At 35.5% G+C, this 483,879-nt stretch overlaps 9 protein-coding genes, 1 long non-coding RNA gene and 1 pseudogene across 19 annotated transcripts; 8 read left to right on the top strand and 3 right to left on the bottom strand.

Annotated features, from left to right (window-relative positions):
• Positions 1 to 11,236: 11,236 nt before the first annotated feature.
• On the top strand, positions 11,237 to 20,850 carry LOC124630127 (integrin alpha-PS3-like). The gene is made up of 22 exons (XM_047163863.1): positions 11,237 to 11,389; positions 11,789 to 11,952; positions 12,399 to 12,538; positions 13,529 to 13,626; positions 13,745 to 13,859; positions 14,247 to 14,402; positions 14,910 to 15,020; positions 15,174 to 15,262; positions 15,485 to 15,709; positions 15,965 to 16,079; positions 16,243 to 16,416; positions 16,692 to 16,868; positions 17,393 to 17,517; positions 17,605 to 17,671; positions 17,756 to 17,903; positions 18,004 to 18,369; positions 18,451 to 18,535; positions 18,661 to 18,723; positions 18,831 to 18,975; positions 19,246 to 19,318; positions 19,744 to 19,864; positions 20,151 to 20,850. The coding sequence occupies exons 2-22, from the start codon at positions 11,801 to 11,803 to the stop codon at positions 20,292 to 20,294; spliced, it is 2,889 nt and encodes a 962-aa protein (XP_047019819.1). The 5' UTR covers positions 11,237 to 11,389; positions 11,789 to 11,800; the 3' UTR covers positions 20,295 to 20,850.
• Positions 20,851 to 27,079: 6,229 nt separating this feature from the next.
• LOC124629835 (excitatory amino acid transporter) lies at positions 27,080 to 46,569 on the top strand. Of its 3 annotated transcripts, none has more exons than XM_047163419.1 (10): positions 27,080 to 27,297; positions 39,905 to 40,060; positions 40,722 to 41,055; positions 41,479 to 41,616; positions 42,244 to 42,452; positions 42,881 to 43,052; positions 44,657 to 44,851; positions 45,429 to 45,563; positions 45,951 to 46,056; positions 46,353 to 46,569. In XM_047163419.1, exons 2-10 carry the CDS (start codon positions 39,922 to 39,924, stop codon positions 46,488 to 46,490), a joined length of 1,566 nt encoding a protein of 521 aa, XP_047019375.1. In that variant the 5' UTR covers positions 27,080 to 27,297; positions 39,905 to 39,921; the 3' UTR covers positions 46,491 to 46,569. The 3 variants fall into 3 exon arrangements, with proteins under 3 accessions (XP_047019375.1, XP_047019374.1, XP_047019373.1); XM_047163418.1 differs by lacking the exon at positions 27,080 to 27,297 and adding an exon at positions 29,020 to 29,345; XM_047163417.1 differs by lacking the exon at positions 27,080 to 27,297 and having other exon boundaries at positions 39,607 to 40,060.
• Positions 46,570 to 48,961: 2,392 nt separating this feature from the next.
• On the bottom strand, positions 48,962 to 357,292 carry LOC124630154 (protein dachsous). The gene is made up of 16 exons (XM_047163891.1): positions 357,144 to 357,292; positions 347,062 to 348,808; positions 79,508 to 79,685; positions 76,677 to 77,147; positions 63,669 to 63,844; positions 63,224 to 63,453; positions 62,762 to 62,948; positions 61,369 to 61,792; positions 57,252 to 57,599; positions 56,991 to 57,145; positions 55,804 to 56,878; positions 54,975 to 55,695; positions 53,761 to 54,887; positions 53,060 to 53,350; positions 52,606 to 52,897; positions 48,962 to 52,489 (listed from the first exon to the last, which is right to left on the bottom strand). Exons 2-16 carry the CDS (start codon positions 348,763 to 348,765, stop codon positions 49,861 to 49,863), a joined length of 10,008 nt encoding a protein of 3,335 aa, XP_047019847.1. The 5' UTR covers positions 348,766 to 348,808; positions 357,144 to 357,292; the 3' UTR covers positions 48,962 to 49,860.
• Positions 357,293 to 365,304: 8,012 nt separating this feature from the next.
• LOC124629629 (gem-associated protein 8-like) lies at positions 365,305 to 365,853 on the bottom strand. Its single transcript, XM_047163123.1, has one exon. It carries the CDS (start codon positions 365,851 to 365,853, stop codon positions 365,305 to 365,307), a length of 549 nt encoding a protein of 182 aa, XP_047019079.1.
• Positions 365,854 to 366,612: 759 nt separating this feature from the next.
• LOC124629576 (zinc finger protein 699-like) lies at positions 366,613 to 368,419 on the top strand. The gene is made up of 2 exons (XM_047163048.1): positions 366,613 to 366,897; positions 367,325 to 368,419. Exons 1-2 carry the CDS (start codon positions 366,766 to 366,768, stop codon positions 368,300 to 368,302), a joined length of 1,110 nt encoding a protein of 369 aa, XP_047019004.1. The 5' UTR covers positions 366,613 to 366,765; the 3' UTR covers positions 368,303 to 368,419.
• A 299-nt stretch (positions 368,420 to 368,718) lies between these two features.
• Positions 368,719 to 383,167, bottom strand: LOC124629575 (TBC1 domain family member 15). 7 transcript variants are annotated; one of them, XM_047163041.1, is made up of 11 exons: positions 382,968 to 383,167; positions 380,037 to 380,253; positions 377,949 to 378,368; positions 377,119 to 377,272; positions 375,541 to 375,637; positions 375,293 to 375,456; positions 374,642 to 374,894; positions 374,068 to 374,255; positions 373,319 to 373,445; positions 372,877 to 373,113; positions 368,719 to 371,154 (listed from the first exon to the last, which is right to left on the bottom strand). In XM_047163041.1, exons 1-11 carry the CDS (start codon positions 383,010 to 383,012, stop codon positions 371,086 to 371,088), a joined length of 1,971 nt encoding a protein of 656 aa, XP_047018997.1. In that variant the 5' UTR covers positions 383,013 to 383,167; the 3' UTR covers positions 368,719 to 371,085. The 7 variants fall into 7 exon arrangements, with proteins under 7 accessions (XP_047018997.1, XP_047018996.1, XP_047019000.1 ...); XM_047163040.1 differs by having other exon boundaries at positions 377,119 to 377,290; XM_047163044.1 differs by having other exon boundaries at positions 372,841 to 373,113; positions 377,119 to 377,290.
• Positions 383,168 to 389,804: 6,637 nt separating this feature from the next.
• LOC124629630 lies at positions 389,805 to 396,220 on the top strand (annotated as a pseudogene).
• Positions 396,221 to 401,181: 4,961 nt separating this feature from the next.
• On the top strand, positions 401,182 to 407,703 carry LOC124630071 (putative fatty acyl-CoA reductase CG5065). Its single transcript, XM_047163791.1, has 11 exons — positions 401,182 to 401,255; positions 402,316 to 402,443; positions 402,754 to 402,870; positions 403,923 to 404,045; positions 404,752 to 404,877; positions 405,055 to 405,202; positions 405,288 to 405,389; positions 405,709 to 405,892; positions 406,154 to 406,260; positions 406,489 to 406,609; positions 406,880 to 407,703. The coding sequence occupies exons 1-11, from the start codon at positions 401,249 to 401,251 to the stop codon at positions 407,100 to 407,102; spliced, it is 1,386 nt and encodes a 461-aa protein (XP_047019747.1). The 5' UTR covers positions 401,182 to 401,248; the 3' UTR covers positions 407,103 to 407,703.
• A 146-nt stretch (positions 407,704 to 407,849) lies between these two features.
• Positions 407,850 to 411,155, top strand: LOC124630070 (ecdysone oxidase-like). Its single transcript, XM_047163789.1, has 4 exons — positions 407,850 to 408,048; positions 408,365 to 408,501; positions 408,915 to 409,048; positions 409,482 to 411,155. The coding sequence occupies exons 2-4, from the start codon at positions 408,369 to 408,371 to the stop codon at positions 411,024 to 411,026; spliced, it is 1,812 nt and encodes a 603-aa protein (XP_047019745.1). The 5' UTR covers positions 407,850 to 408,048; positions 408,365 to 408,368; the 3' UTR covers positions 411,027 to 411,155.
• Positions 411,156 to 413,179: 2,024 nt separating this feature from the next.
• Positions 413,180 to 438,268, top strand: LOC124629830 (histone acetyltransferase KAT7). Of its 2 annotated transcripts, none has more exons than XM_047163410.1 (12): positions 413,180 to 413,522; positions 413,951 to 414,781; positions 415,070 to 415,248; positions 415,610 to 415,761; positions 415,877 to 416,070; positions 416,328 to 416,533; positions 416,974 to 417,151; positions 418,347 to 418,541; positions 432,672 to 432,765; positions 435,772 to 436,025; positions 436,251 to 436,488; positions 436,952 to 438,268. In XM_047163410.1, exons 1-11 carry the CDS (start codon positions 413,508 to 413,510, stop codon positions 436,350 to 436,352), a joined length of 2,400 nt encoding a protein of 799 aa, XP_047019366.1. In that variant the 5' UTR covers positions 413,180 to 413,507; the 3' UTR covers positions 436,353 to 436,488; positions 436,952 to 438,268. The 2 variants fall into 2 exon arrangements, with proteins under 2 accessions (XP_047019366.1, XP_047019365.1); XM_047163409.1 differs by having other exon boundaries at positions 436,251 to 436,423.
• Positions 438,269 to 461,280: 23,012 nt separating this feature from the next.
• Positions 461,281 to 468,503, top strand: LOC124630079. Its single transcript, XR_006984373.1, has 2 exons — positions 461,281 to 465,076; positions 467,986 to 468,503. It is a non-coding gene; the product is annotated as an uncharacterized LOC124630079 (long non-coding RNA).
• Positions 468,504 to 483,879: the final 15,376 nt, after the last annotated feature.

The raw sequence follows: 483,879 nt of genomic DNA on the forward strand, positions 1-483,879 counted from the left end.
ATGAAAACGATTATCCATGTGTCATTTGCTAACCATAAGAATAACCGTACACTTTAGAGTAGTTTTTTTTTTTGTGTTGAATGTTTCCCATCAAAGTTTTCAGTCGTTCTGATATACCTAATTCCGGTATACTTAATCTTTGAATGTGCGTACTACCATTCATCATTATACTGATTTATGAACCCAAACAAACTAACGGATGCCTAAAAGTTTGCAGTGTGGGTACGCTTAGGGAACTGTGGACGTGCCATCTTAGGCGAAATCTCAAAAATTTTAATCCAAAAAGTAAAAGCCCTAATGAACTTTATTTAAAAGGGGTTTGCACATCGCATAATTTGTTCATCGTTACTGATTCGCCGATTCCGCTAGAGGTGAGACTGTGAATACTAATAAAGGATATGTCCGTACTCATGGCGTAAGGAAAGATGAACGGAGATACTATAATGCAGGTAGGTCAGGCGCCTTCTTCTAGGTCAAATACGCAGGCGGGTATGACCAAAACGATCAGCTACGAGTGAACTACTAAGACCGTTCGGTTTCTTTGAGTTAACTGTCAACGATTTTTGGTATTACAAAAAATGATCAAGTCCAAAGAAGGCGTATAAGGGCGAAGACAGTAGGTAACGTTCCTCGTCCCCCGCACACCCGCATTTTGGAGCGCTACGACTTCTTTCTCTTCTTCTTCTTTTTCTTAGGATATTTTTATGGCACCTCCGCTAGTCATTTTGTTCTCCATGTACTTACCGCAATAGTGCGGTGCTCAAACTTTGGGACGCCCCGGGATAATATTTGCTGAACGTGATTAGTGGTGTGCGGACATTACTCGTTCCCGGGATCCCGGTATTGATTCGCGATGATAGTGTAGATCTTGCTCGTTTTTTGATTTTAGATTTATTTGTGTTGGTTACTGTGATTATTACTAAGACTAGTCTTACCAAGGAGTTTTACATTGTTGAGTTATAGCTGGTTGTAGATATTATACAGTCACCCCATGACCCCATTAAGTTCCACTGGTTCATAGTTGTATAAGGTTAACCTGAAAGCCGGCCCCGTCATGGCTTCTGGGGACCTAATATAAACTCTTTTGCAAAAAAAAACGGGCACCAATGCAAAATTTTGGTTTTAAGGACTTCACGTGTATTTCAAAGGGTTTTAATGACTGTAGTATGTTACTAGCATCAAAAGGGTTAGCCAAGCATGCGTGAGAGTGTATTCTAAATTTGAATTTTGTAGATTTGCTAAGAAACTGGTGAAACTTTGTTTTGGACTAATTCCTGGTAGAAAGTTCGTGGGCGTTTTGAAAAGTTTTTGAAGTGATTTTCAGAAAACTGATAATGCTTAATTGATGATTAATGTACTCTTTTGTTAAATCAAATCATTTTTGAAAAACTATGCGTATTGGATAAAATTTTCACCTGCTCTAAATGGTCTATGCTGATGATTGGTGGCAATGTTAAGAGTTTCGGTATTTCTGTGTAAAGCGTTCTATTGTTTAGATATTGTACTCAGATTTTTCAAAATGTCAAAGTGTGATAGGAAACGAATTGTGAACGGCACTGCTAACTTTAAATTGGTTTCGTCGCAGCCCAAAGGGATATTTTAAACCGCCTGGGTACAATATCTAAACAATAGAACGCTTTACACAAAAATACCGAAACTCTTAACATTGCCATCAATCATCAGCATAGACCATTTAGAGCAGGTGAAAATTTTATCCAATACGCATAGTTTTTCAAAAATGATTTGATTTAACAGAAGAGTACATTAATCATCAATTAAAACTGCATTATCAGTTTTCTGAAAATCACTTCAAAAACTTTTCAAAACGCCCACGAACTTTCTACCAGGAATTAGTCCAAAACAAGGTTCAACCAGTTTCTTAGCAAATCTACGAAATTCAAATTTAGAATACACTCTCACGCATGCTTGGCTAACTCTTTTGATGCTAGTAACATACTACAGTCATAAAAAACCCTTTCAAATTTATTTTTATTTAAATTCAATTTTTTTTATTTTTTTTTTATTTATTTATTTATTTATCTTTTGTACACAATATCTTAATTAGGTCTTACATTTTAATGATTCTAGGTAAATAACATTTCGGTGCCTGTATAGAAATTAATCTGTACCACAGGCGTCACGGCCACTTTCAGTTACTTTATGCTATGATTCTACCTTAACAATATTTATTTTATATACTTCTATATATCTAACACACAATTTATACATAATTATACGTTTTATTTATACTTAACTTAAGAATACATTAAAACTTAACATTATTACTACGTACTACCCAATTATACCTAAGTATGTCTTATTTGATCACAGTCAGCAACTCCTCGGTTTCGTCATAATTCAGTGTTTGTAAATACTGCGACGTCCGCAGTTTTGCTCTGGCATATTTCAGGTCGTATATAGGTACTACTTTGTTTATTTTATTATACAAATATGGACCTAAAAATGCGAAGAATCGGTTTGTAAACACAAACTTTGATGTAGAGTGAGAAGTACAGACAATATCTTTGAAATACACGTGAAGTCCTTAAAACCAAGATTTCGCATAGGTGCCCGCTTTTTTTGCAAAAGAGTGTATGTGATAGTTATTGATTTATTTATATTCACTAATAGGTATAATAAAGAGAAAATATTTTTTGTTTGTTAGAGGCTCCGAAACTACTGAAGCAATTTGAAAAATTCTTTCACTTGCACTGTTGAGAAGCCACACTCTTACCGAGTAACATAGGCTATATTTAATTCCGGTGAGGACAGTAGTTCCTACAGGTCGCGAGTAAACCACGAAAACCAGCCAGTTACTTATATTGATCATGTGACTTTTTTCAACAATATTATTACATGAGCCTACTGCCTATCTAACCTCTTCAACCCAGCCAACTATTATATTAATTGAATGAACGATTTTTTACTAGTCCGAGCCTTTAATCTACAAACACAAGCCACTTATTATTTAGTGAAAACCGCACTAAACGGAGGTCCAATTAAAACCACTGGTGAAGTGATCACAAAGCGGCTCTTTAGCACGCGTGCGCTCAATGACGATGAATTTAATTCATGTAGCTGAAGGCTTATTCCGGAGATAATTATGTAAGTTGGAAATAAAATATTCAATGAAAAGCTAGTATCAATTTATAGGTAGTATTTTATTTTATAAAAAAATAAGATTAACCCGCTGTATGTCGGGGCGCAGATATACAGGAATGAATTTTATCCAGTGCGCAAACTTTGTCAACTTATAGTTAAATAAGTTTTATAGATACGTATATTTTTATTTTGTAGTGTTTTAGTACAAAAAAAGAAAAGTTATTGATATCGAAAGATGTTTATTTTGTAACCGATAGTACGGTCACAGTCGTCATAGTATGCACGGCGGCAACGCGAAACCGGTTTACTGACGGAGCTCCGCTCGGCGCGCGTAAGAATAGTTGGTATCCATATTTTGCTGATTTTAGGGCGGACAAAAGAATGAAAAAAAATTTTTTACTGATGATGCAGATATGTTCTGTTAACGATTCTGGACCACCAGTTTTTTTTTGCGCACTGCTTAAAATTCATTCCTGTAGGTACGCGGGACACAATTTATTGATTTTCTAATGTTTTGTATTCAATCAGGTCATTATTACCTAATTCTTTATATTTTGTGCTCGTATACCTATGTAACCGTGTAACTGTATGTGCAAGAACTGCTGTCCGGACCGACTGTAGCTTTCCAACAGTGAAAGAATGTTTCAAATCGATTCAGTGGTATCGGAGCCCTTAATAAGCCCTTAAAAATAAAATAAAGTAAAAAAAAAAATCTTTATTATATTAGTATAAATACAGAATAAGTCCAAATTTTCAGTTGGATGCACTGGACACAGCTTCACTGGCACAATGTTCCTGACGTTCCAATTGCTATGAAAATCTGTTAGGACACAGCGAATGTTAAGCGGGGAACACACTGAACTAAATTACGATCTAATTCTAAACTGTAGCTTAACTTAGTAAGTTAGTACATGCGCTCAAAGTTTGTATCTATTGATGACTTATTCAGTGACTAAATTCACCTCAAATTAGTTGGTTTAAGCTCGGTGTTTAGATCATTTTTGATGGTTTATATAAAGAACAGCTATTGTTTTGAGACCCTAGGGTACCTCCAGACTTCATAGCTGAAAAGTTTTGGATTTTTGATTTGAAAGAGTTCAAATATCAAGATTAGATGCAAGACAACAGTTAGAAGGAAAAAAGAGTAGTTAAATCAGTCACTTAAATATCTAATAGGTGCATAGTAATTTCAGACAATTATATGCCTATTATATTATATCATATTAGGTACTTGATATAAAGGTAACTATTGTATTCTCACCTTTATGTCCACTTGTTGGTCTTCATAATGAGTTGAAATAATCACGCTCCAATTCAAATCAAATTAGACGTTTAGTGGTGGTTTTGGCTTTTATTACTCTTTAACGCAAAAATTTAATAGACTAGCTGTATTCTTGTATCCCGGGAGAACTTCTTCTCGTACGCGTATAAAATATACTCGTATGTTACCCAGGAATAGTGTAGCTACCAACAATGTAAGAATTTTTCAATTTTGTTCTGTAGTTTCAGAGCCTTTAGGGGTAAAAACAAACAAAGGTACTGAAAATACACCGTGATTACAACCTGTATTAAGCTGTATAAAAATTGATCCGAAGAATGTCGTCAAAAAAATCCTTCTTCCTTCACCTTTTTCTTTGAATACTTATTGCCACAATCACAAAAATACCTAATAAAACCAATTTCCTTTCACATACATATTATACTAAAACGTTACTAACGACTTCCAAATAATTGTCCCGTTTGAAGTCGAAAAAATAAAAGTACCGCGAATGCCTTTATAAAGGCATTAGGAGATTCAACTCAATAGGTCCGACATACCTAATGGTCCAAAGTGGTATTGGAATAAAACCCCTTTTATGTAGTAGACTTTCTTGGGTAAGTATTTCTTTTATTGAAATATTTATCAAGTCTACCTTAGAATATCGGAACACTGCAGATTAAACTGGTCGCTAATTGACCCATTGGATTGAATTTTATTAAAATAATATTATTTATAAAGGTCGCTGGAAGAAGGTCGCCTCCAACCGGTATCTGTGGAGATCTAAGGGGGGAGCCTATGTTCAGCAGTGGACGTCCTATGGCTGAGATGATGATGAATATTATTTAATAATATCTCGATAACAATCAAAGTTTTCAATCGGCCTGATACCTGATCTCTATTGATGTCGCGGTTATCAAAGCAACTTAGATCCTCAGTGCGGCATGCTATATGTTTTTAGTAGGCGCTTAACAACATCTTTTTATTCAATGCACGGACATTCATTAAAACTACATAGTAAACTTCTTAATTAACAAACGATACAGCAGATGAACCTAACATAAACTTGTAATAGTCTATCGAGTTCCTATTGGGGTCGTCGTTACCCAATAGGTAGACATCCATTATTGCTCTTCAATAGACAGAGTTCCCAAATGTGTGGGAGATTACAATTAACTATCTGAATTGGATCGGGAGTGTATGCTCGTATAAAAGAAAGTTGCTATATAATACTAAGTTGTGATGCTGCATATACAGCATCTATTTATGCTGTTACCTATTATTTAGCACTAACTGTTCCACGTGATTTCAGCGACCGACGTCCTACTCATGGGCGTAGCCAGCTTTGGGCTCAGGGTGGGGCAGCAGTCAACCTATCCCCCGGTGGAGGGCGGGGGCCCTCCGATTTTTGTATCTTGAGCTGTTAATCTCAAACTTGTTAATCTCTTAATTTGAGAGGTTTCTTATTTTCGGGTACAGAAAATAAACAATCACACACAAGACAAAAGCCAAAAGTCAGGGTATATAGTTTCTGAATACGCGAGCGAAGCGAGCGCGAAATTTTTATCGGACTTAAACCAAATATTACGTAAAATTTAGCCCAAACGTACTTAACTTTTTGTTTGTTGACAAAAGCAAAAGTTAGGGCATATAGTTTCGTGGAGTGATGACTTGCGCAAGATGGCTGGCAAGGGCTGGATGCGAGCAGCCGAAAATCCATCTCAGTGGCGTGCACTTGGAGAGGCCTATGTCCGGCAGTGGACTGCGACAGGCTGATGATGATACGCGAGCGAAGCGAGCGCGAAATTTTAATTATTTTTTAAGACTCAAAACCAAAAACTACGTAAAGTAAAATGGGGGGACTAGGTACGACACACCCGATTTACGTCCATACGAAAACCCCCTCGCTCGCATAGATAAGTCGATAAAAATAAAGTTAGATAACGTATAGCAACGTCGCGCAGCTAAGCTTCGCGGACCACTTGGAATGCCTACAGGGACCACCGGGTTAGGGGGAAACTCGCCTCTGGGCCGCGGCCCAGATTACACGGTATAATAACAGTCGGGAAAACTGGTCCGAATGTGCGGGCCAGATTACTATGTGAAAAAAGTGACGGAGGTAAGTCGACCCATTGGGACTTAATTTCATAAAATCCGATAGTTGTGAAATTTTTCACAGCTCAAAATCGTCAGGAGGCAAAAAGACTTAGATCTTTTTCATAATTTTCATCATAAATATAATACTTTGTCTAGATACTGGACTCCTAGTAGCTAATATAGACTTCGTTAAATAATGAAGTTCCTATAGATATTTGATACATAGTTTTTATTTTTACTTTTTTTTTAATATCTAAATTAATGGAGATAGTGGGATATTTACATATGTAGAATATGTGTGTATAAGTAGGATATAATATTTATTTTTATTTACTTACAGCATGTTAAAAAACCCCATTAAAGTTTTTGTTGCATATTTAGTTCCTATACCTATATATTTAATAATCGCAAAATCGTCAGGAGCTAAAAAAATAAAGATCTTTTTCATAATTTTATCGAAAACTAGCTTTTGCCCGCGGCTTCGCTCCCGTCAACTGATTTCTCTACTTTACCCTATTTTGTTTCATAAGAACCTTCTCCTGACAATAACAAACACAACAAAAAAAGAATTAGCCAAATTGGTCCAGGCGTTGTTGAGTTATGCGCTTACCCCAACACATTTTGCGATTCATTTTTATATTATTTTATATTGATGTCAATATATCCAATGTCAACATAAATAAGTATTACAAAAATACTCTTGTTGCCAAAAGGGGATTTGTTTTTTCTTGTAACACTCGAACAAAATTTTGATAAAAAGAAACAATGTTTCTATATTTACGTTTTACTTATAAATTGAGATTATTAATTAAGTATCTATAGGAACTTCATTATTTAACGAAGTCTATATTAGCTACTAGGAGTCCAGTATCTAGACAAAGTATTATATTTATGATGAAAATTATGAAAAAGATCTAAGTCTTTTTGCCTCCTGACGATTTTGAGCTGTGAAAAATTTCACAACTATCGGATTTTATGAAATTAAGTCCCAATGGGTCGACTTACCTCCGTCACTTTTTTCACATAGTAATCTGGCCCGCACATTCGGACCAGTTTTCCCGACTGTTATTATACCGTGTAATCTGGGTCGCGGCCCAGAGGCGAGTTTCCCAGTTAGAGTTAGTAAAAAAAAAAATTGTTTAATCAGACACCTGGTCAGAGCCAGGGCCCAGGGTGGGGCAATTCCCCCAGCTTGCCCCAGTGTGGCTACGCCCATGGTCCTACTATATACCCTACTATAACTACTGCCCGTACGGGGATAAAATTTTGCCTATGTTATTTGAGAAGAGTGTAACTTTCCAATAGTGAAAGAATTTTTCAAATTCGTTCAGTGGTTTCGGAGCCTTTGGGGTATTTGATTGAATACAATAAAAAACAATTCATTAAAAAATCCTCGAGAACTAAAAATCTGAAAAGTCCAAAATAATTAAGCGGAATAATAAATAAAAGTCAACATTAAATCCCGGGCAGCGATATTATCAGATTTGTCTGACGTTAAGAGATCTCGAATCTCTAAGAAATCGTTGAGAAATGTCAGCGTGAAGTCCATTTAGATTCGATTGAGAACAGTGAAAAATATTGGTTCTCAATCGAGATATAAATTTTCTTGAATACATTTTGTTTAAAAAGCTACAAAAAGATATAGTTTTTTACCATTTTCAATCAGGGCTACAAAAAAATAATCCTCTTGGTTTATTACTAGTTTCTGCCAGCAATTTCACCCGCATCTCTAGGGAACCTCTGCACAAACCCGGATAAAGAATAGCCTATAGCGTTTGTCGACAAATGGTCTTTGTTGATATCTAATAATGAAATATTTTTTCAAATCGGACTAGCAGTTCCTGAGATTAGCGCGTTCAAGCAAACAAACTTCAGCTTAGTGATTTGTATTAGTATAGATATCATAGTAGAGATTTAAATACATATTTCTTAAAAAGTGATGTTTTAAAAAACTTTTGCATACAAACACAAAACGCTCGTATTAAAAAGAAAATCTTCTCTATTCTGTATTAAAGGATTTGTTTAGACAACCAATCTGCATTAAGGTTATTATGCAAAGTTATGATATGCTTATTTGTTGAACCTTAACTCTGAGGGTTAAGGTTGGAAATTGAATGATCGTTGGTGAGAAATGTTGCCGCGATCTCATTTCAGGCATTAGCTTTCGACCTGCTTTTTAGATTGAAGGAAGTGTTCTTTTTGAGACTGAATCTGTTTTTCTCAAGTAAAGGTGTGAAGCATAATTATGTCTGCTATAAAAAAAATAACATTAGGAAAAAATATTTTATTTAACTAAGTCCCAAGAGAACTATATGTCCAGCAATTGGACAAAAAAAAAATAGGCTATCTCCGTCTCCAATCGACAGTCATCTCCAAATCTTCGAAAGTACGGTTACTTTCGGAGATCAGCTTAATTTCCCAGTAGTCTTCTGTTCATACCCATTGTAGGTGCACACACGAAGTTTCAGCCTTTATAAAATAGTGAAGGTCTGGCAGGCGCTTTTTCTTGATCTATTAGGTAATAGGTAAGGATTTTATGAATCTTTTTATTACCTTCAATACATCATCTAATCGGCACTAAAATCTTTACCAAATTGCTAGCAAATATCTATATTATAACAATTTAATAATAAAATGGGTACTAATGACTCATTTGAACACAAAATTACAAGCAAACGAGCAATATCTGCTCGTATCTAATTCAATTAATCATCAATATAATGAAATTGAATTGGAACATTAATTGGTTTACTATTAATTTATTGCCTTTGCTATGGGTTATTAGATTTTGTAAGAAGATCGTAAAATTTTGTGATTAGCACTCGAGCCTAGGTAACTTGCCCAATGTTATTATCGGCAGCCCTGATACCTGAAGAGTCAAAATTAAAATAAAAAAATCGTTTATTCAAAATAGGCTGAAAAACTACAATTCTCAAACGTCTGAACTACATGAGACAGCCCCAAAAACGCTCACCCTTCACCACTTCCTATGTGTTATTACTAGGAAGAAGTAGCGCAACAAACTCCCCAGCAACACACGTCTGGCTTTCTTTAAAAAAATATCTTCAATGATTACAATACAAAATTATGTCCGTTCCAGCCACTTCACGACGAAAAAAACAGGCATTTTACAAAGTAAAGAATAGAAACAGAAAAAAATGGTTAGATGTGTGCATCGCCTAGGGTGACTCATTCACTCCCGATAAGTCAAAAACAGATAATAGTATGCAATTAACTACCACTATACTACAGCTTACTGCATATTGTATTTTAAATGATAAGGAGACCTACGGCACTGATTGTAATTATTGTTGGTTCATAATAGTCATTTAAACTATTCAAAAGAAGTCAATTAAGGTTATTAAGGAATTAGGATGTTTTTGGATCTTTAGATTTTATTATGTGAAAGAATTAAAAAGAGTACATAATTATGTGAAAGAAGTTTATTTAATGAAGCAATATGTTAGTTATTATTTTGGTTAAAAATGCATATTAAAAATTCATGTCGTTTAATGAATACAGAGCTCTTAGAAACCTAAAGGTGCAGGTGCCTATGTATTTTGTGTTCGACGTCATCAAATAATTTGCTCATTAATTAAACAAAGAAGATATAAAAGATTATGAAGGCACAACTATTCAAGTCGGGCCATAGTTTTTCAGCAGTGATGTAGATAGATAGACCTATCAATGTTTATATATTTTTTTAACAATGAAAGTTCAATGCCACAAGGAATCGTAAATAATGATACATAACATTATGGTAAAAGATTCCATCTGACTCCGGTTTTTATCTGCAGGAAACGAGTATCATGAACTAACTGTGGTCAATATTTATACCATTACAAATGTTTCAATTTAACTGTAATTTTATATTATGACTACTGTTTTAATATTTTCTTAGAATTATTTGTAGATTAGTCATAATCATCCGTGGGAACTGCTGGCCTTACTAGGATAAAATACCTATAGCCTATGTTACTTGGGAAGAGTGTAGTTTTCCAACAGTGAAGAAGAATTTTTCAAATCGATTCAGTAGTTCTGGAGTCTTTCGGCTACAAACTTTCGAACAAAAAATATTTCCTGTTAATATATTAGTTTGTAACGGATTATCTACATACATAAATATGTGGCCGAATTGGGTACGTATTTCCTTCTTTCTGGGAAGCCGGTAAAAGACACAAAGGGACAGTAACAGTTAGTACCTACTACCCGATAAGCAGAACGCTACCTGAACACTTAGTTATCGGCACGGATATTGAGCCCTGACCTTCACCTGCGCAGAAGCGATTTATTGGTTTATTGCCTTATGTGTACAGTGCGCAAAGCGATCCCCACTCTTCCGCCGAGAGCTCAATATCCGTGCCGGTAACTATACGTAAGTATATAGAAATGTTGTTAAAATTGCAGTTAATATAATCAGTTAAGTAGTAGGTTAAGTAACAGATAATTAGTGAACCCGTCCTTTTAATTTGGGTTCATTGTTTGATAACTGATAATTAAGTAAGCACAACAAATTGTAATTGCAACTTAGTAGGTCTACTTCTGTTAAGGGAATATAGACCTTATATCAATAAAGGCAAAGTCTAAAATTGTATGTAACTGCTGATAGACAGATCGAAACTGAATGATAGGTCAGTGAAAAGTTAACTCTGTGTTTGTAATTCATTTAGTGATATGCGTTTAAAGTAATAACACTATATTACAAGTTATGCTCAATTTTTTAATACATCATATAGTTTTAGAACAGTGTTTTTACAAATCTTTATTATTTTAATTTATGTAGAAGGTATTAGTATTTATTTAAAATTTTAGTACCATAGTGAAGTTTGTGAAAACTAGTGCACAAGTTTAACTACATATATTAAAAGTATTGTTTAAATAAAGTGATACAAATATGTGACGAGTTTTTGCGCCAAGTATTTTCATAGTTTGGTAAGTTTTTTATAGCTTTTTAAGTTTGTCTTTTTGTTAGGAAAAGGTTTGATTCCAGTTTTCGACAATAAGGAGATATATTTGTTAGTGCAAGAGAAATGTTTGTTTGTGAATTATTGTGGATTACACGTTTAATATTAGTTCATTTCCACATTTAACTTCGAGTGCTACATGATTTGTAATTTTATGAACATTTCTGAGGCTATAAATACAAGTCCAAGTACATAGTCAGCATACATTTCAGTTTTCTTATGAAATGTTTATTATGTATTTTCAAAGTGAACAGTTGTTTAAGAAAAAAAACGAACGTTTAAGCTGTTGGTGAACTACAATCAAAGAATTTAATTCTATGAATAAATGTATAATAGCTTAACATAATGAAACTAATTATTCTTTCAGATACCACCAAAAATGGCGAAACAAGCAGTATTTTGTACAGCGTTATTTCTCTTAACTCATTCTTCAAGATCTAGTCATATATTTCATGAGAACACACATATTACATTTTATCCGGAGTTTGATGCTGAGTATTTTGGATATTCTACTCTTTTGAGTCCCGATGGGTAAGTAATTAATTAGTAATCTAAGCACAACTGCCGACCGGTCCCGGGTTTGATTCCTGGATCAGGTTGAAATAGTTTTGTCGGTTTTTGGAACTTTCACAAATTATTATCGCTCCACTTCTAACCCACTATTTCAGCATGTGGGACATAAGAGTTACAATATAATTTATTAAAAACAATGAAACTTAACATTATATTATAAATAAATACAAATAATAAAAAAAACGAAGTCCTCGGCCTTGACTGTTCGTGATATGCTCGAAAACTACCGAACAGATGTTCTTGCAGTTATCGAAGGTAAAATGATTCATGAGGTCCAAAGTTATATTGCACAGTACACAATATTAGTCATCAGAAAGATGAGTCATATTATTTCCGAATTCTTCAATATTAATATACCCGTTGATTCTTCGTTCAATTAACAATTACTTACCTACTGTTTTCAGTCTGTTAGTGGGGGCACCAAAAGCTTTCGTGCCCAATGACCACGGTGGCATGAAAACGGGAACAGTATTCAATTGTCCTCTTCAGAACTTGGATGCTAAGAATATTTCCTGCACTGTTTTGAGAAGAAATGGAAGATTAGGTAAAATTCATAAATCAATTTTATAATACTATTACAGCCTACGTAAGTTGCTGTTACAGCCTTTTTATCGTCCTACTGCTGGGCATAGCCTCCTCTCGCACGGAGAAGGATTGAGCGTGAATCACCACACTTGATCAATGCGGGTTGGTGATTTCAGACTTTATAGTCCAGTTCAAGATGTTTGCCTTTTATCAGTCATTGGTGTGTAAGGTACACTTAAAAAGTACCTAGATTTAGAGATATTATATATATACCTATTATTAGCCTACCTAGCTTAAATAAAGGAATATATATTGTTATTGAGTATTCACAGATTACTTAAACAATAATTGAATGAACCAGTAAATCCCTTGATCCCATAATATGTTTAACTTTTATTTATATTTAAATCTGCCTCTAAACAGAAGAGTAAACTCCCGAAGCGCGACTCATCCAATTATATGCGTAAAAAATAAAATATTCATTTATATTCCTATTAAAATTGCAATAATTGCTGTGGGATATGAATATGACCAGTTTATCTAAATAAATATAGGGACAATATAGTTTCTTTTGTTTCTATTTATAACAATGATAAGCAATGAATAATTATGTACATACTTAATTAGTGTGTAAAACAATAGGCGTAATGATCTACATATTATATTTTATTTACTGCTTTGCATTATTGTAGGTTTTCAACCAACTTCCCAAGAAGGAGGAGGTTCTTAATGCGTTTTTAGCATTGTACCTACACTAATGTTTGATCATGCTTACCTTAATAACTACTCTGGACACATTTGAAAGAAAATCAAGAAAATCGTTTCAATCAAAGTATTCAGCCGGTCTGATACCGACCGATTGTATTAATTTTCATGCTAATTTATGGGACCAAACAAACTATCGACCGATTAAAAGTTTGTAGGGTACTCTAAACTATGATTATGACTCTAAACATTACCAACTATCAAATCGCTTTATTAAATAATAATTATGTTTTATCAATTACAGATAACGATGACATGTTCAGCCGAGTGAACCCTGGTTTCCTCAGGGATGACATGTGGTTCGGAGCTACAATGGCGTCTCTGCCTAATGGACGATTAATGGTAAGTATGAATATTCTATTGTTCAACAGATTTCTATACATATGCTAACCTCTTCAGCTTCAATATAATATAACTAAGTGTTCCCCGCAATTTTAACAATGATTTCTTTGTATTGCAGATAAACGCTCCAAGGTGGACAGCACCGTATGGGAAGAAGCATCTGCTAATGAATGGTTGTACTTACCTTCAGTCCAGTAGAAGCAACAGAGTGATTTACCCTCTGAAACTGACTAGTGAGTGAAGTTTTAAAAAAATTATATGTAACTGAACTGAAAATATTAGCTACACACATATTAGCTATAAAACAGAAAAAATCTATTCAGAGTATTCATAGAGTAGGCGCGATGCACAAACAAACTTTTGATTCTCATATAAATTATTGAAAGGTTAGTAAATCTGAACAAATTAATGTCTGATATTGTCCAAAAAATAACTTACATAAATTAATGACGGACAGACGTTGGAAAATAACAATAAAGTTAATTGGCATACCCGTACATAAAAAGAAAACTGTTTGTGAAAATGTCTAGAGAACCTTGCCCATTTTTAGAACTCGGTTAAAAAAGGGAGGAAGAATACTTGAATATAAGCTCTATAGCTTATTTTCTCTTCAATCCCAGATCGCCAAGCCTACGTCACGGATGGAAGTAGAAGAGAGTATGGTGAATATGGCACTCATTTGAACTTCTACGCATACGGGCAAGCTGGGTCGTCTTTAGCAGTCACGAAGCTGAACACTGTCATTCTTGGTGCGCCTGGACTGTTGCAATGGACAGGTATGGCCTTACTACAAAAACTTTAACCACTGTTTTACACTTGTCTAAAAAAAATGTGGCTCCAAAATGAACCATATGTCAACGTCATAATTTGACATTTTTTTAGACAAGTCTTAAACTGACGTTAAAAAGTTTTTGTGGTAAGACGGCATTAGTTTACTTGGTAATTAAAACAAGGATAAGTAGAGATTTCGTTTCGTTGCAAGTCTTATTTTAAAGAAATACTACACAACTCGCATCTTGAATAAGGAGATAGGATTAATCAATAAGAATAAATTTCAGATATATGTATATACCTATATGATCATTTACTGATTGTTTAATCCACCACCTTCCATGAGCAGACAGTAGCATATAGAATGCAGCTTTAAAATATATCAGCTTCTTTTATTCACTGGGTACATACATCTCTTCTCTTCCACGAAGAGTGTAATTAAAAATTACTCTACACTTTAAGGAGCATACTTATTTGTATTTATGTAATTTAAGCTATGTTTATGTTTTCAGGTGGAGTTATAAGTATGTCATTTTTACCAAACGATACAAGTTCTTACACGACCAAGCTTCTAGCTGCAAATCCTTACTTTTCAAGAGATATAGGACCAGACGAATATTTTGGTACGTAATATATGATTTTTTAATATGCTTTAACACAGAAGTATCTTGTAAGATTGATGGAAGAAATCACAACATAAATTCATGAAAATAACTTTTAAAAAGTTTTGTTATCAAATTCTTCTTCACTATATTATTTTATATCACATATTTCAGGATACAGCGTTGAATCTGGTGTTTTCCAAAAAGATGGCAACATTTTGTATGTAGCAGGAGCTCCTAGGGCTAATATTGCAGGTGGAAAGGTACCAGTAAACAGTTCTATAAACATAAAATAACTACTACTGTAAGACCCAGTTGCACCATTTAACTATAACGATAACCAAACCGTAAACAGCTGTATACTTTAAAATCTGCAATTCGGTTACTGAAAATGTTTAAGTTAACCTTATAGTTAAATGGTGCAACTCATAGAAAGTAATATCAAAAATTCTAATACAAATATTTTTTCTCGTTTCACTTTGCAGGTACTGATATTCGAGCCACCGATGTTAGAATTCAAATCTTTAAACATTAAAACTACAATTAAGGGACCTCAGAGTGGCTCCTACTTCGGAGCTAGTCTTTGCGTTACAGATATCAATGGGGATGGTCTAGACGACCTTTTAGTAGGAGCACCGACCTACGTGAAGAATGATGGCGGTCTACCTTATGATCAAGGAGCTGTTTTTGTATATATGAATAAAGAAAAGGTAAGAATAGAGAAAGAAATTGAAAGATTTGCAGACTTTCGTGAGTGAATATCGTGTTTATGCCAGTGCCGTCACCCTTAATCTAGTACATAGAAAGTTCCTCGATAGATAAACTATCAAATTTAGATCGTTCTTTCAGATCAGCCCACTAGTTCCAGATATTGACGCATTAAAACAAAAATTTCCTCAACTTTAGAGGCTTAGATTGAATATTATTATTGTTAAAAGGTAAAATTAAATGTCTTTTATTTTCAGGATAATGATTTTGTTTTAGAAGAACAGGGTCATGTGTCAGGGTCTGTCACTAATGGAGCATGGTTTGGCATTTCCATTGCTGATCTTGGTGATGTTGATGGAGATGGATTTAAAGGTAATTCATATTCCAAAGTATTAGAAAGCATTATTTTCTAGTCTATCATCGATCTTAGATGTAAAATTGTTTGTTGTAGGAAATAACAAATCAAAATACTATTTGATACGAAAAAAAAGTGTTTTAACTAGCTTCAATATTCTTTATTATATATTCGTTTCAGATATTGCCATAGGAGCACCATGGGAAAATGATGGACAAGGGGCAGTATACATTTATAAAGGTTATGCCAGAGGATTAAATCCAAATAATGTACAGCGAATACAGCCAATGGATGCAAGAGGATTCGGCTGGTCAATAGCTAAAGGAGCTGATGTTGATAATAATAAATGTTATGGTGAGTAAGTTTTTATTTTAGTCTAATATGACCGGGACCATCTACGTAGGTTTATAGGTAAGTAACAGCTTTTTTTTATTTTCTAGTTTTCAGTGCACATAAGATAAAACCGTTTAACTTAAAAGTTTTTTTACCGATTTTTTTGCAAGACTTATCAAGACTTATATATAAGATTACCTAAATTGTTTTTGATCTCTGGAAATGGATTCAATGTCTGTTGATTTTTTAAGATACATACATTCAAAATTTTCTTTCAAAGGCTCATATTGTTTCAGACTTGGCGATTGGAGCCCACAACAGCCAAACTTCATACCTGTACCGTTGTATCCCAACCATGAAGGTTCACGCTGTTATTCGAGTGCCGAATGCTATAAACTTGCCACAAAACACTACGGGGTTTGCTGCTGTCTTTTGTGTATCAGCGACATCACCTTGGAACAATGTGGAAATAAGTAAGAGTACTGATATCCTTGTAGTTCTTTTCATCGAATTCTTCTTCTCATAATTACTTTGAGGAAGTAGAAACCATGAAGCAAAAAACATGTTTTTCAAATTCAACTACAAGTAGTAGTAGTTGTGGTCGTGTCAGCGAAAGACTTCCGCTGCTGGAAAAAAGCCTCCTCCAATGTTCACCAGTTTGCTCATCATCATCATCATGATCTCAGCCGTAGGACGTCCACTGCTGAACATAGGCCTCCCCCTTAGATCTCCACAGATACCTGTTGGAGGCGACCTGCATCCAGCGTCTTCCGGCGACCTTTATAAGGTCGTCTGTCCACCTTGTTGGTGGACGTCCTATGCTGCGCTTGCTAGTCCGTGGTCTCCATTCCAGCACTTTTCGGCCCCATCGGCCATCTGCTCTGCGAGCAATATGACCTGCCCATTGCCACTTCAACTTCTACCAGTTTGCTTGGTACCTATAACCCAGTAGTAAATAGTCATGGACTGAAATTAAATCATGTTCTTTAATTTTTAGATGTTATTGGAAAGATTGAAGCAGATCCAGAATACAACAGAGCAATGATATCCGGCGATGCTACTCGTAAGTTTCGAGTAAAACCAGGTCAAGAAACATGTGATGAACAAACTATCGAAGTGCATGTAAGTAATAATAATATGAGAGTACCTGCTACGGTATTTTGAGCACAGAAAAATAATCAAGCAACAATTTTTTTTTTTTCATTTCAGCCATCTGCAGACTTATCAAAGCCAATATCGTTGAGATTTCACCTAGAACCGGATGAACTAATGAAAGGTAAAGTTTGGCAAATTAAGATAACTGAAGATAAGAAAAAATATATATCTGATCAATATTATATTATTGATGTTACTGTTCCAGAGGATTCTACTACGTTCTTAATGAATGCTGCAAGATTATCCGAAGAATCGACTCTGAAAACCTCTTTTCTAATTCAACTGGTCAGAGATTGTGGAGAAGATCTGATCTGCATACCTTGGCTAGTCATGACTTTGGAGGCTTTAGACAAGTAAGACTATTTTCCGCCTCTTTTATCAAACAAAGACGCAAACAAGCGTCATGACTCAAAAAATATCATCATTATACATTCGAGTATCAAATTTTTTTAGCCCTTACATTCCAGGATCTGACACAAAATTAGGAGCAAGGATCACAATTCTAAATGAAGAGGAACCAGCGTATGCTGCGAAAGTTAACATTTCTTTGCCGATGGCTCCAAAAAGGATACCAAGTGAATGCTCCCTTCAAGAATTGGTCATGATGTGTGATGTTCCATCTCCATTGCTTAGAAACGAAGAAATTACATGGGAAATAGAACTAGATTATGATATGAACCACAATGTAAATGATACTAGAGATCTAGATTTGAATATAAAGGCTAAATTGAATGATGCGCTATATAGAAATGTTACTGATAATGCATTTGAAGATATAGTTATTAATGTTGTACATGAAGCAAACTTTAGTGTTAATGGGTAAGTTTGAACAACGAAATATACTATAAAAGGCAAATAATAAGTTGATTATGTTCTTACCTGGGAGTGCAAATGTTTCAGAAAAGCCATGCCAAATGCAACTTTGTTAGTTACAAGAGACAATTTAGCAGCTGGTGCAAATGTTACGTTTAAACATTATTTTGAGGTAAGTATACCACTTGAAGTGAAGTATCTAAAGATGAATGTACAAATGGATTGCTGTTTCTACTTATATGTTCATTAACATACTTGTGCAATTCATTAATGTTTTTGTTATTATTTTCATTTCAGGTCACAAATCTTGGTCCATCTGACTCTTCAGCTTTAGTTGTTCAGATCCTAATACCAGAAAAGGTATGAACGCTAAGAACTTTTAATGGATTAAAATCTCTTTACATATAAAGAACCATTTTCCACCAGTTATGATAATCATCTTTTATATTTTTATCTTTATTTTTCAGACTAACATATCAGCTAATATAAAAGGATGTGAGCATGAACAAAGTAACTTTACAAATCAGAATGCACTTAAATGCATTTGGTCAGTCCCAGCTAAGGTTTCATACCCTGTTTATGTTCCATTACAATTGGATCTTAGTAAAGAAGGTAGAGTATTATTACCTAATCGTTAAAAAACTAGAAAAACACGTTTTTATAAATGCATACAATATTATTAAATTGTCATCAGAACGACATACAGCTATCAATTTATGATGAGGCTACGTTCCTTGGAAGATTTATCTTAATTGCATTTCCATGTCATTTCCAATGTCAGTTACCTACATACAGGTCGACCAATTAAAAGCGTAAAAACATGAGTCATAATTAAGTAGGTACAGTTAAAATAAAATAATGTTATTGATCTTATCTTTGCAGGGGACTATCTGAGAGAAAACATAACATTCAACGCTACTACTCACATGATTGTGCATGGCAAACATAATATTACGTAAGTATTTAATACATCATAATCAGTACTATATGCAATGCGACATTACTTGGATAGACTAAAGTACAAGAATAACGGAGAAGATTATTATACTAGGCATGGTGCATGAAAAAAAGTAATTAGTCCGTAAACTTTAAAATGCATCTTCATCTCCTGAGTTTTTTCCCAACTATGTTGGAATCGGCTTCCAGACAACTCTAAATTCAAGGTCAATTCAAGTTTATATTGCGTCACTTTTAAGTATTATTTATTTAAGTCAACATTTTAAATAAACCTGACTTTATGAGCTCAATCTTTGTTGCGTTGTTTTGTTATAAAATATACAGTAAAAAAGACTAATTAGAATCACTATTTAGTCTTGTCATCACGCCTATTGGATATATTTTTGCATTACCGCAGGATAAACATTTTAAATTAATTTCCAGAACATTTGAAGTAAAAACAACGCTGATTCTTGAGCCAGAGAGTTTTACATGGAAGCTGATACTCATCTGTGTTCTACTCGGGTTACTTTTATTGGCTTTGATAGTTACCATATTGTATAAGGTGAGTTTGCACATATTCTACAAGAAGTTTCAAAATGGTAACGAGTCTTCTTCATCGTCGTTGAGTAAGAACGAGGACATGAACGGATAGATAAATGATGATGATGATGTCCTCATAGTCGAATACCGGCCACGGCGGCTGTTCTCATTTAAGGACATAAGCCAAATGCGCAGGACATATGAAAGTGCACAAGCGTTAGGATAGATAAAAAGAATGGGGACGGCAATAGAAACCATGGACAAATACTTTGTCATGTTTACTTTACTATAATTTTTTTTAATTTCAGCGAGGATTCTTCCAAAGAACGACCCACAAGATGCTGCAGCTTCACAAAAGTAACCAGCAACGCTTGATTCAAGAAAGTGACACGTCTTCAATGCCAATTGAAGAGGAAGATGATGATTTACCACCATTTGACGATTCTGACTAACTTTAAGAAGTATTGAATAAAGTAGAAATTGTATTACATTTGGCTGTACATACACGGACAGCTTAATATGGGGTGTATTGAAAGCTTCTAGTTGCGACAGTCCTAATTAAGGATTTGCTGTCTCAGGGAAAAATATCTGATTCGAAAAATTATTCTCCTGTTGTATGCTGTACTATATGCCAGACACGATTGATTTTCTATTGTTTTATAATTAGCGGCATACAAAAAGTTAAACATAGAATCAGTAAAACCCTCGATTTTCTAATATTAGGATTTGTATAGTGACACATTCAAATATGGAATGGCTTTAGCAATTCGCAGTTTTTTTTTAAGTTGCAACTTGATGTGATTGATCCGAATTGTCTCAGTCGTCTAGTGTGTATCTAAATAACTAAGCCTAGCCTAGGCCTAAATATGACAAATAATACCAAAGATTTTAATGCTCAAGAACCCAAAGAGGCTGTCCTCATAGTATTAATATTATAATGTATATTTTTGTACTAAGATAATAAATTATTTTTGTATTCATTTAATATAGCCATAAATTATAATATTACCAAAACGACTTTTATTTTGTGTAAGGACCTCAAAAGAGACCGTGATCCTTGAGATTGTTTTGGTGTTCCTTCTAAAGGTGGTCAGATAGGAATTGCCAACCATCTAGTTTAAAAAAAAATAAGTGTTTTACTAAACCTATCATCCTCCGAGCCTTTTTTCCCAACTATTTTGGGGTCGGCTTCCAGTCTAACCGGATTCAGCTGAGTGCCAGTGCTTTACAAGGAGCGACTGCTTATCTGACCTCCTTAACTCAGTTACCCAGGCAACCCAATACCCCTTGGTTAGACTGGTGTCAGACTTACTGGCTTCTGACTACTCGTAACGACTGCTAAGGATGTTCAATGACAGCCGGGACCTACAGTTTAACATGCCATCCGAAACACAGTCAATGGTGTCTAAGATATACTTAGAAAGTACATACAAACTTAGAAAAGTTGCATTGCTAGTTGCCTGACCTGGGATCGAACCCGCGCCCTTAGGCCTCTGCCTCGAATTTTGCGGGCAGCGGGGCGGCGGCGGCGGCGGCGCGGGAGCGGCAGGATCTTACGCGTATAATCAAATGGAACGGCCCTCGAATACAGCGGCGCGGGAGCGGCGCGGCGGCGGGCAACGAGCGGTGCGCTCCAGTCAAGCGGTGACCGCCCGCGTTGGGCGTCTGCATTGTAGGCATAATGTTATACATTTTTTTTGTGACGTATCAAAATGTCTTCGGACGTGCAAGAGCTAATTATTTCGGCCATCTTTGAGAGGACACCCATATGGAACAGCAAACACAACAGAACACAACACTACACTGCTATAGCGCCGCGCGATCTGCCCGCTAGTTTCGAGAACAGGTATGCGTTGCCCGCCCCGCTCCCGCGCCGCCGCCGCTGCCGCCCCGCTGCCCGCAAAATTCGAGGCAGAGGCCTTATACTTGAGAGGTCGGTCCTTTACCCACTAGGCCACCACAACATCCCTACTTAACCTATGGTTTTACTAAACCTATGAACAGAAAATACATATCATTTATCATTTAATCCTACAAACTACTCGTATTTGCTATCCAATTTGTCAGCCGTATACCAGTTGTATTAACACGGTTAAAACTTCAGCGTTTTGAATTTAGAACACACTCGTGATCAATTTAACTTTAGCGACGATTTCAAACACGTTCAACACTACATTTCGTACATTTTCTTGTATTTTTACCCGACTGTCAAAAAAGGTATTTGGTCTTATATCGGGTGTGTCGTTCACAATCACATTAAATTCTATCGCATATACTTTATGATATTCTATGACGAATTGTTAAAAAAATAACCTAATCCATTCAGTGGTTTAGCCACAGGAGTCATTTTTCGTTTTTATAATTTACATCATGTGTAAAGCAGAGATAAAGTTAGGAGTATCGAATGTTTTGATCAGTTGACAGCTGTCAGTTTTCAAGGAAGAATTACAGTTGTTTGTAATGACTGACTTTTATATGGTGTTCTAATTTTCGCACATTTTCATTCTATTTACTTTGTTTGAAAAATTCATTTTTTTATTTTTACGTATTTTTCTTTTTTCTTTGTGTTAATGGACATATACCAGTATATTAACGCATTTCATTTTATGTGATTATGAACGACACCCGATATACGGATGGTAATTCCCCGACACGCGACTGGAACCGCAAGGATTGGCTAGTATATACTAATATTATAAAGAGAACTATTTTTGTTTGTTATAGTTTAACTCAAAAAATGCTGGATCGATTTTAAGCGGCTCTCTTCCTGAGTAACAGCCATATTTTATCCCGGTACGGACAATAGTTCCCACGGGACGCAGGTGGAACCTCTAGAATTGGGTAGTGCAAAATAATTCTTATTAAAATCTACAGAAGATAAAAGGTGCCTATATAAGCGTAGAAAATTAATACAGATTACATAAAAATGAAAGCAATTGCCCATACAAAGTGCTTGTACCCTCATTATCACTAACCTTCGTTGTGGGCAAAAAAATAAAATAAAAATATAGCGTCCATCACTTCTTTGAGCCCCTAATGAGCGGTATAAATCTTTTGTTTAAAATAGTTCTAGAACTGAGATGGATTCTTTTCATTTTATATTTTTTTAGAACTGAGAAATCCATACTTTTTAAATTAACTATGTTAAGGAAAATCAGTAACGCATAATCTAATTAAAATTACTGATTGATTTAAAAATCTTCTAGATTTCGAACGAAAATATGTGCATTCTTTTTCATTATCCAGTGACCTGCAGGTCAATCAATTAATCAGCCAACAAGTTCTAGTGTCTGAATTTTTTCATATTTATAGCAGACATGGAACGTGGAATTACGACAATGACGACTATAGAGTTGTGTATAAAATCGGCAAAAAGCCGTTGAATTTTTACATCTTGATTGAATTACAAACATCATACAGTAAGTTCTTTAAAAATCTGACAGCCTGTCATAGGCACGCTCATACACACTTAAGTTCTATTCTGCTAAAAAAATAAAATTTTCAAGCTATTTCACGTTGTTTACTCTAACAGCTAGGTACCTTAATACCATCATGTTACAAGGTACCTTTCTAATCAGTAATATCGTGAATAGCCCTGTTAAAGATAAGAGGAGCCTTACCGGAGCGTGAAATTTGAGATAACGCGTTGGTTATCCGCTATGAGATTAATCTTGGGAACCTCTCATGTTAACCTAATTGTTAATTAAGGCATTATTTTTGAGGAGGAAGCTTGGATTAAGGAAGTGTGGGTTTACAAGTTTAAGGTGTACTTGCTTCGTTTAATAAAAGCGAGATAAACTCCATGAACTACTTAGTTACGAAATGAGTAATAATAATAAAGTAATAGCCTTGGTATTAAGAATTAATTAAGTGTATAATGCCCGTTTTCACCAACAATCTCTTAATCTAAGTGCCACTTAGAATAAGGGCTCTCCCAATTTTGACATAAATAACTATGTATAAGGGACACCTAAACTTTGGTGAAAACGAAATTCTTATTAAGTGTTCCATAAATGCTCTTAGGGAATCCCTAAATTTAGGGATTTGTTGGTGAAAATGGGCATTAGTGTTTAAGTGTGTATTAAGAATTTATTATTTTAATCAAAAGAGCCACTCAAATAGACACTTTCGATTTATAAGACCAACGAAGATAAACGTAAAAAGTTTCAGTTCTAAAGTAGAAAGAAAGTTATTATTTTTCTAAAATAAATAACCGTGTTGTATAACTACGATTTGAGTTACATAAGATAATGTCTTTACAGAGGTCACAGATATTTTATCAAGCTTATCATCGCATCATCTCTTTTGTGAATATTCTCATAAATAATACTGCAATTTTTCACACTAGTTAATATGAAAAAAATGAGAAATGAGTGTGTACTAATATAATGTCTATTAGCAGGAAAACTGACTCTCTCTTCTGCCAAACACAACTACAGACATTAAATAATTTTATTTACACAGGTACACTGATCAATCTAAAGGATTTAATCGGGGCTAAAAAAATCAACAAATGATCATACCGTGAACTGAAGCGGCGCACTCTTACTGACGTAAACCCATTCACGTTCCTTATAGAGCCCTCTACGTCTCAGGATCATGACAACGTTCCTGATGTGCAATGACTGATCCTAATGAACTAGTACTAATGTATGGTGGTGCGATTTCATGAAGTTCGGACTCTGTGAGCCTACATCCTCCATGTAGCAAAGCCTCATATGGAACAATGAAACGAGTGGCCTCCATTGTAGCGGCTCCATTGTATTTTTAGAACAAGTTCTCTTTTGTGACCGAGTAATACACTACTCCGCGGTTTGTTATTTTTTTCCAGAGTTATTTCATTTATTTGAATAGGCAGTATAGGCACTTTGTTTTTCGAACGTTTTAAAAACTCTTTTGCAACGGTATTGCGCCTCTTTTGTTTTTTGTAAGCTTTTCAAAATGTTGTTGTGTACACTTTTTCTTCTGTGTGTGAGTATCAATCCTGGTTTTGCGTTCAAACTTTTTTGTTCGAGCGCAATTGCTATACAGCAAAGTTGAGTTTCAAAATGTGGAGAATTTTAAATCAGTTAACACCGAGTTCTCAATTTAAGAGGTCATTGACATGGGATATTATGACCCGTAACACTTGACTTTTGAAAATGTAGTTCCACGTGTGCATTCTCCTTCTAAAAGAGGAACAAGTTGGAGAAGATTTTACAGTAATATTATGTAAATAAAAAAAAAATTGAATATCCAAAGCCACATATCAAAGATCAGGTAGTATCATTTTCCACCATCAAGTCAGTTCAAATTCGAAACTCAGAACATCTTTCAGCAGAGAATCCAAATTTCGTGCCAACCGCTTATCTGAGCAATGACGTCACCACTCAGATTTGTGCCAAAACGGAATCTGTGACGACAAATAGTCGCCGGATTCGTGCATTCGATATGCAAACGTCATTTGACGTTCGCTAGCGTGGTAGGTGAAATTCCGTACCGTAAGGTTGGTACTATTCTGAGAGTCAATTGACAAAGTTTAACGATACTGAGTATTAGTGGTGCATTCCTATGTGCGGTGGACGGCAATTAGCTCCTATGATAGCCAGTATTTTGTAAACCATAAAAATATACATTATCATCCGCCTAGCCTTTTCTCAAATGGGTAGGGGTCGGCATCTGGTGTAGAAGTTTGGTCGGTATAGGTATGTCCTTGTCCATGATGTTGTAACTTAACAAGTAGAGACATATAGAAGGTTCTCATCAGTAGTTGTCAGCATCCCGTAGAAACTCCTTCAATCACTCAGATAAAAGTAGATGGGCAATCGAAAATATTTTGCAAATCGGACCTGTATATCCTGAGATTAGCACATTCAAATAAACAAGCAAAAAAAAACAGTAAACATTAGTATAGATTTATAACTTTGATGAATCGTCTCCTTTAAAAAAAATGTCAGCAATGCTTAGTTGCCACTCATTATATCTTCGTCGCTAGTTTTTATTTATCTTCTCGTAATTACGAGAAAACCGCTGTCTGGTACAAATATCCGCAGCTTATCCGCCCTCAACGGAACCTGTCCGCGGTTATTGCGGATTTACTAGGTATTAATTTGTTTTGTACTTATATTTCTGTTATTTTTATTGTAAAGATCTTTTAAGTGGCTGCATTTATCACTGACATATTTATAGTGAATGTGACGGCTGCTGGGCTTAATAAGATGAGCTTTAAGACCGCCACAGAGAATAACTACCAACATGATGTTAGCCTTCTTTGATCCATATTCTTTGTCCTAACTGCATCGTATTACACTTCATCATCCTCCGAGCCTTTTTCCCAATCATGTTGGGGTCGGCTTCCAGTCTAACCATCGTATTACACCTGCGTCGTGCTTATTATCCAGACGGTGAGTTAAGTTACACAGGTACAGGTTACAATTTTAAGGTGTCACCCAAACAGGCAATACTATTCTATTTTTAAAACCAGTTCATCTAAACACACAGTCTATTAATTGACTTGTCAAACAAGTATGTATATTTTTTTCTTACATAGGTACATACTTTGAGCACATAGGAACTATGTCGCTATTTCTGCAGTGTTGTTGAGACATTAATATAAGGAAAAAAGGATGCACTATCAATATACCTACTGTGATGCAACTATTGGAATTACAATGTTAGGGGACCATGATTTGTGACGGTTTATTCTGTAGCCCGCATTTGTTATTTTAGATTTTTTTCTCGTAGCCTTTTTGAATGATTGAGTCATTACATTTATATCACATTGAGTAGGTAAGTATAATAGCACAAATAGGACGAATAGGGCAATTACTAGCTGTTCCCCGCGCTTACATCCATGTCCCGAGGGACCAAATTTTTACGCCTGGATAAAAACTAGTCTATTTTCTATATCAAACTTTACACATCTGTGCACCGAATTTCATTTAAATCGGTTTAGTTAGTTTTACAGAAATAGTTTATTTAACTAATGACAAATGTGCCATTATCTCGCTCTTTGACATTTTAACTTTTTTTCATTAACATATTTGTAATAATAAAACTGAAAATGCAATATTGTATTATTGCAGAATATACCTAAACAGGGTCCCCCACAATATCATTGGTGTGATCTAATTATCTCACACGACCTGCTACTCTACATACGATTTGTTGTTTAGCAGTTTGTTTGTACACAAGGAAAAAACATTTAGAAAAATATATACGAGCGCATTTTATCACTTAAAACTTAAGGAATATAATACTGATCTGGTTCTCTCTACATGCAACTTTGTGACTCTAGTGAATAATTTTTGCTTTGGCGGTTTTTTTTTTGTGGGTGCTACTGTGATATTACTTGATTATTTGAAACTCGCTAGAGTGGTATAAAATAACAATTATTCGAAAAGCCCTCAAGTGATTTGCGATGAGTGCAAAACTGTTTTCGTGTTAGATATGTGTTTTGTTTTGGAATCTTAACTGGTATGTACCTACTCATTCAACTGACCTATTACCTATTATGTAAACATTAAATTAATTTATTATCTACGGTTACAAGTAGTTGAAGGATACAGGGAAAATTATTTCTAACATTAACAATAAACAGTAAGTACATACATCATATATTAAATTGCTCATGACCTTTACCGAAATAGATAAAAACTTCCACAGCAAGCATTATCAAACAAAATGAAAAGAAGCTTAGTAAATCAGTCTAATCACGCGCCCCAAAAGGTATGCCAGTAATAAAATATTATTCGATCAAACCGAATAATTCGTTAGACATCAAAAGCTTCACAGTATTTGAAAATTTGCTGTGTGAGCAAAAATCTCTTGTAACGGCGAACTACCTGAAAATCGCTGAAATCCGAAAACGACTAGTGAGGTGACACACTGATCTGTGGAATGGAATACTTTGTTAATATTTTTCGTATGAAATGTGTTATTTTTTTCGGATTTCTGTAAATTCGCTAAACCACATAGGTATATAATTATAATTACAAAATATGTCGATATAATTATTCAAGTATTTTTTTAAATACTAATAATATTTTTAAAAAGAATACTTGGTCTTCTAACTCTTAACTACCTTCACGTTATTCGATTTAGTTAAGAAATAGACCAGAAAAAAGTAAATTATACTCAATAAATTATAGCACACCATTATAAAAATTAGGTGACGAAATTGTTGAAATTATAAATTACAACACTAACCGTGTGTTTATTATCTCAAAATAAAAATTCTCTCCAATTTAGTTTTCATTTTATAAAGACCGTGTTTCATTCACTCTCGTTGTTAGCCCGATAAATGCATTTTGTCGGCGTTTGGTTGGTATCCCACAATTTTAGGGATTTTCGCGAGAAACGGGAAAAGGGATTCACGGGATTTAAATGTTCAAACCATAAAGTTATCTGTGGCCATTGTTTTAATGGCGGACTCCTGTTAACGTGTGTTCCATTTTTAAAAGTGGATATTCTAAAAGGAGGTTTTAACATAGTGTGTAAAAAGTTTATTATTCGAGGTTTGAGTAGGTACATAGTTTGGTATTTTTGTAGTAGCCATAATTTATTATCGGAACGAATTTTTAAACTATAAACAAAAAATGTAAGTTTGTTCCTTTCAAAGAATAAATAGGTCGTCTAGTTAGTAGATACTGAAAAATGATAGATAAACATATACTATAATACATATACTTCAAATTAAAATAGAAGTTATATATATTTCATAATTCGCTCTTAGGCGACATCTATACTTGGCTTTAAGAATCACAATGTCAAAACGTACAGTCGACCTGTTGTAATACCGCGAGAGAGAAAACAGGTTCAGTTCATACGACTATGAACAGATGGCACAGTTCCCACTAAATAAAATTAAAAGCATTATTGTAAGTAAATAAAATAATTATTATTTGTATATTTATTTATGTTAGAAAATTAAAGAAGAAAAAAAAATATTTAGAATTAATTTCTTTTTTTTTCGAAATAAAAAGATAAATATAAACGAAGCATATACCTAAATACACAACAATATGAAAAAGAATTGTTATTGCAACGATATTTAATTGAAACATGTATCATTACGCAACTGTCCAGTGGTTCTTCAGTACAAGCAGACCAATAAATTGTCCCTACAAATAAAAGTTCAATAAGTCATGGCAGACGATTAAAATAACCTTGATGCAGATGCAACGATGTAGTTGCCAACAAAAGTCGGAAGACTCCACAGCTTTGTATTAGATTTTACACCCATACATACGGCTATAATACTTAAAAGAACAACATAAAAATCAGGGCCGCCATGAAAATTCCACCATTTAATTCTCGTTGCGTGCCAATATAGGCTGTATGTGTGACGCCTTCGATTTTTTAAATTCTTCGGCGCGTTGTATTAACATTCCAAATTCAAAAGTGGCGTTCATTGTAGCTTGTCTATTGTTTGACGTAATTTTTTCTTGGTGGCGGGAAAAATAAGTGACAATTATTTTGTGACTACAGAAGTTGGAAATCAGTCAAAATTAAGCAATTAAAAGGTGAGTTTTTTGTAATTTTATTTAAAAGCATTGGTTTAGTGCTTATTTATTAGGTGTTTAAAAAGCAAACAAGCCTTACTTTATTCTATAGGAGCGCGAGCGTAAACAATTATGTACAAGTAACTTTTAATCATTTAATCAAAAAGTTTATTGTGCTTGATACCTGACCAGTCATATAACCTGTGACAATATTTTGGCGCGATAAAGATAGGGGAAAATAATTCTAAATGCAAAATATAATGTTAGTTGAGCAATTTGTTAAAAAGTTTTAACACACAGATGCTAACTAAAAACATTTCTACCTATCATAATCAGGACATAAAATATTATTAAAGGGGTATTTGTTAATCTTTGGCGATAGAACTACGGGATGGATTTTGATAAAACTTGGGAATTTATCAGAATAACAAATACCTAGGCTACTTTTTATGCATGTGCGAAACTATCTTAGGACGCAGGTGAAACTGCAGGCAGGAGGTAGATAAATAGAGACACAGACACATTTTGGAGTAGGTTTCTCAAGCTCTTCTACTCCATTATATTTGAACAAAAAGTTAGGCATCACCCGTAAGTTGTAAATTATTGGTTATTTCTTGGTTCTCAGTCTTTGCAAAGAAATCGTATAACAATACGAGTCAGTAATAAATGGAAGAAGAATATAGATAATCTTAAGCACATACAAAACAGATCGATTTTATGAAACTTTTACTATTTGTATTTAGGGTTTTATCTCGGATAGTATAGTTTGAAATACTCAAACGTTACTTAACTTTAAGTTCTATTCTATTAAAAAGTATATATTTCGCTCTCAAAAAATACATAGGTAAATGTGACAGGATAGATGTTTCAGAAGTCCCTAAAATTCAGTTTTGAGTAGCTCTGTAAGGCGTAAGATGACTTATGCCTAAAAATACTCAACAGCTAATTATCATGAATTAATCACTCTTTAAATAAACGACTAGACGTTAACACTGAATGTGAAATGCAACTACAATGATTTCTGACAAGATAGGTATTAATATCTGCACGTGATTTGGTATTTAATTATAGATAACTCTTGGAATGGAGACAATTATTGGAATGGCTACAAATATTTTATGATCTACTGTGATTATTGTTTGGCAGCGAATTTTATCCATGTTTGAGTTCTTAGATATGTACTTACCTAGTTGAGATAATACCTCAAATACGTCCATAGATAAGAAGTTTCTTCACATGACATAAAGAATCGGGCAGTTTTATGCGAATTTGATTAATCAATTTATTTACTTCTTTAACAATTTATGCTTAACTAAACTGTACCTTTATTAGTAAATAGCCGTTTTCCCGCGGTCCCATGGGAGCTACTGCCCGCACTGGGATAAAATATAGCCTATGTTACTCGCAGATAATATAGCTTTCTAATAGTGAAAGAATATTTAAAATCGGTCCAGTTATCCATTACAACCAAACAAACAAAGTTTTCCTCTTTATAATATTAGTATAGATACTTACATTTTGTTAGAGGTAATAAACGGATTTGAACAGCAGGTTACCTATTTTGAAAATTGGTAAATGATTAATTGATTTGCATTAAAAGTTGAAGTTTTGGTGAACAGGCTAATCCAACCATGGCTTGGGATTTACGAAAAACCGCAGGTAACTTTAATCGTCGCACCATATACGGTGGATTTTTATTACTAATCCATATAAATATATAAAGGGATAGGTTATAGGAATCCGCAGACAGGCGTTTCATTTTGCACTGTAATGTTCTAATTAACACAAATCCTTGTCAAGAACAATTAAACAAAACATCAGGTAATTAAATCTTCATAATCCGCGCTACTTATAAGTACTACAACTAATAATAAAACTTGTATTGTTTCTACTCTATTATGGCATTCAAATATTAACATAGCATATCAGTTGGTGTTTGTCAGTGTTGCATAGATACACAGAGGCTGCCAAGCAGAGACGATCTTATATGTATTTGAAATGTGATACAACGTTAAAGGAAATTATTGAAAAAGGATTGGATTAGACAGATTTGCCAGTAAGTTTCATGTTGTTGAGGGTGGAATTCGTTCATGTGTAGTCCGTTACATATTCTAAGATCATCTAACTTAGTATTTGTTCAAAGACAGCACATGTGATAGTATTTTTGAGATGCTTTTTCACTGAAGACATTGTTTATTGTACTCGGCAAGACACTACTGTTTTATCTTCTTTAATATTCAAATTATGTTAATTTTTAAATCTACAGAGATTCTCATCGTCTTCTCCATTTCCTTATGTCAAAATCACCAAACTGTCATCTGTCAAAATGCAAACTGTCATTCGAATTCGCTAGTGAAATTCGAATTGAAATAATAAGATCATTGATCTTGTAATGAGTGTTTCAACCCGTGGTGTAGTGTGGTATATCTATTATTGGCATTTGAATGTTGGCACGTGCTCATATTAATAGCTGTGTGTAAAGCTGCGTCCAATATTTCATTTAAAGGTGGACACTGACCGAGAGTGTCTTGTGTAACTGATAGAAATAAGATTAGTAGGATTGGACCTAATGGTCTGTCAGTTTGCTAATTTCAGCTTTTTGCTGCTGTATTCAATTTTGTCCGTCTATCAAAAAAAATATTTTATAAAGATGAAACTTCTTAGAAACATGATTATAATCTGTATTAAAGTAAATATATAGTTTAGGTTTTGCAAAAATTTGTTAGTTCACCCACATAAATAAAAATAAAATAATAGACCTGAATATTTATGTAATTGTTAGGTACTACTGAAAGGTATGATAAAATGATCAATCATAGAGTTCCCTTTATACGTGTCATATTTTAAGGTAGTGTAGTTGTCTCATGAATGCTGTTTCAGATCAATATTTACCATATTATTTAATAATTCTAAGAATCCTGTTGAAGTTAGATAGCTAAGATTCTAAGCGGAAAAGTGATCATCTTTATTATGTCAATTATAAAAAATAACAAAAACTTCCACTTGACGGTTCTCTATAAATTAGTTCCAATTGTAGAAAAACACGCAAAGCACGCACATAATGCATCAGTATCAATTGGACAAATCAAGCAAAAACAAACGTTTTCCTATGAAATCGTTTCATGACAATCAAGTTCTTAACTTTTTGTTTAAATTAATGTAGTAGGTATATATAATTTATTTTTAGGGCCGATTTTTCAATAGTCAGATAAAGCGTCAAGTAGCTAACAGATCAATATCTTTATCTGATTCTTTAACTAACCAATAAAGAGTTTCAATTTTTCAAAGTATAGTTACCATTCAGTTTACTACCTGACCATTTTTTGTGACTAGCTTCACACTACATCTGTGTGAGCGAGACGCGCTTATGAACATTTACAGATCTAAGAAAGAGACAGACAACTTGACAACTTTCAACTTTCAACTTAATGACAGCGGTTGTCACATTTTAGAGGGAATCTTAACCTTAAACTTTGACGACTCGTCTTCGTGTTAATATTTTTTTTCCGTTCGAATTTCTTGTTTGCTGTTTATGTGTTGGTTGTAATCATGGAAAATATCGTAAAACGTGAACGTTCCACGAATTTTAACGAAAGCGAAATAAGATTATTGACTGAATTGGTGGCAAAACACCGTTCTATAATTGAAAATAAGCATTGCAGTACTTTTTTCGAGGCGAAATCTCCTATGAAATTTCTTATCATCCCATAGAGACATATTATCAGGTCTCTCTCTAATAACTCTTTCTCTTCTGTCTGACTCTAAATAATTTAGCACCATATTCCTCGATTGTTTCGTCGTCGATAGAATCAAACATATCCATTATTTTATAATTTAGGAAGCAAAAACACAAATATAACCTACAAAAACAAACGCGCGTGATTGCAGAAATGTCAAAATATCTGAGTTAACTGACCGTTAGCGTGCTACCGGGTCCGTAAAGGACCAGATAAATTTATCGACTGGATAGAGAGGTTACCTGACCGTTAGGGCCTATCTGTCAATTGAAAAATTGAGATTAACGCTATCTGTGGAATAAACCTTATCTTTCCCTTTATCTGACTATTGAAAAATCGGCCCTTAGTAGAACACATAATTTTTGTTTTAATTTTAGGATCATAGGGTATTAGGTCGACCTTTTAAAAGCGATTTATATACCATACAGATTTTTAGCATAGCACGATTACATACCACAACAAAATAACAAACCCCTAGACTACATGAATTACAGAAAAGTACAGGTAATTAGGTATATAGGAATAAACTATCAGGGAAGGCAAAAGATTTTACAATTTTTCTAAAAAACACATCCACATCAGCTCATCCCTTCAAGAGCTTAGTACCACAGACAGACATATAGCGGTCAAACTTAAAATACTCATATGAGTTTTAAAAGTTCTTCCTCAAGAGATATAAAACGTCATACGTCATAAAATTACGATATAGGAAGCAACAGTTGTCTTCATTGACTCGCGTGCATTTCTATCTAACCAGTTGATATCGAGCATGACACACGAATTAGCCTGGATGCATCGGCCAAGATGCGTTCCATTAGCAATCATAATGATTATTATATGCTGACTGAAATGCATGTGGAGACGATAAAGCATGATAATGGATGGAGAGGGAAATGGAGAAAGTGCTAGGATTGTTTTTGAAGATATTAGGTATTTTTTTGATGTTTTAGGAGCGGGTTTGTGTATTTTAAAGATGCATGTATGTATCATCACCAACCCGCATTGAGCGCACGTGGTGATTAACGCTCCATACTTCTGTGTGAGACGAATCCTATTGAGTGTGATGATGATAGAGGAAGAGGTGGCCATCGTTATCGGGCAAAGGGTCCAAGGTACCGGAGTCAAAGGACTGATTCTTTGACCCAGCAGCGTTACGAGAGCCTTATGAGATCTTGGTCGACACTTATTATTATTAATTTTGTAATACTCAAAATAAAATAAATTTTAATATAGAAAACACTACTACATTAGATTTGGCTGCATCTTTAGTAATGAGTACAAAGTCGGCCAGATTTTTTTCTGTTGCCAATTTCCTAAGCATTGGTGCATGAAAGTCTGTCGTAGTTTCGAGGAAAGATCTGGTATTCCGTTCATCTATAATGAGTTCCACTCCACAACTCAGAATAGATTGTAAAATCGATCATTATTTTAGATTACTAGACTTATGGTAGGGTGGGACTCTCTCAATGTGTTAAACGATATGAATTTTAGGCTTAACTTAAAAATAAAAACTAGAATCAGGAAACGATATTTTAAAAGTAGCAAAAAAACTTTATGAATCTAAGAAAAATAATATTTTAATAACTTAAAAACAAATTGACATAGACTTTGCAAAAGACCATGCCCATCAATGAAAAATTCTTGGCAACAAACGAATCATTAGTTAAGCACTTAACACAAGGAATTCCATACTATAAATAAACAAATCAATACAAATCCTTCCTCAACAGATTTATTACGAGCACATATCACAAGTTATAAAAGTATCAAAGTAAAATGATTTAGTACGGCATTCGGCTGCAATGGCCCGACTACATGACACCACTTATGTAGAATTGTGATTTATTGAAGCAATATCAAGGGGCAAAGTGGATCCTTTGGTTGTGGTCAGCTGATCAAATAGGATGCTGTTGGGTCAAACTTCTATGGGTTTATATCAAGGAAATATGGGAAAATGACAATAGTTGTATACTATACAATACTATATTATACTCTACTATACTCTAATGTATTGTCATAAAAATATACTATACTATACTCTATATATATATACTATACTATACTCTAATGTATTGTCATAAAAATATGTTTAGAGGCCTCATCAGCCTTGGCAAATTGAGGTCAGCTTTAAGACTGAGTTCCAGTGTTTTACTTGAAGCTAACTGCCTATATGTCCCGATTGACCTGCTCAACTCAGTAACTTAAACAACCCGATACTCCTTGGTGAGACTGGTTATCAGACTTTCTGGCTTCTGCCGACTCGCAATGATTGCCAAAGATATTCAAATAACAGCAAAGTCCCACTAATTTAACTTACCTTCAAATCACATGTTAAGTTTCATGTTCACTAATAATTGGTTTTATACAAATGAACAATCTAATTTCCTTGATAATATAAGGTAACAGGAACTAGCGCTTCTTGGAAATGCTTTTGACCGATTATATCAGTAGAATATACTGCCATTAGAATTTAGTTCTGCGAAGCCATATTTCTTAAAGGATTTAAAAGTAAAGCCGCGTTAAAGACAGTTACCATCCTACGTAGTTTTAAATGTTTTTTATCGGAGTAATATTCCAGTAAATGGTAGCATAAAATAAAATATATATCTTAACTATGTAGCGTAGGAAATGTATATACAGGAGTGGAACCAGTGAAACATGAAATTTTTCCAAGGAATATTATTTTATACAAGGCAGTACCAAAAGAAATACGGTAGTAAAATATTAAGAAGTCATTTTTATTTGATAGAGGATTAAAAGTCCAATACATGACAGTAAACAAATGCTAATAAAATAAAACTAAGTATCTGCTTTAATACCAAAATTCTTTTCGTTCGTACCTGATACTCAATAACTTAACAAAATATAGGTACTTAATATAAAAATGGTACGTGTCCTGATGTCATATGTTATGGAAATAAAACACTTTGTGATCTAAAAACTTGCATTCACGTCCATTTTGTTTTATAAACTATGACTAAATATTGTATTTCCTAGTTCGGCCGTCACCTACGCCCTATACAATTGATCATTTCATTTAATTTTTCACTAACGGTGTGTCTGTTCATGTGAACAATCGGTTTTCCATGTGACTGGGAACGAACTTGAAATAATCTCTCCATAAGTAGCGAGGTATGTTTTATTATACGTAATACTTTGTCTGTCTGTTGACGGTAGCTGACTAGCTGCGGATATTTATTATAACAATTATGTGAAACTAATGTAAAAATTCAATTCCCAATCGCAAAAATACGGATGGATCGGGCATTGTAATCCTCAGTAAACTTGAGTTTTAGCATATACTTAAGAACAGATGGTGTAATAATTTGTAAATCTGGATCCCAAAGCGGAGGTTGTGCGCTCGATGTCGTGTTTCGAGTACCTTGTTCAAAATCGTTGAAAATAAAAATTAAATAACATGCAAAGATTACCTAACTGAAGAGGGTAAAACTAATCATTGCATGCCGTTAGCAATGTATAGGAAGAAAATAACTTAGTTTTTCAATGTCACTTCAAGTTCAAGTTCCAAATAGCTTTAAAGCACGGTGGTTGCTTAGTAGAGACAAAGTCGCGGGTTCGAGTAGTCGTAACCTAATTACGAAAATGTAATACAAAAAAAAGATGTGAAAGTCCTTTTTAATTTTCTTTGAGTATACTGGTTTATGAAGTCTTGTTACCTACATACATATATCTTTGAGTAAAATGATAAAAAATAGCTACTGAAAGTATTTGTTGCTGACTAAATGGCTCATAAAAGCAAGTCTTTCAAAGGTAAAATCATGTGAATGTACCATCATAATCATTTTCACTAAAAGATTTGAAATCAACAGCATACTTTTTATATTCATTAGATTTTTTCATATATTCCATACATCCATCATAGTATTATTATTTTTCATCTAAGTTTTCACAAAGTATGAATGTGGATAGCTCAGGAAGTCATATTCATTCATACTGTGACTCAATTTCCCTGTCAGCGGAAATCAAGTCTCCTTCAAGACTAATGTTCCATAGCACGTACTATGTTGTACCTTACTAAAATATCAGGAAATAGTTGGCCATATATTTTCCTACAGTCTGGGCATATAGATAAGTTACATTTCACGATGGTGATGACACTGGTGATGACTTGCGCAAGACGGCTGGCAGGAGCTGGATGCGAGAAGCTGAAAATCGATCTTAGTGGCGTGCACTTGGAGAGGCCTATGTCCAGCAGTGGACTGCGATAGGCTGATGATGACATTTCACGAAATATAAACCAACCACATTTAACTCGTCATAGTACTATAAAAAACCTTTTTTTAATTATCACCGCTTCGAAACACATGTTTCACAAGAAAACATGCACCTGGTAGATCTAGCATAACGACATCAATCGTTTATTTTCTTCAATAGCAATAGTACAAGGCCTTAACAATGGCTACATAGGATGTTTTGAACCTTTGTCTGATAGCATTGCGGTGGGATTCAAATTGTTAATACTAGACTCATCAATTGATTTTGTCTGTGCTTAATAGTTGCATCATTTCATTTCAAATTACCCACCTCTGTCTGCGCCGAAATTTATATAAAACTAGCCGTTTTAGCACGATTACTTTGCCTCCCGTGGTAACTACTGCTATAATGGGATAACATAGAAGAATAGCCTATGTAACTCGGGAAGAATGTATGTATCTTTAAAACAGTGAAATATTTCTCAAATCGTTTCAGTAGTTTTAGAGCCTTTAAGGTTACAAATAAACAATAAAAAATTTCCTCTCTGCATTAGTAAAGATGGTTTAGCCGTTTTTGCGTTACAAACATACTTACATTCGAAATTATTATCGTAGGTAACGATTTATGAATTCAATGTCGTCATTTGGTAATCTATCATTACGAATTGAAAGCGATCGAAGGTAGGTTTAATTTCTGTAAACGCCTAAGTACTACATTATTCTAGAAAAATGCCGTCAATTTTGACATTTAAAATTCATGACGCACCCAGTTGTCTGTAATTTCGTCCATTAGAAAGACTCTATTTGTGTCCTCTGAATAAAATATTTATTTGGAAGTTCTGACGATGATTTGACGTCATGTCTTAATTTTTGTGTTTGTTTGAAAATGGCTTAGAATTTCCATAATACACTTATAATCACCTTATCTGCCTAGCCTTTTCCCAACTATGTTGGGGTCGGCTTCCAGTCTATCCAGATACAGCTGAGTACCTACCACTGCCTATCTGACCTCCTCAACCCAGTTAGTTACCCGGGCAACCCAATACCCCCAGGTAAGACTGGTTGTCAGACTTACTGGCTTCTTCTTTGGCGACTAATGACAGCCGGGACCTACAGTTTAACGTGTCCCCCAAAACCCCGTTGCGGTAGAATATAGCTTATTTATAGGGTATCTTATATCTCCGTGCCAAAATACTTAAACTTATCTCAATCGGTTCAGCTGTTTGAGCATAATTGCAGTACATAACACTCATATCAGCATATAAAGATTTTGAACACTACCGTTTTAATAGATTAATTAGAGATGCAGCATCAATTAAAGCGATAAAAAAGTACATTTCCGATAATGACCAATTCTTACTGTAAAGATTAGTTAGTGTACATGAAACCAGATTTTTTCTTTGTATATGTAGTCAGTTTCCATAATATTGTATTTTCGTTAGTTCCTACATTTTTTATAGAAATGAACACTGGATTACTCAATTTTAAGGTTTTGTATCTTCTTCAGTGAGCTGTTTTTTTAAGGAATAGAGTATTTTTACCGCAATAGTACATATATGTATGTATGTACGTATTTGCAATATCTTTGACTTTCACACACGAAATCGAAAATACATTGAGCATCGCTCTTATCATGCAGATATCTATTTATCAGTTTCTCTTGCCAAATATTTTGAGTGACGCTATATTTTTATTTACAACTGCATATACTAGTTGAGAAACTCAAAAACAGTGCAATCTTATATAAGGCTATATCTACATTCAATGAAAATATATTTTGACTTTATTTCAATGAAATCTTTCAAAATGAAATTCCAGCTGTAAATAGTTTTATACAGAAAGAACAATGTGCATTCTCTAAATGCAGTTTTATGAAACAAAAGAATCTCAGACAGCCAAAATAAGGTCGCTTCTATTGACTGAAAAGTGTCCAGTGCGCATGTCACAACCGCTCCTTTTTTGCAGTTCATTAAAGAAAAAATTGCATAACAAACGCCCACAACACCTTAGGTAAACTATAATGCCCACAATTTAATAATCTATTTATAGAAATTTAATATAACTAAGTGAATGGAAGTGCAATCGATGGTTGCGCGCGCATCCGTAAACATGGCTTCTTGCGTCAATTCCGGCCACACGGGAATTTTGTACCGGTAGCATACATTGACGCATTAAGGGGTGTTGGCAGTGAAAAGCAAAAAGAAAAACAAGCAATAGACGCGAAATAGTTAGATGAGGACATAAATAATGCTTAAGTAGATGTTAGGTAGTAACAGCCAAGTGAAATACTGTGGGTTAGTGTACCACCCGACTCAGGGCATCGCGGTTCAAAAGCCATTCACAAGCGGAGAAAACACCCCGCACAAAATAATGTGTTAAACGTCCTGAAAAACAAAAACAAATCTCCACTTGTTTAAAATTAAAATCCTTTTTAATACATGTAGAACCAACACTAGATAACAATGCAATAAACACACCACACACGACATTTGATAGGTTGATATAACAAAATAATTCTTTAAAAAGAGTGGGAAAAGTGACAACGGTGTTATTAGACAAACCAGGTCCGAAGGATCTGGGCTGAAAAGTCCAATTTCACCTGTAATGGAGAAAGGTGAACGGTTTTCAGAATATTTGTTCGCGAAGATGGGCCCTGGTGATAGGGGGCCGAAGACTACCGAAGACAGGTCTGCTCCTGTCGAACGGACTGGCTTCAGGAAGTTTCTGGTCGACAATGTGATGTTGGTCGTGACCCTGGCTGGAGTCATCACTGGGATCGGTCTAGGTAAGTCAGAATTTTTATTAACGAAATATTTTGTCAACAAGTTGATATAAACGTTTAGGAAATTGTGACATTTTTAGAGATAAACGGTTTTTTAAATAGAATTTACTGTATAAGTAATCCAGTAAACAATTTCTTTGAGCTAATTCTTGAGGGCTAATTTAATTTGTTACTTGTACTTATTTAAATAGTTTTTATGTCACCAGCAGTCATGCTGCAATGAAAATAACTTTTTCAGTATACTTTTACTTTGGTTTTAACGGCAATCCGTGGAGCTGGACCACATGGTTACCTTTTCTTTGTTTTCATACTTCACAAGCGATTTCTGAATTTTCATATCTGTTACCAAACAATACTGTAATAACTGTATGGCAACAAGATTAATTTTCTAAGTAATGAAAAAGGTTCAGGTCTATAACATACAAGATGTAATCTTATTAAGTGCCGTAATTGATGATGTCAATCATGCAGCTATCGGTGTAGTTAAACCTTAAATCACAGATTAGTATTTATTTATTTTAACCAATGTACAAGAAATCCTTGTTGTGGATTTAGAGTTCAGATAAAACTGAAAAGTTACTTAAAAGTTAATTCGGTTCTCAAAACTTACATTTTGGCTGAGTGTGGTAAGAATGATGTATCTAAATCATATTTTCGGTTCCAGGTCTCGGACTCCGGCCTTACCACTTAGGCCCTGACGCGCTAATGATAATCTCATACCCTGGTGAATTGTTCATGAGGCTCCTCAAACTTATGATCTTGCCTCTGATCATCGCCAGTCTGATCGCTGGCTCAGCAAGTTTGAACGCAAAAATGAGTGGGAAGATAGCTGTGAGAACTTTGCTGTATTTTATACTGACTTCAATGTTCAACGCTTTTCTGGGACTCGTGTTGGCAATGCTGATCCATCCAGGAGTGCCTGAGATTAAACAGTTTGGTTCTTACGTTGAGGAGAGGAGGGAACACAGTATTCTGGACAGCATTTTGGATATCGGCAGGTATAAGATTGAACTTATTTATTTACTCATAGCAGATGAATACTTGTTTATCTACTATTTCATTAGTTTCATCTATTCCACTGTCAATATTATTGTATAGACTACCTACAAGCTTAATAAGTAATACGATAGTATGTTCAATCTCACGCTGAGCACTCTATCGCTCTATTGTATTAGGAGATACTCTAGTTCCAATTATAGTAGGTACTCGTACGTAATATAATAGTAATATCCCATTTACGAGTATGTACTTTAGTGGGCGGAACCGCTCAAAATGTTCATCAAAAAACTCCGTAATGTATCCCAACACACCTATTACCGGCGAAAACTTTTATCCTAATGACATTTTAGTTTGGAAAACTTTACCAATTACTATGATTGGTGTATTAATATACGTGGGTGAAATAATTTGATTGATCACAGGAACATTTTTCCGGACAACATCGTGCAGGCTGCTTTCCAACAAGCACACACTGTGTATACTCAACCGCCTGCAATGTTTGGGAGGAACGGGAGTGATAATGACACCGTGCCTGCTATGGTTCGGGTTGTAGCTTACAGGTGGGATCATTTATATGAATATTAAGTCATACTGTATTGCTTTTTGTGCCGAGCAAATTATGGATATTTGTGTGAAGGGAAAGTAAAATGATTGATTGTATTTTCATCAACGGAGCTCATTTAAATAAGCCCAAAGTACAACATAGACCTTTCTTAAAGATTTCCAACCGATAGTTCAACGTATTCACTGTCTCTTTAAAACTGACAATAATCCTATTGGAAAATAAGTATATCGATCGCTTTTCAAGGGCAAGTTAGGGTTACGATGAGCTCGTGCAGTCATGTCTAACAGAGCAACTAATTTTTAATACCTAGCCGTCGAACTAAAACTGACAAGGCCAAAGTCTATTATATAGAACTAAAGTTACAACTGATTTAAAGTTCTTATAAAGCATGATTGTGATTTAAATAAAACTACCTTTACGGATTTCATCGCGGTTATATTAATATTATTTATATTGATGATAATGACGATGATGACAGTATCCATGGTCACGGGCAAATATTGTGATTTTTCTTTTGGACGATTACAGCCAACAAAATCTATATCGATGACTTTGTTAGAATTACGGAATGTTCTAAAAATTTCTTCAAATATAATTTCAATCCTTTCACTTTCTTTTTCAGGTCAGGAACCAACACCCTAGGCTTAGTATTCTTCTGCCTCGTCTTTGGCAGTCTTCTGGGCACATTAGGGGCGAAAGGCCAAGTGGTCATCGACTTCTTCCAAGCTATCTTTGAGGTCATCATGAAGATGGTGACAGGAGTCATGTGGTTCACCCCAATTGGGGTCAGCAGTGTTATAGCTGGGAAGATTCTTGGTGTCAATGATGTTGGTGAGTTAAATATGGTTAATCGAAGTATGGTTTGAATCTGCCGCATACTTACTGCAGAATAAGCTATAAATATTTAAGATAAGATAATTTGTAAAACATGTGTGTAAACAAAGGATTTTGTAACATAAAGTGGTTGGCTGATTATGAATCCAATCACACGGTCTGATATCGGCTGATAGATATTTTTGTAATGTATGTACGCACTATTATTCACCTCCATACAGATTTATCAGACTGATCAAGCTATGGGCCGACTTAAAGTTTGCATTGTAGGATGGCTCTTACACTATTGGAAAGCTACACTCCTCCCGAGTATTATAGGCTATAATATTTTATCCTGGTAAGGGCAGTAGTTCCCACGGGAAGCGGGTGAAACCGCGGGAAAACAGCCAGTTTATTTGTAAACCTGTTCCCATTTTCTTTTCCAGCGTCAGTAATGTCCCAACTAGCCTGGTTCATAGCGACAGTGGCAGTAGGAGTGTACTTGTACCAGCTCATAGTGATGCAGGTCATATACTTCATATTCTTGCGCCGCAACCCTTACAAGTTCTACTGGGGCTTGTCCCATGCCATGCTCACGGCTTCTGCTACTGCTTCTACGTAAGTATTTGTTGTTTTAACTTACAGATGGTTGTTATTCATGATAGGTATCGGAAAATTCTTGGTAAATCATTATTGGTTAGTCCTTTTATAAGTAAGGCAGTGGTTCATCTTCGCTTTTCTTCCTTTTCATGTTTGCTTATGATAAGTTTGTCCCTTTTAATAGCTAATATGGCTACCACTGAAGTACTTGTGTTTTCATACAATAACTAATATTACTATTTGTTATTTGGCTTGATAAAAATGCAAAATGACCAAACTCTAATACCATTTCTGATAAATTAAAGGAAATAATTACATATAAACATCAATTCATCCAATATCAACATCCAACGATACATTTCTAATAAAGTTAAAATATTTAATAAGTAATTTAAAACAACCGAGGGTATTATTTTGCACTCATATTAGTGGCCATAAAGTTCACAAAAAAGGTCATAACTTTTATATTCTCAAATGAATGAACTCATTCGGATGGGCTCCTTAATTGATCGTAATATACTCTCAATCAAAGATTGTACCGATTCATTAATTGTTATGTAACTGTTTCATAACATGATTGACTTGTGATGTATTGGATTCATTTGGTGGTCCTGTATTGATTTACTATGTGAATTTAACTAGGAAATCATTTTCGTAAGTCAATCTTTTACAGATTAACTGCTTGAGTGCCGCTAATTAGAGAACAATAGAAAATCAATTATGTCTCGCGTGGATCCGCGCATCGGCGTTCAAGGGTTTAAGAAAGACCCCTCAACCAATTATCTTTATTATTATTCGATATCTTTATTATTCGTAGCAGTTGAACGAAGTTTTACAACTTAAAATAATTCACAAAGACTCATACCGATTTTACATTCACTGTAATTATTCTTATTCAACCCAGATTTTCAGAAATAAATAGCACTGATAAAATTAGACCAAAACCTGACTACTTTTATTTATACGCTCCAACTTGTTATTCATGGCTATCGAATATTGTGTATAAAATCGATAAAATAAAATTCACCTTACCCATTGCGTAACCAGGTAGGAGCTATTGATTTCTAACTTGGCTGCGTGCATAATAACTTAGAACCAAGTATAGATCAGTCTAAAAATAGAAAACCCTGAATTAAATTACATGAGAAGCAGGCATTTCCGCAGGCTTTACTGCGAATAAATCTGAAGCACGCAACCTCTTTTGTAGATTATCAAATCTATTTCAAGAATGATAGGCTTTTATATGGCTTTTATCTACATTATATCTCTATGGCTGTACAAACATAAAAATTTAATGATCTTTTCTACTTTTTAACTGAAAAATACAACAAAAAACTCTCTTTATCACAGTAGATTTATTTTTCATAAAAATATTATTTTCAGAGTTTATTTTCATAGTTTGCCTCAAAAAATGCTCGATAATTTTAGCAACTTGATCTGTCAGATCATGAAATTGTGATCGTTTCACGATTTTCTCATCCATATTTGGACAGATAACCAATGAAGTGGTTCATGAAACTTTTGAGCATATCATGGGGAGAGCGAATCTACAACATGTTGTCGATATAAGATTCCATTGAAGATTTTATACACATTCTTATAAATGCTTCAACAATTTCCAGTGCTGCAGCACTCCCGGTAACATTCCGCGCGATGGAGGGGCCGCTGCAGATCGACCCGCGCATCACTCGCTTCGTGCTGCCCATCGGCTGTAACATCAACATGGACGGCACCGCGCTGTTCCTCTCAGTAGCCAGTGTCTTCGTCTGCCAGATGAACGACATACATCTTGGATTTGCTCAGCTTGCTACTATTTTGTAAGTTTATTTCTTCATTATTGTGTTTATCTTCATCGGCTGTAACATCAACATGGACGGCACCGCACTGTTCCTCTCAGTAGCCAGTGTGTTCGTCTGTCAGATGAACGACAAACATCTTGGATTTGCTCAGCTTGCTACTATTTTGTACGTTTGTTTCTTCATTATTGTCTAACTCATCGGATGCAACATCAACATGGACGGCACCGCACTGTTCTTCTCAGAGGCCAGTGTGTTCGTGTGTCACATGAATGACATACATCTTGGATTTGTTCAGCTTGCTACTATTTTGTAAGTTTAATCGTTTGTATTGTAATCTTACTGTGCCAAAAGGATCATGCAGTATCGACAGGTCCTGTTTATTTCATTGCATTCTTATGATAAGCTATTATTGGACAAGAAAAATATAATTATTTATAGTTTATATTTATAAATGCGAATCCTCTTATGACAGCATTCTTCTGATTAAATTTTTGAGTCTATACTTTAATGGACAATATTAGGTATATTATTGTTATGTCCCTTTTTTATATTGTATATCTTCAAATTCATTAAGATTCTAATTATCTTGTTCCAGCTTGACATCAACAGCGGCTTCAGTATCATCAGCGTCAGTGCCGTCAGCAGCGATGGTGTTACTGCTGGTAGTACTAGCTGCAGTAGACGCTCCTACACACGATGTCTCGCTGCTGTTCGCTGTTGATTGGCTTGTGTGAGTACTTTTACTATTACTTTACCAGGCCGGGTTAGTATTGGCAGGCATCTTCTTCAAAGAAATCAAGATTACCCTATTGTGCCTGAAACGTTTCATAAGAACCAGTGATATGTATTCTTTAAATAAAAACTTTGGTAAGTATTTTAAAAAGTTCGAACTAAAATGTTTGGTTCAAAGCAAAGTGTAGGTACGTAAAAAAACTTCAACTTCTTCAGATTTTCTTTCATCATCGTCATTTTATAATTATATAAATATTTAATTTATCTTAGGGCAAATAAAATTATTTTTGAACTTATATTAAAAATAGATGTTCATTTTCTATTTTATATTTTGAATTCTCCACATTTTTGGTCGTTATTTAAGAAATGCTTTAAATGTTTCCAGTGACCGCATCCGTACACAGAACAACATGCTGGGAGACTGCTACGCGGCGGCGGTTGTTGAACATCTCTCCAAGAACGAACTCATGGCTTGCGACGCTTTAAATGCGGTGAGAATTTGTTTTTACATAATAGATTACAAAAGGAGGATATATAAGGATACATAGGGGAAAACATACAGAAATACCTAAGAGTAAACATACAAACATATAAATAAGTGTGACGTTACAAGTAAATGATTTTGGTTGATCCACCCTGTGCCTATAGGAACTCGACTAGCCTTCTTGAAGCAAAATTGCTATTGAAACCTTTTAGGCGCTTCCAAAAAAGAACACTAAAAAAAGAACAGACAGATATCTCAAATATCTCTAAATTATATAATCTGAAGTATTTTCTCCAATTCCAGGACCCCATCAACGGTTTGACTCCCAACACAGACGTGGACATAGGCATCGTGACCCCCAGTAAAAAGTCCATCGGCTCCGACGAGGTCATCATAGACATGCATTTAAATAACCACACCGATACTATCAAACGGATATAGTTTTTACCCTCATTTGTATTCATCCCTTAGATAAGCTTTATTCATGGAGGATAAAATAAAGAGCAGAGATGTCATAATGCAAAATGTCTTAAGAAAGGGTGATCGGGGGACGATGAACGTTATTAGCTTCACTCTTATACGCCTTCTTAGGAACCCGCCCATTTTTTGTAAAACCAAAAATAACACCTCGTTAGATCACTCATAACTGAGCGTTTTGGTTACGCTCACCGAAAGTTATTTAATTTTGACCTAAATAAAGGCGGCTAACCTACCTGCGTTATGGTATCTCCGCTCACCTTTCCTTACTCCATGGCTTCACTCAACTTGTAGGGGTTACGTCCACGGGTGGACACAACCCGTGTGAGCTTTGGTTGAGTTCAAAATGTCAGAAATGTGAAATGCAAGGTGTACTTCTTATGGTTCTATCGAGTTACTTAATAAAAAATATTAATTGAAAGTAATTAAAAGTGGCTACAGTTTGCACCATTTTTTTTATGAGTTTAAGAAAGTAGCTTAACAAACTTTAGAATGATTTTCATAAGAGGAACGTCCTCTGTATGATCAATAACACTTTCTTAATCAAAATTGTCTTTGCGTAACCCATCATTTTACAATGTTAATATCAATGTGTTATTCTGATATGCAGGTACACCTTGTATAAACTCGTTGCCATCACAACCTCTTTTAAAATCAGTGAAGAATTAAATAAATGGTTGAGTATCATTGCACTAGAACATAAGGCCATTTATAAAATGTAGGCTTAAGAACGTTTAGATAGACAGGGTTGACCAGAGACGGCCTTACCTTTTTTTGAAAGGCATTTTGATTGTAACCACATCGGAATTGGTTCAGGCGTTTTGGAGAAAATCTGTTACAATTAAAAATAGCGGAAAATGATAATAAAATTTCATGTGTGTTACTTAGAAGTTCGTAGTAATCGCAGTGTATTTTAAATACTTAGAATTTCGATAAAAATATTATAAATTCAAGCTTTAGAATGTATTCAAAATCAGTACTAGGATATTAAGCTGACGCCTGTTTTTTGGTAAGTATTTATATATTATAAGTGCCCACAATATTCTAAAATATAATATCGTAACTATTGCTTTAATCACATGAAATGGTTATGGGTGAGTGAGAATATCAATTATATTCCTTTTTATAACACCAATACACACTATTATAACAACCAAAACAGGGCTACAGTGTTCGTAGGCATTTTATATTAATATTTATAATAGTATTATAATATACCTATCATACCATATTATAAATACGCTTTCCCCCATATGGGTTGAGTAGGCATGCTCAATAAAATTAATTTATTCTACGCTTATTTTCCTGCTAAATATAGTATGACTGAACACCTCTAAAAATATATGTATTATTACATTTTATATAATCAAAATACCAATGGAATCCGTGTGTTCAAAATTTCAAATCCAAATTAAATCCGTCACAGTTTTGAAACTTTTTTTAACTTAAATGTTTCTTGTTGGATACGTCTAACAATCCATATTGGTTTATAAAATGTACCTATTGATGATGAATAATTTGGATCAATTTTATCTATATCACACCTTACACAATTTTGGAAACTTTAATTTGAGAACTGGATACATTTTAATATGTGAGAATATTTTAGGTAATGTTTGCTTTACCTTATAAGTATTATCAAAACATCTTTTTAATTAGAAGATATATGAAATACTATGAACTATATACATACATATGAGTGTCACTATCACGGTAAAGTCACGTCTACTTGAAATTCCGACTTGTCTGATGACTATCACGCAGACTTCTAATTGGCATGATGACTATCATGATATAGTTGCGTATAACTCCTATTATCATGAAATACTTACTTTATATATTTTTATCCTTTATTATTTTCTTCAAGAACAACAATCTGCTATACTATTTTCCTTACCTAGATTACCAGTTGGGTAATCATTATAATATCATTGGTAGTTGTAGCTCCAACTGTGATAATAATATTTAATTTATCATTTTGTCATATTTAGCTGTAATGTTACTATTATTTAGATAAGTAATTTTGCAAGACATTTTTCAAAGTAGAGTTAGATTTTCAGATTAACTTTATCATTTTCTACGGCGTCGTATCATTGGCACTCTTTTCTCAAATAACTTCGTAATTGAGGATTTTGATTTGATAAGTTTAATATTTTGCAAAATTATTTATCTCCAATTATTTAGTAGGATATGTATTATTTCACGGTGAAGTAATTAATCAATTTTAATAAACAAAACTTATCTTTTTTGTGTGTTTTACTATTTCCAAATAGCCTCATTATATCAATTCATGTAATGTTTGGCGTGTTTTCTGCCTTTTTTGATGGGTGCCATCCTACTTTAAATGACTTTTTGAAACAAGGGTGCTTCCCTAGGCCATATGTATTTTGAAAGGAAAAAAGGTATGAGAAGGGATTTTTAAAAATGAAAAGAGATAGTTTTTTAAATTCCATTTTATTTCCACCTAAACAATATTCATACAGTCGGTGGAGTCTACGTCTAATTTATTAACATGTAAACTAAGATAAGTATTTACATTCAGTATTCTAGTTATCAGTCCAGATTTTTTAATACATTTTTAATGTAGTAATTATGTAAAAACACTATAGTGTAATTTTTTAAGTTATAAATGAAAAGTCATTGACGATTATAGGTGAGCTGTTTCATTGTGTAGACCATTTGTTACGTATAAGTTTTTAAACTTTGCTCTCAAAAACGTTAGTAAATTTATGATAGATCATATGATAGATAAGTTTATAAAATACAATTATGTAACAAAAAACCTGAACTGAATCTTTAGGCATCATCAAAATCACAGAGAAACGAAACATCAACGTTCAATTCACTGAAAACTAATATTACATTATATTTGCAACAGAATTTTACAATATGAATAAGTACATACATCGCTGTGTAATAAAGCTTACAGTATCATTGATTCAACAAATCGATTACAATCACGCGATCAATTAATCAATTTGACACATCACTACGAATTGCGTTTCCTAAAAATAATACTTATAGCTTAGAGTAAAGCTGTATTTTTTGTTAAAAATAAAAAATGGCAGTCTTTATATATTTTTTACAATGAGTATAAGTAAGTATGTACACTTAAAAAATACACCCGATTTTTTATTTATATACATTTACCGCAAAAATCGGTAATAAGCGCTTAGAAATCACTTTGAGCATATCTGTGAAGTTCGATTTAAATATCAATATGCGCAAAATGAAGTAAGCCGATCAGATCGGCCGAATAAATAATACTAACTACACTATAGGCAAAACAGTCGTCCATATATACAGTATTGAATATACTAAGATACAATTATTTTCATATTCTCATGGTGGAATGTGGAGGTTTTCTGTTGGCAGGTGCTGGAGGCAGCCCTGGGCCTACTAGTGGTGACATTGAAGGCGATCGAGTCGCCAGTGGTGACAAGGAAGGTGAGAATGAAGGTGACATGGCGGCTGCTGCCGAGAACCCACCAGGAACATCATGACTTATTGGAGACCTTGGTAATAACAACTGTGGCTGTCTACACGATAACGATGGAGCTGGACAGCTTCTAGGAGCCACTGTAGTCAACAACGGTGGTGGAACACTCTTCCCGCCCGATATGGAAGTGCCTTTACTCTTCGCACTTGAAGCTCCACTGTTGCCGCTTTGCAGTGATACCGCATCGTCTTTAAGTCTAGCTATTTCAGAAAATACATGCGCTAATGGCTGGTATTGAGGTCCCCAATCAAGTAAGTAATCCCAATTGTAGCTACCAGTTAATTCTTCTTCAGAGTGAACTATGGAACTAAGACTACCGGTCATAGAAGGTCCTGCGGTAGGCACAGCGTTGCTGTCTCCTGGAGCACTCGAGAACGCCCCAAGAGCCATAGCTCTGTCAACTGCTGCGCTCGCTTCATCCGCACTGCTCGCTCTTTCACTACCAGTAACCTCATTAAGCTTAGCGTATATTAAATTGGTAATATCATTCTCATGAGCACCATCTTCATCAAACATGTGCATAGAATCTATAGGCGCATGGTGTAACATGGTATCCTTATTTCCTACATTTTCTGAACATCTTCTCGATGACGTGGATGCACCACCGCCAGTTCCAGTATCAACGATTCCTAATCTTGCTAAGTATTCTTGAGTGTTATGTACAGATACATCAGAAAGATTGTCATCGTCAACTCCATTAGCTTGTCTATGTATTCCGGATTCTCTTTGCATAGGACCCTCGTTAATCATTCTTATTTCCTCGTCCTCGCCATCCTCACCGTCTTCTGCCGAGCCTCGGCCGCTAGATCCTGATTGGTCAGATCCTGATAATTCTGAAGTTGTCGCTGCTCCAGAGTTAGAGCTAGCTGTGTGAGGGCCGTATGGTGGTATTTCATCATATTTAGGAGGTGCGAACTGGTTTGCTGGATTAACTGCACCAGTATTTCTTATGGGTATTGTATCAAAGGCACTTGGATCTACATAGCTGTTGGTAGCTCCAACACCCTCGGAACTTAATCCTGGCTTATTGACTTTCTTATGTCGTTTGTTTTTCATATGTAAGAATAGGAATGCGGCGGCGAATATAATAATGATGAATATGAAAACTATTAGTAATCCTAACGCCCAGTCAGATAAGCCTCCACTAGCAACTGCAGCAGCATCATTCCCTTGATTGGCATCCGATGCTAATGCTAGATCATTCATTCCAATTTCCACAGCAGTTTTATTTGTCAAAGAGCCTTGTCTTCCAGAACTAGCAGTTACCACCAAGCTTATTGACTTGTCTAATCCAAACAGATTTTGGACAGAGTCGACTTTCTTTTTCAAAATAATTACACCCGTCGTTCTGTTTATTTTGAAATACGAATGTGACGTTGACAGTTGGTAAACTATTCTTCCATCGATACCTTTATCTCTATCAGTTGCTGTAGCCTGACCAATCACATAGCCAGCAGGAAGAGACCCCGACTTTGGAACACGGAACTTGTAAGTTTTCTGCGTGAACTGTGGGTAGAACTCATCTCTGCTTTCAATATCAATCCGGATTTTCACAGTTGTGCTTTTTCCTCCCAAATCAGAGGCCTTGATAGCAAATTCATATTTATTTTTGACTTCATAATCAAACACAGCATTAGAGTTCACTAAACCAGATGAAGAATCAATTAGGAACATCTTCCAGGAATCATCATTTCTGTTGTAGCTGTTAGGCGAAGCTACGATCGAATAGTTCAATTTGCCATATCTCCCTTTATCTAAATCAGTAGCTCTTGCCGTGAAAATAGAGGTACCTACTCTTTCATTCTCTCCAATAGTTTCGAAATACTCATTGACAGGGAAAGTTGGTGCATTGTCGTTTTCATCAAGTATGGTAACACTAATAAAGACTGCGTTGCATAATGATGGTACTCCTTGATCACAGGCGACTATGACAAGTTTGTATTCAGTATTCCCAACATCGTAGTCAAGAGTCTTATTGACAGTTAGAAGACCAATTGTAGGATGTACGTAGAAGAGCTTTTCATCATCTCCAGAAGTAATATTGTAGATAATTGCAGCGTTTGGAGTTCCATACAAATCAGCGTCAGTTGCAGCTAATTTAGTTAGGGTGTATCCGATTTTAACATCCTCGCTTACTGTTAATTCGAAATCATTTACAGCAAACATTGGCGGGTTGTCGTTTGCATCTGCTACTGTGACGAATACCGTGATTGAAGTTTTATTCTGATTGTGAGTAAGCATTTTGCCTTGTTCAACCGCAGCTAAACCGAGAACATAGGAATCTTGAGTTTCTCTATCCAGTCTGTTGAGAAGAATAAGAGCTCCTTCAAGAGTGACATCAAAGGTGTTGCCTTCGTTCCCAGACGTGATGTGGATGTCCAAGTTGTATTTCTTCAAAACGTCATTGATACCGCCAATCTGGAGAAGTGTAGATCCTTTTTCGGTGTCTTCATTCACAGTGATCCTGGAATTGAAAATAACATTATGTTGTTACCAAGCTCATTCATCAAATAACATATAACTTAACTGTTGTTGCTATATGTATTGTAGTTTTTATATTGAATAATAAATTAAATTTACCTGTAAGTATCTTGTCCAATGAAAGGTTTGATCTCTGATGATGCTCCTGTACTTATTCTGACTGATGCAACAGCACTTTTGTTAGGTTTCCCATGATCCGTAGCAACAACAGCCAGTTGTGTGTCTCTTTGGTTGGTTGGTAAAGCGCTGTAGTTCACGAAGATTCCCCCAGAAACTGCGTCTATGTAGTATCCTTTAGCTGGTCGGAGAAGAGAATAAGTAATCTTGCCGTTGTCTCCATCATCACGATCCTTGGCACTGACTGATCCAATTTCAAGGGTGTCGGTGCCTTCTGAAATTGATAAGAATTGGAATAAATATTTTTCTTTTCACATATTTTTATGCAAAAATATCAAATCTTATAATATCAGATTAATACTCGCATATAGGTTACATGATAGCACTAGTTTGAAATGGAGAAATAAAGTTCACCTATTTTTCAAAATCCACTTACCAGGTAATATTCTGTTGTACGAAATATCGTCGAAAACAGGAGAGTTATCGTTTACGTCGGTAACTTTTACAGTCAACGTAGTCTTGGCAATATGCTCGCTATCCGATGCGGTGATGTTCACTTCATACATCTTCCTCGATTCGAAGTCCAGAGGTCGGTTCAACACAATCTTTCCACTATATCTGTCTATAGAAAAACTGTTGTCCCCTTGTATTATCGAGTATTTCAGTGCCGGATATGTATCAACGTCATTCGCAGTAACAGATGTGAGCACTGTTCCAACTTCCGTTCCTAAAAACAAAAACAAAATATACTGACGGGTCTCGTATGACTGCCGTTTTAACGATCCGCCAAAATAAAAATTCTCTAAAACAAAACCTCTGTCGACTTACAATGATATAAAAAACGAATAAAAAGATACGCGAACGCTGCGGACCGTTGGTGAACCGCTAAAACATGCACTTGGAAAAAATGTAATACCATCCAATAAATATTGATCCTAAAGGAGTCCCTTTTATTTAATCTCGGCGTTGGAATCGAAAAGTCGCAATGTTACCAAGTCAAGAATACAAATTATGTAAAATGCCTCCCTCTCTGTGGTACGCTTTTTGTTCTACCAATTTATTTCGAAAAGTCGATAGGCCGACCAACGGCAATTTAAAACCCGAATGCGAATACGGAGTAAACGAGTAAAAACGTACCTTCCGATACTGAGATGACGTTCGGTGGTGGGAATGTTGGCTGATTGTCGTTCACGTCAACAACATTGATCCTCAACGTGGCTGTCCCAGTCATTTGTGGGTCGCCTTCATCGGTGGCTATTACTGTCAGTTTGTATGTCTCCCGTATCTCTCGATCAAGGACTATATTTGTTTTCACTGAACCGGAGAATGCTGGTTCTATAATGAATGCATTATCATGATTTCCGTCGACAATGTGGTATAGTATCCTTGCATTGACACCGCGATCCCCGTCCTTAGCCGCGAGCTGCACAACAAATTCGCCCTTAGTATTCCCTTCAAGGACATTCGCGATGTACTGTTGTTGCGTAAACCTGGGAGCGTGGTCGTTCTGATCGATCAGATTTATTATAACGTCGCAGTAGCCGTATAGGACGGGCGAGCCTTCTGTGCGCGCGACTACAACAAGCTGCCTCCGCGGGCCTGGATACGATTCATAATCCAAATTCGCCGAGTTATTCACCCTTATTACACCAGAGTTAGAGTCTATTTCAAAGGCGTACTGATCATTGCCGTTGCCGATTTCATAAATTATTCGCTGACGCCGCCCGTCGCTCCTAACTGCGGTTACTTGGAGCACGTCCTTTCCATACGCCATGTTTTCTTCAATAGTTACATTGTACGTTGCATTTTGGAAATTTAATGTAGGTGTTTGATCTGAGAAATCGCCGACACGTATTTCTATAAGTCCTATGGAGCTCTGAGGTGGATTGCCTTTATCTTTAGCGATCACTTTCAAGTGAATCAATTTTCCGTTCTCGCTCGCTAAGCTTTGTGTAGCAGTTAGTACTCCAGTAGTAGGATTTATACGGAATTTGTGATTCGATGTGTCTAGAAGTTCATATAGTATTTCCGCATTTATTCCTATGTCATTGTCCATTGCTGCGACTCGAAGTAAACTTTGCCCTGGCGGTGTAAGCGTGGCAACTTGTTCTTTGAAAGGATACTTCGTGAAAATAGGCTTGTTATCATTGACGTCATTGATCGTGACTTCGACTGAAACTCTCTGAGACCGAGTAATGTAGCGCCCCTCATCAGTCGCAACAGCTTCAAAGTGATAGACGCTAGTTTTCTCTCTATCAAATGTTCTGCAAAAGACAAAGAACAAGAGTTATAGATTGATTAAATAATGATAGAAGTGAAATGTGTGTTTTTTTATACGAGTAGAAACTTACCCAGTGGTAAAAATAATTCCAGTTTTATTGTCAATCCTGAACAGGCCTTGGCTTTCATTAGCCAACGAGTACACAATCCGTTTATTGAAACCCAAATCTGCATCAGTGGCTCTGACTTTGATCACAGACGTATCAATCATTGCATCTTCAGGTATTGCAGCAGAATAATGCCCAGTGTCAAAAACTGGGTCGTTATCATTTTGATCTTCAACAATTACTGTGATATTACAGGAACCTTGTAACGCAACTGGTGAACCGTGATCAAAAGCAGTTATGGTCAAGTGGTACTTAGATTGGGTTTCACGATCAAGAGTCCTTGCTGTCAGTCTTCCAGTAGTAGAATCTATGGAGAACTTATTTCCATTGTTGCCTGATGTGATACTGTAAGTTATAACTCCATTGGCTCCAACATCCTTATCAGTTGCAGCTACAGTATGAATAACTTCAGGATCGTTGTTTTCAGGAACCACCAAAGGATAGCAAGACCCAGTTTTGAAGCTGGGTGGATTATCATTAACATCCATAACGCTAATAGTGACTGTTGCTACATCAAAGTTGGTTGTAGATTGAAAAGTACTTGAGTCTGTTACATAAACAGGAAATATAAATTGGTCTCTCTCTTCCCTATCAATTCTGGTTTTGACAGTTATCGTGCCGAGCCTTTCGTCAATTGCGAATTTGTCGTCTGCTACTCCAGATGGGATCATGTAAGTTAAATTACCTGAAACAAAGTGACATTTGTATTAGTACATTATATACAAATATAGTGTTTGCTAGACTTGATGTGTTACATTGATTACTATATATTTTTACACGGTAAGATACTTACTTGCACTACCTCTGGAGGATTTGGCAGACAATCTGGTTACAAAACTGCCCGGACGAATGTCTTCACTGATATTAGCTCTGTAGAATGAGTCAGTAAATCTTGGCGGTATGTTTGTTGACTCTTGCAACGTTAGCTGTAAGGTCATATGACTTTGCCTAGGGAACGGAATACCATGATCTGAAGCTGTAAGATTTAACTTGTACTGGCCTGGCCTAACCCTGGATATATCTTGGGAATATTTGTTCGACAGTGTCAGTTTTCCAACATCATACTCCATTGCAAAGTAGCCATTTTCATTCCCACCTGATATGTAGTAAGAAACTTTACCATTTTCACCAGAGTCAGCGTCTATTGCTAGCGCTTGGTATAAAGTACCTGATAGTGTACTGAGTGAAACTGTAGCTTTATTGGCAGATACAAACGTAGGAGTGTTATCGTTAGCATCGGTAACAGAAATGTGAACGGTAGCTGAAGTTGCCATTCTCTCCGTTACATTTGTAGCTAAGTCAGTCGCTTCAATGATCAGCCAGTATTCCTTCAACTTTTCATAATCCAATACAGAAGTAAGAGTAAGAGATCCAGTAAGAGGATCTAAATTGAATACAGATTTAGTAACAGGCAGTGATGAGACAACTCGAAAATTAAGATCTCCATTTGGACCTGAATCAGCATCTTTAGCAGTGAAGTTGTATACTATCATGCCGATTGGAGTAAGTTCTGAGATCTCAATATTTATAGGATCTTGAGGCCATTGTGGTGAATTGTCATTGACGTCTACGATTTCTATTTTCACAGTTACAGCGCTGCTTTGAGGATTGTTTGTTGCTGATGTGTCTAAAGCTCTCACTTCCAGCCGGTACTCATCTTGAATTTCTCTATCAAGCTGTCTTGCTACCACCAAGGAACCAGTTCTTCTGTCAATTTCAAAAGTTCCAGGGGAATGATCAGCTGTTAAAGGCATGAGCAGGTACGAGATTTGTTTCTCATCATCACTGTTGACTAAGTTCTCATTGATTTCACTATCACAGCATGCAACAGTTCCAACAACGTGACCAATTTTGGCATCTTCTTTTACCTGAAAAATATAATTTAGGTTACAATCTATGAAGTATATGTACTTAATTGTAATGTATGACTATATTTGCAGTAATTTGACATATATCATAATGTATTTCAAATGCCCTTACTTTGAAAGATAAGCTTGAACTGGTGAAAGTTGGTCTATTGTCGTTCAAGTCCAAGACTTCAACTTTGAGCTGCCTTACAGTCTGCTTTGGTGGAGACCCTCCATCGGTTGCTGCCACAGTTAGTCGGTAAATAGACCTCTCTTCATGATCAAGTACTGAAAAATATGAATAAAATTAATACTACTATCCATTTAATCGAGCTTACGGCTTATACATTTGCTATTGGATCTGGGCTGTATAGTAAACAAATGTATAATTTACCTGTGCTTGTTTTAATCACTCCGGTATTAGCATCAATAACAAATACACCAACTCCATCCATATCTCTTTCACTCAAGATAGAATACTTGATAGTAGAATTGACTCCATTATCTCTATCTATAGCCTTAACTCTAGCTACTTCTGCACCGGGCTGCTGTTCTTCTCTCACGCTGACAACATCTTCTCTAGGGTCAATTATCTCTGGGGGATTGTCATTGACATCGGTAATCTTGATTGAAATAGGAACCCTGCTTGATCTTGGTAGTGTGCCCTGGTCTTTTGCTTCAGCGAATAAAGAGTATGAAGACTTGAATTCTCTGTCCAGAATTTCTTTGGTAGTAATTATTCCTGGAACAAATAAAATGAAATGAATAACATGATATAAAACGTAAATATAACTACACGAACTTGTAAAATAAATATAGACAGCTGAACATTATACGCTAAAAAGTATTCATCCTTTTAACAGGATTATCCTTGAAATCTTGACAGGAGAAAACGCCATTCAATTTTAATACTCGCACAACATATACTTTTAAATTTTCATTTCATAATAAGGCCTACACACTTTTACCAAATTCACATGGCTAAAGAATTTTGTCAATTTCAAATCGATTACTTTTAAGTCTGTAACCTAAAATTAGGCGTACATAAAAGAGATCGCCTCGGGACAGAATAACTATGATTATCCAAAACTCCATATTGAGAGCCTAAAAATGTGATGACTGAAACAGGGTAGTAAAATGAATGCCGTGGCATCACCCCGATCCAAACAATAATGGACCTAAAGAAGACACAATTAAAGTTGTCATTCATATAAAACCTGATTTTATAGGAGGATAATAAGATGTGCCAGAAACCGCTGTAATGAGCGATGGGAAGCGAGTTGTAAAAAAAGTATCCATCGTTATTTCCACCGCAAATATTGGATAGTCTTAACTCCTGAGTTTGTGGTAAACGATAATATTTTCTTTACGATTGCTGATTTCTGTTTTTGTAAGACGGATATTATTGTTGCGGTGTAGAGTATCACTTGGAGTTCTTCACAGACCAAGAGGCCAGAGATCATTATGGCAGAGTGATAAATACTGGTAACTTTAAATCGCTGAGTTTAATTTATAAAATCAGGCTTTGATTTGTACTCTCAGGTGTAATGCACGACGTTAGACGTTTTTATTGGACAGTCGTACTTCAATTGCGCTGGGATATAAAATATTGCTGTATGCACCAGTTTGATAACATTATGTATAGAATATATTCTGAACTAGGTATTGGATTTTTTTTCGTTTCAGCGTTCGTCAGCAGCAATGTAATGTATTTTAGATTTAATTTGTTATCATGTTCTTTTTCCAAATATCTTGTGGGACTTTGTTAAGACAAAGGGCCAAATTATTTACAATCGCGTCATCTTCGATCACAATTACCTTTTTTGTTCCAACCCTGTTTGTTATTGCTGCAATTTATAGCACTCTGTCCACAGTGAGATTCCAGCAACATTTTACACCTATAATTCATTTGAGAACATATGAAAATAAAAGATATCCGTCAACAAAACGAGTTGTAGGGCCCTGTGCGTCCTACACGTACATTTGTAACATATGAGCTTTAAATAGCCGACGACAGTATCTAGTACTGGTAAGGCTTGTAATAAAACATGGGAGAGAATAGCCAGGCTCCTACATAGCAATATTTTAATAATAGTTAATGGCGGGTCATGGCGCATGCGCGAGCGACGACGTTTATAACTCGCCATTGACGCGCATAAATTCATTGTGTGCTGCCTCCCGTTGCGGGATCTTCGACGACGAAAGCGTGACCTTTTAAATAAAACTTGACGCCAGTGTCTTGATTGATCATCGGATTAAGTGGCAGCTAAAATCCAATTATGCTTTCCTGTTATTCAAGCTAGCTTATGACTCTAATACTGCTAACAAATCAAACCAGACTTGGTTTTATAAGATTATAGATTGGCTAACAAAACCAACAGAGGATCATTTTTATCACGCTTAATTGATACCTAGTGAAGTATAAAACTTGCCAAAAATAACCCCAATAAAACTGTGTTCAAGTCTTTTTTATTTCAAAGAACCAAAATCGCTGATCCAATCAATCCGTGTCCACCCACAATTAATAATGTTTAAACGTTTTTGTATCCCTATAAGTCTTTAGTCACAAAACCTCTGTCGTACAAAAATTATTAGCATTACATCGTGAGTCAGTAAGTACGTCGAGCAAAAGCTTTACTAATGGTGACCGGCTTTCACATGTGACATATGAAATGGCAACAATATCTGTTCAGGCAAATGTATAGGTGCCTTTACACGGCGCAATAAAATTATACTTTGTCTTAGTATTGAGGGCTTATGAACTGGCTCTCATATAATGTTATGATTTTTGCTCGATTTTATTAAAGTACTTTTATGCTGCATGTATGACGTGCTATGGAATTAAGTCTGGTATAGACTCTAATCGCTGACTAATCTAGCCTAACGACCGACAATGTCAAAGACAGAAGATCACAGGCAGACCGACGGCTATCAATGCTCATAAAAGGCAGAGTTTTTGCCACTGGAAACATTGTGGGTGCACCTGTTGAAGACCGCAATCTTCCAATAGGGCCACATACAGCCGTCGCAAATGATTTACGAATTTAGCCCTCACGCGCTCCCTGCTAACTAGCTCGGGAGTGTTCGGGTGCGATCGCCGATAAGCCGAATTGAGACGAAAAGCTCCACCATTCATCAGTCAGTTATTGAGAATAACGAACTGCCAGCCACCCTTTTTATACCGTGCTTAATACTCGCACGATTCCACCGATAAACATCTTTTGGGATAAGATCGCTTCAGGATTCTTATTTGCATATCTTATTAAATTTTGTCGGTGTAAACAAGGCTAAACATGGAATAGTTTTTGCTACTTTTCACCCTCGTTTGTCTTTTATGGGTAGATAAAGTTCTAAGTAGTAGTACGTCTCGACTATTGGAAGTCGCAAAACTGTCCAGTGCAAAGATCACGATCGTGCCTACGTAGTAAACGACTGCTGGCTCATTAAACCTGAGATAATCCTCATTTCTAAGTTGACTCTCAACGTGAGGAGGATACTAACTAACAGCTAGATACAATATGAACGAAGAAAGATTCGAGAATCCTTTACAATAAATATTATCCCACCAAACCCATCAGGCAGACACTCGAAATAATTCCATAATTACATAGAAGCATAGAAAGCGATCCATGGGAAGGTCAAAAACAAATAAAGCCATCGGATCTGCTCCCCATACGCTCAAATTGTGCAGGTATTAAAATGGCTGTATTTATCCAATGTGTTTGCTCTATCAATGAGTTTCAAGGGACTTACATACTTTGGGTTTTAGCTTTCAAAAGTGCCGGCAAGCTAAACAAAGCGCAAGTGGCCGGCTGGGAGTTGCTTGCTTGATCAAACATGAACGAGTATTTGGTATTACGGTAAAATATCATTGTTCTTAGTTCGTTCTGTACACGATGTAATGATCCATGTAGCGCCAGTGTTTGTGCTCGTAATATAGTTTAGATCAGTTGCTGGTACCTTCCCGAATTTCTAGGCTAAACGTCTACTTTCTCCATTTCATCACAATCATTAAATACTATAGAAAAGTCTACACCACTATGTACTTCAACAGGTGCATTCAAGTCTTATAAGCCTGCTGATCTCTTGAAAAATAAGCGTAGGCTACACATGAGAAATATGTTGACCTTGGTTGTGTCACTTTTTATTGTTGTTGGGTCAACATTCGACGGTAGCTTTTGGAGGATTAAAATGATAAATAGCGGCTAGACGTCATACACCATGAGCATTGGCTGGTAGACGAAGTAATGTTTGTAATTAATCAAAACTGAGTTTTTGATTTTTATTTTGATACGTATACGGCTTGAATTATTGTTTCGACAGATGTAATGCGAAAACAAGGTGGAATGAATGGGTTTAGTTTAAAGTGCAAGTGGAGATTTTAGGGAATTATTTTTTCATTCTTTAACATTTATATTTCTGGCACATCCTATTACCCAACTATCTTTTCTAAAATACTCAAATGACGCTCTGTAACTAGGAAACTAGAAAAATAGCAAAATAAAACTCACCAGTAACAGGATTGACAATGAAACTGGTATTCGAAGGAAACAGACTATATCTGACAACAGCATTATCCCCCAAATCCGCGTCACTGGCCGCAATCTTCCCAACAAACGCACCAGCCTTCTGATTCTCTTCAACTTTGAACTCATAAGCCGTTTTACCGAACACTGGATCATTATCATTTGCGTCTATTACATTGACGACTAAGTTGGCGGTTGCAGAAAGTGGCGGTATACCGTTGTCGACTGCTATAATGACCATTTTGTGTTTTGCTGTTGTTTCTCTGTCGAGCTGTTTTGCGAGATACACCCAACCTGTGCTTGGTTGTACTTTGAAGTACTCTTCAGTTGTATTAGCGTCGGCGGCTATTTTGTACGTTATTCTTGCGTTGTTGCCTGTGTCCTTGTCTATTGCTTGTATTTCTACGATCTGTTGAAAGAAAGAAAGAAGAAAGAATTATTTTAGTTAATATTTGTCTTTTTGATGTTGGTGTGTAAGGTCAAGTTACTAATTAACTAAATTATAATTGGCCTTAAATTATACCGTTACAAAAGTAAACTTTGTTGCAGAATTCAGGATATTGCTCCAACTGTACTCTAAATCTGTATCATTGATTACAACGTATTACTCGTTGCAGATAAAACGTCAAATTAATTACGGAACCCATTAATGTTATCTCCCCTCACAACTTATGAAACAGCATTACAAATTAATTAGATAAGCAAGTAAAAGTCACAATTACACAACACAAGACCTGAATTTGTACCCTCGAAGATATTTCAAACTATTGTATTAGCCTTAATAATTACAAAACTTGATTAATTACTAATTATGATTTTATAGCATTATCAAACAGTTTATTGATTTTGAGTTCAAGTCTTATAAGTCTATCTTTAAATTCAGCTTCATCAGTTTATTTTTAGTGTGGTCTCGTGAACCCGATACTTTTTGATTACTATCGTCCAGTTAAATGATACTCGATAAATTCTACATACAGATTAACCCGTATTTATATATGTATTGTAACATAATATTTTTAAACTGACGATCTTCTTACATTTTGGTCTAACTTCCAATAACATAATTTCATAAAAATGTATCAATAATGGCTTTATCAATAGTAAAGTTATGAATTATATTTGATTCTTTTACATTGGAATTTAAGTTACTTAATTCCGTATAGTTTCTTGTTACTCCATAACTTCTTTCATTCGTACACCTTGGAATGCTGTTTTCTGTTTCACAACCAAGATATAATACAAAGTGACAATTACACTATAACCCACCCACGATTTTAACGAATATTTTAACTACAATATCATCACAGTTATTAATAATCTTCTTTACCATTACCACTTTGTAAAATTTTGTATACTTGTACATTCTAATATATCTTACCTTAGCATTGATAGCTTCAGACTCCAACACATTAGCACTGTAAGATTCATGTTCAAACACTGGAGGGTTATCATTGACATCCTGGACATCCACCACTAGGGTCACGTTTGAACTGAGGGAAGGAACGCCATTGTCCCTGGCTGAAATGATGAGGGTATGACGGACGAGGTTCTCGTAATCCAAGGACCTGTAGAAAAAGGAATAAGTAGGTTGTATTTAGAGTTCACTATACTTTACAACCATTAAGTAGGGCTGCTGTTCATGATGGCACAGTAATTTCCTTATACAATAGGCAATCTTCATCATCTAGGATATAAAGTGCTTACGTTCTCTTTCAATCTGTTTCTAAACTAAGTATAATCCAATCTTTAAAGAATGATTGAGAGACGACTAGCATACTAACAATATAAATATATTCTCCTTTTTATTTTATCTTAATTATATGAATTTAGTAATACAAACCTCAAAAGCGTAACCAATCCATGCTGAGAATTCACTGCGAAAGTATTGGCAGGTCCTGTAGCCGACACCAGATGGTAGGTAATCTGTCCATTCTTGCCATCGTCTTCATCAGTAGCCTTCGCTGCATACACCACGGATCCTATGGCTGCAGATTCAGCTACTGATACTCTTACTGATGATGTGCCAAACTCTGGCGTGTTGTCATTTACGTCTTCAAGGGTTATTTGGACCTGTTGGTTAAAGTTCAGTTTAAATATTTGAGGAGGGGAAGAATATCTTTATACAAATAGTAGTAAGATATGCAGCCGTATAGCCATACTTAGAATGTATATAACTGAAAATAGGAGAGACCTTTTCTACAATCCCGTTACAAAAATTATGAAATTAATGACGTTTAACCTCAAAACTGGCTTAATCAAAATTACCTAATGAAATGGCCCCTTACCTGTGTCTGATCGAAACTCGAAGGGTTCCCAGTGGCAGCTCTCACATTCAGCAGATACGAAGGACTGGCTTCCCTGTCTAGCTGGCCAGCGGTCCTGATGGATCCAGTTAGTGGTTCTATGGTGAAGCGATGCTCAGGGTCCCCGGAGACGATGCTGTAGCGGAGTGGCTGTTGTCCTGGTGAACATAAATGGAATGATAAGTTTATGTTGCTTTAAATATAAAAAATGAAACAAACAAGTAAGAAATACAAAGAGATTTTTAAGAATATTTAAATGACCTTTACCGTACTTTTGACCAAGATACAGGTTTTTACTCTAGTGTAATAATGAATAGACTATAGACTGATTGTAAATTAACTTATCTTCTTATCTTATATTACAGACATACTCGTACATGCATTCGACATCTATACTGTTTATGAATGTTGATATACATAGAACCTTCGAAAGTTCATAGAAAGCGCTAAGATTGGAAGCCTACAATATTCTAAAATAGAATATTCCATAGATGCAACATATATGAAGCTAGAGTACCTCAAATTCGACCTCAATCGTCTCAATTTTCCCAGATTGTGGGCATCCCAGCGAAATTGAGCGCACCAGTGTTTATAGACCTCGTAAATATTTATGCATCGGTATCATTTTACTTTCCGACTCGTATTGTCTTTTATACTGGGAAACTATTTATGTTCTGTGTTAGATACAATATTAGAATTTATTTTGTGAGAAATTCTGCCTCTATCGTTAAAAATTCTGTCAGTTTTGGTAGTTTTAATTCAAGTTATTCATCTAGACATTGGTTGTTATCATCATAAATGTTTTTAGCAAGAGCACTGGTTTGCTGTTTTTTGTTGATACATTATTTAACAAACAACTTATTACAACAAATTGCATGTTCGACCTCTAGTGCATAATTAAAACAAACTTAATTCCCAACAAAATTCACTTCCATCAAATTAATCTTTCTCTTAATAACATTATAACAAAATGTTTTTATTTCACTTGTAATTATAGACTGGTGTTTTTTGTCGACTGTTAAAAAAGGCTTCTTAATTTCGTGACTAGACTAAGAATCTGAAGCTTAAGCAATTTATATGCAAATGCAAATATTAATTATTTTAAAACACTATCTGGTTCACATCTATTTATTGCGCCTTTTTGCACGTATGCATTATTCATTATCCTCGTATGTATAGTTGTTATTATTGACACCAGCCGTAATTTTTATCATATAAAAACGTTCTAATTTTGAATCTCTAACATCATCTGCTCTGAAAATAGAACCTTTTTTAAAAATCTGTATGATTTACAAAAAAATCACTAATAAACTTTTGCGCAAAACTATTTATTTCTTCAGTTACATCAACTAAAAAAAGTAGCACAGGATCCAATTTACACTCATGCAAAATAATGTCTCTAAATTAATAACCTCATCGTACAAATTCCCATTCTCTTTTACAACATGACTTACAATTTCCCCCCATTCGATGGGAATATGTACCTACATACGTGGGCGGTAGAATATAGCTGGTCAATATTATAGAATAGTATAGCTTAGATAGCGGTTATCGTTTCGCGGCTCGTAACTGGATAAGCAGATGTCGTGATGCTCATAGCAGCGTTGGATGACCGTCATAACTATTTATGGGTATTTCATATGGCATTATTGGTTGGAGGAATAGGTGTATTCCTGTATGGTTTTTCAAAAATTTCAAAATACTGTCTTTTAAAACTGAAACTATAGGAATTTTATAGAGAATAAATCTGAAGAAGAAAAATCCCTTAACGTTACCTAGTTACGTTATCTAGAGGTCTCCTAAGGTATAAGGACACATTCTACATATATGTATCTAAATCAGGAGTACCTAGTACTACAAAATTGTAATAAACCTATATGTACCTTCATCTTGTAGAGATTTTGTTATATACAGGAAAACTTTCCATAAAATTATTTGCTATTGTTTATCTTCAAAAGCTGTCCCAAAAACATTTTCAGTCCGCAACAAACTATCAGCTACACGAACCAGTTCCAATATCTAGAGCAGATCTATTTTCATCACGTCTATACTAATTATACGAACTAAATTAATACAAGGATATCTGTTCCTTGCAGACTATTGTATTGTCCTTCACCAGACTTTTTAGTTTCTTTGCCAAACGTTTTTATTGCTAATTGTCCGTTGTTATGTTTGATACGATATTTACATACAAAAGTATGCTTTAGTTGTTTTGGTGTAGCCGCGGGTAATTCGTAATGGTATAGAATAAATTTAATGTTGATGCTGTTTCACAATGTTTGTCGATTTATTTTTGTGAGAGGAAAACTAAACCTTTATAATGTTTGTGTGACTTGCAATTTATTGAAGTAAAATATGTTGTCCCTAAACTTGTTTAAGCCAATGATATGGCTCTTAATACGAATCAAAAACCACTTCGATAATTTAAAAACATATATTGCGCTATGATAGTTCATTAATTTATCCTTAAACTGAATGCAATAGTGCAACTTCTCCAGGGTATCAATACCAAAAACGCTTCTAGTTACACCAAAAATTTTCCCAAATAAACGAACCACCGAAAACGGTTTTGTATCTATCAATTTTTAATTGGCAGTTCTCACAACAATTTAAAGGGGTTCATTGTCGAAAAATTTTTTTTCCGGCGTTTCGTATTTTTTGCGCGGGCGGTGTGCGTTTTTTTTCGCCAGTCGTTTTGGGCAGGTCTGCTGACATGAGATTGATATACAGTCTTATTCGTGGACATGCTCCGGAGTCTTTGTTTAACTGGTCCCTGCCCTCCCCCCGCTGTCCTGCCTGTCCCCGCGTCGCCCCTTTGTCTCTCCTCTTTATACAGTCGGCGATGCGCAAACGCAGACTTATTTTCGGCTGGATTCACAGGATTTGGCGTAACTGTTGTTTTTGTTGAGAATTGTCGTTATTTTTCTGAGATTTTTTTGTTGACAGCGTCGATTTGTTCTTCTATTCGGTGTCCGGTTTTAATTTTAGGGTGACTCAGTAATGTCCTCATACACGATAAGCACAATAAAAATCTGTATTATTTAACTATACAAATTACCTACGTGAAGTCAAACTAACATCAGCATAATAAACTTTCCATTTTGATGACCCAGTCTCGACACGCAAAATTGCTTCAAAATTCAAAAACATATTCTTATTTCACGCCAGAGATTATCAGACTTTATTTGATTTAGTCTGCCCGTGTCTAAAAGCTTAAATTCATGGCTGATTTAAATTATCATAATCGTACCTTTAGACGGATTTAAATGTAGCAGAATACGGTGGGTGTCTGCGATTTTGCCCAAACGGAGTCATATAATATTTTGCTTATTTACAAAAACGACTTCATCAAACGATTTGATTTGGCAAAGCAGATTTCACAAGAGACAATAATAAAGTAATTATTTGAGACGTTTTATGATTGTAACGTAAAATCAAGACTGACAGACTAACACTGAATTATTACTAAAGACTTGGAGATCATCCTCCGAGCCTTTTCCCAACTATGTTGGGGTCGGCTTCCAGTCTAACCGGATTCAGCTGAGTACCAGTGCTTTACAAGAAGCGACTGCCTATCTGACCTCCTCAACCCAGTTACCCAGGCAACCCGATACCCCTTGGTTAGACTGGTGTCAGACTTACTGGCTTCTGACTACCCGTAACGACTGTCAAGGATGTTCAATGACAACCGGGACCTACAGTTAACGTGCCATACGAAACACAGTCATTGGTGTCTAAGATATACTTAGAAGTACATACAAACTTAGAAAAGTTGCATTGGTACTTGCCTGACCTGGGATCGAACCCGTGCCCTCATACTTGAGAGGTTGGTCTTTTACCCACTAGGCCACCACGACTTTTTCTACTAAAGACTTGGAGATGCACGACAAAATACAGGTAACTCAATAAAGTTATGTCATGAACATTTTTGGGTGCGAGGGTTTAGTGCAATTCATTAGGACTAAAAAGATCTTGGTTAGGGCTGTTCGTGACTTCAACACCTCTTTTTTTTAAAGGACCCTAAAGTGTTGAAACTGTTTGCAGAATTCGATACAATGGAATTAATTTCATACAAAATAACGTGCTAGGAGCGGTTATAGCCTCACAGCTAAAGCGTTGATTGACGATTGAGGTCGCGGGTTCAAATGTTAACATTTTGAACTGTAGTTAGGCCCACACCTAACACAACTATATTAAGCTGGAATTAGGAAATAACATATTGCATTTGTGAAATAGTTTTAGATTTCAAATGCAAATTAGACAACTGCTTTTTTGGTTTGATATCTTTATTTAAGAATCATAATTAATTGATTGTCTCTTTTGAGGAACTGGTTTTAGCTTTATTTATCTATTTCTATTTTAGTTCATTCTCATCTTCAGTATCTTTTTTGATATTTTAATTTCTGATTTATTATTCTTTTACCTTTGATTTTTACCTTTGCTGTACAAACTAATTTATTCCTTTCTATAGTTCCCACAATTTAATGCTTACGTTTTTCTTCCAAAAAATCTATTTTTTTTCTTCGTTGCTGTCACAACCCTGTTAGTGTCGTGGTATACCGTCTCACTCCGCATTACAAAATAAATTTGCATCTTGGCCCTTCTAAATTGAAATCATTAACGCTAAACTGATTATCTACCTCACGCGCCTCGAAGCCTGTTCAATTAAGCTTTGTAACTCTCCACCTATGCGAATTGTTAGATTTTAATTCGACTGAATTAATTTATCTAATGTGATTATCTTTTGTTTTGAATAATGCGTCCACGATTTTGATGTGATGTGCATCGGGAGAGTTGGTAGAATTGGTAGCTCATTTGATGGGTATAAATGATGATTTTGGTGTTAAAAAAGATCCAGAGTGATAAGAATAAAATTCTGTACTCTCACTAGTACTAGTAGTTAATTTTAAAGTAGTTAACAGTAAAATGTATCATGAATTAAGCTCATACACAAGCAGCTATAGTTTTATCAAAATATTGCATCGAGAACGACGGCATGTAATGTAGCAAATGAATGAAAGTAGGTTATGAATTACCAACTGTAGTGAATGCCACGCACGCTCAATAGAACATAACATTAACTGATTTCGACTATTTACTCCGCACGGTTTAACTTAATCAGTGTTTCTATTCAAAACTAAAGAAAGTCTGCTATTACTTAAAATGAGAATTAAAAGCTATATGCAAGAGAAACTGTATTTTTGGCAAAACAACTCCTTCAAAGCAGCAACAAAAAGAATGAAACCGGATTTCAGGTGTCTTAAAAACTCAGGAATTTAAATTAAAAACAAATCTTTTTTCTCATCTAAGTACAAACATCTGTTACACACACGTCATTTGACGTACAACATTGTCGGGAACAAAATTACACCTATTAAACACCTACATGGTAAAATAAGGTGAATCAAATACGAAGTCCGAATAACGCCGGTGTAAAAAGTCGAAAATAATTGAGGTACCTACAGGACTTTTAAAAAAGGAACTCTAAAAGTTTGCGCGGCAAAAACTGTCGCCGCGGTGAGGGTTCGCCGACCTCGCTGGATTTATTTGGCTGTACTGCCTGTAGGGCTACCAACAAATCCTTTTTTGAAAGGTTCGAATAGTTCTCTGATCAAAGGTGAAAGGTACACCAAGATCTGCCCTTGTTAAATCGGAATTTGCCTCAACTTTGATTTTAATTGGGCCTTAATTAATGAAGTTCGATTTAAATCATGCCTGGGATTGTCATGATAACCCGAGGTCACACAAAGGTATGTGAGTTAATTCAGTTACATCTGAAACGACATTAATATCAATTACGACTGTTTAAATAAGTCAAGGAATAAACTTTATATCCAAGTAAGTACAAAATAAGAATAATCTAAATCGCTACTTTTCTTTAGCCTCCGAAGGGTAAGGTAGGAGTTTATTTTCATACAACCTTTCACCTTTAAGATTAAATCAGGCATGACAAAAAAGACAGACTCGCGTAGTCCCGTAATACTGGCCACCCTACCGACGCCGGCGCACTCAGATCCGAACGTATCCTTGGATTTCTCCAGATTCGAATTTCAAATTTTCAGTCACTGTTCGATTGCGCGGGAGCGTGAAATTTTTTAACTTGTTTTTTAAACCTATCATAAAATGGCATGGGTATACTTTAATCCTTCTAATGTTCATAAAGTGTAGGTTTAAATCTTGCCCGAGGATTATTGTGTAAAATCCCAAAAAATATATTAAACAACTTAAAGCTACCTTGACTAAAATTATCGTCGAATATTTTATGATTTTTGCCAGTATTTTTTGTTCTTAAATATTTCTTTGGGCCGGTAAGTCTAAATCATTAAGGTTTTAACATTCTTCATTATTGAAATAAAGTCCTATCGCCTATACAGATTTTGCTTTAACTAATGTTGAGCGTGCAACAAATTCTTTTGCTATATCATTCGGAGTTACTGGTTCATCTACTTCTACTTTTATAATATCTTCAGTTTTAATGTTTCTCTTTACGCTGAAGGCATTTTAAATCAGCATAGCTTATGTCTAAGAACTGAGGCAGTCTCCGTCTGGGTGTCTACACAAAAGGCCTTACGTCCGGCTATCGACTCTAATTTGCGTAATGCTATTCGTATTATTGCGCGACCATGTCCCTTCGTTGTTTTTCCTCTCTTTTTCTTGGAATTCTGTTTTTTATTTATTATGATATTGTGTCTCTATTGCAGTTTTCGATTTTGGAGTTTTTTTTGTGTAGAATCAATATTTTGAAAGTTTTTGTCGCCATGAAGTAAGCAAATGTAGGTTCTAAATTGTACCTAATCCAATTCGCTTTTTACTCTTTTCTCTAAAAAGATATCACCTAGTTAGGTTATTTGAGCCTTTGAGATATGCTCAAAACATCTTCAGCGTCCGTCTTGCGATCAAATAATTGTAAGCAGAAACACAGGGTAACGGAGATCGGAATTATTCACAAGATTAACTGTCATACGTGATAAATTAATATAATATGTACGCATGTGTGGTCTAACGGTGGTGCGAGTCAAATCGATATTTGATTAGTCGATAATCGAACGCTAATTATAGTATCGATAATCGAAATTTTGATTTTAATTAGGTTTGTAGATGATGTTTTGGCATTAGTGTTGATAAGGTTAGGTATCGATTATGATATTAAATCAACTACATGAACTAAAGTCAGCAGTCATAATGAGAGTGTTGAAAGTGAATTAAGTGTTGATATAATCTTAAACTCTGATCTGATTACAGCATTATGTAGCAATGTTAGTCCAATAAAGCGACTTAATAAAGGATCATTCTGGAATTATTCTACCTCTACATTAACTAAATAAAACAATGTAATAACTTCCCTGTCCATGAGTCATATGTGATACACACCGATTGTGTTTGCATCGTGGACGTGGAAGTGGTTAAAAACCTCCTATTTTAGGTACATCAAGAACCCGAATTGCTGATCCACCATCAAGATAAAAAACCCATCAAAAATCAATATTGTTTACCTTACATAAAAGAGCATAATTTCCTTTATTTTTTATATTTGTTTGAAGCTATCAGCAAATCGCAATATTTGGCGAAGATCTTCAAAAAAACTTACTCTGTTCTTTCGTCCATTGGTAAAGTTCAATATATAATATTTTTTTAATTAATGGACGTTTATCTCGGGGCCGCTGCAATAAATCTGAGGGGGCGTGCGTCTATATTGAACGCAGGCGTTATGGACCTCTTTCTAATTAAACCCAAAGCGGGTTCGGGTGGGGCCTAAGTGACGAGTGGTAGCGTGGTGACGAATTTTTGAACTATTTAAAGGAAGTGGTTTTTAGTTTTCTGATCAAATAGTGCCGGCAAATATTTACGTTTGTAGTTGGCTGATTGCTACGGAGGAGAGTATTTTCACTTAGACATAGAACGAGTTCTGATTAAATGAATATAATCCATACCTTAAGATTAATTATAATTGAAATCAAATTAATATTAAGACTTAAACTATGATGATATTTTTCATAGTTGACGTTTAATCATAAATGTTAATGCATACTGATAGGACATGACGAAGATTGAAACTTTGAAGTTAACGATCCTTAATCAATAAACCTAAGACATAGAACCAAACTAGTAATTCTAACCAATCGCTCATTACTTGGAACAAATCTAAAAATACAATGTGATTTTTAAGATAAAATCAACTCAATCTAAAGATTTGATTTGCAATACGTAGTTGATACCAGTATTGTGATTTAGCTAATTAGTTTAAAATTTATTAATATTACTACTGAACAAGTAACCTCCCATATAAAACGAAATTATAGTTCACACGAAATAAAATGAATTCTTGTTTGTAATAAGTCACATTTTTAATAAATGGAATCTTGTGGAATGTCAAATACTACATTTATTGAATTTATTACCTAGTTGATTTATGTTTGAGTTTAAAACCAGTACTGAGCCATCTGTGATAACAGTACCTACATTTTTTGTAGACTTTTGTAGCACCGACTTTTACTCCGATTTATGTATCGTAATAGCGAACAAGCAGTTTGGCGGTACCGACGCAATATTATTTAGATTTCATTGCTCTTTAGGCGGGCATAATTGGTTGGCAGTACTAATTTAAACATTAAAGTACTTCTTATGAGAAATTTTAACTTCAGATATGCTTATTCAGTAATACTTATAACTAGACAAAGGACAGCCGCATAACAGGTATCTTATTTTTAATTTTCTTAACTGAACCGAAGAAATAGGTTCAGAGTCACCAATGAGTTGTCAAAGTAGCTTTAATTTATAAGGCCCTACTATTTCCGGATCTAAAGACCAGCTCATAACATCATCTAAATAGAAACTTATAAGCAAATAAAACGGTCAACACAATAATTCAATATCCAAGCATATACTGCGTTGAAACTCCATGAATCTTAAGAGGCCGCTATCTATGTCTTAACAATGGTGAAGTCATGGCGTAGAATTCCCATAGACAAGTGCACAAAGTTCTATAACGGTAGAGTTAGCAATTCAGTGATTTACAGAGCTAGGAGTTACAACAGTATACGTGGGCTAGAGTATGGATCGCGTTTACACCGTCGTGTAAGCTTTGAAAAGGGTTGATGACTCTTGCGGAACAGCGCAATGAATAAAAGAAATTAAATAACGTCTCATATTGAGATCGGTTATTGTACGGTATATTAATTTAATTGCAGTTATTTTTTCTATATTTTTTTACCGACCAATTGGCGGAATTCATTATGCAGGAATTACCTATTATTTCAAAACAAAAAAGCTACAGAAATGTAGGTCTAGTTTGAAGCGTTGGAGTATTTTTTTCGCACACCAAAGCATATTCTTCTTTTTTTCATTATACCTAATAAAAAACTTATTCTATTATTATTATGATATCTGCAACATTCACCAAACATGTTACAGTATTAACATCAACGGTGTAACAACCTCCGTAGACCTACCTGTGTAAATATTATCCAAACGCACCGTCGCGAGTGAGATACCGAACATGCTTTATTGTCTATACTATAATATAACAGTATATAACGCAATATAACAATGATATTACACAAATAAATTTAACTGTTGTTCTCAAACTAAACGCGTGTATTACTATGATTTGTTGGATTTCCGTAGATCAGTTACAAGGTACCAGAATATAATAAGTAAAACATCAGTCAAAAATCTTGACTGTTTTTCAAAATGTTTGGCTTCTAAGCATCCTCATATTAGGTTACCTTAATTGTCTTTGGAGTCACGTAAGTCTTAGAGAATTAAGTGTACTTAAATGTCAATAAAACTATTCCCGTCTAAGTATACCTAAATATAAAAATTATCTTAATTTATTTATAGTTTGACCTCAAATATGCTCATAACCTATTAAAAGCCCATCTATGAGTATTTAAAACACTGAAACAGCACATTAACATGGCCATAAAATCTTTGATGTCGACTCTAACCCCGATTTGCACTTACTTAAAAATATTTTACGACTTTTTAATGTACTATTAGAAGTTGTAAAAAGCACCTTCATAATTAAAGTCTCGATTTCTGTGACCGCCAAAGTCACAAATTAATTATATTTCTTTTTAATTTTATCAAGATTTTGACAGATGACAATCTAAACATAATAGTACCCACAAACTGCAGACTTAACAGTCGGCCGACAGGTTGCACCGACGGTGAGCAAAATGTTTTTTTTAATAGAAAATCTTGATTCAAATCAAAGTTTTCAGGCGATCTGGTAATGGCTAAGCACCCGATCTATGTGCGCACTACCATTCATCTTCATACTGACTGACCTATGAGCCCAAACAAACTATCGGCCGACTAAAAGTTTGCAGTGTGTGGGATACTCCTCATTATATAACTTTTTAATTTAATCAAGACTTTGACAGATGACAATCTTATAAATATGACGTTAGTCGTGTCTCAATGAGATTTAATGCATTTTTTTCTCAAGATATCACGTTTCCGCGGTGGAATTAGTATCAAAGATGGTGGATGTCTCATGGGGCACTTCGTGAGAATTGTCGAAAGGAAATCAATTATTGCGGTGCTATCTGTGTAGTAAAACAATCAATCATGCTCGATCTAATACAGTTGTGTAACATATTAACATCCTGCTTACGGTAGCAAAGTATAACTATCCTAATTATTTGTATTTATATTTACAGTACTTTAAGTAGGTTGTAAAGTAAACATTTACCGTCTTACCACAAAAACTTTTAAACGTCAGTTTATGCCTTGTCTAAAAAAATGTCAAATTATGACGTTGACATATGGTTCATTTTGCAGCCAAAATTTTATTAGACAAGTGTAAAACAGGGTTTAAAGTTTTTGTAGTAAGGCCCATACAGTCTTACTTATAAAAATCAACTAATCATCTTCTAAGCATTGTTTTAACTAATTACTACTTAAAGCCTTAAGTAGTGATTAATTGATTGATTTTTTTATACCTATAAACGTTGCTTAAGCATGTCTTAACTAATGAACGGAAAATGACATAAAAACATACTAATTTCTCAGCACTACCTGAATGTTGGTAGCATAAAAAAATATTTGTCATCAAAATGTTGTGTAATGGCAACAATGGTATCCGTAAAATATAAAATTAAAAAGTTGAGCTGTCAATAAACCGGAAATGAAAAATCAGCTGATAAAGATCCAGCCATTTTGCTAATTAGCGGGTTAAACAATGGTGTGAGGGTACTTAATTTGACAGCTCATATAAGACATTGCTAAGCAAGTGATTTAGTTAAGCTACGTTTATAAGTAAGATTTTTTCTTAAACACCCCTTAAGTATAACTTATTATTTAATTCACGTTTATAAGTAAGACTGTTAAGGTTTTAGTGTGTGAAAATATATGGTAAGCTTATTTCCAAACTAGGTCAAACGAAACAGTTTAACTATAAACTTAGATGCCAGATAGTCGCGATTCAAGCAACGCAAAATGTATGCGCATTGATACAAAATTATTGCATTTCCCTCCAAGAAGATATGAGAAAATTACCCAATGCACCTTTAAATAATTACTGCTTTAACGGCATAAATTGAAATAGGAATGTTCGCAGCTATTCGAATGGTTTTCCGCAGCTTTAAATAAATATCGTCGTACATGTCACGTTACGTTACGGTGTGATAGACGGCCTTAGCGAATACGACGTTTTGATCGGATTAATAAGGAGTTTTACTACTTACTGTTAATGTTTCCTTCAATCGAATCGGGTATGAAAGTTACTATTTATGTACTTTATATCGAATCAACGGTAATTAGTACTTTAGGTCACCATCGTCACTGGTATTATACGACTAAATAAAAATACAGTTTCAAACAGAAATGTATATTAACGATTTTTAAATAACGCTGCAGCCCTACTTACCTACTATCCAGTACTGAATGAAGTACCTATATTTAGCGACAAACCACATAAAATTATAAGTTAAGCTAAACGAAATGCATTGAACAACCTATCATTAAAAATATATGTATTCAGTCGCGTTCCTCGTGTAAATTATTTGTCCTTTCAAAATGGGTAAAGGAACGCATCAGCAATTCAAAGGGGTTCATAAAAGTTGCCAAGTGGATGCACCAGTGCTTGCATCAGCTCGTGAGGCTAAGACAATGGGCGATTACAGTTGTATGGGCATCTTAGCGTCTTGTACCATGGTGTAAGGGATAGGATTTGCGCTGGGAGCGATCCTTGGACCGACGTTGTAAATTATGCTTTTGTTGAAATTATCTTTAATGGGTGTATGGATTTTTTTGATGTATGAGAGTTTGTAATTGTGAATTAATTTTTGTTTTGCTTGATATATTTTTTTGTGGATTGTCTGATTTTTTTTAGAAAGTCCCGTTGTGTAGTCATCGTCATAATTGAAATCGAAATCCGTGTTCTTACTACAACGTTTAGCACTTGCACAGGTTTAGAAGTCTTAAAATTTAATAGGAGCAATAAATAAAGCTGTTTCCAAGTCTCCCGTAACCCCATACTTTCACCACGATTACCATAAAACAGTTGTACAACGAAGTACAATTCTTTGTACAAAACACTGTAATTATGTAAAGTGTACTTCACTTTTATATTGAAGACCTATTCACCTAGCCCAGTTACCTTTTCAAAGGGTTTACGAAGACGCTAAAAGCTTTTCATTTGAATAGAAACCACTTGGGCACGATTTCAATAAATTTGTTGCAGCAAAATGAAGCTATAAGGTGATGCGGTCAACGGTAGTTGTATCATTGAGCCGTTTGTACTTTATGCGGCGATTTCCCGGATACGTTCATTCCGGATTGTTTCTGTCTGCTTAAGTATTGCACATTAGAGAAAAGGTTACTTTTGTTTTACAATGATACCTGTTTCACTGGTATAAAGAGACTATTGAGAAGATTCTAGGTTCAAAATCAACGCGTTCATCTACGTAAATTACTTGATAATTTTGTCGTCATTAGAGTTTCATATACTGAAACATTAACTTGAAAAAAAAGATGATCACTTACCTCTATCACCAACAGTAGCCTTCAGATTTCCAACAACAGTCCCAATCCTGACATCTTCTTTGACACGAAAATTGTACCGAGGCTTATCAAACAGCGCTGATCCAATCCCAGCAGGCATCACAGACACATGTACCACAGCATTTTGAGGAGCTGTCAAGCCACCACCATCAGTAGCCGACACTTCTAAATCAAACTTCAAATTGGCTTGCACCAACGCAGGCTTCGTGACCAAAATCTCTCCAGTACTCCTATCTATTCTGAAGACATCGTTCTCATTGCCGTTGACAATTCTGTAAGTTATTGTACCAAATCTGCCTGAATCGGAGTCTGTCGCGGACACGGCTATAATCGGCTCGCTGGAGATCCGTCCTTCTTTCAGAGAAACGTTGTAATCCTTAACTGTGAATGCTGGTACATTGTCGTTTATATCGAGGAGTTGAATCTTCACCATTGCGGTCGTCGACAGTCCTCCTGCGAATAAATAATTGGTATTGATTGTTCGTATTGTTTGTAATTCTATGTCTAATTGGCAGGTGGTTGATTTATGCGTTTGTCAACGCGTTTAGCGGGCTTGTGATTATATGCGGTTTTTCTCCGTGTATCTTTTGAGTGTATGTACATTATTTATGGCTTGTTCTAATGTAATGGTCGCTGTTGTATCTTTTTCGTCTTTAGTGCATTTAAACTTTATGTAATGACCATGAATTATTTAACTTAATTAAATTATATGTAATTTTACGTAAACTTTGTAACACCTGTTCAAAGTTGACGAGCGACTGCGACGCAATTTCGTGGTAACAGTAAAACTAATAATAAGTCCTTAATGTACAGTTAACTATTACGACGATCTATTGCCTCGTAATTATTTTACAATGTTTTCATATAAAATTATTACATAAACGCTGGAATCTAACGACACATCCGTTATAGTGTTGCACTTAATCTTCCTGTTTACTTTGAAAATATTTATCCAATGTAACAAATTAAAATTGTCTCAAATGGAACCCAAACACAGTCGTCACAGCATTAAAAACTGGAAAAAGTTCTCGAAAATTCCGTTTCAAAAGACAAAGTAGCCGCTCGAGCTAACGAAATAAAAACACCAAGTGATAGTTGCACAGTTCTCTCTCCATAAATCAGTGAGCTCGACTTTCGGGCCTTGGACAGACATCGGCGGAATTTATTTCGGGCGACCAATGTGATGGTCCTTCGAAATCGCTGCAAATCGTGGATATTTTAAAGATTCTCGTATTATTCTGAATTCGGTTTACCTTGATTGTGCGATGTAAGTATCGTGACAATATAATTATTGGAAATAAATCAACGTTTACAGGCTGGTTGTTGAGTTTTTGTTAAGCAATCAAAAGTATCTTTAAAAAATCTTACAACATCAAAAGAAACTTTACACATTCACACAATTTCACATAATTTTTCAATACTCAAGATGCTCCATTTCCCCTACTCAAGTATCTTAGTAAAGCTAGAAATGACATGGTAGTGAATGCCAAAGTATTGGATATAAGCCAAGCAATATTAAGAGTCCAGCGTGACAGATGCGATCTATTGAATTTAATGCTGGCGCAAGAAATTGTTATTTTGAAAACATTTAGAACTGAAATAGAAATTATAAATTAAACACTAAATGTAGGTGCTGTTATTGATTTAGTTGCTGTTACTTGCAATAAAGTTTTCGATGAATCACTGGGACTAACTTAATAATAGTTAGTGATAAAAATAATGAAAGTACTCTTAATATTTAATTCTTTAAAGAATTCTACTGTGGTTGAACTATTATTGTGCATTTCTAAAGTAATTAGGAAAAAAATGCATTAGTAAAAAGCTATGTGCTACCTATCAATAAATGATAGTTGGGAACAAGTGCATAATTTTGAAAGAAAACTATTTAAAAAATCCAATATTGTTCAAGTGAAGGGACAATCTTAGTCTTACTAACAAATACCACGAAATACTAACGTACTATAATTTAAGGTTTAAGACAATTTACCTGTGCCTTAGAGAATATTGCATCGCGCTAATTATTGGAAAATTAATAAAGGTCTGCCTAGGGAATGTTGTTAACCCACTTTGGTTAAATGAACATGGTACATTATTGCACAAATAGGTTCGGAAGCTATCTTAGAACTCTTATGTAGTAACTCTCACGCTTACTAAAGCTCTGAGTTTTACTTAGGTATTAGAAATCATGATGGTAAAATAAAAAAGGATAAAAGTCTAGCTGCTCCTAAGATAATTGGCATAAATATTGATATAAATAAAGACATCTTACTTGATAAGGTTTCTGTTTTCAATCATAATCATTAAGAAATGAATAATGAATCACTGAACAAAGAACATATTATTAAATATGAACAAGGCCTCATAATTACTGACCATTAATTTTAACCTCAGATTATTTTGCCAAAAGGGTTTGGTCCTCTTGCAACAAACCTATTCCAAATTATTAGTTCACTTAATCAAACTATTAATATTTTACATTACATTAAGGAATGTACAAGTTAATTAATGGGCGAGGCTTGACCTCAAGCTTTTAATCGAACATAATATTTTAATTTATATTTTGAACAAAGCCTATTTCGCTATTAAACGTGTGAATTGCGTAAAATGTACATTCAAAAGTTGGAGACCAGAAAACAATTTAGATGAAGACATCAAAGATCATCGTAAATAAATAAATCACAGTAAACGTCAACATAAGACCTGATATGCAAGAAAAAATTCAATACTAATGTTTGGTTTCACGCCAGATATAAACCTGGTCAAGGAAGTAAATAACAAAAAAAACACAGATTATAAAGAAATGAAGAACCAACCTCTATCAGTAGCAATAACGGGGAACTCAAAGTCACTATGAGCTTCATAGTCCAAAGGGGCTGATACACAGAGGTCACCAGAATCAGGCTTGACGGAAAACTGGGGCTTGCCGAAACTCTCGCCTAGAGTGTAGTTGACGATAGCGTTGACTCCGCAGTCTGGGTCGATTGCTGACATCTGTGGAAGAAGAAAAAATGTTACCTACTGTTGTAATGTTAATATTACTAATGTACCTACAATTGTAATATAAAAATATTTTAATCAATAACCTGTAAATGGGGCTAGGGCAGGTAGAAGAACCTGTATCTAAGTATGCTACTGTAAAGACTTTCAGAAATGTTGTATACAGTTAAGAAATGGGTGCTGATGCAGCACTGACCGTTGATCGATGAATCGAAGATGGAAAGTCTAAGAAATCACAAGTAAAGACATACTTGTAATATTACACTTGTAACTATTAATCTTCAACGTACTAATGGCATTCATAATCTTACTGAGGGAGTTACCGAAGCAATTGTTACCAAAAATGACATAACTGGAAATTTTCAAAGTACTACAGCTTCTACTAAACCAGTACTTACTGCAAAAATAGTTTACGGTAACTTTGGTGATAATTCATAAGTGGTGGCAGGTAACCAGTGCGTCGCCTACAAGCTACATGGTTTAGAGAAATGTTCACGTGGGCGATATTTTACAATTAAAAGTTGCGTGATATGATTTACAGCACTGGTATAATCGGTTGGTTTTCATTCCTTTACTTTAAAAGTAGCTGGTTCTGATTATCATGTGTGAAGATGAGTAGTTTTATAATTTTGTTTTTTGTTTTCTTTATATTATTGGGTTGATTCAGTAAGTGCTATTTCATGTGAATATTGTGAAGAGATTTTTGCATTTAAAGTGCCAAAATACTGGTTCTTTAATCAAGTCCTCCAAATCGGTGTTTCTCAATGTTTATTTGTGCCCTTTATTTTTACTCCATCTAAACTTAATTATTTCTTAGAAAATGTTAACGTCTATTTTATTACCAATATTTTAAACCCATGTTAAGTTGCCTAAGCTACACAAAACATTGCAACCTAAATTCAGAGGAAACCAGAAACTGCAGTACACGGTAAAGCCTTGTAAATTAAACAGCAGTCCTACGTATTGGACAAAATCCAAAAACTGATCGTTATCACACCTGAAAACCAGAATGCTACATCAAGTGCGCCATTCATTGCTTGTAACCTTAGAAGATAGCTAAAACAGGAAACTTACAGCCGTCATGTTACTCGTAACAAAGGATCGCTACTACGACTAATTGCCATCCACAGTCCAACTGTGAGATAGCAATCGTAATTAATTAAAGGTATTTAATTCGATGAATTGATCAAGGTTCTGTGAGGTCTCAGCTATACCAAGCCTAAGGACATTGTATCACAATATATACCGGTATATTCTAATGTTCAGTTACTTATGGAATGGAAATTCTAAGTTATTATTCCCAGGAAGCAAATGTTTGACATTTTTGCTGCCGTACATTCTCCAACAAATAAAACATTTACTCCGCTGAAGGAAGTGTCCCATAAATTAAATTAAAAGGCTTTATTGAGAAGTAGGCATCGATAAATAATGAATATATTTGCTTATTTATACTCCAAGCTTTCACACCTTCTTTTTGTTACATGTCCCGAATAATGAGATCAGGTTGCGAACACGACAACTGATCTTAAACGTATTTAAGAAGAAATAAACACACTCTTGGCTTAAGAAAAAAATAACTATAAACGCAAAATTGACCTTTTCGAAAGCTCATTATAAAAATAAACAGTCTAAATACAACCGAACGATGATAAATGAGTACTGGACGTATGAGAAATAAATCAACGGCTACACAGACGGTAGTCGCACAATGCAGGACCCCGAAAATTCAATAGCGTAACGTAACAAGCGACAAATTGCCTCTGTAGGTGTTAAGTGGCAAAATAAAAATATAACAACATCAAAGATAATTAGCCTGAAATCATCTTTTTCTCTTTTACCTCGGCTATATTACGTACGTGACATTGGCTCTTGATTAATTGCATCCACGTCGAACGCTAAGATAAATTGTTCGCACACATGCTATAGAAGTTTCAACTCTGACAAGTTAATGGTAAGGTCCAAATTGGTACGTGATTTATGAGATCGCGAAACGGTGTTAGTTTTAGCGATTCCGCTAATGGCTTCATTCTTGTATCTTGTCTTATTAACATTGTTGGTCAATCATTGATATAAATTGCTTTGGTATTGAGACGTTTAGATAATCATTTTAATGTTATATAACAGGTATATCTGCCAAATGTAAACGAAACTGTTCAACTTTGCTCTTATGTGATATTTAAAGAATTTCTTTCGACAACACGCAACATGTGGTCAGTAAATCACAAATCTTACTGTTAAAAAGGTTCTACAAGATGAATCGCATGTATAATATATTTCGAGCCTTTATTACCATGTTTACACGGTTTTTACAACTATTAATAAGAGAACATTGACAATTGATTTACTGTTGCACTCATATTCCTTTTCTCGAAGACTTGCAGCAAATCATTATTTTAAAAGCAGTGAAATAAAAAGCGGACTGTATTATCATACGGCATCATCCTTAAGGCATGATCCTTGCTTTCACCGATACAACCTAATTAAACCTTAGAAAGCTTTTGTTCAATACATTTACCTTTATACAGATCATTAAGGGGACACGCAACGTTCCCAGAAACATTTGTTCAGATTCCCAAAACAGATGGGCTTACTTTATTATTATTGAGAATACGATTCAGTCGCTGATTGATGCTCCGTAGCTTGCATGCAAACCTCACTAGTGAGCCATCCAGGGACCTGTCGAGATTCAAGGATATTTTTCTGGGATTTATTTTATTTGTCCTTAACTGATCTGGTGAAGTTAATGTTGTCAATAATAAATTGGTTTTGGTAAAGCGAAACTATGTTGGTGACCAAATAAGTAAATACATGGCTAGATATATATTAAAGTTAAGTGTTTAAGTTATTTAATTTTTAGTACATAAAGTTTTGGGTTTAAGCCCGTACTGCAATAATAGAGCTGCTATTGATAATTTTAGTTTTATGTTTGACGTAATGATGTTTTCAGATTCTTCTCAGTGTTTCTAAGTTTCAATACTTCGAATATCTAAAAAGCTTCATGTACTTTTCGAAACTCTTAAGTGAGTCGTAATCAATGGGAATATACAAACAGTCGTAATGGTCTCACATTTTAGTTTATAATGAAGAGATCTCGGATAACTCGTTACCGTACTTTAGCACCACACACGATGATCCCTTTCTCAAGTAAAGTGATTTGGTTATCTTTATTATCTTCATTTATATCAGTTTCGACTCTGATAACTTGTTTTATGTGATATCAAAATGACATTTTTGAAATTAAATTAACGTCATCTCTTTGGTATTTTGTAAGAGTTATTGGTACTTTGAAATCAGTCTTGCTTTTGGAGGAAGTTCGTAATATAATAACTGATTTATTATTGGGTCGGAAACCACATGCATACCTTTAAAAATATTTATGTAATTTTTAAAAGAAACAATAAATATAAAACCGATCATCCTCAGCTTACTTCTCACTACTTTACGAAGCACGACCGCTCCACTAACTTCAAAATATGACCGTCGCCGATAAAAGTCGATTCTGCAACACTACGTTTTATATTTAAATTTTTCTTCACCGACAACGCCCATATCGGCTACCTCAGTAAGGTAGATAAGAGTGCCAACAAAGAGATTTATTGCACACTCCAGCCACTACTTAACACTTTAAAACGCTGAGTTCAAATTGTTGGGGATATCTCAATTAGTGACTTTTATGTGCCGCTAATGTCCAGATTATTGATCGAAGGGATCTCTGTCAGGAGACCACGTTTGCAAAGTATTGAGAGAGATTGTGGAAATACAAGACATTTTAAAACCGCAAATGTCGAGACCAGAAGACGGCATTACATTATTTGTTAAAGGAGCGCTTATTTGGGACCACTACGATATTCTAATGAAGTCAGTTGACATTCCAGAACGAAATGTCGGATATCCTACAAATGACATGATTTACATTCACATGCAAGAGATTGACCGTCCCACAAATCTAAATACAAGAAGCCTCTTCCTAGAATCCTTTTAGTAAACTTGTCAAAACTAAAGACACATAAATTCCAGCAAAAAAGGAGAAAAAATAACGTAAGCACCACAATTTTCCATGTCCCCAAGCATCCGTAAATTCAAACACGAGTTATTTAAATTCAACTTACGCATTCGACTGGCTCATCTAAATAAAGCGAACATCTGCCTTGTTTACTTTAAAACTAAAAAAGGCATAAAATAAAATGATTTGTAACAAAAATAATAAAGAAATTCTTACTCAGTTCGGCCGTTGGTAAAGGACATTGTAATTCAACCTGATTGGCACACAATAATGGTATCAAACATAAACCATTTAAAAATTGTCTGAGATAAAAGTAAAAAGGCGATCGGACGACAGTGGTGTAAGGAGCAAATAAACTTTTCAGAGGACAATACCTGGCCTGGACTGCCGAGGATTTGTAGTGCCATTAGTTCAACAGCGACAGCCTTATACCAATGAAATCCAAGCCCTAAACCAAAGAAATAAAGTCCACAATACGGGAAAGAAAAACTGAAGATAATTAAAAAATGAATCAGAAATTGTGACCTGCATACTTGGGCGACTATCACTTTCTTTTGTAATTGGTTTTAATTGATGATATTTGGAGCGAACCTTAAAATCTGTATTTTCAACAGTCCTTACTTTCTTTGGTTTGAATAAATGGCCAGTTTAATTTAGCGCTAAAGATATTCAATAACTATTTTGTAGGGCAATTCTTTCAGCTGAACTACACTTTTAAATTCCATTGAATAAGGTATGTCGATGTGTTTACTTTTTATAAACAGATGCTATTTTATGGAGCACATTAAGCGAAGGGAGATTTACACCTTCAACACCTATGTTTAACGGTATGTCGTAGAATTTATTCAAATGGACACAAATAAAAACTAAATGGTATAATATTTAAATGGAAATATTTATACAGAAGCTTTTCAACAATTTAAACTACTATAATGTCGCTATCTCATTGTTGTTTTTTGAACGAAAATACAATATCGATACCAGAAACGCTAAAATAAGCGGTTTTCGACATCGACTCATCGGTTATTTCTTTAATTGAAGGTGCGGTCTCGAGTTGACCTTTACCTCCTGTTTCATTAAACATTTCATTGTCCAGCCAATTTATATCGAAGCTTTATTTTAAAGAATTAAAAGGAATTATATTATTGTTTTTAGCAAGTCTCTCCTCTGTATCTGTGTGGAAATCTGATTCCTTCGTTTTTGGATTCTTATTGTCTTTTTTTTTTCGAATAGATTGGATTCTTAGTTTTCTTTCATTTAGTTGCGAAGTATTTTTGTTCCTGAAATGGAAGTTTATTTAAGTCGTCTGCTCTTAGGATCGAAGAATAAGAGTTTTAAATGCTCTGAGGCGACAAATCAGCAATATATGGCCGTGAATAGTGCTGTGTGAAGAATTTAAAGGATCTTTATTGAGATAGATTAAGTTAATTAAAATACTGCTAAAGCTTACTTCAAATAAGGCTTTACCTTAAAAAATAGTTAATTTTAGTTTCAATACAATTTATTTCCGTAGGTACGATATATTTCACGAAAATACACGAATTCGCAAGACCACCTTAGTCAATATGAGACTTGTAAATGTCCACAAAAGTATCATAATACTCCTGATTTTAAATGTTCGTGTGGGAGTGAGGTGGAGGGATAAACATGCGAATTTTATGGTGTGGGTACGCCATGTGAGATGTCAATAGGATTCACGGGAGTTTGTGAGCTCTAACGTGAGAAAAATAAACATGTTTATAAAGTTATTATCCAATAAATAGCTTCTTGCCATTGATGATTTTATTGGATCATCTTTAAATACTCGTATTAAGTGTAATAATTCAATTAAGTTTAATGAAAATTTAATGAAATTGTACACAGATAGTTAAGAGCTTGACAAAAGACTTCGGCTACTTTTTATCTGGGTGCTGGATGCAGTTACCTACATATAACAGACTTTAAATACTTATTGTCTAGCTGATGAGAGTTCCCTAGATGTAATACGTATTAGTTACATATCATGGTACCTGAAGCTATTTGCATTTAGAACTGTTTTAAATTGACTGTGACAGAACCAGCGAGATCAGACGCCAAAAAATCTTCCCAACAAAGCAACCATGTCAAACAAACTAAACAATTTAACACGTTCTTAATTCAAAAGTTTAGATTCATCGCATGAAAGCGTCAAGCCGTGTCAACAGTCAGTGTGTGAATGTATTTGCGGAAGATGTAACGTGATCGGTGGTATCAAGTCGTCTTGACATGCGTACGCGCTGCGGTTACGTCGCGATCATCGATGAGCATCGGCCATTGTTGGTGGTGCATTTTTTTTGGAGCTAGGTTTTCTTGTGTGGGAATTGTTTGTGTGTGATTGAGTTAATTAGTTGAATGCAATTTTATTAAAAATCATTTTAGTGACAAGTATTATAGATGCGAAAATTTGTAAGGATGTGTGTGTTTTGTTTGTTGCTGTAACATGCTACAACTACAGGATTGATTTTGAAGAAACTTGGCAGTAATATAGCTTGTGTATCGGATATCGAAATATTTTTAATATCTACACTTGCGTGAAGAAGTTTCCCAATAACCGACGTGAAACCGCAAACGGAAGCTAGTTAAATAAAATTATTTATTTACTATCTTCGCTGTTAGAATTAGATACAAAATAAACAGTGTTAGTCTGCAAATAAATATGTCAAGGAGGAATCTACAAATTCACTCGCATATTTATGAACACAGTCAGTTGGTTTAATACTATGAGTCAATTTAAATGCAAGTATAATGTACATACAATACTAGAGTGACCATATACCACTACGGAATTAAAGGTAGCCAGCTGATTCATTTCAGTTGCTGCAAAAAAGGGCACAAAAGAGAAACACACAATTAATTAAAAGTAAAATAAAAATAAGCAGTATTCATTACAAAGCGCTTTTATCCGCGTCTGTACACTCTTCAGGTATAAGACTTGTGAGCGCGACTGTAATTTGTTTATTTTTTGTCCCAGAATTATTTATTTACATTTCCGAAGTCGCGAAGACGTGTAAATATCTTTGAGTAAGCAAAGGCTTACTTTTTGGAAGAATATCGAGTTTCATTCGCTTTTAGGCGTCAACGGGTGACAAAGATGGTCGCTTGGGTGTAAAAATAACAATATATTATGACATTTAGTTGTTGAGTTAAGGCTTGGTTGTAATGCTTTGTATTTTTAAGTACCTAGATAATTTTAGTGATGAGTAATTTTTTAATTGTTTGATTTATGATGTCTGCATCAGATTATAATTTTATATTAAATTCTTGACCGTTATTTGAAGCTTACTAGTTTGAGATAGGCACCTACGTGTTTTCCGCTTTTATCTCCGTCCTTTTCTACCCCATATCTTGCATCTCTCTCGCACATCGACCAGTTTCACTCCCCACCAGGCAGGAGGCGACGAGTGTTCTCGGCGGCCACAGTTCGTCATTGGCGTCTTGTTTTCCGCCCGAGAAGGTTGGTCTAACCAACCGCTGTAGTATTTCGTTGAAAAATAAACTCAGTGCTCTCGCAGAACACAGGTGAGTTTATAATATTTTATACAATTTGTTAACGGTTTTACCGTTCGATATTCGATTTTGCGAAATCAAGTGTTAATATTTTGTACATCTACCCCCTTTTTGTCACGAGTTTCTTCCGTGTACTTTTTTTTTTTTTCAGTAATTTGTTTTCAGAATAAGTGACTTATAAAGCAAATACAGATGCGGTAAATAATAAAGCTACCACAGCCCGTGCACGTGACTATGGAAAAGAAAGCAAGCCCGAAGTTCCTAAGGCACCTGTGGCCCTAGTTCAATCCTGCAAGGCGTTCAACGGTTTGACAAAAAAGAATGGTGTGAGGTGCGGTCCAACCAGCATCTCCTTAGTTCGGACTGATCACTACCGCACTTGAAGAGGGCTGATGGTGTCAAGAAAGCTTTTCGGCCTTGAAAGACTTGGTACGCTCCCCTCGGACTACCAGTAAGTCTGTTAGCCACCCCCCATGGGGGTCGGCTCATTATCACGGCGTGTGATGGTTTTCGGCCTTGAAAGACTTGGTACGCTCCCTTCGGACTGCCAGTAAGTCTGTTAGCCACCCCCCGTAGGGGTCGGCTCATTATCTCGGCGTGTGATGCTTTTCGGCCTTGAAAGACTTGGTACGCTCCCCTCGGACTGCCAGTAAGTCTGTTAGCCACCCCCCGTAGGGGTCGGCTCATTATCTCGGCGTGTGATGCTTTTCGGCCTTGAAGGACTTGGTACGCTCCGCCTAGGACTGCCAGTAAGTATGTTAGCCACCCCCCGCAGGGGTTGGCTCATTTTCACGGACCCGCGCAGGTTACCAATCTTGCATGTTGCGAGACGCAGCATCATTACAAAGTGGGGACCAGTAAGTATACTAGCCACCCCCCACAGGGGTCGTTTCATTATCACGGACCCGCGCAGGGTACCAATCTTGCATTTTGCGAGTCGCAGCATCATTACAAAGCAGGGACCAGTAAGTATACTAGCCACCCCCCGCAGGGGTCGGCTCATTATCACGGACCCTCGCAGGATACCAATCATGCATGTTGCGGGTCGTACCATCATTGCAATCTACCCTCGCAGGGTGGCTATTTGGATCGACTTTCGAAGAGTCGCCATTATAACCTTCCCTCGAAGGGAAATGGTAATCACACTCACGCTGAATGGCGTGTGACGCAAAACTCTAAAGGCTCCCTTGGGACATCACGAGTAAATTACAATAAGAACCCGGTCCAACAGACGAAACAAAGCGTCCAGGACCGCAGGCGGACTTTGATGCGTTCAACAAGGCACGTAAGTTATGACTTTCGAGGCGGGTTGCCTAACATTATATCAAGACCAATGGAAAGAAATGGGAGCTCCGCCTTTCTTGTCAAAAATAATAACTGGGTATCGGATACCATTGGCCAAAAGCCACCTTTGATAGATAATGCCAGATTTGACCAGAGAGTCCAAAGAGATGGATGTCGTCATATCCCAAATGATAAAACAAAAAATTCTATTGATAGCTGCAAATTCTGCCAGCTTTCTTTCCAATATGTTTCTTGTGCCCGAAAGGCGACGGAAAGAACCGTCCAATACTCAATCTCAAGGTTCTCAACAAGTTCATAATTACGGAACCCTTCAGTTTAATAAATGTTTTTCGCGTGCTAAAGTTTCTTCAGAAAGACGAATGACTGTGCAAGTGGATCTCGCCCAGGCTTACTTCTACCTTCCGTTAGCCGAAGGTCACAGACATGTTCTTCGACTAGTATACAGAAGAAGACTGCTTCAGATTACGTGCCTACCATTTGGCTTAAGCACGGCACCCAAGACCTTCGCCACAGTGACCAATTGGGTGGCTCAAACTTTGAAAACTCAAGGGTTACTTATAATTGTGTACCTCGATTTTCTGGTGGCTCACCAAGATATATTCGCCTACTTTGGGATCATTTGCACCACGTTTTGGATGGCAAGTGAATAAATCGCAAGCATTATCAACAAGATAATGACAAAACGCACTACGTGACAAACAGCACGACAAACTTAGAAGACCTGCATAGCTTGATAGGACTTTTAAACTTCGCAAGTTTTTGTTGTCCCATACGGCAGACTGCATTACCGGGCTCTCCTCATTTTCCTCAATGCAGTGTTGAACAGCAATCTATACCTACCCTATTCATGGAACCGTGAGCCAAACGGTGAACAAACCATAAAAAGGGTTCTTATAAGTCACGATTGAAGTAATGATCATATTTTATAAAAATAACTACGAAAGTAATATACTGACAACATTAGAAATTATATTTTAGAACGATGTCTAATCTTGCAATGCAATCTTTTCAAACTTATTTGAAATCAAATATAATAAATGCCGTAAATTGTTTTCTTAATCTTAATTAAATATGTAGTAAATCGTTTACATGTAAAAGGAACCTAGAAGTCTTGACTGTCATACATAGAACCCTACTTAATTGAAGACCACAGATACTAAGAACATTTTACATAAAAATGTGACGTTTTTGTCATCGGTCGGGTTATACCCACCATTTTGAAAAGTGTCATTCTTTGGTTACATTGTGGGCTCACGGCTCGGTGAATGGAGTATAGCAATGTTGAACCTACCAGCAGATGCCTTAGCAGATCTAAAGTGGTGGCTGGTCAGCTGCCACCAAACCTTGGATATTCATACGCCACTTCCCTGTCACCTTATAACCACGGACGCCTCCGATGTAGGATGAGGGCACAACTGAACGGAACGCCCGTAATGGGTTCATGGAACAAGAGAGAAAAAGGCTTTCACTGCGATCTGAAAGAGATGCTTGCAGTATTAACTGGATAATCACGGCGAGTTGCTAAGGAGATCAACAGCCATTTTTCAATGCAAAAATGGGACTGTAGTGTCATATCTAAGAAATCAAGGTGGCACCCGATCAAGGAGCCTACCGAACTTGACGTACAAAGTATTCAGTTATCTCGAGCTGTATCAAATCTATCACGTCGTGAATCATATACCAGCCCTATTCAACAGTCATGCAGACCATCTCTCCCGACACAAACCTCCACCGGAGGGGCATCTTGTATCAGCAGTGGACCTATTTGCCTCGAAGCGAGCCCAGGGATACATAGTTGTGTACTACGTGCCCCTAGATCTGAAGGACCCGAAAGCGGGGTTCCACGATGCCCTTTTTCTCAAGTTTGGACTTACCCGCTAGCATGGGTATTACCGCCACCTTACCTTATACCGTAGGTCCTCAGTCATCTCAATTCAGGAACGGGAGTTAATCTCATAGTAGTTCCTTCGGTGGCACCAGGTATTTTGGCGAGCAGATTTGAAGTCCCGATCATTAGCAGTACCCTACACACTGATGAACCTCGAGCAGAAACCGATAGACACAGCAACGGGGATACCCCCTGCCAAGGTCAAGGAAATGGGGAGGGGGGGAGGGACAAGGAGTCTCTCCGACTGAAGTCTTCTTCAATCCACACGCAAGACTTATCAATCAGCTTGGAGTCGATGGTTAAATTGGGGCGAAAAGTATGAAATTGGATCCTATGAATCCTTGAATCCCTATTTGGACCTATACTTACCCAATTTTTTTTGCGGACTTACACATAGTAAATAAGCTAGCATACAATACTATTTTATTACACAAGTCAGTTATAGCTACACTATGCAATGCAGAAACCACTGGAGAGCTAGGTTCACACGTTCTAGTCGGACACATTTTAAAATCAATAGCGCTGAGCAAACCTGTTCCCCGGGAAGCCGTCCATCTGGAATATTGACCAATTGGTAACCTACTTAAGTGCAGTAAACGTAGACAAGAATAATCCTTTTGCAACTTCCAGGCACACTGCTGCTCTTTCTTTTGCTAGCTTGTTTCGGAAAGGCGAGTCCATGATCTTTCCTTGCTTGCAATAGACCCAGAACATTTCCAAAACAACAAAGATAATTTAATCTTATGGCCAGTCTTTGGTTCTAAGACCGACAGTTCTAGTCATGGGCAGTCGGGTTGTTGTTTGATGGATAATCAGGAAAATATAAATCTAAGTCCAGTGTATTGGGTCAGAAAGACTAAAGCCTTGTTAGAAGATAGACGGACATCGGCTAATTCCTTAAATTTATTTATATCCGTTAGAGGCCAACCAAAGGCAGGCACCCGAACGATGATTGCGGGTGGATTAAGACATTGTTAAAAGAGGCAGGAATAACTACAACCCCAGGAAGCTTCCACTCGGCGGTAGCGTCAAAATCTGTGTTGACAATATACCTTGGACGATATATTAGCCAAGGGTAATTGGCGATCAGGCAATACATTTGCCCATTTTTACAGAAGAGAAAGATACCCACTAAATAGAAGTAGCAAGTTATCTCGATTATTTAATTAATCCAGCTGATTAATGTCTATATTTTTGTTACTATTGTTATTAAGAAGTATCGCAATATTTTTGTTAATTACTATAAGAAAATGAAATCAATTTTGCTTTTGTTCTTGCATCTCTCTTTTAATTTTTATTACTCATCCTCCGAGCCCCTTTCCCAACTATGTTGGGGTCGGCTTCCAGTCTAACAGGATGTAGCTGAGTACCAGTACCAGTTAACTTTTATTACATTAGTATTCCAGGACGCAATACACATACTTACTGATGTGATTACTCGTGTACCTAAGTACCTATTTACATACACAATTTCATTGTGCTTTTGCTCACATTGGCGTCCACTTCCACCAGGCGATAACAAACACGTCTCAAACTAGTAAGCTTCAAATAACGGTCAAGAATTTAATAGCAGCGTTTTACCTGAAATAAAACGCATATTAAATACTTACCTTATTTGAAGCTTACACTTGAATTTCTGCCTGGTGTTTTCGACTCAATGACGAACTGTGGCCGCCGAGAACACTCGTCGCCTCCTGCCTGGTGGGGAGTGAAACTGGTCGATGTGCGAGAGAGATGCAAGATATGGGGTAGAAAAGGACGGAGATAAAAGCGGAAAACACGTAGGTGCCTATCTCAAACTAGTAAGCTTCAAATAAGGTAAGTATTTAATATGCGTTTTATTTCAGGTAAAACGCTGCTATTTTTTATGAATCAGAACATGATTTTAAAATTTAGTATGTATTTATTTGATACTTGATTCATTTTGAACATTTATACCTAAATGAACTTTGCATTTTGCGAGCAATGTGAATAACATAAACTTAATTGTGACTGCAAATATTAAGAATTATTTTTAAGAACTGTGCATGGCTTCATTGCAAAAGACAAGACGACAACAATATTACATCTAAAAAGTACTAAGATAAACACAAATAGCAAATCAGAATTAATTTAAATATTATCAAAACTTGATATTGACAATATTTAATTATGTAATCATTAGACATCCCGCCGTGACATAAGTCATTTTACGCGAAAATATCCAATATGGCGCCCGTATTTTGCATATTTTTTACAATTATTTGGACTTTTACAAGCAATATATTAACGTAAACGATTCAATGCTACTTTTAAAAAATACCTTTTACGACTTTTGTATGCTTCAAGAGGGCCATTGGAGTAAAAAATACTATTTTTTGCAAAAAAATGTCAAAGCAATATTTCTCTGCCATTATTATAGCAGATTTAATATCGATAAATATATAGATGTTTTTGTTATGATCGATAAATTATGTGTGGAATAATTTCTCTGTCAGCTATAAAATATTTTTATTTCGTAGCTGAGCGCGTGGCTTCGCGCGTGTAAAGCCAGTTAACAAACAAAAAACTCTTAACAGTGATCTCGAACTTAACAATACAATACTTCAATTGTCATATCTGTGTAAAATCCTTTATTATCTAAGTATTTTGAAAAGGCTTTATCTTGATTGTAATTTTTAACCTTATTCTAAAAAATAATGATGTTCTCAGTTCAGATGTTGGTATTGTTTTAGGCAAGCTAAGTACCTAAGTCATACACAAAAAATAGGTATGGTCTGGCCGGTGTTTGGTGCAGTTAGTACAAAATATGATATTTTTCCTTTGAAAATGTCAGCGTCAACTACACAAAACATTTGGTATAGTCATAATTTATTTTTCAATTTCACAAACCTCTTCCGGCTTCTAAAACCGCGTCAAATTGCATACCATTACTGCGGTACAACCTCTAATTTCGTGGCCCCACACGCATAACGCAACGAGGCCATAAAGGCAGCGAGTGAACCGCACTCGTATTAACACTTACAACGGTGCCGTGTATTATCCTAATGCGGTTCAAAACATGGTGATGAGACATAGAACACTAATTGACGGACGGGTCCGTTTCTCAAATTACTAGATTTTCTGTGTAAGTTATAAGCGGACAGCGAATAATTCTGTGTAGCTTACTAAATATTTATTTAGAAAATTTGAATACTTATAAAAAATTCATTATAGTCCGGTTTTTGTCGTTTATTTGGAAAGTATTCTAATTATGGCTAACAAAACCAAATATCAATTATATTGCAATTAATAATTATATTGCAATTAAAATTGTCGTAACGCGTTTCCTCATGTATCGAAAGACACATTAAATTAGTGGATTCTAACTGTCATTGTAATATCTTCGACAATATTCAGCAGTAGCTAGAAAGTCTATCAACCAGAGTCTTATCTAGGGGGAAAAGTTAGACAGATGATCTTGTTAATGACCTCTGATACCTATATTTCAAGTACTTAGTAATGCTCACTTTTTAATTATTAGGCTTTAAAATTAAATAAAAATAGTACTTTGTACTTTGACCCTTAAATATTATAAACTCGCTACAACTCGTAACTTGTTTCACATTTTTACTATAATAGCCGGAGTTACAACTGTACATGCGTATGGACTTTAGACATTCTTCTATTCGGTACATCGTGATGTTTTGAAGTTTACAACTTGTAAACAAGCACAACAGTTATAGAACTTTGATGTAATGTTAGAAAAATCAAAAGAAAGGTTTTGATTGACTGTGACACTAGTTTAAATGTGACATGACTGTACCTAATAACGGGAAAGGTGAACTTATTTATGTCAAACTAGGTTAAACCAGCGGTTTTTCCTGTGTCCCATCAAGTCCCATGAGAACAACTCCGCGCACCCGGATAACAAAAGCATTCAACTTGCCTCGAAACTTTCCAATGAAATAAGGTTAGGTTTAACACCCAAAACAAAAATGTGAAAGACTGCCAAGTTCGATAATATGGGAATGCTTCGCATATAAAAGAAGTGAGATCTGAATAAGTATCAAGTTCCATACACATACCTTAGTTAAAAATAGTTACTTTTTAATGATGTTACTTGGAAAGTTTTCATACACCTTGTTATAAACCTACTAAACGCAATGAATCAAGTATTTAATTTTCTATTAAAACTTGCCAAGTAACATCATTAAAAAGTAACTATTTTTAACTGAGGTATGTGTATGGAACTTGGTACTTATTCAGATCTCACTACTTTTATAGGCGAAGCATTCCCATATTTTCGAACTTGGCAGTCTTTCACATTTTTGTTTTGGGTGGGATTTCATTTATTTTTGTAAGGTTGTTTATTTTATTTTTTTCTTATGATGAAGTTGGTTAAAGGAATTTCTCATTTATACTATCTTTTAGATTTTTTAATATGCACTATGTTTCTTACAAAGAAATGAACTAGATTAACTAAATGGACTAGATTTACCAACTGACTGACATGACATGTTATCATATATTATGTTCGTGGATCAAAGTTACACATTCGTTATTTTCGAAAGTGATTCACACTTGGCCGTTTTCAGATTTTTATTTTACTTCTAACTACACTATTTTACTTCTAACTAAACTAAATACAAACCATTCGAAGATATATTATACATATAAATATAGATAAATTTAGTTCGTTTTAGTTCCTTAGGGGTATAAATTTACACCGGGTATAAAACACCTTCATTATTTTGAAACCGACTCACACTTGGCCATTTTCAGATTTTTCCCTTTACCTTGACATAAAGACCTACCTCCATGCCAAATTTCAAGTCAATACGACCATCGGAAGTGGTCTAGGTTTTTGATGAGTGAGTCAGTGAATCAGTCAGTCAGTGAGTGTATAGTAAAAATAGCGATTTTCTGACGTCAATATCTCAAGACCTACAATAGGTATATTTATGAAATTTTGTATTTTAGATAAGTGAGGGGGTCTCAATAGATACTAGAAAGGACCATGGGCAAAAATGTATGAAGCCTGGGCTCACCCACCAACAGAGATGAGACCAATTTGAATATACTTGTAAAGCACTAAATATAAAGATTTAAACTCATTTTTGCGAAGAATCCATTGGGTTATTTTGCTATAAATATTTTTCTCCGACCATAAATAAACTAATATTCTGCAAAAAGTAGTGCTGTTATGGCATTGTAGGTTTTGTTATTGAACACCTTTATCTAGTTTTAATTCCAGGTTTAATGTATACATAAAAAATAAAACAACTGCTAACAGTTAAAATTATTTTTGTTAACATTTCAATCAATACCAATAATAATGTCGTCTAAATATCCTGCCGGTGGATTAAATTGTGTGTGCCTGCCTAACCCTAGATACCATATTATTGAAATGATATGAGCACAACTTCCTACTGTGCGTCTACCTGTTAGACACGAGCAGTAAGGGTCATGGCACAGTATAGCGGCACCGCAACAGCACGGCGTGGACAGTCCGTGGACGATTTCTTCTTTGTGCTAGAGATGGAGTCTCCTGATGTCTCCTATGGATGTTCCTGAGTTTATACGCCACCGACTTCTATGCCGATGCACCTAGGAATAGTTTTTTTTTTGCTTTTCAGTGTTTTTGGGAGTCGGTTTTATTTTTTTGTAAAAAGTTTTTTATTTTTGGCTTTTCAGTGACAAGCATAGTTGTCACTATTCGCATTTGTGGAAAGTTCTCATCAATACGAATAATATAAGCCCAAACACGAGGTAGTTTACATATTCAGTTGTCGAGTTCCCTCGACCTTCTCCGGTCTCCATCATCAGGTCAGCTCCAAACCTTCACTGTTGCATAGTGTTATCAAACGTACACCTCATTGTCAAGTTTTTAACCTATGCACGCCTACAATTTTCGAAAGTTGCCCTCGATTTCTCAGGGTTTTCATCATCAGATCCTGACCTGGTGATGAAGGTGGTCCCATAATCCTATCATAATCAAATCCTGCGAATTAGGTTTTATGTCATGAACAACCAAGCGCACTACGACTCCTAACAATTCTTTTTCTACAAAACCTGTTTAGGTGCATATCTTTTTTTTTGCCATGGAATTGAAGGTAGTGCCCATAGTAATAATTTTAGTACAAACAAAAACCTTCACAACGGCATATGCTATAACTCTGTTGGACAATGAGCCCAATTTGACTCATGGTCCTTTGATATGCGTAAATAAAATAGATTTTGAGTTACAGGGGGGTCGAATTTGGCCCGAAATGGTTCGTGTAATATAACCCACGGCCGGTGTGTCGCTTTTTTTGCTCGAACTTGGCGGACACACTGCCGTGTGTCTAGATAATAGTTAAGTTTTACTTTAAGGTACTTATAATTTTAATTGTTATATTATTTAAAGTTGAATATGCCTTTTATACAACAATTAATACAAAACTTTAATGTCATAGAATTGCCATATTCAGACAAAAAAATACACTTTCCCCCATCTTCCATAGACACAAAAATTCCCCACACCTTCCGGGCAAAATGTAATACAGTAAAAAAAAGACTACATATTTCGAAAGCAACAAACATGGTGACAAGAAAAACTACCGGCGCGACCTGTTATGAAAATGAAGTTTAGCTGTGTGGGTGCGTCTGCGCAGGCAGTCGTGCGAGGAGTAGGGGGTAGTAGGGATAAGGATGGGATGAGATTTTGTGATCGCATTTTGTTTTGGGGATAAGGCTAATAAAGTTTAGATTAGTTAGGGTATTTAGGAGTGGTTTTAGGTGTAGAAATTACTTTTATTAGTGACGAATTAAATTAGAAATAAGTAGGAGTCATGGTTATATATCAAAGGGCTGTTTAGTCATTAACTTCAATTGTTTTTAGCACTTTTAAGTCCCAAAAGAAAAGAACCTGATAATGAATTTGATTTAGCAATATATGTTGAGGTAGATGGATCGAATTGAAAGATTTAATATTGTATTTTTAGTTTATTAATATCAAAAGAGCACATTTGGAGCACACCATTTTTCACACGGGGCAAGGACAAGAGAACCACAGACAATCAAAAACAGTATTAAGTCTTATAAACCACAGATAATAAATTTACTTATATAATACAACACGCCTCCTTAAATTTATTATCTTATATCATTTAACAAAACTAGAATCTTAACAAAACTAAATCTTAACATACAACAACTAAATTAATCTCAACTCCAATCTATTTCTTAAGAAAGCTGTCTTATTCAAACTTTTAGTTAACATATCTGCCAAATTAAATTTAGAATCAATTTTTACAATATCAATTATTTTGTTTTCATAATTCTCATTTATGTAATGATACTGCACTTCAATGTGCTTTGAGTTTTTTGTAAAGTTACCATATTTAGCAATTGCAATTGCACCTGAATTATCTACATACAATTTTGTTGGACCTAGCTTTACATCAAATGATTCACTTAGCATATTTCTAATAAAAAGCACTTCTGACACTGCCTCTGACATAGCAGTATACTCTGCAAAAGTAGAACATTTAGTTACTGTATTTTGTTTACGAGTTTTCCAAAAAATTAAGTTTCCATATAATCTAATAACAAAACCAGTTGTAGATTTTCTATCCACATTATCTCCTGCATAATCAGAATCTACCATACAATCTAAGATGTCAGTGTTTACATTATCAGAGTATGTTAACTTTAGACTTTTAGTTTTATACAAATACTTTAATATTCTCATCGCATATTTATAATGTGTTTGGTTATAACAACTTTGATATCGGCTTAGATAATTTACACTGTATGCAACATCTGGCCTTGTGCCTGTACTAATATACAATAATTCACCTATTATATTTCTGTACTTAATACTTTCATCTACTTCTTTAGCTTGTTCTAGTTTTAAATTTGTTTCCATTGGAGTATCATATAACTTAGTATTATTCAGACCATACTTTGCAGCCAAAGATTCAATATATTTTGTTTGGTTTAGAGTCATAGTACTTTTATCATTGCTATAATCAATATCAATCCCAATATAGGTTTTAATTTTCCCTAAGTCTTTCATTGCAAATCTTTTCATCAGATTGGTTTTTACTTCTTTTATTTTATCTCTGTCTTTACCACAAATTAAAAAATCATCGACAAATATTAAAATGTATATTGGATCTTTGCTTGCTCTGTTAACATAAAGACAGTAATCATAGTTACTTCTAACAAAATTTAGTGTACTAATAAATTTATCAAAACAATCATACCATACTCTAGGACTCTCTTTGAGACCGTAGAGTGCCTTTTGAAGTTTGTAAACTCTACTGTCACCAGTTTCATAACCTTCAGGTTGATTAACATACACTTCTGACTTTACATTTGCATTTAAAAAGGCTGTCTCTACATCCATCTGTTCAACAAATAAATTATTTTTACAACTGTATGACAATAGAATTTTCAAAGTTTGCATTTTTCCTACTGGTGAATAGGCATTATCAATGCATTCATTTTGTTGGAATCCCTTCACAACTAATCTAGCTTTATAAACATTATTGCTTTTCCTTCTAAAAACCCACTTAATATCTATAACCTTTCTATCTTTTGGTCTTTCAACAAGTTGCCAAGTATTATTTTTATTTAAACTATTAATTTCAGAGTTCATTGCCATTTGCCATTGTTTGGACTCATTTGAGGTCATCGCCTCCTCAAAAGTGTCTGGAACACTTACATCAATGTAGTTAACATATATAAAATGTGAAACTGGATTACCATATCTTAAAACTGGATTTCTAATTCTTTTATGTGATTCTACTTTATCCTTTTCCTTATTATCATTTGAACTATCGTCATTAGAATAAGTCTCGTCTACATCTACAAAATTTTCATCGCTATCCTCATCAGTTTTAGCTGTATCGTCTGAAGTTTTCTGAGTTTCTAAACATTTATCTTTCTCATCATCTAATTTTTCTAAGCAAATCAGTTCTGTATTTTCTTCAACTACCTGAACATGTCTAGCATTAATTATTCTATTATTTAATAGAACTCGATAACTATTTTCATTATAACCCACTAAAACTCCTACTTGTGCTTTATCATCCCATTTAGTTTTTCTTAAAGCTTCATGAACCCTGACAAAAACTCTACTTCCATAAATTTTTAGGTGCTCAACATTTGGTTTTATTCTAAAAAAGATCTCATATGGAGTTTTATTTTCTACTGTATTTGCAATAGTTCGATTTTTTAAATATGCTGCTGTCTTTATTGCTTCAGGCCAATATCTTCTGTGAATTTTAGCTTCTCTCATTAAACACCTAGCTATATCCATAGCAGATCTATTATATCTTTCCGCTACCCCATTTAATTCATGGACATAGGGTGGACATGGTAACAACTCTATACCCTTCTGCCTAATAAAGTTATAAATTTCCTTATTTAAATATTCTTTACCATTATCGCATTGAATTTTCTTAACTTTTTTGTCAAATTTATTTTCTACTAAATTTACAAATTCTATCAAACAACTAGCAACTTCAGACTTACTTTTAATACAAAATATCCTTGTGCATTTACTATAGTCATCAATAAATGTGAGGAAATACTTTTCTCCACCATATCCAGATGTGTTATGTGGACCGTTCAAATCAGTATGAATTAATTCTAAGGTTTCAGTAGTTTTTGTTCTATTATTTTCAAAAGGGACATTACTCATTTTACTTTGAATACAATTGGAACATTTCATGTCTATCCCTTCAATCCTATCAGGCAAACCGTGTACTAATTTATTATTTATCAATTTATTTAAATACTGAAAGTTTACATGACCGAGTGCTCTATGCCATTTCTCTTTTTGAGTCAATTTAACTGAATGTGTATATATCTCATTTTTACAGACAAAACTTTTTAAGCAATACAAGTTGTTTATTTTATTAGCCACTGCAATTAATTCTCTTACACCATTATAAATCTTTGCATAATCATTTTTAGCTACTATTGTGCAACTTTTAGTTATCTTTGAAAGACTTAACAAATTTTGTTTAATACCTTCAACATAATAAACATTTTTCAAATCTACATTCTTTTGGTTGTAATAGTTCTTAAAATAAATTTTAACAGTACCGACTTTGGTAGCTTTTAACATTTTACCATCTGGCAGTTTTACATTGACAGGACTTTTCAAATCGACTGAATTATAAAAATATGTATCATTATTTATTATATGGTCAGTACACCCACTATCTAAAAGCCAATTAATTTCACTGTTATTGTTATTACATTCATCTGTTTCAATACACCCCCATACCTGACTTTCCGGATCACATATTGTAGCCATCCACGACTCCGATGAGCAGTTGTTTGTTGATTCACCACTGGACTGACCTTGACCACCAAGATGATTTTGACCTGCACCACGGCTATGACCTCTAAAATTGTATTGACCTCTTCCTCGGCTATGACCCCTGTATGCTCCTCCTCTGTTGTAACTTCTTTGATGACCTCGAAATGTCGGATGTCCTTTATTATATTTCTGGCCATGCCAGCAGTCTTTCTTGAAATGACCAGTTTTTCCACAGATAAAGCACTGAGTTACAGATTTGGTAGCGAATGTACTCACATTGTTTTTCTTCTCCGAGTCACTAGCAGCCATATTTTTCTCTTTTATTTTAGAACATACATAATCAACTGTTCTTTGTTGTTCTGGAATCACGTCAAGAAAATCTCCAATGTAACTGTAGCTTGGTGGAAGCGCTCTTAGTAGGTATCTTAACTTTTCAGATTCATCTAATTTTCCTCCGGCATTTTTGAACTCGTTTATTGTTTTCTCAAAATCAACAAAAAATTCTTCAACTGTGTTGTAATTGTTTAATTTTATCTCTTCAATTTTTCCTCTACATATTATTTGCATTGCTGTTGACTGCGTTAAATACATTTTGTCAAACTTTTGTACCATTTCATATGCCGTTTTGCATTCAGTAATATACTCTAATTGTTTATCTGAGATTGTGCTCATTATTATAGTTCTTGCTTTGAGATCCTTCTTTTTCCCTGCGGCGTCGGGATTTTCCGTCTTAACAATGGCGGCCTCGTGGCATTCTTTGTATTCCAACAATGTTAACAATCTTAATTTCCAACTTGAATAGTTTGCACCATCAAAAATAGGTATCATAATATCTTCCACCTTTGCTTGTTTAGCCATTTTGCCGACAATGACGATGTATTTTTGTAGATTTACGTATTTTCACAACAATTTCTTCTTCACCTTTTTCAATGCTTTCTGTCACCATAACCTCAAAGTCTTAGTCGTATTTTTTATCGTCATTGAACTTTATTCTTCTCTCACACTTTAGTTTTCTTTTTAACCACGCTCTGCTACCATGTTGAGGTAGATGGATCGAATTGAAAGATTTAATATTGTATTTTTAGTTTATTAATATCAAAAGAGCACATTTGGAGCACACCATTTTTCACACGGGGCAAGGACAAGAGAACCACAGACAATCAAAAACAGTATTAAGTCTTATAAACCACAGATAATAAATTTACTTATATAATACAACAATATACAAAAAAAATCTTCTAACCATATCAAAGTAAGTATTTTACTTAAACATGAAGTCAATTTATTTGATACATAGATATTTACAACACAAAAAAAAACTATCCTAGTGAGTAATAATTATTCAAGTAAGTAATTTACACAAACGTACAAAAATATTTTTCGTTACTGTATTTGTCTTTCTTTTACTCAAAAATCATAAAAATAATTCCGAAACGCCACAACTAAGTGAATAGTAAAAGAATCCGGCCGGTAACAGAAACCCGTCGCTTGCGCAACTCCAAATATAACATAATCTTTCTTGATAAACGCGACACTAATGCGATACACATTATCAGTTAATCGCCGATTTAACTGTACTTTAGATTAACTAGTTTTTGTGAGAATTTATTTTTGGAGTTTTGTTTTGCAATAACTGGTAGAATAACTGTTAACTGTATTATTATAATATTGGATTAAATAATCATTTTGTAAAACTATTGAATAAAACCAAAGAAAGGATGTGTATATGTGGAGGGTATCAATGTTTTGAAATTATTGAATTGTTCAATTTATGTGAGTGCTTAATTTGACTTTAACAATAGCAGACATTTTCATAATAATTATAATTTAGGAACCAGTAGCAAGAATGTCATTTTGTTTAAGAAAAATATAATTTTATCACAATAACTTAATTAGAAGAAACTTAAATATTGAACAGGTATATATATATAACTTATTCCGTATTTATGTAACCTATTCCATATTTAAGTTTCTATTAATTTACTTTTAGGTTTCTTTTTATTATATCGCTAAGCTTTACGTAGTCTTTTAGCCTTTTAATCAACCCTAAACTTAAAAAAAAAACCTTTACATTGGCAGAATAGTTTATTGAAAATTTTCCCCGATACTGCGATTTACAAATACAGAAAATACAACCACAAATTCGCAAAACCCGATGAAATTATAATTTACAACTCATATAACAGCATCGATAATAAAATATTTAAATTTCTATAGCTCAAGAATTTCATAGGGCAGACGGCTACATGGGGCACCATTAGTGTTATCTCATTATACAGTACTAGGTATAAATCTGCCTAATGCCTGTATATCTTATAAATCTTGGGTAGCTGCTTAATTAGAAGCGGCCATCGCTGACCAACGAAGGTCTAAGCCATTTTCTATGAGTAAGAAACGAGGCGTTTTGCTTACGAATGGTTGATTTTTATTATTAGTATTTTTGACACCCAATTTATGTGCATTACCTAAGGAATATTTTACATGATCTGTTAAATATTTCAGATTTTCTGCTGAATTAGAAGCTTTACTCAAAAATACATTAGAAATATAAATTGCAGTACCTAGTCGTAATTTTGAAGGCGTTGCAGAAAAAATCGGTCCAGATTTAATCTTATATAAACACTACTAAACCAAGGTCCTTTGTGTTATCTACATAGAGTGAATCCATTTTGAATTTTATAATTAACACTACTGGACCATGGCATCCTTAGTTGTTCCTCTGCCACATCCAAATACCTTAGTTTCTTCGTAAACCCAAGTCTCACAATGAAACATTATACGTTCGTATGAGGGATAGCACGCATGCGCGGTTGCAACCAGCTTCACATAGCACTATTATATCTCTGCTCATTTACATGGCCATTCCGATACAATTGCTATGCTTAGCTAAAATTTTATGGATAACTGTTTAGGACCTACATATGTGTTTTATGTTATTTTTTATGTAAGCTGTAACTGTAGTTTTCAATAATCTGGCTATGTTGCCTACTAGAGATAGAATTTTGTCAAAAACCAATTATGTCACACAGTTAGAGCTTATGTAATACTAAGCTAGTTTTCTAATCTTCAGCTTTTCACTCTTTCACTGTAAGGTTGTTGTGCATAATCTCTCTGTTTTCAATGTGTCAAAATATATTTATGTGTGCAATAAAGAATGATAATAATAACAAGCTTTTAGCCCGTAAAAAGCTCTAAATACCGACCCCGCAACTTGTATCGTCCCTCAATAACATCAATTGAACTCCCCGAGTCGCAAATCGGTAGTGCTCTATAAACTTTAAACAAACACAACCAATTATTACCTACGTACTTACTTTCATTGGCAATGACGACTCTGTTTCGTTTTCAATCACTAATGTCAACACTGCCACAGTAAGAACAATTCACATCATTATCTTCTACCACCCACGTACAGTAACAACAAAAAGTGTTACGTAATCAAAATCAACATATTAATATGAATTCGCGACGTAATCATTGCAATACTCGATATTCTTAGATTATACAGTCAACTGGAACTGCCATGAACACAAATCTCTAAGCAAATAATTTAAGCGTGGGGCAATGTAACGAAACAAACAGTGATAGTTTACTAGTACATTTTCGATCTCACCGTTAGGCATGGACAAAATTGACAAATTAAGAAAAAAGAAGAGTACCTTATGGACTTTGCCGCTTAAGTCGTTTAGAATTACAAATTGTTTAAGTTTACTAAGACTTGATGAATATTTATATAATGGCGTAAATGCCAACTTTTGCCGCGGACTGAGACAAACACAAGCATAAACTTTACGCACACATATATTAATAGACGAGTATAAGCACTGTTCTCTTGACTTTGGCAGAGGAGAGATGACATTGGCGTATCCAGTTGGTTATATAGTCAAAGTCAATAGTGTTTGAACAGATGTAAGATAATGTATAACAAAGACCATTCATTGTAAATGAAGTGAGCTAAGAGGCGTATCGATAGAGAAAAAATCGTATGTGATAAATATATTTAATTATTGATTGATTCGCCTTTCACAATTAATGGCGTCCACGGCCGATTTCGGCCAAGGCGGCTGTTCTCATTTAAGGAGATCAACCAGCTGCGCAGGACATATTATAGTGCACGAGCATTTGCGCAGACACAGGTGCACTCACTATTCCTTCACTCTCATAGCCCGATGGGACGGCAATCCGACACGACCGGAAAGAGATCAGGCGCAGGACCGACATTTACGTGCTCTCCGATGCACGGGTGAATCAATCACCAATTTCCAGACTACGGGCTGCTTTGTGAAAGTTTAAGAAAACTCGCAAAGCGATTTCGGCCCGACCCGGGAATCGAACCCGAGACCTCGTGCTCAGCAGCCGCGCTTGCGACCACTAGACCAACGAGGCAGTCTTTCACAATTATGTAGAAGGGAGAAAAGGTACCTATATAAATTAGTTTTAATCCCTTAGAAAAAGTTTATTTCATGTTCACAGTACCTCTAACACTGTTCTTTAAAAGTTCAGCAATGTCCAAACTTATGTACAAACGGTTTCAGACCGTTCTAAATTAGGCCATTGCACACTGTTAAAAACAAGGTCTCTACTGATTTAACCCTTTTTGTTGTACTCAATGATAAATGTAAGAAAAAGCTTTCCTCAAGTTTTAGTACATATTACTAAACAGCTATTCCCAGCCCATCATAGTTACATAACACAATTTAAACCTGTGTCCACTCGCGGAAAACAAGCCAACAAAGTCGGAAGCTAAACATTACAAATAGGTACAACCCGTCAATTAAGGTGAGAACACACTGTTGCAGTCAGTATAGTGCAAGGCAGTGATATGACCTTACGATAGCTTAGCGCCTAAACCGTTGGGCTATTGTTGTGGCCGCTTATTTTATTTATTGTGTTTAGTTAGTAAAATATTTTCAGTTATGCCGCTTAACTGTAAAGGGTGGCTGTGTGAAAATTTTCAGCTTCCGTGCAGTACAATTTTAAGAGCGCGCTTACAACAAACGGCCGATAGATGATTTGGGCTCATAGATCAGTATGAAGATGAATGAAAATACACAGGTGACAACGATTAGGTATTTGTTCGCTAACAGATCGACTAAAATATTTTGGCTAAACGGTTTTAAGTATAGTTTTTTGTTCTTACAAATTGTCAAGAAGCTTGTCACTGAACAGTTGTTATGGGTAATCAGAAGCCAGTAAGTCTGGCAACTAGTCTTATCTAGGGTTATCTGAATAACTGGGTTATTAATAACTGGGGTATTGGGTTGCCCGGGTAACTGGGTTGAGGAGGTCAGATAGGCAGTCGCTCCTTGTAAAACACACTCAGTTTCATATTTGTCTAGATTTCAAAACTCAGTTTCATCTACTTAGTCTGGATGCTGACCTCAACAGAGTCTGGAATAGGCTCGGACGATTATGATGGAACGTTGTAATGTGCCAATTATTTCTTCTTCTTAAGATTTTGTTTATCAAAATCATTTTTGCTAGCGGTACTAACACTACATGACTTGATGATCTAATACACGATTAATTAACATGATACGTGCTCAAACATTTAAATAACACAAACACTCAACCGATAGCCATCAATACATCCCATTCAAACAAAATAATTACAAACGTAATTTCGTTCTATTAATTATACAATGATTAAATTCCTTCCTTTTAATAATTATTATAACCAGAATACTTATCGCCAAGGAAGATATATTATGCGGAAAACCAAGTATCATCACTAGAAATCTCCAATGATTGATCACGCATTTCAGAAGGTAGCGGTACAAAACGATTTCAAATGAATGATCTAATAATGTGGCTAACTGCCTTTCCTAGTAGCGATATCTGGCTAATGTAGCTGTTTATCTAGAAAATTCTTAGCGGCTCATTTTGTGGTTAAATTGCGGATTTTTTAATGTAGGTTTACCGTTATGTAAATAGGTAGTAAATTGAGTACTATTCACATTTTTTTCAGATAAAAGCTTTATGAAAATGTTCAAAATATTTTGTTTCATTTACATCCAACACGAATACTAATATAAATGTTACCAAAACGAAGCCTGAAAACAATATGCCAGTAAATAGGTACAATAAAAAAATGTTACTGGTATTTTTTTGCAACTTTTCATAATTTATCAATAAACTTTCACACTAACTATCCGGAGGCTATCAAAGGACCCGCCTCGGAAAAGCAATTACGCCAATATTTAATTAGTGTTACACAATAACTAGAAATACAAGGAAATGTAGATGCGACTATCGGTCCAGTAATAAATTAGAGAGCAGATTAAAAGCTAAGCTTTATTCATGCTGTCGACGACCAATGTTCCGCAATGGTAAGCACACTGCAAACTTATAGTATGCCGATAGTTTGCTCGGGTTTTTTTATTGGATATCATCAAATTACCTCTCCCACTGTGGATTAGCAGCTTGAGAGGTGTCAGACTCTTACTGACTAAATCCCATTATGTTCCTTATGGAGCCCTCTATGTACCAGGGCCGCGGTAACTCTATCGAACGCACCTGCAGCACCGGCAAGCCTTAGCCCTGGTGGGCCAAACTGGGGTTTGCTGACTCTTCTTGAAGAGCGCGTGGAACAACTAAATAGCCCGTGTCAACGTTGTTCCAGTTTGTTTGGTCTCATAAATCAGTATGAAGATGAATGGTAGTGCGCACATTACAACTGAAAACTTTGATTGGAATCAAGATTTTCTTAAAAAAGTAAATTTTGCCAACCATCGGGCAACTGACAGCCGACTGTTTAGTCTGCAGTGTGCAGGTACTCTAAAGCTTGGCTTTATTCATGCTGTCGACGACTGTACGGTTCCGTAATAGTTTCTGTAATTTAGTGAGTTATTAGAGTTCTCACTGACCAGTTAATACGAATTGAATATAGTTAAAAGACGGTATATTTACTTAAAGATATTTAGGTACGTGAAGATTTTTTTTACAATTAATATAAAATATTCATATACCACCGATTAGGTTATTTATTGAATTTTAAAATATATTTCAGTTACAGAATTAGCTACCTTATTTGAGTTTAAATTGAAACTAAATATTATATTAATTCAATCGAGCTTTCACGAAAGTCCTAACTCAAACAAGTGAAAACTTACGGAATCTACTCAGAAAATCTAGAATCTAGGCTATTCAAGCCCTGCGTGACGGTATGCATTTATTTATTTACAGTGTCTTCTACAGTTAAATCACAGCACTATCGCGGGATCTGACTGTCATTTATCACCCCTGGCCTTAATATTAACCCCGCGGCAATCCCGCGAAACGTACCTACGTACCTCACTAGGCCGCACGCACTCTTATCTACAAATTATGAGTACAACTGAGAAAGTCCGGGATTTATCTCTAGCCCCGATAGTGCGTAATCCCGTCGTTAGAATTTCCGTTGAAGGCAGAATTTTTCATACGGTCCGTTATGAAGATTTTATCTAGAGGTTTTTCTTGAGAATGTATGAGATGGACGGCTAGTTAATTAGATTTATTTTTATACTTGTAGTTGGTATTAATTAAGCAGAAATTATGATGTGGTTCATTAATAGTTTTGGTGACAGTCATTAAATATTTTGGCTGTTGACAGTCATCAAAATGAGTCCACATGTTTTATTTAAATATTCAATTTAAATGTAGTCTCACATAATGGAGTCTGTATGACAATAAGTTCTGTAAGAAATCTTGTCTCCCATACAATTATATATTTTAAAAATCCTAGCTAAAATGTATATAATTATTATTTCGAAAACTACTAAATTATAAACTGTCGAAATTCAACCGATATACACTTGCTACTTGCCATTACTTCCCATGGATTTAATTCAATAGTCAGTCCAATTCCGTTATAATATTAATACTCGTTCAGTGCGATTCGTCCCACTGAATGGTGCGTCCCACAGACCTTAGCACTACCCAGCGGCGACGCGCTAACCGGGTCGGGAGTGAGGGTAGTGATGGTATATATTGCGGGATTTTCCCGTGCCAATTTAGGCTACATTTAACGAATATGTGATGTATTTAGTTTACTTACATAAAGTGGTTAATTGGCTTGAATGAAATATTGTATTTGTTTTTACAAAACAAGTTAATTTATTAGGTAGGTATATTTTAGGTAATTAATTTAGTTCTAAAATACCAGGTACTTCAATAAAGCATGTAGCGTGTATCTACTAATTTACTTTTTTATAAAATAATTGAATAATAAATTGCACACTATTTATTGAAAACTTAATGTTTTCAGTTATTTTTAAAACGTCTAGAAAACTTAAGTAAAACCTGTCAAAAACACCAGTCATAATTGCAACACAAATGCGTTTCCCACACAATTACCCAACGCACTTCAGTAAAGTGGTATCAAGTATCGATACTGCTTGAAATGAGCTTAGAACGCTGTACCGACGTGGCGGGTTAGAGATCACAACTGTTATGTCTTATGTGCCAATTGTGCTTGTTAAGTTGGCTGGCTGTTGGCTGTGATGTCAATATCATTTTATGTTTTTAGAGTTTTATTGATGAAGATATAATAATGTTTGTAGGTGTTTAACTTACCATGGGGCTAACCGACCGTGTGTGAAAAAGGTGTCCCAACAATATTTATTTATTTATTTATTTATTAAAAACTTAAGACATTACAGAATTGTTTAATTACCTACTAGGAAGCTCATTCAGTAAAAGAAGTGTTAGCTAATTAAGTAACTGCAAAAAGAAATCTGTTTTCCATTGCATTTATTGCCATAATTGAGAGAGTTCTTGGAATTTATTTCATCTATCCTAATATTATAAAGCTGAAGAGTTTGTTTGTTTGTTTGAACGCGCTAATCTCAGGAACTACTGGTCCGATTTGAACAATTCTTTTGGTGTTAGATAGCAGTTAGATAGCAGTTGAATGAAATAGTGGGTGAAACCGCTGGCAGAAGCTATTTTATATATAAACAAATAACAGCTAATAACTGTACCAGCTAAAACGGCAAAATTATTCCCGGGACTTAATGTCGTTATAAACCCGCGATTGCCCAACACTAGTCGGAAGAATGGACGATGTACAGAAAATTAATAACGCCGAAGGTTAGTTCGCGAAACTAGGACAGTGGTGTTAGATGTAGAGACAGCCATATAAGGCTGGCTACACATTCAATACAAAAATAGACCGTGTAATATGATGTCGAACATGGAATCTACATGTAGAAAGTAGATTGTAAATAAAGGTTATTCATCATCATCCTCCGAGCCTTTTCCCAATCATGTTGGGGTCGGCTTCCAGTCTAACCGGATTCAGCTGAGTACCAGAGCTTTACAAGAAGCGACTGCCTATCTGACCTCCTCAACCCAGTTACCCGGGCAACCCGATACCCCTTGGTTAGACTGATGTCAGACTTACTGGCTTCTGACTACCCGTAACGACTGCCAAGGATGTTCATGACCGGGACCTACAGTTTAACGTGCCATCCGAAACACAGTCCATGGTGTCTAAGATATACTTTGAAAGTACATACAAACTTAGAAAAGTTGCATTGGTACTTGCCTGACCTGGGATCGAACCCGCGCCCTCATACTTGAGAGGTTGGTCCTTTACCCACTAGGCCACCACGACTTTTTGGTTGATTGTAAATAAAGGTTATTATGGTCTAGTAATAAAATGGTGTAGAAAGCTTTTGTGCCAATTTAGACCTCTTACAGGGAGTACTGGTGGCCTATCTTGCCCATATTGTTGGTGTATGTTAGGTACTTTTCAGTACTGACCGTTTGCAGAAAGATTTAAATCAAAACTAAATGAGTAATTTAAAAGTGGTTTTATTTATTCTTGATGGAAAAAAATACGAAAAGTACCTAGAGGCATTATAAGTGATTTCTGTAATGCAGTTTTACCTAAAAATTAAGTACCTAAAGTAGCTAAAAACTTATTTGTCATAAAAAGTTATTGAATGAAAATACCGTAGCATGCAATATGTTAATGAATATTGAAAATAAACCAAACTTAATAGTCACAAGTTTCGATTATGTTGTTCACAATCCAAGGTTAACTGCAGTTACAAGACCCATAACAGTTAACCATGCAGTTATTTAAGAACATAAAGTAAATTTTCATTTACGAAAGTGTTAATTGATTCAAATCCGGTTCAAATGTTGAGCCGTTATGTTTTATTAAATTGGTTTACTATGAATATGACAACAGAGTTATGTGTAATGGAAGTGCCGAGCGCGATTGTGGGCTTGTGGAAAGCGCAGTTGAAATAATACTATAGCATGCAGGGTTTTAAAGGTAATAAAGTGGTAAAATGATGTTGATGAAGAGAATATGCTGGGGAGTTTGTTTATCACCGTTTCTTCTTCCCAGCCATAGTGAACACTATGGAGCAGTGAAAGTTTTTGGGGTTGATGTCCAATATATATGTATTTGACATGTAAAGTACAAATTTTATTAGCCTTATTTCAATAAGAGTATTTGTCTTCTTTTTAATGTAGATAGGCTCGCGTTTCACCACTATCTCACTGATGACTTTGACTTTGAATATAAGCAATTGAAATTGTAATTAAAAATATAAACTCATCTACTACGATTGTACCTCATAACTGTTATTTGTATCAACAACATAAATCGCGACAATGCAATATATTTCCACAGAACAATAACCAAACACCTGCAAGGTCATTAATATGCAGGAAGAGAACATACAAACGTACCTAAACAAGCAATTACTACATAAATAAGACACATCCAGCCACATAAATCTTTGCTTCTAGCCGTAGGTGGCTCAGTACCGTACCTTAGCCATTCTATTAGCCACAATGATTAATGCTACCAAACTATTGGGATGCTTAATTGAAATCCAATTTTGATTTATAATACGCCATTTTAATTGAGAACCTACAGTCTAACCAGTTGGGTTGACCGGGTAACTGGGTTGAGGAAGTCAGATAGGCAGTCGGTCCTTGTAAAACACTGGTACTCAGCTGCATCTGGTTAGACTAGCAGCCGACCCCAACATAGTTGGGAAGAGGCTCGGAGGATGATGATGATATTATAGTGTTGCTGGGAAGTTTGTTTGTGCAACATTGCTTCTTCCCAGCGAAAGCACGTAGGATGTGGTGAAGGTGGAGGCCTTAAGGAGCTGTCTTTTGTAAATTTGACCTTCGAAAAGTGCTGAGTTTAAGCCTATTTTGAATAAATGACTTTTCATCTTACATCTTTTTATCTTTTGTGTTATAAATAGATTACCACGGGGTTAACCGACTGTGCGAGAAGGTAAAACGATATTTATTAGCCACAATGATTAATGCCACCAAACTATTGGGATGCTTAATTGAAATCCAATTTTGATTTATAATACGCCATTTTAATTGAAGTTATTTGCTCGAAACAGTTTAATTGGTGTACACTGTAGTGCATGTAAAATGACCCAGTTTGGTTGTATTTATGTATGGGCGTTGTAGGCGTGGCTTGGACATAATCCTTGTAGTATTTTGCTATACTTTTGCTAGTAAAGTAGCAATTAATATGGGAAGTCGGCTTGCTTTATATACGTTATAATGACAGGAAATTATTATTCTTCATTGGTTACCAGTAACTAGTGGTAGGTAGGTACTTAGAAAATTCTATACATGGATGTTCGTGTTAGTTGTCAATAAAGATTAAAAGGGTTAGCGAAAACTATAGAACCTTTTCAAAATAAAGCTAATGACGACATAAGACCAACCAACTGAGCATCAAAATTTTCCCGTACACATAGTTGCAAAATCAAGGACCCAGCGCACGTCCACATTATTTAGTTAGACACGGCAAAAAAGGGCTCAACCCGCATCATTAGTGACCGAAACCCGTACTGGATAGACAGATACGTCTTATTCAAGATAGGCTGCATAAATAAGATGCGCAACAGTAAAATATTAGATGCAAACGCACAGAAGCAAAAATGTCGTCGCATTTACATACAGATATGGACCGGCGGTGCGGCCTGTGAAGCTAGTTCCATGTGAAATATATCGAACCAGCTTTTGCTCGTCGTTGCTTTTTTGGATGTAATTTTTGATGGGAAAACAAGGTATTACTTGTTGAAACGATTTTGTAAGCGGCCGATGTATGAACTGTAATTTTTATGTGTAACTTTTTCTTAGATAATAAGTAGGTTTTTTCCAAGGGCAACTTAGTATTGAACAGGTGTTTTTTTCTTAGTGTAATAATCTTAAAAGCTTATCATGATTAAAGTTAATTTATGATCATACTTAATGCTTCAACTAATAATCGTAAATGTGACATTAAAATGCTAAACGTAATCAAATCGCTATTTAATGAGCTTAAACAACATTAAGCGCTTATTAACTAATGTGTTCATGAACAAACAACATTGCAACTTTGTTATTATGACATAATTTATGTACATTAAAGATTATTATCGTAAATATTGAGTGGAATGGAAAAATTTTACTTATAATTCAAAATTTTATGATGATCTAAATAACCTAACTGTATGCCCAATAACTTTGTATTAAAATTGCAATTTCTTAAACCTGGTTTTAAAGTAAAAATGTGCGTGAGATTTTTTTATTAGCTGGCTACTTTATCATGGCCTCAAGTGTAAACTAAGTTCGAAGCTCCATAAAAATTGCGTAGAAATACGTTCCCAAGTTTGTGTAGATTCTGAAACAGCTGTTTTACATATAAAAGGAGATTGTGGACCGATTTATGAATAGGAGCTCCTTCAGACGCTACTCAATGTCTTTGGCAATGGAATTTTATGGTAGGACATCGGAGCTTTTTACAATTTACATGTTTCGCAAAGGATTAATGTTGCAAGGACAGCGGTTTGGATGTGCTGTTTTACAACCATGTATAACGTTGCCTTATGTGGTTGGTTTATTTAAATGTTTTTGCATAGGTATGTATGTACTGAAATATTTAAAAGTGTGTTTTTTTTCTAACGTTTGTCGTGTTTCTCATCATTTTTTACTCTTGCCCTTATATTTTTTACTTCCATAAACTGCAATTCACCCTAAACGTTCAGTCTTACACTAATAATACATACACATATTAGTTTCTGCACACGGCTTCACCGATAAGATATAAAACGACAAGTTTGTTTTCCTATTTGTCTGAAGATTTTTTCCTTTTTTTTATTTTCATTTTAACTTCATACTCATGTCATTCGCTGCTAACGGTACAACTTACGTATACTTGTACAATACTGTACATGCCTTTATCTTAGAATCCAAAGCATTATGGAAACTATGAGGAGAAAGTCTAACATATGGGAGCTATTAAACATTGACAATTATGTCTTAGCAGTACACAGCGTTAATGGGTACTTTTGATATGGTGACCATGGACAACATGGGGTACAGTTACGTGTTAAATGACTTTATACTCGAAACAGAGATTTAGTACTGAAAGTCAAAGAAATGTTTCTAAGTAAGGTAGTGGATAAAGATAATGTACACAATACTGAAGAAACTATCAATCTTGATAATAAAACTTTAAAAATGGCAAAACATGAACAAAATTATGAACTCAAAGCGGATAATAAACGCAAAGCTCACCTTGATAATGATCCAATTAAAGTTAATCTAATATCAAAACTCTCAATCAGAATCAGACACAAACTAAAGACATTAAAATTTTCTCCCCAACCATTACAAGTTCACGTCGCCTTTAATTAAAACTACGAAAACGAAAGGTAATGCGCTTCATGATTTACTGTTCTTAAGCTGTAATAAGTCGGAAATTAATCTCTGAGAGCACCTACTGACACAATTGTTATAATTGTACCGCATGACTAGAAAATAAGCGTGTACTCATGCTTTGTAGTCTTTGAATTAAGAGATTCAATTTTGATGACTGGTTGCCCTGTTTTTGTTTTATCGTTCACTGGTTCTTTCACTCTATCATCAGTTGTTATAGTTTAATAAGTATAGTCATCTATAGCTTATGTCTTGTCTTTTAACTTAAATACCATATTTATATCTAAATCTAAATCTTTAGTACGACGCTTCAACTACTTCCACGTTTCATTTATAATATTGTTCACAAAATAGTCTTCATCATTTACGGCTTCTACTGCACTTTCTCACAGAGTTTAACTAATGTCTATAATAAGAGAGCTGCGGCATACAAGTCACAAATGTCCCTAAAGTGTTGCGACCCTATAGCTAATGCGAGGGCGACCAACTTCCTACCGTCTCACCGCTTTCTACACCACGAAATAATGACCAACAATTAATATTGGGTCTCTTTCAGAATTGACATAAAGATAGAACCAACCACCGCTCCTTCTCTTTCAATATTCGACTTTATATCTCATCTCATAAAGTCCAAACTCCATTTACAATACAATACGCGATGAAATCACATGTTGTCTTAAACTGCAATCCATTTTAAACTTTATCTGTGCCAGATAATGTTTAATATTCAATGGGTGTTCTAGATACGGTTTGCATCCGTCCTTAGGTGTAAAATATATTTTGCTATATAAAATGGTATGAGGAAACCAGTTTATGCTGGGCTCCTGATTGACGCGATTGGGAATTAGCCTGGTTCAAAATATACTAGTAAATGATCCAGTCTTAATAGTGTATTTTTAATGATTCATGATAGAAAATGGTTGTAAATGATAGTGTAGATAGCAGGTTGAAGTGCGAATGTTGTAAGTTCTAACAGTTTAAATGCGCCTATTTCTATTATACTTAAGGGCACAATTATTGCTAATATAGCTTAGATTTATATTGCAAGAGTTGATATTCATTTCTTTGCATGTTCCAGCTACTTTAGTCCTTAACAAATTATGAGCTTATCCCAGGACTGTCTTTGAGTTTAAAAAAATGACACTTAAAGAATCATTTTTATTTAAACCAGCAACACCATAACTGACATTCGTATTTCCATTAAAACTACTGAATTCACATTCAAGCCGGAGCTTTGCTATTTATTTGTAATTCTTGTTAATGACATCTATTTGAATACTAATTTCAATGGGCGGCTGCGCTGAGATCACAATCCTGAATAATTTAAAGCTTGTGATTAGCCCTAAATGTAGGTTACTTGTGCCACTTGTCTCTTACTCTAAGATTCATAGCTTCCCGTTTCCTGATATTTATTGTCATTTCGTCTGTTTTCTCTCATAACTTATCTTATAGTTCGGCCATTCAGAGAATGCGTTCCTGACACGTCGCGATTGAACTGACGACGTAACTTTGCAATGGCGTTGCAGTTACGATAAAAATATTTTTGCTGGTTGTTTACCGTTTTAACAATTGAGGAGCATTAAAACAACATTATTATATCAATAATCAATGAATGTTATTACGTCGTCAGTTCAATCGCGACGTGTCAGGAACGCATTCTCTGAATGGCCGAACTATAGGAGTAAATACCTAAGTTTATCTCGTTATGCTTGTTAGTGATACTTTAAGTAACTGTTTTGCTAGGTATAACTGCTCATTGCTTATAGGTCTTCAGTAAAGTCTTGCAAAATATGAAAGTAACCATGTGTTGACTTCGATAAAATTGGGAGTTAGTACTGAACTTTGGTGAAAGATAACATGAATCTGGGGAGAAACTACCCCTGTGTGAGGGTTTTCTTGTATAAGATTTTATAACTACGAGGTAGAGAGAGATATAGTCTATAACTCGATATCAACTCAACACTCAATTTAAATATGCATTCATAGAAATAAATTAATGATTGCAAGGCGTCTACATTCACAGTTACGTTCCCGCCTTATTTTTTGTCAGGCTTATCAAAATATGCGTTTTATTTATTTTCGTGCTAATTAAAACTAGTAGTTAAAACGTAGGCGTATGTGATTATTTGTTTGTCAGCTTATTTGGTACGGTGAGTGCAATAAGTGGGTGTAAAAGTATTTTATCTTAGACAAATTATTCATCAGCTTTTAGACGAATATGTTGATTGGTTGAGGTATTAGAAAAAACTGTGTTAATCTGATGTGGGAAAAGATCTATATTATTATTTCTTTTACTTTTTAAAGTCAAATGTTTTTTTCTACATTAATAAAATATAATCACAAAGCAAATCTTGTTTATAAAATCTCTTCTTAAAGGTTCAAGTTTCCGTTTGTTTTGTCAGTTATCTTTGAAATCAAGACTATGATAACTGGCTAACAGTACGAACATACTGGTCACAGTACATCAACAGCACTGCTGAAGGTCACCGATGATATTCGCCTTGCGATGGAAAACAAATCTCTCACCTTACTAGTTCTTCTTGACTTTAGCAGTGCATTCAACTCTGTTGATTTTGATATTCTTCTCGGCATTCTAAAATCTTTAAACTTTTCCCCTTCCACCCTAAGTTGGTTTGATTCGTATTTAAAAGGCCGTTCACAACGTGTCCGCCTTGGTAACCTTACCTCTGGCTGGTGCAATCTCTCTGCTGGTGTACCTCAAGGTGGCGTTCTCTCTCCTCTCCTGTTTTCTATTTTCATTGACTCTGTCACAAAGGTCATTTCTTCCCACTTCCATCTCTATGCAGACGACTTGCAGCTTTACAGACATTTTCCCTGTGCTGATGCAGAAGCTGCCGTTGCTGCCATGAATCGTGACCTGGATGCGATTTGTGATTGGGCGCAGTCCTTTGGACTGCAAATTAATCCCAGGAAGTCTCAGGCCATGATTATTGGCAGCAGATACATGCGTAGCAGGCTAGATGTTGCGTCACTACCACCACTGTGTTTGAATGGGGTTCAGATTGACTACGCTAATTCAGCGAAAAACTTGGGTGTTACTCTTGATACCTACTTATCGTGGTCAGCTCAGGTCAATGAAGTTAGTCGCAAAGTTCACTATACTTTTCATACGCTGAAATGTCTTCAACAGTTTTTGCCCTTGAAAACCAAGATTTCACTTGCTCAGACTCTCATCCAACCCATTATAGATTACGCTGATGCCTGTTATTTGGATGCCACCGAGGAGCTTTTAAATAAACTTGAGCGCTTGCAAAATCTTTGTATTCGTTTTGTCTTTAATCTTAAAAAGTATGATCATGTTTCACAATTTCGCAAGGATCTCAAGTGGCTCCCTATTCGTCTTCGCAGGAACACTCGCATTCTGTGTCTTTTATTTAATATCCTTTTCAATCCTAAATCTCCTTCGTACCTGCGGGAACGTTTCTCCTTTCTCCGCTCACCTGATGCGTCCTGCAGGACTCATCTCAAATCCTTACTTAAAATCCCTTCCCACTCCACTGATTTCTACTCCTACTCCTTCACCGTGCACGCTGTACGGTTATGGAACAATTTGCCGCCTGAGCTGAGGAGCTGCCAAACTGTTGCTTTATTTAAACGGAAGTTGAAGGAACATTATTTGTCCTTATCATCATAGACGCATATAGTATTTAGTGTATTTTTATATATATATATATATATATTTTATATATATTTTACATATGTATTTAGGTTAATGTTAGTATTTATTTTTAGTTATAGCTTCTTTCTTTTTTTACACACTATCTGCATCTCTTCTTATTCTAACTCTCCCATAACGGGCCAGCTGGAAGAAATTTCTCTTGAAATAAGCTGTGCCTATGTACTATATGTTCTATCTTTCTTCTTTTCTGTATTCTGTGTGTGTATCTGTGTACATGAACTATTAAATAAATAAATAAATAAACATACAAGAAAACAAGTTTTTAATAGAGATGTTTTTACTGTAGCAATGAAAAACCTACCTCGTTTTAACTAAGGTTTCTTTAGAAAGTCTTAAACTGATGCAGCAAATTACTTCCACCAGGTTAATATCGTTTTAATAGTCTATGAGTGAAGAGGGGGATACAAAGTATGAAAATGCCTACTTAGGCATAGTTATTGCTATAAGTTAATACACTCTTAAAATACAAAATTTATCTTTGAATAAGTACTGAAAATGCATGTGTAGCTATGTGATTTCAAAATATGTTTATCTATATATTGATGACATTATGGTTGATAAAGAAGCGAACTTTTTAACTTCTTTTATTGAAGACAAATATAATTGTGCGTACGACTGTAGTTAACTCCCAGTCATAAAGCTTATTTTCTAAACTCCCAACTAAATCATATAATTGGTAACAATTTTGACGAAATCAAAGCATCGTCGCAACAATATTATCGGGCTACAGATCATAAGAATGCATTTCCCACGCTACCCTAACATGGTAATTAAGTAGCCATAGATGTAATCAGCTCTAAAACACATTAAAACGAGCAATTATTTAAACAATTACTACAGGATATGTTTGTACAAGAACACGGTATAATGACAGCCGATGAGTGGTTCAAAACAGACCGGGTTTAATTTAAGCCAATCTGATGTAAAGACTTTTTTTCCTAAAAAGAACCATTCAATTGTTTTACGAGACCGTGGTTACCTTTGAAATGTAAATTATTTTGAGTAATTACTTGAAAATAAATGGTTAAGTACAATTAGTTAAAGATCCAACAAAAGGTAACATTTTTGCTATCAAGATCTTGCGTACTCTTAACAAAAAATATATCTAGCTTCCAGTAAATAAATACTAGTATCATAAAGAATTACTACCGCAAAAATATACACCAATAAATCTAATCCAAGACAAAAAAAAAACCACTAAACAAATCATAGATCAAAAAACATATCTTCGAAACGGTATTTTTCGAATCTCTCTGCTACTTTACGACTTTGATTATCAATTTGCATAACAACCGCCATTTAAGATAGTCTAAATGATTGAGTACTGTAATTTGCCATCATTACGGTCTAATTAGGGTATTTTAAAACATTTCCTCGTGCGATCGTGAACTACAACTGTTTTGTATGAGGTCAGAATTCAATTGCTTAGAAATATTTCAATGTGTATAATTCTATGTTATTTTGTATTGACGGGTGGGAAAGTTTTTGGTAATTGAAAAGTATGGTATCATAAAATATTTTATCACGAACGTAATAGTCGCTTGGATGGATAAATGAGGAAGAACACCAGAAACAACCGTCTGCCATCATTAAAAGGCTTATTAAACAAGTGTATATCGGGGTAGTTTTTTATATTAAGAGCGGCAGAAATCGGTAATATTAGAAGAAATTACTCAGACCGAACTATAAAAATCCCATACTAGACGTTTGCAAATAACTCAAAAGTCAACAAAATATAAAAAACTAGAACTTTACCTTTTACAACTATACCTAGGTACTCGCATGACGCCGTAAACCATAGGCGTGAAAATAAAAAACGAATTACACAATCCCCTGTGGGAGGACGTTCCAGTTATATGTACTGGTAGACAGAGATCAATAGCGAGCGCATCCGAGTGAACGCACTAGTTATTCAGTTTAGATTATTGGCAGATAGAGACTTCGTCACGCCCGCGCATTCTCTGTTAGAACGGGTAGCTTAGTGGTGGGACACGCTGAGAAACGGTATCGATAAAATTGTCGATAGGATTTTATATGTTGATTTTTTTACGATGCAATTTTTTTATTATTTTAATAAAAATAAATTATTTATATATACTATTTGTGAATTCCGACAAATATCAGTTATGTGGGTTAGACAAAACTTTAAATATCGAGTTGCCAAGAATTTGTGTTATTATTTGAATTTATTAACGAATCAGATCGTGTACTATCGAATGCTTATTATAAATTCGGTTCAACCCGAGTATAAAATTTAATAGAAGTTTACTTAGATTTTGCGAATGTAAATCTATTTTCAATTAAAATGAAAAGACCCATTAACACTTGTCCCAGATTAAATCGACACTTACAAATCTACATAAATATCGCTATCTTTGCTACAATCTCTGCCCACCCTTCTACAGTTAATTCTTTGTATTCACAAGCGAATTCGCACTTTAAATACAATGAAAAAAGCTCTATTTTAAATTGCATTTATAAAATTAAAAAAAAAATGCTACTCCTGAGAAGGCTACTATAACTTTATTGTGTGCATCAAATATAATTAGTTTTTACACTGATTTGATCTAAGGTTAAAACAAAATTGAAGCGGTTGAATGCTTTGCAAAATGAAAATTTAATCATGTTCAGCACTTATCGTTGCCCTTCCTCTAGAAGCTACTATCTGATTCTACGCTAGCTGCATTATTTCTATTATACTTGCACCTTCTCAATAATAGACAAATGCGTAAGGATGCCTTCTTTGAAAAGATATAACTGATACCTTCAACAATATTATTATTATTTAATATATCTGTCTAAAATGTTACCACATTTATTATTTCTCTTTGATCTTAAGGGTGATAAAAATGTAACACAAGCATATCGTGCTAAAAAGAAAATATTCTCATAAACAGGAACTATCGTTGTTCACAAAAAAAAACAAATGCACATCACTATCATCAACGTACCAAACCAAAACATTCCCTAATCAAATAATGTGCAATTAAAACGCACGGTGTATTACATTGCCCTTCACTACTGGTTCTAAGGATTATGCGACGCGCAACCGATGACAGGTAGACCGGGCCAACAGAATTATGGCCAGAAAGCCGTTTCAATTATACTGGAGTACTTACCAAGTAAATTATAGTGTGTTCCTGGTATTAATGTAAGTTGTTTAGAACTTCCTTTTGTTGGTTTGTATGCTGTTTTTGGTTTATATAGATTAGAATTGATTGGTCTTTCAGGCTTCTGAATGTTGGTAAAAGAGTTAAGAAATAAAAGATGTATTTACTAAAGAAATGCATATTGAGTAAATTTATTGGTTTTCTAATAACCATAGTTCTTGCTCTGCTCAGTTTGGGACTAGATGACGTCTGAACGTGTGAGGAATACAATATTAAACATCAGTTTTAGAATGACAATCAGAGACATTTTGACAATACAGAGGATCGCATAGAGGAAAGCCAATAATCTTTTAATAGTAAATTATATAAACAGTAGGAGAAGGAGAAGGATTGGATCCTTCTCCGTGTGAGAGGAGGCCTGTGCCTAGCAGTGGGACGATAAAAAGGCTGTAACAGTATATAAACAGTACAAGACTTCCTGGAGTCGATTTCATAACGGAAAAACATCTTAAAGTTACAAGCAAACTTAATAACATTCCCTTTAAAACCATGAATCATAATTCAATAACAGTGTACGATTGCACATTTTCCTGGCTCATTTTTTAACGCGACGTTTAACTATGGTTTACGTCAGTAACATTGGTTTTGATAAATTCTAATAACCAGTTACGGAGGCACATCGATTTGCAAGATTTGTCACAGTCAGCCCTGTGTTGTAGTGTCGTTGATTAAAAGCTTATTTAAGTGGATAAAGGGATAATTTTTATTAAGTGGCTTTAATACTTTCAGTTTGGTCACGGCTAGGAATTGTTGCACCTGGAATAGCTACGCCTATACCTGTCAATATAAGTAGTTTGGATTCTTGTATAAGATTAAATCCAATCAAATCGTCTTCAAGTAAATCTTAGTCTTGTCGTTTAAAGTTTATATACATGTTTTCTGCTTTACAACTTGCATCCATATCACTTAAAACTGTTCTTTATAATTGCCTTTCATCAAATACGTATCCAGCTGCACAATTACCAACATCCACAAGATCATGACTTAACAAAACTACCTCTCTTGCTCCGATGATTTCATATCTACAATAAAATTTGAGTCTATGTCGGCTCGGTAATTAAGAATCGCATAAATTACCATAGATTTGATGCTATCGAGTAATACCAGCGGAACTCTTGTCAACGAGTCAGCGCTACTCCCTAATAATACGTTGTTGCTGCAAATTGTATGTAATTTTGACACAAACTCAGCATTGTCGGCTAATTTTGTTGGCATTTGGAAGTCTACATTCCTTGTACGGTCATTGATAGTAGTAATAAGGTCTAAGTATTAAAACCTTCGAAGCTGTTAACTATTATTATAGTAATGAGATTTTGCTTTATGATATTTGCAATGTTGGTTGGAATATGTGCTAATAAAATTGTTGGGTTTAAAATTAGAGGTATTATCTTCTCACGTTGGGTACCAATGACTTTTGAGTACGTGCCTGCTTTGATTTTGCATTCTTTTTTTGTTGCCAAAGATAATGACATTAGCTGCTTATTTTGTTTTTTATTATATTGGTTGGAAATTTGTACTGCGGTTAAGATTGAAGATATTTTGTTTATGTTGACTTTGACGATGCCTTTGGTCACCTTTATAGTCAGATGAGCATAAAAAGGTATAAATGTTCAGCCAAATAACCTCACACAAACCTCTCCTGCCGTTAACGACATCGCGACGAAATCCCAATTTTCGCATTATCAATGATTCAAGTATAATCTCTTGGCCATATAAGGCGTTAAACACAAAACCCATTGCATTCAAAGTTGGCCGAAAGCATTCCACGTTTCGGCGATTGAGTAATTACGCGTAATGGTCGACGAGTGTTCGGGTAACATCGCCGACGTTCGGGCATGCTCGGACCTTGATCCTCGCCAGTTTTTGCGGACTCGTCGCGGGCGCAAGTGATTTTTAATTAAAATTTAGCGCTTTATTATGAAAACTATGTGGAGTGTAATGGTATGGGAACGGGTGCGTTTTCGTTGGGTTCTTTTGGGTATTTCAGTTATTGTCGTTATGATGTGCAATTTAAATGTTTTAATGCATTTATCATTGAAGAAGTTTTTGTAACGATAACTAATACTTCTAGAGTATATTTTTACTTTCAATTAACTTAACTAGGAACAGCGACCCATAAGCTATAGACCCTTCTTCGTAAACACTGGCTAACTGCCAAAGCATTCTATCAGACGTCCTGTCGTATACCAAGCTTATTCATTCACCTCACACGCAGTAAAAACCCACCCAACAATAAACTTATTTTAATAAAACTGTTTTTCTTAATCAAACATAACACACCTCATTGTTGAATTTTTAAATTTCCTCAAACGAACGTTGATCGATCTGGGTCCGAGGAGAGATAAGGCGACAAGGTCCGAGCGACACCTCTGAGGTCTGATGTTTTTTTTTATTATTTTTGTTTACTTGCTGTTGTCACCGCCCCACGCGGCTCTTATCGAGATTTTTGAAGTTTCTTTTTTGTTTTAGGGTTCAGCAGTCACGTTCATTGAAGTGTGCTGGTGTAAAATGGCGTCCGGAGATAAGCTGTCTTCGTGAACATTTTACAAACTGAGATGTTGGTATATTAAAATTGAATGGTGCTAATTGAGTATTCTCCGAAGGTACGTACCTATACGCACATCTGCTTTGTTTAGTGTGTGGTTTGTCATTTATTTATTTGATTACAACCACCATTTTACTGAGGCTACATAAAATTATTATTTGGTTTTTAGTCCTTATTTAATAATGCAACTAGCCCTATTTGGCAGGATCATTTTAACATTTGACGAAAATCTTTTCTTGTCAATCAAGAAAAGATGACACTAAAGCCTTATCGATTTTTGACACTTTTTCCTAAAACATCTTCCAAGACCAAAATTACTCCATTATTTGCATCGTCCCCTCGCACATTACCATCAATACCAAATCTACGGAACCTCATACCCCTAAAGCTTCTCATCGCATTTCGTTTTCGATACAACGCGAGCTCGACGTTTATGCCGAGTAATTGCTGCCAAGTATTTAAACTGGATTATCGAGGAATTTTGCGCGTGTCACCTCTCTTTGTGTAAGGAGGACATCCACTTACGAATTGTGGTGTATGTAGACTTTATTTTTAAGTTTGTGGGTATTTGCAGGAGCATTTGCAGTACTGGTATTTTTCTACTACTAGTACTGATCTATCATATATAGTTTATTTTTTATTGATATATAGCTCGATATTTTACTGCAATCTCATCTGACGATACATAAGTGTCAATGCAAAAGAGGATGGATCATATCTATAGTTCGGCCATTCAGAGAATGCGTTCCTGACACGTCGCGATTGAACTGACGACGTAACTTTGCAATGGCGTTGCAGTTACGATAAAAATATTTTTGCTGGTTGTTTACCGTTTTAACAATTGAGGAGCATTAAAACAACATTATTATATCAATAATCAATGAATGTTATTACGTCGTCAGTTCAATCGCGACGTGTCAGGAACGCATTCTCTGAATGGCCGAACTATAACTAGTAACATCTTCTTTAGATGTAGGTAATTTTTGCTTGGTGTTTGATTAAAGACAAAGTCATGTTTTTATTATTTGAATATAGTTTTAACTTAATCCTGATCGTTGACAACAATTGCTATAGCTTCAACTGTTTAAACTCCTTCCAATTTAGCTACTGCAACATTTTCTTTAGCGTTTAAAACTCAGCCTAACTTACCTTCATAAAATTATGTCTAAATCAAGACTTAAGTTACGTTTCTAGGCTGTGGACTGCCCGAACCGTTAGTCTAGATAAGCAATCATAAATAGCTAATGTTATGCTGAGAAACTGCTATGTCTGAGACTGTTCCTATTGTTAGGACTGAATGGAGATAACATAGACCTGAGATTTGTTGGCTCGTGTAGGGAGGCTTTTACTTTGTTACAATATAATATTGTTGAGGCGTGGAGCTAGGAATCTGGTGCTAGGAAATTGAAGTTCAGATTTTCATCGGATTGTGTGTAATGGTGCGGTTGAAGGAATATGATTTTGTTATTTAAGTTGTTGAAGTGTAAAAGCTTATCTAAGCAAGGGAACTAGCTTTTTAAATGTTATCAGTGAGAATAGTACCTAAACCTGTTTAATCGATTTATATCGATGACTTTATTGTTATACCCAGGAAATGAGCTGAAACTTATATTTTTATTTAGAAATCGAGTGCACATGATATAAAATAAACTCATTCACAATCAATGTTATGCTACATTTTTACTCAAACCATTATCGTTTCTAGATAATGTTACAGGCAACTTTTAACTTGTATTCTGCGGTATATTTAAAATGTAATATTTCAGTGTTGCTCCGATGAGAATAGCGAGTATTGCGAAGGCATCCTCTTTTCTGTATTTACGTTGTAAATGCATGTTTTTATGACCGCAGTTACTCTGCTGCTGTTTTGTAGTGGTCTAGGTAAAAGACAGAAGCGATTTGAATATTTCGATTTCTAACATGCATATTAAAATAAATATTTTGATAACTTATTAAAAAGGTATCATTATTAAATTATAAAAAAGTCAACGTGGCTTCTTGTGGTTAAAGATGGATAGGAAAAAAGGTTGTACTAAGAAAAAAATAATTATCATGTTTGTAATGATTGCAGAATAATAAAGGTTAAACGACGTAAATGGTGCTATGAGTAGAAATATATTAATTGTGAAAGTCATACAGATAGAGAACTATGAAGGAGGAAGAAGATAAATGCTGCGCCGACCACAAACAGAACTGGAGACAGTTCAGGAGGATTATCGTAGATATGTTTAAAAATATTCTTTACCTATTTCGTCCTACTTTCAAAGATGTAGGTAATACCAAAATATAATGGATAATTTCACGCTACAGCTTATGAATAACACATCAAGCTAAAGCTGCATTGACATTGTAAAACGGACTCTTAAAATACTATTCCGGACTTCAAACTAAACTTTGCTTAAAAATATGCGGAATACAGACGACATGACTTTTATTTCGATATACTTTCGATTCAACCTTTTATTGTAAATTATTTTACCAATACCGATTTAAAAAACGACATTGTAACTTAAAGAATTTATTATCTTTTTTAAAATGGTTTTATCAGCCTATCCTTTTCCTGACTATGTTGGGGTCGGCTTCCAATCTAACTGGATGCAGCTGAGTCTAACTGGAGCCAATGTTTTACAAGGAGTGACTGCTTATCTGACCTCCTCAACCCAGTTACCTGGGCAACCCAATATCTCTAAGTAAGACTGGTTTTCAGACTTACTGGCTTCTTTCTGACATTTTATACAAACAAATAATAATTACAAGCTTCCTAAGAAATAACAGGTATTCGGGTTGGACCATTCAAAGGGTCTAATAAGTGGAATGCAAAAATGTATTTGCCGTACTTACTGGTAAGCGGAGTTTTAAATAGCAGTCTATTAGCATTCCTGTGTTAGGATTTGTATGTTGCGGGGACGATACGGTTACGATTTTTTATAGTTATCGAAATAGTGATTTTTATTGCAAAAAAAATATATATTCTAACGTCATTGGGCGATACACGATGAATGGATTTTAATTTTATACTAATAAGTCTAAAAAGTGTAAGCGACATTAGATGTAACTATTCCGCTTATAAATTAATATGAACTATTCAAATTAACCTGATTAGATGAATTTGCTACTAACTTTACGATAGTGAAAACACTAAACTGCTTATGCGCGAGGTATTAATAACTTTAGAGCGATCAAATTATTTTAAAGGAACTTAATTTTGGTTCCTAATGAATTCCTTGACTAACTCAAGATGAGAATTTGACATTAACTCTTTGGGACTGATGACAAAATTCCATCTCTAGTAACTAAAACTAAAGATAGATCGCTTATAGAAACTCCCATCAAATCGTCTACAATAAACATCCTGTACGCTACCAGTCGAGTCCTGTCCTCTGAAGTTTGCTCTCAAGCTCAAGTAGTGTGGGACGTGAATGCAGTAACTTAATGGTGCTTATCTTGGCATCTGCTATAGGAAACAATATTGCTAATGATGGTACTATAAAAATACTTACTACCAATGGTATTTTAAGTTGTCGATGAGTTTTAAATGCGAAAATTAATGTTAAATTGTTGCTTATTTAATTACTAGACGTTTTGCCGTGATTTCGTCCGTGCCTCGTGGGAACTACTGCCCATACTGGGATAAATAGCAGCCTATTATAATATAAATAAATAACAGGGAAATATTTTTCTAATCGGCTCAGTACGTTCGGAGCCTGTTAGGGTACTACAAACAACTATTTTTTATGTTATATTGTGTAAGTATGAAAATGTTAATCTGAAGATGTTAATATTTAATTTTCTTACTGAACTTTTCCACACGTTATTCTTCAATTCCTTGTTTTTGTAAGCTATGGAATTTCAAGGAATTGTATGTCTTGCTGGTAAGTCAAACAAAATTGTTTTGCACGGGAACAGAACTAGCACGGCAGTACATTATAGGTAAACAATTGCTCAGTTGCTCGTCTGAACGAGCCTTAGAATTTTTTGTTAAGACCTAGCTCTGTTTAGTCGGAGCATCCCAAGTTGTAAGCCTTTAAATATTAATGACTAGCTGTTCCCCGCGGTTCCATCCACGTTCCACCTTCCGACTAAATAGCCTTAGAAATTTCCAAACCGGTTCGGCAGTTCTTGAGATTAGCACAATCAAGCAAATAAACGAATACGAAAGAAAGAAAATGACGGACAAGAGATGGACAGACCATACCTATAAATGTGTCGTATGTTGGTTTTGATGGTGTTATGCGGAATTCATAATATTCATTAATAGTTGGGAACAATAAAGGTCACTCTCAAAAGTATTCGATACTCTTTTTGTATTAAAGCAGAGTACTTGAAATTACACTTCAAGCCAAGTTCAACGGCACAGTATTGACATTTCAAATTAATAACTTCCTTTTATCGAGCACTTTAAAAGTTTCACAAACGTAACATCCGCGATCTTGTATCTAATTAATCTTATTTTAGCTAATTAAGACATTATATTTATAAATCATTGAGTTTTTTTCTTTGGACATGTTTCTTGTAGATAAGCTGCTTTGGCGCTTACGTGTCGTGGAGTGTCGCATTTATCTCGCTTGTCAAATATGAAATAGACAGATTAGGTAGTTTGTGGTATTTGTCTGTACCCAGCGGAGAATAAGAACCGATGTTGAAAGAAAAATTTCGAGATTTTTAACTGGTTTGACAGTTCCAAGGTCGATAGTTACTTCTCAGATTTTCCTTAAAATACATTATTTTCAAAAAAATGATGTATTTTACTCACAATAAAAAAATACCTTCTTCATTTTACAGTATATTTCAAAGTTGTTAAAACACTTGAAAAGTCTACTATGTAAGCTATATTTTTATCTCCGCGTCACAGTCCTCATTGATCATGAACCACCATCGATACTGTCAATATATGAATGAACCAATATAAATTATCCTGCCATACCTCAAGATGTTAACCAACAAGATAGGAAGGGATTAAAACAGTCGTAACATACTTAATCCTATTATTTACATCTTAACAGTCCAATTTAAATATTTAAGAGCTTTTAACAGTTTGTAAAATAATAAAAAAATATAATAAAGAGGATTTTTTTTTGTTTCTTTTTGGAGGCTTCAAAACTATTGAACCGATTTCAAAAATTCTTTCACTGTTGGAAAGCTACACTCATCCCGAGTAACATAAGCTATATTTATCCCGGTACGAGCAGAAGTCCCCACGGGACACGAGAAAAACCGCGGAAAACAAATAGTAATAAATAAATGTATATTATTTTTATCAATAGATAAATTACTGTTGACTATTATTATCTTATTTTTTGTTACTTACGACACCTTTTAAAATGGATTATAATTTTTTTCTCGCATTTGCATACCTGAAACAAGAATTAGGCATTCATTAGTCATTTTGATAAGTTTTTAAAGTGAGACATTACATATCACAGCGTTAAGTAAAAAATAATGTCATTAATTGTCAACTCGAATTCGATTGCGCAAGTAAAAAATAAACTTGCGGTCAAAAAAATGGACACATCACAATTTTATTAAATAATAAATTAAATTAAATTGCACAACTAGATGTAAAGCGGGATAGCTCAAAAAACTTTTTTTAGAAAAGACAAAACACTCATTCCTCCAATCCTGTATGTTGTAGAAGTGTTTTGAATACCTATAAGAAATATTTTTGTTCACAGCTAGAACATTATAATATATCAATCGGTATTGTTGGTCGATGGGTACTAGTGTATGCATAACTCCAAAAACTACTTTTTTGAGTAAACCGTTTAGATATAGGTGTGCAAAATGGTATTTACTAAAATAACTAGAAAATACGTGCAACCTAACACCTAATTCACTAATCTCTAACAAATAAATACAACTGTAATTTCCGAATAGTCAATTAAATCGTGATAGGTCAGTTAGCCTCCTCCGGCCCTTTACAAACCTTACAAACCTCTGCTTGTATTGTGCATCAGTTTCATCATAACTTGAGGCTGAATCAATGGCGTTTAGGACTTTTTAATGCGGAACTGCCCACGTTCTGTAGGTACTAAGTTAGTATAAAATAATTATGCTTACTACTTTTATTGTCACGTAAGTGTAAAGATTGATGTAAGTGTGAAGATTGGTTGGTAAGTTAAGTTTGTAATGAAAAGTATCTCATATGATATGTACCCACAATTTTATCTTAACATAATGTTGATTCGTCTTTATAATTAACAAATATTATTACAAACCTGAAGAGAGAGAGACAGAGGTTGTTAGAAGGCTTTATTATGATGCAATAAGCAGTTCCTAACGGTCTTGGGCAAAACTGCGATTCGAAGATGGTCTTCTTCGTATACAATTTTATTATTCTGTAGACATTTTCCAAGAAAAAAACATTTTTTTTATCTTTAAAATCATGTTTTACGAAGGAAACGAACACAAAAGAAAAACCCTACATATCTCAAAATATCTTTACGACTATGATGGTTTTGATAACAAAATATTCTCATCATAAGTGCATGTGCACACCGAATATAAAGTCGTGAACTTATATGACGTCACGCCATAGGATTGTGTAGTTTGAATGTCAAAATGTTGGGAGTTGAAGGTTTTCATATTTATTTGAAATTTTACTATAAATGTCACAATAGTTGTTGAAAATTCGTACCTAACTAAAGAACTTAAATACCTACGAATTTAAGTTATTTTACCATTCAACTAAAGGAGCAGCAGAAAAGACACATCTTATATATTTACGATTATAACAACAAACTAAATGCATTCTATAACGTAAAAATCCTATGATAAAGGCGCCAACAAATGCTACTAGACAATTTTTTTAGTTACAGAGAAATTAAAAACCTTTGAAGTAGTAGCAAATAAAGATACATTTTTGTTGTAAATATAAAAATAACGTGGAAGCCAAAATTAAGTATGCATCCGACGTAAAGTCCCTTAAACGTTTGATGTGGCCGCATCATGCCATTCTTATCTCATACAAAACGTGCTTCAAATAAATTGGCCAAAAGTGTACTTAAAGGCATTTGTAATATTATATAGTAAGTACCTACACATATTATTTTACATTGAAACACAAACAATATCTCTGTCATATAAATAAAATACTAAAAATGTACCGAAGTTTTAGCCATTCTTCAGAATTTTATTGTGTGACTGATTTTTATCTTTATTTTACTCTTTCACATCATATTTTTTAATCGGTCATTATCCACAATACCAAGTCAAAACTCTTCAGGGCTCTGCACCTTCTATCTACCTTTTTTTTTTTTTTTTTTTTTTTTTTTGTTGTCGCTGGGCTAAAAATGCTATTACGCATCCCCTTCCCGTCGGGGGACGGGAGAGGGGTATGTGCGACTCCCCGGTAAAAACGTTCCCGGTATACCCACTAAAAAGGCCCAGCGGCACTCCGACCTCGCCTGACTGGAGGGGGTCTGGGAATCTATGGCATCCAGTCCCCCACCGGCGATTGCCCGCCTTACGGCAGGCCCCTCATTCCTCCCCCTAGTGGGGATGGATCCTTATAATGGCCGGAGCGCAGGGGTTGATCCTTGTGATGCAGGCGGTGGCGCCCCCGCGCCTGTCGCCCGCTGATCACCCCCCAGGGCGGATGGGGACGGAGGTTGTATTCGCCGTCTTCTGCCCCTTCTTCGTCTACGGAGCGGCACCGCGAGAGGATCGTTCTCCCGCATGCGCTCCGCAGCTTCCTTCTGGGACATGGTGTCTTCACAGAAGGAGGCTACCGCTTCCCATGTCTCTTCACCTCCCAGCATGGCAGCAATCACGCTGGGAAGCGAGAGATCGTTCCCGACCACTGCCATCAGGGCGCGGCGGGGTTCAGCCCACGATGGGCACACCTGGAGTGTGTGCTCTGCCGTATCCTCCGTGGCTTCGCAGTGGTGACACTGTGGGGTTGCCTCCCTCCCAATCCGATGCAGGTACGATCCGAAGCAGCCATGTCCGGACAGCACCTGCACCAGACGCATCGAAAGGCACCCATGCCGCCGATCGAGCCATCCGTTCAGGACAGGCCCGATGGCATCCAGCGTCCAGCGACCATACGTTGCCGAGGCAAGATCTTCGGCCCAGTGCAGAGTTATTGCCTCCCTTGCCTCCTCACGCACCTCTTCCTTTTCTGTCGGGTCTGGGCGCCGGCTTAGCGCCTTCTGCTCCGCCGTCCAGTCGTACACTCTGGCGAGTACCCAAGCCTCGAGCTCCCAGGGAGGAGTTCCCGCCAGAACGCACGCCACCGCGAAGCTCACCGTGCGGTACGCCCTCGACACCCGCTGTGCAATGGCCCTTTGTGGCCTGCGGATGGCAGCGGCGTTCACCCTACTGCACAGTGAGTCTGCCCAGATTGGGGCCCCGTACAGTGCCATACTTTTGAGTATGCCGGCACCTTCTATCTACCTAGGTATATCTCGTTATTTCAGGCTTCACTGTTAATAGGAACTGTTAAACCGCAAAGGAATTTTATGTGTGCTATTACACAAGTATGTGAGTTCATGTTTTCTAGCATTGTTACGTAGAAATTGCATATAAACTGTGCCATTTATAAACAATATAAAACTAATAATTCTAGCCGTCTATTTAAATCAAATTTCAAAATATCCAATAAAATAAATTCCGTACAACTTGGTATATTATTGAATAGGCTTCGGTACAGTTTTCACACGCTCTCCGTATTTAAGTTAGGACAAAGGTTTGTTGGGTAAAGGCGTTCTCACACTGTGAAACTTAACCACTTGACTATCCAGATATTAAATCTATGTGTATCACATATGACTCATGGGACAGGGAAGTTATTAAGTGTTGCAGTTTAGCAACAAACAAATGTTACATGATAAGAAATAGGGAACGTCTAAAAATATGTAAAAAAATTACCTACTAAGTAGACATTTTGTACTAGAAAAACATGAACACGTACTGAGTTTTGATTCTTTTAATGTGTAGAAATTCGATATTCATATTAATATATCTAAATAAGACTATTTACATCGTTTTACTGCAATATCTATATTTGACACTCGATAGGCGTAAAAGTAAAAAGCTGTACCGACAAGAGCTAGGCTCTTAAACTAAAAAATAAGAATCTTTTTTTTTTAAGAGCATTTTTTCACTCGCAATTCTCATGACTCTTATTCTTGCTGCGTTCTGAAAACAGCCTTACAAGAAGTCGAGACCTCCAATGAGCAGTCAGATTTCACGCCAATACGCCGTCCACGTAAACAATAACGATTTATAACTTCAACGAACAAAACTACAGTTTTATATCAATTTCTATTACATTTTGACCTAACTCCTTACTATTCATTTACTTTATGTCACGTAGAAAACAATAGCTGGTTGTATTCTTTGGCTATTTACTTTTATTACTGTAAATAAGTATAACATGTTTTGTAAGCTTATTAGGAAGCGTAATGCGAATTTAACAGTGCAAGCGATATTGCACCTTATGGTGATAGAGTTAAGGGTGTTTTGTGTGATGAAGGCCATAATTTGGAATACAATTAAAGTTGAATGCATGGTGTAGCTTTAAGGTAATAACATCTTGGGGTGGTTAAATTGGAGTGTGAGATTTCAGGTATGCCTAGCGTACCTATGTAGGTAAAGACTTGTATAAAAGCCAGCTGTTTCTGCTGGTTACGAGGCAACTACTTCCCTCATCCGTGTAAAAAGTACCCTATGTTATTTTTCAGGCTCGCTCTATCACTTCACTATCTGTGCACTTAATTTTATTGAAGTTCTTAAACTTTGGCGTGAACAGACAGAGTAAACAGTTCTAAAGCTGACGTGCTCAAAATCTTGATATTATGCGACCAAACATCGTATAAAAATATCGATTATTATCTTTGCCTGCTGAAAGCAAAATAGCAAAGAATCGATACTTTTATACAAAACTTTTCGTCGAAAGCCATGCCTAGTTTGACAGCAGAGAAAAAGATAGTAGGTATAACTTCAGTATAACTATATTTAGTTTTCCATTAAACATAGCGTTTCTTAAGGCAGTTGTTTAAGTGAATGCTTTTTAATATTTATGACTTCGAGTAGATTAAATTATTTCCTCAGACCTACTAGTGCTGACATTTATACAACTGTTTTAAAATAAATCTAGACGCGCTAGAACATTACAATCGAATAAATTTAGTCGATTATGTTGAATCGAATAATAATCGGTTGGCTGCGAAGTGTCATGTTTAAAGTTTTATTAATTGTGTGGCTTATTTAGGTATTTGAGAAATAGTGGACATTATGGGATGACCTCTAGTTTTGAATGCTAATTAAGCTGTTATGTTTAGTATTCAATTTTAGGCTATGAACGCTGTATCTTATTTAACTATGCATTTTAATGTGTCATGATTATCATATAATTTGAAGTAAATTAATGACAACGTAATGAGGACTTTATAATAATTCAACACAATTATTAAGTCACAAGCAATTATGTAGCAAAATCTATCGATATATCGACTAATACGCAAGCATTGCCCATCCCTAATACAGAATTCCAATGTCGGGGCCAAGTAAATGAGCGTAGTATTTCTAACGCGCCTTTAGTGTCGTGCAGGTCGCGACGTAGCCCATCAATATCGATAGATCGAATTACTTGATTTTATTATCGATATAATTTTTGCATGTACATCTAGTGAAATGTTTAGAATAAATTTATTCCTTAAGATTTTGTGGGTCATTTTATATCCTATACACTATGAATCTTTGTAATCATCTTTCTGTATTGCATCTAAAAGCTTATCAATTACATACATTCTGTACAAGAAAGGCGATTTAAATACTGTATAATAATGTTAGTATTGAGGTCTCATTTACATATTTTGAAAACTATCGTACAATATCAATTCTTCCATCGATATAAGCCAACTTTTTACCCGTCCAAAATCAAATTAAAAAAAAATCAAACCCCCCTTTTCCCCGAACTCCCCAACAGCTAGACCTAAAACGATGATATTTATGTAAATGAACACGCAACACCCACTTATACCCTATTGCGGAACATTTATCGTATGGTTTACAAGCGACAATATATTACTAAATTGTTATTTTAGCTCATATTTGCCCTATGTATGCGGTAAAGGGCAGCCCTCTTTCGTTTGTTAGAGGAAAACAACGGTTTGTAGGGCTTAAGTTCAAGCGGAGTGTTGATATTGCAAGAGCTGTTGATTTAGTGGTTAGAAGGTAATTTTGGGCTGTTTAGTGTGGGTTTGGATATAAGTAGTTACTTTTGTCATTGTATAATTTAATAACTTCTGTAAAATTGGTTGTCTTTTTACTTTGTAAAAATAAGAATCTACATAAAGGTAAATTCCAGAGGAGTCGCAAATACTAGGTTTGTATTTAAACAGCCTTTTCTATTTTTTTTTTTTTACTTTAAAGTACAAATTATACTGCATATTACTTATTTAGTAAACTTATTGAACCTTCTTATTAATAAAGAATTAATTTAAAAATATAGAATTAATTAAAAAGTTTGTATCTGGAGTGAATTCACGTCAACAGTACAACGGATAGCGTTCAAACACACAACCTCTTGCAAAGTCGACACTTTATCCATTGGTCTATTGCTCTTTTATCTTTCAAAATATAAGATTCCGCCATCACTAGAACCATAGACTCAAAGCCAAAATACCGTCATCGTGCTTTCAGCAAATGCCGACGAACACGGCCCAGTGTCTATGTGTTAATATTACTTACAACGGCGCTTGCGTCACTGGAAATGTACTTACATCATTGTTCGGCTGGTAACTGTACCGTGTGGAGGTATAGAGTAGATATTGGTGTTTGTTGGATATAGGCTAGTAATGAGTCGTATTTTGGATAAAGAACTTTTAATAGTAATGAAGTGGAGGAGAAAAATACATAAGTAATATAGAGCTTTGACACCTATTACTACAATATTATACCCGTATATTAAAGATAGATAGATGTTATACAACCCAGTTAAAAATCTAATAAAAACTTCACTTTTGTCTACAGAACTACTACTTTATTTAACAGAAAAATTGTTGCTATGGGTTCAAAAATATATCATCCTCAGTATGATAAGAAAGCCGACCCCAACATATTTGGGAAAAAGGCTCGGAGGATGAGGATTATGATATAAGAAAGTATATCCCAATCGAATGACCTACATCATATTCTTTATGAACTCTAAGAATACACTCATAAAGTTCCTCTTCAATACTCTCAACAAAGCACCTATATAATAGTCGATCACAAGTACAGTATTCCCCCAATACCAACGACTCAATACACCAGTCATACTGTTTTACTACGTGAAGTACTTGTAAATTGTGCCAGCAAGGCCTATTGTTCTCTTGAACACACATTGTCTTATAAATCGATGGCTTAATATTATTATTATTATGCACAGTTCGAAATATAGGATGTGTCGAGGCATAACTTGGTATAATATCTCGTCAAATAAGTTTAGCACTCTGAAGTTAGCTAAGAGTACCCGCACAGTGCAGATTTTTAGTTTGGTTTTGATTGAATTCACGATTTTCTAAAAAAAAAAACAAACGTCGAGGGGACAACTGTCAGTTGATTGCTTAATATGCAGTGTGCTTATACATCAACAGCCTTACTTATAAATGTGAATTAAATATAAGTAATACTTAGGGTTGTTTAAGAAAATTCTTACTTATAAACGTTGCTTAAGCATGTCTTAACTAACATTTAATCACTACTTAAGACTTTAAGTAGTGATTAGTTAAAATGTTGCTTAGAAGGTGATTAGAGATTTTATAAGTAAGGGGGTTAGGCATCTAATAGTTTACTTCAGAGCAGAAATGACATATCATGGGAATTTATAATATTATTACACAAGTTATCAAACATTAAAGATTTTCCGAACATAATCTAGGACTATCCAATCAAAGCGTAATGTTTTTGACAGAAATGCTGTCTTAAATCATCAAATCAACGACATCAATGAATTAAATTTAACACGTGTTAAAATGCGGAAATGGACGGGTACATTAACTTTATATACGATGACATACCATATCCCATTTCAAGAAGAAGTCCTGTTAATCAGAAGTAATTAAAGCCTTCGAAAAGCGGGCTTCAGTTAGATCAATAAGTACCACTAGACGGTAAAGAGCCATCTTGAGATTCACGCAGCTCCTTACAATACCTCACAAAACAACCAATAACATTAAACGACAAAAACATTTAACAGTCATAGCACCAAAAGGAAATATTGACGTACCGTAACCGTAAGTCTGGCAACACTCAATAAATCCCCTCACAAACTATCCGTTTACACAGTGTTGCCAATTAAAATCAGCAATAAATTCTGCGGCCCGCTATGTCCGGAGATCAAACAAGGAAAGGGCTGCACCATTCGATACATCGATAATTATCTAGTATCGATTCGCAGGTGCATCACTAGCGCGTAAATTTTACGGTATACTACGATACGCCCATCACTTGGGTGGTATTCTTTTAAATAATAAATTGTTTGACATCAGTTGACGGAACCGATTTTCTTGAGTTTAGGGCCACGATCCTGAGAGATTGCCTATCCTAGGGAAGTCAGAAATTGCTAAGAAGAGGGTTATAAAGTCTAACAACACCAGCAAGCTGTTCAAATAGGTTTTATCCACCTACTAGCTTGTCGTATCACCTGTTAGCGGTGTCAATCGCATCCCGTGGGAACTACTCCGAGCACCCAAATGAAAGGCTTCTTCGTTTATCGAAAAAGCCTCTAGCTGTCGGATAACACTGAAAGAATATTTCCAATCAGTCCAATAGTTCCTGAGATAGACAGTATCAAATTAAGAGGGCCTTAACCTAAGACGAAGCAAGGCGATTAGATGGAAAGAACTAAAAGAAAAGTAATGGAACTCTTAAAAAATATAGCTCACTTAAAACTTAATACTCCAATAAATATTCCTATTGCTAAACATAATTCTATCAAACGCAACAATTTCAACAGGCCATAAATAAAGAGTCAGTTTCGCTAGTTAATTATGATGATCAAAACATTCGGTTAAATTCACTGAACCAATGTTATCCGCTTAACTGACAGTAACACGGTATGTCACTATAAATAAGTTAAATCATTGGGCTTGTAGTTATCCAGTTAACTCGAATCGGAGTCTGTTCTAACTACGGTTCTAAGTTAATCCTAAGTAATATTATAAATGACTGTGTTACTAAGTAATACTAAAATTGTGTTTATTTGTCCGCTTTTACGGTTCAAAGGACAATTAAGAACAATTATGCCAAAAGTAGGTCTTTAAGAATTTTTGTAATGAAAAAAAAAATAATATTCTTTTTTTTTATTAAGTTTCTACGTAAAAAAGTTTTGAAGTGGAACTGTAAAAATTGTTTCCGAAAACGCGAGCAAAACCGCATTAAACAGCTAGTATCATAATAATTAAGAACCAAACTAGTAATCTTGTTTAGAACTCCGTTTAACCTAAGATTAATTTATAATTGATTAATATAATTAAAGTGCGTAGGTTTTATAAATGAAGTCTGCGTATATTGGAGCGTAAGCGGGGTTTGAATGAATATTGATCGGATTGCAATATCTTTGAGACGGTAGGTTCATAATACCTAGTTATTGCCTGGTTTAAGAGAAAATATGGAATAGTTTATATATCATAATTTTGGACGTAATTACTACCCATAGATTTTCTAGTTTTAAGTGATATTTCAATTGAAGTAAAAAAAATATAAAACATAAACATATCCTACCCAGTTCCCGACATTCTGACAAAAAATAACATAACTGGTATTATAATAGTTTTCTAATTCTAACTTTCTCAACTACTCAGCCAAATTAAAACCTAAATCAACTTCAGTCACATTAAAATAATACCTAGGATTGACCTATGTGAACTGAAAAAAATAACTATTGCAACATATAATTTCAAGTAAATTCAGGTGCAATTTTAAAAGTCTTAACCAACTTACGTAAGTAGTACATAGTGTTAAATATCACGCAATGATATTTCAGAGGTCGAGAGTTCAGGACACTTTAGTCTCATTTCAACGGGCTACAGTTTATGAGAAGGTAAAGGATAAATGTATCTAAATATACATGTCATAAGTAGTAGTGTAGTTTAGTTTTGAATGAAGCATGTATTTTGTGCTTTTGGTTACAGGTACGATATACCTACCTATCGTCTAATGACCTGCAATCTCCTGCCGCTGCGGGATTATTCAAAAGAGTTACCTCGACCCTGGTATAACAGATGCTTAAGAAATACCATGGTGGGTTTTACTTAGTAAGAGTCTCACTACCTGCCGTTGCACCCAAAGGGAGGGATCATTTGACAGTCCTGTAATCATGGTTAAAATAAAGTTGAATGAAAATAGCAAGAGTTTCATACATCAAACAGTATTTTCAAAAATATTCATCGAATGATGAATTTTTCATGATCACCCAACAATTCAAAGCTATAACCTCGTCAACGGCAGCTTAACCTATACCTCGCACTGAATTCAACCACAAAAGTGTTCATCTGTGTTTGTATTAATACAGTAACATTCTCACTAACACATCAACAACAGAACCACCCCAAACAAAGCACCCACACATACACACAGCATCTAAATCACAACAATTAGACTCTCACTCACACAGACGCAGTTCATAACAAGATGTGACATTAGCAAATACCGGGGACATTACTCATCCGACATTGTCTAAGGCCGGCAACAGTTGTACGATTAAAGATTAAGAGAATATCCTTAACGGTACTGCGACGGCCCACACGGAACCCGTAGGCCAAGTTCTAAGGCTGGTTGTATATGCGCGATTTTATGTGAGCTTTGAATTTAATTTTGGTTTGGAAAATGGTACTGTTTATGACGTGATTGAGTTTGATGTAACTGGGGTAAATAAGTAGAGCATCAAATTAAATACTAATTGTTGCATTAAATGGGTAAATTAAAAAAAAATAACAGTTACACAGGTACAGGTAAAATTTGATAATACACCATGTCAATTATAGCAACTTATTGAGAACATTCATCCTTCACTTGATCAATTTCAATCCCAAAATCCAATTAAAGTAGATTAAAACTAACAATAAAATCAGCTTATATTGAAACCTTACATTTGCGGAAAATTACAGCAAAACTTGGAGGAACCTTTACCTGGACGTCTTCCGGCTGAACCGACGACAACAGAAAAATATCCCAACAACTACAATAAATCAACAACAAACAACCAACTTTAGTACATAATCGCAAAATCGCACATGTCAAGCAATCCTTAACAAAATGTGCGGGCGAGCAGCGTTGTCGCGGCGTGTCGCAGCCTGTCGCACGTAATCGCACAACCACTCATTTGTGCTTCATTATCGCGAGCAAGGGCTCCCATCTACTGCCCAATTATTTCATAGAAAACTGGACAATTTTGGAAATATTTTTTGGAGTTTTTGGGCTCAGATCTGGTGTTGTCTTTGATAAGTTTTCTGCCTCTAATTGAAGCTTTCTACGTCCCGTTTTTTTTATCAATTCTATCCTAATTTTAGGGGTTACTTTGGGCACGGTAGCAGTTAAACATAATACGCTACAGTTGTCAGAGTTGTTAAAATGACCGTTACATAGACTAATAAAAATGTTTTTTTCTGAATCGTAGTCGACCAAAATGATTCTTCTAATAAACTACTAGTACTCCAGACTTCGTGAAGAGCTCAACTTTAAGTGCGAACAGAAATTGAGCTTATTAGTGACGCAATCTAGCTAATCCACTTAGAACGCTTCCTTCATGGTGAGAACCTGACATGACCTGTACTAGCATAGACTTGCTAAGTACCATTTAGTAGCTACGATACACGAACCAGTTAATTTTTCATTAAGAAAAGTCCGTTTTCATTCACCAATTAAGTGGATCGATTATTACCGGTAATGTTGGCCATCGCTCCGACAACGAAATTACAATATAACCTATCAAACTTAATTAGCGCGCTCGAGAGGAAGTATAAAATTAAATACCAGAGAAACGAGGCGGTATCTCTGAAAGGTAATGATATTAACCGTTTCAATATCCTTGTGAGATTTTATTACTAAAGGTTTAGTTATTGGTGTGTCGTTAAAAAACGAACGAAATCAAAGTATCAAGAATAGGTACAGTTGATACGTCAATCTGACACCTAGAAACGTTCCGACCAATAGAATAGCAGCTCAGATATGAACTATTCCTAATTTGAACTTTATGACATAAGAATTACAGGTTATGTTTTTATAATAGTGATGTGCAACGGCAGTCGTAAAATTGTTGATGTAAGATTGACGGTTGGTACCGTTAGCAGAGGTCGGGGCACTGCAATGGCGGCCGAAAGCGAGTGTTATCGATAATGCGCACATCACTAACACGAGGTATAGACTAATGGAATGCTGTTTTGAAAGAAAACGTGTTCGGAACATTTGAAAAACTCAAATTGATTCTTTTGTTTCGGATGTGAATTTGTTTGATGGCTTATAATCGCTTTATTGAGCAAATGATGATGTTATTTTAAAAGTTATGTTAAGCCTACAATAATTTATGTAAATTAGGCTAGGAAGTGTGCAATAAAGTCAAACTGATGAATAGGAGGGACACAAGCAAGACACTAAATGGCTGATGTTGGCGAGTTGTCTGACAAATTCATATTCATCTGAATTGGGTAGTGGCCAATCTAACAAGTTTTAATAGTCATTCGAAGTAAGGCAAGCAAAGCAAGAGATGAATGCTGTGAGAGTTACTTTGAGAGTTCACTTCCCTAAATGTTGTAGAATAGAGTACAAAAACTCATTATCTGCCTAGCCTTTCACATACTGGGATCATTACAAGAAGCGATGCCTATCAGACCTACTCATCCCAGATACCTTGGTAAATCGATGCCCCTTGCTAAGACTGTTTGTCAAATTTTCTGGCTACCGCAACGTCTGCCAAAAATGACAAGGATGGTAAAGAATCTTCCTAAATTATAAATGTTATAGTTGTACCATAGTCGCATGTTCCAAAGCTCAGTTGGACTTGTTTTTAGATTTGTTTTACTTTTATATTGTTTTAACGGTAACTTAGCGGTATTTTATCAGATTGGAAGTGAAGGGTTATGGTTTGCCGTGTGTGGGTGGTAGCTTACTGTTTACTAGAAAACATTTTTAACAATAAAATGTCTACGAGAGATTACAGTGAGCTATATGTATGAAAATAATTCCTAGCTTTTCTACGATAAGAAATGGATGGTTTTAGAATGTATTTATAGAAGTTCGTTCGCAGTAAAAAAAAAAAAACAAAATTAAAAATGCTATCAAGAGGCGTTACATCTCTATCAAAATAGTGACGAACTAAATGGATACCGATACCGGTCCGCCAAAAATTTCGAATTGATAAATCGATACACTATTTTTTGCTTCTAAACAACTCCTTCCAAGTCATTAGGTTTTCTCACCATTTTTTTTACGTTCGCACATACAGAATTTCACTACGCTCATATACAAAACTATTTCTTTTGACAATGTTGCTTTTGCATTTTAATACTACCTTAGTGTGATAAAAATAGGGTGTAATTTTGCTTGTTGTGGTGTTTTGTTTGGTATTTACCGATACCAATCTGTGGTGAACGAAGAGGTTATTGAATAGCCGTGAATCGTACCCGACTCATACACAATTGGCTGGCTTATATTGACACGGCGGGGTGGCCGGCATAGTGATGTGAAATATCGATAAATGTCGACAGGATAGTTCGGGATATTGTTTTGTTGTAATGTGTCTGTAAGCGATGTTACTTATGTGCAATTTTCGAGCTTGTTAGATTTTATTGTGAACGTATATCCTGTCTTGTTGTATTTTTCTGCTTTTTAAGAACATTAACTTTGTACGTTAAAGAAACATTCATATTTATGACTTATAGCGGCCTTTTAACAAATCCTTTGTCCATAAAAATTTTAACAGAAATGAAAGAATAAATATACCATCTTATACACTCTTTACTAAAAAATATATACCTACTTCCTCGATGATATAGATAATGTGTCCCATCCCTAGCCCCAATAAGGTACGTAGTAATGACCTCAATAGGGCTGTGCTCATCATTTCGCTAGAAGATCGATATCGATACACTAACCTTTACATGTCTTTTGTATCCTAGCCTTCCTTGGTTATTGTCGGCGGTTTTCATAAAGGTCATATTATTATTGTATATGCTTTCTAGTTTTCTCAAGTCTATGCGAATGTCTTTGGAGGTATGTACGTTTACATGTTGTCCATTAATATTATGTTTCGAAACTATAATATCGGTCCTAAGATTAGGTCTATGGGTACAGCATTTGAAAAGGTTTACTTGCTTCTACTTAGGACTTTAGGCAAACCAACTTAGGTTACTTTGAGCCAGCTGCGGGAATTGGTTTCACTTAGGATGCAAGGAACTGCGGGAAACATCTCGCAAATAATTAATGTTGGCTAAAACCCGCCTTATACTTTGTGAAACTAAAGAATATGGTATCTTAATTGATCTTAAATTCGTCAATTGACGAAATATTTGACCCGTTCCCAAAATAACTTTAGCTTTTACTTATCTAGTTTTTAAACCTTTCTGCTACTAAATCATGATTTGTGATCACTGCACTTTTTCTCCAAACCACAGATCTACATACAAACGGCTTTTTGAATGTAGAATATGATAATTCTAAATTTAAAATAGAATACGATTTGAATATTTTTTTAAAGTTCATGGACTATAAAGTTTGTAATACCCTTGTCTATGGTGCATTTTTTGTCGTTGACTTGTTAGTGTTTTAAATAATTTTGTTAATGTGATGTAGGAGTATCATTAGTATAATTAATTAGATATATTTTTGTTTTTATATTGTTGATGTTATTAAGGCTACTTTGCTACGCACTCAATGATTTACCCGTAGGTATAGAGGATTGAATCCTCTTAAAAAATAAGACACCACATATAGGTAAGCAAACAAAATAATAATTTTCTTAAATCAATACACTCCAATATAAAAAAAAATCGTAATTATTATCACAAAGTAAATGCTCAAGAAAATATAACAGATAAAGTTACATAAGTTATTGCAAATACATTTCCTATCTACACCGGTACAACTGGTAACCTTTTCTACGATTCGATGTTTATGACTTTCGCGCCTTGATAAGCTCACAGCATAGACTTTTCCTTTTACTTTTAGCGGTAAGCATAGATAATACAAAGCTTACAAAGTCTTATGATCATTACTTAGGTAGGCATCAAAATAAATTGCGTGGTTTCTGGTTAATTTTCAATTTTAAATGTAAAGAAAAAACATAATCTGAAATAATACCTATTGCAATTTATTAATCTTGATTCCTATCCAAGTTTTCAGTCGGTATGATACCGGCTAAATACCTGATCTTTGTAATGTGCTTGTTACCATTCATCTCCATACTAATTTATTTACCAAACAAACTATCGGCCATCTAAAAGTTTCCAGTGTTCACTAAAATTATTCGTTAATGTCACACAAACTCGACACTCCAAATTCAAAAATACCAGAGACCCTCACGTCACACAGATAGAAGAAAAAAATTCGATCATAAACAAAATAATAGCTACAACGGTCCACTTTAACACAAAGGAGGTAGATAATTGAAAATTCCCGGTGCCCCAGATGGAATGCATTGTTACCAGACTTTCACCAAACTACGAACAATTAAATTCGTCATCATGATTATGGTTTATGAAGTTCTCCCTATAGACCTTTTTTTTGGGTCTGGTAGCTGTTCTTTAAAGAATAAGTATAGATCGTAACTTGAGCTGCCGCTTTTGGCTATGTGCCAATCATACCCTCAAATCATATCGAAGTCGTTTCAAGGTGTGTGAAAAATGTTTTTTACTATATAATAGTTCGATATAATATAAAACTTGAACTTTCAAAAGCAAAAGCAAATAGCCTCAAACTTGAATGCAAAAAAGTCAAACGAGCATCTCTTTATTCGAAACAACCACAAGACTAATATACCAAGCCAAAAAAAACCGCAGCCTTATCTAAATACGTTTCCACAATTCCACTTATTAAAATCAAAAGACACCGCCTTAAGCTGCATAATTACCGCGAGTGAAGCAAGCTATCTATGACGTCACCGTTCTCACCATTCACATGCCCACTTAATAATAAAAGTTCAACGACCTCAGAATAATCAAAGAAACCGAGTGTACGACCAAATTCACATTCGCTATTTTTTGGTCTCATCAACACACCATAATGTGAAACCGCATCAATTTTTTTCTTCCTCAGCATCATTTTGAAAACAATTTTCTATCCCATATGATTACGGGTCATTTTGTGTAAGTATAAAACTATTATTAATGTATTACAAAGCGTAACTTGTGGAGTCATTATTTTTGTTGTTTTTTTTTTTTATGGTTTTTGGGGATTTTTCGGCTCGGATTTCGGTTGGTGTGTAATTATTTTGACATTTTCGATATTAATCCGGGTTTGGATTGTAAAGGCGCGGATGATTGTTCCCGTTTTATATTCTGAGATTACGTCTGAATGAGAATAAAATTAACATATTCGCTGATGCAGTTTTATTTTGAAAACGCTTTTTTTATGAAAACTTAGCGCTAAGTTAGAATTAGTACTGTAGGTGATTTGCAAAATTACATAAAATCCGACAAGATTTACAGCGCAAAATCCAATCAGCTATTACATAAAGCATGACGTAAATATCCTAAACTTTTAATCCATTGCATCTACAAACATTTGTAACTCAGTATAAAAGTCTGACAACCTTTTCCTAGATACCGTTAACTAAATATATATGCCAAACATGTTTTACGTAATAAATATGCAAGTGTATCTCCTATCAGTCCGTTAGAGATCAAACTGAGCGATTAAACATGTACTCAGAAATACATGAACAACTAAAAATAAAAATATATTTAAATACAGGACAAAATATGGTAGCATCTGCCACCTCAATCCCGAATCAAAATTGAATGAACACAAAAATTGCAATCAAGACAAGATGAATTGGAATTTCAAGAACAATGCATAATCCAATCTTGAATTTAAGCAGACGACGGTATCGTTCGCAAATTGATTAAATTAGCTGCCTCAAAAAGGTCGGGTTCAAATCTGGTAACACAGAGATAATTGTTTTGATCTCACCTGAGATTGGGCCGGCCGTCGACACCATTTTTTATTTTATCGATAACACATACCATAAAATGTATGATGGTCCCATCACTATTTTATTGTTTCACAAATTAGCAATGGCGCATGAAGTTTTGATTAACGTTTTATGTATGTATCGATATTTTATTTTTTCAGTCATTTAACTTAATGAACTACTGGAACGAATTTTTAGTAGTTCTTTCACCCGTAAAGACTTTTTGTATTATTTAGCAATCATACAGAACTGTTATCAATACCTACACGAAGAGTTATTTAAACCATTTATTTTAATTAAAACTGAGACAACCGTATAAAATTCATAAAATAAAATCAATATGTAACGGTGCGTTGTATAACTATCGATAAAAAATGATCGATATATTAGTGTTGGGCTGTGTTACTTGATAAATGGATATCCGAAAATTGCATGTCAAAAGGTAACTGGCTGTCTTGTTGGCTTTTACGTTTTAATACGTCCCGTCAAGTTCCGAAAGGGAAGGATGCCTGTTAGTCCATCACCTTGAGGCATTTTTTTCAAAAAAGAACACCGAGATATTTCGGTATTCAATTATTTTTTTGAATAGAACTTAACGAGATGTGACAATTTCCGCGTTTCCGAACAAATAATTTTATTTAATCATTTTTTTTGTGTTTATTGCAGAAACCAATTTTTAATAAATGCAATTCGGTGTCATTAAAGCAACATGACAATTTAAAATGCAATTAATGTTAAACGTAATAGTTACACGACTGTAATAAAAACTGAAATAAATATAGACAAGGATAATTATAAAACAATTTTAGACAACAAACCGCCGGTTACAGAAAAACAATGAAAAAAAAGACACAGATGTATAAAATTAACTTTTACAAATAAAGCTTGCATCTTTTTGAATCCCGTTTTTAATTAAACATCGGCGGTCCGCTGCGCGCGCGCAGTCATAAAGTATTAACTTCTAGAGGAAGGGGGAGGGGGAGCGGGGAAGGGGAGGTAAATTGCGGTTCCTCTTTCCAACGTGATCTTTCTTGGAATTTCCAGTAAAGTAATTCCTATGTTGTATATTTTTATATTAAGTTTAAATTGGGATCGTGGTTAGGGGAGCGGTTTTGAGGTTAGATTTAAATTTAGAAACGGAAGGAAAGGAGCTTTGTATTAAAAAAAAACTGTTTTAATGTTTCCTTTGTGTCTTTTGATAATAGTTGGGCACAAAGTTTTCTTTAGATACGAGTAAAAATGCGGGACACACTACTGGTCTACCAATAAGTTCATACCAAAAGGAGCTACATAATGTCAACAAAAATATTGAGTCACTTATTATATTCGCTTGTTTATCATCAAAACGTGCAAAATAAACGCCCTTTTTCCAAAGCCCTCATAGTTCCCCAGCCAGATAAAATCTTGCATACATTTGGAAGAATCTTAGAACTTTCTTTGTATTTTTTTTCCCTCAACTCCTAGGCACGTTCGTATCTGACGTCACGACCTGTGACTTTGTATGGTAATAGTTTTGATAAAGCCTCGCATAAGTATGACCCGCGGCTTCGCTCGTGTGAAAGTCTTGACGCGCTCATATGTAGGTAGTTTTGAAACTGGGTTATAGACTTCTTGTGGGTACTTACAGCAAAAGTAGGCCTAGTTTCCATTTATTATCTTGATAGAGCACGACATTTGAGATAATCTGTGTAATTATTAAAATATTCTGCGGTTTAATTAAAATAATTAGTCGGAAACACTTGTAACTTTGTAAAGTAGGAAACTTTGTATGGTTTGGCCTATCTATAAGATATCAAAAGTAGAGGAAGGTGATAGATAAACCGTGATAAATCCAAGCATTTTGAATTCAAGATTGGAACTGTACTATGTATTTGTTTATTTTGATCTATTAAGCCGTTTTTAAAGTTATGTGTAAAAAAATATTTATATAAATAGTTTTCATTATTTTCTTGGTCTCTTTCCCTTAGCTTATTCCCAATTATGCATGTATAAGCTCAAGTATCGACTAGTCGGATACAGCCGATTACTATAGTTTTCACCTTCCTGTCAATCGAAATAGTAATGTGCCAATGTCGATAAAGGTTTTGCGAGTACTTTATTTATTTGGCTTAGTTCGGAACTAATTACATTTTTTCTATTAGAAGTTCTCTTTTCAAGATCAAATATACTCTTTTTTCAGTCCTCAATAATATTTGAATTCCAAAAGTTTGAAGTTAGAAAACGTCGCAGTAGAATTTAAAATCTATTTTTACGCTAAGCCAGATTCACCTGAGCAGCTTACAAGCCAATATTATCAGTTTCTTATTACACCTATCTAAGTAAATACCTGAATCCGATTCAGTCTAATGTTCCGTAATCTCGAACACGACTAATAAAACCCGAATCGAAATGTATCGATACCGATATCGATACATCAATTACTCGATAACGATTTATCGACACATCCACAACACCTGTTTCTATTTTATTGAACCACAGATGTTAGTTAGCTTAATTGCAGATTGCTGGTTATTATATTTTCATATGTAATTGTTTAATTATTTGTAATTGTAGATAGCGGAAAAGTTTCATTGATTTACTTACGTCATTTGGAAGTTATTAAATTAAGCTTCATACTTTTTGTGTTTGGTTTTTTTTTTTAAGTCAATATTTACGTAAACCTTATTAACAAAGTCCATTTAGTTTGCCAATTTTTGAATGACTCAGACTACCAGTATGAAACAAATTGCAGGCAAATTGTTCTTTCAGAGAAAAAAAACACCTACTAGTTGATTAAAATATGGTGTTTATTATATGTATACTGATTGATTATTTTACAAATAATATTTGTGAGGTTGTAGCAAATGTATTAAAAATATTTTGGGAATAATTTAACGAATAAAAAGCCATGTCACTCGTGAGTTTCACATGCTATATTTTATTTGATTATTCGAAGTAGTTCTCCCAGGGCGCAGATGAAACCGTAAAATAGAGCTAGTATTACACAAGCCTAATGAAAATTCAACAATCTAAGCCGACAAATACCAAATCCTAACATCGACACAGCACACCAATTAGTGACAGCTACAAGCCCATTCATTTAATACAACACTCATTATATTTCAATCATTCGTTCCATTCATTCGGCCTTGAATTCCTTAAACGGTCGATTAATTGCAAGCTGCCAAATCATTCACTCGTTCAATATCGTACAAGTTCTCATACATTCGATCACATAACTTACGCGAGACGTTAAATGGTTGATCTAGTTTCTGAACTAATAAATCGAATTAACACTTTAGCTTAGTAATGTGGTTTTAGAACACGGTCTAAAGGAGACTTTGTTTTTAAAGGGTTGTTTAGACTCGTTCTATGACGGTTTGCAAATAGCGGAATCGCCATTTTGACTGTCTAATAGTGCAGTGAAGAACAGATTAAGAAGAACAAAGTCTGTAAAAGTTCCATTATGTAAAGTTTAGTGCAGTACACGTTTCTTCAAACATGCACACACAACGCCAACTAAGCCAAGCTTTTACTATAAACATTAGACAACTGATTTTTTATGTATGTACAGAAAACCATCTAGCTAGAGTATATAAAGAAAATATCATCATTTTACGAAATTATGTAATTGTTATATAAACCAAGAGACGATTCTCGCTCGGCCTACACAAACTCAAAAGATCCACAGTAATATGATTTATTGAAGCCTGAATCGACGCTTACAATACTCCAATATTTCATTCAGTCCCATACATCAAACTTAGTGCGGAACCCACTGGAAAATTAGTAGCCGCTTAAATCCCCTACTTATTAGGAAGCTTGATAATGCTAATAGTTTTGTGTTAACTTATCTATGTACTAAGCTTTTAAAGTAAATACCAGGCAAGTCTATCAACGATATAATCAATATTCAACTACCAAATAAGGTGTAGACGAATAAAATCAGTCATTCAGAGCGTTTCAATAGAAATCGTGATAAAATATATAAATATTTATAGTAGTCCGTTTCAATTAAAGTTTCGATTGGGTAATGTTAGGATTTATAAATTAAATTGTCTAAATGTCAGGTTGTTGTGAATGTTCGCGCGAAAAAATATATAAGTCACGGCATCTTGATTTGTGGGCTGTGACAATTTAGCGCTAAATGATTAGAAGCAATAGAGATATACACCTAACCATTTTCGTGAAAAAAAATCTAGAACACTATATGTACCTACCCAGTATGTTAATTTTTCATACACAAAAAAAATACAAAAGTCCGAATTGAGAACCACCTCGTTTTTGGAAAATCGGTTAAAAATGTGATAAGATTACTAATTTTCTTTACAGTATTCTAAACCTAAACACATTATGTAAACATGCTCGTAGTTTCAAGGTGTCATTTAAAAGAAAATAGTATGTCAAAATTAACACCAAAACATTGAACTTTAAATCACAATCAAAAACGATAACTTCAAGCAAAACGCTAAAAATACGTATTAAATCAATCCTCGAAGTAGGCTAAACATAGTATTAGTACACATAAAATTAAGCATTTCCCTGCAAGAGTAGTAAAACGAGAGATCGGGCGGCGCGCGCGCAGACATAAATCTGCTAGGAATGTAGGCCGCGTCAGGTGGTATAGATTGTGAAGTCGTTAGGTAATGTAGGTAGGTCTAAGATGAGCGATGTTTTGTGTACTTAAAGGACTAAATTTCAACTTTTATCTTTATATTTCAATCCTCATTGATAATATCTAGTATTAACAATGGGGATTGTTAGATAAATTCGTTATATTTTTTGTTCGTGGAGGTATCAAGGTAAAACGGCTGAACAGATTTTGTTGTAGAAATAGATATGGTTTTATATAGGTGTGATGGTTTTTTTGAAGCTAGACAAAATTGATATGTGATAAATAACAAATATTAGTTCGCCTTGAAAAATAACGAACTAAGTTTTCTTGCCACATTTAAGACTGAAATAAACAATAGAACTTGAAAACGGTCGTAAACCTTATTTAATTTCCTAAAGAGGTTCCTTCAAAAAGGGGGTTAATCCTGGATATGAAAAAATATTTTAGGATCTATTCAAAGTATTCAAAACTTAGTCCTCATTATGAGTACTTAATACTTATCTGAAATCGTGCGCGAATGTCTCACACCAACGTTTACCCACGAAAATAATTTATTACTTCATTAACAGTTATTATTTTGATTTATTATTTCATTCATAATACTAAAATGATTTATATAAAGTTTGTTTTAAATGCGTAGTCCTACTGCACTTAGTTACAAACTATAATTTAGTGCATAACTAAAAGATATTATAAAGCTTACATTGACGGTGTAAATCAGGTACCTAATTAAAAATATGAAGAGTTAAAGCTCTTTAATAAACTTTTACGAGGCTGGCAACCAGTATTACCTGGAGTTTAGGGGATTGGGTTGCCTGGGTAACCAGGTTGAGTAGGTCAGATAGGCAGTCGCTCCTTGAAAAACACTGGTATTCAGCTGCATTTGCTTACACTGGAAGCTCACCCCAACATAGTTGTGAAAAAAGGCTAGGCACATGATGAATAAGGTTTTACGAGTACTTAACACACATAAAAGATGAAGCTTATTAATTTCATGATAAAAAGTCACCTTTTAGTATCCCATAAAAAACGAGAAAAATTCTCAACAATGTCTGCGGTTATTATCAAGCTTAACCAATATGACCATATAAACATTTTCTTTAAAAAACTGGACTGATAAAAACAGGTCTATATAACAAGTACCTAGTCTTCATAGAAACCGTATTTAGTTAACCAGACCATTTACTATCTAGTTAGTATTAATAAATAGGTGCAAGCTAGTCATTGGTGGTAGTTGACAGCCGATCATAGTCAATAGTTAATCGATGCATCCTACATTGAGATTTATAATAGGTATTTATTATTTATACATAATTTATAACAATTTGTGTGAAAATGTGTAATTCTGCGTGTAAAATGTAGGGCATCATTTTAACCGACTTTGTAAGCAAGAAAGTTCATGCATAATTGAGGGAACTCGCTACAAACTTTTACTCGGCCGATAGTTTGTTTGGACTCATAAATCAGTACTTATGAAGATGAATGATATTACGCACATTACAAAAATCTGGTATTTAGCCGGTATCAGACCGACTGAAAGCTTTGATTAGAATAAAGATTCTCGTGAAGAAAGTGTCTGTAGTGTGCGATTACTCTTACATTGAGTTTTGTATTCATTATTGTTTTACTATTCTGATCGGTTTCAATCGAATAAGCTACAAGTGTTTATTTTATCTTTCGTAACAACATCGCCAATCCATTTCAAAAGGTTACACTACAGTGTAAGGTTGAACACGGTAGTTAAATTAAACCAACGAATAGCTTTTCTCTATGTACTTACACTCTTACAAAACCCTTTATTTACTTTGAAAATTATAAAGTAAAAGCATCGACCATGTATCGGAACGAAGTAATTGACATATTAACTACACGAATGAAAATTCAATCTACATAAAGCTATGAAAATGTAAACAAGCTATCCTAAGCCCATAAAAGTTAAATACACTGACATACTAAGCCAACCGCTTTCCTTCCGCAGACCACAGTCTAACTAATAGTAGTCTACCTATCACATCATCACGTTGACAGCCAATCATCTTTTACTTACTTATATACTGTGGATTTATCCATGGAAAACCAAATCATTAGCGGAGGTGCCATGACGGCAAATCTTAGCGCACGAAAATGCAGGTGTGCGGGGGACGAGGTCGACTGTCTTCGCCTTTACAACCCTTTTTTAGATCCGATATTTTTTGTAATACCATAAATCAGTGACAGATATCTCAAAGAACCCAAACGCCTCGTTAGTTCACTCGTAACTAATCGTTTTCGTCATGTCCATCGAACGTTTTTAACCTAGAAGAAGGCGCTTGACCATTCCCATTGGCATCTCCGCTCATCTTTCCTTACTCCGAGAATTTACCGCGTTCCTATTGGTCCACTTCTGTCGTACGAAACCGATAATAGGTGCAATGATTTCACAATTTATCAGAGTCGACTGACTGATTTATTTATGCTATGTAGATAAGCTAGTTTTAAACCGTGTTAATGTTAAGCTGCGGCAGACGTAACGCCTAAATTGATTACTTTTGTCGCTCGGTATCGATTTTGTAAGCGTGATTATATAGGTGCCCTGTCGGAATAGTAATTAGGATAGATGAATTTGGAGACCTTTTGGTTGAGACTAATGGAACGTTTAAATAAATGTTGCCAATAGGTCGGTGGTGATTTTGAAGCTGATTTTAGATGTGATAACGAAGTTTGATTCAGTTTCGTATTTATTTATGAACTTATATTGTGGAACTACTATCTACTAAATCAGTTCTCATACAATTGCATATGCGACAATAATTTGCCGCCCACTTGAAAATGGAAGTTAATTTTTGCCATCAAGACAATTTTAAATTATTATTATAAGTCATAATGTTGGATTGTGATCGCATTTGGAAAAAAAATACTAGACCAGTAGTATCAGAAAATAAATATTAAGAGAAATGCAGCGAGCGTGCAGCCCGCCCGTCTGTTCAAGGCCTAAGAAAGTGGTCAACTTCACAAGATGGATGTGGATAAGATAATAATTAGTCGTAACAAGCCCACTAAGTGATGCTGATTGAAAACCCGAAGGATGTTGAAAGTGTTCTTTAAGTTATAGAATATTGTAATTATAGGGTACTGACTTACCTACTTATTTTATCAGACTGTAGTCAACTCAGGCATTAAATAATCGTTGGAATTGTACTTTGGTAACATCCTGCTATATTATAAATGCAAAGGTTTGTGTAGATATAGGTTTGTGTGTATGGTTGTTGTTCTTTTACGCTAAACTACTGTATAGATTTTGATAAGCTTACTTCCTTCTTTGGACGTGGGTGAAACCACGGGGGATCTTATTTTTATCCGAAAAAATGATATGCTAATGCTATTTACGTTTATCTATTGAAACGTAAAAATATTTCTTTCTTGATGTTGTGACTAAAAAAACACTTGTTGATTTGAGCATTACTTATTTTATCTTAAAAAATCTGTGATACTTTTAACAGCTTTATTCACCAGCATTTTGTACCAAAGGACAATGCTATTCTTTGTATGGAAGTTGGGCTCAAGAGTTGCCCACAGTAACTGCATAGTGTATTATGTTCCATAGGCTTATAATAGGTCCCAGACCGAAATATTTCGAAATCTATCCCAGGAGTCCTGAGAAAAACTGGTTTGACTCTTATTCAATATTACGAAAAATATGCTTACGAACTCTTAACTATTCCACTTTTATTACCTTAATTGAAATGCATTATAATATTAATCGATAAATACGAGGTATTGAACGAGATTTTTTTTTACCGACTTCAAAAAATGGAGGATTTTCTCAGTTCGTTTGTATTCTTTTTACGTAAGTACGTGCATAACTCCGTCATTTACCAACCGATTTAAACAATCATTTTATTGTTTGAAAGAATTTACTTTCCAAATGGTTCCTTTGTTATTCGGTCCAGGGTCTGGTGATAGAAACCTTAAAACAATAGGGAAATCTCGGAAATTGTAAGCACATATCGAATAAAAACTTGTCATTTGGGTATATGTCTCCGACACCACAAAACAGTGGAGGTTAAGACCTGACCTGACGGTGGAGACGACAGTGAGACGAGGGAACTCCTCAACGGTATCTATTTACTACCTCGTGTTCGAGCTTATTTTATTTGTCTTGATAAGATTTTTCCATTGCCATTACGGATATTAATTGCATGACGCTACACGAACTTAGGACTGATTGTGGTAGATAGAGACTGAAAAGCAAGAGAAACAATAGTTACTTTTCAATTTATTATTTTTTTTTTTCCTGTTAACAGTGAAACCACTAACTATCTGAATATTATTTCAAGAAAAGAGGTTGTTAGGTTTGTGGCTGCTTAAAATGGCTTGCTAACAATGGCTGGCTAACATTAGAACCGGTTTTTCTCGGGACCTCTGGGACCGATTTAAAAAATATTTGGATTCCGTCTTAAGAGTGAAGTAAAGAACCTATCTTAACCATTCCCACTACTGGGCAAATGGCTTGGGCTTTATAAAGTGACTGTTCAAGTTTAACATTAGAACCGGTTTTTTTCGGGACCTCTGGGACCGATTTCCAAAATATTTGGATTTCGTGTTAACAGTGCAGTAAAGAACCTATTTCGACCACTTTCACTGCTGGGCAAATGGCTCAGGCTTTGTTAAGTGACTATCTATGGAGAACATTTGAACCGGTTTTTTTCGGGACCTCTGGGACCAATTTCCAAAATATTTGGATTTCGTGTTAACAGGGAAGTAAAGAACCTATTCTAACCATTCCCACTACTGGGCAAATGGCTTGGGCTTTATAAAGTGACTGTTCAAGTTTAACATTAGAACCGGTTTTTCTCGGGACCTCTGGGACCGATTTCCAAAATATTTAGATTTCGTGTTAACAGTGAAGTAAAGAACCTATTCTAACCATTCCCACTACTGGGCAAATGGCTTGGGCTTTATAAAGTGACTGTTCAAGTTTAACATTAGAACCGGTTTTTCTCGGGACCTCTGGGACCGATTTCCAAAATATTTGGATTTCGTATTAACAGTGCAGTAAAGAACCTATTTCGACCACTTTCACTGCTGGGCAAATGGCTCAGGCTTTGTTAAGTGACTATCTATGGAGAACATTTGAACCGGTTTTTTTCGGGACCTCTGGGACCGATTTCAAAAATATTTGGATTTCGTGTTCAGAGTGCACTATGGAACCAGCTGGAACTACTCCCACTGCTGGGCAAACTTTGAGCCCAGACCCTGGCATTGTCCTTTCTCAACAATCGTACTCCACATTAATTTAATTTGGCTATTAAAGGCCAACACTTAGATATCTGATCATTGAAATCCGAACAACATCGCAAATATAGTATCAATATAATTATGATACTGTGAACCGTTCAAAGATCATAATCAACTCCTTCAGTAATAAGTTAATAGTGAACTGCCATATATTTATGGGCATAATTATAGCAAAGTCTAAGATCACTTAACTAACTGGATAAACCATTATCAACTGTCATTGAACATCTTTGTCAGATGTTACGGGTAGTCAAAAACCAGTTAGACTGACACTAGCTTAGCACGTAAGGATATTGGGCTGAAGAAGTCAGATAGGCAGTCGCTCCTAGAAAAACACTGGTACTGAGCTGCATCTGGTAAGACTGCCGACCCCAACATAGTTAGGAAACGGTGAGGCAGATCAAAAAGATACACCAAATTTCAAGAAAAGTGACTCTATGTAAGGGGCCATTTAACCCCCATTCTGCCTTACTGGTATCATTTTAATCGCACTAGCTCTAGCACGTAAGTGGGTTGACTTTTTCGTTCAGAGATTTGTGTTCATGACGTATCCAGTTGGTCGAATGTTCTAAGACTAAATCGTCATAGTTAAAATACATTGAAAATATAACTTCGTTAAAACACAATTTATTGACAATTACAACTTCCAAGTCAAGTTTTTAGTTGAGCCAAGTTATGTATTAATTAACGAGTCGCCAATATTGGAACAAATATTTGGTGCTTTTTTTTTTGTTGAATTTTTGCGTGTTTTAATACCATTTACATTTAAGTTGAGTAAAGACAAACTCATTCAGTTTTGACTCGAGTTATTTTAACTAGTTTTTCCCATGGTTTCGTTCTCTATTTTAATAAATTATTGTATCTCTATTCACATACACTACATAGCTACCTTTCTTTGAGCCCAAATGCTTGGCCAACATTAATACCAATAAGTAGAGAGTCAACGCAGTAACTTTTACCCGCCTTAAGCAGAAGGAGGGTAATGGCTTGCAAAGAGTTATGTTCAAGCCTTTACATTCACACCTCTTTATTAAGATAAACTAGCCTCATTCTGCGACGACGTCCGTATCTCTAAGAGCTTTCAGAGTAATTTATACTTTTATGTTGCAGCTGTTTTCCCGCGGTTTCATCTAAGTCCCGGGGGATCTTCTTCATGTCCCCGAATAAAATATAGCTTATACATTAAGTACAGCTTATAGTCTGTCTGCCACTAAACTGTATGTCTTCTTTTATCAGCCAAAAATAACGACAACACAAGTACCTACTCTTGCTGTTAGTAAGAATACTCTTATAAGATCAATCATCCCATAACAGTAATTCTTAAAACAATACCACACAGTAAGCTTATCATCACCACCTTTCAACATATCAAAATAATTACTCATCCCATTAAACAAATACCTATCATTATTTCCAAGTTCACACTTCATTCAACAATCAATAAGTTCCCAGTATTCTATGAAATCACTTAGCCTAACCGTACACTGCAAACTTTTAGTCGACCGACTGTTTGTTCGGGCTCATAAATCAGTATGAAGATGAATGATAGTACGCACAAATAACAACGATCAGGTATTTGGCCGGTATCAGACCGCCTAAAAGTTGGATTGAGTTCATATTTTTCTTGTTGCCGTCGGGGCCAACTGTCAGCCGACTGTTTAGTCTTCAGACTGCTACTCTTTTTCTTCTAAGAAAATAATTATAAGCCCCTCTTAATAATAGTGTTCTGCTTAGACCTGATTGCGTGTGACCGCGTTATGTGAACGTCTGGATATAAATCTAAATTGCCTAGGAATTTCTGTAAGTAAAGGTAGTGGGGTTGTGTGAGCGATGTCAGGCGATGTGTCGCTTGCAATAGGGTAGTGTCCAGGGTCGAAATAATGAAATAATATTTAGTCCGCTTTTTAGATAATCAAAAAATATTGGATACGTATTTTTTCTTTTTTTAATTAAACATAAAATGACAAAGATAATACACTTCAAAAATTAGGAGTGGGGGCCTTTTACGTCACAGTGTCCTGAAAATTGTAGCAACTTGTGACGTCACACTCAACTTTAACACGCTATATCTTAACAAGTTCTGATCCAATTTAAAAAAGAAAAAATACGTATCGCTTAATTTTGGACAATCTACAAGACGGACTAATTATTATTTTTTAGGAAACTAGCCTATTGTGAAGTTCACCCATCCACATGTGTGTGAAGTACAATGTACGCAGGATTTAAAAAGGACAATAGAGGTGTGATGTATACTGTTTATGGGATAATTCTGTAGGTATCTGCTCTTTTTGGATCTTGTTAAAATATACTTGCCATTTCTTGAACGTTTGATTTAAATATAATAGTGACCTACTTATAAAAGTTATTTTATTTAAAATGTTATCTACTACAACTGCTTATTTTTTACAATTACGGCTTATGTATTGTTTTCGATATTACATATCTCTTTTCTCGCATAGCCTTGTAAAGAGGTGAACTTTACATTATAATTGAGTGGAAGGCTCTTTCATTATTTTTCTTCTATAGTCTTATTCAAGAATAAAATGCTTAGCGGAGATTGAATTTTATCTGATAAATTACCTCAGTGCCTTCTATTTTTTACTGTTGGATATTTTTTATCTTGCAAATTGGTGCAAAAATTGTTATTCTTTTATATCAAAGGAAAAATATTTTTCTCAGATTTTTAAGATTAACTTTCTCATTCAGTAATTTAATTACTCTATACCCTTACAGCTTTACATCTGCTAGCACATTTTTCGATACCTATGAAAAATGATTCAGCAGTTACGACAAACAGACAAACAAACAACTCTTAACATTATCTAACATAGATTTATACATAAACAAGACAGCCATTCACAGCTACATATTGAGCGTTAAATAAAAACGGTTCATAGTTATTTTAACGAGTAGTAATCCTAAAAACTACTGAATCAAGACATAATCGATCAAGTATGCTGTGAATGAGTTTCCTTCGACGCGTTTGCGAGAAAAACTAACGGTATAATCTTGTAAGTTGGCGTCTGTACATACATAGTGACGTTCATATTATGTAGGTACTGGTTGTTGCTGATTAGGTTTTGTTTATTAGTTTGAGGTGGTAATAATTGGAGTCAGAATTAGTTAGGAGAGAAAATTCATTGTTAAAACACAAGCCTATAATATAATACACAAGCATATATACCTAATAATATACTCAATTATTTTTATATTTATATGACAGATTACTTCAGTATTTATGTTTAATTTTTAGGCAATGTATTGACAGAAACTTTAATTTGGACGAAGACACTTTGGACCAAGTAGTCGCTTATCGATATTGTTTTTGATTTTCAATAGGTAATTAATAATTTATTTTATACTTATAAATATTGTATTGGGTTGCCCGGGTAACTGGGTTGAGGAAGTCAGATAGGCAGTCGCTTCTTGTAAAGCACTGGTACTCAGCTGAATCCGGTTAGACTGGAAGCCGACTCCAACATAGTTGGGAAAAGGCTGGGAGGATGAGGATGATGCAATATTGTTTTGAATAAGAAAATATATCATACAAAGTTATAGTAAGTGGAATATGCACTTATTGCTAAACTCTCATTGAGTTCCGGCTACATCAAATAAATTCTATAGTACTAGAAATTTCTAGCATACGTAACGCATTACCATTCAGATAGCATGATTACGCTAATCCAGGTTCACACAACCAAAGGTTAGACCGTATCATAGCACAAAATCACTTTCTAGCGATGATTTACAGATGTTAGCGTAAATGAGCCGAGCCTATGCGTTGCTAGGCAACGGGTCCTGTTGTCTGACCTCCACTTTCACTGTTTGTGGGAACTAATTCACTTTCATATGGTATAGGGTAATTTAAACTGTGATAAGATAGTAGAGGATCAATAAGTTGAAGTGAATTGGATTGCTTCCAACAGGTATCTGTGGAGATCAAAGAGAGAGGCCTATGTTCAGCAGTGGACGTCCTATGGCTGAGATGATGATGATGATGATGATGAATTGGATTTAAAGTGAAATAAATGATGTGAGATTTTACAGTTCACGTGCAGAAATAACACAAATACTGTTATTTATGAGATGACTTTATATAGAGAAGTGTAGGGGAGGACACAATGCGCCGACTTTTGCACACTTGTATAAGATATTAATTTTGAAAGCCACTACTGTAACATTCATACTAATCTAGAAAAATAAAGATTAGGAGAGAAGCTAAATCATTCCTAAATAACACACAGCCTATATTTTGTTCAAATACCAAAAACAGTATCGCTGGAAAATGGGTAAAACCGCGGGGAAGAGCTAGTAAGTATATAGGTTAGGTGTAAGAAATAGTTTCCTTAAGACGCAGGTGAATCATAGCATAAACACAATTAACTGCTTTTACTTTCAAACTAACGTTAATCCGTAAATTAATCGCTACACAGTTTCGCACAAAACCCCATAAATACCGACTTACATAACACAGATATTAAATGTTAGCAATGTATCCGCATTACGCCAGTAACACAATGACATGACAGATGGTGCAACTACTTAGATAAATGAACTAGTTGGACACGCCTTAGTAATGCATCCTCTTCTGCCGAAGGTACAACAGTTATACGAGCATAGTATGCGGCTTGACTTAGTTGTTTTGGTTAGACCTATGTATATTCTTAATTTGCAAAGAAAGGTAAGATAAAAACTTCAAAGGAAAGCCAAAATGCTCAACCGTTGGGAAAATCTAGTTCTAACTGTTAAATAGAATACTCCTAACGTTAGTTGCATGTGTGCGCTTCGGATATTAGTAGTAATATAATACATGTGTACTTATGTCAAGTTTATGCATGTATTTAAAATTATTGTTGTGTGCGTGCATAACGATGTGGCCAAGAATGCATGAGTCAGCTATCTCTACGGAAGACCTTTTCTCATAGAGATTTGTGTTTATGGCGTCTCCGGTCGGTTGAATGCTCTAAGTGCAACACCTTCGTACCATTTACATTTACTTGTTATTAATGCATAATATAGACGTGTAGGTTTGTCTATTGAAGTATTTGTAGGGACGAAGCAGTGACTGGCCTACTGTTATTTTTGACTACTTTAACCCATCATTGCATTGATTAGTTGCATTTTTAACAACCTGAATTCTTCAGCAATTCGCATCATTAGCCAGATCTAGGCAGAAATATAATTCCCAAAGTATTTTTTCATTAATTAATTTTAAAAAAGCTCCTCTTTCCTTACTCCTCAGCCATATAAAATGGATTTCAAATGTCCTTTTTTATCTGTGACAAATACAATTATATTTGTCACGAAAAATTCTACCCCACATCCCAACCCACACACGCAACATATTACAAACAAATATTTTTGAAGTCTAAATTCTGCGCTCAGAGGAACACACAGACGGACATGAATATTCACAAGCGCCGTGTTATTGCATAATCGCAGTTTTATTGGCCACAATAGCATTATGCGCCCGCGCATTCAACGGCTTTGAAAAAAGGAAAAGTGTTAATTTAAAACTACGGGGTTCGGTTTAGTGGGTGGTGTAAAGTATTGGTAAAAAGATAAGTTTGAAGGATTATCAAACTAGGATTTTCTTTAAATTTCTGTGAGTCAAATTACCACGTGAGAAGGATGGGAGTATGTTGTTAATTGTACCATTTCTCTCTCTGGGTTTCATCTTCAACAACCAATGATGCTGAAATAAGTAGTCATTCTAACGTTGTAAAATGTTTATATATTTTATCCAAATATTTTAGATTTTAGGAGGGTATGTTTTATAGTGACAAATGATTATATTTTGTCCGACTGCTTTAGAAGGAGACTTATGTCTTAAGTGACATTTTTTTTATACCTCTAGATATGGACACAAACTTATATCTCACTATTTAAAACTACCACTTCAGTCCATTTATACCCGTATACTCTTCACAACATTTCACGTTACACGATGACCCTTTAAATCCTCAACACAGTTCAAATGTTTCAAAAGGCACGCTTTCAGAAACCAGGTGAAACCAACCATAAGTTGGCTATCAACAGTTACATTAAAATATTGGTTGCTTTCTTCAGTCGTGAGTGTAATAAATCGACATAAGAAAGTTTCGCGCCAAGAAAATCGTTCGGGTGATGGTTATTGAAAACTGTCGTGGTTTCGCTAACAATTACTTGGGTTTTTTATAGGGATTAATGGTTTATCGGTGGTTCGGTAGTGCTGGCCGTTTAGGAGGTAATTTTTCTTAGGATTTGTTGATGAATTGAGCCTGCATTAAATGCTATTGTATTTTTATTGCGAAATGGAGATGATCTATTTGTTATATAAAAGAAAGAAAGCGGTATCCTGAATATTTGTTTTATTCAAACTAAATCAGAAAATATTATTCGTTAACTATATAGTTATTATTCCTTAGAAAAAGAATCGTGAATATACTGTCACGATCAATCATAAAATTGTGAAGCGACTTGTCTGTTTTACTTGTCACTTTGAGACTATAAAATGCATAGGTACATCACGCTTCTGATACACGGATATAGGAAGGACTTTATCCGGGTGTGTCTTTTACATAAAAAATCACAGATTTTCTCGGGTAAGTAGTTTTGCTTTACCGCTATACAATGGCGTCAAAGGTAAAGAAACCCACATGACATGTTCAAAGACAAACAAACAACTTACTAGGAAGTTAAAGATAAACATCAAGGATACAATCTTTTACTTAATTCGTATGCAAAGAACAAGTTAGCACTAGTTCTTCGATTGATCTGCACTTTATAATAGAGAAGTATGTAATGTCGACGAACTGTGAGGAATTTGCAAATAAGTCAAGTTATCGCTTTGTATGCGAGGCGCGTGCACGGCAGTGCATCCGCCAAGCTCGTTTTTAAAATCCTTATTTGTATTATGTTGGTGTTAGGTTATAGATTTTCGTTTTCTGTAATTATTTGTGTGATGAGTTAGATTGTTGACTTACTCTTTGATGTTGTTTTGTTTGATAGTTGTGTTTCCTTACCTGTAAAGAAAAAAAATGGGTTAGTGTTTTATTAACACATAGTTCATGAATAAAGCAGATACAAATAAACAAGGATTGAGGATCATTAATAAGACCAATCATTACTTATTCTATACTCTAGTTACTTAAGACAGAATTCCTCATATATAATAATTATTGTAATTTTCAAAAACATTCATCTTCAACCCTTCAACCTATTCTCGTCCGAATAAAATTTGCTTTAATTTCAAAGCGTCGGTGTCGCCCAAAAAGGGCGGAGTTACAAAAACACCGGATACAACGAACGAGACAGTCGCATCTGCAATTCATATTAGTATAGTAAATACAGTTAATTAATCTCCGCTAAGGCGTGGACTGCGAAATTTAGTGCCTTTGTTCTGAGACAAGTTTTAACTTTGTATGGTGTTTGGGCCAAGTCACGAGAAAATTTAATTTTCTAATAGTACTCTACTTTAATAGTAGTGACGTGTATACAGATATAAGTGGCATGTGTGTTTTGATATTATGTATATCCAGAGTAAATAAATCGGGTTTAGTTATTGTGAAAAAAGAGAGACTTCAAGCTGAAGTCTCTCTTTTTGCACTAATAAATTGCGTGAATTATTAATCAAGTTGACAACGAAAAACTATTAATTCTTCAATCACTATCAGAGAAATAAATACATTTCACGATAAACTTCAACAAAATTATAAAAAATGCCAACTCAATCTACATATATGGCAAAAAAACTATGTAGAAAAATGTACTATATCCTAGAGAACCGCTTTCACTTACAACTTGCACCACACACTCTAAGGCGCAAACGCATCTGCAAATCAAATGGCGAGCACGCATGCGCGAGCGGTACCAAGTGACGCCGGATGTCAACATTAGTATGTCGAGGGCTCGTTACATATGTAAGTGATTAACGAACGAATATACAAGTTTTATTTCAAGGAAAACATTTGGTAAGTAAATTTTTCTTTACCGTTGTCTATAACGAAATCGCTGTTACTATGAGGAACCAACTTAACTATTTATAGACTGTCAAGTTCCTTACTAGATAAAAGTATTAATAATACCTAAATAATTTTATCAAACGAGGCTGAAATCAGCACTTTTGAGCAGATTTTCAAAACATATATAACACTGCTTCTTAAACGCCCATCCTTCACTTCTTTAGTGTTAAAAATAAACGATACACGAATCAATAGTACTAATTAACCATAAAAGGGCAATACTCTATTCCAATTTCAACAGTCAAACCAATAAAATAATATACTACACGACCATTGTTAAAACTGGCGTATCAATATTAATGTCACAACATAACTTTGCCACAATATTAGACAAAGGATTTCTGACCCAATATCTTAAGTTATTTTCCTGTTTTAGACTGGTAGTCAATAACATAATAGTCGGCCTATTATTTCTTGATAAAATTAACATAGTATCTACATTCTTGGAATAGAAACGGATATAATTAAATGACAATCATTATCTAGTTTAGTAAACTGTTTACTTCGTTTACTTCGATGGCGCCATTTTGTAATTGTAAGTTTAAAAATCGAAGCAGCCATTTTAATTTCATGCCTATCCTCTTTTGTGTACGTATTTGAATTTCGATCGCGAACAAAAGTGTTGATAGAATATTTTTAAATTATTCGGAGAATCAGTGAACTTGGTTCTATTTTTGAAAATAAATTGCACTGACAGTAAAAAGTATTTGGTTACTATCAAACTTCTTTCAGAGTTTTAGTATGAGACAGTTATTTTTTAAATTAACTTTTTTGTGGATGTTCCTTATTTGAATTTGGTTGCACATAATAAATTGGCTAAGACCGTTGTTAGATTGAAAACTTTGTGCTACCAACACTTGAAAGACTTTTATTTTATTCTTATTTTTGGTGTGAAATTTCTTAGCTATGATTAACAATGCACAAAACAGATGCGTGGGTAAACCACATAATCTAATAGAGACCAACCAAACGAACTTTTCTGACACTTCCAAAAAAATATCGCTAACAAAGTTAACAAATTCCTTACCACCAAAACAGGCAAATAACACGTCCGTTCACCAATCAATTACTTCTAACCTAATCTCAATACTAAATTGACTATACATTATACAGTTCGGAGTCGTAAATCTAAGTTTACAGGCAGGCTATTCGTAAAATCAACACACACTGATTTCGCTGTAACTAGGTAACACCTTGTTATATTGGCAACAAGCAATAATCACTGGATTCGTCACGAACTTGGCTCTTATAACAATAATATCCATATTTCGTTGCGAATAAGGGAATAACGCAAGCCGAGACGCGAATTAGGATGGGGCTCCGAAATCAGCGAGAAAATTGCTGATGCATTAACTTGTAAGCTTCCTCTCCCAAGTAGCTTACGTAATTAACTTACTATAAAACAAAATTAAAACCTTTTGTGAGTCGCTTATAGTAATTTCTTAGAACTTTTTACAACTTACGGAAGATACTTATGAAATTCTTGCAGAAGCAACTTAAAGGTCGGCTATAAACCAAGTGGTTGCATTTTTAAAAGCACAGACTAAGTAGCATATTTAAAATGAATATGATAGATACTGAATTAATTATGGTTCTTACCATAAAAATGAAAGAAAGAAAATTGCACCTAAATCAATTGTGACCTAAGTTCCTCAGACGCGTTTACGCAAAACAAACAAATAGAGCTACAATAACTAAGTACAGATTTGGTAGTGACCACGGGTAGTCATTGGCATTTAACAGACCAATCCTAGAGGTCACATGACAGTCGCTCCATATATAATATTGATAACATCTATTTATTTGTAATTATTTGTAATTATTTGTAAGAGAGCAAAGTTAATCTTTAGCAAGAGTTTATAGGTTAAAAACAACTGACAAATGCCTTTCATCATCATCATCATCATCATCATCTCTTTGCCGTCTACTGTTAAAAGAAGGCCTTTCCCAATGAGTGCTAACCATCCCGGTCTTTTGCAACCTGCATCCATCCACTGCCCACCACCTCTTCAAATAGTTGGGCCACTGTGCTGCAAGAAGTCCTAACACAGAATGAAGATGCGCAGTTGTGAAGGTACCTAATAACGTTCGTAAAAATATCACTCACACTCGTATGTGCATCGACGAGCTTTTACCGGCGCTACCGGTGCTTTCAGTATGGAGTGTCGTGCATCGAGCACATGCGTGTGTGAGTGACATTGTTACGAACGTTAGTACGTAGCTTTACTACTGTTTACAAGAGAATATATGAGGTGTCTGCTCCATCTACAATGCTTTTACTACGATTGAGTAACAGATCTCAAAAGTCTGTTTTCTAGCCATGCATCAATGTAAATTAATTTCTCACCAGCACCGCTTAATCCCTTACATAACACCCCCTAAATTACAATTCACAAGTCCGGTATTAACATCTTTCAAGTACATGAATATGCCTGCAATTACCTAGAAATATCATCCCAGGTCTGTAGGCCTTAGAGTACTCGCATACCACAAACTTTTAGTCGGCCGATAGTTTGTTTGGGCTCGTATATCAGTATGAAGCGAATGGTAGTACGCACATTACAAAGATCAGACCGACTGAGAATTTTGATTGGAATCAAGATTTTCTTTAAAAAAAAGAGGAGGTCAGATAGGCTGTCGCTCCTTGTAAAACACTGGTTGGCTGCATTCGGTGAGACTGGAAGCCGATCCCAGTATAGTTAGGAAAAGGTTCGGAAATGAGGGCCAACTGTCGGCCGACTGTTAAGTTTGCAGTTTGCGGGTACTCTTATTATGTAACAATTTCCTTAGAAAGGCCTTATATTTAGTGTTACCTAAGAGGCAGGTTTATTTATGTCATTGTTAACTGAATAAATGTTTTCTCAGCTTGCTGTCACTTCGGATAAAGGTATAGCAAATATATCTTCTAAACATTTGGGTAATTTGAAATTGTTTGGACTGATTTATGGAGTCATTATTGCTTCCTAGGTTTTGATAAACTAATGAATAGCGAAGGAATGTAGGCTTGTATTATGTGGGCTTTCAAGCAGATGTTTTGTTTAAAGAAATGTCATGTCATCTCCTCGTAGTAAATAAAAATACAACTATGGTAGGTACTAGCTACTCGGCAAAATATATTGAAATTAAAAACTTGATGAACTTGAAATGGATTGTTCTTGTAGATAAGATAATGTTTCCTCGATGGTGTTATTAATTAATTCTAATTGTAAAAATATCAATAAAACATGCCTGAACATTTAAAAAAACACGACTTACGAAAGTTTTGAGTCTAAAGTTTGTTCAACCAAAATTAATTTCTCTAACATCACGAACCTCAAACCAACTTCTTAACCCTCTTCCTTCATCATACAAGAATCCTTAATCCTTAAAAAGCTGACTACCCCGCCACTTTCCTAGCCACGCACTAAAACTTTGTCGGCGCTCACGATTATCATACAATGGCCACTTGCGATGCAGCCTGTTGACAGATACGCGTTTCCTGCAACCGAAATCGTTGGTCGCCATTTTGTTCTGCGTTCGAAACGAAATGGCGGACGAGGTGCGACTAGAAGTTACTTGTTTTTCGGCTTGTTTGTTATTGTTTATTGTTTGTGTGTGGCGAGATTTATGTTTGTCAAGTTAATTGGTAATTAGTAGGTGAATGTGTAGGTTTCTTGAGAATGTCGTCTTACATCTTTTATGTTTTGAAAAGCCGAAAATAGTTAGATAAGAACATGGTAATCGAAGAAGATTCATAATGGAACACTTTCTATTTTGAGAAGAGCTCTATTTAGAAGGCATTTTACGAAATTAAATTTTCCCCCTTTTCTTAGTTTTGTAAATGTGTAGATTAATTTGTAATATAGGTATGAATGTAAATATCCATAATTATCAAAATGAAGTATGATTAGCTATTTATAAATATTACTAGTTATAGGTACTTTATTTTGTAACTAGCTTCTGCCAGCGGTTTAACCCGCATCCCGTGGGAACTACTTCCCGTACCGGGATAAAAAGTAGCCTATAGCCTTCCTCGATAAATGGGCTATCTAACACTGAAAGAAATTTTCAAATCGGACCAGTAGTTCTTGAGATTACCGCGTTCAAACAAACAAACAAACTCTTCAGCTTTATAATATTAGTATAGATTTAATGCTCACCAACATCTTAGTTAACCGTTCTATGCTAAACATTACACATGAATATAAAGGCCTAATCCAAAACTCTCTCCTTGCAAATACAAGGAGAAGGCAAGTCCAAGCTTATTATTATGATGAAATATCACGATATATTCATATAACATGTCGCACGTGACGCGTGCGCACTGAGCACCGTGACTTCGTTACGTCATAAGGGCTGACAGATAACGGGATCTAAATATGTTTCTAGTTTTCTTTTTAGATTTTTGACCAGAGGATAGAGAAGGCAAAGGCTAAAAGATGTTGGAGAATTTTATTTTATGTAGATATTTGTCTATTGATTTTTAATTTTCGAAAATCAATAATATTTATTTTAAGGCATGTTCAAGCATGTGGCAAATGACATCAAAATCTGTAAAATGGACTAACTTCTAACAAATTAATTATTTTTATCCTAAGTAGGTAAAAGATACCATCATTAGTTAACGTAAGCCTCTCCATTTCCAAAATGGCTGATCGAGAATGAAACAAGACAGGATAAATTCTAAAAGAAAGTTGTTACACACCAACCCTACAAGAAATTCGATAAGGCTTATTAAGTAAACTAGGCGGCAAGCTGCGAATTGTCTAGCATTGTTCATTTTATTTATGCATAGGCTCTGTATTATAAATATAAAACAATAGACATACAGTCAGGAAATAATTCGTTAGCTCACGCTTGTTTGAGGGAATGGGATGCCGTCGCCTCCTTCTGCGAAGCGGTCATGCTCGAGAAGGAGGAGGCGGAACGCCAGAGAGTTCGCACCTCTCATTCCGGCCGCCGCGCTGGACCAGGTGGACACCATGGGCGCCGGGTGTCGCGAGATGACTCCCGGCCACCGTAGGCGTGGGTCTGTGGGCGGTGAGTTCGGGTGGCTCATCGTCCCTCTGTCTACTTAGACGACAGACCCGTGTCGACGGCGCGCGTTGTTCCACGCGCTCCTCAAAGAGATGTCAGCAACCCCAGCGGGGCCCAGCAGGGCCAAGGCCTGCCGGGGCTGCGGGTTGTTCGAAAGAGATACCGCGGCCCTGGTACATAAAAGGCCTATGACGGAACACGACGGTTTTTAGTCAGTAAGAGTCTGACACTCCCTCACCGCTGCTAACCCACAGCGGGAGGGGTCATTTGATGATTTTTGACGTCGGAAAAAAAAAAAAAAAAAAAAAAAAAGCTCACGCTTGTTTTGTGACAAGAGTACTGTATTCAGTAGTGTATGTAGTGTAAGGTAGTAGGTTCAAATCTTAAGCGGTATGTCATTATGGTCAGAGATTCATATTTTGCACATACAGGTTCATATAAAATGCTAACAGCTATGTTCTAGGACCATATGGGAAAGAATATAAATATTATAAATTTTGAACATTGCACAGTCGTCAATAGTATCCAATTTTGGAACGATAAGCCAGAACTATATTTATTCTTCAGTAAATAATACCAACATCCTTTCACACTCGTGGTGGGTATTACCAACTTTTTCATACTTACAGAGACACCCAAAATTATAAGTTTTGTACAACAAAAAGTCACTTTGATTCGTCGAAACTCAAGATTTGATTGCACAAAACTCGGGTCATTACAATACAATTATAATATCGTCAAAACAACGTTTGTGTGTCCGTTTGTTCGTGAGACGGTTTTTTGTATTTCTGAGCTTTTAAATTGTTCGTGTTTTGTACGTGTTTGTCATTATACTGCTGGATGGTTGGTATGTCATTTCTGATTTTGCTGAGTTGATAGAGGTGGTAAAAGGTATGGTTTGAAGAAAAAATAAATAGAAAGGTAACAGAAAATTTACTCCTGGTATTTTTACTTAAAATGCCTTATTGTTTGTTACTAAACAAACCACAAATCTATATCAGACTGGATCGGGAATCAAACCCATTCTTATTAAACGTATCTTGGGACCACAGAAGTATCAAGCACTTTTTGTGTCACAACCTACGCAAACGCTTGTCCGTAAGGAAAACAAATCTTAGTTATAGAAACTAGCCATTAGTAAATGAGCAAGCATATAATTATAATAAATACGTAGCTATATTGTCCATCAATGGTCACGACTAGATCCACACGATTCCCGTAGCCACCGTGATGTACCATAAACCATAACGTATGGAATATTTTATTGCAAGGAAATTCCTATGTGAAAATACTCATATTGCCCCTTAGATTCACTCTTAAGCAGCAACTGAAATAGAAGGAAGTGTGGTGGGAAATTGGCTGCAGTGCAGCTAAAGATGCACAAATAATTGCCCACAGATTCAATGAGTCCTCCAAAACAGGGAGGACCTCGGTATGACATAGATGGTCACCCATTCCTAGACCGACCTTGTTTGCGTTGCTTAATCTAATTATCAATCAATCCATGCTTCTGTTACTTGAACAGGTGCTCCAAAGCCTGTTAAAGAGAAATGATGTAGATAGTCACCTATGATGCACGGATCCTGCCAACAGTCGCTGATCGATCGACTTATACATATACTTAGCTACGACCTCCATCTAAAACCTTATGCTTAGCCTTAACTTAAGCTCTAAAAGCTATATTAAAGAGAAACCCCATAAGTTTGAGGGAGAGAGTCCTAAACGCGAACGTTTCAGCAAGTTATGCTGTACACACGGTTACTACAAGTTCGCGTTGAGGCCGGTTCACGGTGAAATCATAATATAACTGAGCTTGCATTACATCTATGAAATACTGGGAGGTGGAAGTGCGAGCGGTCGGATGCGGCATATTTATTATTGCTGCTACCATGATAACAGGACACAGTATCTTCACAATGTTCTAGGTTAAAAGAATATATTGGAAAGTCTTGAAGATGAAATAGAACCTAATGAAAAGTACTTTACAGCTTTTTAATCTTGGTAAGTTTGTAGTTGATGAAAAATGAAATGTTGGTCATAGCAGTGGTAAGTTGGTATTTTAAAGAATAAACCCACCCATAACTTCATAGTGCTGTCTCACTTTTAGTATTAAGATTTCAATCCACTTTGAAGAATGAGAATCTATGCTCATGTGCTCTCAGTGTAATACAAATAAACCATACAAATTACACGTAGGTAATATTGAATCTTTCTAAGTAACTCATCCACAAATTTCATACCTGCATCACCCGCTAGACATACATTATCAATAACATACTATCGTGTACCTGTTTAAACTGCATTGTGAGACAAAATATTAAATTTTCATCTTTGGCTTTCCGCCATATATCGTACGGACGACAGATCCCACGGTGTTTCGCGATCACGACCACATTTTTGCCATAAACAATGGTATTACAATGTACGTCTGTTTGTTTGCGGAAATAATATTAATAGAGATATATATATTTTGTATAATATCTATTGTGTTGGAAACGTGAAGTGGTAAGATCGTATCCTCTTCTGCAGTTCTTGATAAAGATTTTCAATTCGGGAGACATTAATTAGCTCTCTTCTTTCGTCAAAAATATGATCTAAATTCCATGCAATATGTAAATGAAATCATGCAACTTGGATCTGTCACATCAATTGTCTTCATAATCATAATCCTTTTGCTCTGATCCCAATTTAAATTTAATTTCAATTCGGTGTTCTATCAAACTCTATTCACTAATATAAGACTCATCATTTTCAAATTTTGGGACAAAATTAGACGTCATTTTTTACTCTTCACCTGTCTATTTCTCACATCAACCATAGAACTATATGATAAAAATCATAACGAGACCCCACTACAAATCCCCTTAAACTCCGTTGATATTGTTGATACGATAATTACAAGAAATTACAAGCAAGTTCGCGTGTCCAACTTGCATGGGAAACAATAAACTTAGGATCACAATGCACCACGATTTGGATCTCACATGAAGTATTAATGACGCCATGACAGGAAGGCTAACAGCTTTAGAAACTTGTATATGTATTTAGCACGCTATTTCTTTGACTACGGATTAAAGGAATAAACGGTACTGGACAATTAATTATTTATTACATTAGAGTTTGATTAGTGTGCGTTGTGTTTTTCGCTTTATTTCAACTGTATTGCTCATTAATTAATGCAGGCGCCGGTGGTTTCCTAGTTTCTGATTGTAATGATTTCTTATTAAAAATGCCAGTCAAATTCTTCATGGAGACACTTTTCTCAGTAATTACTACTGTCAGTGCTATTTCTGTCAACAGTTTCTTGATAATGTTTGAAGGCTTGTAAGTGGCAGGTTAAGATGTAAAAGAACTTATACGAATACGTATGTTAAGTTCTCAGTATTTTTAGGAACGAATCAACGAAAGAAATGATGGTGGATTGTATCGAAGTAGATGACAATAATGTTACTTATGATATGACATCAGATGAAGGAGTATGATAGAAGAAAATATGCTGAACCCAAATAAACTTGGGGTAAGGGCATGACGATAATGAGACTGATAAAAATCATCATAATTCGACATACCACGGAATCATGAACAATTTAATTTACAACACCCCAATTGAAGTGTAGATCTTGATTTAAGATTCCAAATTACATAAAAACTGTACGAAGAACGATGAACTCAAACATCTCATAATAGGCCCATAAAAATATCATACAATAAAACAATCTACAGTTTATGGTACGGCTTATTAACACCACAACGATTTTCAAATTAAAACATCTTCGACCATTTTTGTGAATATGTACGTTAACGAAGAGGGACTGTCGGATTTGAATTTCGAATCTTCACTTATTCTTTTGTTTTGGGGTTCTACAGCTGAGACCATTTTATAGATGGAATATTGGTAGGTTGATAACCTCTTGTAGCTTTCTGGTAGCCTGGTAGATTACTCTAAAGATTGCAAGAAACATGTCAATGTTCATACCTCTTTGAGTTATTACATTGTCATCGCCTCGTCAATGGGAAAGACCACACACTGACTTAGAACTAATAGCCACTAAAGTTCTACCACATTCATTGGCAAATGGCACTCTACCTCCCAAGCGACACAAAGTAAATAAACGTTTATTCACAATATTAGTATGATTGCGTATGTAAAACACGCGTTCACTTAACTCTTTTGCAATACGATAACAACGTAAAGGAGATTATTATGACAGCCTACAATAAGGATAAAATATGACTTCACTACAAGCCTGAAAATGATGCTACCAAATATCATGGACCTTAGCACGATGTTAATAAAGTTGAAATTGCAGTGGCTGGCAGTTTTGGGAAGGAAGGAGATATGCTTGTGGAATATTGGCGGCATAGGCCAACTTTGCATGAATGATGCTTGCTATAAGTTAAATCTTGCAAAACGACAAGCTAAATAAGCGCATTGTGCTACTGATCTTGTAGCAGGAATTATTCCAATTAATTGTGATTCGTATCGGAAATTAAAAATAGTTATTTTTTAATCTTAAGTAGGTGAGCTTTGACTTCGTACATATCATTATTTTAATTGAATGTCAGTCATTTTGATGTATGTTTAACGCCCGATTATCCATTTTGTGTAGTTTTTATTCGGTGTTGCTGAATGTTGGTATCGCCTTTTCTGGTGATCAATTGCTTTTAAGGCTATTTATCATCGTTAATATAGTCTTGATTACATTCGTCAAGAACGCAAAAGTTTGCATGCTTATGAGTTCAAGTTACATGTATATTTTTTTATTTAATTATAGATTTGGAAATATACTCTCTGGAGTACTTTAAACGACCTACCATTAAAGTTTTATATTTTAAATTGTGTTCACCACAATTTTTTTCAGTTAACAGAGAGGAAACAATTGCGTTTATAGCCAACTATAATGGCATCACGCATTGACAACGGCTGCATCGATAACCACCGATTAAATTATACATAATCACACAAACCACGAGCGATTGTCTCGAAAAATCTTAAGAAAAACATATAAAAACCAATTTAAGGCTACGGAGAAAAAAGATGAAAAAAATCATTTATTTCTTACGATTGTCGGCTGTACGATTATACCGACGTACCACGGTTTCCGCCACTATAACAACCTCTGAAGCTTTTAACACCATCCCCAACCAACCGACACTGTGTCTCAACTCAGAACAAAACTCCCTCACTCTCTTCACCAAAGAGACACAGTATTCATAAATGGAATACCACCTAATGATAGTCCGGGTTGCGGTTAGACCATTATTAATTCCATCTCGCTCGCACTCGAATAACGGTCGTAAATTAAAGTGAGAGGGGTAATCAGAGATCCGAGGGTACGTGATCTCCATTACGGTCTGCTGATGCGTTTTGGATTCTTTTGTTCTTTTTTTTCTGGATTTTAGATTAGTTATACGTGGTTATTCGAGATTACAACGCCTGGAAACAATTGTTTGAAATTTTTGAAGATATGCTAGACGTGTTTCGGCGTGAGAAACAATGAACTTATTAGGAATGTTAACAATGTATGTTTTTGGTACTATTTTAGGAAGTACAAGGTCCGCCGAATAGTTTGCTTCCATTGTATTATTTACAACGATATTATTTATTTCACTTTTGCTAAGGTTTATCTCAAGAGACATCCCATCATCCTCCGAGCCTTTTTCCCAAACTCTGTTGGGGTCGGCTTCCAGTCTAACCGGATGTAGCTAAGTACTAGTGCTTTACAAGGAAAGACTGCTCTGCCTGACCTCCACAACCCAGTTACCCGGGCAACCCAATACCCAATACCCAAATCAAGAGACATCCCATAATTACCAAAATTATCATCTAAAATATTTTCAGTACCAAAAAATTACCAAAATAACCTTCAAAGTCACCCTTTTTGCCTTGCTTGACACTACACCAAAAACCAGCAATGACGGAAAACAATTAACCGACAAAACAAACACCGTAGGTAATTAATTTCCAATCACTACAAAACGAAGTTACACCTGGTTCACCACCCGTAGCCCTTGACACTAAAGCACTCGATATAAAACAGGTAACACCTACAACTTGAGCCAGATAAGTGGCCTATCTAAGCTAACAAACGGCGACAAAGTAGCCATAGAATTTGAATATCGTTGTGAAATAAATGATTGACTTGTTCAGCAAGATCTATTTTGAGTCAGGATTGTACTGATCCATTTTGTTGACGACAAATTATCAAGTTTCCTAATTGTTGATCTCATTAATTATGTTGCATTTGCATAATCAAATAATCAAATTAACGGAGATAGAATTCTAAAAGGCGTTAAGGTTTTAGTTTTTACAAGAATGTGCAATGATATTCATTTATTTAATATATAAGAGGCAGAAATTCTTTCTGCTGTAGGTAGCAAATCTGTCATTCAGGAAATAAAAACTTATTTTATCGACACGTCTAGACTTGCACATTGATGTAACTTTAACCATAATAGAACAATAGCCCAAAATAATGACAATAAAGTGACCTTGAACTGTCGGGAAGACCCATGCGAGCTTATTAGAATTCAGACTAACATCTCTAAATACCATGAGAATAGGTCAATAGAATACTAATACCTGATTATTTTGACTAACCTGCAGAATGCTAAGACTAGTTATGTGATGGGATTCCCAAATTTTGTAAAGGTATGCCTCGTAATCTGGCTGAGGATTAAATGAAAACGAAAGGCGAACTCGCAACTGATAAAGAATTTGAACGAATGTTGGATGAATGAATGATTGGGCACATACCTATGTATGGAATGGAAATAAGTGTATTCAAGCAGAATTCTATAGTGTCCTAGTTGAATTCAACTCTGTGGATAATTTTGAACTAAACGCAGTAGAAGCAGTTTTGGTAATGAAGAGATTCAACGCAGTTCTGATAAATATTCATTGAACAGCAGTATGATTTATAACTCCTAATAAATCCTTAGGTACTAACTAAACAGTGGTTTTGCAATCAATGACCTGGTTATTCCAATGACATAACGAAGTGGTACTTGATCTAATGTTGGGTAAGTTTGAAGGTGCGGAAGATTAAATAAAACCATTCAACTAAGAAGGAACAGGACATATTGATTTAGCATTCAAATGTTGTCTCAAGTACAAGTGTGCAGATTCGATTCCAACTCTTAGTGACCTATATGCACCTACTTGTAATAACTTGTAAACTGTAAATAATAGTAAAAGATGGGGAAAAACATCTTGAGAAAGCATGGACCTTATAGTCTGAAATTGCCAATCCACCTTGAGCAAGTGTTGCGATTAACGCTAATTCCTTCTCTATATGAGAAGAGGCCTTAACCTGTAGTAGGATAAGATGATGATGAGGTAACTATGAAAGAAAGTACGTATATCGAACAATTTCTACCTACCCTCAAAACACGAACTTACGCAACCCGAAAGCTTGGTTGTCCAGTGCAAGCCAACAGGTTAGGTTACCACAATTTAATGGTAATCGCAACCATTGGCATCCGACCACACCCGTCTTATATGAAATACCGTGTTCGATCAATTGCGATGCGCAAACGCACTGGTAAAGGAGGGTGCACATGAAGCTTTACGCTAACATTATTTTTTATGGGGACTTTATTATTAATTGGCAGGAAATTGCTAATCTTTGAGTATGTTACAGGTGATGGTTGTCTATGTAGTGCTCAAAAAGGGTGACAATTGAATTCATTTTGTTGTAATGCCTACCTACTCTTAGGTCTTTCTGCTTAAGATCCTCGAGCGTTTTTATTTAGTTACCCTTCACCGTAGTCAACTCAAAGCAATTATTATAAAACCGCTTTACAAATAAAAACTCTAGATAACTTCACTTATCTGTTATCACACTTACAAGCAGCCAGCATTTCATAAGCAAGACCATAAAAAAATCATAACTTCCTCGCATTACTTCATGTGCAATTCGCTTTAATTAAAAAGGGGGTGGGGATATTAAAATAATTACGCGCCGCCCCTTGTCCAATGAGCACGCTCGACGGTAGAACCACCCAATTAGGCGACGAGACATGCTTGGATCATGTGCAGGCGCAGCACAAGGTTTTTGCACGAGAAAACATGGCGCTGATGACGTAACGGGCCGAAGTCGCCCGAAGAGTGTTTTTGGGAATTGCGACGAATTACGAAAATGTTGTTTTTTTGGATGTTGTAAGAATTTCTGACATTAGCGGTGTGGAATGGAATGATATTGAGAGAGAAAAACTTGAGGGTTATGATATTAAAGGAATTTGGATGGTATTATTGTATCATCATGTAATTGTGTAATGGGTTGAAAATATGAAATGGGAGAGGTTTTTGGAAGTAATGTGCTGAATTTGGTGTTTCAAGGAGTATTGATAGCCGAGGCTGCTGCGTCTGAAGGTAATGATTAATGTTAATATTCGTTTATCAAAAATATGTACAACTTTTTTTTTTAAATAAGAGGCCTGATAGAAGACTAAACTTGAAAAGAAGATTTTTGGACAATCTCATCCCATTAAATAAAAACATATGCCTATCTAAAAATAAATGCAACCTTTTCAAGTTTTCCTTTTATCTTTATAACAAAAAGAAACCCTGCAACCTCGAAAAACAACAAAATCTTGTCTGATTACTTATAAATATTAAATATGAGTGAGTTTGGTTACATAGCATCGAGTTTCAGTGGTTTGCGGCAACCAAGTTTGCTACCACTCCTGCGGATACTAGCTCACTCTTATTACTAAGACGTTATGGTTCATTTTCCTTTATGTTTTTGTTTTTAAGTAGTAAAATGTATGTTTGTCTTTAAGTGTCGGCGCTGATATTGTCTTTCTTGAAGCGAATGTGCACTGACATGTAGGCTTTGTTGGTGTAAAGCCTTGTGTTATTTTCTTGAAATTCCTTAGAAATGCTTGCGACATAATGGTAGTAAGAAATGTTGTATTCATGTGTTTATTAGATTGGGAGTGGGTTTTTTTCTTTCGATGTTTGGAAGTGTAAAACTTGATAAGGTAAGTTAAATTGATAGATCAACTCTTGTTTGAATATTACTGCAGAAGACCCATATATATGTCGCAGGGATATGATAAAAACGGGGATTTGATCAATTTCAAGGGATTTGATTTTGTTTTTTTTTTGGAAAAATATAATAGTGTTGTTATTTTAACATCCTCCGTGATTTGATCAAATCCCCGTTTTTATCGTATCCCTGCGACATATATATCTCATAGATAAACGAGTAGAGGTCCTACGAAAGACTGCTATCTCTCTGATACAGCATTTTATTTTATTTCCTAGTATATTTACATTTTTAAAGACTCTGATAACGACCACTTCCATGTCCAGTTACGTTTTATCAAAAGATATACAGATACATCAGATTACAGAGTATAATCCTTAAACCAATATTCAATAATCAACGTCTGAAATAACGAGACGAATCGATTCAATCGATTTCCTCTCGATTCCGATCTCTTATCGATTACTCGCTGATCAGATCGCTCAATCGGTGGTCATTGTCAACGTTATATCGATGTGACATCTCTCATACTTTCCCCATTCAAATATCGACCTTATCACTTCCAAATAAGGTCTTTACACTTCAGCGTAGTTGATGCAAAGTTTTGAGGTTCTTGTGGTATTCAAATTTCGTCGTTATGTCATTGAGATAAGGGTTATGGAGACTGATTAAGATGGATGGTTGTACCGAACAAAACCTCTTTCGTATCGAGCATTGCGTCCTTAATTAGTGTCATGTACTTGTCACATCAACGCCTTCGTTCGTTATTCATGAAAAAAATATGTCGATATTTCTTAATTTTTTTTTGTAAGCGATTCGACTTTTGAGCCGGCTACATATTTTAAATCTGACTTTGAATTATATGAATCATATTTTAAATGAGATATTTTGCATACATTATTTTTAATATTTATTAATTTATTGTTATCTGTAGCTTGTTCTGAGTTTTTGCTTTACCAACAGTTTTGGGAAGTCTTAAAAAAAGTTGGAGTAGTTTTGCCATTACCAGCCTTTTCATAAAGAAACATATGATCTGAACATATTTTTAATAATTTATTTTTTCTATATTTCCAGGCCAACCCCTAAGGGAGGCGCCGTAATCAAGGGAACAGTTATCCCCGCCTCCTAGCGGATACTCAGATACCATCAGCGATAGGAAAGCCACAATATACCTGTTCTCGCCTACCCTACCTGCCTACCTCCCGATGTTATGAGCGCGATAACACTCATAGTCACTCTTATCAGCAATTTGCTGGTTTATATGAGATCACGTGGAGAATGGTTGGCATAGAAAAATGTGGACAGAAGTTTATTTAAAAGGTCCTAATGTAAGTCCTTGGCAGGAAAAAAAATTAATTGCTTCGTTATAGAATTTAGTCCGTCACATTAAACAAGGCAATTCAAAATTATGCGAGTTTTTAGAATCTAAGATGGATTATCTTAAGGACGATATACATAGATAAAAAATATGATTGTAGGATGATGTCAGTTATGTAGATAGTATGGAAGAAGAGGACATGCAGCACCGATCACAAATGAAGTCGTAATAGTTAAAAACAAGAAGATAACGTTGTTAAACTTGAAGAACAATGGTTTGCATATATCATCAGCCTTTTTATCGTCCCACTGCTGTGCTGCGGCCTCTTTTCACACGGAGAAGGATTGAGCTTTGATCACCACGCTTGCTCAATGCGGGTCGGTGATTCCAAACTTTAAGTCTAGGTTTCCTCTATGTATTTTCCTTCACCTTTAATTAGACATTGGTGTCCAAGATATAGTTAGTTATTATAATATTAGCTTGCTTAACTGTGTTTGATATATTATAAAATAATTAATAAATAATTATTTCTTGTTACGTTGGATTAGTAAGAATTTTCTTGTTCACAGTTTAACACAAACTAAGCCTTCTTAAAACACTAATCTATACAGTGGTAGCGTTAAACTGTTTGCCGATAACATTAGCATTAGTAAGCTCGCTGTGATTACGCGTATTATCATACTAAGTCCTAGCTTTAGATAAATGGCGATAAGTTCGCTTCAAGGAGACGCGGGTTACGTCAACCCATTTTGTCTGTAAGCTTTATGTTTTAGGATTAATAGAATTTATTCTACATAGTTGTTTGATTTTATGCCGTTACTTGCCTTTTACATACAAATAAATTAATATCGGTTATGGCAATTTAGTCAGGAATATTTTTTCAGTCGTTCCAGAGATCACATTAAAATTATACAATGTTTTTAAGTAGGTACTAATAATATTTTCTCGAGATATTTACTTATTTTGAGTTCACTTTAACATCAAAGAAGACTTTATGTTAAGATGAGCATGTATTCTATCCTATCTCTTCTATTTTCATTATTTTGAGTACATTCAAGATTTAGATATCTATTGAGAATAGAAACCAAAGACCAATTTGTAGAAACAGCCATGAAAACATCATAACATTTCACCATAAACCGTTACAGCATACCAAGAGAAACCCATAAGAAATTATACGACAGATAATTGACGATTGATCTGGTTTCCAAGTGGAATTGGCATTGAAAACCATAAAAACATTATAAACCTTCATTAGACAGGTATCGAAGAGTTTCCTCCATAAAACCATGGGGTATATTTAAATGGTTTCTGCTCTTAGAGTACCCGCACACTTTTAGTCGGCCGATAGTTTGTTTGGGCTCATAAATCAGCATGAAGATGAATGGTAGAACGCGCATAAGAAAGGTCAGGTATTTAACAGAATGACTGAGGTTTTGTTTAAACAAACCCTTGGTCAACTTTCTTACGACTGTTTAGTTTGCAGTGTGCGAGTTCTCTTAGGAAGCTAAAGCACTGTTATACTGTACACAGTTATACTTTTTTATTGGTACTTGTTTGAAAGCTTACTAGGGTAATAAGGAATGAATTAAGCAAATGTTTCAGTCTTGTGAGCATTCCATTGACTATACTCATTCACTCATAAATTACTGAACTGATTTGGGTGAAAATTGTTAGACAGATAGGTTACTCTTTATTCGGGATTTTCCTGTTGCCTTGTGTAACTTGTGTATGTTTGTGGATAAAGTATAGATACGTGTTCCTTAATATAGAGCCATAACGTATTGACTGTCCAAGTGGCTAATCACCGCAGAAAAAATCTACATAGGTACTTCAAGCCATCAGTTGTCTTACTTACTATGTACCTATACTAAATAGCCACCTCTTACCAACTTCAAAGAAAGAAGACACATTACTATGTAAGTATTTAAAATGCATGTAAATTCAACATTAAAGTACATAAACTGTGAATTACTTACCCTCTCTTACGCAAAGACCGCTGAGACGATTTAATAAGCTATTTAAAACTGGTTAAACTGTTTGAAAGTGATGTATGGTGTCCACACTTGGCGTTAAAACTAGCTATAAATATAACAACCAAGTATGGTGTTTGTAACATGTATGGACAAATTGTTTGGCCAACTTGTTGGGACACTTCTATCAGTAAATGGGGCACACAAGTTGTAGGTTACATACATACACTTATAAAAACTAAAATGCGTTATAAAAATGTAATACCGAGGGAACATTTTTTTGTTTGTTTGTACCCTAAAGGCTCCGAAACTACCGAACGAATTGGAAAAATCTTTCACTGTTGGAAAGCAACACTCTTCCCGAGTAACATTAGCACGGCTTGTATGAAATAAGGTAAATGGATTATTGAACAGAAAGTATCTCAGTGCACTTTATAAAAGGTTCCTCTAGTAAAAGAAGTACTAAACTATAAAAAAAAAAACCTATAGATAGATGGCACAAATAAGCATACTTGTCACACATCTTATACACTTTTATTCTTTTTTTCTACCAATAGGAAATCGTCAATTTTCTGTTTATGTGATCCAAGCTAACTGGGTCTTCGAAGCAAATTGATGATTCCGTCGTTAATGAACCAGATGGGAACAAAACTACGGTAACTGCATCTTTTTTACTGCGATCAAAAGTTTACGAGTACCTATAAATGTTCTAATAAGAATTATAGCACATACTGTGATTGCGAGTACACGTAGAGGTATGTGATTTTATTTCAAGGAATGTAATATAAAAATTCCGTTTATTTTGAAAATAACAATATGTAAATTGAAAAACGTTTTTGATGGAAAAAAACTGTATTTAGCCATATTGATCGAGATTTATTTTTATTATGATATCCGATTATTTTTGGCACTAAGAGATATTTATTACATAATTTTTAATACACTAAATTAAAATGCCTCAACGGTAGGTAGTCGCTCTTTGTAAAGCACTGATACTCAGCAGCACCCGGTTAGACTGGAAGCCGACCCCAACATAGTTAGGAAAAGGCTAGGATGGTAATCAAAACTCAATTTCCCAATTTTTTTTATTTTTATTTAACAAAAAGTTCGTCTCAAAGTTGTCAATCTTATTTATCCGTATGTCACACTTAGATGTTATTAACTTGTTGTATCTATATCTCATGCAGGTGTCCGTCAGTGCAGCGAGCTTTTGCGCTAAATATCTTACATACGACTATATACTAGTCTAATAGAGTCTAATAAACCTCTTCTTGGTAGTCGGGTAAAACCGGCGCCAAAGAAGTCCGAACATTTTTTACGTTAAACTCTTGAATTGGTGTGCATACTTTTACGTAATTTTTGATAATACACCTATTTTCAGTAAGTTGTTTTTTTCTATAAATGCAATGTATAATTTAGTTTTCTATGCAATAATATCTTAGCAGGATTTTATGAAAAGTAGATCCCATGGAGCGGAACCAGCAAGACACTTCATGGCAAATAATATACTTTTACAATTTTTGCTAATAATATTTAGCGAATAATTTTAAAATCCTTTGAATATCTGCTGTGCAATACAAACTCGGAAACAGATTCGTAAAATATATCAAAAATCAAAGATCTGACTTAATATGTAAGCTACGTAGAAATAAGGTTCTACTCACACTAGACAGGAAATTAACACATGCAGTTGTCTTTACGTCTTCTGGCGAAAATGTGCGAAGTTTTCAAACAAAAGTTAATCACTTTACTCTTAGCTTGCTATTGATTTTCAGACTGTTTCGGGACTTTAACAACTTATGAGTAATAGTGGTGTTATTTTAACAGGTAACTAACTGTTTCCTGCGACTTCTCGTGCATGAGGACTGTGGAGAAATAAATGACTAACGGAGATTTCATAACGCAAAATCTCCTAAGGAATAAGCACGACAAAAAGCTAGTGTTCAGGGGACGAGGAACGTTACTAGCTCCGCCCTTACATACCTTCTATCTATCAAGACCAGTCTTGGACAGATTGGTTTTAATTTGACAAGGAACCCAAGCGTCTCGTTAGTTTTAGTAACTAATCACATTACATTGTCCTACAAGAAGGTGCCTAAACTACCTTCCTTATGGTATCTCCACTATCTTTCCTTCCTCCTTGAAAAGGGCACACTCATATAATGACGCACTCATCTTATCCTTTTGTAATTAAAATTTTATATAACACTCAGACACATTTACTTTCGCAGTTTACACATACATAAGAAAACGTCAAAACAAAACCTAGAGAATACATAATTTTACCTGATTAGTTAACATTACTAAATGCCTGAAGAAAACCTATTTGCGCACGTGCATTTCTTTTTACCACAGAACATTGATCGTAAAAATAATCGTTAAAATACAGTTGTACGTATAGATTTAGAAATAAATACCTTTAGGTTAAATGTATTTCATTTATTGGTCGTAACGTGTAGAAGTTTTGTTGATGACTATTGATACAAAATGGTAATTCTTGTTTTTATTGGAAATAAAAGTTTTGGTGCTAAAATGTAGCTGAGTACTTAGTTTTTTATTGGTTATGCTGAATATTTGTGTTACATCATTCTAGACGCAGTTATGTTTTAAATTAGTAATCAAAGTTGCTCTTAATTTAGAATCTGCAAATTTTCGTAACATGTCTATTATTTCATACCGCCTGTCTTAACAAACCTCCTAGCTCCCATTTTACTATTTTTATTTTGGAAACAACATACGGTATCTGAGATTTTTTCAAACTTTATTTTAAGGAACTTATGAACAATTTCTCACACTAGAAATCGTAACATCACAACTTATTAGGGTGTAATTTTTTTTTATGGGTATCACTTGTTACAATACCTTTGACTTCTCATAAAACTGTTTAATTCTTACTCTAAAAAAAATAGTTTTCACATATCTATGCAAATGTTTCTTTACAATAAATGATCAATACCAGCATTCCACATTTTGTTTGCACAGTTAAGACAATGCAATATTTTTGCATCTGTCGCCGATGCACGCGGGGTATAATTTCAAACGGACTGCCGACAAGGAACATTAGTTATTGCGACAAGCACAGGAAGTGTGATGTTTCTCTTATCTATGATAATAGGTTGTTAACCGATGGCTTGTTAGATAGAGGATATAAAAATATGACGCTTTGTTAATAAAGTTTTTTTTTCTGAGTTCAAGACACACCAACCGGGGTTATTTGATGATATCCAACCAAATAGACCCTGATTTTCTGTTTTCTATGTAATTCTGCTGTAAATGCTTTATACTAATTATCATCTTCTTCAATCCCTCAATATGCCTGTGTCCAAATAAAATGCAAAAGTAGACCTCACATAAAAAGCCACAGATCGGACATACACCAAAATTTTAAAAAATATTCACGAACATGAACATTTGAATATTTTTTTATAAATTGGGACTTTTCAATTTTCAAAGTTCCTTGAAACATTCTTCAAATAACTTGAGTCCTGATACAAAGGAATGCTAAACCAAAACTATAATAGTTTAACGGTGTGCTGCTCAAGTGCAGTTGGGTAACAGAGATATGTGTTGCGTTCCGCTCAGCGTGTGAAACGCACCCGGAGTGTTGTAAGGATGCGAAAACTAACCGTAGAAAGATAATTGAAATTTAATTTTGGTCACTAGTCGTAGGTACTTAGACTAGATATAAGAAGGAAATAAATAAGAGAAATTAGAATAATATTAGTAAGCATGTATAGCAATAGAAACAACGAATTAACCGAGAAATCATCTTTTATAAAGTACCTACCTCTCGTACCCACATACTGAAAACTACTATACTCTCCTGTGTTTTTATATGCTACCGAAATACTTTTGTTGACCTTTACATATTGTAATAATATTAAACATAGCTTCATTCTATCGTGAACTCTGTAGCATCCTTACACAGCCAGCTTTACATAGACACTCGCAATTCAAATATCGATATCCAACAAACCCACAGCCTTACAAAATTAAAATAAACCACACTTATTGTCATACGCTCACCAAGTCGCCATGTAGCACACACAGCCCACAGTCTGGCAATAACATAAACTTTGCAGATGAATCACGGCCAACTATTTGTTTGTATGCGTCGTAAAGACGAAGGAACGTGTCTGTCATAAGTCGGACTAGGCGGGGGGCTTGATAAGCTGTATTTGCATATTCTTCTAGACTGTGGCGTGACGAGTGGACGACTGATAGTGTAAGACTGTTTTTCATTACACATTATAATATTGGCGATTTGTATTTATTATTAGCTTCTATTCGAATATGTGGGAAATTGAAGTGCTGTTTTTCAACTGATTGATAAGCGAGTTAATTGTGTTTTTGACGAGTAAGTTACAAGTTTCTATGTGCAGATTTTTTGGCAACTATTGGATCTTAACGGACATTCAGACGGTTTTGGTATCAAAATAACCAAGAAATTGTATTTAAGAAATAAATTGAGAAGCAAAAATAAAAACTTAGTACTTACAATAATATAAGAAATAGGAAAAACTAACACCTAAGATTGAAAATATATACAGTAGCTTTTCTGTCTCTAACTTCCTGGTCAAGAAAACATTCTCGAACATTCCAAATTGATTCATCTTTGGCTTAAAAACAAAACATACACCAAACCATAACTCCACGCTTTACCCAAGTAAACCTGTCAATACTAACTGAGGGTTTGCAAAGCCTTAGAGTAGCGCACGGCAAACTAAACAGTCGGCCGACAGTTGGTAAAAAAAAAACTATAGGTACTAATATTATTAAGAGGAAAAAAAAAATTTTTTGTTGGTAATGGATAAACTCAAAAAGTAGTACACCGATTTTAAAATTCTTTCACTGTTGGAAAGCTCACTCTTCTCGAGTAACATAGGCTATATTTTGTCCAGGTACGAGGCAGTAGTTTCCGCGGAACGCGGGTGAAACTGTTTTAAATAAAATCTTCATTACAATCATGGTTTTCAATCGGTCTGATACATTCTTGATCTTTGTAATGTGAGACTTAATTACTATCTTCATACTGATTTATGAGCCCAAACAAACTATCGGCCGACTAAAAGTTTGCAGTCTACTCTCATCGATATTACTCCTAGTTATTAGACTGTCGGATTCTGGAGCCAAAGGTCGGCTGCACACTAACAATATAAGCTGAAATCGCACGATTATCGTCACTGTCGCGCCTTTCCTTATGGCTTCGATATACATATTTATTTGAGGATCATAGAAGCGAAATGACGTAGGAGGGGTTGCGATATTTCAGATTATTTTCGTATGAGATAACCCATTTTTGGGTTCACTTTAGGAATTTAGAATCATCTATAGCTGTATAATAAAGAGGAAACATTTTTTTGTTTATACCTTGAAAGACTCTGAAACTACTGACCGGATTAAAAAAAAACTGTTAGAAAGATACACTGTTCCCGAGTAACATAACCGATAATTTATCACGGTAAGGGAAAACCGCTGGAAAACGGGTAGTGTGTGATGAAGGAATGCTTAAAAGTATTACTCAAGTAAAAATGATTATGACCTAAGACATCAAATCGAAAAATACTTTCCCATCTTTCTCTACCTAAAAAAAAATTACGTCTTTTCCCACCTAACTTACTAGGTACTAACAAAACAGTAGCCGATAAATGCCTACTACTTCTAAAAAGGCGAACACAATAGTCCCACACAAAACACATACGCCCTTTTTCTTCTAACAGGCATCTGCCAAAGCCCTCATCTCTTATACCAGCTTAGCATTAAAAGGTTGTATCCAGTGGGCAGATATTTATGACTTAGAACCTTTGCGGATTATCTACTTGGAACGACAGCTACTGAGTGACCGAACTTCCTTGTATGGTGATTTTGAAGGCAATGGAGGTATTTGCAGATGAGGTCTGATTGGACAGATTTGTTTGTGAGTGAATGATAGAACACTGGCTTATTTGAACGTGCAGTGAAATGTATATTTTACACACAACATAGAGTTATATACCTACTAACATCTTTTTAATACCTAAGTCAGAAATCACCAACACGTATTGAGTATAATTGAGAGGAGACCTGTGCCCAGCAGTGGGACTATAAGATAGCTGATGATAATAATACCTTCTATAAAGTTGTATAAATATGGATGTGTGTACAACGGTGTACCAATTTAGATAGAAAATAAAGGTTTTTCTTATCTTAATACTAATCTATTATTATATACTAATCTACTTATCTTTTCGTTGAGGTTTCAAGTTTTTTGTATTACCTAGAAAAGTTCCTTCCTGGGGTAAGTACTTAATGTTGATAATTAGGTAACTTCCGATGCTTACCTGAAATAAGAAAAAAACATAATTAACATCTTAACTCATATCACAACATTTTTTTATTAATACATATTAAAAAATATTTATAATAAGCAAAATTTCACAGCGAAATAAGTACTAAAGATAAATCATCGTTCTGCACTATTCTTAGGCCGCCATCTTGGAACCTGCGCGCACGCACGTGCTGATGAAGTTTTCGTGTCGAATCGAAGCGACTGCAATTTTCTTAAGCGAACGATGCCTTTATATCCAACTTTGGCTTCTTTCGCGATAATTTTTAAATTATCTTTCGTTTTATAATAAGATGTGCAATAGGTTTTTTTTGTTGAAAATGTATTTTATGTATGTCACTTATATATGCAAATAGCGACACATAAGTAAGATTAAAATTTTATCTAAAAACAATATGGTCATCCTTTTAAATAAACTCAACAAAAATAAAAACAATAAAGTTAGAAGAGCTGTTTTAAATTAGAATCAAATTAAATCTTCGCTGTCCACTGTGTTAAGTTATAATGATGATCAAATTCATGACCCAAAACAAATTAAGCAGACTCAAATTGTTGTCCTCAACTTATTGAGTCACTATATTACTCTACTTACGTTACTATATTACACTATATATACTCATTCAATAATAATCTAGGTATACTGCCTCGTAATAATTACTGTAAATTAAGCACTGAGAGCATAGTTATTGTTTTTGACATTATTCATGAACAGACAATGATGTTTCATTATACAAGCTAAATCTTTTGTTTTGAAACTTATATTAAAATAGCTTTTAACCGACTTAAAAGAAGGAGGTTCTTAGCTCGACCGGTACGTATGTATATTTATGAGTGAATATCTCATGTTTGGCTGAACCGATTTCAAGCATTTGACGGTTATATCACCTATAGCTATTATTCAATTATTAAATCAAGTGTTCATGAATGATTCATTAATGATTGCTGCATTGCTAACAGAGGTTGGTCTATGTAGCGGCTGTTATTAGATCTAACCTTTTCCTATCTTATTAATTAACATCATAGAAATTACCAAATCATCTCTAAAAGTTTTTTTATGAGTTACATATCTGCTCTATTATGTGCAATATTTAGACTACCTAACACTTCAAGACTTTCGTTCTTTCAATCTAAAGCTCGCCATGTTACTTTATAATAACTTTACACTTATCGGTGCCGCTTTTGCTTAGTACAGTCAGCAAAACAATACATGTGTTCATCTTTTCATCAAATGTTTAAATCACTGTAATATCTCTGAATTTTAGCTCGTGTACATTTTATCATTCATCATCATTTAGGTACCTACAATCTGACCAATATAATGCGAGCTACCATCTAGGACATTAATCAGAAACTTACCAAATTTTCAATTTTAGCATTAAGACAAGAATTGAACAGAGAAAATACAAGCTCAAACGCAGCTTAACACAAAACTTTAGTAACTGTCATACAAAAAAAAAAAATGAAATACTTAATTTACCACTCTAACCATACCCAACTATCTCCAACTAAAATATGCAAGACCTTTTATTCGAGCCGTACGCAGCCCTTCCTTAGTCCGTATCTAATTAATTTCCTTGGCAATGTACGCACGACAGAACGCTGTCTATTACCCGACGCTCCACTATGACCGTTTATTAATGAACTCTTTTGCTAACCGTAGCTGTGTTGTAGTGTTGTGGTGGTATCGATATAGGGGAAAATGTATACGATATAACGATGGAGGGTAAAGTATCAAGTAGGTAGTGTTTTTTGTTGGTATCGTAGGATAAGTGTCAATGTCTCAATGTATTGTATTATCAGAAAATTTGTAATAAGGGTGTCATAAAGCTAGTGCATGTCTTGCTTGAGGAAACTCATGGGAAAAGATAGTCTTTACATAGGTATTTGGTACTTTGCTCAAGTGCTGAAAAACAGTATTGTTTGATGCATGTTTCAATAAATAATCAAGAGTCAAGTAATACAAAATTACAAAATTATAAACAAGCTTTAAATTACATCGACAACACCCACAAAGTATCGACAAAAAACCATCCCATTCGTCGATACTTCCCAATCACTAGACGTCAGAAAATGGCCAAGTACCGCAACATTAAATGTTTCCTGAAGACAATATCGGTTGACCCGTGTTTCTTTATCGCCTGTAAGAGGCATTCTTTGAATATATCAATGTTATTACCAACGTTGACGTGGGAAAATCGATGAGCGATTACTCAATCGATAGAAAAGATCTATTTCTGAAAATGTTAGAGGAAAATCGTGGTTGTTCCATTCTGTGGTAGTAAGTAGTATTGCTTTACTGTGGGGCTTTTACTATGGAGTTATACAGAGCTTTTCGTTGGCTGAAGTTTTACTTTATAGCTAATTTATGGCTTAGAAAATGTTTGTAAAGTTTAGATGTTCTACAAAAGTTTTCTTTTAGAGTTGTGTCGCCAAATTGTTAATGTTTAAATAAATGTCGATAAAACATAATATTGTATTAACACAACTAAAAAGTCGATCAATTGCAGAAAAAATCACAATAGAAAAGAAAAATGTGTCACATCATTACCACCCAAAAAAAAGTACAATCCACAAATAAAACCGCTCCATTAACACGACATCACCAATCAGAAACTTGACCAACAATTTTAATTGCACCAACATTGTTGAAGAAAATGGTCCAACAATATCCTCAGCTCAGCTTCTTCCAACAAGATTATATGAATTAAGAAAATTACCCCTCGCATCCTTGACATGAACAAAGAACAAAAAATGACTATCTTCATTATATATTGTACGATCGAATTATAGGATAGGCTTAGAAACTCGTATTTAATCATACATTTTTAGTGTTTGCGCTGGAATTTTTATGATGGCTTCTGGATTTAAGAAGATAGCTCCGTTTAATGTGTATTTCTTATGTTTATAAAGCTTAAGTTTGTATTATACTTGATTCAATAAAATCATTATAACAAAGATCGCAATCTATAGGTGCAACTTTTGTCTTAGATGTTATAAATAAATAGAAATTAAATTACATGTAATCTCAGTTTAACCCGATTTAAATGGTAGAGAATGCTTTGTGGCATTAAGTTCGCCAATGTATATCTTTTTACAATTTGATGTATAAATAAATCTGTATATCAAATAGTAATATGTTACCACGTGACAATTATTTAACTATCCGAAGAGCAGGTTTTTATTAAAGACTGTGACTGTACCTACTTCTATTGTACATACAGTCCCGCTGCGGCTCACAGGCCTCTTCACTCTTCACATAGATAAATTATTCATAGATACAAAAGTATTAAAAACTCCTTTACCCATTAGCCTTCATAACTACAATCGCGAGTTCCTATCGCCCCATTCTCACGCAATCGGCAAACAAATATATTCTCTTTGAAATACTGATAAACGTCCAACAAGTCTTGACTTATCTGATTTTACTAATTTCAAATAATTACCGACATTAATGTTGCATTACTATAAACAGATCTGGTTAATTAAAAATAAATATGAACGGATAGGTCTATTTTAGTGTACGTTTCGCAGAAATGTCTTTGATAGCGTAATTAGTGCATACAACTGTCATTTGTTTTCATGTTCTTAAATGACAATGTATTCTTGTTGTAGTTAAAATAATGAATTATAATTCTTGTAGCTTATTTGTATTAAAATTCAAATATCAATCTATTGTACAATAAAATAAAAACTGATTCGATACATAAAAAGCCCAATAAATAATAGCCGAAATCCTAAATTCATAAATTAGTTACAATGAGTAATCTGTGAAAATACCTAAAAATACAAATCCAGCGATTTGGAAATCTTCTCCTTTTTTAAACTCGGGTAAAAAACTAACGGTAAACCTACACAACAAAAATTAATATATCATTTACACACGAACAGCACACAAACAAAACAAAACAAAAAAGAAAAGAAGTTCGAATTTCAAAAGCGTCAATGTTGCCAGTGCTAAATAAAAAAAGCGTTTAAAAATAGCGGTCGTCTCAAAACGTAATGTCATCGATCAAAATCATCTGCATGCGCTTGACCTTGTGTTATTTCTAAAACTTTTTGTTGTAGAGGAACAAAAAATCTTTATACAATAACAAAAGAATGAGGAAATTCCGTTCAGATGTTAAGGGTATGCGTATGCCTTCGAAAAAGGTATGGTTCTACATATTTATTAATACATCATTTCCCGAACTTTTTCCCAACTTTGTTAGGGTCGACTTCCGATTCTATTCCGGTTCTATTTATTAATACGATGTAAATAAAAATATGTTTATGATGGTGGTATAAAACTAAGCACTTTTAGTCACTTATTTCAATTTTTAATTTTACCTAAATCTCATTTTATAATAGGGTTTTCAAGTTCAAAAATAAATTTACAAAAATACTTACACTTCATGGAAACAAAAGGTAAGGCAGGTCGCAATAAAACCATCTTTAAAAATTCGTCATTAAAAAATAATTGAAATAAGATGACATTATAACTATCAAACTTCTCCTTAACATAACAGCTGTGTCCGACTGACGAATCTACGATCGATCTGATAAAAACACCATTAAATTAATATTACAGATTTTTTGCCGAACGAAATTGTTTTATATCGATAGAACAGCGAAAAGGTAGTGCTAATCATGGTGTGCTTTATGTGACCATGTTTTCTCTGAGGTCAAAACTATTTTGACCTTTATGTTTAGGGGAACAAAGTTCAAGTTTCATTGTTTGGACGTGAGCCTACATTCGTACCAATTTTTATTTTTTTTTTATCTAAGACGTTAAGTATTGATTTGTTCGCAATGAAAAATTCAATTAGTGCTAGGCATAAACTTCCTCTATAAGCAGCCATAATCATGTTCAACTCCTATAATTAACTGTCACAAAATGTCAACATCATACCATAAAGTTATCCAATAGACGCACACGCAATAAGTCAGTTGCAGTAGATTTAACACCACGTAACATTCTCATTTACTTCTTTCCTGCTATACAGTATACTAGTTTAATTAAACCCTGTACTGTTTAAAGTACAACTTAATCCTGAGAACAGTTACAGTCCCATATCACGATTTCCTGTACCCAATCAGAGACTGCCACCGCATATTTATTTCCGAACCACGCTATATATTACAAACACTTGTATTATAGCAATCTTTAATCAGCTGACCATAAGTCGCCTTTAATACTTTTAATTACAAAACACCAGAGATGGCGAACATGTGATATTGTTCGAAACTCGTTTTTTTTTTAAAGGAGAAATAAAATTATGAAGTGTCCTTTTTAATGCAAGCGAGTGTAATGGAATTGTGCTTGTTTTTGGCGAGAAATAAATGTTGAGGTTTCGTGTGATTAAGTTCCATCTTTATATGTCGTGGCAACTACGTGGCAAGTTAACAAATTGGATAATGTTTTGAATAAGTGATGCTGAAGTTGAAGTTAGTATTTTTTTAAGATTTTGTCTTGACTGTGTATATTTTGTGACCAATCATTGTAACTTATGCACTTATATTTTTTTCCATCTTCAGATTATATTAGCAAGTGAAGATAATACCAAATTAAACTTAAATACCTACACTAACAATAGCGACCATTGTTTTCAATATAACCTTGCAGATTTAACAATATAAACAAAAATAATTACCTCCCCATCACCCGAGCATCGAACCCAATAACTTAGCATACAATCACAATCTGAATAAAAGGACATAAAGGACATTACTTAGTATTCGCCGCTAAGTTTAGTTTATTTACATATATGACAAATAAGCATACAAATATACCGTACAACAAAGTATTGGTATAGGCGTTATTATTTCCTTTTAGGACTTAAGTGGATGTGTGTGAATTCTGCCTACATTTCGAGTACAAATTAGCTGGATTCCCGGGATATCCCGAGGAAACTCTGCCCGTACCTGGACAGCAATTATATATTATTTGGGGCTAACATAGCTTCTCAATTGTGGAAGTATTTTTTAATTCGGTTTAGTAGTTTCGGAGCTTCGGAGAAGTTTATCACATCAGTGTCTGTAGATATCATAGAAAGTATGTAAATTACTTCCACGTGGATAAATGTAGTCTATATTATTATTTATTATACCCTATGCCTTTTACTGCCAATCAGTGATTAGACTATGTTTACTCATACAAACATTTTAATTCTCTAAAATTTTAAAACATTATCATGTCTAAAGATCGTGTCAGATTTTGGTTTCAAAAAACGATAGACGGACATGCATGACGGATTAAAGTGTCAATGAAAATATTATTCTGCAATTAACAAAAAATATTTAATTATTCAAAAAAACTAGTTAATGTCAGGCTGCATGAGCATGTACGATATTTTTTGTTTCTACTAATCTGTTGAAATATGCAAATCCACATTGTGTCAAAGATCGGAAAGTACTTTTATCTGTTTGTCACGATCTTATGTGGAATCAGCTGAATCAATTTTGATGAAATTTAGAACACAGCTTAATTACAAACCAGTAAAGATTTAAAAGCATTTTTCAGCTGAGAATGTTAAATACTTTTTCCAGAATGTGAGTAATACCACAGATGTTAACTAGTATGTATAATAAATATTAGAATGTTTAGGTCTTACTATCGTCTGATGCTAGTTTTTATAAACTGTCACTCAGACGGGCGACAAAAAATATTGAACATTATCCAAACGGCGACGATTCATGTATTCCGTTTTAATCCTTCGACTTTGACTTTGATTAAATATTTTAGTGGGCGGCATTTTTAATGACACGCCGCTTTTTAGTGTTACTTATTTAATATTTTGTGTAGGTAATCCTAAAACCTGTATCTATTTATATATTTTGCACTTTTAAGACAGCATTTAATTTTGATCTACTGGTTAAGTACTCGCCTCATATAACTTTGCCTCTCTGAATTATAAAAATGCCTCAATTGATTAAGTAAGTTTGACAGTTTTTTACATGCCTTTGATTTTTACGTTGACTATATAAAAAGTATGCAAGATTGTTTATTTTAGTTAAATACATACTCAAATGGAGTACAAATTATTGGACAAGAGTAGTACCCAGTAAAAGCACGTATTTATTATGATATTTAGCCACAGTTAACCATGTTTTGAATCGTACATAATAGTGTTGGAACTATTGCCAATGACCTCAAGTCTAGACTTCCCGCAGTTACCAAGAATTCCTAGGAGGTAAAACCCAGTAACAATGTCCCTTGAATTCTCAGTAAGTACTGTTACCTAGGCGAAACATTTGTGTTTAACTTCGTAAATTCTTCATCATCATAAGTCCTTTTCCAACTATGTTTGGGTCAGCTTTCAGTCTAACTGATGCAGCTGAGTACCAGTGCATTATAGAGAACGACTGTTAATCAGACCTCCTCAACCTAGTTGGTACCAGGACAACCCAGTACCCCTTGGTTAGACTGTTTGCCAGACTTTCTGGGTTCTGACAACCCTTAGCGACTCAAAGGTTCCACCATATAAAATACTTTCTTATAAGAACTAAGGTAGTTTTTTCGGGAGCGTAAAATATGAAAAGATATTTGAACCTACTTAAATATTCTTAAGTTAGCAACACTATTTCTAAAATTAGTTCAAATTAATTACACCTAAAAATATATACCAAAAATCTACATTAGCATATCTAGCATAACGGTACTAGCAAAATCTTAGATTCTCTTTCGCTCCAATCTGTGAAACAGGCCTCAACGAAATGAGGTAAACGGGTTAGGATGCTGTGCGTGGGATTCTATTGCTATTTGATGTCTATAACCCTGTTCCCATATTCTACTGTTTGTTATTAATTTACTTGCGACTTGATAGTACAGTTTCGACGAAAAGCGTAAGTTGGTCCTTTCGTCCGTGTTTGAAGAAAATAAAGATCAATGTCGAAGTGGTTTTATATAATCTGTATAACAAAATTTTGCGCTTCCAACTATTATAGACTAATGTAATCTGTGCTCACTCTCTACTGCGTGGAATGTGTAGCGACAATTTTGCACATAAGATTTACCTAGAATAAATCCAGTTTTCTTAGTAGCCAAAATCTTTTATTGCATCAATCATGTTGCTTTTTACTATTGGTTTACTTTTTGTTTCTTCATACGTGTTTTGTAAGATTTATGAAAAACGTAGATTCCATAACAATTAAGTTTATATACATATACCTAGCAGTATCTGCATTATACAAAAGTGCATAATTATATTAATTACCACGCTGTTTGATTTAAACGATTCATAACTAAATACTACATGAAAAGTACAATTGAGCACAGAGGTGTAAAACTTGAAGAATCCCACGTGCATTAAAGTGTGTAGAAGTTACAAGCTTCATTAAGATAACAGTATTAAATTGACGGACAGTGAGAATTTCAGAAGTTTCGAGGCTCGATTACACACTCGAATGCTTCAATACGATGATTGAGTTTTTTTTTCTAATTAGGTACAGTCAACAACGTATTTGTTTTTTGTAGGTAATATTTTGAACGCGAAAGTTGGTCTGTCTGTCCAGTATACAGGACAAGGCGCTGTGTGAACTTTTTAATAGGTAAGGTAATCAATTTTTTTACTAATCATTGTTACAAATACCAAGTCATGTCTGTCATCCAGTACCTAGGTATATAAAGAAGTTACTAGTGATAGGCAGAAATAAAAATAGGTATTTCAGCATCATAATGTAGAAAAAAGATTACTTTATGTAGATTTTTCCTATTGATATCCTGTTACACAAATTCTAAGAAGGCAATTACCATTGTGCACTTCACTCTTGAAGACCACACAACGACTAAAAAAAACTATTTTAAACTACGATATGATTTTCTAAATATCTTGACCACAAAGCAATCTTCACAGCGTGACGAATTACTATATTTCCTAAGTGGCAAAAACTTTGAAATTCAAACAACGGATGTCATTTTTTTCCAAACAAAATCAACTCAAAATTTCATACAAAAAACTTGTTTGTACTGAAGAGATATAAAAAGTAACTTTTTGATCTAAGTGCTAAGCTAGACATTGATAGCTTTTGATATGTTATTTATACTGAAAACAAGAATAAAGTTATATACGTTTCTTATCACCTTCTACATATTTTGTACTTTTGGATCAAGTTTTTTGAATAGACTTTCTAAATTTGCAGTTTTTATTAAACATTTTTACCCGACCACCGAGAAGGGTTATATAATTTTTTATAAAAAAAAAACATTGACTCTAGTTCCTGATTAACTCCTTGCCTTATTTATATTTTTTTTTTTTTACAAAACAGTTTTACCATCCTGAAATGAAACCTCATTTTACACTACATTCGACATACAAAAATCTGTCACTCATTGACAGAAGGTTGGTTCGATGTTCAAAAATCTGTCAGATTGGATATCAAAAAGGCTGAAAAGAGGTTCAATACAAGGCTCAAGTTTGTCTCTAAACAGAAAGGCTTGAGATAGCACATTTGCACCGCACATTGTGATACTGTATATCATCTGCTGCTGCCATAGATCAAACACGCCGTTTACACAAGGCAATTTACTCTAATGGCTGATAATATAAAAATTGTTGGAGTTTAAAGGTGTTGGTTGATAATGCTTGTATTCTTAGAGGGGGATTTTCTTGGTGAATTATTTATAGCCTTAGTTCTATATGAACTATTTTAACAGGACAAAGATATTTTGATAAAAGATTGTTTCCATGTTCTGTTATCAAAAGTTAAAAGCTATTTTTATAACTTAAGTGCTAAAATATGTACGGACTAATTGAAGGAATTAAATACCATTTTATTTTACGGTATAAGGATAATAAAAACTTGGTAAACCATTGTCGGAATAAGCCGTTAAAATGAAAAAGCAATTATAAGTCACTTAGTAGCCGAATTAATTGCACATTAATTACATCACGTTTATATCTGTTAATCGACTGTCAAGGAATTGCAACATCAATTAACTGATACCTTAATGATATCAAAATAGTAGCTCTATTTTAAGGCCAATTAACACCGGCCTTATTTAAAAAAAAGAATACACATAATTCAAAATCGACCAATAATTTATTATACGTGCGATAATTAATAGAAATCATTAATATATATTTCAATTTATGTTTCGTTCTGTCTACGGGTTTGTTGGTCTGTGTGAAAGGTCAACGCACCGACGGAATGCCGCCCCTCCCTGCGACTGCGCACCATAGAAACATAATTAGTGTTCTCATCTTATCCTCGCAAAGATGCTATCGAAGCGTCGCTCATCCATTGAAGATTATGTACGCATTTTAATAAAGCTAATGCACTATTAACGTGCAATGTACGCGTTAATACGGTGTAATTGCTCATATTGCAATCTTTATCTATTACGTTGATGTGAGCATTTAGCTAATTAATAGTGTCTTCTGTATATAATCTGAATTTTTCGTAAACTTCCAGTATGTTTTGGTTTCTCGTGATTATGCTAATTTTGAATTTATCAGATCTGTGATTAGAAGATTGTCGTATGTTTAATATGTTAATGTGAATAATAATTTGTGAAGTTTAAATATGTTAACTGAAGTTATAGTCCAGATATGTGTATATAAGACAGGATATATAATAGTAACCAGTAAAGTCTGTTATGATTGATGTCGTGACCTTTCGTTTAAGATTGACCTCCACCTAGTGGATTGATAGCCTTTGTATATTTTTAGCATCAACACAATTTGTGTCAGTTTTTTATTGATAGTATTATAAAAATATACAACTTAAATAAAATCTGAACTCAGCTTTCTTCCAACAAGAAAAAAGTGACTCACAAAAATTACAAATCCTTGCAAACAAAAGTATAAAGTTATAAATAAAAAGTGCCAAATAATTTCCAATGCCGAACGTATGTATTGCAAATCTCAAATCCGTGAAATATACTGGTCAGCTCTCCACCATTTGTCATAAGCGTGAATAATCGAGTGGGGCGAGGACTGATAAATTATTTTTGGCACCAAGTTTAATTTGTTCAATGATGCATCGGTCAAAAATTATGAACTTAAGAACACCCAGAGAGGGTGTTGGTGAGGCACTTTTAGGGGCCTTTGGCGATAAAAATATAGTGTAAGCAAAAATTATTTTCCCATTTTAACTATAGTATCTTTAGGTACGAGTAAAAAATAAAATTGTAGATAAAATGATTGAAATGGGAGATATGAATGAAAGGAGTGTGAATGAGTGTTGGAGTGAAATGGCAATGACTATAAGAATGACAGCAAGAAGAATTTTAGGAGAATCGAAAGGAAAAGGTGTGATAAAGAAAGAAACATGGTGGTGGTCTACAGAAGTTCAAGAGGTGTTGAGAGAAAAGAAAGTGAAGTTCAAGGAATGGCAGAGGACACACGAGAATAATGAATGTGAAAAGGCAGAAAAGAAAAATGAATATGATGCATGGAAGAAAAAAGCTAAAAAGACCGTGGCTGTTGCAAGAGCAAAAGCACACGAGAAACTATATGATGCTCTAGATAGCCCGGCAGGCCAAAAAGACCTGTACCGGTTAGCTAAATCTAGAGAGAGAATGACGAGGGATGTAAGCAAAATTAAGTGTGTAAGGGATGGAATAGGAACGGTCCTCTCGGATGACGTGAGAATAAAAGGAAGGTGGAAGGAATACTTTGAAAGACTGATGAATGAAGAAAATGAGTGGAGTGGTGTGCTCCACAATAAACCAGTAAATGAGGGCCTAGTCAGAAACATTTGTGTGGATGAGGTAAGAAAAGCACTAAATGGAATGAAGAATGGCAAAGCATTAGGACCGGATGAAATACCAGTGGAAGTATGGAAGCTATTGCGGATGAATGGATGGAAGTGGTTAGCTTTATTCTTCAATAAGTTGTTGCAAGAGGAAAGAATACCGGACGAATGGTGCAATAGTTACCTGGTGCCCATTTTTAAGAACAAGGGTGACGTGTTGGATTGCAACAACTATAGGGGAATAAAGTTAATGTCACATAGTATGAAAGTCTGGGAGAAAATTATTGAAAGAAGGCTGAGAGAAGAGAGTGATATCTCACGAAACCAGTTTGGTTTTATGCCTGGTCGGGGTACAACGGACGCTATATTCTGTATTCGCCAACTGTGCGAAAAGTACAGGGGCGCACACAAAAACTTGCATATGGTGTTCGTTGACCTTGAAAAGGCATATGACCGGGTACCTCGTGAGGTTTTGTGGTGGGCCCTTAAGGAGAAAGGTATGCCAGGGAAGTATGTGCAGTTGATCCGAGCGATGTACGGCAGATGCAGTACACAAGTCCGGTCCACAGCCGGCACTACCGCCAGTTTCAGTGTAGGCGTTGGCTTACATCAGGGGTCGGCGCTCAGTCCTTACCTCTTCCTGTTGTTAATGGACGCCCTTACAGCGGACATACAGGAGGAGGTTCCCTGGTGTATGCTTTTCGCCGATGACATTGTTTTGGTGGGGGAGAGTGGACCAGAGGTCCAGAGCAGATTGGAAGCATGGCGGCTAAGACTGGAGACGGTAGGGTTAAAGGTCAGCAAGAGCAAAACTGAGTATCTGCATTGCGATTTTGGCGGTATATCAAGACCCATGGCCATAACCCTAGCCGGCATGCCCCTACCAGCCTGCTCCGACTTCCGGTACCTTGGTTCACTCGTCCAAAGTGACGGTGAGGTGGACAGGGACGTTACGCATCGGATCAATTCTGGATGGATGAAGTGGCGACAGGTAACTAGCACTATCTGTGACCCACGGATGCCTCTCAAACTGAAGGGCAAAATCTACAAAACCGTCATAAGACCTGTCGTCCTGTATGGATCAGAGTGTTGGGCATTGAAAAAGAAGGATGAGAAAAGAGTGCATGTAGCAGAGATGAGAATGTTGAGATGGATGTGTGGTGTTACCAGAATGGACAAAGTGAGGAATGAGTATATCAGAGGAAGCCTGAAAGTAGCGCCAGTGACAGAGAAAATGAGAGGTCAGCGTTTGTCCTGGTATGGGCATGTGATGAGACGGTGTGAAACGCATGCTACAAAGAGTGTGCTAAGTATGAATGTGGAGGGATGGAGAGGCAGAGGTAGACCGAGGAAAAGATGGATTGATTGCCTGAAAGAAGACATGAAGCAAAAAGGAGTGGATGTAAGTATGACGTCTGACAGAGAGGAATGGAAGAAAAAGACATGTTGCGCCGACCCCAAATGACTTGGGAACAGGGCAGGAAGATGATGATGATGATGATCTTTAGGTACGAGTAAAGTAACAAAAAAATGTGTTCATCTCCATGGACAATGATCAATACAGTGTCACATCAATGTCCATGACCATGTACACAAAAAATGACACAAGTTAAAAATATCTTCGAGGTAGACGAGAAAAAATACGTGCTAAAAATACACTTTACTAAACCTACAGAACCACGTTTTCTTAAACCCTTCGTCCATCACACGGTACCCGGTTATTTATTAAACGGTTACTGCTAAAATGGTCATTTAATATTGTGGACCGATGACGGGTACCGGGCCGTATATCAGACGGCCGTTACGAAACACTTTTTGTAATCTTGCATACGAATTTTTTGAATAACTGTCGATAAGCTGTAGCTATTGGAATGCTTGAAAAATATGTAACTAAAATTATTTTGAGAGTCCATTATAAAAATTTATTTTATAATTAATGTCGAAGAGAGAAGTAAAATTATAAATACTAGAAGAAATTAGCAAGTTCTTCTCTTAAGTTCAAACACACTTGAAAGGTGCAAATTGATCATTGGCTCACAAACAATACAAGATTTGCAGTATTTAAATATTTAAAATCGTTGTTCTAGAGCGAAGATCGTGGCTTTCATCAAATAATTTTACTTATAAAAGTATGTTTTTACTCTAGCTAAACTACCAAAAATTATTATCCTACACACCACAAAAAAATACCAAAACTCAAATTCAAAACCTACAATCGAAAAGACACAAAACTCATTTGTTTTAAACGAAAAAAAAAACCGTCGCTACTACAAATCATGCGCGAGCGTCGCGCGAACAATGCGAGCGGTTCAATTATGCGCAAGAGTTGCGGGGGCACGCGCGAGTGTCACTGCCCGGAGACAGTTTTTGTTCACACCCCGTATGTGAAGGGTTATAGGGAACATACGTAGATATATTTTTTGCTGTCTCGTTTATTTATTGCTTTATTATTTTGAGCTTTAGATTAATGAAGTCTGACACCAGTCTTACCAAGGGGTATTGGGTTGCCCGGGTAACTGGGTTGAGGAGGTCAGATAGGCAGTCGCTTCTTGTAAAGCACTGGTACTTAGCTGAATCCGGTTAGACTGGAAGCCGACACCAACATAGTTGTGAAAAAGGCGGAGTCGGTCGGAGGATGATGACGATTAATGAAGGATTTGTATTTGATGCGGTTTTGACGATTATTTAGACAACCAGCTGTAAGTTTCTCCGTTAGTGTAAAACCAACTCTATATATCTATCTGGCTTTAATGCTTCAACTACTGAAACGATTTTAATTATATTTGGCACACAGGCTAATCAATTCCACCAGATGTACGCGCGAGTGTCACTGCCCGGAGACAGTTTTTGTTCACACCCCGTATGTGAAGGGTTATAAAACATACGTAGATATATATTTTGCTGTCTCATTTATTGCTTTAGATTAATGAAGGCGGTGTATTTGATAGGGTCTGGTGTAATTTTCTCTTCCTCCATGCTGATATGATGAATGCAAAAGTTACTATATCTGGTTTTAACTCCAAAACTACTGGATCACTTTAAATTAAATTTGGTACACAGGCAATCCAGAGCCTGCGAAAGGAAAGAAATACAGGAATACACCGCATATCCTAGATTCTACAGACTAGTTCTCAAAGTACTATCAATGTCAACTACCCTAAGATCAGTAGAGGCCACGATATAGACGTGTCGAGTTAAAAGTTCACGGATAACACGAATATTGGCTACTCTTGAGTTCACGTCTTGAATGATAAGTAGGTTCCGTACTTATGTAGGTACATTTGTATTTCACTATCACAGACTAAAGTACCAGTCATTTGCATAGAAATTGTGTCTCTTCTTCAAAATGTATCATTAATGCTTTTATAGATATGAATCTTAAGCGCACTATAAATAGGCACACAGATAAACGGTCCATGTGCAAGCACACAAGTCTAATTTTACGAGTAGTATTTTATAATTATTAAAAAGTTATAAATAAATATTTTTTTTCTTCTAAACAATTATCATCTGCCCAGCTTTTTCCCAACTACGTAGGGGTTGGCTCTTCGTCTACTATGGAGCGATCGCGCCGAGCGTTGCTTAGCTTGTGATTGAACGGCTGTCATCTAGCCACGATCTAAACTGCTTGTTACGTATACTAAATACATAATATGTCCGAATGTGTTTTTATGCATCAATAATACCGTGGCAATAGGCTGAAATGGGTCAAAGCCTACACTTCAAATCACTACAAAACCTACAAAATCGCTATTCTTTATTATCTTAAGTTGAGATATATAGGTATAAAAGCTTAGTAACCTCTCAAAAATGCCCGTAAAACCTACACCACCGTACCACAACCGTTTGCATCATATCAAGGCTCGTGACTTTACTAGTAATAACCCTGATTCTGTCTGCGCCATTCAAATTGTCTTATTTATGAAGACGCGTTGCCAGCATGACGATTGCTTGGATGAATGACTGTATATTATGTAGGTACTTTTGTGTATTAGTGGAAGCTTCTGCGGTTGTGCCAATCTAAGATGGCTGCTTGTGTGGTCTGGTGAAGACTTTATACTCTATGAACATTATTATAAGTACCTAATACATATTATGTACACTTACTATTAATTATATTAACTAGACTATATACTATATGAACTATATAAATTAACTTCGCTATCACATGAGTCATATGTGATACCACAAATTGTTTAACTATTGTTTCGTATCGTGGACAGTGAAGTGGTTAAGACACTACGAAAGAAGTCGTATGAACTAAAGTATGATGATTTTTTAAAGTCATATTCAGAACCGGAGTTGTTGATTATGATTTCAGTAACGTAGAAATGGGAGAATATCGGTGTTTTACCAATGACTTTGTATGAAAATAATAACGTTGCAAAAATATAACAAAATCTCATTGTATTCCCGCATAAAATGTAACAGAAAATATTCAACACCTAGACCAACTATTAATTCTCACTTAACGGTTATTCGTAGGTTAATTTCACCACAATCAACCACTTAGGGTTGACGGGTGGTAACCTAACTCATTACGCTGCCAATCACAGTGTCGGGCAAAGTCGGGGGAATTAATGATAGTATAGATACATTTTGCCCCTAATAGGGGGATTTGTAAATGAGGCCTTACGACATTTCCTGGCTTATTAATTTATTATGGTATGCATTTATTTCGTCATAGTAGGTGGCTTGGGCAGGTGTAAAATAATATATTGTAGCTATATTTTCTAACGTAAAAGAATGTGTGTCCAATGTGAGTTGTTTTCCGAAATTAATTGAGATTTAGGAAGACTTAAATTTTATTTGCAAATATTAGATTTGCTCAAGAAACGATCGGAATGAATAAACTTTGTTGTTCTTTGCAGAGTCGCCAAATATTGTTATATACAGACATATTCGAAATATAGGGAATTTCTATTCACTGTCGATGATCTCAAATATTGGTTTATATACTTTTTTTTTTCAATTTGAGATAAACATCTAATCGGATTCACAAAATCACTTCGAAAAACAACGAATTTATTCAAAAACGTCACAAATAAAAAACTAAACATAACAATACCTAGTACTTGTTCTTTCAAAGGAAACCATAAGACGGGTGAAGATTAAAAAAAAACTATCAATTAAAATATAATAATATACCATTAAATTGATATTCCAGTGTAAAATCAGCGGTTTTAACCTTCTATATATTTGACAACTAATCAGCCGATCAGAGAATCGAAGCTCGTAAAAATGCTATAAAAATTTCTTAAGACAATCTTTAAATACGAAATATTCCAACTGGAGTGTTATCTACGAGAAATATCTGATTTTAATGTGTGTGATTTATTAACACTGGACATTTTGGTGTAAGTTAACTATGTTGACACGCGGATATACTCTTACTACTGTAATAGGTACCTCCATTTAAACGTTTTTTTGCCGATAATTATAAGACTATAGAAAACCAATTGTGACTCGCAAGTTTGTATTTTTGAAACTTGTTAAATTAGTATTTCAGAAAACTGTAGAAATTAATAAGATAGGTACAGAAACCAAATGTATAAGTAGGTTAATTATTTGACATCAATATTATAAATCTTTGCTTTAAAGTATGTAGTTCCGCTTTACATCAGAATAAAGATCCAACCAACGTATTTTAAATACTCCTCAAGATGCCGTTGAGTTTTACCTACAATACCTATCCTTTATGAAATGTTGGCATACTTCTACTTATATAATTGTTATAATATGATGATTTATATAACAATCGCAGTAAGTCTAAAGCCATAGGTCACACGAGCCAAAATCTTACTAAATCTTGTTCCAAAGACAGCAGGAGGCAAACATTTTAATACCAATATTTAATACAATCCTACCATATGAGTATAACATGCGTAGGATGATTTTTTATAATATTCTTTGACAAATCATTTTTATTCAAGAACGAAATATATTACATAACAATCTTGTTTAAAAGAATAATAATTTTGCATTATTATGTAGCAACATCGAATTGAAAATTATTACCTATGTGCAGCTATTTCTGGGACGGAAACTGACAAACGGTCAAATAACTAATAATGATATAATTAATGCTGTATCGTAACTGTCTACAACAGCATCCAAACACATATATTTCGAAAATTTATTGCATCTTAAGTTTCTAATTAAATCACGAAATGCCACCGGGCTTTTCGGAGAATATGTTGATATTACGAAATTATGTAACTTAGGTATTAAAATTAGTTATATATGAAATTAAAGGCTACCTATACTTTGTCAGAAAGTAAATTTACCAGGATCAAAACAGTATTCATTTGTTTCGGGAAGAATTATTTCGTAAAAATACAGCGAAATGCTTTTGATATGTTTGCTACAGAAAAACGGGGTGTTAACCCGCGTCAGAACTTAACCTAACATTTGTAATTGCAAAAGTTGTATAACTATGGTAAATGGTAAACAAAACGATTTCTAGACCTACCCCTAAATGGGGTAAACCATATTAGGGTAAAACCCCATAAAGGGTAAAAACACAAGAGAAGAAACAAGTTCCTAGCACACAGCACACTACAAACTTTTAGTCGGCCGATAGTTTGTTTGGGCTCATAAATCAGTATGAAGATGAATGGTAGACTAAGATCAGGTGTTAAGGGCTTAGCCAAATTAGGTTTCTAAATGATTTAATGAAACCTACCTTCCTAAATGCCATTTGTCTGAATTTAGTGACTGGATCATTTAGACGACTGAATTTAGTCAAGTGTAATAAGCCCTTTACGCTGGTATCAGACCGATTGAAAACTTTGATTGGAATTCAAACGTGCAGATTTTTTTTTACAATTTTGAGTCAACTATCGGCCGACTATTTAGTCTCTAGTCTGCGGGTATTCTAAACCGTCAAGTCTAGATTACGTAAACATTGGTGCGCAAACGCCAGCTTTATGTAAATTTCGTAATTTATCGCATGTACGACAAGCGACTTTTGTCGTACCTATTATGTTTACATGGAAACTGTTGAGCCAATTCTTAGGAATTTCTTAGTATCTATAGTTAGTTGTTTTAATGATTTCTAGTGATCAGTTTTATTTTGTGGTCACGATGAGATGCCAATTATTGATAATTAATTCGGAGATTTTGTTACGATAGTTGCATCGTAAATAATATCTGTTAAAAATAATTGTTCTGCGAAAACAGGGTGTTTAAAATGAAGAGGGAAACTGTGATTCACCCTTTAACGTTAACGATGCTGACAGGTCCCGAATGTAATACAATGGTTCTAACTTTATGAGTCATGGTAACAACATAGATTATTTCTAAGATTACATAATAATATCGTTTTATAATAAAAATACAAGTGAAACAGTATTTAGCAAAATCCATCTTATATAAATCCACCCAAAGGTATCTATGGGAATCGACAACACCCATCTTCAACCACAGCTCCATACAAAACGCAAATAAAATTTCACACATAACAAAAAAAACAAAAGAAACCGATCTAGCTCTATTCTTACGCAGCAAAACAACGTCTAATCAACGTTAGGAATGCTAAAAGCCCAATCAAGACCCTTGCAATGACAGCCTACAAGCCCATATTGAGTTCATCAACACTGGTATTGATCATTAAAAGCAATTTGTAGCAATTATACCTGACGATGTATGCCACAGATCTATTACGAAGTTAGGGTATAGGGTAACGAATTTATAATGTGTGTGCCGTGATTGAGCATGCCGCTTCTATTAAGGCGATGATCTGTGTTCTAAAGATTGGTAGGATGGTAGAAAAAGAGTCATAAGGCTGCCTTACATTACAACCATTTTACGAAGAGTGATTTTACAAAGGGGGTTTGAAGTTTTGCAGAATTGTGAAATCTTGTCACAAGAATTGGAATTGTCAGATATTATTGATGTTGAAGCGACTAAAAGTACGTTTTGATGTACGTAAATGTTTGTCAAGTAACGTAAATGATAGTCTAGATCAAAATCAATTTAAATAGACTAATACATTGCGTTTCTGATCGTACAAAACCAGTATAGTTCCACAGAATAGTAGACTCAAAAGCTTCCCCTTAACAAACCATAAAAAATATCAAAAACAATTTGGCCATAAAGAAATCAATCGAATACATTACCGTTACTCTAGAGTCGCCATTTTGTTACTTCGCTTCCCATGAAACTTATTTGTTAGACTTTAAAATATTTACGTAAAAACCGTGACGGAATTGATAATTTCTGTTTGTTATAATATAACTACAAAGGTATGTGTAATTAGTTATTTTGTACACCATGAAATAAACGGGTTTAGTCTTTAAAATCTTTAAATCAAGGGGTGTGACGAAATGGTTGATTTTTGATTTTTCTCGTTAATTAGACAAGTCGCACGGTTGAAATCGAAAATTGGTACGTGGTTGGTGATTGGGAGAAGAAAAGATATATAGCTGGAATCACTATATGTGTTGCTATGGAATAAAATAATATCACACCTGTTTTGTAGAAGGACTTAAGCACATATTTATAGTTACTGTAAAACACTTAGATTGGGTCTTTGTATGGTAAGTTTTGTGTAAGTCGCCAGGCAATCAATAACTGAACACAAAATAATTTGCATAGTGTTAATGTCTGGATTCACTTAAAATTAAGATTATTCAAATCGTTATTTTTTCAATTTTAAATAAAATTATTAGCCAGCTTAACTATCTCTACAGAAACCAACTCCATATCAATAAGACCTTCATTCTATTGAAATAAAAGTTTTTACAATAGTTTATTACTGAGAAGACAGGAGGCGCTACTGATCCAAAGAACATTACGATCCTTCATATACTACTCAGAACATAAACAAATATATTACAAACCAATCAAGTCTCGAACCAAGTCCCGACGAATTACAGTTCACATTCGCAAACCTCATCACTATCGCCACAGCAATTACGTACCTGAAATGACAAAAAAAGAAAATTAAAAAACCGGTCTCAACATCTACCTCCGTGCTCAGCCTCTAAATGTACCGTCGTAAAGAGCCGTAATGTTATTAAACTTGAATATTAAAACCGTATTAATACGACCAAGTAATTGACTTGCAAAGTTTGTAATCTTTGAACCTCTTGGAGTAGAACACTTTGTAGTTAATGGCCGCGAACATGTTTCGATAAGGCTTTAAGTTCTAGAAGAATTCTAGAAAACAAACGATAAGTTTAAAACTTGCATAAGTAGAAATATCATATTGAAGTTAGAGATAACTTTACTGAAGTCTACGAACAGGAAACAAAAAGTCTTTATACTCTACAAACAGGAAACAAAAAGTCTACTGATATTGAAGTGCTGAGTTCTGAATCATAGTATTTTGAGAATCAATTAGGGAAGGAGGTTATACCTCGAAGTGCTCTTATATATGCTATTAGTTGCCAATCATAAAAATGCATATATTAAAACATGGTCAGTAGGATCAATCGAAAGACTTGATGATCAAAAAAAGAGAATGGGATTGATGGCGTTAGACCATAAAATGAAAAAGACTGAAGGTCAATGAAATATAAGAGCTCAACTATATTTATTCACAAACAATCACAGAGCAATGAATTCAATGCGTACAGCAAAAAATATATCAGAACTCGCACTTGATTTGCATATAAATTAATTTAAATAATAATCTTTGCTCTTGTCTGTTGACAAATATGTTAAGTGAAATAAAAAAGTGTTATGTGTTTGTTCTTCTTTTATTCTTTGTCAATTTACATTACCTTTTCAGTTCGAAGAAGCTATTTCTTTATTCAATTCCTCTAGTCTATCTTTTTTCCCATTATTGTTTTTAAATTATAAGCCTGTTTTATATCATACTTAACTAGGAATGCTACGTTTTCTGCTTGGACGATGACAGAGTCATCAAGATCTGGTTAATCCTTTTCTTCACCAACAATCACAAGCTTATTAAAAATGAGTCTCAAAATTACATCTGCGGCAGATGACGAAATTAACCAGTAATTTCAAGAAATGACGCCATTAAATACAGCTACTATATCACGCGATTCTTGGATTAAAGTAAATAATACTGAAATTATAGACTCGGTGTTAGACAAACGAGTGAGTCTAGCTCTTTTTGCTGAGATAATTTTCTTCCTGGGTGTAGCATGTCGCATACCACTGTGGAATAATGATATGCTTTGACTTTACTCGGTTTTAGCCTTGATTGTATTTCTTGATCTCATCAGTTTAATATCATAATAAAGTTCCCTAGTCATACTTAAAACATCGTCCATGTAAACGAACTACTAAAAGTTATTGAACAATGTTTACTGTAGAGTTATTTTTTTTATGTTCACTGCAAATTCCTATTCTATTTATTTATACATCTCTATTGTAAGAATATTCCTAAAACTCATTGACAGGCTATAAGTTAGGTACCTTTTTTTACATCATTACTTGATAGAAGGTACATGATCATTCCAAACTTTATTTTTGTCACCTAATTCATATTACATTCATGTCAAGAACCACCCACATTTTTTTCTGCGTTACTGTCAATCTAATCTGATCTTATATTTATTTTATCTAATGAATCAATTGCTTAATGCTTAGTATCAATCATAATGGTGTTACATAATGTCACCTTGTTTCGAAAATCTAATTTTGATTCAACAATTATTATTTTGTGAAGCTGACCAAAAATGTTGAGTTTCCTTTTAGTTTATTTAGTTGGTTTGCAAAGGATGATTGTACACGAATCAGTATGTAATCTTTACTTAACAACTTTTTTTTAATGTGACCTCAACCTCTGTTGTCCCATCGTCCTCTGCTTCTCAGACCTCAAAATTAGTCTCAAACGTGTCATTACAAAGAAATTAGTGGTTTATTATAGTCGAATTAAGTTTCGGAGTAGCGTCCGTGGTCCGTTTTTTGTTAGGGTCAGAAAAAAAGGTCGATCCGTCAGTCGATAGTGTAGGCGATTAGATGCGTGAGATATAGCCTCCATATTGTTTTAGTTTTGTGTTCTAAAATTATAAAGTGATGTGTATGGAAATATTATGATTGATTTGTTATTCCCAGCTGCTCTTATCTACTCCTATGATATTTCACGGTCTTCATTTCAGCTTTTTTAATGTACATCGTTGGTACAATCTTCTTACTCACATTTATTATCAAAGATCAAACTTCAATAACGGTATCCAAAGGTCCCATCAGCATGACACTTAAAACCCACATTGCGATACCGACGACAGTTCTTATATGTCCATAAGTAAATGACAAATAACAATACACTGACTACCGTCATCGCCTATAATAAAAGAAAAACTTCCAAAAAGAGCTGACCGCTAGACGAACATGGCGGCTATTTTTTTTAAAGTAATTATTGTTCTTTTTTTCTCAGCTGCCATTATCCGTTCGGATCCCTCGATGGCCGCCGTAATGATATGAAACAAAATTATATGGCTGGGTTTCGACCGACTATTAACATACCTAGCTATGTATCATTCGGTTCTCAAATAATGACGTTTCGTCACAATTATTTTGGATTTTTATGTCTACAATTTGTATTTCGTGGATTGTATGTTTTGCTTACCTACTTAGTGCCTGGGTACTTTTACCACTTCGAAGATTGAATTGATGTCAGTCAACTTAACTATAACAAATAGTGTTTTTATAGCTTAGTATATTCATCTCAGGTATGAAAAGGAATTTGCTGCAGATTTTTTAGTTTCCGGTAGAAACACCGCAATCTTCTTTGATGCGACAACCGAAATACTTCATTCTAATCTAGTTACCTTTACTTCAGCCGCAGACACATTAGCGGCTAAACCATTTATAGCTAGGCCAAAGATCGGGCCTCGAGACCAATTAATAACCACATGGCCAGTGATTAGGTGATTAACATCACTAAAAAAACAACAAAATGAACTTAATTCGATCTATCTATCACCACTATTCGAGACTTTGGAGTCATCAGTCATGTGTTTTTACTCATTACTCATAAGTTACTTTGAATAGATGAGTAAAAGCTTTGGGCGTAAAAATATTTTGAGGTTAATTCTAGAGGCAGTATCTATGTAATCGCTCTTATTCATCATTGTGATGTTTTAATAGTAAATATATGAGATTTGTTTGGTTCGGGGAATATTTTTTGTAATGGGTGATTTGAGTAAGCCTTAGGTTATAAATATCTTTCTAAGTACGGTTTAGTTTGGAGTTGTTTTGTTTGTCTACAGTGAAAACTTCATCTTATGCTAGGTCGTGTATTGTGTTCACCGTTCCGTTATGGACTAATAAACGTATTTCAGTATCAACAACATCATATTTTGAGTGTATCATTATGATAGTCATCAGCTGATTGTCACTATTGTTAGCTCAAGATATTCTCTCAATATTCGGTCGAACAACGGTTTGTTTATTTCTAGTTCTGCGAAGACAATGTTTAGCTTTGCTGTCAGTAAGGTTTTCAAATATTGAATATCCAGGATACAAGGATGCAAATGTGTGATTCAGACTTAATTATAACAATGAGCACAGGAAATAACCAAATTGTGTCTCAAATAACACAAAAATGATCACTGTAATACAAAACCTTGAGACAGAACCATAAAACCGAAAATTCACCCGAAACCTCATTTTCAATCAACACAGAAACTGAGAATCAAAAAATTCCATATTTTTTTCAATTTCGTTACGAGTTAGAACAGAGATATACAGACAGACAATGACACAGGCTGCCACTATAATTACCCCTCCCCCCGCACACTCCTGGAGCCAAAATTACCAAGCCTCCCATTAACCATCATCCCGTGCTTATAAAAAGGCCAGAGTAGAAAAAAAAGTCATCCTTACAACCAATAGCGGACGGCTCCCAAAACACAAGTTAATTGAAACCTTAATTTCTTGGAAGTAAAGATCAACTTTGATTGCTAAAGTGTGGTAGGAGTCATCAAAGAATGACGCACGCATTTTAAAACTATGAAGATTTGTCGATTTTTTTCTTATTAATTTGGTAGGTATGTGAAATTAGCGTTTCTTGTGTCGATTTTAAGTTTTGTTCGAGTATAAAAACTAGTGGTTATTGAGTTCATGTTACATAATGCTTGTTCAAGCAAGATTTACAACATCAAATTACCTGCTCTAGGTATTGAAGAAACATGTTCACCTATTTATTTGAATCTATTCTTCTTTAACGTTCTAATTCAGTACGAGTTATGGTTTCTTTAAATTTGGATGAAAAACTAGTCGACGACAAAACTCTTTCATGTCCTGATATAGTTTTGATTTTCATAGAAGATAATGTTGTCACTGATAATCAAGCAGTACTACATAATGTAACAAGTGGCAACAGTCAAAATAATAATGACGATGACATAAAAAGGAGATTACATGAACCATTTACAGATAAACATAAACAGATACCAAGAACAATTTTCAGGCATGAAACCAAGAATTACACAATACCATAAAAGAATTAACTTTACATGACTTTCGTCGATCAAGGGTCAACAGTACAATCTCAGTTGTAAATAACACATTCCTTGCTTCAGAACGAAAAAAAACGAAATGATTTTTATTGACGCTAATACCCAGCTTGAGAGTCGAACCCAGTCTCTCACGTTACCCGCGTTTATTACTGTATCTTTTCTCTCTCTCTAATCATCTTCATCATCAGGGTTTTGTATCCTGCATTCCTTTCGAATGATCATTTCGAGGCAACTGCCAATTATTATATTGGTGTAGGAAAAATTTTATGTTGATACACTCAGTTTTTACCTGGTTGATTTACTTTAGTTTTCGGTTCTCTGTACTTGGTTTTAATGTTGCCAGGATATGAACTCGTTTCATTTAACACGTGTATACGATTATTGAAATGTACTTATTTGCCAATTGGAACTGGCATTTTAACTACCTAGCTTGAATTTGTCAGCATTGTCGATTTATACTTAAGATGTAAGTTCTGCTTTTAGATTTCTCTTATCATTATCATCTTTTTTGATACTTTCTTTTTCGTATTTTGATGTATTTATGAATGACATACGTTGCAAGTATTTTTATCTTTTATACTAAAACCATTGATGATCTTTAACGAGACATGCTAGTACCAATCAAAATACGAGCAGTACAACTATGGCAATTATATCTAAGGAAGCTGGACATAAAACTCAATACTTATTCAAAAATAAAACATTAAAATAACAGCACAATTAAAACATAAATATCTATTTATTCCACAATGATTACCAGCATGTTCTATATAATTTTTGTTATAATACTCAGGTTCAATTGCTGTAACCATTCGCTGTTTTTATTTTAATACAAGGAGCAATTGAATTATATGTAATAAAAATTTATTCATGTTAATTGAACACTGGGTTTACGAGCCTGAGTCATTGCTGGCATTCAAGGAAATGGCTAGCCATTATGCTGATGACATTTAGGTAGAATAGAAATGAATTAAGTGTGGTGTGTAAAGAATTGTAGAAGTTTTTATGACTTATAATGACAAGGTTTGTTTGAATCAGATGTGATTAAGGACGACGAGAAAACATACAAACTGACTATCAAAAATGAAGGTCGACTTTAGTAAAAAGGCGAACTCCTGTCATGTAAAGAGAAAGATACAACAATTGTAGTTCTTATGACAGGCAAGTTTTTTTTCAAATGTTTGGGCTAGTCCCTTAAAAGTAAAGTCTTCCCAGAAACATATATTTCACTCCAATGAGAAAAATACGAGCCAAGATAAAAAAAACCTTATCACAACTTAGTAAGATACAATTCTAGATTAAAATCAGATCCAAATAGGAGCGTCCACAATATTGTAACACCAGTAGACCATTAGGGATACCAGCCCAATAAAATACTAATTCCTTAAGGATGACAGCGTTTATTTTCCTAGCCAATACCGATAGAACAAAGGTGCATACAAAGCTTCGTATTATACACCTTTTAGCATAAACATACGTATTAGATTTACTATATGAATTCGTTTTAAGTTCGATTAAATCTATGTGGGGGAAACAAGAGCTTTCGCACTGCCAGCTATGTTTATTATAGAGAATCTACAAATATAATGGGTTCAGGAAAATGTTGGTGTTGAAAAATAGAGCAGGTTTAATATTATTGGTCAAGTAACAGAATGTTCTAACATATAGTTTTTCGTACTGCTTGAGATTTTTTTTTATAAATAATAGAAAATCGATGATACCACAATATACTCATTGACACCACAATATAAGATCTAAGCTATACAAAACTTACAGAACTAAGTTACTAACTATATGTACCATCAATTATATATCATCATCACCTTCCTATCCTTATTCTAATATTATTTGGGGTCGTCCCGACAGGAACACATTCTGCAACTGGGTAAAAGAAACCCTTGGTCCTCATTTGCTTTGGTCTAATATTCTTGAAATGAAAATCCGATAGACAGACAGAGTAACTTTCGCATTTAGAATATTAGTAAGGATCTCAACAATTTCAAAAAAATCTTCTCGCAACAATTCCCCATAGCATCCCATAACTCTTGACGGTGAAACAAAAACCAACATGCTAATGATACTCGTGATCTCACTAGTGAAGGCCTTAATTGTCGCGAGCTGCTAAATGGGCCTGCCTAGCGCCTAATATGGCCCGCGAGGGGGACCAAAGTCACGCCCCAGGTTCAGCATTGCAGAAAATATGGCCTAAGGTATTGTAAGGTTTAAATGATAGTGCAGGTTATGGGGATTTTGTATGGTGTGAGATTTGTTGAAAGTTGTGACATTTTTTTAACTTATATTTAAAGGCGATACGTTTTTTTTTTGTAGTGTAATATTTTTGAATAAATAAAGGAGGACAAAACTCTATGCGATTTCAGCATACTTACAAATCTTGAACGTCTATAGAGATAGACACTGTCAATAAATAAAATACTTGAGCTAACAGGACACTTAATTATCCAATAAAAAATGCAGTTACCTGATAGGTATAGGAATAAAACGGGATAACACTTGAAGCCCACAAATTAGCAATAAGTCACTGAACCTGAAATTCCAATGTAAGCAATTCTCTAACTTCCTAGAAAACAACCAAAATAACGTTTCTGCCATTAATATAAAGTTGAAAACCATATAAAATTGCACTTATCTCGTCTTCTAATACAAAACTAACATCAAACCAATCAAATAAACAAAACAGTACATGCAGCAATAAATAAACTACCAAGGAACAATATAATTAAAGGCTTTCTCGTAAATTTTTAGTACCTAGTAATGAATGTTTCTTTAAATCGACTTCTGAAATAGCTGACGACAGAACGGAGCTTAATTCCTAGATGCAAATGCTAAAACAAGATCTAATCTAATCCTCACTAATACATTATCCTTTTCATTGAATGGCGATCTTAAAATAAGGCCGTTTTCACATGTGCGGTTGAACCGCCGCGCAATAAACAGCTTTTACTAAATCTATGCGTTAATGAGCGCGTGTATGGGAATGGGTGTTCGTAGAAAGTGTGTTCTCGGCTGTTATATGAACGTTAATCTGAGTTATTAGAAAATCTAGTGCTTTTAGGCTCAGTGGCTGGCATTTTGATGTGTAGAAGTTTTCAGTAAATGCATCGTAATGACTCAATTAGTGTAGCTTAAATGATAATTTAGAACAATTACAAGAACTAAGTATTTAAGCTAACAGTAATAATGACTTTACTCATATGCGTTTCCACACTTATATCCTAACAACCTTAGGTGTACCTACAACCCCAAATTTTCAATGCTCTAGAATTAATATAACGGCACTTCAAACTGCTCTCCTCTCAATCCATTTACACTTCACCAACTCCCAATCACTACTCAAAACAGACCATTTAACATAGCTCCAATCATTCATACCCCGTTTAAAAACCGCGGCCTCGCGCCCAGCCTAACACCGGAGGCCTTACAATAGCCCATAGCCCAATAAGGCTGTAATTGGAAATTCTAGGGAATGCACACCAAGCAACATGTATCGCTTCGCTCTAATGCGACATGTACAAGCTCTCAGCCTATTTAAATCCTATTTAGATCCCATTTAGGGGTCCAAGAGAGGATTTTAACGGTATCAAAGAATATTCATCTCAGATGGAGTAATTGGTTAGGGCGTAAGGTCTAATGGAAGGCGTGACGTAGTTGGGTTTTGTGGCCCTTTGAAAAAAGGTTGTGGGGTTTCTGAAATGGTCTGATATGGCCATTCACCCTTAGCCTTCTATAAGATAAACGGGAATCTGAATTTGCCCCTTGTATTCTTGCTAATTTGTCAATAACTCAAACACTATGCCACCATCCTTGGAAATGTTCTTGTCATCATCTGCCTAGCCTTTTCCTAACTATGTTGATGTCGGCTTCTACTCTATCTGAATGCAGCTGAGTACAAGCCTTTTACAAGGAACCACTGCCTATCTGACCTCCTCAAGGCAGTTACCCGGACAACCCAATACTCCTTGGTAAGACTGGTTGACAGAATTTCTGTATACAATAAACCCCCTTAAAAAATCCCTTTAGTCAGAGTACTACCGACAGTTTCTCAACTAAAAACAAGAAGTAATCCATATCAGGAACTTGGTTACTAATAGCCAGCACGTCATGCTTGTATGTAATGCGGACTTTATTTACGAAAACAATTGAATGAAGCGGGTTAAGAATTCTGTTAGGGCTAGCATAGACGTGACAGACGCCGCGCGTTTTACGCTAACTTTTAAGTTGCTTATTGCTCTCTACTGTTCATTTGTCAGTACATATTGTATGTCGTGACAAACAGTGATATGACACTACCTTATGCCGTCTTGTATTGTCTTGTCTTCTGTAGATGTCATTATTTCTTTATGACTACTGTCTTTTGTTTTCCAAATGCCTTAGTTAAACAATACAGTAGCCAAGTAATAAATAAAATGAACTTCTAGCAACTTCAACAGTGTAACATTAGCCTTAAGCAATATTTATTTCGAAGTCGCAAAAGCAGTTTTAAACTGAAAACCGATATAGAAAATCTTTAAATAAATTGTGTCGTATTCTCGAAATAGTTTCTTAAACCAACAAACAAATTACTTTTAAGAGAAAATATTTTTAAATCTGCAACAGTGCTTTGGCTGATGCAGTGGGGTTTACGACTGCAAACTTTATTTGCTTCTGAATCGAATGAAAGTGAACCTTACTTGTGTTAAAATAAGGTTGGAGAAAGGTGCATAGTTGTTTTAATTCGAAGTCGGTCTCAGTAGGCTTTGTTGACATTTTCCCGTATTCGTTTTTTCTATTGTAAGAAATTGTTTATTATTTATTAGGTTGCGGCCAAGAGATCAGAGTTCGGAGGCATATTGCTAGGAATTTGTTGAAAACGAGAGTGCTTTTATGTAAATATATAATATTGAATTGATAGTTTGAATACTGTTACTTATTTAAACCCATTGTTTTTATCATTAAAAAGAATAAAATGCTAAATACGAAACAAGGTAAACATTGCATTTTCCAAGACTTTGACTTTAATTTCTATACTCCTGAACATTTGCAGGATTTTATGTGTCTATGTATTTTGGGAGCTCTTACTCTATTTAAAAAAAATACTTAGCCGACGCTATACCTATTTTATCCAAGCACAGGAAGTATGTAGTTGCCGGTAGAAAAAGCTAGTGATAAATTAAAGTTAAATGCTCTTTAAGATCTAGGAGAGTTGAAAATACTTCTCTATATAAAAAAATATAATATCACGAGTATTAACATACATTGTACTACCGTCTAACGAAATTCACACCTACCAGCAGTTTTCCTAGCCCCAAATGCACAGTGTAACGTTTAAAACCCGAGGTACTGAAAGTTAGAAGCACAGTCGCAGTTTATTATTTACCACGGCTGTTAAGTTCATTGTTCATTAAGTTTCTTTAATTTGTTATGAACTAAAACAATACTAATTAGACGCATACGTTTGAAATAAAGTTCGCTCGCCGTTGCTCAGATATCACAGGAATTTATAGTATTTAAAGGTTTATTTTTCTAAGGAAATAAAGGTGATTCAACTTTGTAGAAATAGGCGGGTTTAGTAATCAATATTATAATATTCAGATCATAAAGCTTCTGTAGCGCAGTCATTATCATTTACCTAGCCTTTTCCCAACTACATTATTTTGGAGTCAGCTCTCAAGTATGTTTAGATTCCAATCTAACAGTATGGAGCTGAGTGCCAGTATTTTACACGGAGCCACTTACTATCTGAACTCCTTAACCCAGTTACCTTGGCTAACCTATACCGGTTGACAGACTCATTCATGTGTACCTATTCAATCTGCAGTTTTTGCATGAAAGAATAACTTTCGCATTTATTTTATTTGTGAGGATAAGGATAAATTCCTGTCCCATCATTAACAGGGACCCTTTGACTCAGGGCTACTAAGAACATGATTACAGTTTGCGTGATTCAAAAACCCAGAACCTTCAAATTAGCAATTTCGGTGGCGACCAGAAGACGTAACGGTAGTCAGACATAATTTTGAAAATAACGTTAGTCATTGATCCTAATAGCGCCATCGTGATAATTGTTTTTAAAAAATACTGCTTTTTCCTTCGGTCTTTTTTCCAGGTAGGTCTTAACTATGGCCTAAACTTAATTTTTTCAGAATTGGATTAGCTTTTTGCTATTCTCAGAGAAAATAGGGAAGGGTTATTGAGTTAACCGCAGATTTTATCCCTGAGAATCAGAGTTCTCTTAAATCCTCCTGACTCAGGAATCGAACCCGAGATCCGTGGCTGGTTGTAGCGCTTGTGACTACTGGGACCAACGGGACATTTGAAGTGTAAATAATATTGATAAGTACTGACTTCTCAAGACATCATGACTAAAGGAAGTCTTACTCACTTACTAATTAAATTAAAAACCCAGTCCTTGACACAAAGCACTTAACTTCATAAATTAATAGACAATAAAATCCAGACTTAATTTGTAGGCTCTAATTACAAGTAACTGTTTCGGCGATCCTTTTAACGAAACAGTTAATTACTTTTAACCTTTTTTTTTGTGCAATCATAAAATGTCCTTATATAAATTTATTGTTTTCAATAAAATGTCGGGTAATGATATCGGTATATCGAAATTGTAATCGGTAACATTAATTCGCTGACTGTGGGCCAAGATTTTTGAACTTAGATAATTTAACCAGTCGGAAACGTCATTGCCTCTTTGTCAAACAAGTATGAGCGCTTCTGATAGGTACATTTAAAAAAATGCAATGTTTTGTGTTCTAATTAAAACTGTACAATACATGGCATGTGTGAGTTAAGTTTATGCTGGTGTTTGTCAATTTTGTCACGTGTGTCTATAATGATGTAATCGAAAATGCATAAGTGAGCTATCACTATTTATTACATGGCCTCAATAAAGCGTGTGATTTAGCAGTCTTTTTATATTTCACAATAATTCGTGGTCATGACACCTCCAGTATGTTAAATGCTCTAAGTCTTAAAACTAAAGCTTTCGTCTTTTTTTTTTTTTTTTTTTTTATCGACGTAAAATCATCAAATGACCCCTCCCGCTGTGGGTTAGCAGCGGTGAGGGAGTGTCAGACTCTTACTGACTAAAATCGTCGTGTTCCGTCATAGGCCTTTTATGTACCAGGGCCGCGGTATCTCTTTCGAACAACCCGCAGCCCCGGCAGGCCTTGGCCCTGCTGGGCCCCGCTGGGGTTGCTGACGTCTCTTTGAGGAGCGCGTGGAACAACGCGCGCCGTCGACACGGGTCTGTCGTCTAGGAAGACAGAGGGACGATGAGCCACCCGAACTCACCGCCCACAGACCCACGCCTACGGTGGCCGGGAGTCATCTCGCGACACCCGGCGCCCATGGTGTCTACCTGGTCCAGCGCGGCGGCCGGGATGAGAGGTGCGGACTCTCTGGCGTTCCGCCTCCTCCTTCTCGAGCATGACCGCTTCGCAGAAGGAGGCGACGGCATCCCATTCCCTCTCGCCCCGGACCATGGCCTGAACCAGGGCCGGACGCGAGAGGTCGCCGCCGCCCAAAGCCTCGACGAGGACCCGGCGGTGCCCTTCCCATGCGGGGCACACCTGGACTGTGTGGTCCACCGTGTCCTCGGGGCTGTCCGCACAATGGTGACACCCGGGCGCCTCCTCACGACCGATGCGGTGCAGGTACCTCCCGAAACAACCGTGTCCGGTGAGGACCTGCGTCATGCGGTACGTGAGGGCGCCGTGACTCCTCCCGAGCCACTCCTCAAAGAGGGGACTTACCGCCACGATGGTGGCGTGCCCTAAAGCTTTCGTCTCACATGGCGATTATGAGCATGCAAATTGTCAGGCCACATTTCTCGATACCCATTTCCCTTTATCCGTGAATCATAAATGAGATATCAGAGCAAAAAAAAAATGTCGCTAACTGTGCTCCCAGCCTTACAAAGTAAATTAAAAATATACAAGTGAAATTCTTGGAATATAAATAAAAATGTTTTGCGGTAGTCATAATCTTTGAGCAAAGATAATGCAGAATTGATATGAATTGCTTACAAAGTTCATTCCGTTTTTAATCGCAAATAAGTTTTGTATTTTTTTTTTTTTTTGTAAATTTTGCAGTTTCTGGCTTCTTGTGTTACTGGTTTCGTTTTTAATTGACGGCAGTTATGCTGTATTGCACATGTACAAGCTAAGTTCAATCTACATTTAGTAAGAATGAGAAACATCTTTTAGGTTAAGGTTTTATAAGCTATTTTATGGATTTTATGGATTCACGAGGGTCTGAAAACGTATCCATCATTGTAGAATTAATAAACAAAGTCCTCAGTGGTTTATGTACAGCTAGCTTTCTTTCAGTTTGCGATACACCTACAGCTGAATAGATTGTTAGAGTCTATAGAGTTAGCCATGAGGAAGGCTAGCAATTAACAGCCTTACTTATAAACGTGAATTAAATATAAGTAATACTTAAGGGCTGTTTAAGAAAACTCTTACTTATAAAAGTTGCTTAAGCATGTCTTAACTAACATTTAATCACTACTTAAGGCTTTAGGTAGTGATTAGTTAAAATGTTGCTTAGAAGGTGATTAGAGATTTTATAAGTAAGGGGGTTAATGTACAAATTAGCACTGTGCACTCTTATTCTGGCACGTCGCTACATTAATTATTTAGCTTTTTACTACATAAAAATTACGAAGCAACACTTAATTCCTAGCTACAAACAACCAGGAAACCAATCACCTAAACCAAAAATTAAAAACCGAACCGAAAAGTAACACAAACATGTAATTTATTTGTTAATTCCACCCAATAGTTACGGGTTGAAATGGCGGACTAATGGCCCGACTCCTGCGCATGCGCGAGTTTTTGCCAACCAATGGCATCGGTGCGCAAGCGACGCGACGATTGCAATTTGTTAACGTGATAAAACGACATTGCTGTGTACCTATTAGGGTTTTAGGATTTAAGTTTTTGTAAAACGGAATTCTATGAAAAAGCCACGTTTTAAATTAAGCCTGGTCCGGTTAATAGGCCAGTGATAGATTTATCTTTAGAAAGGAGTAAAGGATAGTTGTTTGTAGTAAATAGTCGTCTAGATGTGTATATAGCGTTCATTAGTTACTCGCTTTTCCTTGCCTTTAAAGGAAAGAAAATAGAAGATGATGATGGTAAGTACAGAAAAAGGATTCAATGCTTAATAACGGAAATATGTACCCATATACACTTAGAAAGAAGTATACAAAGATAGATAACCCTCTTACTGGCTCACTCAGGTAGAAAGTATCGTCACAACCCCTGTCAGAAAAATCTTCAAGTGAATGCAATAGCTTCATACCAAAGCATGCTCTCACGACAGTAAAAAATGTTACCTCTACAATAATTAGCCATCAAAATCATGTCGCACAAATCTATTTACTTAACATCTAAAAAAGGGGATCTTATGTCTTATTTCGCAAACACCTTTATAGGAGATGAAACCACAATCTTTTGAAATAAAATGTTGAATTCAGGAGTCATTGCAGTTGCTATAAAATCAGGATTTATGATGGTGCTAACCTTTCTAGGCCTATGGTGTTCGCCACTGGGCTGCTAAACACCATAAAAGTGAGATTGACGATAGTGGAATGCTTTTTTTATATGCTGCAATTTTTATTCAGTCGATTCTGTTTGAGTAGCTGATTTTATATGTTTTGAGGCAAAACCGAAGTAAAGAAGTGTACACGTCAATAGGTTTCTTGAAATTAGAAAATGCGTGCAGGGGTTGGATCGCTAAAACTTGTGTAACTAAAATACTATGTGTGCTATAGTTGCCAGCTGCCAGCAGTTTCCCTGTGTCCCATGGTGATGGAACTACTTCGCTCACCCGGATAAAAAGTAGCCTTATTATAGCACTATTCAAAAGTGAGCTATATAATACTGAAGGAATTTTTCAAATCGGACCATCCTGTGATAAGCGCTTTCGAACAAACAACCAAATATAATAAGATTTGCAATATTAGTACACATATCAATTCAACAAAAACATTTCGGTTGAACCAAACACGAATTGAACTACGTACGTACATTAGAAGTCATCAAGGAATACGGGTAACAAAGTAAACAGTGACATTTGGTACGCAATCTTGTAGCCCATCTATTGAATACATTAGACTTAATAAAGGGAGCCAAGTTCTTTTCATTAGCGAGCCACCGGGATATCTTGATGGTGGCTGAAACTACAGGGCTGGTGAGTGGGGAAATGACAGAAGTTGTGGTTGTCATTTGTTTTTTAGGACTTTTGGTGGGCTAGTTCTGACCAAAGCAGGTTATGAGCGTTGTGCTTTGGACTTTGAAGACACATTTAGGAGTTTCGGTGTGACAGTTCTGAACAAAGCAGATAGGTATTGACGTCTTGCTTTAGAGATACAGAGACAGAAAATATTCATTAAGTTAGAGTGAGAATAATATATTGTTGTACAAAAATGATTCTTCACAAACGTATTAAAGTGGGACCAGAGTAAATGAGTCGCGCGGAAAAATGCTCTTTGAAAAGCATGTTGCAAAGCTTTTTCATGAATGTCCGTCTGAACCTATGCATCATTAACTTGAGCCAATAATATTTTACAATATGGTAAAACTGTTGAAAGAAGGAAGAAAATTTTAATAACATGTTGCAGCGAACAAAGGACCGTTAATAGTTTTAGCAATTCGAGATATCCCTAGCAGTACAACTTTGCATGTTAAGATTTTATTAGGAAACCAAGTTTTTTTTAAAGAGATGTGTATATTTATGGTAATCTAAAAACATATGATAGAAGTTGACAGAAAGTCAAGGTTAGACCAAGGGTTGATCTGGCCACTGATAAGAAATTGGCACAAAATGACGATGATGAAGAAATCAAAAACAATAGAACACCTACGAAACAAGAAGTGACAGTGAAAGATGAACAGGAATTTGCAAGTCACATATCATTGTCAACCCTAATACTAAGACTACCGGGGCTACCCGGAATTGTCCGCACTGATCGACGTCTCTTCTTTAGTTTTTTCTCACTAATTAGTATAATGAGGTGTTTTGTGCTTAGTTAAAACGACAAATCGCTTTTTTGTCACTAATTGGTGGTGTGTGAGCGTCTATAAACTTTTTGCTTTAAGCTAAAAGGCGGAACGTGATTTTTCTTACAATCTAGCTTAAGATACAGGTAACGGTGTAAATGAAGGTAGAATTAAACTGAAGCTCTAGTTGAAATTAAGGCTGTACTTAGTGAAATGTGTTTTGTAGATATCTTGAAACGGGATTTTATGGATTTTGACTCTTATCTGGAAGAAATTACATTGAATTAATGTGAAAGAAGCACTCTTTTGCTGTAAATCCCACCTTGAATAAGATTCTACTTATTTAAATTAGTAGACATCTAGTTATCCCTTATTATTTTTATTTACAAGTAAGCAAGTATGATTTTTTTGAATCACCTTCGCACCTCAAATTTAAAAGGAATGGAAAATATCAAATAGAGCTGCTAAAATCTATCTTACCATTAACTGTTTTTATTCTTACAAGTTTTTGTATCATCATAATGCATTATCCTGCCGATGTTTTTTAAGGAGCAATGAACATTAAAGCTGTAACAGACGGCCAATTATTTACTGTTGAAATATTAGCTTCTACAAAAACTGTTTCGAGGATTGGAGACAAGGACCATTAAAAATACATCAATCGTATTGTTATCTAAGATACATTTACTTCTCTATTTTATTGTCTTACGAATTATCATTGTTCCCAGAACAATCACTATTCACTTAACACAAAATGTAACTAATCTAAAATACGTCAGCAAAAAACCGGCCAAGTGTCGAAAACAAGAGAGCAATAATACTTAAGTACAGACAGCAAAACAGTGAGTAGACAAAATTATTTCGCAACGAATGCAATCCGCGGACCGAAAACCAGATAATTGGATCGGAATCCACTGTAGGACTTACAACAGTATATAGAATCGAGTTTTTACCCGCGTATTTGGTAGTATCATAATTTCTTGTCGGGTTTTATGCTTTCTTTTTTCTTCCTTAAGTTGGGTCGGCCTTTTTTGATACTCAGCCAGATAATTCCTGCCTCGCCCGGCATTCTGAATAAATGTTGGCTACTTATTGTGCTGGCCGTACCACATATGCGTTATGTAAGAGGGGACTTGGCTGTTTTTTTTTTAGTTTTTGTGCAGGATTCCTGTTATTGTTCCGTAATGGGGTGTGATAAAGCATTTTTATGAATTTAATTCCTTTTTGTACGGTGAGGCTTTGTTTGGATCTGTTACGTGGGTATTATCAAGTTGAAGTGGTGATAGAGGTGTAATACCGGTAGCTTCTGGAAGCAACCGACTCCATATGCAACATCTGTAGAATAAACACCCATGCATTGAAATTATGAAACGCCTAGATTACCTACAGAGAGCATGGTTAAGTGAACCAAAACTTTTGTACAAACTAAAATTTATGTAGATGACAAATTCACAATAATAACAAAATAACACAAACACGGCTTTAAGTTACATAACATAATTTAAACCCAATATTGGCAGCAACGATTTGATAATACGCAATTCAGTTGCTACAGTCGCTTACAAAAGTTACTTTTAATCATTGAACACAAATGTTTAATACTTACCATGCTCCTTCTTTCATTCAAGTATATTAACACATACATACATTATATTATTACAAAGGCAAAGCTAAATAAATGCCTAAGCTATAGGTATGTAGGGATTGGCCCCACATCAGGAGTTAGGAACTAGGAATGTTGTGAGTTTCGTCATAGAATCATCATGGTAGGCGTGAGTATATCGGGCGAGGAGAATAAAATTCACTGTTACAATACAATCAGTGCTTTAATCACACTTCAAAGCTTAACATCCAATAATTCTCAATAATCATGTAAAATAGGAAATACAGAACTCCATCGACACGCCACAGATCACGTGACCCCCATTCGCAAAAGCCCGAACCAATCTGACTGTCATAAGAAACAAAAGGAACGGTTGTCATTACTTTTCTAGGCTGCCAGTGCTCAGTGTTGTGTCAAGAGCGAGAGGTACAATGAGCCTACAATAAACCTCCTTGGATGATTCCCATTGCACCTAACACTCTTTGGAGAACCACCACGATTTATCGAAGCGCCGTCACGGCCATACTGACTTTCGCACGTCCTCGTGCGCCTCTGTGTCTCCAGCTCCTCTGTCGCTTCAATCTGTAATGAAGAACAGCCTGTACAAACATGTCACACGCTCGTCCATCTCTGACCACTAGTACTTCATCGTCAAGCTCTGACTACTCGTTCCCCAACGTCACTCTCGGACTTCATGTCCTTTGTCGTCACTCTCGGACCTCATGTCCTTTGTCGTCACTCTCGGACCTCATGTCCTTTGTCATCACACTCGGACCACATGTCCTTTGTCATCACATTCGGACCACATGTCCTTTGTTATCACACTCCGGACCACATGTCACCCTATCGTCAAACTCTGTCTCTTGTTTTCAGTCGCCAAACTCTGTCTCTTGTTCTCAGCCGTCAAACTCTGTCCACGCCGCCACGCGGCCAAGTCACAATGCCTACTCTCATGGCACCACACGCCACCTCGTGGCCAACACACAATGCCAACTCACATGGCTCCACACGCCACCTCGTGGCCAACACACAACGCCAACTCACATGGCTCCACACGCCACAGATCACGTGACCCCCATTCGCAAAAGCCCGAACCAATCTGACTGTCATAAGAAACAAAAGGAACGGTTGTCATTACTTTTCTAGGCTGCCAGTGCTCAGTGTTGTGTCAAGAGCGAGAGGTACAATGAGCCTACAATAAACCTCCTTGGATGATTCCCATTGCACCTAACACTCTTTGGAGAACCACCACGATTTATTGAAGCGCCGTCAGGTATAAAGTTTCAAATTAAAATAAAAGAAAGGTTAAAATCATTTATAAATAATCATAGCTGGCTGATAAAACAAAATAGTCGCGGCTTCTTAACATTTTTATGGTCGTGATAAGTTAGTTTTTATGCAAATCGTTTGGACAAACGACTGGTGTGCGCGACAATACTTCGGAATGCCTATAAAGTGCTAAATATGGGAGTCAGGTTGTATTTTACTTAAAAACGTATATGTTTTTTCGTTAATTTACAAATACGTTTGAGAATGGAATTTGTCACACATAACTTATTCACTTTGATTTCTGCAGAAGATCTTGGGGCATTCATTTCATTTATTGCAATGGTATTATCATTGCCATATACTTAAAGAAGGATATATACATACCTAGTATTTAGTATCTTTACATTTGCCATTCAAAGTTCTGAATATCTAGCTACCAAATCCCCTTCATCAGTCAATGTCACCCCTTCACGATTCTTCGGCCATTGTACACAAAATTTCGCAAATTAAAACCCGAAACCAAAGCTGTCACCTTCGCTTGTCTCCAAAAGCGATATACCATTGTCTTTGAAGCCGGTCACTTGTTACCTTTTACGTATCTCCAAAATTTCCAACAATGGAATTTCAACTCTACTCTGCTATTGATAAGGCTGAAATTCAGCTGTTCGTTTCAGAATTTACGATGCTTGTAAAGGCTGAGATGTAGTATTTATGTCATGTACCGTGCTTTTCGTCTGTCGGGAGCCCTATTTATTGCCGGTTACCGAAACTCGAATTGATAATTCGAAACGTTTTGTTGGGATCTAGAATCGGGAATAAAAATATAACGTATACCATAGATTTTAAAGAAAGAATTACTGAATCAGTTAAGATTTAGTTTAGACAGCAAAAATCAAAGAATATTTAGAGACATGAGGAAGAATACGACTTAGTATGTAGATGGTAAGGGTATACTAGCTCTTACAAAACAAAGGACAGACTGTGCTGAATACAATAATAGCTTGAACATCTAACTACACTTCCCGGTCGTAATATCGTAATGACCAATTGTTGCCACCTCACGTTACTTTTATAATTAATTTTCCTCTGTCTCCAGTTAATCAGTCCAATAAGACTGCGTCAGTAGTCTGGTTGAATCGTTCCCTTCGCAAAAACAAGCGTGAAATCGAATTGTTTGATTAGACATGCATGGATGTTGATAAAAAACAAATTTGCTGGAACCCAGGTGATTATTTTAATCTATTATTACTGTTATTTCTGAGTCACTTTTCACACAGTCACATGAATTGATGACTATTTTTGAATGTGCTCACATTACTCTTTATGTAGCTGTATCTTCTTTTTATTTTGCGTACCTGTGTTTGATATTATCATTTACATCTTTACAAATGTCTAAAGCAGAATCAACTAATTTCAATCTTTTTACACTTTTCCTTTTTTCAAAATACACTACAGTGCTACTTCATAATGCTACTGCCTTGATAAAACTGATCCTTACAATTACTACCAAAACCCTTCGCACCTTACAGTCTTACAAAAATTCAAACAAAACAAACAATCGGCCATCAAAAGCAAAGGCTACAACGGTGTCAATTAAACCGTGCGCGCACAATTAACGAGAGGAGAATGTCCCGATGTGATGCTATCATGTGACCTAGGGCTATCGCCACTGAGTTCAGTCCAGCTACCGTTGTTCCAAGCTTGATATATTCTGTGAACGTTTATTTTGCTCTTTGGAGGTTAATTGAATAAATTTAAAGTTTAATAAGATCTTGGTTGGTGGTATTGGTGTTCCTGTATGGTGTTCAGGAATTTATTTCTGGTTTGCTGTCTGATCTTTGTATAGTTTCTAAATTAGTATTAATAAGTGTTAGGTGGTTAGCTACAATAAGACCGTTTTATATGATAAACCTAAGAAATTGTGCATCACATTTCAAAAAATCTGTAGGCAATTAATTTACAAGCTTCAGCTTTTAATCTTTATGAACATGATTAACTGTCTTTACCTCCTTGTCACCTATTTTATTAACCTAACCATAATCTACCACGTTTATAACATTAGATGACAAGCTACTAATCCAGTGCATAGTTTTCTTTCCCATAACATCATGGGAAAGCATATTGTGTTCGTGTTCGCGCAATTTATAGCCGTCACCGGGCACATTGTTTAGTAAATTATTATTTTAAATAACAACCCTTTTTGCTTCAGTTTTTTAAGTTCATGCACTATATTGTTTCCGTTTGGTCACACCAACATTATGACTAAACACTGGTTTCATTTGTAAATGTATATTAGCATCATGTAAAACACTTATGGTTGCTTGTTCACTTTTGTCACTTGAATCAGTAACAGTTGCTTTAGGATTCTTCACTTTGTTGAATTTTTAATAGACCATCCAAATACTGAAGTCGAGTGCCATATCATCAAATATTTCTTACGTCAGTCTAAAGATAATGCATGGCGCACCTACCAACAAGAAAATGTTTAACACTAATTAATCCAAGAACAAGAATTTAGGTATAAACAAAAAGGCCTATGAGATAATTCATTCATTTTTCCATAAAGCTATAAATAATGATCTATGAATAAATATGCGACTCGCAGTACTAAACCAAAACCTGCCTGTATGGCTATTTATAATTAATAGCTATTTCATCGACCTGTCATATTTAATAGCATAACCTTATTACAAAGGAATAGAGTCCACTTTCGCATACTCTTGCCTATTTAAAACAATATTAATAATAATTTATGGGACATATAGACGTATTATACAGATAAAAAATCGACAAAGTGCTCAAAAAGACACTAAGTTTTAGATTGGCGTAAACATACCGGTTTTCATTTCAATGGAAGGAATTTTTAAAATTAATAATTATTTGTGTGGTTGATAAAAGGGTGTTTCTGTCATTTCGGTAACTGACCATAGGAACATAAAATACATAAATAATAGTCCTACAAAAAATACTAATTTTAAAACTCACAATGGCTCAGGAATAAATTCAGTTTATCTATATTTCCAAAGATACAGTGGAAACTGGAATTCATAAAAGATTTTTAAATAAAACAAAAAAAAACCTAAGTGATTATAGTTATACTACAACTGCTTTTTTTATAATTGTCGAATTTTCTTACTCAAATAATGATCAATTGGAAACCGATGATTGGCCAATTCTTGACTACATTCATGTTATAAATAGGATCCTAATGGTTTTATTGCCATCAAGTCTTCAGTATTATAAACTTTATTGTACAAGCTTTTTTTTTGTTAATAGAAAAACGTTAGTAACTTGCTATATGTAACTTCTTTATTGACGAACCTCTATATTTTTTCTTACGTCTGCTATCTTGCATTTAATATTAACCTTTTGAGAAAGGCATACACTTTAAAAATCGTATTAATTTTGTTGACAGGCCGTACTTATTTTGATCATTTACTAGCTTCCAGATTTCAATATTCATTGATTCATCTAATTAACTATAGCACAAAACTACAATCACCTATCTCATTTTTAACCGACTTCCCAAAAAGGAGGAGGTTCTCAATTCGGCCGGTTCCTATGTTTTTTTTTTTATCTCATAAATAAAGCTGGTTCGCCAATCACCTGGTTTAAACCACCGTTTTATATTCCCATTCCAGAAATTCCACAAAAACACAAAATTCTTCAACTAGCAGCAACACAGCAAAATCGCTTTAGTATTACTTGAAAACAGTAATTAAGATCGAGCAATGGAAATCTTTATAACGTTGTATACCTAAGAACCCGTTCCGTACTTTATTCTTATGCATTTTTAACTTCACAAAAATGGAAGAAAGAAAAAAGACAAATGATATCTGCATGTTTCTTTTGTTAAAAATCGGCCAAGTGCGAGTCGGACTCGGTTCCGTACCAGAGCAAAAAAGTCACGTTTGTTGTATGGGAGCCCCACAAAATATTTATTCAATTCTAGTTTTCAGTAATTGTTGTTACAACAGAAATACATCATCTGTGAAAATTTCAACTCTCTAAATGTCACGGCTCATGAGACACAGTCTAGTGACAGACGGACGGACGGACGGACATAAGAGCGAAAACAATAGGGTCCCGTTTTACCCTTTGGGTACGGAACCCTAAAAAGACAAATGATATCTGCATGTTTCTTTTATTAAAAGGTTAAGTTATCTTAATAGGCTCTAGGGGTAAGTTTGAAATTGGTACACGGGAGATTGCTTAAGTTTATCTTTGTAATGTAGTGGATTATCTTTATTGTTTAACTCTGCAAATGCTTGTATAATATAGCAATTATTCGATGTTACAGTCGATTTGTCTAACCGATTAGGTAGTACAGGCCTTGATAATTGTCCTCTATACACGGTTACTGGTAAGTAGACCGCATCCTTTCATGAGGTGATAGTATAGGTCAATACGGACAAATTTGACCATGGGATACACTGGGCAAAAGTTAACCCGTTTGAAGATAATCGAATTTCAAGATCATTTCTTTACAAGTCCTCTAGGTACACGTATAAATTTTTATTATTAGTTAAAAGTCTCGTTTTTGCGTATTTTTGTCTGTTTTGTGCCTTTTTGGATAGCTAGATAAATGTAGATGTTTTTTAAGTATTCTGCACAAAAAAATGAAGAGTAATATTTTTGAGAAAATAGCTACTAAAAAAGTAATTGCTGTTCGCTATAATTTCCTCTGTGATTTGTACAGTTTTATGGTTTGTTATTATGAAGTGATTCCTCTTCTATCCAAAAACACACAAAAATCCACAAAAACGAGAGTTTTGACTAATAATGAAAATTTATACGTGTACCTAGACGACTGATCTTGAAATTCGATTATCTTGAAACGGGTTAACTTTTGTCCAGTGTATGCCATGGTCTTTGTCCATATTGACCTATACTATCACCTCTTGAAAGGATGCGGTCTACTTACCAGTAACCCTGTATAAGGTATTTTTATACCGCTTTCCTCAAATTTTTCACCAATATTTCTTAGATGTAGAAATAAACAACCTACATTTATATAACCACATAATAATTTTCTTTATTTTAACTTTTGGTATAAAAAATAAATCTAATATTGATTAGAAGTTAAAACAAAAGACGCAACATTTTATCGTTAGTCATATTTGCCTCAGATCCAAAAATACCAAAATGAAATATCTGTCTTTAATTAAAGCTAGCTCGTAAACGAACAACAAGTACTAATAAATCAAAAATTCTTAATCAAAACGACTCTGGCCATACAAACAAAACGCCCAGCGAATAACTATAGGCGTTATTAATTCAAACAAAAAAAAAAACTTGAACAAACCACTACATATACTACATTATTCAAATCAAATGCCAGCCATTTTATTAAACAAAGTTTTAATTTGGTAGCACTGGTCAAATTTCAAAACATCCAACTACACACATCAAAAGTGTCTAGGGATCAACATATATTTTTGCAATAACTTTTCTCCTGATTGATATTAATTAAAATTTTCTTTAAGGATTCATCAAATAAAGTGTTTTCGTTTGTCACAGTAACGATAAACCAAGTCACCTTTGCACTAATAAAGAAATTTGCCATTTTCCTAATAAAGGGATTTTTGACATTTGAAACACTAACACAAAAGTTCGAAAAAAAAGACTGAAATAACAGTTTTCTTTAAAAGTTTATTGGGTAACTTAAACAATTAATAATCCGTGTTTCTACCGCGAACACTAACAACACAAGAACATCGGTTTGGCATACTCAAAATGAGTTCATCCAAATCACGATGTGGAATGGCCGCCCATGTTCGTTGCAACAACAAAAAAAGGTCTTCTTGCGACTGGATACCCTCCATATTCGGCAGAGCTCTTCTCTGTAGCATATCCCATGCATGCTCAATCGGGTTCAAGTCTGGCGACTGAGCAGGCCAGGGCAGGACATTGATGTTAGCTGCCGCGAGAGTCTGTCTTACAACTCTTGCGGTGTGCGGTCGTGCATTATCATGCATTAACTGAAATAAGGGACCGATTTGCACTTGTAGAGGAACGATGACGTCTGATACAATCGTCTCAGCATAAATTTGAGCGTTGAGGTTGCTTCTGATCCAAATCAACTCAGTTCTTCCGCCGATCCAAATACCCGCCCATACCATGATGGTTCCACCACTATAAGGATGGACTTCCTGGCAGGATTTTAATCGCTGTTGGCGTCCAGGGGTTCTCCAGTGTCGTATACGTCTTGTATCCGGTCTCATACCAAAACGAGACTCATCAGAAAAGCACACGAAACGCCATTGTTCTTCTGCCCAATTTCTGTGTTCAAGAGCCCATTGATATCGAATCCTACGATTGTGCATTGCTATAGGTGGTACCCGTAGCGGTCTTCGGGAATGAAGGTTCACTTCATGCAAGCGGTTTCTGACTGTTTGGTCGCTAATTAAGTTCCCTGAAGAGTGATGAAGCCTCACGGCTAACATCATGGCGGTTATTGTTGGAGCTCTTCGAGTTAAGATTTGAATGTATCGGTCTTGTCTCCGTGTGGTGCAGCGATACCGTCCTCCATGGCGCTCAGCTACGGTACCAGTGCTTCGGTAACGTGTCCAAAGTCGACTGATAACACTCTGACTTGTATTCAGAGCTAAAGCCACAGTACGTTGCCGGGAACCAGCTTCTATCATTCCCACGGCTCTGAGCATTTCTTCCCTGCTTAAATGACGTCGCCGCTCCATAATAACGTTGGTTTTAATCAGTAGTAGGGAAACAGTAGCACTAATAATGTCTTCAATGCGTTGTATGTGTTTATAGGGAAAATATTGACAGCTGATTTTCATCTTTTACTCGAATTTGATTCACAGTTCCTGATTCAAATTATGAAATGCACCAAAAAGGATCCATATAAATTTATAAAATCATAAATTTATTACAAAGCCACATCTCAATCTCAAGAAATCCGCATAAAAATGCTTGATCCCTAGACACTTTTGATGTGTGTATTTGATTGACAATTCATTTTGAATCATGTATTTCTACGGCGATTGACGATTCTTTACTTCATCACGTTACATTCAAAATCCATTTTTATGACATCCCTATAAGGCTCACTTTCAAACGAACCCGCGATAGCATTCTAATATGTAATAACTATAAAATTATTCCAATACAAAACTACTTGGCGAAAGGTAGACCGTATCACGTGGCGGTCGGAATCTTAATACTATTTTTACATGCATTGGAAAACCTCTTCTATTTCAATAACATTAGAGTCTAGATTCAATTGACGCTGCTTTTCATTCCTCATATTGATGTCATCAAAGAATTCTGGGCTCTATTTTTGAGGAGTCACAGTCTGTTTTTGTACAAAGGCTGGTTGTCCCGGGGTATCAAGTTTCGTTCTCACTTCGTCAGGTGTCGCTAGCGGCGTTGCTTTGTTTTGCTCACTTTTGTTCTACGTAGTGTGAACTTGATAAAAACTGAGAGGAAACGCGCGCTAACAGAATAGGGACCTCTTTATGCATTCCTTTTTTATATTTTAGTTCGAAATGTATGAAAAGGCATGTGTTTGGGGTAGATTCTCAATTCGTGGTTTGTTTTTTGTCTGAGTGAAAGTTCTTATGATGGTCTCGTGAATTTGGTGCGAGCTTTATGAAGCTTTTGATTGAAGGGTTTTGAAGATATCAGCTGCTTGCAATCCCGCTCACGTTTTGAGCGTTTATGGTACAATAGAGATCTTTGAATTGCATGTTAGCAATAGAAAGTGTACTGAGAAATTGTTCCTGTGAACTAAGCTAACTTTTCGATACTACATAGCGCTAATGAAGCCTGGAACTCACTTGGATAGCTGCAGCGACGACCACTTTACTAGAACATTCCAGATGGTTCTTACACTGTCCATATCGAAGTAAGTAGTAGTAACTTTAAAGCAAATACACGTCATATTGTTAATACTACAGAATGAGACAATACTGAGCAAATTAAAACTACAACAAGAGATGAAGAAGAAAATCTAAAAATTAAAGTAAATGATGATTCAGAAAACCACCCAGCTATTAAACTAAATAACTTCCACAATCAATTACCTATTTCCCACGACAGAATCTATAACACGTTTCTAATATAAGTTTGACTTCATCCATCATCGGAGTTATCAACACCGGGTTATCTGATCTCGGTGATAGGTAGTGTTAAATAGTACCCATTGTGACAGTTTAACTTTGGGCATTAACGTTCCGTGGGCTGGTGTAGGGTTATCAGAAAAGGATGAAGAGTTAAAAAAGAATGATGATTTGGGTGTAGATTTTAATTAAAGTATAGATGTGGTGGACAAAATGGAGATCGTAAATGGCATGCAAGGTTTTGGCAAGGTGATGGTAAGTAATGTAAAATTAGTATTTAAAAATTGTCATTATTTCCAAGTTATAACTAATCAATAACTGCAGTAAATGATTGTTAATGATCAGTCTGAACACAATGCATTTAAATCTATTGATAGATTGTTCATCGAAGCTTTTATTTTCACCTACATAAAAGTGATTTTCAAAATATATTCAACTTTACCATGTCGTGCATGCAAAGGAATTTATTCAAACCACAACCTAACATTACATACCTAATTTATTCACTCTCTTCTAAAACACTCAGAATCATTTCAATTTCAACCGAACATTCTTCAAAGCTTTTTATGCAATCAGTACATCAAACGTTCGAGTTTTAATCCACGCTTCGTGTAAGTATTTCAACACGCTTGCCTAGCTGGTCCAGCGACATACATCTATCTCTGTCCGTCATGTGATGTTAGAAAAGGATGAAAAACCTCGGCACTGACTTTCAAAGAAGGTATGGTCTTATTAACATGAAGAGAATAGGTCCAGTATAATGTATTCTATTGATAATGTTAATCCTAATCTAAAAAAATAACTGGATAGAAACTGACTCATCGGCTATCGCTTGGGTTTGAAACAAGAAAGTACTTCCTGGTGGGTCAATATTTTGATGGGAAGTGTGTGAAGGAATTTGGATTTTCTTTATTAAATCTTGGATTGACTGTTTACAAATTCTGTTAGCATGACTGTCTGGAGAAATATAAGGCAATGCGGGAAGATACGTATCGATTAAATAAAATACCTTACGAACATGTAGCGGCTTATGAAGACTTTGTCTTACCTGGAAATAAACAAAATTAGATTAGTAATGAAAACAATAGACGTAATACAGTAAATAGAATTAAAATAAAACAAAAGACGATCATTTAATTAAAAACCCTTCAAGTTCGAAACCCTAAACTTAGTAATGCAACAAATATGTCTCCTGCAGTACAAAGTCACAACTTAATTTTTACAAACTCGTGACCGAGACATTACGATAAGTGCTTTTAACGCAAGAAAAATAAAATGAACAGCACATTTATCAACTAGTCCCTCGGTAGGCTGGGGTTTTGGTTTTGTTGCAGAATTATCGGGATTAAACTCTACACGTGTTATATTGAAATCTATTTTGTAAGAAGCATTTGATAACCTGTTAGATATAGAAAATGAGGATTATGTTACTTATGATGATCTTAAAAATGAATGAGTCATATTAAAGTGTATTTTAATTTGTAAAGTATGCGATTTCTAGTTTCATACGTTTTTTGATTGTTAAAGAGGTTAAAATCGATATGGTTTCCCTCAAGGAACTGTCCTGGCGCCAATTGAAATAAAACGCAAATAAAGCAAAATTATTATAGTGACAAGATCCCAATTTATGTTATTACGCTTAAGCCTATCTTTGATAAAATCATATGTACTTCGACTCTTCACCCGACAACCCGTTAAAGATAATAAAAATCCATTTTGTAGTCAATAAAATTATTTATACTCAGTATTTTAAGACATTTCTGCATATCATGTGACTGTGTCGGTGAGTTTGAACGACTTGACCATAAAAGGGACTCTCCTTATTTTAATTGCCGATATTAAGTTAATATGGACTTTTTACGATAATAACATTGCTGTTGTAAATATATACATAGGTAGTCATTATTTCAGTTTAATTTATTTGTGATTTTAGCATTAATGTGAATTTTAATTATGATTCTGGCGTTCTTTATCACACGGAGTGATATATTTTCTTCTTAATAGTAGCAGGTAATGCAACATTTAGCTTTGAATAAAAATGTCATCATATATCTTGAATATGAGATAAATAAACACTCATCGTCCACGCTTCTGACAAAAACAGCATCTTCGATCCATTACATTCATAAATATTAAAACTGTCATCGATATTCTACATTAGAATATTATACCAATAAACTAGATTTTAGACCAAACTTATGTCGCTCTATAGTTGTAATAAATTCGTATTCTTATCTTTAATAACGACGTCGACAGTAGCCAAAACCTGAGATTATAGTTTGCATACACGATATGTCAATTATGTATCGAATAATTAAGCTTATTAATACTGAAATGTTACACTTCTATTCCGGTGTTACTTAACATTTGTTTTAAGCACTTTATTATTAAGTTTGCCGGCTTTTTTAATTATTACGTCAAGAGCATAATCATAGTCTAGATACAAATATCTGGATTCGTTAGCCGATGTTGGTGTTGCAAAGGTCAGCCAGTCGCCGTTAGTAAAACCAGAAGCTATCTATATTATGGCTAAAGGAATTGGCTTACTAATGAGTCTACGAGACTCTAAATTGATTCTGAACATTGGTAATAAGCCTTTAAGAGAATATAAAAAACTTTTAATGATATTAATGTTGTAAAAAATAAATGTAATCAACTCATTTAATTGGACGTGGCAAACGAGCTAGATGATTCAAAATAGAGGCAGATACAATCAATGATCCTGTGAAAATTGCAGTTGTTGATAAACATCTAGCCATTGATAGAGTTGATAATGGTAGGAACAATACCTACAGTACTGTAATAATAGCTCACCACACCAGAGAAGAAAATCTGAGCAAATTCTGAGTAAATCAGAATGAACGTGATCTAATCGACCAAAGTCATTGAAGACTTGATTAACACGTGTAATATAAAGAAACCCGTTACCAGGCCTACCCTCATGCCTCACAAGGCTACAGATATTAAACTTTGTTTGAGTACATAGTTGAGCTCAATATTTATGATACGTATAAAAATATTACGATCAGTTAATCAGTAGCCACTTATTATCGATTACAAATATAAAACGTAATATAAATCAAGGCGTTTTAGTGTTGTGCTGATATCGGTAAACAGTTGAAGCAACACAGATTAAACAGGACACAAAAGGTGATATTCATTTTTATGACAAACATTGAGGATTGACTAATGTTTTTTGAGGGACGCTTTTGAAACATAAGGTTATGCATGAGCAACTAAATCTATCTGGTGGTCTACTAATTCCATTAATTTATATAATAAGGTCATCTATTGAGCAGTAAGTACAAAAATCAAAACTATCGACACAACCAAAGCACATCACTACATCATCACTAATTAGTTTCAGCTCAATCGAAGAAATTCACGTTGATTGATCAATAAACTGTTTTCGTCATAACTCAACTATTAAAAACCTTTTAAATAACAGTAACTATATTGATTAACGTGTCGATTTTCTTTGATATGCCGACTGTTAGCAGTCGCTACCATCGATACTCGCTGTTTTAATTACTGGTTAAAAGTTCAGTTTCTTCTCTATGGGAATTAATAATGTCTATGATTGTGGAATTATAAACTGTATTAATTGGTTCATGATTATAATTTTCTATAATTGGGTTATAATATTATGTAGTTAGTTGTTTAATTTCTGCTTGGAAATAAGTAAGATTATTAATGTTGTAGTCAAAGGTTTTTATTGCAAATACACCCGCTATAGATTCATATGAAACGTCAAAATCTAGGTGCACGGTTCCGAAGAGTTGGTCATATGAAAACAACCAGCTTGATACTGAAATCTTCTAATGTCATAATGTGTTAAAGCGCCAAAAGCTTCTGACAATACAACTGCAACAACAAATGAACTAGCTTTTTACTGTTTTTCATCAAACTAATCTACTTCATGACGACTCAGTATTATAGTGAATTAACTAACTTAATCGTCTACCGCTATTAGTTCGCAATAAATAATTCTAACCGATCAGTGATCTGCCAATCTCCTATACATGGCTTCATCTTGTTTTACGACATCCTCAAGAAAAGGAACCAGGATCAACACATTATTCCTTACCACGGATCAGATGCATTGCAATAAAAAATCCCTTCTTAGAACGGCTATCTTAATTTCGCTTTTATTACTGACTTAACATAATTACTTAGAATCTGTTTGTACATAAAAGAATTCAGTGGAGTGATGGTGATCGGAGATAGGAATTTAGAAGGAAAATTCTACAGGAAGTTTTGACTTTAGTTTATTTGCGTAAGCTTACCGCTGTTACCATGAAAATATAAGTTTGGAAGCTTGTATACTTACCACAGTCAGACAGACAGATACGTCAAACTTACAAAAAACGCCCTTTCCTTCGTTTTTAGTGCAGTTGACAATCCTGTCAATCAGTACAAAAATGCAATTTTCTTGTTATTTTTTTTCAAAACTGTACAAATGATTCCCCGATCTACATCTACTTCTTTCAAATTTGAATCTGCTGTTCTATAATATAAATACCAGTAATATTTTAAAATACATTGAGGTAAAACCTAGTAGGTACCTACTCAATTACTTTCGAAAGCCTGCTTGTATCTAATTCACTCTAGTAGTTCCATAAGACTAATGACACCATTAGTACTTGTATCAATACAAACTACAATACTATGACAATTAATTCTCTGTCATGTAATATGACCAGCATACTTCAATACTGAAAGGTAATAAATACGCATCAAGTGCAATCAAAAATGAACCTTATGACGTGAGTTTAAGTCGGGAAGTGGAGTGAGGGGTTTATCGCAATATAAATTACACAGGATCTAAGCAACAGGCGGAATGTAGAAGCCCATCGACAGTTTTTGCTAATACAAGAGTTGGGGTGTTTTATAGTTCACGTTTTATCACTTCAAAGTTAATATTTTGCTTTTGGTTAAGTTGCCCATAATCAGTCGAGAAGCAGAAGTTTACTTAAATCTACATGTTAGGTATCATAAGAAACGCTTACGATAAACACACCATTACATCAATATAAGCACAACCATTTAAAAAAATGTCATTTTAAAATGGCTCAAAACAAACGAAAATTTAAATGTGGCTACATTTACTAAAGTTGACTGTAGGATATAATATAATGTATAATGTCTGGACACATTTTCACACACGGCCGGTTAGCCCTATGGTAAGTTATTAATTAACTTAAAGGATACGATACAGTATTGACTGTAAGGTACTATAAGAATAATGAATGAAGCTCGGCGTTGGCTCTCTCTGTTTCCCGTATATCAAAATATATTTGTGTGCAAGAATAATAATCTGAATCCATAAAATGAAGTTTATTAAGCCACAAATACTTACTATCGAATCAAATCCTCTATAAAAGCAAATCGTATCGTAATCGTGACGTTAGATGTAAACGACACTCGATTTCTTTGAGATGCGACGTAAAAAAGTAATATGGGGAACTCTAAAGATTTTCAAACTTTGCTTTATGCACTTTATAGTTATGAAAATAAGGTTGTTTTTACTTTGTTCGATATGATGGAGGCTTTAATAGAGTCTTGTAGAATGCCAGGCGCGTTCGGAACGCGCGTTTTTCGATTATTACAATTCGCGCGAAAGTCCGATCGTTTTGTGCTTATTAAAAAATTGCTTTTGAATTTTCGTTATTGTTCTTGTTTCCATTTTTAAGTGACGTTCAAATAAGATGCAATTTATTCGAATAATGTGCGATTTATGTTTTCTGAGAAACGAGAAGTTTATGTTTATGAAAACTGCACATGTTTAGTGTATTTATATCATCATCTCCCGAGCCTTTTCTTAATTATGTCGGGGTCGGCTTCCAGTCTAACCCGATGCAGCTGAGTACTAAGGAATGACTGCCTATCCGTCCTCCTCAACCCATTTACCTGGGTAACCTAATACCCCTAGGTAAGACTGGTTGTCAGACTTACTGACTACCCGTAACGAACTATATTTATATGAACACTAAAATTATTTTACAGTTAACATGTCTTTGCTTGTACATAAAATAAAAGTGTCGCAAAATCCAAAATGGCTGGTTAATGACCTTTTCCGCTTAGATGCAATCATTCGCATTAATTAGTAATACTTAGAACAAATAAAATCTTCCTAGTGAGGTCATTGACTTGACTACCGATTTCAATTTATAATGCAAATGGCCATTAAATCGAATCTAGATTTTGTGCAAAATTAATGCTGTTTTTTGTCTATGAGATCATTGGTGCGGACTGATTGATTTTATGTATTAAGTTAATATAGAAAATTAAATCAATTTTAGTGCTGTTCTCAAGGATGTTGGGTAGCCTTGAAGAGTCTAATGGTAAAATTGGTGAAAAGATTTTATTAAGCGCTCCAAAAACTAAAACTTCGTGCCTAAAAACTTCAAGTTGTCTTTGTAATATGATACACAGCATGTAATATTCCCTAATTTTCGTGTACATTAGTTAAAGAAAACGTGCATTTAAATACTGCTTGTATGTATGTATTCAATCTACCCCGCAAAACCTGATGCAACCGTCACCAAGCTATTAACAACCAATCTTATGACCAATCCCACGCACTCTTTACCAACAATTCCATCAAATCCATTACTAGTTTTAAAATATACATTTTATTTGACGAAACACAGATAAAAGGCATGTATCTAAAATATGGTAATTTGACATTACATTTCTAAGTGAAAGCACGCACGTACTTATAAGGGTGGGGTCGCAGTACGAGAGGTCATTCGACACAACCTTAGAAGTGTCAACTGATCAATGACCAGCTTACAAAGACCTCTCATGTAGCCTATTTAGACCCCTGGTTTCGATAGCATTGTTCGCATTGGGGGGGAGGAAGGAGGTCAGGCCTTCCTGGGAGGTCTCGGCACCTATTGAAATGAGTCCCCTTTGAATGGTTTGGATATGGGCGTGTGTGAGTTACAGACTGTGGCGGTTAGTGTTATGTAACTCTCATAGGTTTAACCGATGCATTGTTTTATAATCGTCTAAGAACGTGTGAACAAGTAATAAAAATATGATCATACATTATTCCGACATTTTGTTTCCCGTCGTATCGATATCCTTCATTTATTGAATCCCCTTTTTGTTTTCTTTCAACTAAATCTATTAATCTTTGCCTTATTGTCTTCATACCTCTATTAAAACTATTTTCTTCAACAAAGCAAATTCTAATCTTTCTTTCACCTTTCCTCGAAGCATTAGCTTTAAAATTATCATTTATGACTTTTGCTTCTCCATCTTTATTCATTGTAGGCCTTTTATCCATTTCAGGGAATGAGTGAATTTTTCCCACAAATGTCTTGCCTTCTTTAACTTAAAGCATTTCTTTCATCGGCACATTCAGTAATATTATGCTAATATGTGTTTATGCCTTGTTCACTGGTAATGATTTTAGCCCGTCTAGTGTTGTGTGCAGTGTTTTGATACCAGTAGCATTCCTGATTCGACGTAGTGCCACTCAATGGGCATACGTCATCGAGGAATTTTATGTTTGAAGTTATGTGTCGGACCGAGTAACTAGGCTATGGCTGTGGATTGTAATACTTTGGAGTGTAGCCACGTTTCATTTGGATGTTGTAGTTAATAGGACTGATGAAAAGTGAACATTATCTTCTTGATTTGTGAAAAAGTGTGACGTTGAGAACTTGTCTTTATTTTTGGGATGATTGGGTCCCATTTTTGGAGTACGGTCAGCATATAAAATCAAGCTTTGTATATCTAAGCATAACCAGTCCATCCATACTTAAACCTCTAAACTGCAACTCTCTATGCCCTATTCAAGTCCACAAATATCTCTATCTATATCTATTCCTATTCTTCTACCAAACCCTATATCATTCTAATCTCAACACACTCTTGTATCTCACAATAACACCACAATCCTTTGTCTGAACATCCACATTAAGCGAACTCGACTACCCTCAAAAGAATCGTGATAAAATCAACATCTGAAACAAAGCTGGGCAATATTTAATTGCAACACTTAACACTGGCCTCAGGCCTGAGTTATAAGCGTGTGCGCCTTCGACGCGCGAGATAAAATGTGATATAGAGCGCACTGCGAATAGGACATACGCCGTGGAATACTGGTGTAGACTTGAGAACTTATAGACCTGGCTGTATTGTTGGGAGGTGTTAAGTGAAGCTGGGGAATTTCTATTTTGATGTTGTATTGTTTTTATGCTGGAATTTTGTGTTTGGTTGTTGTGTCTTGAAAGAAACTCGAAAGTTTGTAACGATGTGTAGATGTAAGTTGGTTTTATTTCTATTCACTATGGATTTTTATGAAAGTTGCCAGTAATATAGCTTGTACGTCAAAATAAAATAAAGGCAACTTTTTATCCATGTACAGGAAGTAAATAAGGGGCAGACGATAGTATTCAATGATATTATTCTAATTCTTCATTCCAAACAAAACAAGCACCAAACACAATTATAGTTATCCAAACCCAACTAAAATTCCAAAACCCTTGTTAGACTCCAACAAAATATTTATTCAAAACCCACAAACATAGCTTAGGTCTGCTCAACAAGGAAACACGAACGAACATCGAATGCACTTCGAAACAATTTTAATACGCAATATCTATGCATTAATAGGTCTACAGAGCACCTCTCTAAGAACCCTTGGCCGGTGTAAAATGTGACCGTAGGCGTCCAAATAACAAGATTTTGTCCTCTAAACGCCAACTATTGTAACTATATCGCGATATCCGATGGGATCTGAATGTTTCTGGATCTCAGGATTATCTGCAAAGGGTGTGTGTTTGTGGACATACGGGGGCGAAGGATGGGCAGTGTTTTGAACGATTAAAGTTATGAATTTTATTTGTTTAGATTATGAGATGGTCCACGTACTGACAAAATAGTCAATCTGGATTTTTTTACCAAAAGTTATACGATAGCTTTATTTTAAATCTTGTTATGTTCAAGAGGTATCTACAATATGACTTCATTTAAACATAACTATGAAGATAACCATCTTGCCTATGTGCCTGATCAGAAGTGGAAAGAATCAACGATCAAGATGTATCCCTATTTACAATGAAGAAAAAAGTCTAACTAATGTATTACCTATCGAACTTGCTCACTACTTTAAAAGCCCGTATGTCACAACCCCGCTCAGGAATAAGTCTAGCAGTATGTGCAAAGTAACAAGGCGAGGGTACACGCTATATCCCCACTTTAACGACGCATTTGTTCTAATGTCGGGACCTATACTGTGTATACCTAGCTTTATAATCGCAAAATTTACAAGATATTGCCGCGATTAGAGTTGGGGACTATTTTTTGAGTTCTTTATGGTGTTTTACGAAGACTTTTTAATAATTTGTATTGGTTATTGAAGCTTTTGAAAGTCCTTAATTCGATTTTTGTAGTAACTTTTTTGAACAATAGAACTAAACTACAGTAGCTGCCATTTAACGTCTACTAAAATTGTTTCATAAAAATCTATGAAAACTTCAACATTTTCACAGCTTTGAACAAAAAGTCCATAATCCTTAAGACTGTTTTATCCAACCCACTCGTACTTTAAAACACGTATAATATTTCTAAGAATAATCCTCTCCATATATTCTGTCGGCCGTAATAATGTCAGCACAACTTTTATTCTATGACTATAACTAAAGGACCACGTAAGGGACGCTTACCTTGATGTCATTTGTTTAAAGAATATTGTAGATGGTAAAAGAAAAAATATAATATCTTGGCTAATTAAAGGACTAAGTTCCAAGGGCTTAGATCATGTTTCTTTAAAAAATAATGATTACACTTTTGGCTTCAAAACTTTAAGGAATGTTATATGTGATATCAGATAGAAAAGTATGGATGAAGAAGGGTAGCTGTACCGACCACAACTAAAATTAGGATATGGGCAAAAGGATTATGATTCTCATAAAGGGGGGCTACACTTTCGTTACATTTTCAGCAGTCTTCAAAAGCTATCATTTAATAATTATAGGACAAGGAAATTAAAATATTTTTCAAAACCTAAGACAGAATGTCCGGGAAATCATGAGATAATTATAATAATAAAAGCTACTGAAAAACTCATACTAATTCTTACGTGATGACCAACTTCTTTTACAATTAGGAAGTTATCCATTTCACTAGTTAACCCGTAATAATACTATGCCAGAATAACTTTCGTAATAAAAATGAATGATTAAAGTATATCTTGATTGCGAAAAATTGCTGTAAGATATGGTCTAAGTCATACATATGGATACGAAAGAAATTATTGCTATTGAAGACAAGCTCAAACTGATTGCTTTAGTTTATGCAAGGAATATTACGTCGCCTTTGCTTGATGGAAATTTAATTGCCTTGAATATACAAGAGTTTTGTTTTAATTTCAATTACAGAATAGGATATGATTTATTATAAGAAAAAGGAGTGAATTGAAATTGAAGTAAACAGTACGAAGAAGTGTCTAGAGCCACATTCTTTATTTATACTGTCTCATTTATATTCGTTGAAGATAAAACAGTCAATAGGTATAATAATGTGAAATTTTAAGTCAGCTGGCTGAAAAACAAAAGACAGTTTTGTCGGCTTTTGACATGAGATCTGCAGCTAAAACGTTACGAATTAACAATCAGGGTTTTATCTACACATCAGTAGTTTCACAGATTAGCAAAATGTTAATCCCATCCCATACTGAAACCCCATCAAAAATAACCAATGTTCACCATGCTATATCAGACCTTTCGGAATAAATCTATCACCGTCTATGAGGGCTGGCAAAAATAAAAGATAAAGATAAAAGATTTATTATTAAAGGAACTCATGAATTTTCTTTTGTGTCAAATGACAAAGGATGGAGAAGAGCGTGCCTGGATGTATTTTATACAACTCTGTTGTATTTAATGTTTTTTTGGAGTTTTATAGCAAGTGTACGTGCGTTTAAAATGTATGGCGTGCTAATGAGAAAGCGTCTTAAACAAATATTTTTTAAATTCTGCGACGGATGTTTTAGCTGACATATCAAAGTAAAAGTAATAGAAATCAATAAGAACCATTGATTTTTGCCTGCTTTTAATCAAAGGCATTATTAGAAGGGGCAACAAAATTCAATTTGATTTGTCTTGTTGAGACATAGAAAGAAGTGCTTGCAAGAGCTTAACTGTCGATTAGCGTAACAAGAAGAGTACTCAGCAGACTAAACTGTCGGCCGACTGTTGCCCGATGGCTGTTATTTTTTTTTTGAGAGTATCGTGAATTCGATCAGAGTGTTTATTCGGTCCGATGCTGGTTAAATATCTAATCATTGTTACGTGCCTACTACCATTCATTTCCATACAGATTTTTGGGCCCAAACAAGCTATCGGCCGAAAAAATGTTTGCAGTGTGTCCTATGGAGTTTTGTACCTTATTTTCGAACATTAGACGTAATATTAAAATACGCTTATATAGGTGTTCGAAATCAAAACTGAAAAATGGTACCTCATCATCCTCCGAGCCTTTTTCCCAACTATGTTTGGGTCAGCTTCCAGTCTGACCGGATGTAGCTGAGTACCAGTACTTGACAAGGAATGACTGCCCTATCTGACCCCCTCAACCCAGTTACCCGGGCAACCCAATACCCCTTGGTTAGACAGTAGACAGGGTACCTACGAAAATGTATTTTTTAAAAAGAAAACTTATCCTTTAACAAAGCTTGAGCAAACCATCCTTTTATGTTTCATCCAATACATAATATATACGCACCAACCCTACCTGTAACTACACTCGTTTTGAGTTACACTAGCACCCAACTAACAAGCCTAGCTAGTTATACGAGGCCTTATACAGGGCGTTTCTATCCACACTTATACAGCATGCTGCACTTATGTTTTCACGCATTATACAGCCTGTTAGCGTTGCTTACTGAATTTGTCTATAAGTGCGTATGCGCACGGAATTTAGGCGTCTTCTGATGTCACGATGTTTTTCCTTAGAAGTCTAGTTGGTTGGTACCTTGAAAGTGAGTCACGTAACACAATAAAATGTATCAGAAGGATCTGTATAAGAAATGTGAACTTTTATCTAGTTAGATAAATTCTGGTTTGAGAATTTGTAGTTGCTACCATTGTTCGTATAGCTGGGTTTGTGTATCAGATTCGATTCCCGGGGTAAATAGTTTTCAAATATATTTGGGATGTTTATATAACATGCCATGGTTAGGTTATGAGAAGAAGCTAGTTGAAATTCAATTTTCAAAAGTCAATTCTGATTTTGAAAATGGTCTTTCAGTATCGATATTGACCAGAAAATACCTTTTATGTACATACATATCTAGATAATATGGGTAAATGATAGTTTGGCTGTCTAATCAAGCCTATATGGTGCAAATAACCACACATAATTTATTAAAATCAACCAAGACTAAACATTCTTGAACTCAAATGCAAACAAACTTGCACCCTCAAAGCTATTATTCAAAACCTTTATTTTTCTACTTCCACGGAACTTATCGTCAGTTTTGCGTACATCACTAGCAAACACTAGTGACGTGACTACAATTGTCCGTAAATATTAATAAGTTGCGACCATTTGCCTAGAGGTACTTACAAGCACGTTTGATTTATTATCTGCGCGCGCGCATGACGACAAGTAAACTTATTTGTGTGTGTAACAAAGTTCTAAGCATCTGTCATGTCTGTATGTCTAGTCGAGGTTATCTTGTAAACTACTGAATTGATTTTGTTCCGTGTAGGAGCTTGAAGTAACTAGATAAGTTGGTTGAAATATGTGTTAACATTATTTTGACATAGGACTAGGTTTTTGCTTCCTGTTTTACTCCCCGGCTCTATTCATATAAACATATTTCTCTCACTTAAAATATGTCTACTAAATACATCATTAACTCTCTATTTACAACTCACAGAACTTCAAAACTGTCCCACAATCGGCTTTTTAACATAAAAATATTCAAATCGATAAAAGCATCGAGTAATGCAGTTACATCACTATATTAGAGTGACGTGCCCACATTGACATTCTCTCGATAAATAACTCGATTACCGAATAAATAAGTATCGATAAACAAAACCGAATCATTGGTTGACAGGTATTACGCCTACGAAGTACTTAACTGTGATAATTTAAAAATGGAAGAATTTTTGTTTAACCGATTGTGGAGGCAAAAGATGGTTGTGCACTTTAAATGTATTATCATCATCTGCCTTTTCGCAACTACGTTGGGGTCGTCTTTTACTCTTACCGGATGCATCTGAGTACCAGTGTTTTACAAGGAGCGACTGCCTATCTGACCTCATCAACCCATTTACCCGGGCAACCCAATACCTAATAACACTGGTTATAAATAACAATAAGACTGGTAGTCAGACTTACTGGCTTCTGACTACCCGTTACAACTGCCAAAGATGGTCAATGACAGCAGTTTTGTTAAACATTTTTGAAATTATACAAGAAGTAACGAGTCAACTTCTAAAACTTTTATCTCAGAACTGAAGTAACAATGCAACATCGGTTATTTTGAACCGTTAACCCGTAAAGTTAAACACCATTTTAACCGAGAGTTATGTGAAAAACTATTGTCGGGGTTCGCTCAACAAATCGCATGGGTAACTGTTAGCGGATGCTTTAATCTTATTTATTAGTAATTTTTTTTCAGTAACGTTTATGTATAAAAGATTTAATTGTATATCTTCTTGACAGGTTCAATAGTTTTGCTATTGACAATTTACTATAATACTTACGATAAGTAACAGTTTTGTATTTATTGTTGTGAAATCAATAAGAACTTTTACACTTATATAATTTTAATATAAAGGTGTATTTTAATTTAAAACAAAACGGTATTTTATTGTATAAATTCAAAAAGGTAACTCTTGATACGACTTAAAAAACACATCACCTTCTTTTACGCGGTCGAGTAAAAGGGATGATTTCATTAGCTGGGCAGTTTTTAAACCTTTGAGTGTAAATTGTCCTACATGTTTACTTTTATGATAGCTGGGTATAATGTAATAAAAATCTTTTGCTCTAGTCCTACTAATAAATGCAGTAATATAAATAAATGACACCAATGAATATCGGCACAACCAAAGCCTGGATTAAGAAGCTGAATAATTGGCATAATCGCATCAAATTGTACCCTTTCATTATATAAATTCCTCAAAATATATTCACATGTCATCAAAATAAATCTCCAAAGATATAAATATAAACAACACTTTTCAAAAGGACTCTCGATATTTCACACATATTACCTTTTTCTTCAAAGACATTCGTACTATCTATTAAAATACCTCCAACAACAGGCAGGGTTCACAAAACTATAAAATGCAAACGTAAAAATACAAAAATAGACGGCGTATACATACGTAATATAATTCGCGGCGGCCACGCAACAAGACTAAAGAGTACCACTGAACATTTTACAGCTTAAATGTCGCTAAATCCATTACTGGGTACAACCACGCAAGGAATCGAAACCGAGTTTTATGCATTTCATATTTCTACGTTTATTTGGTATAGCCAATTAGTATGATCATAAAATCAAGCCGCGTATACGGGAGGTCCCTTTGTCGCGCACACACGGGAGTACAGTGCGTCAAGCGCCGTTTATGATCGCGATACATATGCAAAAAGATTGATGAAATGAGCGCGACTTAGGCATACGGATAACGTTCCTTTGCATGCTGAATAAGTAAGCTCTTCCGTGTACTATTGTTATTTAAAGTAAAACAGAACGTTTACTGAAGTTTGTAAGCTCCGTATCCAACAATAGAAATAGTTTAGTTGTACAATTGTGAATTCAGGCGAACAATATTATTATAGTTATTTCTCGTATTTCTTAGGTGAGTGGGACATAAAATATAATTGCTTTTGCGGACGGTTCCGACGGCGACGCGTGCGCATCGTGTTCGCATCTGCGATTCGTTACAGTTGTTCTTCTCTTTATGGGCAAAGAGATCAGTGATATACAATAACTACTTCTGTAAGAATATTTGTACGTGTTTGATAAGATGTTTAGTGAGCTAAGAATTTGCTCCTTGTATGATTACGGATTCTATGAAATGATCATTGTTCGGTGATTATTATACAACGATACCGCCCAACAGATTTTTCTACGCAGACTGTAACTTTGAGCTGTTTTATATCTTATAAAATAATCTACGATTATTATTAAGCTGAAGGAGTTTGTTTAAATGAGCTAAGCTCTCGGGAACTAAAGGTCCTAAAATATTATTACAGTGTCAGGTAGTCTATTGAAGAAGGCTATAGGTAGATAAGTACTTTTTATTCTGATGCTCGAAGTAGTTTCCACGAAACCAATACATGAGTGCAATAAATCCAAGTTACTCAACTTGTTGTTATTAAGCTTAGCCATTTATGTGTTTAAATCATGATTCAATATTACTTGGAATATTACAAAATATTTGCCGATATAAACATAGCTGATTATTTTCTACCTTCAGGCAATACCCACGTATACACGATCAGCGCTGATTTCCTCAATATTTCCTCTAAGTGCGCGAAACTAGTCATAAATCTGAAATAAATCGTGAAACACGTTTGACAAACGATCAACGCTTTGAAATGAATTGATTTCCTAATGATTATTAATTATTTTGTGCCAGTTTCGAAGTACGTGATGATAAAAATATAAATTAATTCAATGATTGATGTTGGAAATAATTTTTCATTTTACGTGAAAGATTGGTGGCATATTTCAAACATAACTTCAAAAGTTATGATGTAACTTGGCAGTAATGTTGTTTGTTGATTGTTACGCCAGAGAAGATACTTTTGGCTGTAACTTTTGTACGGTCAAACTTATTATGAATTTTGATGAAACTTAGTAGTAAATTGCTTACACATCAAGCTACTTTTTGTTCGTTTATAAGACGTAGTTCTTTCAAGACAGGAGTGACACTGCAGAACGCAGCTAGTACCTACCTACCTTTTTAAACCGAGGTCACACTGCTCAAACCGAAAATAATTACAATAGCTCGTCAGACCAGAAAGGCGTATATTCGCTTATTGTAATCACTAAAACCTTATTACATGTTCGCGCATAAAATAACCAAAGTATTGTTACATTTACAGGCGCAATTCGGCCAAGTTTTTGCAGTTTTTAATTAGGTTTTCGATTGATTTACGAGACCCTTCGTTTTTGAGGTCATTTATTTAAAGTTCTTTTTAAAGTACACTAAAATGTTACGGTTATTTGTGTTTGTTTGTTTTTTTTTGGACTTGAAAAGGCTTTTTTGAAGCCATAAGACATGGGATATGATTTACATTATTTATTATGAAAGGTATGTCCTTTGCATTATTAAGAAATGCTTAACATATTATTTTCAGAAATCTCATTTCCTTTCTTAAACACTACTTTTTTAAGCAAAGCCTTTTTAATTTCAATGAATTAACCACATACGTATCACAGATATTTATCACGGAAATTAAAATACTATGAAATAAAATGAGTGGGTATAAATTTAATTACAATCAAACAAAAGAAACAAGAATCCGCTTGGGCTCAAAATACCAAGACTTTCATGTAATATCTCAGTTATATTCTAACGGTATGTTGAGACGGTGTTAATATATGCTGCATTTAATGACTGACGGTCTAGGAAGACAGGTTGAATCCAAATTACTTATGCTTATTTTGAACTAGGTATAAACTATTGTATAGGTTAATATTAAGAGACATACAGGATGTCTGTCGAAGTATGAATCTAATAAGGAGTTGGACAGACATGAAGTCAACCTGTTAATGTCTCCATATTTATATAATGTCCTGTATTTTATCCATATTTTGAGGGACATCTTTAATATTTCTATTAAAAAAGGTAAATACTTAGGTATAAGTACGTATAAGTAAGTGTGCGTAACATTTTACACATAGACATACTCCATTAGAAATTCACGATATCACAATATTCTTGGACAGTACACTGACGTTTATTTACTTATGAAATAAAAAGTGTTGATATCCTTTAATAAAAGACATATCAACATAATCATTTTGTAGATACCTACCCTAAAATTCAATCTCAAGTCAGAGTAAGCATAACTTACAATACGTTTACCTAAACTATCACTTAAATATTCAATATCAACCCCACAACTCTTGATCCGCCATAATTCTAACCCTTAACATCTCACTTAGCTCCTTGACAATAGGATCTAATATATGCAATAGTTAATGTCAAATGACGCGAGCTGCCATCATATCATCTGCATGTTTAACTTGTGGCTTTTATTATAGCTAACTGCGAGCTCTGAACGCCTGCTTATATTAACTTTAATGCTTGAGAAACCTTCTTCCGGGGTACAAGAAGTATTTGCAAGGAGGACGTAGTTTTAATTAGTTATTGGCCGTTGAAAGGGAGTTTGCGTTGCTGGTGAAGGTGTTTTGGTTGGTAATATTTTTTAGCAAATGATGCACCGATTGTCACCATGTTTCGGAGGGCATGATAAACTGTAGGTCTCGAGGGTCATTTGAACATCTTTGGCAGTCGTTATGGTGAGTCAGAAGCCAGTATCGACATAATCAAGCACACACCACGCTACTCAATTTTGAGGGTTAATACATTTACATATAATATAAAAGTCCTTGCTAATATTATAAATGTATTTTTAACCGACTTTCCAAAGGGGAGAAGGTTCTTAATTCGTCGGAATCTTTTTTTTTCATATGTAAAATATCTATACAATCAAACAATGATGCGCTATTGTGGCATACAAAAGATTTAAGCAGATCTATATATGACATAATAAAGTTGATTACATTTTAAAATTGTCAGAATAGGTACAAACAAAAATTAAGCTTTTTACGTCTTCTATTTCAAGTTAAAAACCCAACATTATTGTTTATTGTTCAACTAAGAAGTGGCAAGAAGCTGTATGAATCCAATTCACAATGAACCTCTTTGGTACCAACCTGTTTACAACAATGTTGCCAACAATTGATTATGACAAGGGTTGCCAGGATAAATAAATTACAATTTTATTAAAGGATTTATAATGAAATCGGTAAATCAATATGTCGATTAAAGTTTAATTTACAATTTATTTTTATTAATGTTTGTTTTGATTGGTTACTTACGAGTTCCCCTTTTCATGTTTGCTTCCGTGTCTACGAAATTGAGAACTAATTGTTTTTATGGCTTTACAATTAAGCATTTCTTAATTTACTTAAGATTTGGTGCAGGTGTCATTTATACAAGCTGTTGATTTGCATCCGTGCCATATTCAAGGAGGTAATTATGCTAATGATTCTCGACCCAAATCAATAAAAAAATTGGTACGTAATTTTTTTTCTTTATTTTTTTTTCGGAATTCCGTAAATGTCATCTAGCCTTATTTAAACTTGGCGCGTATGTTACTGGCGTTAAAACCGTGCTGCACCCTCACACAAACGCAAACACAAAGCATACGCAACGATCACTCATAAATTTCATTCATAAAATTGGATTACTTCGGAAATACCACGACATTACAATGACAAAAAAAGCAGTGCATATTAGTTATTTCCCATCTACTGTAATTCCAATCGATTATTTACGTATTGTATGTCCTCCTCCTGAGCTATGGCACAAATGCAAATCAACACCTTGTATATTATTTAAGTAATTTTAAAATCTCCTAAAATCTCTTTTTGAAACGGATCGACGAAGCGAAAAAAAAGTTGAATTTGGTTGGTTGAACAAACTTTTTTTATTCAACCATTTATTTAAGTAAGTGATGAACAATAAATAACTTATATAATAATATACAAACCAGATTCAGCTTACAAAACACCAAAAAGAAACCCATACTTACGAAAACGCGAAATATATTTAAAAATATCGGCCCAAATAAGTAAATATATTTATCATTGTATTACAAAACTACCATATAATTCATACGTTAGAAAGAGACAACGTATTACATTTTAACGTGTAAAAAAGAGACAGAAACAGGTCGTAAGATTGTATCTAGACACACGGCAGTGTGTCCGCCAAGTTCGAGCAAAAAAAAGCGACACACCGGCCGTGGGTTATATTACACGAACCATTTCGGGCCAAATTCGACCCCCCTATAACTCAAAATCTATTTTATTTACGCATATCAAATTTCTAGTATCTGTTGAGACCCTCTCACTTATCTAAAATACAAAATTTCATTATCATACCTATTGTAGGTCTTGAGATATTGACGTCAGAAAATCGCTATTTTTACTATACACTCACTGACTGACTCACTCATCAAAAACCTAGACCACTTCCAATGGTCGTATTGACTTGAAATTTGGCATGGAGGTAGGTCTTTATGTCAAGGTAAAGGGAAAAATCTGAAAATGGCCAAGTGTGAGTCAGTTTCAAAATAATGAAGGTGTACATTTATACCCGGTGTAAATTTATACCCCTAAGGAACTAAAACGAACTAAATTTATCTATATTTATATAATATATCTTCGAATGGTCGTACCGATCTGAAATTCGATACAAAGCCAAGCAGCCAAGTGTGAGTCACTTTCGAAAATAACGAATGTGTAACTTTGATCCACGAACATAATATATGATAACATGTCATGTTAGTCAGTTGGTAAATCTAGTCCATTTAGTTAATCTAGTTCATTTCTTTGTAAGAAGCATAGTGCTAATCAAAAATCTGAAAGATAGTATAAATGACTCATTTCCTTAACTAACTTAATCATAAGAAAAAAATAAAATAAACAACCTTACAAAAATAAATGAAATCCCACCCAAAACAAAAATGTGAAAGGCTGCCAAGTTCGATAATATGGGAATGCTTCGCCTATAAAAGAAGTGAGATCTGAATAAGTACCAAGTTCCATATACATACCTCAGTTAAAAATAGTTACTTTTTAATGATGTTACTTGGCAAGTTTTAATAGAAAATTAAATACTTGATTCATTGCGTTTAGTAGGTTTATAACAAGTTATGTGAAAACTTGCCAAGAACCATCATTATAAAGTAACTATTTTTAACTGAGGTATGTATATGGAACTTGGTACTTATTCAGATCTCACTTCTTTTATAGGCGAAGCATTCCCATATTATCGAACTTGGCAGCCTTTCACATTTTTGTTTTGGGTGGGTTAAAATGACAAGACGCGGTCGGAGGCAGACTCGCGTCGAAGTAATTTTTATTTTATAATCTTAATACGACCAACTGTGAAATACTTTCGAAATTATTCAACGATATATTTTCGAGATTAAGAGTATAAACACACTGCAAACTTTTAGTCGGCCTACAGTTTGTTTGGGCTCATAAATCAGTATGGAGATGAATGGTAGTTAACGCATGTTACAAGGATCAGGTATTTAGCCAGTATCAGACCGACTGAAAATTTCGATTGGGATCAAGACTTTCTTTAAAAAAAAATGCCAAATATCGGGTCAACTGTCGGCCGATGTTTAATCGTTTAATCTGTAGTTGGTACATAATATTCTCTTGTACATATTTTTTCTAAATATATTCCATGTAGTTTTATTTAATATTACAAGTTTATGCGGCGTTGACTACGAATCTGAGATTTGTTTGATTTATTGATCATTTATTCTAACGAGTTATAAAATTGATTTATAATAAGTTATCAAATTCCTCTTGCCTACCTCAGTTCCCTATCTTACTATAAAAAAATCAATGTGGTACAAATAACTACTTTCTAAAGAATCCAATCCTGATTACATACTAGAATATATTTTGACATACATGTGACAATACATATAATTTGGTGTTAAAATACACTAACACATACTTTTATGTACCTTCTCCCTGAATTCATTCATCTTCAAAAAATATATTACCGAACTTTTATGGAGAAAAACAAGTAATAATTTACTTAAGCTCATACCCATAATGGAACAACGACAATTTATTAACCATGTACTCCGTACAGACAAAAGTTGAATTACCATCAAAACGCCATTACGCGGTTTGACACAAAAATTCTATATTATACTCATACATTGACATATATTCTAGCGATAGACAAGAACATCCATACAAATAATTTACCCGCTATGTCGTCTGTTGACATTTCGTTGACGTATTGTGACATGTAGTCATCCTCATTGATGTTAATTGCAGAAGTGTCGCTCGTATTTTGCCTACATTTTTCATTACTCAAAAAGTTTTTATCTAAGTGAATTCAAAATCATGTAATATATCAAAAAGTTTATTTATATCTAATTGAATGCAAAATCATGTAATATATTAAAACCAGGAACTTATTTTTAGGGTTTTTAATATTAATTACGATGTTTTTTTTCTTAAGAGGGCTATCACAAATTTTCGCGAATTTAATTATTTTTTCTTGAAAGTAAGAACATACCATGACAAAGTGAAGTCTGTTTTCATTGATATTTTACCTACTGCTAGTTTTATGGCACATCTGTTTCTGCACGATTTTCTTAATCCATAATTCAAGATGGCGGGCGGGAACAAATTAATGCATATTTGTAAAATTGAATTGTAAATGAAAAGTATGATATACAAGCGTTGTAATAGCATGAACAGCGTGTAATTTTACTAACTTGACTCTCGAATAGTTTATATGTGTAAGTTTATACCTTGATATGTATTTTCTATTTTATAATTGTAGTTTCATAGACATCCATCTGACGCAGGTGTCAAAATCGCTCTGATTTGCCATTTTGGGCACTGCATAGTCTGCAGTGCAGTTCAGTGTGGTAAGCTTTTTGTTCGGAACGTTCTATCTAGTACGTAGTACATATATATCGATGTACTCATATAAATGTTGCACAATTTAAACTAGTATAATATACGTTTTAAACATGGAATTCTCTGGATGTGCAGGCTCGGTTTCTTTCGGGGGATGCCGAAGACTACCGAAGCGGCAGGGGGTCCTACGAATCAGAGGCTACGAAAACAGCGACGAAATACGAAACTGATTTTTCAAATATAGAACAGGCAACAGGAGAAAGGAAAGTGATTTTTCAAATATAGAACAGATGGCTGCTATTGGTCTGTTTAATTGCGACCGTTACGTCAGATTGCTGTCATGTTTTATCTGAGGTTTATTAGGCCATTTCAGAAAGTGTCAATATAGAACTCGCGATGATTGGATTGCGTAATACTTGGTATTTTATAGGATAGATATTCAATTTATATTTCCTCAAAGTAATTAATGGAATCCTATGAAAATTTATTGCGCATAGTGCAAGAAAGTTCACGAATATGTTTATATAACTTTTGGATTTAATGGAAAACCATTGCTCGTTCAATTAATTTTGTAATCAAAAGTCATACTTCCTTATAACAGTAGTTTAGTTATTCATAAAATAAATAAATAGTAAAACTGTGAAATTCCTAATCATCAATTTGATAGGCCATAAAGCACACCTGTACAACGTAATTTATATTGCCGTGGTTTATAAAAACAACTATGAACAGACCAATGACAAGATTTGCAAAATGGTCGTACTCAGGTCATACCCCAACAAAATTAGCTTAAGGATAGGCAAATGATGATCAATAGAGAATCTTAACACTTTTAAACAACATAATATTAAAAGTGCCATATGCCTACCCTCCCCTCAAACTAGTTTCCCAGTCTTTTTTTTACCTACATACACAAAGATTTGTTAACTGAAAACCCGCTGTTTTCAAGGCCCCACAGTAACGGTCCATTCGATTTATGAGTCGGTATCGGCGAGCGACGAGTGCACTAATTGGTGCGTGTAGTTGCGCGTGCGACTGGTAAATGTATGGACATTGTTCTGAGGGGGTAAGCAGGAGGTGTGCCGTTGTTTTTGTAAATAAATTGGAAGTCTATTTTTATATTTTTAGTAGGACATTATCTTTAATTGCTGTTTTCCGCGGAAAAAACTACTTCCTATGCCCGAATATGAACAGCCTATCTGTTATTCTGATGGATAAACAAGCTATGTTTAGCTACAGAACAGTTTCACCAAACTCTGTTCAGTAGCAGTGTAACAAACATCCAACATTTTAGTTAACTTATATTACCTATGTAAGTGAGATGTGATGTTTTTAGTGTGATGAAATTAAAAAAAAAATAGGAGAATTTTTGATTTAAGTACTATATTACTTTATGTATATGCTGTTAGTAAAAATAAAATTTGTACATGATTCTAAATATTCTATTTAAATTCTAGTAGTTCAATCTTTCCAAAGATATTAAATATTATTGATAAATTACCGCAAAAGTAATAAAATTTATCTATTTAACTAAACCAGTGCTAACGTTTCATAATACTGTCGTAACAAGCCTTATCATACGACAAATTCCAGTAAACCGTATCAGTTTTACCTAATAACTTGGTAATAATTCACTATTTAATACATGAACACTTCTAGTATTCTAACGAGCCAACTAAATTCAGTCAAACACTATTTATTACAAACTTACATTTGCGGCTCGAAGACACAACCAAACCATTTTAGAAACCCTTAAGACAATATAATAGAGTTGAAAATTGATTGGAGTTTTATTTAGCAAGGTGTACAATCGTTTATCGAGATCAACAGCTCAACATACACTGGTAGTTTCGTCTTAAATCTCTTTCTATACATTCTGTGCGTTTGCGCAGACCGTTAGCCGTTGCCATGGTTACCAGGATGGTTGGTACGCGTAATGTAATAAACAAACCCGGGGCTGGATGTTGGATAATGCTATTTTGTGAAGACACTTGCTTGTATGTCTTGGGGGTAGGCAGAAATATTGGCTTTGAGAAACAGTACATAGTAATTATTATGCGTGTATTAATGAGTTGTGCGTTGTAAATATTAATAAAATTGCTTTATGAAAGTTATAAAATAAGGGCTGTCAGAGAAAGAGTTAAAAATCCCGATCTATTTCTTCTGAAGTGAAGAAAAAGTGACTTTATAATTTTAAATAGCAAACCTTGACATTGTGGTCTTATTAATTCATAATTGAACACACTCTCTCACACTATCGGTTTTCAACATAACTCAGAGTTACAATATATTTTTTAAGGCGTTTTAGGCAAGCCATACCTTTTTTTGAATTCAGGTCGGTAAAATCTAAAACTTATCGATGTAAAGTAGATATTTTCACAAAACTTAAGACAGCTAAATTCGATATCATTAGTTCAAAAACAAAAGGGTTAGACATTTGAAAAGATTTAATTACAGACCAAAATACAATGTAAGAAAATTCACAAGAAACTGGCTAAGTTTAGCTCTTTTCGAATATACATATAATTAAGTTAGCAAAGAATCCTAATCGTTACTTCAGTTCTTTTGAAGTTAAGTTTATTTTTGGAGCTTTTCGAACTAAGTTGTTGTTATAAGAGAAAATAATTTGTATGTTTATCTCTGGTCTATGTTTAAATGACGAGAGAAGGGTTTCTTAGTAAACTTCTAAGGACGCAGATATGACCGGAATAAACAATTTTTTATATGTATTAAAGTAGGACACTTTAGGGCTATAGAAGAAGGGCGCAACGACAGCTAAAAGCTACCTTTGGCATATTTTATTGGGTTCTAAGTATATTAGGTATCATTTGAACATCTTTGGCAGACGTCGTTACGGGTGCTCAGAAGCCAGTAAGGCTGACAACCAATCTTACCAATGGGTATTGGGTTGCCCGGGTAACTGGGTTGAAGAGATCTGGTAGGCAGTTGCTTCTTGTAAAACACTGGTACTCTGCTGCATTGGGTTAGACTGGAAGCCGACCCCAACATAGTTGGAAAAAGGCTCGGGAGATCATGCATCTCAAAGAATATTTTCTGAAATGTAACTGCGGCCTATATACCAAATAATAGTTTTATTTATTTGTATAAATTATATAAGGAAGTTATAAAACTGATTGCCGTTAGTTTTTGATTTTCTCTTCCTTCCCACAAATAAAATGGAAAAGTAAGTGAGAACACGTAGTACACGCCATAATATTATTTAATAGAGAAATTGGTATTTGAATCGTAAGTCATATTGCATAGATACGGTTTTATTTTGCGTTTGGTCTAAGTTAAGGACGAGATTAAAAAAAATAGAGAAACAATTTGATGGTTGGTCAAATCATTTTTTGAAGGAAACAAAAACAACTGCGAGAAGCCGAAAATCGATCTCAGTGGCGTGCACTTGGAGAGGCCTATGTCCAGCAGTGGACTGCGATAGGCTGATGATGATGTTGATGAAAAACAACTGAACATATTTCGCACATTTACCTAATGATATGATAAAGATTTTTTTTTCCAAATGGCCGATATAACCTTGTTTCCCAAAGTGCCTAATAGGGAATGTATAATTTTAGTTCTCACAAAAGAAAAACATATTTAATCTTATCCCTTCTAACCACCAAACTCCTTAAGCACCAAACTATCAAAACCCCTTCAAATAAAATTAAACTTGCTCAATAAAAAATCGCTTAAACCCGTTCACTTACACCGCCTCAACCGCAGAACACCACGGGTATAACCCTACAATTGCAGATGAACCACAAATGATTTCCTAAATTGTTTCAGAGCTCGCTGTACAATGTTGCCTTAATTCCAATTGTGGGGAATATACCGGCTGCGCGAAATTGTATGTTTAATGGCATGAGTAAGGACTGAGTGCGAATGCTGTGGGTTTGTTTGTAAGAGATTCTCTGGGATAAAGCTCCAGGAAGAAAATGTATGGTTTTTAGTCTAATGTTATTCACGTCAACCTTAGAGTCTGACAATTAGTCTCAGCAAGTCTAACTATCCAACCAAGGCTGACTGACAACTTTTTATTTGAAGGTTTCCCGTAAGAAAAACTGAGAATCTTTCTTCCTATACTAAGGCGAAAGTTTGCAAGTGTCTAGAGATGTTCTTACTTCTTGACGCACTGACTTTGATGAGACTTGTCAGTAATACATGTTATTATACATTGAAATAAAATATAAACTACCATTCATCCGAAGAAGTTCTTCCAGGACTCAGGTGACAAACAAGTTTACAAATATTTGCGTAAATACTAAATACCATTCATTCGGTACCTAACTAGGAAGTACACAAGTTGCTATTCAGATGAAGATTGCAAGCAAAAATATTGACAAGTAAATAAAATTCTTAAGTAAAATTCAGTTAAGATATTCAATGTTGGATGTTAACGTATCGTACGTAACATTATAATATGAATGCTCTATTCAGTTGCGCGTACACATGTTCTGTAGACTTCAAAGTTTCCTTGCTTGACAGGATTTTTGATGTTAGTCAGATAACAGAGAAGTAAACAGCATACACGTGAATTCTTTGTGTATTTTTCTATGTATTAACACCAGCCTCTTTTCCCTTGGACATTATGCTTAATCAATCGTTAGGTGGTTGGCAGACTGGGTGCTGCTGTAGCTATGAGGTGAAAAGACCCGGAGCACTCCATATACGGTCATATCAGGTTTTTTTTTTAAAGAGATCTAAAGTGAAAACTTCACTTAAACAATGCAGCAAAACAATCTGAAATAATAAGTGGTACTTTGTTTGTTTGATACTTTAGGTAAAACCACTGAATGGATTTTGATGAAACATAACAGTACCTAATAAAGCATGTATATATATATATATATATCCTCCGAGCCTTTTTCCCAAACTATGTTGGGGTCGGCTTCCAGTCTAACCGGATTCAGCTGAGTACCAGTGCTTTACAAGAAGCGACTGCCTATCTGACCCCCTCAACCCAGTTACCCGGGCAACCCGATACCCCTTGGTTAGACTGGTGTCAGACTTACTGGCTTCTGACTACCCGTAACGACTGCCAAGGATGTTCTATGACAGCCGGGACCTACAGTTTAACGTGCCATCCGAAACACAGTCATTGGTGTCTAAGATATACTTAGAAAGTACATACATTGTGATGAAACATAACAGTACCTAATAAAGCATGTATATATTGGTTACTTTTTATCCATTCCTTTGGGTGAATTCGTGGACCGCAGCTAGTCTTCTCACAAAAGACACAAGAAAATCAATGCATGGATTAATAAAAAGGATCTTATTTCATCACTCACATACAGTAACAAAAACCTTCCTTATACCTCTTTTATCACCCACACAGAGAATATTATACACCGCAATTTACTTTACTACGATATTAGAATAAACACCTTTGATTTTCCACACATTTATACCAAATCTATAAGTATCCTGAAAATGATATCTTGTCCTTACATATATAAATTAAAATCTATGCTGTAACTACAAGAGTTAAATCTTATTTACAAACTTGCAAACGTTGGGGACCGTCGCTACGTTGTCAGAATATACATATACTAATAAAATAAAGCGGAACAGTCTGTTTGTATACTTCAACGCAACAATCTCAGAAATATCTGTACCAATTTGAAAAAAAAAAAACATGTTATAGTTCGGCCATTCAGAGAATGCGTTCCTGACACGTCGCGATTGAACTGACGACGTAACTTTGCAATGGCGTTGCAGTTACGATAAAAATATTTTTGCTGGTTGTTTACCGTTTTAACAATTGAGGAGCATTAAAACAACATTATTATATCAATAATCAATGAATGTAGTTACGTCGTCAGTTCAATCGCGACGTGTCAGGAACGCATTCTCTGAATGGCCGAACTATAATTAGCCTATTTAATTAGGAAGGCTATAGGCTACTATTTCTCCGTCTACGCGAAGTTTTAACTAAAGGGATGCAGATGAAGCCGCTGACGAAAGCTTGTGTAAGTATATTATGCAGACAGTGCACCTGTGTTGATGTTTTTGCTATTTTAAATGTTGTCTCCATAACATGGACTGACTTTATGAACATCTGCGGTATGTAGGTATGCTTTTGCAGATGTGCAGTTGTGACATAAGGATATAACATCTTATTTGCAAACTTAAACGGGAACGTTGTTGAGACAAACATGTATAGGTATGTACGTAAAGTAAGCATATAGAAAGTCTAATTCAACTTAAAACATATCAAATGCATGCATTAATTCTCATTGCACTCCTATCTACGCAACTATTACAACAATTCGAGTACAACATCACATAATATTTCGCAAAGTGTAACTAAACACTAGTGCTGGGCAACACTCACTTAGCATATCGATAAACTACGATTACCGACATAAACTGTGTCGGTGGGTGCAGTATAGGAAGTTTAATCGCATTAAAGGCAAATGAATTCTATACATTATATCCTCGTACAGACGCATCGCAACCAAATCATATTAGTGTATGCTAATCCCAACCGGCTGTGTTGGCTGTAAGTTATAGAATTATCTAACATCGACAACTTAGTGATGTGAAAATTAAACCGACTTCCCAAAACACTAAAAAGCAAAAAAAAAACTATTTTTAGGTGCATCGGCCTAGAAGTCGGTGTCTAATGGATGTTACTAAGTTAATTTTGCCACCGACTTCTAGGCCGATGCACCTAAAAATAGTTTTTTTTTTGCTTTTTAGTGTTTTGGGAAGTCGGTTTAATTTTTTTGTAAAAAAGTTTTTTATTTAAAGCTTTTCAGTGATACGAATAGTTGTCACTATCCATACAAGTGAGAAGTTCTCATCAATACAAAGAATATAAGTCCAAATACGAGGTATTTTACATATTCAGTTGTCGAGTTCCCTCAACTTACTTTCTCTGGTCTCCATCATCAGGTCAGCTCCAAACCTTCACTGTTGCAAAGGTCTTGTCAATACAAATAATTTAAGCCCAAACACGAGGTAGTTTACATATTCAGTTGTCGAGTTCCCTCGACCCTCTCTGGTTTCCATCATCAGATCAGCTCCAAATCTTCACAGTTGAATAGTGCTTTTAGGCGTACACCTGAGTGTCTAGTTTTTACCCTATGTATGCCTACAACTTTCGAAGGTTGCCCTCGATTTCTCAGGGTTTCCATCATCAGATCCTGACCTGATGACTATGGGACCAACTGGCAGCTATTCCGAGTCGAACAAAAAAAGAATCACGTAAATCGGTCTATAAACCTCGGAGTAATCGATGTACATACATAGAAAAAAAAAAAAAAAAAAACATACCGGCCGAATTGATAACCTCCTCCTTTTTGGGAAGTCGGTTAAAAAGAAGAGACAGTTCGAAAGTTAAATAAAGTGTGTATTTAATACTTAAATTCTAATTATGGTAGCCCAAAACTGTTGATTTGTAATATTAGCCATCGTTATCTCATACATTATAATAAATATATTTCCATAATAAAATACAACAGCTTAAGTAGACTTTAATTCCCAGTTTATCTTCTTATAATCATAAAATAACCGAGCGCCTTTACTGACAAGACAAGACAAGACAAGACAAGACAAGAGATATTTATCAGATCTTATCTAAATTCACGCAGCTAACCTAACTGCATTCATCGATTCATTCACACCCGTATTTACTGACAGTCCACCTTCCAGCGTCTAATTACAGCCTCTAACAGCCACTAAAAATTAACTAGAACCCTATTACAGTTCACTACAAAAAGAACAACACCCTTCATCACTTGTCAGCCACTAACGCCAATTAAAACTAACTAGTGTTGCCCCAATGATATCGATAAAAAATATATACTTCTCACTTTGACATAACACGACTCGACTGGCGTAAAGGCATTACTAAGTTTCCCTTTTAAGCGGCATCCTACAGTGTCGAGTTACCGGTCTTGTCGAAAAAAAAAAACTTTCAGATTAGCAATTACTATATACGAAGCGAGACTGGATAAAAGGATGCCTCCCAGGATTATATCCAAGTCCATGCTAAAAGCCGGTGCAATTATACGTGAACTTAAATAGTCAAATGGATCCGCCCGACATTTTGATAGGGCCAATAATAATTTTATTTTTATGGCAGCGGTGGGCAACTTTTGTGTTAATACGACATGTTGTGATGCGGTGACTTTATTCGTAAGGAAAGTATAGCGACGATATTTTGTAGTTTCAATTATCGCAAAGTATAAGCATAAAAACAGTTTATTAACAATACTAAGTATGATTAAGTATGATACTTGCTTTAAGCAGACCGTTAACGCACGCTGCCTGTTTAGTTTTAATTAAAACTATTGGGTTTCGACTCATTTAGCTTTTTTGAGGTCATGTTATATTATTTTTGAACAGTTTCACAGTTTCCTTGTTTCCCTTACCTATGTATACATATAAAATAAGGGGAATAGTGCGTGGTTTGTGTTTATCTGCATATAAAATATACAAAATATAGGAATACATTATGAACGTATAAAGAGCATCATAATATGATATGAGCTTCTAACATTTTATTATTCTAGATATGAGATCCTGAACTAGACTATAAATTAATAATAAATTAAACTATTAAATGAGATCACACCTGTCATAATCTTTAATAAGCCATTTTGAAAATGTCATAACAGACGCGACAATCAGTTTTATGTGTCTACATTTTGGCTAATAGAAATTAAATTGGTCGTAAAAGTTTCAATTCAATCAACAAATCAGGTTAAAATATAATTTATTTAATGCATAACTGATGCTTGCCTCAATTCAGTTGTATGTCTTCACATTGATTTGTGATCTCCTTAACATAAACTTTATTACTGAGCAATTTGCATAAATGTATTTTTAGAACAAGGATCTTGGTTAAAGCATTGTTGTATTCGAGACTTTTATCTTATAAAGTGCTTAATTTGAAGTAAAATAAGATTTGTATGAAATAAATGTAGGTGTGTATTTTATTTTTATTACACAAGAACCTCCATTGGCACTATTTAATTATAATATTATTTTGATGACATGGCACCCGATCAGTGGTTGTTCCCAAGTTTTTCTAGAATCCTTTGTTTTCTATTTACACATTACTTAACACATATCACATCCTTTTAAAACACCTAACGGGCGTTCCCAATACTCTCTCTATTCATTGATTAGCTTACTACAAATAGAATTTTACATCAGCCCCATGCAAGTACTTTCGAATTCCAATCTCTAGAAAACAAAATGACAAATAGTTAGGTTATTAGGAACGGCATTTAATAGTCAATAAAATGACGGTAAACTATGACACTAAAGTATTTCCCAATCATCGATAAGGCGTTGTCTGCATGACAGGCGTCACTAAATATTCAACAATAACAAACATTTGAGGCGTGATTTAAACTATCGATGTCAGATGCCTTGACGAGTTGCACAACACTATTACTCTGCACATAATATGTATTACATTATATTGGTATAATAAATATTACACTCCTACTTTTCACGCTAATTTTGTTATTGTCTGCGAGCAACAGAGGGTTGAACGGATTTTGATGAAATTTTTTAGTAGAATAGCTTATGCATCAAATAAATATATGTATAAAGCCAATTTCATTCGAATAAGGATATCATTTTTTTTACAATTTCAAGCTTCTAAGTAACCTTCAAACCAATTTTCAGCCAAATTAGTTTAGCCGTTCCCAAGCAATAAATAGTGTAAGTAACACGACTTCCTTTGATATTAAAGATGATATAGCTGGGAAGTAACTATTGTATTGTGCGCCTTTGGAAACTAACGCATGCGACGGCATTGGTTGGCTACATCGTTTCATACGCCAACATCCAGTAATGAAAACTTAAGAACGCATTGTCTTAACCACAATACTCTCGGATTTTAAGGAAAAAGATATAAAATTAGCGGTACACGTTCAATAAACCTTTCGGTTCAATTTTATTATGGGCTATACTAAGAGCGCCCACTAGAAACTTTTAGTCGGCCAATAGTTGGTTTGGGCTCATAAATCAGTATGAAGATGAATGGAAGTACACACGCAACAACGATCATTTATTTGTGCGGCAGACTGACGAAAAACTTTTTTCGATTTTCGAAAAAAGGAGTTTTTTACAAGCACCGGGTCAACAGTCGGGCGACTGTTTAGTCTGCAGTGTGTAATACACGAGTCTACAAAGTTCTGTATTGCAAAGTTCACAAAACAATGTTGAGAAGATGTGTAATTTACTACTTTCTTGGAATGGATAGTAAAGTTATTGGCTGGTTTTAGATAACAGAACTAAAGAATTACAAGTTTTGTAAAAACATGTAACATTGGTAAGTAGTAGGACCCGTAATATTTGCCGTACCTTTACATAAACAGTTGTGTTACTTTTATTCTAATCATTTGCTTAACTTTTTTCCGACTATGTTGGGGTCGGCTTTTGGTCTTATCATAATCATGTATTGAGCTACCGATCATATTTACATATTTTTACAGCAATATATGCTACTACATATAAAACTATACTAAAATTATAAAGCTAAAGAAATTGTTTATTTATTTGACCGAGCTAATCTCAGGAACCACCGGAATGATTTGAAAAACTTTTTCAGTGTTAGATAGCCCATTTATCGATGAGTTATAGACTGCTTTTTATCCGGGTAGGCAAAGAAGTTCCTAAATTAGGCTGTAATCCTATTAGATATAGGTTGAAGCTAAGTTTTAAGCTATTATGAAACCCGATGCACGTAAATGTCGGTCCTGCGCCTGATCTCTCTCCGGTCGTGTCGGATTGACGTCCCATTGGGCTATGAGAGGGAAGGAATAGGGAGTGCACCTGTGTCAGCGCTTATGCTTGTGCACTATAATATGTCCTGCGTAGCTGGCTGATCTCCTTACATGAGAACAGCTGCCGTGGCCGATAATCGGCTAGGAGGTCTACATGAAACCCGATATCTAAGCAATATGATTGATCGATCTAGATCCAAGTGTAAAGGTTAAACGCATAACGCCTACATAGCTGTTTTGTATTCACACATAAATTCTAAGTTTTTTGTTCGAATCTGAATACGTTTTGCATATTTCTACATTTGTGGAATTTCGTGTCATAAGTTGTTCAAGGCCGTTTAATACTAGTTTTTGTTATAGTCTCGATAGACGGTATTAGGAAAATCCGTTGTCTTGAAAAGTGTGCAAAGTTCGCTATGGACTTTGAATTAATGACAATAAGACAAAGACAAATTAATATAAACCTTTCACAATACCTTCTCATAATTGCGAAATTCCTGAGAAAGGACATAGGCAATTTTATCCGGATGTGCGAAGTGATAGGACGTGAATAAAACCACGGGGCACAACTGCTAAGGAGCATAAAATTATAATTTTTAAGTTAAATTCCTCCCTACTTGTTTTCTAAAACTGTGCTCCAAAAACACTTTTTCAAAAACTGTTTTATCTAAATATTTCATAACGAAATCGGTACATTTTATATAGCATTCTCCATACAACATGTTTAGTACAGTCAGCTATTCAATAATTCATAATTTCAATACGTGTTAAGACTGACATTAACACTTCAAAGTAGACAAACAAACAAACAGACAAAGGTTTGTATAGGCTGTTTATAGGTAGCATACGCTATCGAACTTTAGAAGACAACCTTAAATATAGGACCATCTATTTGGGACAAAGGACCAAGAATATAAGATAGCAGCATAAATATAAGAACCAATTTTGTCGACCAAAAGACTAGGAATATTTTGATCAGTGATTAATGCAACTCATCTTTTTATATGTTTCTTAGGGTATGTAAGTATAAATAGTTTAATATTAAAATAACAACGATAGATCAGGCTATATACTTACAGAAAAAAATATTTGAATGATTCATCTTCAAAGAAAACTGTCTAACTCTCTAAGATTTCACACTAAATCTGTAGCGTAACCTAAAGATGTCTTCCCCGTTATTATTCCGAACACGTAAAAGTCCCCAAAAGGAACGAAATACACTTTTTGTTTCGTCTTTCGGCGTATTAGAGAACAAAAATAAGCGGCCATTTTAAGTTGACCCCTTAGTCTATACAAAACCTTTGAGTCACAGGTCTTAGTTATTTTTCTGTGTATAATATCACGGCTAATAAAATGGTGTTGGCACAAGTGGTTCTATGGGGCTAGTAAACATATTTGAGACATGAGAATATTTCTATTATAGTAATTCTGTAATTTTGAACCATTTGACCGAACTCTTAAGAGCGTACATACTCATACAGTCATAGAGACTTTTTAGTCGCCTGACAGATTAATCTACTCAGAAATCATCAGATATTTGGCTGGTACCAGACTGGCAGAAAGTTTTATTAAATTCACGATTTTTTCAACCATTGGGCAACTGTCGGCCGACTATTTAGTCTGCAGTGTGTGAGTAGGCATAGCAGTTGAAGTTCCTGCATCGATAAAAAATCTCTACTCTAATCCCATTAAAGAAATAACATCCCATACTAATGCAACACTATTTCATTCCGATTAAAATCGATAAAAAATACGAGTTGCCATCGCCATCCTATTTAGATATTAAACCCGCTCTTTATTGAAGTCATTTATATAGTTTTTAATGTGTATACTTTGCAAATATGCCGCGAAATTACCAAAGCGCCTATTAAAAGTCGACATCATAGCAATACGTTTATTATAATTCGTTCGATAAGGAACTCGTAAGGCTGCCTACACAATGTGCTACAAAACGATGATAAAGAAGTAACATTTTTTTGTTTGTTTGTAGGTTAAAAGCTCTGAATAAACTCAAGTTTGAAAATATAATTCACTGTTGGAAAGCTAATCTATCTCCAAGTGACATATAGGCTATACAAGGTGTTGATTTGCATTTGTGCCATACTTCAGGAGGAGGACATAAAATACGTAAATCATCATCATCATCATCATCATCATCATCAGCCTATCGCAGTCCACTGCTGGACATAGGCCTCTCCAAGTGCGTAAATAATCGATTGGAATTACAGAAGACGGGAAATAGCTAATATGCACTGCTTTATTGTCATTGTAATGTCGTAGTATTTCAGAAGTAACCCAATTTTATGAATGAAATTTATGAATAATCGTTGCGTATGCTTTGTGTTTGCGTTTGTGTGAGGGCGCAACACGGTTTTAAGGCCAGTAACACACGCGCCAAGTTTAAATACGGCTAGATGACATTGACGGAATTCCGAAAAAAAAAAAAAAAATTACGTACCGATTTTTTTGTTGATTTGGGTCGAGAATCATTAGCATAATTACGTCCTTGACTATGGCACGGATGCAAATCAACAGCTTGTATTTTATCCCGATATGAAAAAACAATGTCCAAACTTGTCTTCTATCTCTACGGCCAGTGAAGTTCAGGTACGTAACTATATTATTATTATCAAATGCTGTACCTCAGTACTATGAACAGAAATTATATCAGAATCATGTACAACAATAAATATTTAATTGCCACTTTTTTATAACGTCGACTTTCAATATCAAACCATTTCATCTATTTTTAACTTAGACTATTGAAATATTTTTGTAGGTTAATATTTAAGTTTCTAAGCCACATTAATAGATGACTAAATATTCACTACTATGAATTTTGTATAAATAATAATTCAAAAAAGTGTTCCGGTATGAAAACAGCCTAAAACAAGAAGCGTTTTCTCTAAGTGATGTCATTTAACTGATCTTAGATATCGATAAAACAATTTATGGTTTCGAAAATATCGACTGTTTATTCATTCAAATTATTCCGATTTTATGTACCTGGAAGCTAGTTTTTTCTTTAATTATTATGTCGGTTATTAGTTTAAAACAATAGCTAGATTTTCGCATAGAAGTTAGATTTTTTTTTAAATATTGGTTGCTCTATTAAACTTACCTACCTAATTTGTGATAGACTCATTTTTGTCAATATACAACTTAATATTTTAAATTCATATTATTTAAACGTTGCAAAAGACCACACAAGTTGTAATTGCATTTAAAATGTATTTAAATAAAAGTTAGAAACGTCACGTTTTTGCGGTTCAAGTAAATTAAGTCGTCGAGTTGCAAATTAACGCACGGCTGTTCTTTTTTAAAGTCATGAACTAAAAGACGTTGATGGGAAAAAAGTTTCTTATTAACTTCAAACAATTTTTTTTTTTTGTTAAAAATATAAATAATAGACACTGTTTATATTTTGTAATTTTACCAGATTTATCTTCTTCCAAGAATATGTAATTTCAAAATTGACATAAAATAATCACTGCTTCCTATGAAAACCTGACAAATGAATCACGCATGCGCGCCCACAGAATGCGCAATAAAAGATTTTTTCATCTTTGCTTCTTTGCCCATCCTTTGTGAGGACTATCAAGAAATTATATCGTAAATCCTACCTCTATGCGATGATATCAGGAGCTTACCTGCAAAAAATAAACATATTTTATTAGTATCACAAAACATAATGGAAGAGACAATTTCTGTACATGTGGGAATATTGAACACAGATGTTTTTTAACTTGTAGATAAGATATCTATAATATTTAATTTACTGCGATGAAGACTTCATATTAAAATAATTGATATTTCTTTCTGAGAGAGAGCTGCAGCTTTAATGAACTATGTACTAAAAACCCCTTATGTCAGAGTTCTCCCGATCCTGCCTGACCATCTCTTGTTACAATAACTGCTACTGAGTAGCATTCGGGGATGCTGGCTTTATGTGTCCTCCTAGGCACGGACGTATAACCACCAACTTCCAGACTCATGACTTGATTGTGAAAGATAACTCTTATGTCCCTGTCTGTTGCTAAAACACCTCCCAATTATACCCTTACTTCCTAAGCCATGCAAAAAATATGTTTTCCCATAACTCTAAACCCAGTGGTTACAGTTGTCAGTCAGTCAGTACCTGCGTACATTCATCAGAGCATTACCCTCCTTCAATAAAGTCGGTGAGATGTCATCACTGTGTCGGAATTCTCTCATAACCTAGACGAAGTGGTGAGCCCACGAAGTGAGATGAACGTGGAAGATAAATCCTTAAGATACGGCGTACTGGGAACTGTTCCGAGGAGTATGGTTCAAGTTATAAGATGAAGAGAACTTAATCATGTTTGTGTTGAACAAAAGACTATCGGGAAATGATAGAAATCAAAAGTTACAACAAGAAAAGATAAAACTCCTAGTCGCTAGTAGTAGAATAAGCTAGAGAGATGATGATGAATTTTAATTCGGTTTTTCAACGTGGATAGTTAACCTAAGAGAATTTATAGTTAAGGGTTATAACAGTAACGTCATGTTTAAATTATAGAGTATTGTGTATACAGTCATTAATCACTTTGTATCATTTCCTACAATGAATCCATTAATCCATTCGTAATTGCACAACTAGGTATATTTTTTAACCCTAAAATCGCTACTACCACCGCTCACAACTTGGGCTTACCAAAAAATCTTTTGTTCTTAATAAAAATATTTTCGAGGCACGACGTTCAACCGTCTCCTGTGAATCGTAATTCAGCTGGACGTGTTCCGTCCGTGCCCCGTACGTGGGAGGGTTAGATTTGGTTCAACAGTACCTTAAAATGTACCTTTTTAAAGCACAATGATGTGATGGTGTATGTAACTTGTACTTGTAGGTAAGGTGAAGGACATGACATTGGAGTTAGCGGTGCAATTTTTGGTACATTGTTTGGTGAGGATTTATTTTTGGGCGGTAATTTGCAGAACTTACATTTGTTTTATAGAGAGTTACTTAAAATTTGGAAAGTGGTTGAAACTATAACTACACAATTTATCACGCATTGCACCTATTCGGTGTCTTGAAATCATACAAACTTAGTCTCTTCAATTTTACCACATGTAGGTGCTTCCTCAATTCTTAAATAACATCTTGGAACAGACCTTACGTGGACCATACCCAAAAAAACACATTTAAACCCATACAAATTAGATCACTTCTAATTAGAGTAGGACTTACTAAAACGTATCTATAAGACAATGGACGGCAGGTATGTTAAAACAGTTTTTATTACGGCATATCCATGGTAAGAGTCTATGGTGTTAATGGTTTAGCAAACAGAAGCTACCGGGGACCGTGGGCTGGGTTTCGAAATGTGATGTAATATGCTTTCATTATGTGGATGAAAGGGGGATTTATTTTCGATATTTTAAACTTAGAACTAAGTACCTAAAGATGTGTTTAAAAAATAATAGTTCTTTACTTTAGCCTTATTTTGCTCCACTACAAATATGCCAAGTCAAATCCTACAGCTCATACCCATATAGAAGATACAATTTTTGTGACTTTGATAGTAACTTTTTTGATACCATTAACTTATTATATATTTTTTTTATTTAAAACCATTTTCCCTTCTGTACCAGGGTTATGTTCTCGAGTGTGTTTTTCCGTTTTTTTCATCCGCTGTGTCCTTAAAACCCCGTGTATGTTGTATTATCTTGGTTCATCTAATAGTGTGAATTAGTAACACAATCCCGCGCCCCCGACATTTCGCTGCGCGCACGCATCGCCGCAGTTAACAGGAAGCTTAAACGTGTAGAATCTCAATATTTGTTTAATGGAGAAAGTTTTGAGGTTTTTCTAATCAAATATTCAATTGTATTAAATGTGACTCCTTCCTTATTTTTCTAATTTCTCTTTATTTTTACAGGTTCTCAAGGTCTAAGCAACTAGAGCTTCTACGAAGCAGAAATATTGATATTTTTTTATGGAATGGTGATGGAAAATCGACAATTATCTTTTGATAACCTACAATATGAATGAAACTAAGTTCATTTCATGTTCATTTAAACCTTGTGTTGTGTTTTTAACAGTCATCAAAGGAAGAAACTACTGATTACCTACACAGATTATTCAGAAAAACCTAACCACAATACACAAAATTATATAACAATCCTTCCATCTATATTTTGATGTTAAAACCCAAGTTTTGTATTCACAACGCATGACACACGCGACACGATTCGCAATGGCACTCGTGCGAAATTCCATCCTTCATTTGACGACACATGTCTGCAAAATGACGTGAATAATAAGCATAATACTTACATTATTTGAAAATTTATAATGTCGACTTGTGCTTTTGGGACTACAAAAGCTTGTTACTGTTAAAGATTTTGAATTGAGGATCATTTTCTTGGTTTTGCATACGCTTCAATTAGGGAAAACAGGACAATGTTATACTTGTAAAACTTGTGACAGAAATAGACACGTGTATGTACAAATGTCTACTTCTCTGTCATGGTTAACATTAAACAGCTTATTGCAATATACACTCCAACACTCTTATAGCTCTAAAATCTTTCATTCACAAAATAGGTCTATCAATTTTTTAACAACTTCTTAAACCATCTTCAGTATCATTTTGATCTGCAGATTTTTATTAAAAAGTGTCAGAGCTTTCCCAAAATCTCACAAAACTGCAGACATTTCTATGTTAACCTAATCCTACAGATTACCCAAACGCAAAAATCTGGCAATAATTCCAAAATCTAAAAGCTCGAAACTGGCAGTCCCTCTAGAATCCGAACAAGCTCGGTTGGATCCCCGAATCTCGCGGCGTGCATGCATCACGGGGCGGAGGCGACGCCAGGAATTCCGAACGGGCCGAATTCGAGTTGTCGGCTCGCTGCGCCTGTCGACGCCATCTGGCTCTTAGGGATGGGACAACATTTTATCGATATGGATAAGAACCTTTTTTATTAAAATATTTTAAAGTTTTTTTTTAATACTAATCATGTTTGTATGTATCATAAAATAAATTTTAGTATAGGTTATTAAAAAAGCTTTTTTTTTGTATGAAATATGTGTCATATATTTTTTGTATAAGTTATTGAAAAGATACTATTATGTATGTCTATGTGAATAATTTAGTCCTTTTGTATTTTTTTAATAGCAGCATAAAACTCAGCAATTAAAAATATTCAAATTGAATATATTTTATACAATATTTTGTTGTGACTACCACCTGTATAGCTAGGACTATTATAAATTAAACATTAAAATAACAATTTACCTAAACGTTCTATTCCAAATATACTACAGCATTAATATCTCCGTTCGAAATGGTAAGCTATTCATAACACATTTCAAATGCATAATATTTCAACACATCATATCTCAAAAACTTGTTTCATTTAATCCAGTTTTTTGCGCCAACAAAAGTATTTGATGGAATTAATTTTATTCCGTTGCAAATAAAAGACGTTTAAACTTTAGAATTCATTAGCATTATTACTGTGAATCATTATTTTATGAGAATACCAGATTCTTTTAAATACTTTCGTAGGTATAAGAATTTCCTAATTTATAGCAATTAAATATTCATTATGTGTTTACCGAATTAGTGGTTTTTATATATGAATGTTTCAACAACCTTTCGTTGTATTTATAGCTTAAACGATTTAATTGTATTTTAAATCGGTATAAACTAAAGTCATGAATGATTATGGCGAGCATTAGAATCCGAAATCATGTTATTTATAGCTGTATTTAGACCACTGAATAACTCTAAGTAAATTAATAAATAAAAGACATGCAAAAAAATATTTAAAATGTCAAAAAAACAATCGACACATCCCACCACTATTAAAAGCGCGGCAACATCGCCATCACCCATCCCTTTCATACGCATCCCTAATATCGCCTATCTCCTTCACACACCGACTACCTTATTTAAATAAGAGTGAGCGTGGTTGCAATCCACGTCCCGTTACAATTTAGGCTCTAACCTTATCATTTTAGGGTGGTTTTTTGTTTGGAGGGTGGGTAAAAAGGTAAAAAACCTGCAAAGGCAGGTTACTGAGCGAACGAGCTCTCTGAAGACACTTGACTATAAGAGTGTTTTGGCCGGAAATATGGTCCAATTTTTGATTGGACACCGACCTTGACATACGTGATCCCTTTAGGATTTAGGTTATAACAGCAAATAACATGATTGGCAGTTTTGAGAGAAACTACAAGTTATTGATGTCGAAGAAGTTTTTGAATTATCGACAGATAATCTTGACTATTTCTTATATTTTTGTTACTCACCAAGCTTTTGAAGCTTTTTGAAACCTTTTTGGAGCCTAAAAATTTACCAACTTCACTCTCAAAACACCCAAATCTCTACCACATTTAGTATTAACCTGTACCAAAGGACCAAAACCACGCGCTCCAAAGGACCAAGAATTTTACACATAGCGCGATAAAAATCTATTCTATTTTTAAACGTGTAGGTACAAAAAGTATCTACTACATCTGATCCAGTGCTGAGATCCCGTTATTATGACAGCAGTGAGCGATGGTAAGACCTGTCATGTGCGTGCAGAAGGTATAGACGATATGTCATTGCTCTGTGATACTATGGTGTCATGATGTTTAGATGTAGTGTAGTTAGTTTTGCTTATCGTCTATCGGTTCGAGGAATCTTGGGTTGAAATTATTAAGGTTAATGACCGAGTAGTTTCTGGCTAAAGGTATCAAAGCTTTAGGAAGAGAGGAAAATAATTTAGTTAACATCGAATCATTTAAAGAGGTAATAAAGTCAGTGCTGGTTTTTTGACATCAAAGTCAGAGGTGGACCTAAAACCAGGTTAGAGAAGGACGTAGATAGAATGATAGACGTAGAGGACGAAGTAAGCATAAACGAAAACCAAGGACTATGATGAAGCATTGAAGAATGCACTAATTGTTTTACTCATAAACATTTGACACCTACTTAAGTCCACAGATTAAATTAACAGCTAATTATCTAAAAGGAACAACGTGACTTCATCAAAAATATCTAAGCCACTATTCATCCAAAAATTATCTTTCTTAAGTAAAGTTGTTAAACAATTTAGATAAAGTCCTGCCTTATCTTCACCGGAAGCTGTTATTTTAAATGTATGCTAGCTACCTCTCTTTACTTATTCTGTTAATCTTTAATACCTTCATTCATAATTATTAGAGAATGATATCAACGGTTGTGGTAAACTTCCATTCGTAGGAAATAATATGTCTGATGCCCCTATTTCAATCTATAAATCCGCTGTCAATTTTTTTTTTGTCTTAGTGAGATATTGAAAACCCCAAAGTTTGACACATATATAATAGCTAAGGAAACATACAAAAGGCTACCAATGATATTGATGACCATAAATTCAATATACATGCAACTCTATATACCATCCACTAAAAGATAAAGCTACACCTTCTGATACACAACCAAGCTTAAAAAAATAAAAAACCCTATTCGCACTCATGTTCAACAAATTCAAAAACAAATGACTTCAAAAAACTTCACACCTCGATTCGGTAGCGGGAAGAAAAATGGGCGTGCGTCCAGGTTACGCGAAAGGGCCCATATTTCACGGCGCCCACGAGGCAATGCGAAGTAATAGATAGTGCAAAACAAATGATGAGCTATCAGTCAGGGTACGCTAGAAGGTGGGACTAGTGCTTATGACTGATCTCTGATTGTTGTCAAAATTGATGTTTTTTTTGGATTTATTGCAATCTTCGGTGAACGGCTATTAAGAATGGAAGCTATGAAAGATGTCAGATAAAGAAGTATTGAAGAATAAAATACAAGTAAATCGTAGAGGAGAAAATATTTCTATAGTTTGTTTGAGTAATTTTTATTTGACAATATTGGTAAAAAATAAAAGTACTTTCAAACTTTGAAGTAATAAGGATTCTTATGACAAAAAGTCAATTCATCTACGAAAACCTCAAAAAACAGCTCAACCCTTAAAAACAATAGCAACGTGACATTTAGACGAATCCGTTCACGACGTAACACTACCCTGCGGTGGGCATGTAAACGATTCGTCGCCTACTTGTAACCCGACGCGTGTCACTAGGTTACAGGGAAATTGGTGCAATCGCCGTAACTGGATAGGCCAACTTTGTACGAGTTATGTGAATAGAATGGATACTAAACTTTGTTAGTAACGAATAGTTAAGTGACTAAGATTTAGGATGGAGAATAGATAATGGGAAAGACAATTTAGAAAGGTTGTTAGGAGCTGGAGTTATGTTCAACATTATTACTGTGACTGAATTTTAAGTGGACGTTAACGATTTTGATTAAAAATAATGGTAGGATCTGGTTATGATGAAATTTTCAAACCAAGACATTCGTTAAAGTTGAAGTTGATGTTGTAGAAGTTACTTGGGTTATTTATAAGAATAAAATCGCCAAAGGAAACTAGTTTAGAAGTTCACACATTACCACATTATTCATGTGATCCACAGTCCATCAATGATTGGCAGTCAGCTTATCGCCACGTATCTAAATGGCGCAATTCCAATTCTGGGCCACGAATAGAATATTGCCGATACAGATAGTAATCTTTCTAAAAGAAATATAGTTCCACTCATTTTGTTTAGTTTCCCATGAAACAGGTAAAGCAAACAAATGTTTATTCTTTCTGCTAAGCTCTCCAACTACATAGTTTGCACGAAAACTAGAAACAAATTGAAATAAAGTTAGGCTTAGAAAATTCTTTTGACTTGTCACAAATCAATAAACCAGAGTAGACCCTTTAAATAGAAGTTCTGACATGGGAAAGGAGACGAAGAAAAAACTAAACCAAATGAAGATGCACCTTAAAACAGACCAAACAATAGAATACATAGACCCGAATCAACCAAACATTCAAAACGAAAACTGTGAATGATTACAAGCGTTTTAAAGCCAGTAGTTAGTGCAGAACAGCTGTTATAAATAAAGCTAAGCTATCTCGGAGCTATAGAAAGCGTCATCAATCGCTTGGCGACGGAACGCACTTACGGTGGCCCTGCGGGTGCATTAGTCAAAGGTGTCCGTTATATTGGTAGCTAGATGCCAGTTAAGCCAGGGTTTGCTCGTGGTTGATAGGATTTCAGGTATGCTAATATTTGACCCTAAAATTGGGATTAGCAAAAAGTGTAGCAACAGTTTTGAGCAAGAGGATAATAGTTATTTGTTATACAAGAGTGCAAAGTTGATTTTTAACCGTGGACTCAATTTTGATGACCGAGCAAGCGAAGGATTCTAAAATTGAAACACGAGCGTAGCGAGTAGTGTTTCAATAATTAGAATCCTGAGCGAAAGCGAGGGAATCAAAAGAGCACAAGGTGAAAAATCTTTGCACTCGAGTGCAACACGTAACTTTTCATCCCACCTAATCGAGGAAATTTCTAAATGCCAAAAAACAAAATGGCGCGCACATATGAGTATCAAATTAAAAAGAAGTACTATTAAAGTTCATTTATTTGAAAACTTAGGTTAAAAATGAAACGAGGTTAAAAATATATGTAAAAACAATAATAAAAATTACTTAATTAATTGAATAATTATTTTAAGCAGTATTTCATTTGTATCTATGTATTTGTTTGAACAGTCTTATCAAGATTGTCACAAATGGAGTATTGCACACGATGTTCTAAATTCAAATCACTTTGCCGCTCTAGAGGATAAAAACGGCTTTTGCGCTCAGATATCAAAAGGTAAAACTACTCTTTCCGAGATGGTGGGTTGAAAAGAAAGTTTTTGGTTTCGGGACAGTTACAGCTATCTCTTGCTTGAGTTTGAAAAAAAAACTAATTTGGTAAGCGATAATCAAATACAAATATGTATAGCATTTAATATCTCATGATATAGCAATGTATATAGTCAGACTTTGATTATTTTACATACACTTTGTAATCTTATCGTGGAATATTTCAGCACCGACTTTGAACAGTATAACAATCAATGCTGCAATGTTGACAAATTCAGCTTTTATTCAAATTAGGACAAACAAACAACCATAGCTGAACAACTTTCAGCAAACAAACGGTAGAACAGGCAAAGTTAAAATAGAACTTGTATTCATAGCTGAGATTGATGCTCAACTTAGCAATAGTTTACTGGTTGATATTCACCATGTGACAGGCTTAATGCACGTATTAAGTATGAGATTAGATGAGCGAATAAAAATTGGATGTATTACCTGCTTAGATGGTAATGTTATGAGGATTAAAAATACATATACCGATATAAGGACATTTGCAAAAGAAATGCTAATTAATTGTTTGGTGATTTACAGTAAAATGAGTGAAAAAGATGAGCCCTTAAGACCGAAATCTTCGGCCCCGAGCGTAACTTTATTGACTTTCACACCTTGCAATGTGACGAATTACAGTCAAGTTTAATGTCATTATCGGGACTATAGAATGATAATAGTAGCAAATACATCAATTCGTGTATTTAGTATTGCATCCAAACCATCAATAATTTTCACAAAACCGTGCTTGACATCAAACACAATGATACTAACCTTATTCTCAGTCAATCGGTCAAATGATCAGAAAACATAACCTGGTTAGCTTTGAATAGAGTAGATAGAAAATCGATCAATATGGTTCTAAAAAAACACAATAAAGGATTTACGTAGGAATTACTACAACCAATCCTCAAGTGAGTCAAGAGGTTACAAATTAAGGTACCTGAAATTATTCTACTAACGAATCGATTTGATCAAGTAATGTGGAATTGTACTGTCTATTCTGACGATCATTTTATTAATTTTCTATAGGCTATCAGGAACTGAATTTTGAGTAGCCAATCCGCACAGCCAATCAGCAACGAATATCTCAACCTGGCATTAGCCACGCTTCATAAACGAAAATAGGTGCTAGTAAATATTACTTACAAGTTACAAAGTGAAATTACAAACGCCCACAACTAACTGAATTATTTAGAACTGTTTGACAATCGTGCTTAAGAATTTGTTATTGAATGTCTCCGGTATCCAAGTAGGAACTTATTTATGTAGCTACGGAAAGTCGGCCTGTTTCTGCTATTGAGGCTGCCAACAGTTGCAGTCGGAATAAGGCCGCCCGATTGGTCTTTGCAGGCGAAGATTGGACTGTCAGCTAGAAATGGAATATTAACATTGAAATGTGGTCCTTTTAATTTGGGCGTGGGAGTTTGTAGTAAGGAGGTGACACTATATCCAGATTTTAAGACTGTTAAACATTTGACTCAAAATGGTGAACTTCGTTCAGGAAGTCACCAGGTTTTATCGGGTATTCTGAGTGCACTACGTATTTAGGAACAATCTCTATAATTGTTTGTCACTGCAGAATTGGGGCCTAACAATTCAATTGACACTTTAATACGCCCTTATCACAATACAAATCTCAGTGATTTACGTATACCGTACTCCGTGTGAATATTATAATGATATTTGACAAGGGACATCGAGGTGATATCATCATTGGCACCCATACCCTGAACACTTAGATTACTGCCTTAGTCACTCCTAAAGAATGTCTTCAATATAATTTTAATACCGTGAGTTGCGACAAAACTAAGTCGTCCATAAATTCTAGTTGTTATTTCTAGGTCACCTTTCAGCTTATTCAGATGAAAGTCATAGCCAACTCTCTTTTGAAGGAATAACTGAATTTGCATAAGAACTTATTTTATAGGTACCTTCCGTGGCTCTAACTGTATCCTGCCGATTAAAGTTAATTGATTTTGTTCTTGTGAAGAAGTCGTCTATGTAAATTGGACTCAAAATTCATATAGATAGCAGTGGTAATCAGTAAATACTAATAAGTAACTTTTGCTCTGCAGGTATATTTCTAAAGTATGCATACATAGTGCCCAATGGAAACGATACCTACATTATATGAACCTATCTTCGTTCGTTGTATCTTCTTTACTGATATTAGACTGATACACATCAACACATTAAATCAAACACTCATTCAAATGACAACAGTTTTTATAATCTAAGTACAAAAACTATCTCAAAACGAAACAATGACCAACTCTAAATATAGCAAACAAAACCAAAGCGAACTTAGGTGGTCCCTTTTCGGCAATCGCAACCAAATACTGAGGTCCCGCCATAAAAAAAATGTACGAAAAAAGGTCCAAAAGCGTAGTCATAAGAACCTCTACTAGTCCTATCCATTCAACTGTGAATTCTCAAAACAACGCGCCCGATAAAGTTATACCGACGAAAATTATACGAACCCAATATATGAACCGAATATTATATGAACCCAATATTATACGAACCTCATATTATATGAACCGAATATTATATGAAGTCGAAATTTTCGGCTAACGAAATACGGGTTAGGAGTATTGTGTTTCTGTTACGGTCAAGTTGGTAATCGTTTTTGCTGTGTGTGTTTTATGATTCCAAAGTGCAGCCCACCCTTTATAGCTTGTAGGATGTGATTGAGATTTTTTCGAAAGAAGTTCAAGATTTGATTGAATTTTCTTTTGAAGTTCGTTTGTAAGCTTTTCAAACCGGCCAATAGTAGGTGCCTTTCCTATCGAGTAGGTCATTTTAACCGACTTCCTAAAAGGAGGAGATTCTTAATTTTATCGCGTATATATTTTTGTAAAGTCTGTTTTTCTATTCAAAATATTGAGTTATGTGTTGAAATTAAATATTTATGTAGAATTCCATACATTTTATTTAAATAAAGTTTATTTTCGCGTTTAACATTTTAATGCCACAACATAATTCCTCGAATTCCACCGTCATCTATACTTCTAAGATCAGTTAACTTCGAAGCGTTAATTAACTAAGTATTTATCATTAATTAAAACATTTAAATCATAATTTACGTACGAACACGCATACCCTAACCGTCTAACATGGAAAATGATATATAGCAGCGAGTGCAGATAACTTGATAAGCGTTAGTACGGTTAGCATACCAGAGTTTGAGTTATATAGATAGAAAGACTAGCTTGTTTGCCGTGGCTTTGCTTGATAAAATAGATTATTTTTTGAGGTACAGTGCAAATTTTTTGTACTCGTAAAAGGTCAAATAAAAACAGTCTTACAGGGAACCATGAAATTGCCACCATTGGTCAAATCGGTGATGAAACGGCTGGGTATGGTTTGGTTATCGTTATAGTTACATTGTGAAACTCACTCTAAGTAACAGCAATTTTTAAAACTGTAACTCTCATCTGAATCAGTGCAGCTGTTTCATAGATTAGTCAGGACCAACATAAATACCTTCATTTTCTCATCATTTTAAAACCATTGAATATTTACATGGATTTAGTAAAATCCTGTATTCTATCACAACAAACAGACATTCCAACTTGCTATTTATCTATATAGTTTCAGTTAACGGATCTGAGTACACTTTATAGTGGCTAGAGATCTAACAATGTTCGGTAAGGAACGCGTACATAAATAATAGTTAGACTTTGTCGGACTATATTTTAATACACTGTCTGCCAACAAAACTGGCCTATTATGTACAGTGGGCTGCAAATAAACTGGGTCAGATGCAATGGATTTAAATCAAGCTGAATTTTTTAGGGTATTATTTTCTTCCTCTTTAGGTTTACGTAGGTATATGATACTATAATATGAATCTATATCTAGAGATATTTCCATAATAATAGTGTGTGACAAACTAAACATAGCTTTACTGAATTCATTTCTTATAATATACTTTACTTGATTCTTAGCCATTTCTATTTCACACAAGTTTAATCAGACTACACCAAAGTACAGCTACGATTTGTATTTTCTTATACTTATATTATACTTACTCGTGAAGTCACATTTCAATAAATACCCATTCAGTTAATGTTCCATAGTTCAGAAATAGTAATTACCATTTATTGAAAACAAAGCCATCGTTGGTTTTCACAGAATTCAAAACGGCATATCAAAATCTATGAAGTTGAATTCAATGCTTCTATTTGAATGAATGGCTTAGCCGTTAGAGCATAAAATAATTGCTAAAGAGGTAAAAACTGTAAAGTCACACAATGATGTTTCCCGGCTCTTTATTTCGATTTGATGTAATACCACATTTTTGTGCAAGTAACTGTAAAACCTGTAGACTGTAGACAGTAAAATGTCGATGAAAGAGTATTCAGTTTAAATTACGTGACATCAACAGGTAATGTCTCGTTCCTATACCTAGTAAAGTTACTTTCTGCTATAAACAAACCATACTTGTTCAAGTATATTCTTCGTTACACAATTTTGAAAGTACTCTCATACACTACCGAGCATACATCTTCAAGATGAATATTAAGGTGTAAAAGCAATTATCTTTGTCGAAAAGGTTTGGAAATTAAATAATCATTTATATTGTGGAATAAGCGTTTGGAAATCAAATGATCCATCCTTTCTATTGTGGACATAGCGTAAGGGAGTATCAGACCATCACTAACAAAACCCCTCCTATATGATCTTTCTAAAACCAATTAGTTCTAAACTTAAAACAAAGATTCTTTCACAGAAAAGGTTCCAAATATGAACCACACCTACTCTCTTATCACAAGCATAAAGGTCGTATATGCTCTTAAAACTCATTTTCTTTCTTCTTTTCTTTAATATAAATGTAGATAAGTCCTTTTTCCAACCAGTGCTAAAGGCAGATTGAGGTGTACCAGTGTTAACCGTTAATCAAGGGCCAGCATCCCACAAATCTGCATATTACGCAAAGATGAATATTTCTAGCTATAAACAAGTCACTGTAAATAGTCTAACGGATACTAAAGCTTTGTGTTACCACGGAGGAAGGAATAGCGGAGATGCCATAAGGAAGGTAGGTCAGGCGCCTTCTTGTAGGTCAGGTAACGTACTAGGCATGATCAGTTACTAGAACTAACGGGACGGTCGGGTTCCTTTTCAAACCAAAACCAATCTGTCAATGATTGGTGATTTATATTTGAAAATAATGAGCGGGTTCCATAGAAAGCGTGTAAGGGTGAAGCTAGTAACGTTCCTCGTCTTCCAAACACCTGCATTTTGGCGCGCTACTTTCGATTTTGCGTTATGACATTTCCGCTAGTCATTTTGTGCTCCGTGGTGTGCACTGTTAGGTCTGCGACACACTAACAACAAAACGATCGTAACTTTAAGGTTCGCGACACACTCCCGACAAACCTGTCGTAGCCTTAAGGTGAATATGAAATTGATTTGTTGGTAGGTTAAGGGTGGGAATATTTTTGCATAATTATAGGATTTTACTAATCTGTGTATAATATACTTTTTATCATTGACATTTTAAACTGTCTTTCACAAGTTTTTAAGAGTATATCTGTCGCTACAATACACGTTTTAAAACGGAGACATTAGGCGAGTCAAATGTACCTAAAGGTATCTAAAATACACTTTTCAGTATTGAATCCCTGTAAAGCTTTATAATGTAAGTGTAATAAATACTTAACAGGTAGCACAAATCTGTAATCTGTGTAGAAAGTATGCCATTAATTCAACACCACTTAGCTTTCTATCCAAGCGCAATTAAGTGGGAAATCACGTAGATTGTCATTTGTTTTAGTTTGTAGATTTGTGGAAAAGACAAGACAAAATAATATTGATAATGACTTTTCTAGTAAATTAGTAAGATAAAATTCTGAGGTTATAAACTGCATAAAAAATATTTTTTTTTCTAAAAGGAGTCATTTTTTTTAAACAAGATTTTATGTTGTTTCCTTCATATGAAGAATCAAATCTCTATACGTATTATATATAAAATATGTCTTAAATAATCTAAATATTTCTCTAAAAATTAATAATTCTTATTATTTTTATTATATTATTCCTTCGATACCTGCTTGGTAATTTGTCCCGGCGCTTACGATAATATACCGTTATCCCGGTTTACCTAGCGCAGTCGTCCCAGCCTATAAATAATACCTAGCCAACAATATCGTAACATAAAATGGTAGAAAGCTGTGTTAAATATTAACTATAACGTTATTCTGACAGGGGTTATCAACTGTTTGGATGTACATATTATATTTTAAGAAGAGTAAATAGAAATAGTACATATACTAAGACATCTTGCTTGTGCATAATTGGATCTATTTTGTCAATTAATCTGAATGTCAATTAATAATGTCAGGCTTTGTAATCAGCGTGAATTGGGAAGGCTGTTTATAAATTAATTGGTATTTTTGACGAAATGACATAATACATAACTCCAAAATCTTTCCTAGTGTGAGAGGACTCATGTACCCAGCAGATGAACCACAAAAAGGCTAATTTATAATTATATAACGTAAAATTTTCATTTTAGTTCGTTAAATTTTCATTTTATCTTGAAAAACTTATTCACACGGTGGTACTAACAGGCTGCAAGAAAATAAAACTAAGCAAAATGTTTGTCATCCCTGCCTAGAATTTCTCTATACTTTGAGGTACACAAAAGGAGTTTGTAGCACTGGCAGGTAAAGAATTAGGCTTTCCGGACCAGATCTACTTTATTTGCTCGCATTGTCATATAGGAAAACCTTCATGTATTTGTGTAGGATAAAATTGATCTTTTTCCATAATGTTCCTTGTTAGAGAAATTGTGTGGGCTATTGGAATATCCAGAGAAGCCTCAGGTACTGAGAACTGGTCTATTTTACATTTTCGCTTGAATAAAACATTTTTCAAAATTCCACCCATTTTACGTAGCTTTACTGCAATTCCTCTGTTTTAAAAATATCAACTCAATTATCACAAAAGCATGAGGTCACAAAACCAAGCTATGGGGTCATCTGATGACTTCCAACCCCATAAAAATACAATAGAATGCAACCAAGACATTCGAACTCACAGTTAAATCTTGCACGCAGGACCATCGCTTTCCACAATCCATCGAACTTAGAATACCTCTAAAATAATTTCCACAATACCACAGGTCGCAAGGTCATAAGACGGTAAGTATTTAATCCCTAGAACCAGCTCACATCCACGCAATATATCAAGTGGTAGACAGCCACACATACGGCGAATAACGCGGTAACTGTACAACTCGCTATCTACCATCGACTGGCCACAATAGATGCATGTCCGTTCACTTCATGGAGTAAGCAAAGTCAGAGATGCCATTGAAGGTAGGTCACGCTGTCTTCTAGGCCAAATCCGTACGGTGGCCTGACCAAAAAGGTCAGTTACGAGTGAATTAACGAGGCTTTTGGGTTCTTTGAGACATCTGTCAACGATTTTTGGTATCACAAAACTTATCGGGTCCCAAGGCGTATAAGGGAGAAAACAGTAATGCTCCCAGTCCCTCGCACACCTGCATTTTAGCGCGCTTCTTTCTTAGACGATTTTCCGCTATGGCACCTCCGCTAATCATTTTGTTCTCCATGTTTCACTTGCGCACTTATGCATGGTGCCCGAAGCTATGTAACTGTATCCAGGTCCTATTTAATATAGCAATTATGTTGGGAATCATTTGATCATGTTTAACATGCTTGTCTAGGAAGGAAGACAATGGTGGAAAATCAAGTCTGCGAGATAAGACGGGAAAAGTTATGAATTATCGAACGCTGCGTTGCTGGTTAGATGTTAAGGGATGTGTTGAATTTTGTGGTAATATTTTGGATATTTAAGGAACGGAAATATTTGAGGAAAGATACAATTTTTAAGGGTGAAGGGACCAATAAAATATTTCAGTGTAAAATCTGCAGGAGTGGACCACTACCAGTTAAAGATCGTAGATCTCTTACCAATTGGCAATACATATCTGAAAAATTTTAAACTAAATTTTACATGACTTTGAAATATCCTGGAAAGAGACAGAATACCAATACTACACAAAGTTATTAATATTAATTAAAAAACCTTGAAAGAACAATACAAAATCTCCCACGAAAACATAACTCATTTTCCTTCCACGATCACCCGACACCTAACCACTAAATAATCTCGATTACATCACACTACACATACAGACTGTATATAAACTGGGAGCTAATGACACGAGCGACAAAGTCTTAACTGTAAAGCCGCGATCAGTATCGTAAAGGCATGTGACTTAGCGCATCCTAGTGCAAGGGGTTACAGCTAAATAGTTGAGCTATGCGCAGACGTCGAAGCGCGTTCCGAAGTTTGTTTTAGATACGTAGGGAAGGTATTTTATCTGATGTTTTTGTTTATTTACTGTTGAGGGATTTTGTGGTGGGATATTACCTCTAGAACTGAACAGCTGTTCTCGTGTCTCGAGGCAACTACTTCCCACACCTGGGTAAAAAGTGGCCTATGTAGTTTCATTGACTCTTGACTGTCTGTGTGTCAGATAATTTAATGTCTACTTACTAAACCAATATGAAAAAATAATTCCGTGTTAGATAGACCATTTATTGAAAAAGGCTGCTTTTTATCTGGGTTAGCGAAGTAGTTCTCAAGAGACGTGGGTAAAGCCGCTGGCGTCGTTAATATAAATACATGTCCTAAAAGAAGAACACCAAACTTTATAAAGTGCCTTTTTTAAACCCAATACAAATATCCTTATCGTCCTTACAAACCAGTTTGCCAACAGCCTTAGATAGGCATACAAATCTCCTAATTTACCTACCCTTATATCATAGTTGACCATCCATCAACAAGCTAACGAACTCATAATGCTATCTGGTCAATTAATCTCGAGTTTCTGAACTAAATAATTAAAAACGTTATGAATGGAACAGTAAATACGGCCAGGCTACATTGTCGGGGACGTGACGGCGGCTTCCGCGGTATTCAGAGCATGTGCGCTAGCCTAATGTTATGACGGGACAGTGGCTTCAAGTTTGAAGTTTGTTTAGTCTTAAAATGTGTAAAGAGTAAGCCGGGATAAAATGTTTTGTGTGTGGTAAAAATGTTTTGGCAGAAATTGAGTCAGAAAGAATAAATTGAACGGAAAGAAAAAAAATATAGTCATCTTCGCTGACAGCGATAGAATGATTTTTTAAACATACCTAGTTGTAATTTCTTAATCTAATATGTAGTGTGAATATTGTAATTAAACTGAAGAGTTGGTTTGTTTATTTGTCAGAAACGTCTAGAAAGTTTTTTTATAGTTTTCAAAGTTAGATAGATCATAAATAAGATATTAGATGGATCATTATATTATGGACTACTGGATTTTTGTCCGAATGTGCGAAAATTATGGAAAAAGTTCTATAAAAATACTTAAAATCACGTAAGTCCAAACCACTATTAAGTATTTCCCAATTACTCAAATAACAGTCTAAAACTGTAAGTGCATAATATCTAGAATAAAACATAAATATAATACTTAAGTACTTACAACTAGACTTTCTGAGCGAATGCCTTAGTAACCTACTTTGTTTACCTGTACTGCCAATGATAGGCATCAGAAATAATATATTGAAACTATATTTTATAAGCTAGGAATTACTTCTGATTGTAGGTAATTTGTTAAATTATAGGTGTTTAGAAATTATTGAACTTGGTAAGGGATTATTAAAGATAAATGGTTTTACTACAAAAACTTTAAACCCTGTTTTACACTTGTCTAATAAAATTTTGGCTGCAAAATGAACCATATGTCAACGTCATAATTAGACATTTTTTTAGACAAGGCATAAACTGACGTTTAAAAGTTTTTGTGGTAAGACGGAAAGTGATTTAAATGTAGAATATTGACATCACTGTCACGATATCCAGAGATTTAGCACCTAACCATCGGTATACTTCTAAAAACTCTTTCCTAAAATAATTAACAGCTGAAAACTGAAAGGAAATTTCAATTTATTTCTACAACAAAAAAAAACTTTTAATAAAACCTCAAGTTATATAAAGGTTAAAATTCGATCCAAATTCGATCTAAGATCGAATTTGGCATTTCAGTCAGTAAAGTAACTACAAAATTGATAAAATCCTGTTATGTTTTATCCTGATGTAGTAGATTAGTTTAAAAACGTATTATCTACAGCTACACGTAGAGTAATAAACTCTTTATTCTTATAAGTAAAATCTCACAGTTCACATCTCACATCGGTTATCCCTATATTAGTATTCTACAAGTAAAAATAAAATAAGTTGCTGATATAAATACAAGTGATCGTAAATGTCCTTACAGACATAATGTGCATACAGATTAAGGACGATGCACCACACTTTTTATGTTCTTAATTTAATTTTTAAAATGTTAGTCAATAAATAAGGACGTTTCTGAGCGAGTAAATTACTTATATGCGTGCCCGATTTATACATAATACTAATAAAATTAACACTTTTACGCTTATATTATCAATCTGAATAGCTTGATTTTTATTGCTAGAATGTGCTAATCCTAGGAGCTACTGGACCCATTTAAGAAATTCTTACATTATTCTCATCGTCAATGTATCGAGGAAGGCCAGAGGTTCCTTATTATCCAGGTGTGTGAAATGATCTAGATTTCTTACAGTATGACTCAAAAAACTAGTTCTTAGATCCGCATTGTTTACCTATATCGAGTTATTTAGCCAAAGAAAACTTAACAACTGAAAGTACAAACAAACTTTACAGCTTCCAATAGCAATTTACATAATAATCACACAGATATATATCGTTAAAAACTATCTAGATCTCCAGATTGAGGTGAAAGCGAACTTTCTAGACTGTAGTATTCATTTGCTGGGCTATATCGTCCCATCTAGGATGATAGCCGTATATGTTTCAATACTGCCACCGAGTAGGTCCTGATAGGCTTTAATATGTAGCTGGGTTACTAATGTACCTATCAGGATCATAGGTTTTATTTTTCATTGTGTGGGAGTAAAAAATACCTTAAAAAATTGTATTGCTGTCTCATACATTCTTATTAAAATCTGATACTTAAATATGAATATACTATTAACAGCTAAACAGCATAAAAATATTAATAATAATCTCTCGCCTCTTGGCTTGCCTTCATCGGCCGGTCAGAGTGGAGTCGCTAGAGCAAGGTTAGTCCTGCTCGGAGGGTAGGTGCCTCGTGGTAAGTGGCGAGTGGGCCGGTGATGCTGGACCCACAGGGAGCGCGTGATCTGCGTTTAAAGTCCGCCGAGGTATCCTCACCCTTCTCAGCCGCTCATGTCCCTGTTGCCCTCTTGTTGCTTTTCAGTGACTGATTCCCGGGGGCCCAGTAAGTGAGTTGGCGAGTCTCCACCTGCCATTTTAACATGTATTTAATACATTGTCATCGGCAGGTGCCATAGTTCCCGTAGTTTCCCCATTCCTAGTCCATTAGCATCCCATCACAATAGCCTAAGTAGTTTTCATCCATAGTTAGCAATAGTTTAGCACAGAACCGGGGATTGTCCTTGGGTACATTTCTATAGTGTATACAGGGATAATCGTCGGTTTTGTGTCACCATTTCATTAAAGTTGTCTCAAAAGGGCTTCAGCGTGTTGGCTTCGGCCCCACGTTCGCCTCCCAAAAATCCGGGACTCTATAGTCCCGAGGTCTGGTAGAGACATACAAGTTAATAATAATCACATTAAACCGAAATCAGATAACATTAATTACTTACTCCAAAAATAATTAAAGACAATGTTCACACAAATACGTAAACTTTTGTTCTAAGACATGAATTTTGTTCAACATAATACAATACATCATCGTAAAAAGAAATTTTTGACAACTTACCTACAATAATAATTGTGCTATATAAAAACCAAATTAACTTGACCCTCGGTAAAATACCGAACTAAATAAAAATGTACTAAATTTTGACAGTTCGCGGAGCTAAGTGAGTACTACTAGCGCCACCCCATGTGTCAAAGTAAAGTGGGCGCACTGTATAAGCGGTTTCCCACACTAAGCTTTGGTGTGAAAACATTAATCACCTATTCAAAGTTCTATGATATGGGAAATACTAAAAAAACTGCGATTCTATTTAAAAGCAAGATTGTATTATAAAATGCGTATCATATGCATAGTTTATTTTCAAAGTAGGTTTAAAAATCTGGTACAACTTTCGTTTTAAGGTGTGAAAATAATTAGCTTTAATGTCAAAATACATTTAAAAATGGAACGGATATCTCAAATTAGTGATATAATAGTATAATTAATGTATTTACAATTAAAATAATGTGTTAAAACACTCAGTATTTAATATACTTTCTAATAAAACATATAAAAATAGTGTCAACCAATTAATTATTAGTAAGCCGGAAAAGTAAACGCGTGAAAAGTATCTAACTAACACATATTATAATAAAATACATATTAAGTGAATCCGGGTGTTACTTTTAAAAAAAAGGAAGTTTTACTTTCTATGCAAATGTCACTAAGTACATTTTTTTAATTGGTTTTATGTTCAAAAGTGACAGTTACAACTAACAGTATTACATTCCACTAAATTTCTTTCGTACTGCCTTAAAATTTTAATTCAAAAACTAACAGCCTTTGAAACTTCACTAACTTCTTCGTAAATGACGGAGATATGCTCGAACAAATATAAAAAAATACATACGAATTGAGAACCTTCTCTTTTTTGGAAACTAAAGAAAATCAAACTGATACGGACAAATCCAGGAACACACAGCTATAATTCAAAATGGCCGCCACGACGAAACGTCAAACAATTTTTCTTACAAACTAAATTCATTTTTCATGTCACTCACTCACTGCGGATGTTCGCGACCCAGTTTCAAGACCATCATAGGCTTTTTATCCAGAATCCCACGCGAGTGAAGCCACAGTTTAAAGCGAGTTATAAATAATGACGACACATTAAATCCGCTAGGCGTTCTGTAGGTCAAATCGTAACGTCAATGGCACATAATTTACTTATTACATTGCATAGGACCGGTTGTGCAGGGCTTAATAGATTTTTCATAATGAAATCTTGGAAATCTGTACTGGAAAATAGTGGCTAGTAAAACATTTATCGTTATTGCTACTTTGAATAGATGAAAGTTCCTACCTACTCTATAATATTATCGGTCAACAAGGCTGTGTTATCTATATATGCTATTTTTTGTTCTTTCGCTTACAACGTCATCATGAAAGTCTACATTTTATCAACCACCTCTATAAAAATAAGAAGCTTTTATAATCCCATATCAAAGTCGCACTTAATCATTGCAAATTAAACTCTGTTAACAGCAAAATACAATTGAAATTGGAAAAAACAACAGACTGTGAAAACGTTTTCGAAAATAAAATGTCTATTTAGCAAAACAAATGCCAAACCTAATCATACCAATTCGCTTCTTACTCACAAAGCCTTCAGCAGAACAATTTTATCATTATCTAAACAAAACGCTCAACACTGGTGCAAACCGGAAAGAAACCGGTAAATACCAGTTATTGTCTCATTATACGTGCTTTCGCATTTTATAAGCAAAAACTGATGTGTGATAGATAGATTTGAACTTGAGGGAATGATTTATTTCAGTTTCTTCGCGTGTTCCGACTACAAATATGGTTGCTTGGCTAGAGAAATCTATCAAGCTCTGACACTTGTTTAAGGTGAGTTGTAAAAGTGTCTATTAAGGCCTCCGGGGCTATATTGTGCTGGTTTCAGACGCTACAAATGAAGTAATTGAATTTTATGTGGCAGATCCTTTAGGATTGTTGTTTGATTTGTGGACTCTGATATCGAAGGGAGCTTAGATTTTCTCTGAACTAAAGATAACTGAAAACCAATCAGCTACTCATATTTCAGGCACCATAAATAAAGTTTTTACAATTTTTCGAAAACAGATTCCTGTTTCTATCCACATTAACCCCGATATTTTTACCTAGCTAACATTCTACACCTTTCCAAAGTACTAACTCGAACAAGTTCAACTTAATCACACAAAAAACTCGTAAAAGGAAGCCACTAAGTGTTAATCAAGTAAACACCACAGAATAAGTGCTAAGAAAATCGCAGTAACGAGATTGAACTACAAAAAAACTTCGCCATATCAAAGAGAAGCTTTCTAACTGAACCACTCGAAGAATGCAAAGTTTAATTGTAAGAGAAAACTTAATAACATCTACGGTTCCGCAAATGGCCGCTTGAGGAAACTTGGTAGTTCATCACTGTGGGATGGAAGAAGAGTGGATACGGTATTTAACGGGTACGTCAGATTTTGAATTTACCTACTTACTGTTCTAGTTTATTTAAATAATAATACATCCTATTTATACATATTTTACATAACCTAACTAGTCTAAATATAATATTTACAAAAATAATAAGAAAAAGGAAAATAAAAACAATGCATCAAAAAACTCATCCGCATCGCTGTCAGCGGGGATCATGCCCAAAAGCAGGCCCGCCGTAAGCGGGCGTGCAATGCGTGCACCGCACGCGGGCAGCACGTCCTAGGGGGCGGCAAATCGAGCGACCTATCACGTAATATTAAAAAAATACAATATCTTTTTACCAATTATTTGATTTCAATATTTCCGAACACAGCAATAGCGCTAAGAATATTACTTACACTGCCGGTTTCAGTTACATCTGTTGATCATTTTCAAAATTAAAAATTATTAAAAACGATTTAAGATCAACCATTAGCGTAGCGTGGGGGGAGAGAGCAGGGGGGCAAATGCCCTGGGCGGCACTATTTAGGGGGCGGCAAAATTAACCCATACGGCAAAATTAAACCATAATTACGTAATAAAAATATTTTTACTAAAAATAGATGAGTAGATTAGCAATAAAATTTCAGAAAAAGCCGCCCTTGCTTTCGTCGTCCCTTATCAATTTTGACGGGTTCATCCTTTGCATCCCCAAAAAAATTCGCTCTCGCTGCGCTCGCGCCTTCATGTCAGATATCGCAATCGCAATTTATCTTTGTTTAATTGTTGAGGCATTCAATTCCGAAAAATCATTTTTTGCGCACGTCCGTTATAGCTTTTTGTTCACTTTGGCTTTTTATGATATGTTTACTTCATGAAAACTCTAAGGAAAAAATCGCGCTCGCTTCGCTCGCGGCTTCATGTACATTTGCACTTCATTTCTGAGCATATCTTACTTTTTGACTTTGCTTTGTTAATTTACAGTGGTTTTTATTTGTTTTGTGTCCTTAGACTAAAAAAATTTCAACGGGAAACCCACCAAAAACCATTAATAACATATTTTACTGAAATTAAACATTGCTATAGATATTTAAGTTCGTTAGTTTAAGTTACCCATAATCTATTCTAAGCACTTTGATATGCATTATGTTGGTACCTACCCATTAATCACAATCTTTCAATACATAGGGGCCACTTGGGTAATGATTGCACTGCATTGATGCCCTAAGCAATTGCTTAGTCTGCTTATGGGCTAACCCAGGAGTTCTTAGGTTACTCTAAGACTTAGAGCATTTCAAGTAAATAAAAAGTTATGTGTAATATATGTTATGTACCTAATGTACCTATTGCAAAATTCATGAATCCAAAAGGAAGTGCGTTTTCTGCAATCAGAGCGGTGCATGTACATATTTTTTTCTGTTGGACAAGTAAAATGGATATGAATGGGGGGGGGGGGGTCCGGACCCCCTGGACCCCACCCCCCCTTATATATTTTTTGAAAAAACCCAGTATAATATGTAGTCGTAGGGCGGCATAATCGGTTTTGCACGCGGGCGAACAAACAGCTAGCGGCGGGCCTGCCCAAAAGGCTAGCTGCATTGCCACGCTGACCGAAGTATAGACCAGCCCTTTGGTCACGAGTAGACGCCACTAATGTTCTAGTGAGTTTCAAATATTATAAAGTGTGCCATTTGCTAAAAATATGTAAAAGTGCCTATAATGTTCTTGAAGCGTACAATAGTCTTTGAGTAAATGTCGAATTTTTTTTCATAATAGGGAGAGATTTTGACTATAAGATGTGAGGTTGTTTTAAGATGTGTATTCATTAAGTCCACTACCTGTGCTACCGGGTTTTACCAAACAACAAAAAACTTCTTTCCGTCATCACAGAAAGGAATCATTAATTCTAGAGTAAGGTCACCCTGAAATTGATGATACCTTTCTTCTTTTTAGATAACCAACCCATAGCGAAATGACAATAAAAAATCTACTAATTTGACCAATCCTATATCAATCATACCTTACTTTACCGTTTACATTTTTTTATGAAATTCAGTACCTACTTTTCCTCGGTAGTATCTACCATAACGGAAGATATACATACATACAACCAGCCGACAAAATTGCCTCCTCCAAACAAAAGACAATCTACGTAGAATCACATAGTTCTTACTGAGTTAATGGCTGCCTAGAAACTAAGGCGAGTATTTACTGAGAAAAACTCCAGTTCAATGCATGTCACTTGCTTTAGTAACACATTTACTGACACTAGTATTTTGTGACGTGAGAGGAACAATTTTAAGATCTTGTTAAGCTGATTAAAGATGTGTAATTTGTACTGCTTTTGTATAGAAGCTTGTTGGTATTATTATTGATTCTTAAGTGTTTTTCAGTGACTCAAATTGTCTGGTAGTATTTTTGGATATTATTAGAACTCTTGGCTTTATATGTATACGTAATTTGACTTAACAACTAAAACTATGGAATTTCAACTACCAACGTAACTAAACGATTGTCAATTGTTTTCAAATAGGTTTTTTTTTTGTCTCGGACACTTTTTGCAGAAATAACAATGCAGAAATGTTACGTGAAAGGTGAACATAATGGAAATTTAAATTCACCTTGCTAATGAGATCAAAAGCTGCGGACCAATAAATCAGCTTCAACAGTTGCAGGTGCAAGCATTACCTACTTCTAATTCCATTAAGTACTTCAACTCAAAGAAAAAAACATTCTAATACGAGTAAATACTTTAAGGCACCGCTTGCAAAGAACAAATACCGCGGTATTTTTTCACATAGAAGTCAATTGAGTGGTTGAAAGCCGTCAATCTATCATCAGACTTCTGTTGACAATTCAATAAACATAGGAAAAGACAGAAAATTACTTAGGTACCCTTATAAGTCGTGGCAATCGCTTGACGGCCTCGCGGGACCAATAAATTGGTTGATTGAAAGTACTGAAGAATTTTATAGTTGTGTACACTATGGGCTATGATTGAAGAACGAATCTAATCAATCAGAAACTGAAGGTATGTGTGGTACCTTTATTAAAACTATATTTCTTTTTCATATAACACGAACATCAGTACAATGTAGGTACTGCGACTTTTTTGTCCAATACTGTACATAGCGTTTGTCACAATAGCATGAAAAAGTGCCTACATTCGTACTAAAAACCTTATTCCAAATTCAAATTACGGCCGTTTCCAATATTCAAACGATCTGTTGTTTACCTTACTAGAGAAATGAATTTGCCATTTCTGCTATGGGTCTCATGACAAAATTCTATCTCTAGTAAGCAAATCATATAGGTAGAATTTTGTGAACGGCCGCTAGAGGAGCAGTTAAATGACGTTACGACCTAGAAAATATCATAATCTCACCATCATAAGCCCACCTACCCATCTTTACCAGAAAACTGCCGAACCATCCTTGCTAATGGGATATTTCTGTTTTACAACCGGACATCATAAACGCATAAAAGATGAGTTGTATACCAACCCTAAGGTCGAAAAAACCAACCCCTTTGTCCTATGGACCGCGTATTAACACGTACAGGTTCGAATGCCGACAGACGCATTTTTTTATATGCAGATAGCATAAAGTTTGCTTTTATATTTTTGTGTTTTGTAGAAAAGGGTTGTAAACATTCTATGCACGTAAAATCAATAATTTTATTCCGAGAACTGTTTATAAATTAACTTGTTATTTTAGGAATTAATAAAGATTGTCTATTCCTATTAACTATGAATAAATTGTTTTTTGTTTCTTTACAATCTCCCATCTTTTGATTGACTACCACAAAATATTTACCTCCCAAACGAACATTCCTATGCGCACATCCAAAGGCAGAACAATCTATCGCTTTAGTTACATTAAAAAAAATAACGGACAGGTACAAAAGGCTGAATAACCATATCCCGTGACCAAATTAAAAAAAAAACGGTCCGCCATTTTGAATGCGCGCGAAATTGTAAAGCGATGATGCTGTAGTTTTTTCAATTGATTTTTTCCATTGTAAATAGTAAAACGGTGCTCCAAGCTTGAAATTAAATAGTAAAACTATATTTATTGGATGTTAGAAGTTTAAATGGCGTTTCTCGTAATAGATTTAGGATAACACTTTGACAGAATTGATTGCAACAGATTAAACAACGAATTTGCCAGTCACTTTGACCCAGTTGTGGCCAGCCTATAAAATGCATACGTATAAAAATCTACTTATAATTGCCTGTTACTGTTACTGTTACAGCCTTTTTATCGTCCCACTGCTGGGCACTCAGCTGAATCCGGTTAGACTGGAAGCCGACCCCAACATGATTGGGAAAAAGGCTCGGAGGATGATGATGCTGGGCACAGGCCTCCTCTCACACGGAGAAGGATTGAGCATTAATCACCACGCTTGCTCAATGCGGGTTGGTGATTACAGACTTTATAGTCCAGGTTTCCTCAAGATGTTTTCCTTCACCTTTATATCAGCCATTGGTGTCTAAGATATACTTAGAAAGTACATACAAACTTAGAAAAGTAGCATTGGTACTTGCCTGACCTGGAATCGAACTCACGCCCTCATACTCGAGAGGTTGGTTCTTTACCCACTAGGCCACCACGACTTTTTTTATAATTGCCTAGTTACTTTTTATTATTGAAACAGTAATAAATCATTGGCCAGCAAAACATCTTTGGGCTTTCAAAAATATCGTTTTATAATTCTGAGATAAATTGTTGTTTGGTTTTTGCTTAAACTGGGGCAGTCTGAGCATGGTTGCTCTGCTAACCTATTAAGAATAAAAAGTTTACTATGCCCATAGAACTGATCATTACGTTGAGCCCTCAAGCACAAAACCCTGACCAAAATTACACACACACACATAGTTAAACATCATGCACACTAACACACTCACACCTCTACCTGCACTCTGGTCAAAACACCATCCGTCACATATCCAAAACAAAAATGGTCTAACCTGACGATTTTATAATAATACCGAAGGGGAATCTACGCCATAACTATTAAAAAAAAAACTTTATTCCTCTATTCGGCTGGCCCTACGCCCATCTCCGTACTTTTATTACGATCGTTCAACCGCCGGTGTTGTAAACTCAGCTTTAAGTGCTTGTAATAAAGTTCACTTTTGTTTTGTTTGTGCCATGGAATACTAAGGTAGTAATCTTTGAGCTTCATCAATTATCTTCAGTCGGAGTTAATTACTTTTATAGAGCGGCCGGGCATTTTTTTAGGATTCCGTAACCACTAGACGAATGTATCGACATAAGGCTATAAAATACAGAAATAGTTGTAGAACAATGTACGCAGATTATTCAGCCTTTACTAACTTACTAACTTTTTTCAAATAACGGAATAAAAAAAAAACACAAGTAATAACTTCTTTTAAAATTTTTTCTCGGTCTATATCGGTTATCATTTTATTTATGCTACCTATTTATTTGTTCAAACTAATAAAAATCTTTCTTTTTTCACTTTTTTTAGCCCTAACTTTGTCACGAGATCCTATATTTTGCTGAACAGCAAGACGTAACATAGTATACCGAACCTTCATATTAATTCATACGTTATAACTTGCCTACATATTTATTTGATAGTAAAACAGGGTTGCGGCCGATACTTGGAAATTATTATTACAAGGTTTCTTGTTATTACTCAAGAATTCTTTATACAGTCCAAAAATAACTGATAGTTAATTTAATCAGTAACATAATTTAGAGAAAATTGCGAATTAAAAGAATACAGTTCACTCATACTAGGAATCCTTACTAATAATATAAATGGAAACAGTAACTCTGTCTCACTAACAACTGAACTAATTTAAATGTTTGGTGCACGGTTCGCTCAGAGCCTTTAAACCATGGGAAACAGCTAATACTTAATATATTGTTAAAGAACATGCAGACAACAAATACTACATTAAAATTGAAAACCTCTTTCGTCGGTTAAAAATCCTTGAAAATATCACCACTGAATCAATTTCAAAACAACACAATTTCCCGTCAAGAATATTATAATATCTACAACATAATAAAGTATTCAAACATTAGAAAATTTTATACGCGCAATTTTGTTATACCAATACTCTTATACATTTACGATACATAATGACGGACCCGAGATAACTTATAAATGGTTATTTACAATGCCTATATGACTTTCTTGATTATATTTGATTTTATATAATAACCCTTCAGTTCTCTCAGACATTGTCCATTGTAGATTTAGCGGCTGGTAAATGCGGAAAACTTAGTTTTAAATAAATACTGTGACTCTATAGTGGAGGTCTCATGCTCGGCAAAACATATCGATAACTTTTGTATCGTAAACTTTATGAATAGTTCCTTTACAAATGATGCCCAAGTAATGAGACTGTGACTTTGCTTAGCTTATTAAATCTACAGAGGTATAAATTTTAAGTATGCACAATTTGAAATAATCTTTTGGCATGTCAATTTACGCCCTATCCCAATATTCAATCTATCTCTTGTTTTGTTTACTAGTAAGCAAATCCATCGATAGATTCATTTCATTCTTTTTATACTGTCTACATCTCTTGTATTCTCATTTTCCTTTTACAGGTATGCTGGAAGAGATTTCTTTAGAAATAAGCATTACCTTTGTAAATTCTATCTTTCCAGTCGTCTTTTTTATGATGTGCGTGTTTGTAAATAAATAAATACAGAAAATATTGGGAACGGGAAGTTAGAGGACTATTTTTAGTAAATTCCAAATTGTACCTCGTTCAAAGTTAACCAAACAAACAGTTACTTTGCCACCATCTTCCGTAAGTCAAGTATGACACATCATAACCACTTTGTGCGACTTACGCGGTGTAACTCTAGGAGCATCTGTTAACTGCGCAGGCGCATGCGATCCGCGCATATCATATCACGGTTTACATGAATATGGAGTACGCGGAAGGTAAGGTCAAAAAGTTTAACTTTAACTACTATTTTAAGTAATTGGTGGTTAAGTTTCTTACCAGTTATGATATGGTAGGTTGACTGGTATGCAACGGTTTTCTTGATAACAAATTTAATTGACAGTTTTCACGCTATATTGAAATTTGTATATTTTAGCTGATACCTTATTGGGTTGGACTATATTTCTTGTCGTTGAGATAGATATTGCTTTGACCACCTTTAAACATAGAGGTAAAATTAGAACTCTCCATAAAGCATTTGCTAGAAATCAGTACAATAATAAATGATGCGATCGATAAGATTAGGATCAAAGGATGATCGATGGGAAAGATTCGCTCTAAGACTACGTCAAACTTATGTAAAACTGTAGATATACATATTTCCCATTAGTTGTATGTGCCTAATTTTCTATCGTAATACTGTTTTATGCACCTAGACGACAAAATATTTATAATGTAAAATATTTTATCTCTCTATATTTACTTTTTCAATGGATTCCCACTACGTTCCTTTTCACAAAAGCCTACCTATATTTAAGTACTTTCAAATAATAGTGCAAAGCTATCATTACACTTGAACTATTCGGCTTCTATGCACAATTGTTACAAAAGATGCATCCATTCAATGATGTGATACTTTTGAGAATAAAATAGAAAAAACTGTGACCGTCTGGCGCCAATGACTTTAAAAGTACCTGAGAAGGGTCGGGTTCTCAAACTTGGTCGATTAATGGTTGGTATAAAGTAGAATTCGATGAAAATAATAATCTTGTAATAAACATGCCTTATTTATGTGAAAGTCTCAGTTACTCAGCTAAATCCTGAAGAATACTGAAGTTGAATTATCTACCCTTTTGTGAAATTATTAGTAAGACTTAAAATACTCCATAGTCGATGGACTGATATCATATAAAAAATGGTCAAAACAACAACAGCAACTTGTGGTTCAGCAACTAGCTAAAGTTATATTATAAGTAATAATAATTAAATTGCCCAAAACTACTCTACATTCCTCTCTTCTATCAAAAGAGAAACATTTTCAAATAAAATATTAAAACTTTGAGCACCAAAGGCCATCTAACAACCGCCCTACCTGTACAATTCTGTTACCCAAATTGTAGCCATAATAATTGCCATTATTACCGACAACTGCAGGTAGGCGGCCATTGTAACATACATACAGACGGACGGACAAGCTTTTGTGTTGTTAGATTCGCTGTGGTGAAACTACGAGTGTAGTTTAAGGTTAGAAAGTTTTGATGAGAAATTGTAGCTTTGATGAAAGTATCATGAAGTTGAGACATAGTTAAGACTTCAGTTGTCATATCTATGAGAGTTCAGGTAAAGTTCTAGGCTATATCAGAAGTCGCAAATACATATTAAAGTTACGTATTTAAATTCTATGCTAATAGCCGGCTGTTTTAATACATTTATAATATAAACTGCCGTAGACTGAGAAAAACTTACCAATTTAATTCAAAGATGTTGTACTATTTCTCCATACGTTTAAAATTACATCAACATACCTGAAACCAAAGAAAACCATACATTAGTCAAAATTCATTAAAAACAAATGAAAAGCGTTCTTACATTCTAATTTCAAATACCTATTCGTCTACACGTACCAACATTATAAAGAAAAAGAAAAAAGAATATATAATAAATAAAAAATAAAGAAGGTCGAGGTATATAATCCTTCTTCACAGTGTTCTGTGGCCAGTATCAAAGTTTCCATTAACTATGAAGGCAGCTCCTATGGGCTGTGGAACTCGATGGCCTTTCATCTCACGTGGAGGCATGAACGATAATTTGCTCGCCATTGTAAACGTAGGGCTGCCAAGGTTTTTATTTTATAATAGGGAAAAAAAATGAATCAAAGTGTATTTGTTTCGTTTGTGGATTAGTAGAGAGAGAAAATAGGGATAATTTTATATGTTATGTGATGGGATAAGAAGTATATAAGATAAATTGAGCATGGCAGCCTACACGGCAACATATTTGGTTTTGAAAACATTTTAAGTTTTTTGAAGTCATATTACAGTATTATTTAAAATTGAATCAAAACATTACAAAGTTATATTTCAATACAAAATACTAGCTCAAAATATATGTATAATATAAGAGGTAAAACATGTTAAAAAATATCGACATTAATTTAACTTAAGCATAGCTCCGCAGTGACAGCCCTAGACTTAAAGACTCGTGATTAATGATCACATACCAAACCGATGTATAAAAGAAATTATCAAAAATGCGCCTATTATTTTACACTTAACTGTTAGAATGATTATTTTTTGTTTAAGAAACGTAGATATTAAATCCCCATCATGGAACGAAAAACATATTTCTATACTCGGACGTCTCTATAGAAATCGTTTGAAGGATAAATAAATATAAATCTTTATATCTAATTCTTTGTCACGATTGGTTTTGAAAAATCTTTGGCAGTCGTTACGGGTAGTCAGAAGCCAGTAAGTCTGATAACCAGTCTTACCAAGGGTTGCCTGGGTAACCGGGTTGAGGTGGTCAGATAGGCAGTCGCTAGATGTAAAACACTGGTACTCAGTTTCATGAGTTTAAACTGGAAGCCGACCCTAATATAGTTAGGAAAAAGGCTACGTAGATGATTGTTTTGAAAATTTTTTAAAACATTAATTTGTATTTAAAATTGATTGTAGCGTCTTTAACTCCAGGTTTTGCAAAGCTAAACTATTCAATTTCGGAAAATGAGTTGTATCATAAATCATTATGGAAATTCTATAGGTATATAGAACTATAAACATACAGACAGGACCTGGTTTCTCCAGGCTAGAGGTCAGTCCGCTGGCGGTGTAAAGAAAACCAGAAATAGCCAGTTATATCTGGTACGAAGAAACGATTATACGTGTCATACAATACCTGAGAATTCTATATTCAATTCAGAATAGGATATTCGTACGAAACTATATTTCGAAATAAAATTATTACTATTAAGAATGTAGCAGCTAAGTGCTATCTTTACACTCTACAATTTTATCGGAAGAAACTGGTTACCAAAGATGACGAAAATTTTTAAGTATAGCATCCTTATTTATTTATGTTCACAAACAAATTTTAATATTCAGATTCTCTGATGTAAAAACTAGAGAATTTCACATTGCCTAACAACCTCTATCATACGATCTGTCTCTATTACTGTATCTAAGGGTGCAAGACCAAAAACAATCCCACAGAAATTCAATTCCATAACAATCACATAGTCAAAACTATTCCTATCATAGCATATGCGAATCTATATACCTATGTAGTATTTTCCCTTTCTACATAAACGATGTTCTAAAGTATTCCAAATAACATTCCTATTGAAATAAAACAATGCAGATGCTATTAATGTATTCTAAGGATACCCTTCCAATAAATCGACCTCGATTGTCTGTCAGTCTTCTGACTTACATTACAGCTTTATCAATACCTAGCCAGTATTACCTGACACGGCTCGTCTTACGAAATTCATAGCTCTAGGGCTCCAATTACAGTAGACAGTCATGTGTGAAGTAAGGTGGTAGCTGTGTGCGTAATTATCATGTATTACTATGCTAATGTGTCAGTGTGGGTGTGTATTGTTTATGTACTTATTTGACGGGTAGTTCACACTGCATTTTCATTAATTGTTGGTTTGGTATGCCATTGATTGACGGTAAGGCACGACTTTAGACGGTAGGTTTGACATTCTACGCGATGTAATTTTCGAGTCAACATGAAGGTATAATAACGTGTCTATTTTCATTTATTTAATCTTTTGAGAAATAAAATCTATACTTAGTTATCTTAGAATGAAATCAAAATACTTAGTTTTAATCCTGGTTTTATTCGTAATAAAATTGTTCGTGTAAACAGATATTAATTTTCAGTACATAGATAATAATATAAAATCTGTGTTGCTATTGCATTCTATTACGATTCTTAAGTTTCATTGCCGAACAAAAATGGCGCTTTAGAGTACCCACACTGCAAACTTTTAGTCAGCCGACAATTTGTTTGGGCTCATAAATCACTATGAAGATGAATGGTAGTACGCACATTGCAAAGAACATGTATTTAGCTGGTATCAGATCGACTGAAGACTTTGATTGAAATGAAGATTTTCTTTTAAAAACAATTGACAACCATGGTGTCTAGTCGGCCGACTGTTATTAGTCTGTTGTGCTGGTACTCCTAAAGTGTGTAGAGTAAAAAGTTCCAATAACAATTTATTGACTTTAACTGTCTAAATGTTCTTGGCAATGCGATATATGTGCAACACGCAACGCATCCTAATGTGCCACATGTAAGTAGCATTTGTTTCTAAAATAGAATAGAATTGATTACTACAAGGTTTTGCTCGTGTCATTAAAGAGTTTTTATTGACAAGAAAAATCCCCTTTGCTTGCACCTGAGCGTTTTATGTGTGTGTACAAAATCATGCACCCGTAAAAGAATAACCTATTAAATGGATTATCTAACACAGATTTTTTAATAATTGAACCAAGTGAGAAGGTTGTTCCTGAGATTAGTCTGTAGAAGTAGACATACAAACTCTTCAACATATTACTTTCAATATAGACAGGCATATCAGCATGTACTTGTTTATAATATATATGTCTCCATCCGATGCTAAACTAACCTAAATATCCACAAACAAGTCCAGTTCAGATACTCAACTGAGCTACGTGAGATGTGGCTCAGATTAGCAGAACCTACTCTAATTGGCGCGAAACATTCTCTCAAACTATGTCCGTTGTTTACCTGCTTATCTTAATCCGAGTTTAGTCTCAGTAACACCCACCGCTACTGTCAGGGAACACTAATACTGAGGCCTATTTTCACTGAGATAACAGGCCGATTAAGGAACAATTGTTGATCATGTAACTTCGAATAGACAAAGTCAAATGTTTAAATAGATTGATTCTAAAGCAAGGTGGGCCAAAAGTTCGTATCAAGAATATTACAGCTTCGTAGTTTAAAAGTTTTCTTTTAATCGGGCGATTACGTAATTTATTGTCAGAACAAAATGGCCCTAAATAAGTTTCCGGGAAATGCGCGGAAAATGTCCCATATAAAAGGCCGTTTCATACTTACTTTTTATTTGCAGGTAATATTAGCAAGGATACAATGGATTAACGTTTAAGTTAAGCGTGAGAAGTAATCAAGTGACGATTAAGTTACTCCATATAATCTAAGATTTAAAATAAATAGGAGGCAGGATGTCAATATTTCAAGTGTTAACTTTCGACTTCCGCTCCACAATAGATTCACTGTTCCCTTAAATTAAAAGGAGGGTAGGCAGAACAATTAGTAAGATTGTCTTATCTTCAAAGATTACTTTAACGAACCAAAAAGCTTAATCTTTTCTCTTGTTAGATAAAGTGAACTAATTAATGCGTTTTAATTATAATTACGATAAAAGAAACTTTTTTTTATACGGAGATATGGTCATCTTAATATCCCGAAAATTTACACCAAAAATATTGTCTCAATCTATCTTTAGAACCATTCAAAAATGCACTCTATATCTTCACCCTAGAGTTCAAAATCCAAAATCACAAAATACGCAATGATAATCTAAATTATGATGTCAATAGTATTGTACCAAGTAATTTGGCGTTACCAAACGGAACTTAAGTTCAAGATAATCTTATCTAAAGCCTTAGGATATGTCTGTTAAGTTAGTAATAACATAGTCTAGTAAATAAAATTGTTACGTTACTGATTTGGAGAATATAACTGACTGGAGACGAAATAAATGATCCTTGGCGTATTATGTATAGACGACAGCATATATCCACCTACCTCAATCTGACAAATTTCTTCAATAGATTTTCCACCTTATCACAATAACGGAAGGTCAATTTTCATTTCGTAAGATTTGACAGATTCCGGCGTCTGTACATTTGTGCGTAAGTTTATGCTTTTGTTTGTCAATTTTTTCATGTGCGTGTGATCGATCGATCTTAACGATGTGATCGAAAACGCGTAAGGGAGGTATTTTTAGTTGCCCTGGCACGTAAATTGGCAAGCTGTTCATGGCTTATCCAGTTGGTTTAATTTTCTAAGTGTACTGCGGAGGTGAGGACAAAGATATGAACAGTTAAGATAGCTTTGTATATTAGAAATATAGGAATCCAGTCTAAGAATATTCTAGAACAAATAGACTTGTTTTGCTAGTTTGAAAATTAAGATACCCGTATCTATTTCTGAGTTATATCAAGTTTTATAAACCGTTAAATACCTATGAAGTTATTCCTATAAATAGGAACTTACTCAAATGCTTGAAGAAACATAAATAGTTTTAGTTGTAAAAGATAACTTTTCTTGACTGCACTTTAAAAGAATTTCTATACGTTTATTATTAGAAAAGAGTTGGAATAAGGGTTTAGGAAGTTATGAAAATAAATTGCGAGCAACATACTCGTTGGTATCGGAATCTATGACCCACAATAAACAGAGGCTAAAGAATCTATATCATCATTCTTCAACATCAAACCTTTAGCGTACCGTTACGATACAAATTAACAGACCAACTTTATAGTAGTCAATTAAAAAGCGACGCACGATTTTCAAATAATTCTCGAAAGTTCCCATCAATACTTTCCACATACGACCATACATTACCAAGAGGTATTCTGCTCTATATACAAGCCACTAAGTTAAGGTGGGTTCTAATCACGGCATCTCCGCGACGTCATCGATCGCAACTGCGGCGCAGTAATATATTTTAATTAACAACGTCGGTTCGTGGGCGCGCGTGATTGAGGACCGTCAGCGCGACAAAAAAGACGTAGCGAGACCAAGCCTTAACGAGACAGTTCTAATTTCAAATATATTTGTAATTCTTTTCGTTCGTGATTTTTTACGATCGTATTTGCAATAGTGGTTCTTTTTTCGAAAAAGCTTGTAAGTCCGTTTTGGACCGGTTTTCTGTCATCTGGTTTTGTTTTTGGTGCTACATTAAAATAACAATATTTTAGCACTAACTAATGAACTAACTATATTCAGTACTTAAATAAAATCCATTCAAAAATATATTATAATACAAACTTCAAACATTAACTACAGTTTGTCAGAAAATTTTCAAAGATAAAAAATAATTCAATTCCATATGCAACCTTCTTTAAAACACTCAAAAAAAAAACATAATAAAAAAACCGTTGCAAGGACGTAACCCTGCAAACATATTGTCACATCGTCCAAAAAAAAAACTTCAGAAATACAGGTTAAAATAACAGTTTTTGTAGTCAAAGAGCTCAAACCTGTTATAATTTATGTCGTATAAGCTATCTTCAAACTGAATATGTTATTGCTTTTATCGCTTTGAAGCGCTTGAAGCGGTCCCGGTATCTCCTCTATGTTGGTTATGCTTTAAACTTGCTACAGTAATAGTTAATCGTTAGTGTTAGTAAAGTGTTGGCAAGCTCCAGGAGTCCTTAACTTTTCAGTTTAGTCCTTATTTTATTGGTGTTAAGGTTTCAATTTGTTTGAACAGTTTTCTCACGTGTTGATGCGAATTTTTCATTTCATGCCTTCTTTTTTTCTAACATTATACTGCATCAAACAAAAAAAGGACGACTTCTAATAATATACTTAAGTTTTTTTTCGATTTTTTAAGATGTTTTTTTTTTCGATTTTTAGCAACGGAAGCTGTAAAAATTCTGCTATAAGACCACCATGACAACTCGACCTTTTCAAAACTAATAAAAATAAACATAAAAAATTACAAATTCAAAAACCTGCTTTATTTTCTCATACCGATAAAAAAATAATTAAACACTCATATACCTAATTCGATTAGCATACCGCCATTTGAACGGTAGCACTCGAAGGGAACGGACGTATTGTGCGTACTAAACAGCTGATGTCAAGCGTATTTGCGCACGCGCACCGCAAACAAATGTGACGCTACAACAATGACCCCTGTGAGAATGAGAACTGTTAAGTGAAAATGGACTGTTTTAGTTTTTATAGGGTTTTGTTTAGCTTTCCAAGAATTTCCTGGGTAATCTAAAATTCTATTTAGCTACCAGAGAACTAAAGCTATAACGAGTCTATACTTTCCTTACATTTTAGCATTCATACTCTGTCAAGTTCTATTAATATAAATAGGCGCAGAGCATTTTATTATTGCTCTTTTTAAGTACCGATTTCAATAAGCTATCTAACTACAGATTTGCTTACTAAGATAGGAATTTAACGTCATTTACTATGTCATATTCATATCTTTAATATGCTAATGGACAGATAGATAGTTACTGAAATCGTTAAGAATTTGACAGGTAGGGATAGAATGAGCTTTCGTTTGTTTTAAAATTACCAGAAGTACACACAAGAAGGTAGTTTTATTAGATTATTAAATTGTATCCAGGTACTTGAAGTAGTTCTCTACAGGATATGGGTAAAACTGCAGTCAACACCCAGTTTAATATAAATGCTTCCAGTTGACAAGAAGAACGCGTCACAAGATTAACTGTCCGACAAACAATAAAGCAGTTATAGTTCGGCCATTCAGAGAATGCGTTCCTGACACGTCGCGATTGAACTGACGACGTAACTTTGCAATGGCGTTGCAGTTACGATAAAAATATTTTTGCTGGTTGTTTACCGTTTTAACAATTGAGGAGCATTAAAACAACATTATTATATCAATAATCAATGAATGTTATAATTTTGTGCCAAACTGAGTGTCAAATAACTTGGTAAACAATATTTTTCTAAATCTATACTGCGCTATTACAAGGTTATGTCAGCGGTTTATATTTTGTAGTGCTGTGCTAAAAATAACAGGCAAGTATCGTAATCTGTTCTTATACAGTTATAATATAAAATAATACGTTTTGATTTTCTTTTTAAGAATTGGAAAATAATGGACTATAAGACTTAATTATAACTTTTATGAAATATAAAAATAAAACTATGACCAAACCGCATTTTTATACTTAGATTAAAAATGGTAACCCCAAATGGCGTTATGGGCCGCCATTTTGTGACGCTAAAACAGTCGTCCGTTGTCGTTTCGTGCGCATAGACCACGTTTTTCAAGTGTTTTCGATCTGTTTTTATTTGATTACCCGGCTTTTGTTAGACCGAGATATCAGGATTGATTCTGTTATTGATAATAATATAATAACGAAACGCAACGTCAACGTCACTGTCACATTTTTTTGCTCTCCAAATCTTTTCAATAAAAATTAATAATTTACATATATATTTTATACATAATGTATTGAAATACCCAAAAAAAAAGGAAAATAGTAACACGACTAAAATGAGAAACGAGAAAGACGACAAGAAACTCTTTAAAAAATCAGCAATGTGCATCGGCTATGTGAGAGAAAACTAATAATGTTGACGAGAGCGGCCCGCCTACGCGCACGACTACCACCTCCGGGATCGTCGCTCAGCTCCGCCTCGCCGCCGCCGGACCCCGGACCACCAGTGATACCGGCGGCTGCAGCTGCGTCGAGCTCGAGCGACGAGTACTTCTCTCCGCCGACGTCGCCACCACCTGTACGTCGGCAGGGGAGACGCCGGCCATCGACGGGCTTGGGATCGGGGGACCATCAGGTCCCTAGCAGGGTCCCCGCTACCGGTGGTTGTGTGCAGCGCATGAGATGGACTCAGAAAATGAATGAGAACGTCATGCGCGCATACTACGGGTCCACAGAGGGAGGAACTAACCTCACTGCGTACCGTGATAGGATGCTGTCTCTGTTCCAGGTGCTTGAGCCAGCCGTCAACGTATCGGCCCAACGACTGTCGGATCAGGTGCGGGTTATCCAGCGCAATCACAGACTGGACGACGCCGCACTTGATCGGCTGCGCTTAGAGATGCTGAGCAGCCCTATGGTCACCACCTCGTCACAGGCCGCGGTGCCACCGCCACCTTCAGGCGGAGTCACGCCGCGGTCCAATCTCGTTGAACGGGATGAGGACAATAGGGTTGTAACGGTAAGTACTCAGTGCAACGAACGTGTGAGGAGTGCTCTGGAGGATGCGATTCAGGAATTTAGGTACTCACCCGTCGAAAACCGACCGCGACTACCTCGCTTGCCTATGCACAGACAGAATAGGGCGTTGGTGTGTGCTCTGGATTCGCTGTTGGAAAAATATTTTGAAAACAGCGAAGACCTCCTTGATACACACTCAATTATGTATTGCGCGGCTGTTGCGGCATGTCGTGTAGCTAATGTCAAATTCCCTGACAGTAACAGAGCTACACGACCAAAATCAGCGGTACCAGCTTGGCAGTGCAGGATTGAGCGTCGTATCGAGGGGGCCAGAGTACTCATCGGCAAACTATATTGCTTCAGGGAGGGTAATACCCGACCACGGGTGATGCGCTTTGTGAGACGTGCATTCATGGGGACTGGACTCAGTCCTCATGAATATATGCCGCGTATCGCGGAGCGCATCGACTTCCTGAAGCAAAAAGTCTGTGCATGGGCTAGCCGTATTCGAAGGTATAAACGACGGGTAGAACGTTACACCCAGAATCGTATGTTCCAGAGTGATCAAAGATGGGTATATAGAACTTGGGAGCGACCTGAGCAATACGTGATGGACGGGAGCCGGCCGGATGATGGTGCCACAAACACGTTTTGGCGCAACCTCTGGTCGACGCCCGTATTTCACGAGGAGGGTGACTGGACACGTGATGTTGAACGGAAGTGTGAACAAATACCAGAAATGGAGGAGGTCAATATTACCTCCTCCGACGTAGCCTGTGCAGTTCGTCCGATGCAAAACTGGAAATCACCAGGACCGGATGGACTGCACAATTTCTGGTTAAAGTGGCTGCAAAGTTCACACCCCTGTTTAGCATCACAGTTTCAGTCATCCTTAGAAGCCGGGTCGCTCCCACAGTTTCTAACAACAGGAGTTACCCATCTGCTCCATAAATCAGGCAGTACCGCGGAACCCAAAAATTATAGACCGATCACTTGTTTACCGACGGTCTATAAACTTCTTACATCTATTTTGAGATTAAAAATAAACCAACATATTGAAAAATATTCAATTATGTCAGTTTCTCAAAATGGATGTAAGAAGGGGTCCCGTGCTACTAAGGAGCTGCTCCTCACTGATATGGTCATCAGCCAACAGGTTCGACGATCCCGAAAGAATTTGTCGACATGTTGGATAGACTATAAGAAGGCCTACGACTCGGTCCCCCATGCATGGCTTAGGAGGGTACTGGAGTTGTATAAAATAAATACAACTCTACGCGCCTTTCTTGCGTCATGTATGGAGCAATGGAGAACGGTTCTTCACTATCCAGGATGTAGACAAATTGAAGGGACCGGCGATCCTATTAAGATCGAGCGGGGAATATTCCAGGGTGACAGTTTGAGTCCACTTTGGTTTTGCCTGGCCTTGAACCCTTTGAGCACATTGCTAGAGGGTTCGGGGCTGGGCTATCCTTTGCGGAGAGGGGGTCAGGTTATATCCCATTTGCTTTATATGGATGATCTGAAACTGTTTGCCACTACAGAACTGCAGCTGATGAAGCTACTGAAGATCACTGAAAATTTCAGTAGTTGCATCAGGATGGAGTTCGGTGTGGACAAATGTGCAGTCATGCATGTAAAGCGAGGGGGAATTGTGGAATCTGAGGGAGTACAACTCTCAGATTCCATAAACCTGAGATCACTCTCCGCAAACGATACATATAAATACTTGGGTATGGCGGAGGGGTTAGGCATCAATGTGGCTGTCATGAAACAGTCATTACGGGAGCGTTTCTTTGGCCGCCTGAATAAGGTCCTAAAAAGTTCCTTATCAGGCGGCAACAAGGTTCGCGCCTATAATAGTTGGGTCATGCCAGTCCTGATGTACTCCTTCGGCATACTCAAATGGACTCAAACTGAATTGGATGCCTTGGATAGGAGAGTCCGCACACTGCTGACCGCAGAACGAATGCATCACCCACGATCGTCGGTGATGAGACTGTACATCCCACGGAAATGTGGAGGCCGAGGCTTTTTAAATGCAAAGACGCTCCACAACCGTGAGGTGTGCAGTCTCAGAGAATATCTTCTCAAAAGCGACGTGGGTATGCATCGTGATATGGTAGCAGTGGACAAAGGACTCACCCCGCTATCGTTGGCAAATGAGAACTGGCGCAGACCTGTGGTACTAACTACCCATGATCGCAAGGAGGTATGGCAGAGCAAACAGCTACACGGACGCTTCTTCGGGGCTCTTCATGGCCCCGATGTAGACTTCAATGCGTCCGTATCTTGGCTACGCTTCGGTGACTTGTTTGGAGAAACCGAAGGGTTTGTATGTGCAATTATGGACGAAGTTATCCTTACGAATAACTACCGGAGATATATCGTGAAAGACGGGACGGTTGACATATGTCGGGCATGTCACCATCCGGGTGAGTCTATCAGACATATTATATCTGGTTGTTCTCGTTTGGCTAATGGTGAATATTTGCACAGACATAACCAAGTGGCCAAGATTATCCACCAGCAGCTTGCTCTGCAATACAACCTTGTAGACCTTGAGGTACCGTACTACAAGTATGCGCCCGACCCAGTTCTCGAAAAGGACCATATCACGTTGTACTGGGATCGATCTATCATCACTGACAGGACTATTGTAGCCAATAAGCCTGATATTGTGGTGATAGATCGATCAGCGCGCCGCGCGATGATAGTCGATGTCGCCGTTCCGCATGACGAGAACCTTGTGAAAGCTGAGAAAGAGAAACAAATAAAGTATCTCGACTTAGCGCACGAGGTTGTCGCCATGTGGAGTGTCGACACGGCTGTTGTTGTGCCGATTGTCGTTACGGCCAATGGTTTAATAGCCAAGAGCCTCGACGAACACCTCAGGAGGCTCTCGTTGGGCGGCTGGATCAAGGGACTGATTCAGAAGGCAGTACTCCTTGATACGGCACGTATTGTGAGGAGGTTTCTGTCTCTGGGACCCTAACCACCGGTACCTTGGACCCTGTGCCCGATATCGGTGGCAACCTATTTTTTATATTTTTAAATGTTTTTTATTTTTATATTTAATATTTAAAAATGTAAATTATATGCTGGAAAATAAATAAATACCAAAATAATTATACATGTAGGCGAAGATGATGATGAAGACACCACCTCCTCAAGCAAATCGGAGTCTGATTAATATTCTGTTCGCACATTCAATTCAATGTACTTGTAACAAAGAATAAATAAAACAATTTTATTATATGAATATTACCTTTTTTTGGTTTCCACTTAAATAACTAAAATATAAAACAAATGATTCCGCCAATTTAAAACGAAAATAATATTAAAATAATGCGGCGGTTCATTTTGAAGGAACGGTAACGAACTCAGTGTTATGTTGTGCCCATCACTAGTCGTGACTAACTGATAGGTGTCAGGAACGCATTCTCTGAACGGCCGAAGTATAATACACGGTAACTGAACGGTAATCAACATTAACGTTTGCATACTGGAACTATTAACTATTAGACATACTGAACGCCATTAATGTTTACTGCTAAAGATCCTAAGTAGTCATAAAAGGGAGAAGATAAGGAAAACTGTGTCTATTAAAAGTCAGTCAGGTATAAAAAGTATAAATATAATTTTTACACATGCATCTAATATACATATGAAATAGTATAACTAACTTTTCAAATCACATTGATATTATAAACATAATAATTTTTTGGATGTCTATTCACTACTGTGAAGGTTTGATGATACTAAGCAATAATATAGCTTACACTTTAAAATAACTGTAGGCAACTTTTCATTCAGATACGAGAAATAGTTCCCTAAGGATACAGGTGAAACTGCAGGGAAGAGCAAGTTTTCTGTAATGAAAGTAGAAGCATTCCATCACCACGATTACAAAATTAGGATTGCCGAAAATTCTCACACGCCAGTCCCGATATCCTTCAACGTTTGGTAGGTACCTAGTACCAAAGCTTAATAAAAGCTATCACAGACTAACTATTAACATACTATACCACCTCTTTACAACTCAAAAAACAAAGCAATAAACGCGCAATTCAAAAATATCCGTGTCAGAATTTAATATGGCAACTCCTAACTAAATGTTACCATTGCACCGAACGCTTAACAAACAACAAAAAGACTGAAAACAAAGCCTTGGACTGCAAAAGCTGTATTTATGATTTCACGGTATCTTGAGCCGTCATCACTTGTAGCAAGGATTTGTATTAAAAGGATGTACATGCGTGTGGATGCGTGCTTTTGTTACATTTTTGCGATTCGAGCGGGAAACGCCATCTTGTTTTTTTTTGACATTTCGTAATATGGATTGTTTTTAATGTAATACGATTAAAATAATATAGACAAAGTTTAATTTGAATAAACGCAAAGGTAAATATGGAAATGACCACGAAACATCAAAATGTAATTCAATAGCAAAAACAATTAAATTCATCTGGATGTATTTAATGTGCGAGTAGAATAAATAAGCAACCGAGTAATAATTACAATTAATCGATAACAGAACCACATAAAATAATCGAATACCAAAGAATTATTCAAAACGTTTTCACACTAGCATCTGTAAAATTAGCATAACTCTCAATTTCGAAAAAGCATGCCGCGTCCATTTTAATTTCGTTCGTGTTTTGTATTAGCATAGTGAGCGTAGGCACGAGCGGAGCAAGGCGGAACACCTAGTATAGGTACATATTTGTGCTACAGTTTATATTAGAGAGTCTGTGCTTTTGTGAAATTCCTAGGCTGTTCACTAAAAGCTATGATTATCAAACGACAGATTACAGAATATAAAGAGAGTCATCATCCTCCGAGCCTTTTCCCAACTATGTTGGGGTCGGCTTCCAGTCTAACCGGATTCAACTGGGTACCAGTGTTTTACAAGAAGCGACTAACATAACATAATATAAAGAGAGTATTGTATCAAAAAAAATGAATAAATAAAACCGAAAATACCTTAGAGGAAAAGGAAAGACTACATTCAAGTTAAGTTTACCTAGATATTCCAATAGTTCCAGCCTTTAAAAGGTCGCACAGATTTCACCATAGCACTCCCAATAACAGATTGACGATGAAGCAAATTACATAATGATAGTCCTCCATTATTTTACATAACGACTTAATCTATAGAATGTACTAAATCACGATGGAGACCTATAAATATAAAGACATTATTGTTAAAAGGTCGTATGTACATTGGCTGTTTGATAAAGTTGCTTATTCCTGCAATTAATAGCAGTAGCATTGATATTAGAAACGCAGTCAGACAGTTCGAATAGATGAGTAGAATCATCGGCACGAATCTTGAGCGCTGACCTTCATCTTCGCAGAAGTGATTTATTAGCAAAGAACCAATCCCGAGTGACGGCTATGACGCGATGTGCTGCGGGCCAATCACCGCTTTAGCCCGCCTCCGCGCCTCACTTCATACCACAGGGACCCAATAAATTACTTCTGCGCAGGTGAAGGTCAGAGCTCAAGATTCGTGCCGATGATTATACCTAAATGTTTCTATTTCACGGTAAACCGATTGAAATGAAAAGTATGGAGACAGTTATGAGCTGGTTCTAAGTACAAATTTTTATCCTCGATGAGTAGATCCTTGGGCACGCAGGTGAAACTGCAGAGAACAGTTGATAAGGAACCAAGGTATAGGCTTGTCAGTTGTGTAAACAAAGTGGGCTTAACAATGCGTGGATGAAACCGATTGTGTTGGCGATGAGATCTTTTGCAAGAATTGAAACTACACAAAACCGCAGTTTTAATTTAGGTTTACTCTGTGTTTAGATGTCGCCAACATGGTTTTTGGAAGCCTGAAAGTTATTGAACCATCTCATTCTGAGATACTCGCCTTCTATGGAATGTTTGGCATTTAGAACACTTTGAAAAGTACCCTTTAGCCAGATCAGAAAGTCCTAAAATATCTAGCTGTCGTCTACCGTTTGTATGGTTAGTTATTTTTCAAAAAGATGGATAATAAAGTTCATCTGCAACAAGTAGATGTGTTGTAGTTATACAATTGTTTGTGCCGATTAGCTACAGTGTAACATTTACAGATTGGAATGGTGTTAAGTGTTCAACAAAATTATTTTTAAGGCCACTGAGATATCCGTACTGCCGTATGAAGAACAAGACCTATGTGTGGAATAGTGTTGATCAAAAGACGTCTCAACAACAACGAGGTATTCTATTAGGAACAGAAGAGATTCATAACGATGCTTTGTACGTTTCGGGAGAAAGATTTAGGATTTTCTGTGCAAAACTGCATTTCCTAGGTTTTTAGTCTAAGACCATAACGATAGGATTTTGTTTTTTGAACTGCTTGTAAAGCTCAAAAAATATTCTACTGAATTAACTGTATTGTAAAACAAACAAACAAAGGTGTTGTAGACACGCCATTCACTATACACTTCAACACACACCCTAATGTAAACGCTAGCCCTATCTAATCTTTGCCATCTAGACTTTTCCCAATTACGTTATTTCAGTACAACCAGTTAACAGCTGAACAAATTTATTCTATCAGCCATAAACTGGTGACGAGGAATCGCAAATTGATGGCGCAAGTTGCCCACGGATGTCCCAATTTAACACCTGCAACTGTACTAGAGTCCGTCCCTAAGCGTGTTCCCAATTATGTTAGGATCTCCTTGGTTCATGTCGTAATAGTCACCTTTTAACATTTAGGAGCTGTACGGGCCAATACCGGTCTTGACAATCAATTTTGCTGGTGTGAAGTTGGCTACGAGACTTTATGAACAGGACACTATTGTGCAAGCGTGAGGAATCTAATGGCTTACTTCAGAGCGGTAAAATTATTTAACAAAAGTTGCTGTAGAGATTTGTTTGTACATTTTCACTATCCTGAAGTTACTAGCAGTCCACTCTAAAGAGAAAATGAAATGATACACAATAACAAAGGGAAGACACAGACATTCACAAACAAGAAAGTGCAAAGATCCATAGTACTACCGGTAAAGGAGATAAAGAAACTCTTACGCAAGAGTTAGTTGTAACTATAAACTTTAACATTACGACCAAATATGACCAATAACCATAGTTATACATCAACAGGTTCCCAGCACTTTTCAATTATTTCCCTCTAAGTCTATTTTAATTGACCACGTATGTCTTTGGAATTTAAAAGCAATTCTAAATCTTTTTTAATTAGGTCTCTTTTTATCTGACAATTTATCGAGTCGGGAATTGAAAGTAGAATTTATACTCGTAATAGTATTGTACACGTGAGTTGACGTAAGTAAAAAATAACGACGTTGATTGGCGTAAATAGATCAAGTTTAAAGCAAGAATTGAACTGTACAAGATACTGACTATCTGAGAAAAATACATTCTCCCAAGCAAGCGAAATCAATGCAAAGAAAGTAGGAAACTAAACTACGAAAAGATAAATAAACATGCTACTATTTCCAATAACACAGCTTTAAATGTTGCTAATAACAAAACTAACACTAAAATCATTAAACTAAATAGCAACAAAGATAAAACAACAAGCGGAACAGGCTAGCCGTTTGAACAATTAATATTTGAACACGTAACGACTTAGTACAACACTCCGTTGGCAGTTTTGAGAAGTGCTACATAAATCATAATAGCACACTAAGTCTATGCGTTGAGGATTTGCTTGGAACTTTTAATCTTGAAGGCAAATAAAACAATTTAGAACTAAATATGAAAATGCTACCACAATTTATAACATTTGAAGAAGCTACAAACGAAAGCACACTTAATGTAAAAAAACGTACGTTTGGTAAAGGAATCAGCATCATATTTAAAGGAACTACTGATTAAAAAAAATAGGAAGCCTTGTAAGCAATTGAATTAAATTAATAACAATGGCTAACAATCAAAGCCGATGGAAAAGATGAAATGGAAGCCGACCCCAACATAGTTTGGGAAAAAGGCTCGGAGGATGATGGCTAACAATCAAAATCAATTAGCCAAAAGTGTCAAAAATGATGACAACCATCTCAACCATAAGCTTAATATTAACCTTGAAGCAACAGCAGCAAAAACAAACAACAATCATTCTAATAACAAAGCTAAATCTAATAAGACACAAACAGACAAACTTCACGCTCACATTAAGGGCACAAGACATTCGACCTTCAACCGTCAAATTATACGTACAGCCCACTTACGATATTGACAAATTAAATTTATAGTTAAACCTTGCGCAAGCGCAAGTAATTGTTGTAACTATACTGAAGTTGCAAGTATTTGTATCGGCCACATAGGCTCTTGTACCCTATTTGTTGACTGTCAGATAGCTGGATAAGTAATTGACAAGATGTCAGTTTTAGTAATTGAATATTTGCATCAATCTGGCAGGTTACCTTACTTGAATGTTGGGTTAATTGTGGACCTTAATCTGGGAGATGGAGTAGAAGATTTTGATGATAATGTGGCTGGTCAAAATATTTTATCTAAGGACATGAATGAAGCAGCAAATTGGAACTAAACCCTACGTAAATTAGACAAGAATTGTGTGAAGAACTAATTATTGTAAAGTGCTAAAAGTAATAATGAATTCAGACTTGATGACGTAAAGTAAATTCCGATAATCATAGTTAATATTACAATAAACACACAAAATAATGTGACCTTCACAACACAAATCGTGTAGAATTATGCGAAATTGGCCAATCGAATAATTCTATAGAATTAATCGAATATTATAGCTAATCATATAATCGGTATGTTTGCAAACAATTGTTAGAATTTGTACTGCTTGCTGTGGAATTTATTACTTTGGTTGTCCTTGTGAACCAGAAACAACATAAATTTTGATAACGTGCAATTAAGTTTGAACTCTGTCTAGATGTGGCAGGGTTGGAATTTCCATGATAGTGGAAATAAGGCAAAAAATAACTTGTGTATTCGTTACTTAGAGCAAACATAGTTGGTAGAGAAAAATGGCATCATGCCAATTTCGCTAAACGTATCTGTCACCTATAAAATTCTGAGTTTATTCCATTAAAGTAATTTAAATTTGTTACCACATTCTACTTTTATTCCGTTCTTTTTTGCTGACAAGATATTATGCACCTTTTTTTGGAGCAAAATTAATGTGCCTCCTTGGGATATACCCTTATATGCTCTTTTGGAAACACTTTTGAAAATATGTACTCAAAACTATACCCAGGTAAACACAATGTAGTCGAAAACTAAACCAATAATTACTAATTGTAACAAACCTGTACAAAATTGAGAATTCCACAAAACCAGCTAGAATAGGTAATCGGCATCTAAATTGTCCTAATTCTACAAAAGCTTCGATAAAGTTATTATAAATTCAAATACAGTTACCGCATTGTTATCAGTCGTAGTTAACTTAACAGTTAAGTTATAAATACTTAGTGCGTGGGAAATGTCAAGAATTTAACTTTGTATTTCTGAAGGTTGTATCGGCGAAGTCGCTTTGTAGCTCCAATCAATAGGTTAATGGTCTGTCATTACAATAACATAACCATTATGTGTCTGGCCGTACACCTACTGCATTGAGGTTAGCTATTTAAGAATATAATCTGCTTGGTCCGTAAAAATGCAACTGGCTGAATACAGTTTCATAATCTATTGAGCAAGCTAAATAATTCGAATGATGAATCTAGTCCAGTTCAGAAGTTCTAATTATGAATCTCTTTCATCATCTGTCAATCATGAATTAATATGTCATTTATATAACTTCTATCTAAAAGAGGATGGAAGTGTCACAAACTTTTTTGAGAAGAATTTTTAAACGTAATATTTAGTAACTTTATATCATGGAAAAGCTTAACAGTCCTGTGCTTGACCTATTTATTATTTATGTGTCCTGTGAAGTCCCGTACATTTAATTTGTAAAATGTGAGTTTTCAATAATGTTATTATTAACAGGCAAATAAACTTTCACTATACAAGAAGATGGTCTGATATTATTTGAGAGGCTGCGTCGTGTTAGCTAAAGGCTGAATAATCGAGATTTGAGATAAGCAGCAAGTTGATCTTACTATCAGTGGCCTATATTGAGGAACAGTGGTGTTCAAACTTTTTGCTTACAACTGATTTAACTACTTATTATGTAACAGCCAGTTTCTTCATCAAAAGTTAAAGCCAAAGTAAAAGTCAAAGTAATGTCTAAAGTAAAAGTAACGGTCAAATTCAATTTTTCTATTAGTTTTGCTGTCACTTTAGCCTTGAAAAAACGTATTTGACCGTTACTTTTACTTTAGACATTACTTTAACTTTAACTTTTGATGCAGAAACTGGCCGTAAGCCACTATAGCCTTAGGCATCTCTGAAATGATCATCACCAATTTTTGCTATCAAAACTTATGATTTGTGTGCTTTTGCGTGAGAATAAAAATACATATGAAACACATTATTATTCAAGTAATTAAAAAAAAAGTAAAGCAAGGTCTCTTTTTCTGTCATCCTCAAAATCAAACACTATTCTTCGTTAATAAAGGCTTCTAATTCATTGAAACTACTAACACTAACATATACCAATAATAGTCTCCAGTCTCAAAAAAACTCTTTCTATCATCAAAAAAAACAGCCAATAAATCACTCAACTTTAAGAACCGCAGTCCAAACCAGCAATTCACAATAATTGAACTCCGGGGTCAAAGACGATATTGATCTACCAACGGCGGCTCTATCGATCGCCATAATTAATTCTAGCCATGATACGGCTACTTGAAGCCGAGCTATTCAAATTCGCGGCTGATGTTAGCTGATAAATCAAAATGTTCCCATGTTTGTTGCGAAAAAGGTAAAGTAAACTTGTGAATGAGTGTTGATATAGTTTTATGTGTAAGCTAGTGTGAGACTTATCTGGTCTGTAAATGGGTAAAAGTCTTCATCGACCTTATTTCAGTATTAGGTACTGTCTATGTTATTTCTAGTCTCTGAGCTTTTACTTTACTCCAGAAGAAGGGGAAATGTTTTTAGAGCATACTAATATATGAAACTATATACTCTACTCTGGATCGTAACTCAAACGTATAACGATAACGTATTCTCAAAGCTAATTTTTAACTTCAAGTAATTTTACAGGGCCCTGTTAGGGCTACTACAAGTTCATCGTTTTCATTTATTCATTTCCTTGAGTGCCTATACACACTACGCAGACTTAACTTTTTTCCCCTGTCATACTTTGTTAAGTTCCTATAATATGTAAGGACCCAAAGGATATAAAATTCGTGAAACAATACGATTTTAGAATGTCAATTTGCTTTTAGCGAACATGAGCTAATGCCCTTTATTTAAATACTGACACAAATATTCAATAATTTTTGTTCGCAAAGAGACCAGAGCAGCGATAAGCATCAATACTATTGTAGCATTAGTTACTGCCATAATTATGGGAAACTATCCCATAATGCGGTGGATTAAAGGTCAAAGTTGCATAAATTACAGGTCACTAGCTCTTCGGGCGTGCAACCCAATTACCTATATACCTTAGTTGTTTATGCTGCGACAGGTAGTTTACTTTCATTGAAATCACAATGGCGATTATCTTTTACGATTAGTCTTTTTGGCCAGTAAATATTCCACTATTTTCAATAAAATTATGCCCACATTGTGGTTTCTTCTTCAAATTCATTTAAACTTCTAGTAGCTTTTATCATCTCTATCATCATCATTATTATCCTCCTGCTCTTATCCCAATTTTATTTGGGGTCGGGGCAATATGTTTTCTCCTTCCATACTGCTACTTCTATCTGCCGTCATCCCACATGTAACATTCTTTCTAACCATATCGATCTCTGTATCATTTATGAATTTGGTAGTTTGTAGCTACCTCTTGGTGAAGGAATTTCATTAGTCGTTATTAGTCTAGCACTTTCATATAGTTACTTCTACATCTACGAATTCGAGTTTTTTGACTGTAGTGGAATCAACACACCTATATCTATCCTCAGAGCCTTTTCCCAATCATGTTGGGGTCGGCTTCCAGTCTAACCGGATTCAGCTGAGTACCAGTGCTTTACAAGAAGCGACTGCCTATCTGACCTCCTCAACCCAGTTACCCGGGCAACCCGATACCCCTTGGTTAGACTGGTGTCAGACTTACTGGCTTCTGACTACCCGTAACGACTGCCAAGGATGTTCAATGACAGCCGGGACCTACAGTTTAACGTGCCATCCGAAACACAGTCATTGGTGTCTAAGATATACTTAGAAAGTACATACAAACTTAGAAAAGTTGCATTGGTACTTGCCTGACCTGGGATCGAACCCGCGCCCTCATACTTGTGAGGTTGGTCCTTTACCCACTAGGCCACCACGACTTTTTTTTTTTGGAATTTAGTGGAATCAACACACCTATCTAGAATAATTGCAATATTATTCCAGGTTGAATATCTTACACCTATTAGTTTTACTTATAGAATAATTTCCCTCAACTAATATACCGAGCACAACCAAAGAAAACTGGATCAAAAACCACTACTTCCCAGTCTTTTAATAAACGTAACCCAACATTGTGTAGAAGCGCATCAAATACTTTAATCTATGGTATCCACTATCGTACCATAAAAACAATATCATGTCGGAGACCCGACATGGCCCTTAATTACAAACCTGTACCACCAAACCCAGTAGAATTTCTACCCTATCTGCGTACACATAAGGTTGGTATTTCAGTAGGTGTGTCCCAATACTGGGTAATAAGCTTTCTAAAAAAAATGATTCAACCGGTGTAACATGGAATGTGGATCGTCCGTGAGAGGGCACTAAAATCTAAATGTGAAGCTAATGTTGGTGTTATGAAAATTTTTGGGAAACGGAACGTTATTTAAGGTGGTCGCTACAAGTTATTTTATCGACAACGATTTATTATTGTAGGAAATAATATTGCAAGAGTAGAAAAATTAAGGTGCGTTGCAATGTTTGTAAATGTAAAATGGAACGTTTCTGTTTTTAAATGTTGCCAAGTTAAAAAGCCTTAAATACCAACATTAACATATACTCGTATGTACCCAACTTATACATCACTTTACATCAACTTCTCAGGCTTTAATTTACACAAAAATGCGTTATAAAAAGGCATTCTTCATAAAACGGTTCTAAAAACTGTTTCCCAACATTGTAAAGGCAATGAATAATGGTATTTATTTTGTATTGGACGCTAAACTGAAGTAAAACTTGACGTATAGAGTTCGCATTTAAATTGACTTATTTCTAGCCAGTTTTATTTTTATAAAAGGAGTTAAGCGCGGTTTATGGAACTTCAAGTTTGAATTTTGAAATTAGAATACGTATTGTAATGGTACGTTTTGAACGCTAGCAGCTGACTGCAACCGCCTTGCACTATTAGTTTGTATTTATTTACATGAAACCGTTTTGGATCCAATGACAGAAGCTTGTGAAGTCGCCCTCAGCTATTGACCGATTTCATGCAGTCACTGCAAGTGCTGTCGGCAGCTAGTATTCAAAACGCACCTTAAATAAAAGGTGCTACCAATTTTTACGAACTTACTAGATAATACTTAAAAATTGTAAAGTCGTATTTTAGTAGGTAAGTAGAGTTTAGCAAGTACTTAATTATAATTGATATCACTGTTCTTGAGATCAATAAATATAAGCATACAACCATTATTAACACTTTTGGTGTTAGTAAGAGGCCAATTAACCTAGTAATTTACCATACTTTATGTATCTAGGTTTCTATAATTGCAGTGAGACAAAAAATGCAATATATTTTAATTGAATCCCGGTATTGGAAACCTTTTAGGAAGTAATAAAACACTTATAATCCGCCAAAACACTCGAAATTAATTGCCGTCTATGGCCGACATACCATAGACAACTTCCCAATTTTCTAATCACACTACCACCTTTGATGTTTACTAATTAAAACTCCAATTAACAACTATAGACAAATTGTTCTGATGGCTTCACATGATAACCTAAATTTGCATAGAATTTATGCGAAACCATCTCATATACCGCTACGAGAAAAAGGAAATAATTAATACTCGTAGTTATGGGTAAACGTCAAATAATTAACCTTTGCTAATAAAGTTTTATGAGTTATAGTGATGTGCCACTGACATTAATAACTTTATTACCGATTTCCAGCGGATTTTTCACATGTCGATGAAAGGCGGTGTTTGTGAGACCGACGGAATGTCGACATACCATAGAGGTTTGTCTATAGTAGAGGCAAGTTTCATCCAAAAGCTAAAAGCAGTTTTTTTGTGGGAAATAGGGCCATTCTTTCTTCTAGACAAAATAGTTATTTTATAATATCAGTAAGATACCACTTTCCTCGTAAATGTTCGTCATCGTTACACCCGCATTCTATGGGAACTAATCCTAAACTATACTAACTAAACTGTCATAAACCCTTTCACAAATGGGCTATCTAAGACAGTATTCTATAACAATCAGATTTTCAAATCAGACTAATCGTTAAGGCTACAGAGATTAACGGGTTCAGGTAAACACTCTACGGCTTTAAAACATTTACATAGTAGGAACAGATAATTTAAAATGACACACAATTCTTTTTACACATTCTTGCTAGAAATTTCCATCATACGTTCGTACGTATATCATGTTTATATCAGAAACGTATGCTCACAAAATGATAGTATACTCATGTGATGTAGGTTAGTGCTGTTTAGATACCGTTAATGTTGTACCTAGGTACCTATGACCGTAATGAAACTTGGGGTTTTAAGACTGGTAGATACCAGTCGAAGCTAGAAAACATTAATAGGTTTCTTTATAGTTATTGAACAATTTTAGCTCAATGTTCTATGAAGTAGCCTCATCTGGCTTAATCTTCTTTCTAAGGGAGATAAAAAAACTTCTGCAAAACCCGATATCCCTGATTTTAAATGAGTAAAAACACAGAGATTTTAAATTCCTTGAAACGGTTTGGATCGGTACAAGTAGGGAAGAAAACTTTTAGTTTTCTGTCTGTTTTAGTGTGTCTTGATAATTAATTGAAATATCTAGAGGCATAAAACCACCCAAAATCAGTCGTAAAAGATGAAGAAATTATAAAACACATTATGTCTCTGATTGGGTGGCATCCAAATATAATTATTACAACATATATCAAGAATTACGCTAAAAACCTGAATTAACATCAAAAACCATAACTTATAACGGTACATGTTAATATTTATAAATAATACAGCGAAAGTGCACTTATAAAAATCGCATCAGTAAAAAAAACTACTTAATTTATTGAACCTTACACACTAAAATCAACCTTAAGTTTTGAACATTAGGATTTAAATTCTAATGAAGTGTCGGTATAACATCAGCACTAAAAGATTTTGCATACTAATGACATTTCTCCATTTGAAACATAAAAAAAAAACCTGAATTTTATATATACCGTTGTCATAAAATGTTGTCGCTACCAAACTTGATAAAAACATTCAGAATTAAAAGGTATCCGTTTTGGACTGATAAAATAGAATTGCCTATTACTAATGTACTACTGATTTTTGTGTGAATTTTTGGTGACGCACTCCGAAACTGATGAGCAGATTTCGATACACCTTTATTTATTTATACCTGCAATGTATCTAGTTTTGTTATAATGAATAAATAATGCGATGTCGTTATTCCTATTTTTAACCGACTTCCCAAAAAGGAGGAGGTTCTCAATTCGACCGGTATGTTTTTTTTTTTTCTATGTATGTACATCGATTACTCCGAGGTTTATAGACCGATTTACGTGATTCTTTTTATTGTTCGACGCGGAATGGCTGCCAGTTGGTCCCATAGTCATCAGGTCAGGATCTGATGATTGAAACCCTGAGAAATCGAGGGCAACCTTCGAAAGTTGTAGGGATACATAGGGGTAAAAACTTGACACTCAGGTGTATGCCTGAAAGCACTATTCAGCAGTGAAGGTTTGGAGCTAACCTGATGATGGAGACCAGAGAGGGTTGAGGGAACTCGACAACTGAATATGTAAACTACCTCGTGTTTGGACTTATATTATTTGTATTGACGAGACGTTTGCAACAGTGAAGGTTTGGAGCTGACCTGATGAAGGAGACGAGAGAAGGTCGAGGGAACTCGACAACTGAATATGTAAAATACCTCGTATTTGGGCTTATATTCTTTGTATTGATGAGAATTTTCCTCTTATATGGATAGTGACAACTATTCGTATCACTGAAAAGCTGTAAATAAAAAACTTTTTTACAAAAAAATTAAACCGACTTCCAAAAACACTAAAAAACAAAAAACAAACAAACTAATTTTAGGTGCATCGGCCTAGAACACGGTGGCAAAATTAACTTAGTAACATCCATTAGACACTGACTTCTAGGCCGATGCACCTAAAATTAGTTTGTTTTTTTTTTTGTTTTTGGAAGTCGGTTTAATTTTTTTGTAAAAAAGCTTTTTAAAATATTAAAAAAATCACAGGCGGCAATATTTCAAATAATATGCTAAATATTTAGATTAATATAAATACCGTTTTTTTTTTTCTATGACTGTCTATTTTATATACCAGTATGACTCAATCGATATTTTTACTCAGAAGCGCAAAAGACCAAAATTTTGATTTATGTCCACGGCATATTTTTTTATCGACATTAAAATTTCGACACCTTGATTTATAAACTGAACTAAAACATCCAAATTCAAATTAATCCTTTTCACAGTTCCATAAATCAAAAACAAGCATAAGATAAGCAAAAAACGGGTCTATAATCATAGATACCATAAGAATAAAAGCAGGAACCTAAGTCGAGTGAAACCGTATGTAAAAACTAGTCTGCCATCAGGCTGGGATCTCCTGTCGCGATGTCATTGTTTTTGCCAACTCTGCTTACCCATTTACAGGTAACTTGATGTTTATTTATGAATTTCTAAGCTCAATATCTATTAGCAATGTTTGAGAGATAACGCTCATACTTTTTGAACAAACTTTTTAGTAGCATTAACCATAGACACGATTTCCGCAAATAGACTTTTAGAACAAACAATGTCTCTATTATTTGAATTCGAAAAAAGAAGGTGCTAATTTTTTGACATTTGTAAACATGAATGGACTTTTTTGTTATGTTAATTTGTACATCCTCATTTATAAATGCGATATTTGCTTTTGTTAAACAAGATAGACCGTTGACATCAATTAAAGCCGTGTAGATTACAAATAGATATGTTTTGTGACTACCTTTTGAATGCTTCGCATAGTTTGTAGAACTTTTTCTAAAGGTAAACGTCCTCTGATCGGCTGTATGAGATAACACGTTGACCTGGAGTAGGTAGCCGTGACCCCTACAAACCCAGCTGATTCTTACAATGACAGCTAAAACCTCTAACTTAAATATACAGTTATAATTAAAAGACCCTCCAAAATGACTAACCTGTCCTCAGTTTAGAATCTAAAACAAACCAAAAAAAAGAATAAAACCTTTTTCACGGCCAAAAGCAAACTTGAAAAATACTTTTTTAAGCTAGCAACATTATCCTTAATTCTTATTGACAGCCACGGCGTCCAATGTCGTTCGAAATTATCTTATTTGGGTCACTTATGAGGGCAACGATCTCTATCTTAATCCTTTTATTTTAAAATCGTCGGCTCGTTCATTTGCATATTATCAATCCTATAATCAAATGAGGTAGGGCAACAATCCAGTGAGATATTTGCCAATGAAACGTGCAAGTATAACGAACCTTCATAGATTTTATCAGCGACGAAAAATGTTCGCAAAATTTTTAACATTCGCATTCGATTTTTGAAAGAACCTTTCGTTAAATAATTGCTTAGGACTTTTTGATGGTGTCATTAGGTTAGCTTGCGTTAATTAGCAGCTTTTTCCAATTAAATTGTGTTTTCAACAATTAAAGAGATATTACAGCTATTTTGGTGGTGTAACTTAACGTCGAACGCTAATAAATTTTAATTAAGATGCAAAACACAGCCGTTTAATAAAATTAAAAGCCTTTTAAAATAATAAAACGTTTTGTCTTATTTTCACGTCCATTCATTGACACGTAGGTATACATTTTAAATGTTTACAAATAAATTAAAAAATGAAAAAAATATCCAATTAATTTACTCGAACCGTTTAATAACACGAATTTCTTTAATCGAATCGAATCACTTTCCGATTCGAATAAATCAATAATTCGATTTTTATTTGTAAGCACGCCTACCGTTAGTGTTGTACTCTCAGAATAATACCCGCTAATTTCCTAAGACAAAATCGAATGCACGCAACACTGGTGTTGTACTCGACTTTTTTTACAATCGATTCGTTTTGTATCGATATCTTTTGTGATTGTTGGTTGCGTCGGATCGATGCAAAATTTATGATTTAATTGCCTGTTGCCAGTTTAAACGGGTTCAAAGAACTTGGAACGTTTCGTAATCGTAATGGTAGTGGCGGTAGCGGTGAAGCGTGGACGAACCGAAGATGGAATTAAGTAAAGTAGTGTCTCACGCGTGGTGATTACTCATCACGATTTAATTATCGATATCGATACCGATAAACGCTCTCCGATTGTATCGATTCTAAAGTGAATTTGAAAGTTCTTTTTTTAATAAATCACTCATCTAAGAAGAATTTCCAATTTCGCGCGCAACTCAATAAAATTATCATAACAAATAAAACGATCAAAAATTTTATGACCTTCGCAGATTTAATACAAGAAAATGTATCAAGGATTTATCTCCATACGATTGTATTTCCTAGAACACATCACTGAAATGACATAAACGTATAAACTGGTACATGACATCGTAAATACATGCCAGATAGATCTGTGGTACACGGGGAAATTCTAAATTATATTAAATCAGGATATAGCCGTATGGCCGAGGTTTACTGCAAATTTATGTGCCTATTCATTTCACGAATAGAACTTTTATGACGGTGGTCCATCTTTTTTATTCGATAATTCTTTAATATGCTTTATGCGGCTTCATGGAAAATTGTTCCATTACAATTTAAGTGCTGAGTTTATAAAGATTATGTATTATGAAAACGATAAAAAGAATCATCTTACTATTAAGCTTTAAGAGTTTTCGTGTAGATATCCATATTGTCCACATGAGGATACCTTGTGTATATGGATATCAATATTATACTTAAATTCACTCTTGCAAACTTAATATGTTTTTTGACATCAAAATTACTTCCTCTCATCAAATTATCAAACTAAAAATTTTGACTTAAAATAAGAAACTAAGACCAATCAAACATTTTTAAAATTAAAATCAGTATACATGGATGATACACCAATTTTGACTGCTAAAGAAAATGCACTTCAAAGGCTCAACAGTAATACCAAAGTCATCACAGCAGTAGCGACTTTATGGTAAATTCAGTAAGGTAATAAGTACGCCAATAGCTTTAGTAGAACCACTCGTAAATCATAACTTTACGTCTAAATGGAATCGAATCCGGGAGTGCGGAAATGTATGCTGAATATATGTAAAGTCTGACTCCGCTTTAGCTATGTATGTAAGCCTTTTTGCATCAGTAAGTACATTAAACTTTGATGGAATATGTATTAGGTTTTTCATGTTCATTAAATTTTATATTATTGGCTTTTTGATCTTTGCCTCGTGTTCAATCTCTATTTATTCGCAGTCTTTCAAACCTCTCAGCGGTATCAAAGAAGACTCTTTTACACGATTTGTAATAATTTTAAATTAAATACCTGATTTGAAAGATTAGTTTCTTTACTTCCTATAGGGTACAGTTGCTTAATTTTCTCTGGAAGTAATCCTGTTTATATGTGTAAATTCAAATACTGAAACTAATTTCATTTCAGCTACTAACCACCCATAAACTCTAGCGAGCATTTTTCACCAACCTTTCCAATTGAAAATTTATCGTTTGCAGTCTTACTCGTAACTTAGTCGATATTCAGTATCGAGTCGATATTGTTTCGCTAAGTTTTATCACCGGGAATAGAACCCGGGTCTGGTTAGTTATGTGCCCGGACTATCTGGTTACGATAATGTAGCAATGTGCAACTCGCACTCACGCCCTGATAATGTCTATGGTACGGACTTTTTGTACTTTATTACCTGAATGTTGATTAAATGTATTTAAAATACGAATGTGTGGTTAACTTTGTGTTGGATAACGTTGGAGTAAAGTTTATGTAGAGGAAATCTTTTGCGATATAGCCATTTGAAATTCTGTAGTGAATATAATTTTAGACTTGTTTTTTCTCTGAAGAAATTATAATAAATAGAAGTTCTAATCTAAAAACAAAATGCCAACGACTAGCAAAACAAAAAAGACACGACAATAATAATTAGGTAAAATAGTTCTAAAATTAAAATAGCCGCGCATCAGGGCTGCCTCGCACAGCGCATTCTCATTAAGCGCACCGGTCGTAGTCTCTCGCCATCCATCATTACGACCGGGTGAACGCGGACAGCCCTATAATTTCCGACCAGCGAAGCCTCCCGCCCCTCTGTCCCCCCCCCTCCGACTCCCGTGCATCGCCAAGTCTTTTATTAAAAGAAGACGTCCAAGAAATGAGTTTCGACGAAATTTCCTCTGTTCTGAATTAGCAGGACGCTCGAGTTTAGTTATTTTGTATTAATAAAGCGTTGATAAGTACATGGCTGGATGCGCGCTTGAAATTGTCAAAATTATTGGTTGGACACAGATGAGAAAATTCTATAGAGATACTTGTAATATTCATCTCCTATTCAAAAGTTAGTTAATAATTTTAAAATGCAAGAGTCAATAAAGCTGTTGCGGACAAAGCTGGGTAAATATCCGCAAAAGAAAAAGATAAATAACGACCATTCTAAAATTGATGTACTCGTACCTTACTTAGCCATATCATTGTATTTTCGAAACCTTCGGAGCAGGTAAGCAGACAAAAAAAGGTTCCCAACAATGTGCAGAATAACCTGCTTTACATGCAGCTTTCTGGTTTAAATATCTATGCAATTTTAGCCTCAATACACTTGACTACTAAGTACGAAGTCAAGAATAGGTATCTAAAAACGACCATATAAATTAACGATCCTGGCTGAGTTCACATCAGCACAGAATTAATTTTACGACTACGATACCCAATCGTCATCGTGCCATGAATTAATTACGGCGTGCCCGCGTAGGCATGAACCGAAAATATCTGCCATCTACATTTTAATCTTTGTCCTTTGCGCTTAAATGGCAATATGATTCTGTATGAAGGGATGCCAATGAATAAATTAAGTATTTGCAAAGGTAAAAACAATCTGATGGGTATTAAGTAAAATACCGTGTCAGGTGGTTGTATGGTTTAAGTAGAGATAATACAAACGTTTATTGGCACTAGTGAGCAGGCTGGGCCAAGTAACCTATAATTTGCTCGCGTTACATTCTTTGAGCTTACAATGTTTTGCATTTTACCTGTCTCTGAGTAAGGTCGGCTGTAAATATATGCATGTTTTTAGTACTGTGGAATACTTAGTATTTAGTAAGCTTCATATTATGGGTGGGTTATAAACATGACGTAATCGCAGAGAGGAATATTGCGAGTCTTACATGTCTAGTCTATGAAAGCTCTACGTTTAAACTTTCCATTAGCTAAAGAAACTTATTAGACAATAATTTTTAATACTTTTGAAGCACAATAGAGAGAATTGACTTGGGTTTTACTTAATGTGACTTGTGCAGTCGTCAAATAAATATCTTTGAGGGTTGTAAAATTATTTATTTCTGACAAACCTGTGGATAGTATTTACTTAGCTATTTTTGATGAAATTTAATTAATTTTAATAGTTCTCGGTGTGAAGATATTACCGTAAAATAAACATTATCTTTACGGTAATATCTTTAAATATTTGAAGAGGCTACAAAAATGTTTTCTCCTTGTAGGAATCGAACTGGCAGTTCGTATCTCAGAAACCAATGCAACACCTTAACCAACAACGGTACCAACATAATTATATAAATGCAGTATCCAATTTAAAAAAAGAATATTACAACCCGAATTTCATTGTTGCCAATGATAAAACCAATTAAACCTCATTCAAAAGAGTCATGACAATTTAAAACGTCAACGGCCAGTTTCAAAAGAGTTTTATTGAAGTTCGGAGTTTAAAACCTTAGAGCATTTAAACAACCGGAGAAACCATGAGTACAAATGTCTACGTGAAAACGTCTGGCATTTCTTCCGAGGGTAACGAAACAATGAAAGCTGACTCACTCATACATAGCACACTCATGAATAAAATAGACCAATATCTATTTCGCAATGAGTAGACCTTCCATACTTTCCGTCAGGAGAAGGCACTAAAGTCGTATCCAATTAGTGACATGCTCTAAGTTTAAAAACTGTAACTGTATGTACCGATATGATCTGTTCTTGCAAAACTTTTTTACAAAAAAATTAAACCGACTTCCCAAAACACTAAAAAGCAAAAAAAAAACTATTTTTAGGTGCATCGGCCTAGAAGTCGGTGTCTAATGGATGTTACTAAGTTAATTTTGCCACCGACTTCTAGGCCGATGCACCTAAAAATAGTTTTTTTTTTGCTTTTTAGTGTTTTGGGAAGTCGGTTTAATTTTTTTGTAAAAAAGTTTTTTATTTAAAGCTTTTCAGTGATACGAATAGTTGTCACTATCCATACAAGTGAGAAGTTCTCATCAATACAAAGAATATAAGCCCAAACACGAGGTAATTTACATATTTAGTTGTCGAGTTCCCTCGACCTTCTCTGGTCTCCATCATCAAGTCAGCTCCAAACCTTCACTGTTGTAAAGGTCTTGTCATTACGAATAATATAAGCCTAAACACGAGGTAGGTTACATATTCAGTTGTCGAGTTCCCTCGACCTCCTCTGGTCTCCATCATCAGGTCAGCTCCAAACCTTCACTGTTGAATAGTGCTATCAGGCATACACCTGACTGTCAAGTTTTTACCCTATTATGCCTACAACTTTCGAAAGTTGCCCTCGATTTCTCAGGGTTCCCATCATCAGATCCTGACCTGATGTCTATGGGACCACCTCGGGAGTATATCCTATCAAACAAAAAAAGAATCATCAAAATCGATTAATAACTGGCGGAGTAATCGCGTAACAAACATACAAAAAAAAAAAAAAAAAAAAAAAAATACGGTCGAATTGAGAACCTCCTTTTTTGAAGTCGGTTAACAAAGGAGAATGCATATTACTGCATATACTCGTAATTTGAATACCCAGCGGTGAGCCGAGTAAAGCTCTTATTATTTAGCTATAAAACCTTTTTCATGGCATTGTTTAAATAAATTGTCCTTAAGATTGGTATTCGGGACGATCGTGTGTATTATGAAATAGGATGGTTTGTAAAAGTGTATTTCGAGAAATTGAGTTCGTGTGAGAGTGTAGAATTGAAACAAGAGACGGGCTGGGTGGATAGTCTAAGAAACATATTGGTATCTTACTTAAATGTATGTAATGAATTCTTTGATTTCCAAAGCAATTTATTCTAAATACCATAGTAGTTTAAATAATAGGTAGGTAGGTACCTCCAAAGTGTAGTGCAGTCAAAATATAACTTTAACAGATAATCTTTTTTTACAGAACTTCAAAATAAACTCTCCTTGAAATTAAATTAAGGATTATTCGAAAAGTTACTTCGAAGGTTTTAATCGAAACCGAATACTACTTTACATACCGATTCTCGATATGTAAATCAATCGGTATATTCGGAATTAAAAACCAGCAATTATCGTTTACATTGACCGGCATATAGTCATCTTATCAATTGTTTAAATCGATTCAGAATCTGTATACAATGACTGACAATAGCTGTACGAATAAGGCGTCGATCGGTAAAAGGTTAGGCTTAAATCTTATCCCGTTAAGATGCAAAGGTTAGCCCATTCCTAACACTAGCATATCTAACCGAGATGTTGGTTAACAGGAGCTGAAAACAGAATTTTATTAATATTCAGAAAATGAAAGAATAATCTATCATAAGAATATTTTCACATTTTTTATTCGAAACTACAACTAATCGAATAATATTATTCGATTAATCGGTACACGGCAATTTGTTTCTTCTACCTTTCAACTTAATGTTTAAGGGAAAATGAATAGTTACGTTACAGATAAAGGTGTTCTGAAACCTGCGATAATTTTTGGTGGATAAACTAGAGCATTTATTAGAAGTAATATAATATTGAGTAAATCTATTTCTCAAAATAATCGAGCATTACAAGCATTCGATTGTCAATTTTGCCTTTCTCAGTATTCGATTGTTTTTCTTAGAACTCTGAACTCGATTTATATTCAAATCGAAATTATTCGGTATTAACAACCAGAACAGAGTTTATTTGCTTCAAAAATCTCATCTTGTTTAGATAATTACCATTTATTTGGTGACGAATTGGCGATTTGCGATCTACTGAAGGTGACCTGCAAAAACTCGGAGCAATCGAATCGGAACATTTCACGGTAAGTAACTATGTATAAATACAATAATTTAGCATAGAGAACTAGTTAAGAATTGGGTTTCTGTAGTTTTGATCCGAAAGTCTGACAATCATTCTTACCCCTTGTATTGGGTTGCCCGGGTAACTGGGTTGAGGAGGTCAGATAGGCTGTCGCTCCTTGTTAAAACCTTGTACTCAGTTGCATCCGGTTAGACTGGCAGCCGACCCCAACATAGTTGGGAAAACGCTAGACAGATGGATGTTGTAGTTTTGATACACACATAGAAATATCGTTTATCTGCTAGTACCTACTAAAGTTTAAGATATGTAGGTAATTTACGTTTTAATAGGATGAAGATGCGATCTTTTATTGCCACCATTAAAAATACTCATTCTTTTTTAAGAAAATATTTTAACCCTGAGCATGCGCGCCTTAACCGATTTTATTTAACTTTTTTTTAAACATTGCCGTAAATACTCATTTTATGTTTCGATGCAGTCGCAGCGAAATTCAAAAGCAATTAGCATGCCATATTCAACTCTTATACTATAATTATACGCAAACGAGATGCATTAATGTACTGTGCAGCTCTTTGCCTACAAAGTTTTAAAAACATTGGCTATTCAGGGTTAACTTAATCATGAATTCATGATGGAATGCGTTTATTAAAAAGAAGTGTCAAAAAAGGCAATTTTCTTTTAATTCAACCCAAGTTTTCATTAAAAAATTCCCACATCATTAATATCATATCGATATTTTCGCAGCATTCCATAATCGAATAAAAACTCCGAGAATCGAATCGAATTTCGGAATTAGTTTAAATTCTTATGCATTCCAATGTTAGCTGTTATAACATAAGGATTGTTTGAAAAAACGCCGATTATTACGAGTCGAGCTTGAAAAGGAACTTTTTAGGATCGTTTACATATACATGAAGACAAAATAAATGGCGGCTACTGTGAGAAGCGAAGCGGGTGGGAGTAAACTCTGTACATATTTGTACAAACTATATCTTGAACGGTATCCATTGAATTAATATATTATTTTACTAACAATGGGCCGTTTTGTACCTTATGACTCAGTCTAGTTTATGAATACGCTCGAATAGACTAATTAATCATTTCAAGTAATAATGTTTTCTATTTTATGAGCCTTATCTATTCTGTGATCTATTTGACTTAAGCATGCATTACGGGTAATTTAAATACGGCTTAAATTGCAACCTAACGAATCCGTCTTAGCAAAATTCCTAATGAAATATTTTTACCGTCAATCCTATAATCGCGTAGTTTTACCTACTCCATATTTTTATAAAAGAAGTGAGATCACAGTCTCAAATAAAAATACGAGAAAGTCGCTGATCCCGGCACAAAGCAAGCTACCTTACAGCCCTCGAGCAGTGGGTAATCGAGTAATCGGGCGCCCCGTCGATCGATGTCGCGTAATATTTTTTTAATATATCGATACTTCATTCGACCACATCACTAAACGCGACCGATGACAGACGGACAATATGACCAGCCGTTTTACTTGTTTTGGGCTTATAGAAATAAAATACTGGTAGAGAATTTGCTTAATGGGAGAGTAAACTAGTTTTTTTACTGGATAAAGTTGGTGGTGACTATGTTAATGGAGAACCTATAAAGTACCTACATGAGAGATTTTTGTGATACAAATACTCGAGTTCTTTTTGTCTATGTTTATTCTATGAATTTAAAGAGAGAGATTAAATTCTAGCATTTCAAAAATATTCCCACGATGTACACTTTACGAGTGTAGCACATAAACATCTAATCAATCCCATAAAATGCTGCACAATTTTTAAGTAAATCAAACCTCTAAACAGGAAAATGCATCAATCCCTAATAGTTACACGAAACCAATAAATAAAATAAATCATTTTTTCTTCAATAAAAAAATGCGCAATAAAACATAAATCTATCAGAAACGGAACGCAATTAAAAAATATAAAAAGGTACGCTCCACATGCGACCGGCGGACTAGACACTAGTCGAACGACTTTTTTCAAAATGGCCGCGACTTTCCCGCCTTGCACAGACGCTGACAACATTGGACACGGCCCTCCACGTGCGAAGTCGAGTAAATGATGTGTTGGGACTCAGGATTTATAGGGATGCACCTTCATTTTATTGTTCAATTGATGCTACCGTTCAATGTGGCAGCTCCGTAAAATGACAACCATATTTGTAAATAAAATGTATTCATCTTCATTCATTTCAGAATTTACCTAATAGATGCAAATCTGTGATTTGTTATCGTGTTTATTGCATATTTTGATAGAAATATTATTTTATGCTAATTGAGAATTCAAATCGTCAAGGTTTGGATAGCAAAAAAAATAAGCGCTCGAAACGTTTCAATCAATCAGTCCATTCCACGCATTATAATGTCACAGTTAATGTGGTAATTTAATATTATAATTTTATGTCCTGGGAACGTTTTGTGTCTTTTTTACTTCTAAATAATCGATGCATATTATTCCACTTTTTACTGCGAGGAAATCGCTGCTTTAATAACCTATCTAAATAATAATAATTATGATGATGGTCATCATCATATAGCATTTATTGCAGTCACAATTTATTTGATAGGTAGGTACTACTTTCCCGGAAGCATGCTTTAGCACCTAAGATAAGCTTTACCCCACTTTTAGCTAAACACATTAAAGGTAATAAACTTGGCTATCTGCATAATACATGCAAAAACAGGCTTCCTGCTGCAACTACATTCAATCAAGTGATCTATATCAATCAGTTTATCGAACACACACTTATTTTGACTAATTTTATTCGATTTATTCGATCACAGAAAAGTCAGCGCAGCATTTAGTTTTACGACCGATTTTCAATCATCAGTTAACTTCTAACTGAGGAATAAATTGTTGGATATATTTTCTATTCAAAAGGCCAATTCAAATCGAATAATATTATAAGAAGTATTTATTCCAATTTCCAGTAACATACAACTTGAAATGGGCATTTTGTTAATTCTTATCAAGCATGGCGAAGAAAAACTAGCTCCACATTAAAGAAGAAAATAGCAACCAGTGCTGTGACACCAACATTGTTAATCGATAACGTTAATTAAAAATACGAATTCACACAGCCCTAGTCAGAGCTAGGAAAAAACATCCAATGCACTGTGGGAATGTACCTCGTAAGACAATCTTTTTGCTATATTGAACGATGGTTAAACACACCGGACATGCGTGGAAATAACATGTATGGAACTCGGTGATGCTTAACTTTGAAATATATCGATAAAACTATCGGTAAAGTTGGTATGCACTATATTGAATACAGATCTAATGCGTTCCTGAAGAGCTTGATAGAGAGCCACTCGTAACTTTTAAATTGCTTTTTATTATATAAACAACTAAAAGCAATATTTTCAGAGGGATTATCTTTAGAAAGAAAATTCTCTTCTTGTTGAAAGATGAAACCCCCCAAATATCAGTGCGAATAGAAGAACCCTATATTCTGGCCATATTCTGGCATATCGTAAAATAACGTAAGCATAACAAAATGGTAAACCTGGCACAATTTTCAACGCTACGACGGTAAAATATCTTTGGGTACATGCATGTTAGTTTAAGTATGTCCTTTTCTGTTAAGTTAAGCAAAGTAAGTTGACTTTAAATGATCGTAACAGCCCAAGCAGTGACAGGTTACTTTCCCATCTTCTACACTACCTCTATTATTATATACTTAAACACACACATAAATAACTTCACAGATTACAAGAAAATCTACTCTAAAATAAACATGTTAAGGTTTCATTTGCAATGCACCGTAAATAAACAACTATAGGTCGTGATCGCTGGAATAGCAAGATTTTGAATTTTAAATCGAGAACTTGATTTTTTTTATAAACAAGAATGTACGAGCGGCAACATTCAGCCAACGTTAATGTAAGTAATCGCATGCTTATTTACATTATACTTTGTTTATATTAAAAAAAATAGGTAGAAAGGACTTAACAAAAAAATATCACAGATTTATGAAATTGATGTCCATTCAAGATCATATTTATCTAAAGCGATAATCTCGGTATTGATACTCCTTTAGAATAAAAACTGAAAGCTGCAGCACATATAAAATACTAAGTAAATTAATGAGTCAATCCACGCGCGATCGATCAAAGACGTTCTGGGCTCGAGGTTTTATAAAAAAAAGTAGAAAATCCTTTTATTAACATCAATAAAGCGTTGAATATTCATTGAGATAGGATTGCGTTTAATTACTACAAAGTACCTTTCGTGTGGAGGTTGACAATCTTGCAATCAGTGATGAACGTGATAGAAAATGAGCGTTGACGTGACTGACATAATAGGCAGAATGAGAAAATCTTTGCCTCGGAATGTTTTAATCAGTACAAGACATTCGCGGCCATTTTATAATTTTTTAACATTTTTTTACGAAGCACATTTAAGTAATCAATTTAAGCAATTATAGGCTGTTAAGTAATGTGACCAATCGTATATAAGCAATATATTGTCCCCCGATTATTATTACACTATTAATAACGAGTGATAATGAAAACCCACATTTTGTAAAAGGTCAGAAATAATTACATCGTGCGGAATTGACAAGTTGAAAAAGAATTGTGTGGAGTCGATAATTTATACATTTTTTAAGATAATGAGTTGCATATGGTGGCTGCTATCCCAGTAATTTACTTATATTTTAAAGTAATAAAGTTATATTATATTAATAACTTTCGTTATTATATTAATAAGTTTCTCCTTTATACATTATTTTTCCTCTATATTCAAAGTCGTTTCACTTCAAAAGTGTTCTCATTTCATTACAACAGAAAAATAAACATTAAATATAGGTAAGTAATTTAATATTTTTATATTTATTAGTCTGATATTATTCAATAAAACTCTCAATACAGTAAAAATGGCTGCCGTAATACAACGCTTTGTGAATTTTATTTTGTTGCTTCACTTATAATGGCGAATAACAGCTTGTAAAAAGGAATCTACCCGAATGAAACCGAACTATGTACATAGGGCATAAAAGTTTATTTTAGACTTTTATGAGATATTATATTACATACTCATAAAACATCAATTGTTAAAACGGTAAACAAATACTACATGCACCCATATTGAGTGCCTTAAGATCTTCTGTAACTTCAAAACGGACGAAAATAGTATACAATTTCATAGTACTACTCCCTTAAATGAGTATAATCACCCAAAAAGTTTACATAGCATAAATTAGCCATTGAGAATATCTTCACTTTTTTACGATGCCATTAGAAAACTACATAGGTGCATATTTGCAGCTCGAACTATCAACCACACATGGTTTGAAACCGATCAATATCCAAAGAAGTGCCTTAAAAGCACCTCGACCACATTCGTTCTCGATTACATTTTTCCACATAACTTACGGAGCATTTAAATTAAATTTTCATTAAGATCGAGTGGAGACACTGAGAACAATTTAATGTATGATTTTATGACGCGTAAACCCCGAGCCGTAATGTGAGCGGCGAAACAAGAAAAATACTTTACGATAATTTAACTCGAAGTAATAGTTATAGGACTACGTTTGCAGCTTATTAAACTTTATATTAATACAAGCTTGCTAGTTAAAATTTTATAGAAATAGAAATAGAAGATGTTATTCTGGTCTATTATGTTGCTAATTTCCGCTTCGCTCGGTCTCGGACCAAACCTTACCTTTAAAGGTCGCCGTAAGTAAAAATACTATTTTAATTATCGCATTTTTAATGCTATAAAGACACAAATAGTTGGTTGTAAATGCATATGAATTTAAAATAATTTTGTTTTTGAACTGACCACACACAACGAGGGTTATTATTATTCTTTACGTTTACGATTTTTTTTCTAGTACAAAACTGCATTAGTATTAAGAATGCAAAACATCATTATTACAAGTCCCCAACACGAGGCCCTTAGAATAAATAATTATATTTCAGTAAAACATAAAACTGACTAATCGAGTCTCATTTAATATCGAACGCATTACATCAATTAACACAAATAAACTCTCAAACAAATACCGCAAAATTTCAGTTGAAATAATTACAATTGAAATCATAATTACATAAATCATTTCATAAGCAAGAAAATATGTATTTAACATTCACAAAGCTATAAATGGCTCGCAATTAGCGAAATGTCTATCACGTGTGCACGCAACGTTATTCACGAAAAACTAATAAATAACGTTATTAAGAAACTTACTTACGTTACAAGTTACGTTTGGGTGCGTTCGTGATGAACGCATCCAAACATGGTCGCTGATATCGAAAGAGAAAATAGAAAGTTACGTAATAATTCAGCTGATTGCTTTAATTGCTATTAATAACAATCATTAGCGAGTAATCGATTCATGAAGTTTTAGTTTCACTGTTTTTAGACTTGTTCGCTGTAATCGTTATGATTTTACGATCGCATTCCTAACTGAGCATGTAATATAAGCTGAAGGCATACTACTAACAAAAATTCGTTCAGAAATATGACCAGAACCTAAACGAGTTAAGTAATTGTAACACTTCAAAAAAATAAAAAATAGAACAGCAATATAGCGCGCCATTAAAAAAGTAACTGTCAAAAGTGACATCAGTCAGCAACCTCACTTTTTTTTAAATATGTAAAACTTTTTAAATATTCAGCCAGTGCTATTAATTGTAAACTCGTCTGGAAGCCTTTCGTTTATAAGTTTAGAGTAATAAATTAATTCTGTTACATAATTAGCGGTATCGCGTGACTGTGAACCATAAGAGAACTTGTCCTCGAGTGTTTAGCAACTATTTAAGTTTTGCCCCATCCGATTTATTGAGAGGCACTTAGTTTTATTACTGGCTGAATACAGATAAAATTAATCGGACATAGATAAGATAATGTAATTTTAATTTTATAGTGAACTTCAAAGAAGCCTTTTATGACAACCTTTTCCTGCATACCGCCACAGATTAAGCCAGCATAACGACATTTGCACTTTATAAATAAAAATGATATAAAATTGAATATTAAAACCGCAATAACTCTACGTCTATCATAAAACTTAAAAAAAGGAAGCCTGGTACAGATTAAAAATAAAAACGCATTAATTACAGATAGACCATCGACAGATACTTTAGGATTAAAACATAAAAACATTCACAAACATTACATACTATAGTTCGGCCATTCAGAGAATGCGTTCCTGACACGTCGCGATTGAACTGACGACGTAATAACATTCATTGATTATTGATATAATAATGTTGTTTTAATGCTCCTCAATTGTTAAAACGGTAAACAACCAGCAAAAATATTTTTATCGTAACTGCAACGCCATTGCAAAGTTACGTCGTCAGTTCAATCGCGACGTGTCAGGAACGCATTCTCTGAATGGCCGAACTATAATAATCTTATTAAATCAGTACATTAGTGAGGGGACCGAGCAAAAATGTCGATACGCTCCTGATGCGCCTACGCACGCAATCAAGCGGTAACCATGGCAACGCGTACCGGAATCCAATATGGCCGCCCCGTCTTATCAGGTTATTGGAGGCCCGCTCAGTCCCGCTACTGAAATATGTAGAGAGTAATGTAATAACAGACGTATAAGGTAAACCCTACGTTGTAATCAATTTCACATAAAATCTAATAAAAAAATTATATAGTTCGGCCATTCAGAGAATGCGTTCCTGACACGTCGCGATTGAACTGACGACGTAACTACATTCATTGATTATTGATATAATAATGTTGTTTTAATGCTCCTCAATTGTTAAAACGGTAAACAACCAGCAAAAATATTTTTATCGTAACTGCAACGCCATTGCAAAGTTACGTCGTCAGTTCAATCGCGACGTGTCAGGAACGCATTCTCTGAATGGCCGAACTATAGGTGATTCAAACGCTTGTAAGGAGATTTCGAATGAGTCAAACTACTTTTTATAATGTAAGCTTGTGAGACATCAAACTGCGTGGAACGACACGCTTTCGTTGGCCTTTAGTATTATTTCCTCTGGTTTAAGACTGATGTTCAGCTGAGATTGCCACATAAAAACTAAGATCTGAAGCTTTATTTATAGTTATTTTTATTGCGGATAATATAGGCGGGAAATCAATAAAGGAGGCATTAGTTCTTACTCTTTCGAACGCTACTAGTAGCATTACGCTACTATAAATTTTCCAGAAGATAGAATTCTAAAGAGTTTTACAGTCTGCTATCTCACTGTAAATGTTTTTTTTTTTAATAGAAATGTTTGTTATTTTGCAAAATATACACTATAACAAATCAAGCATAAGAAGCTACTAGGTCTGTACATATAAACAAAATGTCTTCTGATCCCCTGATTATAATTTGAGTGACCCAAAACTCATGTTTGAAAAGGCCAAGTATAATTTAAAGCCCACATACCTACATTTAATAAGTCTAATCGCTGCCTAACCTGTACTTATTTACTATTAAGTTATTTAGTTACTTGAAAATATACTTTGTCAAGGACATTGTGTACCTTGATGCATTGTATTTTAAATAGAGGTCATACAATTATAATATAAGAAACCTATAAACCTCTTTGGTCAAATTTTCATTTAATAAATAAAAAAAATTGGGCCGCAAAAAAATTGGCGCCAAAAGTGACAGCTAGCAAAATTCTAGCTAATCTGTGCCCACAATACAAACAGAGAAAGTAAGTTTCTTTTAATCGAGCAAAGGCAAGAGTCAAAGTTCATTTGTCTGCCTTTTAGCGATACTTAACCTCTATTAAAAGCGAAACACATAGAAGTTTATGTGAATAACCAAATAACAATCGGCTAGTCGTGAGCTCGTGACGCCAGGAGGCAGGTGACGAAAAACGCAACAATTCAATTGTGCATTCGGTATTTAGAATTCATAGACTAACATCTGATATGGAAGTGAATTGTTATAGTCTGTGGCGCAATGTTCGTTATGGTTTTGTTTAATTTTCTGCTTAATTGGTCTGAATATTGATTAATGGAAGGTGTTTCTGATAATTTTGCCGCTGTTCGCTTGTATTTGGGCTGACATTATAATTTGGTATTTGTAGTTCATTGAATTGTAAAATGAAATGTGGCCCGTATTTTGCTTCTGATTTTCTCATAATTGTCTATTGTTAAGGCAAGGTTTTGGACACAGCAATTTATTTTTTCTGACTCATAAATAAATTGAGTCAATGTTCTCATTTCTGCTTTAATATGAAATATACATTCAATCATAAATTCAACCACGAAATCACGGTATTCGCTACTACATACTTTGCTATAAGTAATTTTGCAGCTGTAAGTGATATGTTCTCATATTACATTATTTATCTCAACACCTTGATATTAAACCTCTTTTCAAGTAACGGTGAATTTGAAAATAGAAACGCCGTTTCGGAATAGGCACACGTGCGCATGCGTGGCTTGCGAATCGCTCATTGGCGGGAGCCGCGGGCCGGCCGTCTTGCCCTGGACTGTTTAATTTTCAATTTAGATCGCAATTTGCGATGCCGCTCGCCGCACGCCCAAACTGGCATCACTCCATACGATAGATTTATGTACAACCACTTATAAATATACGTGGAATATATTAAAAGAAATTAACTTGTGTAAGTTACGAGCCAAGCCCGAGTTTTCAAGATAAGAGTTAATGAAAATTGAGTTTTTTTTTTCTTCTGTGGACAAATTCGTCAAGTGCGGGTGTGGCCGGTTGAGATAAGCGGAATTGATCTGTCCGCTGTAACTAATTGGTACGGAGTTTGCGGACTCCAGTTTATTGTTCAAGTTTTTCGACAGGTATTTTTGAACGAGTACAGTATCCCCGGTATTTTGTTAAGATAACGTCGTTTCGAAATTTTTCATTACAGATTGCGGGAACTTGACTAAAACCTTATTATATAAGGTGGTCACACACGAACAAGGTACAATACTTCTCAGTTCCCTTAAGTGCCTAACACTCCACGTAACTATTCGGTAGAAATAAAAAGAAACCTAATACGCGCCGATATAGAGAAAATAATGCAATTCTACTATTTTATGGTTACTTAAGAGGCTAAACGGCGTGTTAACACAGAAAGCGTAATATAAAACTGTCTTGAACACATTAACTTTGAATAATGTGCCGTATGTATGAACGAATATGTTTTTAAACCACAAACGTGAATGAACGTGTATTTCGTAATAATTTTGTAACGGGATAAACATAATTTCTTGTCTCTCGCATTTTCTTAAGCTTTTGTTGAGCTTCGCTTATAGAAACTCGTTCTATGACGTACAAAAGCTATATAAATTGGCTGTTTTTTAACACAAAAACGATTATGACTTGGCATCTTTTGGTAAGAGCTTTTCCTCAAGTCTGCTTGAATAGGCAAATTTCGGAAATTAAATATAGAGTTTCTTGACATTTATGATTATAGAGATTATAGGTTTTGATGTATTCTATGCAATTTCTATGCAATTCTTCTACAGGTGAATGCTTGAAAATAAATGTCCATATGTTTTTCACAACTCTACAGAATTTCAGACTTCTGTTAAAGTTCAGTTTTGTCTTAACAACCGATTTCTCAAAAGGCAGATGTTTCTCTATGTATTTTATTTACTCGTTAATAAAACAGTAGGTTTAACAGAAAATCAGTCTTTCAATGAAATGATTTAATGAGGTTTCCTTTTGGCTTCAGGGACCCTAAAAACTTTATAACAGTAACCCATAACCCTTTAAAATGACTACTACATAGAAAACAGAATGCAAATTACATCCAGCCCTACACTTATTCTTTCAAAACGAGTACAAGCAGGGTTATCGAGACATTACTGAAATACTCTGTTATTTTGATCACAAATGCCCATTTGGGGCCTACTAATGTATGCCTATATGTCCCGTTTTAGCATATATGGACTCGTAATGGAGTACCTATGGAATCATCATTTGTAAACCTTTGGCATTTCACAAAGGTTGTACAATCAGATTCAAAAGTAGTTGAGCTACATCTTTTTCAAAATGCTTAACAATGTGTCGTGGACGACCCATGAGAGTATTTATCTACTTTTTTTGTAGTTTAGGATGTTAAATAAATTTTGGCGATTGTGTTGTTAAGAAATTGACCCTCTACGTTGTCAAACACATCAGTCTTACCAAGGGGTATTGGGTTGCCGGGCTGACTGAGTTGAGGAGATCAGATAGGCAGTCATAAGTGCTTGTAAGGGCCTAAATGAAATAAATTATTTGATTTGATTTGAGTCGCTCCTTATTGTAAATCACTGGTACTCAGCGGCATCCTGTTAGACTGGAAGCCGACCTCAACATAGTTGTGAAAAGGCTCGGGAGATTATTAGGCGCTTTTGAAAATAATGATTTGTTCAGCGACTTTTGAAGCTGGTTGTACAATAGTTTCTAAGTGGCAAATTGTTAGTAATCAAGACTTTCACTGTATGGATTTGTATGGGGTAGTCCCGTTTTGTTAATACATGGTTGCGTTTGTGAATTAGGACACTGTTTTATACAAGTTAGACTATGATTTATGTAGCTTTTTTTCTTGTCATAAGTTGGTATATCAGAAAATTGAGAGAAAAGTTTCTTAGCTGTATCTTTTTTGTTAGTTTAAAAATTGAATTACCTAACTGTGAGTGTAACTTATATTTTAGAAAAAAAAAATTATCTTTTTACTCCACTGCCAAAATGCGTTATGTCATATTTATGTAATACCTATACCATCAAGAAATATCCAAATTAAAAAGGGTATATAGCTACACAATAAAAAGTTGTTAATATATAGAAGTACCTGTAATTGTATATCTTAGCCCGATTAAAATCCGCCAGCTAACAAGGCTAAATTAGGTACGGAAAACTATCCGAGTATAATATGCAGGCTTTTCATCTCGAATTTCCCTCATAACGGTGTAAAGTAGTTAAACTGAATGTAACTACATCTCTCACTTTCCATTATGTAGGACTAGATTTCTCGAGTGGAACCAGTAACCGATTGTGTTAGAAGCTGGATATGGTGTATAAATGTATATGTAAAAATGTATGGTAAATAAATAAAAAAATAATATTGTCGAATTAGTAACAAAATATGCCACAAATTAAACTGTCAACTTACACAAAGAAACTGTCAAATTATGAAAAACGTACTCGACATTAAAATACTGGAGACAAGTTAACATTTTTATGCTACTGTCAAAACTAACTTTACACAACAATCTGTTAATTTACGACCGTACTGTAATTGAATTGAAAACACAAGGAAATAATGCAAATCCAAAATAGAAATGTTGACAGGTAATAAAGTTTCAAAATAATGCGACAAGGGATTTAAAGATTATAAATTTATTAGTATTTACATTGGACGAGGTAAATAACTTTTGTTTGAGTGTCATAATTTAAAACCTAGGTACTGCCTATAACTTTAATTTTAAAAAATCTAAATAATCTCTAAACATTAATATTAAAGGGAAACTTGGAAAATTATCAAATGAAAACGCAGTCAAATTAAGCTATTCTCAACATAAGAGCATCGACATTAACGACTGCCTTTCATATTAAAATGTTCTGTGTAACCCGAACTGTCATAAACTGGGAGTAATTACCTCCAGTTTTGCATATTTCTAATGAGGAAAAGCCTTGCAAATTCTCACTAACCGCTGTAAGCCTTTCATCGTGTCTGACACACATTTGGCCTATGATATGGCAAACTTAAGCATAAAATCCCGCTATATAGTATTTAGTAGATGAATTTATTCATAATAAATGTTGAAGCTAAAATATAGCTGCTTGAATTCTGCAAAATGTAGGTTAGGTACTGACAGCGTATCCATCATAAGGTTTTATGATTATAAGAAAACATGAGACAGACACGAATAAACTTAAGTAGTAAGTAAAGTACTATATTATTCTAAGACTCACCTTTAAAATACAGCTGCCGACAGCTTCGTTTTCGGACACGGTGACATTATAGAAAGACTGGTCGAAGATCGGCTCGTTATCATTCACATCTAACACTGTCACTATTAACGTTGCAGTTGAGGACAATGGAGGGTTTCCACGATCCTGAGCGACCACCGTCAACCTTGGCATGGGGTTGGTCTCACAATCAACACGAGCCCTCGTCGTCACCAGCCCTGATCGCTCGTCTATAGCGAACCAATCTGACTGCGGAGTCGGTAGCAAGGAGTAACGTATCTCTGAGTTCTCGCCTTCATCAGCATCAGCTGCTGATACTTGAACCACAGGAGTACCGGGCGCAGCAGCTTCAGGCACGCTGGCTTTGTACTCCGATTCGAGAAACACTGGTGCATTGTCATTCACGTCAGTTACCTTCAAGCTTATGATTCTAGACGCGTGTAAGGGAGGAGACCCCTTGTCGGTCGCTACCACATTCAACGTGTAAGACGAACGAGATTCACGATCCAATGGTAACGCAACTACTACCAGGTAGATAATGTTATCGTGAGTCCTCAAATCAAAATGACCATCCCCACCGCTCAATGTAACGTTTACATTTGCGTACTCGGTTTTGGAATCTGGATCATGAACTGATATCCTAGCTACAAATTCATCCAGCTGTGCTGACTCCGATATTTTTGGTGTAGCATCGTCACTTAGGAATATAACGTCTATTGTAGGCTGGTTGTCGTTAACATCAGTAACTCTTATCGACACAAAAGCTGTAGTTTCCAATGGCTGAGCACCTTTATCTCTTGCAACTACTACAAGTTCATGTAACTCCTTAGTTTCAAAATCTAACGCTTTATTTACAGTAATTTCACCCGTCTCCGGATCAATTTTAAACATGTTCTCCTTATCACTCTGTCTTCTGTTTATCGAATATTCGATCAAACCGTTTTCACCAGAGTCTGAGTCAGTCGCGGATACCTTAAGAACAGGAGTGCCTACAGTGGCGTTCTCCGGGATAGTTGCAGAATAACTACTTTCAGCAAACACAGGTGGATTATCATTTACATCTAAAATAGTAATATTTACAGTCATAGTCCCTCTCAGCGGTGGCGTACCACCATCTAACGCTTCTATCACTAACTGATAATGGTCAGTTGTCTCTCTGTCGAGAAAGCCATTAATTTGTAGGTCCAAATAAAGGACCCCATCTCTTTCTCTATGAGAAGACAATCTGAACGCATTGTCAGTGTTTCCAGATACAATATTGTATCTTTGTGTGTTGAATGCTCCTAAATCCTGATCTTTGGCGGGGTTTAGTTTTCTCTTCACGTCCCTGGGAGTGTTCTCTGAGAACTCAACGTTCATGACAGGGGTGGGGAACGTGGGAGCGTTGTCATTCTCGTCCAGTACTCTGACGACGACGCGGATGTTGTCTCCGCTGGCGGGGATGGCGACTAGAGCGTATCGGTCCCTGTTCTCCCTGTCTAGAGGGCCTCGTGTTCTGATCTCTCCCGTGTGGGGGTCTATCCTGAGGTCGTCGTTGACGGCGCTGCCGGGGACTGGGACGATGGTGTAGGGCGGGGCGGCGTCTGGTAGCTCGTCGCCGAGGTGTCCGACGAGGGTGCCGGCGCGGGCGTTCTCTCGGACGGTGAACTCTCGCACGTGCTCCGCCGCCGCGGTCGCGACCAGCAGGCAAGTGATCACGCGCCACATCGCGCGTTCTTACCTCTCACCGCACACACATTGTCACTAACACCTGTGAAGAAAAAATACCAATTTAGGAACATTTTAAAGTTAAAGAACAGAAAATTATGTGGTTTGATAATAACATTGATATAAGCGAGTCATGTGTAGGTCAATGCCAACGTATTGAAGACACATTTCATTTTCTTATGCTGTAATGAGCTCATGATGTGTCACTAATTATTAATTAACAATGATAAGTATAACAAAAAAAAGGAAATCATCTATCAACAATAGACTATCACACGCCTTCCCACGCAATAAAACAAAAACAATCATAGAGTAAATGTGTCGCCACACTAGCAATACGCAATCGATCACTATTTTTACAAATGGCAACATTTCACTATGTCTATTACCATCGATTAGAACTCCCAGAGTCAGTCCGCCAAAGGAAAATTCATGAATGATGCATACTCGGTATAATTATTACATATGCGGTCCAGACGGGTTTCCTTTTCGATAAGTGACATTATTTAGTTTTTGCTACACTAGTTTACAAGACAGTATTCGTAATCATTCGTATGAATATTTATATACTTTATATCTAACTTCCCTTGGTGCATTTATGTTGTAAATTATACTGGTTGAGTTCCAGCCTGGAAGGAGTCTAGTTTTTATTGCGCTTGTCATTTTTTTGGTGTTGCCAGGATTTGTTAAGCTTTCATGAGGTTTGTGATGATTGATTAAACCTGTTTTTTATCAGATCTAGTCGTTTTGGTAATTAGACTTAAGTAATTGGACTTTAATTCAGTTTTACGTCATTACGTAAGTAAATCTGGTTTTTAAACCATCGTATTTAAACTATAATTTAATAACAATTTTCATTAAAACAAGATTTAAAATAAGAATCTAAAGTTCGCTGTCTTAAAATCGAATCGAAACTTAATTGTTCTTAAAACTTATATGCAAGGTCACGAATCGCCATTTTTACGACCCTACTTATTGCTCGAGAAGAACCCGGTTTAATCTTCAATACTCGGCTATTGTTTTATATCTTAAGAGACATCCTGCTACATAATATATTGTAAGATATAATGTACCTTGAGTGTGACGTCAATTTAATTGTGATGACGGGATTGTGATCTATGGTTTTTGAACCTTATTCAAGAATATTTAAGTGGGTTAATGTTTTTCAAATATTATGCATTAGATTTTTTACATACGTGGTTATGTAATCATACCTACTCTTTCTGTTTACACCTTCAAGTTGATAAAGCCAGAAGGATATTTTATATAGCTATATCGACTTTTAATTAAAGAATATTACTACCTATTTAGACGTTCCTAGCTAAAATCTGTTTTTATTTTCAAATAAAACATTAGCCAAATTCAAATATTTAATTTGCAGTTTATTGCAGCTATATAACTCAACTCAAATAAAGGCAAAATTTATATTTCTTGCTAATTAAGACTGACTGACAGACATTAAAATATGCACCGCTGATGTCATTACGAAAACTAAAATTATTAATTGCGTATACTCGTCATGTCTAGCTCTAATTAAATCTTAATGAATGTCATATAATTATCGGTGGGAAATAATACTTATTTTAATTCTTTTTATCATGTATGTATACGCTTCAAATACTTATTCATTTATTTTATGAGAGGTAACTTCACATTTGACAGTTCGCATACATTTTATAAATGTTCCCAAATCTTATACATAATACATAGTAGTATATTCAAAGTCAAAGTCAAAGTCAAATCATTTATTTCATTTAGGCTTTCACAAGCACTTATGAACGTCATATAAATAAAGTTGATTCTAGTTGCCATATAATGTTGATATATAATTACATAACATAGGGAATAAGGAAATAATATCAGAAAATATATGAAATTAACAAAAATAGGGGTCTATAGCAAAGAAAGAAAATTAATAACTGAGAAATGGTGATTTTTGAAGTCACCGGTTTAGGTCACCGACAAAATACCTATATGTACTACTGAAACTTACAATGATACTAGATATTAAAAATGAAATATTTACCGAAAAAATATTCAAATATTTAAAAACCATCACAAAATCCGAAAAAAATGCGACACCACGAAATCGAATACATCACTATCCCAACTAAAAGGAACGAACTTTAAAAGTATTTTTTACCTGAACCGAAGTACCTGGACTCAAACTAGGGGATGCTTCCAACAAAGCCAACACTTGTTCTATCTAATAATATTATTAATAGCGGATGCTGTTTGTCTTGAAGCACTTAATAGAGTGGATGAGTTTTAAGGATCCTGTGATATTTGACAGAATATTAAAGTTTAAGAAGTAAGATAAAGTTATAAGTAGATATAATGTAGTAGTATATCACTTTTTATAATTTATTGAATTAATTAAAATGTAATATTTACATTAATTTCAAAAAGTTAAAATAAACTTATAATAAGATAGAAATATTTAAAATTGTAGGTACTTCTTATTTTTTTAACAATATTTGGGGCATACTTGTTATAATTGGTTATACACTACATATTTAATAGTATGTAAATGTTAGCTAACAAAGCAAGATTTAATCATTCAAAAGTCCTTAAATAATAGCTGTCATAAGTAACCAGCAGGTCGCGCTTTTCGCTAAAAACTGAAATATTTTTTCAAATCTTGTGATTTATTTTTTCTGAGATTTTCAAATTCAAATCAAAGCAACTTTTCTGCTTTAAAAAATTAATAAGATTTTCTCCTCATATACCTACTATGTAAAGTACAGCATATGATATACAAGTTATGCAGTTATATTAAAAGCACATTACATAGCTATCGCAATCCGGATCGCATCGCTAAGCTGGAATTGATCGTAAAAACTGCGGTTTAAAGCCCGCTAAATGTAGAATGTAGATGAGAACTCAACGCGTTTGTCCAACTAGCTGGTGCCCGAGGTTTCACTGACTTCCAGAGAGAACTGTCTCCCACACCTGGATAATGAGTAACGTATACCCTTTCTCAGACTCTAGCTAGACTCTCTATGTACCAAATTTCATTTAAATCGGTTGGTTAGTGTTGGCGTGAAATCGTGACAGACACACAGAGTATTCTCAATAGAAAATGTTGATAGTATCTACATTATGACATTTTTAAAAGAAAGATTGATATATTAATTGATTTAAAGTCTTTTGCTACCGTGTTATGTGTGCATTCTGGTTAATAAAGTAAAGTCAGAAATGTAAATAAAGTTATAGAAACTTATGAAAACGGCTTATGAAAATAACACAAAACAATATTCAAATAATTATCCAACCCAACTGTACAAAAACCAGCTCTTTCTAACCGAATTAGCGTCAATAACGCTGTGCATGCGACGAACGCGCGGCGGCAGACATCAAAAATTCCGAATTTCGGGCGTCAACACGAACTATGCAAGAATGAGTTATATCGGGACTGAGCAGGCAAACCCGGGGCGACTGTATGTCAACTATGCGCTTTTTCGAATCGCGCCAAAAAGTATTTTGAGACACCTTGGGTACTGAACATTTTTGAGATGCACAAAAAAATGGCTATATTTTTTTAGTTTGGTGTGACAATTATCATCTGCCTAGCCAAAATTTTTGAGATGCACAAAAAAATTGGCTGTATTTTTTTCGTTTGGTTATCATCTGCCTAGCCTTTTCCCAATGTACCTAAGGATCGACTTCCAGTCTAACAGATTGCAGCTGAGTACCTACCAGTGTTTTACAAGGAGCAACTGCCTATCTGATCTTCTCAACACAGTTACCCGGGCAGCCTAATACCCTTAGGTAAGACTGGTTGTCAGACTTACTGGCTATGGTGTGACATTTATAATACATAACAAATTCACTAGATTTTTAATTTATAGATAATTTAAAATGCTTAAAACTAAATGGACTAATTAATATGCATCAATATTTTGCAATAGGTAACCCAAATGTTGTAAAAACGCCGTGTCCAAATATATTCACTGCCATTTTGTGAGAAATTAATATTAATTTTATGCATCGACAAATAATAATATTTTTAGTCTTGATATTGATCTTGACTGAGTTAACGATTCTTTCATAACATAATAAATTACATAATATACCAAGAGACTAACGTATGGTTTGATAGATTTCTTACTTCAGTAAGTTTATTGATCATCAGATATCCAAAATTTTAAAATATGTATCGGATGAGTAATTTCTGAGATTAGAGTGCAAAGACACAAACTCTGTCTATCACGCTTTCACGTAAATAATATTGAACTGATATGATAGGGTACTTATGTAGATAGTCTAAAGCTTGAAAAGGACCTATACATGCCAACTTTTGAACCATGACGTGGGCCAAGCCGCAGGGAAGAGTCAGTATTTTTAGAAATAACTTCTTGCTATGTTGTCATAAGGCTCTACTAAATGCTAGTGCTACGGCCAAGTAATAAGTAGGCTTTGAGTTGCTTAAGTAAAATCTTACTTGTGCCTATATGACAAAATGAAATTTCATCCTTCAATCCTTCAATTTCATCCCAAAACAGCACTTACATGATTGCATTTATCCGTGTCAAAACACAATAGCTTACAATGACCATTGGGTCCCAATATACACACGTAATACATAATACAAGGTGTTACAAAAGTACCCGTAAGAAATGTCCAAGTGAATGATCTTAATTTTGATATTTTTAATCTTTGTCTATAGACCCAAAGAAATTATGTTATCTCTAACAATACTATGTAGTATACATATTTAATTTAAGTAAGACAGTTGATTGAAAAATGTTATGTTTTTCTCTTTAAATGGTATTTTTTCAGGTAGTGCTTTAAAAAAATGTGGATATTTTTGCTCTTTGGCTATATACACAAACATTAGGTATCAATATAGAAACATTCTGTGAAGTTATTATAAATAATTTAATTTTAGTGAATAAGCTCTTTAGCTGGTAATTTTTCAAATGTTAATTAAAGATTTTTGTAAATCTATTTAACCCCTTTTCTTTTTACGGGTATTTTATAACAACCTGTACATATAAAAGAGTTTGCAAGTCTTTGTGTTCAATAAGATAGTGATCAAACGACATGTGACCACGCCCGGAGATGGTTCTACATACAAGCTATGTCAGCCCGGCTTTGTCCGTTTATTTCTTTGTTAAATTAGCAAGATCATACAAAAGGTAAGTTTTGAAAGATTGACAGGTGAATATGAAACATTTGATTCTTTGTGAGTTATTTGGCTGTTTAATGTGAAGTAAAACTTGTTTTAGTAACATGAAGTTTATTCGCGTGAATGGCAATTTCCATCAGTCAGATAAATTAAGAAGTAGTTAAAATGCCTACAATGTCCGCTAATAACACTTAGGTACCGTAATAAAAATTAATTGTTTCTTTGAACCAAATTGAGAACTAGATTATTTCTCTATGTTACATCCTAGACTTTGCAAATTATATTATTGCTATTATCTTATTTAAATTATAAAACTAATGACAATTAAGATAATCTATCAATTATCCTGATAAAAAGGATATAAGCATCCTTTCTCAGGCTATCTATGTTCCAAATTTTATTTTATTTGGTTTATTTCTTTTGGTGTGGTAGCGCAACTGAAAGAGTAATTTTCACTTTTATAATATTAATAAGGATATGGATATAAGTCATCAAATAGTCAGTAATCCAGTCTCGATATACAAGTAGAACAACTTAATAATTGGACAATTAATTAAGGTTCTAATCAGTTCTTTAGCGGCGTTTTTCTAAAGCCAACACAAACACGTCAAGATAAAATAAAATCATCACTCTATACATGGGTTTTCCATTAAAATTGCAATAAATGAGGTCCTATTACTTTGTTTAATATTATAAACCTTTTTGGATTAATCGTCTCGTCTCATGTTTGATTTTTTAGTTAGTTTTGAATGTATATATTGCTACAGTTAGATTTGAAGATTTGTGACGGTTAAGACACATTTCAGACTAAACAGTCAGCCGACAATTGAACTGATTCGCCATCTTATATACAGGGCTTAGATGCTTGGTACAAATAAATGAATAACATATTATTTTTGAAGAAAATTGTGAATCTAGTCAAAGTTTTCAGTCGGTCTGTGACTGGCCAAATACTTAATTGTCATGTGTGTCCTAACATTCATTTTCATACTGATTTATGAACCCATACAAACTGTAAGCCGACTAAAAGTTTTCAGTGTGTTACACTAAATAATAATCTGACTGATAAATTTTTCAGGCTTTATTTTAACCCCCGACGCAATTGAGTGGCATTATAAGTTTCACTACTATGTTTGTCTGTCTGAATAACTGTAGCTCTTAAAAGGATGTAGCGATTCAATGTATTTTTAGGTAAGGATCCTCAGAGAAAATATCAGATTTTTCGAAAAGAATTCGTATGGGGGGAACTATAAGTTTGATCACTATGCGTGTTTGTCTGTGACACAAAAGCTATTAGAAGGATGAACCGATTTCAATGTATTTTTAGCTGAGAGTTCTCAGACAAAAGATGAGATATTTCATATTTGTTTTATATCTAGTATTTTTTTATCTAACATTACTCAATAAGCTATGTAACACTGAAATGATTACTTAAATCAGTCCAGTAGTACCTACAATATCTCACTTTTAAATTATTTAATGATTAAGTATAAAAATATATACTTCCCTAAATATATACTTCCTTAAATATATACTTCCCTAAATATATACTTCCTTAAATATATACTTCCCTAAATATATACTTCCTTAAATATATACTTCCCTAAATATATACTTCCCTAAATATATACTTCCCTAAATATATACTTCCCTAAATATATACTTCCCTAAATATATACTTCCCTAAATATATACTTCCCTAAATATATACTTCCTTAAATATATACTTCCCTAAATATACAAGCTGTTGATTTGCATCCGTGCCATAGTCAAGGACGTAATTATACTAATGATTCTCAACCCAAATCAACAAAAAAATCGGCAGGAAAATTTTTGATTTTAATTTTTTTTCGGAAATCCGTCAATGTTATCTAGCCGTATTTAAACTTGGCGCGTGTGTTACTGGCCTTAAAACCGTGCTGCGCCCTCACACAAACCCAAACAGAAAGCATACGTAACGATCATTCATAAATTTCATTCATAAAATTGGATTACTTCTGAAATGCTACGACATTACAATGACAAAAAAAGCCGTGCGTATTAGCTATTTCCCGTCTACTGTAATTACAATCGATTATTTACGTATTTCATGTCCTCCTCCTGACGTATGGCACAAATGCAAATCAACACCTTGTATACTTCCTTAAATATATACTTCCCTAAATATATACTTCCCTAAATATATACTTCCCTAAATCTAGCTCTAGCTTTAGACTAGTGTTTAATAAACTAAAGAATTTAGAGCTTTTTTTAAACCATAATCAGTTTTAAAAGAACGGTAATAAGAATTGGGAATAAAATGATGATTTTTGAAGCGCTTTTTTAATCTTACAAAACGACGGTTTATTCATTATTACTAAACTTTATTAGGTATATAAACTATAGTATATATTTTACGACTAATAAATCAAAGCCTATGTTTCCCTGGTTGTATCACGATTTCAATTTCCTATAACTTTATGACAAGAACTGAAATAACCTAACTTAACAATAAACCCATTTATTTATCACACTTATAGAAAATTGATAAACCGAATTTCATGAAATTTCCAAGGTAATATAGAGAATATTGTATAAATATTGCTCTGTGTACCGGAATTCTAAGTCTATGCAGGCCGATACACGTGAAAAAATCTAGTGATATATTTCTACGATCACTTCTAAACTACTAATCAAATAACGTACATACTACTTCTACACACACGGATAAGTCTCACAAACCAGATGAATAGTGAAACGAACCACGCCGCCGGCAAAATACTAGCTATAAATTATAAGCTAACTTTATAACAACTTAAACCTACGCTTATTTAACTTGGCGTAACTTCAACTTAAATATTTTCTAAGAAAACTAAGTTTAAGTTAAGTTACTTCTAAGTTACGATTAAGTTTTAAGTTGTATCTAAGTGATTTCTAAGTTGATAGAACCTCGACTCTAATAAGCCCACTATCTTAGATTTCTGATAAAAATCTTAATGTTACCGACTTGTTATAAAGAACGTACGACATACTCTACACTTGATGTAGAGTTTTAGATAGAGTTCGTCTACTTAAATAGCTACGGGATAGAAATAACTGTATGAAATGTCATTAGCATTCTCTACATCAACGTATAGAGCCGCTAGCCATTTTAAAATACGTAGAGTCGGCTCTACTATCATCGTAGAGACCAGAAACACTTACTTAAAAAACTAAACTTTATTAAGAAAATAACATCCTTATAGGTTTATAGAGCTTAAAGCTTTACCTCCAAAATCCAGTCACACACACTACAATAACAACATAACTTTGTTTTCCACTGTTTTCAATACGAAACACACTAAAAAAATTACTAAAAAATACTAAAAAACACTGCACTGCAATCCGGGATACACTGATATACAGAAATTTTATCACAGAAAACGTGTTTTTTTTTTTTCGTTTGATGGTTTGCGCGCGCGCAGCTGAGCTGTTCGAAGGCTCGGATGGCACTGAAGGGGTCGGCCGAGGGGGGGTGAGGGGGGGTCTTGGAAACAGGTTGCGTTCAACCGTTTTGAGCGCCAATTTCTACGTTCTTTGGTACCGACGATTGATACTTTCAATGTTGATAGATGTGTGGATTGTTTTTGAGATTTTTTTTGGGTTTTGGTTTTGGTTTTTTTTTTTTTTTGGTGGGTGATAATTTGGGTGTGTATGATTTTTGGTATTAAAGGACAAAAATAGTAAGTGTAAGTAATTAAATAATATGTATTTCTATTGGAAGTTAAACATTTTAAGTTAAATTAAAATTAATCATTATCATTCTCCGTAAAATTTCTTAGAGGTGTAGCAAAGTTATTTTTTAGATTTTCCTTATCATTTAGGTAATTGACATCGGGCTTATACCTCACTAATCATAAAACTTTGATCGTATAAAAAAGCTTAATAATCATAGCTCATAAAATAGAAGAACAGGATTTCAACAACAGAACTATTTTTTACTAAATATGTCGTTGATTTTCTATAATTTCACAAAACCATTACAAAACAACCAAAAAAATCCTTACTTTGTAACTCCATCTATCTCTCCAGCCTTCATGCTAAAACTACTTAACCAATATAAATGATATTTAGTACACATACAGTCAAGATCCTGAAAAAGGAGATAGGCTACTTTTTATCCGGCTGCAGGAAGTAGTTCCTTCGTAACGCGGGTGGAAACACAGACAACAGAATATGAATAAAAGTCGACATCTCGTTGATGTCTTTTGTATGCGGTAATCAGTAGTCTACAGCAGCGATTCCCAAATGGGGTTCCGCGGAACCCTGAGGTTCCGTGACAGGCCCTCAGGGGTTCCGTGGAAAATTCAAGATTTCCATATGGTAAATCGTTTCACTTTTGACAATATTAAATTATTATACATTCTCAATTAAATTGTTTTAAATATTGCATTCTAAAATTCCATTCAGGCACCATGTAGGTGGGTACCACTCGGGATAAGTCTCGTACTTTCGCGACAAGTGGCGGGGGAAAGCCACGGCAGCAGATAATTTAATTCCGTTTTTTACAAATTGTAGATTAACTTAATACCTCCAGGTCTTCGGCAATCTGCAAATAGGTAGCGAGTCGGACAAAAATCACCGCATTTTTTGGGCTTATTTCATCGCCAGGATTATACGTTTTGATACATTTGACAGGACGTGAAATGACACAGCATACGAGTATTTCCAGTGGCTATTTTTACCATGAATCAAAATGTGACATTATTTCCAATTTTTGCACCTCCGCGAATCCGAAAATTTCGCGCTCGCTTCGCTCGCGACTCCATGTTACGTATGATGGTTTTATGTTCGTTTAATTGCTCAAGTATCCAACACCAAAAAAATTTCGCGCTCTACCGTCGAGATTTCTTTGACGTTTATTTTTTATTCCTCTGGTTCAGAAAAAGCAATAGCGCTTTCTTCGCTAGCTGCTTATTCATTTGCATTTGCTTTTTTGTGTGGATATTGTACTTTTTGAGACCTTATTAATTTACAGTGGTTTTATTTATTTTGTGTTGGTACTTAAACTGAAAAAAAAATCGCGCTCGCTTCGCTCGCAATACCGGCTACCATTGAATGTCTTTCAATGCTAGCGGGTGCTTGGAACTTCTTCTTTTAGTTAAAAAAATCGCGCTCGCTCGCCTCGCACCTGTACAAACCCAATCTATTTCTTTTTGCGTTTACTTTGTCAGTCTTCAAACTGAAAACTATTCACATAATACACAAATTCAAGGGCGGTTAAATTGTTTTCTGGCCCATGCGGCAGACAGCCATGCTGCGCCTGAGTATAATGAATATGTCTCTAACCATATAACCATTTGGAGCGCTACCACGCGCCACGAGCCGTACCTAAGTGTTTTTACGTCTTTAGTTTACTTCTTACTTAAGCTAAGGTTCCGCCGAAAAATGGTGAAACGAAAAGGGTTCCGAAGCCAAAAGAATTCGGGAACCGCTGGTCTACAGTCTACTAGGTTAATATTGATTACTCGCAATGTATATGTCGCAGGGATATGATAAAAACGGGGATTTGATCAATTCCCTAAGGGATTTGATCAAATCATTTCACTGAACCAATTTAGGGATTTGTTCAATTCACTAGATTTGTTTAGGGAAAAGAAAAAATCGTGTTGTTATTTTAACATCCCCCTTAGGGAATTGATCAAATCCCCGTTTTTATTATATCCCTGCGACATATAGAAGAAGGAAAGATAGCGGAGATGCCATAAGGAAGGTAGGTCAGGCGCCTTCTTGTAGGTCTTGTAACGTGCGGTAGGTGTGACCAGTTACTAGTACTAATTTGTTTTGGGTTTTAGTTTGGTTAATTTAGTTTGGACCCTATTTAGTTTGGATCTCTCAAGTATGAGGGCGCGGGTTGGATCCCAGGTCAGGCAAGTACCAATGCAACTTTTCTAAGTCTGTATGTACTTTCTAAGTATATCTTAGACACCATTGGCTGTGTTTCGGATGGCACGTTAAACTGTAGGTCCCGGCTGTCATTGAACATCCTTGGCAGTCGTTACGGGTAGTCAGAAGCCAGTAAGTCTGACACCAGTCTAACCAAGGGGTATCGGGTTGCCCGGGTAACTGGGTTGAGGAGGTCAGATAGGCAGTCGCTTCTTGTAAAGCACTGGTACTCAGCTGAATCCGGTTAGACTGGAAGCCGACCCCAACATGATTGGGAAAAAGGCTCGGAGGATGATGAATTTAGTTTGGACCCTTGTCAAATCAAAACCAATCTGCCAAAAATTGGTGATTTTAGTAATTATAAATATATTATGTTAATAAATAATTTTTTATTTTATTGCGATCCTCCATTGCTAAAAGTTAACTAATAAAAATTTGATTACGTAACTTAACAATGAAGCTAAAGCGCCCTCAACGTAACTGTAACTTCTCAACAGTGATTTGTTTAAAATCGATTCAGTAATTTCGAGCTTATTCAACGCAAACGAACAAACTCCTTACAAATTATTCTTAGTATATTGAAAACTATTTACAAAAAAAAAGGTTATTTAAATATCACCGATATAGATACAGATAATTAAGATAAACTAAAAAAGTCGTGGTAGCCTAGTGGGTAAAGGACCAACCTCTCAAGTATGAGGGCGCGGGTTCGATCCCAGGTCAGGCAAGTACCAATGCAACTTTTCTAAGTTTGTATGTACTTTCTAAGTATATCTTAGACACCATTGACTGTGTTTCGGATGGCACGTTAAACTGTAGGTCCCGGCTGTCATTGAACATCCTTGGCAGTCGTTACGGGTAGTCAGAAGCCAGTAAGTCTGACACCAGTCTAACCAAGGGGTATCGGGTTGCCCGGGTAACTGGGTTGAGGAGGTCAGATAGGCAGTCGCTTCTTGTAAAGCACTGGTACTCAGCTGAATCCGGTTAGACTGGAAGCCGACCCCAACAGGATTGGGAAAAGGCTCGGAGGATGATGAATTAAGATAAACTAAATAGGTATGTAAAGAGAAAAATGCTTGTCTCACGGTTGCACCCGCCTCGTGCATCGGACACTTGATGCGTATCTGATGCGTTTTTGTGCACAAACTAGTTCAGGAATTGATGGCATACCGAGAAACCTGGGAGAACAGGATGGCCTATTTAGTGATAGAATAAGTAAGAGAATTGATGATAAACAGTGTTTGCTTTATCATACAATTATTATCAAGATAAAAGTTTTCAAGTGTAAGCAAATAACTGAACGGATTTTGATGAAACTGTGGAAGATGGTTTCAGGTGATATAATAAATTCCAAAAAAATTTAGTCTTAAATTATTAGGTAATGCTCTAAATTCTAAAGTCTGTCTAACTTTCAATTACAAAAAAAAAACTAGTGAAATTGTTTAAATGGGTACACGATAATCAAGAGGCTGGGAAAGGATGTAGGCTACTTTTTATACGGGCAAGGAAGTAATTCCCTTGGGAGGTCGATCCAGATCAGGTAGGCTCTTTCTTCTATACAAAAACATATGTATAGACAGTGCCCTCGTTTTGAGGTAGCTTCGTGTAATTTTTGACATATAAAATTAGTCTCTAAGCTAAAACGTGATCTATATTATCAAGTTTCTGTCGAGTTGAAGATTTTTTGAAATATAGATTATTACTTCCTACTAATTATTATAAATGCGAAAGTACGTAAAGATATTTGCATGTGAGTTAGTAACTTGACCATAAGAATGGATTTTGATATAACATGGCAATAGTGCAGAGATATCAATCAAAATCAATGATCATTTGAAGGCTGCAGTAGCTACAAGTGATATAGCTTATATAATAATCGCGCAGATTCTACCATAATACTGTTACTACCTATATAAAAATTACTGCAATTCCTTCCTACATACAAACTTGGATAAATATTAAAAACATGTTGCAAGGAACATTACAGAACTCTCAATTAAATTAGCCACAAAACGGGTTATTCAAACGAGCCACTTAGTGGCTTATGATCAATGTATGAGCACTTACAGTCAATTAGTACACTAGTAGTAGCCCTCTATGTGTCTCGGACCATAAAAGTATAGTAAGTACTTAGAGCGTTGAAACTACTGGAGACGAAAATTTTCATTAAAAAGAATAAATGCGGAAGAATCGGCCAATGTAATGAGAGCTAACTTATGCATTTTCAAACACAATAGTTACACACGCACACGAAAAAATTTACAAAGCCAACATTTAATAAACACGAGGCACATATCTATACAGGGTGTGTCGTTCACAATCACATTAAATCCTATCGCATATACTTTATGATATTCTATAGCGAATTGTAAAAAAAATAACCTGATCCATTCAGTGGTTTAACCACAGGAGTCATTTTTCGTTTTTATAATTTACAACATCATGTGTAAAGCAGAGATAAAGTTAGGAGTATCGAATGTTTTGATCAGTTGTCAGCTGTCAGTTTTCAAGGGAGAATTTCAGTTGTTTGTAATGACGGACTTTTATATGGTGTTCTAAATTTCGCACATTTTTATTCCATTTACTTTGTTTGAAAAATTCATTTTTTTATTTTTACGTATTTTTCTTTTTTCTTTGTGTTAATCGATATATATTAACCAGTTTATTAACGCATTTCATTTAATGTGATTATGAACGACACACCCGATATAACATCTATACCTAACTATCCATATTATAAAGAGTTTCTTGTTTTGTATCTAAATACTCCGACTGTGTGGCACTCTGTTTATCCGGGTATGGAATAAAGCTACCACATGACTTGGGTAAAACGGGATACCGCTGAAAACAGCTAATGTAGGTACCTACAATGTGAGAAATAGCGAACAGCACTCTCGTACGTTTGCAAGAGACGAAGGCACAACCATGGCGTGTCCGGCAGGTTCAACCGTCTAAGAATCTAACCCTATGAAAGTACAGTTCATGTTAAAATTAACATTTTTTACAACCAGGAAGGCAAGCTGAGGCTAAAGAGCAGTAGTCAATTAATTCCTGATTCTAATCATAATAAAAACTATTGGAAAGCTGTAATTATACATCTTGTACTTGAGTATAATTAATATTAAAGTATAAAATAATTATCCTCTGAGTATTTTAGTCATATAAATTAAATATCTTGTTTTTACTGTCTACATGTTAAAATATCTTCAAGCTAATCCTACCTAATGTCTGCCATATGACTGCATACTTTTATAGATGCCCTAACTAGCATAGCACAGAATACCATGTATTAGAACAGGGTTTCTGAAAGTGGGGTCCGTAGCATCTGTATCAGAGGTCCGCAGTTAGTCAGTCTGTAGAGCGTAACTGTGTAAACATACAAAAAAATTGTGTAGTGATGATGATGATGTCCTCCTAGCCGATTATCGGCTATGGCGGCTGTTCTCATATAAGGAGATTAGCCAACTGCGCAGGACATCATTAATAGTGCATAACCATTTTATAAAATTGTGTAGTAGTAACTTGACGAGACACATTGTAGTTATTGGGTGACGAAGCTACGAAGGTTTTTTTTTATTTTCAAAATTATTTTTTTACAGGTGTCCATGGAATTGTTTAAATAATTGTGAAAGTGATCCGTGAATGCAAAAAGATTAAGAAACCCTGTACTAGAATATGGTAGGTATGTGAACATGAATGTGATACATTTACACAAACAAAACTATTTATTTCTATTACTATTGCTTGCTTATGGAGAAATTTTATGATTTAGCTTTTTAAAAATCATAGTTAGCATAAAATTTTAATAAATTTAATCCTAAATAAACTTATAAATCATAATTATAGTTCGGCCATTCAGAGAATGCGTTCCTGACACGTCGCGATTGAACTGACGACGTAACTACATTCATTGATTATTGATATAATAATGTTGTTTTAATGCTCCTCAATTGTTAAAACGGTAAACAACCAGCAAAAATATTTTTATCGTAACTGCAACGCCATTGCAAAGTTACGTCGTCAGTTCAATCGCGACGTGTCAGGAACGCATTCTCTGAATGGCCGAACTATAGTTGCTGGTATTTGGGCCACTACTTAATACCATTTGCATATCACTCGTTCTGAAGTTTTCAAAGTAATCAGCGCCATCTATCGAACTATGGATACAACTTTAGCAAAAGTCTCCAGTGTGTTAATGTGTTTCTTTACACTCACATAGCAAGACTGCTGAACCGATTTTGATACAATTGGGTGTGTATTGAGTGGATGAATCCTGGAAATAGTCATAAACTCCATATCAACCCAAATACAGGTCATATTCAGTCATATTATCCAGATGCAGATGTTAAGTGAAATATGTACATAGAAAAGTCATCCCAGTCTAACCAAGGGGTATTGGGTTGCCCGGGTAACTGGATTGAGGAGGTCAGATAGGGCAGTCGCTCCTTGTAAAGCTCTGGTAGTCAGCTACATCCGGTTAGACTGGAAGCCGACCCCAACATAGTTGAAAAAGGGCTTGGATGATGAAAAGTCATCCCAGTGAAAAGTCATTTTCATACGTAAAAATACTTTATTCAGTAATTATTACTAAACCATTTAAAACCCCTTCACTTCATACAAAAAGTCATGATCAGAAAAAGGCAATATTTTTAATACATAGCCAATAAAATATTTCTTTCAGATTATCTCTATACATACTTTATATAACGTAGGACTAATATATTTGATATCTGGCATTATAAAAACTGCAATACATAATATGTATGAAATAAAACATAACTGACAATACTGAAAATTATCTAAATCATACTTGTTAAAAAAAAACTATCATTTGAATGGATCAATACCTATAATATAATCCTGTTTCACAGATCATTAACCCCTTGTTTGCTGGTGCGCAGATCTACACAAGACACAATGGATTTTCTATTGTTCTCTAATTAGCGGCATTCGAGATTAAACACACTTAAAACTTAATTATTTACTTACAAATAAGCTCTAAATATTAACAAAAGAAAGTGAAATAAGTTCATTATACTTTATACAAGAAAGAGTTTGTACATAGAAATACGTGTTTTCATAGAAGGCATTTGACAAAGTCATAGTAGGATAACAGAACCAAGATTTAAATTTTTTTGGCCTTACTACAAAGACTTAAACACCTGTTTTACACTTGTCTAAAAAAATTGTGGCTGCAAAATGCCACCATATGTCAACGTCATAATTAGTTTTTTTTTAGACAAGTCTTAAACTGACGTTTAAAAGTTTTTGTGGTAAGATGGTTAATATTTTGTGCCCTTAGTAAGATATTCAAACTTATTACATTAAAACAATTTAACTATTATTTTTTTCTATTATTTAATTTTTTTCAATGAATAGCTCGCTTATGAAACCTATATTTTATTCAGCTACTGATTAAAAACTACAAACAATAAACAAAATTAGTTATAATCTTTATTTACATTAGGTACAGTGTATAGCAATTTAATAAAACTGATAAAAAATTAACCCAAGTTAAAATTAAAAGGTATATTAGGCCAATATATCGGTTTCTCGCGATCACAAATGTTGATGAACTGTGAACGTAAAGACGTTTCTAAAGCAGATATTTTTTCCCAATCATTTCCGTATAACCTCTTTAGTACGTCCTGTGGATCTTCTGTTATCTGTACAGGTCCAGCCTCCATTTCTTCTATCTGTCCCTGGTCATCATTCAAAGCTCTAAGTCTTTCCCTTTCTCTCTTTGCATCATCTCTGTATTTCTTATTCTCTCTCAGGAACTGTATGAACTCTTCACTAACCTCTATCTCTCCGTCTCCACTCTCTTCAACCTCATTTTCATGTCCAAAATACTCTTCTTCAATGTCTTCCTGATCGGAATTTGTATTGGAACTATTTGCAGAGTTCGTCCCATTTAAGCAGTTTTTACGTATTATGTCGTGTAATAACTTGTTTTCGTACTCTAATGCTGTAGCTTTTGACTTCCAAAACGCTACTTGGTGCTTCAGTTGCCATGTTGCAGCGCTCGTAAAGTTCTCAGCCCACGATGACATTGTTATTGGTATGGGAGACCTCGTGTGCTTCTTATGTTGATCCTTTTTAACGGCCTTCAATTTGTTTTTGCGTCGCAATTTCTTCTGACGTCGACTTTTAGTGTTATGTTTTAACGTTTTACTTTTACTACAAATCGCTTCTTCTTCGGGTGGTTGGAAAAACATAATATTTTTCTGAAGGTACCACCAATAATTTCAACACAGTTTATGACCTGACATGTCAACATTGACCACAGATGTAGTAAACTATACTTACTATATGGTACTATATAACAGGTAAACAAACCAAAAGTGTAGAAAACCTTAGAAAAGACAGCACTTCCTATTATTCCCAAAAATATGCATAACACTGTAGGTTTTATTTCATTAATCCAAAAAAAAAAAACTACAAGTTAGACTTTTACTGTAAAACAATGTTATAATGAAATATTCTCACTGTTATAATTTTCTATTATGCTTAGCAACAAACATGCCTATTTGGTTACATTGCATTCTTTCTTCTACTTTTCACAACAACTCGTGAGGTTTTGGTGCTTTGAAAAGCTTATTTGTTTGTTCGATAATAGTTTCTAAGTCCTAAGTCATGGACCCTTATTGTTCATGTTATTTACATATATTTTTATTTTAAGGATTGTTATCATAAAAACGTTCAACAACATAAATACACCTGCCCTTATAAATAATAATGATAGATGTGTCCTTGAGTTTTCCAAAATCAGATTAAAAAAAACTAGTTCGCAATTTTTGTGTGTAATGGAATGTAGAAACAGCCAGCCAATGGGCAGGCCGAATTAAATGTCATCAGAATTTATTGACATATTTTTCATGAATAGCGATTGAGTTATTTTGGGTATAAATAATAACAAAAAATCGCGTAAACAAAATATTTAAAAAGGATTGGTCACAAATAAAATGGATTACAAGAGCCGCTGTCGGACATGCTTGGGCAGCGAGAAAGAAATGCGCCATATACACACAAGTATAAGAATAGCTGGCGAGGATGTCCACTTATCTGATATTCTGCAGAATTTCTATAATTACAAGGTAATTTAAATGTAGTAAATGTAATTAGCAATAGTTTTATAAGACAACATTAGAAACCCTAATTATTTACCTAAAAACATGTTCCTTCTGAAGTTGATTTCTGTGACTACTTAGCTGGACTCAATTTTTATTTTAAACTAGCTAACCTGGCGAACTCGGACTTTCCGCCCGCGGTTTCACCCGCGTCCCGTAGCCGGATGGTGACAAAAATCTTCTCCCGGGTCTAAGTTCCTCCCCTCTAATTTTCAGTCAAATTGGTCAAGCCGTTTCATTTTTAAATAACGTTTTAAAATAATAGATCTACATTCATTTTCTCTTAATAGTCTGAATACAGAGGAGATGATACTCATAGTGCTCTTGCAATTCAATATAACAACTTAAAACAATCTACTAAGGTATTTAATCTGCAATGTGTTGTTTTTTCCAGGTAACACCAGACCCAATATTTCCAGACAGCATATGCATCAACTGCGTTCACCAGCTGACCATTACATACTCCTTCAAAGTCCTTATAGAATCCAGCTCTAAGACCTTGATGGACAACCTTACCCTCCTTGATTCAACCAGCGACAATTACGAATGTACCTACGAATCTGATGACCAAAAACCAGACTGCCATATCAGTATTAAAAGCAGAAAAATAAAAAAGTTAGAACAAAATATCCAGGATGAAATTCGGCTGTTGTTCTGTGTAGAATGTAAGGCTGAGTTCCATTCGGTCAAACTTCTGAATGAACACTGCGTAAACAACCATCCCACAAAATCTGTTATCGGAAGGGATTGTGATTACTGCAATGAGAAATTCGATGATTTTCGTTCACTAGTCTTACACAGAAAACTACATCTAAAGCCTTATTTGTGTGAAAACTGCTGGGAAGGGTTTTACAATGAAGATGAATTAAACACACATTCCTGTCAACCAAATGTAGAAAATAAAGGGAAAAACAAGTCTGAAAAGGTATTACGTCAATGCGATCAATGTGGGAAGTCTTATCCACCTGGCTACATAAGAATTCACATGTTAACACACAGCAATGATCGGCCATACAGCTGTAAGTTTTGTCCAAAGAAGTTCAAAGTACCGGGCGGTCTTCATTCCCATGTACTATGGAACCATAAGAGAACAAGGAATCATAAGTGTGAAGTCTGCAACGCTACATTTATTTCTTCAAGTTCTAGAAGTTCTCACATAAGGAAGAATCATTTGAAAGAGAAGAAGTACGGCTGTGACAGTTGTGGTAAACGGTTCTTCTCCAAGTCAGAATTGCAGAGACATTCTCTAACACACACCGGTGTTAAGAACTTCCATTGTCATTTATGTGACAAGTCCTATCAAACCAGATATGGTTTAAATGTGCATTTAAAGTCCCATTCACCAATAAATATGAATGTATTGAATTTGTAAAGCAAAGTACAAAATTACTTAATTGATCTCATTATTATTAACAAAATAACTATTATTATTATTTATTGTATTCTATTAATTTAAGATTACATGTTTGATTACAGAATTAGAATTTTACTGAATGTAATTTTTTTTTTACCTTTCAATTTTCAAGTTTCTAGGCTGGACTGATAATTACTTTAAATGAACTTCTCTGAAAATAGTAACTCAGCACTGGAATTTAAAGTGCAACATAAATACAATTATTGTAAATTCTCATGTTCAGTGTTACAGGATTTTTAAATGTTCAAAATTTGAAGGTATGAATAGTGAGGCAAAAACAAAAAGGCATAAATAATTGATGGTATGAATTCTTTCAAATGGTAGGAACCATTTTGAATCTATGGTAGGAACTTGATTAAATAATAAAACCGAACTGTGCAGGTACAGAAACTTTAATAAAAATTAAATTATGAATAGGTATAATTTTTACCTTAAACGTGGGATAATTACAATTAAAGTGATCATGATCAATCAATAATTATTTGAAACAAAATGGCGAACTTAGGCACTTACCCTAACCTATGTATTTAATAAAATTTTAGCTTTGAAATAAAATATAATTTTCAAGAGAAATATAAAAGGATTGATAATGACAATAGTTTAACAACAATCAGTGTTATTCTGACTCCTGTTCATTGACTTTATTCTAAGCACCAAGTAAGGCATTATTGGATTATGAGCAAGCTTTTTTATAGACAAGTAATTTTATAGACCTGGGGCCCGATTCTCCTAAGTTAATACTGTCAAAATCTAATAGAAATCGAATCGCAATATGATCGCAATAGCAGTTTTAACCATATCGGGCATTCTGCTACTAATAAAAGACCAATCGTATTCGATTAACATTTGATTGGTGTGCGATTGGTCTGCTATTTTGGTAATTATGGTTTATACGATAGTTTGCTCTGTTAAAGTTTCAATTCTTACTACTTGTCGGCCTACTGGCCTATTAACCAATTTTGAATTTGGAGTACTTAAAAAGAATAATATAAAAATGGGTTGTCTGTTTTGTGTCATGTCATTGTGCTTTCATGAAAATGTATTTATAATTTTCTCCTAAATAAATATCATTGTGGATTCTATTGTGTGTTACTCTCTGGGGTGGGAAGAAGCTCTCACCAATATGCTCTACAATCATTTTGCAATCGTAAATCATTTGCAGACAAAATGATACATTATTGAATGACAGAAAAGGATAAAAACGTTTATTTCAAAGAAAAAATAGCGGAATGCCACATACGCTTCAATCGTAATCGAGTCGGGATCGGATCTCAGTCGAATCGAGTCGAACGTAAATCGTATGTTGCTTAAGTAAAATTAGGAGAATCGGGCCCCAGTTTCATTGCCACTGATGATAAAGTTCTATTCACGATATAAACATACATTATATGATTTTTAAGTTAAATCATTGAACATCCTTGGCAATCAGTAGCCTGTAAGTCTGACGCCAGTTTTACGAAGGGGTATTGGGTTGCCCAGGTAACTGAGTTGAGGAGGTCAGATAGGCAGTCGCTCCCTATAAAACACTGGTACTCAGCTGCATCTGGTTAGACTGGAAGCCGAATATGATGATTTATTTTAAGCCAACTATTATTTGTTTAGTATGTATTTGTGTAAACTGTCTTATCAAGATTACCTTTAGTGAATTGATCTGTAAAATATGATTTATTTTGTGAATTTATATGCAGTAACAACAAAACTGGTATATATATATTTTAATTGCTTAATAAGGTCTGTCATGTCTATATCTCTTTTAATCTATGGCTGTAAGGATCAATGGACTACTCCTAATATTAACTATTTACATATTGTAGGAACCTTATAAACACCGGAGCACATGGCACGTCTACCCAATCTTTTGTATACATATACAATACAATAATTTTGGTGGGCTAATACTTTAACTGGTATTCGTCGTCTACTGTTGCTTTTCAAGGCATTTGAACCGTGCGTTATATATGACTGGTAAATCATTACTTGAACACGTGCCTCCATTGATGATTACAATTAGCTTTCCCAAAGAAACTTTTTTTTATACTCATTACTGTTACAGCCTTTTTATCGTCCCACTGCTGGGCACAGGCCTCCTCTCACACGGAGAAGGATTGAGCATTAATCACCACGCTTGCTCTATGCGGGTTGGTGACTTCAGACTTTATAGTCCAGGTTTCCTCAAGATGTTTTCCTTCACCTTTTTATCAGCCATTGGTGTCTAAGTATACTTAGAAAGTACATACAAACTTAGAAAAGTTGCATTGGTACTTGCCTGACCCTGGAATCGAACCCACACCCTCATACTCGAAAGGTTGGTTCTTTACCCACTAGGCCACCACGACTTTTTATACTCATTAGTTTCATCACAATAACTAAACAGAATTTGGTTTGCTTTGGGAAAGTTGTATGTAATCATGAGTAGAATCATGTGTTTAAACTCTTGAATGCCGCTAATTAGAGAACAATAGAAAATCCATTATGTCTCGCATGGATCTGCGCACCGGCATACAAAGGGAATTATCGGTCATTAATTACCAGCCATCCTATACAAAATCAAAATCAACAACAAATTCTAGTGTCAATATTCTACCTTTAGGCAATAAACCTCACAGAGAACCGCAAATCTGTTGCATATATTGCTAACTTCGAAACAGGAGTCAAAACGACACAAGTATTAAAGCGTGTATTTATAAAAATATAAAAAATATCACTCTTCCAGACTGACGACTCTTATGTACATTCGTTCACTAGGCGAGCAAGGCCCAAACAGTTTTCGTAACTATACATATTTGTAATCCATTATATTCGAGTGTATCCTGAAATAGAAAAATATATAATTTAATATACTTATTAATTTTTTATGTTGGCAATACTGTGTCGTGAATGGTGTTGCCACATGCAAATGCTTTGATTTTTACGCTATGTATTTAGCACATAAAGTTCAATATGATAGTTTCTACTTAGAATATTGCAATTTTAAAGAGTAGTAATAGTTTTTTTTTTTTTTGGTAACTACAAGCAAATATACAGGACGTTCTAATAGAGAATAACCTCAAACCGAAGTCATATCTATAAATTAATATTAATTTATTGGTAAGTGCATTATTTATAGAAGAAAAACAACTTTGCAATTTCAAAACCAGTGCTTAACAAATGCTGTTAAAACAAGAAAATAAACTTATGTTATATACAAGGTATTTTGTTAATAGAGTATTTATATGTATATATGTATCAGATAATATGCTTAGTACACTATTTATTATATTATAGTAATTGATCTTTTGTACTTTGGTTAATCGACGAATTTATTTCATATACTATGGCTCGTGAATTTACCTTATTATATATTTTTTTAAATAACAACATTTATAATTTAAAAATTAATCACAAGCATCTCACTCTGAGTTTTAACTTTTTTTTTTATTTTTTATGTTGTGTTTACTGTGTTAAAATATTATCACTGCACACCCAAAATAGTGCAAAAAAGTTAACAACAATTTTCAATCCTTACTCATGTTATAAATGCGAAAATAATTCTATCTGTCACGCTTTCATGCCAGAACTACTGAATCGATTTAAATGAAATTTTGTACACAAATAGTCTAGACCTTGAGAAGGTCGACGGCTACTTTTTACCCGACTCCAGGAAGTAGTTCTCCCGGGACGTAGGTGGAACCATAAGCGGAATCTAGCTTTACAATGCGTCTATTTACAAATTATAAATGTATGAAAAATGTTAGCAAGCCATGAATATTGTTAGCTATACTATGAATTGGGTCGCTTTAACTTATTCATATTAAATTATAAAAGCATGCATAAATGCAAACAGCCGACCTAAGAATAATTTTGAAAAATATTTAGATTTAATCACAGTATTTATCAATATTATTTAGAAGCAAAATTAACCTCATATTAATAGAAAAATGGCTAGACATAAATTGCAATAGGAATTATCAACATGTTTCGCATTCCGAATTTCCTTAAAATAGCAAAATCTTTTTGAAAAAACATGCTTAAATTCTGCTAATTCCTTAAGTTCAAATTCAAAACTAAATAAATTCTAACTTGAACACTACTACAAGAAAATTCATAATCGCATAACTATCTGTGGATTTTTATAACATATCTGTTGATTTGCGATCTGAGATTGAATGTTGACATTTAGGCTCTAGACTAGACAGACGGACTGCATTTCAAAAGCAAGCCAACCGCAAATTACAGTTTGAATGCAGTTGACATGACTGCAATGGAATTGCAAACCAAACGTTTAATTCGATTGCAGTTCAATTGCAATCGTGTGCAATCGGACTGCACGGTTGGTTTGCAATTGATATGCGGTCCGTGTATCTAGACTCTAGAGTCTAAATATCAAATTCCTATCTCTGGTAACAAATCAACATACAGATAAGTTATAGGAATCCGCCGTAAAAGCACTAGCGACCCAATTCCACCAAAAACTACCCAAAAAATACATAAAAAGAAACAGATAATCACCGCCGTGCCTAAAAATTCATGTCTAAGCCTATCTGATACATAACTTCGTCCAAATCCTGGGCAAACACGCTTCCTTTCACCGTACCATTAGCTTCGACTTTCGAAGTCGTCGGCTCGTCACTCTCGGAGTGGGTGGAAGTCGATATGTTGAGGGTCGGAAGTCCCAGGATGATTCGGATCTGGTCTGTTAAGTGGGGGGCTGATACAACTTGGTGGTATATTCCTTCGGCCGTGCTTAGTATTTTGTCCACGTCTAGGCACATTGATAGGTCGTTCACGTGCTGGGAAATAAAAAAAAACTTTGTAAAAGCCATACTTAAAGATATGCGTACTTTATGTACTTTACCAGGTACTTTATGTACTCGATTACGCGAGAAGAAATATTTCCATAAAAGGATGTCACTTTTGATAAAATTTGTCTATTATGATTATGGAGCACTTAATTTTTTTTAATATAAAAAATGTTTTTCATGGGTGGAGACTTACTTTCAATATTTCAGTAAATCCATAATCTTTACTGATGAGAATATCCTTTTCTGCGTCGAGTATGGCAACACAAATCAATAGGTGGAAGTTTGCGCATGGCAATGACGTCCATAATACTTCCCATAGCCTGAAAATAAAATAAATAATGATAATACTCACACATACACACATTTACCACCAGTTTTTAATTACTTAATAAAAAAAATTGCTATCGAAGTTTCATCGACGGATCTTTGCGAAAGTTCATACAAGGAAATAAATGTCCGACTTTTTGGGGGTTATTTCATGACTTTGAAATTTTTGCGTTATCTGTATACATTCTGTTTTGAAAAGAATGTCTGTGGAGTTTCTTCACGGTACTTCTCTAAGTTCTCTATTATTTTCTACTCAGTGGAACCGTGAACCTAGCTATTGATGTTTCGTAAGACCTACAATATTACCGATATGAAATACAAAACCTTTGACGTTTTTGCCGGTTATTCCCCATGAAACCCACTTTGGAACCTTTATTGTCTGACTTTTCATAAAAGCACACAAAGACCTATTTGGAAGATTTTTGACCCTATGGTAGTTTTTATACAAACGACCCGCCCCGGCTTCGCACGGGATAACCGTATTTTTAATGGATGTTATTATACATATAAACCTTCCTTTTGAAACGATATGATAAAAAACACATGAAAATTGCGTAGTTTTGAAGACTTAAGGACAGAAAAAGCGTTTTTGTTCTATACTATGTAGTGATATACCTCATAATATCCCTATGCGAGAACTCCCTCTTGAACCAGACGAGCAGCCAGCGGAAGCAGAAGTACATGTTGCCGGAGTCCTTCGCCGCCAGGTGGCTCGCCAGCTCGGGCGACGCGAACGTCAGCAGCTGTTGTAACTGCAGCAGCTGGTGCTTCATGCCCGCCTGGTCCATGTCGAAGTTTGTGGCCTGGGGAGGTGGAGATAAATCATCATCATCATCTCAGCCATGCTGTGAAATGGCTGTTGAAATTGAAGGGAAAACCTTGAGATCCATGAATATCTTCCAACACTACCCCTTCTTCCACATAATACATATACCTAGTAGGACACTTCGATATTTAAACATTGAAAGTTTTTGTTTCATTATTTATTAATTTTTGCTAATTCTCACCCCTTTTCACTCTTAGGGGTTGAATTTTGCGAAATCCTATATCACTTTGTCTACGTCCTATAAGGAGTTCAATATATTTAATGGAGGCTATGCTAAGTTTGAGACTCCTAGCTCCTGTAGTTTCTAAGATTTCATGACGAGTGAATGAGTGACTTATCCAAATAAACAAATTAGGTACTCACAATTTTATCCATGAACCCGACAAAACACCAAAAACTGTCGACTTCATTGCCCAGCAGCAACAAAAGAGGTGCCAATATATCGGACATGCCTTGTACATAACCGAGATCGAAGTTATACATGACATATGTCATGAGTATATCTTGTAGAACTACTAAGTTGGGATTGTTGTCGCCAGCGAAGAATGGGTGTGTCCTGTCTGTGCGGTTTACGTCTTTTTCTACTAGGCTCTTTCTGTCGCGGTATTCTGAAAACCTGTGAAGATAAAAAAGTTATTAATTTGTGGTGCAACATGTGGTATGGAAATAGATGGAAGCTTGGAGACGTTATAAGCTTTTACAATCAAGTCTCATAAGTTGAAGGTTTTAAGGCTTAAAATGAACCGGAGAATCTCAAAAATCATAGTACATTTACGAAATTGCTGATTTGGTGGTTTGAACCACACAAAAGTACATAAGAATAGTCAAATTTTTTATAAGGATATTTTTTGTACCTTAAAGACTTCTAAAATGAAGAACCGAATTGAAAAATTCTATTAATATTGGGAACCCACACTATCCCAGACTGACATCTAGGTCATTTTTTATCCATATTCGGGAAGTATATATACCACCCGAAAGTGCAAGAAAAAGTTTCCAATAAAATGACCTCACCTGGCCTCCTGTCCCTCAGTCATGGACCTCCACTGCAGTTTCATAGAGAAGTACTCTTCTGTTCTCTTCTTAGTGAGAGCTCTTAGTTCTGCGTGAGTCATGTGCCAGGGGTAGTAGTCCAGCAGGTACTTCCATACTGACTGCCTTATTGAGTGTGCTACGCCCTGGAGAAAGGGTGTAAGGTAAATAATGACCACAGACTTTCAAAAAATGTCAAATAAGAAGAAATTTTACTAAATAGAACTCACCCCTCTAAATATAAGTTGTTTGACCCCTTCAACTTCTGTGACTCTCCCCTCTGTATCCTGCAAGCCTTCCCATTTCTCTGTCGATAGGGGTGTACCTCTGAAAAAATATTTATAGATCTTGACAGTTTGGAACATAGACCTTTATGGCCTTACCACAAAAACTTTTAAACGTCAGTTTAAGACTTGTCTACAAAAATGTCAGATTATGACGTTGACATATGGTTCATTTTGCAGCCACAATTTTTTTAGACAAGTGTAAAACAGATGTTTAAGTTTTTGTAGTAAGGCCATTATAGTTTGGTTAAGCTATGTCTATGTCAGGTGTAAATATACATAAAAATACCCAAATCATTTATATTTACTAGATACTCCGTGCTTAAAGCGTCAAAATCACGGTAAACGTATTATGTGTACATGTAACCAGCAGCCTGTTCTAATATAAAGCTAAAGAGATTATTTAAATTGGCTAATTTCAAGAAGTAACTGTTCTGATAGATAATTCAGTGATTGATAATCCATTTATTGAGGACAGCTGTGGTATCTTTTATCCGGATTCGTAAAATAGTTCCCTCAGGACGCAGGCGAAGCCGTGGTTAACAGCTAGTGAATCTTTAATTTCTAGTATATTTATATTCTTATGACTCAGGACTCGTATCTAATACGATAAGTGAGCATTGAACTGAACAATTCACGTGCAGATACCAGTATCTATCAATAATGACCTGATACTGATAAACCTTGTCTTTCATTGATAATATTAAATAAATAATTTATTTGTACTGAAGTGCTATTGTTGAAGAATCTATTGTTTGGATGGAAAATCGACTGTACTATCTAGAGGCATGAAACGAAATGACACTCAATTGTGTTCTCTATGCCTTTATGTGTGCAGGACTCGTCTATACTTCTGTACGAATGTAATAAAGAGAAAATAATTTTTGAATAGGTATGTTTGCACTGAAAGTATAGAAATGATTTGAAGAATTCTTTCACTGTGAAAGCTATACTATCCCCGTCGGTTTAGCCAGGTACGGGAATTTGTTACCACGTGACGTGAGTGAAACCGCGGGAAAAGGGTTGTCGTTTACATACGCAGAATGGGAACAACCTTGATACGAAACATTCATTGACCATAGAGCATAGGTACTCTATAACCTTCCTTTTTCTACACTAATATTATAAAGAGGAGAAAATAATTTTGTATACATATAATGGAAAAACTCAAAAACTACTCGACAGATTTTAAAAATTCTAAAAAGCTACACTTTTTCCGAGTAACAAAGGGAAGGTATATTCTATCCCGGTACGGGCAGTAGTTCCCACGGAACGCGGGTAATACTCCGGGAAAATGGTTAGTTACTCAATAAAGTAAGTCTGACACCAGTCTAACCAAGGGGTATCGGGTTGCCCGGGTAACTGGGTTGAGGAGGTCAGATAGGCAGTCGCTTCTTGTAAAGCACTGGTACTCAGCTGAATCCGGTTAGACTGGAAGCCGACCCCAACATGATTGGGAAAAGGCTCGGAGGATTCGGATACTCAATAAAATATCTAGTTGTGCCATATATCCTTAATCCTTACCTAGGTATATAAGGCCTCTGTGGCAGCGTAGGTTTAACACTGATGACTTCGTACTCATCATTCTTGGCGACTGTGGTAGCCTCTTCCATGGCGCTCATACTCTTTGTTAACAAGTCAGCTACTTCTTCGGAAACATCGCGTTTGCCATTCATACCTTCATTGCCGTAATATACTGGAAGAGGTATAGGAGATATAGCTTTAAAATGGTAGGTACAAAGGTTCATTTAATACTAAGATTTGTAGGCCATTGATTCTTCTGTATTGGGTTGCCGGATTGTTCCGAAGAGTTGCGGCAGCCCTGGAATAAAGCTCGGTTTCCACAGCGAGCGGAACGGACCCATTAACCATTATTGACTTCGTTAAACTAGCAAGTGCAAACTGCACACTTGTATTTCCACCAACAAATAGTTGGGCGAATTCGCGTCATTGTTATTACTAATGCGTAATGAGTCCGTTCCGCTCGCGGTGGAAACAGGGCTTAAAGGGCTCTAGAAGGAACATGGTGGGTTTTAGTCAGTGAGAGTCTGACACTCCCTCACGTTATACCAAAAGCTGGAGGGGTCATTTGATGATTTCACACAAAAAGGAATTGGAAAGGAAGGTGATTACTGTAAGGTGTTAAGTGAAATATTGGGCTTGGTTCTATGTATAGGTGGTGCCCAATGTGTATACCCACTGCCTATCCATCCAATGGGGAAGTCAGGCGTAGAGTATTATAAGGTTCTTAAACAGTACCTAATTATAGTTTAGTTCAGCTGTTTATAAATATTTACCCGTGCTATGTCTATTATGAGGTTTAAAAAAAAATATAACAAAAAAAACATCCTTACCAATATCAGTGAGTTTCGAAAACGCTTCCATAGTAGTCTCATAGGGTCTCTGTTTGAAATTGGACACCAAGTTCCAGACCACATCTGTCGTATTCTCCGTGAAAATATCCAGCTCAGCAAACGACTTATTCAATACTTGTGTTTCTATATTAGGTTCTACGACAACGTATGTATTTCTATCATGACGAGTTTTGGCTGTTTTGACATGATTCTTTAGGTATGCGACGAAAATTTCCGCGTTCCCGTGTTGAAAGTAGAAGGTGGTTTGCCAGACTCCTGGTTTGGTTGAGAACTGCATTTGCTGGTTGTTTCTGGTGACCCTGAAGGTTTTAAGCTCGTCTATAGGTATTTTGATGATGCGAGCTCGTGCTGTCGCGTAGTCTGATGTTATGTTGCCGCTTAGAGTTCGCTGGCGACGACCTGTTGTAATTTATTTTGTGAGTCCTCTTACTTAAGTTAATGTTAGTAAAATCGATCCCACCCAAAACAAAAATGTGAAAGACTGCCAAGTTCGATAATATGGGAATGCTTCGCCTATAAAAGAAGTGAGATCTAAATAAGTACCAAGTTCCATACACATACCTCAGTTAAAAATAGTTACTTTTTAAAGATGTTACTTGGCAAGTTTTCACATACCTTGTTATAAACCTACTGGACGCAATGAATCAGGTATTTAATTTTCTATTAAAACTTGCCAAGTAACATCATTAAAAAGTAACTATTTTTAACTGAGGTATGTGTATGGAACTTGGTACTTATTTAGATCTCACTTCTTTTATAGGCGAAGCATTCCCATATTATCGAACTTGGCAGTCTTTCACATTTTTGTTTTGGGTGGGATTTCATTTATTTTTGTAAGGTTGTTTATTTTATTTTTTTCTTATGATTAAGTTAGTTAAGGAAAAGTGTCATTTATACTATCTTTCAGATTTTTGAATATGCACTATGCTTCTTACAAAGAAATGAACTAGATTAACTAAATGGACTAGATTTACCAACTGACTGACATGACATGTTATCATATAGATATTATGTTCGTGGATCAAAGTTACACATTCGTTATTTTCGAAAGTGAGTCACACTTGGCCGTTTTCAGATTTTTACTTCACTTTGACTAAATACAAACCTTTGTAACGAATTTCAGATCGGTACGATCATTCGAAGATGTATTATATAAATATAGATAAATTTAGTTCGTTTTAGTTCCTTAGGGGTATAAATTTACACCGGGTATTACACCTTCATTATTTTGAAACCGACTCACACTTGGCCATTTTCAGATTTTTCCCTTTACCTTGACATAAAGACCTACCTCCATGCCAAATTTCAAGTCAATACGACCATTGGAAGTGGTCTAGGTTTTTGATGAGTGAGTCAGTCAGTCAGTGAGTGTATAGTAAAAATAGCGATTTTCTGACGTCAATATCTCAAGACCTACAATAGGTATATCAATGAAATTTTGTATTTTAGATAAGTGAGGAGGTCTCAACAGATACTAGAAATTTGATATGCGTAAATAAAATAGGTTTTGAGTTATAGGGGGTTCGAATTTGGCCCGAAATGGTTCGTGTAATATAACCCACGGCCGGTGTGTCGCTTTTTTTGCTCGAACTTGGCGGACACACTGCCGTGTGTCTAGATTAAGCCATCTTGGACACCAATGACCGTGTTTCAGTGGGCACGATAAACTGTAAGTCCCGGCTGTCCTTGAACATCTTTGGCAGTTGTTACGGATAGTCAGCAGCCAATGAGGCTAATAACCAGTATTACCTAGGTATTTGGGTTGCCCAGGTAATTATGTTGAGGAGGTCAGATAGGCAGTCACTCCTTATAAAATACTTGTACTCAGCTGCATCTGGTTTTACTGGAAGCCAACCGAACATACTTAGGGAAAAGGCTCGGGAGATCTTATCAGCCCTCAAGACATTAGAGGCTTGGTTTTCACTTCCTGCTCAATTTACTGTTATCTGCAATCCTGCTTTATAAGAATTGGATACATTCAGCACCCACAACCTTTTTCAAGCATCACACGACGAAAAATGTAGACAAAACACGAACACAGCTGTCTAAAATCTAGAAAACATCTACCTTTAGCATAAGACATGGTAATACCAATAGTGTTGACGACTGCCCATTCTTGATCCTGTGTATCAGAGTCTATGGTGATCAGGTCATTCGGTCTCCACTCTATGCACTTGGTGTTGTCCTGGTTTTGCACGATGCAGAGCATACCGATGGAGTTGAGGTCAGTGACCGGTCGGCCCAGGCAGGCTTTGAGGAGTACTCCATCTTGGGTGAACAGGTCCTGAAGATGGTGAAAGAGGTTTGTATTTTGGTGTTGAGGTAATTTTTGGTCATTCTTGTTAGTTGGTGTGATGTCCAGGAGTCAAGAGTTATAGTGGTCTATTTATTATTTAAGAATTTCCGGCTGTATTTTGACAAACAGAACAATCAGATTCCTTAGGTCAAATAAAATTGAGAAAGAAATAAAAAAATAAACAAAAGCCTAACTGAATTGGAATCATAATAAAATAAAAAATAAATAAATAAAAGTAGTAGTGATTTGAACCAATAAATTGAACAACAAACTTAATCAAATAAATTCATACAATTAACTTAAATTATAACACTGGTCAACAACATTTTTGGTGCAAAGGTGAAATATATCATTTCTTATAGATTATTTGATACGTTATCGAAGTCCAGAACATAAAGTTGCACTAGCACGTAGGGTTTTAGAAATATACCCCTCCTAAAGTACCAAAAACGCGTTTTTTACCGATATTTGACGATTTTTTTGAAGGACAGCAAAATTGTTTTTTATTTTCTATCTATAGCATTATATAGTACTACTCTTCCCGATTGAAATTCGTTTTTATTTCGAACGCTAAGAGTTTAAATTTTCATGAAATATGTATACAGCTACGATAGTTCGATCTTCCCTATATTTTATTTGGCCTGTTAGTATGAAAAAACTCCACTTTAGATATAAAATGGTATATATTGAGAAAGAAAACTTGCAAAAATATAAATTAAAATGGGGTTAATGCGGGGAAAGTAGAACTATATAATACTTTAGTCAGTAATTACTAGAAAATTCTGCTGTCCCCAAAAAATTACATCAAATTTCATAAAAAAAAACGCGTTTTTGGGACTTTAGGAGGGGTATATTTCTAAATCCCTACCTGCCAGTGCAACTTTATGTTCTGGACTTCGATTACGTATCAAATATTCTACAAGAAATTGTATATTTCACCTTTGCACCAAAATAATAATAATAATTTGTTGACCAGTGTAATGTAAAACATGCATGACTATATGAATAGTCATACAGGTTTAGTTTTTATAACATTATAATAGGCAAGTATTTATCTCATTATATCTCCCACCCGTAATGGTTTCCAAGAACATGCCAAATCTATATGCTGAGCAAAAATTGTGTTAAATTTGGGCCGTTTAAAGCCATAAAAATTCACACAAGTGGACGTAATTGATAACATAACAGATGAGTCAACGTGGATGACTCAACTGGGTTTAAGAGGTCAGGGAATTATTTTGTGGGCAAGTGTTGTTAGGGTTCCATACCCAAAGGGTAAAACGGGACTCTACTGTTTTCGCTCCTCTGTCCGTCTGTCACCAGGCTGTATCTCATGAACCGTGATAGTTAGAGAGTTGAAATTTTCACAGATGATGTATTTCTGTTGCCGCTATAACAACAAATAGGTACTGTAAACCAGAATAACAAATATTTTGGAGGGTTCATGCGCGAATCCGACTCGTACTTGGCCGGTTTTTTCTTCCTATCCTAATATTACCACTTTACAACTCACGCCTGAAATATTTGCAAGGCAGAACAATCACTTCTCTCCGCAAGTTGGGGAGTTGCCGATACTAACTGCGCTGGGCATGTTTTGTGAGCATGGGGTAGGTTTATTTTTTAGTTTTGGAGTAGCTTAATTAGTTGAAATGAATTAATGAAATTTTAATCTACAAAACAATTAACTTTTTAATGTTTTTTTCATTAATATTTCTCTGTAAATTAATGAATATAACATAATTTACACTCTACCCATTATCCCCATGGATTGGCAATGGGCACACACTTGTTTCACATATAGACATCATCTTCATTCACAACCATGGAATTCTGATGATTCCCTTAGATTTTTTTCAAGAGTTCATCTTTGCAAATCCTAAATTTTTTAAATTCATGCCCTACCTCCTACTATCTACTAATATTATTATTAAAAAGTTGTAAGTAAGGTAAAGTTAAAACTGCTCAATGGATCTTTTTTTTTTTTTTAACAACGTCAAAAATCATCAAATGACCCCTCCCGCTGTGGGTTAGCAGCGGTGAGGGAGTGTCAGACTCTTACTGACTAAAAATCGTTGTGTTCCGTCATAGGCCTTTTATGTACCAGGGCCGCGGTATCTCTTTCAAACAACCCGCAGCCCCGGCAGGCCTTGGCCCTGCTGGGCCTCTGGGGCTGGGGTGCTCAATTGATCTTGATGAAACTTGAAATTAAGCTTATACAATCAGCATAACAGGCTACTTTTGATCCATTTATGGGATGTCGTTTACTCAGGACCTGTTGAAACCTCAGGCTAAAATCACTTATATTATAAAGTGCAAGTTATCAAGAAACCAGGGCACTTTGTAGCAGGGTTTGGGTAACATGCCAGTATCTACCTACTTAAGATATTTATTCAATTTATTGATTGTAATGACTCAGCAGTTGAGCCAAATTTAAACAAATTACTACAACTCAATAACATTTTATTTTTGCATCGTGTGCCGTTTTCACGTGCACGCAAAACACTACGTGGTCATGTGTTTGTGCCGACAACGACAAAGCAATATTTTGTGACGCAATACCAAACCCAACAACGTCCTTCGAAACCAGCGTACAATTACAACTTTGTTTACAAATACCTAACGCCACTAAACAGCGAATGTGATCAAAGGTCACGATGCACGGACAAAGAATAAATAAACAATTAAAGAAACATCAAACTCACTTTACACTGCTCAGGAATATCCTCCACGGAGCTCGATCTCGACATCCTGGCCACACAGGACACTCAATGATGGATAATATACTTTGGATTCAGCGAAAATACGTGGAATAATTGATTTACGCCATACTTTTCAAGGATTTCCTGTTCAAAATAAATAAAAACACTCAACTTTAATACACAATAATGGGCACTACGGAGTTGCAATACACAAAAAATAGTTTACCACTAAATCCCAATATTATTTTCCAATTTAGTTTTGATTTTGATCAAAAGCAATCGCAATCACCACTTGAGATGTATCACCTATCTTAATACGTATTTTAATAAATCCAAGGAACAGTACACAAAAATAGGTTAAAGACTTATTTTTCAAGGAAAGCATCAAGCCAAACATTTACGTTCTCAATATTTCCCTGAAAGCGAGGGATAATGTTTATGATATGTTGGCAACATTAGATAAAACGTCACATTTAAAACGTTTCATTACACGCAAATAATGTCAAAAAAATATCAGAAGTGTTTTTTTTTTAAACGATTTTTTTTTTTCAATATCTACACTCAGGAGCAATAAAATCGCACACTCCGGATTTTAATAAAAAAAGCTGGATTTTCTTATTATAATTGCTAAAAAATTATTAAATTGCAATGGACACTTAAAGATTATTTCATTACCTTTCCAACGATACCACTGAAGTGCATGTAAGATGCTCAGAAGGATCTTTCAGGAGATAAAATGAAACTTGCATGTAAAGTTGTGATTATTGCATTTAGCGGACAAGACATTGAATTGAAACAAATCAATACATTTTCAATAAAATCTTTATTAATATGGAGTGTTACCAGTAGCGCGGCGGTCACCGCCAGCGCCGGACGTGTGCGCCAGCAGGCTCTCCACAGTACCTGGCGTGTCCGCTGGAGGGCGCCACAGTGTCGCACGGCGGCGAGCGCCGTCAGTAGCGCGGCGGCTACCGTCGGCGCCGGCGCTTGGTAACAACATCTCCCAAGCCTGATCGGAAATCCCCCGAAATTGTGTCTTGGCTAAATAGCAGACCACCACTGGTGGCAAGACACCGAGGCATCGCAGGAAGGCCTAGAGGCAGCGATAGGGATCGTGTTATCGTATGTCAAACTGCTGCATCTAACATCTCTCCGATCGTAGCGGTTCACCGTTCCATCGGATAAAGGGATGTTAGACGAGAGAGTGCTCTTGCGTTTGCGCGTATGTTTGAGCACTGTAATATATCCTGCGCATCTGACTGCTTCCGTATAATGGACCCCGATTTGGCGAAGACTAGTGGCGATAGGTTGAGGTAGAGAGGTTCGGGCTGATGCAACCTGAGCTTTGTCTGAGACCTGCACACTAGCGGCTCTGGGGGTGTGAGTACATGCCGTGGTCGTTTTCTCTTTGAGCTGGGGGGACAGAGGGAATCCGGCAGCACCCAGAGCGACAAAGCAGCCCTTTTTAGGGGAGCACTGCTTTCCTTGCTCAGCCTGGGAGGGGGCTAGAAAAGGTGCCCTAAAAAAATGCTCACCCCAAACACTCTTTGGATAGCAGTAACCACGGCTGCTTCCGCATCTTTTTATTCGTGGTCGACACAACAACAGTAATAAACGTAAAACACCTTTACTGACTTTTGGTGCATGGAATGTTCGCACCCTTCTCGACCGCGAGACAAACGCCTGCCCAGAACGGAAAACAGCCATAGTTGCTCGAGAACTCCGCCGCTACAACATTGATATAGCTGCTGTAAGCGAAACCCACCTTGCCGATGAGGGCGAGCTAGTCGAGCATGGCGGTGGCTACACTTTCTACTGGAAGGGCACTGCTGCAACAGAACCAAGAAGGTCGGGAGTTGGTTTTGTGATCAAGAATAATCTTGTGAAGACACTTCAAGAATGTCCAATCCACATCTCGGACCGTATAACCACATTGCGCCTTCACTTAGACGGTGACAATTTCCTTAATGTTATCAGTGTCTATGCACCGACGCTAGGTAGTTCTGACGACATCAAGGATAAATTTTATGAAGAACTTACACAATGTCTCCATAAAATACCGAACAGAGAAAAGATTCTCTTGTTAGGAGACTTCAATGCTAGAGTTGGTCAAGATTATGAAGCGTGGCCTAAAGTTTTGGGTAGACATGGGGTAGGCAACATCAACTCTAATGGCCAGTTGCTGCTTAATTTATGTGCTCAATTCCAACTTGCAATCACAAACACCATGTTTCGCCTTGCTGCTAAGCACAAAACTACGTGGATGCACCCACGTTCTAAGCACTGGCACCTCATTGACTATGCCATCACGAGGCAGCGAGACATCTCTCAGGTCCTAGTCACTCGTGTTATGCGCGGTGCTCATTGCTGGACGGACCATAGACTAATTGTCACCAAACTGCGTCTTTGCCTTCGGCTAGCAGGAAAAAGCCTCAGAACATAAACATTGAGAAACTCAAACATCCGGGACCCCGAAGCAAATACGCTGAAACGCTGGCATGTGATATACACTCTCATCAAAATACCGGTGATATTGATGCAGACTGGAACGCTTTATCGTCGTCCATTCTTGACGTAGCCATTAACACCATAGGGCTAAAAAATAAACGCAAGCAAGACTGGTTTGATGAGAACGACGAAGTTCTTTCTGAAGCTATTGCCAAACACCGAGACCTTCTCAGGCGCAGTAATAACAGCGCACTTATAAGAGAGAGTGACCGTGAGTTGCGTAAACTCACGAGACACACTAAAGATAAATGGTGGCAAGACAAGGCTCAATACATCCAGTCGCTTGCTGATAGTAATCAGCTCGGTGATTTCTATAGCGAAATTCGCAATCTCCTGGGTACCACCAACTTAAAGGTACCACTGAAGTCGCTGGATGGTAAAAGTCTGCTGAAAAGCAAAAATGAAGTGTTAGATCGTTGGGCAGAACACTTCAATAATCTACTTAATGTAGATCGAACAGCCGATCTACACTACATAGACAGTTTGCCTCAACTTCAAATAGCAGAAGAATTGGATGATGCCTTGTCTAAACATGAGGTGCTTTGTGCCATCAAACAACAGCAAAATCAGCGTGCGGTTGGCCTAGACCTTATACCAGGTGAGCTTCTGAAGTACGGCGGCGAGGAACTGCATTCGCGCGTCTGGGAAATGTTTGTGCTTATGTGGGAGAAAGAACAAGTTCCTGAAACTTTTAAGTTATCACGCGTCAGGGCTCTCTATAAGAACAAAGGCGACCGGTCGGAATGTGGTTCTTACCGCGGTATTTCACTGCTCTCTGTCTCTGGAAAAGTCTTCGCCAGAGTACTTCTAAACCGCCTCAGGAACCTCTCTGAAAAGATTCTGCCGGAAACCCAATTTGGTTTCAGACCAGACAGAGGAACTTGTGAGGCAATATTCGCAGTCCGTCAACTCCAGGAAAAAAGTAGAGAGCAGGGACAGCACTTGTATCTCTGCTTTATTGATCTGGAAAAAGCCTTTGACTGCGTCCCTCGCGAGGCCCTCTGGAAGGTACTGAGAAAGTTGGGGTGTACAGAGAAGTTCATAAGACTCCTGCGACTCCTGCACGATGACATGCAATGTTGTGTAGCGGTTGAAGATGACCAATCGAGCTTCTTCTCCGTCACCTGTGGAGTGAAGCAAGGTTGTGTCCTGGCTCCCACATTGTTTGCATTATATTTCGCAGTTGTAGTCCGGGAAGTATTGAATTCTTCTCCTGAAGGAGTTCGTATTCGTTATCGGACTGACGGCAAACTTTTCAACCTGAATAGACTCAAGGCGACCACAAAGGTGTCCTCTGCACATATACAGGACATTATGTATGCAGATGACCTCTGTTTCGTGGCTGAATCCCCTGAAGTCCTGCAACAGCTAGTCACGAACCTTCACAAGCAGTGCTGTACATTTGGTCTAAAAATCAGCATCAAAAAGACAGAAGTAATGTCTTCAGACAATCACGGACGTCAAGAACTGACCATTATGCTTGGTGAAGATGTCCTGAAGCAGGTCGATAAATTTCGATATTTGGGGAGCACTATAACAGCAAAGTGCGACCTTGACGCCGAAATCAATAGCAGAATTGGTGCTGCAGCCGCTGCTTTCGGCAAATTCGACAAGAAGGTCTTCAGCTCCCATGACCTAAAGATATCCACAAAGGTTTCTGTGTATATGGCAGTTGTGTTGCCTTGTATACTCTACTCAGCGGAAACATGGACACCGTACCGACGCCACATCAAGCAACTAGACCGCTTCCACCTCAAATGTCTGCGCAAAATATTAAATATCCGTTGGTTTGATCGTGTGCGTAACACAGAAGTGTTGAGGAAAGCCAATGTAGGTGGCATTGAAGCATACCTCATGAGGAGACAGCTTCGTTGGTGCGGGCATGTACTGCGCATGCCGGATACTAGAGTGGCCAAGCGCATCCTCTACTCCGAGTTGCAGGAGGGCAAGCGGAAACGTGGCGGACAGCTGCTGCGATACAAGGATGTGCTGAAGCGTCACATGAAAAGCTGTTCCATTGACCCGTCTCAGTGGGAGAATCTGGCATCCAACCGCAGAGACTGGAGAAGCCGCGTTAAAGCCAAAGTCTTTGACTTTGAAGCACGCCGACTTTCTGAGTTGGATGCCAAACGAGATGAGTTGAAAGCTCGACCACCTGTAGCTATCAACTACAACTTTGTGGCTGGTACCCTGACATGTCCGCAGTGTGCACGGACTTTCACGCACAAAATTGGATACTCCAGCCACATGAGAGCACACGCACGCCATTAGGGTCGAAGTGGTCGCCGTTGCCGAAATCGGCGTGGAAGATTATTTATTATTATTACCCCCTCTAGCTCTAATTACGGCTCTTAGACGATTTTTCATCGACCGTATTAACTTAATTATGAACTCTTGTGGTATACCGTTCCACTCTTCTTCAATGGCTGATTGCAGCGCTTGAAGATGTGTGGGAGCTGGACTTCTTGCTCGAACACGCCTTTTCAGCTCATCCCATACATGCTCGATAGGATTGAGATCAGGACTACGAGCTGGCCACTCCATCACGTTAATACTGACGTCTTCCAAGTAATCGCGAACTGTCCTAGCAACATGTGGCCTGGCATTATCATGCATAAGTAGGAATTCTTCCCCCATAAGCCACGAAATCGGCCTAACATGATGTTCGAGGACTTCTTCCACGTATCGCTGGGCTGTTAATCCTCTCGATCTAGGGCCAGTAATGAAGACAATGTCGGTTTTGGAATCGAGCATTATGCCACCCCAAAACATACACGATCCACCGCCATAAGCGACAAGTTCGCTAATGCAGCATTGTGAAAATCGCTCTGATGACCTTCTATAGACTCTTGAGCGTCCATCGTGGCCGTGTAAAGTCATTCTACACTCATCGGAAAACATAACTGCCCTCCACTGATCGAACGTCCAATTTAAATGCTCTCGGGCAAATTGAAGCCGGGCTTGTCGGTGGGCTGTGGTCAATTTCGGACCATTTGCGGGTCGATGTGCAGTCAACCCCGCTTAAGACAATCGTCTTCTGACTGTCCACCGACTTATGCTGACATTGCGTACTTCTCGAAGCTGCTGTCCTAGCTCAACCGCGTTCAGCTGTCGATTTTGCAAAGATCTTGTCACTAGAAAGCGGTCATCACGGTCTGATGTAGTACGATGGCGGCCTGATCCTGGTCGCCGAATATAGCCTCCAGTTTCTCGAAACCTCTGGTATACACGTCGAACTGAATATCGACTTAAATTCAACTGTCGAGCGACTTGACTTTGATTTTGCCCAGTTTCCAACAAGGCTATAACTTGAGCAGCCTCTGCAGGTGTCGTGTCCATGTTTTTCAAAGTTTTCCGTATGTATTCACAAGAGGGGTTATCACGTTAGAACTCAGTGCACAAATGATTTAAAAAAACCTTTAACTGACCCTTTTATACCTGCGAGAAGGGGCGCAAGTAGTGCCTACCTGAAACGAGTTAATTCGAGGAATTTTGTTGTTTTGATGTTTTTGCGCGTAACTTCCAGGAAAATGAATTTCTTTTTACATGACATTTTAAACAAAGTGTGTATTTTTATGAAAAATACCTTTCATTTACTTAAACCAAAGAGTTTTAAGAATATCCACTGTTTTTGGTCAAAATCTAGGGTGTGCGATTTTATTGCTCTCAAGTGTATTAGTGTGGTTCTAGTTTCCGAGTTTCATAAAACAAACAAACTCTTTAGCCTTATAACTTATAATATACGCATAAGATATAGGAAGACCTAGACAATCTCTGGGTTTTACATTCGAGCCATTTGGATTTGTACCTTCTAACACTTCCAATGACGTAGGCTACTTTTTGGTGAACCAAGCGCAACGCGAAGCGTTTGACTTCATCTTTCATGAATCCCTACCATAATACCTACCTACGTATAGGAATTCCTACTATCATTGAACCAGTGGCGTAGCGTGGATATTTGCCGCCCGGGGCAGTTGTCGATTCTGCCGCCCCTTCCCGTGTATTTTTTTAACAAGTGTTACTGGCCGTTTGTCATTGTTAACCGACTTCAAAAAAAGGGATTTTTTTTTGTATCGACGTTAAAAATTATCAAATGACCCTTCCCGCTGTGGGTTAGCAGCGGTGAGGGAGTGTTAGACTCTTACTGACTAAAAAAAAAACCGTCGTGTTCCGTCGAAGGCCTTTTATGTTCCAGAGCCGCGGTAACTCTTTCGATGATGATGATAAAATATGAATTAGCTACAGGCTACTTTCTACCCGGGAGCGTGAAATAAGAACTAGGTGACACCTTAGTGCAAGCTACTACGTAGGTGTAACATATTTATTCTGCAGATGGACGACCAAACACGTAGGTACACCTTCACGAAGGCGCTTACCGAGTCCTACGTTGCTGAAAACCATGGAAACATCCCCACAGTTATCATCAGACCTTCCATTGGTAATTATTTAACACACTTATATGCTATTGTACCAAAACTTTATATTTTAGGGTAACATACCCAAAGAGTAAAATGGACTCTATTAACAAGGCATCACGGTCCATATCATCATGTAACTCCTGAATCGTGATAGCTAGACAGTTGAAATTTTATATTTAATAAGTATTTTAATGGCTCCATACAACAGACAGTTTTTTGCATGCTCGCAAGTCGCAAGAGGCAAGGAACCATAGCAACGCCTAAGTTAACCGACAACGCAAACGTAATTAAAACCCCTTTATTTTGAAACCTGAACGCAAAAATTCATAGTCACAGTTGTTTTAAGCCTTACATGTATATAACATATTTTTTTCAGTGTCAGCAGCACAAAGCGAGCCTATACCAGGTTGGGTGGACAATTTGTTAGGAGCCACGGGTCTTATCGTCGCAGTTATGAAGGGGGCTAACAGAGTTTTGTACGGCGACGAAGACAATTTTCTGGATCTGATACCAGTGGACTATGTGGCGAATACAGGTATTGTAGCTGCTGCGAGGTGTAAAAGGTACCTATATTTTTTTTTTGCATGATTCATTTATTTCTAGTCAATTAGTTTCAGACTTTTTTTGAAGACAAATTGAACGATAAATTGGTAAGATATAGCCGAATAATTTCATCCCATCAGAGGGCACACGTAACGTAGTTGCCTAGCGGTTGCTTACGGTTGCTAATTAGTAATACGGTACAGTATTTTTTATATATCTATGGGCGACGTAGCCTGAAAATAAAGGTAGGTACCTAAGTAATTTGATTTGAACTGAAAAAGGAAATCTCTGTTCTGTGGGACATTTGCCTACCTATATGTAAAAAATAGGGTCTGCTCAAGTGGAGTTATGCTAATAGTCCCCATGAGTAATGTCAAATTCCTCATCCTAGTAAGCAAAACAATAGATAGAATATAGGGAACAGCCGGTAGTAGACACCAATTTTGCGAAACCTTTTTACACTCCTTCAAGAGGCAAAGGTTAGCTGAGTACCTTACCGACTAAAACTTTGATATAAATATAGCCTGTCTAAAATCTACTTTTTGTGTAATTATTATTATCAATATTACAGGTCTGACAACGTCTCGGTTTACAACAGCTGCACAAGTACATGTAATCCCTTGACCATAGGAGCATTAATACACTATACGAAAACGTTTACCAAGAAAGATGGACACAGTGAGTCTTCTTGAAATAAATAATCTTTGAAAATAAACCTGAAAATTGTTCAGGATTTTTTTCAGCCAACGCGCAGACTGAAGACTAAACAGTCGGCCGACTGTTGGGCCGGTGGTTGGAAAACTTTTTTTTTAAAGTCGTGAATTCAATCAAAGTTTTTAATGAGTCTACTGGACGAATACCTGATCGTAGTGACGTGTGCAGTTCCATTCAACTTCATACTGATTTAAGTATGTGCCCAAACCAACTATCAGCCGACTAAATGTTTGCAGTGTGCTCTAAATGTACACATCTTGAATAAGTAGGGTAAACTCACCAGTAACTGGCCACTTAAGGACAGCGAGTTGATTCATTTAAGTGCCATGGAGAAATGTGTCCAGAAATTAATATTCTTGTATCAACTTTAGTTAAAGCAAGTATCCATTTATCGTTATTAGTGAGTAAAAAATGAAACAACATAGAATTATGTAGTAATATTTTAACAGAATGAAAAAGTAGTATTTTTTAGTAGTAACTGGCCATTTAAAATTAGATATTAGCCACCATAATACCAATAACTGGCCATGCAAAAATAATATTTAAAATCAATTAAAATATATAGAATAAAGCAACTATATTAGAAATTAAAAACTTAAAAAACATAATAAAACAAATTCTAACAAGGTGGTTCTTAATTCGTAAAAAAAAACTACAACTTAGCTTAATTTAATGAGATCAGTATACCACAGTTCGTTTGCACTTAAATCATAGTATGGTAACGAGGAACTTATCATTTGTAGTTATTGACGTGCTTAAATTAATTAATTACATCATCATCATCATCATCAGATGTAGAGTAATCTCTCTCTTTGTAACAATTATGGCACAAAAAAGAATCACATTCAGCCTCAGGAATATGAATCCTGTGAGACAATGGTATTCTCATGAAATTGTTTGTTACAGAGCCTACATAGGATCACCCTTCTTGTTATTAGATTCAAACAATAGTCACAACAAGTAACACATCGGTTTTTCTTATTTTCCAACAGTTTATTGGACTCGTCTTGACTATTTATAATTTTGTTAGTAGCAGTCTTTTTTGTTTTATTCTTTAGTTTTTTATTTGGTACATCATTCTCTTTTTGACTTTTTTCTCTTCTCGTAATCTCTTCCTTTCTTCTTTTGCGGCATCTTCTTCTTGCTTTTTTTAATTGTTTTTCTCTTATCTTGTCAACATATTGATTGGATGTTTCGCTCAATTTGGCGCTTTCGTTGTCGTTTGGGAAAATCGGGCAACTTTTGTTTCAGGTATTCAGGTATTTTGTTTCAGGTAGGGGAAAATTTACAAGAGTATTGTCAGACCTGCTGTCTTGTATGGATCAGAGTGCTGGCCCACAAAAGCGACGAATGAAAGACAATTGCATGCGGCAGAGATGAGAATGTTAAGAGGTACATATGTGTGGTGTTACGCAAATGGATAGAGTGAGGAATGAGTATATAAGAGGAAGTTTGAAAGTAGCGCCGGTATCAGAAAAACTGCGTGGAAACCGGCTGTCATGGTATGGGCATGTGATGCGGAGGAATGAGAATCATGTTGTGAGGAACATGATGAGTATGAATGTGGACGGATATAGTGGAAAAGGAAGACCAAAGAAACGATGGATGGATTGTGTGAAAGTAGAAAGAATGTTACTTGTGAGATGACGGCAGATAGAAGAGTATGGAAGGAGAAAACATGCTGCGCCGACCCCAAATAAAATTGGGATAAGGGCAGGATTATGATGATTTTGTTTCAGGTATTCCGAGAAAGGTATATTTGAGACAACAGAAATTGTTTTATTTGGATTGGATACCTTCATTGTTTTCAATAAATTTGATAGCATTTTCTATTGCCTCTTTAGAGTATTGGCGTTTTTTTAAAGACATTTCAGAAAATCTGTCCAACAAAAAAAATCCGTCAGTAACTGGCCATACAACTATCAGTAATTGGCCACCCATGCCAGTTACTGATAAACTTGTATATTTTTATCTGGATTTTTTTTACACGATAGTGTGCCTTATACTCATTCTAAATATGTTTATTTTTTCGTAAAATTCGGACATTAGCGTATAATTCAGTAACTGGCATGAGTGGCCAATAAATGAAAATACACAAAAATGAAAATCAATAACTGGCCACCCAACTAATCTCGCTTTATTATAGATACTGACAGAATAAAACCTTAAAAAACGATCGTTTACCATCTATACAATACCACAAACACAATCAACTCACGTTTACTACACGAAGTATTACAAAATTCACTTTTAAATTCAATCATTACCTTAAAAAAAATTTAAGGATTTACCGTTCACGTCGGAACTCGTACGCGTGCTGTCACAAAATGACCGATATTTTTGGCGCTAGTGTTCATAGAGGAAAAAACTGTCACTATAATGAAAGCTAGTTGAGTAGGTAATACTAAAAATAAATAATAGATGGCGTTCTATGAGAATAGTTCTTAATTTATGCAGTCAAAGTGAATAGTGGCTAATAATTGAAAGTGGCCAGTTATACCTCGGTTTACCCTACCTACTTATTGTATTGATTCCAAAGCAATTGAAGATCGATACGTTGAAATGCAGTCATAGTTGTGTTTATAAAATTTTGGATACGATTATACTTCGCAAGATATGTACATCACTCAATCAAATTGTTTCAATAGATTTTCAATCTAATCACAATAGCTGAAGTTTTATAGCTAACCTGCCGTCGTTTGTACTCGCCTATTTTTTTAAAGCGTCTATATTTTCATATTTTTTTCAGATACTGTTCACGTTACCGTCACTGAGAATAAGTGTTTGCTGTCCACTCTTACAACTTTGCTGCAAACTACACCCGCTTTTACTATGGACTTACTGCTACGAGCAAAGGGGAAAAAGCCGAAGTAAGTTAATACATTTTTATACCTTACTTTTACCCGCGTCCCGTGGGAATTACCGCCCGTACCGGGGTAAAATATAAGCCTTTGTTACTCGGGAAGAGTGTAGCGCCCCAACAGTGAAAGATTTTTGAAATCGGTTCAGTAGCTTCAGATTTTTTAAGGCACAAACAAACAAAATTATTTTTTAGTATATTAGGTTAAATTGTTGAGGAGCAACTGGCCAACTAACATGGGTCGATCCAGGTCGATCTCATTGCTTGGTGCTGTCGGTCCGAGAATGTGTGACTATCTAGGTATTTCTTAAAGATTTCACGGCACGTAAAATTGTTGGATCCCGGCTGTCAACGTCTTTGGCAGTCGAAAGTTAGAGAGTGGAAGTCGAAAGTGGGAGAGAAACATGATAAGTAGATACATACCTACCCAACAAACAAAAACGTCATATAAGTCTTAACTTATACGACATAAAGTTGGATAGCAGTCTTATAATGATAGTGAGATGACTACTAGGTCCTGTAGACGTCTTTAATTTAACTTATTAGTAGTGCGACGAATATGTCATAATAAGCTGGTCTTAGCAACGTTGATAAGACCAAACTAAACGACGTTATATTACAGTCTTAGCTAAAACGTTTTTACGACAACGCAATAGTCATACTAACGTTATAGTATATTAAACGTTTTGAACTGACCAAATTAGGTCTTTGAAAACCTTTATATGACATCTATGTAATGTAGCAGTTGTATAAACGTTTTCACAGTGACGTTTATATAACGATCACTATCCTGTTTTACAGCGGTCAATTGGAGACTCTTAAATGACTTGGTTGTTTATTTAATACTCAAATATAACATATATATTACACGATGTCCGTTTAATGTCATGCCCTGACTTTAATCAAACTTGTAGTCGCATTTAAGTCAGTTTTTGACTTTAAAACGGCTAGGCCGCTCTATTTACGGAATATTTGATTAAGTTTACTACGAAAAATGGAAGCAAAAAAATGTGGAGTAGACTTAAACGTAGTGGAACTTTCAAAAGGAAAGTAAATCGAGATTTCCTTAATGGATCCTTGGATAACTAGCTGTCATGGCGTATTGCATGGTCTTGAAATAACCTTAATACGACTTTATGTCTTTAAAACGTCGTAAAGAGATAATTGTGTGACAAAAGCAACAATGTCCTACATTTTTAGAAATAAAAATATTTTTATTAATAAAAATATAATCATTAAAACACAAAATTGCGAGGGGGCATGAAAATCTGAAATAAATACATATAGGTATAGTATCATAAAACTTTAATACCAAGTCGAACTAAACGCCATGAGAGACAGATACATTTATTAGCGAGATATATAAATATAAGTTAAATAACACTCATCACCTTTTATTTCCTTGTATTTTTTATTACAAAACCACAAACACCGCGTCACTATCAAGAAAAATGAATAAGTTTTACAGGTGTTGTTCCTTGACTCAAATAAAACGTTTTAATCATTCAAAAACGCCCTTATGACGACAATACAACAAACTAGCCGTTGTAAAGTTATGATGCGACTTCTGCGCAACGAAAGTGGTAATTCCATAACGTTCATACGACTTTTGAATGACTTAACGAAGTCAGCTTGTGACTTTTGTATGTCCGTTATACGACAATGTTGGTCATATAACTGGGGCCATTTTCGCGTTTAGTAAACGTTATTATAACGTAAGTGCGACTTAGGTATTACGATCGATGGAATTAAGATAACGTTTATTAAACTTTTAAACGACGTTAAATTGTTAGTTGGGTACTTATCATGTTTGTTACATAAAGAGACTTCTTTACGCACAAACGGCTGAACGGATTTTGATGAAACTTCGCAAAACCTAATTTAACATAGTTTACTATATTTTCAGGTACATGAAGATTCAGTCTAAAATAGTGTTTGGTCGAAAACTCCTAGACTATTACACTTCTCATTCCTGGGAGATGAAGGCAGATAGAACTCAAGAACTTCATGCTTCGTTGTCATCTGAAGACAGGCTGCAGTTCCCCTGTGACCCTGGCCATATCGACTGGGAACAGTATACCGACGTGTAAATGAAAGGAATAGAGCAGTTTATATTGTCCAGATATTGTTGACAGCATCTTTTCGGGTCTTCATTGAAATAAGAAAATCAATTATAGTTGTAATAAAAATTATTTATTAAATTGTTAAATGTATGAGGTTGTTTTAAATTTCTTTGTACATATCCACGTTTTTCAACAATGTATTCTAAGGGTGAATTGTACCATTTATCACGTTAAGTTTCACGTTAAGTCAAACCATAATTAGCCGTGAAATGATCAACTGAAACTGGTGCGGTTATTGTTACGGTAAAATGATGTAAGCAACCGTAAGTTACATCTTTGTGAACTCCCTACCCTCCTCACTCATGACAACCATTCCTTTTTTAATTTTGGAGAGTCCAGAATCAAAACTTTTCCTCAAAATTACAAAAAAGGGATGTGATCGAGGTATTCGAATTTTGAGGAAGAGCTTAATAAACTCATGTGCAGCTTGGTATTTCTTATTTAGAATGATGAACTCAGTTGGTCATAGTATTATGTATAAATAAATCTTGTTTATTTATCATTTGAATCCGACAATGCCCAATATTTATGAATGATAAATATAAATAAAAATATATTATAATAAATTATTATTACCACCTCAAAAAATATACATAAATACTTATGGTAGGTACGTTAGTATCTAAATATAATTTATTTTATTTAGGAACCTTTATGCTTAATTACCTGATAGTAGGTAATAGTAGTGGATCCCAGCTTTCATTAGGTAATTTCAGAAAATCTTTGCAGTGTACTAAATGAAAGCATATGAAACAATTTTTTTAGTTTAAATTTTTAATATCAAGTCTTATGTAGTAAATTTTTGGATAACCTGTTGTTTCCGTGATTTTAGTATATCGGATGAAACTGAGAGCAGTTTGATCGATTGATGAACCTGGATCAGCCTGGGGTTTCGCTCACCGTCTGAGAGAATTACTTTGATGAAAAATAGCCTATTAAGTAGGTACATATGTTATTCTGACTAAGATATTTAGTTAAGTTTCATCAAAATCCAAAAAAAAACTAAATTTTTTTCATAGCGGACGACTATTCCAATAAAGTAAAAAAGAGGCGCGCTTGTTTAGTTAAATTTCTTCCAAGGAGTTGGCGTTGGTTCAGCTATTTTAGAGCGTTACAAACAAACACACATAGTACGAGATTACTCATCAGCAAGATGTGTGAAATAAAATTATGCAAAGGCGATATCAAGGTAAAAGCTGCAAAAAATCAATAGGTAAATACCTACTTAGGTAAATCGTTTTCCAATAAAAAGAGTTTAATTATCTAGAATTATAGCTATAGTACACGCAAAATATACATAAAAATAACTAATAGGTAATTGTTTTTTTTGCTGTCCATTGTTTTAATTGCGTAGGTACCTGTCAATTTGTTTAAAAGTTAGTCAGTTAATGATAGCTTCTGGTTTTATTACATTTCAACCTACATATTTAATCACCCTACCTATCATGGTTTTTTCTATTTTTTTCTATTTTTTTCTATTTTTTTTACTACGTAAGACTGTTTTTAATTACCAAAGGCATACATCGTGAAAACCTAACTATTTTTTACGTTTTTTACATATTAGGTATGCGAAAAGTGGTTTATGTCTTATGAAAATATCCGAAAAACCGGCAACGAGCGTGTTGGGCGACACTTAATGTAGGGTTCTAACAAAGACTATAAATTATTATGTGGTTATTTACTTTATGGGTTCTAATTTGTAAAAAGTATGTATGTTGGGTCTTCGCCGATAATATTGGATTACGTGAAACCGATTTAAATTTTATTTTAAGTCAAAGAACACTTGTTCAGGATTATACAATATGTGAACCAAGTTAAAAATGAAATGCTTGCAAGTAGGTACGATTAATTTGCAAAAATAATTTTAAAAAATGTTTTGTACAATTTTTAAAAACTGTTCAAACAATCAAGTTCACAATAATTTTCCTGAAAAGTCTTTCAAAGTCCAACTTTTGACACGTTTTTTATACTTTTTAACCCACGTTAAAATACCACTATACATACAACAATATAATTATCACACGTAACGGTTGGAATGAAAAACGACAGTCACGGCGAAAAAAATTGTTAAATATGCGTAATAATATTCTATTCTATTTACTTATAGCCTATTTACTATTTAGTATCTATTCAATTCAACAGTTCCTACATTTTAAATGCCGTTTATTATTTTCCGAGAGTTGATCAACTACCTAGAAAATTGATCAACTTACGAGTCTTGTTATTTTCCGGTGACATATTATATACATGTCTTTTCAAACAATTAATGCACCTACCATGTTATCTCTGCATCACCCTTAGGTTGACTGGAGAGAATGCCTGTGGCATTAAGTCCGCCTTTGTAATTGTACGATTGCATAAAGTTAAATAAATAAATAAAACAACAAATTCAAAAATGCAGATCTGGTTGAAAAATAAATCTTCACTTAGCATATCGTGAAAGTGTCGCCTATTTGGTCAGATCGGTGGCGGTACGGTTATCACAATAGTTAAATGGATCATTCTAATTGAATGGTAAACAAAGTATATTAGTGCAGTCATTGAAGCGAAAAATACAGTCTAACCTCCGAATTTTTTTACTGTGAACCGATTTGCATGAAATTTTGGTATTAGGTTCATCTTACCCTTAACTTCAAAAGTGAATATGATTTGAACTCCGCCACCCCCCCTGGGGGCGGTTGACACCCCTTCTTTGGGGTGAATATTTTTTTTGCAAAATAATCTCGGAAATCGATAGAAGACCTAATTTTAAGCAAAAGTTGTCTTTAAAGTTTAAAAAAAAATCCAATACTTTTCAAGTTATTGGCAATTGAAAATTCCCAATTTTTCACGTTTTTCATCGGTTTTTTGCAAATATCTCCAAAAATATAGGTTTTATCGAAAATTTATAAAGAACAAAATTGTAGCAGGTAAAACAACGAACAATTTGTTTTTTTATAAAAGGTCCTAAGTGCAATATTAAGCTAGATATTAAAGATCAAAGCCGTTTTTTATTTTGTCTGAAATTTAATCGACGTAGTCTATGCCATCTATTATTTTAGTAAGTTGATCAATTTACCAGTTTTATTATTTTCCGGTGACATATATACACATTACAATAGTTGTGACTCTTTATTATACTGCCTACTTTCACATTGCCCCAAATATTGACACTCCGAAGTTTTCAGTTACTAAGTAGAAAAAAATATGACAAGTTTTTGGACCGTAACTCCTTCAATTTTCATGCTATCACAATTTATAAAAAACCACTGTAAAAGTAATTAAGAGAGCTACAACATCCATCATTGCAATATATAGTAAAGAACTTTTTTCTAAAACGGTGAAGGGTTAAAGTGCTTAAGAGAGGCTGTGATTGCGCTGCCACGCGCTCTTTAAACAATCATATCTCCGTCAATTTTTGTTCGACAGAAAAAACAAACAAACCAAATTGTTTGTCTGAAAAATACCTAATTTTTTTATCAGTACACTTTTATACGTATCTGTCGTAATTTTTGAGATATTATGAAAAACAAGTGGGTTTTTCTTTAATTTGAAATTTTGTTCTTTTCGTTAATCGTGACTTTTTTTTTAAATATCTGTCCTGAAGCAGCCAAACTGATACTATCTATCAAACTCTTCATAATAAAGTTAATCCTAGGCGGAATACGATTAATTTTAATTTTGGTGGAAATGGCACTTATGAAACCCATTGATTTAAAAGAAAAAATATAAGATGCTCCCCTTATTTGCAATACAGCTCACTTATTTTACGTGCAAAAGACTTTTAATAGTACTCATCTTAAAGCTTATTTCAAGCACTACAAAACCCATTTGTATTCGAATGCATAAAATGCATCTACTCGCCGCTACATGGCATTGACCACAACGATTAAATTTCAAACAAAATAAAAAACGGCTTTGATCTTTAATATCTAGCTTAATATTGCACTTAGGACCTTTTATAAAAAAACAAATTGTTCGTTGTTTTACCTGCTACAATTTTGTTCTTTATAAATTTTCGATAAAACCTATATTTTTGGAGATATTTGCAAAAAACCGATGAAAAACGTGAAAAAATTGCGAATTTTCAATTGCCAATAACTTGAAAAGTATTGGATTTTTTTTTAAACTTTAAAGACAACTTTAGCTTAAAATTAGGTCTTCTATCGATATCCGAGGTTATTTTGCAAAAAAAATATTCAGCCCAAAGAAGGGGTGTCAACCACCCCCAGGGGGGGTGGCGGAGTTCAAATCATATTCACTTTTGAAGTTAAGGGTAAGATGAACCTAATTCCAAAATTTCATGCAAATCGGTTCACAGTAAAAAAAATCGTAGCAATAATGCTTCAATGACTGCACTATATATGAAAATTAAGTCTCACTTGTTCGACAATTCGAAATACAAAAATAAGTTGCGCAATATTTTCTTTGTATTTTATAAACATCCAACTAGCGGGTTTCCAGCGGTTTCGTACTTATTTATAAAAATATAAAAATGAATATTTGCCGAGCCCCAGGCAGTAGTACTATTTTGGTCCCTTTCATCCAGATCTTACACGCTTAAGATTTAATCTTAATCGCAATCCGATTGCGAGATTGTCGTAAGACGAGTCATTGAGTTACCTACTGTGCGTAAGCGCCATCGGCTTAGGCGTCGTCCTAATTGGCAGCGATCGCGCGATGGCGCGATGCGTTCTCGTAGTTCGATGAGTTCAAACATACAGATTTCATCAGAGTGTCCTATTTGAACCTCGCAAGTGAGATAGTGAGATCGTGAGATGAAAAACGCATCGCGCCATCGTGCGATCGCTGCCAATTAGGACGATGCCTTAGAGTGGCTAGATCAGAACAAAGTTAAGCAGATGATTTTACTTCAGAAAATTAAAAAAACACCTGACGTAACTTATGGACCCTTCAAATCGGTTCAATAGTTTCCTCTTTATTAAATAGGTATATAACTTAATACCTATCATAAGATAGACGAACAAACCCGAGGGCACAGCTGTGTTAGCTAGACTTCTATGCATTTTAGTATAAAAGCCGTATCATGTTCTATAGCTTAGAACAGTTTAACTTGACCGTGTTCGTCAAAACGTGTTTCCTAGTGCTTATTTTTGTGTTTCCTAGTGATAAATAGAAATGAAGTGTATGTATAATAGATTATTCTGATATAGGTACTGTAGTGTAGGTAGAAACTCTTTTGTATAATAGTATGTATGTATAATAGTAGTAAATAGAAAATTGTGTTTTTAGTGGTATATACTTAGAGCTTAATTAATTGCGATTCATGTGGGGTGATACCTTCTTGAACGCATGAATCTTCCCATAACTACAATCATCTTTTCCAAAACAACTTATTTTTTATTCTCAATAGTTTTATCACAATAACACAAAGCTGTGTTTGTTTATTTACTATAATCATCCTCCCAGCCTATTCCCAACTATGTTGGGGTCCAGTCTAACCGGATGTAGCTGAGTCTGAGTACCAGTGTTTTACAAGGAGCGACTGCCCATCTGATTGGTTGTGTGGTTAAAATAATGAGAACAAAAAATAAGTTTCTTTGGAAATGTTGTTTGTAACCTCGTGTTCAAGTTTCGGTTAATCGGTCACTAAATACCTACCAGTCCACCTATATATTATACTTTTTTTATCTATATAAATAAAAATGAATTGTTGTATTTGTTGTTCATTAGTCTGATTAAAACTCGAGAACGGCTGGGCCGATTGAGCTGATTTTGGAGTAGAGGTTCTGTGGGAAGCTTCCCACAGAATTTTTTTTCGGATTCAAACCAAACATTACCTACTTAACTTTTTGTTTGTTGACAAATGCAAAAATAAAGGCACACAGTTTTTGAACACGCGAGCGAAGAGAGCGCGAAATTTTAATAATTTTTTAAGACTCACAGCCTTACGAACAATGTAGCCCAAACATATTTTTTTTCTGTTGGACAAGTAAGATGGATATCTTTTATACGTCCATGCGAAAACCCCTGTTCGCATAGATAAGTCGTTAAAAATAAAGTTAGATTAGCAACGTCGCGAAGCAATGCTTCGCGGACCACTTGGAATGCCTCCAGGGACCACCAGTGGTCCGCGGACCACCGGTTAAGAACCACTGCCTTAAAATAACAACAGTTTATTAGGAAAACTTGATTGTGAAAAATAGTGAACATTGTTCTAAGAAAACTGACATATATTCTTTTAGGTCTAAATGAGGAACAAGATGTCAGAAAAGATAATGAAACAACGACGTCAATTACTCATTCATCAGTTCCCGAATTTTACGCTGGAAAGTCGGTTTTTATTACAGGAGGCACTGGATTCCTTGGAAAGGTAAATACTTATACATAACATCTATTAATTTATATATTCCCTTATTTAGTACCCCTATGTACCTACACCCTTATGTGCTTTATACCTCTACTCCCTTATGTTACCTACTATTAGGGATAGTACATAAGGGAGTTCATACACTCCTCTAAATCTAAAAAATAAAATTAATCCGCCCCTGTATATTAATTTCTATAATGTTTGAGGGGACTCCAATGCAATAAGCGGAACCTTCGACTCCACACGTTGATTCGCACTTCATCTATTTTTATCCTAAATGAAAGTGAAACCAACTATAACATTTTTATTACAGGTATTCCTTGAGAAGCTGTTGTATAGTTGCAAGGATATTGTCACAATTTACGTGTTGATACGTGATAAAAAAGGCAAAAGTGCGCAGCAGAGAATTGAAGAGCTCGTCAACAAACCGGTAAGAGCTAGAATTATAAAAAATGTGGCAAGATTCCACTAAAATTGTGGCTCGAGTGCAAATTAAGTTTGCTATCGCGGACATTAAAAAAACACACACACATAAATATCTCCAAAAGGTATCTGGGGAGATCTAAGGGGAAGCCTATGTTCAGCTGTGGACGTCCTTTTCTTTTTTTTTTAACGACGTCAAAAATCATCAATGACCCCTCGCGCTGTGGGTTAGCAGCTGTGAGGGAGTGTCAGACTCTTACTGACTAAAAACCGTCGTGTTCCGTCATAGGCCTTTTATGTACCAGGGTCGCGGTAACTCTTTCGAACAACCCGCAGCCCAAGGACGTCCTATGGCTGAGATGATGATGATGACACATAAATTACTACTGTTTCTTGGAGCGAGTAGACCAGTAGTTCGTAATAGTGTCAACACCATTATAATCCTAGCCTTTAAAAAGCAAAACTAGGAATATAAACCAACTCTCCATTAAGCATCTATGTAGAGTAGAACCTATTCATACCACAATTTTATCTTATACATGTATATCTGTAGACATCATCAGTGCATCAGCTGGCTTATCTCAGATTAAACCAAGAACCTTAAGTTTTTGAATGTTATTGACCACATAATAGGTATTTCACAGGCAAATTATAGTCCCACTAATTCATATTAAAATATGATTAGTTCTCCCCACAGCGATTAGCGAAGAAGCCTAATTTAAATCAGGTATTTCAAGTCTAGTAATACGCATAACCGGGTGCCGCACACTTCAGACAAAACAGTCGGCCGACAATCGACAGGATGGTTGGCCCAAATTCCAATCAAAATTTTCAGCCAGTCTGTGCCCGCTGAATACCTGATCTTTGTAATGTGCGTACTACCATTCATCTTCATACTGATTTATGTGGTCAAACAAACTATCGGCCGACTAAAAGTTTGAAGTGTGCACTTAGCTCAGAAGCCCAATACGTCAGGTATTTCAAGTCTTAATAAAGATATCTTAGAGATTTTTTTTATTAATTTAGTTTTCAATTTTGATATTTCATGTATATTTTCAGTTATTCACAAGATTAAGAAGTGAACGACCTCATGACTTAAAAAAATTAGTTCCCGTTGTCGGCGACACGAGCCTACCTAACCTTGGTATTTCGACCGAAGATGAGGAAATACTCATACAAAAGGTTATTTTATTTTACTACTTTATCCTTGTATGTTACGGCTAAAACTCGAAGTGCGTAAATACAACTAAGTTAAACCTCTCTCTCTTTCCAACTATTTATCTTATATGGTGGTGGGGTCAGGTTTCCTAATTTGTCTGCTCCACTTCGCTCTGTCTACGACATCGTTTTCGGATACCTGGCACTTCTACCTACACTAAGTTTAACTAGCTAAACTTAGTTGTATTTGTATCCGCTTACCTTCGTATAGAAGTGGGTGTAGACGCACTTCGAGCTTTAGCCGCAACATGTAATCATCCTCCGAGCCTTTTTTTTTATTTATTTATTTATTTGAATCGGGCATCTAAGGCCCAACTATGTTGGGGTCGGCTTTAAGTCTAAACGGATTCAGCTGAGTACCAGAGTTTACAAGGAGCGACTGCCTATCTGACCCCCTCAACCCAGTTACCCGGGCAACCCAATACCGCTAGGTTAGACTGGTGTCAGACTTACTCGCTTCTGACTACCCGTAACGGTTGCCAAGGATGTTCAATGACAGCCGGAACCTACAGTTTAACGTGCCATCCGAAACACTGTCATTGGTGTCTCTAAGATAAACTTACTTAAAAAGTACATACAAACTTAAAAAAGTTGATTGGTACTACTCTGTTGCGGGAATTGGTTCTCCATTGGTGAAAAAATGTATAGCAAGGAATTGTCATATTTTCAGGTAACTGCAGTATTTCACGTAGCGGCGAATGTAAAGTTTCATGAAGAATTGGAGATACCCGTGAACACGAATATTCGAGGAACAAGTCTTGTACTGGACTTGTGCCGGCGTATGGAGAATTTGGAGGTAACAATTATTTAATAGGCTATTTTTGAAAATAAACCAAAGATTTTTTTCTATTAAGGAAACGAACTCCGGTGTAAAGTTGGTGGTCACAGCATAAAATGGCCACTTCTAGACAAAAGACTCCACCAAGTTTCGGAGATGCAGAAGTAAGCTAAAAACTATGTATTTTAATTTCAGGTTTTTGTTCACATCTCCACTGTGTTCTGTCATACGAGTCAAAAGATACTAGAAGAAAAACTGTACCCACCACCAGCTGAGCTTTCGGAAGTATTTAAGTATCTAGAACAGTCCAACCAAGACAGGAGACAACTGAAAACCTTACTCAGTATATTTTTGAAGTTGAAAAAGTATTAAAATTACAATTAAAGGTTTCTGATTGCGATCTTTCATACCTAATTCTCGAACCACAGATGGACAACCCAACACATACACCTTTACGAAGGCGTTAGCTGAAACGTATGTGGCTGAAAACCATGGAAACATCCCCACCGTCATCGTTAGACCTGCTATAGGTAAATTACCTTAAATATTTTTTATGATAGGTACTTACTCAATTCTTTTTTAGCATTCCATAAGTATTTCATTGTAATTTTAAGTTAGGCTATTTCATTATGGAATGTCTTTAAAAAGTATCCAGAAGATTGATTTTAAATTGCAACAAATATACAAAATTACAAACTCTCTCAAGAAAGACCAATTCCTAGCCAAAGAGTAGCCTTGAGTCAGGTGTTTTTTTTTCTAAACAGCATTTTGATCAATAGACGACTTGTTCAGCTGATCCTACGGTATGGAACGAACAATTGTACAATTCCTACCTTTTGCACGTTGCAGTAACAGGATCATTAAAGGAACCTTTACCGGGATGGGTAGACCACTGGTTAGGGGCTACCGGTCTCTTTGCAGCTACCGCAAAAGGGGCCAACAGGGTCCTACTGGGCAATCCAAATTATAATCTGGATCTGATACCAGTGGATTATGTGGCTAATTTAGCTATTGTTGCCGCGACGAGGTGTAGGTAAGTAGGTAGGTCAGTAGGTACCTACTCTGAGAATTATTCTGTCTGGTTACAGACTTAAGCCTGAAATGCTCACTCCAAATTGATCAACTTCTTTGCCTAGAACCTACATATAGACATAATTATGTATATGCCTTATAGAGCCCGATCGGTCGATTTAAAGTTTGCAGGGTTCAGGGGCTTTTAAAAGACTAGTCGCCTGGATTTCATTTTTTTCTATGCTTACTTTCTGTTTGAAAACTTTTCTTTACTACATTTCAGGACTGACGAAGTTTCTATCTACAATTGTTGCACAAGCTCGTGCAATCCCATTACCGAAGGGAAGATATATGAGTATTTACAAATCGTTTGCAAAAATAATGGATTTGGTAAGAAAGTAAATTGATTCTTATTCTAGTAATTGCAGTCTCTTTATTATCTTATCGCGAATTCACAACATAACTTTTATCTAAGGCAGTTGTGGCCATCAGGTGGATTTGAGAAAACTCTGACTATCCTTGTGAGATGATAAAACGTGCAGCACACTCGATAATAAGAAGGCTTATGGTCTCTGAAAACGTATGATATCTTACTACTTAAAACTTTCGTGTTTCCAGATATCCCACGATTGATATTTACGGAGAATAAATTGATATTGTCAATACAGACATTTTTGTTGCAAACAACACCGGCTTATTTTATGGACCTTGTGCGACGAGTAAGAGGGAAAAAGCCCATGTAAGTACCCATGGTTTTTTCTAAACTCCGCCAAAATAGTTTTGTAAACTCCGCTGTCTGTGATTGCCAAACTCTAATATTGAAAGCTTCTGCAATAAGTATTTAGCCGTGTATGTGGCCGGCTACACATTACAATTTACACGCTCGGGAGAGCTCAGTCTCAGTGGTCGAGTCATACAAAGACAATATTCATGACTGCACACACAATTATAACTCACCTGCTTTGAGGGAATAAAACATAACACTGTATTTGTTTTTTTTTTTCATTAGGTATATGAAGATACAATCCCAAGTGGTGTCTGTCCGAAATGTGCTCAACTATTTTACATCCCGATCTTGGGAGATGAAGGCAGATAGGACTCGAGAACTTCATGCTTCGTTGTCATCTGAAGACAGGCTGCAGTTCCCCTGTGACCCTTGCCATATCGACTGGGAAGACTATACCAACGTGTATTTGAAAGGAATAGAGCAGTTTTTGATGGTGAGGAAGTAGAATCTACAATGTAGGTTTGCGGTTTCATCCGCGTCTCGTGGGAACTTCTGCCCGTACCGGGATAAAATATAGCCTATGGAACTCAGGAACATTGTGAAAAATCTATCAGTGAAAGAATTTTTAAAATCCGACCAGCGGTTCCAAAGATTAACCCATACATACAAACTTACAAATACCTCTTTATAATATTAGTATACATAGATATGTAATCAAGTAGGTACCTAACAAGAGTTGAGTATTATTTTTATTGAATTAAGTAGTAATTGGAAAAATGTCTTCAGAGAGGTATATTTGAATAAAGGTTTTATGGTGTTTTGTGAGAAATTACAAGATTTCTGCCTATCAGTCGTTTTCATTTATAACCTTATGGTAAATGACTCTTATGGAAATGAAGAAGGCGAGTCTACTCACCTTGGAGAGTACCTACTTATCAGTATTATATTAATATTTCGATGTCTTCGCAATCATTTTTTTTTGTATTTTTTAACAAATACCAATAGGGCAACTGTGTGTTTTGCTCATAGTTATGTAGGTATTATAATGTAATAATAATAACCTACTGTAATAGAACTGAAATAAAATAGATATGTTCCATTTCTAATGAATATTTATTATTTTGTCTAGTTCTTAAAGTTGTTAGCAGGATCAAGTGGACTTTAGTGACGCAAGCGCAGACACTAAGAGGATTATTAATGCTGATCAATTAAGATTAATTACTCACTTTGAACTATTCAAATAAGTTTAAAAGAAAAAAAAAATACATGTAATTTCATCATATTCGTATTATAAAAAGGATTGTTTGTCTATATTTATGTAGAATGAAAGTCGAGGGTAAAGTGAACGTACATCGGGTAAGGTTCTTCTGGTGGCTAAATATGGACGCACGTAACAGCTGATAACATTGCATTTTTGGTGAATTGATTGGATGCACGTAATTAATCAAAAGGTGAGTGAATTATTGTCTTATCTTGTAAGTAATTACTTTTAAGTATGTAATTAATTACTTTTATCGAAAATATTGTATTTCAGTATTTTTTTTTATTCTCAGCAAAAACACAGGAAATGATGACTCTTTTGACGGCTTTCTTTTGGAAACCTTCAAAATGTGCTGAGTGCTAACCTTCAGTCTTATCTTGTATTTTTGAAGAAAGACATTGAAAATAAAAATAATCTTATTTAAAATTGCGAAGTATTTTAGCCTGGTTTCAAAATAGGATTGTTAAATATAGGTAGGTACATTGTTTTTTTCTTTTTAATTTCAGCAATATGAGTCTACGAAGGACGTTGTCAGCGGCTGGGGTAGTTGCAATCCCGTCACTTTTGCGACTGATGCAAACTATTGTCAGTCTTCTCGGCAATATGGAGAGTGTTGAGTATCCTCAACAGGCTCATGTGTATGGTGAGTAGTAGGAACTACTTCTTTATAGTTTAATATTACAGTGATAGTTTTTTTTGGGTTTTGGGTTCATCACGCTGACATTATATATAACAAACTAGGTAATGGACAGATAACAAAAAAAATGCAATCTTGACGGTCAATACCACGACAAAATCTATTTTTAAGTTTAAAGGAACCTTTCCTTTTAATTTTATATTTTTTATGCAATGGCCGAATAGAAAGCCTTCATCTGCCTATCCGTTTTTCCCAACTTTGTTGAGGTCGGCTTCCAGTCTCATCGGATGCAGTTAAATGCCAGTGTTTTTCAAGGAGCGACTGCCTATCTAACCTCCTCAACCCAGTTACCCGGGCAACCCAATACTGGTTATCAGACTTTCTGGCCAGAGAATTAATTAACTATTTTCAAATTCCAGATGGTCAGAGTTTCGACTTCATCGTAGTAGGAGCAGGGTCAGCAGGATGTGTGCTCGCCAACAGACTCACCGAGATATCAGACTGGAATGTGCTGCTCATTGAAGCTGGTGGAGATCCACCTATTACGTCTAATGTTAGTTGTAATTATACATATATTTCATGCAAAAGGTACAAAATCATAGAAGACTGTTCTCCCCAGTTTCTCCCACGTTCCGGGAGAACTAACTGCAACCTTAGTAGAAAGTAGTACAGTCCTTTCTCAAGCTCAAAACTACCTCATCATATCCAGAGCCTTTTTCAAACTATGTTGATTCGGCTGGATGCAGCTGAGTACCACCGTTTTACAAGAGGCGTCGGGCGACTGCCTATCTGACCCCTTCAACCCAGGCAACCCAATTCTCCTAGGTAAGACTGATTCTGACTACATGACACTTCTGACTACATGTAACGAAGCTCAAGACTACCTGCGTCGTTTAAATCGGTTTAGTCGTTTTGGCATGATAGCCTCACAGTTACTTTTTCATAAATTATATCAGTAAGGATCAACTATCATTTTCCATTTTCAGCTTCCAGGACTATTAGCACTCGTAGACTATTCAGAAGCAGACTGGGATTACTACACAGTTAATGACGGCTATACCAGTCAAGCACACAAAACCAAAACAGTACATTTAACCAGAGGTAAAATGTTGGGAGGATCTAGTGGCGCCAACTACATGTATTACGTAAGAGGAAATAAGGCGGATTACGAGAGCTGGGTTCAACTAGGCAATGAAGGATGGGACTGGGACAATGTTACTGCATATTTCAAGAAAAGCGAACGTCTCGCAGACTCAGCAATTCTCGACAGTGATTCAGCCGATTTGCACAGCTCAGAAGGATATCTCGGAGTGACACGGCCACTTTGGGGAAACAGAACTAAAGATTATTTTAAAGCTTTCAAACAAAATGATCATAACATTCTAGTAGATACCAATGGTCACCAACAAGTTGGATATTCAGCTCCACCTTTTACTACAGATAATCACATAAGGCAAAGCACTGCTAATGCCTTTCTGAGTCCTATTAGACTTCGCAAAAATTTACACGTTCTAAAACATACTTTAGCTCGCAAAGTTATCTTTGATGAAAATAATAAAGCAGTTGGTGTTGAAGTGACATTACCTGACGGTAGAACGATTAATGTTTTAGCAAGTAAAGAAGTTATTTTATCAGCTGGTGCCATAAACAGCCCGCAGTTGTTGATGTTATCTGGTATTGGTCCTAAAAAACACTTGAAGAAAATGAACATCGATGTGCTTCTAGATTCACCGCATGTAGGTAACAATCTTCAAGATCACATGGCTGTCATAGTAGTGATAACGGGAAAGAAAGACATAAAACCTTTTAGAAATTTTGATAATTTCGTCAACGTTGACCAGTTTTTATCTCCTACAATAATGGGGCACATTGCTCTTAATAGATCACAAACTTATCCAGATTACCAAACGATAATATTGGTTGAACCAGCTAAATCTCTTACAGCCACTATTATTTGTTCTTTTGTTATGGGCCTGAATAACCAAGTCTGTAGTTCAATCGCTTATGAAATAGTGGATAGAGAGAGTCTAGTCGCAGCGTTGTCTTTATTGGCTCCTGAATACAGAGGTAAAATTAGACTTCAAAGTAATGACCCAATGGATAAACCACTTATTTTCTCAGGATATTATTCTAGTGGAAACGATTTAGAGAACCATGCTAGATATGTGATGGATTATGTAAGTGTTGTTAATACTGCGTATATGAGAAGTATTGGTTCAAAAGTAGTTGATGTTCATCTTGAACAGTGTAAAGGGTTGACATTTGGAACTCTTGATTATTGGAAATGTTATGTTTTGAACATGGTGAGTACGTTGTGGCATCCTGTTGGCACCTGTGCGATGGGCCCTGAAGGTAAAGGTGTGGTGGATGAGAGACTTCGTGTACGAGGTGTTACAGGGCTTCGAGTGGTAGATGCAAGTGTGATGCCGACCATAGTGCGCGGTAATACAAATGCTCCAGTGATTATGATTGCAGAGAAAGCAGCTGACATGATCAAAATTGACAAGGGAATGCCAATAGAACAGATTTAATTGAAGAAATAAAGAATTTATATAAAAAAGTGCGAAGTAGCTTACCCAAATACATTAAAATAAAATTAGTTATATATATTAGCCGAAGAACCGATAACCGTTGGGGTAAACGAGTTCTAGAGTGGAGACCACGCCTCGGCAAACGTAGTGTAGGACGTCCTCAGGCACGGTGGAGTGATGACTTGCGCAAGACGGCTGGCAGGAGCTGGATGCGAGAAGCTGAAAATCGATCTCAGTGGCGTGCACTTGGAGAGGCCTATGTCCAGCAGTGGACTGCGATAGGCTGATGATGATGATGAAACTTAGTTATAAAGAATCATTGTTTAAGTTCCTACAGTAGGTATGATAGACTCAAATTTAAAAATTTGCTTCATGCTAATTCAAAGATGAAAGTAAATCTAAGTCATAATACATTAAATATAAGTGCGCCGTTAAATATAACGACATGCAGTTGTTTTGTTTTTTTTTTGATTAATTACTTCGCGGTGGATTGCTGCAAAACCTGTCCTGCTAAACTTTCAAAATATCAACAGAGAACAATTAATTTTGACTATGTATATAAAACTGAACAGGTATGATGCAATACCTTGCAAATTAAATTGCAAAATGCAGAATTACAATAATATTGTTGCATTAATGCATTTTGAGAATGTAACATATTGCAATAGTTGAATCTAGAGGTACAGTCGGTAATAAAAGTGCATCAAGAATTTACCTCCGTTCCATACCTTAGGTGCATAACTCACTGCTCATAACAGAGTGTATGATAAAAAAAGGAATATTAGGTACCTACTAACGAAGCAAAAATTAAATTTGGTGGTAATGTTTGAGTAAGTAGGTATCTATTTCAGCTGTAAACTTGTCTTTTACCTATCCTATTATAACCCAAGACAAAGTGACAGACCCGCTGATAATCATGTACCTCTACATAGGGTTTGCGGCTCTATTTAACTTTACCTATACCTACATACATAAGGTTATGCTACCAACGAATACATAAGATTGTAAATATGGGAGTCCACAGGGGTACCTAGTACATAAGGGAGTATGTAAGGGGACTATGTAAAGGCCCCAGTACACGTTGGCCCAAGTGCGGCCAATACACGCCATCACCAATGTGTACACGGGGTATTGGTGCAGGTTGGCGGACATTTGTCAAGGTTGGCCCGCATTCGGCGAGTTGTCGGTTTTTTGAGCACACATCAAAGGTATCGTGGCTCAGCTTGGCGTGTGGTGTTTACACATTCGGCCAATGTTTAGTTCGTCACCGGCCGCTGAGGATAGTACACTTTTGCGTTGCGTATAACAATAAATAAAGTAGTTTAATATAATAGTGTAGTATAATATAAATATAGTAGTACAGTAGGTATAGTATAAATATAGTAGTGTAGTATACAAATAAACAGCCGCAGCCGTAACTACCTCGACGTCCATCGCAAGTGGTTTGCCAGGCAGCAATGAGCCATGCGCCAATGTGTAAACACTATTTGATCGTGGCCTACATTTGTGCATTGCAAAGCTTGGCCCAACACAGGCCAACGTGTACTAGGTGCTTAAGAGAGGAGTGCATAGGGGTAGTAAATAATGGAGTATATAGGGGGAGTACATAAAGGAGTATATAGTGTATAAGGGTGCTTACATAAAGAAACAGGTTTCCGGTACAGACAAACCTGTACGGGTAGGTACCGATCAGTGCAGGTATAATATTTCAATACAATCCTATTCACTCACTTATAAAGAAACAGGTTGTTTACCTGTTTCAACTTACCTGTTTCTTTAAAAGTACCTACCCGTACAGGTTTGTCTGTACCGGAAACCTGTTTCTTTATGTAAGCACCCTATGAGTACATAAAAATAAATAAGTTTGAGGTTGTAGGCAGGCACGCCCACAGTGCCCACTACGGCAGACCTGCTATATCCCAGCATAGATCCAATGGTAGACGAAGACAGAGATTTAATTCATAGACCTCCTACACATTCTCCCATGGCCAGAAGGCAGCAGGCTGAACAATAAAGACATTACCGCCATCTACAATGTCGGTTTCGAACTTTCCAGATATACATGATTTTTGATATAACGAGGCGTTATTGAGCAGTGAGCGAGAAATAATGACTACGATTCTACTACATTTTCTATTTCGTATATTTGCAAATACATATTATGGAAGAAATAATACATAGTTCACAAAATAACAGTCGTGAAAAGTAGTAAAAACCTACAATAAATAAAACTAAGTAATCTGTGGTAGAGGGCGACGTCTACGTCAAAAAAGTGCTCTGAATACTCTGTGGTTTGATTGCTTACTTGTCAAAAGTTACAAACATTTTGCACTTTCCATTAATTAAAATTGCAAAATAAACAAATAATGGCTGGTTATTGAACGAATTATGCTAAATTAAGTAAGCTGCTGCATTGGTGGAATTGCTGAAGTGCCAAGAGAGTGCCTGGATCCCTTTAACTTATAAAAACCAATAACCAAAATGACGAACTTGGATGTAAGTATCAAACAGAACTGAAAGTTTTACATATTTATGAGAGAAGTGAGGCTATTTACGCCTTTTTACTATTCTTTATTGATAATTAGGAGCTTATGGAATGTGTATGGGTAACTTTTCACCGCAAACCTCTTGGTAATTAGCTAGAATAGTGTTATTATTGACAAGAGTGATTTGCTGATTTAAAATCAAATAATTATTTGTTGTTTTTTGTTTCTAAGGCTTTCAATATGTCAATATAGAGTAATGAAACTTACTGTACCAATTTCTGTCAAAACAAAACATATTTATGAACAAAGTCTTAGTGTGATGTTGACATTTATACTGTTACTGTTACAGCCTTTTATCGTCCCACTGCTGGGCACAGGCCTCCTCTCACACGGAGAAGGCACACATTTATACTAAAACCATTTAATAAACAATTTAAGGTTAGTAACAGCAGCACCGACAGTAGCTCTGGGTCCTCTTCGGATTCGAGTAGCAGTGGAAGCACTTCCACCAGCTCAGGGTCAGGTTCCAGCAGCTCAGACTCCGAATCCTCGACTTCCGACACTCCAGCGACCACCAACACTACTCCAGCACCGAAATCCCCCCAAAAAACTGAGGAAGTAAAAAAGAAAGAAGAACCGAAACCCAGAAGACCATCAAAAGCTAAAGTTTCTTCATCCAGCGATGATGACACTCCAAAACCGACCAGTCCTAAACCCGCACCGCCTAGGAGGCGTATATCAGCAAAACCGAAATCTGCAGCAGCGGTTCTCGCTAAAGGTAAAACGGCACAAAGAATTCCATCTGGAGCAAAAACACCAAAACCGATACCAAAAACAATACAGAAGGCTCCACCAAAGCCTGATACGGGCGCATTAAAGAAAAAGAGTATTTTTTCACCTGATAACAGTTCTGAATCTGAATCAGAGAGTAAATCTTCGACCACTAAGTCTCCGAAAGCATCGCCCAGACCGAAACGTGGTTCTAGAAAGTCTAGCGATGAGAAAGACACGTCCCCTGCCACTACACGTAACAACAGTGCTGATAACGATGATTCTAATTCTAAATCCGATTCGAATGCTAAACGTAAAAGTGTGAACAGGCCAAGTGGGCCTCCTCCAAAGAAAGTCATTGAGGATAAGAGTGCTTCATCTTGTACGTCAAGTCAGTCCTCGGTTGAGTCAGTTTCATCAGACAGTGATAGTGAGCCGACTCCAAAAAAAGAACCATTGAAGACTGGGAAGACGAAACCTCCATCCAGTGCTACAAAGGTTAGTACATACTTACATACATTACAGCCTTTTACTTCTTAACAATTTAGAAAACAGTATTTTGGATCAAAAAATTATATTTGAATGTATTGAATCAATCTACCTATCTTTCCCAAATTATTGAAGCAATTTGTAAACTTCTTTCACTATTTGGAAGCTTCACTATCCTCTACTGAGCCTGTCACTAAAGGATTTAATCAGAGTACAGGAAGAATTTTGCCATGGGATGCCAAAAACACCATGAGAAACAGCCAGTATACAATACAGATCTAACTTTTAATTTTCCAGCAAGAAATTCGAGATCAAGCAGCTAAAAGTGGCGACTCTGGTGACTCAGGTGCAGTGGCGACCATGCCCAGGAAACTAACTAGGTCACTGTCAGCGAGGGTATCGAGATTAGCCACTGTGTCAAGACGGACAAACACTGACACAGATTCTGATGTGGATGAGAAGAGCAATGATAAGACGTGAGTTGGATTTATTTTGTGTTTTTTTATGGGTAGATAATATTTGTATGGGTTTTAGGTGTTGTGCTTGTAAGCTTCCTATTTACACCAGTTGTACAAATATGCATGTAAGTACCTGTAAATGAGACATAAAATTCCAATTGATTTTATAGCGTTCACACTAGCCAACTAGAACATCGCCCGTCATAAAAATAGGGCCATTGACGACGTCCATTTTCGTCAATGAGGAACCTAATGCCTACTCGTGGCACTTTCGAACGTGCTGTCAGTTGGTTAGGGCCGCGGCTGACATTTTTTTTCAGCAAAATTGGTTTGTTGTGTTATTCACATTTTCACTCACAACAAATATTGTACCTTACAGTAGCAACACAAGCAACAGCACAAGCAAGGACATGAAGAAGCCCCCTCGAGGCCGCGCCCCCCCCGCCCGCTCGCCCGTCGTGCTGCCCTCGCCGCAGGAGCCTGCCCGCCAGAGGTGTCCCGTCAGGGGCTGTGACTCTAGCGGACATCTGGGTAAGTAGCAGCAAGATACGATGGAAGATACATAAATGATGGAATGTGGGATGGCTGCCCCATCTGTTCTATGAAAACGTACGAAAGAAATTCAACAGTGTTTGATTTGTTTCAGGCGGCAAATCCAACAAGCACATGACGTGGGACGCGTGCCCTATCTACCACAACGTGACGGCGGCCTGGTGTGTAGCCGCCGGCGAGGAGCGAGCCGCCGCCGCCGTCGCCAGGAGACGAGCGCTGCAGCAGCTGCACGCGCGGCCCCGCGCCATGCCCACGCTCGAGCAACGCGCTTACCAGCTCAAAGTGAAGGTACTCATGTGCTGCAGCTGTGCAAGAGCCTGGGATTAAAAAAAAAAACTTGACTTTGAATTGAGCCTGAACCTCTTCCTAAATTATGCTACGTTAATTTTAGATACCCCAAACCATTTTGTAAAAAAAAAAAATGTTAATTTCTCGTGTAGGTACAAAGTACCTAAATCTTCCACCTCAACCTCTAAAAATCTCTACTTCATTCCATTTTACCAACTACTTTTTCACTCTTATTACATTGTACCCTTTGCCCTCAGGACATGCGTTCCAAATGGAAGGGCAGTCAGGAACTAAGAGAAAAGTTAGCAGCATCAGGTAACGAGGAGATAACAGAAGACAGGGAGCCGATCCTCGAAGGTTTTGCACCGGATTATGACCTCAGGCTGTTCAGGGAGGCACAGGCCCTGGCTGCTATCAAGATTGAAGAGGAACTCGGAGATATACCCACTGATAAGGGTACTAGGTAAGTTATGAAAGAAACTGTTTCTGGTATATGGAACTTGACAAATGGGAACTTTTTGGTTTATTTTGATGAAATTGGTTAATATAGCTTTTGTTTACTAAAAATTCTAAGGATTTTTGTTAACTAAAAGTTCACAGACAACATACAGTTTTCAAACAACTGTTTACCAAGAATTTTTACATTCAGTTTTCAAGGTTAACAGTTGTTTTAAGAAAATCTGATGTTTATGTATCTGTGAAAAATTGAAAACCTAAAGAGAATGGATTAAAGATATACACCGCAATAATGTTACTTGGTTTTACGTTGCTCAATGGCACCTTTTAGAACAAGTTTAAATCTTAATAATCGTCGCGTCGTATTTTTTTTTTAAAGTTAAAAAAAAGTAAGGTAATTAATTTTCGCTATTTCCCCCAAATTCTAACACAACAATTTCCTTCCAGATACGTAGTAATGGGCAAATACATGATGGAGGTCTGGTACCAGTCTCCGTACCCTGGTGATGCCGCGCGGGTCCCGCGTCTGTTCGTCTGCGAGTTCTGTCTGAACCATCACAAGAGTGCCACTGGGGCACAGAGACATAAGGTCAAGTGTGTTTGGAATCACCCGCCGGGAGATGAGGTGAGGAGTTTATATAGTTGTTTAAGTAATTTATGGTAGGGCAAAGATCATCTTAACCTGACATCAGTAGTGGCGTAAGAGGTAAATACATCCAGTGACACCCAACAGAGCCAAGGCCCGCCGGGGCTGCGGGATTGTTCATAAAGAGCTACCGCGGCCCTGGTACATAAAAGGCCTACGACGGAACATGATGGATTTTTAGTCAGTAAAAGTCTGACACTCCCTCATCGCTGCTAACCTACAGCCAGTGCCACTGGGGCACAAAGACATAAGGTCAAGTGTGTTTGGAATCACCCGCCGGGGGACGAGGTGAGGATTTTATATAGCTGGTTTTAGTTATTTGTGGTAGGGCAAGATCATCTATATCTGTATATTATATCTGTGACTACTTTTATAGTAGGCTTTTTACATAATTGTAAAAATTAGGGTTAAAGTAAAAAAAACCGGCCAAGTGCGAGTCGGACTCGCGCACGAAGGGTTCCGTACCATTATTTATAAAACGGACAAAAAAATCACGTTTTTTGTATGGGAGCCCCCCAAAATATTTATGTAATTCTTGATTTCAGTATTTGTTGTTATAGCGGCAACAAAAGTATTATTCATATTCATATTCATATCATTTATTGCGTTCCACAAGTTTCACATGGTGTTACAAAAAGCTTACAGTTACACTAAAGTTCATCTTCTGTGAAAATGTTAGCTCTTTAACTATCACGGTTCATGAGATACAGCCTGGTGACAGACGGACGGACGGACAGAGGAGCGAAAACAATAGGGTCCCGTTTTACCCTTTGGGTACGGAACCCTAATAAAGAAGAAACACGATAATATGTTGAATAAGAAAATTGATTCTGAACAATGAACATCTTTGGACACTGACTTTTTTACACTTGTATACTCATTGTATAGTAAAAAAAGTTTGTTAAAAGATACCAAGCCAAGTAGATTGCACCACTTCTTCCCAGCAAAAACACATAGGAAATGATGGGTAGTAATCGTGTAGGCGTTTTGGGGCTGTCTTCAGTAATTTTTGACAGTTAACAAGTCCTGTTTTGCACCGTAGAATAAATTATTTTGAATTTATTGTGTTTATGTGACATTAAACGCGACTTCGGTTTTAAGCGTACAACTGTATTCAGTGTTTTTAGAGGGTTTAAAAAATCTAGAAATTCTAACCTCCTTCATTCTTACCCAGGTATACAGAAAAGACAACCTCAGCGTTTGGCAAGTGGACGGTCGCAAGCACAAGCAATACTGCCAACAGCTGTGTCTACTAGCGAAGTTCTTCCTAGACCACAAGACCTTGTACTACGATGTCGAACCGTTCCTGTTTTATGTGATGACCAACGCTGATCACGAGGGATGTCATATTGTCGGGTATTTTAGTAAGGTAAGTGAATATTTTAGTAGATATAACACAATATAAAAAGGTTGAGAAAACGGCATATTATGCCGCGTCTCTTGCTCAGCATAATGCTGTGGTCATTGCTCAGCATAATGCTGTGGTCATTGCTCAGCATAATGCTGTGGTCATTGCTCAGCATAATGCTGTGGTCATTGCTCAGCATAATGCTGTGGTCATTGCTCAGCATAATGCTTAGGTCGGAGGTGCGCTAGCTATATTATGATGTAAGTGATGGCTGTTTCCCGCGGTTTTACCCGCGACTCTAGTGGGCCTTGATGGCCAAACTGTAGGTGTTGTATACGGCTCCAACGGCAATGTTTACTAGCGAAGTTCTTCTTAGACCACAAGACTTTGTACTACGATGTCGAACCGTTCCTGTTTTATGTGATGACCAACGCTGATCACGAGGGCTGCCATATTGTGGGGTATGTTAGGAAGGTAAGTGAAATAAACACAAAAGAAAATATCAAAAAATATAAGGATGATAAAACGGCATATTATGCTGCTTTTCATTGCTCAGCATAATGCTACGGCCATCACTCAGCATAATGCTACGGCCCTCGGTCAGCGTAATGCTGCAGCCGTCTCAGCATAATGTTGCCGTCCCCTCTCAGCATAATGCTATGCCGATTGCTCAGAATAGTTATGATTTAAAATGATAAATCCGATTTAAGCAGGATAAAATTAAGTTAAGTTTATACTATTGATGTGTACTGGCTTCGCAATCTGTATTATGATGTATTCGTACTACGTATAACGGCTGTTTCCCACGGTTTCATCCGCGATCCTAGCGAACCCTGATACGCAAAGTGTAGATGGCACTGCTAACTAGTGCTAACAACTAGTGTCTTCTAGCGAAATAATTCCTAGGCCATAATCTATAATATAAAAATGAATCGCAAAATGTGATGGTAAGCGCATAACTCAACAACGCCTGGACCAATTTGGCTAATTCTTGTGTTTGTTATTGTCAGGAGAAGGTTCTTATGAAAAAAAAATAGGGTAAAGTAGAGAAGTCAGTTGACGGGAGCGAAGCCGCGGGCAAAAGCTAGTAGTAGATAAAACGATGTGGAACCGTTCCTGTTATTTCTTATAATAGACGCTTATTAATACATACATAATCATGTATGAAGTCATGTTGTCGGGTACTTTAATAAATAACAAAATAGGTAATAAATAAAAAAGTGAAGCCTAAGTTTTTCTTCACTGTTTTTTTTCCCCGTTTTAACGAATAGGTCATTTGATTAACAGGATTTGGCATTGTGGAACAAGGAGACACCACGGCTTTCACGATGTTGAAAAGAATTTTTCCTTAATAGCACTAGCCCGTGTTAGCAAGTTAATTTGCTAACACGGGCTTATTTGCCTTAAAATTCACTTCATGTTTGAAAAGGTTTGTTATCTATCTCGTTTCCAATAACTAATAGGTACGTCTATGTGGTTCGATCTCAGATAAAATACGGCTGCGGAGTATATCTTGATTGTGTGTTGCGAAGTCTGCGAGTCGTAGGTAATCAGTACTTTGCAGACTAACGTTATTTTTTAAGTAATTGTTTTCAGGTTCATAGTTATTTTTGTAGACACTCGTCTTAAAATTTTTCATTTATTTACCATTTGATGGCTAGTTACGTTTTTTTGACCAACTGAAACTTACCTAGGAGTTCATATTGCTCCTATCCTATTGCTATAGAAAATAAATAAAAGAGATGCTTTGTTCCAAAAATAATCATCAAACCATCACAACGAAAAAAATAAAACCTTTGACGCACACAAGCATAACCAAATCATGATTTTCCAATCAAAACTATCACGCACACTAACAAAAAAATCCCATACATAATGACATAGTAAATACTAAATAGTAGTAATACACTGATTGCTCATACTACGGAACTATAGTAGCCCGTACTACCCGCCATTCAACCACGCCGTCAGCTGTGGGGTCAGTGACCTGGGGGTCTAGGGGTGGGGTGGTGCCACGCCCCCGAAATGCACACCCCCTCGTCTGTACTGCAACATGTACGGGGAAATTAGAAACTTTATTATTAAATTTTTAAAGGATTTTTTTTGGTGGTGCGTGATGATTTTTGTGAATGGGTTCTGATTTTGTGTAAAGAATCACTGGTATAGTAATCGGTGTGGGTATTTTATGTAGGTTTTTCACGCGATGTTTTTCTTGTGATCGAAAATAATGGGACCATATTATATGCACCAAATAAAGTTATTTTATATACTTTCTTGAAGTAGATTTGACTCTTTGAAAATATATATTTTTTAACTTTTTTGAAATTCTGGAAGATGAAGAATTTTTCTGTACAAATCCAGAAAATCAAAGAACTTAAGACATAGTTCAATCGTGCTTTAGTTATTATTGATGAAAATCATACGATTTTATAAAACATAACCCTTTTAGCCACTCGCTAAATAGATTCCTTAATACAAAGGCGGTTTTGAAGTCGTAAAAATCTATACCCAGCAAGCTATAAAATAAAAGATTTCCGATCCATCCGAATCCACCCCTATTTCGGTTTCAGATCAAAATTTAATTCGTCGGTTACAAACGCCAGACGGACAGATAGATACACAACTATATATATATATATGTATGTATATGTGTGTGTATGTATGTGTGTGTATGTATCTATGTATGTGTGCGTGTATGCATGTATGGAACGTCGAATATTAAAAGAATGGAGTGCTTCGCGGTAGTACATGGGCGTTATGAAACAATTTTAATACCTTTTTTTTTTACTACTGGTTTTTTGGTTTGATGTATGTTTTTCGAAATGTTTTTTTTTTTTTTTTTTTTTTTTAATTATTTAAGTGGTAATGGTAAAAATGTAAATTATAGTAGTAGTCCTTTGTGTGACGCAGTCAGGTAAAAAGGCACGATTTTTGTCAATTAGCATAATATTTGCAAAGTTTTAAACCCGCTCATTTTTGATAATTTGTGTATTGATTGAATTTTTAACAACAAAAATGCAGTAAAAAATATTTAATATGTAAGTATTATTTTAGTATTCAAAATAACAATGCTCTCAACAAACAGAGATCATTTCAATTTATCAAGTGTCACACAAATGGCACTTTATCGCTTTACATATTCAAACAAATCGCGAATTCATTCCATTTTAAACAGAAACGTACGAAAATCACTAAAACCGTAAATGTGACTGTATAAATATTTTCATTAACTTTGACACTCCGCCGTAGCGTATTAAAAATTCATATACAACACACCTTATCAAAAACCAACCTTAATGCTGCCTTAATAAGGTTGAAATTTGAATACATGTAGTATTTTCACAAATGCAAAGCTACGTTCAGTTGTCTACGCCAGGCGTAGCAGCGTAGCGCTCTCGACGTAAACGTGACGTAGATCGTAGACGGACTACGCCGTAGTAGACTCGAGAGCTCCGCCCGTGTATAGAGATAAATGAATGTTTTATGTCGCTTTTACTGGAGTATATTTTTTTACTTTTTTATTGTATAGTTGAGAGTATTATTGTGGTCTATTGTATAGTAGAAAAGTTCTGATATATTGTGTGAGCGAAGCTTTTACTGGTATTTTTGTTCAGAAAATATTTTGCTCGTTTTTGATTCCTTTGTTTTTGCGGACGTTACGTACTGGGGCATGTTTTTGTGGAACAAGGCAGTACTACAGTACAGAGTTATGTCCAAAGTACTACAAAATTTTATAACATCACAAGAATTGCTTTTCCAATTCACAAAAGTAAATACCAAAATCAAACAAGATTTTACTGTCAGAAAAAGATTTTCTGATCTAATCTGTCAATTTTAATGATGATCTTTCACACAACAATTACCATACTAATCACACCACGCCTTATTTTCCCGACTGCCGGTCAAAAGGTGAATACAACCGCGAGTAGCACAGTACCCCCCCCCCCCCTACATCGTAGACGGTCTGATCGATCGTAACACGGTACTCCGTAAAATTCGCATCTTAAACGTATACATAGCTTAGACCGTGGAGAACAAAATTAGTAGAGGAGATGCCATAATGGAGTCTCCTAAGAAAGTCATCCATCATCACCTTCCTTCCTGCCCTTATGCCAATTTTATTTGAGGTGGGGCAGCATGTTTTCTTCTTCCATACTTTTTCTTCTCTCGGCCGTCTTCTCACAAGTAACATTATTTGTAGTAATAATGACTTTCACACAATCCATCCACATGTTTGCTCATTCTGATCTCCTAAGAAAGAGGCGCGCGAAAATACAGGCGTTCGGGAGACGAGGAACGTTACTGGCTCCGTCTTTTTATGTCTGCATTTTAATCTGACTATTTTTTGTAATACCAAAAACTGTTGACAGAAGATTACATCTCTAAGAACCTTACGGAGCTGCGGAATTGTTCGAAAGAGTTACCGCGGCCCTGGTACATAAGGGACTTCAGAAGGAACATGGTGGGTTTTAGTCAGTAAGAGTCTGACACTTCCCCATGCTGCACCCACAGCGGGATCCCATCAAAAAAAAGATATCTCAAAGAACCCGAACGCCTTGTAACCTCTCATTTTCGTCACTCCCACCATACGTATGTGACCTAGAAGAAGGTGCCTGACCCACCTGCATTATAGCATCTCCACTCACCTTTCCTTACTCCATGCTTAAGTCCCAGACGTCTGGGGTCATTGACCCCCGCATCCGGACTCGCTACAGCCGGCTAGACGGCGCGATGCGTTTTAAGTTACGAATATGGATATTAGGTGGTAAAATGGGAGGGTACGACAAATTAGGTAAATGTAGCTGAAGAATGAACAACTTGAAATGGTCGGTTTGCACTGATGTTGACGGCTGTGATATTTAATTAAATGGTCTGGGTTTCATTTCATTAGAAAGCTATGATTTACCTAATTAGTATGACTTCTGACAGAGAGAAATGGAAGAAAAGTACGTATTGCACCAACCCCAAATGTGTTGGGAACAAGGCAGGAAGAAGATGAAGAATTACCTGTCATGTAACTTTGAGGGCCTCTTCTTTATTTGATAATCAAATAAAAAGGCGTAAATAAATAATTTGATAATCAAATGGCTAGCTGTTTGATTGAATGGCTATTCCAGTTGGCTGTTACATATTTATAACCGCTTCTTTTCATATTTTTAACTGCCTCGTTGGTCTAGCTGTCGCAAGTGCGGCTGCTGAGCACGAGGTCTCGGGTTCGATTCCCGAGTCGGGCCGAAATCGCTTTGTGGGTTTTAGAAGACTTTCACAAAGCAGCCCGGAGCCTGGAAGTTGGTGATTGATACTCCCGTGCATCGGAGAGCACGTAAATGTCGGTCCTGCGCCTGATCTCTCTCCGGTCGTGTCGGATTACCGTCCCATCGGGCTATGAGAGTTAAGGAATAGTGAGTGCACCTGTGTCTGCGCAAATGCTCGTGCACTATAATATGTCCTGCGTAGTTGGCTAATCTCCTTACGTGAGAACAGCCGTCGTAGCCGATAATCGGCTAGGAGGACATCATCATCATCATTTATAACCGCTTATATTTCAGTAAAATATTGGAGGAGGAACATAAGTTTCCAATGGTTTTGCAACATAGTATAGTTAATACTCAATAGACACCAGACAGTAAACATTAAAACCCTTTAAGCTTTGTCTATTTCAATTTACATGTAAACGCTTTGTTAATAATTACAAAGTTATCCTTTGTCTTTATCGTGAGATAACGGAGCTTAAAATTGAAATATTAAGCTCTAATTGTCGTTTATCTACTGTTATTTTGTATTGAGTGAAATGGATTAAATTTGACACTAGCTTCTGCAAGCGGTTTCACCCACGTTCCGTAGAAACTGCTTCGTGCACGAAGATAAAAAAAATAGCATATCGTCTTTCTTGTCTTCAAATCGGACCATTCACACGTTTATTTTTATTTAATTATATTTTGGTTTATGTGATAGTCTATTCAAAGTGTGGTTAGTTGACAAAAGAAATGTGTTGTTGCGATAGCCATGTTACACGCAAGCCTATCCAGCTGGTTTTGTATGAAAACGGTTTGCAACACGTGATTTCTCACGCACAAGTACAGGTCACGCCCAGCGATGTTTCAATAGACGCGCGCCTTCAGGGAGTACGCCCCACAATTGAACAAGCTGTAACAAGTTATCGCTTTAAATTGTCATCTGGTTGAGTATCAAAGGGGTAGCTAGTAGGCCCTAGCAATGTTTTATGAAAATTTTCGAAGAAACGCTTTACAATTTTGATGGTCAGAGTCTATTAGATAGATACAAATTTTGAAGAGCATGAAAATTGCTATTTATCTGTAAGTACCGAAAGTAAGACGAGAAAACCACCTCTCAGTCGGCAATAATATGTTAGTTCTTACGCACAAGTACAGGTCATGCACGCCTAGCGGAGTTTCAATAGACCGCGCGCCTTCAGGGAATACGCCCCGCAATTGTACAAACTGTAGAAAGTTATAACAATGTTTTATGAAAAAAATCGAAGAAAAAATATTGATGGTCATTGTCTATTAGATTGACAAAAAAAAACAGTTAATTATTTTATCTAACTGCAAGTAATAAAGTATGTATCCCTACAAGATAGAACATTTCCACTTTTCAGTCGACAACACGCTTGTTCTCATGCACAAGTACAGGTCACGCCTAGCGGTGTTTCAATAGACGCGCGCCTTCAGGGAATACGCCCCACAATTGTACAAGCTGTACCAAGTTATCGCTTTACCCCTTTGAAACTTAATCATAAGATCCCAGTGTCTCATGTAGGTGTCTCATGTAGTATTTCAAAGAAAACCGTTAAAATTTTATGGCCAGTGTCTATTAAATTGCCAAAAGGAAAGAAGATAATTAAAGTTGTAATTTAAGTATCTTCTATTACTGAAAGATTACCAACAAGATGAGAACATTTCTACCTCTCAGCCTGCAACACGGTTGTTCTCACGGACAAGTACAGGTCACGCCTAGCGGTGTTTCAATAGACCCGCGCCCTCAGGGAATACGCCCCTGAGTTATACAAGCTGTATAAATTCAGTTACTCTGAAAATTATGACTTAAAGTTTATGTAGAATTTCAAGGAAAAGGTAAAAAATGTTAGTGGTCTATAGAATATGAAAAAAAAGATTAAGTTAAATTTTAATTAATCTGTGACTTACTGACTTGACTTAGAGTCCTATGTCCCCTAGATGGGGCAGAGGGCATCCACAGTGCTCCGCCATCGCGTTCGGTCTTGAGCTTCGCGCTTTATTTCGCTCCACGTTCTGCCTATAGCCGCCGCCTCTGCAATGATCGTCCGCCGCCAGGATTGTTTAGGGCGGCCACGTTTCCGCTTCCCTTGGGGATTCCAGTCTAGGGCTTGCCTCGGGATGTGATCGGGGTCCCTTCGGAGCGTGTGGCCGATCCAGTTCCACTTGCGGCGTTTGATCTGCTGGTCGATCGGTGTCTCCCCGCAGCGTTCCCACAGTTCTATGTTGGAGATTTTCTCGGGCCAGTATATACCGAGAATACGACGAAGGCAGCGATTGACGAAGACCTGGAGCTTACGCGAGATGTCTTTTGTGGCCTTCCATGTTTCGCATCCGTACAGCAATACGGTTTTGACATTGGACCGGAATATTTTGAGCTTAACTCTCCTGGTCAACTTCCGTGATTGCCACACAGGACGGAGCTGTGCGAAGGTTGCTCTCCCTTTGGCGATCCTCGACGTGATGTCCTCCTCGGTCCCTCCTGTTTCCGACACAACACTCCCGAGGTAGGTGAACTTGTGGACCCTCTCCACTCCCTCTGTGCCGATAAGCAACGGTAATGAGCACGTCACTCCGCACCTCATTTCCTGGGTCTTCCGGGTGTTAATTTTTAATCCCGTCTCCATGGCCTCTCGTTGCAGGTCGTCCAGTTTGGCTTGCATGTCGGTTCGCGTGTGGCTCAATAGACATAGGTCGTCGGCATAGTCCAAATCTTCTAAGACGTTGGATAGTCCCCACTCTATGCCGCGGCGCTTGTTCTTGGTGGTATGGTGCATGATGCCATCAAGGACAACAAGGAAGAGGAGAGGCGAAAGGAGACACCCCTGGCGTACACCCGCATGAACCGGTATGTCCTCCGAGACGAGGCCGTCGTGAGTTACCCTACAAGAATATTTCCCGTAGATGGCCTTAATTATGGTCGTGATCTTCTCGGGGACTCCAATTTCACGAAGCCGGTCCCAGATGCAATTCCATCGCAGCGTGTCGAAGGCTTTTTCGAAGTCCACAAAGGTCAAGTACATGTCCCTCTGCCATTCTGATGCCTGTTCGAGGATTATGCGCAAGGTGTTGATCTGGTCCGTGCACGATCGGTTGGGACGGAAGCCAGCCTGCTCTTTACGCAGAAGAGGCTCGACGGCCCCCGACAGCCTGTCCAGGATGATCTGGCAGAGCACCTTGGAAGGAGTCGAGAGCAAAGTGATGCCTCTCCAATTGCCACATTCACTGAGGTCTCCTTTCTTGGGTACGGTGATGAGAAGGCCTTTGTTCCAGTCATCAGGTAACTCTTCTGCTGACCAGATGTTCTGCAAAAGGGGAGTCAGTGCGTTTGCTGCGGTGGTAATGTCGGCTTTGAGCATTTCCGCTGTGATGAGGTCGACTCCTGGGGCTTTCCCATTTTTTAGCCTACGGATAGCCTTCATTACCTCCTCCCCTGTAGGAGGAGACACATCGATATCCAGGTTTGATGTGGGCAAGCTGGCAGCAGGTACGGCCGTGGTTACGGGGTCACTTGGGACTCGGAAGATTTCCTCGAAGTGCTCCCGCCAGCGTTGAAGCTGTCCCTCCGATGTCACAATCAGCTGGCCTCCTTTATCTTTTAAGGGCTTCTTCTTCCTCTGGTTCCGATTCCCGGCCAAGGTCTTCGTCGCCTTGTACATCTCCCTGAGATTGCCGGAGTTAGCAGCGCGTTGTGCACAATCCGCAATAGAGTCAGCCCATACTCGTCGATCATGACGAGTACTGCGGTAGATTTTCCTGCGTATCAGGGAGTATTGCAGCTTCAGGTCTTGGCGCACTGCTACGTCGCTGGTTGTCAGAAGTTGAAGGTGGAGCTGGCGCCTTTCTTCAATGAGGTTCCAGGTTCGTTGTGACATCCAGTCCTCACGAGCGTATGTTTTGTGTCCAAGAACGACGGAGCTGGTCTCTGTATAGGCCATTTTGATGTGGTTCCACTCCGCGTTGACAGAAGTAGTGGAGTCTGGTTCGAGAACGGAGAAGCGATTTCGCAGCTCTAACCGAAAGGCTTCGGTTATGTCTGGGTCCCGCAGCTTGTTGACCTCAAATCTTTTTCCTACCCTGGACGTCGAGCTGGCAGCACGAGCTACCGCTACTTTGAGCCGCACCTCGGCTACGACTAGATGGTGGTCGCTGTCGATATCCGCGCCACGACGGTTGCGGACGTCGAGCAGTGATGAGCGCCATTTGGAGCTGATGGCAAGGTGGTCGATTTGGTTCTTAGTGATTCCATCGGGTGAGTTCCATGTATACTTATGGTGGTCTCCATGTATAAAAAGCGTGCCTCCGATGGTCAGGTCGTTGTCCTGGCAGAACTCCAAGAATCTCTCCCCGTTCCCGTTCCGTACTCCCATCCCGTGTGTACCCATGTGTCTTTGACAGCCGTCGTTGTCTGTGCCAACCTTGGCATTCAGGTCTCCCATGACGATTACTATGTCCTGTTTGCGGATGTTTTTCAAGGTCAGGTTGAGTGCACTATAGAAATCGTCTTTGTCTTCCTCTGATGCCGGGTTTGTAGGCGCATAGCACTGAACGACGGTTATCTTGCGGGCTTTGCTGTTAAACCGGGCTGTGATGATTCTCTCTGAGATGGGTTTCCAGTCCAGTAGGCTCTTCTTTGCAGCGTCAGAAAGGAGGAATCCCACGCCGTTTTCACGTACGTCCTCTTCATCTTCCTTCCCGGAGTAAAGAAATGTAAGGCCCCTGGACGTTCTCAGTTCACCGAATCCGTTTCTGCGCACTTCGCTGAGACCGAGTATCTGCAGTTTGTATCGCAACATTTCTGTTTCTGCTTGGGCTAGTCGGCTATCTTCGCTCAGTGTTCGCACGTTCCAACAAGCAATTCGTGTCCGTATTTTCATGCCAAAGGTCGTCGTAGTTTGATCGGTCCGGTTTTGCACTGTTTCAGTTTCTTTAATCTTTTGGTTTTAGGTAAGCGAGTGATTAGCCCACTATACCCTAGCCCACTGGTGGGGCTGCCACCTTGGAGCCTGTGGGCGTGCTCGGGTTTTTTCTCGGGTTTCCTCCCTAATGAGTTGGTTCTGTTTTGAGGCGCAGAAGACTCGCCTTGCGCCCTGCACCTTCAGCTCAGCTGCACCTCGTGGTGGTGGCCACGCGATTGCGCGGTGCAGCAGTTCCCAGGAGGGACGGCGGGGACGTTGGTGACTCGGACTGGCCAGGGCTCTGCTCAAATTCGGTGTTCCACCACTAACACAGCAGATGGTTTCTTGGCATTTTATAGGTAATGCTGGTCTCACATCCAGCGATTCCCACCAAGACCATACCCTGGCTTCCCCCCCCCTTAATTAATCTGTAACTACTGAAAAATCTATTCTATTATGTTTACTATCTAAGATGAGAACATTTTCACCTCTCAGGCTGCAAAAAGTTAATTCTTACCCACAGAGTGGTGTTACAATAGGCCACGCGCCTTCAGGGAATACGCCCCTCAATTGTACAAGCTGTTGTAATAAGTGTTTTATATTGTCTTTTTAGTTTGTTCAAAGGGTTTAGGAATTATTTTTGGGGAATATTGTTAGTTTTAATTAATTACTTTAACATTTTACAGCCAATTTCTTCATCAAAAGTAAAAGCCAAAGTAATATCATAAAGCAAAAGTAACGGTCAAATTAGTTTTTTTCTATTAGTTTTGCTGTTACTTTAGCCTTGAAAAAACGAATTTGACCGTTACTTTAACTTTATGACATTACTTTGGCTTTTACTTTTGATGAAGAAACTGGTTGTTAGTGAGAAAAATCTTAAACTAAAATTGCTGAACCGTATTGGCACATAAGCAATGAAATGCGAACATTAGTTAACTCAACCTGAAAAGTATGATGATTAAGTAAAACTCCCGATCCCGATTATACCTGTATCATTACGAATCCCGATATTCCCGGTTGGAGGACGTAGTTCTCTTAGATCCTGGCACCGCGGGGAACTGCTAGAGCAGAATAGCTGTTAAAATTATCGAATATAAACCCTTTTGACTAAGGCTGTTTGTTATTAAATACATAATTGACGTATCAATGATACAAACGTCACACCGATGACAAATATTAACTGATCACGTGAACAAAACATTTAACATGCGACAATATTCGTCATAAATTATGGTGACGAAACGCCTATACGTGGCGTAGGTTATGGTTGCGTTACGTACAAATATCGCTTGATTTCGTACTTTCGTACCCCAATGTTGCCGCCCCGTTCGGTTTTAGGGTTGTCACTTTTGTGTTTTGATCGTCACTTGTCAAAATCAGTTTTTGGTAGTTAGGCTTTATGTTTAATTATCTGAAGTACTATTTAAAAATTAAGGCAACTAATGGTTTTGTTTTTAATAAATATGTGTTTGAAACATAACTTTCAATAATTAAATTAAGTTTGCCACATTTTTGAAGAAACTGAAGCTTTTGTTGCCTCTGAAAATCTGTCTTTGGTATATTTATTTAATTCTGGATTTGACTTACTTGTTCTAATAACTGTTATAACAATTTATGGCAGCAATATACAATCGTTGACAAATGTATTCAAGAAGCAAAAATCTACGTTTTTGTTCTTATAACCATCGTTAGATCAAACTTCCTTAGCGTCATCGAGAAGTATACTTCATTGATTATTAAATTTAATTTTATAACAATACACATAAAAGGTACCTATAACTCAGATTTTGAGAACCATCTTTTTACAAAGTCGGTTAACCATTCTTCAAATCCAAACACCTCAATAAAACCACCACCCAGCCCTGAGCGAGAGTGACAATTTAGCGATGTAAACAGGCGGGCGCAGACGTCTAGACGTCGGTGGGCCGACGGTCTGTATCCACGATTATTGTGAGAATTCATTACCTAGCAGACACGTATGGGACTGATGTTTTCCACTCAAATTTTATTGGGAATCATTTGAACTTGTGTGTAGTTGGGGTGACTGGTTAGAGGAGTTTATGTATGAGTTTATCTGGTTGTGACTATTGAGATTGACAGGATTTTATGTTAGTGCTGATATTTTACGGATGTCTTAGAGGTTTATCTGAATGGTTAAGTCAATGGGTAATTAAAATAGATGGGCGGTTCACTGACCAATATCATATTAAAAAACAATTTCTTAAAAATGGCATTACTCCTTTCTAAAAAACATGATCACTGGTCATTTATGACTTTCTCATTTTAATTCAAGATTTACAATTTCCCATTTTCTCTATCAGCTACATTTGTTAATGGCGTCCAAAATTATAAAAAAAATCATACCTTTTAACTAAATTAAATTTTTATTCACTCTCCTGAGCAATGATCTCCTTAGTCACCAGGTCATCATGACATTCACAACCCAACTGATCACCAATCACCTATCAATAAAAAACCAATTTTATTACTACGAACCTTAAAATATTTACACTCAGGTCAGACTATATTTTTAATGTTTCGGGAAGCGACGCGTCCCCCCCCCCACCTCCCCCCTCCCCCCAGAGGTCGTTGACCTGATGCAGTAGACAGAGGATGTTTTGTCTAGATTTAAGGTGGAACTTAGTTTAACTTAAAATGTGCATTAGTTGTAGTACTGTCTGGTTCTGATTTTGTTAGTGTTTTTTTTCTTTTATAGATTTGGTTGTGTTTTGGTCTTTGTTGGAGTGAGATTAAATAGGAGTAGATGGACAAATGAATGGAAGGTAGTAAAATGTCACAGAACTTTAAAAATAATGTGATAATACAGTTAAGGATAAAAATTAACTGCCCATTAGGTAAAGTTGATTTTAAAACGCTTAACGGAAATCACGAAGTTTTTCCCATACCATGTTTTTTGGCCCCTTTTGTACCTAACTATTGCACAATAAAACGTTTACAAATGCTTGTACTATTTCCGAATTATAAATAGTTCTCATACATGCCTACTCCATTCATTCAATTTATTTTTCATGTAGGTAATGCCTAAAAGCCATTTCCTTTTTCCATTAATTCGTATGAATAAATTCTCGTGCCATAGACACGTAGAGTTGCACGCACGTGCGTCATGCGTGACGTCAACGAGACTTATTTTTAAACCTCCTTTGATATTGAGGTTATAGGCAGAACAATGACGTGTCTTTGCCTGATGTAGTGGATTTTAAATCGTTTGGTTTGGAGTCCGATGGTTTGGAAATCTAGTATACAGATAGCAGGCCGTGTCTTTTACCATCTAGTTTTATCTAGACAGTTTTAGCCAGACTGAAACTTAGGTATTTTTGACAACGAAGCATTGACACATAAGCCATAATCTAAGATTTTTGTATCAATTAAAATATATCCAAAACAATTGGTTCAAACTCACTAACTCAAGCTCGTGACTCGACTTGAACTAAATATATCTAGTAGGTTTTACTGAATTAAAAAGAGAGAAATTTAAAACTCATAATCTCCTATCACCTTTAAACAAAATTAAATTCTGGTATTCCAATAAATTTAAGAAAAGCTGGGAAAAGGGCAATAACCACACAAAATTTGTTTCCCCATCGACTCCCAAGGGCCTTTTAGTTGCTTTAACCACTCCATATAAGTTTAAATGTCCCATGTGTCTACTGCTTACATTATACCCTTTAAATATAAATCGCATAAAATAAATAATAGTGGTAGTCTCATTTGATTGGGAGTTATGGTTATGACATGAAGGGGTACTCTCTAAATCTACTGATTGATTGTGAAAATAATTGTACCTATAGGAAGACACACTATTTCTGTCACAAGCTATTTTATCCAGGTACGGGACGCAAAAGCTAGTCTAACATAAAACTAAATTCTATAAGACTCGGTTCAGTAATTTAACAGTACCATGCCTGAAAGGATAGGCGGAGATACATAACATTTATAGTACATGATTTTACTTAAATGTGTTCCTTTCATTTTTGCAGGAAAAGAACTCGTTCCTAAACTACAACGTGTCTTGCATCCTGACGCTACCGCCCTACCAGAGACAAGGATATGGTAGACTGCTCATAGACTTCAGTAAGTATCCTGTTCTTATACTTAAAGATGAATGTTTCTGTTTATCTGTGGTTATAGTTATATTCGCACCTATTTCAGCGACAAATTATTGTGCAAAGAAAGTTATTGCAAGACGATTATTTGAAGGCACTTTTGATTTTTTTTTTCGACAATGAATCGACATCGACAATGGCATCTGTATCTATGAATGTAATAAGAATGATCATTTATAATTAGTGTGTTGTGTTAGGATTGATTACAAAATATCTAGAAAAAATCCCCACAAAAATACTAGAACAATTTATTACAAAAATTATTTTCACCATAAAACCAAACCCCAAACGAATTCATTATCATAACTGTCATAACTCAAGCATCCCATTAAAGTGACAACACATTAACTTTGCTTTGCCAACCCTAGCCAGACGGACATAATTCTCAGGGCTTAACCTTTAATAACGCAAAAAGTCATACAAATTGCCCTCGGCGACGCGCGTAGAATAGTTGAGTGCAAATGTCAATGTCACCGGTGACAGCGCCCGTCATTAGCCTGGCTACAGACGGGTTGTGGCTTGTCTATGGTTAAATGGTACTGTTTTTGGAGATTGATTATAGGATTTTTGCATTTTTTTTGGAAATAGTTAAGGGCTAGAAATAGTGACTAAGGATTATTTTGGAGAGTAACTGAAGAGACGTAAAAAAACGTGTGACACTGAGCTCGTAGAGGGGTCAAAGAACGGTGATTTTTGTCTCTCGATGTGTGGCTAAAAATCATGTAATGCGGCTTCATGATCGACAGTAATCAATTGTAAACCAATAACAAAACATTAATTAGTTCACAACCAACAAAAGAATCGCTCTAGTCATCATCCACCACGTCAACAGCAGCTAACATTCTTACAAATGCGCGTCCCACACACCTGTGCGGTCAACATGATGAACCCTCCAACTGCGGGTTTGTTTTGTCCCCGGTGGGGGCGTCGCGACGCGCCGGCCGTCGACCCGACCCCGATCGATGCGGCTGCAGTATGGATCGGTCTGCCGTCTAGACTCACCCCCCTCGGGTCTAGCCAAGGGACGGGGGCGTGAGACGTAAATAGGGTTGCCATGTGTAACATAACTAACCTAGGATAATGTCGAGCTTTTTGTATCGATGGTTTATTTTTTTGGTTGTGGATTTTTTATTGGTCATCGTTACAATTTGTATTGTATGCGGTACTAGAGGTATTATTTAGCGGTGTCGTTTGATATAAAATATAATATTTCAATTTATTCGTAAATTAATTACCGTTTAGAGCATTTGAATTTCTAATTGCGTTCTAAAAAGCGTGTTAATTAATTACTCATAAATGTGGAGATCGTTATTGTAAAATATGCAACAACAAAACAATTTGACAATAAAACCACTCCAGTAACTGACAAGCTATTTACCCAGCCCGAAATACCCAACCCCCAATTCATATTCTATTTAACCCTACAACGGCTATGAATTTACAAAGTGGCCGACGGTAACAAATGATTCGATTTAGCGTGATCCGCCAGCCCTACCCGTCAGATTGTAGACGCGAGCTATTTCGATAGCTCCCTTAATAATTGTACAAGGTGTAAATTCCCTGATTGAACTAACGAATATTAATCGTTACAATATTTTATTCATGAAGTTTGACCAACAACTTGAAATGTGTCTCGATTTGAAATTCGAAACTGTAAATTAGTGGCTGAATATTAATGTGGTTTCAGCGCGAAATTTTAATCGCGTTACTTTCAGTGTGATTACTAATTAATTATATTAGCGAGTTTGAAGTTTATTGCTCTACAAGGGATTGTGTGTAATTGTAAATGAAAAATGGAGCATGGATTTGTAGCAGTCTAGTACTTACAAACGGACTTATTTTTAGCTCTGCTTGAGACAAAGACTCATCCTCCGAGCCTTTTTCCCAATCATGTTGGGGTCGGCTTCCAGTCTAACCGGATTCAGCTGAGTACCAGTGCTTTACAAGAAGCGACTGCCTATCTGACCTCCTCAACCCAGTTACCCGGGCAGCCCGATACCCCTTGGTTAGACTGGTGTCAGACTTACTGGCTTCTGACTACCCGTAACGACTGCCAAGGATGTTCAATGACAGCCGGGACCTACAGTTTAACGTGCCATCCGAAACACAGCCAATGGTGTCTAAGATATACTTAGAAAGTACATACAGACTTAGAAAAGTTGCATTGGTACTTGCCTGACCTGGGATCGGACCCGCGCCCTCATACTTGAGAGATTGGTCCTTTACCCACTAGGCCACCACGACTTTTTTTTCGAGACAAAGACTAATTAATTAAAATATTCTTGGAAGCCCTGTATATTACTAAATATAATACATCACACAAGACTAATTTAATTCAATTAACATTGCTCCTTTAGCAGCAACTTTCAAAAGTATTTGAAATACCCTTTGAAGAACATACTTACATTCTTTTTTAATCCTAAAAAATGCCCCAAGCTTTTTTCAAGCCTTCTATCATAATTAAAATGTCTTATTGTCATACGCGAACAGTGTAAGATTAATCTGGCTACGTCAGTCCCCTGCCCGTCTGCGGTTTGAGCATCTTATTATAAAATTAATTAAGTGTTCGCATGGACAGGTTGACTTTGGGATGCTAGACGCAAGAAATATAAGTACGTTAAGGAAATGTAAATGAAAGTTTTGAGGGAAAACAGGGGGAGGATTATTCAAAGCTTTTGATGTGTTTTCTGCAAAAGGAGTCTATGTTTAACTTGGATACGTAATTTCAGAAATGCATTCGTGCATGTTTGTTTTGTCGAAGTGTTTGAGAACAACGACGAAGACACAGGTGCAAAAACACCAATAAATATATAGGCCTGAGGCATTTTAGTATATCGTCCTCCTTTATCTGAAAAGAAATTCTTATTGCAAAACAGGCTGTAAACCTGTAAAACCCTCAATTATAATCCATCCAAAGTTTAATCAAACCAAAACAATTTCTTCACTCAATAAACCAATCATTCCCTCCGTCTAGGTTACCTCCTAACCAAGGAAGAAGGCAAGGTGGGATCCCCCGAGACTCCACTATCAGACCTGGGGCTGATCTCCTACCGTTCCTACTGGAAGGAGGCTCTACTGAAGAGGTTGTGTTCAGCCCCGGGACCCACGCTCTGCATCAGGGATCTCAGCAAAGACCTGGCTATTGCTTCGTCGGATATTGTGTCCACTCTGCAGGAGAGGGGACTCATGAAATATTGGAAGGGAAAACATATTGTGCTCAAGAAACAGGTAATGTGCTGGATTTATTTTGATTTTCCTGTGGTTTCTTTTTTGATACTCTTTGTGCGCAGTTATGTGCAGGTGGAACACAATATTATGATTTTGTAGGACTGTGTCCTTTTTCATGATGCCCAATTGAAATGGATATTAAAGGGACATAAAAAACCTGCTCCAAGCAACTTTAGACAATGCTAGTATAAATACAGTGACTCAAACCTTGCTTCCCACATATAGGAAGTCCTGGAAGAGGTGTCACGTCGCGCGGCGCGTGCCCGCTGCGTGGACGCGGCGTGCCTGCGCTGGTGGGGCTCGGGCGCCGCCCCGCCGGCGCGCTGACGCCGCGCCCCCGCCGCGCGCCGCCCCAACAGCAGCGCCGCGCGCGCACTGCTATAGACTGCACACCACACGTGAGTATCGCGTCACGCGGCGTGCACGCGGCGTGCCTGCGCTGGTGGGGGTCTGCACACTACACGTTAGTATATGTCATATCAATAAACTTACCATAAAAGGTTCCTGCGAATAGGTGCTGCAAACCAACATCGTTCTGCCCCAATTGCCGACCTCGCCTGCCGAAGTGTATCCTGGTAAAAAATAGACTAGGTTTTGTGTACCATGGCCACGGTTCGAACAAGCCCAGATTACTGGTGTCCTAGATTGTGAAGGGCTTTACATATAGCAAAAGGGTTTGGTCAGTTAATGTCTGTCACTGCCTTTTGCTCCATCCAGATTTGATATTAGAATGGCATTTTCCCTGTATTTCTACTGTGGAAATCTATCAAAATTTTTGATCTTCTGATAGATTTCATTGCCAAACTGACCACCGTAAAGATCTTCTAGAGACCTTTGTTAGTCCAGAATAATAAATGAAGCACCCATTCATATGTGTCGAACCCAAAATTTGTACTTTCTATCGATATTTTTTTTCTATATTGTAGTATGCGGTGCGCGGGCGAAAATATATCTGTGGCGGCGTCGCGACATACAAGACTTGTGTGTTATTTAAAGTTGTTCTACAATAATAGGACAATAGTGCGATTGAAGACGCCTCGTGTGTAATACGTGTTGTAAGGGACGGTGTGTTGTGGTGTGTTTTAGCGCTCACGAGACTCTAGATTAAATAAATCTAATTATTTTTTTAGATAGGCAATTTTAGGATACTTTGTATCTATAGTTAGTAATAAGTTTCTATATACAAGTGATATGAATTAGAAGTTAATGAACTCATCAATTATTTAATTTTATGACGAATGAATAATAATTATAATTTTGTTTTAAGTACCAGCGATAGTTGGTACTAATTGGCGTTTCATGTACTTATTTTATTATTCAAATGAAATTGATTATTTTTATACCATTGTCTCGAGAATGCTGACATCAATTTATTGCTTTTTTTTACATCCTATGTAAAATGTTTGTAGCCTCAAATTATATTTATATTCTACCAATTCTAAATGTATGGAATTTTGAAAATTATTACTTAAGATAGGAATCGTATTCTATTTATAGAGAATAACTTAAGCCACCATCTTGAAATAAGTGTCAGATTAGTTTTATATAATTTCTAGAGATGGCGTTGTTAACAAAAATGCGAAATATTCTAAAATAGGTTTAAGTTTCAATGAAATTAAATAATATCATTATATGCCATAAAACATGACATAAAACTTTTGAAATTAATGGACATTTTAACCCCTTATAATATTTATATGACTAACAACAAAATCAATTTTATATTAGAATAAAATACTTATATTATCGTGTATATATTAAATTATAAAATTAATTTAGATTTGTAAATAGACGGTTACATAAATGAAATATTATATAGTTCGTATTGTAGTTCATAAAAATTACAGAAGTAGGTAATATTTACATTAAATCTATGGATTTACGAAATGACATGCAGAAAAAGATATAATTTTATTTATGTGACTAGCTAATGACTTTTTTTTTTCTTTAATATGAATTTGATTACTTAATGAATTTAGGTAATGTTTTTTTTTTATTTATGTAATAACAATTTTAACACGTACAGCTAAACTAATATAAATGTCAATCAATTAAAACATCTTTCTCAATAATATTAGAATAATTTGGGAAAATTGTACAATTAATTACTAGATAGTAATTTTATGAACATTTTGATAATTATTATTACATTATGTACATACGAATAATAATGATGAATTATTATGAATGCGATGTAAATATTTTATCTGAAATCAAATGCAATAAATGTGTGTCTATTATTATATTTTGGTTTTAATAATACCGTCTATATGTAAATTGGTTAGGGGTCACAAAATATGTTTTCAATTTTTATTTTTGAAGATCATGCTTTCTATGCAGGATTTTTTTTTAATTCAATTCAAAAAATAATTAAGTCTTTGCTGAATAATGTACGCGACATTACTCAGCATATTAATATTTTATGTACAATTGGACATGTTGAGGAAAACCAAAACTGTTATTTATGTTTATATTAAATTCAATTGATCTCTTAGAAGTTATGAGACTAAACTACTTATTATAAAATAGGCAATTCAGACGTTTAGAGTAACCATTTTACAGAAATTGGCTCAAATTGAAATATCATCATAGCCTTTTCCCAACTAAGTTATGGTCGGCTACCAGTCTAACCGGACATAGCTGAGTACCAGTGTTTAACAAGGGACGTCTGCCTATCTGAACTCCTCAACCTAGTTACCCGGGCAACCCAATACCCCTAGGTAAGACTGGTTGTCATACTTACTGACTTCCGACTACCCGTAACCAGTACCGGTTTTAACTCTACCAGCGCCCTGGGCGAGATTTCTACGGCGCAAAAAAAAACAACTGTAAAGTGAAGCAAGCCTTTTTGAGTTTTGGGACATAAAAGTAGTGTTTGTTCGAGAATTTCTCAAATTTAACGCGAAATTAAAAAAAGAAAACACAAATTAAAAGAAACCGTGACTGGATCGACAGTCAGCTGCATGTAACTTTTTGTTAAATTGAGAACTCTAAAAGTAATCGCAGAATAAATTAGAAATAAAGAAGAAACCGCGAGCGAAGTGAGCGCTTTTTTTTTCTTCGACGTCTGCAGCAAATTTGCTTGTCTATTTGACATTTTACAAGGCTAAACTTCCATATAACGCAAGCAATCCCATGTTTATTATTTTTACTGGCTAGGAATTGACTTGGTTGGTGGTTTTAAAGATTGTTATTGAAAAATCTATTTGACTTCTAATCCTCTCAAATCGATCGTCCTCTGGAATCTAATGTCTTAGGCCTGTATGGCCTTTGGACAAATCTAACGCGCCCGGCATTATACGACTATAATACATTAATTTAATTGAAATTTCTTGGTCCAGGAGCGTACCGCGGCGCCCCTGAGCCCGCGGCGCCCGGGTTATTCGCACACCCTGCACCATAGGTTAAGGCGGCCCTGATTCTATCCATACATTTGGATACAGTTCTTGTAGGTTGCGATCTTTGATGAAATTTAAAACAAAAATAGGAGTAAACTTCTGATCAAGGATTGGTTAGGGCGCCCACTGTGGCGCCCCTTACATCCGGCGCCCTGGGCCGTCGCCCAACCGCGCACTACCCTAAAACCGGTACTGCCCGTAACGACTGCCGAACATGTTCAAATGACAGCCGAAACATAGTCATTGGTGTCCAAGATATACTTAGAAAGTATCTACATACAAACGTAGAAAAGTTGCATTGGTACTTGCCTGACCTGGAATCGAACCCACATCCATACTTGAGGGGTTGGTTCTTTACCTACTAGGTCACCACGACATTTCTTCTTTGTAAATAGTAGGCACTATTAAGTATTCTCGAAGCTATCAGTTCTCATTAGCCATATAAACGGTGAGCGCATTATCACTTGAATTGTGACGTCACTAAGTCCAACGAACTCTCCAGCCCCAAGGTCTTTGCTGAACCACTTTTTTATTTACATACAAGCTTAGATATAAATATATATTCATATTATTACCGACCTTGTTTGACAACGTGCGTATTATAAATGTTTGATAACCAGTGGCGTTGTTAGCACGAGCCTCGTTTTAATAGGCAAATGTCATCGAAACCTGATTGCAGATTGAACTATGTAGTATGTTCAGGGTCAAACTGAATCTCAACGGTTTGGATAGACCACCAGTAAGGCTTAATCAGGAGAAATGGAAGTCCAATTTGCTGTATACCGAATTTTACCCTAGGCTCAAGTTTAGCGACAACATACTTAAGCGAAATTTTTCTTAAAATAACGGTTTAAGAAACAAAAAAGCGCAAAAGTTCTTTAAAGTAAAAAGATGTTTATATGTTTATGTTTTCGATGAATTCTTGGGCCTTAGCAAGTGCTTGGTGCAGCTAGTGTCAAAACTCGACGACACTGATCAGGGTCTTGGGTTCGATGGCCGGTTGAACCGAAATCACAGTGAAGATTAAAAAAACCAAGGAATATAGGCTGGCCAGGACTCTGACTAGTTAGCTGGCAACTCAGCGATAAACAAAATTGGCCTTACTTAACTTTAACCCCTGTTTTACACTTGTCTAATAAAATTTTGGCTGCAAAATGAACCGTATGTCAACGTCATAATTTGTCATTTTTTTAGACAAGGCATAAACTGACGTTTAAAAGTTTTTGTGGTAAGACGGAATAGGTCCTCAATGTTACCAAAACTTGTCCTCTCTTGGATTATCCACAGCAGATGTTTCTTAAGCCTTCGATCAAGTCTTAACTAAACTGGCGTCGTTACACCCTGATAAATGATAATCAACAACAATCAGTGAGGATGTGTGTGTTGAGGTACCAACCCTTAACTTTAACATCAACAGTAGTCGCTGTTAAAGTTCCCTGGTAGGTATTAGGTACACACTATGGGTAAGGAACCACGTTTCCACATGTCCTGCTAGCTGATCTCCTTATATAAGAACAGCTGCAGTTGTCGAAATTGGCGTTGGACGCCATTATAGGTACTGGTGTTGCTATTTTCACAATTCTATAACAATATTACGGAATTTCCTTGTCAGCCTATTTTGCAAACAAAGACATTTTACATAACTATATTTACTTTTAAAACATAACACGTATTTAAAGGCGTGCCCTGATAAACCTTACCTATTCTCAACAAAAGTTATGGATTACTTTGATATCTTATCTGCTGTGACCTCACGCAGCGGTAAAGATAATATTTAGCGAGTTAATTAATTTTTATCAGTAAATTATTTTAGAGATTTTAATTTTCTGAAGTATTGCGATTGATAAATATCATTACCGGTTTGTATCATTACCTTGAAATTCAGTTGTTTCAGTATACCTTAAAATCATTGGATATGCTAAATATATTTGTTAAACAGATTGCTGTAGGTACAGTAATGGGCAGTCTTTTTAGAGCATAACAGAAAGTTGATGGAAACATACCTACACCCTTGCCAATGTTAATTTTAATAATGACGCTGCTCTCCTGATTTTCCAGCTACTATGATTATGAAAATGTTAAAAACAGTGTAAAACAGTTGGTATAAATATAAATACAAATCCTAGTATGGTTGGTGGTATGGTTTTACCAACCTAAGGTAGACAGGGTGACGTATTTGATTAAACAGACAGGTATACAAAAACATATTTATTAGTCAAGCTAACTATTTACCAAATAAAATGTCTTTACTACTAATGCCTTCCAATTACTAGAATGTTTGGTTTACTATAAAAGAAAACTATTAAAATGCAAGTCTGCACTAGTGCACACTTTCTAAACATTGAATTTATTATTTTAATATCTATTCGCGGCTGTTTCTACATGCAATGGCATTTTGAATGTTTAAACTATGTTGGTTTGATAATTACTTTGAAAATAGCTTCAATTTTTTTTTAATTTTTGCAATTCAATAGTTGAAGATAACTCTAAGTTCCTTCACCGGCTCTTTCAATAGATCGATGTTTTGAATAATAAAAATATCTTTGTTGTATATTATGAACGGAAATAGTAGATACCAAACAAGTACCTAGTTGAGGTTTAGGCTTATCATGCAATTTTCTGGCACTTGGAGAGGCCTATGTCCAGCAGTGGACTGCTATAGGCTGATGATGATGATGATGATGATGATGATGATGATGATGCAATTTTCTTAGTTTGATGTATTTACCTTTATAGTTTATTTCGTCTGACTTTCCACCCCTACATGTCAACCTTTATATCTCACTATGTCTATTTACTTGAAATAATTTATTTTTATTATGTCTTACCCTCGATTCAGTGTAAGGTTGTAACAGAGGTCGGTGGAACCCTTCTATCTAAATCGTTGTCCTGCCAAATAAGTGGCGATAGCTCAGTGCAGACAAAAGGAATATAGTTCATTATTCAGCTACAATACAATAAAACAAATACTCTATATAGGGTTGCCATGTTTTTGTTTAGAACACCTTGTTTGGTTTTTTTTTTACAGGACAGTAGGATAAGTAATCTATGGTATGGTGATCACTTGATCAGTATTATTAAATAGCCTCCATACAATATGACACTGGCCAGTTCCTGCTGCTCTCCTGTAAATTGATCATAGGTAAATGAATGTATCTATCTAAAGAGAGTTATAACCCTACTGCTTGTGACCATATAGAGCAGAATTTAAATTACAGTGTGTCATCTTGATTCCCTATTTAGGTACAATCTGACCCTTTTTGATTTAAATCATTGTGACGAAAAAATTCTAGAGGTCCAAAGACGCTTAGGTTCACTTAGACCCGGGTAGAAACCGGGCCTAAGATCCAGGTCCCCAAAAATCATACCCAAACAAATCATCCCAGTCCCAATTTCTCAGAAAAATCAAAAACTGTAACCCCTTCATAAGATCCGCGCACTCCATTCGGGGTTGAAAAAACACGCGGAGGTCATCGGAGCGCCCTTGGAGCCATTGTCTCCTCAATGTAAACCGGCTCACCCCGCGCCCTTCGAGTCCAAGTTAAGAGACGTCTTAGAGAACATTGTAATTTGGAACTTAGCTGATCATTTTGTGTTTTTAATTTTTTATTGTTAAGTTTCTTGACTTTTAAAATGTTTTTATAAAATAAAACTTTTTTTGAATAATTTTGTTTATTGTAAGTACTTTCTTCGTGAGTAAATAATTCTTCAAGAAAATTCCTGGGTAGCAAGCTTATAACAACTAGCAGCTAGTCAGTGATTTGATTTATTTATCGGTTCCAAAATCATACGCTTTATGTTTCTCTGAAGCCTCTGCAAAACAAATTTGGTTAGAGGAAAATATTGAAACATGATACACCATATATATAACCATTAACTAAATTGCCTACATACTTACCCAAAGCAATTTAAAATCCCCAACCTTTTCAACTACACAATAAGCTTTCACTCATTTTTGTCAAACTTCCAAACCCCTTAGGACATTCCCTTAATAGCATGCATACAATAATTCGTAGATATATATTTTCGAAATAAAATGCTGACTACCAAAGGTTACGACTACCGCGAGGCCTGATGTCACCCTGGGTAGTCTCACCTTCTATAGGTTCGTGGAGGTCTGTGACTTGTCTTACCGAGCAGCGACATCTAGCGGCCAGTTGATGCTCACGAACTTAAGGACAGCGAAGACTGTTTGTAGGTGAACGTCTGATAGTCAATAGTGCGTTAGCCTTTTCAATAAGAACTTGTTACGTTGTTATTTTTTAGGTACGATATTTTCAGGATAAGTATGGGACATGGAAGTATAGGTCCTAGTGTGTCACGGGATAGTCTTAATGGTCTCTAGCTGTGGAGTCATTTGAAATAATGATGATGATGGAGCTAGGTTTGAAGCAAAATAATGTCAAAAGGATTAAAATAAATATTTCTGCCCTAATCTAATTAGGGTAAAGATAGGATGTCCTTTACACAAGACCATCATCTGCCTAGTCATTTCCCAACTATATTGGGATTGGCTTCCCGTCTATCCTGACGCAGTTGAGTACCACACTCCTCCTTTGTCCTTTTCACAAGATCCCTCTCATTAATCGCTTACAAAAAAGTTTTCGAAAAACTTATTCAGTTTTTTTTTTACCATAGACAACTAGATTTTCTCTTCATCTAATTTAAGTGTAAATAGCAAAACTGCAGATAAGTGCATCGGGCCACAACCAATTTCAAAAAGAACATTGATTTTAATTGAGACTTGAAGCACGAATCGTCGCGGTCTGGTAAGCCACACTTTTTTCAAAAGGCAGTAGTAAAGTGTGGCTACTATATGGGCGCATTGGATGCCAATTATTTACTGTGATTACTAGGCAATTAAAATATCTGTTTACTTTATTTACGCGCTCTATTTATTGCGGGGTTATGCTAGTTCATTTTGCAGTAACGTGCAATCGTGAATCGCGTTATTCTTTTGTTTAAGAGCGTGCTTTGAAAATGTTGGGACCTTTTGATGTGTTTTTGACATTTGTCAGCAGATAAAGGCTGTGCTGACGAAGTTGTTCTGGCTAGCTACTTCAAAAGGAGAATGTCAACTTCCAGTCTTACTGTATTTAGCTGAGTACCAGAGTTTTACATGGAACCACCTCTTGATATTCCGTCCTGCTATCAAACATCTTTAAATACCAACTCGATCTTTCATCATAGCGTGTTTCCCAAGGCATGGAAGAGTCTCAGGGCTACGCTCAGCAGTGATCAAATGATCAAACTGAAAGTAGCTAGAAATTTCCAAAATATTTACCAAAAAATATAAATAAACATTCAGGTGTTTGTATCTTATAGGATTAGATAGGATTTTATTAGTATCTCTTTCGAAAATAATCTTAATTCGTTTAGATAGTTAGTCAAATTAAGCACAAAGCAAACTTTTAGTCGGCCGATAGTTTCTTTGGACTCATAAATCAGTATATTAAGATGAATAGTAGTGAGCATATTACAAAGATCAGGTAATTAGCGAGTATTAGTCCGACTGAAAACATTGATTGGAATCAAGATTTTCTTTGAAAAAACATTGGCAACTATCGGCCGACTGTTTAGTCTAAAGTGTGGGTTTCTACCGTATGTCTAGAATTTTACAACAAGCGAATTAAGATAATCGGCTTATCATATAATCGGTGATTTTCCATTCTGACGCTGAATGAAAAGAAAAAGGAAATACCAAATTAGCGAGATATTGGTTTTCCTACATTGTTATCAAACAATATTTGGAAACAATTACACAGACACCAGATATAGTATGTTGATTAGCTAATTAAAGTTAATTCGTTAGGAAAAAATAAACATTTAGGCATTTTCTGTGATTAAAAAAACCCTCATAGTTTTAATGACTAATGATTAATTTGTCTGTAGCGTGTTGGAACTTGTACATATAACGAAGATGCTGTAAGTGTGTTTTGAAATCTGTCTTTGAAAAGATAACATGTAATAGGTAAATTGTACCTATATGTGAAGATAATCCTGAAAGCTAGCAGGAGCTCTTAGAGAGAAATGTAATTGATACGAGTCTACTGTCTAACAAAAGATACCACTCGCATGGTCCACTTAGATATGAGAACTGCTCATGTACCTATTGACTGACATTTATTTTATTTTCTTTTTCAGAAGTCAAGTATGTTATTCGAGGGTTACCTTAGTGTCAGTTAACTATACCTTGCCTAAAGAAGTCGAACAGTGGTTTGTGTGAGATCTTTGTATTCAGCTGAATCCGGTTAGACTGGTGGTAAACCCCATTTTATGTATTTGGTACGAGGTTAAGCAGATGATGACTCAATTTCTCGACTGTTTTCAAATTTTTACAGCTCTGATATGTTGTCTTCATACAAATGTTAAGTACAAGTATTGTCCCGGTTTGTATCAGAGTGAACAATATCAGTGCAGTGCGGACAATACAGCGAGTGGATACTTTCTCTCGAGTGTATCGCGTTTCAGGCGCAGCCACCGCGTGTGGCTACTGGCTGCCCAGAATAACTGTGAACATGTTGCCACTAAAGAGTAAAGACCTTCACAAAAACATTATGACGACAAATATTTAATCTTTGCAAGCCTCTGTGAGTAATCTGATATAATAAAAATATCTGTATCTGTCATCTGAGCGTCAGCTGTTTCTGACTTACAAGTCATTTTCCGAGGAGTACTCCAAGTCTGGTCCTCAGGGACTGAAACAAAGCAACCAACAAAAAGGGCTCTGAATAAATCCCAGCTTCCACTAAGTCGAAAATCATTCAACAGCCAAACTTGGTGAATGTGAGAGCGTGGTGGCGGGGGCGGCGGGGCGCGGGGCGTCGCGTCAGATTCGCGAGGAGGCTTCCGCGGGCGGGGTCAGCGACCTCGCCCCCCGCGCCGGCGCGCCCGCCAATGTCAGGGCCGGTGCAGCCGCGGTCAGCTGACGTCTGGCGACGCGCGGGGGACGCGGCGCCGGCCCCGAGCTGCAGTCGACTCCCGGCCGGCAGCCGAGACGCACGCTCTCTGGCTCCCTCGCGCTATAAATAGGAGCAGGCGACGGCAGCGCGCGCTACTCCGGCGCCGGGCTGTGCTCACGAGTCAGGTACCTGAAGTAGCGCGCGCCGCCGCCGCCGCCAGCCAGCAGCGCCGACCGCCCAGGAGCCCAACCGCCGCACGCCCATTGTACTTCATCAGGTGCTCTGGTGATGATGGTTCCAGGCGCTTGTTGGAGTACACTTACCGTGTTGGCGGTAGTCATCGGGCACGTCGGGAGTGCACACGTGGTGCGGAGCACGTGGCGGGCCGAGGAGGTGAGTAGCCGTGCCGTGAGGAGACAAAGGCTGCGGTGAGTCACGCGGTAATCACGGCGCCGGTTGTCGACCGCTGCAGGCTGCACTCCCCCGCACCCGAGCCCGCCCCTCCCTCGCACCACCCTCGCACCTAAAATCGCACGTACATTTGCATTGGTCATCGAACTCCCCACCGAAAGATATGAACAAAAGCAGCTCAAACTGGTTTTCGCATGTTTTTCGACAGCAGCCGCCAACCGGCGTCGCGCCATTTTCCTGTACGACTTATGGCCCGTGTTCGTTGTGTGTTATGAGCAATTTTTCAGAGGACGATGAGAAAAGTGTTGTCAAGAGTAAAATGAGAAGATTGATAGAAAATGTGTCTGAGACGCCCCGGCGAGGAGGCTCGGCGGCGCAGGCTGCGACAGCAGGCGCCGGCGGTGCTCAGCGCTGATGAGCCTGCTCACTCGGTTTATCGCAATAATTACTCTAATGTTTGCTAGTCCCATTTTGTGTGACGTCAGATAGACGTGTATGTTCCAGCGGCGTCGTCTCTACCAAGGTGATTTCGAAACGTTTATTGCTTTACTTTCGAGTGCGAGTCGGCCCAGCAGCGATAGGCTCGCGAAAACCTCGGCTTTGCGAAACTCGACTGTATATGCCGTTCTATAGAGCTCCAATTGCGTGCAGTTTCACGAAAATATATCTTTGTCAAGATATAATAATGCAAACAGCCAATAAAAATACGAGTCTCGGGTGGATGACTCAGAGGAATGCGTCTAATTGTTGAAGTGAACACAAAGAATTTATCGTGTTAGATTTCAAATTAAAGTGAAACGCAATCGAGTTGCCTTGGTACTGTCACTCGTTAACGTCTACTTATTAGATTGGCTCCGCAATCTTCGCACGATACTTCTAGAAGAGTATTAGTTTATTGCCTTAAGAGGCGACCACATAACTTATCGCTGGAACCACTTTACATACACTTAGCTGAGAAATAAAAGTCGTGCTAAAACTTTATGTTGAGCATAATGTAATTCGAGCTTCGTCCTTCAAATATCTTCATTATATTCACCCTTGAAGCCGCCCTACAAGTTGGCACATTGACTTAGATATTTCGGAATGTTACGCGGCCATTAAAACTAAGATAGATATGGAGTAACAATTTGCTAGGCCTCCAACCTTGGCCAATGACGAGACAGGTAACCGCGTAGTAGCGAGACATGGCAGACATGTCTATTCTATGAGGTGACTTGCAAAGCGACAAACTTAACCAATGACTCAGACGCTGGGACGATAACTTCAGCTTATGGTTAAACAATGATTCAAATTCTCTGGTTCTAACGACTTTTTTTAAATATCATCTTTATTATTAGGATGTATGCCTTTTAGCCTTTGTCTTGTGAAAAAAATCTTAGTTGTTTTTATTAATGTGGTTTGTTGCTAGGCAACGGTTTTAAGATTTGTGATGTTCTTTTATTTTTTTCGATTGTCTTTCTTAATTCAAAGTCTAGTTTTGTTTTAAAATTAAGTCATTCTTAATTTAGATGTGTCTAATAGGTCAATTAGCTATTTTGTAATTTTTTTTGCTTAAAATTGTTTTTAAAATGCGATATTGTAGAGTCGTGACATGGTGAATATTCTCTCGATATTTATAACTACAGTAGCATCAAACAATAGGTTAATGTAATAGGTAGGTACATGCAATTCTTCATAATAAAAAAATATATCAGAACCTGAAATTTTTGCTATGTGGTTTAATAAATCAACAGATTAAAGAAAAATTAAAAATCTAAAAATAAATCTTTGAATATCTGAAGGCTTCAGTTAAATCAGAAGTCCTTTAAGTTTATCCCAACTTTTACTTTACAAACTAGATTAAGAGTAAGTACTTTGCCTTTAATCATTTTAAACGCTGAAATATTCCAGACAATTTGTCTACATTATCTAGTTTCAGACTCGTCTACTTTTCTTATAACAGAAAATAAACTTTTTAAGCTAAAGTTTAAGTTTCATACAAGACAATAAGCTATTTGAATTTTAAATGTTCCCATAGACAAGGCAATGACAACCTCTTTAGAAAAACAATCATAAACACTGACGTCTCTTCTCCGTTATTTTCAATTTGTCTATGAAATTATGTTGGTAAATTGAACAGCGAGCAAAAAAATGGATTCACGAATTCTTTTGTTACTTTTTTACCGTCTGCCTTCTGTTGTAATGTGATTGTAAAATACTTATATTACCTCCATTTGGTGTCTAATCCTGACATAATTACCTATAGAACATCCTTCAGTAATTGTTAGTCCTGAGGCGTTAGAAAGAAAACATTTGCCTACAACTTATTGATTCAAAAATATCATGTTGACTTTGTTTATATCACATGATTTGTCTAGGTATGTTATGCAGGTTATCTACCACCTATAATTCCTTATTATCAATGATAATTTTGCAATTTCAGATGTCTACACCTTAAACTTAAAACTTTTGACTATAATAATATTTAAAAAAAGAGAGCAACATTTTTAAAGTTACCTACCTTTAAAGGTTAAATACAACAATAGACCTCCTTAAAATAATCTCGAATTTATATAAAAAAACACATTCCTAATTTAAAATAACATTGCCAATTAAAAACCTGTAACTAAATGTTAGGTAACAAAACATCGGCGATACCCAAGTTTTAATTAAAAACCTATTGCTTAGTTCTAGTTATAGCTAATTAGTAGTATTCGTACGTCACGCAGGAATTCTTACAAGTAACCGATTCACGCTCCAATACTGGTAAAGCTGGGTTCATAAGGGGCGACTATATGTTGGCCAACTTGTCGGCCAACACATTGATAACAATTTTAGTCTGTTATTTATTATAAAACGAGTATTTCTTACTAATTGTTACTGGTAAATAATTATTTATCTCTATAAAATCCATTTGATTCCACCATAGGTACTTTTGTCTTTTTCATCTTTTTTCGAGAAAAGTCTCGAAGCTTGGGGAATGCCTTTGTCCAGCAGTGGACGTCTTTTGTCTGACATAACGATAGTTACCTTTGCATAATCCTATTACGCATTAGTTTCACTAAATATAAAGTATGCTAATACAAGGAAAAGTTAATAGAGGAAAGTCAGCAAAACGGTTAAACGCATTTCAAATCGAAATCTACACTAAATAGGGAATGTTAAAAATGTTTTGCAAAAATATTGTCGCCTTGTGTGGACCAGTTTAGGTTCCTATAAGTCGTTAAAGTGGCTCAGTTCCCAATAAGAAAAAACGAGATGGAACTTATACAGGCTGAATTGCGGCGTCCCTTTTCGGTATTAGAATCTGAACCACTAAAGCCTGAACCCCTGATTCTCAGATAAAAAAAAAACTTTACTTTTGTATCCATGTTTCAACAGATGTCATTATAATAAAAATAGAAGTACACAACTTAAACCTTAGCAACCAGTAATAAAAAGTCGAATTTAAGTCAAATTAATACAAGCATTATAACAACAAAAATACCTACTCCATAAAAGTTAGACTCAAAATAAAGGCAGGTAACTTTAATATTATTGTAGACTAAATGCTCGTTCAAGCAGTAAATTTATTCGTCTAGTCTAGAATGTTTCAAAGAAAATACTCTGTAGATTTTTAGCTCCCAAAATCAATGTAGGTACTAAGGTTCTGTATAAATTGTTTTATACATAATATATTATGTTAAAAGCTCTTTTGTATTGTTATACTTACATAAATTTCGGTTATTTTAAGGTTACACGTGTTTCCATGACATAAACGGTTTTTTTATTGGCGAGTAGGATGAAAAAAAAATAAATAGATAGTTGTTTTATCTTTATAGTATATTGACTATCTCGACGTTAGTCATTCTGTCATATAATGAGACATTTCTCTCTATCTCTACATTAAAAAAAAACTTTGACATAAGTTTTCAAAATTGCTGCATGTATTAATTACCCACAGTAACTACTAAAAGAAAAAATTACAAAAAATACCTATTAATCTTCGCGAAACTGCAAACAATTTATTGAAAAGTCCCACCATGTGAATTACCCACAAGGCGTTGACTTCTGATGTCAGAGGCGTCTGCGCGAGAGTCATCAAGCACGTTGTAACAACGCCATCTTGTGACGTAGCCTGTAAAAATGTTATCTTTTTTATATTCTTATTAGTTATGTTTACCATAGTGACGTATAGAAAACTGAAAAAACGAACATGTTTGCATAAGTAAGATTTTTTTTATTTTAGCTAAGTTTTGATTTTTTTTCCGATTTTGAAGAAGCGATGTCTCCTCTCCTTTATGTCTCCTTTATGATTCGAAATGAATATAAACCACTTTTAAATTGACTAAGATGGTTTTCTGTTCCTAAAAATCCAGAAACTCACTATCTTCTTTTGTTCTAACTCAGATTTTATGAAAAGATCCAAGTCCACCACGGGTTGTTGGATCCATCCAAAGATTTCCTTCACTCCACACGTAATTGCTACATGCCAGTCTTTCTTTACTTACATCACCTCAACAATTTCTTACAACTACCGATAAACAGTTGATATGACCAACCTACACCTATCTGTCATTCTTAGCCTGACGTCATTGCGAATTACTTTTTTTCTTCATTATCTCACACTCATGTGCATTACTGGCTGATAATGATTGTTTTACCTTTATTTTTTTCTTTTATCTTTGTTTTTAATGCTTGAAGACCTAGCCTAACAGTTACAATGGTCGATTGATCAAGGTTTCATTGATAATATCCATGGTCAATACATGGTTACGTGACTATGTTTTGTATAAGCATGATATCAATTTAATCATGACTTCTACTTCCCTAAAAAGTTAGTTAACGTGCTAATCGCATTTGCAATACCATAATAATATGTGTAGTACAATGTTTTTTTTATTTTTATATTTAATATTTAAAAATGTAAATTATATGCTTGAAAATAAATAAATACCATATATGTGTGTAGTACATACGAAAACATAGTAAATACGAAATGAGGAGGTCAGATAGGCATGTAAAACACCTAGTTGCATCCTGGTAGTACAGAAGTCAACCACAATATAGTTGGAAAAAGGCCAAAAATGTTTTTTGTTTTGTTTGTAACAAAAACACGGTCCAAATAGTCGTTTAAAGAGACTAAATTCATTTGAAATAATTTGAGAGCTAAGTACTTCCTGGAACGCACACGCTTAAACTTTGTGGTTTCAGCTAGTTTTTTTTTTTGTTGCTACTTTTTTGTTGAAGTAACAAACAATGCAAGAAGCTGTTAATTAGATATTTTGCTAATTTAAATTATCTCAAAACAGTGTAAGATAGAAGCAAGTCATTGTATTAAGTTTAATTGAAAGGTAAATAGCAGTAGCTACATATTTCTGTAGGATATTTTTTGCTATCATTTTATAAATACTCTATGTCGATTTACCGTATGCATGCCTACATTACATAGATATTTGTATGCAATCGGCTACTCATATAATATTGTAATGTCCGATGAAAACACGTTGACAGGTACCTAACAACATTTTTCCCAAAGTGCGAAACCTTTTTTCCTGTTTTTGAACTATGAATCACTTTGTGGTCTTCGTAAAGAATGCGCTCAAAAGATTTTAAACCAAAGTTTGATTTAAATAGAGACTGTTTTTGGGAACTAAAATGCTATGTATTTTTTCAAATTACATTTTTCTCATGCTAAAACGATTAATTTGTAGTGTAGTAGTATCTACAGAGATAATTTCTTTGTAAGTATGATAAAACAAGCTGCGTACGGTTATAAGTAATCTCTAAATCGTAAACGTATCTTGGTCAAATTCAATGTTTGGCGAAAAGATAAAAAAATGTTCCGAGTCATTTTTCACTCACTAGGAAAGAGAATCCTGCTTGTGACATAAAACTAGAAACATTAATACAATCCCTTGTTTTCTTTGTTTGCCCTTAATGGTGACTTTGTATGTAATTTTTCCCATTTTTCCTTAGCAGCGAAATATTCCAGACAGTAGGTATACCATCAAATGCATTTTTAAACTGTACCTACGTTTATTTTTATTGAAATAAACCCACACCAACACTTAATAAACAAAAAAAACTTGACATGAATTTTAATTCAAAATTGTCTCTAGCTATGTAATCCTTTGCAACAAAAGCATAGTTTCATAAAATATAGAATCTTGGTCCGCAAAAAGAGTTTGCATCATACTGAACAGGGTGGTCCATGTTTCAATCCACCGCCCTGTACTTGTAGACCCCATAAAAGACCCATTAATGACATTAGCTTTTACTTAAATATATTCCCAACCATAGTCCCTTGGGTATTTTCTTTAGTGTGACCATAAATTGACATTGCCAATGGTATTACTCGTAATGGGATGCCATAGACGAGTGACCCCTGGTCGGGCAATAATCCTGTAATCTTTTATTGCAAGAAAATTGATCGATTGTTGCTACAACTGCAACAATCGATCCATTTGACTGACCTTAGAATAGGATTTGGGGTGAGTCAGTAGCTAAGTACTGTCAACTTCGATTTTTCCTGCCTCTGCAATCAAGTAAATAGGTAAGTACAGTGTGTCAAAAGTATCTTTGATTTGTTCAGCTACTTTTGATGCTTACTGTACCTGAAAACATTCATTCATAACATTATTATTTGTAAAACTGATAAATTAATTGCCTTTTACATGCCAACGAGTATGGAATTATTTTGATCAACCAAAGTGATCAACATATTTAATTTATTTATACATATAAAGCACCTACGAGTTTTCCCTTTACAAAACTGTACCTACTTAATAAAATTAAAAATAAAATAAGTACAGGAAAAATGTGTTTCGAAAAACCGTCAACGTCTGCGGTGAATCGGTGAATTGTTATAACTCTGTGGAAGGAATCATTAAGGTTTTAAATAGCTAAATATTTGCGCAAGAGTTACTCAGAATTTTGTCTTTGTAATAGTAATGACGTCATAGGTTGTTGTTGTGGAGTCAGAAACTTATTTTTTATGCATTATGAATCATCAGTATTTATCACGACTGTTTTTTTTTCTGGTGTATTTAGGCAAAGGTGGTTCTAGGATACCTATTTATCAGCAGTTCCGGTTAGGGAACTTAAAGCTATTTTTAAAGCCTCTTGGGATGTTTTTAGGTGCCTGTATGCCATATTAAAAACTTTAAATAGATATTTACAGCACTATAAATATATACACTAAAATTAAAAACTAAAAAGCGGTCAAAAATTCAAAACATCTTTATAGAAGTTTATCCTAGTAAAAAGTGAAAACTAAAATCCGTCAAATAATCCTTAAAGAAGTTAAAAGTGAACTCCGTAAAATCTTAACTCATATCCCTCTATTATTACTGCCAAAATAGGCCTTAAAAAGCACTATCCTCACTTTCAAATGAGGTCAGAAGGCACATCAGTAATTCATCATAGTTCCCTCACGAAGTCTGTTCCGGCGGCAGTTCGCTTCATGAATTTCAATTAAATTCGGGCAAAAATGTCCCATTGATTGACTGATGACTTTTAAACCAAAGAGTTTGCATGAAGATAGGTGTTATCCTTTTTTATCTAATCTCTGGTCCTTTAAAAAACAAAAAAAAAATAGTTTATTAGTGTCCTGTAAATAAATCAAGTTTCATCATCAGTCTCAACAACAATTAAACGTCAAAACAATATAATGTTTCAATACCTACTTAGTAAACAAGACTATTATTGTCCGCACTTTCTAAGAAAAATACAATAAATCAATAATGCTTGTTATTAATAATAACGTTATTATTGGAAATAATAGTCTCACACAATATTGCAGACCGTTCGTTGTAATACATTCTCATTAATTAGTCTTATTTTTATTTATTGTACATTTATTACCTTTATTGGTGTCCAGGAAAAAAAATATAGGTACCACCATAAAGTATTTCTATATCATGAGCATACGGGGACATATTTTTTTATCTTTCAACCATTTCAAATATCGAACCCTTTGCTTGAAATCAGACCATTCAAAGTAATGTTCCCATTTCCAATAAATCACTTAATTTTAGTCTCAAAAATTCCTCTTTTAACAACAATAAAAAAAACAGTATAAAACTCCAATTTCAAAAAAAGGACAATAAATTCAACCTTTTTCATTACAACCTTATTTCGTAACCCACGCGTTTAGTCAAACAAACGTACTGGCACTTTATGTTTTCATCGCTCCCTTTTAAGACGAAGGGGAAGAACACATGACCTGTATTCTATAACTATGGCAGATTATAACGTCTGTCTGTCCCTTAAGACCCACACAGTAAACAGTCGGCCGACAGTTGGGCTGAAAGTTAGAAATAAATATTTTTTAAGAACATCGTGAATTTTGAGTCTCCGATATCAGATACTGGCCTACCTGACCGTTGTAATGTGCGTACTACAATAAATTCCCATACTGATTTATATGAGTCCGAACAAACTGTCGTCGGCCGATTAAAAGTTTGCAGTATGCTACTCTAAGAGCCTTTTATATTTGCTTGATATATTTACAGTTAGGGGACTCGTTAGGGTACGAAAAGTACTCAGACAGACAGACATTTGAATAAAGACGCGAATAATATGTTTAATTAATTTTGCATTTTGTTATGTGTAGTAATGTCGTTTGAGGGCTTAATTTGAAATCTTATGTATGGTAATTGTGTGGTGGCAATAATAAGTCGTGGTGGCCTAGTGGGCAAAGAACCAACCTCTCGAGTATGAGGGCGCGGGTTCGATTCCAGGTCAGGCAAGTACCAATGCAACTTTTCTAAGTTTGTATGTACTTTCTAAGTATATCTTAGACACCAATGACTGTGTTTCGGATGGCACGTTAAACTGTAGGTCCCGGCTGTCATTGAACATCCTTGGCAGTCGTTACGGGTAGTCAGAAGCCAGTAAGTCTGACACCAATCTAACCAAGGGGTATCGGGTTGCCCGGGTAACTGGGTTGAGGGGGTCAGATAGGCAGTCGCTTCTTGTAAAGCACTGGTACTCAGCTGAATCCGGTTAGACTGGAAGCCGACCCCAACATAGTTTGGGAAAAGGCTCGGAGGATGATGATGATGTATGGTAATTGTGTGGTTCATGCCCTCGGCAATAGTTAACGTTAACCTGATATTAGAATCTAGTGAAGCTTTTGTTTTAAGTATCATACTTCTTTTGTTACTTGTGAAACGCGCCGTCGGGCGCTACCGTTATCCCAATTAAATTATTGGGGGATGATCATGAACACGGTAATTTACGTGATTTTTAATTTAGTCTAACAAAACAAAGTAGATCTACAGTAATCAAAACGTCAGTAATTTACTTGGCTCCCATAAAAAATAAAGGTTTTTTTATTTTTTATTTCTCTGTCCTAATTCCTACCAAAAAGAGGGAGATTTTCCATTGGATGTTTGATTGTTTTTGCATAGGAAAGCATCTGTCTTTCCTTCTCCTCCACAAATCATTATCTTCGATTCTATATTTTCAACTAAACGTCTCAATATTTTAAAATAACCACCACCTATTCTATAATAGTAACACATTAAGATACAGCCTTCAGAACGCCTCTCTAAACGTACTCAGTCATGGCAATTTGTAACCGAAGGCCCATGATTCACCATCAACAACGGTTGCTAGGCAACGAGCAACTGTTGCACAATTGACATTGATGAAGATTGCGAACGTTGCAAATTGTTGCGTCAACCTATCATTGGCTTTTTTTAGGGTGTGGCGAAAATTTTTTGCCTAAATTATTTTTGTGGCAATGAAATTAGGTGGTCAGATAGAACTTTGTAACTTGTATTAAGGTTGTATGTGGGAATATTTTATAGTATATTACCGATGGGTTGAGTAATATACTTAAGGTTAGATTTAAAAAAGTATCATCTCTTCATGGAGCCCCCAAATATTTCTAGACTTCTTGGACTATTATTAGATTTGTCCTAGTTCTATCCTCTATTTTACATTTATGATTATTGATTAGCAAATTAACTTAAAAGCCTTAGGGCTTGGTGAAAGTCGTTTCGAAATATCCACATGATATAATTCAATAAGCATGTCAATATGAAATAAGTGATATTTGTATAAAACTTCGAGATGTAGCGTTTAAGTTATAATATGCCATGAAGACCAAGATAATATTTCAGTTAGATTTATTTTATCTGGAATCCATCAAATGTCGATAACATAATATGCCCCAAACATGTAACGATGCGGGCATCCAACCTCTGACCTTGACCCACAAGTCCGACTCTGCGACATTTGGGTCACTTACCAAAGCCAATAGATTGCCAAAATCTCCAGCCGAAGCAGGCCGTTATATGCTATGAATTTATTAGATAACTTCATTACTGTTATATCGTTTACTCGATAGACTATAAAGGTCGGTTATATAGAGTTATACTTTGATCTTAGCCTCGAGAAGCGATGGTTTATAGAATAACCGTTTACACTGCTTATGTAAATGAAAGACAATTTCGAAACGTCAAGCATGTTGCACGGTTAAACTGATCCATAAAGGTAACCATAGAACCATAGAACATAGAAAAAAGTACTGACAATAGATATTATATATGTGATATAGATTTAGATTTTCATGTATCTAGATACTCAAAAATACAACTCCCACTATTAGATATATTGGCAGATTAGATATATTTGGCAGAGAAGCTTTTATAAGATATGGCATAAGTAACTTTGATCTGTCTACTACAAATTCAAAGATGTCTAAGAAAAATACTTGGACCAAATAAATTAGGTTAAGCCGATGATAACACGTGCCTAAGTTAAGAAGGTATTATTATTATAATATCATTAGCCGTTAATTTCTAGCCCAATTCACTACAATAGGACTGGTAGGGTCCCATTCAAGTCTGACCTTGCGTATAACGAAACGGAAGTCCCGGGGCTCAGCCGTTACTAATGGCATACTAGTTAGTTACATATTATTATGATTTTATAATGTAATACAATGTTTTATAAAAAAGAGGCACTTTGAGGAATTTTGTTGATATTTTCCAAGACAAATTTAAGAGTACAAAAAGTAGTGCTCCATTGATCGGGGTGAACGCAAGCGCAGCGGTAATCCATAGGGGTTTCGATTCCTGAGTCTAAGAAACATTCAAAAAGGAGCCCGGAGTTTGGAAGTTGGCGGTGTTATACCCCCGTGCAAGAAAAGGCACGTAAAGCCGAATGCTACACCGTAGCAGTCGTTCTTACAATTCCACGTTTAAAAGATCGTCAGGCGGATTTGAGAAAACGCCGACACAAGTACCTAAGGTGATTAAACTTGCAGCCCACACAATAAGAAAAAAAGGAAGAAGTAGTTCTCTGGAACATTTCATGAGCCTACTAGTGTCTACCCGTCTTTCAGTGATGTCATAACCTCTACGTAAAACCGTCGACATTTTAAATAATAACAACCAAAATCGTCTTTAGTGAACAGTTAGCAAGTCAGCCTAAGCCTAAGTACGTGAAACGATGTCTACGTAGGAGTAAGTAGGAGATAAAACTTCATTATTCTGTTGTTTATGTATCTACATATTGTGTTACCTACATACTTAGAGAATTAAACCAACTGGAGACGACATTGTCGTGCCTTTTTCCTTTGACAAGGGTACAAGAGTTGAGTAGAGTCATTCACATTTTATGTGTGTGCGTTAGGTTTCTGCTTAAGTTTGTCCATTTTTATTGGGTGCATGCGTAAAAAATATAATATGGTATTCGTGATCAAATTAAGAAACTTCTTTTTTGTGGGAAGTCGTTTAAAATATGCATTAGTAAACTATCTCTATTTGTTGCGTTACCTCGCCACATGAAAATTGGCAGACATTTTTGCATAGAGATTAGTGCTCATAGCGTTTCCAGTTAGTTAAATACTCTAAGAACACATATTTTTCCACACGTAATTCAGTAATAAATAACATCCAATCATTATGTTATTCGCTGGTTCATGTAACAACTTTCTAGAACTTATTATGACATAACATTTGTGTGTTTATCCGTCTCTCACGTAGAACACCGATATTAATTAATTAGGCCGCTTCCAATAATGAAGCTTTAGTAATGTGTCATATATATATAATATTATATTATAATTGTTTACCTTTCAGTTATTATTTGATTCGATCGTGTTATGTTTCTAGTCGACCCAGTGATAGTTACCTAGATACTAATTTTAGCGAGTCAAAAACATCTGACTATCGGATTTTCTTTTTTTTGTCAGCTAAAGAGTTTGTTTGTCTGAATCTCAGGGATTTCTTGACAGATTTGAAAATTTCTTGCAGTGTTAGATAGCCCATTTTTTCGAGGAAAATTGAAGGCTACTTCTATTTTTATATAGCCAGTTATGTAAACAGAAAAGAAAAGTTACATGACAGAAGTAACTAATGACGTAAAATAGTTTCCGGCAGGAAACAAGTTCCCAAGGGACGCGGGTGAAACCGCCTTAATAGCTAGTTTAGTTATATTCTCGATTTCGAATGGTCTATAGACAATACCGTGTTCACGGACTCTATTAGGGACAGAATTTGAATATCATTGGAGCGGTAATGAGAAATAATAAGGTCGTTCACATTTCATTACATGAATACTTTATTTGACCTAGAACATCGTTGTATTACGCCGATATTCTATAAAGGGGTAAGCAGAGCCGCACCAAATTCATTTTCCCCTATTGACCTTCATTTACTTAAATTATACAAATAATGATACCTGTTTCCTGCCTTAGATTCGATTATAGATCTCTTATTTCGTCTCCTATTAATCTGTGCTCTATATAATATCTACTCAGATGTCAGCATAGCTTAAATACATCACTTAATTTACTTATAACCAAAACTACAAGAAAAAATCTGTTACCTTGTCCAAAAGGGTCTAAATAAGTAAATTAACATAAAGTTCCACATTAAAAAGACACAAATATACTCTCAAGAAAATAACATTCCAAATTCAAAAAGTCAAACTACACAGATCAGTCTCTCTTAGCAACACAGATCGCCTAGCAACAGGCTAAACTACGGCCATAGAGACGACGCTCTGATTTGATTTAAAACCGTCTACAGAAGTTGTTCGAGGGCGTCTCGAGGTTAGAAATAATAGAAAAATCCCTCCCCTCGTCCCTTCACCCCTGACACCCTCTCGGCGCCCTCCGACCTTCCCCAATGTCCTTGCGGAGGTTAGGTCAATAACAGACTCCCTAGATATATTATATCTAACTATTTATCTCGTATGATTATGGAAGAGTTTGTTTCATCATTCTGATTGGATCATGTTTCAAAGCTTAATTTTTAGAAATGTCATGTTTTAGGGGTATTTTTATTAATGTTTGAAGGTTAAGTTCCAAGAACTGTTTTGGTTAACAGAGAAATTGCTTACAGGATAATTACGTCCTCATATAAATAGTCTGACTAATTTCGGCTTAATCGGCCTGTATTGTTTGTAATCATCCTATTAACATTTTACATTACTGCCCTGGAGCCCGATTCTCCTAATTTTACTTAAGCGACATACGATTCACCTTCGACTCGATTCGACTGAGATCCAATCCCGACTCGATTACGATTGAAGCGTATGTGGCATTCCTCTATTTTTTCTTTGAAATAAACGTTTTTATCCTTTTCTGTCATTCAATAATGAATCATTTTGTCTGCAAATGATTTACGATTGCAAAATGATTGTAAAGCAAACTACCGTATAGACCAAAATCACCAAAATAGCAGACCAATCGCACATCAATCAAATGTCAATCGAATACGATTGGTCTTTTATTACTTAGTAGCAGAATGCCCGATATGGTTAAAACTGCTATTGCGATCATATTACTATTCGATTTCTATTCGATTTTGACATTATTAACTTAGGAGAATCGGGCCCCTGTTAATCTTAAAACATTATAGATATTATTAGGTAGTAGGCGTAAAATGGCACACAAAATACACCGCAATTTCCCTTTCGATATTAATAATTTTGGAATACCTATATAAATGTAGCTTGACGTTTCAAAAGAGCTTTTATAGGCCTAATTAAAACAATTTAAAAATGTGTTTGAATTATCTATACTAAAGTAGTAAAGAGGAGCCGTTTTCCAGCGGTTTCACTCGCGTCTCGTGGGAATTACTGCCAGTACCGGGATAAAATATGTAGTGGGTAGCTTTCCAACAGTAAAAGATTCTTTCAAATCATTTCAGTAGTTTCAGAGCCATTAGGGTTCAGACAAAAAAAAACATCTTTATTATAATTATACAACTTTTACAATACCTACAACTTTTCTAAGTTTGTATGTACTTTCTAAGTATATCTTGGACACCAATGGCTAACAAAAAGGTGAAGGAAAACATCTTAAGGAAACCTGGACTATTAAATCTGATATCACCAACCCGCATTGAGCAAGCGTGGTGATAAACGCTCAATCCTTCTCCGTGTGAGAGGAGGCCTGTGCCCAGCAGTGGGACGATAAAAAGGCTGTAACGCCTGTAACTGTAACTGTATATATGTAATTATAATAATAAGTGTATAAATAAAACTATAAATTACAACTCGTTTTGGTAAGTTTCTCTAATTGTTGTGGAAAATTACTGTCGTTTAGCATAGACGTCAGGTTTCTAGTATAATAATCTGGTTTGTAACATATTAAGAATAATTATAAAGAAAAAATATTCTTAATTTTATTCTTTCTTGCAAAAAAATATAAAATAATGGATGAATACCACAGATGTAGGATAAAAAAATCTAGAACTGGTTTGTGAACGTGCGTACATAGCTATAGTCCAATTTGGAAGATCCGTATATTTATACATATCTAGATTAGGTAACTTATTATAAACAAAATTATTGAGATATTTAGAGCCACATTACAATACAGATAGGCCTAATTAATTAATATACTTTTAGATTATTGAAAATCAATGACGTCAAAGGACTGAATTTTTATGGTATCCTCTTTCAAAACCTAAAAACTTTATGTAAATTTTGACTATTATCAATAGTTTAAGCGTCTGCAAATGAGTTTGGCAACTTTTTGTAAAATGTTTTTGATATGCAAATAGAAATGGCGCTTACGCGTGCCTTTTTTTTTAAAGGAATAACACGTTTTTTATGTATACCGGACTATATCTCTATTATGAAATCTTCTCCCTACCGAGTGAGCTACTGGTTTAATCACTTAATCTAGTGTCAAAGATTTTTTAAAACCGCCTGACGGCCTCTGACATGGAATGAAATGAAAATTGTTAAAATTTAAATGTATTTATATAAAGAAAATAATGTAATTTTGTATTTACTATATATATTAGCTTTACTTAGGCACTATACACATACACGGTTATGTTTTAATGCCTATTTCACAAATGAATCCTGTCTTTTGCATCAGAATTCTAATGTCATCTGCTTTATAGATTGCACCCAAAATTGCTACATAAAATATATACGTCAAAAGTTTGGCGAAAACTCTATGTACATTTATTTAAATAGTAATACTGTTATTGTTATTGTACTTATCACAATAATAATATAACTTTAACAGACTATAATTCACTGCGCTATCTAGATGCACTAAGTGCAGTTCTTTGTTATTTGACATTATAAATCAGGTTCATTGACTTGCTTGTTGCTAATAAACGCAACGCCTAGTCTAGCAACAGAAGTTATTTCTATTGCTTTTCGTTGCTAGGAATAAAGATCCAATTTACTATTATTTAGGGATTAAAATAGGTTCCAAACTATGGTCCATAGATTCATTTTTTTTTTAATAAAAACATGATTTAAATCTTAGCTATAATTAACGCTTATATAAAATAGTTCACAATATTAATTATTAAGTAAGTATTATACTATTGTTTTACTGTAAGTCAAAAGATTTCTAGAAATTATAGTATTCTTAGTTAGTATCATCTTAGAAATCTTAAAATATCACGTTAGATGGAAAAACTGAAAATTTTTAAAAAGGCCCAAGTTTAGCACATCACTGTAACACAAGCTACCTGCGTCTGGGCACAGACGTCGGGCGGTCGTCGCCGTCTCGCTAGGGTAACGTTTTGGTCGCCACGACCTTGTCCGTCCGGCGTGCGCGCAGATAACTGGGCTGTTGGCTTTGTGATAAGCTTTTGCTTTTAGCGTTCTTTGATGTTGTGTGTTATGTGTACTTGAAAATAAGATTGTATATGAGTTCTTTTTTCTAAATATTTTAAATACACATTTGAATTAAGTAGTTGTCATACTTTTAGGTCCTATATTTAAAGACACATACCTAAGTTATAGTCTATGCATATTTTCACTCAAACTTCTGTTGGTTGGTTACTATATAGTATCTGGAATAAAAAATGTTATATTTTAATTAAGTATACCTTTTCCAAAACTCTATTTACCTACCGAGTCCCAAGTTCACTGACAACTGTTTGTAAAAAATTATACAATTTTCGAATTAAAAGTTGTTTTAAGAAAGAAAAACGGATTCTGTGACCGGTGAACTTGAGTCTAAGAAACTTACATTATTCAGAATTTCTATAAGTACTAATACTAAATTCGAAGTGTATTACGAAATAAATATAACGTAATTTGGACGCTTCGTCTTGTTAGACAATACAACATCATTTGCTTTGCATACTACGTCAATCTGTTGTTGTCACATCTAGCATTACTTATAATTTATGTGTCTGTGTTTGTGTTGGTAAAAATAATTGTCTTCTCTTTGGTTTAGTTAGTTTAATTTAGCTAAGTAGTTATTAAGTTATTTTGAATCATTTATTTAATTATGAAAAAGAGATTTAAAAGTAAGAAAAAAAAAAGCTTTTCTTTAATTCAAGTATTTAAGTACTAGTTACATACTTACATTGTTTATCAGCTGACAAAATACAAATAATTTCATGATTTAATATAAAGTAAAATAATGAAAAAATATTATTAATGTACAAACTAAATAACGTCATTGTCTGTTATTTTAATTCAATAAAATGTCCAACCAGAGTCTGTTACGATGTCAAAAAACATATTGCGGGTCAATTGAACACTGACAAATTATAAAAAAAGTGTTATTATAATTTATATCTTGGTATAAAAATATCTGATACATACTTTTTTGACACGGCAGATGATGATAATTTTTTTGATCATGTATCAGAAACTGTGAAGAATCATTAATTAAAGTTTTCGAGTTTTTTTTTAAACGTAAAGCTACGATACACACTTTTTATTGATCTGATGCCATTACTGTCTATAACATTTTTTTTTATTAATAAATAAATTAATGTGATTTTAATATAACATAATAACTTAATAAAAATGATAGAAATTTTGATAGCTGTATTTCATAATATAATTCATAAAATATTATGATCAATAACAACATAAATATGTATGTTTAATTTATATATTATTTTGTATAAATAGATAATATTTTGTAAAATTTTGTAGATACTTGATATTTTTGTGCCAGGGTGTTCTGATTTTTCAACAGGTTCTAAATTCTACTTATTTTGGGCAGAATCAGTAAGAAGCAGGAATATGAAAATCGTCCAGTTTGGAAAAATTGTAATATGTACCTAGGTAAGGTCATCAAAACTAAATTACTATTTCTTTTTTATAAGTCCACCTCAACCTTCAATTACGATTAACTATAAAATAGAGCCTACCACTACTAATTTGTGAAATAACTGGTTTAATAGCAAATCTAAAAAAATATAAAAATGTTATCACATTACCAGCGTCAGTAAATAATTAATTTATGTTGCCAAAACCTGAATATTAATGGCACGCTTTGAAATAGGCCCAATAAATTAATTTTGACGCAATTCCGTGTAAGCACTTAATATAGCCACATCAGTTTTTTATAATGCATGATAAATGTCAAGATAATAATTATTTTATCTATTTATATTGATTTCCTTATTATTTTATTTTTAACTTTTTTATCTTTTTGAGTTTTGAGGCATAACAATGTTTTTCATTTCCGCACCAAAAGTAGCAATGTTTGGTAAAGACTAGACACTAGCACATCAAGTTACTACAATATATTTAATTTAAACTTTATCCCTAAAGTATAAGATACAATATTGTTCGGAAAATTATATAGATTGGAAAAGCTTGATATGCTGGACTGGACTGAAAATGAAAAGACTTATTCTTTAACGGAAGCAGATGCTAACACTCATTATGACCTTTCATCATCACCTTCATGAATCTTTATTTCTTTGGGGAAGTGACATCATCTTTGCAGGATCCATATCAAGGTTCGGTGATGACGGTCTACTGGCTCATGCTTCATCCTAGAAAAAATAACGAGTGACGGCAACAAGGGTTTGGAGCCAAACACAGAAGACAAGAGAGGTGAAAATCCGGTGAGAGGCGTCTACTGCTGCCACTGCTGGGCACTTAGTAAAACTTAGCATCTTCCGTATCCAAGGTAAGGCTATCCAAAGTCCAAAGACTTTTCTAATTATAAATAAAAACAACCAGGCATATTCTTTTCCGAAGCCACTCCCCATTCTTTGGATAAATTAGTGACATTTTCTTAATGCTTATAAAAAGGTTTAATAGGTAGGTAAACAGGTAGCTAAATAGGTAGGTAGGTTTAATAGGTAGGTAAAATATCACCCTAAAGCTAAGCGTCCACTTGTCGGTATCGTACGCAACGGACGCAACGCACGCAACGGATCGTAGTATTATTTATATAGAAACTCAAACAAGATGTGCGTTGCGTACGATACCGACAAGTGGACGCTTAGCTTAAGTAGGTACTGGCAAGGATTTTTGAGACAAGATTCTCGGGTCACACAGACAGTACAAAGTTTCAATGAATATCCAAAATACTGTTCAAAAATATCTAGAGGTATAGTTTATTGACCCTAAGTTTATTCGCGTTGTTATATCAAAATATACGTCATGTTAGGTCACGACAGCGACGTATTGAGCTCTTATCAAGTATAGTCAGCTACAAAAGTCCATTAACACAATCAAAATTACAAAATACTGAAACGCAATATTTTAGGATTCTGTGATACCTTCTTTTTGTTCAAATATCATCAAATGACCCCTCCCGCTGTGGGTGCAGCAGCGGTGAGTGAGGGAGTGTCAGACTCTTACTGGCTAAAAACTCTTTCGAACAATCCTGCAGCCCGGATTCTGTGAGACCTAAAACAAAAAAATATTTAGAAGTTCTGTTATTCCTAAAACACTAAAATCTTTTGAACTTCTGTGATACCTAGAACACTAAAATCTTTTGAGCTTCTGTGGCACCTAAAACACTAAAATCTTTTATAATTTATATATGTCCAGATTATCTTATTCCGTAGTTGTTACCCATATCATCATCATCTGCCGTGCCTTTTCCCAACTATGTTGGGGTCGGCTTCCAGTCTAGCCAGATGTAGCTGAATACTAGTGTTGTTACATACAATTACGGCTAATTTTAATACATATATATCTATTTTATTATTTTGATTATGGTAATGGACTTTTGTTGCTGATTGTACATAATAATTATTTTTACAATTAATAGGTAATTTAGCATCGGCTGTAGCAATCCAAGCGGATTCAATTTTTAGGTCAAATTCTAATTGCTTTCAGTTAGCGATTATATGCGCGGCAGCAAAGTCTAGAAAGTATTTTTTGAAAAAAATATTTTAAAGGATTGATTGGTGACCGGGAAAAAACTATATAGGACAATAAAATACTAATAAAAATGTAAAAAGTAGAAAAACAAAAGAAAATTATATACATTTCTATAAATACTAAAGATAAAGTAGACATTACGCTTATGACTCAAGTAATCACTAAAAATATTTGTGAAAATTATAAATATGAAAGAATTTTCCTTTACAGGTAGTACTTATTAATATTAAACAAACAACCTAAAATTACGTGACTACATTTCCCAATTGAGGTTTATGACACTTAATTTCCTAGTAGTTTTAGTTCATACGCCAATTTACGTCAGAAATTAATATGTACAAGCAAGCATTATTTACCTAAACCTGATTAAAGAGTAGCACACCGGAGACTTTTCAGTCAGCCGACAGTTTCATCGGTCTCTTGATAAAAACTAAAAATGAATAGCAGTACACACATTACATATCTGGTATAAAACTAAAAAGTTTGATTGAATTCACGATTTTCTTAAAAAAATATTTTATTCCAACCATCATCGGGCCAACTGTCGGCCGACTGTTTAGTCTGCAGTGTGCTTATAATTTGAGTCTACATTACAAAATACTATAGATTGGCGTCATTCATCATCATCATCATCATAGAAGGAAATATATTTTTTTAATCGTAAATCAATATTATTGCTGGCTTTCTTAAAATACTTCAATTATTTATAGGTAAATCGACTCATCTGTTTTTTGAAGGAGTATCCACTGTTTATTTTAGTTCATTCTGATTTTATTGACTAAGTCAGAAGCCAGTAAGTCTGACAACCAGTCTTACCTAAGGGTGTTGGATTGCCCGTGCTACTAGGTTGAGGAGATCAGATAGGCAGTCGCTCCTTGTAAAATTGGTACTAAGCTGTAGTTCGATTAGACTGGAAGCCGACCCCAACATAGTAAGGAAAAAATCTAAGCAGATGATAGATTTTATTAACAAAGAATTCACCTTTCAAACTATGTCCAACCGTCCATTTTTGCTATTTCCCTCCATAAACATCATTCTAAATTCAAATAACACTTTTATGGCTACTCACTCTATGAAAAGAGTCACCATTTAAATGTTCTACGTATTCCATTCACAAAATGAACAAAAAGTTTTTATTTCGGCCAGTGTTGCCGCGCTGAAAACCTATAAAATGAGGCCCCACGCTTAGCCGACATTGAAACTAGTCTGTAGTCTATTGTATTAGTATTTTTCCTGTTTGCTAATACAAAAACTGTTGAAGGAAGTAATGACCTAAATGTACTACTGTTTAGATGGTAAATAGGCCGTTATTTATGACTGTTAAGTTAAATTATTTCAAACAATCTGTAGAATCAAATTATATTCTTGAAAATATACCCAGATTAAGTTAAGTTTAAGAGTAGATATAAAAAAATAACGTTATTTTCTTTTGTTTTTTTTATAAATTAAATTCGTAGTAATTCCCCGAACCTATCTTTCAAGCATTCTTTCACTGAAGGTTAAAACATTGCTCTTTACGAGGCCGTCCGATTATAACTAGATAACAATTGGCAACAACACATGTACTGAATGTCCTAAGATGTCATCGTTCCCAATCAAATCCCAACTATTCGAGACGAATCAAATGTTCGCATATCCACACATATTAGGGCACATAAATGTTTATGTATCACATTTTTGCATGTCTGCGTGTATTTATAGCGGTGGGCGTCGGACCACTCGACCTTGTGCTCGAGACAACCCTGGCACCACGACAAGCGATTTCACCTCACCACCACCGAGTGTAGCGGACCACACCACATACATTACTGGCTATGTATGTGCACACCGAACTATCGCTGGTCAAACACAGCGATGTATATCAAACAACGCTTGAGCCCGTCCGTTGTTCGCGCTCGGTATCCGACGCGCGCCTCCAGTCTCGTTTGCCAATTTCGCGCACAAGTTCATCGACTCTTCACAAGGATGCATGAATCAAGTGTAATGATACGATACGGCATCGCCGCTTGTTCCGACCGGACGGTTGCCGCATTGTTTTAGGAACACTGACCTGAATTAACATTGTTTAATGTTGTATAGAATTCAATGAGTTGTGTAAATTGTAGCTTTTTATTTATACAATTAGGTACAATCAAACTTTTTGGCGGTAAATGAACTTTGTTTAGCGAAGGCGTTGTATAGAAAAACATTGTAAATAAATATTATATGTTTTACTGTAATTTGGTGTTTTATTTATTTTGACTACATTTTTAATAGCCTCATAAATTTATTTTGATCTAATGAAAAGATGCCAAGTCTACAAAATCTGTGGCGAGATATTTTTAATTACAGGCGTTCCTTCAGTAACTATCGGAATGCGCTGAATAGCTGTAAAATCGATTTACACATTCTTGGAAAATGTCTAGACTCCAATGCGAGTTATCTTTGAATAAAACACTAACTAATTACACTCAGTTTATGGCATTAGAACATGTTTCTTGATTTCTGTTTTACACTGACAAAGATTACCTACAAATACTTAGGTCTAGCTCATTACTTAGGCATTTTATTGGTAGGACGCAATATTAAACAGTGCCTGCAATTTAAATAGTTTCTAGTGAGAGCCCCAATCAGGCTTATATTAAGTCTTCTCAAGTTCTCAAGTTTAAAACTGGGAACATAATACCATATCCATAAACTATAACATCAATTAATACAATAGTGACTCCTGTGAGGAGTGTCACGCCTACATGCGCAATCAATTGTGTGTCCACACACACAGACGCACACATAGACAGCTTGAATTCGTTCGACCATCGCCCGATCGGGTCACCATGAGATTTTGAAAAAGAAAACAAGATTGCCTATAAAGTCAGACTGAGGACGATGTTAGCCGTTTTTTAAGCACGCTTAGGGTTAAAAGAAAAATATATCGTGTATTAGTCCGTTGAACGGGTTGAATAACTGAATAATTTTGACGTACGGGTTTCTTTAATTCTTAGAAAACATTCCAGATCTTGATATATGTTTGTTAATTAATTACATTGAAATTAGTAGCACAGTTAATCTACGTATTCAATTGTTTTTTGAACTTAGGTGAAGAAGTTTTTAGTTCAGAAATAGACTGACTGTCTATCTGACCTTCATAACCCAGTTACTGATGATCGCGGTACTTTTTGGTAAGACTATAATAGTTGTCAGATTTTCTGGAGATCAGCGGAAAGGCAGAACAAATATATTATAAAAATAATCAAATAGGATATCCGTATTGTCACATAACCTTAGCAAAACTGGGTCATCTAGATTATAAGCTCTATCGCAGAGATAGAAAAACAGATAAAAGTAAATTCATACTGCTCCGGTATTCCCTGAAAAGATAACCTGAAAAAGGTCTCTATATGACATCATGCAAACGGACACACCCTTTTTGTTTTTATATGACGGGGCGATCACGTATTCATTCTGACTAATATTTTTAGTACGAGTGTGTTTGACTGTCACTCTGATAAATTTTCATTTGATGAGAGGTCTGGAAAATTCGTATTTCGCATTCAATCAGGAACCTGCATTATCAAAATAATTTTGTTGGACTTTCCTGAAACTACCTACGTATCACCCGATCCTCCACCCAATGGGTCGTCGCACAGCCTTAAACCTATCCTGATGGGCTGCTGCCTCCTCAAAGCTGAAAGGATTCGCTCATACTCACCACACTGGGCTTGTATAGTGGTGTGCAACCACCACATAAAGCATCCAACTTCGGCAGCTCCCAATGCGCACACGCATAGAAAATACAATATGACCTTATAAGAGTATCAGCACACTACAAACTTTTAGTCGCTCGATACCTTGTTCGGGCTCATAAATCAGTATAGAGATCAGTAAAAGTCCCCAATTGCAACGATCAGGTAATCAGGTAATTAAAATACCTATTGGTAGAATTCTCGATTTTCTTAAAACAATATTTTTTCCAACTAACGGGCCAACTCTCGGCCGACTGTTTAGTCTGCAATGTGAGGTACTATAACTCGAACACACAATATCCAACACGCAAGTCGTGTACGAAACTACTTTTCCCTGTCAGCCTCAATTTTGGCGCTTCCTACTATTTAATGCTTCCGCTTTAAGTTTACAAGTTTTTTAGTAATAGACCGTATCGCTGGTTACGTGAACAACCTGCTAATTCGTAGACCAAACTAGAATTTATTGCTTTAGTCAGTGCCGGATGATAATTTCAAAAGTAGTTATTGTTACGAGCCCCTGGCGTAAGGGCGCTCTAGATATAGGGGGGGGGGTCCGCACAACCGAACTTACCGCTGTTTCTAGATAGTCTATTTGGAAGTTCACTACTTGAAGGGCCCCGTGCTATTTCTAGGAACCCTGCGCTTGCTTGATCCGTCTCTGGCTTCAGTATGTCTGTGGGGCCTAGCTATATACTACCCATAAAAGAGGCAGACCTGATTGTAAAGAATAGAACTCCTTGTTATCAGAGGATGAGGTTATATGCTACTTCTAATTTTCTTTAAATTGACTCTAGTTCTGACTAACGGGAAAACGGTGATGAAAGAGTGAAAACTACGCTGATAAGATTGAACAAAAATTATATCAGCCCTAAAGTGTACCTTTAATAAAATTAAATATTCGGCCTTTAAATAAAAATATGAGGTAGTATATTTCATGATTAAAAATATCCACTAAATAATTACTTTGATTACGTACCTCTACATAGCGTTCGTATAACAGAAACCCCTATAAAAATAGACTTATTTCAGTCACATCTAAGACTAAGCCTAACGCTGTAGATGTCTAACTGAAGATAAATATTCATGTCTCGTATATGTAGGACAGTATTATAACTGCGGTAACCTAAAAGTTTTTCGATTAGACTAACGGCACGTGTAAGATTACTGTCTATTCATTTCACTGACCGATAACGTATTTGAACCTCCATATTTGTTTAATTAAAGAAAATATTAAGAATAAAAATTTGCTGATGAAATCATATCAGGCAAGTTAATCATCCCTACTAATATTATAAATGAAGAAGATAAATTACTTTTCTTTCACGATGCTCGAAAGTCTTGGAATTGAGGCTTCAGGATTTCAAGAGAAGAAAGCCTTAGACATATCATGGTAGACCAAAATTAGACACAGCTCGATAATGATAATGAAATCTTGAAGTCTCTACCATACTACGTATAAAGTTGTCGATGAACATTTCAAGTAGGCAGGTTTATTATGACTACGAGTAGGTACCTATTAGTAAATAATACGAACACAAACAACCAAGTCTAGCCAACTAAAGTAAACAGTAAACTCCCTTGAACTAGGGTATTCATAGAAGAACAAACACCAAGAAGTATCATAGCGAATCCTCCACGTGACCTCAAACTCCTAGCTTCCTAGTACAAATATTATGATAACCAAAAAAAAACTAGACTCCGGGGCAGAACCGTTCGTTGACAAACTAGTATAGAAATAAATATTTAATATAGTACAGTTCAAGGATTATTTAATTTAAGTAAATAATAAATCATGGTTATGTGCAAAATTTTTCACATGTTTGACTTATACGAGGTTAGTTCCCACAGCGTGGCCCTCGTTACGGTAAAGATCTGAAAAAGGTAAGCAATTACTGTTTTTTTGTTGAATATGTAAACTTTAATAGGGACTGTATTTAAAAACTTAAAATTAGCTTCTAATACTAAAATTCTACTAATAAAAATAATAAAATAAACACATGTTGTATGAAAGAACATGTTGAGCAATTATCATCTCTTATACCTATGCAGAAGCATGCAATGATTGAAGAGTATCGAATTTTTTATCTATAAACTATTCTTAAAGAAATTAACGCTGAAAAATGTTAACAAACTTTTGCCAAAACCTAAAAAAGATTTCACATTTAGCGACACCACGAACGGCCGCTTCATAACCTCAAATTATCGTGACCCATATAAGTCAATTGGCGGATATAATTTACATGTGCGAATCACAATGGTTGCCGCGATCAGGCGTGTCAGAGATGTCGTCGACCTTTCCCGTCTTTAGTGTTTGGACTTCTTGGTTTGAAGAAGACTATTTGAGGACGTTTGATTTTGGAACTGAAAAAAACTGGCTGTATAGGTAACTCTACTGGAAGTCCACTGAATAGTAAGAACTTACCAAAGATATTATTTTACCTGACTTTAGTACTTATAGGTGTAAAGGACGAAAATTAATGTGTTTTATTATATTTTCTTAATAAGTTGTGTTTTAAAACGCTTCTTTGAAGCCACAATCGATATTGACAGACAATATTAAAATAACCCAGTAGCTATTCGTTCCAAATATATTTTCAATCGACGACGTTATTCTTATTCTATCAAAATGAACTAAGAAAGAATCCGTAGAAAATCGCTTTACCAGCAATCAAGGTTAGGCTTTTTACGTCATTTCCAAGTACTAACGATGTGGATAGAACGCCTAAGTTTTTTGCTAGGCCATGACTTAGCCTGTATTGAGATAAAAATCTTAAGTTACTACGTAAGTAATGAATATTCGGAAATAAGTTCTTAAAGGTGTTATAACACTAGCTAATAATACTTACCACCTGTAGTAATTATTCGAAAAACAGTTATTGATTGTTTTACTGTATTATAAATAAAGGAAGGAAAATGGAAATAAAGAGAGAAATATGGGTTATAATATTTCATACCTTTACCTAAGATGATTGCCGCGAAGCTGTGTTGCTGTTTCTTTCAGGCAGTGCATACATAGAACAAAATCTATTGGTATATTCAGATTCATAACATAGTAAGCGAATTAGGTTATGCTTTGCTACAATACTTTGCAATACAAAAATTAATGGTTTTGTCGTGGACAACATCATCTAGCTAGAGGTTAGAGGGCAGACCAAGACAGAAGCTACATTTTTAGGGTTCCGTAGCCAAAATGGCAAAAACGGAACCCTTATAGTTTCGTCATGTCCGTCTGTCCGTCTGTCCGTCTGTCCGTCTGTCACAGCCGATTTACTCGGAAACTATAAGTACTACAGTGATGAAATTTGATGGGAATATGTGTTGTATGAACCGCTACAAAAATATGACACTAAATAGTAAAAAAAAGAATTGGGGGTGGGGCCCCCCATACATGTAACTGAGGGATGAATTTTTTTTTTTCGATGTACATACCCGTGTGGGGTATCAATGGAAAGGTCTTTTAAAATGATATAAAGTTTTCTAAAAAACATTTTTCTTAAAGTGAACGGTTTTTGAGATATCAGCTCTCAAAGTCGTAAAAAGTATGTCCCCCCCCTCTATTTTTATAACTACGGGGTATAAAATTCTAAAAAAAATAGAGGTGATGCATGCTAATTAACTCTTTCAACGATTTTTGGTTTGATCAAAGTATCTCTTATAGTTTTTGAGATAGGTTGATTTAACTGTAATTTACGGAACCCTTCGTGCACGAGTCCGACTCGCACTTGGCCGGTTTTTTTATATCTACTGACGGAAAGAAAGAGGTTTGAGAGTAGTCTTAATTACTTAACTGCATTTTATAATACCCGAATATTGTCTTAATTAAAACTGAACCTTTAAACAATAATTAAGTAAGTACTTACAAACAGCATCGCTATGAGTAAGTAAACAAGGAAAATATCTACAAAGAGACGGTTCGTCGACCCACTCACTGCACTGCGGTTACTCAGAAATAGTGACTAAGCCAGCTTGAGCTTAACATCTGCAGACATCCAAAGGATTACTTAAATTCCAATTATTGTTATTAAAAATCCATTAAAAATAATTTAATTTAGTTTGGTAATGTTGAGGAAAATGAGGACAGATTTTTGAAATTCTTACTTTAATTTAATTAAAGGTGTATTTATCCTGGAGTGTATCATGCCTTTGTTTGTTGTGAATGCAGATGAAGATGGGTAAGTAGTGGACCTTTGTTGCTAAGCGACTAAATTAAGTTTCTGTTTAGGTTCCCTGATCCAATGAAGTTTCTAAAATATGAAGATTTTTTCTTTTTAATAAGATAAATACTAAATACCCTCGTTAGTAGTCCTCAGATTATTAATAAAACCTCACAAAATTACTACATCCCTTGACATCTACTATCGGAGAAAACAGAAGGTATGACTAGGAATATATCTTGGAAAAAAAGTCTTATATTGGAAGATCCCTGTGCCACCTCAAACTATATAGGTATTCCTAATATCTAAAGGGTTAAACTGTAAAAAATTTCCCTAAAGTCAAACTGATACATAACCAAAGACTCAAAAGCCTACTGTTCCACATACAGACAACAAAACACACAAGCATGCGTTTTTACACAAACGCATACAAAAAAGTTAAAATCCGCGATAGGAGCGGCCGGTCCGCGGTCTTCGCCACTTCACTTCTATATTTAGCGTCGGACTATATGTACGCAGCGTGCAGGTCAAACGATGCTGCTCATGTGTAGGGAATCACCAGAAGGACAAACTACAATTAAACATTCTTAAACTTAAAGAACAATAAGATCTTCAAGAAAGCGGACTCCTTATTAGTAGGCTGACGGTGACAACACATTAGGTTGCCTTGAAGTTGCAGGTGTCCATAGGCTGCGATAATCGCTTTCCATCATGCGATCCGTCTCCTCGTTTGCTTGTCACATAAAAAACGGTAAATCCTTCCGTTTTTTACATAACAACTAAAAAAAATGAAATCGGTTTTACCCAAATTCGGACTTAAAGACAGCAGATATATTTTAGGTAGGTACTAGCTGTTTCCTATGTTTGATATTCTGCAAAATATCCTCGGATTTTTATATGCCTTTGCATTTTCATGCAAAACGATTCAAGCCGTGAAAACCCAATAGACATACAGACTTTCTTATTTATAACGTGGATTTGGTATTCGAAAGTCAATTAACAAAGAGAATAAAATTATGAGTCCAGATTCTGATTGCAGTCACCACTGACTGCATAATCGCAGAGAAACAGGTGAGATATTTATGTCATAATGTCAGGTCTTTACAACTTGTCTTATGGTAATGGCTACTTTCACTTAAACGTCTGATAAAGTGTGTAATTGAGTGACTTTTTAAGCTAACCAAATTGTGCCAAAAATACGAACATGTTCGGAGGCAAAAATCTGTTCGTTGTTTTTATTTCTTTAAGCATAAAGACGTCATAATTACATGAGACCCCAAAAACACCCGCCCTTCGTCACTTCCTATATGTTTTAGTTGGGGAGAAGTGGCGCAACAAACTCCCCAGCAACACATCGTCGTCGCCGTGTCAGCCAAAATACGTCCACTGCTGGACGAAGGCCTCTCCCAATGTTATCCATAGCTTCCTGGCGACTTTGGTCAGATTGTCCGCCCATGTAGTGGGAGTGACAATATCTAATTTCCACAGTGCATCCAATATTATAATTCTGCAATATTCCTGCGTCCTGACATAAGCTGTTACCATCCTACTCGTGCGCCTGCACAAAGGGTAGACATTTATTTTTGTATCTGAATGTCAACCAGACTGTTGACACTACGAGCTCTCGATATTTGGCGAGAGTTTTCTTGCAATTAAAATTATTGAGTAATAATTAAACGTTACTTTGTTAAATGGGATTAAAAAAAGAGTTTTTAGTTGTTTCAACGTAATAAACTCAGGAACTACTGGACTGATTTCAAAATTCTTTCAGTGTTAAGGAGATAGCCCATTTATCTAGGAAAGGGTATAGGTTAGAGCATTTCCCACGTATTCGCTTATTTCAGCTAGTATTTTAGTAGGTAGTTAGTATTTAGGCTAGCCATTCATGGTATAGTAAATATTGGAATTCTAAAGGAAAAATCAATCGTTGTACTAACTACAATAATAACCTAAAGCGATGTTTTCAGATAGAGTTTATCCCACACGATTTATGTCTTCACCTTTAGTTGAAAAGTACCTAAGTTCATTGATACCTGTCAGATTTCCCCCCTCGAGACCATGATAAAAAAAATAACAAAATCAAAAAACTCTTCTATTTTTATAATAAAGCTTATCAGCATTAAGTTGTCTTTGTCTTCAAACTCAAGACGGTTCTAAGAGGCACTTCAGCCATCGAGACATCTTGAAGATATGCGTCAGCATTCCGCCATTAAAACCTCTGGAACAATGGACTTGTTACAAAGTCTAACTTAACATTTTAGTCATTTCGTATGGTTGGGTTTCACATAAAAACAAGAGAAATGCGAGTTGGACTCACCCACCAAAGGTTCCGTACCTACCTACTTCTATCTTTTAAACCGCAAATATCACGTTTGTTGTATTGCCCCCTAAAATTGTAATTATTTTCTAGTGCGTATTCATCTGAAAATGTTACCTGCCTTACCACCACGGCTTATGAGATACAGCCTGGTGGACGGACAGTGGAGTCTTTGTTGGGACTAGGGTCGTAGATCATAGGGTCCCGTTTTTCACTTTCGATACAGAACTCTAAAATTGAATTACGGTTATGGTACTTATAATCGTTACCCGGGGCTAATGTACTAATGATGAAGGACTAGCATAGGCCTTTTTACCCTACGAAGACCATACTATGGCCATAAAAAGTCTATGGTTATGTTAGTTCCGTGAATACAGGACAGAAACTTTTATTTAACCCACCACGGTACCGTCACAGCTTGTAATGAAACATGGCAATAATAAGGCGCTTATAAATCAAAATAACATAATAATATAAGCTGCCTATTTTTATAAGGGTCCAGGAAGCTAGTGAAATCTCTCAAACAAGGAGGTAAATATAGTGTCACATTTAAGATACGTCTCATTAAAACCCTTGATTCCTTGAATGATATAGTTCTTAACTAAAGGACTGACCTAGATATTTTCCAAACCATCAACTTTAGACGCTTTTCAAAGAGCAATTTTCCGTTCACCATCTTTAGTGGTCTATTATCTCATTGAACACAGTTCCGATCAAATAAAACACTTTTATGTACTTCAAACTAGAAACGTATGCTCGTGTTGATCACAGCTTAAAGTAGGATGTCCATTTTTTAGGTAGGTACTTTTGAAGTCATGAAGTTACCATAATTTAAAAATAAGTCATAGTTAATAAAAAAAGTAATGGTGGCCTAGTGGATAAAGAACCAATCTCTCAAGTATGAGGGCGTGGGCTCGATTCCAGGTCAGGCAAGTACCAATGCAACTTCTAAGTTCTAAGTTTGTATGTACTTTTTAAATATATATTAGACATCAATGACTGTGTTTCGGATGGCACGTTAAACTGTCCCGGTTGTCATTGAACATCCTTGGCAGTCGTTACGGGTAGTCAGAAGCCAGTAGGTCTGACACCAGTCTAACCAAGAACTATAGGGTTGCCCGGGTAACTGGGTTGAGGAGGTCAGATAGGCAGTCGCTTTTTGTAAAACACTGGTACTCAGCCGCATCCGGTTGGACTGGAAGCCGACCCCAACGTAGGTAAAAGGCTCGAGAGATGATGATATTCAATTAGGGCCATTGATTTTTAATGACATCTAGGAAAAAATAGTTAATGCCACATGATTCAATTTACCATAACTACATAACTAATTAACACGGCATAACTTGTAGAGAAAATCTATACTCGTATAATCTACACTACACAATAAAACTTTATGACCTTTAAAAGTGGGACAGAGAAGTTTTAAAAAGAAATGAAAAAATAAATGTAGATTTCCCAAAGAATTGTGAGAGACATACAATACATACTACATCGAATTTATGGCAATAATTATTGCATTTGGAGAGCTTATAAATACACAAAGTTTATTTGAATAATTTCTCATTTTTATTTAGTTGAAAATCTTATGTTAAGCACATAGTTTGTTTGTTTCTTAATTTATTTCATTGTTTGTTCGGTTGATTGCGCTAATAACAGGAACACCTGGGTGGATTCGAAAAATTTGATGATAAAACCCATGTTCAAGTTGTTCAAGGAAAGGTAGACGCTACTTTTATCCGGATTTGCGAACAATTCCGACATGACACGAGTAAACTCGCTGGCACAAACTAGTAACATGCCAACAGTTTCTCTACCTCTCCCAGTCAAGCCAAAAGAAAGTTTTTAATATTGTAATCGAACACCTATTAATAGGACTTTATATGCCGTGTAGGCGTCACCATTGATCTGAGATACCACAATGAATGATGTCTAGAAATCTGTACGTGAAATGCTAAACAAAGTTCAACGGCCTATATGGCTAAATATAAAGACAAACTCAGCGTCACTGGTTGGTCGTACAAAAAATTGCGCGCGCGCAGCTCCGTAGATCGTTCATGTAAACATTGCGAATTAGTCAACTGATGATCTAGTTCGGTCTATTTATTGGTTTACGTAACTGTGGAGTTGGTCTGTTTCTAGGAAACGGAAATGGGAACAGATGTCCTGATGTGGTGGTTTTGAGCCTAATAGTTTGCTGGATCGTTAAAAATAATTAATGTTACAAATAAAATCGGTTCAGCCAAACGTTAGATAATTGCGCACTCACATACATACATATAAAGATCTGACTGAGAATCCCCTTTTTTGAAGTCGATTAAAAGTAAAAATCTGACCTGCACGCATTTATTTTTTGGATAATTGCTTTCCAATCATCTTTTCGTACAGAAGAAGGCTATATTATATTTTTTCTACTTTACATTAGATTTTTTCATTCATTACAAACAATTATGACCATACTTTCAAGGAAATTTTAAAGTTATTCTTCTCACATTCGTATCTTCTTCATCATCGCATGTTAATCCTTCTAGTAATTATAAAATCTGAATGTGTCACTAGCAGTCAAAGTTAGCAGGCAAAGGTATTAAGTTGTTGAGCCTAAACATCACGTTTCTGAATAATCGTGACGCCTAAGCGATTTCCTTAATTGTTGGCTACAAGTTCTACATAATGACGAGAAAGAGATAACCATAGATTTCTACAGATCAACTTTGCAGAATTATCCTTTCTGTAACAATTTAAAGTGTGAATTATGTCATCACTAGCTGTTTTCCGCAATTTTAGTTGAAACTACTTCTAGTGCATAGGAAATATATCCTATGTCACTTGAGTGAGGATAATGTAGCTTCCCAATAGTGCTATTTTTTTTAATTAGTTCTGTTGTTTCGGAGTCTTTGCCACAATACGATACGATAAACGATACCAACAAAAAATACTACTATATAATAGTCAAGTCAAGTCAAATCATTTATTTCATTTAGGCTTTCACAAGCACTTATGAACGTCAAAAAATATAAATAAGATTCTAGTTGCCCATTCCAAAAGTAGCTCCCTATGGAGAAGAACGGGCAAGAAACTCCATGGTTAGGTACTCTTTTTAAAAATAATAGGTATTACAGCTTGTATGTATTGATACATACTATAATAACATGCGAAGATCATGTAGAATCACAATAGACAAAGAATATATTAATTAAAAAAAAAAGATTAAAATGCTACATGGTGTTCACATTTACAAATTAGTTTATATTTTTGTACAAACAAACAATCAAAAGAATAACACAATCTTACTAGCGGGTGTAATTTTAAATTCGCTAAAATTTGATACTGTCAGTGCGTCCTATGGAGCAGGACCAGCATGTTTCCAAGCATTTTTATCTTGAATATAATCTTCTATAGTTCGGCCATTCAGAGAATGCGTTCCTGACACGTCGCGATTGAACTGACGACGTAATAACATTCATTGATTATTGATATAATAATGTTGTTTTAATGCTCCTCAATTGTTAAAACGGTAAACAACCAGCAAAAATATTTTTATCGTAACTGCAACGCCATTGCAAAGTTACGTCGTCAGTTCAATCGCGACGTGTCAGGAACGCATTCTCTGAATGGCCGAACTATAATTTATAATATGCGTTTTTACAAAGTGTAGCTTTTATATGAGCTTTAAACCGCATGTCATTTAGTTCTAGAATGTTGTCTGGTATTTTATTATAACATTTGACACAATATCCCATGAAAGATGTACTTTAGATAGTCTAGTCTAATATTAGTATACCTAGATTGGATAAAAATCGAGAGAAGGTAATAATTTAATCAAAGAAGAAATACATATGTATCAATATTCAAAGTTGAAATCCCAAAACTGTTCTAACATCTGCACAGACACAAAGATATAAAACAAATTGTTAGTAAGTAAAATACAGAATTATGAACTAAAAGACGTCTTAATTATTTTCGTCATACCTACCTACATATATTTTTTAAATTTTTTTATCCCCCGCCTAGCGTAACGTGTGATCACCGCATCTCGTTAGCAAACTTCTAGCCCGATGTGACGTTACTACGGCGCGTGTAACCTAGATCCAGCCCACAGAGTTCAAAACGCCTAGACTGGTACATCTTGACAAAATAACACCTACTATGAAGAGGCCTGACTGTGTGCGTGTATTTCGAATACATTAATAAATTATCGCCATTTTAATGTTAATTATTTGATAATAATGTGTACGTAATTCTGTGGATAAATTAGTGTTTTGTTTTTTTTTTTATTTGGAGAGCTGTATCTATAGATTTCGGAAGTTGAAATTATGTAGTTTATTTAAGTGGTTTTATGAAATAAATAGTAAAAGACAGCAAAATGTATTTTTTTGTTAAAGTAAAATGCCTATCTCGTATTTTTATATAAATATCGCGACACCTTCAAACACGGACGGTAAGCTATTTATTAGCTTGTGTTATGGGGCTAACACATCTAATGAAAATGTCTTACTTCTTGTTTGACCTGCTGCCTCTTATAATATACCTACATTAAACAGTTAATTGATTGAAAGAGGTGATAAGAAGTGTGCTCAAAATCGTTTGTCATCTGTCTTGCCTTATTTTAAGCATGAATGATGACGCCAGTCATATAAATAGGAAGACCAACAAATTGAAAAAATGTATTGTATAAATATCGGGACACCTTTTCACACTCGGTCGGTTAACCCCATGATAAGTTGTCAATTAACTACAGAATTAATAACAACTACATACAGCTACCTTATTATTTATTTAGCCAAAAAGCATGCTCATCACTCAAACGTTGACCGAACAGGGAATCAAAACTAGGACCTCAGGTTTGGCAGTCCGGCGTGGTGAAATATCCGAAAGCAAGGTTACCTACTGATATACACAGGAATCTGTTTCTTCAGGAGCGGGTGAAACCACGGAAAATTGCTAGTTATGTATATTTTCAGCCGCCTCTACGCGTTGGCTATGCATTTTGCCCGACAATGCAGTTAGGCGCCATCGCCTAGGCTTTTCATTATTCCCTACTTATACATAGTCATAGATATAATATTATGATGTAGGTATGAAAAGATCTAAATATACTACAAGAACTGATTTTATAGAGATTTTCAGAAAAAAAAAATAACCGTTTCAGTTTTAAATCAAGGGCTTTCGTATCCAAAATCTTCCTACATATTTGTGTATACGACAATCTTTGCTGCCTAATTTTCTCTTTTTCACATGAGGACACTTGAAATATGGTAACTAATTGATCTAACTTATCCCAAAAATCTATTGTTAAACTTCAAAATACTTAATTAAATGCTATTTATTGTAAAGGGTTACTAAGAACATTAGTGATGCGTCACGCTCCGACGGTTTTCTAGAAAAAACTAGAGCTGGCCCGTGTTAGCACAACCGTAAGATTCGAACACTGGCCGGTAGGCTCCATGGGTTTTTTTTTTTTTAAATAAGTAAAAAGTCAATAGAATATGTTTTTCTTTTTTTTGTGTTTTGTTTTGTTCGACCTTTGTGGTTGCTCACGCGGTAAATTCTTGTTTGTGATGAAGAGTGTCTATTAATTTTCAATGGGGTATATAAAGGTTCTTGCAGTACACTACAAGTTTTAACCAGTGTTTGTACCTTGGTCTGTGTTTTTCAAAAATTAGGACGCCTACTCAAAAGTGCGATGCGACGCGACCCCGCAATAAAGAGAAATTAAAGACACTGGTTGAGTCAATAGCAAGGGTTTGTCACACATCCCTACCCCCACAGAGGAGGCAGTTACTTCATGATTTCCTTTTAAAAGAAAAAACCTTTCCATTAAAAACATACTACGTATATCAATGCAGCGCAAATGCAGGGCAGTGATACATCTAAGAATAGTGTCTCCTACATCACAGTATCGATTTTAACGCTAGAAAGCGCTAATATTATAGTACAGCTCCATAGTACCTAGCTCGGTATATTCTGAGGAATTTTCCATCGTAGTTGCGTTTCACAAAGGGGTGGAGGTTCTACGCAGTTTCATACGAGCTTGCAAACAATCACAGTGGTAGATTGTTTCATTGAATACTTACTTATCTAGCTAGTAGGTAGGTAGTAGGCGAATTGTTAAAATTTGTTAACTTTTTACAAGCTTTTATTTAACTTGCAAGGTATGCATGTACTTAAGCGCTTACTCGTAAATTTAAAAAAAAGTAAATACGAGTACTTAAATCTCGCGAAAAGCTTTTAAAACATATAATTGTGTCGAATAGGTATGTTAAATTTGAAATATCGTTATAAGTTGACAGTAAAGTTTAATTTATTTTTTCTTTTTAGCTAATTTAAATGAAAGCTTGTTTTTAAAGATTTTTATTTACCTTAATTTTTTAACTTACCTTTCCTGTAATAAAGGGGGAATGAAGTTTGAGGACATTCTTGAAGTGGTGCGTTGAATTGGGATGACCAATGCTCTATCCCTATTACCTAATAACAATGTCTCGTTACATTACAAACACAAGATAGACGTAAGGTAAGTTACGAAATCTGATTCTCTATTTTAGTAACCGTTAAAGGCTTATGAAAATCATAAGGAAAACTTAACTTTTCACCTCCTGATACTAGGTACACGACAAAGAGATTTAAGGACTCTTTTTATGATAAGACATAACTACATATAATGGCGTCCACGGCCGATTTCGGCCACGGCGGCTGTTCTCACTTAAGGAGATCAGCCAGCTGCGCAGGACATATTATAGTGCACGAGCATTTGCGCAGACACGGTGCACTCCCTATTCCTTCACTCTCATAACCCGATGGGACGGCAATCCGACATGACCGGAAAGAGATCAGGCGCACGACCGACATTTACGTGCTCTCCGATGCACGGGTGAATCAATCACCAACTTCCAGACTACGGGCTGCTTTGTGAAAGTTTAAGAAAACCCACAAAGCGATTTCGGCCCGACCCGGGAATCGAACCCGAGACCTCGAGCACAGCAGCCGCGCGTGCGACCACTAGACCAACGAGGCAGTCATAACTACAATTACATATCTTTAAAAAAAACACATAAATATTTTATAAAAATAAAAAACTAAAATTTATATTTTCATCTTTTTTATAATTACAATATTGTAATGAAGTAGGTTTTTAATAAATGAGCAAATTTTTAAACCAGTTAACTTCACAAGTTAGCCTTCTAAGTAGGCTACACGTGTCTAAGTTGAACCACAGATTATTGAACTAACTGCCTAACAGTTAAACCTACTTCAAAACAGAAGCCAAAGTTACATTTCTTACTAATATTATGAATGCGAAACTTTGGAATATGTTAAGAAAGTCTGTTTGTCTGTTTTTAACAATGGAATAGTAAAGTCCTCAAAACGGAGGAGGTTCTCAATTCGTCAAGATCTTCTTTTTAACATA

Source organism: Helicoverpa zea, chromosome 4 (genome assembly GCF_022581195.2).
Source record: "Helicoverpa zea isolate HzStark_Cry1AcR chromosome 4, ilHelZeax1.1, whole genome shotgun sequence".
Classification (NCBI taxonomy): domain Eukaryota; kingdom Metazoa; phylum Arthropoda; class Insecta; order Lepidoptera; family Noctuidae; genus Helicoverpa; species Helicoverpa zea.

Coding starts and splice junctions, on each gene's coding strand:
- LOC124630127 (XM_047163863.1), top strand. CDS start 11,801: ATGGCGAAACAAGCAGTATTTTGTACAGCGTTATTTCTCTTAACTCAT. Junction 13,860..14,246: donor TTACCCTCTGAAACTGACTA/GTGAGTGAAGTT, acceptor CTTCAATCCCAG/ATCGCCAAGCCTACGTCACG. Junction 16,869..17,392: donor TTGGAACAATGTGGAAATAA/GTAAGAGTACTG, acceptor TTTAATTTTTAG/ATGTTATTGGAAAGATTGAA.
- LOC124629835 (XM_047163417.1), top strand. CDS start 39,880: ATGGAGAAAGGTGAACGGTTTTCAGAATATTTGTTCGCGAAGATGGGC. Junction 40,061..40,721: donor CATCACTGGGATCGGTCTAG/GTAAGTCAGAAT, acceptor TTTCGGTTCCAG/GTCTCGGACTCCGGCCTTAC. Junction 46,057..46,352: donor CTTGCGACGCTTTAAATGCG/GTGAGAATTTGT, acceptor CTCCAATTCCAG/GACCCCATCAACGGTTTGAC.
- LOC124630154 (XM_047163891.1), bottom strand. CDS start 348,765: ATGTGGCGCGTGATCACTTGCCTGCTGGTCGCGACCGCGGCGGCGGAG. Junction 55,696..55,803: donor ATCCTCCAGAGGTAGTGCAA/GTAAGTATCTTA, acceptor ACTTTGTTTCAG/GTAATTTAACTTACATGATC. Junction 53,351..53,760: donor CGTCATCTCAGTATCGGAAG/GTACGTTTTTAC, acceptor TTTTGTTTTTAG/GAACGGAAGTTGGAACAGTG.
- LOC124629629 (XM_047163123.1), bottom strand. CDS start 365,853: ATGTCATCGTGGGCTGAGAACTTTACGAGCGCTGCAACATGGCAACTG.
- LOC124629576 (XM_047163048.1), top strand. CDS start 366,766: ATGGATTACAAGAGCCGCTGTCGGACATGCTTGGGCAGCGAGAAAGAA. Junction 366,898..367,324: donor AGAATTTCTATAATTACAAG/GTAATTTAAATG, acceptor TGTTTTTTCCAG/GTAACACCAGACCCAATATT.
- LOC124629575 (XM_047163040.1), bottom strand. CDS start 383,012: ATGTCGAGATCGAGCTCCGTGGAGGATATTCCTGAGCAGTGTAAA. Junction 377,291..377,948: donor TTCGAAACTCACTGATATTG/GTAAGGATGTTT, acceptor TACCTCTTCCAG/TATATTACGGCAATGAAGGT. Junction 371,155..372,876: donor TTGCCCAGGATTTGGACGAA/GTTATGTATCAG, acceptor TTTCTATTTCAG/GATACACTCGAATATAATGG.
- LOC124630071 (XM_047163791.1), top strand. Junction 404,878..405,054: donor GGCGTATGGAGAATTTGGAG/GTAACAATTATT, acceptor TTTTAATTTCAG/GTTTTTGTTCACATCTCCAC. Junction 406,610..406,879: donor GTAAGAGGGAAAAAGCCCAT/GTAAGTACCCAT, acceptor TTTTTTCATTAG/GTATATGAAGATACAATCCC.
- LOC124630070 (XM_047163789.1), top strand. CDS start 408,369: ATGAGTCTACGAAGGACGTTGTCAGCGGCTGGGGTAGTTGCAATCCCG. Junction 408,502..408,914: donor TCAACAGGCTCATGTGTATG/GTGAGTAGTAGG, acceptor TTCAAATTCCAG/ATGGTCAGAGTTTCGACTTC. Junction 409,049..409,481: donor ATCCACCTATTACGTCTAAT/GTTAGTTGTAAT, acceptor TTCCATTTTCAG/CTTCCAGGACTATTAGCACT.
- LOC124629830 (XM_047163410.1), top strand. Junction 414,782..415,069: donor CTCCATCCAGTGCTACAAAG/GTTAGTACATAC, acceptor TTAATTTTCCAG/CAAGAAATTCGAGATCAAGC. Junction 418,542..432,671: donor TTGTCGGGTATTTTAGTAAG/GTAAGTGAATAT, acceptor TCATTTTTGCAG/GAAAAGAACTCGTTCCTAAA.